The sequence below is a fragment of the Mustela erminea genome, chromosome 7, assembly GCF_009829155.1.
Source record: "Mustela erminea isolate mMusErm1 chromosome 7, mMusErm1.Pri, whole genome shotgun sequence".
Taxonomy (NCBI): domain Eukaryota; kingdom Metazoa; phylum Chordata; class Mammalia; order Carnivora; family Mustelidae; genus Mustela; species Mustela erminea.
In genome coordinates this window covers 29,342,354-29,872,598 of record NC_045620.1, presented here as the reverse complement: position 1 = coordinate 29,872,598, position 530,245 = coordinate 29,342,354, and the positions used below count along the sequence as shown (strand labels likewise).

Sequence of the window (530,245 nt, the reverse complement as noted above, 5' to 3'; positions counted from 1 at the left end):
CCCCTCACTGCAGGAATAACTCTGGAAATCCTATATCCAAACTCTGGAAATTGCAACTCCTGCAAGAAGCCACCCCAGATGAATCCTACAAGAACCAAGAACACCTGTAGCTAGTCTTCTAAATCTCAGCACCCAGTGTGGCCCATCTTTCTTTCTACCCCTCACCAATGTGGTCCTCCTTGACCCGAGGGAGCTTTCATCCTAGGCTGTGAGTTCTGATAGGTCATCCTGAAGAATCAGAAATCATCATCATCATCATCCAAGACTCCCAAGATGAACCCCAGTAGCAAAACAACACCTGAAATACCTGTGTAGTTTGTTTTTTGTTTGTTTGTTTTTTACAGTGTAGAGAGTGCCTTTACATGTCATTTAATCCTCTAAGCGACACTGGGATGATGAGGCAACTTAACTGGAGACACACAGCTTAAAAAATGACAGAGCCTGGATTCCTGAGAAGTTCAGCTGCTCTCTGCCTTACAGTAACCAGAAGGTACAGATTCAGTAAAATTCCAATAAATTCTTAGAAGGGTTTTTGTCCTCTAAATAAATATATAAATATTTATATATCTATATTTAGATATTTATATCTAAATAAATATATGTGTCCTCACTCTGTGGTATGAACTTACAGTTTGTGGCTATCTCTAAAGTTTATAAAAATAACTGATGAATGGCAATTAGGCAAGATGTTTATAATCCTAAATGAAAAATACAAATACACTGAGCAAAATAAAACAGACATGAAAGAATACATACTGTATGATTTATATGAAGTTCAATATTAATAAATGATTAGAAATCAGGATGATGGGGTTTTGTGGGGGGTAAGGGGAAGAGAGTCATGATGACAGGGCAACAGATAGATTTCTGTAGGACAGGGAGTATTCAGTTTCTCTGGCCTGGGTGGTGGCTACATGGGTGTGTTCACTTTGCAATGTGTCTTTAAGATGTTCACGTGTTTCGTGCACTTTTCTGTATGTGTGTTTTACTTAAATAAAACATGTATTTTAAGGAAAAGAAAAGAAATTGAAGATTATTCGTGGAGCAAGGTTTTTTTCTTTTTTCCCAAAACGTCAAATAAAAGGAGCGATTAAGAGATTTTCTTTCTCTCTGGTTATTATAAGAGTTTAAAGGGAGAGTATCATTAATTTTTTTTAATCACTTCTCTCAATAATTTACCCTTGGGGAGAAACCAGTTTTCTGGTATACACACCAGAGAAAACAAGTTTTCTGGTATACACACCTGAAATATACACCTCAGGGCTGGAGGTGGCTATGTTCTGGTATACACACCAGAGGTCATGGTAAGCATAATGTTTTATAGGAACTAACCAAATTCTAAAGTAATAATTTGCAAATCTAGAGCCATTTCCGTGACAAAACATCACACAGAATAGACATCTACCATATTAGTTGCCTTTTGCTAGGTCAGAAATAACCCCAAAACTTAGTGGCTGAGTAATAAATATTTATTATCTCAGTTTCTGTGGGTCAAGAATTTGGGCGTGATTTAGCTGGATGGTTCTGGCTCTTTCATGAAGTTGCAGTCATTTGAGGGCATATGGTCTAAGGATCCACTTCCAAGATGGCTTATTCACATGACTGGCAAGCTGGTACTAGCTTTTGGCAGGAGGCCTCAGCTCCCACAACATGGGTGGGCCTCTTCATAGGGTTGCTTGAGTGTCCTCCCAACATGACAGCTGGCTTCTCCCGAAGCTAGTGATTCGAGGGAAAACATGCAGAAATTGCAGTATCTTTTAAGATCGAGCCTGGAAAGTCCTACACCCATCATGGCTGCAATATCCTATTGCAGTATCCAATATCCTATTATTACACAGATGAGACTTCTTCAGACTGGGTTGATATTACCCAAGAATGTGAATACCAGGAAGGAGAGAGTCATTGGAGGCCACGTTAGGGCCCACAGTCTGCCCTCTGGCCCCCAGATGATAGAAGATTCACTTCCTCATCTCTTACTACTATCTAACAGCCCGGGGAAACACCCTCCCTGAGTTTCTATTGAGTTTTCTTGCAGCTAAAATAGAGCATCACTGGGGAATAAAAAATTGAAAGTATCACAAGAGTGTCAAGCCACAGACTTATAGACCAGCTTCTTTCTCCTTTCACTGTATTGGTGCCAGGGAAATGAAAAGCATGGAATCAGTCCCCTTTCAAGTACATGGTCTTTTTTTCCAGAATATAATGGTGTGGAGACTTGGGGGGAACCTTGCCTATTATCTCTTTCAAAGGACAAAGATAGGATAGGATAGGATAGACAGGAAGTTACTAAGCCCCTAGACATTATATATGCATGTGCATATCTCCAAGAGGAGACTCAGCTATGTATTTTCCAAATGTAATTGTCCATGGAATCCTTTTTTCACAGAATCTCTTCCTTGGACACACTTTGGGAAATTAATCTCTGGATATAAAAATCACTCACATCTCTGTTATAGTAAAAGCAATGAAGATCTAGTTCTTTCCATTTTGAAAGCTTAATGGCATATTTATTTATTTTTAGAAAGGGGGAGAGGAAGAGGGAAAGAGAATCTTAAGCAGGTTCTATGCCCAGCACAGAGCCCTACACAGGACTCCATCTCATGACCCTGAGATCATGATCTGAGCCTAAATCAAATGTCGACCGCTTAACCAACTGAGCTACCCAGGTGATCCAGCTTGATGGCTAAGATTATCTTCATCCCCAAATAAACCTGCAGTAGACCTCCTTCTCCCCCACCCCTGCCATCTGAAGCTTCGCTTTCCCAGGCTTCATTTACCTGTGGTCAGCCAGTCTTGAAGTAGATGATCCTTATTCTGAAATACTGTCAGAAGGTCACCAGTAGCCAGTGGCTACATAACAACACCTACATCGTTGCCCTCACTTCGTCTCATCACATTGGTATTTTATTGTCTCATATCATTACAAGAAGGATGGATACAGTCCAATAAGAGATAACATTGATAAAACTCTTATTACAATAGACTATTATACTTGTTCCTTCTTGTCATTACTGTAGTTAATCTCTTACTGTGCCTAAATTATAAATTAAATTTTATCACAGTTGTGTTTTAACAGGAAAAACAGGTATATATAAGGTTTGGTACTCCGTGGTTGCAGGCACCTACTGGGGATCTTGGAACATATCCCTTGCAGATAAGGGGAAACTTATCTTTGTAAAAGCATCTGCTTTCTGAAAACAAGTTTGTCCTCTTTCCTCTTCAACAGCTTCCCTTTCCTCAGTTCTCTTAATGGCACTGCCATTTCTGTTCCTCTGGGCAACATGATTCTTCACTCTCATGTGCCCTTTCCTTGAGTCCAGCACTATTCACCAGAAATACATACAAATCACATGGGTAATTTAAATTTTCTAGTAGCCACATCTTTAAAAGTAAAAAGAAATGGGTGAAATTATTTTGTTAGCATATTTAACCCAATATTTCCAAAACATTATTATTTCAGTGGGGTGCCTGGCTGGCGCAGTCTGAAAAGCCCAAAACTCTTGCTCTCTGGGTTTTGAGTTTGAGCTTCAAATTAGGTATAGAGATTATTAAAATAAATAAATAAACTTTTAAAAAATTATCAATAGCCACAAGTGTCTAGTAGCTATCAAATTAGACAAAAAGAGCCCTGTGGGAGCACTTTATTTCGGTTGCCTCCTAAATACTTGTTCTGCTTCTGGTTTACTTTCCAGGCCCACTGCTCCCAGGTGCTGGTATAATCTCCCCTCTAAAAGGTCTTGATGAAGGGCACCTGGGTGGCTAGTTATGTTTAGCTTCTGACTCTTGATCTCAGTCAGGAGTTGATCTCAGGTCACGAGTTCATTCCCCACCCCAGCATGGAGCCTACTTAAAAAAAAAAAAAAGAAAGAAAGAAAGAAAAAAAGAAAAAGGTTTCACCTACAGAACTAAATTCAAAACACTTACTATAGGGGTGACTGGGTGGCTCAGTGGGTTAAAGCCTCTGCCTTCGGCTCAGGTCTTGATCCCAGGGTTCTCAGGTCTTGATCCCAGGGTTCTGGGAGAGCCCACATCGGGCTCTCTGCTCAGCAGGGAGCCTGCTTCCCCACCCCTCTCTCTCCACCTTCCCTCTCTGCCTACTTGTGATCTCTCTCTCTGTCAAATAAATAAAATTTTAAAAAACACTTCATATACAAGGAGTCCCACATTTAGCATCTTTCCACTTTTCGTCATTACTTCCCATACACTTGCATAGTATGTTCTAGCAAAAGGAATCTCCCAGCTCTCCAGACAGACTTGACTCTTACCCAGCTGTAAACTTCATCCTTCATCTCTACATGAAATTCCTCCCACCCCATTTCTGCTTAATCAAAATTCAACCCAATTTCCATAGTTTATCCCAAAAGATACCTCCTCCTTAAAGTCCTCACAGATTACCACACTTAGCTATGAACCTTCTAATCTTTTAAAATACGTCACTCTTAATGACATGTATCACATACTTCCTTGTGTTAACATTCTTGATATACATGTTTTATAATCTCCAACTAGACTTTGAGAGCTATTAGAATAAAAGCTTGCACCTTCATATCCCCCACAGCGCCTTTCACATGTAATACACAGATACACACACACACACACACACACACACACACACACACACAATGTGTTAATAAATCATTACAGTGGCAATAACAACTTCAGGATTCTTTAAAATCCTAACATCTTTGCAGTAGACAATGTTTCATACCTGCCACCTCACAACCATTCCCTCTTCACCCAGAAATCCCCCTACCTACCTGTAGATTAGGCTCCAATAGCCATGTTTGCATCCATATCCCAACACCTTGGAACAGGGACTCAGTTCTCAAAGTGTGATCCCACATCCTCCATGCACGCAAAGGAACAGAGAAAGCTGATTTGCAGAGAGACCCAAGAATGAACAGATGCACAGAGCAAACCAGAAAAACAAGAGTGCTTTGCCAGTTCTCCCAGTCTTGCCAACTTCCATCCTTTCCTGGGCTGATTACTTTCCTGTCTTTGGGTCCCTTCCTGTAACATTAAAATGTTTTTAAATATTTCTTATGACTCCGTCACCCCTTTTTTTCTTAATTTAGCTTATATTGTTTTCTCTTACTTGCAACCAGAGTCTTAAAACAGTAATGATGGAAACCAAGCCCATCCTCTCCCATGATCCAATATTTTGAACAATAACTTTCCTACCATAAGGGCAAGCCTATTTCTCAAGGATCCTCATATTTCAGGCAGCTGAAGAGACAAATGCACAAGAGAAAACTGTCTACCTTATTTTGGAAGATGGAGGCTATTGCAGAATTTATTGTCCTGTCCTTAAATAATCCCTGTCTCTGGCCTAATTCACTGAAAGAGAACACCAATATATATTTTTACTAAGTTTTTAATGCTTCCCAGGTGATCCTAGTGTGCAGTCCATGCTCAGACCAAGTTTTCTAGGCTTCCCTTGCTTTTGCATGATGAGTAGTTTGTAAGAATCTCAGGACTCACCCCAGACCCACCTTATCTGCAATTTCAGCAAAAGCCTCAGGGGATTCATATATGTATTAAAGTCTGGGAAACACTAATTTAGAATACATGCTTTGGAGTCAGCCAGACCTTAGTCCTAATCCTACCAGCGCCAGATGAGTGATTTTCAGCAAGCTGCTTAACCTAGCTAAACCTCAGTTGAATAAAAAATGACTGGGCCACAATGGAACACTATGCAGCCATCAAAAGGAATTTGTAATACTTTTAGATATTATAGACTGCTTCCCAAGTTATTTTAACTGAAAAAATAAATATATATTGTCAATGTTAATGGAAAGATAAATGTAATGGGCCTTGGGGAAAAGTTAAATAATATATGTAGAACATCTAGAATAATTTCTGGTGGGGTGGTTCAGCCGGTTAAGTGTCTGACTCTTGATCTCAGCTCAGGTCTTGTTCTTAGGGTCATGAGTTTGGACCCCATGCTTAATCTTAGATTCTTAAGATAGGATGCTTAAGATTCTCTCTCTCCCTTTTCCTCTGCTCCCCTCTCCCCATGCTCCCTCTCTCTCAAAAAAATAAATAAAATCTTAAAAAAAAAAACCTCAAGTATCATGAACCCCACATTATTTAACTTTCCCTGATTGTCAATCTTTTATAATTGTGTCAAATTCATTTTCCAAAGTCAACATAATGCATTTCATTGCTTTGTCTCTTAAATCTTTTTTAACCTGTTTCCCTCCATTTATTTTCCTTGCAATTTATTTATTGAAGAAACCAGATTGCCCCGAAGAATTTCCACATTTCTGATTTTGATGACTGCATCCTTGTAATTTAAAGTCTTTTGTGGTTTTTTTCTAAGGTTTTATTTATTTATTTGACAGAGAGCGATCACAAGTAGGCCGAGAGGCAGGCAGAGAGAGAGAGGAGGAAGAAGGCGCCCCGCAGAGCAGAAAGCCTGATGCAGGGCTCGATCCTAGGACCCCAAAACCATGACCCCAGCTGAAGGCAGAGGCCCAACCCACTGAGCTACCCAGGCACCCCATAATTTAAAGTCTTGATTAGATTCAGGTTTGCTTTATTTAAAACAATTCATCATTGGTGGTGCTATTTATTTCTTATTTGTCTCATCAGAACAGGAAAATCCTAGTTCATAACATTCACTACTTACTTGCATTATTACCTCTTTTTGAGATGTTAAGATTGGTCATTTGGTTCAGGGAACATCAGATTGGTCCATCCATTATAAAGTTCTCCATCAGCTTTTTACCTCCTGGATTCAGCAACTATTGGTGACATTGCCTAATGGTGATATAGCCATTATTTTATTAGGGGGTGCAAAATTGTGATATTCTAATTCTTTTATCTCTTCTGCACTTAATTAATTGGAATTCTTTTATAAAGAACTTTTATCCATCAGCTCTTTGGTATCCTGAAGTATAACTTCTATAGAAAAGGCAAGACTGATTTTTTTTAAAGATTTATTTATTCACTTGAGAGAGAGAGCCTGCATATGGGGGAAGGGGCGCAGAGGAAGAGGCAGAGAGAGTCCCAAGCAGACTCCGCACTGAGTGTAGAGCCCAGTTCAGGACTCAATCCCATGACCCCGAGACCGTGACCAAGCTGAAACTGAGTCAGACTTTCAACCAACTGTGCCATCCAGGTGCCCCTGATTCTTTTTTTTTTTTTTTTAACCTCTAAGTAATCTCTATACCCAATGTGGGGCTCGAACCCACAACCTCAAGATCAAGAGTAGCATGGGGTGCCTGGGTGATTCAGTCAGTTGAGCACCCAGTTTTGGTTTTTGGCTCAGATTATGATCTCGGGATAGTAAGATCAAGACTCCGAGTCAGTCTCCAGTTAGGTCTGGAGCCTGCTTGAGATTCTCTCTCTCCCTTTCCCTCTGCTCCTGCTCTCTCTCTCAAATAAATAAATGAGTCTTTTTAAAAAAGGAAGATCAAGAGTTGCATGCTCTACTGAGCCAGCCAGGAACCCCATTTTTTTCTATTTTTTTTTTTTAAAGCAGAATTGATTCTCTTTAGTGACCAGTTTTCAGAATGAATTGGTTTTCTAGTGTCTTCTTTTTTTTTTTTAAGATTTTATTTATTTATTTGACAGAGAGAGGTCACAGGTAGACAGAGAGGCAGGCAGAGAGAGAGAGGGAAGCAGGCTCCCTGCTGAGCAGAGAGCCCGATGCGGGACTCGACCCCAGGACCCCGAGATCATGACCTGAGCCGAAGGCAGCGGCTTAACCCACTGAGCCACCCAGGCGCCCCTCTAGTGTCTTCTTGAGGTGACTAAGAATACATGACTTTCTTGTCACCAGATAACCAGATAATGGTTATCTGATGACTTTCTTGTCATCAGATAACCAGATAATGAATGACTTTCTTGGGGCGCCTGGGTAGCTCAGTGGGTTAAGCCTCTGCCTTTTGCTCAGGTCAAGATCCCAGAGTCCTGGGATCGAGCCCCGCATCCGGCTGTCTGCTTGGCAGGGAGCCTGCTTCCTCCTCTCTCTCTGCCTGCCTCTCTGCCTACTTGTGATCGCTCTCTGTCAAATAAATAAAATCTTAAAAAAATAAAAAAATAAAAATAAAAAAAAGAATAACTTTCTTTTTAGTGTTATTGTGAACTCATGCATTTTAAAACATATTTGGTGAATTTCAATCCATTGGAATCACTCTTCTTTTTGATGTTCAAATTGGCGCCACATTTGGTCAATGGAAGCCCTTCAGATTGACTCCATAATCATTTAAACGTGACTCTGATAGTCTTACACAGCTTTCTTGTTCTCTGATATGATGAGAGGTTCCAGCCTCAACTCTAGAAATCTCCTGTCCAGATCTTGAATCAGACATTTCTCCAAGGAGTAATTGTTCCTATCAGTAGGAAATGATGTTTAGAGGTCACAATTTGGACACCAGGAGTGCACATTGCTACTGGGTTGTTCAATTTCTAGGCCATTTTAGCATATAGATAGAAAACCTACTTTTATAAAGAGAAAAATATATCATACATTTATATTAATATTTTTCCATTCATTTTTAAGGTTCTAGAGTTTTTACATAATTCCTTTGGTTTTATATTTCTCTTTTATCTTGTCCTAAAAAATCCAAGTTCTTAACAACATTCACTACTTATTTGCTTTATCATTAGAGATAATAGTTTCAGAATAAAAATACCAATATTATCACCAACAAGATGGTTACTAAATACTGTTTAACATTTCCTTGCAGTTTTTTTTGTCTTAAGGATATATTGCACTACAGATGAAAAATCAAACTGTTGTGTTTTAAAGTTGAAATAATTCCTCTCTGTGTGATTCAGGCATCAATTCAATACACAATTGAGTTCTTTTTGCCCCATTTTTAAGGCTACAAAACATCTTTTTCTTTTTTAAGTTTTATTTAAGTAATCTTTCCATCCATCGTGGGGCTCAAACTCACAACCCCAAGATCAAGAGTCACATGCTCTTCCAACTGAGCCAGCCAGCCTCCCCAAAATAAAAAAATCTTAAATTTAACTTTGTTATATAATTATGTAAAACAGTAACATGGTTCCAAAGTCAAATCTACAAAAGAAGGTACATCCAGAAAAGTCTAGCTTCTGTCCTTGAACCCTCTTTTCTGTTCCTGCCCTTTCTTTATAGGTAACCATTTTTGCGATCAAGCTTTGGTTTACACTTTCATGAAAACAGACAAGAGATTCCAGTCCAAATGCTTTTGGTTTTAGTAGTACTCGTGGCTAAGATTTGTTACAGGGAAAGGATGCAAACCAATATCTGCAAAGGGAAAGCTATGTGAGGCAAAGTCCAGATGAAACCAGGCCCAGGTTTCTAAAGTCCTCTCCCAGTAGAGTCACATGGGATACCAAGACTCAACTCTTAACTAAAAGCTTTTTTTCTTAAATAAAAGATACATTTTCCATCTCTTCCTTCTTTTAAAAGATTTTATTTATTTATTAGAGAGAGGGAGACAGGGAGGGAGAACATAAGCAGGGGCAGCGGGGAGAGGGAAAAGCAGGCTTCCTGATGAGCAGGGAGCCCCGATGCGGGGCTCGATCTTATGACCCTGAGATCATGACCTGAATCAAAGGCAGATGCTTAACCAACTGAGCCACCCTGGTGTCCCTTGAGTCTTTTGCTACTTACAAAGTGTGGCATAATGATTAGCCTTGTACATATATCTTTGTTTATTTTCGCCAGTGTATTTTGGGCTTAGATTTCTAGAAATGGGATTGCTGGGTCAAAGAATTCATATATATGTCCTGTTGCAGGTCAGAGTCAACTTCCCTTTCTATAGCAGAAAACTTCTACAGTGGTACTCCCAATGGTCCCCATGTCCTGGTAAATTGCCCTGTGAGTGCAATTTACAAAAGTGATGAGATATCACTTCTAAGGTTAATTTAAGAAAGACTATGACTTCTGTTGTGCTCTCTCTAGCTCTTTTCTCCTGCTTGTTCTAATGAAGCAAGATAGTATGTTGGGAGCTGCTTTACGGAGAGGCTCATGCAGCAAGGAATGGAGGGCAGGCGGCCTCTGGCCAACAGCCAACAGCCAACAGCCAACAGGAAGTGAAGCTCTCAGAGCAACAATTCAGAAAGGAACTGAAGGAACTGTACCCTGAAACAACCACAAGGGGCGCCTGTGTGGCTCAATGGGTTGGGCCTCTGCCTTGGGCTCAGGTCATGGTCTCAGGGTCCTGGGATCGAGCCCTACTTCGGGCTCTCTGCTCAGCGGGGAGCCTGCTTCTCCCTCTCTCTCTGCCTGCATCTCTGCCTACTTGTGATCTCTGTCTGTCAAATAAATAAATAAAATCTTAAAAAAAAAAAAAAAAGAGTAGTTTGGAGGTGAATCCTCCTCTCCAGGTTGAACCCTGAGATGGCTGCAGCCCCAGCCAACACATTAGAGACCCTGAGCCAAAGGACCCAGTGAGCCTGCACCTGAAATCCTAACCCACAGAAACCATGAGATACGAAATGTGTTGTTTTACGCTATTAATTATTGGCCTGATTTCTCTTTTGCAGCATTCATTAGCAGATACACCTCCACTAGAATTGTTATATGTACTCTTTTATTAAAAGAATTTATTTATTTCTTGGGGCACCTGGGTGGCTCAGTGGGTTGAAGCCTCTGCTTTCGGCTCAGGTCATGATCCCAGGGTCCTGGGATCGAGCCCCGCATCGGGCTCTCTGCTCAGCGGGGAGCCTGCTTCCCCTTCTCTCTCTGCCTGTCTCTCTGCCTACTTGTGATCTCTGTCTGTCAAATAAATAAATAAAATCTTTAAAAAAAAAAAAGAATTTATTTCTTTATCTTGGAGAGAGAGAAAGAGAGCATGGGGGGAAGAGCAGAGGGGGAGGGACAAGCAGAGAGCCTGACTTGGAGCTTGATCTCACAGCCCTGAGATCACGACCTGAGCTGAAATCAAGAGTTGGATGCTCAAGCAACTGAGCCACTCAGGTGCCCGGTGTTATATTTACTCTTAACTAGTAGATGACGATAGGGAGCGTAGAATACTGATTGAGTAATGGTGAGGTCAACTGATGAGGCTGGTTGGCCAATGGTCTTCAGTGGCACTGTGTGGGGCTCTGGCTCTGGATTTGCCCTGTTCTCCATTTCATCAGTGATTTGGGTGGGTCATCCTGCACATGGTGGAGAAAAACTCAGAAGTCGAGGATCCTCAATCAACTGAAACAAGGACCAAATCATTTGGATTGCTGTATGAACTAAATTCAATTCAACAAAGACCTAGTAAACTTGGCAACAATACTTTGTGGGGTTCTATGAGGAGCTATAGAAGAGTCTAGAGGCTAGGAGACCCTGCACCCCACTGCTATGAACAGAGAGTCCTCACTCCCAAGCCACAGATGGGATTAAGTTAGGATTATCAAATGGCACAGTACATAGGCAAAGGCAAAGAATGATGTCTCTCAAACTTACAGGAGAGTGAAGGGCATTTTCAACTACTATTCTTTGTTTTTAACTCAAAAAAGTCTTCTTACATGAAAGACCAAAATGTGAGACAATAAACCACCAAAATTTTAGAGGAGAAAACAGAGGCAGCAACCCCTTTGACCTCAGCCATAGCACTTCTTAATAGGCACATCTCTGGAGGCAAGGGAAACAAAAGGAAAAATGAACTGTTGGGACTTCATCAAGATAAAAAGCTTCTGCATAGCTGAGGAAACAATCAACAAAACTAAAAGGTAACCTTCAAAATGGGAGAAGAGGGCGCCTGGGTGGCTCAGTGGGTTAAGCCGCTGCCTTCGGCTCAGGTCATGATCTCAGGGTCCTGGGATCGAGTCCCGCATCGGGCTCTCTGCTCGGCAGGGAGCCTGCTTCCCTCTCTCTCTCTCTCTGCCTGCCTCTCCATCTGCTTGTGATTTCTCTCTGTCAAATAAATAAATAAAATCTTTAAAAAAAAAAAATGGGAGAAGATATTTGCAAATGACATATTGGAGAAAGGCCTAGTATCCAAAATCTATAAAAAAAACTTATCAAACTCAACACCCCAAAAATAAATAATCCAGTTAAGAAATGGGCAGGAGACATGAACACTTACCCAAAGAAGACATACAAATGGCCAACAGACACATGAATGGTGCTTCACATCACTTGGCATCAGAGAAATACAAATCAAAACCACAGTGAGATACCACTTCACACCTATTAGAATAGCTAAAGTCAATGACTCAGGAAACAACAGATGTTGGCAAGGATGCTGAGAAAGGAGAACACTCTTATACTCTTGGTGGGAATGCAAACTGTGCAACCACTCTGGAGAACAGTAAGGAGGTTCCTCAAAATGTTAAACACCTCAGTGCATTTGCATTCTAGTATGGAAAGCAATTTTCGGGGTGGCTGGGTGGCTCAGTGGGTTAAAGCCTCTGCCTTCAGCTCAGGTCATGATTCCAGGGTCCTGGGATGGAGGCCTGAATCGGGCTCTCTGCTAGGCAGGAAGCCTGCTTCCCTTCCTCTCTCTCTGCCTGCCTCTCTGCCTACTTGTGATCTCTGTCTGTCAAATAAATAAATAAAATCTTTTAATAAAATAAAAAATAAAAATAAAGTAATTTTCAAATTATTAAAACTATAGGAGCATCTAGGTGGCTCAGTCAGTTAAGCATCCAACTCTTGATTTCAGCTTAGGTCATGATCTCAGCGTCATGAGATCAAGCCCCATGTCAGGCTCCACCTTCAGCTCAGAGTCAGCTGGAGATTCTCCCTCTCCTTCTCCCCCTTCCCACCTCACTGGTGCTCTGAATAAATAAATTATATATATATGCATAAATTATATATGTATAAATTATATATGTGTGTGTGTATATATATATACACATATACACACACATACATATATTTTAAAGATTTTATTTATTTGACAGAGAGACAGCAAGAGAAGGAACATAAGCAGGGGGAGTGGGAGAGGAAGAAGCAGGCTGTCCGAGGAGCAGGGAGCCCAACATGGGGCTTGATCCCAGGACTCTGGGATCCTGACCTGAGCCAAAGGCAGATGCTTAGCGACTAAGCTACCCAGGTGCCCCATAAATAAAATATATTTTAAAAATAGAACTGCCTTACAACCCAGCGATTGCACTACTAGGTATTTATCCAAAGGATACAAAAACACAGTTTCAAAGGGGCACACACCCCCCAGTGTTTATGGCAGCACTATCAACAATAGCCAAATTATGGAAAGAGCTCCAATGTCCATTGCCTGATGAATGGATAAAGAAGTGATAGAATATTACTCACCCATCAAAAAGAATGAAATCTTGCCATTTGCAACAACATGGATGGTATTATGCTAAGCAAACTAAGCCAGAGAAAGAAAAATACCGTATGATTTCACTCCTATGTGGAGTTTAAGAAACAAACCACGTGAACACAGGGGAAGGGAAGGAAAAACAAAATAAGATAAAAACAGAGAGGGAGACAGACCATAAGAGACTTTTTTTTTAAATTTATTTGACAGACAGAGAGCACAAGTCAGCAGAGAGGCAAGCAGAGAGAGGAGGAAGCAGGCTCCCTGCTGAGCAGAGAGCCAGATGTGGGGCTTGATCCCAGGACCCTGGGATCATGACCTGAGCCGAAGGCAGAGGCTTTAACCCACTGAGCCACCCAGGCACCCTAGAGACTCTTAACTATAGAAAACAAACAGGGTGGCTGGAGGTTAGGTAGGTCCAGGGATAGGGTGACTGGGTGATGGGAATCAAGGAGCACACTTGTTGTGTCGAGCACTGGGTAATATAGAATCATTAAATTCTACTCCTGAAACGAATACTACACTGTATGTTAACTAACTTGAATTTAACTAAAATCTTGGAAGGAAAAAAGTCTCTTCAGAAACGTAGTGACTGCACGTGCCAGCACCGGCCTTTCACAAGATCCCCAAGGGAGTGGTATCTACACTGAAGTTTGAGAATCTCCAGCCTAAAAACTGCTTGGTTTGGGGTTTTGATTTTTTGTAGTAAGCACATTTTCATGTATTCCCTGTGTAATTAAAAGATGTTTTGGGGACACCTGGGTGGCTCAGTCGGTTGGGCATCTGCCTTCAGGTCGGGTCATGATCCCAGCATCCTGGGATGGAGCCCTGCATCGGGCTCCTTGCTTAGCGGGGGGCCTGCTTCTCCCTTTCCCTCTGCCTGCAGCTCCCCCTGCTTGTGCGCTTGCTCTCTTTCTCTCTCTTGCTATCTCTCTGTCAAATAAATATATATTTTTTTAAATTTTAAAGAGACTAGATTAAGGGCACCTGTGCCTGGCTCAGTCGGAAAAGCGTGCAACTCTTCATCCCAGTCTCATGAGTTTGGGCCCCATGTGAGGTACAGAGATTACTTAAACAAACAAAAAAACTTTTAAATAAAAAATAAATAAAGAGACTGGGGCGCCTGGATGGCTCAATGGGTTAAGCCTCTGCCTTTGGCTCAGGTCATGATGATCTCAGGGTCCTGGGATCGAGTCCCGTATCGGGCTCTCTGCTCAGCAGGGAGCCTGCTTCCTCCTCTCTCTCTCTGCCTGCCTCTCTGCCTACTTGTGATCTCTCTCTGTCAAATAAATAAATAAAATCTTTAAAAATAAATAAATAAATAAATAAAGAGACTAGATTATAAAGAAGGTGAATATTCAAAGGGGGAGATTGGCTGCTGCTGGACTGGGTGGGAAGGAGTGCACTGAGCCAAGTCCAGAAGGTAGCAGGCCGCCCCACACCCTGAGAACGGAAAACTCCTGACAGTGAAGGCAGTGGGGTAAAGGGGGAAAGGTCCTGATCGAGCCACCCGGATTGAAAGCTCCGTACTGCAGTAGCCTCGCTACAAGCTGACATCTGGTCATCGTAGACCTTCATAACAGCAAGCTGAATGAAGGAAATGTCCAAGGATTGTAAGTTCTAGAAGTAATAATAGTAGCATGACTACAAATGAGTAATGTGGACCCACAATTCTCAGGATGTCGTGACAGCGAGTAGGCAAAGAAGTCATTCTTTCAACAATTACCAGTTTCTCTTTTTCCCCATTCCTTTGGAGAGGCCTCCTGCAAGAAGCCGATTTCCAGCTGCATGCGATAATGAAAGGATTTTTGCTTTCTTCTTATGTTAAATACAAGTGAATTGATTAAATAGAAGAGAGAGTCTGATTGCTAGGAAATCAGTGATTCAGATGGTGTGGAACGGCACCTGGGGACGTGGGGAGAGAAAACAGGAGGGGAAGGAAGTCTATACAGCCAACCGAGCCAAGGACACTCAAGGGCTGATGGGACTGAGCCTTGGAGAAGAAGGATTTGAGGAGCAAGGATTTGACATCACCCACTGTTTGTGGGTCCAGGAGGATAAGGGATGCCATGAGTTGGCTGTGGACCCAGAATTAGAACCCAGGGCTTCCTCCCCTTCTTCACCTTCCCCCCACCCCCTGCTCTCTCTGCCCGCCTCCACCCTTCTTGCCACAGATTCCTTAATTTCTTTCTCAGTACACTTTCCAGTATGTATGTGTTACTTCAAATAAAAAGTTGTATTTGGTGGGGGCGGGTACTTTGGATGCTGTTTTTGTTGTTTTTTTATAGAAACAATATTGAATATGTAGAAGAAAAGATACTCAGTATAGGCTTTTAAAATACAGGCAAGGCGATGAGAATTTACCCTGCAGGGTTTGAGGCAAGCCATGGGAACTTAGAAAGCCTAATAAATGAGAGAGGTCTGACCAAAGAAGCCTTCCAATTGCAGCTGGGCTTTACGCCAGACCTAAAGGAAAAAGACACTTGGTGGGTGTGATAGCTCAGCAAAGACTTGGAGCAGGGGGTCTCACCCTCACAGGCAGGCCCCCAGGCCATGGGGAGGGAGAGGGAGCTGGAGGAAATATGTATGTGACAACCCACCTCCCATTCCAGCAGGGGAGGCCCCCCTCGGTGCCCATACTCTTCCCTCTGAGAGACTGAATATGCAAACGATCATGGGCCAGACCAGGTATGACACTAGAACTCTGACCCCAAATCTCTGCAGTAACCAGCCTGGAAAGCCAAACCACAATTTAACCCCATTTAAAATGAGACTTCACACCAACACGTTCCTCCCGGTGTGCCAAGATCTGCCCCATGTTGCGATACTGTAATAATGCCCAATATTATAACTAGTGGTCTCAGGGGTGTTGTAAGAATAGGACTATCATCACTGTGTGTATGCGCGCGTGCACATGCTAATACACCCCAGAACTGCAGCGGTGGGCCCAGTACAACTAGGACTCAGTGTCTGGCAGCTTCTTCCCAGTCCCCACCACACCTTATCTCTACCAACTCAGGACCAACCAGAGAAACCAAATTCCCCAACCAACCACAGAGGTGCCCCCTCTAGCTAGCCAGCCTCCAGCGTCCCTCCCAGGTAAACCATCTCCAATCATAACATACCTGGAGCTTCCCTTTCTTTCCCACTGGGACACTTTCCCCTCCCTGCCTTTGAGTCCCTTCCTGCCAAATCCAAGTGATGATGGTAGCTGACTCTTCTGCAAGCTCTGAAAGAAGAGCCTCTGTTTGTTCTCATTTAGGTGATCTTGGTGTATTTCTGTATCTGCAGCAGGAGTCTGGACACAGAACATCATACTCTATCTCCTCCAAATCAGGAGGTAGAGCCACCCTCCAGAATGTCCCTTCCTGCCTCTATCCCTCCCAAAGGTAACCAGTCTGACCGTCAATGCCATGGATCATTTTTGCTTATTTCTGTACTTTTTATGGGAACAGAATCCCACAGTGAGGACTTCTTGTGTGTGTACTGACTTCTCTTGCTCAACACCAGGTCTGTGAGATCTACCCATATTGTGTAGAGCAAGGTCTTCATTCGTACTCATTGCTATATCCCAGTATTCTATTTTGTGATGTTACCACAGCTCCTATATCCATTCTAGCCTGGAGAGCCCTTTGGGCTGATTCCAGTTTGGGGCTATTATAAACATCACAGTTAGAAACATTCTTGCACTAAGAAGAAGAAGAAGAGGAAGACAAAGAAGAAGAGGAGGAGGAGGAAGAACAAGAGGAGGAGGAAGAAGAAGAAGGAGGAGGAGGAGGAGGAGGAGGAAAGGAAGAAAGGGAGAGAGAAAGGAAGGAAGGAAGGAAGGAAGGAAGGAAGGAAGGAAGGAAGGAAGGAAGGAAGGAAGGAAGGAAGGAAGGAAGGGGGGAAGGAAGAAACATTCTTGCACACATCCCTTGGTATACCGAAGCTCTCCTTGCTGTGCTGTTCATACCGGAGCATGGAATTGCTACATCCACGGTCAATTTCAGTAAGCTACTGCCAGGTTGCAAACGTTTTATCAACTTCTATTCCCCCCCAGCCTCTGAAAGTTTCAACTGCTCTGTTTTCACTGACATGTGATCTTGCCAGACCCTTTGATTGTAGCCTTTCTGCTTGGGTGTCTTTGTAAATTTACACTTCGCATTCCTCTGATTCCCTGTAGGCTCTAAGTATTACTGTTTCCCTGGATTTGGTTACAGTAATTATTAGTAGTACATAACTGATGGAAACAACACTTGTGCCTCCTCCCTACCACCAGCTTGCTTCAGGAGCACTCCTTTAGACAACTCACTATTGTATTGGAAACAATGGGTAGTGGAAGGGGGCCCATAGAGTGAGGTCTTTGCTTTCTCATTCTGTCTCTGATGCCTTTCCCAATACTCTGTGCACAGTAGGTGCAAATCATTGTATAAGGACATGAAAGTATGATATGAAAGCCTAATTGCAACTCACTTTGTGAGCCATTCCCAACCACTGGAAGGTAAGCAGGGGTCTTACTCCTTTTAGGCTTTAGATCCAGCACTGGAGAATCCTTAATGTTTTTAATTTTTAAGTAATCTCTACACCTGACATGGGGCTCAAATCCACAACCCCAAGATCAAGAGTTGCACACTCCACTGACTGAGCCAGCCAGGTGCCCCACGGAGAATCCTTTAATAAATAATGTTTGCAGGCTGCCTGGGTGGTTCAGTGGGTTAAAGGCTCTGCCTTCGGCTCAGGTCATGATCCCAGGGTTCTGGGATGGAGCCCCGCATGGGGCTCTCTGCTCAGTGGGAAGCCTGCCTCCCCGTCTCTCTCAGCCTGCCTCTCTCTCTCTGCCTGCCTCTCTGCCTACTTGTGATCTCTGTCAAATAAATAAATAAAATAAATAGATAGATAGATAGATAGATAGATAGATAGATAGATGTTTGCTACACCAAACTGGCCTCTGGAGGCCGGGCATTGTAGCCTGTGCCCCCTGCCTTGCCTCTCAGAGCCTCAGGCCATTAAGCCTGGGCACCAATCATGCACACACAGTGATGACAGTCCTATTGTTACAACATCCTTCAGACCATTAGTTATAATATTGCACATTATTACACTATCGCAACACTGGGCAGATCTTGGCACACCAGACAGGAACGTGATGGTGTAAGATCTTGTTTTAAATGGGGTCCCCAGCTCCAGACATGCAAACAGCTGTGGGTCATGAGCAAGAGTAGGAAACTTCTAGGTCTGGGGGTTGGGGTCACAGCGTTCCCTTGCACGTTCTCCTCTGGTCCTTGCTCCCTCCCAGTGTTGCAGACTAGCTATATACATTGGGTCAGAATGGTGCCCCTTGCCTAGGGCTGAGGACTGAGCGAGTTGATCTGTGTAAAATGCTTAGTCCAGTGCCTGGCACACAGCAAGGTATGGGGAAAGCAGCAGCCTTGGGTATTACTATCATTGTCACCAGCTGCTGCGGGAGTGCAGAATGCTGGGGGACTGTGCCCGATACCAAGTGTAAGCCTCATGGCCCTAGGCTACAGCGAAGAAAACAGAAAGGTGAGCAGAGGGGAAACATGGGATTCTCATCCATGGAGACTAGTCACTTCTAGCACAGATTAGATCAGGAATGCCAAACACTACTTTCGCTGGGGGAAGGTGAGGCCAATTCACAGAGAGCAAGTGACCTCAAGGCCTGAATGACTCCATTCCTAGGAGACTCCTAGAGAGCAAGAGATATACTGTGAAATTTGAATCTATCCCAGATAGGTCATTTCTGCCTCCTGGAAGGGTTCTATTAGAGCCTGGCAGAGGCCCCCGATGCAATGGCAAGCTGCCACTGGACATACCCAGATGTCGCCTCTCTGGGACAGGAGCATAGCCAGACCCCTCCAAGGACCCCTCCAAGGACCTTGTCCATGGAGGCACCCCCTTTGGTCTCCTCTCACTAAGATGGGAACCCAATGCTGCTCACTCTTTGAACAGCTTCACATGGGATTTCCCCCACAGAGACCAAGCAACTAAGAAGGGAATGCCTAATGCTGCCTCGGCAGGAAACAGACTGCCTTTATCAAAAATTCTCCCAGCTGATATCTCCACTCCTTCTTCATTTGACAGCATAGTTTTGCCTGGTTTTTTTTTTTTTAAGATTTTGTTTATTTATTTGACAGACAGAGATCACAAGTAGGCAGAGAGGCAGGCAGAGAGAGAGGGGGCAGCAGGCTCCCCGCTGAGCAGAGAGCCTGACTCGGGGCTTGATCCCAGGACCCTGAGACCATGACCCAAGCCAAAAGCAGAGGCTTAACCCACTGAGCCACCCAGTTGCCCCAGTTTTGCCTGTTCTTAAACAAGGAAGGAATAAATGGCATATGATGGTAAATTTAAAAAAAAAAAAAAAAAAAGATTCTCCCAGCCAAGTGTGCCTCGCCCCTTGGTTTTCTGCACTCCTCAGTCTCTGAGTAAAAAGGAACCAGTACAGAGAAAGGGGAAAACAGGCAGGAATGAACAAGACTGGCTATCAGTCCATAATTGTTGAAGCTGGATGATGGGCATGGGCTGGGGGTGGGGGGCGTGTTCTCATTCTATTTTCTCTTACATTTATTTCTGATATACATTTTCTTATGTTCTATTTTGTATGTGAAAGTTTTTCATAATAAACAATGTCTCTTGAAAGAATCTGTGAATAACCCAAAGCCCAGGAGGGTAAGGGCCATCTTCTTGATCTCTTAACCAGAAATTCCCCCTAAATCAGATGAAATCTGAGTGTATCCAGCAAGGAAAACAGGGTGAGGGCACAGCACTGGTCTGGCTTTGGTAGGCCATCAAACAAGGTCTATGTTTCCCACGGGGAGGAAAGCCGTGGTGGCTCTTGGGTTTTGAGGAAAATGTTTCAGCGGGAGAGAGAAGGTGAAGAGGGTACTCTGACGGCTGCTGAGTCCGCCCTAACCCACTGGGACTTGGGACAGCGCTGGGCCTCTGGCCCCACCCCAGCCTTTTCCCTGAGGTGAAGTGTGTTCTCCCAAGCCTCCAAGGATAGGTGGCTGGGCCTCACACTGGGGGCAGACGTCCTCTCTCCCTTCCTGGGGTTCTGGCCTCCATATGGTCCAGGTCATGGTGATGGGGGTAACCTATCTGTATCACCCTCCTATGCACCCCCTCCTGCGGCTGAAAGCCATACTCCAAACCCAGGATTTCTGAAATCAGAAACATCGTATCAACTATCCCAAGACATCTCCTGGCCACAGGCCTCATTACTCTGGCCAATTCCCAACCCTGCTTGAAGTTGGCATTTTAGAGGCCTTTGGTTGACAAGAGCCAAAACAGGCCTGCTGTTTCAGGCCAGATTAGGGCTCCTGGGCAGCATCAGGTGAAAAGTGCCTCGTAGGTCCCTGAATGATTCCTATGTACCTTACCGAAAGGTGTCTCCCACACGGCTGGTCACTGTTTGAAATTCCACCAACAAAGTAGCATCCTTTGGGACTATACATTGCTTTCTTGAGATAATCTTTTCCAAAGCTACCCTGGGAAAGTCACACATTAAAACTATACCGGTGCATGAACTTCTTACTGACCCGGGTATCTGAGAGGGAGGGAGAGCACAGAGGGCTGGCTAAGAGCAAGGGTGACAAGGAGTGGTCCAGACAGCTTGCGTAGGGACCTCTCCTAGTTTCAGGGTGCAGGCTGTTGGGTTCAGAGTGAGGGTTGAAAAGATGTTTAGGGGCACCTGGGTCGGTAAGTGTCTGCCTTCAGCCCAGGTCATGATCCCAGGGTCCTGGGATTGGGCCCTTCCCCCTCTCCCACTCCCTCTGCTTCTTGTGTTCCCTCTCTCACCGTTTCTCTCTGTCAAATAAATAAATAAAATCTTAAGGAAAAGTTTAGAGGGAAAGGGACAGGTCACTCAAGGTAGAGGTCACTGAAGCCACCTATAAAGCAAGGCTGTAGCAGCCAAAGCAGGGTCGAGAACCTACCAGCTGACAGTTTGGGGGTACCTCCCCAGGAGCTAGCTTTTGTCTCTTGCAGAGCACAGGAATGGAAGTGGCTCCTGGGGTTCCAGAGATGGCTGCCTGGAAAAAAACACCCATGAAGATATTCCCCAATCCATCTGGCTGCCGGAGAGGCACCCCAACCCTCACCCTGCACAGCTGCCCCAGGGGGTGTGCCTCCTTTCCCACCCGCCAGTGACTCAGTGCACAGGACAATGGAGGCTGTAGGATCTGAATCTGCCTTGTAAGCTTGTAGCCAAGCGCTCCAGCCCCTCCATGTTTATAACAGCATGTACCCAACCCTTAATAAATGCCAGGAACCATTCTAAGATTGGTGTAGATAAAATCATTTAATCCTCACCACACTGGAAGATCTATTTTCTTACACATAGAAGTTTTAGTATTTCATCCCCATTTTACAGCTGAGGAAACAGAGGCACAGAGAGGTTAATCAAGAGCGCAGAGGGACAGAGCACAGAGTGAGTGAAAGTTAAGAGTGGGGTACAGGCCCACCCTACACTACAGAGCAGCACCCTGACTCACTGGGCACTCTGCCTCTGCTACCCTCGTGTCTACCAGGCGGCACAGGGGAGAGGTAGGGGGAGTTGTCAGGGTTCACCGACTCTGGGTCAGGCACTTGACAAACACTTGTGTGCTTCAATCTCAGAAGAACCCAGTGGAGATGCGCCATGATACTCACTGTCCATGTGCAGAAGCAAGACCAGAGAAGTCTGACCATCTGCCAAGGCCACACAGCCCAGGAAGGGGTGGAGCTGAAATCCAAACCTTGGTCTGAGCTCTGCCTGGCAGGCCTCTCCTCCCCAAATCCGCCCTCCTCCCAGCTAAAGAGCATAGAGACCAGAAGGGAAGGAAAGGAAGATGGGGGTGAGGAGGCTGGAAAGAGGCTTCAGAGGCAGTCCTTAGCCCAGCAGCTTACATTCCCCAAGGTCCAGGAGAATGTCTGGACCTCCTCCACCTCTTGAGGGACCACAAGCAGCCATGTCCCTGGAGATGGACCACCCTGATGCTCCTAGAGCAATGGCTGGGCTTTTGGGGTCTGGAGCAAGGTCCTGTGGAGGTCCGCCCTGCCCCACCACCGACGCTGCACATCTGCTAGCCACCCAGCACAGGGGCAGGATAGGGGGCATTGCCAACCAGTGGTACTTCTTGATCTGTGGACTCAGACAAATGGGTATACAGCCTGGATGGGCGTACCTCACCTCCTCCAGAGAATAAAGGTGATAATCCAGATTGCAGGGTAGGCAAGGTCTGTAGCACATGGAGAGGGCATGAGCTGGGACAGAAATGTGGCCTGAGGCCCCCTGGCTCCCCTCTGACCCAGGCTCCACCAGCCCCACAAAAGGGACAAGTCGGGAAGACAGCACAGTCCGTGCTTGGGCTGGATGTCCTCTGGGAAAGGGAGCAGATTCCCAGCACAGAGGACCCAGAGGCTTCACTGGAGCAGGCGCCGCCTGTAGACCACTGTCAGGAACAAGGCCAGGAACACCCCAGTAGCAGCTGCCCTGAGCCACGGAGCCCAGGTGCTGACCTGGATGTAATCCTCCTCCTCCAGGGGCTCCGGGGTGGCACGCGGCCCAGGATTACCCTCCAGCAGGTCAACGCTGGGGTCCTGGGTCACTTGGATCCTTATGGAATCTACCGACTGGTACTCGTTCTCCTCTGGGGCATTGTCAGGCCCCGCGTCCAACGACTTGCTGTAGCTGAGGGCCAGGTCCGCAGAGCAGCCCGAGAATGGCTCACTGTCTACCCGGGAGGCCAGACAGCCTGGCTTGCTCAGCTCCAACTCGGACTCCCAGCCAGAAGAGCTGGGGTTTGGTTCGGGCAAGCTGTCTCTGGTGGAGATGGTGGGCCCTGGAGCTCCTGCAGTCTCCTGGGAAAGAAAGGAGGGGCTGAAAGGGACTGGGGATGGCAGGGAGACAGCCAAGTTGCATGACCCCATTTCCAGCCAGGCCATGAACTAGCATTCCAACCCTCCAATTCCCAGCCCAAAGTCCAGAAAGGAAGCCGCCCCCTCTTGGAGATTCAACCCACTGATGGTACGGGAGGGCAGTGGGGGATTCAGGGTCCAAGGCTCTGCTGGCTGGGTACCAGTGGTGACTTTCTCCAATGTACCCCTCTTGCTACTCACTGGCCTGCCTGTAAGTTCACCCCCACCCTCCTGGAGCCCTTGTTCGCTATGGCCCCATGCCACTCTGATGTTCTGCCTGGGTGGAGGGCCATGGAGCAGCCACAGCGTCAGAGCCCTGCCATGGGCCTAAAGGGTCCCCTGGACTTGGTTGCTCCAGGCAGACAGCAGCTACAGGGCTGCAAGGGCTTGCCCCAGCCATGAAGCGGTGGGTGGGGGGGGGGGGCGCACTGCTGCATCAGTGTGGCTACCTCCAGCATGTTAGTCCCATCTAAGACTGCAGTCAGTAAGGACTGGCTCGTGGTGGGGCAGACTGGATATTCCAGTGGTAAGGAGCAGGGAACTGAGGCAGGCAGGCCACCCCATGCTGCCCCTCATTGTTCAGTCTGCAACACACACTACTGAGCTCCATGGGTAGCTGCAAGCTCTAAATGGGCTAAGGCACATGACCAGGGGGATGGCCATCATGCCCAACCGTCCCAAGGCATCTGCACTCAGGGGCTTGAAGGATTATTATTACTCTAAAGGGTGTATGCTAGATCTCAGCTAGCCCTACACCCTTGAGGAGCAGCACTGGGATATCCCAGGCTAGAGACGGACTGGGGACTGGAAAGCGTCCAAGGACAGGGCTAGAGGGAAAAGCCTGGATCACTGCTGGACAGCGCAAAGACTCACCCCTGAGGGTGTGTGGCTCCTGACGGTGGGCACAGTGCTGGCGGGCGCCTTGCTGGGCACCGTGCTTGTGGACATCCTGGGCTCGGGCACCAAGCCTGTAGGCACTCTGGGTGCTGCTGTGCCAACACGCACTGAGTTGATGGGTAGTTTGGACGGTGGCAGACTTGTGAGCACATTAGTGGCTACTGCCCCGGAGGGTTTTGAGCTGGCAGGCAACTTGGAAGGCACTGCTCTGTCAAGTGCTGAGCTGGCAGGAACCCTGGAGGACGCAATGCTGGTGGTCAGTGAGCTTGTGGACACCCCAGGCCCCGTGGAGCAGATGCCGGCCTCACGGTGGTCACCAGCGCCCCCCGCACAGGCCAAGCCCATGGATGAGGAGGAGGTGCCAGCAGATGGCGCTGACGCGGAAGGTGCAGGCAAACGGCTCGCCCTGTGGGTGGAACGGCTCAGGGGCTGAAAGGAGACAGATGGAGACACAGGCCCACGGGATGAGGGGAGGCTGGAGGCCGTGCCTGCAGGGGGCAAAATAAAAGGGGAGACACAAATCACAGGACCGTTACTCTAAAATCACAGTCACCCTGGGATCAGAAGGCTGAAGAGCCACTGTGCCCTAGCTCAAGTCCCTACTGCCTCCAAGCCCCCCAACTTCTTACCCAGGGAATCTCCACAGTCCCTTTGGTCACTGTGCCCAGGCCCGGGTCCTTGGTCCTATATATCCTTAGTCCTTGACCTAAAGCCGAGTCTTCTAAGAGTGAAATGGTCCCTCTCCCTAATAGCATCTAGGAGCTTAAAGATCACTCATTATCCTCTGCTCTTTCTTCTCCTGCCTGGGACACCCTCCTTTCCTCCTGTGTCTGCTCCTTATCTTGGGAGAAATTCTGGATGCTCCTCCCTCTGCCACCTTCCCCTCCCCGCCTGTAGGAGCAATTCTGGACCAGGCAGAAGAGCTCCTAGCAGTCACAGGGCACCAGAGGCCCAGTGAGCCCCCAGTGTGCGCAAATCTCCCAGGAGACCTATGGACTCCGGGGCAAAGGGTGCAGGGACCAAGCCACCCCTGACACGAGGGCTTAAACTGGGACAAGCAGGAGGAAGCAGGTGGTGACAGTCCATAAAGGCTTTCCCTGTGGAACTCTGAGAACACACATGCCAGGCCCTACAGCTGACAAAGGCCAGGAGTCATTCTGATGTACCACCTGACCCTCTCCAATCTAACACACAACAGAATCTTGTGGGACCTGTATCTGTGCAGGTACTGAAATCTAAGTGCCCTTTGCCTCTCTGGTCCACATCAGCGTTTCCTGAAAGGTGTTTTATGGCAAGCTGACATTGCAAAGTATAAACAGGTGCTGGGGGAAGAATTCTAGGGTGGCAGGAGTGTAGGCCACTAAAGTGGCTTCTCTGAGCCTCTAACTGTTCATGTGCCTTGTGGCTGTCCCAGGGGCACCAAACGCGGGGCAGGTCATAATGTTCCATGGAATACAGTTTGGGAAATAATGATGCAGAGAAATGCCAGCCTGGGAGGTCAGAGTAGACGTCTTCTATATTCCCAAGAGGGAGCGCTGAGATCTGGTTTGGGGTCCAGGCCCTTACCTGATGAAAATCTTACTTTCTCTGGGGACTGAGAAGTTTTAGTGATTCCCTGGGAGCTAGATCCCCATTTGGGGTAGGGCTCCCCTGCCAGTAGGTGGCCCAGGCCTTCTGCAATGTCCTCCAGGTCCTGGAGAACCCCTGCAGAGTCAGTCCTCTTGGTAGAGTCCCAAAATAGCCCTAATCCTCTTCCCTTACCTGTATCCACACCCTCTGCAATGTGACTGTCAGTCCTCTCATCCAGGGATGGAGTCTATTTCCTGACTCCTTGACTCTGCGCTGGCCTCCGTGACCTGCTTTGGCTCACAGAATGAGGCAGGATGAAACTGCCAGGGTGAGTCTTTGCCCAGGAGCCTGCTCTCTCAGAATTCTGCTCAGCTGCCATGAAACAGACTTGTCTGGTGAAGGACAAGGACTAGCTGAAGAGAACCAAGGTGCCCCAGCAGAGCATACGTGTGTTTGGGCATCAACGTGTATACAAGAGGGAATTCAGCCGAGACCTGAAGAACTACCCTGAACCAGCCCAAATTGCTAACCCACAGAATCATGAGCTAAATCATTATATTTTAAGCCACTAAATGTTGGAACAGTTTGCTACACAGAAAATATGGATATGCCCTCTAAGGAACTGAGTTGCTCCCTGAGGTAAACTCCCTTTATTCCCCCTTGCCTCCTGTCCAAGGAGGGCAACTCTAAGTCTTCACCCTCACTGGGAGGTTGGAGAGGCCCCAGAACTCCAGATTCCACACATACCTGGTGTGTGGGCACTGCCTAGTTCTGTGTCCTGCTCTTGATGTCCACTGGAGGTCAGAGGGTTGAAGGCCGCCATGTCAGAGGAGGACTCCAGGGAACCAGCGGGCCTCCTCAGGACATCCCCAGAATGGGGCATCGGTGGGACTTTCTTTGAACTCTGCAAGAGGGAAAATACAAATGAGGCAATTGCTTTTCCCAGGAGTGGGCATCTCCTACAGGTCTCAGCCCATAGCACGGAGTACAGAAACTGAGGAAGCCCCTAGCCCGGGCTTTGGTCATTGCCAGACCCTGTCTACAGGAACCTACCTCACCAAAAACACACACCATCCCATGGGGAGTCTCTATTCATCTGCCTTGCCCTGTAAAAGGTTCCCCTCTCTGATACTATTGCACAGACCCCTTTCTTGGGCTTCAAGTTCATGGTCTGACATCTCCTGGACGTCCCAACAGAATCAGCCATTTCTGCTCTGAATCAGCTTTACTGGAAATAAGTACTCCAACCACCCCATTACCTCCTGCTTCCCCAGTACCTCTCCACTGTTCATTTCCTGGTCCCTCGATGTAGCTCACCTCGTCACACAAACCACTGCAAAGACCACAAAACTGTGGCTTCACAGCTGGCTGGTAAGAGGAGTGAGCACTACCACAGGGTGAAGCCCAACTCAGCAGTCTGAAAGCTGGTTTGGAACCTACCTCCACCGAGGGAGCCCTGAGGTTCCGAGCAGAGATTACACATGGTTTGTGGTTGGGAGAGAAGAGAGCTTCTAGAAGCTGGAAAGATAGGAACACAAAAGCAGGAGGCCCAAAGTAGACTGTGAGGACACACCTCTTCCGGGAACTCTGATGGCTGGGTGTCCTGGACTGGCAAGGGGAAACTTGGACTTGGCTCCTCCTCTCTGTAGCCGTTGTGGGGGGCCCTGGGGGCCACAGCAGGTTTAGAGGACCGTGGAACCTCAGCAGGAACTAACTGTGGCTCCACTGGGGCTGGAGGCCGGTTCCGGACCCCTGGAGGCAAAGACAGAGTGATGTCAAGGGGGAATCATGGATGCTCCCAATGACAGGAAAGGCCTGCGTGCTCCTGGACCCCCAGGTCAATGACTATCAGCCCCCACCCCCAACTCCCAAAGCTGTCCTGATGTAGGGTGTACTTAGAAGAGACAAGACTCATTGAGTGGGAGGCAGTAGCGGGAGGGAGAGAGGAAGGTAGGGAGGACAAAAACCAGGAGAGGTAGAAGGAGTGGGGTGGGAGAGGTTGGGGGGGCCCTGGGGGGCACTCCACAAGCCTCTCACAACCCAGACTGGGTCAGCGGTCACCACTTCTCTCTCCCTTGTCATTCTGGAACCCAGTGGCTTTCTCCTCCTCTTTGTTGGTGGCTGTCCCCCTTAACTGACCCCTCAGAAAGAAGGATGGAAGGGAGGGAGAGAGAGGGAGGGAGGGAAAGAAAAAAAAATAAGAAAAGCAAACAGGAGGCTCTTCTAAGGCTGTAAATCTCGTCAGGGTCTCAGGAGTTGTCTCTAGTCTAAAACATAAATAGGGCTGGCTTGAATTTTCTTCCTGTTACGACCCCTCCGACCTGACCTCACCAGACCCCTCTGGCCGCTTGGCCCGGAAGGGTAACTCTGCGGCTGGGGTGGAGGACTGAGAAGACTCCAGGGGAAGCAAGGGGGAGAGGAAGGGATGAGGGAAAGGAAGGAAGGAAGCCATGAGGAAGAAAGAGGAGACAGTGAGGGGGAAGGGAAGAGTAGAGAAGAGTGGAGAGAAGGCCGTCAGCTGAACGAGAGACAAGAGGAAGTGAGAAAGAGGAGGGAGGCAAATGTCACAGCCACAAAAATTAGAGGAAGTCCCATCTGGTGAGCACATGGGAGGTGTCCAGTCCCACATCCATCATCTCGTGGTACCAACCACAGTCCTACAATGTAGATGTCTGGCCGTGAGTCCCATTTTACAGAGGGGAAGACTGAGGTTTAGAGAAATTAAGGGACTTGGCCGAAGGGACATGGCTAACAAGAAGCTAAGCTGTGATCCACACCCAGGTTTGTCTACCGCGTAAGAGTCATGGGAGGGAAAGTGACAGAGGGAGGCAGGAGTACAGAGGGGAGGGGAGAGGCTGAATGGAGGCCAAGGGAACTAACAGGGGTTCCACAAGGAGGGCCACAGCAGGAAGCTCACCGGGCAGGTTGCTGTGGTAGATGCGAGCTACTTCGTCAGCAAGATCCACCAGCTCACAGGCCCTCAGTGCACTGATGAGGGACTCCACCCAGCCGATCCGCCGCCGAAGGCTGTTGAAGAGCTCCCAGAGGGTGCCCTGGTTCCCAGAGAGCTGGCAAGAGGCCCGCAGTCGGTCCTGGAAGACACAGCCAGCTGCCCTGCTCAAGCCAGGGGGCCCTGGCCCCTTCCCCACTCAGGAGGGGACAGTTGCAGAGAGAGGCTCCAAGTAGCCCCAAGAGCAAGGCAGCCATCTGAAACTCGGTCAGAGCCCAGGACAAGGCCAGTGTTTGGGCCCAAGTTTAAAGGCAGTTACCAGGAAACAGGCTCTTACTGTGTGCCAGGCCCTGTGCTCAGGATGCTGAGAGCTACTGTCCCGACTCTACTGGTGAGGAAACAAGCTTAGCAGAAATAAGGTAACAAAGACCCTACGGACAGATCCTAGTTAGTCCTTCACCAAAGCCTGGGGTTTGCTCAGGTAGCCCCGAAGGCAAAAAGAAAGGGTTTGGATTAACAGCAGAGGAAAGGTACAGAGGAAACAGAAGACGAAAAGGAGGTAAAGGGACAGAGAGAGGAAGCCAATGCTAAGAATCAGGAGGCTGGGATGCTGGGAGACTCTGATAAGGAGTCTCAGGGCAGAGGAGGTTTTATGGGCACTGAATTCCCACATGCAGACGGGCAAACAGAGAGCAGAAACGAAGACCCATAGGAAACATATCCTGCAGAACTAGTCAGGAGGCACCCCCTATGCCCCCTAATTCCAGGGAGGGGGCCCGAATCCCAACAGCCACAGGCCCGCACCACCATCAGCACAGCCGCGTGGTGGCAGCAGAGAGCCAGAGCCACTGGGAGCAGCTAGAACTGGGAGGCGGCCAGCCCCACTTCACTTGGGGCTACAGCCAGTTCTGAGAGGCTAGGGCAGCCTGGCTCCCGCGAGCTGTCAAAACTGAGCCCTGGGCTCCCTGTCAGGACAGGGTCCCGTGATAAGGTGAATGGAGTCAACACTGAGCAGGAACAATGACAAGAGACGACGTCAAGGAAAGTCTCGAGGGGAGCACGTGAGGGGACCGAAGCCCAGACATCTCAGGCAGCCAGCACCCTACTTTTTTAGCACTACACCGTATGGACGCAAGAGGGAGCTCAGCTACGTGGGAAAAGGCCAGCCTGAACCACACTTCATTCTGCAAGGTAGAGAAGCGTCAAGGTCAAGAAGCAGGATGCAGAAGATGGAGAAGGAAGGAGTTGGCCCTGGCTTTGGCGGAAAGCTCCGAGCCCCATGCCCCTGCACCGAGTCAGTCAGAGTCCCATGCCCCCAGCTCACCTGGTCACTTGTGGTGAGGCAGGACAGGTAAGGCAGTATCTCCAGAACATGAATGCGGTCGACAAAACTGCTGTAATGGTAGCGGATATACTCGTAAGTCTTTTCCTCCGCAAACGTCATCGCTGTCTAGGTTCTGAAGTGATGGCGGGTTCTGGCCCATAAAAGGACAAATGGAGAGGGGGGGTAAAAAGGCTGGAAAAGAAAGCATACCACGTATGGTAACAGAGTTGGGAATGGGGTGGGACAAAAGGCAATGATTCCTTTCTTTCTCAATTCTCTGGAGTGCTTGCTTCTTTCTTTAATCGTCTAATTTTATGACTGCCTGAGTCCCAGAGGCCCTCAAGAAATTTGCTTAAAAACGAATTGATGACTGGGGCACCTGGGTGGCTCAGTGGGTCAAAGCCTCTGCTTTCAGCTCAGGTCATGGTGCCAGGGTCCTGGGATCGAGCCCTGCATCCGGCTCTCTGCTCAGCGGGGAGCCTGCCCCCCCCCACCTCTGCCTGCCTCTCTGCCTACTTGTGATCTCTGCCAAATAAATAAATAAAATCTTTAAAAAAAAATGAATTGATGACCAAAAGAAATCAGATCCAGCTCTAGGCCCCATTTCTTCCCTGCAGACTGGTCAGTGTTGGGAAGGGCTCTGGCTCCCTGCCCTTGTCCCAAGGTCTGTTTGTGCCCCTAGCTGCTGACAGCACGTGGGCTCCACCAAGAAGTGCTGCTTCCCTGGTGTGTACCAGGAAAAAAAAAAAAAGAAAAGCCCAAAATAATAATAAGATCATCCTACTTTAAATGTGAAGAAAACAAAGTACCAAGAAATTAAGGGGCTTGCTAGTTAGTGGAAGAGCAAAAAACAGAAGTCTTCAGCCTCCAGGATCAGGTTCTTTCTAGAACATGACTGCAAGCCCACCATTAAGGCTTGTTGCATACATGTTCTTAGGGTAGGAGGCTGGTTCCACTCACTGTGTGATCTGGGGCAAATTACCAGTCCTTTGCAGGTTTCTCTTCACCCCTAAAATGGCTTAGAGAGCTTGTTTTGACAACACAATAGTTCAACCACATAAGGTTCACATTTAGAAGTGCCTCAATTACTAGCAATTGCTACTAGTTGCTTAGGTAGCACTTACCACACTTTGCAATTATAGATGGGGTTGTCTGCGAGTTTCTTACCTGCCTCCCCCCTCAGGGAGAGCTGCAGGGAATAAGAGGGACAAGATCTCTGCCATCATCCAATTTATATTCTATTGGGGTGGGACAGATAACAAATGAGTAAACATATACATAAATAAGAATTCCAGACATTAATCATGGAAAATAAAGCAGGGTAATGAGACAGAACCCCTGGAGAAAGGTATGTTGCATGGATGGAGGTGGTCAGGGAAGTCTTTCTGAATCCCTGACATTTGAGCTGAGGCCTTCTGGGCTATAACAAGATCAGCTCTGGGGGTGGGGGTTGGAGGGCGGCACAGCAAATTAGAAGTCCTAAGGCATAAATGAGCTTGGCATGTTTGAAGAACAGAAAACGGGTCTGAGGGGTCCAGGTTTAGAAAGCTAGGGGGAGGGGCAGAGATCAAGATCAAGGAGGTTAGGAGAGGTGGCTCATGTGGGGTGTTGCAGGAAAGGACTTTGGAGGTTATTTTGGGGGGGTTTTTTGGAGTGAGATGGGAGGCCATCAGGGGGTTCTGAGCAGGGAAGGGAGAGGACTGAACTTTTGTTAAAGACCTCCCTGGTAGTTGTGAAAACCTGGACTGTGGAGGGACCAGGATGGAAGCAGGGAGATAAATCAGGAGGCTAAAGGAAGGGGCCACAAGATGGGGATGGCGGGAATGCTGCCCTGGGAGGTGGTGAGAGGTGCTTGGGTTCCTGGTGTGCTGCGGATGTGGGAAGTGAGGAAGAGAGAAGAATCAAGGATGCTCAGGTGTTGGTGGATGGAGGGTGCCATTCAGGCAGGCTAGAGAATCTGGTGGAGAAGCTGTGGTACAGAGAGGTCTCCAAAGCTCCATTTTGAACAAGTGAAGCTTAAGATGCTGGAACATGTCCAAGTAGGTTTTGTAGGAAGGAAGGGGTCAGAAGACAGAGGGTCAGGCTGGAGCAAACACATAGGTGCCTGGTGTGGGCGGACTCTAGGCCTTATAGCCTCATGTTACATGCCTTGCTTTGTTAGCCACCAGGGGCGACATTCCTGCTGGTTAATGTGTTAATGACAGAGGTCAAGAGGATCAAGGCGATTTGGGGGGGGGGGCGGGCTCCTCTGAGCCTTCAGGAGGTGAGCAAAGAACAACTCTAAGGTGGCTAAATGATCCTTTCTCCTTCTCTTCCATGGCATCCAGAGACATACCAGGAGAGAGTCAAGTAATACATTCTTCTGCATCTGAGCCTCAGCCCTTAGGCATAAGAGTTTGGGAAGTATGGGGACTCCTGGGTGGCTCAGTTGGTGAAGCATCTCCCTTCAACTCAGGTCATGATCCTAGGGTCCTGGGATTGAGTCTGGAAGCAGGCTCCTTGCTCGGCCAGTTCTCCCTCGGCCTGCCGCTCCCCCTGCTCTCTCCCTCTGACAAATAAATAATACCTTTTAAAAAGGGGGTGGGGGTGGGGAGTATGAAGTATAACATGCTCCAACCAAAAAGAAAGGAAGCCCATATTTGTTCACATTTATTCACCGGTCCACTATAGGCGGGCCCATCCTAAGTTTCTTTCATTTAGGAGAGGAGAAATGATGCCAGGTTGCACAAGCAGACCAGTGGCCCTGGCAGGATTTGAATCCAGGACCTGCTGCCTCTTTGCAGCTCACCATAACACCTTGCAGAATATAGGCCCTGCTGCAGCAAGTGAGACTCACAGCCCCAGAGGGACCGAGGGCACGGCTTGTGTGAGGGGAGTTGTGTGAGGATGTGCCCGTGAGGCTGAAACATTTAGTCCCTTCTCTTGAAAGAGCTATAAATCGTTCAGACAAGCCCGAGTGCATTCCCTCTATGGCAGTCTCGGTTCTCAGGTTGTTGACTGTACTTCCAAAAGTTTTTGCGACTCCACAGCATGCACACGAGAACGTCGATTTTTTTTATTTGTTTTTGTTTTTGTTTTCCCAGCATCTCCTTCCGGTCTCAGAGAAGGGCTGACCGACGCTGCGAGGAGAGCTGTCTCCCCGAACGCCCCGGAGGCTCTGAGAGCGTCCAGGAAAGAAATAACCACCGGCCCAGAGGGGCGAGGCCTCACCGACTGGGCTCCGATTGCTGGATGGGACCGGGACCAGGCTCGCTGAGGGAGGGAGGCTGTTCTGAGCAGCTGTCACCCCCAAGAACTGTCATGGCTCCGCGGAGGACGGCGGCCCCAGACTTGTAGGCGCGGCCCCGGCTCCGGGAGGTTGGCGCGCCCGGGCCAGGCCTCGCCCCGGAGTCACCCTTGGCCTGCGGGGAGGCTGCAGGAGCTCCGCAACCGGCGCCTGCCTTCTTCCCGCCCAACTTCCCCTCCAGTCCGGGCAGACGCCCCGCGCCACCCCCGGGGCTGGCTGAGGCTCGTGGAGTCCTCGCTGCGGCGAACTGCTCGTGGGCTCTTCCCCAGCCCCACGCACCCAGTGGCGTCCCTGACCCCCGAGCGCCCGGGCGGACTCCGAGTCCCACTCGGCTCTTGACTCCGCTGGCCACCTCCCCGAACGGGATCCGCGTGCCCTGAGCCGACGGGACAGAGGGCCCAGGACGGCTAACTTACCTCGGGTAGCCACCACTCCGCGACCCGCCGACCTCCGCGGACACTCCGGAACCCTCCCCAACAGGGAGGGGGCGCGGCGGGGAGGGGCGGGACCGCGCGGCCATTGGCCAGACGGCGGGGGCGGGGCTTCTCGGCCCACCAGAGCCAGAGGGCAGTGGGCGGGGGGGGGGGGGGGGGCGCTTGGCCTTGGCTCCGGGACCTGGACACGCCGGACCGCGCTCCCGGACCGACCTAGGTCCCTGATGGGGCGTAGAGGATCAGATTATTTTCTTTCCTTGTTTGTCTCGAGCAACGTCCAGGGGAAATCCAGAATCCAAGTGGACGGCCGACCTCGGAGTCAGTGGTCGGCTGGGTCATCGTGCTCCCTACGCTAAGCAATCACTCCTCCCGCCAAGTAATTTGAAGGGGGAGGGTCTTTATGTCATTTGTACCTGGGCACCTAGGAACTGGCACACAGTTAGTGCTCAATAAATATAGGGTGATACGCGAAGTTCACAGGGCGACTCCTGGGGAAGCAGGATCGCGGTGGGAGGAAGCTGGGTAGGTAAGAGCTAGGCAGGGGCGCCGGGATTGACTTGCCCCGCCTGCTGGGTGTGGGTCTTTAGTGCTGCGTGGGAAGCTTCTCTGCCCAAGGGTCTGAGGCAGGTACTTCCTCACAGTGCCAACTGCCCGGCCCTTCCTCTGCCTGGGGCAGAAGCCAGCAATTACTAAGCCCCCACTGTGTTCCAGGTACAGGCTTAAAGTCTTATACCCTAGAGCCCACTAAATACTCTCACAATAACCAGGTTGAGGTTTATTTTTCCCAGTTTTAAGAGATATTAAAAGATTCAGAAAATGGCAGTTCTTACTAAACTTAAACATGCCAAGTCTGTCACCTAGCCAACACTCTCTTAGCTGTGTGTCCAACTAAAAATGTACAGGATACCTAGTGTTCATAGTGGCTTTGTTAGCAATAGCCAAACTCTGGAAACAACCCAAAGTTTCCCTCAGCAGGAGAATGAAGAGACCTACAGTGGTGTGCTCACATTATGGAATAGTATACAGCAGTGAAAAGACAATCACTACACATAACATGGATGACTCTCACCAGGATGAATGGGAACCACAGCTAACCAAGTCAAGCACAAAGAATACATCCTGTTTGTTCCTTCAGTGGCGAGGTAAGGCAAGGTTCAAAAACAGGCAAAACTTATCTACATAAATAGAAATCATTCACTGGTTACTTCTGGGTGGCAACCAGGGAAATTTTGCAGGGAATAGAAATGTTCTCTATCATTGTTTTAAAGATTTTTTTTTTCATTTATTTGAGAGAGAGAGCATGTACATGACCGGGGGAGGGACAGGGGGAGAAGCAGACTTCTTGCTGAGCAGGGAGCCTGACGTGGGGCTTGATCCCAGAACCCTGGGATCATGACCTGAGCTGAAGGCAGGCGATTAACCGACTGAGCCACCCAGCCACCCTGGTGTCCCAGAAATATTCTATATCTTGATGTAAGTGGTGGATATATGGGCTTGTACATATGTAAAAATACATCAGCTGTACAGTCAAGATTGTTATACTTTATACTGCAACTTAAAAGTGAAAGACTGGGCACCTGAGTGGTTCAGTCAGTTTAGTGCCTGCCTTTGACTCAGGTCATGATCCCAGGGTAGGGAGATCAAGTCCTACCTCTGACTCCACACTCAGTGGGGAGCCCGCTTGAGGTTCTCTCTCTCCTCTGGGGCCGGGGGAGGGGTGGGGGGGGTGGGGAGGGTACGGAAGTGGGGGGTGCTTTGGCAGAGATCACATGCAAATGCCTGAGTACACACCTATCTTAAAAGTCAGTGCTCCCAAACTAAGTCACAGGAAAATGCCTGAACACTTTTTAGATGAGATTTTATTATTAGTAACCCTGTGGATATTTCACAACATTCAGCATTTACAAAATGTTATTATCACACCTGAACTCAACTAACTGTAATAAAGCCAGTATGTCTTATTTAGCCAAGACAGGGTGAATGTCAATTGGTTCGAGAATTCATCTTGCCTGCTACCTACTCCAATCCATGACCTCATATCTAATTCTTGCAGGAAGAACACGGGAGGGGCACCTGGGTGGCTCAGTGAGTTAAAGCCTCTGCCTTTGGCTAGGGTCGTGATGTCAGGGTCCTGAGATCGAGCCCTGCATCGGGCTCTCTGCTCAGCGGGGAGCCTACTTCCCCCCTCTCTCTGTCTGCCTCTCTGCCTACTTGTGATCTCTCTCTCCCTGTGTCAAATAAATAAAAAATAAAAAATAAAAAGAATATGGGAGTGTGACGACTGGCTTCCAAATGCAGTTTTCACCCCTGTCTCTACCCTTATATTAGGAAAAAAAAACAAAAAACAAACAAACAAAAAAACACAGCTTTCTCAAAAACACAATGAGATACTATCTTAGCCCATTTGGGCTGCTGTCTGGGAGGCCCAGACAACAAACACTTATTTCTAATTCTGGAGGCTGGGAAGTCCAAGATCAAGGTGCCAGTAGATTTGGTGTCTCATAGACACTCACTTGCTACTTCAGAAACATAGTCTTCTTGCTGTCCTCACATGATGCTTCCATCCTGTAAGCAAGGGAGATCTTTGGGTCTCTTTATTTTTTTTTTAAAGATTTATTTATTTATTTGACAGACAGAGATCATAAGTAGGCAGAGAGGCAGACAGAGAAAGAGGAGGAAGCAGGCTCCCTGCTGAGCAGAGAGCCCGATGTGGGGCTCCATCCCAGGACCCTGGGATCATGACCTGAGCTGAAAGCAGAGGCTTTAACCCACTGAGCCACCCAGGCGCCCCTCTGGGTCTCTTTAAAAGAGCACTAATTTGGAGCACCTGGTTGGCTCAGTGGGTTAAAGCCTCTGCCTTCCCCTCAGGTCATGATCCCAGGGTTCTGGGATGAGCCCTGCATCCGGCTCTCTGCTCAGCAAGGAGCCTGCTTCCCCTGCGCTCTCTGCCTGCGTCTCTGCCTACTTGTGATCTCTGTCTGTCAAATAAATAAATAAAATCTTTTAAAAATAAAAAAAAAAAGAGCACTAAGCTGATCCATAAGTGCTCATCGCTTCTCGGCCTTTTGGCTAAGATCAAGTGTGATCCATAAGTGCTCCACACTTGTGACCCAAATCACCTCCCGAAGATACCACCTCCAAATACCATCACATTGGGGAATGGATTTTAAAATATAAATTGGTGGGGGGGGACATAAACATTTGGTCTATAGCAGATACAAACCTTTAGAATGGCTACTATAAAACCAACAAACAAGAAAATAACAAGTGTTGGCAAGGATATGGAGAAACTGGAACCCTTGTACATTACTGGTACGAATGTGAAATGGCGCAGCTGCTATGGGACAGGATGGCTGTTTATTGTGGTGTGACATATACAGAACATAAAATTTAACATATTCTAACCACTGGTAAGTGTACAGTTCTCTGGCAGTATTCACACTGCTGTGCAGCCATCGCCACCGTCCATTTCCAGAACTTTTTCATCTTCTCCAACTGAACCTCTCTACCCATTAAACACTAAGTCTCCATTCTCCATTGCTCCCCGGCTCCTAGACGCTCCTATGCTACTTTCTGTCTCTAGGAGTTTGACTGTTCTAGAGAGCTTATGTAAATGGAATGATACAATATTTGTCATTTCGTGACTGGCTTATTTCATGTAGCATAGTGTCTTCAAAGTGCATCCCTGTTATAGTATGTGCTAGAATTTCCTTCCTTTTGAAGGCTGAATAAGATTCCATTGTATGGAGAGACCACATTTTGTCCATTTGTCCACTGCTTCTACCTTTGGCCAGTTGTGAATAATGCTGCTGTGAACGTGGAGGTACAAATATCTGTTGAAGTCCCCGCTTTCGTTTCTGTGGGTATGCCTCCAGAAGGAGACTTGCCAGATCTTTTGATAATTCTATTTTTAAATTTTTGAGGAAATGGGTAGAGAGGTTCAGTTGGGAAAGATAAGAAAGTTCCGGCAATGGAAGGTGATAAAGGCTGCACAACAATGAATGTTCTTAATGCCAGGGAACTGCACACCCCACAATGGTTAGAATGGTAAATTTTATGTTATGTGTATGTTACCACAATGAAAATCCTGGCCTACATGGTCTCCTGCCACCTTTGCCTGGGATCCTAAGGAGGGTATATCATCTCATCTATGCTATTCTTGCCAAAACTCATAATCTGAAAACAATCATGGGGAAATGTCAAAAAACCCAAATGTGGGCCATTCAAGAAGTGTCACGTTCCATACAGTAGCCACCTTGCACCATAGCCGTTTCCCACAAATTAAGGTATTGATGTAAAACTCAGTTACTCAGCCCCATGAGCCACATTCTTTTTTTTTTTTTTTTTTAAGATTTTTTTTATTTATTTATCAGAGAGAGAGAGGGGGAGAGAGCGAGCACAGGCAGACAGAATGGCAGGCAGAGGCGGAGGGAGAAGCAGGCTCCCTTCTGAGCAAGGAGCCCCATGTGGGACTCGATCCCAGGACGCTGGGATCATGACCTGAGCCAAAGGCAGCTGCTTAACCAACTGAGCCACCCAGGCGTCCCAAAAGCAGAGTATTTTTTTTTTTTAAAGATTTTATTTATTTGACAGAGATCACAAGTAGGCAGAGAGGCAGGCAGAGAGAGAGGAGGAAGCAGGCTCCCCACTGAGCAGAGAGCCCGATGGGGGGCTTGATCCCAGGACCCTGGGATCATGACCTGAGCCGAAGGCAGAGGCTTTAACCGCTGAGCCATCCAGGCGCCCCCATGAGCCACATTCTAAGTGCTATTTTTATATGGCTAATGGCTGCCACAGTACACAGTACAGATATTGTGTGTTTCTGTCATTGCAGAACATTCTACCAGAGAGTTTTAAAAAAAGATATACCGGACAGCACTGACCTACAGAATAACTCTCCAAAAATGTCGAGGAAAGACTGAGGAACTGTTCCTGATTAAACAAGAATAAAGAGATAGAACAACCGAAAGCAGTGGGAGATCCTGAATTGGACCCTGAAAGAGAAAAAAGGACATTGGTGGGACAAATGTGGAACACTTACTAAGACTTTGGATTAGTTAATAATACTCCATCTGTGCTAATTTTCTGATATTTATCATTGTGCTGTGGTTATGTAAGATGTAAACATTTTATTATTTTTGCAACTGTTTTGTAAGTCTGAAATTATTTCAAAATGAAAAATTTTTAAGTAAAATAAAATGTAAAGCCATCCCTATCTTGCTGTTTATATTATTGTACCTTTTACAGTTGACTGCGTTCCACCCTATTTCATGAGTAGATTGCATTTTGGGGGCTTTTGAGGTTTTTATTTAAATTCCAGTTAGTTAACATACAGTGTAATATTACATTCGGGTGTACAATATAGTGACTCAGCACTTCCATATGCACCCAGGGCTCAATCATGACAACTGCTCTTCCCAATCCCCATCACTTGTTTCACCCACCCCACCCCCTCCAGTGAGGGCCTGTGGAATCCCCCTCCATAATAACCAAGCATAACCAAGCAGGTGGCCCAAGTCCCCAAGCGGGTGCGACTAGAAGGGCCGTGGCTCAGATGTGTTGACTCAGCAGCCACCAGCTCACGTTTCCCCCAAGAGAGCAAAGTCAGGCCCAAAGAATAGTGACAGACAGCCCCAAAAAGGGAAATGTTCTCATGTCTGAGGCCCTTCAGGGAGCTAAGACTGAAAAACAAAATATAAACCCGTCTTTACAACCTTGTTTCAGAAAAGTTTTTAAACTGTTATTATTTAAACTATTTTATCTTTCACACTGCCAATTTCATTTCAAAAAATTGATATATTTTCAGTAAAGCTGGGGAAAATTTTTATGCTTATATAGTTCCTATGGGGAAAACTAGAAATGCTTAATGAAGAAAATGGAAATCTGCACTCCTAAGGCTTCCACTCAGGAGAAACTGCCAGTGATATTCCAGTATTGTCTTTTCTTTCTTTCTTTCTTTCTTTTTTTTTTTTTAATAAAGATTAACTTATTTATCAGAGAGAGAGAGAGCTGAGAGGCTGGGGGTGGGGTGGGGAGGGAAGAGCAGAGGAGGAGAAGAATCCGAAGTAGACTCTCCACTGAGCACAGAGCGCACAGGGGGCTGGACCCCATGACCCTGAGATCACCACCAGAGCAGAAATCAAGAGTCGGATGCTTAAGTGACTGAGCCACCCAGGTGCGCCACGCCAGTGGCTTTTCACCTAGGATATGCTTTCCTGCAATACAGGGCCTCTGAGTCCTCTGGCTTCCAGGAGTCACCCTTAGACTCTCTGGACATAGCAGGGTCTGGTATAAGCTCACCTTACCTTTCAGTGGTCTCAGGAGAAGAGGGCTTGTCAGCTTGTGGGTCAGTCCCTGCTGCAGATGGCTCTTCTGGGGCTCAGTCCCAGTGGTCAGTCTACATGGCCTCTTCATCAGCCTCAGGACATTGTTTGCTGGTCACCTGCCACTCAGGCACTGCTCTCCTGTACTTTCTTCCCGAAAACCACTGACGTAAGTTGCTTGGCAACAGACATTTACCTAAAATTTGTGGGAAAACAAGCAAATGCATGTGTGGGCAGGATATGGCTTGCAAGCTACCAGAGTTCACAGACGTCCCCCAGGACAGCCACCTTCCCCTGATCACATTCCTCCATGGCCCCAGCTTCCTATTGCAACCTTCCTTGCTTTCAGCCCCTCTTGCTCTCTCTTGTCCTAAGGCCCCTCCCCTAGGATCTGGAACCGGTGCAGAAAACAGAAAACACTGTGGTTCTTTTGTGCACAAAAGGGCTTTGTTTCTTGAAGCATAATTCTGTGAAATGTATCAATCTTAAGTGTGCCACTTGATTTTTACCGAAGTAAACACCTGTGCAGCCAGCACCTGGATCAAAATCAAGACTCTTTCTGCCTCTCAGAAAGTTCCCTTGTACCCCTTTATCAATCTCAACCCCAATTCATTATTCTGATTCCAACACCATAGTTTAGTTTTTGCCTGTTCTTGAATTTAATATAAATAAAATCAAATAATACATGCTCTTTGGTGTCTGGCATCTTTCACCCAGCATTTTTTTTAAGTGACGTCTACTCCTAACAGGGTACTCGAACTCAGGGTTGCATTCCCCACTGACTGAGCCAGCCAGGCGCCCCTACTCAACATGTTTTTTACATTCGTCTATGTTGTTGCATCTATCAGGAATTCGTTCTTCCATTGCTGGGTAGTATTCTATCACACAATTTATTTATTAATTTATTTTATTTATTAATTCTATTTTTCTTTTTTTCTAAGATTTTATTTATTTGACACAGAGAGAGAGAGAGAGAGAGATCACAAGTAGGCAGAGGCAGGCAGAGAGAGAGGGGGAAGCAGAGAGCCCGATGCAGGGCTCCATCTCAGGACCCTGAGATCATGACCTGAGCCAAAGACAGACACTTAAACATCTGAACCACCCAGGCGCCCCTGTTAATTCTATTATCTATGGAATACTTGGGCTTCTCTGGGTTTGGGCTACTAGCAATAAGGCTGTTATGAGCATGCACGTATAAATCTTTTTGTGGAGCTAAGCCCTCATTTAAAAATTGCTGGACAACAAGTTATGTTTAGCTTTAATAGAAACTTTCAGGGGTACCTGGCTAGTTTAGTTGGAAGAGCATGTGACTCTTAATCTCAAGGTCATGAGTTCAAGCGCCACACTGGGCATGCAGCCTACTTAAAAAGATTAAAAAAAAAAAAAAAAAGCTTCTAAGCTATTCCCTAAAGAGGAATTTTACACTTACACCGGCAGTGTACTGATAGTTTCAGGCGATTCAATTCAGTCCTCTACTTCACCAACACTTAACATGGTCAGTTTCTTTTTTTTTTTTTTTTTCCCCAGAGGAAGGAATTTAATATAGAAAATTAGTTCGTTTCCAAATTGGGCTGGGTTTGCGGGGATGCTGCAGGCAGCAGGAGGCCACCAAGGTAGTAACTGAGCTCAAGAGCACACCCCCATAACCACAGTCAGAAGTGAGAAGGCTGCTACTGCCACCCCCAGCTCCACAGGGCTCTGTCTCAACATCCAGTCAAGGCAGGAATGCCAAGTCTGGCTGCTGAGATTTCTCTAGATCCTCACATATTTGTGCCCTTGCCGTCAACAGAGATGGTAGCAGGAAGATGGCTCCATCCCCCAAATCTCTGGTGGGGCATCTAATTGTCAGACCACATTTTTTTTTAAAAGATTTTATTTATTTGCAGCAAGAGGGAAAACACAAGCAGGGGTTGTGGGAGAGGGAGAAGGAGGCTTCCAGCCAAGCAGGGAACCCGATGCGGGGCTCAATCCCAGGACCTGGGGATCATGACCTGAGCCAAAGGAAGAAGCTTAATGACTGAGCCACCCAGGCGCCCCTGTCAGACCTCATTTTGAATATGTATTTATAGTTTTATGTACATTTACATATTTGTATATATTTAATGATTTATTTATTTGAGAGAGAGCTTTATTTGAGGAAGAGGAGGGGCAAAGGGGGGAGAATCCCAAGCAGATTCCCCTCTGAACACAGAGTCCAACAGGGACTTGTTCCCATGACCCGTGGGATCATGACCTGAGTCCAACCGATAGAGCCACCCAGGTACCCCTCATTGTATATTCTTAATTCTAGCTGCAAAGGAGTCTGATAAGTATATTTTTCCACTTTCCAGCCTCCGCAGCATATAGGAAAGTACCCTATAAAGAGGTAGGGAGGGAGCCTGGCCTTTTCAGTTGGCTTTTGCTGAGTAAAAAAGCTATCCCAAAATGTAACTGACTAAAATAGCAACCATTTATTTAGCTCACAATTCTGCAGGTTGGTGATTTGGTACTGAGCTCAGCTAGCCAGTTCTCAACTTAGTTGGGCTCACTGATGCCAGTTACCAAATCTATTGGGAACTGACTGGCCGATGATGGGCTCAGCTGGGATGGATCACCTCTGTCTCATGTGGTCTCTCACTCTCCAGCAGGCTAACCTAGGCTTGTTTTCATGATGGCTGGGCAGCTTTCCAAGAGAGAGCTCAAAATGCTCTCTAGGCCTTGGCTCCAATATAGCACATCACTTCTGCCACATTCTGCTGGCCAAAGCTAGTCACTAAGGCTGGCCCAGATTCGAGGGCAGTGGAAATAGATTTCCACCTCTTCCAGAAGGTGACGTAAAGCCACAGTGCAAGGGTGTGAATAAAGGGTGGAATGAGAAGTCATGGCAATCTAGTCCCCAGCACCCACCATACCCCCTACTCCTGGAACCAGCCAGCACATCCCAAGTACTCTCTTTCTTTTCAACAAGCAACAAGATTCCCTATACCTTACCTTTTCTGTTCCTTTATTTTGTCCTGTTTCCTGGGTTCCTTCATTTTCCAGATCTTCAAATTAATGTTTAATGTAAGCAATACCTTCACTTTCTGAGAACTCATTCTTATTCTCTGTTGTTCCATAAGGCAAACCTCAGGGATGTGAGATCTTCCTGAATCTAATTACTAAGAATAGTAGGGAGAGAGCTTAAAAAAAATTTTTTTCCTACTGTTCCAACTGCATGGTTTTCTTCTAAAGCCATTTTTTTGCTGTTTTCTTAGTTTATTTTTTGCATTGACAGTCTTTCCCCTAACGTCTGGTGAACATTTTTTTGCATTAAGAATGAGGCAATAGGGGGCACCTGGGTGGCTCAGTCGTTGGGCGTCTGCCTTCGGCTCAGGTCAAGATCCCAGGGTGCTGGGATGGAGCCCCACATTAGGCTCCCTGCTCAGCGGGGAGCCTGCTTCTCCCTCTCCCACTTCCCCTGCTTGTGTTCCCTCTCTTGCTATGTCTCTCTATCAAATAAATAAAATTAAAAAAAAAAAAAGAATGAGGAAATAGGGGTGCCTGGGTGGCTCAGTCGTTAGACATCAGCTCAGGTCATGGTCCCAGGGTCCTGGGATTGAGCCCCGCATCAGGCTCCCTTCTTGGCAGGAAGCCACTTCTCCCTCTCCTGCTCCCCCTGCTTGTGTTCCCTCTCTCATTGTGTCTCTGTCAAATAAACAAATAAAGACCTTAAAAAAAGAACGAGGCAATAAAAGGCACTGGGGAAGTTCTGTGCACATCCACTGGTTGGCTTCTTTCTGGGGCAGGCAGATGGGGACTGACCTGTACCAGAGCCTCTGTAGGCCAGAACACAAGGCTCTCATGGATGGGGCTATTCTGTTTCTTTAGGGCATGGATGCTTAACCTGGTTCAGGCCAATGACTCCTTGGATTGTCTGGTCAAGTCTGGAGGCCAGAGTAGTATTTTAAAAGGCATTTAAAAATACATAGGATTACCCCAAAATTCCAGTTATACTGAAATAGTCATTGAGCTTTTAAACAACATTTCCTCTCTCTCCGTGAGCACCCAGGGCTCTGTTGGTGAGATTCTCTATCTCCTGACTGCTACACATATTTAAAGTATACAATTTGATGAGATTTGACATATATGTATACTTGCCAAACTATCATCACAATCAAGATAATGAACATATCCATCATCCACCAATTCCAAAATTGTCTTTTGTAATTTTTTTTTCCTTTATAAATGTTGGCCACAAGTGGCAATGGTATTAGCAGAATCTGAGACTTGATCACTAAAAGAAATGATGGATATTTTCTTTTAAGATTTTTTTTAAATCTATTTGACACAGAGAGAGAGAGAGAGAGAGATCACAAGCAGGCAGAGAGGCAGGCAGAGACAGAGAGAGGAGGAAGCAGGCTCCCCACTGAGCAGAGAGCCTGATGCGGGCCTCCATTCCAGGACTCTGGGATCATGACCCAAGCTGAAGGCAGAGGCCTTAACCCACTGGGCCACTCAGGCGCCCCAAGAAATGATGGATATTTTCATATAACGAAGAGATTATCATTTATGCATAATGCTACTTAAATATCTCATTGAAACAAACACCTGTCAAAGGGCTTCAATGTCCTTTTACTTTTGATCAAGTAAGCACCCCAAGCAATGCCCAACTGAAGGCAGAGTCCTTGCTGGGCCAAAGATTTCTGGGCCCTCAAGCTGCCATGGCCTGCATAATTGGGGTGGACATAGGTATGACTCAGCCCACTGATAGACTTCATAAACCAGGCGATTATTTCAGGGAGCGGAGGAGTCTACCACTCTTTGACTCACCTTTACCCAGGGCAGAAATCATAGGCCTATGCTAACACCCAATCATAATGCTAACCTCTTTCAGAACACTGAAGGGAAAAATCATTCCTTCCCTTTAACAGCAGTGTAGAAAGCAAGCCAGCCTAAGTTCTGAAACAGGGAGGCTGTAGCAGGAAACTTGCAAATGCTACACCACTGTTTCCTTTACTCTAACAAACAGCTTATCATCTGGGAAAGGGACGTGTGGTCCTGGGCGTCCCATCCTTGAGAGATAACAGAGGCAGTGTGTTATTTCTATCTGCTTCCCAGGAGAAAGAAGTTGTTACATGATGATGTTGCAGAGTCCCTGGCCCCAACGGTCTCCTATAAACCACCTACTCATTCATGCATTCATCCATTCATTTGTTTCATATATTTTGGGTGCCTGCTATGTGCCAGGTGCTATATTTAATTTTAGAAAACAAGAGACACAATGTGAATCCTCCTGGAGGTCACAGCCTGATGGGAAAAGGAAGCATTAAACCAAATAGCACACAAATAAACATATGTAATGGCGGGGTGGAGAAAACGGATTTTTAAAAGTTAGAATAGCAGGGCGCCTGTGTGGCTCAGTGGGTTGAAGCCTCTGTTCAGGTCATGGGCCCGGAATCCTGGGATCGAGCCCCGCATCGGGCTCTCTGCTCAGTGGGGAGCCTGCTTCCTCCTCTCTCTCTGCCTGTCTCTGCCTATTTGTGGTCTCTGTCTGTCAAATGAATGGACAAAATCTTTAAAAAAATAGCTATATCTGCTTCTTAAGGGGTATATATAATTCATGTCTGGAAGGACAGATCTTTCTACGGTCCCCTTCAGCCTACAAACATTAGTGGGGAAGGGATTCTTGCTTGAGAATTTAATCATGTCCTGTAAGAGTTTGTGAATTCAAAGCAGAACTGAAAATGTGCTTTCAGTTGCTGCCAATGGAGACTAAGAACAGTCTTTTTCTTTCTCTTTTTCAGGTGGGCACAGGTAGGTCACCAGCAGGCAGGCCTGGAGCCAAGCTGGGTAGGGGATGAGGCCCTACGCTGCTCAGCATGAATGGGACAGGGGGAATGAACACAAATGAAACAAGACTGCTGAGCACAGCACAGAAGCAACACGGGGAGGTACTACTTAATGGACGCACAGTTTCTGCTTCCCACGATGAAAACATGCTGGAAACATGCAACGCTGTGACCACATGTAATGCCACTAAATTGTATGCTTAAAATGGTTAAAATTGTCAATCTTAAGTTATATATATTTTACAATAAAAAGAAGAGAAACAATTGTTAATTAAAAAAAAAAAGAAGGGAACAGCCTGAAAGTTGATGGGACGCTGAGGCTCCAAGAGGAGCTAGGAGTAAGAAGACCCTTCAGAGGGAATGGTCTAGAGATTCAGAGAACAGGAATGTCTAACAATCAATCTTAAGTTTTTTGATCTTTGTTCTTTTTTTTTATTATTTTTTAAGAGTTTAGGGGCGCCTGGGTGGCTCAGTGGGTTAAGCCGCTGCCTTCGGCTCAGGTCATGATCTCAGGGTCCTGGGATCGAGTCCCACATCGGGCTCTCTGCTCAGAAGGGAGCCTGCTTCCTCCTCTCTCTCTCTGCCTACTTGTGATCTCTCTCTCCGTCGTATAAATAAATAAAATCTTAAAAAAAAAAAAGAGTTTATTTATTTATTTATTTGATAGAGAGAGAGCGCATAAGTAGGCAGAGAGGCAGGCAGACAGAGAGGGGGGAAGCTGACTCCCGGCTGAGAAGAGAGCCCGATGCAGCAGAAGCCTGAGATCCTGACCTGAGCTGAAGGCAGAGGCTTAACCCAGGGGCCCCATGCTCTTTGTTCTTTAAGATAACTCTCCTCTATCTCCCTAAACTTTAGTAAAAGTTTGCTATACCCAAATGCCTGATTCGAGGTGGCATCAGGGGAAAGAACGTGTATTCTGAGTCTGGGCAGACACAGCACCACAGAGAAAAGAGGAGCTGCATGTTTTGAGACCCAAGTGAGTGGACACCATCAAAGAAGCAGAGAAGACTCAGATACATAAATGATGTGCGGGGACAGTGCTGAGCGTCCCGCTGCAGGTGGGATGACAGCTCAAGCAACTGCCATTGCAACACTTAGGGATGCACCAACGCCTCGGGGTGGAAGACCCGGAACCATCCAGAACCATCCAGTCTGAGTCACACAGGTGGGCCTCATGAACTTCATGGTCTGCCAAGCTGAAGTGGGTCCTGCTGGGGCTCTGTCTGTACTTCCAACCTCATGGAAAGTAAGATATCCATCTTCAGGAAGTCATTTTTGGTGGGGCACCTGGGTGGCTCAGCTGGAAGCCTGCTTCTCCCTCCGTAGTTCCCCCCACCCGCTGCTCCCTCCCCCCACTGTTCCCTCTCTCACTGTCTCTTTCTCTCTCTCTCTAATAAATAAATAAATAAATAATCTTTAAAAAATAATAAGTAGGGGCGCCTGGGTGGCTCAGTGGGTTAAAGCCTCTGCTTTCGGCTCAGGTTGTGATCTCAGGGTCCTGGGATCGAGCATCGGGCTCTCTGCTCACCAGGAAGCCTGCTTCCCCCTCTCTCTCTGCCTGCTTCTCTGCCTACTTGTGATCTCTGGCTGTCAAATAAATAAATAAAATCTTAAAAAAAGAATAAATAAAAAATTTAAAAAGATGCAAAAGTCTTTAAAAAAAGGAAGTTATTTTTCTTTTCTGATGCTTTCTGGGATCTACTATGTTAAAAGGAGTAAAAGGTGGAGGGACTGATGAAATAGATATAGGGAATTAAGAGGCGCTTCCAGTTATAAAATACGAAGATGAATAGTACAGCATGGGGAGTACAGTCAATAACATTGTTAACAACATATACGGTGACAGATGGTGATTACACTTGTGGGGAGCAATGCATAATGTACAGAATGGCTGAATCACTCTACCATACACCTGAAATTAATATAACACTGTATCTCAATTATACTTCAACAATTTCTTCTTAATTTTTTTTTAAGTAAGCTCCAGGCCCAGCCTAGAACCCAAGGCAAGGCTTGAACTCACAGCCCTGAGATCAAGACCTGAGCTGAGATCAAGAGTTGAATCCAACTGTGCCTGGGTGGCTCAGCAGCTTAAAGCCTCTGCCTTTGGCTCAGGTTATGGTCCCAGCATCCTGGGAATGAGCCCCACATCCAGCTCTCTGCTCAGCAGGGAACCTGCTTCCCTTCCTCTCTCTCGACCTGCCTCTCTGTCTACTTGTGATCTCTGTCAAATAAATAAATCAAATCTTAAAAAAAAAAAAGAGTTGGATGCTTAATCAACTAATACACCCAAGTGCCCCCAATAACAACTTTTTAAAGAATTAGGGAGGAAAAAAGATAGACATGGATAACAGGCAAAGAAGAGCCAACTAGCACTTAATTGGAATCCCTGGAGGAACAAAAACAATGAAATATAATAGCTATTAAAGATATAATTCAGGGGGCGCCTGGGTTGCTCAGTTGGTTAAGCATCTGCCTTCAGCTCAGGTCATGATCTCGGGGTCCTGCGATGGAGATCTGAGTCGGGCTCCCTGCTCATCAGGGGAGTCTGCTTCTCCTCCTCCCTCCCCACTGCTTATATTCTCTCTCTCTCTTTCAATTAAACAAATAAGATCTTTAAAATAAAATAAAATAAATATTTTAAAAAATCAAGGCTGGCCCAGATGAATTCAATGGTAATTCTACCAAACCTTTAAGAAAGAAAATATACCAATTCTCTAAAACCTCTTCCATAAGATAGAAGCAGAGGGATTACTTCCTAACCCATTCTAGAGGAGAGCATTATCCCAATACCGAAACCAGACGATATTATAGGAAAAGAAAATTACAGAGCAATATTGCTCATGAGCATAGATATAAAAGTCCTTAACAAAATATTAGCAAATAGAATCCAACAATGTATGAAAGGAATTACATGCCATGAATGACCAAGTGGCATTATCCCAGGTGTGCAAGGCTGGTTCAACATCTGAAAGATATTTAATGTAATCCATCACATCAACAGACTAAAGAAGAAAAATAATATGATCATAAAATAGATGCAGAAAAGGCATTTGACAAAATCCAACACCCATTTATGATAAAGCTCCCAGCAAGTTAGGAATAAAGGGGAATTTCCTCAACTTAATACAGAATATCTACAAAAATCTGCAGTCAACATCACAGTCCACGGCAAGAAACTAGAATCTTCCCCACTAAGATCAGGAACAAGAAAAGGACGTCCCATCTCACCACTCCTTTTCAACACTGCACTGGAAGTGTTACTTACTCAGTAAGACAAGAAAAGGAAATAAATCTATCTACACTGGGAAGGAAAAATAAAACCGTATCTGTTCGCAGATGACACGACTGCCCGTGTGGAAAATATGAAGGATTCAGAAGAAGAAAAAAAAAACTGTTGGAATGAATAAATGCCCACAGCAAGGTTGCAGGATATAGGATTAATACTCAAAGGTCGTTCACTTTCCTCTTTACCAACAATGAACAAATGGAACTGAAATGAAAAAAATATTGCTGTTTACATAGGTATCATTAACACCCCCCAAATGAAACTTAGGTATAAACTTAACAAAATAGGTGCAAGATCTCTATGAGGAAAACCACAAAACTCTGATGAGAGAAAGCAAAGGAGAACAGCATAAGTGGAGGGTATTATTCCCTGTTCACGGATCAGAAGCCCCAATAGTGTCAAAATGCCAGTTCTTCCCAACTTGATCCATTTGATCTACAGATTTAATGTGATCCCAGTCAAATTCCCAACAAGTTATTTTGTGGATCTGACAAGTGGATTCCAAAGTTTATATGTAGAGGCAAAAGACCCAGGACAGCCAATTCATTACTGAAGAAGAAGAACAAAGTGAGAGAACTGACACTACCTGCCGTTAAGACTGACTACTGCAGGGGCGCCTGGGTGGCTCAGTGGGTTAAAGCCTCTGCCTTTGGCTCAGGTCACGATCCCGGGATCCTGAGATGGAGCCCCACATCAGACTTTCTACTCAGCAGGAAGCCTGCTTCCTCCTCCTCTCTCTCTCTCTGCCTGCCTCTCTGCCTATTTTGTGATCTCTGTCTGTCAAATAAATAAACAAAATCTTTAAAAAAAAGACTACTACTTAAAGCTACAGTAATCAAGACAGTGTGTTACAAGCGAAAGAACAGAGAAATAGATCAATGGAACCGAAGAGAGAGCCCAGAAATAAAGCCCCATAAATACTGTCAACTGGTCTTTGACAAAGCAGCAAAAGCAATCCAGTGGAGCAAATACATAGTCTTTTCAACAAATGATGCCGGAATAACTGGACGTCACATGCAAAAAAATCAGTGTAGACACAGAACTTGTACTTCTCACAAAAATTAACTCAGATGGATTGTAGACTATTTTGTCTAAATGTAAAACAAAAAATGATAAAACACCTAGGAGATAACATAAGAGAAAATCCTTTGGATGTTTAAAGCACTTTGGATCAATTTAGTGATGCTTAATCCATGCCGCTTTGCAGGCGTCTGTGGCCCACTGTCTCCTCGACTCTTGGGGGGCACCTCACACCCTAAGAGCACCTAGGCAGGTTTGATAAACCTGATGTAAGCCTAAGAAGTTGTGGCAGAAACCTGGCTCAGAGCTGCTGGGGCAAAAGTGTGAATATATGGAAATGGCAAAGGGTGAGCTCACAAGGTTAAGGGAACCCATGTACTAACCAGGCATCTGGAACAGAAACCAGGAGCTCAGCGGTCCCAGGGCAGGGACTCAGTCTCTGCCATTCTCTGCACACCCATTTTTCTACACCTGACAGGAACCAAAGCTTCCAGCCCCACGTAACCCCAATTTCCCACAGTTTCCAGGGGAGCAGGGTCTCACCCTCTTCCTCAAGCCTGGTTAGAAAAACAGGCAGAAAGGTTTCAGACCAGTCAAGCTTGGGTTCTTCAAACAAAGCCAGAGGGGACTGTTCTTTTTTTTTTTTTTTTTTTTTTTAATTTATCTGACACAGAGAGAGATCACAAGTAGGCAGGGGTGGAGGGAAGCAGGCTCCCTGCTGAGCAGAGAGCCCGATGCGGGGCTCTATCCCAGGACTCTAAAATCATGACCTGAGCTGAAGCAGAGGCTTAACCCACTTAATCCACTTAACCACCTATGTGACCCAGAAGGGCCTATTCTTGTGAGAACACGGGCACTCCTCAGGAGCACTAACCTGAGTGAAGGAAGGGGCAGCCTTAGAGAGAGGACTGTATGGATCAGGGGTGTCTCACTAGGGATTTGAGGGACATTTCCAGAGGCATGACTTGCCACACACAGAGTAAGGTCTCTCTAAGTCTTCAAAGTCAGAGGGTGATTTGTGACACCCTATGATGGAGAAGGTAGCCTTGTCTCAATGGTGATGGTGGAAAACATGGCACGGCTGGTGGCATTGGCGGCAGACTCAGAAAAGCAAAACCCCGCTCATAAGTGCTGCCTCAGAGTAGGTGTGGGTGGGTCCTTCCTGGGTGCCAAAGGGCAACGGATACTTGGCAAGCATGATGGGACCAAAACCTGAACCCTGACCACCTAGGAGGCTCATTTTTCCTGTGCAAGAAAGTCACACCTCACAGGTAACATTCAGATCATGAAAACAGATGTGAACGGGGGTCTTTCCAACAGAATCATTTTAAACCACCACTAGGAGCTGCTGATTAAAGACTCTTTTTTTTTTAAGATTTTTTATTTATTTGTTTGATAGAGATCACAAGTAGGCAGAGAGGCAGGCAGAGAGAGAGAGAAGGGGAAGCAGACTCCCTGCTGAGCAGAGAGCCCCATGTGGGGCTCGGGCCCAGGACCATGGGATCATGACTTGAGCTGAAGGTAGAGGCTTTAAACCACTGAGCCACTCAGGCGCCCCTGATTAAAGACTCTTAATAGGTGTTTGGTGCCCCACGCACATCCCTTTGGGCCTGACCATTGTGCAGCCAGGCCCAGCTCCACACTGCCCTTTTCTGGGGACAGAAAGAGCCAGGGAATTTGCCCTAGGACCAACTCACAACCACTGACTGAAAGGAATGGCAGACAAACATTCACAGCCCCTCACCCCTCTTGTGAGGTCATTCAGAAGTGACTATTGTGTTACAGGTGTCCAGAGGCACGAAGCTCCCTACCCACCCTTGATAATGTACTTGTATGGGCTGCCTCCCCTTCCAGTCCTTCCTGGGATCACCTCCCACATAAACTACTTGTACTTAATCCTTATCTCAGGCTCTGCTTCTCAGAGATCCACACCAACCCACCACATTTCGGTAGAGAAAACAAGTGCTACCATCCAAAGGAGGCACATAAGGAGACAGGGGTGATGTGGGGTCACAAGAGGTAGAAACCTTCCAAGATGCTTCTTGGGGTCCTCTCTGACCACAAAGGCTCAGATACCCAGCTCAGGGCCGTACAAGAAAGCAAGTACTCATCGTAGCAAACATGCATTAGCCAAATTTACAGAAATGGGAGCATGAAATCACACAGTGCTTTTAACTCAAAATGAGAAAGACAACTTCATCCTGGCTAGACCTCTTGCACCCACCCAATGGTACCTTCTCTCTCTACAGACAAGGAAACCTATGATTATCTCAAGGTTGCCTGGTGGGCAAGGGCTGGGCCCAAAATGAGCTACAGAATCCCCCTGCTAAGTGAATGACACATTTGGGAACTGTGGTGGGACTGGACACCAAACAAGTGCTCACTGACAAAATCCTTATTTTTTAAAAAAAGATTTTATTAATTTGACAGAGAGTGACAGCAAGAGAGGGAACACCAGCAAGGGGTAGTGGGAGACGGAGAGCAGGCTTCCTGCTGAGCAGGGAACCGGATGTGGGGCTCCACCCCAGGACCCTGGGATCATGACCCAGGAAAATGACTGAGCCACCCAGGCGCCCCCAAAATCCTTACTGATAATGTTGCCTAAGTGGGTGCAAAGGCAGCAGCCAGCTCCCTGACCCTGGGAGTCTCAGATTCCCTTTGGGTTGCAATGACTGACTGTGGGTTTAGAATGAGAAAGTGGACTGAGTTCTGTTCTTTATGCTCTAACACTAGCAACTGGTGGACTGTTTGGGGGGCTGGCTGCCGGAGACGGGAGAAACTGGGGTCAAGGACAGGTAGGGCTGGCCTACTGCAGCAGTATGAATAAGTTACATGGCAACGCCAGGCACAGGATGTTCTGGGATTCCTCCCCACCGTCCTTTGGCCAGCCCCCTCTTCTGTCCACTGTTATGGGCAGTGTGTGCTGTCCACTTATCCTGTGTGTGGTACCACGCCAGAGCTGGGGGCAGGCTGTGAAGGAGGCCCATGCCAAGCTTCACCTGGCTGTGTGTCCGCCCATCCCTGTCCTCCCTCCTTGCCCTCTCGGGCAGTCCCATCCCAGTGAGGGATCAGCGGGGCCACGCAGCACTGAATTCCTTCTCCAGACCCTGGACAAACTGGTCGTTGAGAAAGAGCAGTTGACCATGGGGCAGGAAGCGGGCGAGGATGCCCTCGATGCGATCAGCCCGAAGCAGGAGGTTGGTGCTGGGGGTCAGCAGCCGGAGGTGGTCGAGGAGGAGGCGTGCCAGCAGCCGGAGTGTGCCCTCAGCCAGCAGCAGGTTCTCGTGGGCATCCAGCACCAGGGCAAATCCTAATGAGAGCACACCCAGCCATACCACTGTCCGAGGCTCCTGAAAAGGGTCCCCTGCTGCCAGGCGGAAGGCCCCAAGTGGGGCCTCATGCAGGGGCACTGGCTCATCTGACGACTGAGGCTGCAGGTCCATGGGGGTCCGGCCAGATGCCTGCTGCTGCAGCCGGCACATGGAGTCCACCTGCCTGCGGAGAGTGGGTGGGTCACTGACTTCTTTTTTTTTTTTTTAAAGATTTTATTTATTTATTTGACAGAGATCACAAGTAGGCAGAAAGGCAGGCAGAGAGAGAGAGAGGAGGAAGCAGGCTCTCCGCGGAGCGGACAGCCTGATGCGGGGCTCGATCCCAGGACCCTGGGATCATGACCTGAGCCGAAGGCAGAGGCTTTAACCCACTGAGCCACCCAGGCGCCCCTGGGTCACTGACTTCTGTCATCCTTATCACCACCCTGAGAACTGAGAACTGCTATTAACTCCATATCTCAGATTTAGAAACTGAGCCCCAGAGAGACTAAACGACCTGCTCAAGACCACAGAGCAGGAAGCATGAGCCATGACAGGAATCCAGGCTCCTGCCTCCAGGCCCTGAACCATTTCATTCCATGTGTTCAAGAGAAGGCAGTTTTGAACACAGCCCCTTGGGCCAGGAAAGGGCACCAGGGGAAAAAGACCCTGCCCCCACCAGCTTCACAGAGGGCTCCTTAACATAAAGAAATGCAAGACTTGGGTTGCCTGGGTGGCTCAGTTGGTTAAGCATCTGCCTTTAGCTCAGGTCATGATCCCTGGGTCCTGGGATCGAGTCCTACATCAGACTCCTTGTTCAGTAGGGAGCCTGCTTCTCCCTCTCCCTATGCCTGCAGCTTCTCCTGCTTGTGCTCTTTCTCAAATAAATAAATAAAATCTTAAAAAAAAAAAAGCAAGCCATGAGAAGTTGAAGTCATGTTCAACTGCACCGTCCAATCTTTCTACCCCTGTCCTACCCTGCAACCCTCTCCAAACAAAAAAGAAAGACCTTCCACTTGAACATTTAGGCTTTAGAAATCACACTCTGATCCCTTCTGAATCACCTTCTGCATTTGGGCTGTGCACAAGCTGGTTTTAAAGGCCTTTGGTTTTCTGTGCCACGGGAGGCGGGGGTGGAAGCCCAGAGAAAAAAAGGGATGGCAAAGGCTAGCAAAGAGCTGCCCCAGAATGTTAACCCCCCCACACACCCCACCCACCCACCACAGAATGCAGAAAGGCAAAGGATTCTGGCACTTGCTGGCTCCATCTTGGTCTGGGATGGGAAAGACCAAGGAAAACCACCACATCTGGAACAGTTTCCTAAATGTGCTCAGTGGATCCCAGGCTTTCAGGAGGCTCTGGGATAAGAGTTCCTATGTACCACATTCTCTCTCCTCCTTAGGGATTCATAAAACCTACACATACACTAATCGTTCTGAAAAGTCCTGCACTGCAAAGCATGTTTAATCTGTTCCAAAGTCTGCCTGCCATGTTCTAGCTGCATAACCTTGGGCTGGCTAAGTTCCTGTGCCTCCTGAGAGGTGGGGATAATAACCATATCTATCTCAGTGGACTGTTACAAGAATTAATGAGTTCATATACATGAAATGCTCAGAACAGTTAGCACATACGTACAAGCTCAATTAAGGCGAGCTATAATGGTAATGATGATGATGATAGCATTATTATTTCTTTAACTCCTTTTCATAAAATACTTGTGAACAACCATGGGTGACTTTTGGAAACAGTACTCAAACTTTCTGCTTCTTAGTCTGATTCTCTGTACCCTCCCAGAAAACCTATCACAATCAGGCATGTGTTTTTTTTGTTTTTGTTTTTGTTTTTATATTTTACTTATTTATTTATTTATTTATTTATTTGACAGAGAGAGAGAGAGAGATCACAAGTAGGCAGAGAGAGAGAAGGGGAAGCAGGCGCCCCACCAAGCAGAGAGACCGATGCGGGACTCGATCCCAGGACCCCGAGATCATGACCTGAGCCGAAGGCAGCGGCCCAACCCACTGAGCCACCCAGGCGCCCCAGGCATGTGTTTAATGAAGGCCTGTATTACCTGGCCACAGCCAAAATCTGCTCCTTTCGGAGGAGCCTGTCCCTCTCAGCACCACGTGGTCGTGGGTCATCCGGTGAGTTCTCAGCACCAAAGACGCAGGAGTAGAGCACTCGGCAAAGGCCTGTGTCCTGGGCCTGTGGAGCCCGCAAGGTGTGGATGAGGAAAGCATGGACCATGGCTCCAGGGTGGACACTACAGGGAAGCCAGAGACCTTGGTGAGTGTGAAAGCCCAGCAGTGCAGGCAACCACAGAACGGGTCTCGGAGCATGCGTGGAGGCTGCTGTGACTGGTCATGGGTCCTCCTCCGCCAACCAAGAGGCACTCCCTACCTCTGAATAATGGCGTCTGGTCAGCAGCACTTCTGTCCACCACCGAGTCAACTGGTGAAGAAATCTCAGACAACCCCAAACCGGGCTCTACAAAATAAATGGCCAGGAATCTTCAAAAGTGTCAAAGTCATGAGAGTCAAGGGACGCTGGGGAGCTGCTCCAGAGGAAACTAAGGAGACAGGGCAGCTGAACACACCACGCCGTGTGGTCCCCAGCCAAAAGGGTCGTTTCAACATACAGCATTATTAGGACAACTGGAAACAGCTTAGGTAATAGTCTTGATCAGTGCTACCTGATTCTGGATGTAGGAGAATGTGCTCGTTTTTAGAAAATACACACTGAAGTACCACTAAATACAGAGGTTAAACGGCACCGTAGCGGCAGCCAACTTTATTGTCAAAGGGTGTACGGTAGTTCTTTGTAAGAAAACTCCTGAAATCTTCTACAAGTTTCGGAGTACTTAAAAATAAAGTCGACTAAATAATGGCACTACTAATAATAGCAGCGTCTGGCTGACTCAGTGGCCTGCCCGGCGTTGGGAAGGCAGCCGGCACACAGGAAGCTGATATCTTGATCTCTAATTTAGGGTAAGTAGATCGTCCGTTTAAATTGGTCAAGCAAGAAGTTTCGCGAAGGCACTTTGAAAACTGCAGCCCGCTGACCCGCGAGTACCTCCGGTGACCCCCACCCCAGCCTCATGAAGAGCACGTCATCAGTCTTCGCCACCGTGTCCCCCCAAGTCACAGCGAAATGGTAGCGACCAAACCCTCACGTCACTGTCTCGCGCAAGCCTGCGGCGCAGTGCATTTCGGGAGTTGTAGTTCCTTGCTCCTGTCAAACAGCCCTAAGAGGAGCACCCCAACCGAGTGTGCTGCCCCTTCAGCCTTAGAGCCGCTGTCCTCCGGGCCTCATACTCACCCTTCCTTGCCCGCGGACTTCTACTCAGAGGCCGCTCCACTCCGCAGCAGGAGAGCAATGGCGGCTGCGCGGCCTCTGAGCGCCTGCGTACACCGGTCGCGGGCGCACGCACGAGTTGACGCGCGCGGGGGGGGGGGGCGGGGCGAGGCCCCCCCAAGTGAGGTGGGGTCCCCACGTCAGGTGTACTGTTCCGGGAATGGGCAGGGGTGGTGTTCTGACACCTGGACGCTCCCCCACCCCGGCAGGGGCGGCTTTCGCCCTCGGACCAAAGACCCCCTGCTTCGAACTCCCAGCGGGACCCTCGCGGGTTATCTCCAGACCGGGTATTGGTGGAGTCCCGCTGCGAGGCCTGGAGTAGCCGAGCCCCAGGCCTCCGCGAGGGGGCGCAGCGTCCCGGAGCGTGAACCGTCCGGAAAAGGCTCGGTGGCCACATCGTCGCGGGCGGGCGCGGGTCGGTCCTCTGCGGTCCCTGCCAGCCTTCTGAGGCTCGTGGGGCCTAAATAAAGGTGCGCGGCAGGTTCTCGAACTGGCCAGTATGCGTGGGAGTCACTGGGGTGCCCGTTAAAACGCAGATTCCTAGGCTTTATTCGTGGAAATTGTGACTTTAGGAGAAAGATGCATGTTTAGGCTGTCCATGGGGGAGGGTTTGGGCTTGTGGATTTCCGCAGCGGGTTAAGACCAGAGTTCGTTTTGGAATAGAACGATTTAAATTTGTCCCCACCCTGTCACCAGCGGTGTGAATCACTTCATTGGGCCCCAGTGAAGAAGCCCCCCTAGGGTTTAGCAGGCTTACCAGTTTATCTTCATATTCCCACCACTAACAAGGTGACCCATCTTTGAAGGAGGTCATCAAAGTAAAGAGACTTACTTCACACTGAAAGGGGCACTGTCAGCCACCAGCCTCTAGGAACAAACGGTGGGATAAAAGCCCTACCCAGAGGTGTTTGGGGCCCTGCTAGGTCTGTCCTGAGCCTCACTGCCTACCCTGGGCCATTCACCTACACACTCTTTTAGCTACTATGGCCATGTGAAGGGCTCAAGACCCCGTGGTCCATGCCTCAGAGCCTCCACACCGGCTGTTCCCTCAGCCTGATGCCCTTTCTTCCCCTTCTTTTGCCCTTCCAGATGTGCTCAGACCAAAAGAGGGGCAACCGTCTTGCCTGGACTGTCCATTAGCATTCAGTTGCCCCTTTGCACCCATTGTTGAGGGTCTGTCTGTGATGGTGACGTCTCCCAGGGGGCATACCCAGGCTAAGGTACTCACCCATTCTCCCCAGGGCCATGCACACTCCTTGGTGACTTAAGAAATGAAAGGCAGGGCAGCCCAGGCAGGGACCCTGGAGTCAGGACCCTCCAAGGGCAGGGGATGTATTCCTGGCCCCTCTGGCCATAGAACGTGGGCGGGAGAAAGTAAGGAAGGCTAGAGGAAGTGCCCAGGGTGTGTGGGCATTTTGACCACAGGTACAAGCCATAAATTGTAGATGGATGGGCAGACCCAGAGATGATGTAGGGACCCAGTCACAAGGCTGGGGGTCATGGTGGCTCAGTTCCTGGCTCCCAGACCCTATCACCCTTAGCCAGAACCCATGTCTGCTAGCTGATTACAGCAGAAAGCTGGCAGAGGGCTCTGGTTGCTTGGGGCCACCTAGCATCTGGAACACAGTATTCTAGCCTCTATCCACTCTGGGCAGTGAATCCACTCCAAGTCCCAGGCCACCAAGGGGCTGGCTGGCCTTGTGTGAAGTATGTGAAGGAGACAGCAGTGAGAAGCTGCCTGAGCCACTACGGTGGAGGGCTGTGAAAGACCCAGATGGGGGTGGTGTCCTGATAAGGAGGAGAGAGGAGTCAGGTGCCATTGCCAACTTTTTGCAGCCTTCAGCCAACCTTTGCCTTCCGGGTCAAAACCCTGGAAGCTGAGGACAGCGAGGCAGGAAGGAGCCTGAGTTCCCCAAGATGCTGCAGGGCCTTCCTGCTGAGGGAAGAGCACACACGTTGATTTTGCTAAACAGCTGTGTGGGGTTGATGTTATATACAGTCTAATTCATTCCTAAGTGAGGCAGCATGTGAAAAGGTCAGGGTGTTGCCCGGCCTAAGGTAGGCACTCAGTAAATCTATAAATGTTGACAACTGTTAATACAGAGGCAGTATAGGAAGAGGTGTCAGAGAGGTGTGGGTCATCACTGGAAAGCAAGTGGGGCCTTCTGGTCTGATGGGAGTCAGAAGCAGAGAGATGGACGGGCTGAACTTTCTAGTGCTTCTTGGAGTTGTAAGACCTGCCCTGAAGACCAAATGGAACAGCCTGAGTGGGATGGAGGTAGCATGTGTCGCATGTTCGTGTGTGTGAGGTCTTCATAGTGGTTACCCTACAGATCATGGCTGGGCCAGGCATAGTAAGTACAGATATGGGCTTGTGGGATATGGGCAGAGAAAGAGAGAGAGAGGTAGAGACAGAAACTGGGTAGAGAAGGAAGAAAAGTAAAATTAGACAAAGCACTACAAAAAAATTAGAGGAACTTCAAGGAAGCAGGTTGCTGGATTTAAGACCTGGCCCACCTGTCTAGAACTGGCTGGAGACCACACTTCCTATCTTTTCCCCTCCCCTCCCTCTGGCTGTGGGCAGAGTTGCCCATCACCCCTCTCCCCAGCCCTGCTATTCTCCGTGGACCTCTGAATTGGGGCAGGGCTGGTATGCCTACAGCCTTTTGCATTGGCTCCTTCCCCAGACTCCTACCCTCCACTACTGTCTGCCCCACGTCAGTGCCCCTTTTCCAGTACCCCTTGGTGCCCACCACTGCGATGTCTGCACAGTGACTTAAACTGATTCAATTTGCAAAGCAGTTTCCATTCCCCACCTACCCAAACCACAGCATTGTCGTGAAACACTGGTGAGCAGGCTGGCTTGGGAAGTTCTGCTGCTGCTTCTAGACATCAGGACCAACTCCCTGGTCTTACTTACACACCTCCAGGGATGGGGAGCTCACTTCTTAGAGACAGCCCCATTGGTTTTTGACAGCTGGAAACCCTTACCGATGATCTTGAGTCCTCAGGCTAGACTAGCAGAGCAGCCACCTACTTCTGGATGTGGGGAGGGCAGTTGGGTGGAATCTGCCAGCCCCAGGCAGTGGATTTTTTTAACGACTCCCTGATTAAGAAGTCTAGCTGTTTCTTGAAGAGTAGAGTAGCAAACTAAGAAGAAGGAATCTGCCTTTTCGAGAATCCAGGCAGGCTGAGATTAAATTGATAAGGTTGCCCTAGAACCAAGGGGACGAAAGTCAGGCAAGCCTTGTCCCTTTGTCCCCCTGCTCCTCCCTAGATCACCTCAGAGATGGCATTGCCCTGTGCAGGCAGCCTCCCACTGGACACAGAGATGACTTCCTCCTCTATCTCCACCACATCCCCTTCCACAGCTTCTTAACTGCTACCTGGACTGGTGCAGTAGGTTACCAGCCTACACACAACAGCTGGGCTTTTCTTCTGCAACCCATCACCAACCTGACTGCTTTTGCCCATGTGCGGAATGGAAAGAAACCCTCAGCCTAGACCCTCTCTTTTAATTGTCTTCAGGCTCCTCCTTTTTACCTGTCTGATCTTGTAATCTTGTAATCTTCACACTGGCCCTAAATCATAACAGCCCTAGCAGACTCTTGTAGGGCATTTGCTGTAGACAAGACTCTGTTCTGAGTGCTTTACATATACTAACTCTATTGATCCAATCCAAAACCATTTGAAGGAGGGTCTTTACAATTCCCATTTTTTTAGATGTGGAAGTTAAGACATGGGTGATCAAGTAACTTTCCTGAAGTGAACACATGTGCTAAGGGAAGTGTGCATGTCAAGAGATTTCAGCCTGCCCCCTTCCTTCCCCTGGTGTGTCCCCTTCTCCCCTGTCACCTCGTAGTCCCCCTAGGGGCTGGCTCAGCCCCTGCTCCCAGCTCCAGAAGGCCATAAGCCTCCTTCAACCCCAGCCCTGCTTACCTTGTACAACCCAACCCTGGGAGCTCCATCTCACCCTCAGGGAGCCCTGGGCCCCATGGAAGCCATCTTGGCTGGGCTCCAGGAGGATGAGGCCATGTGTGATTCGTCCTTTCAAACAGCCACGCTTCCTGAAGGGCTGACAGCCAGAAGGCCCCACGAGGCAGCTCAAGCCCAGCCACGTGAGACTCCCTCCCCTCCCGCTGCCCGGGGCCTGGCCGCTGACTCAGCCTGGCTGCTGCTGGCGGGTGCAACCACTCCCTCCCAGGGGCGTCTGCTGGTGCGGGCAAGGTGGGGCAGACTCAGCCCTTGCCTCATACCCCCTGGCACCCCACAAATTCCTGTGTGGGTTGGGTGGGAATGCTTCTTACCTTCTGTCCCATAACCAACTGTCTTCTTCGAACAATCGGCTGTGAACAAGTCCACATCCTGCGGCATTCTCTCAAGGCATGACTTTCCTGGCCATAGACCAGCAACTTCTCCATCATTACTCAACTTCCCTCTCCTGATTGTTTCCAGATTCCACAAGGCCGGGACCTCCCTGTCTAAACATCCCTCCTTTCTGCACCTACGGTTTTCTTGCCTCTGGAAAGTGGGTGCCTTTGTGCTCAATTCCAAGGTTGAGGACTTTTTAGAAATCCCAAGTTTTCTAGAAGGCTGTGGATGGACTCAAGCCAATGACATACAGCCAATTAACTCCAAGGAGTCACTTTTCAAAGAATCTGACCTGCAGAAAAACTAAAGACTAATATTCCCATATAGGAGAGTTAGAAAAGAAGCTGGGTTTACAATGCTTGAGCCCTTGCCACTATCACACCAGCGTGGGTGGGTTCAGCACTGCAGAGAAGTCTTTGCTATATACAACAATCAGATTTTCCGGCTAAGAGAGAGACATTGAAATTGACCTATTTTGGGACGCCTGGGTGGCTCAGTTGGTTGGACGACTGCCTTCGGCTCAGGTCATGATCCCGGAGTCCCGGGATCGAGTCCCGCATCAGGCTCCCAGCTCCATGGGGAGTCTGCTTCGCTCTCTGACCTTCTCCTCGCTCATGCTCTCTCTCACTGTTTCTCTCTCAAATAAATAAATAAAATCTTTAAAAAAAAAAAAAAAAAGAAATTGACCTATTTTGCTGAGCAAATGGAGCAACAGAACTCTCAGATTCTGCTGGTGGGAAGAACGGTATAGCAACCACGTGGAAAGTGCTAATGCTGAAGGAACACACTGCAACCCAGCAGTTCCACTCCAGTTCCAATCCATTCGGGATTATATCATGCCGAATAACCTATCAAGGGGAGAATGGAAGTGTTCTATATCCTGACTGTGGTGCTGAGTACACAACGGCATGCATTTATCAGAACTCACAGAACAGAACTGTACACTCAAATGGGTGAATTGGGCTGCATGTAAATGATATCTTAATTTTTTTTAAGTGAAAACTGGAAATAAAAAATGTAGGATGAATAATTCAATTTAGGAGGAGACCCATATGATGGACTACTATACAGCAAGGAACAGGGACAGACCACCCCCCACAAAAGGAAACATAAATGAATCTCAAAATCATGCTGAAGGAAGCCAGACATAAGGGATGCCTGGGTGGCTCAGTCAGTTAAGCTTCTGCCTTTGGTGCTCAGGTCGCAATCCCAGGGTCCTGGGATTGAGTCCTGCATCAGGATCCCCTGCTCAGAGGGGAGTCTGCTTCTCCCTCTGCCTGTCTCCCCCCTCCTGCTTGTGCGTGTGCGCATGTGTGCTCTCTGACAGATAAATACAATCTTTAAAAAAGAATAAAATAATGGAAAATTTTAAAAAAATTGTTATTACAAGGGACCTAGTGAGCAATTCAGATGATGCCCAGACCCCACCAGTGCCCACTGACTTGGCCAGCTCCCTGCCTGTGCCTGGCCCCACAAAGCCCTTTACTCACAGAAGCAAGCTGCACACGGCTGCTCCGGGGCTGGAATTTCTGCCCCGCCCTGGCCCAAGCAAAACAACCTTTAAAACTGGCCAGCAGCCCAGGTTTTTAAACAGCTTCCTTGCCAGATCTGCTCCCCTTTATGAGCATGCAGGAAGAAAGTTACAGCTTCTCTGGCTGGGGGGAGAGGAGGAACTGGAACATCTCTACCCCATCCCCTGAACTTCCCAGGTAGATGGGGTCCTGGCCTGAGCTGGAGGGGCAAACCTCTGGAACTCCCTTCCCCAGGCTCAAGCCTACTCCCCACGGGGTATAGGTCAGCACCAGGACCTTCTCTGGGGAAAGTTTTGTTTCCTGGTTAACCAAGGCCCTCTCCCTGCCTCTTCCTCCTCTTCTGCAAAATGAGCTATATACCAACCTTGTAAGCTTAAGAAATAATATGCACGTGTCTAGAACAGTCTAAAGGTCTTGTGACCATAGCTGTGCTTCGGATGGTGGGACAGATGTAGCCTCAGATGTCAGCACCTGGCACACAGCCTGGGCATTGTTAAACTCTCAGCACCCATTGCTCCCTCCTCCCCACGTGGCCTGCTCCTAACCCACGGAGTGGAAATTTGACACCCAGGGAAGAAGTCAGGCAGCCTGACCCCACCCCCTTGGCTGGGACGGTGGCAGGAGGAGAAGAGTGGGAGAATCCTAGGCAGCTGAAATGCCTGCTCTGCTTGTATCTGCTGTGTGACTTGGGGGCAAGCGTATGCCCTCTCTGGGCATCCAGCAGCCTTCCTCCTTTGTATAATCAGGAAGGATGGAATGGAGCTTCCTGAGACCACCTAAGCAGAGTGGAGCTGGCAGATCTCAGTGGAACAGTGCCCAGAGCTCTCTCCCTCCCAGTTTCTCACTGTTCCTTGGGGGTCTACACAGCTACTTTTCCTTTTCTGGGGCAAGTCCCCTCACCCAAATAAATGTTATCCTTGGTATCAGCTGCCTGCTCAATGGAGAGGGCTTCTGGAGCTCTCAAAGCCCCTCTCTTCCTAAGCAAAGGCCCAGTATCCCCAGACCATCAAAGCCACACCCCAACACCCCCTCCCCAGCCATTGTGCCCTTGTGGGAGGAGTGTTGGGGGGTAAGCCTCAACCTTTGGGCATAAGAATCTTGGGAGAAAAGCTGGAGACAGGGCAAGCATCATTTAGACTCAGCCTAGGAATCTAGAGTCTCTTGTTCCTCTGGTAGGAAATCGCCTCCATTTTCCCATCTGCAAAATGGAGCCAACAATCATTGGCACCACCTAGTTCAGAAGGTAGATGAACTTCGACAAAGTGGTAATGGTGCCTGACATGTTGTATGTACTCTGTATCAGGCCATTACTTTACTTGTACAAAGGAGGTCCTACAATCACAGACTCACATCTAGGGGAAGAGGTCGCCTGCAGGGGTATTCTGAGGGAATTTCCCAAGATCCAGGTTTGGGCCTGGGACTGGTTCTCCCAGACTGGCCCTTTTCCACTCTCTTGATCTTGAACTTGGCATCTCCCAGTTGGTAGAACCTCTGCTGGGTGCTGGGTGTACGGAGAAGAAAGTCATTTCTCTGATGGGGCAGGAAGGAAGGCTTCTGGGAGGAGGCGACCTTCGAAATGGAGTCTCGAAGGGTGAATAAGAGATAGGGGAAGAAAATTCCTGATGATGCAACAGCTGCAAAGGGAGGAAATGTAAAGAGCAAGGTATGGGAATTGGAGCCCTATCTGCTGACCTGCCCTCACTCTATCCTGCCCTCAGGGTGCGCCACGGTCTTGTCAAAGGCCCACAGGACACGATGCAGGTTACTCCGCTTGCTCAGTGCTTTATTGACCCAAGGCCGGGACAGATGAGTCAACAGGGCCTTCTTCAAACACAGCCCTCCACACGTCCTGAGATTCAGAATCCAGACGTGGCTCTGTCCTTGGCTTTGCCGCTTCCACAACATTTTGTCTTGAGTGACTCCAAAGCTTAACATGTAAAGATTTTGTCCACACAGACAGACACACATCCGTTCTTGCCGCAGGCGGTCACGCTCACTGAAATGCTTCCACGCAGCCATTTGTGCGCTGGACGTTGGGCATCTGCGGCTCTCCATCCATCTGCCATCCGTCCATTCATCCATCTGTCCACGCACAACAAGAGAGCAGCAAGTTCTGACCAATCGGACCCCGGGGTTCACAGCAGTGGGGGCTGAGCTGCAGACCTTAGCCCTTGCCCAACGGCCCCCCAAGGAGGTCATCCCTTTCTGAGGCAACAGAAACCAGGGCCGAGTGGCTAATTAATGGTTGGAGTCTCTAACCCCAAGTGGAGAGAGGAGCCGAGATCTCAGCCCATGCGTCTCCTGAGAGGGGCACCAAATCAGACGAAGGAGACAAGCACGCAGGTAACACTGGAACAGGAAAGAGTAAGAGCTTCTGTTTGTGCTAGAGGTGCTCACGTGGAAGGATGGGAAAGAGGAAGAGAAAGGGATCATGACAGACACTTCCAGGAGTGCCAGCGCCCCGGGGCAGGGAGGGGTTCTGCTTTGGCCCATCCCCGGGGCACGGGGGTGGGGGGGTGGGGCCAAGGTGTGGCTTTCTCCTAGACACATACAAACAGAGCCCCTGGGAAAGAGGGGGGCTTTTCTGGACACAAGAAGACAAAGGGTTAACTCAAACAAGGAAGGAGAAAAAGCAAAAATGTTCCTGCGGGACACAAAATACTTCCTTTGAGCTGGACTTAATCCAGTTTCACCAAGTCAACAGGCTGGGCTCTCCCCGGGGCTGGGCTGGGGTAGAGGCGGCACAAGGATGTGGAATATGATTGCAGCAAGACATGGGGATCGTGGCTGGGTGCAGATGGACAGGACACCCTCACTGTCTTTCCCCTGGAGGGCAGTTGGGGCCTTGAGCAGACCCTCAGCCCCACAGGCCCCTGGGAGGCTGGCACCCAGGCAGCAAGGCAAAGGAGGCAGGCAGGACTGGCACCAGCCCTTCACTGATCCTGCAGGCGGCTGCAGAGCTCCCGCCGGCTCCGCTCCCCAGCCCAGCTTCGGGTCTTGAGGCGGAAAGTCTTCAGCTCTTCCCTGAAGGCTTCGTGGTTCATGGGCCGATAGTCCTGGGGCTCACAGAAGGTCTAGGGCAGGATGGGAGGGTCCGTCAATATGGGGGGATGGGGAACTTTTAGAGGAACCTCCCTTCTCCTTGGGCCACAGGCTGACCGAGCCCTTCCCTGCAGTCCAGCCCTCCCAGGAAGGCTTCAGCCGCGCCCCGCCCCATGGTACCGGGTGTTGGGGGAAGAACTCCTTATAGCCGCCCTTGAGGATATACATCTCAGGATAGTAGAGGCTGGGGTAGTCGTTGGCAGCTCTGTCGCGCTCTCTGATGAAACGGCACCTGCGACCAGCAGGGGCGTGCGGGTCAGAGCTGGGTGGTAGGGCAGGATATACCTCAGGAGACCTGTTCTTTGCACCCAGTCTTTTGTGGGCCTTGGGGAGCCACAGAAGGCTTGAGTGCAGGAATGTCAGCCATAAGAATGCTTTTAAATCGTCTGGCTACGGGAACCAGAGGAGGCTGGAGAGATGGAAGGAAGGAGGTAAATCAAGGGAGTTGTTTCTAGAAGGCAGTTCATAATCTTTGTTAGAGATAACAAAGGGGAAGCATAACAGAGAGAAGTGGACAGAATTAGAGAGATCTTTTCAGGAGGTCTGCATGAGACTTGGTGAGCACGAGAGTCGGGGAGCAGAAAGATCAGTCAAACCCTGGAAGGCTCAGCATAGCTGAGGGACAGGGCCCTTGGATATTACGGACACTGCTGGAGACTTGGAAGCAAATCTTGAGGGGGGAGGGGTGGTGACAATGGATGGAGGGTGGACATAGGCCTGATGGGAAGGATGGGGAGGAGGTAGGGAGAGGGTGCCATGCACAGGAAAGGGGGGTGAACGTCTGCTCTGGGGTGCCAGGGGACTAGAGGCCCAGATCTAGGTGGGGGCTGGGGCTGGGCTCAGGCCTCTTGGGCAGCAGATGGTTCCAGCACCCCAAAGCCTCAGCAGGAAGGTCAGGAGCAAACACTAGCTAGCAGACTCACATGCGGGGACCGCGCTCAGATGAGAATTCACAGTGGAAAATGAGGATGATCCTCTTGTCCAGATTACAGGGTGTGATGGGGCTCTGCAGCAGGAAGGTCTCAGCATCCCGTTCCAGGGGCAGGTTCACGGCAGTCTGCCAGAGGAGCTGGAGGTCAGGCCACAGCCCTGGGGCTGGGTGGCACATCCACCCTTGGCCATCCCCAACTTTCAGGACCTGTCCCCATCAGCCCGCCTCACCTTGATGTGCCCGCCTTCGTACTCGTAGGGGTACCTGCAGTCCACAATCACAAACCTCTCCACGATGTTGCTGAACTTGCCCACCAGCAAGGCTGCCATCTGTGGGCCACAGAGGTGGGTCCCAGCAGGTCAGGCTGGCAGATGGGGGCTGACCCCAACCCTACCACCGGTCTGGCCTTACAGCCCATCCCCAAGGAAAGTTAACAGGCAAATGGCCATCCCAAATGTGCCTGGAGAATGGCTTTCCCCCACGTACCGTTTCTGGTGAGATGTACTTGAGATCTTGGTGCTTTCCATCCACAGTCTGCAGAAGGAAAGCCTGAAGAGAAGGGGAGAGAGATTGAGAGAGGCAGAGGGGGAGGAGAGAGAGAGAGAGAAAGAGAGAAGAAGAAGAAGAAGAAGAAGAGGAGGGGGGGAGGAGGGGGAGGGGGGGAGGAGGGGGGGAGGGGGAGGAGGGGGAGGAGGTGGGGGAGGGGGAGGAGGGGGAGGAGGGGGAGGGAGCAGAAGAAGAAGAAGAAAAGATGAAATTGGCAAGACTAGGAGCCTAGAAAGGATAGTTTCTTTCCCAAGCTCAGAAAGCCACACCTGCTTTGACCTTCAAATTCAGCTCTGGTTCCCATAGCAACCAAGAGACGCCTCTTGGGCCTGACATCCAGGGAACAATCCCTTCCAAGGGGAAATGCAGAAGGGAACAGAAGAGATGAATTCCCCACCTCCTGCTTCACACTCTGTCAAGGCCCCCGCATGAGGCCCGAAGAGGCTCCAAGCCGGATATTAGTTTGGAAATGTTTTCCAAGGTTGACACACAACCGACACCACAGACAGATCTGGAGTAGAGTCAGGAGACCAAGGACAGCCAGAGAGAGGAGTCTAGGTGAGAATAAAGAAGAAGCTGTGCTGGACAAAACCAGGGGTGGGATGGAGGGAGGAGGTACCAAAGCAGCTTCTGAGCTCAGGGGGCCACACAGTTAGGGATCGAGCCTCCCGAGGGTCCCCATTGCTCATACCTTGGAGTAATCCCCAATCAGTTCCCGGTGGTCACTGTCCAGGATAGTCTCAATCTCATCGTGACACAAGGACTTGGAGCGGAGGACACGGGCTTTCTGTGGGGTAGATGGTGACCAGGGTCAGGGGCCAGGCTGCTCCTCAGCATCCCTGTGTGGCTGCCACCTCTCTCCCTGCACCTTGCCCACTGCCACAAACCCCACCCAGGTGTGCTGGTGGGGTAGACTTGGACAGTAGCTGCCCAGCCCCTCCCCAGGAGGGCACCCACAGGTTCCTCGGCCTCCTGCTGCTCCTCTGGAGGGGTCACGCTCCTCCTGCGCTTGTTCTGTGTGGGCAGGTCCCTGTCGTGGGGCCGCTCCAGCCTCTTGAGGATGGGTCGGATCACGCTGCAGGGCATGGACGGAGAGCGGAAGAGCCGCTGGCATTTGCTGTACATGATGAGGTCCTGGCAGGGGTGGCAGTTCGGGGGTCAGAGTACCTCCCCCCTCCCCCCTACCAGCCCTCCCAGTTCTGGGGCAGCCCCTCAGAGACCCACCTGCTCCTCCTCCTTTTCTGAGGTCTTGACCAGTGGGGCGCTAATGAGGCTCTCCATGCCTGGGGGTACTGTCTTGTCATCCTGAGGCCAAATCAGCAAGAGGATGGTCACACCCATGGGCAAAGACCAACCCCTTAGGCCCCAGGTCCTCCAGCATAGCCACATGGGGCAATACCCCAGAACCAGGAAACTGCAGGGCCCCACTTGCTGAGAAATGTGGCCATGAGGGAGGGCCAGCCTTGCCTCTGCCCTGCAGCTTCAGCCACCTGCCAGTCTCTGGTAGGCCAGAGTCTGCTAGGCCAGAGGCTGCACCATGACTCCATCAGCTTGCATTCCTCTTCTGACATCAGAATGAAGTCATGGTCTCCTGGCGGGAGATCAGGGCTTTCCTCTTTTGGGAGATCCCGGGACAAGGGAGGTCAAGTGCCTGGTGAGGCAAGACTGGTTACCTTTAAGTCGCTCTCCAGGAGGTCCACAAATCCATCATCTTCCTCGGAGGCCCCCTCGGTGGCAGTCAGGGAGAATCGGCCTCGGGCAGGGGGACTCAGCTCCTCTACTTCCATCTTCTGCTCGGGGGTGAGACACTGTGTTGGGGGGGAACAGCCACAGACTGCTCAGGGGTGGGACCCGAGGCACAGAAAAGGTTCCCACTGCCACTGGGTTCAGGGTCCCCCTCCTCCTCCCCACCCAGGCTGCCTCCAGGGGTGCCCACCCTGCACAAAAGCCCACCCTGCAGGGTTCCTTTCTCCCAGTGTACCATCAGGTCAGGGGCTGAGTTTGGTCTCTGGGCAAAGGCTTCCCTGCGGTCGGCCCACTCTGCCAAAGCATGGGCATGGCTGGGATGTGGGGGTTCCCATGGCATCTTGAAGACAAATCCATCCTGTGGGCAACATGGGCAAGTGTCATCGAATGCCAGAGAACCATCCCAGCACACCTTCTTCCTTATCCCTCTGACGTTCTCCCACTCCAGCCTTCTGGAAACGTACATTCTCTTTGTCCTCCTCAGAGCTTTGGGCAGCTCGGCCACACGCCTCACTCTTCCTCCAGCGGCCAGGTGCTTGGGAGTTGGTGATGTTCCGCAGCACAGGGCTATGGCCCAGAAGCCTCACCTAGAGAGCCAGGTAGGGCAGGAAGGACTGAAGGCTCTATTCCTCTGGCACCAGCCCTGACCCTACCTTCTCCTGTCCCTCCTCCGACTCCCCCACCTCCAAAACCCCATCTCCCACAGCCAGACCAGGGACACCAGACGGTTTCAAGTCTGCCCTCTGGGAGGTGACCCCAGATCCCTCCTGCCCCTCCTCCAGCCTGGCCAGGGCCTGAGCCTCCAGTGTCAGACCTCAGAGGGTACTCACCGGCAGGGACTGGAAACGTCGAATGGCAAACTGCTCGCTGCAGGAAGAAACAGGGAGACGTCAGGGCTGGAGAGTAGGGGGCCGTGCAGGAGAGCATGCAGGATGGCCCTCTGGCACAGATCCCTGCACATCCCTGGGGAAGGCAATGGGAGAGCACCTTTCCCATGCCTACTCCATCCAGTGGGGGGCATGGGGAGAACCTGGGGTAGGTGGACCTCCAGAGTCCACTTGAGGAAGTCTGGGACACTTACTTTCGGATGACCCGGCTTGCTGCCTGGATGGCCTGCTCAAACCTAGAAGAGAGAAAAGTCCCATGCAGCTCACCTCCCCCTACAGCCCAAAGCCCAGCCCCAGCATCAGCCCCCTCTTCCCATCCACAAGGCCTGGGGGCCAGGGCTCAGGTCAGTAGAAAGGGGAGGGAAGAATGGGGACTCTCAGGGGTCCAGGTATTGGGGAGTGGGGAGAGGAGAAGCAGCCTGAAATTTTGAAGCCTGCCCTGAATGGAAGAGGGCCCAGAGAATGGAGCAACAGAGACAGCTGGGGGAGGTCACAGGGTGGCTGAGGCGCTACCAAGGCAACGGTCTTGCCAGCTTGCCCACAGGCCTTCCACCTGTATGCAAATCACCTCAGTGGGGCCATATGGCCGCCAGGAAAGTCATCCATCCGTCCCATGATGACAGACTGTGGCTGACAATGTGGGTATCTCCAGGGCCTGGATGCCAGCAAGACTGGGCTTCCCTTCCCTTGTGTGGGGGCTGTCCCAGCTCCCCCCGGGACAGGGACCTGGTTTAGTGTGCCCCCAGATCAGCCACAGTGTGCCATGCCAGACCCCCTAGTGACAAATGTTCAGGGTCATATCCTCTCCTCCCTCCTATGGAATTTTCTAGGACCAAGCCTCCATCCCACCCCCTTCTCCTGCCTTAGAAGAGGCCAGCCGGCAAAGAATTCCAACAGATGTTCCTTTTGAGGCTGGGGCACAAGCTTCTGTAGATAGGCCCCACCCCCTAGCTATGTTACCAGAGACCACCTGCCACGCGGGGCTTTTGTGTGTCTATGTGAGCTCAGGCGTGCGCGTGCGCGCACGCGCGCGCGCACACACACACACACACACACACACACACATGCTTCTTTCTGAGAAACTGTAACCGTCAAAGCAGGTGGAAAGGTTGGCGGGGGGGAGGGCCACTGAGGGCTAGTGTTAGGGGCATGACTCCCAGGGCTGGGGCGGGGTTGTACCCAGATAACCTGGCATTAGAAATGATGAATTTTATTGGCTTGGTTTCCCATCTGTGCCTGCGCCGCAGGAGTAAAGCAGGGACAGTTCTGGCTTGTCAACCTGCAGTCCCCCCACCCCCACCCAGTTCTCTCCCTATTTCCTGTTTGTGAACAAATCTTGTAGCCCAGCCCAGTCCGATCAAAGGCAGTGGGAGGAAAGAAAGCCACTGCCCTAACCCCAAAGCCATAGTCCCTCTGCCCAGTCTGGGGATGCCCAGCTGTCCCCACTAATGCCTGGCAGCTGCTCTCCCTGCCGGGGCTCTAACAGCTGGATAGGGACAGCTGTGCTCTAGAAGATACTACTCATGCCCCACAACACAGGAGGAAGGACCTGTCCTGAGTACAACTCCCTCACCACTCTCTCTCTCATAAAGGGCCTGGTCCAGGGGTTGGCAGGAAAGTGTCCCTGAAGCCAGAGGTTGCTGATAGGATGGCCAAGGGCTGAATCAACCTGTCACAACGGTTTCTGTTTGGCCTACAGTGAATTAAAGGTTTTGAATTCATTAGACCATATTTTAAAATTGTGATGTTTCATAGAAAAAAAAAAAATGATGTGTATAAGCAAAAGAAAAAAGGGACATACACCAGACCTGTATTCCCACAGGCCAGGGGATGGCTGAAGTATCCAGTGCTCCCATAAGCCTCTATCTCCACCACCTGGCTCTGAGCCCACACTCAGCTACTCCTGCGGGAGCAGACCCTGCTCTGAGACAGGAAGCAGAATCTCAGGACTTGGGAGATCAAAAGGTCACCCCCACATGTGGATTGAAGGGGTCTGGCCACTCTCCCAGACTTTCCCTGGTGGGTGTATGCTGAAACTAGGATTCTCAAAGGTAGGCGCCAACTCCTTGGTAGTGGGGATCCCTTTACTCACGTCCGCTCTGCCATCTTGGGGTCCATGGGGCTGGGAGAATCCATACACAGACCTGGGGGGACAGAGCACCTTGGTTTGAAAGTAGTGACATCCTCTGCACACATTCCCCCACCATGTCCCAGTTCTGTTCAGAGAGAGGAAAAACCTGTTTCTAGTTTAGATCTTGATACATTAAAAAAATGAAACAAAACCCTGCCCATGAACACCAAGGGCTAATACACTGCCCCCCAAATTGGGCAGGGCTCTACTCCCTCCTTACTACAGAAACTCCCTTGTATACGTTTTATATTTTTTAATATTTAATTTATTTATTTGAGAGAGAGAGAAGCAGATTCCCTGCTGAGCAGGGAGCCTGATGTGGGATTTGATCCCAGGATCCTGGGACCATGACCTGAGCCAAAGGCAGGTGCTTTACCCACTGCGCCACCCAGGTGCCCCTCAGCTGTATAGGCTTTAAGCCAAAACTTTGCTAAGCATTTTTCTTAAGTTGGTTTAATTTGTTCTAGAAGAGATAGTAACTTTTTAAAAGAAAAGGTTACCGCTGAAGGCAAGTGAACATTATAAAATGACCAACATTCAACCCTAATGCCTCCCAGCTGGGGCTGTGGTTCAGGGACTTTGGCGCCTGGTTTTAAATAGGTAAGATCTCATCTCCCCAAGAGGGCCCCACCCTACCACCCGCTCAGCCAGTCTGGGCTGGATGTGGGGAGCCCCACCAGAGCTGGGCAGGTGCAGGCTCCTGGGCCCACCAGGTTGTGGGGAAGATGTTAGTCTGATCAGCAGTGAAGTGGAGAGACTCAGGCGCCCCCTCTCCCCCGCAAGCCCCATGGTACCCCTGAGCCTCACCTGCATCAGAAGATTCAGAGGACTGGGAGGACAGGGAGGATTCAGATGCCCGCCGCCGGGACAGGGACAGGCATGAGAGCAGGCTGCCTGCCTGATGCTTTGGAGTCTCACTGGGAAGGCAACAGGGTCCCAGGGAAGGAGAAACGTCAATGTGGGGCTCAAGGGCTAGCTGGCCCATCCATGTTCCCACCAGCCACCCACCTCTGAAGGGCTCACCCCTGCCCCAGGGAGGGCTCTGAGGGCCTGCCCGCTTCTCAGGTTTTCTGCAGAGGCACTAAGTAGCTTTTCTTTGTTGATTAAGAAAGGTCCTCCTGGGTTCAGGGGGAGGTGAGGCCAGGGCAAGAGCAAGGAGATGGGTTGAGGGCCATTCTGGGGATGGCAGGGCTAGCCCTGGACGGCCTTCCTGGGGACTCCTCAGGCCCCTATCCATCCACAAGCCTTTCTGGAGCCAGGGCAAGACTACTTAGGTCTCCATTGCTGCTGAGGGCAACCCAGCCTGGACACTGCAGGCTGCTCAGGAAGCAGGACCAGTGTTTAACCCCTTAACCTCAGGAAAGAACTGGGGGTGGAGGGAGCAGGGGCAAGGACAGAAGAGAATCAGGCTTATCTGCCACCCTCAAGTTCCCACTCCAGGCTCAGGATCCCCTGCCTGGGGCAAAATAGTGGTGATAAGAGCAGACAGTAGGGAGCCAGCGCGGTGGAGGCACGCGGGAGGCAGGGGTGGGGGGAGTGTGGCGGGGGAGGGAATGGGACTGGTGGTCCCAACTCCAGTGTCTTGTGTTGCCAACAGCAGGTCACCTCGAGAGTGTGCGCAGCACAGACCTGGCCTCATCGCCGTAGTCCCGGGTCCCTGAAGTAGGCTCTACCCAGGACACCTCCCCACTCCGCTTCCCAGATTTGCCTCCCACGCCGGGTTCCACGGGAGGCCCGGGACCAACACCCCACACCCAGCATCGCAGTGCGCGGGCGTCCTACCTGCCGAGCCCCGCGAGGTTGTGCATGGTCTGGGTCAGGCTGGTGACCGGCGAGGAAGCAGCCGCACGCTCCGGGGACCCCACGAGGCCATGAGCTCCCAGCTGGAGGCCCAGGAGGTGGCTGGGACGCTCGGTACCACCCCGCACTCCCGCCGGACTGAGAGCCGGGTCCGGCGCGGGCTCCGGTTGGGGCAGCTCCATCGCACAGCTGGCCGGGGCGAGGTGGGGAGCAGGCCCGGGGTGGGGGAGGGAGGGAGGAAGAGCCACGGGGTCGGAGCGAGGGAGGAGAGGGAAGCGGGGAGGGTGGGGCGGGGTGGAGGGACGCAGGGACCGGCCGCCAGTCCGGGAAGCCTCTAAGCAGCAGCTGCCACCTCCACCTCCTTATATATTCGAAAAATAACAGCGGCCGCGCCGCCGACCGCCACCAATGGGGGCGCGGGTTAGGAGAAGGCGGGACCGAAGGCGGGGCCCGCGGGGTGAAAGGCGCGGAGGCTGACCAGCCCGGCCCAGCCCAGTTCCCGAATCTGGTCCGGGCTAAGGGCTGGGGGTTTCTCCTAAGCCTCCACACGCCGCCCCCCGCTGCCCAAGCCTGGACTCCAGATCTTGGCTGCCCAAATTCTGCTTCTCGGGATGTGTTTGGAGTTATCCCCGACGGAGAAGGTCCCTGAGGAAGCCACAGCCGCTAGGGTGGTCTCCCAGGGACCGCCCCCCCCCCCCCCGATTTAACATCACCTACACCCACCAGTAGGCTCCACTCCGGGAGTTTGCCAGACACGGCTACGCGGTGCGGACTGTGTTCGCCACTCTACCAACCCGGGCGCTGAGGCGTGGAAAACTTCATTAGCTCGTTCAAGGTCACACGGGGCAAGTGGCAAAGCAGAAATTCACCCCAGGAGCTCCTGAAGCCTTCCTGCCCTCTCGACCCGCAGCGCGGAGCGTCCGTGAAGCGTAATTGCCAAGCGGAGCCTCCCCCAACCCTCACAGGAGGTAGACCGGAGGTGGGGGTCCCGTGTAACTCATGGGGCCCCAGGTTATCTGTGACCCCAAGGGGTCCAGTTTTCTCCAACAGCCTCAGAGGAGGCTCTAATGGCTAACCTAGCCATAGGTTTTGGCGATTGGAACCAAAGAAGGTGGCTTCCACCTCAGAACCAAGTTATGGAACTATCTCATGCCCACTGAGGGTTTGGCTAAAGTGAGGTCAATGGCATCACACTATTTAGTTGACATTTCTTTGATGGCCAGGGAAACTGAATCTGTCACTAGTTTAAACTGAGCATGCAGATCATGACATTTCCTTCTCCCAACATTTTGTTCAGCTTCTGTGATGTGTCGGGTGCTGTGCTTCCTGCTGGACAGGGCTGAGGTTTCAGGTACGTTCCCGGTTCATCCAACTGGATCAAGGGTCCAGCTCCCAACCTCCAGCCACTACTCACAGCCCAGGATGTGACTGTCCTGGGGAGCAGGGTGAGTGAGTGAGGAGACCGTCTGTGAGGCCTCCCACCTCGAAGACCAGAAAGAAAACTGAGGGATTGCATTTTCGAAATCAACCCAGCAGGGATTACTCCCATCCAAAACACACACACACACACACACACACACACACACACACACACACACTTCTACAGGGTGTGGGGAGGTGTGTGTGTGTGTGTGTGTGTGTGACCAACAAAAGGTAGGGGAGTATTACACTCTTGAATCCTCTCAAATTCCACACTCAGAGGTCACCTCTGGTCCAATGAGAGGCCAGGATCACAGAGGGGTCATTCCAGAGCATTCCATACATCAGCTCTGTGTATCTTCCTGAATTTCCTTTTGCCAATTAGATCACAGATTATGTGCTCAATGAAAGAAAAGAGAGAGAGAGAGAAAGTAAGAAAAGGTGCATGCCTGGGTGGCTCAGTTGGTTAAGCCACTGCCTTAGGCCCAGGTCATGATCCTTCAGTCCCCGGATTGAGTCCCATGCCAGGTTCCCAGTTCCATGGGGAGTCTGCTTCTCCCTCTGACCTTCTCCCCTCTCATGCTCTCTCTCTCTCTCTCTCAAATACATAAAGAAAATCTTAAAAAAAAAAAAAAGCTAATCAACAAAAATAAGCTAAAATAAATATTTGCAATCATATCATAAGAGGATTGACTCCTCCCATCCAGCCAGGTCTTGGTTACAATGATAGTTCCGGGCTGGGGAAAGCTCCACTCCCCATAAAAGGAATACCCGGGCTCTGGATTGTACATATCAAGCTCTGGGCTTGCTTAACCGGGTCTGGTGTGACCCCAGTGCCCTGGCAGAAAAGAAGAGAAAATTATCACATGTTTGCAAAATCCTTCTGCTTCTCTAAGCCTATTGCTGCACAGCATCTTCTTTGTGGGACTCACTTTTCTAGTGCCTTTTCTGTCATGCTTTGTGACATGTTAAGTGGTTTTTAAAAATTGGGTCATGGTACCAAAAATTCAAACAAAGGAGAAAATTCAAATGGTGCAAAACAGCATTGAAAAGTCTAGTCTCCCACTCTACACAAACCTTCAGGACCCCTGCCTAGAGGCAGCCACCAATATGAGTCTCTTGGATATTCTGGAGATAGTCTGGAGACAGTCCTGGGCAACTGAAACATAATGGGGAGGCACAGATATGAGCCACATACCTAATTTAAAATTTCCTAGTAGCCACATTAAAAAATAGGAAAAGAAACACCTGACATTTTAATATTTTATTAAACTTTAAATATTCAAAATATTATCATTTCCACATATTATCAATATAGGAATTATTAGCTATTTTAGATACTTTTTTAAAAGATTTGATTTATTTGAGAGAGAGAGAGAGAGAGATAGTGACAGAGATAGCAAAAGAGAGCACAAGTGGGAAGGAGAGGGGCAAGCAGGCTCCCGCTGAGCAAGGGTCCCGATGTGGGGCTCAATCCCAGAACCCTGGGATTGGGACCTGAGCAGAAGGCAGCTGCTTAACTGAGTGAGCCAACCAGGCGCACTAGATTCCTTTATTTATTTATTTATTTATTTATTTATTTATTTATTTGGTGCATTTGATAATCACAGCACATCTCAGCTTAGATTTGCTACATTTCAAGGGCTCGATAGCCACATGGGATTAGTGGCTACCATAGTCCACAGTGCAGGTTTATCTACGTATAAGCACATGTATGTCCACATTTTTACAAATATAACAAACTGTATGAAACATTGTTTTACCCTTGCTTTCTTCATTTTACTTGAAGGTGGAGCCAAATTACCATAATGCCATGTATTTATTCATTTCCCTAATGCTGAACATTTAGGTTATTAGCTTTCACACTGATGCAGCAGGTATATACAGTGTTCATTCCAAAAAGGGAAGATTTGGGGGTGCCCGGGTGGCTCAGTCGGTTAAACACTGACTCTTGATCTCAGCTCAGGTCTTGATCTCTCAAAGTTGTGAGTTAAGCCACGCTAGGCTCCATGCTGGGAGACTTTAAAAAGAAAAAAAAAAAAAAGGGCACCTGGGTGGCTCAGTTGCTTAAGCAACTGCCTTCTATTCACGTTATGATCCTGGAGTCCCAGAATTGAGTTCCTCGTCGGGGCTCCCTGCTCAGCGGGGAGTCTGCTTCTCCCTCTGACTCTCCCCCATCATTCTCTCTCTCTCGCTCCCTCTCAAATAAATAAAAATCTATAAAAAAATAATAAAAGGGAATTATTGGAAGGTGTGGCTCTAGTTATTGAAATCTCCTTTTCCCTTTTCTGATTTCATTTCCTCAAGCCGACTGAGCTATTGAAGAACAGGGACCAAGACACTTGTCTCTCCTCCAGTCTCCCAGTACCTCATATAGGCCAAGTCCAAGGTTGGCCCCTGACCCAATATCCCACTTCTAGGGATTTCTCTCTTTCTCTCTCTTTTTTAAAATATTTATTTGTTTGAGAGAGAGAGAGAGAGAGAGCGCATGCACGTGGGCAGGGGAGGGGCAGAGGGAAAGGGAGAAGCAGACTCCCCGCTGAGTCAGGACCCTGGGATCATGACCTGTGCCAAAGGCAGATGCTTAACCGACTGAGCCACCCAGACACCTAGGGATTTCTCTTAAAAAGATGATAAAAGTACACACAAATGTATGTTCATTGAGCACAGAGAGCAAGCTGAGTGTTCTTATAGGGGAGCAGCTAATGTGGTGACTCCTCTATAGTTCGTAATACCTGTGACTTTTAAAGAGAACAGGCATGGGGACAGGTAGGGATGCTTGGCACCAGGCAAGGGCTCAATGAGTAATTGTTGATGTTTGAATGATGACATATTGGGCTTCCAGAAAATGGTCTTTTGAAGAAAGGGTTCCAAGAGTAAAATAAGTTTGAAACTCACTGATGGAGATAATTATTGACATGAAAAGATGTTCACAATATGGGCTACAAAATATCATGCCAAGTGTATCATTAAAAACTATGCACAGAAAAGTATCCCACAAGGATATTCTCTGAGTAGTGGAATTAAATGTCTCTATCCTCAAAATTTTCAGTATTTTGGGGGCACTGAGGTGGCTCAGATGGTTGGGAGTCTGCCTTCAGCTCAGGTCATGACCCCCAGGTCCTGGGGTCAAGCCCCATGTCAGGCGCCCTGCTCAGTGGAGAGTCTGCTTCTCTCTTTCCCTCTGCCTCTCCCCCTGCTTGTACGCTCTCTCTCTCTCAAAAGAATAAATAAAATCTTTAAAAAAATTGTTGGTATTTTAAAATATTTTCCAAGGAACAGGCATAATTTTTTTTTTAAGATTTTGTTTATTTATTTGACAGAGATTACAAGTAGGCAAGAGAGGCAGGCAGAGAGAGGAGAAAGCAGGCTCCCCACTGAGCAGAGAGCCCGATGCGGGGCTCGATCCCAGGACCCTGGAATCATGACCTGAACCAAAAGCAGAGGCTTTAACCCACTGCCACCCAGATGCCCTAGAACAGGCATAATTTTTAAGTTAATTAAAAGACCATGACCTCAAATTGGCAGTTCCTCAAACAATTAAACATAGAGTTACCATATGACCCAGCAATTCCCCTCCTAGGTATATATCCAAGAAAAAATGAAAATGTATGTCCACACAAAAACTTGCAAACAAGTGTTTATTGCAGCATCATTCTTAATTGCCAAAACACAGAAATAATAATCTCCATCATTAATAGATGTCCATCAAATGACAACTGGATAAAAAAGGTCATATATCGGGGTGCCTGTGTGGCTTAGTGGGGTAAAGCCTCTGCCTTTGGCTTAGGTCATGATCCCAGGGTTCTGGGATTGAGCCCCGAATTGGGCTCTCTGCTCAGCTGGGAGCCTACTTCCCCTCCTCTCTCTCTGCCTGCTTCTCTGCGTACTTGTGATCTCTGTCAAATAAATAAATAAAATCTTATTTTAAAATATCATATATCTATATAATAGAATATTATTCAGCTGTAAGAAAAAAATAAAGCACTGATAGAGCTTCATCATGCGTGAATGTTGAAAACATAAGGCTAAGTGAAAGAAGCCTGTCATTAAAGACACATATTATATGATTTCATTCATATGAAATGTCCAGACCAGGGAAATCTATAGACAGAAAGTAGATCACTGGTTGCTCAGGGCTGAGGAAGGGGCAGGGAGTGGAAAGGGCGATACCACTAAAGAATGTGGGATTTCTTTCTAAGGTGACAAAAATGTTCTAAAATTGACTGCAGTGATAGTTGCATGTGTCTATGAATTGTATATGCTAAATAGGTAAGTTGTATGATAACTGAAATACATCTCAATAAAGCTGTTAAAAATGAAAGCATGAATAGAATTATGGAGGACTTGGGGAGAGATGAGGTATTTCTCTTGGGACTCTTGGCTCTAGGAACTGCAGAGCCGTCCTCAAATGGCTGGACAGCCTCTTTCCTGCTAACTATATCCACCTCCATCAATAGACCCACATTGGTGCCACATGAAAGATACCAGTATGGCCATTTCCAGGACAAAAAAGAAGCCATACACATATGCTGATGACGCCGCCATTTCTAGACATCTGGCCTGCCTGTCTGTACCAAGGCATAGGTCCCATTTCCACTCCCTCTAAAGTGAGGAATTCCCTTGCCAATCCATCTGGAACCCTAGGATTGGGGCCCCCCACTTCTCTCTGTAAGCCCCATCTTTCCAAGGCAAGGGAAGTGCAAAGTCCACCTTCTCTTCTTTTGGCCCAGACTGTCCAAAGTTGCCCACTAGGCCTAATACCCATTCCTCTTACCTAATCATTATTTTTCACGTCCCTCAGCAAACTTTCCATTCTCCTTTTCATTTTAAAGGGCCTGTTGTACTTGCTTATTGAAAAATACTTGGAAAATTCAGTGAAGTAGGAAAAATAAACCCACCTACATGACATTCACCCAAACACACATTGATTATAAGTCAGGATGGGTGAAGAGACAGGAAGGACATATATGCACATGGATGAAATCACAGAAATGTTGACATGGTTTCCTGAAAATGTATGGTAGGGAGTCTCAGATAGGTAGCTCTATACTCACCTTTGCACAGGGACCATATACCCATTACGGACCAAGAACTGATCTGGCTCCTATAGGGAAAGTCTCCCACATTTTCTCCTAGACCTTGTGATTAGGAAAAAATATATATATTTTTTATGTCTCAGGAGTGGGAAAGGCCTAAGTAAGACAAAAAACCCAAAAGCAGTAAAGGAAAAAAATGACAGATCTGCCTACTTAAAGGTTATAAACTGGGGGATCTGGGTGGCTCAGTCAGTTAAGCCTCTGCCTTGGGCTCTGGTCATGATCCCGGAGTCGTGGGATGGAACCGCATGTGTGAGTCCGTGTGTCCATTTCCCTGCTCAGCAGGGAGTCTGTTTCTCCTTCTTCCTCTGCTCCTCCCTCTACTTGTGTTCTCTCTCTCTCAAATAAATAAAATCTTAAAAAAGAAAAATAAAGTTGGGGTGCCTGGGTGGCTCAGTGGGTTAAGCCTCTGCCTTTGGCTCAGGTCATGATCTCAGGGTCCTGGGATCGAGCCCCACATGAGGCTCTCTGCTCAGTGGGGAGCCTGCTTCCCACTCACTCTCTGCCTGCCTCTCTGCCTACTTGGGATCTCTCTCTCTGTGTCAAATAAGTAAATAAAATCTTGAAAAAAAACAAAGGTTACAAACTTCTCATACTAAGATTCCCTAGGTTAAATTAAAGGACAGCTGGCAGGCTGGAAGAACATATTTGTAATATATTTAACAAAGATTTTGTGTTCAGAGCCTATGAAGTGCTCCTGTAAGTCCACTAAAAGACTAATACCAGAGAAAAATGGGCAAAGAGTATGACTAGAAAATTCACAGGATTCAAATTGTCAACAAACACTAACACAGCAGTGAGTTACATTTTCTTCCCTTGGCCTCCAGAAACACCATGCAGGCTTGGTGTTCCTCCTACCTCTTCAGCTGTTTTTCATGAGTTTCTTGTCAGTCCTTTCTCAAACCCTTAACCTTGGAAAGCCCAGTGCTCTGGGTCACAGCCTTCCTCTTGACTACACCTCACTCCACTCTAAGAGATTTTTTCAAAACACCGCAATGCATTTTATGTTTTAAGAATATGTCATTTTTACATGTGCGGTGGAGAAAGAGGTTTTAGGGATTCACGTGTATATATGTTTATGTATTTATATACATGACATTATTTCTATAGGTGAAAACACAAACATTTATGCCTGTATGCATGGAAAAGCCCAGAAAGTGAGCGTTAATCTATGGATTGTGGGATTATCATCAAATAGATTTAAAAGCCTAACGTTGCTTATAAAAGTAATCTAAATGTGTAACAGCAGGCTACATAGATTAGTGTTCATCCCTAATTGGAACAATATACAACCATTAAAAAGCGTGTTGGCAATATTTTATCGATGTGGCAAAATTCTCATCACTCTTTGCCAGGTAAAACAGCAGAAGATGCCAGATATACAGATTATACATCCGATGCCGGTTTTATGCAATCGTTTTTTTAAAAAGAAAACTGCTTGCACCTAGAGAAAAGACTGGAAGGAAACGTATCAAAATGTTACCTGCTCATCTCACCAGGTGCTGGGGTGAAAGGTGATTTTTAGTTTCCTGTATTTTTCAGTATCATCAAAGAGCGTGAGCTATTTTTGCTATAACAAAACAAAAACCACAAACCACAGCTGTTATTCTTTACATGCAGCAAATCGCCGCCCACCCGGCGCGGAGGCCGGGAGCCGCGCCCCTGCCCGCAGGTCACCGGACGCGCGGGCGCCGGCCGGTCCAGCAGGCCGCAGCGCCCCCCCGCGGTCGGCCCGGGGCAGCGGGGAGGAGGGGTGGGCGCGGAGGGCGGGGAGGCGGCGCCGGGCGTCCCCGCGCTTCCCGCGAGATCCCGCTCCGCCCGCTCCGCCCCGCTCGCCGCGCTCCCTGCTCCCCGCGCCGCGGCACTTCCTGCCTTCCGCGCCCGCGCCACCCGCCCTCGCCCGCGCCCGCCGCCTGCCGCCCGCCGCCCGGCGCCGCGCCCGCCGGCGCCCCCGAAGGTGCCCCCGGCCCGGCCGGGTCGCCGCCCCGCCCGCCGCTCCGCGAGCCGCTTTGTCTCGGGCGGGGCGCGCGGGAGAGGCCGCCAGGTGCCCCCCGCCGCGGGCCCGGGCCCCCCGCCCCGGGGCGGCGGCGGTGGCGCCGGGCCCCGGGGCGGGGGGCGCGCCGGGATGGGCCCCAAGCGGCGGCAGCTGACGTTCCGGGAGAAGTCGCGGATTATCCAGGAGGTGGAGGAGAACCCGGACCTGCGCAAGGGCGAGATCGCGCGGCGCTTCAACATCCCGCCGTCCACGCTGAGCACCATCCTGAAGAACAAGCGCGCCATCCTGGCGTCGGAGCGCAAGTACGGTGTGGCCTCCACCTGCCGCAAAACCAACAAGCTGTCCCCCTACGACAAGCTCGAGGGCTTGCTCATCGCCTGGTTCCAGCAGATCCGCGCCGCTGGCCTACCCGTCAAGGGCATCATCCTCAAGGAGAAGGCGCTGCGTATAGCCGAGGAGCTGGGCATGGACGACTTCACCGCCTCAAACGGTTGGCTGGACCGCTTCCGCCGGCGCCACGGAGTGGTGTCCTGCAGCGGTGTGGCCCGCGCCCGGTCACGCAGTGCCGCCCCCCGGCCCCCAGCGGCTCCCGCCAGCCCGCCTGCGGTGCCCTCGGAGGGCAGTGGCGGGGGTTCGACGGGCTGGCGCGCTCGGGAGGAGCAGCCGCCGTCTGTGGCCGAGGGCTACGCCTCCCAGGACGTGTTCAGCGCCATCGAGACGAGTCTATGGTACGACTTCCTCCCCGACCAGGCTGCGGGGCTATGCGGCAGCGATGGACGGGCGCGCAGGGCCACCCAGCGCCTCAGTGTCCTGCTGTGCGCCAACGCAGACGGCAGCGAGAAGCTGCCCCCACTCGTGGCCGGCAAGTCGGCCAAGCCCCGCGCAGGCCAAGCCGGCCTGCCCTGCGACTACACCGCTAACTCCAAGGGTGGAGTCACCACCCAGGCCCTGGCCAAGTACCTGAAGGCCCTGGACACTCGCATGGCCGCAGAATCTCGCCGAGTCCTGCTGCTGGCAGGTCGCCTGGCTGCCCAGTCCCTGGATACCTCGGGCCTGCGACACGTACAGCTGGCCTTTTTCCCTCCGGGCACGGTGCAGCCGCTGGAGCGGGGAGTGGTCCAACAGGTGAAGGGCCACTATCGCCAGGCTATGCTTCTCAAGGCCATGGCCGCGCTGGAGGGCCAGGATCGCTCAGGCCTGCAGCTAGGTTTGATGGAGGCCCTGCACTTTGTGGCTGCCGCCTGGCAGGCAGTGGAGCCCTCGGACATAGCTGCCTGCTTCCGGGAGGCTGGCTTCGGGGGTGGCCCAAATGCCACCATCACCACTGCCCTCAAGAGTGAGGGGGAGGAAGAGGAGGAGGAGGAAGAGGAGGAAGAAGAAGAGGAGGAAGAGGAGGAGGAGGGTGAAGGGGAGGAGGAGGAAGAGGAAGAAGAAGGCGAGGAGGAGGAAGGGGCAGAAGGAGAGGAGTTGGGGGAGGAAGAGGAGGTGGAAGAGGAGGGTGATGTGGATGACAGTGATGAGGAGGAGGAGGAGGAGGAGGAAGAGAGCTCCTCTGAGGGGCTGGAGGCTGAGGACTGGGCCCAGGGGGTAGTGGAAGCCGGTGGCAGCTTCGGGGGCTACAGTGCCCAAGAGGAGGCCCAGTGCCCTACCCTCCATTTTTTGGAGGGTGAAGAGGACTCTGAGTCTGACAGTGAGGAAGAGGAGGAAGATGAGGATGATGAGGAGGATGAAGATGATGAAGACGATGAGGAGGATGGTGATGAGGTGCCTGTGCCCAGCTTTGGGGAAGCCATGGCCTACTTCGCTATGGTCAAGAGGTACCTGACTTCCTTCCCCATTGACGACCGAGTGCAGAGCCACATCCTTCACTTGGAACATGATCTGGTCCATGTGACCAGGAAGAACCACGCCAGGCAGGCGGGAGTTCGGGGTCTTGGACATCAAAGCTGAGCCACTGGGCCTAGTCGTGCCTGACCCGGATGTGGCAGCACCAGCCCAGGGCAGAGGACTCTCCGGGCAGCCGCTATGGATGAGCTATGGGGAGCTCCAGATTCTTTAGTGATGTTCCTCGGGCCCTGTGACGGGCCCAGCCACCTCGGTAGGGCCCAGGGCTGGGGTCAGCCTCACTGCCTGCTTATTGCCTCTTTCTCAGAGTCCTCCTTCCTCCCCATTTGCCCCCCGGGCTTGGGGGACCAGGTGGGGAGCTGTCCGGTGCTACCACACCGTGCCATCCGTGGACTAGGCCCCAGGAGCAGCCAGGGGTGGGCCCTGGAAGCTCCCGGCCGGAGAGTGCCTCTCCCCTCTGCCGTCCACACCAGGTCTTTGGTGGGGGGGACCCCAAAGCCATTCTGGGAAGGGCTCCAGAGGAAGGTCCAGCCTAGGCCCCCACAAGGCTGGCAGCCCCCTACCCCTGCCCCTGGGCCGCCTTGAGAAGCACAGTCTAACTCACCGCAGGCTCCTGAGCCTGCCTCTGCCTGCTTCCCCATCTTCCCAATCCCTTTCTCTGGCCCAGTCCAGGTTACTTTGGCCCTTGGTTTTCTTTCCAGATTGGAGATTCCCAAGAGGCCCTTCAGGGGAGTGATAGTGGGCACTTCCTTGTGGCTAGCTGCAGGCCCCATGCCTCTCCTCCCTCTCTGGCAGGGCCCTATCCTGGGCAGGGGGCCTGGGGCTGGGCCCGTAGTCCAGCCATCCAGCTACTCCTTTCCCAGTCTGAATTCAATAAATCCGTCCACTCCCCTTTTGTGGGGGTGAACGTTTTAACAGCCAAGGGTGCATCCTTCATGGTCTGGGCTTGCGTCTGTCTTGGGAACACGTCCTTTCTTGGTTCCTTTTGGTCCTTTTTCTGGTGGGACATGGAACCAAGTGTTGAGAGGGTAGCCACAATTCAAGTCCTGACTGGGGCGAGGGGCCACCTCCATATCTAAATGTTATCTAGGCTTGGGGAGGAAGGGATCTTTAGTGTACCTGTTTGGGTTTGAGGAAAGCTGGGCCTTGCACTGCTTTGGGGTTAGAAGTTGGGGTCAGTTAGCTAGGAGAGGAGGGAGGGAGCCAACTATCCCTGTTGGACAAAGTTAAACTGGGAACTAGGCCTGTTAAGCCCATTAAAGAAGGTCCTTGCAGGAGTGGGCCCAGAGGACAGAGCAAAAGGGGTGCTGGGGCAACTTCTGTGGTCCAGGTTAGAGTCTGGAGGGACATAAGAGCATCCCTTGGTCTACCTTTAATGCCGTAAGAGGGAGCCCTTTAGACCTCAGTGATTAGCATCTCCAAGCCTGGTGGCCATCCTGGGGACAGTGGCAGGAGGAAGATAAAATTCCTGGGACAGACTGCACCCCCAAGAGGCTGGGGGCACCCCAGTCCAAAGGTGAAGCCTCGAGTCTCTGCTGATCCTACCCCTTTTCTCCTTTCATGGCCCAGCCCCTCCCTCATTGAGGCCCTCAGGCCGCAGTGGTTCCAGCCAGGGGGAGGCCTGGGCCTGAGGAGGCCGCTCAGCTCTGGGCCAAACCGGTTTTCCCACCTCCACTGGGGCTGGCACGTTGCTGCTGTGGTTCCCTCCCCACCACTTCCTTTCAGTTCTTCCTCTCTCCACCCTGGAATGTTAAGGGGGGTATATCTAAGTCGTCTTTTGTCCCCTCCCTGCCCTGGGTGTGGTCTTTTCTAGAAAGGCAAGGCCACTATGTATGACTTTAAATCAAAAAGGTCGAGTGACAATTCCACACTTGGTCTTCCAGACTTCTGGCACTCAGATTTCCCCTGTAGTCCTTGAGGACAACGAAACTAAAGGACTAAGGTACTGCAAAACGTAGTTGGGATTCCCCTTACCATCATTCCCCCACCCCATCTGAGCTGTGGAGGAGGAAACCAGAAGGCCTTAAAGGAAGCCCAGTGCCCCGCCCCCCCCCCCCCTTCGCCGGCCTGCTCCAGAGTAAGGGGGGCAGGAGCAGTAGTCTTCTCCCTGTTGAACATGGCCCCTCCCTCAAATACCAACAAGGCAAATCATTTCCGTGTGTCTCCTCTTCTGCTGGAACTGAGGTCATCTCATTAATGATAGCACCAACTGATGTTAATAGGGCCCTTGCTGTGTGCCAGGTGCTGTGCTAAGCATTTTCAATGCTCACGAATCCCTATGAGGTAGGTAAAACCATGTGAAAAAAGGCACAGAAAGGTCCACTAATGTGGCCAAAGCTACACTGCTAGTCTTTGGTGGAAGCAAGCTTTCTTCTCTGGCTGATCCTAGAAGTGCCTCTTTTCCTGCTACTCTTGTCCCTTCGCTAAGGAAGGACCCATATCCCTAACCCTACTACAAACAGTGCTCTTTTGAAATGGAACTGGCTACTAAATCCATTTCTAACCCATGGAAGATAGCTCTCGGAAGGAGGTGAGGGGCTGTGGAAGTGGAGCTCTTGCAGCTTTTACTCCCATATCCCCAGTCCCCATACAAATGCAGATCTTCCATAAATACCCTTCCCATATTCCTCCCTATTACCCTGTTGGGACAAATAGGCGAGAACCATTCCCATTTCGCGAAAGGAGAAATACGATTAAGGAGCTAAATAACCTGCCCAAGGCACTGACCCTGAACCCTAATATTCTCCCTGGGAATCTGGGGGACATATTAAATGCCCTACCAGGACACTGCTGGGAAGGGCACTAGTGTTGATGGCCCTAATAGTACAGAGCTCTGAGGAGGGACCCAGCCAGGAGACACAGTCACACAGCCTATCACACAATCCAGCTGGGAAGCAGCAGATGATTAGCAGTGGACGCCCAGATGAAGCTGACAAACATTGGGATGCCGCCTTCACTTGGGACTGATAACTAAAGGATGGGGAAGGGGAATCCCAGCCCTGGGGAGGCTGGTGCAGGGATACTGAGCGCCTGGTTGGCACTGACAGGTTTCAGAGTGGGCCAGTTTGGCTGATCAGGTGGCGCTTGGCGCAGATGCTGGGAAGACAAGGCCACTTAATCGCCTTTTCAAAGCTGGGGCCTGGGAGTAAGTAGAGGGAGAAAACTACAACTCCCAGAAACCCCTGCTCCCTGCCCAGCTGGGGACAGTTGCTATGGTTTCAGAAAACAATATGGCTGCTCCCAGCTGGGAGAAGAGTCTTCGGGTTAGAGAGGCAGAGGCAGGTCTGGTCGCAGTCAGTGGCGAGAGAAGAGGCGCCTGAGGGATCGTGAAGTTGGGGCTGGACTCTTCACGGCTGGAACGGCCTGGTCTTGCCTTGCCGAGGGTGCCAATGGCGGGCAGCGTGGACGAGGAGGCGCTGCACCAGCTGTACCTGTGGGTAGACAACATCCCTCTGTCCCGGCCCAAGCGAAATCTCTCCAGGGACTTCAGTGATGGAGGTGTGCACCTCAGTATGTGTGCGCTCCTGTGTGTATGTCCCGTGTGCCCGTGTTTGTTGACACGTTCTGTCCTGTAGTACATGTGTAAGGGGTCTGTATGCATATGTCTCTTTGTGCTTCTGTGCGTGTGGGTATGTGTGTATTGGGGGCGCCTGACTACCTCTTAGAACTTTAATTGTGTATATGTGTGTGTGTTCTGTGTGTGTCTGTGGGAATAGGAATATGTGTGTATCCATATGTATGTCCCCTTGTTCTGTCCTTTATGCATGTGTGGTGGTGATGATGGTGTGTGTCTAACTGTGTGAGTCTGTGACTCCCTCCTGACACCTTAATAAGACGTGTATTTGTGTATGTTTTTGTGCTTCTTTGTGTGTGTACTTGTTCTTTGCTGTATTCCATATATCTGTCTTGTGGGAGTCTGCGCATGTGTATGTTCATATGTTTGTTGATGGGTTCTGTCCTGTATGCAGGTAGGGGGTCTTGTGTGCATATGTGTTTCTTTGTGATTTTTACGTGTCTGTGTGTCTAAGGGTGTCTCTTGAGATTTTAATGACAGAAGTATGGATCTCTGGTACATTAGTACATTGGTGCCTATGTGACTTACTGTGCTTGTGTTTGTGTGCTTGTGTGTGACTCTCTTGAACTTCAATGACGGAAATATGTATCTTTGTATGTGTTTGTGAATCTCTGTGTGTTGTATATGTGTGTGCTATATGTGGGCCTGTGTATGTATGGGCATGTGTGTGTCCTGTGTGTCTACACACTCTGTGCATATCTCTAGGGGGATCTTATCACATGTGTCTGCTTGTGTGACTCTGTGACTCTTTCCTGGGATTTTGGTGGTGGGAGTGTGTGTGTGTTTCCATGTAAATGACTAGGATGGGATGCCAGGCTCCTGACGCGCTCTCTTGGAGACTCGTTCTCTACTAGGAACAGAGACCCTAGTTTTCATATGCCTGAGCTGAGGGGAATGGGATGCCTCTCCTCTGGGGTATGCTGGAGGATGATTACTGATTTCTGGTCTTGCTTTCTTGAACCCCTTTCCCTCTCTTCCACCACCCCTGCCTCCCTATCATCCTTTCCCTTTCCACATCACCTCTTTGCTTGGCCCCACCACTCTGCAATCCATGATTCTCCCATCCCATCCACATCTTCTCCCTACTCCTTTTCCCTTACCTCCTTACTCCCTTCCATGTCTGCTCCCATTCCCTCAGTCCTGGTCGCAGAAGTCATCAAGTTTTACTTCCCCAAGATGGTGGAGATGCACAATTATGTCCCTGCCAACTCTCTCCAACAGAAGCTCAGCAACTGGGGCCACCTAAACAGGTAGCAGAATGCCTGGTGCGCTACTGGAATCTCCATCCCCTACCCAGACCCCGGGATCCCAGGAAGGGCTGCCCTACCATGCCTCCCCCCATCCCCAACACACACCTCCCATGGCCTCCAAAGCCCAGGCTGGGATTCTGTTTGTGGCAGAGTAGGGAGGGACAACACAGTCAGGATCTGGTAACAAAATCAAGGGACTCCTTTATTGGGGAGGAGGCAAGGAAAGGGGACGCCAAGAATCGGGTTCATTCCCCCGGGGTTGCAACACTTCCTTCTACTCCGCGCCCCTCAGTTCATTCCCTGGGGACCTAGTCCGCCATCCCTGTGCCTGTCTCCCAGGAAGGTGCTGAACAAACTGAACTTCTCCGTACCAGAGGATGTGATGCGCAAAATCGCGCAATGCGCGCCGGGCGTGGTGGAGTTAGTGCTCATTCCGCTGAGGCAGCGCCTGGAGGAGCGGCAGAGGCTCAGGAAGCAGCGCACGAGCTCCTTACAGGTGCCGCCCCATCCGAGTATCTTCCAGTCAGCAGGAAGCCCCGCCTTGCCGACAGATGTGGGAGAGGGTGTTTGGCAAACAGAGGCTGGCCTTGGGGACCACGGAAGAGACATGGGGCTCCTTGCGGATGACCGAGCCTGAACTCACAGTAAACCCCCGGGGTGGGGGGTGTTATTTCAGGAGCTGGCTCCCCAGGATGGCACTGGCTACATGGATGTGGGTAAAGTGGTCTTTACTTTTCTTCCCTCCCAGGAGCAGCTTTCTTTCTGTCCTACCTATGGGGGAGGGGAGGGAGAGAGAAGTCAGGAAAAAGGGACTCCAGCTCGACTAATTCCTCCACTTGCCTCTTCTCAGGTTTGTCCCAGAAGGCCCGAGGGGAAGGTGCCCCAGACCCCCAGGGAGGGGGGCAGGTCAGGTAAGAAAGCCGAGTTCCTATCTCACCAGGTCTGGTGATCCCCCAACGCAGCGCTGGCAGATAAGGGTGGGGACAGACTGATCCTGGGAAGCAGGAACGGGGTTGGGGGGAGGGGATGGGGGAAGGAGAGTCTGGCCAAAGAGCATCAGAAGGGTGAGAGTGGGGCCCCAGCTCCAGGCCTCCGCTAAACTGCTTCCCACCCCAGGGGGGGCCGGCCGCCCGCGCCCCGGCCTCCGGGATATGGCCAGGCAGTGCAGGGCGGCGACCCAAGCTTCGTCCTCCAGATCGCTGAAAAAGAGCAGGAGTTGTTGGCCTCGCAGGAGACAGTGCAGGTGACGGTGACTGGGAAGGCGTGGGCGGTGGTGGGGCATTGGGTGCTTAGGGACTGCAGTGGTGGGGACAGAGGGCAGCAGACAGCTGACTTCACCTCTGTGCCTCGTGGCCCAGGTCCTGCAGATGAAGGTGAGGCGTTTGGAGCACTTGCTTCAGCTCAAGAATGTGCGCATCGACGACCTCTCCCGGCGGCTCCAGCAGGCAGAGCGTAAGCAGCGGTGAGCCGTGGCACCGGCCACGCTGGGACGCCCCAGTACCCGCCAGAGCCCAGACGCCGCGAACCGACGCACCCACCCACGCACCCACCGACCCACTGACTGACTGACCAATGGGCGGGCGGAGCCAGCAGCTCCAATGAGTCTCCTAGGGAGCCGGCGCGACCCTCCCTTGGGATGGGGGCGAGTATGGGAGGAAGGGTCAGTGAGGCAGGCACCTTCAGAGCAGAGCCCCTGGACTGAGCCACCTCCTTCCACTCCACCCGGGTCAGGAGAATGGACCGCTTTCCAGAACCCAGAAGCCACGTGCAGAGACCTCGCATGCTCCCCAAAGCAGTGCCCAGAACCACGGGCTCCGCTTTGGTGCTCCCTGCTGTGGGCATTGGGGGGCGGTGCCCCTGTTCGGTCCACACCCTTAGAAACAGGTCCCAGCCCAGCTCTGAAGACAGTGGCATCTCCATCCAGGCTAGTTGTCTGTGCTCTGGGCTGGGGAGGAAGTTGCCCCAGGCAGCCAAGGGAGATCCTTGCCTCTCCTGGGAGCTCACCTGGGACCCAAGTTGAGGATGGATAACACAGCAGATGGAGAAGAAGGGGTGAGGAATGGGTTCAGCCAGGAGTGGGGAAGACATGGACTATGTCTGTCCCAATCACCCTCCCCTCCTGTGGGGGGACCTTTGAGAATGCTTGGAAGTTATGGAATCACATTACCCCCATTAAAGAAGTTGTGCTATCTTTCCTGTGACCGCCTTCTCTCTCTGCCCAGATTTCTTGCCCCTCTTAATGCTGTGTTCCACCATCACCACCACCCTTTTGAGTGAAAGAGCCTTGTAAGCCCAGAATGGGTCTCACCTTGTGGGCACTTGGACCCTGGGTGGCCACTGCCTGAAGGTTGATGACAGCACAGGGGTTAGATCATGTGCACTTGAACAGCCTGACTTCTAACTCTGGCTTCAGACTGACCGCCAAACCCACCCTCACAGTGTCTCCCAACACTGTCCAAACCCAAATCCAAGCTGAGTCTTCACATTCTCTCCAGATGTAGCCACACACTCACCTCCAACCCTGACCATTTACAGACCCCCAAACCTATCCTCCTTATGACTCCCAGCCCCTCTCACAGCCTGACCCCTAATTCTATGGTTCTACGGTTCTATGACTCTCAAACCTGACCAAGATGGTCTGGCCATGATGTGACCCTAAATCTAAAAATTTACCAACTACTGGTAACATTCTGAGACCCCACGATTCTATTCCTACACATATACTCAGCATATACCTAGGGGAAACTTAAGGTCTTGTGTTCTGTATTCTGTGACACCTGTATAGCAATGTTCATAGTGAAATTCTCTGTAATAGAAAATAATTGAAAAGAACTTGTATGAGTGTCTATCATATGTAAGAAATTACCATAAACTTAGTGGCTTGAAAGGGCATACATGTATTATCTCATATCTTCTGTGGGTCAAGAGTCTAGGTGTGGCTGAGCTGGGTTCTCTGCTTCAGAATTTCTCCTAAGACTGCAACTGAAGTGTTAGCTAGAGCTGTGGTTTCATCTGAAGTCTTGACTGGGGAAGGATTCATTTCCAAGTTTACTTGGTTGTTGACAGGGTTCAGCTCCTTGTAAGCTGTTGGGCTGAAGGTTTCACTTTCTTGCTAGTTGTTGGGTGGTGCTGCCCTCCTTTCCTTCCCCTATGGTCATGTCCCTGAGTATGCTAGCTTACTTCACCAAAGCCAACAAAGGAGAGAGTTAACAGAGTCTGCTAGCAAGATGGCAGTTACAGTCTTCTCTAATGTCATCATGGAAGTGACAGCTATCATACTTGTTGTATCCTATTTATTAGAAGTAAGTCATGAGCTCTAGGCCACCTTCAAGGGGAGAGGTACACATGGGTGTGAATCCCAGGAGACAGGGATAATTGGGAGCCATTTTAGAAGCTGTCTACCACAAGGAAGAAAAAGCAATAAAAGGATAAAAGCTAGGACAGCAGTTACCTTTGAGAGGAAGCAGAGGGCAGAGAGGCAAGAAGCATGCACATGAGTTATTTGTAATGTTTTAGTCCTTGGGCAGGTGGTGGATTTATAGGTGTTCATAGTGGGCTGTTTAGAGACAAGCAGCAGAGAGTGTCATGAACTAAGGAGTATATGCAGTCCAATTCTGTTCACCTGAGTTCCTAAAATAATAAACATAAAAATTGAGAACCACTCCTGACCTTGATCTGAGCCTCTTCCCTGCACTCAGCTTGGTCTTAGGTTAACACTATCTTCAGCCTGATCTTCTACTTTCCCCAAATTAACCACCAGCCCTCACACATGTTGACCCCAGCTCTAGCACTATTATTCTGCTATAGTTTGTCTTGAGTCTCCAGAGTCTTGTTCTCTGAATCCATTGTCATGGAGCACACCTGTAGACTCCTGTGTGTGGAGCTGGTAGGAATGGTGTGTAGAGGGGCTTGGGGACCAGGAAGTGGGCTAGGTCATGGATCTGCCTGACAGGGACACAGTGGGCCCAGAATACAGGTTTTGTGGCAGGAGTCACCCTCTCAAGAGTCTGCTAGCTCCCTCCATGGCAGAGGCTGGGCCAAGTCCTGGAGGTTCCTCTTCCCTGAGTTCCTCCCCTGACCCCAGCTATTCCTAGTATCCACATATGCCTGAGTCTAAAATCATATTTGACACCCTACAAATTAAGTTCCCAAAACAATGGAGAATTTTATTGAATGTTTCTTGGGAATAAATATGAAAGTGGGTTATATCACACATTATAATCCTATAACTCTTCTTGAAACATCCCTCTTGTTCCCCAAACTTCCCCTCTGACAGCCATTGTCATATTTCTCCCCCACTGATCCTCACACTCTTCTTCACTTTCTGACCCACATGAAATCTGATCTCTTCTGGATCATTCATTAATTCATTCATTCCTCTAATGTTTATTTAGTGCATACGATATACTAAATGCCAGGAACACAAAGATGAATATAAAACATGATTTGTCTCCCCTGGTGTTCACAATCCTAGAAGAGAAGAATGCATGCAAAGTGGTACTTAAAATTTTTTGTTACTCAATGTTTTAGACAGATAAAATACACATAATTAAGACACACATAAAAAGTAAAATGTCTCCTTGGTGCCCACACAACTTCAATAGGCTTAACTTTTTTATCTTTAGTTTTTGTACATTCTGCCAGAATGTCTTTTTGTGAATACAAGCAAATATGCATATTTATTGTTATTCTGCATCCTCCTTTTTTTTTTCTTACCATAAAGGGGAAGCATATTACCCACGCTGTTCTGTGTCTTGATTTCCATTCAATATGATCTCTTATAGATATGTGATAGCCAGTGTTATATGCCAACTTAACTGGGCCACAGGATGCCCATAATTTAGTCAAACATTCCGTGAGGGTGTTTTCAGATGAGGTTGACATTTAAATTTAAAAATAGACTGAGTAAAGCAGATTGCTCATCTTCATGTGGGTGGGCCTCATTCAATCAGTTGAAGACCTGAAAATAATAAAAAGGATGTCTCTTCCCTGAGTAAGAGAAAATTTCTTCTTCTTGATGGCCTTTGAACTAGGATTTGCCTTTTTCTCCTGCCTTTAGACTCTGAGATATCAATTCTTCCTGTGTCCTGAGCCTGTCAGCCTTTGGATATGACTCTCCTAGTTTCCAGTTTGCTGACTCATTCTGTAGATCTTGCAACTTGGCAGCCTCACTCATCACATGAGCTAATTACTTCTTATAAATCTCTATCTGTATCACCTATACCATCTGTCTCTATATCATCTCCCCTTAGTTTCTCCAGAGAATCTCAATACAAGATTTTTCTATACCAATACATTGAAAATTTCCTGTTTTTAAATCCATATAAAATTCTATTGTCTGTACAAAATGTAATTAATCAGTCCTCTATTTGGACATTAAAGTTGTTTCTAACCTTCTGTTATTAGTAGCAATAATGTAAAAGTGAAAAACCTCATACATTCATAGTTCGGTATTCTTTGCAAGCATATCTGCATGACCAATGCCAGAACTGGGTTTGTTAGGATGAAGAATATGTGCATTTGTGATCTTGATATTGCAAAATTTCTTCCACAAGGGCATGGTTCAGAGCAGAGGCTGAAGAGTGATGGCCCATTGCCCTGCTTTGGTTTGCACAGTGTCATATTTTTACAAAACTGCTAGTTTTTATATTGATGAGGATGTGAGGCAACTGGAACTCTTTTACTCTGCTGATGGAGTATGAGTACACCATTTCAGGAAACAGTTTGGCAGTTTCATATGAAATTAAACATATACCTATGCTATTGTATTAGTTTGGGTTTAATTGGAGAAGCAAAAGGCATTTGTTACAGGAATTTGGCTTTGAGTAACTATTAAACAGTCTCTGTAATACTGTTGTTTTACATATGATGGTGGAGCTTATAAGTCCCCAAGTCAGGCCATTGGGAAGGAAAGATGGATATAAAGTGGGGGAGAGAAAGACAAGCTGGAATCCATGAGCATAAGCTGGAACCTTTGATGGCACAGTAGAACTCGTGTTGGTTCCCACTACCTCCAAACTTGATGATGTGTGTGTCCTGTAGGAGAGGAGGGTGCCCTCTGTTATCTGGCCCAGGAGTCAAAGAAGCTGAAGGAGGATCTGGGGAAAGGGGGAGTAGGTGCCAGCCTGTTATCCCAGGTCAACGATGTGTGCCAGCAATCAGCAACAAAGTTCCTGGGCTGCAAACCTCCTGTCCAGATTTTGCAAGTGTACGGATACAGCCGCTGCTTTTCTTCCACCCTCCAAATCTCCTGTAAAAATGTCTGTTGTGGCCCACTCTGCTTGGAAAGGAATTCTGGGAAATGTAGTTCACCATAGCTAAGTTGACACATTATACAAGAAAGTTGTACATTATAGCCCCAGCTATGTTCCAGCAATTTCATTCCTCAGTATATACTCGGGAGAAATACATATGGATGCTTATGAAGACAGGTACTAGAATATACAATACAGTTTATACTATTATGGGCCAGGGCTTCTTTTGCTCAATATTGTCTGTGAGAATCATTCAAGTTGTTGCATGTATCAGTAGAGGCTGTTCTTCGTCATTGCTATATAATAAGCCATCCTATTGCTTATATATAAGCCACAGTATTTTAAAAAATTCATTCTATTGTTGATGGACACTTGGGTCAGCTTCAGTTTGGGGTTCTTACCGATGGTGCCAGCATGAATATTTGTATACCTATCTTTTGGTATGTAACCAAACCTGTGGATTGCTGGGTCAAAGCGTTGGCATTTTCAGCTTTATTAGATACTGCCTGGAAGTTTTCCAACAAGGTTACTGTTGTCCAATTTTTATTAAAAAGAATAGAGTCCATAATACCACATGTTTGGAGCTGGAATAGATGTTTTACAGGTGTTCAGTCTGTTCTCCTAAACTGGAGTTGTTCTTAATTCCTTCCGGTACTGCCGCAATCTCCAGGGGGCCTGTGGCTTCCCTCAAAGCTCTGTTAAGCCCCTCTGCACAGAAAGGCCCAGAAAGGCCTGAGCACCACTCTGAAGTTTAGCATCTCTTCTTGGTACACAGACACACTGAACTACAATGGGGCAGCCACGTACCATCTAATCTAGCTTCCTCCTGGCACAAAGAATCACATTTTCTCTTGGAAGCTTTCCAGAACCATCTGCAATTATTGTGGCTTTGGGGCCTTCCCTGGGAACCTGTAGTCTCCCCAGGCATGGACAGCTCTGTATTGCAGGTCCTTCCAATTGGCTAGTCAGTGAGACTGTCCAGCACCTAGGAGTATGAGTGTTTGGCAGGGACAAGAAACCACAGCTCTTTTTTCATGGTGTACTTCCTATCCTGAACTGCGAGTACCTGTGATTCCAGAGCCTAGCACAGCAACTTGATCATCATACACACTTAGTAAATATTTGTTTAAAGGAGTTGACAGGGGCACCTGGGTGGTTCAGATGTTAAGCGTCTGTCTTCGGCTCAGGTCATGATCCCAGGGTCCTGGGATCGAAACCCGTATTGAGCCCCACATCAAGCCCGCATCCGGCTCCCTCTCAGAGGGAAGCCTTCTTCTCCCTCTGCCCCTCCTCCTGCTTGTGTTCCCTCTCTCCCTGTCTCTCTCTCAGTCAAATAAATAAATAAAATCTTACTAAAAAAAATAAAGGAATTGACCATTAGGAAATGGCCCCAGGCAATGCCCAGTTAGCAGCTAGTCTCTATGTTTTAAAGAGCCCACCCTGGGGTGAGTTTTGAGGAGAGTTGTCTAGAAAGACATAATAAAGGCAGGCCTTCACTTGGTCTTGAAGGGAGGGTGAATTTTGCCTATGAGAGGAGAGTGGGAAGGACATTCTATGTAGAAAGATAGCATAAGGAGGGCATCAGGAAATCAGTGCCTACACAGACCCAGAAGGTAAAATCAATGTGAGAAAATAGGGATTGGCGGGCACAACAACAAGGTGAATGTGCCAGTCTCTGGTCCCAGGCTATAATGTGAGCCCACGCAGTTAGAGCTTCTGATATTTCAAAAGGGAATAAGAAGGGAAAGAGGGGGAAGAGGAAAAAGACAAAGAGGAGAGGAGAAAAAGGGAGAGGAGGAAGAAAAAGAGGAGACGAGGAAGAATTAGAATCTTAAAAAAAGCCCCGTGTGGGCTAAACAAGATAGATCTGCAGCCTGCTTTGGGCCCGACTGTCTGCCAACTTCAGAGGCTTAAGAATAGAATAGACATGGGAATGCACTTTTTTTTGGGGGGGGGGAGAGGATAGTGGGGCACATGGAATTGTGGGTTTGGGTAGTTAGAAAGCATCTGACAGAAGCGGATGGTCTGAGATCAGAATGTGGAAATCTCTCAGTGCCCACGCTGGAGGGCAGCATCTCAAACGCCAGAGTGCGCACCAATCACCCAAAAATGCTTCTAAAAAGTTTGTGAAGCTCTGCTGGACACAGTCCCAGCACACGGAGGCTTTGGAGCAGAGGAAGGTGTGATGGAAACAATAGCTTAGAAAGATTAATTTGTCAACAGTGAGGAGACCAGACACCACGGGATAGGTTAGGGACCATAGGGATCCAGCGGAGAGGATACGAGCCTTGGCGGTTCCCCAAAAGGCGGCGACAGAGGAGGTCCTTCTCGACCCTCAGCCCTGCCATACCATCTCTCCCATGGTTACACCGATTGGGAGACGGGAACCTCGTGCAACGGACAGTTTCCCGCACGCAGTTTAGGGACCCTGTAACAGACTGCGAAATGGGGGAGGGGAACTGTTGTTCAAGGACAGCCAGGCGCCTGGCGGAGCCGCGGCTGTAACTCTTAGAGACCCTAGGGCCACGCCTCTCGCTCCCGGGCTCTTGTGCAGGTGCCCACACACCACGCCGCTGCGCTGAGCGGGGCGCCTCCCGCTGTCATGGCGACCGCCTCCATGGAGACCAGAAGCAGAAGATGTGGTCCCCCGAGGTTCATCCCGCCTGCCTTCTTTGTTCTGATGCTTATTCGGGCAGGCCGGGCTCCCAGGACGCGTTTCGAGTCAGCGCGAGAGCGCTTCCTCCAAGGAGGGGGGATGGGTGGAAGGGGAAGAGGCTGAAACCCGGGGGTCGCCGAGTGGGAAGGATGGCGGGTTCCTCAGCTGCGAAACAGGACCTAGTGATGCCCATATCGATGGGCTTGTCGATGCGGGCTTGGAAGCCTAGGGAGAAAGGAGAAAGGAGACCTTTAGGTGCCCCACTATCTCTGAGTTCGGACTTACGGCCGCTCTAGGAAACAAAAGCCAGGAGAGCCCCCTTCCGAATTGGGGCCCAGGCGGGAGGGCAAACTCCACAGCTGAAGTTGGAACGCAGGCGGGGACTACTCTAGACGCTCCTCCTTCCCTCTCCCCTTTCTGGCCCACACTGGCGGCGGGCCACAGCGGGCGGCCGGGCTGCCTTCATCGCGAGAACTCGCCGAGCCGTGGGTGGGTGTGGGCTGGCCTGGCGCAGCCGCGGGCCCCTTGCATATGACACAGTGGCGCAACGCCTGTTGGCGGTTCTCTGGCGCCCGCTTATTGGTCGGAAGCGTCCTCGCCCCACCCCCTCGGCCGGCCAATGGGCGGGGGTGGGGGGCGTGCCCGTGAGGCGGGCGGCGGCGGTGGCGGCGCGGGGATCTTTCCTCGTGCTCGGCGTTGAGCCCCCGCAGCCGCCGCGACCGCCACGGCTGCAGTCGCGGTGGACCCTGCCCGAGCGGCCCCGGGGTGCGCCCTGCACGGTGAGACTGCTTCTCCTCCAGACATCTCCCGGTTCCGCCCCGTTCGCTGAGGTCCCCTCCGGTCCTAGGCAGTTGGTAACTGGGAGCCCACGGAGCTGGGGAGGTGGCTCCGCACTGGAGCAGCACCCGGGAGTGCTCCGTGGCATCTGAGCTGGGGAAATGTCAGCCCGGAAGCCGCGGGTGACCGTTAGGTGGTGGAGCGGGGATATTTTCCGCGGCGCACTGTCGGGGGCACGTGTGACACAGTTAGGGCGGGGGCGTAATGGGGTCAGCACCGTCAGCATTCCCCTCCCCACCCCCGCTATTGTCACCGCCTCAACGTGTGACCTTGGACAAATAGCCTCTGAGCCTCTCCTGCCTGGACGCCTTCGGGGAGGAGGTCGGTGATGTCGGGGAGTGCGGGCTCCTGAGACTCCTGCGTCAGCAGAGGTGAAGGTGGGGAGGGCACAGGATTATCTCTAGGGGACAGAGCTGCAGCCTAGAAGCCCAGGAGGGGTGTGATGGAGGGGGAGCGTCTACCTGCATCTGTTCCTCTAGAAGATGAGAAAGGGGCGGTGATGAGGCACCACACCCACGGGAATGGAGGCATGAGAGGACAGGGTCCTAAATCTGGGCCCTTGATGCCTTTGGGGACTTGGCCAGCGCCTCCCCATCACCACAGCAGAAGGGGTTTTATTTAGATTCTGGACTTGGAACCCTGCTGGACTGAGAAGAGAATCCTTGGGTTGCCTTTCCTCTTGAATCTTCTCACTGGCAAGTGGGGGTAGGGCATTTCTCTTCCCAGGGAGCTGAAGAAGGTCAGGGCAGGTGCCATCCCCTAGACCTGGCCTGGCCTCTACTTCTTGGGGCCTTCAGGTGATGGGCTGAGGGCAAGACCGGGGTGGGACAGGCAATCTGGAGGCTGGAGGGGTCTAAGGACCCTCAAGCTGAGGCATGGAGGATGGGAGGTTTTGAGGAGGGAATGGACATTTTGTGGAGACACCAGGGTGTGGGATAGTGGGAGTCTCTTCCCCAGTTGACCCCTGCTTGTGACAAAGAGAACACCGTACTTATCCTTGCACTTTGGGCCTGGTGGAGGGAGGAGGAATTGGAGTCACATCCAGAGAGAGTAGATAAACTGCCACAAACAAACCTGACATCCAGTTTTGCCTTTTCAGGCCTTGTTCTAGGTATGCAGTCCCCTTACTCTGTGCCCAGACCTATGTCAGGTTCTGGGGTCAGCAGGTCAGTGTGGTCTCAGTGGGAACCCTGTTTATAAGCTGGATTTTTTTTTTTTTTTAAGATTTTACGTATTTATTTTGAGAGAGAGAGACAGAAGGAGAGGGAGAAACACTCCCTGCAGAGCAGGGAGCACGATAGGGGGCTTGATCCTAGGACCCTGAGATCATGACGGGAGCTCAAGGCAGACACTTAACCCATGGAGCCACCCAGGTGCCCCTACAAGCTTGAGCTTTAATGGGAGACTGGACAGTGCTGCTGGACTGAGTGCTTAAGCCAGGATTTAGCCCTGGGCTATGGGGAGGTGGACAGCAGAGTCAGAGAGAGTGGAAGGTTATGGAGTTTTGTGGCTCAGGAAGTCTTTGAACAGGTTGAGAATGGAGCTGGAGGAATGAATGAGAAATGAGGCCTCAAGGGTTTGGGGCCGTGCCCCCAGCCACAAAGCAGAGGACGAGCTGGGGCTGGCCCTGTGGTGCCTGGGATCTGGGATCTGGGGGCTGCTTACGGGTCAGGGAGGTGGTATAGGGGTGCAGCTGTGGGATGGGGGGCCAAGGTGGCATGTTCTGGAGTTGCACTTCGCCACAGACAGACTGTCTTGGCCCTCCCTCCAGTCTGGAGCCTTGGGGCCGGAGTCTAGGGCGCTGAGAACCCTGGGTTTCTATGTAACTCCATTGGTCCATCTGTTTGCTCACTTGCCATATTCTTGGGCCTTCTCATGCCAGAAGTTCTCTGGGCCTGGCTGAGCCCTGCCCTGGATAGGGTAACCTTGAAACAGTCTTTCTCTCTGAAGCTTCGAGGGACCTCAGCTCTCTGTCTCCCAGAGAGAAGGTTCTTTCAATTTTTCTGAGAGTAGCTGAGAGCCAGAGAAGCCCCCAGGGCCCTTGTTCCAGCTTCCCAGCCCTCCGCATCCTGTGACTGTCCGTGGTATCACAGGTGATCTGTTGATAGCCCAGCTAAGCTGGGGAGGGGGTTCCTTTCGTTTTTGTTGTTGGGGTGGGGGCATGTCTCACAATATATGCTCCTTTTACCTCTTTCTCTGTTTGAAGGGGACAGACTCTTAGCAGCCTGCTCTCTGGCAATCCCTGGGGGACCCCGCTGGCCTGGGAGTGGGGGAGGAGGAAGGCAGGAAAAGGGAAGGGGGAGGGCAGCCCCTGAATCCTTGAGCTGTTTTCTGAGAAGCCTGAAGTCCCTGGGGCTCCCCTCTGAGGGCCATTTGTGACTGTTCCAGGATTAGCCTGAAGAGCCTCTTTACCAGTGCTGCCCTGAAATTGCTGTTGCTTCAGAAACCGGGCCTTTGGGGTTTGCTTTTGCAAAGATGAGGGCGGAGTGGAGAGTGGTGTCAGAGCTTTAGGTGTTTAGCTACACCAAACCCTCAGAGGAAGAGGTCATGGCTTATTCTTGTGGCACAGGGGAGGAAACTGAGGCACAGAGATTCGAAGTAACTTCCCATGCTGCCTGAATGTGAACCAAGACTGCCGGGCTCTGGAGCCCATGCTCCTGACCATGGCCCTGCTGTCTCTGGGGGGCTGTGCAGCTTGGGCTGCATTCAGGACTTGGCTGGCATGGCAGGAGGCCTGGGGTCTCCAGGGGAATTCCTGTGGACATGGCTGCAGCAGGGGAAAGTGGATACCCTCTCTTCTTGCCTCTGATGAGGAATTGTGTTTGGATGAGAGTCTGGCTCCCAGGGGATGGCGACTGACAGGGCTCTCTGCTGAGAAAGGAAGCTTGTTTTTTCCAGTCTCCTCTGGGCCCATTAAGTCACTTGCCTTCCATCCCAGTGTTCTCACTGCCCAAGGGTTATGGGCGTGCCTGAATGCCTGCTCTGTACTGAGCTCCGGGCAGTGTGTGAGACGCTGAGGCTGGTCTTGCCCTCAGTGGGCATTCCATCTCAAGGGGAGTAACAGATTGTGGCAAGGCCAGAATAATGCCCAGCGGGAGGCTGCACTCTGTGAGATGGGGGGAGGGGGTACCCTCTTGGGGCAAGAGTTGGCTAAGAGAGTGGGGTGGGGAGTTCCTCTTTTTGAGAGCTTCCTGTGTCAAGTCACTGGCTTTGACATGTCACACCTACCTAGAGTGCCAGCCAAGGGGCATCCTTGGGTTCCCCTTAGTTTGGTCATTCATTCATTGAACAAATATAAACCAGACACAGCTGCTCCCTGCCAGGTGCTGGTCCGGGTCCTGGGGACACAGAGTTTGGCAAAAACATAGTCACTGCCCTGGTAAGGTGGGGAACATGAAGTGATCCCAGAGGTGGCAAAGGGGGGATCCTTTTAAAGATTTTCAGGTCTGTCTTGGGATAGGAGGGGGACTGAGGCTAAGGTATGGGGTAGGGGACAGGAGATTATTCCTGGTTAAAGGGAGGGCCTGAATGACACAGGCAGCCAATAGGCAGTGGCTTGGTGGCAAAGACAGAGAGGGGGTCCTGCATGTCCTGGGTCAGAATATTTGGGGAAGGAGTGCACTGGAGCCTTTGCCCACCAGCCACAGGTTAAGAGTTTCACCTGGGCCTCAGGTAGTATCTTGGGTGCTGCGGTGGCAGGGACCTTGTGGACATTGGTCTTTCATTCCCATGTGGCTGGGGCAGCCTCTGCTCCCTGTGTTTGGTCATTTTTCACTTGTCCTGAATCCACTGCTTCAGGGGATGGCTGGAGTGGGTGGGTTGGGAGAGGCTTCTCTTCAAGGGCCAGGCTCTCTGGGGATAAGCTGAGCATTCCAGGGCTAAGGGGGTGCCCTTCTGGGACTGACCCCAGATTGGCCCTGAGCAGAGATAAATCAGGGCACAGTTCCCTTCCCTGGACCGTGGCCTGGAGCTAGTTTTCAACAGTCGGGGTGGAGGATGGTGGAGCAGGTGCTGGCCTGGGACTTGAGACCCAAACCTTGCCTTTCTCTGTACCTTCCTAGGCCTCCTACCTGGGGACTCTTGGTACCTGAGGTGTTTACCCTGCCCATGAGGCATTTGGGGCTGGGTGGGCTTATCTCACACTGGGAAGTGAAAAGGAAGTTGAGACCTGCTCCCAGGGCAGCTTGGTACCTAAGAGAATTCGAGGTCATGTCCTTTATAGGCCCAGCCCCCAACTGTGAGGCCACCATGTGGTTTCTTTTCTTTCCCTGAATTAGCCAAAGTCATTCATGGGTTATTCATCTCTAAATACTTCAGCGGACATCTCTGGAAAGTAAGGGCATATGTGTCTATACGATACAATTCCATGATTTCACCTAACAAGATTAGCTTTTCTTTCTTTTTTAAAAAGATCTTATTTATTTATTTGACAGAGAGAGACCCAGCAAGAGAGGGAACACAAGCAGAAGGAGTGGGAGAGGGAGAAGCAGTCTTCCCGCTGAGCAGGGAGCCCAATGTGGGGCTCGATCCTGGGACCTTGAGATCATGACCTGAGCCTAAGGCAGATGCTTAACAACTGAGCCACCCAGGGACCCCTGCTTTTATTTCTTAATGTCACCATCTAAGATCCATGTGAATGTCCTATTCACATTTCCCAAACATCCCCTAAACATCCTTTTTCTTTTTTTTTTTTTAAGACCCCCCCCCCCACATTTATTTTTCCTCTTGTAGCTGATGTGGTAGAAAAAACCAGGTCAGCTGTCCCATTGAGTCCCCTTGCTTCTTGGTCTCTTTGTGTGTTAATTTAGAGCAGTGGTTGGTAAACTTTTTCTGTCAAGGGCCAGACAGTAAATATTTTAGATTTTGCAGGCCATGTGGTCTCTGCAACTACTCAAAGTAGCTTTGCTTTAGTGCAAAAGCAGTTTTAGACACCACGTAAACAAAGGAGTGCAGTTGTGTTCCAGTAATATTACAGAAAACAGGCGGCCGCCTCAGGCTGCGGCTCGGCCAGCCCCTATCTAGACCAATTGCTGCTCCTTTATTTTTCTTGCAGTTTGGGGGAAAAACCAAAATGATGGGTCAGTTGTCCTGTAGAACATTCTGGCCTTCTGGGTTTGTTTTGTTGCTTTCCCCAGGAGTCATCTCTTCAGAGATGTCACTCACCTCAGCATTTTCAATAAGCCAGAAGCTAGGGGTTTCCTTAGATCCAGGTCAGACATTTCAGGTAGGACCCCCTCGTCCGTGATGCTGTGACTTCATGCCCCCTCCCCTCAGGAAGCCTCTGTGTGTTAGGTTGTCCCACTGGGAGTGACAGGAGATTGACGAGTGCGTGTCACCACATCCTCTGTTGCACACTTGTTTCGGTCCCCTGATGTGTCCATGGGGCACTGGGCATCTGGACACATCAGGGCATCTGTGAGTACCTGCTTCTATCGACCTTTGCCCTCAGGGTCGAGATTCCCCTGCCTCCCTGCCTCCCTGCCTCCAGCTTTTGTTTCTTTGGTGGTTGCAGAATTGTTTAGCATTTGTTTTTTCTTTTGTTGTTGAATAGTGAGAATTCTTCTGTAAAGAAGGGTTTTCCTTTAACCGTTGGATGATTTAGTTACCTGAAAGGCTAAGAGGCAGGCTGAATGATTTCCCTTTGTTGCCAATTTTCTTTCTTTCTTTTTTAAGATTTTATTTATGTGTTTATTTTAGAGAGAGAGAGCTCCTGCATGTGGGGGCATGTGGGGGCATGTGGGGGCGTGGAGGGCAGAGGGGAAGGGAGAGGGACACCAGTAGACTCTGCACTGAATGCAGAGTCTGACTCAGGACTCTGATCTCACGACCCTGAGATCCCACCCTGAGCAGTAAGCAAGCAAGAGTTGGGTGTTTACCCTGACGGCGTGACCCAGCCACCCATCCTTATTACCAAATTTTCAGAGTGAAGACTTAGGGTATTGCTACTGTCAGTGGTGACAAATGAGGGTTTGGGTTTGTTTATTTTGGTTTCTCTTTCTGTAATCTCTGTGAATGTTCCAATTTTATGTATTCCATCTGTTTCCATTAGTTGGACTCATTCTTTTTCTTGATGCTTATTAGATGGACCATCAAGGGCCTGGCTGCTCACACAGGCTTCCTGGAGATGCCTCCTGCTGCCCCTGCCCTGTGGCTGCCCAGGGGGAGCTAAGCCAGCCCAGAGAATCAGGCCAGAGGCCAAATGTTGCATTGCCATGGGGCAGCCCCTTCCCCTGGCCCTGAGCCATCACCTGGAGGGAAGCTCCAAGAGCCCATCTTATGCGGGGGGGGGGGGGGGGGGGGGGGGCATTCTTACTCTGGATCAAGCATCCTGACCCAGCTGCACTGGGTGTGTAACCTGAATAATGTGGTGTCTGGCTGCTGGAGGGGAGAGCCCCTGAGATTACCAGCATGAGAAGTGGCCTCTGAAAAGTGCCAGTCATGTCCCTTTCCTTTCCAAGCTGTCCTTCCTGCCAGCTTCGGGTGGGTTGTGTAGTGGCGCTTTGGTACCCAGAAGTTGCAGTTCGGCACATGCTGGCAAGGCTCTGGGTCAGTAGGGCATCAGGCAGGCATGAGGGCTCTTGGGGATTGTGGGGAGTGGGGGCAGAAGCCCTCCCATGCGAGAGGGTATAGGCAGCCCTTGGCTGTTGAAAGCAGGGGTTGGGTCTTAGTGTCTTCCCCTGAAGGGAGGTCTCTGCTTTGCTTTCCACCAACCATGGGCCCCTGGGTGGCCTTGACCCCTGCCCTCCTGACTCCCCACCCTTCAGGCTCCTGCTGGTGTCCCCGGAGCATGGGAGGCTGCTGCGCTTGAGAGGCGGTGCCTGGCAGGAGCTGCATCTCTTACCCTGTGGCAGGGAGGGCATCCATGGCTGCAGCCAACAAGGGTGAGTGCCTTCCGGCTGGGCAGGGTTTGCACCAGTCTTCCAGTGGGCCCTGGTGGGAGGGTTCTTGTTGCATGTGGGGCCTGCATCGGCTGTGTGTGTGTGTGTGTGTGCGCGCGCACGCGCGCGCTCGTGCGCATGTCTGAGTGAATTACATTACATCAGTGTAATTATACCAGTGTTTGTGCTGGGTCCCGGCGCTCACCCAAGCCTTAGCAGGGAACCAGAGACTCCAGCTGGCTCCCTGGTGTGCTGGTTTATGGAGGTGTCTGTCGTCCAGTCCCCATGTTCCAGCTTCCCTGTTCTGCTGTGGGGACTGGAGGGCATTAGAGCCTTGGGGTGAGCCCTGAGGCTGACGGGGTAGGTAGGGCCCCAGGAGGCCCCAGAAGGGAATTTGGGTTTCATTCAGGGTCCAGAAAGGCTCTTCAAGGGTTTTAGGCAAGGGAGGCCAGGTAAAATTTGAGGGTCAGTTCTGGGCGGGGGCTTAGCAAGGAATGTGGGGAGGGGTCAGGCTGCCCCCTCCTGCCTCCTCAGACCAAGCCAGGCCTAGCCTAGTCCCACCAAAAGGGCTCTGGGCAGAGGTCTTGGGAGGCCCAAAGGCTGTGGCTGTGGTACAGAGAGGATTGGGGTCCTGTTTATGGGAACATGCGCCTCCCCCAGCCCAGGCCCTCCCCCCAGCTCCAACTGCTCTGCCTGTCTCAACTCCCTGCCTCCAGGCCTCGGAGAACCGGACCCAGCTAGGAACAGCTGATGGCCTTGTGTTGCGTGTGTGTTTTTCTGGGGGAGGGTGGTTAAGTAGAGGAGGGTAGGGTGTCTCTGGGAGGGGTCTGGGAGGCTCCCCTGGGTAACTCCGTCTTCCTTGCTGGTGATCAGGGATGAAGTTTAGAGCCTCTTCTAGGTGGGCTCAGTGTGTTTTTTGGCCCCCTTTGTTTCTTCCACCTCCAGAAAGGTCTCATAGAGCCTGCTCCAGTCCCTGCCCCCCTCCTCTCTCAGGTTGGGGTCATCAGGAGGGGTAGGCAGGGGCCTTGGCACTGATAGACCTGGAACCCAAGGCTGGGGCTGAGTCTGCTGGGGCTTGCTGAGAGTCTGCAGGACTGCCTCATCTCCTCTAAGTAACAGGTCATACTAGCTAATCCCTGATGCACCCATCCTCAGGGTGCTTATATTTTGTGGGAGGACTGGAAAGGTAGAGGGCCTTAAGCCTCATGACCTCCAATATCCATTAGGATGTGGCTTAGCCCTGAAAGGAGCCCACCCGGTGGCTGCTGAGTGATGTCAAGGGCAGTTGTAGGGGGTGGGGGAGGCATGGGGTGACATGGGGGAGTCGTCTCCTGCGGGTAGAGGAAGCCAGCAGCCCCTGGAGCCTTCTCCTCTTTCTCTTCCCAGGCAACAAGCCCAGAGTCCGGAGTATCCGCTTTGCAGCAGGCCATGATGCAGAAGGCTCCCAGAGCCATGTCCACTTTGACGAGAAGCTGCATGACTCTGTGGTCATGGTCACCCAGGAGAGTGACAGCAGCTTTCTGGTCAAGGTATGTGCCCTCCCCCCACCATCTTCCTTGCTCCCTCGGCCTTTGCCTAGCCTTGCCTGGCGTCCTGGGCCTGTTTGTTTCATTTCCTTTAAGTGGGCTTCCGAGGCACATCTTGGTCCCTCCCTGGGCCTTGGTTTCCCTGTCTGTAAAGTGGGAGTTGGCAAGACTGCAACGAAATGAGTGCCTTTAGGACGTTACTCCAACAAAGTGGGACAGAGCTGTTGTCATCAGTGTCACCCCAAGAGCAGTGGTGGAAGGTGGTGTTCAAGCCTGAGGTGCCCAAGGCCTGGGTTCAGGTCCAGGCCTGCTGTTCTGGCACTGGGACCTCGGGCAGGTCACCTTAGTTTCTTCTCTGAGATGAAGACCATTCACACCCCACTGAGTTGGTGTAAGCATGAGGTGAAAGAATGTGTGTGACATACACATACACACACCTCACATACAGGTGTGACACATAATTTTGCTGATGACAGGGTGTGACTTCCGTTACTCCCCTTTGCCAAACCTCTGGTGGCTTTAGGCTTTCTGCGGTTTTAGTGTCTTCTTATCACCCTGTGTCTCCTGGTGGGAGTCCCGTCTCACACACCGTCCATCATGGCTTCTCTGAGTGTGGGGCACCGGCAGATACCACATCCACTTGGGAGGGGCAGGAGGAAGTGTCTGAAGGGGACAGATTGGTGGCAAAACAGGGAATGAGGCCCTTAGGTTGGACAGTAAGCCAGAGCTCTGGAGATGAGTGGGAATGCCCCAGCCAAGGGGAGGGCATCTGGTCCTTCGGGGCCTCCCTGAGGAGGGGCCCAGATTCATCATTTCTGCCCAACTGTAAAATCCTCACTCTTTTCCTACAGCTAGCACCTTCGTCCAGGGAATTAACGGAAGGAACCAAAACTTGAAAGAATAGCTCCCTCTCCCCCTGCCCGCCCCCTGCAAAATCCATTGACGTCCACTAGGGAAAATCTGGAAGCTAGAGAAAACTGTAAAGAAATTTAAGAGTGCACACAATCATACTGTCCAGACAACAACCACAGTTAATAGTTAATATTTTGATGTGTGCCATTCCAGGACTTTTTTTTTTTTTTTTTTTTGCTTCATTTCCAAAAACAAAAAGCTGGTATCACAACAGACATGCTGTTTCTTTTTTTTTTTTTTTAAAGATTTTATTTATTTATTTGACAGAAAGAGATCACAAGTAGACAGACAGGCAGGCAGAGAGAGAGAGAGAGAGGGAAGCAGGCTCCCTGCCGAGCAGAGAGCCCGATGCGGGACTCGATCCCAGGACCCTGAGATCATGACCTGAGCCAAAGGCAGCAGCTTAACCCACTGAGCCATGCAGGCGCCCCAGACATGCTGTTTCTTGCTTGTGAACCATCTCCTGTCTAGGTCAGTAAATAATTTTCTACGAGATTTTCAAACTGCCTGATAATTCCATTAAGTATATCATCATTGATTTAGCTGGTTCCCTATTCTGTATTATGAACATTTCTATTTTTTGCTTAAATGGGGCAGCGATGAGTGTTTTTTGAACATTTCTGAGAGTTCCTCTGGAAGATTCTGTAGTTGGTGCAGCTGGACCACAGGGTCACCATTGGCAGGACAGCCAGAAAGGCCTCTTGAGAAATGTGTCCTCCACCTGCAGAGTGTGGGAGCCCCTGGGCTGACCTTTATCATGTGGTGATGTCTGTCCCGCTGAGCTAACTGCTTCCCGCATCGAGTCCTAACAAGCCCCCGAGGCCTGGACTGTCCAGCCCTTGCCACTGTGAGCACATGCACCTCCGCACCCCACAGACTGTACTCTGGCTAGCCTGCCTGTTCAGCAGCCACCCCAGCTTGTGTCCCGTCACGCGACTGGACTTAGCAAGGTTGGCATCTGTTTCAGGGGGCACTGCTTGCCAGTCGCTGTGTATGAACAACGGAAATGGCTTGGGCCCGGAGTTGGGGCTCTGGGCACACTGAGCCTTTGAGTGGTAGGCAGACATCCACGTTCAGGTGCCGGTGGGCCAGCTGGAGACTGACACAGATGGTCTGGTGTCTGTTTTTCTTTCTTTCTTTCTTTCTTTTTTAAAGATTTTATTTATTTATTTGACAGACAGAGATCACAAGTAGGTAGAGAGGCAGGCAGAGAGAGAGAGAGGAGGAAGCAGGCTCCCTGCTGAGCAGAGAGCCCGATGCGGGACTATATCCCAGGACCCTGAGATCATGATCTGAGCTGAAGGCAGAGGCTTAACCCACTGAGCCACCCAGGTGCCCTTGTGTCTGTTTTTCTAATTCTGTCTCCTCCTCCTTCCCATACAATCTGTGTTGCCCATTATCTCCATGCAAGTGATGAGAGGACCAGTGTCCCTGACCCCAGGCTGTTGGTTCTTGGCAGGTGCTGGCAGGGGTGGGGCCAGGTGAATGGCCATCTTGTGGGACTTTGAACTTCCCCTTATGGGCAATGCCAGGTGCTTGCTATGTGCCACAGGTGGCAGGAGTGGCTAAGAGGCCTCAGGAGGGCTTTACCCAGGCCACACTGTGTGATGTCCCCGCCAGTCATTGTCTGGCTTCCATGTCCTCATCTATAAAATGGGCCACCATATACTGTGGGGCCCATGAAATAGATGTTGAGTAGCAAGCTGGAGGGATGAGGTCCTCAGGCAAAGGGCTTGGAGCCACTGGGCTTGGGGTGTGGCCGAGCTGGAGTGCTGGAGGGAGTTAGTTCCCCCTCTGGGATCCCTAAAGCAGCAGGTACAGGGGCTCACAGGATCCTAGGTGGAAGGAGCTGCCAGGCCCTGGGGAAGGCTCAGAGTGAAGGTGCTTCCCTCTCTTCCCCTGTCTTCTTGCTACAGGTTGGCTTCCTGAAGATCCTGCACAGGTATGAGATTACCTTCACTCTGCCCCCAGTGCTCAGGCTGAGCAAGGATGTCCGAGAAGCTCCAGTCCCCAGCCTACACCTCAAGCTCCTCAGCGTCCTGCCCATCCCAGAAGGTGTGTCCCCTGCTCAGGGTGCTGGAGGCCTGCTGTCCTCCAGCAGGGCCTGGGTGGGAGGGGGGGTGAGTGCATGGGGTGCTTCCTCTCCCCCTTCCAGGGTGGATGGGCAGTTCAGAAGTTGGGGGACATGAGGTCTTTTACAGGCTTGGAGTGTCGCATCTTGGCAGGTCCCATACCCCAGGCCTTGCTCCTGGACAGAAGTCCGTGGGCTCGCACTACCGGCCTGTGCCTGTGCATCACGTGGTAGTTCCCTCAGTAAGGATGGGCTCTGGGCCTCCAGCTCTCCCTCCTGCCTGGCCCTCAAGAAAAATCTGCCAGAGCCCCAGGAATCCTGGGCAGCTACATCCTAGCACCTGCCAGTCACAGGCTTTGGACTTGGGGTTGCTTCTCCCTCCCCTGCCCCCCCAAAAGGCTAGGGTGTCAGTTTCATAGTATGCTGACACCCCAGCTTCAGTTTCACGTTCCCCGACTTCCTCTTCAAGACCTTGCCCCTGCGGGGATTTGGCGAGCTCACTCAGGCCTTTACCTCTTGCCGCCTGATCTGCTGAGGGCTTGCCCTGTGCCTCTTCCCCATCACCCCCTCTCCCTGTCTGCCTTTTTGGGGAATCAGCGGGCCCTCCTCCTGAAAACCTGAGTTTGACCCTTGGAGCCCTAATGGGGTTGTCCACAGGTTGGAGGCATGTAGAGCTCAGTGGAGAGTGGGAAGTTTCCGAGGCCTGTTTGCACAGCCCAGGGGATGGCGGGGGATAGGTCCTGGGCTGTTCTCCCTCCTTTGGAGGAGGTGGCCAGTCTTGGTGGCAGGTTGAGGCCAGTGAGTGCTGGGCAGGGTGGGGTGGGGGGGAGACCATGGAGGTGCTGATGACCTGGGCAGGTTACAGCGTCAAGTGTGAGTACTCGGCACACAAGGAGGGTGTCCTCAAGGAGGAGATGCTGCTAGCCTGTGAAGGAGGCACCGGCACCTGCGTGCGAGTGACAGTGCAGGCGCGCATCATGGGTGAGCTTGCGAGCCTTGGGTCTGGCTACGGGAGGGGGGTGCCAGCTTGGCTGCAAGGGCTTTCCGCTCTCCCTGTCTGAAAAAGGTGTCCTTACCCTGGCCTAGGGTTCGCAGGTGCCTTTCTCCTGACTCTCCTAGCAGAGCCTAGAGGAAGGGGTGGGAGGTCTCCTAAGAGTGGGTGGGGCCCGGCATTCTGATCTGTCACCTGCCTTGCAGACCGACACCATGGCACACCCATGCTGCTTGATGGGGTCAAGTGCGTGGGTGCTGAGCTAGAATACGACTCCGAGCACAGCGACTGGCATGGCTTCGACTGAGGCCTGCGGCCCTGCGCGCCTTGGGGCCCCACAGCCTTAAACCCCACCTCATCTCCCCGAATGCTGTGTGATGGTGTGGCTTCCTCACCCCTCCCCGGGGTGGGGGCGGGGGTGGGGTGTCCAGGGGCCTCTCACCTCTGCCTTCATTGTGCCACCTCCCTGCCTCTCCTGTGTCCTCCTCTCCCACTTCCTCCTCTCCGTGTGCCTCAGTCTCCTGCTGGATGAATTGGGTTGAGCCCCCAGGGAGGCTATCTGAGGAGGGGAAGGAGGGGCCTGGGGTGGGTTCTGCCCTCCCCCCACCCCAAGCCCTAGGGGCTGTAGCCAGGGCTTGGGAGAGGAGGGAGCTGGCTCTGTGACGCCGTGGTCACTCCCGTTATTGCTGCTGCTGTCTGGCTTCTGCCGTCCTGTGCCCCCTCCCTCTTTCCTACTGCTGGCCGAGCTCAGTTGGAGGGAGGCACAGCCCCCATGTCCTAACCCCCAGGTCTGTTACTTGGTTTTTAAAGGACTGATTGGGATAAAACCCTAAAGAAATAAAACTTTCAGTGGATACCAGAGGCTCGCCAGTGTTTGTTCTCCAGGGCTCTGAGAACACCCAGTCCTCTACAGATGGGCTAAAGAACAATTTTGGCTGTATTATTGTTTTAGGAGACGAGGGCACTCCATGGTATTCTAGCACCTAGCCCCAAAAGAAGTATGCAAGCTAGGTATTTTAAGCCTGGGTATAACTCACTAGGCTTCAGATGGGGATGGGGTCTTCTCCCTAGGCCAGACAGAAGTCTTAGGGAGGGAGTTCTGTTTGGGATGTTTGCGACAGAGACAACAGCACCCCCTTCTGGTCAGTTCCCAGAGCGGCGCAGAGCAGAAAGCACTCTCCCCTTTTTGAACCCAGCCCCTCTCCACTACGCTGTTGAGGTCCCCTCTTGTGAGGTACCAACAGGCTATACCTTCACCTTAAGCATAAACGCTTTATTGTCACCTAGGGTTCTGAGGCAGGTGGGGCAGATGCATGTCATGGGTGGGCAGGGAATGTCCCAATGGCACTTTGAGTTGATGGCAGAGCCAGGATCAGCCCTTATTTCTCCTTCTGTCTCCCTACAGCCCCCCAACCCCTACTGCTCTTTGATGACTGGGACAGGGTGCAACTGGGTCGGTCATTCATGGGCTGCCCTTGGGGCCTTCTTAGATGAATTAATCTGTCCTGAAGGAAGGTTCCCCCCAGCCAGCATCCCCCACATCCTCTCATAAGTGCCTTCATCCTGCATCCTCCTCTTTAGCCTGTTAATTGAGAAAGTTTAAAAATTACCAGTCACACTTGGTCAGTACCACACCCAGGAAAGTCCTCTATCCCTGTGTTACTTGTGCCAGTCTCCAGCCATTTTTCTGCCCCATAGAGGTTCTCCACCCAGTGCCCTGTGCTGGCTGAGCTTATCAGTCCATGCACTGGGCCCTTCAGGCCCAAGCCCTGCATATCCTCCATCCTCCTGCTGCCCATCCCGCAGCGGCCCTGCTCTGCCTCTCCCAGCTGCCTCCACCTCCCACCCCACTACCCACCCCGCCCCCCCCCCCCCCCCAGTTCAGGCCAGGACTTGGTCTTCTGGTGCATTCTGCCTTCGGGGTCACCCCTTATGGGCGCACCATCTTACAAACCTCTTCTGACTCCTTGATCTCAGCCCTTGCTTGGCAGGGCTCTAAAGCCTTCCAGTCAGCGGCCCCGGGCCCAAATCCAAAGCGAGAGTCTGTCCCCACCCATCCTGCGACCTCAGCTCCCCGGACAGGAGGGCGGGGGGGAGGGGGCAGGCGCTGACTTCAGAACCAGCAGCTCTGTCCGCCGCAAACATACACCCCAGACCCCCAATCGCAAGAGGGCGGGGCCTGGCATGGGGTCGGGCTGGCACCACGCCCTCAGTTGGAAAGAAAGTCGATGGCGGCACGCACGGAGCGGTTGGTGCTGACGTCGACGGCGGTGACCTTGATCTCGGTGTCGCCAAACTGCATGGCGGCGCGGATCTCGCGGCGGCCGGAGGACGTGCCGTCGGCGGCGGGCTCCAGCTCGAGGCTGAGCGCGCCACACTTGCGCACGCCTGGGTCGGTGATGAAGCGCGCGTCCTCGGCGGCGCAGCAGTACAGGTTGATGAGCACGCGCCGCTGGCCTGGCCGCGCGGGACAGTAGCTGCGCCGCACCTCCTCGCCCAGGGCTACCGACTGCTCGGCGGCCACAAAGCGCTCGAAGACGTCAGTGCACCAGCGGCGGCCGTCGCGGACCAGCAGTTTTTCGGGCGGGTGGCGCCCGGCCACAAAGCGGTTGAGCACACCCACGCCGTAGGTGAGCGGCGAGCGGCGCACGCGCACCACGCCCGGCGCCTGCCCGAACAGCACCGCGCCCTTGAGGATGGTGAGGCCCACGTCGTGCGGGACCACCACGCGCAGCCCGCGGGGGCCCAGCGCCGTCTGCACCGCGTGCTGCAGCACAGCGGACTCCGCGAAGCCGCCCACCAGGAACAGCAGCTTCACGCCCTGCACCTCTGGCCGCGCCAGCAGCGCCTCTGCGGGAGGGGGCAGGGTGGGGTACAGAGAAGAGGGAACGCGGGGTGAGAGCGAGCCCCAGCCTCGGCGGAGGCCGCCGCGGTGGCCACAGGCACCTCCCCTCCGCCATCCCGTACCCGGATGACAACTAGACACTAGCTCCTACACCCTCAAACGGTAGCCGCGTTCTGGGGAACATGGAGCGTTTTCATTGAGTGCTTTGGGCAGTCGTCACGGGCTCTGCTTCTCCCATCACTTCGTGGAGGGCGACAAGGATGTGCATTTGCGTGTACTAAGTGCTCCTGCCGACTGTGCACGTCTCTAGATACTTGAGGTCATTTAAATCCCTGGGATGACACTTTTGGGAACCCGGTACTATTACCCCATTTTATAAACAAGGAAACGAGGCACCTGACCTCGGTCAGAGAAGAGACTACACACATCATCCCACCTAGTTCTTAATACCCACTACAGTGTGTCCTCCAGGTGTTTCAGATGATTCTGGGTCTCATTTCAGTGTACGGGTGTGTGGAGGCTTCCAGGCATTATCACGAACTGCAATCATTCCTGCATCTGAGCGTGAATGTCAGGGTTAGTGGAGGACTCAGGCAGGCACTCACCTATATGCTGGATGATCCCACTGACCGTGGGCTGAAAGAGCTCGTTCATGGCCTCGCAAGACATCCTGAGCATCCCCTGTGAGGACCATTTCACGAAGTTCACGCTGTTGGTGAAGGGGGCACAGGCTTATCGGTGGGGGTCTGGGGTTCTACCCCTGCTCCAGGCCAATGTGCCTGGGTGCTGACTGCATAGTGTGTGTCCTCCCAGCCCCACTCCCCCAGGGGCTTTAGCCGCCTGCCTGGTCCAGTTCCAGGCATGAAGTCCCAGGAGAGGAGCCTCCCTTTGTCTCTGGGCAGAAGAACTAAGGCACACTGGCTGGTACCGTGTGTGTGTGTGTGTGTGTGTGTGTGTGTGTGTGTGTGCGCCGCGCGTGCCTGTGTCCCCTGTGGTGCGGGGAGGAGAAAGATGTCAGCCCTTCCGCCGGGGCTCAAGATTCCTGTCCCAGTTCCCGCCATGGATTCTAGCTGGGATGTTCATGCCCCTCTCCTGCTGTCCACTGGCAAGAAATGCGCGCGGGGCAGTGGGGGCAGACTCCCACTGTCCTCTGGGGCCCACGTCCTCCCTTGTGGGGGCCTACCCCACCGGCAAACCCTGCTTGAGTCTGTGGTCCTCAAACCCACCTGCTCCGGCGCAGGGCTGTCTCCACGTTGTGGCCTCGCTGTTTGCGGTAGAAGTCGATGAAGGAGAAAGGCAGCGAGATGTTGAGCGCCCCTGCACGGTGCGGGCCTGCAGTGCGTTTGCGGGCCTCGAAGGCGATGGTTAGATCCACCCAGGCTGCTGGCCGTTGCCTTTTGAAGGTGGTGATGAAGTCCTCGCCGAAGATGCGGCCCAGCAGCTGCTCAAAGGCCAGATCCACGCCCACCGCACCATAGGGACCACCTGGCGTCAGCAGGAGTAAAGAGGGGGGCATCAGCGCAGACTCCACCGCCCAGGGGGCGCAGGGGGGCTTGGGCACACTGGGTATAAAGGGTGCTGCTGGCTGGCTACTCACCAGATGCCTTGTAGAGCTCCTTGAGGGTGCCATGTGGCTGCTCCAGCTGGTGCACGGTCAGGTCCACCGTGCCTCCTCCGCAGTCTGCCACCACGTAGCGGTCTCCTGCGGCACGGAGCATGAGCATACACTCCCGGCCTGCTTTGCACCCTCAACTCTGCCTCTCTTCCAGATTCACCCCAGCACCCAGCACCCAGCTCCCAGCCCTGCCCCAGCCCTGCCCCAGCCCAGAGCCTTGCCTGCAGGGAGGATGAGGGGGTGGTTGTAAGGGGCTTCCAGTGCTTGAACCTTAGGCCACCAGGTAGGGGCACCAGGTTTTGGGGGAAAGTGTTTCCAGGACTCTGCAACCATCCGCGGAAAATGCCAAGAAGTGGGAGTTAGGGGGGTGGCTGAGTGGGGTGGGGCTGCAGGTGACAGTGAGGTTAGATGCAGCTGATGGAGGAGGAGGGGTGGGAATTTTAGGGTCTGACACCCACTTCGCGAATGTTTCCTTGCCCCCTATCAGTATGTGTTCCCCACAGGAACCAAGAAACGTCCCTCGGTCCTTCCTTCCCCACCTGCTTGCATCTCTGCCCACAGCTCTCCAACGCCAGACTCCACCAGGAAGGTGCGGCTGTGGCGGGAACGGCGCAGCTGCTCACGGGCTGGGGGTCAAGGTACAGCAGGACGGTGGGGTTAGAAGGAGGTGCCTCAGCTACCATGCTTGGCCCCCGTCCTCTCACCAGCACCCTCCACGAGCATCTGGACCAGCCAGTTCTGAAACTCCTGCTCTACTCCTAACTAGGGGAAGGCAATGCTGAACCTTGAGAGGTCCAGAAAAACCCTATGGGGTAAACTCAGGTGCTGTGACCAATAGCTGAGGGGAAGTATTTCTGGCTGCAGGACATTCCCTTAATGCAGGCTGGCTCACAGCAGTGCAAGATTGGGGTTAGGACAGTTTGGAGGATCTTGTGTGGCCAGGGGAGGAGGTCCTGAGGGGTCCAGGGGGGTCATGGGAGATGGCATCTGGGAGAGTGACTAAGATTGATCCTAGCTATCTCAGTGCCCAGTGCAGGCACTGGAGCCTGAGCATAGTAGCAGGAGCTCAGGGCTATTGTGGGGGGAAGGGGGATGACAGTTGATGTACTAGGATGGGAAAGGTGACTGGTTCAGGGGCTGTTGAAACTCTTGAAGACCACCTTGGATTAGAGTGGGGGCTGGCTTTCTCCTTTGTTAGTACCTGAGCACCCCTCAGGACAGATGGTTTCCCCTACCTTCAGATTCAGGACTGGGGCTGAGTCCTACCCTCCTCAGACAATGATCTCCTAGGGCAAGGTGAAATCTCTGTCCTCCGATTGGACTCCCCCAGGTCAAGGCTGTGCCTCCTCCCTCAGACTGAATTCCACCAGAGATGTTTCTGTCCTCTCAGACTGGGCTGGAGAGGGTTGGGGCAGGGGGGTGGGGGGGAAGGTTGTCTCTTCTTCATGTCAGACATGGCTGAGCCTTTGGCCTCAGTGTCCCTCTGACCCTCCCAGGGCAAATGTCATACCATTGGTCAGTGCCCCTGGGGGCAGCTCACCCTGCCGGAAGCTGGAATCGATGGAGCGGCGTTCACCCAGGCGTCCACTGCCCGGAGCCCGGCTGCTTAGGTCCAAGAGCTGGTGTAGACGCAGCTTGCGGCAGTAGACAGAGGCAGCCTCTGGCTCCAGGGCGATGAGTAGTTGCTCTGCATCCTCCCTGGACACCAGGCCAGCCTGGGGATTGGTGGGGGGCGGGCAGGGCCAGGGAATACCGTGGGCCAGGTGTCACACCTAAGATGGCACCTCTGGGCAGCAGCCAGAGCCTGTGGATCTCCCAGTTCCTCCCCATCACATCCCACCCATGGTAGGCCTCTCAGGCCCCTCCATGCCACTCAAACTTGGAGCTGCCTCACAGCTACCCTGTGACCAGCCTGGGGAGGGGCACAGCCACAGCCGAGAATACCATGGCGTTGCCCAGCAGGAAGAGACCCAAGACAGTGAAAACCTAGAGCACCTGGGATCTGCCTCTCCAAGCTGCCCAAGGTGGCCCAGGCTGCAGCAAGGTCCCCCTCACAGGTGCAGGCTTAGCCAGCTGAGCACTGGCTGAGGGTGTTAGCTCAGACCCCAGCACAGTGGGTATGGGTATGGGGGTATAACGACCAGACGGTGTGTGTGTGGGGGGGTGGTTCCCCTTTGGCTCACTGAACCATTTTCCTTCACCAGGCTGGTGCCAGACAGTAGCCACAGGACTCCCCACTCCCAGGAGAACTCTGATCTAGGCACCAGGAGACAATCAAACAGTGAAATTGCAGGCACCAGGACGGGCCCGCTGAGGGGAGAAAAACACTTGGGATCTGTTATTTCCTGTATCAGGACAGGGGATCCCTGTGGGAAGTACTTTAGGGTTTTGTGGGATTCCCTGGATTCTGACGAGGTGGGGGTTGGGGATGGGTGGGTGTAGAGACTTCCTGCCCAGGGTCAGCCCTTCCTGAACTGGCAGCCAGGGAACGGTGTGGGAGGAAGCAGGGTGGATAAACTGGCAGAGGGCACGAGGGTGGGGGGTGTTTATTCTGGCTGGGCACAGCTTTGCTTTCATCCTGGTCTCTGCAGGGGGGATGCCCACTGCCTCAGGGTTAGCTCCTTCCGGTGACCTGGTGCCTGGGCATGCCTGGCCAACAGATGTGTGAGGGTTGAGGGTTCTGGTATTTTCCAGGGGGTGTACCAACAGGCCTTTTAGAGGTCCTGGGGCATCTTCCTGAGGGCCCAGGGGGAGGACCAAGCAATAAGTCTTGCTCTGGAAGGCTGTGCTCCCCTTCTTCCCCACCCCATCTCACTGGAGGTGGGGGGACTTGAATTGTGCACCACCTCCCATTCTCCAGATCTTTGGGCATCTTACGGTAGGAAGCCCAGCGAGCATTGGTCCAAATCACCTCCCTCCATAGCTGGCGGCTCCTGTGTCCCAGGGCCCCCTTCTCTGGAGAACTGCCCTCAGCTGAATGGAAACCACTCCCTTGGAGAACTTTCTCCCACACCTCAAGGAACCAACGACAGGCTGATAGGGATGCATGAAAAGCCAGCCACCTTGCCTCACCGTGGTCAGCTGCTGGGTACAGTTCTTCCTCCAGTGCTCTCCATGGGATCAGGCTGAGGCTAGACTCCGGTTGAGACCACATTCCTGCTCAACTCTTTCTCCTGTCCATTTCCCTCACTCTTGCTCCTGAGAGCTCTTTTCCAATACACCCCATGCACAAGAACCCCTATCTTGGGCTCTGCTTCTAGGAAACCTGACTTAAGACACAGGTTAAGCCGGCCTGGGCTGTGCCTCTCGTCCCTCTGCTCTCTGTTCCTGCAGGCTCACACCCTTTCTGGTAGCAACAACCCTCCAAAATGCCCAGGAGGGGAAGGCCAGAGGTCTTTATGCAATGACTGGTTCAGGGTTGTGTGTAAAGGACGGTCTTGGGGGCCTCCCTGGACCCCTCCCGAGTGACTGCCCCCTGCTCTGCCTGCCCATGCTCACCAGGTAGGCAGCCTCACGCATGAACTGCTTGGCGGGCTGTTTCCAGATGGCGGGGACTGTCAACACCCAACGCACAGTGTCCTTCTCTGGCAGCGATGGGCACTGCTCCCTCAGCTCCTGGAGTAGGAGGGGGCAGTGAGGGGTTCACTGGCTTGGGTTAAGGAGGTTTCTTCAGCCTTCTTTGTATGGGATCTGGAGGAGCTAATCATGCCTCAGGAAGGACTTCCCAGCTGAACTGGAAGAATTCCTAACGCCCCCCTCCCCAACACCTGTACATCCCATGCAGTCTCCATCAGACGGAAAGGCAGGGGCTGGAGATGATGGCTTCTGAGCCCTGATGTTTAGGCTGAGAGGAGACAATGGACCTAGGGGTCCGTGCCCCGGTGGGGAGGGATGGGGTCGCAGCGCACCTGAAGGGCATGCTCCTTGAAGAAGCGCAGGGCGTGGGCGAACACCTCCAGGGCAGGCATTTTCTTTCCATTCACAGCCTCTAGCTGAGTCTTCAGGGTGAGATCCTGGCAGGGACACCGGCAATTCGGCAGAAGGCCATAGCTCTGCCCCCACTTCCTGACGACCTCTCTCTCTGAAAATCACCCCCATTTCCTGCTGCTTCGCCTCTAGAGCGTCCCCGCTAATCACACATTAGTTCTGTCTCCAGCCCCTCTTGTCAGCACCGCCTCTCCTCTAATCCTAGCCCCACCCCGGCCCCGTCCCCACTGGTTCCCAAGCTCCGCCCCCTCATCCTCGCCTCTTCTTTTACCTTGCTCCCCTTCCGTAAGCCCCTCCCTTTCCACGCTTGGCCCCGCCTCCCTGGCTGGGGCGGCCCCGAGCCAGGATGTGCCTTACAGTAGCGCTGTGGATCTTCATCTTGAACTTCTCGAAGTAGAGCCAGTCTCGTGCCTCCTCAGGGTCCAGATCGTGGTAGTAATCGCGGGCGGTGTAGCCAAAACTGTGAAAGGCGCCCTCCGGGGTCAAAAGCAGGCAGGTGGGGGTCTTCTGGTGGGCCACTCCTGGGTCCCCGCCCTCCCATTTTCTGTGGAGACACAGGGCTGTCAGTGTGGTCAGAGAAACCCTCCCTTCGTGGGGTTGGGTACTGGCTTGGGGATGAGCTATGCGACCTTGGGCAGGCCACCTAGCCTTCCTAAGGTTCAGTCTTCTTACACGTAATATGGAAATAATAATAGTACCTACCTCTTAGGGTTCTTGTGAAGATGGTGCTGGGCATCCAGTTAAATCTCCATAAATGGTGTTCATGGGATCCACCCTATCCTGCTTCCTCCCATGAGGTACACCTTTGGACTTCGCCTCCCCATACTCTTAAGCAGAAGCAAGCCATCATCTACCTGCCTAGGTCTGGCCTCCTCATGGACCCCTAGAGGACCCCAGCAGAGGCTTTCTCCCAGCCAGACTATTCGCCCTCCTCCAGGCTGTCTTCCACGGCCAAGCTCCTTCAAGGCATTAATCATTCCTATCTGACCCACCTCGGCAGCTACACCCCAGCTGTACCTCCAGCAGTACCCTAAAACCTGAAACAGATTCCAAACCTACCTATCTGCAGGTGCCATCTGGATCTCCACCCAGAACTCCCTGTCTAGTTCATCGGCCTGGCAACTTCTTTCTCCCCTTCCTCTGCCTTCTCAGAGGCCCTGACACCTCTAGGCCAAGCTTATCCCTGCAGGCTTTAGGGGAAGGAACTGGGAATCCAGGCAGAAGGAACAGTATGTGCAAAAGTTTAGAGGTGTGAATGATCTGGGAGAATCAGCTATAGGTTCTATGCAGTCAAAGAAAATCCAGGAATGTTAAAGTCAGCTAAGGAAAAGAGTCAAATGCCATGTCTGAATTCTGTCTTGATGGTTCTTAAGTAGAAGAATGAATATTCTTAGATTCTTAGATTCATCTGCCATTAGAAAGGTCCCTGGTTGATATTTGTGGTGGGAGCAGTGGTGACCACTGTTCAGCTGCTGGTACACAGCTTTTTGATCATGCCCAGGGCCTACACACCCTTGCAGAGACTGGCCAGGGCATGATAGCCCAGATCAAGGCTCAAGCAGACTTGTTGGAGGGCACCTCCAAGGAGATCAAGTCCTGTTCCTGGCAGGCACAACTCAGAAGATGAAGCTTCCAGGGCCAGTGTCGGGTGGAGGCTCTGACCACTCTGGAGTAGAAGTGATGGATGGAAGGAACGATCCATATGCTTGGAGGGAAATTCTGTGGTTCCCTGGGCTGTGCTGGGAGAGTATGAGGGAAGACCCAAAGTGGCCAAACAGGAGAAAAAGAAGACAGGACAGGCCAAGCAGTGGGTGTAGAACTGCTGCTTTGTTAATGCTTTGCCCACCTTTGACCAGAAGAAGGGCCCCAGTGCCAACTCTGAAGTCCTTAATCCTGGCTTTCGCTAATAAAGCCACTTAGCCAGTCAAAGAGAGAGAGAAAGAAGAAAAAGGAAGGTCACAGTCCCCACGTGGCAACAGCTTGGAGGGGAGGAAAAATGGAGAAGGAATACCAGAGAGAAGGATATTTATTGCTCCCATCCAGGTGAGAGAGGGTGAGGCTGAACTTAGGGTTGGTGGCCATGGAAAGAAGTGACTGGGTGTTCCAGAGATATTAGGAAGATAGAGATTACAGGTCTCGGTGGCTGGTAGGGGTGGAGAGGCAAGCCAAGATGTCCTCCAGTTACTTCCAGTGACTGTCCCCTCCACAAGACAGAGGGACAGTGTCCTTCCTTGGTCCTCAGCCCCAGCATGGAATCCAGCATGGCCTCAGTCACTTACGGGATGCCCTGCAGCTCCTAGAGGGCTGTACGTGCCCGGAACCTGTGTGGCCTTGTGTGGAGGTGGATGGAGCAGAGAAAGGGGAGGACGGTTCCTGTGCATACAACACAGGTCGGCTGTATCTGTGAGGAAGCGACCCTTACGTTTGTCTCTCCATCCACCCTGCCATCTACCCTCCCCGGTCCAGGGGAAGCCCCTCAGCTCCCCTGTCCCAGTGTGGGTTAGAGCTTTGGGGTCTTCTAGAAAGCTCTTCCACCTATTGGCTGCAGCTACACTAAGACACATTCAAAGGATCAGGGTTTTGAGGCCTGGAGGGGAGTGTCAAAAAATGGAGCGTTTGGGGGAACGTGGGTGGCTCCGTTGTTACGTCTGCCTTTGGCTCAGGTCATGATCCCAAGGTCCTGGGATAGAGCTCCACATCGGACTCCCTGCTGGAGGGAAGCCTGCTCCTCCCTCTCGCACTCTCCCTGCTTGTGTTCCCTCTCTAACTATGTCTCTCTCTCTCGCTCACTCAAATAAATAAAATCTTTTAAAAAATGTATTGCTCAAATAAAGCTCAGCTACATCAGAATGGGTTCTTTGCACATCTTCCCAGCAACTGTGTGACCTGTTACCTCAGTGACCCCTCTGATCCTTCACGTCTTTGACCTCCACTGAGGGGCTCACCCTAGCAATCTGCCTGTCTCCCACACACACATCCCAGCACAGGTGTTTGAGGAAGGCTAGTCATCACAGCACTTTTTGTAATAGTGAACGATCGGGGGAAGAAGCCTCTTAAAACCATCAACAGAAAAATGGGCGAATTATGACACACCCGTACTGTGGGATACTAGGCAACTATTAAAAGAAATTGTGCCTTCAACAGAAGCTGATACAGAGAACAGGCATGTCAACCAAGATGCATGCTCAGAGCCCAAGGGAGCTTGAGCCCAAGGTGGCTGCCTTGTTTGTGTTGTTTGCTTGGTGCCTTTTCTTCTTCCTTTTTAATGAAAAAATAATGCAGGTGGATTTGAAAGCAAAAGAAAGAAAAAAAGAAAGAGGGAAAGGAAAGGAAAAGAAAAGAAAAGAGAAATGAAATGAAATTGTGGCTTTATGTGTTGACACAAAACATCTACAAAATAATGTTGGAAGTTTAAAGTAAGGCAAGTTGTAGGATATCCCACTTTTATTTATTTAAGGTTTTATTTATTTATTAGACACAGAGAGAGAGAGAGACCACAAGTAGGCAGAGAGGCAGGCAGAGAGAGAGGGGGAGGCAGGCCTTCTGCTGAGCAGAGAGCCCGATGTGGGGATCGATCCCAGGATCTGAGATCATGACCTGAGGTGAAGGCAGAGGCTTAACCCACTGAGCCACCCAGGCACCCCTCCCACTTTTATTTAAAAAAATACATGTATATGTATATATGCGTGTGTACTAGGGATGGAGGGAGCTCTGGGCAGACTCCATGTGGTCCTCAGTGACAGTCCTTCTGAGACCAGGCCCAGCCCCAGGACTGAGGACCCCTGACCCCATCTCCCAGCCCAGCCACCCTCACCTCATCATGTGGATGGCTTCAGGATCACTGGCGAAGCTGAAAGCATAGCCACTGGAGGTGGTGCCAAAGTCGATGGCCACCACCACGGAGAAGGGAGCGTGCTGGGGGGCCCGGGTCTCGGGCTTCTGTGAGGGCAAGACCCAGAGTCAGGCAGCAGCCAAGGGCTGCGTGCCCGAGCCCCTCCTCTTTTCTGGCTGTGTTCCCGACTGGCGCTGCCTCCAGTTACCTGCCCGGGCTCCCCTCCCCTCCCCAGGCTCCAGGCTGAGCCCTGAAGCTGCCAACTACGCAGAATCCCAAGGCCTCTCCGGTTGCCCTCTGCAGCTCAGGGCTTAAGCTCCTGCTTTCCTCTTTGGGTTCCCGCCTGCCCTCTGCCTGGCCGGCCTGACCCCACCCCCAGCTCACATCTTCTCAGGGCAGCTCCAGTAACACACGGACCTGTGTATATTTGACCCCCCAGATGTCTGTGGCCACAGTGAGACAACCAGACTCTGTCGGTTTTATGGCAGAGGAGAAAGGCCAGGGCACAGGCCCACTGCGGTTCCTTCCCTCTCCCAGGCCAGGCCTGGGCTCCTGAGAACAAGGCAATCCCCAGGCTGGATCATTAGGCGGAGGCCATCCTGGGTGGGGTGACCCAGGGAGTTCGAGGGAGGGTTACATCCTGGATACTTCAAGCTAGTAGTTTCCAAACTAATTTTTAGCAATGTGTCTTGTCTCTCCCAGATATAACTTGTATTCAGGGAGGGCTGTGGTCGACAGGAGGGGGAGCTACTCTAGGAGGCCGAGTGCTCTAAGGACCTGAAGTCACTAGAGGCTCAGAAGTCCCCCAGCCCTAGGGAGGCTCTGGTCCACAGATGGCATTCTGGAGCAGGGCTGTTTGGGTGGAAGTTACGTGGGGCTCACCAGAGTAGAACTGTTACCCCTACAGTCCTAGGTCACCAGAGGCTAACTCTTCTGGGGGGGATATGAATGGAGTGTGCAGGGGTTAAGAGGCATGGTGCCACCCCCAGCCCAGCCAGGGCCCTGCCAGGCCTCTGCCAAACACCAGGACTTGTTCTCTGGAGCACGCCCATCTCCATAGCACCCAGGCCACCCACCACCGGGAGCCCTGCTCCCAAGCTTACTGGAGACTGCGAGGGTGTGAGTGGGGCAATGCCACAGCTTTCCTGGGTTCTTGGGGAGCCGGGCGGGCTAGGCACAGGGGACCGCTCGGGGCTGGAGCCTGCAAAGAGAGGGCAAGTCACTCTAGCACAATCAGGGTAGGGACGGGTGGCCAGGCCCTGGGAGGTTCTCCATCAGTCCTTGCTGGACTGAGGCAAGGGACACCCTGCAGGAGAAGGGGGACTAGTGGGGGAGGGGAGGAAGGACAAGACTGAGGCAGGGGCAGGCTAACAGTTTGTTATCCATCTGAGGTGACCTTCCCCTGCAGGGTAACCCATACCTCACCTAGTGTCTTCCCCAGCATCCCTCAGACACAGCAGGGGAGGGAAGAGACAGAAAAGCACTATGGGGGATGGTGGGGGGGGAACCTGAGTCCAGAGACAGAAGGGCAGTAGAGATGGGGTGGGTGGAATCCTGGGGTGGAGGGTAGAGAAACCAGAAAAGGTGGGGAACTGCAGATGGAACTGAGGCCGAGGTGGGGCTCCTCCGCTCCCCAATAGAGTTTGGCCAAATGGTTCTGATCAGGACCCGAGGGAATCTGCCTCCCTCTCTTCCACCCTCCCTCCCTCCACTAAGGGCCAAGCATAGGCCCAGCTGGCTGCTTGGTCAGGATCGAGAAGGGGAATGGTACTTCCCATGGCCCAGCCCTGAGCTGGGGGGTGTCCACAACACTAGGAAGTTGGATTCTGAGCCTCCCTTCCCCATGACACACAGGAACGTGGAGCCGGCATTTGGGGGAAGGAGGCCCCACTGAAACCCTCTCACAGGCTCAGGACCAAGCTGGATCTTTGCTGGGAGGGAGCAGAGAAGCTCCAGAAGGCAGCCCAGAGCTTGGCTTGGAGGATCAGGCAGCTTAAGGGCCTGCCTGGCTGGTCATTCCCTAGGTGTGGGCTGGTGGTGCCTCATCACCACACTGGGCCCTGAGAAGGCCCCTGCCCGGGGTACTGGGGCGCCCTGAGATTCGGGTGTGGGGACAGGAAGGCTGGCCCGGGAGGCTGACAGGGTCTGGTGTGAAGACCCGTGGACATGTTGAACTGGTCTGGCAGGCTTCAGGCTGAGCCAGGCCTGGGGCCTATGTTTCTTCAGCAGCTGTCCTGCCTTGTGCCCTACTAGGTCCCCACTCTCCCTGGTGTTGGGGTACCCCAGGAACATATGTGAGGCATGAGGGGACTCGAAGTGCCTGGCCAGGGCCAGAGTCTGTCTTGAGGTGTCGGAAGGTTCTCCCAGGGCTCCTTTTTTCTAGGTGGCAGGTCCAGGCTTGGGCCCTGCCAGCAGCCCCAGCTTGAGGGGCCGAGCTGCTGTGGCTTGAGCCTGGGAAGGGAGGCAGGAAGGAAGGCCCAGCCCGCCAGGTCTTTGTTAGTGGACTTCCTGAGGAGTGTCCCTTCTGCCTCCTGGCCTCCCACCCCTGCAGAGAATGTAGAGCCTGCTCCCAGGCCAGGCCGCAGGCCACTGCAGGCATATACATGCAGAATTCCATGCGTGCAAAACCACCTGCCAATACACACGCTCTCACACGAGGCCCTGCACACAGAGACCTGCCCGCAGGAAGACACAGACACACACACTCATACCAGGTCCCGGGTACACAGACCCCCCTCAAGACACCCACACTCATATAGTCCTGGGAAGAAACCCCCCACCGTGCACACACACACTCAAAGACACACACTTACGTACACAGCCCTGTGTGCACCAACCTTTCTGCACACACACACTTGCTCAGCAATCTCTTCTGGGAGAGGCACCCATGGGCAGACCAGGGGTGGGTCTCAGTGCCAGGGTGAGTGGGGTGGTGGGTCAGGGCCAGGGTTGGGCCGGGGGGAGGGGAGACTTACCGATGTACAGCCCCTGCAGACCCATGTCTGGGACCGCCAGCATCTTTGCAGGCCTGGGACTGTGAGCAGGAACAGACAAACAGAATGGCATTTATTTGTTCCCTTGTTTCCTCCCTGAATGCTTATTTATTTTCTTTGCTTGCTTTTGGCTGAAGTTCTTTGAAGCGAGTCCCAGGCATCGTGTTGTTTCACCTATAAATTCTTTAATATGTCTCTCCAACAGATAAAGATTTTTAAAAACAGGGTCACCACACCGACCTCACGTTTAATAGTATGAACAGTAATTTCTCAGACTCATCTAACGTTCAGTCCCACAGTCCCCGCTTGTCTCAGAAAACATCTCAACAGCGGCTTTGTTGGAATCAGGTTGTTCCTGCATGTTTTCAAGTGCCCACTCTGTGCCAGGTGCTGGCGGACATCTGCGACCCAGAGAGACACTGCTGCTGCCCCAGAGGCCCACAGCCTGGTGGGGAGACGGATAAGGGTCAGAGAATCACCCAAGTGCATTTGAGGTTACAAACGATGCTGTCAAGGTCACAGCTGGATATAAACCAGGCAGAAAGGCTTGGTAAGGCTGGAGAGAGAGGCTGGGCTAGGCTGGGCTGGGCTGATCCTGTAGGCAGGCCCTTGGGGATCCTATTTCATTTATTTATTTACTTTTATTTTTGAAGATTTTATTTATTTATTTGAGAAAAAGAGAGAGAGAGCACACGTGAGCAGGGGGAAGGGGCAGAGGGAGAGGGAGAAGCAGACGCCCCTGCAGAGCAGGGAGCCCAAGGAGCTGAGCTCCACCCCAGGACCCTGAGATCACGACCTGAGCTAAAGGCAGACAGACAGCTGAGCCATCCAGGCAGCTCTTGGGCTCCCTATTTTAGATCTGGTTTTATATGAAGGGCAACACCAAATCTGGAAAGGTCTGAAGTAGCAGAGTAGAGATGGCAGTGTGACCTGCATTTTACAAAGCCTCCCAGGCTATAGGGAGGGTGCAGATCACAGCAGCTGGCAGGGAAGCAGAAGCCCCATCAGGGCTCCAGGCAACAGAAGATGGTGGTGGCTGTGTGTCTTGAGACAGAGGTGGAGTTCTGAAGATAGAGGGTAAAAGTTAGAGGTTAAGGTTAAGTTAGAGGGTAAAATCAACAGGGCTGGGTGCCTGGGTGGCTCAGTGGGTTAAGCTTCTGCCTTTGTTCAGGTTGTGGTCTCTGGGTCCTGGGATCGAGCTCTGCATCACGCTCTTTGCTTGGCAGGGAGCCTGCTTCCCCTCCTCTATCTCTGCTTGCCTCTCTGCCTACTTGTGATCTCTCTCTCTCTGTGTGTCAAATAAATAAATAAAAACCTAAAAAAAAACAAAAAACCCAACAGGGCTGACAGCAGATGGCCAGACTGGATATGGGGGTTTTTGCGAAGAAGCAGGTGTCAAGGGTGACGTTGTCCGACTGGAGCTCGGAGGTGGACAGTGAGGTGGAGAATACTGGAGAAGGTGGGACTGGCAGGGGCCAGGGGCAGAGTTCTGGGTGCAGTTTTGCAACCGTGGAGAGAATAGCCTAAGGGGCCGGCTGGTGTATGATGCAAGCTCAGAGAAAGCTGAGATGGAGAGGCGCCTTTGGGAGTCTTGGTTCCCGGGGGGGCCTGGTGAGGAGTCGTGCGGGAAGAGAAGGGAGCACCAGCACAGAAGGTTGGCTGGGGGAAGGCGGGCTGCCCAAGGAGTCCAGATGCCTGCTATGGTTTCAGGAAGATCTCAGATCTAAGAGATGTGCATGAAATTAGATGCCTTTAGAGGTTATTTGATGAGTCTCGAAACACCTGTTTTAATGGCCCAGGGCCAGCATTTTGGCAGAACGATGGAAATGAGGTACAAGTCAAGGGAGCCTAGGCAAGAAGCGAGCAGAGCTAAGGAGAACACAGTGGGCACTTACAAGAAACTTGGCTGAGATCAGGAGCTGGTGGGAGGACAGTAGCTAGAGGAACAGAAAGCTAGAGGAGGGGGGGATGGGTTTTCATTTTCCTTTTTAAGATGGGAGGAACCTGAGTTTGTGTCTGTGAAGTTCTAGGGGCTGGGCTGGAGGCAGCAGCATTGCAGCCCCTGCATTGCAATCAGAAATGCAGAACCTTAGGTCCTGCCCAAGAACTAACGAGTCAGAACTTGCATTTTAACAAGATCCTCCGTGGTTCTGGGCACATTCGAGTTTGAGAGGTGCCCCTTGATGTGTCCCTGGGCCAGTCATCACCCATGCCACTATCCTCACCTGTGGACCTGGCAGTCCCCCCAGATTAAGGTGAGGCTGCTCAGAGCCCACTCCCTCTCTGTAGTCAGTGGTCTGATCAGGAGATTTGCTAATAGAACACAAGCAGACACAGATCTGGACGCCATGACATGTAAGCACACACATGAACATGCATGTGCACGCCCTTGCTCACACACAGTTGACACAGCCCAGCCCCAGGGCAGACGGACACTCAGGCATATCCAGAATATTCCCCCATGGCCAGCACCACAGAAATTTCCAGACACCTACAGTCGTGCTGCCACACTGTTGCGGCACATGTTGGAGGCCCAGGAATGCCTGTTTGTGGGCACTCAGAGTTGCAGGGTGGTGCTCAGAAAAGGGAGAGCAAATAGTGGGCATGGGTATGAGCCCTGAGAGCCAGACACAGGCTCAGCTCAGGGGAAGGGAGTGGTGTGCGGGAGGAGGTTCTCCCCAGCCCTAGCAGCTGATTGTGCGTGTCTTCCCAACTCTGCACTGATTGACAGCACCTGGGAAACTTAAAACCAGCCACGATGGAAGCATTTACACCACTGAAATTGGCAAACACTATATATCAGGTTTTTCTCCCTCTGAGAGAGTTGACAGTAAAACATTCACCAGCGCACACGTGGCTAGATCAAGGCCACAAGGGAGAAGCCCTATGTATGCCTGTCTCGATTCTTCAGCAAATACTAAGCATTTCTTTGTTTGTGTCAGGCTCTGTGCTAAGTGGTTGAATGAATGAATGGCTTTTCTGGACCAACGCTATTGTTTTTGGAGGAGAATCAATCTAGAACCACCAGGACAAAAAGACTCTGGAGTCATCACTCTAAGCTGGATTCCATGTCCAAACTGTGTGCTACAATCCTCCAGCTATCTGAAGCTGCCTGTTCCAATTATCTCCCATCTCTGAGTATGTGAACACAGAGTGCCCCTCCTCGGGGGTCTCAGGGTAGGCAAGGGCCTATTACGGCATCTGGTCAGAGTACATCATGTCACCTCTCTGTGCTTCAGTGTCTATCCTATAAAATGGGTCACACAAGGGCTTGTTAAGACTGACAAGTTCTGGGGCACTGAGTAGCTCCGTTGGTTAAGCGTCTGCCTTCAGTGCAGGTCATGATTCTGGGGTTGTGGGATCGAGCCCCGCATCTGGCTCCCTGCTCAGCAGAGACCCTGCTTCTCTCTCTCCCTCTACTGCTCTCCTGCTTGTGCATGCCCTCTCTGTCAATCAATTAATAAAATCTTAAAAAAAAAAAAAGTGACAAGTCCAGGTAAGGAAGGTGGTTGATAAAGGCAGGACTTGGACAGATGAGAGCAGTTGTTCTTTTCCTGCATAGTATAGATTCTAAATTTTCTCTTGTTGTAAGTTTTGGTCTTTAAAAAAAAAAGATTTTATTTATTTATTTGAGAGAGAGAGATAATGAGAGAGAGCATGGTGGGATGGGGGCGGGTGACAGGGAGACGGAGAAGCAGGATTAGCAGGCTCGTGGAGCAGGGAATCTGACACAGGGCTTGATCCCAGCACCCTGGGAATCATGATCCGAGCCCAAGGCAGACACTTAACACTTACCTGATGAAGCCACCCAGGTGCCCCAGAAATTTTGGTCTTATTGAGACTTATTCTAATCATTCTGAGTTCTTTAGCGAGGGAGGGAGGACTTGAATCCCTCTATGTTAGAGGAGGATCCTGATGATTCTTTGAGAGATGGAGGTAGAAGGGGGCGGCAGCCTTATGTGTCTTTGGGATACCTCCCCACCATGCATACACACCCAGAAACATTTAAGGACAGTGCTAATCATGAGGCACTCTGAGTGGGACTCGGAGAGGCACTCTAATCATGAGTGCTAATCAGGACAACACTCGTTCCCCAAAGCTAGGACTGGGCAGTAGCCATAGCTGGAGATGGGGCAAAGTAGACCCCCACCCCAGGGGCCCACTAATTTCAGACTGGTGATGCTTAGGGGTTTGAGCATAACTGGGTAGGGCAGTTTGATTTACACAGAAAGTAACTTCATTTCCTGGCAACAAGCACAGACTAAACTCTGGCCCTAGCCTGACCCCTACCCTGCTCACAGACATCCCCTTCACCCTCCTATGGACTGACCCCTAGCCCCTGGCTTCATATTGCTCTCTCATCTCGAGCTTCATATTGACGCCTGGCCCTGACTTCTACCCAATAGGTATGACCTATCTTTCACCCGGGGCCAGGACAGGGTGTGGCTCAGTCCAAGAACTCGGAAACTGAGACTCCCATTCCAGAATGCTTCCCAGACTCACAAAAGCGAAGGACTTTGGGCCTGATGGAGAATATTCTCCAAGAATCTCTTCCTGGAGAGGGGAAATTAAGGCTGGATACTTATGTCCCCAAAGAGCACTGAGGGTACATGGTGTTGCTGGATTTCAGCGCTCCACACATACCTGTCCTCTGCCCATGAGGACAAAGAGCCCACCCAGATCTTTACAGTACCCCTCTCTCCCCTGCACGCTTCCCTTCACTAGACCCTGCCTCTCCCGTCCACTGTTTTCTGCTCAATATCCTGCCAGCTCTTTAACGGAACAGGACCCTGTCAGCAGGCAGAGAGGCCACAGGCATTTCTCCCAAGCCACAGACTAGACCAACCAGGGCCAAGAACCGACAAATGAGAAATGGCACCCAAAGGGCTGCCCTAGTCTGTCTGTGGAAAGGAACCCTCAAGGAGAGGGACCATGAGGAGCCTGTGGGGTAGGGGGGCTGCCTCCTGGGCTGGGGCAGGGGGAGGCATAAATGGCCTCGCACGGGCCCCTCCCTGTCCTCAGCTTTTTCCCCCCATACATCCTGCCCCACCCCCATTGGGTCCTTATCACCGCAGCAGTCAGTTCACAAATCGGTTCACAAACAACCTCTGTCCGGCAGAGCCCACTGAAGCCCCTCCCATCCTCTGCCCACCAGTACCCCCTCACCTCCCTTACCTTCTAGGGCTCCAGGGCTGCACTTGGTCTCACAGGGAGACCATATTTTAGAGCTCACTCCTTCCCAGTCTCTCTGCCCCGCAGGAGCTTGCTTTACAAACTGTGTCCACTGCCCAGACATGGAGCCCAGACGCCTGGCCACCTGGGCCCCCCAGCCGGCCTCACAGAAAGAAACCAGAGGTCCCTGTGCCGAGGCCTGCCCACAGTCAGGAACTGCAGCATCCTGGCCACTGTGCCACTCCGAGCTTCCCGGACCATAGGCCCTAGGAACCCCCTTCCTCGACCAGGTGACCCCCCCCCCCAACCCCAGGTCTCCACGTCTGGCGTAGGCATTGTATCCTCCACAAACTGGCTTACTGGAGCAGACCTCCCAGCTCCCAAACCCCGCCCCTACCGGGGCACAGGGGTCTACTCAGCCCCCCAACCTCCGCAGAGCCGGTGTGGGGTCCCGACGCCAGGGTGGGAGCCCACCATCGCCGCTCCAACTGCTATTCTGAACCCGCAGCCCCACTGGAGAGAACGGCTTGAAGGATCTGTCCCCAGCCCGGCTGCCCAGGGTTAGGAAGTCTTTCGGGGGGCGGGGGGCCCTCAGCCGACAGTACCTAGCCACCTAGCCGCCGTTCTCCTCTGGGAGCCCCCCCTCCCCCGCTCAGAACTCACCTCCGCCCTCCCGACAGCTCGACCTCCGTCCAGCCGCCTCGATCCCGGGCCCGCAGCCCGTGGTTGTGCCCCGCCGCGGCGGCCGCTGCCCTCGACGTGCGCCCAGCCCGCGCCTCCGGCTCGCCCCGCGCCGCCCACCCCGGCCGCCGCCCCCTCCCCCAGGCCGGATGGCCGCGCGCTCCCTGCCCAGATGTGCGAGGCCGGGGCGGGGCCTGCCTGCGCGGGCCTCTCCGAGGGGCCCACCCCGGCCCCGCGTCGCGGCCCCTCCCTGCGCCCCTCCAGCGCCCCGCCGCTGCGCCTCCCCACCCCGCCCAGCCCGCAGCCCCGGGGGTGGGAGGGAAGGGTGAGGAGGGGAGGTGGAGGGAGGGAAGAGGAATTCCAGACCCCTCGTCGGCCTCCTGCTGCCGGCAGGCGGCGGAGGGGCTCCCCCTCCCCTCCCCAAAGGGCCCACCTCGGGGCTCAGCTCAGGCCAGCGCAGCTCGAAACCCCCGAGCCTAGCCGCTGGTGAGGGAGGGTCCTGGCCCCAGACCCCTCCCGTCCCCTGGCCCAGACTCCTTTCAGTCCCCAGCCCATCCTACTCTCCTCCTCGCCCCTCCCTCCCCCCAGCCCTAGCCAGGTCTCCAAGGGTCAGACAGAAAAGGCGGAATCCAAGGTGAGGTCAGCCCCTTGGGCCCCAGGCTGGGGCCTAGCTCTGTCCTTGATGAAGCTTGGAGCATTGAGGAAGAGTTCTTGAAGGCTGGGGCCCCATTTCTGGCAGGGGGCTCACTGGGAACTCACCCAGCCTCCTCAAAGAGCACCCAGCCCCTTTCCTTAGAGCACTCACAGCCTTCCTGTCCTAACCAGGCCCTGGGTGGGGGTCGGGGAGGGGAGATGCTCAGACATGGCTCCAAACAGGGGTTTGCCAGATGGAGACCCCTCTCAGCTAAGCCCCTCTAAGGCAGCTAATTTACCTTGCCCTCCATCACCTCCTGGTTCTGGAGGGCCTAGGCCTGGCCCACTGCCCATCTTTAAAAGCTCGTCAGCTAAAGGGCCACATTTCCTGGGCTTGTTGCCCTTCTTATCCAGGGCACTGCCCTGGAGCACCCCTGCAGCAAGGCCGGGGTTGGGGTGTGCTGCACCAGAGGGCCCGGGTTGTCTGTAGCTAGTCAGTAAGCCAGCAAAGCATCCAATCAGCAGCCTCCACTGGCTGCTCCGGGGAGTGTGTGTGTCTGCGAGTGTGAGTGTGGCTCTGGATGCCAGTGACTCCATGTTCATGTGTTAAGTGCGTCTCTTGGGACGTCTGTGTGACTGTGTCTTTGTGTCTGTGTATATGATAGATGTGTGTCTTTGTGCATGTGTTTGGACTTGTCTGGGTGTGTGACGGGTGTGTGATGGGGGCTGTCAGCCCTTCATGTCATTCCAGGGTTAAACAAAGCCTGGGAGGGCCGAAGTGGCTGCAGGGGAGTATATGGGGACAAGGCAAAGGGTCTGGCCCCTCCAACGCAGCCTGTCTCTCCTTTTCCTTTGCCCTTCCACTGTGCTTTCATTCCCTCCCGACCTGGAGCTCTACCTATTGGCTCATCTCTGAGGGCTTCACTCTGAGCAGGAGTAAGAAGACTCATGGTAAGGGGTTCTCAACCCTCAGCATCCTCCCACTTGGCAGCCTTCTGTCCCCACCCCACCCCCCATTTCAGGCCCTCTCAGTCTGACTTGGGACTCACAGGCCCCACCCTTGGGCAGCTTCCAGACTAACAGAAGAGAAGGACAGCAAATAATCCCAGTGAATCCTCAAATTCGAGAATGTTCGACTCAGTTGCCAGCAGGTTTGGGCCCAGGAGGTCATGCACAGGGATCCTGCAGAGCCCCTGCCTTTACCACCCTCTCTCTGTGCCCTTGCAACACCCTCCTCTCCCCTCCAAGGGCCACTGTGGTCCCACCCACTGACCTCACCGGCTTTCTGCTTCTCCCGGGGTGGGGAAGCTGGAGGAAGGCTCAGCCTCTGAGAGTATCCTCCCAGGAGCAGCCTGTCTCCAGGCCAGGCTTTCCCACTCTGACCTTGGCTCATCTCTCGAGGATGCCCTGCCCTTCCAGCCCATTTCTATGGTGCAAGTGAAGGTCGTTCTCCAAAGTGCAAGCCTGGCTCCACCTCTTCATCACTTATATTCTCTGGGACTCCCTATTACCTACAGGAGAAGATCCAAGTGATCCAAGGTGTGGACGGCCCTTGGTTGACCTCTCAAGCTCTCCTTCCCAGACCTAACCTCCAGCCTCCTCTCCAGCCCTTTGAACACAAGCTCCAGACCTCTGTTCCCTGGACCAGGCCCCTAGCCCTGACCTGCTCAGCAACATTCTCCGTTCCCTTGAGCCCTCGGAAAGAAACTGGCCCCTTGGACCCTGCTGTGGGTGCTGTGTCAGTTGGGAGAGGCCCCAGCCCTGGTGATCACTAGGGGTCTCTCAGGAAAATGCGGGGTTGAGAAGGCAGAAGCAGGGCTCTCCTTTTCCAGTGCCCACATCCTGGCCCAATGTGGCAGACCAGCAGGAAGTTTCAGCCCAGGGCGTCTCAGTCTCCCCTCCCTCCTGCCCAGGCCCGGCTACTTGCTCTGCCCCAGCTCACACCGCCCCCCTCCCCCCACCATGCACAAATACACACCTGTAGGGAGGGCAGGTGCCTGTAGACTTATTCACCAGTAGACTTTGTTGACTGAACCCCACAGTGTGCTGGTGCCTAGCTGGCTAGCTTACCCTGCCACCAAACACGTGGCAACAGGGCCCTCCATCCTCATTGTACAGAAGAGAAACTGAGGTTTCTGGGAGAACTGGGCACTGCCCCATTCGGACCCAGCAATGGCCTCAGGACCTATGTCCTTTGCCTTGTCCCATGCTGCAGGAGGCTGGCAGGGGAGGATGGTACTTAGGCACCCAGAGGCGGCTCCCTGACGGTTGTCCGGCCCTGCCTGCCCCTTCCTGGGCACAGGAGGGCTCCTGGGACAGAGGCCTCTCGAGTGTTCCTCTACCAGATTCCTGAGGTACAAGCTTCCTTCCAGGAATTACTCCGCCTGCTCCCACCCAGCTGCACTTCCTCTCTGTGGCCCACAGCCACATCACTTTCCTTATCCTAGATGGGAGTGTGGGAGGCCTGGCCTGTGGCCAGCCTTGGTAACACCCTACCTCCACTGTCATATGGGCAGATGGCACCTCTTTTTTCATAAAAAGAAAGCCCTGGGGTCGCAGCTTCCTGCTGAGCCTCTCCAGCATCCTGCCCCCAAAGGACACCCAAAGGACCAGAATCGGCCCCTCTTCTGGAACTCTGCACTAACACTGTCCCGCTTGCAGCCCCTTCTCCAGTGTGATGTTATTAGGGTTCCCAGCAGGAACATCAGGAAGACTTCTTAGAGGAGGTGACCTCTGATCTGAGCCCTGAAGGATGACTGAGAGTTATCCATGAGGAAAAGTGGGAAGGACATTCCAGGAGGAGGAAATGGTGCAACTAAAGGCAAAGAGGGCAGGGTTCTGTGAGGGAACAGAAAAGGACCAAGACTCGAAGGGACCAGGACATGCTGGGGGGAAGATAATACCTCCATGTCAGCCATGTTAAGCTGGAGGAGACAGTGAAGCTGCCTCCTCCCCGGATATCTATTTTCTTGTTCTTAACTAAATAATCTTCTCTTTTTAGCCATGCACATGGCCACTCAGCCTAAAGAAGAGATATCCCAGCCTTCCTTGGGGCTAGGCATAGTCACGTAACTAAGTTCTGGATCATGAGACAGAAGAAGAAGCGTTATATGGTGTCTTCCAGGCTTTAAATGCTGGTGGGTGCCTGTTGTTCCTTGTTCTTTGTTCTGCTTTTCTCTAACCCACTGCCTGGAATATTGATGGGATGACTGGAGTGCAAACCACCATTTTGGAACATAAGTTTCTGGTGTAACAGAATAGTGCCCTGCAGAGAGATAGGCACTTGAGCAGTATTCCCATGACAGCCTCAGACTGTGCATATCCAGATGTTTAATGCGTGGTAGAGCATATGACTGCAGATGTTTAATGCGGAAGAAAGAAACCCTTTTGTGGAGGACGCTGTGTTTTCAGGCTCTGTTACCCACAGCAGGATGTAATACTATCTGATTCGCCCCCAAAGAGAAATGTTGACTAGGCAGTTGGTGTATAGATCTGGAGCTCAGAGCCGAGTTTTGGGTTGCGGGTAGAAATTTGGCAGTCGCCCTCATGGAGATGGTAATTGAAGCCACGAGAGTGGATGAGATCACCCAGGCAGGGTATGCAGTGTGAAAGAGAAGGGTAGAAGGCTTCCCAGGAGGCAGCCCACCCCACCCTTTTGCCCACAAAAGATGACCCTGGCTGTGTGTCTCAGTGTCATCCACCCCCTTCCCAACATCACATGAGGAAGGTTCTGCCTCTCGGAAGACTTTTTTTTTTTTTTTTTTTTTTTTGTTATGCAGAGTCAGGATGGAAGGGCGCTAGCAGAAAGATGTGTATGGATGGGGTTGGGAGAAATTTGAAATTTGAGTTTTTCAAGTTTTTGCTAGTGTGTGGCAAAGTGGGTGGAAGACGAAAGGGTTTTATAATGTGTTGTTATAATCTAAGTATCCCTTTCATGGTATTCAAGAAACCACACAGAACTTGAAATTTGTTGAAATGATTTTTTGGTTCCCAGACTGGACCTCTTCTGTCATAACATCACCCAGAGACTGGTCCATTTGGATAATGGCTTTAGAAGGGTTACACGAGTATCGAAAACCATTAGAGCAGTGTAGGTGAAGGAGAAGCTTGGGCCAAGGACACAGAGTTTGTAGGTTATAGAATCCAGGGACAGAAAAGGGTGCACCGGGCCTCATGAGGGCCTGGAACAAGGAACTGGAAATATCTCAGTAGCCATCGAGCTGTCACCTGGCCACAGGGACTCTCCTCTCTGCTGCTCTCCGCATATCTGCTAGATTCTTCTCTTGTTACAGATTGCCTTTTAAAGATTTTATTTATTTATTTGACAGAGAGAGATCACAAGTAGGCAGAGAGGCAGGCAGAGAGAGAGAGGAGGAAGCAGGCTCCCTGCTGAGCAGAGAGCCCGATGTGGGACTCGATCCCAGGACCCTGAGATCATGACCTGAGCCGAAGGCAGTGGCTTAACCCACTGAGCCACCCAGGTGCCCCAGATTGCCTTTTAAAAAACAATTAATAGATTTTAGCTAGTTTTATTTTTTATTATTTATTTATATAGTTCAGTTTTATTATTTATGTAGTTTATTTTATTATTTATTTATATAGCTTTTTTTTTTTAATACTTTATGTATTCATTTAAGAGAAAGAGAGAGAAAGCACGAGCAGGAAGAAGGGCAGAGGGTGCAACAGACTCCTCGCTGAGCTGGGTGGGATCTGGGAGCCCGATGTGGGGCTTGATCCCTGGACCTGGAGATCATGACTTGAGCCGAACGCAGACACTGAACCATCTGAACCACCCAAGTGACCTCCCAAGTGACATTTTAATTGAAGTATGTTGACACACAGTGTTACATGCACCACAGTGATTTGACAGGTCTGTACCTTATAACTTTTCTTCATAAGTGTAGCTGCCACTGGTCATCACACAAGGCTGTTACTATACAACTGACTATATTCCCTATGCTGTAGCTTTCATCCCTGTGACTTGTTCATTCCATAACTTGAAGCCTGTGCCTCCTACTCCCCTTTACTCCATTTTGCCCATCCCCACCCAATAGATTTTATTTATTTATTTGGGGAGGGAAGGGACAGAGGGAGACGGGGAGAGATAAACTTAAGCAGGCTCTATGCCCAGCCCAGAACCTGACACAGGTCTCCATCTCATGATCCTGAGATGACGACCTGAGCCAAAATCAAGAGTTGGAGGCTTAACCACTGAGCCACTCAGGTGTCGCCCTATATATATATATATATATATATTTTTTTTTAAAGATTTTATTTATTTATTTGAGAGAGAGACAGTGAGAGAGAGCATGAGTGAGGAGAAGGTCAGAGAGCGAAGCAGACTCCCCGTGGAGCTGGGAGCCTGATGCGGGACTCGATCCCGGGACTCCGGGATCATGACCTGAGCCGAAGGCAGTCGTCCAACCAATTGAGCCACCCAGGCATCCCCCAATATATTTTTTTAAAAAAGATTTTTATTTATTTATTTGACAGACAGAGATCACAAGTAGGCAGAGAGGCAGGCAGAGAGAGAGGGGGAAGCAGGCTCCCTGCTGAGCAGAGCACCTGATGTGGGGCTAGATCCCAGGACCCTGGGATCATGACCTGAGCCGAAGGCAGAGGCACTGATGCACCCAGGCACCCCTAGATTTTGTTTTTAAAAATAGTTTTAAATCTTCAAAATATTGAGTGGCTATTATGAAGTTTTCATATATCCTTTCCTTGTACAGTTTCCCCTATAGTAACATCTTGGGTTAGTTTTGTGTATTGGTTACAATTACTGAACCAACATTGATACATTATTAAGTACAATCCATAGTTTCCATTAAGGTTCACTCTTTGTGTTGCCCATCTATAGGTTTTGAAAAATACATAATATCATGTACTCACCATTATAGTATCACACAAAGTAGTTTCACTGTCACAAAAATCCCCTGTCCTCCATTTATTTATCTGTTGAGGGCCTGGCACCCACAGGCAAAAAAAAATTTTGCCTTTTCCAGAATCAAATAGTTGGAATCATACAGAAGGTGGCCCTTTTTTCTCCCCCCAAAGATTTTTTTAAAAAGATTTTATTTATTTATTTGACAGACAGAGATCACAAGTAGACAGGCAGGCAGAGAGAGAGGGGGAAGCTGGCTCCCTGCTGAGCAGAGAGCCTGATGCGGGGCTGGAGCCCAGGCCCCTGAGATCATGACCTGAGCCGAAGGCAGAGGCTTAACCCACTGAGCCACCCAGGCGCCCTTCCCCCCAAATTTCATTTATTCATTTCAGAGAGGGAAGAGGGGCAGAGGGGAAGGTAGGAAGAATCTGAAGCAGACTCCACACTGAGTGCAGCTGACACCGGGCTCGATCCCACAACCGTGAGATCATGACCTGAACCGAAAATGAGAGTCAGACACTCAACTGACTGAGCCACCCAGGAGCCCTCAGAAGGTGGCCTTTCCAGACTAGCTTCTTTCACTTGGTCATATGCATTTAACTTCCTCCAAGTCTTCCCATGGCTTGATGGCTCATTTCTTTTTGTCACTAAATTGCATTTCCTTGTATGCGTGGAACAGTTTATTTATCCATTTACTCATTGAAGTATATCTTGGTTGCTTCCAGTTTTTGGCAGTGATAAGTTACGCTGCTATAAACATTTGTAGACAGAGTTTTGTGTAGACTTGAGTTTTCAGCTCATTTGGGTAAATATCTAGGAGTGTGACTGCTGGATCATATGGTAAGACTAGGTTTAACTTTGTAAGAAACCCACCAACTGTCTTCCGAAGTAGCTGTACCCTTTTGCATTCCCACCAGAAAAGAATGGAGGTTCCTGTTGCTCTGTATCCTCATCAGCATTTGGTGTTGTCAGTGTTCTGGATTTTGCCATTCTGATAGGTATGTAGTGACACTTCATTGTTTTTTTTTTTTTTTTAAGATTTTATTTATTCATTTGACAGATAGAGATCACAAGCAGGCAGAGAGGAAGGCAGAGAGAGAGGTAGAAGCAGGCTTCCCGCTGAGCAGAGAGCCCGATGCGGGGCTCGATCCCAGGACCCTGAGATCATGACCTGAGCCGAAGGCAGAGGCTTTAACCCACTGAGCCACCCAGGCGCCCCTCATTGTTGTTTTAACTTGCAATTTCCCAATGACTTAGGGTGTTGAGAGTCTTTTCAAATGGTTACTTGCCAGCTGTGGATCTTTGGTGACATATCTGTTCAGATCTGTTGTGCATTTTAAAATGACTTTTTAAATCTAAGGTAATCTCTTCACCCAACATGGGGCTCGAACTCACAACCCTGAGATCAAGAGTTGCATGCTCCACTGACTGAGCCAGCCAGACACTTCACCCCTTTGTGTGTGTTATTCTGAGGTTGTTTGTTTTCTTATTGTTGAGTTGTAAACTTCCTCATATATTTTGGATACAAGTCCTTTATCAGATAAGTGTTTGCAAATATTTTCTCCCAGGCTGTGGCTTGTCTTTTCATTCTCTTAACAGATTGCCTGTTATTTATGTTTTTCTTCTCCATGCATATGAGCATTCCTGAATTTATCTGCCCTCCTTTCAGCTATAAGCAGAGGCCTAATAGTGTCACTTTGTTCTAGTTCCAGAGTTTTGAGAGACAATATTATTTGACAGTCTGGTGAAGTGGGAAATTAATTTTGGCTGAACGGTCGTGTGGTGGCATTAAGGCAGCTGGAAAGGAGTCTGGGAAATGCAAATGTGGTTTTCCACCCCCTTCAGTACAGGCAGACAAACTAAGAAGGAGGTGGGAATGGTGCCTAGTGCCAACCCTCCATAGAGACACAGGAGGTAGCGTGAGGTGGGTGGTGGGGTTCTGATATGGCATAGTCTGTGTAGATAAAGAAATTCAACCAGTACAGGATGGGACAAAATGGAAGACAAAATTGCCTACACCCGTTCCACTCCTCAAAACTTTTTCTATTTTTAGATAGTCCAGAGTTTTAACATTATAGTTCTAAAGAATATGCTTTACCTCTGTTTCTCGGGGTGCCTGAGCGACTCAGTCGATTAAGCATAATTTCAGCTCAGGTCATGAACTCAGGGTCCTGGGATGGAGCCCCCTGTCGGGTTCCACTCTCTACTTGGGATTCTCTCTCTCCCTCACATGTGCTTTCTCTCTCTCTCTCTCAAAACAAAACAAAACAAAAAAACAAAAACAAAAACAAAACAAAACAAAAAAACAAAAACAAAACAACCCCAAACAACTACCTCTGTTTCTCAATTTAGTAACTCGAGAGCATCTAATGATACCTCATTGTTAATGCAAGAATTTAAATCACACTAGCTCCCATCTCCCCTCAAGCCCACTTTTTCAATTTTGTTGGCTATATTATTATCACAGACTCATTTGCTGTTATTTATAGTTCTGATCGATCTATATTTAAGATTGATTTATTTGAGAGAGAGAATGTGCACACATGTGCAGGAGGAGGGGCAGAGGGAGGGAGAGAGAGAGAAATCTTCAAGCAGACTCCCTTGACTTGAAATCTTCCAGCAGACTCCCTGCCATGGGGCTTGATCCCAGGACCCTGAGACTGTGACCGGAGCCGAGATCAAGAGTTGGCGGCTTAACCTATGACTATGCCACCCAGGTGCCCCTGAACGATCTATATTTAAAACATAGACAAGTTCTTGAGCCCCATCAATACCTAAAGATAATTAACGTCTCTAGTCCACCTGCCATGCTCCTTCCCTACCCCCATCTAATTTCTATTGGTTTTACTTTCACATTTCCATGGCCACGTTTACAACATTTACATTTTGTTTTGTAATTATAACTAAATATCCCATTCTTTATCTTCAAATTGGTCCAGAAAACTGAAAATCAGCCAATTTTATGATTATATAAACATCATTTCCTACAGAACCAAGTAATGGGATAGCTCCATTGAGAAGGAAACGTAAAGCCATTCTCTCCACCCTCTGCTGCCCGAAGAGCATTTGGTGTCTCCAACATCAAGGTCAAGCAGATTTTCTTTTCTTATACTTCACTAATTGTTCAAAATCATGCCTCACATGTGTTTGCTTCATTTTCAGTGCCTGGAATAGATTTTGTTGTTTCTGGTTTTCTAATTGCCTTTCTTTTTTCTTCCTGAGAGAAGAAACAGATGTTGTTTCCATTATGTTACCGCAAAATCGACTTGCCATGCACACCTTCCCGTGCCTGGGTCCTTTGTCTGTGTAGTGAGAGTGGTAACTGCTGTCGTGTTTATCCAGCTCTCCTTTTTCCACCCCTTTCGTTCAGTGAACTGCTGCTTCCCCCGTCCAGTTTTGTGATTTGATTGGTTTTTGGTTTTGTTTCCAATTGTTGTGCCTTCAGGGGTGGGCTTGTACACCAGGCCAGGGAGTTTACCTTGATGGGGACTCATCTGAGGGCTGGAAACACAACTGAGGCAAGGATAAGTGGAGTCTTTCTATAGGACTTGATAAGTGGATATTGGGAAAGAGAAGCACTCACTCCTTTAGCTTCAGGTAAGTCTGGATCCAAGGACTGCAATGTCATCAAGGACCCAGGGTCACTATACATCTTTCCTCAGCCCTCGGTGTTGTCTCCATCCCTGGCTCCTCAGAATGGTCTGTCAGCAGCAACATGTTTCTCTTGTGTATAAAACGGAGGAGGGGTGGTCAATTCCACCCAATCCACAGGCTTCAGAAATCAGAGGGACATCAGAGCATTTTAAAATTTTATTTTTATTATTATTATTATTATTCTAGCAAAAGAAGGGTGAATTCATTTTGGACACCCAAACCACAGATGCTCACCCTCCTTTCTATTGAGTTTGGTTTTTCTTAGTGATTCTATTTTAAATTTCTAAGAATTATTTCTTGCTTTTTTTCATAGCTTCCTCTATTTGTTTTATGAATATAATAGAATGAGACTCTTATTAAGTTCTCTTCTGTTTGAATTATCTGTTTCCTCTGGGATCAGTAAGTCACTTTTTTGGGAGGTTTATTAAAGAGGGAATATCCTTGGAAGCAGCCCAAGTGTCATCAAAAAATGAATGGATAAAGAAAACGTAGTATATGTACACGATGGAATATTATTCAGTCATAAAAAAGAATGAAATCTTGCTATTTGCAGCAGCTTAGATGGAGCCAGAGGGCTAAGTGAAATGAGTTAGCCAAAGAAAATTCATGTGATTTCACTCATATGTGGGATTGGAGAAACAAAACAAACAAACAGAAAGAGAGAGAGAGAGAGAGAGAGAGAGAGAAACCAAGAATCAGACTCCTAACTCTAGAGAGCAAACTGGTGGGAAACTGGGAGGAGGACATGGGGCAAACAGGTGAAGAGGATTGACACTTATCATGATGAGCACTGAGGAATGTATAGAATTGTTGACTCACTATATTGTACATCTGAAACTTATTTAACTATATGTCCACTGGATTGGAATTAAAATAAAAAGATTAATAATAATAAGAAAGAAGCAGTAGAGTTGAGTAGTTCAGGTTGCAGTGCAGTCAACAGGCTGCCTGGGTTCAGATTCTGTGTCTCTGCCCCTCACGAGCTGTTTCAATCTTGACCAAGCTAATGTACTGTTCTGTGACTCAGTTTCCTGCAAAGTGGAGGTCACAAGAGCATCTAGCTCATGGCATCGTTACATGGTTATTGAATGGTGAGGCTTAGACCACGGCCAGGCGCACATAATCACTCAGTTGTGGTTTGCTCTGCTTTTCTGAATCTTGCTTTTGTTGGGTTTTCTCAACTGGCCGGTAATACCTTGTGGCCAGTTCGTCTTTAGGAAGGGAGGGCAGGGCTGGCTAGTATTGGTATGGATGGAGGGATTTTCTCTGCCCTGGAGCATTAGCAGGGGGAGATGGAGAAGTCCATATGCCTTCACACTCAGGGAGCAGAAATGAGTGCATGAGCAGGGGAGGAGAGCCAGAGGGACAGACCACAGGCTCTGGGGTGATTGAAGGAAAGCCAAGGGGTGGTTATAGGAGCAGTCACCTTCGTGGGGAAGTGGGAGCAGTCTTCGGCTACTCTCACGGCACCCACAGAGCTATTCTGACATTCCAGGCTTTGTGGCAGGCTCTTCACACTCACACAAGCTGTCTGGAAGTCTCCAAGTTCAGAGTGGTTGAGTGACTTCCCCTGGTCATACAGCTGGTGAATGAGATGTCTGAATTTGAACTCAGCTCTGTGGAAGGCCCAGGCTCCTAACCACTGAGCTATGTGACTCGCATCTGTCCCCAAGCTGACCACAGCAGGCCCTGAGGATCTTCTTTGGGCCACTGTGGGCTGAGCTGGTCATAGGCCTCGGATATTGCTGCTGGATCCAAAAGGACAAAGGTGAGGAAGCAGAGGGCTCTGGCGCCCTCTATGGGAGACAGGAGGCTCTACAGAGATGCTGTCATAGTTGAGCTGGGGCCAGCGGCTGAGATCCCAACGGTTCCAAGGAATGAGAGATTTAATTAGTACCCTGGTTGCTCCATAAAAAGGCAGGGCTTCATCCCTCCACCGCCCACTTCTTAATAATGAACCCCTAGTATTTATCTGGGCACATCATCTATTGGAACAAAGACATAAGACCATGTGACTAACTTCTGGCTAGTGTGATGTAAGCAGAAATGAAATATGCAATTTAAGGAATTATCCTTAAAAGACGGGGGCATGGCCTGCTTTGTTCCTTCCTCTATCTTGCTTTCTGGAACGCAGATATGATGGCTGGTTTTCCAGTAGCCATCTTAGACCATGAGTGGAAGCGGCCCATTGAAGATGGCAGAACACACACACACACAAAAAAAGGGTTCTAGCTTCGTGACGGTTGGGCAGTTGCCACATCAGCCTTGATGCCAACCCTTACTATTTTATTTAAATCCCTATTAATTCTAATTTTCTGTATTTTAGCCAAAATTACTCTTCATTAAAAAAAAATATGCTTGGGGCACCTGGATGGCTCAGCCAGGATCCTCAGGGTTCTGGGATTGAGTCCCACATGGGGCTCCCTGCTTGGCAGGGAGCCTGCTTCTCCCTCTGCCTCTCCTTCTACCTCCCCCTGCCTGGGCTTGAGTGTTCTCTCTCTCTCTCTGATAAATAAATAAATAAATAAATAAATCTTTTAAAAAATCATACTTCTTTATTCCAGAACAAAAGTAAAACACATTATCCACATTTTACTAAGAGTAGCACCGTGAAACCATGAAATAAATTCATTTATTAACAAGATTTAATTTCATATTCAAGATTTCCCATGTCACGCATTGTCACTAAAAACATAATATGTGACATCTCTGCTCATTCTCTTTCCTAATCCTGCAAGGTTCTATTATTTTAAGATCTGTTATTCCTAGGACAGATTTTGATCTGATAGATTTAATTGCAAAGAGATGGAATTTCAGGATACAAAAGCCTGAGAATTGTTAAGAGAGTTTTCTTTCACCAACCATTACTCCTTTTATTTTACAATCTCCAAACAATAGGGATATAAAAGTGGCTTTGCATGCCGCCTTCAGCCACCTGCCTGAGGCTGAAACTCAGCTGCCCGAGTCAAGGGCCTGAGCTGGCCTTGGCTTCAGGGGCTGGAAGGTGGATGCCAAAGCTGTGGACCTATGAGTTACAGCCAAAGTCTTGAGAGAATTTCTTTCTTTTCTTTTCTTTCTTTCTTTCTTTCTTTCTTTTTTTTTTAAGGAACACACTTTTTTAAAAAAAAAAGATATTTATTTATTTGATAAAGAGAGAGGGAACACAACTGGGGGAGCGGCAGAGGGAGAGGGAGAAGCAGGCTCCCCACCAAGCAGAGAGCCCGATGTGGGGCTTGTTCCCAGGACCCTGAGATCATGACCTGAGCCAAAGGCAGACACTTAATGACTGAGCCACCCAGGTGCCCCTTTAGAGAATTTCTGAGCTCTCACTCCAGTGGCTGGAGCGAATGGAATGAGCTTTGTCCTTTCTATTATTTTCTTTTCCTTTTCCTTTTTCTTCTTCTTTTCCTTTTCCTTTTTCTTTTTTCTTTCCCTTTCCTTTTTCCTTCCTTCCTCCCTCCCTCCCTTCCATTCTTTTGAACTGTTTTAGGGTCGCATCAAAACGAGAAGAAGACACACAAATTTCCCATCCTCTTACCCCCACCACATGCATAGCTTCCCCCCATTATCAACATCCCCTGCCGATTTGTTGTCACTGATGAACCTGCATTGACACATTCTAATCACCTGAAGTCCGCAGTTCACATTCGGGTTCACTCAGTTCTGTACAGTCTGTGGATCTGAGCAGGTGTTTAAGGACATGCGTACGTCATGGTACTATACAGAACAGTTTCACTGCCCTAAAAAATCCCCTGTGCTCCACCTAGTCATACTTCCTTCCCCACTAACCTCTGGTAACAACGACCTTTATGCTGTCTTCCTAGTTTGGCCTTATCCAGAATGTCATATAGTTGGAATCAGCTGCACAGACCTCAAACTGAACCAGCAAGTCTCATTTTGGGGTTGGAGGGGGAAACAATGGATTAACCCATTGTGTTTTGGTCAAAAGAGGAAATGACTCAAGGTTAGGAGAGATACGCGGGGCTGCAGAGAGGCCAGAGTAAGTGACAGAGCGCTCATTTTTGTGGGACTTGAGGACTTCAGGGCAGAATGTCAGGAGACAGTTGCTTTGGGCCACTGTGACCTGGGATCCTGGGTTCATCCTGATTCAGGGTTTCATGTCTTATTTGATCTGTACCTGTGGGTTTGCCCCCAGGGTCCAGGGGGCCTGATCTGCCATAAATATGTAGGGGCTGAGTTGAATTAAGTTTGAGCCGTGAAATGAGAACTGTGTTGTCACTTGTGGTGGCCATTATTTGGAGCAATGAACTCCCTTCTCCATATGCTATGTGTCTGGCACATAGTAGGCCATCAATGAAATGGGCTCCAATTAAAAAAAAAAAAAGCCATTACTAGCCATGGTGGAGGGTTTCTTTTTCTGCCTCAGCAGGGGTTGGGGGATGCTGAAATCACATGTGGGTATAGTGGGTAGGAGAGACAGTGGGGAAGGGAGGGGGAAGCAGAGACACCCTTCCAGCCTAAGGAGTATCCTGGAGGTTGAGGGCCCTGTGTCTCCCATGACTGGGGCCTGCTTCTTGGCCAGGTGTGGGGGGGTGTTCTCAGAGTGTCCTGGTAGCATTGGGATACTAAGAGGTTCCCAAAGGGCTTGGAGAAGCAATACTTGCATCGGGGTACTCTGTAATGCTCCCTCATCCCAGGCTGGGCTTGTCTTCTTCTCAGTTGTCAGGAGGACCATGGGTAGAAAGTTCCCTTCCTCTTCTCTCGGACTCCCTGAAAAGGCCAGTGGCCGCAAAGAAGAGGAGAATGAACGTGGCTGGTAAACAGGACCACCCCCCCCCATTTCATTTTGTCTGAGAGTACACCCAGTGTGGCCCCAGATCCCACTTCTGCTTCCTCAAGTCCTTAAAGGCCTTCCCAGGGCCCTTCCCCTGCCTAGGAGGACTTTCCTGTCTTGGTATTACGCAAGGCCTCCAGCTGCCTCCCTGACCAGCCTCCAGGCTGAGGCTTTGGGAAAAGAGGAAGCAGCCTCTGAGCCTGGATCTCCTCTCTTGGGGTGGCAGAGCCCTGGGAAGCCACCAGCACCACGAGCATCTGGCCCTCGTTCCTGTTCTTCTTCCTGTGGTTCACCAGCCTTGCAGCCCCTTCCCCCTGCGGAGCAGGTACCCCCATCTCCGGAGTGCGAGAGGAGGGCTGGGAGAGGGGTTGGGCTGAGATTTGCTGGGGGGCATTGGGGGTGGGTGCTGGGCCCCAGACCAACTCAAGCCCGAGACACTAATCAAGGCTGCAGTCATTACCAGAACCCCCAAATCTTCCCCAACCCACACCCCGGTCCCAGTCCTCACACCTGTCAGCCCTCCCTCACCCTCAGCGACACGCGCAACATTTCCATCATCTCCATGCAGCCTCAACCCTGACCTTGATCCTCTCCTGACCCATCACTCTCCCCTCCACGTCCACCCAATTCCATCCCACACTGCAGCCGAAATTCATCTTCGCACCCGCCCTGGGGCCACCCACCATTCATCTTGGCCTCACAGGAGCCCAGTCCCACTCACTGCCCTCATCACCACTTCTTCCTCCCAGCAGGACCCCCAGCACTGCCTAGCACAGCCTGGGGCGCAGGAGCTTGGGCCGGATTGAAAAAGGAGATGTGAAATCTCTACTGCCCATTTCAAAGCCAGGCGACTTCATTTATGGGCGATAGGGCTTTTCACGCAAAACGTTTGGCTTAGGTTTGGGGCTTTCCACTCTTAGGAAGATCATATACTCTGGAGTCGCCCTCCTGTACCCTGATTTCTTATCTGTGGGGAAGGACACTCCAGATGTCTGTATCCCCTTATTTCCCTCCTTCTGCAGCCTGATAGGGAAGTTGAGGGGGGAGCCCTGGTACTAGGAAACAGAAACTGAGCCCTACATAGCTGTCTGTAGTGAAACTACGTCTGCCCTTCCTTCCCCAGGCCAGACTGGGCTCTGGGCTCAGAGGTCAGGGTTCAGCCAGCCCTCCCCACTTATCATGGGACACTTGGTCTCACATAGACTCTACCCGCCCGCCCACTCACTCTAGCACAGGCAGCAGCAGACTCAGGCACCCACCTTCCAGGCCATCCCAGTCCCACCCTGATGCAACATACACCAATTTTGAGAGTGGGGATTAAAGCCCATGTTCGGAGCACCCAAGACTTGAAGCTACAAAGATGAATCTCAGAGCCCTGAGCTTTCTGAGGTCTGGTGATCATTGCCTAAGGAAGAGGTTGTTTCAGGCTTACGGGGTCTGGTCCCCAGGACACCCACCCCCTTTCCTAGGACTGGCAATCACCCCTTTACCACCAGGGGGCGCAGGACGCCCACCAGTACACCCAGCTCAATCCAAGCCCTAGGAGCGCCTACCCCCTAGCCCTGAGGTTTCCAAATAGGGACAGGGTCTTCCTTTCGGGGGTCTGTTTTGCCTCTTCTTTTCCCAGGAAAGTTCTCTAGGATGAGGGTGGTCTTAGACGAGGTCTTAGGACGAGGGGTGAAACAGGATGAGTCAATGAATTGGACTCCGGTGGGACTTACCTCTTGGGTGTTGGGGCTGGGCTAAGTGTAGGTGACACCTACATGATGTGATTTGGGGTGGTTCTAGAAGGGGTCCTCTTGCATGTTTCAATAATCTCTGCTCTGTTCTGGGGTCAGTAGGTCTAAAATCCCACCATCCTGTAGTTTCACCATTGTCCCTTCCATGGCTCCAAATGGGAAGAGCAGGGGCCCTGGGGCCGACATGCCCCCCTCTTCCTCATGTCCCTTCTGTAGCAGAGCTGACCTTGTTACCCACCCACCCCAAACATGCCCTGAGCTGCCTTTCAGCCCAGCATCTGGGCCTTAGCTCCAGCCTGGGCCAGCATGAGCCTCTCTTGTGGCTTCTCCATCCTCCTGGGAGAGGAGCAGGCCTAGAGCCACCGAAAGAACTGGGAACGAGCCGCTGGGCCTCAGCCAATGACCAGCGCTGTCGGCTGGGTTCCCTGAGGAACAGTGCTCTTCCCGGCCTTCCCATGCCTTCACCTTTGCCCCACTCCCTGCAAAGACAGCCCTCCCCCCTTCACATTTGGCCAAGTATTATCATCCTGATGAACAATTCAGATCTCATTTAGGCCCTGGGTGTCTGCTCAGCCCCTCCCCAGGAGTGTACCCTGGTAGCCTCCAGAATCAGCTGGGCCCCATCCTGCGGCTGATGGGCTGGGGGCTGGGAGATGTTATGAGTTTCCTGTCCCCGCTCCCAGCCTCCTCAGGCTCACCCCCTCACTCTGCCAAGTCAGCGTTTAGGACCAGGGAGGATTGCGAAGTTGGCAACATGGGTTTTTGTTTGTTTGTTGTTGTTTTAAAGATTTTTTTTTTTTTTAAATTTGAGAGAGAGAGCACATGAATGGTGGGGGGGCAGAGGGAGAGGGAGAAGCGGGCTTCCTGCTGAGCAGGGAGTCTAAGGTGGGGCTCCATCCCAGGACCCTGATATCATGACCTGAGCTGAAGGCAGATGCTTCACCGACTGAGCCACCCAGGTGGCCTAGCAACATGGGTTTTGTATGCATGTTGTAAAATACACTTAACATAAAACTTACGTTTTTACCATTTTTTAACCATTTTAACCATTTTTAACCGTTTTAACCATTTTTTAAGTGTTCAGTTTAGCAGCATTAAATACATTCATGATATTGTGTAACAATCACCACCGTCAATTTTCAGGAATTTCTCATCATCCAAAAGAGGGACTCTGCTCTCATTAAACATGACCTCTCCACTCACTCCTCCATGCCCCTTCCTTGTCCCTGTAACCTCTAGTCTGCTTTCTGTGTCTTTGAACTTGCATACTCTAGGTACCTCATATAAGTAGAATCATGCAATATTTGCCCTTATGTATATGGCTGGTTTGACTTAGAATAATGGTTTCAGGGTTCACCCTTGTCACACGTGTCAGAATTTCGATCCTTCTTATGGCTGAATAATATTCTTTTTATGGATGGACCACCTCTCTTTCATCCATTCATCTGTGATGGGCGCTTGGGTTGTTTCCACCTTTTGGCTATTGTGACTAACGCTGCTATGAACACAAGTGTTCAAGTATCTGTTTGAGTCCCTGTTTTAAAATCTTTCAGTTGAGGGTCACCTGGGTGGCTCAGTGGGTTAAAGCCTTTGCCTTCGGCTCAGGTCATGATCCCAGGGTCCTGGGATCTAGCCCCACATTGGGCGCTTTGTTCAGTGGGGAGCCTGCTTCTTTTTCTCTCTCTCTGCCTGCCTCTCTGCCTACTTGTGATCTGTCTGTCAAATTAATTAATTAATTAAAATCTTTTTTAAAAAAATCTTCTGGTTGATACCTAGAAGCGGAATTGCTGGATGCTACGGTAATCTATGTCTGACTTTTTTTTTTTTTTTTTTAAGATATTTATTTATTTATTTATGTATCAGAGAGAGAGAGAAAGAGCACAAGCAAGGGGAGCAGCAGGCAGAGGGAGAAGCAGGCTCCCCCTTAAGCAAGGAGCCTGATGTGGGGCTCCATCCCAGGACCATGAGCTGAGCTAAAGGCAAATGCTTAACCGACTGAGCCACCTATGCACCCCTATGTCTGACTTTTGAGGAACTCCCAAACTATTTTCCACGGGGACTGTGCCATCTTACATTCCCATCAGAATGTAAAGTGGGGAAGCAGTGCATGGGGTTTCCCATTTCTCCACGTCCTCATCAACATTTATTATTTCCTGGTTTTGTTTGTTAATAGCCATTTTTATGGGTATGAAGTAGTAGCTGATTGTGGGTTTAGTTTGCATTTCCCAAATGATTCATGATGTTGAACATCTTTTTATGAGCTTTTTGGCCACATATATCATCTTCGGAGAAGCGTGTATTGAAGTTCTTACCCCATTTTTTTATTTTGGGTGGTTTGGGGTTTTTCGTTTGCTTGTTACTATTCTTGTTGGGTTGCAGGAGTTCCTTATATATTCTAGATATCAGCCCCTAATCAGCTAGATGATTTGCAGATACTTTCTCCCATTCTCTGGGTTGTCTTTTCACTCTCTTGATAGTGTCCTTCAATGTGTACAGAAGTTATAAGTTTTGATCAAGTCCAATTTATCTATTTTTTCTTTTGTTGTTTGTGCTTCTGGTGTCATACTTGAGAAGTCATTGCCTGATCCCAGGTCGTGGAGATTTTCACCTATGTTTTCTTCTCACAGCTTTATAGTTTTGGTAATATGTGTTTCTGGCATCTCTTGCTCTCAGATTCTTATCTGTGGCACCCCCTTAAAGCCTCATCTCCAGCAGGGCCCCCTGATGGCAGAGAGCCCACCTTCTTGTACATGGTAAACAGTAGGCATTTAATTCATGTTTGTGGGATATGTGTTGTGTGGGGCTTATGTCCTCTGCCCAGACTTGCCCTGCCACCAACTCCAGACACCCAAGGACCACACCCCTCTCTTGCTCACTACTGCAAGGCCTGGGGGCTCTGCTCTGCTTCAGGGTGCATGTCCTCAGTCCCAGCTTCTTGCCAAGAAGAAGGCAAGCACAGAGATGTCTGTGGGGTGGCTCCAAGGACCCCACAGGGGAAGTTCCGGCTAGAAGCCACCTTCAAGCTGCACCTTGAAGACTGAATAAGGTTTCAGCAGGCAAAGATCATTTGTGGTGGGGGCAGAGCTGGTCAGCTGGAGAGCCCACATGTAGATGGGACTTGGCCACAGACCTCGTGTGTGGCCAGCAGGGAATGGGGGCAGAACTGGGAGTGGGAACCCTGAGAACCTTTCAGGGATGTAAGAAGCTCTCAAAGGCAGCACTTTGGTCAGTGCTCAGTCGAGCCCCATTAGGGCCTACAGCTGGTAAGCCTGGTGGTAAGGAGACAAGTTTCAAGCCATCATCCTTGCTGGGTGCCTTGGAGTGAGTCCCTGGGCCTCTCTGGGCTCCAGTTCCTGCTGGGCTGGGTGGTGGGGAGGAGGTGGGGAAGTGGGAGGAAAGAGAAACAGATGTTCATCTGCTCTGGAGGAGTGTCCTTGAGGGGTTGGGAAAGCAGAACTTGGGGTGGGGCTGAGAGACACACAAAGGGCTTTCTGGGGCACGACACCAAGTGAAGGTATTCCTGGGTGTGGTCCACGCCAGGAACGTGGGATCCCGGCTCCCTGCTGCTGGCTGTGCGAGGGTCCTTGGCCACCCGGACCTCTCACTGGGGGTTTGAGGGCAGGCAGCAGAGCATGTGGGGACCGAGGGCTGGACTCTTAGCAGACTCTGAGGCTGAGGTGCCCTGAGGTGCCCTAGGAGGCCCTTGTGTACCCAACCAGCACACAAGGTATGTATCGCCTCTTAGGCACCAGAACCAGTGTGAAGCCTGCTATGGACTCCCTGTTCTGGCTTCTCCAGCTGTTCTCATTGATCTCAACAGGTAAGCTGTGCTGGTCTCGCCCGGCTCGCAGGGCCTGGCCCCGGGCAGACCGCACTGGGCCTGGTCACAGGTTTGTCTGCTGAGGTCAAAGGAGGGCTCAGGGAGGCAGTGGCTTGGAGTGCCCCCATGCTAAGGGGCTGCTCCAGGGGTGCCCGGCTGGGGGCTCATCTGGGGACAGGTCTGGGGGCTCTGCATGATACCAGGTCTTCATCATTCTCCTCTCTGTCTCACCCCACCCTCAGGCCTGTCCTCATGGGGTGTCTCCAGTCCCCAGGCTGTGAAGGGCGTGAGGGGGTCCTGCCTCATCATCCCCTGCGTCTTCAGCTTCCCAGCTGATGTGGGAGTGACCCGCGGCATCACGACCATCTGGTACTATGACTATGCGGGCCAGCGGCAGGTGGTAAGCCACTCGGAGAACCCCAAGCTGGTGGAGGCACGCTTTCGTAACCGTGCCCAGTTCTTGGGGCGCACAGAGCACAAGATGTGCAGCCTGCTGTTGAAGGACCTGCGGCCTGAGGATTCAGGCTCCTACAACTTCCGTTTTGAGATCAGTGAAGGCAACCGCTGGTCAGATGTCAAAGGCACTGTGGTCACTGTGACAGGTGAGGGGCAGGGTGAGCTGGCTATGGCCTGGAAGTGTGTCCCAAGCTGCTACTGGCCCCATTGACTCACAGCCCCAACCCTCAGTGTAAGCCCATCCCCGGCCTCTCCCAGCCCTGCATCTCCTTTGCATTCACCCTAAGTGGGGCTGGGGGTCGAAAGTAGTCTCTCCTTCCTCTTGAAGGACCCTGCCCAGGTCTCGCCCCTCAGCTGGGCTTTCTAGGGCAGGAGGCCTCCTGTGTGGTGAAGGGGAGTCCTGAGCCTCTGGTCTTTGTCTTCAGAGACGCCTGAGAAGCCCTCCATTTCCTCCCTGGCGGAGCTCCATGAGGGCATGGAGGCCTACTTCAACTGCTCTACTCCCTATGCGTGCCCAGAGGAGCACATCAGCCTGCAGTGGGAAGGCCAGGACCCCGAGCGCTCGGTCACCTCCAACCTCCAGGATCTCAGGCCCACAGGCATCAGCCACCTGGAGACCCTCCACATGGCCCTGTCGTGGCAGGACCACGGCCGGACCCTGCACTGCGAAGTCTCGGTGGCCAAGCAAAAGGCTCGGGGCGAGATTCACCTCCAAGTGCAATGTGAGTGTGCTGGGGGCCCCACCCTTGGGACTGAGCGCACTTCTGTGGCTCCCCAGAGGAAACTAGTCTCTTCTGCAGCCTGTAGAAAGAGAACCCTCGCCCCTGAGGCAGAGCCAGGTGCACTTGGACCTCCAGGCTCAGCCAGGGGGGAGAGACGCTGCAAAACCTTAAAAGTCACATTGAATGACTCCCTAGTACCTCCCGTCCCTGAGGCCAGGTTGGGCAGAGGAGGGGAGACACGAAGAGCCAGAGAACTGGGGGCCGGGGAGGGAGGACTTGGGGATTCAACCCAGCTCTGGAGGCTGCTGTGTGTTGGGGGGAGGAAGGTTCACCCTTTTCTTGCCTAAGGCTACTCAACAAAGAGGAGGTGGGAGGAAACCTGAGTTTCTACTTGATTATGCAACTTCCCATCATGGTAAAACATGGTGGCCTATTCTAGAACAAGGGCTGTTCACAGGCATCATCAGGCTAGCTGGGTCCACCACTAGCTGAGCAAACTGGGCAAGTTACTTGACTTTTGGGGCCTCCATGTCTACCTCTGTGAAGGAGAGGAGTTGTTCTCAAGGAACTGTTATGGAACTTGAAGGAGTGCTAAGCACATACCGAGCACTCTAAGATATTAGCTTCTGCTATTTTCATATTTCCCTAGATAAAGCATTTGAAAATAATAGCTTTTATAAGCCTATTTCCATAACCAGAGGATTTGGAACAAGATTTCTAGAAATGCAGATGTGCTGTATGGTTGGCTCCTTCCTTCCAAACGGGTTAACCATCCTCTCTGCCTTTGGCCCCCTTCATGAAGTGTTTGATTCCTTGCCAATAGCTACCAAAAGCCACCTAAGCAGGAAAGATGGTGCTCATGATCCCTAGATAGAAGAGAGGGTGATGGCCAGTGTCACGTGGCACAAAGCCTTAGAAGGCAGTGCAGGCTGGACGCTAGGCCTGCATTATTAGGCCCTCGGTGGAGAAGGAAGGAATCAGAACCTCCTCACGAGGTGGGGGCAGTGCCTGGCAGGGCTTCCTGAAAGAAGAGAGAAGTGGCACCATTGTCTTCCCTGGGCCCTTCCTCTGACGCCCTCCCCACCACCACCCTATGCCTTGCAGATGCCCCCAGGGGCGTGGAGATCCTTCTCAGCCCCTCAGGGCGGAACATCCTGCCAGGTGATCTGGTCATACTCACCTGCCGGGTGAACAGCAGCTACCCCGGCGTGAGTTCTATTCGCTGGATCAAGGACGGGGCACCGCTCCAGGTCGAGGGGCGTACACTGAGGATGTCCCAGGCAACCTGGGACGATGCTGGTGTCTACACCTGCCAAGCTGGGAATGGCGTGGGCTCTTCGGTCTCGCCCCCCATCAGGGTCCACATCTTCAGTGAGTCCTGGAGGAGCCCGGGTCTTGACTGGAGGGTGGGGCGGGGTCCCCAACAGGCCACTGTTTCTCAAGGGAGCTAGGCCAAAGCGCCTTCTGGGACACAGGTGTGGAGCCCTAGCCCTGCCCCAGATAGATGACAAACATCCCCAGCGGGGTGGGCGGTTGCAAGAATCCCAGCAAACAGGACAAAGAGATGCGGTGCCCATCCAGAAGGGGCCTGGTACCGAGCATGCAGGATTCGGGCTGATTGGCTACACCCCCAGGATGCTGGAAGATGTCTGAGTGTCCCCCAGCATGCCCTCTGCTGCCCCCACAGTGGCTGAGGTCCAGGTGAGCCCGGCAGGCCGCATCCTAGAGAACCAGACGGTGACACTGACCTGCAACACGCCCCAAATAGCCCCCAGCGAGCTGCGTTTCAGCTGGTATAAGAACCACGTCGTGCTGGAGGATGCCCACAGCCACAAGCTGCTGCTGCCCTCGGCCTCCAGGGCCGACACTGGCTTTTACGTCTGCGAGGTGCAGAATGCCTACGGCAGAGAGCGCTCCGGCCCCGTCAGCGTGGTGGTCAGCCGTAAGTGGCCAGGGTGGAGCTGCGGACAGGGGCCCCACAGGAGGGTGAAGAGCCTGGGCCTGGTCGGCTCTGAGCTCACACCCCAGCTCTGCAACTCTGGGCAAGCTTTCACCTCCCTGGGCCTGGGTGTCCTCCTGTTTTAGATCAGTTTTCATTTTGAATGAGTCAAGCTTACAGAAAGTTGCAAGAAGAATACAAAGAATTACCATACACTTTTAACTTAGATTCTCCATTTATTAACAGTGTGGTACATTTGTTCTCTGTCTTTATTTATTAATTTTTTTTTAAAGAGTGGGATTAGGGGGTGCCTGGGTGGCTCAGTGGGTTAAGCCTCTGCCTTCAGCTCAGGTCATGATCTTAGGGTCCTGGGATAGAGCCCCTCATCGGGCTCTCTGCTCAGCAGGGAGCTTGCTCCCCACCTCCCCACCCTCCAGCCTGCCCCTCTGCCTGCTTGTGATCTTCCTCTCTGTTAAAAAAAAAAAAAAAAAAGAGTGGGATAAGAGAGAGCACGGGTGCATGGTGCGGGGAGGCGCAGAGGGAGATGGGGAGAGAGGATCTTAAGTAGGCTCCACGCCTAGTGTGTGAGTCTTCTTGGGCTTGGCCTCACCACCCTTAGATCATGACTTGAGCTGAAATCAAGAGTTGGATGCTTAACTGACCGAGCTACCTAATAGATTTTATTTTTTAACAATAGTTTTAAATTTACAAAAATATTGAGCAAATAGTACAGAGGTTCCATGTATCTTTCCTGGCACAGTTTCCCCTATCACTTCCTGGATTAGTGTTGTGTATTTGTTATAATTACTGAACCAACACTGATACATTATTAACTAAAGTCTGTAGTTTACAGTAAGGTTCACTCTTTGTGTTGTACATTACAGGTTTTGAATAATATCATGTACTCATCTTGCAGTGTCATACAGAAGAGTTTCACTGCCATAAACGCCCCCCGTTCTCCATTTATTTATCTGTTGAATGCCTGACAACCACAGGCATAAAAAATTTTGCCTTTTCCAGAATGTCAAATAGTTGGAATCATACAGAAGGTAGTCCCTCTCTCTCACTCTCCTTTTTAAAGATTTTATTTATTCATTTGAGACAGAGAGAGAGAGAGCGCACGCGTGCACAAGCAGGGGGAAGGGTAGAGGGAGAGGGAGAAGCAGGCTCCCCACTGAGCAGGGAGCCCGATGTGGGACTTGATCCCAGGACCCTGGGATCATGACCTGAGTGAAGGCAGACACTTAACGGATGGAACCACCCAGGCGCCCCTTTTCTTGCCTTTCTTGACATTGAGACTTGAAGAGTATAGACTAGTTGTGTGAGTGTCCCTGTTTGTGTTTGTGTGGTTTGTGTAGACTGAGCCTGCATACCCGGGCAGCAACAGCGTGGGTGTGACTCTGGGTCCGTCCTGCTGTGTCACGTCAGGGGGCATGTGATGACAGTCTGTCCCATTGCTGGTAGTTCCTCACCCTGGCTCCTTGGATGAGGTGCTACCCGCTGCCGCCTGGCAGTTTTCCCAACTTCATAGTGGGCCCCCGACCCCCCACTCACAGAGTTGCCACAGCTGTTGACTGAGAAAACAAAGTGACTGGCTCCACTCAGGCACAAGTGTATTCGACTGGTCCTCAGAAGCTCTGGGGTTGCTCCCTTCAAGGGGTATTGCAGGGTCATAGCCTATAAAGTGGGATCCGGGATTGCCCCCATCTGAGGGTGACCAGCACCCCCTCATCTCCACGCAGACTCGCCCCTTGCCCCGGACCTAACGGCCTTCCTGGAGACACGGGAGGGGCTGGTGGGTATCCTCCACTGCTCCGTGATCAGCGAGCCTCTGGCCACCCTGACGCTGTTGCACAATGGCCTCATCCTGGCCTCCACGCCAGGGGAGGGAAACCACAGCTCACGCTTCAGTGTCTTCTCCACCCCCAACTCCCTGAACCTGGAGATCCGAGACCTGGGGCTGGATGACACTGGGGAGTACACGTGCTCAGCTACCAACTCCCTGGGGAAGTCATTGTCCACCTTGAACTTCCAGGCCAAAGGTAAGACAGGCATGGGGAGGGGGGCTGGTGAAGGGACACCAAGGAGGAGGCCTGCTCTGGTCTTTGTCCCAGGAGTCCAGGGGACTTAGCTGAGGGGACGAACAAGCTGGTTGGTTTTTAAAAAAATCACATCAAAGATCTGGGCTATAACCACCTGGGAGGTTCCTGAAGTCAAGGCAAAGGGGAAACGTGGCCGGTTGCATTATTCCTTTTGTACACATTTTGACTCTGAACTTGAAGGGCCCTTCATATCCACTGGTTTTTTTATTTATCAAACGTCTGGGGCAGGCTCTGCTAGGAGTCCGAGGCAGGAGGAAAAATAGAAAAGCGCAGTCGTCCATACCTTCATGCATGCATTGCCATTCCCTCCTTCTGAGGCTGTGGAGGACAGAGCTAATCAATTGTGCCAGGTTTTTGATGGAAGCCTGGGCTCTGGCTCACAATCCTTCTCGATCAAGCTGCAGCCAATAGATTAGAATTGGCATTGAAGGACAAACTCTCCTGATATCAAGACGTTCATGGAGCTAATGCCACGGAGTCCAGACCTACCTACAGTCATGTGGGGAGAGGAGAACCCTGGAGGTCTTCCTGCAGCCGGTGGCATGGGTGCAGCTGGATGCAGGGGACCTGAGCCTTCCTTACTCCCTCCTCTGCCAGTGGCGCACCTCCTCATCAGCCCCGCAGCAGAGGTGGTAGAAGGCCAAGGAGTGACCCTGAACTGCAGGAGTGGTCTGAGCCCATCGCCTGACATCCGCTTCTCCTGGTACCGGAATGGAGCCCTGCTTCTTGAAGGTTCCAGCAGCAGCCTTCACCTCTCTGCGGCCTCCAGCACCGATGCCGGATCTTACTACTGTCAGGCCAATGATGGCCACAGGGACAGCGGACCCTCCTCACCTGCCATCCTCACTGTGCTCTGTAAGCAGTCTTCCCACCAGCCCCTGCCTACCTGGGGAGGGTCAGCCCACAGAAGCCCACCAGCCACCTCCACCTCCTTCAGGCCCACCTGCCCCGGGGTCTAGATCAGGAAGGCAGCCACGGGCCTGGGCACCACAGAGCTGCCCGCCCAGGGCTGAAATGTGGAGAACAAGCTTGGGGCTTGCTCTGCCTCCCCATATCCTGTCCCTCAATCCCAGCCTCTTTAGGGCCCTCTACTTTTAGCCTCAAAGGCACCATGGGTACCTTGTCCAAGTTTTGTCCTGAGCTGGTCCCTAGGACACCATAATTTCATATATGTGCACACACCCTTCGGCTGTGCTCTCACAAGCTCCCATAGCCTTGACAGCAGAACCTCTCAGCACAGGGACTGTGGCCTATCAAGGGTGGATGCTTCAATATTAACCTGGGGGGGCCAATCAGAATCACACAATGTTATGCTAGCCCATACGACACCCTTGTCCAAGCTAGAAAATGATATTCCTTCCTCTGGGAAGACTCCGTACAGCACTAGAGCACAGCTGAGCATGAGGGCCATGGGCCGAATTCCTCCTCCTTTGGTTTGGTTGTCCTTGTGCAGTGAACAACCTACACAACTGTTCATGGCAATTCTGAGCACATGCCTTTGTTTGGTGTGTTGCGGGAGTGGATGTGGAGAACCCTGTGGAGGCCACGAGATGAATGCCTATGCTCTTCCTCCCTACAGATGCTCCACGCCAGCCCACGTTCACTGCCCAGCTGGACCCCGATGCTGCAGGGGTTGCGGCGAGACGTCAAGGGCTCCTCTTGTGCCGTGTGGACAGCAACCCCCCAGCCCAGCTGCGGTTGCTCCACAGGGACCATGTCGTGGCCTCTTCCCTGCCATTGGGCTGTGGGGGCTGTTCCCAGCGCCTAAAGGTCACCAGAGCCCCCAACCTGCTGCGTGTGGAGATCGGTGACCCGGTGCTGGAGGATGAGGGTGTGTACCTGTGTGAAGCCAACAATGCCCTGGGCAACGCCTCTGCTTCCACAAACTTCGATGCCCAGGGTGAGTCAGTGCAGGGAATGGGTGGTTCAGGGTCAGGGGCTGGTACGCTGGACACTCCAAATCTCTCTGCCATCCAGGGCAGGTCTATTGGGTGAAACCACATCTGTTCGGCCATGGGAACTCGTTTTTCTCCCCAACCCCATGGGCACGCCAGGGAGGGGTCTCCTTCCTGCCTTCTCCATGCTGGGAGGCTGGGCCCCCACCCCAGGGGGGGAGGCAGTCAAGGGGAAGCCTGTCTCAGGTGGCCTGTACTGCTCGCCCTCCAGCCACCAGCCTGGTCATCACCCCATCCCACACGCTGCTGGAGGGCATCGGAGCCAACCTGACCTGCAGTGTGAGCCGGGAAGCCGGCGGCCCTGCCAACTTTTCCTGGTTCCGGAACGGGGCGCTGTGGGCCCAGGGCCCCCTGGAAACCATGACGTTGCTGCCTGTGGCCAGAACGGACGCTGGCCTCTATGCCTGCCGCATCCTCGCCGAGGCTGGGGCCCAGCTCTCTGCCCCGGTGCTCCTGAGTGTGCTCTGTGGGTGACGGGCAAGGGCAGGGTTGGGTGCTCGGAGGGTGGGGGGGTGCGCAGTGCAGGGGAACGGTCGTGAGGGGCAGAGCATGGCTTGGGTGTGAGCAAGGGCAGGCCTGGACTGCGTGTGTGGATGGGAGGTGTGCTGTGGTGAGCAGGACGGGGTGTGGCCTGAGCTCCTTCCTGTCTGCAGATCCCCCAGACCTTCCAAAGCTGTCAGCACTCCTGGATGTGGGCCAGGGCCATGTGGCTGTGTTCGTCTGCACTGTGGACAGTCACCCTGTGGCCCAGCTGGCCCTCTTCCACGAGGAGCACCTCCTGGCCACCAGCCTGGGGCCCTTGCTCCCGCTCCGTGGCCGCCTCCAGGTCAAAGCCACAGCCAACTCCCTGCACTTGGAGGTCCGAGACTTGAGCCTTGGGGACTCTGGAAGCTATCGGTGCGAGGCCACCAATGTCCTCGGATCCACCAATACCTCCCTCTTCTTTCAGGTCCGAGGTGAGTGTCCGGTCCCTAGGGCCCACGTGCCCTGGGGGCTGCTCTGGCCAGGCTTTGGGCTGTGTCATGTGGATTTGGGGTAGAAATGTGAGCCTTTTTCAGTGACGGTCAGGGGAGTTTCTAGCCAACCAGCAGGCCTCCTTTGGTCTCCAGCTGGATACCTTTCCCTGTAATCACTTGGGTCATCCATGCTGGGTCCAGCTCACTCTTGGGACAACGGCCCTTGGCATGATCTAAACCCCTCTGATTTCAGTGTTCTATGGGGTCAAGCCAGCATCTGTCCTGAGCTAACTTGTGCAGGCACTGCACCTGCCACAGGGTTGGAAGTCCCGTTAGCTGGACCTTCTGGTAGGTGAGATATGACCGACAGAGTGAAACTGTAGCTCCACGTAGTGAGTGGTAAAAGCCAGGACAGACCAGGGCAGGGGAGTTGGGAGCAGGACAGGGGGAGGCATGGAGCTGAAGTGGGGCCTTTTGGTGGTGGTCTCATAGGGGGCCTGTGGCTCCAGGACATAGGATTGGGGTCCTCGTGTGGACATACACATAGTCCCAGGCTGGGGGAGAGGGCATGGGGGAGGGCCCTCACCTGCCCTTGGTTTCCCCCTGCAGGAGCCTGGGTCCAGGTGTCTCCATCACCTGAGCTCCAGGAGGGCCAGGCCGTGGTCTTGAGCTGCCAGGTGCCAGCAGGGGTCCAGGAGGGGACCTCATACCTCTGGTACCAGGATGGCCAGCCCCTCCCAGAGTCAAACTCAGCCACGCTCCGCTTCACGGCCATTACTCTGAGCCAAGCTGGGGCCTACCATTGCCAAGCCCAGGCCCCAGGTTCCGCCACCACGAGCCTGGCTGCACCCATCAGCCTCCACGTGTCCTGTAAGCTTTCATCCTGTCCATGTTTTTGGGGGGGTGAGGGACACAAGGGACAGATAGAGGAGGGGCTGGGCAAGCCCTGCCTCCATGTGAGAGTGCTAGAGAAGGACGGGGGTTCCTGACCACTCGCTACCTCCTGTAGACGCCCCTCGCCAGGCCACACTCACCACCCTGATGGACACGGGCCCTGGACGACTGGGCCTCCTCCTGTGCCGTGTGAACAGTGACCCTCCAGCCCACCTACAACTGCTCCATGGGGACCACCTCGTGGCCTCCACCCTACAGGGTGTGGGGGAGCTGGCCAGCCGCTCTCCCCGGCTGCAGGTGGCTGTCGCTCCCAACACACTACGCCTGGAGATCCACAGAGCGGTGCTGGAGGATGAAGGCATCTACACCTGCCAGGCCAACAACACACTGGGCCAGGCCTCAGCCTCTGCCCTCTTCGATGCCCAGGGTCAGTGTGAGGGTGTGAGTGTGTGCATGGGGGGCTCCTTTAAGAGAAGAGAGGAGGCTGGAGAAGGTTCTGGAAGCCTGAGGGACAGGCAGGTGGGCTGAACATAGGACAGCCTCCTTTCAGGACAAATGACTCCAGACTTGGCTTTCACAGAAGAGCCTTTTTTAGAAACAGATGTTTGCCTGGATGTCCAGTGGATAAATCAGAAAAGGGAGGGCGGGGTGTTCAAGGAGAAAATACTGCAGCCCAGGCAGGCTTGTGTTCTTCCATGTGCCCATCAGAGTCAGGGAGGGCTTAGGGTACCCCGGGGCCCTGCAGAACCTTGGTTTGGACCACCTGAGAGATGGTGAGCTGTTTCCCATGTTCAATCTTGAGCCCCTTGTACATGTTTCTCTTCCTCATGGAGACAAGAGACTTGCTTTACACAGCTTCACAGTCTAACCCGTGTCCCCGGCCCTCTTCCTTCCCCAGCTGTGAGTGTGCAGGTGCAGCCTAGGGCCGTTGTGCAAGAGGGGCAGCTGGTGAACCTGACCTGCCTTGTGTGGACCTCGAACCTGACCCAGCTCACCTACACGTGGTACCAGGATGGGCAGCAACGCCCAGGTGCCCACTCCATCCTTCTGCCCAATGTCACAGTCACGGACGCTGCCTCCTACCGCTGTGGTGTGGTGACTCCTGGCCAGGCACCCCACCTCTCCAGACCTGTCACTCTGGATGTCCTCTGTGAGTTTGGTTGGATGCAGGATGGGACAAAAAAGAATGACGGCAGCCCACAGGGATCAAGGGTGTGGCCAGAGCCCCACAGATGTCTGACTCAGGAACCCAGACCCCATCAATCTGAAGAAGCCCAGGACAAGGAGCGTTGAGTCAGGGTCAGAGTGGATAGCTTCTTTCTGGGCAGAGGAGACTCAGTTGGGCAACTAGGGGCCCTTGCAATAGGGAGCCAGGGCTCTCCTGCTTTGAATGCTGCCTCTGAACTGGCCTCCTGTGTGTGGTCTCCGAACTGTTTCCTTTGGTGTCCCTATAGACGCTCCCCGCAGCCTGCGCCTGACCTACCTCCTGGAAAGCCGGGGCGGACGGCTGGCTCAGGTACTGTGTACTGTGGATAGCCGCCCACCAGCCCAGCTAGCCCTCAGCCATGCTGGCCACCTCCTGATGTCTTCGAGCACAGCCTCTGTCCCCAACACTCTGCGCCTGGAGTTGTGGGAGCCCGGACCCAGCGATGAGGGGCTCTACAGCTGCTCCGCCCACAGTCCTCTGGGCCAGGCCAATGCCTCCCTGGAGTTGCGGCTAGAGGGTGAGGCAGGGCTGGAGGCCGAGCCCAGTGGGGAGAGAGGGACCAGCTGTGGTCTCTGGCTGGGCCTTGCTGACCCTGGTCTCCCTGATCCAGGTGTGCAGGTGACCCTGGCTCCATCTGCCGCTGTGCCTGAGGGGACCCCCGTCACAGTGTCCTGTGAAGACCCCGCTGCCCGCCCACCCGTTCTCTATGCCTGGTACCACAACAGCCGTTGGCTGCAGGAGGGACCAGCTGCCGCCCTCTCAATCCCAGCAGCCACACGGGCTCACGCGGGGGCCTACTCCTGCCAGGTCCAGGACGCCCAGGGCACCCGCAGCTCCCGGCCCACCGCCCTGCAAGTCCACTGTGAGCCAGGGCCCTTGGCTGGGGGTGCTGAGGCTGAGAGCAGGCAGAGGGCACTTCTGGGCCTTCGTGGGGGTGGATGCAGGACCGTAGCAGATCTTGGAAGGGGCACTTGGGCAAAGAAGAACATTGGTGATGAGAAAAGGGTCCTGAGAACCCCACCTGGGGGACTCTGTCCATGAGGTGTCACTTTGAGGAAGTGACCTTTCATCCAGAGGCTTCAGCCTCACCAATGCCAGGCGGGTGGGCCATGGACGGTCCAGGGTATCCAAACAAGGCCTCCAACTATGTGCTGTCGTGCTCCCAGATGCCCCTCGGGATGTCATCCTGTCGTCCTTTCGGGACTCCAGAGTCGGCTCCATGGCCGTGTTGCAGTGTACCGTGGACAGCGAGCCCCCTGCTGAGCTGGCCCTGTCCCGTGACGGCAAGGTGCTGGCCACCAGCCCGGGGGTCCACGGCTTGGCATCCGGGACAGGCGCCGTGCAGGCGGCCCGAAATGCCCTGCGACTGCAGGTGCGAGACATACCGTCCGGTGACAAGGACACTTACATGTGCACAGCCCACAACTTCCTGGGCTCGGTCAGCACCACAGGGCAGCTGCAGGGGGAAGGTGAGTGGGCCAAGGGAGAGGGGAAGGACTCAGGCACAGCGGGGCCTTGTGTATACGAGGGGCGGGCTGACCAGAATGGATAGCTAGAGCCCTGCCCCATCTGATGGAGGAGGAACTCTCTCCCTGGAGGCTGTTGCCCAGCCTGAGGGGAAGAAGCAGCCTTGCCCTTGCAGAACTCTGCAAGTTCTCTGCAAGAACTCTGCAGCCGTGTGGAGGGCCCCTCGGAGGCAGTGGAGACAGAGCCCCGCCCTCACAGAACCCAATCTGGGGTGGAAGCACAGACCTGCTCTGGGGAAGCCTGGGGTGGGAAGAGAGACCCAACCCTACCTTTAGGGGGCTCAGTGTGAGGGATGAGATAGAGCCCCACGTTTGAGGAGTCCCATCTCCGAGCAAGACACAGCCTCATCCGTTAGAAAGCCTGGTTTGTAGACAAACCACCCTGTCCCAGAGGTACCCAGTGCAAGAGATCTCAGTCTTTTTTTTTTTTTTTTAAGATTTTTATTCATTTATTTGAAAGAGAGAGAGAGAGACGGTGAGAGAGGGAACACAAACAAGGGGGAGTGGGAGAGAGAGAGAAGCAGGCTTCCCGCTGAGCAGGGAGCCCGATGCAGGGCTCGATCCCAGGACCCCAGGATCATGAGCTGAGCCAAAGGCAGGTGCTTAACCGACTGAGCCACCCAGGTGCCCCAAGAGATCTCAGTCTTTTGAGAGAGCCACAATCTTACCTCTGTGGGCCCCAAATCAGAACAGATGTTCCCATAATACACCAAGGCCTCTGCGATGCCCAGATCCCATCCACAGGCTCCCTGACCTCCTCCTGGTCCTTGGCCTGCAGGGGTGCGTGTGGTGGCCGAGCCAGGGCTGGACGTGGCTGAGGGGGCACCGCTGAACCTGAGCTGTCGCCTCTCTGGTGGTCCCAGACCCATGGGCAACTCCACCTTCGCTTGGTTCTGGAATGGCCAGCGACTACATGTGGAGCCTGTGCCCACCCTTGCCTTCGCCCACGTGGCCCGCGCCCAAGCCGGGGCATACCACTGCTGGGCTGAGCTCCCCAGTGGGGCCACCACCTCTGCTCCAGTCATGCTCCGGGTGCTGTGTGAGTACAACCCCCCACCCCCTGTCCACATCTCACCCGCCTGCCTCGGGTCCTCCTCCTCTTCTGTCTGCAAAGAGCAAAGACTTTGTAGGGATGGAGTCCTGGGTTGGAGGACTCCCGCTGCCTGCTTGTGTGACCTTGTACACCACTGCCTGGCTTTCCTCATGTGCAAAATATCAGCCCCCTCACCCAGTGAGGAGCCCAGGGGATACTGCATGCAGAGTGCCTGGGTCCCCGTTCCATCCCTCATCCAGGCCCCCACGCAGGATCAGCCAGTTGTGGCTGCAGTCACAAACCCCGCGAAATACAGAGCTTCAGGTGACAGCCGTTGTGTTTGCTCCTGATGCTGGGGGTCAGAAATTCAGGTGGAGCAGAGCTGGGCAGGGCTTCGACTGGTCTCTGTCATTGTCTCGTAGCTAGCTGATTGAGGATGGCTGCATCCTCACGGCCGGCAGCTGGGGCTGGCCTGACCTTCCTCCCGGGTTGTGTTTGCAGGAGGCCAGAAGCTGTGAGGCCCCTTGAGGTCTAGCCCTGAAGCCACATAATATCACTTCTGCTTCCTAGTGGTCAGAGCAAGGCACAGACCAAGGAGAGGGGCAAGGGGTTCTACCCCGTCATGTGGCGAGCTGCAGTCATCTTGCCTGGGTTGGCGCTGGTGTTCTGCAACTATTATGCCCCTCTGTGTTCCCACAGACCCTCCTGAGATGCCCTCCATGACGGTCTTCGTGGAGCCTGAGGGCGGCCTCCGGGGCATCCTGGACTGCCAAGTGGACAGCGAGCCCCTAGCCAGTCTGAGTCTCCACTTCGGCAGGAGGCTGGTGGCCTCCAGCCAGCCTGGCATGGCTCCCGCTGAGCCCCACATCCGCGTCACAGCCACCGCCAACGCCCTGAGGGTGGACATGGAGGAGCTGAGGCCCAGCGACCAGGGGGAATACGTGTGCTCTGCCTCCAATGCCCTGGGCTCTGCGTCCGCTTCTACCTACTTTGGAACCAGAGGTGGGGGGTGGGGGGAGGGTCTGTCTCCCAGGCCCCTCTGTAGGAAGGCCCATAGGCTTCCTTCTGAGGTCTTCGCTGAATCCTTTCTGCTGTGATCAGTTTGTCTAACTAGTCTAACTTAATGCTCGGTTGCAAGGGAAAGCTTCTGAGATAAAGTGAGAGCTAGAATGGTTTTCATCTCGGGGGAGTCCCCTTGGGAGGGAGCGCTGGAGGCCTGGAGCCGCCTTCTGAACCTCACCCCTGCATTCCAGCCTTGCACCATCTGAGTCTGTTCCAGAAGCTACTCTGGGTCCTGGGGCTGCTGCTGGGCCTCCTCTTCCTGTTGTTGGGCCTGGGGGCCTTCTACGTCTGGAGGTGGGTTCAGGGCTGGGGGGGGATGGGGTCACCTTGTCATCCCCCACTTCCCCTCAACATTCCCTCGTATCTCTCTTACCAGATGCACGGGCTCTGTACTTTCTAGCCTGTCCCTCTTCTTCCCACTGCTCCAAACTTGGGAATTGCTTCTAGAATCGTCTTTCAAGCCCTCTTGCTGTAGTTTTCTTTCTTCATCTGGAGCCCATCTGTGTAAAGAAAGGGCTGGGAGGGAAGGAAGAAAGATAAGGTCCCCCGCTCCCCACAATGCTCCCACTGCTCTGTTCAGTGAGCAATCTGGGGCTAAGTAAGCGCTTGGGGTCCGGGGAGGAAATGGGGGTACGCAGGGGAAGTGAAGAGACCCTCTGAGTCCGCTCTTGCTGTTGCAGGAAACAGTTTTGTAAGCTGAGCATGGGTGAGAATTTGGTGGAGATGACTTCTCAGAAGCAGACCATGCAGGTATCCATCTGTCACGTGGGCCCAGGCAGACACGACGCCTGGCTAACCCACTGGGCAGGGCTGGTGCACAGAGACAGCTCTCGTATGTAGGACGGGCCCTGGGACTAGGGGGAGACTGGGGAGAGAATACAGAGAACCAGGGACCTCCGGAGAGACAGGGAAGCCCCATTTTAAATGGGGCACACAACAGTCACGTGTTTGCTCGCCAGGCATGATGGGTATATTGTAGGCCAGCGTGACTGTCGAGTTCTCTGTGGGAGCTGCTGGTAAGGTGACTGGGGCAGACATTCTGACATAGCAGCTTCTTGACTTTCAAGATGCATCCTGGAACACAGAACCCCAGCTGGGTTCTCTCTTCCCTACTCCGCAGTCTGCCTATGTCCCTGGGCAGGGGTGAAGGTCTGTTTTCCCTTCCCAGTGACGTGTCCCCTTCTGCAGATCATCCGGTTTTGCGGGGGTGGGGCTGGGCTCACAGCCTCATTGCCAGCCAGGCACAAGCTCCCCAGTCCCCTGGGGACCCTCACCTAAGGTTTGAGGTCTGGGGAACTGCTCTCCAGAGTTAGAGGCCATGGGATGACCACTCCCAGAGCCCTCCTTGTCACCAGGATTTTCTCTGCGGGAAGCTCACTGATCCTGATCCTGATGCAGCCGCAGGTGGGCCCTAGTCCTGTGCTCTGCCCCTGAGCTGATCTGTGGCACTGTCTACCCTCAGGAGGAGGAGGTCACCAGAAACTGTGACAACCTGGGCCTCATGAACAAGGCAGCACTGAGTCCTGACTCCCTCTGTGAAAACAACTCTACAGCATCTGACTTTCTATGACCCGGATCCAAATCTCTTGCCAAGAAAAATGGGCGCGGAGAAGTAGAGGTGAACCTTAATCTACCCAGGAGGGTGCTGGCCCTGGGGGACTCTGAGGATAAATGAGTGCCCATGTTGTCTACTTGTCTTTTCCTTTTCTCTGGACCTCATCTCTCCCTTTATCTTCCAATGGATGGCCCCTCACATCTTTTCCTTCCAAGCCCACCCTGGACTTTTTGGATGGATTAGAAAAGAAGAGGAGCTTCCTACATCCTCCCAGGCCGACCAGAGTACTCCATAGGAGCTGGACTAGAAGTTAGGCTGCACTAACAAGAGGCCAAATACAGTAACTTCAGTATGAGGACATGTTACTTCTCTCTCCCATACTAATCTGGATATGCTATGGTAGTTTAAGATGTCAGAATTCGGGAGCATTCTATCTTCTTTTTCTCCATCCCTGAAATGGTACCTTTGACTGTGAGGTTCATGGTGGCCCCACTGTGTTGACATTCCCTCCAGCAAGAAGAGGAGTTTGAAGGCACACCCATTCCCATTGTGGACAGAAGTTGCAGGTCATTTTTACTCACTCTCCATTGGCTGGAGTTGAGTCAAGCAGCCACCCCAAGCTGCAAGAGATTCTGAGAAATATAGTTTTGGTTCTGTTTCCAAAGGACTCCCCAACCACGGACTCATGCCCGAGACTTCTGACATTGGTGAGAATGCTGCCGGCAGGCCACGTTTGCAGTGCCTGTCTACTGAAGGCCAGGATGTGTCCCTGGTCATTCTGTTCATGGGCTTCCCAGAAGAGGGAGTCCCTCTCACACATTAAGACTGAGGAAATTAAGATGGTTTGGTGTTCCCTAGGGAAAAGGCATGCCAGGCAATGGGGTTGCCTGAGCAGGCATTTTATCACGCCCTTGGAAAAAGAGGGGCCCCCATTTCTACCCCCAGGGAGTATGGAGAGCATCCTTATTTCTGCTCCAAGTACATCCCTCTCTGTGATCAAGTGGGCTCGCTCGGTCTTCCTGGGGGCTTGTGTGCCAGGGGCTGTTATGCAGAATGAGGGTCACAAAGAAGGAATAACTTGCTCCCAGGAAGTCAGTGCCTGAGAGGGGCTGGTTCTTGGGTGGGCTAGTGTTTCCCCTCACAGCCTGGTGGCAGATGGTAGGAGACGCAAAGACCCTGCCTGGGATTTGGGTTGAGAAACTGGGAGAGCAGTGGGGAGATGTCCTAGGGGCTAACAGGTTGGAAAGAAATTGGAGGCTGAGTAAGCTCCATGGAACCGTGGCCAGAAGCTTCCTGGTCCCAGGTTTCATTCCTTGCAGTGCCTGATTGCCAGACTCTTCCTGGGGGAGCCTGTCTGGCGTGTCCTCCCAATAAACACCCATCCTGTGATGTTACCAGAGTGAGTCTCTTTCTTGCAACCCAAATGGCTGCACCGCAACATGGATCTGAATGTGAATGCAGCTCCTTCTGGGAGACTGCCTGCTGGAGGTGGCCGGCAAGTGCATATTACATGACGTTTGCCACAAACTGCCTTATGTTCAAGAGATGAGCGCTCTCTCCTGCTCCTTGAGGCTCTAGGTCCTGCTCACCTTCTCGGTCTACATGACCAGCACCTCGCTTGGCACGCAGTATGTGAGCACTTAGTAAGCACTGGTTTTTCCATATTGTTGTCTGGGGGGAGGGGTGGGGGTGGAAAGTGTGCACTAAATCCAGAGGTGGGACAGAGACAGAACAAACCGAATGTGGCCAGATGTTCTTAGGCTGTCCAGGGAAGAGAGGGTGAGGGGAGGAGTCCTTCTGCGCATCTCCAAGGGGGCGTAGGTCCACCTGGGAATGGAAGGTTCTCAGAGGGGTTAGCTGTGTCTACCTCTGGAGGTCTGAGGCGCCTCAAGACTTCTGAAATAAACTCGTACTTCAGGTGTGACACACAAACAGAAAACTGCACATACTATAAGCACACAGCTTGATGACTTTCCAAAAAGTGACCAAGCCAGTGCCACTGGCACCCAGATCAAGAAACAGACCAGCACCAGCACTCCAGAGTCTCCCTTGAGCCCCCTCTCAATTGCAAGCCCCCTGAAGTGAACTTCAAGCTTGCTATCTAACACCAGGGATTTGATTGGCTTGTTTTTGAATTTTATATGAATGGAATAGTATAGAATGATGACTTTGGAAAATCGTCTGACATTATCTTTTAAAGCTAAAACTGTCTAGCCCTCTGACCCTGAAATTCCACCCTGGGTAGTTATGCCAAAAGAAGGGCTCTGTCCACCGTGAGGCTTATAGAGGAATGTTTATAGTCACCCTGTTCTGGGTCATTCTTCAGAATGCGTCTTGTTTACAGATGGTGAATGTCACCCATTACGTAAGCACTTTGGAGATTTAACTCTCCGTGGTTTGCCTTCTGCCCAGGACACTCCCCAGTGTCCCCCTGGAGAGTGACTCCAGCAAGACACTGGAGACATCATCTTTCCCACAGCGGCTACTCGTGAGATCCAGCTTCCTCAGCTTTGGTCTAGTGGTCCCATCCCCTCCTCTGCAGCCTCCAAATAAATAGTTGCTTGGAGATTTCTGCAGAAAATTCCTCGGATATACTTAGACATATCTCATCCGGGTTGGAAAGGCGTCCATGTTGCAAGGATGATTCCAACGCCCACATAGCTCTTAGGCTACAAGTTCACCTTGTTTTCTTAGCACTGACTGTGTGCCCAGCCTTGTGCCAGGCAGTAAACAAAGATAGCCCCAGACCCTGTGGAGCTCAGGGTCTGGGGGGAGAGAGACAAGGAAATGGCCAGGGAGAAGCATATGCAGAAGGTGGGAACCAGGCTTTGGGTCAGCAAGAACCCCTTGACAAAGAGGCACCCAAGCCTAGGTTTGCAGCGAGAAGAGGAGCTCACCAGTTTGCTCTTTTCTTGCCCGAGAGGACCCTGCTGTCCACAGTGAAGCCTCTGCTCTGTGTTCAGAGTCTGGCTGCTCTAGGGAGTCTGCTCTGCTGTCTAGGCCCCCAGCTCATTTAGAGCTCAAGCCACCTCCAAGTCCTCCCCAGGCCCTGCTAGGCTGCACATTTGGTATTGTCCAATGTCTGTGATCTCTGGGGCTTTCTTAGCTATCTCTCTCTTCTTCCTATTCAGGACTCCTTTACCACAGTTAGGACTGTGTGTCTGTAATTTCCCCATCCTCGGGATCCATATTTTGCTCTGGAATCTCTCATTGTGCTCCTGGTTCAAGATGGAAGCCTAGATACCCTTGTCCACCCCAATTCTTCCCCAAATCCTCCCTAAGAGGAGACGGGATGCCTTGCTTTCAGCTCCCTGCATCACCCCACCCCACCAGCTCATGTCCAGGGAGGATCAGGGAATTCTGTGCTTTGAGGGTGGCCTCTGCAGCTGGGGGCACTCGTGGGAACCCCATTTACTCATCCACAGAGGAAAGAGTTGATGTCTCTCCAGCCTGCCCACATTGGAAACCCCTACATGACCAAAGCCATCTAGGTCTATTTTAGGTCTGGTTCCCAAAGACGACGTTTCATGTGCAAGCAATGTCAGGCTGTGCTCCAAGGGGGAAAGCAGTAAAGGGCTGAAGGGAGCAAGACAGGCAAAGGCAGGAAGGGACACACACACACACATAAACGTCCACAGCAGCATTTTTGGTAACATCTCAAAACTAGGAACCACCCTCAGGTCCGGCAACAGTAGAATCAATGGGAAAAATGTGATAGTCACACCATTGGATGCTAGTTCACAAGGAAATAGCTGAACTACAGCCACACACAAAGGCTGAATGCATCTGACAAACTGAAAAAGATCTGCAACTCACACTCCAGACAAAAGATGAATCTCCCTTCTATATAAAGAGTTCCTTCCAGTTGTTACGAGAAAGACCAACATCTCAGTAGAAACATGATTCAGGGAACAGGAAATATAAATGGCACGTAAGTGTTTGAACAGTTATTCAAGTTCACTGCTAGGAGAAATGCAAATTAAGACTGTACTCACACCTTCAGACAAGTGTATCACAGTTTGAGAACTGCGTCGGTAAGGTTGCAGGCCAAGGGGACCTCGAGATACTGCTGCTGCAATTGTACATCGGCACAAATTGAAGGACAATTTAAGTGTATCCTCCCAAGTCATAAAAACAGAAATCTTTTGACCCAGGAAGCCCATTTTAGGAAATCATCTCACAGATGAGTTTGTATATAAAATTATCCATCACAGCCTGGATTGCAATAGCAGAAGGCCTGGAAACCATTTACATGGCCAAGAGGGGACTATATGAATGAGAGGCAGCATTCAACTATAAAAAAATGGCGGGGACACACAGCCACTGGAATAACTAAAATTAAAACAATGAGCAACACTTAGTGCTGGCAAGGATGGAGAGGAACCCAAACTCTCCTCCACTGCTGGTAGGCATGTAAGATGGTACAGTTGCTTTGGAAATGAGTTTCTTTCAAACTTAAATATGCCCTTGCCATAGGACCCTGCCTTCTACTTCTGGGTCTTCACAGATGAGAAATGAGAAATGAAAACATAGACTCATATAAAACTTCACAGCAGTGTGTAGCGGCTACCTGTAGGAGAGTCTCACGCTGGAAAAGAACCCAAATGCCTCACTGGAGAACAGAGAAAGCGTGCTTCCCTCTGCCCATGGAACATACTCGGCACTGCAAAAGCAAACAATGTCAATGAATTTCAAAAACATAGAAGGAAGAAAGCCAGACACAAAGAGTACAAGCTTTGTAATTACATTTATACGAAGTTCTGGAATAGGCAAAATTTATGCATAGACACAAAGCAGATCAATGAGTGCTGGCGGCTGGAAGTAGGAGAGAGGGACTGGGGAGGGGGCAGAGGGGAACGTCCTGGGGACGATGGAAATAGGTCTGTCAGCTCCCGGCACGGCTGGACTGGTCTGGCCAAGGAACCTCCAGGAATGCAACCCCACTAGCTTACAAGTAGTTAATCAGTACTACTTTAAGGATATTATTACCGGATGTGCCTCATGAAACCTCTACCGAGGTTTCATTACAAAGAACAAATATACTTTTCAGATTCCAAGTCTCTTGAGATGAAGAAGACCTCCCAGGGAACCAGACAAAGTGGCACCAGGGCACCTGTTCACGCGACCTCCTGAGCCTCCAGTCAAGGACACCCACTTTCTCAGGACAGTCCTGCCCCCAATTTTGCCCTAAAAACCTTTCACTTAGAAGCCACTGGGGAGACTGGGACTTTAGAGCATTACTTTCCCATTCCCCTGGGTGGTGCCATACCAGTAAATAGCTCATCTTTCTTCACTGCGAAAGATCTGTGCCACTTTAACTTGCCTGCTGCCCACAGGGTGGACAAACTCTCTTACTTGGTTTGGTTACAGAACATTCTATCTGGATTAGGGTGGTGATTACAGAGGTGCATGAATTTATCAAGTTCATCTAAATGGACACTTAGAACATGTGCACTTTTTAAAATTCTTTTTTTTTAAAGATTTTATTTATTTATTTGACAGACGGAGATCACAAGTAGGCAGAGAGGCAGGCAGAGAGAGAGAAGAGGAAGCAGGCCTCCCACCGAGCAGAGAGCCCAATGCAGGGCTCGATCCCAGGACCCTGAGATCACGACCTGAGCCAAAGGCAGAGGCCTCAACCCACTGAGCCACCCAGGTGCCCCATATTTTTAAAAAGATTTTATGCATTTCTTTGAGATAGAGAGAGAGAGAGAGAGAGAGAGCGCATGGGTGGGGAGGAGGGGCAGAGGGAGAGGGAGAAACAGGCTCTCCACTGAGGAGGGAGCCTGACTCGGTGCTGGATCCCAGGACTCCTGAGATCATGACCTGAGCTGAAGGCAGAAGCTCAACCAGCTGAGCCACCCAGGTGCCCCAGGTCCACTTTACTGTGTGTAAATTATCTTAATAAAGTTGACTTGAAAACCTGAAGTAATGATAATAGGATACTAGTAATAATCATAAGACCACTTTACATGCACTGATAAGAAGCACCTCCGTGTGTAGTAAGTGGGGGGGGGGGGGAACGGTGTAGAGAAATGTTAATAAAAGAAAAAAGAGATCTGTATTGTCTTGGATGTGCATAAACTAATCCAAAACCTACACAAGGAGCTAAGGATAGCGGCTTTGCATTGGGTGGGGGATGTGGGCTCAGAGGGTGGGAAGAAAAGGGAGGTGTGATTCCTGTACGTCTTACTATATTTTGTTGTTTGAATCAGACCTACACAGGTTTCCCTATATCTGCTGCAACTCTTCCTAAGGTAACGTCCCCATTTGTTCCCAATAACAAACAGATTTGCATAAGAGTTCACACCCCTCCTGGGGCACCTGGGTGATTCAGTGGGTTGAGCGATGAACTCTTGGTTTCAATTCAGGTCATGATGTTCCTTGGTGAGATTGAGCCCCAGCTACACTGCCCCCCTCCCCCCCACTCAGTGAGGATTCTCTCTCTGTCTCTCTCCTCCTTGGACCACCCCTCAAACAAACAAACAAACAAAATATTTAAAAATATATTTAAAAAAGAAAGTTAGGGGCGCCTGGGTGGCTCAGTGGGTTAAAGCCTCTGCCTTCAGCTCAGGTCATGATCCCGGGGTCCTGGGATGGAGCCCCGCATCGGGATCTCTGCTCAGCGGGGAGCCTGCTTCCTCCTCTCTCTCTACCTGCCTCTCTGCCTACCTGTGATCTCTGTCTGTCAAATAAATAAACAAAATCTTAGAAAAGAAAAGAAAAGAAAAGAAAAAAGAAAAGAAAACTTAACACCTCTCGCTATCAGAATACTGGCTACTCGTTCTCCGGATTTACTACTCAGTACACAAACCTTTAAAGAAAGAAACAGATGTTGTCAAAGCAGGAAGGATCCCCTGTGTCTTGGAGTCTGTGGCTTTGCGCAGTTGTTCCCGGCGGCCACCCCAGGGACAGGGGCTGCCCGCGCCCGCCTCGCCTTTGCCGGGCACCAAGCCCGCAGCACCGCGGCTCCACCCGCTCCCCCGACCCGCGCTCTGGGGCTCGCGGCCACCCCGACGCCCAGGAGCGTTCGGAGCCGCCGGGGCACCTCTCAAGGGCTCCCGCCTCCCTTCTCCTAGGGGCACTACCGCCGGGTTCGGGCCAGGGCCCCTCTGGGCAGGGTCGGTGAGCAGGCGGAGACAGAGGTCCGCCCAGGGGACCATGGAGGGGGGCGACCCGAGCAGCAGCAGGTGGCCTCCAGCCCTGCTCTCTCCTCCACCAGCCCCCGATGGCCCTCAAAGGCCCTTCCGAGGGGCCCCGCCCCATCCCCACTCCACACCCGCTCCGCCCCGGCAGAGACCTACCCCGCGGCTTGGCGCTGGCTGATCCCCGGGGGGCCGCACGGATTCCGCAGGCCCTGCTCCTAACCTTAGACAGCCGCTCCTGTTCCCCGAGGGCGCACGGGGTCTGGCCGGGAGCCAGGGTCGGGCGGATGGGCTGCGGGGTTCCGTGCCGGGTGGCGCGGGAGGCGGCCGGCCGGCTGCTCTGGGCGTGGGTCGGCCTGGATCCAGCCGGGGCGGAGCCGGGAGCCGGGAGCCGCGTCGTGGAGGCCGGGGCGCTCTCAGCGATGGGCTGGGGGTCTCGGAGAGCTGGAGGGTCGCGGGCGTGGCTGCTGCTGCTGCTGCTCTTGAGGCTACCTTTACCGTTGTGGGGGGTCGAAGAGTTTCAAGGTGAGTGCGACGTGCCCCACCGGGCCAGCGAGGTTGCTGTCAGCCACCACGGTGGCTGGGAGGACAAGAGAGGGTCTCCGCAGGGGACTCTAAGCTGTACTTGGGCTGGCCTTGTGGCCCAGACTGACACACTCTGCCCAGATGCCACAGTGCCAATAACAAAGCATTGGCGGGGTGGGGGGTGGGGGATGGGGGGGTCCCCTCTGAGCATCTGCCCAAATTCCCAAATTCCTCTGCCAGGTTCTTCTGCCTTGACCACCCCCAGACCCCACCCACAGGTGTGGACTTTCCTGCATCTCCCTCTCTGAGGCCCAGTGCACTGGTTGCCCAGAGCCCCTGCTGTGCCCTCAGACTCATGTGGCCGGCATCCCAGGGCCTGGGGGGCAGTATGTGTGTGTTGTTGATATTGTTGCCTTGTTTGATGAGATAGAGAAAGGTATTTCAGACAGAAGGGACCCTGGAAGATAACCTCCACAACCCCTGTGTGCAGGAGGACTGACTGTGTCCTGTTCCCTCTATGGAAGCACCCTGTGCAGGGACTGGAGCACACCTGGGAGGGGGCAGGAATGGCCAGCTGGGCTGGGCAGCCTGGGGGCACTGGGTTCCAGAGCACTGTTGGGGAGTACCCAATAGGGATAGGGTCCTGTTCTGTCCTGGGGTCCCAAGAGGGTAGGATGACAGCCCTCATGCCTTTGGATGGCTACTCCTCCTCAGCCTGGGGTGGGGGGTGGTTGGGAGAGGGGGTGACCCCTGAAGTGAGTGGAGAAGGGCTTTGTGCTCCTCAACATCACACTGGCTCCCTAACCCTCATCACCACAACTCCATCTCTGCCTCCCCTTCTTCCTCAGGGGTGCCATGAAGAGAATCCCTAACCCACATGCACACATGCACACAGGCACACCCTCTCCTCTTTACCTGGGAGGCCCAGGGCCAGCAAGAGGAAGTTCTCCACACCCAGCTAGTCCTCTCTGGGATGGGCTGCCCCCCACTTATGCCTCCTCCTAGATTCACTCCGATCCCTCCCCCATCGTGGCAACTGGCTCATCCAAGCCAGGAGGGCTTCCTGGGAGAAGGGGACTCCTATAGCTGCTGCTGTTTGGGGTCTCTGATGATGAGGGCTGGGGGAGAGGATGGAGGAAGAGAAAGGAGTTGGGGTGGCCTGGCAGGAGCTGGAACACTTCCGCAGTCCGCTGTCTGAATGTGGTGTCAGGGCTGGCTGGGTGCTGGGTAGCTGTCAGTTTTGGGAGCTGGGCTCGCTTCCCCAGGGATTGTGTCAGAGGACAGGGAGGGCTGCCTACAGGCTCTGGGCTGCCTGGGGCCTGACTCCTGCAGGGCGGTTGTGGCAAGAGCTGCTGGGACCCACTGTGGGGTGCGGGGCTGGGAGCATTCCAGGGGAGCATTCCAGAGCCTTCTGAGTAATGCATGGCTCTAGTATTCCTCCAGAGCCCCCTTAAGCACACCCGGCCTGGGAGCACTCAGGCTGTGTCCCCCCAGGCCGCCCCACCTTGAAAGATCCTGCAATCAGGCTTCTGAGCTAGGGTCCCTGGAAGTCCTGCTTCCAGCATGAGGCCCCCCAAGGGGAGCTCTGGACAAGGTGGGCCTCCGCAGACATCTGGCTGTTGTTTTTCCCAGATGGTGAAGACACAGGCATCCTCTCTTCACAGATCTCTCACCCCAAAGGCATCTGCTGCCCAGTCTAAAAATACCCCAGGCTGCCTCCCCTTTCCCTTCCCTTCTGCACTGGGGGCCTTGATCTCTTCCTTGTGGCCTCTGACCCCCAAGACTCCCCCAGGTCAATGGGGCTCCTACCTCCCCAGCTGTGCTATCCTTCCCAGGCTTTCTTCTGCCTGGTGGCTCCTTGGTTCCAAGGATACTCCATGGGTGGCCATCCTTTCCCGGGCTTTGAATGTTGAAGATGGAGTCTCCTGTTCCACCTGGCTGAGGTCCTATAACCTCATCCCTCTGCCGTCCCCACCCCACCCCCCATACTCCCCCTCATCTTTTTCTCTGTCCTCCCCCCAGGAAACCACCCTGGAAAACCAGTCACCTTGCACTGGGTCCCAGATGGAAGAGTCAGGCGCGTGGTCCCCCTGGAGGAGCCGGTTAGTGCCAGCTCGTACTTCCCCTCGCAGGGGCCCAGGGTCTTCCAGCCCCTCTGCCCCTCCTCATTCAGCCTGGCAGTTTGGCTGGGGGCCTTTTGGCCCCTTCCCAGAGGGTTGGCAGGTGGCGGTGGGGAGATAGCTGGCTCACATGAGCCTTCACACATGGAAGTCATTTTCAGGCTTCCTCCCCCTTGCTCCCTCCCTCCCAGAATTATCCAGACCACCCCCATCCCCCAGCAGAGGTGGAGCCAGAATTTGTGGGGCCTGAAACTTTTCAGGGACCTCTTTAAGAAAACACCCAAATATCTTCCTTTTGCCAAGTTTACTAGAACAAGTTACCCTGTGGACACATTGTTGTTCCCTCTGGAAAAACTTCAGCCTTCCTGGCTCACGCAGAATCCACTTCTGGACAGGGGACACTGGTCACTCTCCTAGTGTTGTCCAAGGGCACCTGACTTTGTTTCTCCAGGACGCTCCACCCTAGCTTCCTGCCAACGCCCACCCATCACTTCCAGAATAACTGTGTCCCCATCTGTATTGATCACACAGCTGTGCTACAAACCAGGAGGTCAGTGCCCTTGGTATCCCCATTTCACAGAGAGGCAAACTGAAGCCCAGAGAGGTTGAGAAAGTGTCTAAGGTCACACAACCTGAGACCAGAACCCTGAGGCCCACTAAAGTCTGAAACACTTGTAACCATTGACCAGTGGCTCCCCCAGATCTGGAGAGTCCCCTTCATCCTGAATTTCAGGCAAGAGAAGACAACCCACTGCCTAAGCCAGCAAGGAGGAAGGCAGGTGGACACTGTCATTAAGGCTAGGAGGGCCCCATAGGCCCCACAGCTTTTAACCGAAGACCTTCCCTGGGTCTCTGAGAACCTCGGGGGCCCCCATTCAAGCTGGCCCAAGCTTTGAGTTGGTTGTCCTGGACACCACTGCCAGAAGGGAAGTCTAGGCACATGCTGGGGTCACAGTGACTTGGTCCTCCCTCCCAGTCCAGCCTGGGCTGTGATGAGGCTGGGTATCCCAGAAGGCATTGCTTTCCCTTGCCTCCGGGAAGCCTGCCAAGATGAGGACAGCAGGCAGAGTTGAGGTAGGGAGTCCCGTCCAAGAGGCAGCAAATACCCACATTTCAGCTTAGGGGTGGGGTGCGTAGTGAATAGCAGGGCCACCAGGAGGGCAGGAAGCAAGGACATCAGGGGCTTTAGGACAGAGAGAGGGGAGCCCAGGGCTGGTGTTGAGGTAGGAGGAGGCTTTCCATCTGGGGCAGCTGTCCGTGCTTGGTGCCAACATTTCTCCAATGAAGTAAGTGGCATTCTGGTCACGTGAGCTCACGCTTAGAGCCTTGGAGAGGTCTCTTGGTTGGGGTGGGGGATCTTGTCTGCTCCCCACCTGCAGAGAAAAGGCCCCCAGAAGAATCTGAGCCCCTTGGCCTGGGGCCCAGCCCAATGCATGGTGGGATAAAAGGGAAGGGCCAGCAAGGGTGGGGGCCCACATTCCGAAGACACAACAGCTCTCCACGATGCTCCTGGGCCCGCTCCAACTCTGGGCCCCCAGCCAGGCAGAGTGGACAAGGCGGGGCAGAGGGGGTATTCCCACAGGGTGGGAGAGGCAAAGAAGCTCTGGGGAAGGAGAGGCTGGCCCAGGCTCGGTCCTGACATCTAGCTGAGGAGTTTTCCCCTCGGCCTGGAATTGGGGGGTGGGGTTAATGTTTACTCCACAGGCTCAGTGAAGCAGGTGTGGGGCAGGCCTTCAGGAGGCCAGGGAAATTTTTGATTTGTCAGAATGGGACAAGGAGGGAGTAAAGTCTGAATTCTACACGGAGTGGGGAGCAGCAAGATACAGAAAAAAGAGGTTGTAAGGATGTCCGAGTCCTCCACCCAATGTCCTCAGGACCCCACCGCCCTCCCCACTTAGAGCAAGGCTTCTGGCTGTGAAGCAGGAGGGAGAGCCAGAGTAAAAGCCCGGTCACCCTGTATAAGGCAGCACACCTTTCTGGGATGCCTTGTCTCCTCTCTCCGGAGGACATTCACCTAGCGGGCTGTGTCAAATGCCTGTTGTCAGAACCAAAAGCACCCCGAGTTTGGGAACATATATGCTTGCATATTCTCACCTCCACACCCATCCATACCTACCATGGCAAGTGGGGAGCCTGCTGCCCCCTGCCCCCCGACTCTCCCTCACCAGCCTGCTCCCCATCCCTGCTCTCCTTCTTGCCCAGGTCTCGAAGCTAGACTCGGGGCTGGTGTCCTTGAAGGCTGAAGGGCAGGAGCTCCTGCTGGAGCTGGAGAAGAGCCAGTGAGTACCAGGCTGGGGAGGAGGCTAGCAACCAAGAACAGCCCCCCACTCTCTGGGGGGAGGGAATCTGTGGGGGGCAGAGACTGAGGGGAACACATGAGGGAGGCTGGCTGGAGGGAGGGCCCCAGAGGCAGGGGTACAGGTGACAGAAAAAGACATGCCAGTCCATAACCGGGTCCCTCAAGGCAGAAATAGGCTCCTGAGGCTGGATCAGGCCAGCTGTGGGGCACACACCCCACTCTAGCCCCAGGAGCACCTTGTTAGTTTCCTGCCAGAAATGAGTGAGCATCACCCTGTGGGTGCTCAAAGGGTGTGCTGAGTCCGAAGAGACTCCGAGATGGATTCCATAGTTGGGTAGGTGCTCAGGGCTGAGGGACAGCAGGGACAAAGGTGTAGTAGCTAGCAAATCAAGGCGCTTTCAGGGGGAGGCAATTTGTCTGGCTTGCCTGGAGGGTCTCCATCTGCAGGGAAGGGAGCAGTGGGAAATGAAACTGGAGAGACCCGTTAGGGCCAGATCACAGAGGCCATTTTAAGGCTGAGTGTCCAGGATGAGGCAAAGGCAAAGATTCTGAGCTGGTGAATGAGGAGGCAGAGCTGGGCCAGGTGGGATGGGTGTCGAAGGTGGAGCGTGGGGTCTGGAAACCACCCAGACGGAATTACCAACAGCTTTCATTCACTGAGTGCTTGCTTCATCGGACACAATGTTGCAAGCACTCTACACATGCTGACTTCTTCCCCCATGGAGCCAGATGCACCAGGAACACATTCTAGTTCCACACAGCTCAGCACAGTTCTTCTGGGGTTCAACATCCCCACACAGGAAAGGGGGTGACCACATCACCTACTCCTCAGGTTGAGTGTGTTGTGTGTGTTGGGGGAGCCAAACTGGAGAAGGTGGAGGAAAGACTATGAGGTGGAGAAGCAGGTATCGCAGGTCTTTGCAGTGGTCTGGGAATAAAGACGTCAAGGCGAGATGGGGGTTGAGGATTTTCTTTACAGAAGAGAAACTGACTCATGGTTCATTCACCTTGGTGAGAAGGACCCTGGAGAGATGGAGAAGAATGGTGGTATTGTTACTGGAGTGGGGTCTGAAGAAGGTGGGGATGGGATTCCTGCTCTGGTGGGCAGGCAGGAGCAGCTGTGAGCAGGTGGGGATTCTCTTTTTCTCTGGAAGTATGGGGTGAGCATCACTGATGGACAGGTGGGGAGATATGTACAGTCTAGGGGCCAGAGAAGATCTGAAGGATTTGGGGGGCAGGGAAGAAGACAAGAGAGGGTTGACCAGATGCCCAACAAGGCTGAGCAGCAGGTAGGGCCACCAAGGGAGGTCGCTGCACTTCCTTGGCTCTGGGTCCCACTTCCTCATCAGTGTCTCCTGAATCCTCCCTCCTGCCCCTCCCCAGACCAACAGACCCAGATGCCTGCCGCAGGTCCCACAGGGACCACAAGCTCTTTCCCCATTCCTGCTCCTTCCTGGTGCCTCCCACACCCCCACTTTCCACACCTCAGCCATTGCCAAGGCTCCTTCCTGCCCTCCACCTTTCTCCCTCTAGCCCAGGGTTTTTCTGATCTGAGCAACGCACAGTGGTTCCTGTCTGTTCCCGAACATCCACGTGGGTGCTTCCTCAGTGCTAGCGTTCAGGGAGGAAGGCTGGGAGGGCATCCTGGAAGAGGCCAGGCTGAATTACGTGACTCCTACAACACCCCCTTCCCAGCAGGCTGCTGGCCCCAGGATACACAGAAACCCACTATAGCCCAGATGGGCACCCAGTGGTGCTGGTCCCCAACCACACGGTGAGATACTTCCATGGGCTCTGAGGACAGGGTAAGGGTGCTGGGGGGCGGGGGGGGAGGTGCACTCCCTGAGGACCTCTCCACCATTCCTTCCCCATTCTCCACCTCTTCTTAAGGAGAGCCTGCAGCCAGCCCCCCACCATGCTCTCTCTCTCTCTCTTACGCCTCCCAGTTCAGCCCTGGCTGAGCTTTGGGGCTGGGTCCCTTGCTCTCCAGGACCACTGCCTCTACCATGGGCACGTGAGGGGCTTCCCTGACTCCTGGGTGGTCTTCAGCACCTGCTCCGGGATGAGGTGAGGCATTCTGGGGGAGGGGCCTGGGCCTGGGGCTGGGGAAACAGTCCCTTCTCACCCTTCTCTGCACTCCTCGCACCCTAGGGGCCTGATCACACTGGACAGGAATGCCAGTTACTATGTGCATCCTTGGTCAGCCAGAGACTCTGAGGCCTTCGTCACTCACAAGATGTTCCAGATCGGGCAGCTGCTTGGCTGGAAAGGGGCCTGTGGCCACAGGGATGCCAGGAACAAAGGGGACATGGCTAGCCTTTCTCGTGCCACTCAGGTCAAGGTCAGGGGCACCGACAGGAGTGGGAATGGAAATGCAGTAACCACTGCATATAGGAATACACAGCCCCAGTTCAGGGCCTCCAATTCTAACATTTCTAACTGGAGGGTGAATAAACAAGTTCTAGCAATCTTTAAAGTTAAATTTGTGCTTCCTGGGAATTGAGGTTAGCGGTCAGAACTCAAGCCTGGCAGCCTGCCACTGAAGGTCACCATTGTCTCTCCCCAGGAGAGGCGGGAGGTCGGCAGGAGCCCAAAGTTCTTGGAGTTGTACATTGTGGCTGACCACACGCTGGTGAGCCAGAGGCCCCAGGGGGCTGGCAGGGTGGGATGGGGCCGGTTCAGCCTGTGACACCCTCTTATGTCTGCCTTTCCAGTTTTTGACCCAGCACCGGAACCTGAACCACACCAAACAGCGTCTCCTGGAGGTGGCCAACTATGTGGACCAGGTTGGCTTTGGTGGAAAGACAGCCCTGATGGGGGTGACTGCCACATAGGCTGGCAAGTCCTGGGGCAGGAGGTGGAGGGGCTGGGAGATGGGGGGGGGTGTTGTGGTGTGGCAGGCTTGGAGATGAGGCCAGGGAACTGAGCCTACAGGCACCCCAGGGAGGAGGACCCGCACTGTGGCCTTTCCTGTCCTCACTCTCCCCACCCCATCCTCCCTCACCCTCCCCTCACCCCTGTCTTCCTGTCCTCACCCCCGTCTTGTCCACAGATTCTCAGGACTCTGGACATTCAGGTGGCCCTGACGGGCCTGGAAGTGTGGACGGAGCAGGATCAGAGCCGCGTCACGCCAGACGCCAATGCCACGCTCTGGGCCTTCCTGCACTGGCGCCGAGGGCTGAGGGCACGGCGGCCACACGACTCCGCGCAGCTGCTCACGTGGGTGCCCCCCACGCCCACGCGGGGCCCCGACCTGGCGGCCCAGAATCCTGGCCCCTCCAGGTCATGCTGCATTCTGCCTTCAGGGGCCGCGCCTTCCAGGGCGCCACCGTGGGCCTGGCGCCCATCGAGGGCATGTGTTGCGCGGAGAGCTCCGGAGGCGTGAGCACGGTGAGCTCCACCCCCTCCCCCGCCCCGACAGCAGTGGGGAGCAGGGGGCAGGAAGCAGGGGGGCAAGGAAGGGCTGTGGGAGGAGGTGGCGTCCCCGCGGCCTGCCGCGACTGTCCCCACTCCCTCTCAGGACCACTCGGAGCTTCCCATTGGCGCAGCAGCCACCATGGCCCACGAGATAGGTCACAGCCTTGGCCTCAGCCACGACCCCGACGGCTGCTGTGTGGAGGCGGCGGCCGAGCAAGGCGGCTGTGTCATGGCCGCGGCCACGGGGTACGAACGCTGCGGTCAGGCAGGGGCTGTAGGGGAGGCCCAGCGGGACCAGGGCCCTTTCCTTTTCTTTGTGAGAAATGATTACGATTCCATTTTCTCTTTCGTAAAATGGGGATATGATCATAGCACCGCCCCGAGAGTTCTTTATGACGCTTGAAGGGAGAAAAGGCAGAAAAAGTGGATTGTCAAACGTATGAAGATTATTTTCAGAACATTCTAGCAAGGATTCTCCAACCCCGGGAGGAACAGCTCTAGGTCGCGATCCGACCTCGAGTCCTGGGCTGCCTGGTCCTGGTGTGACGCCTTCCAGCCTCGGGCTCACAGCGTGACCTTGTGCAGGTTCCTTGCCCTCTTTGGGCCCGGCTTTTAGAGGCTCCGGGCCGCTGGTCGCTTAGGCAGTGTGATTGCGCCCGGGGTCTGTGTGGCCAAGTACAGGGGTACTGGTGGGAGGGGATGGGAGATGAGCAGGGGGCCGAGGGTGGCGGTGCCAGCACGCCGGATGCCCTTCCCCGCCCGTAGGCGCCCATTCCCGCGGGTGTTCAGCGCCTGCAGCCGGCGCCAGCTGCGCGCCTTCTTCCGCAAGGGGGGCGGTGCGTGCCTTTCCAACGCGCCCGACTCGGGGCTCCTCGTGCCCCGGGCGCGCTGCGGGAACGGCCTCGTGGAGGACGGCGAGGAGTGCGACTGCGGCGCCAGCCAGGTCAGGTCCGCGCTCCCGGCCCCCGGCGACCCGAGGCTGGCGCCCCACCCTCCCCTTCCCCAACGCCCCTCCGAGGTCTGGGGTGCGGCATCCTTACCGACCGGTCCCCACATCCCCTTTTCGGCTCCAGGAGTGCCCGGACGCCTGCTGCTTCGCCCACAACTGTTCGCTGCGCGCGGGGGCCCAGTGCACCCACGGGGACTGCTGCGCTCGCTGCCTGGTGAGGGCGTGGGAGGCTCGGGGTGAGGGGTTAGGGGGCGCTTGCGAGCCGGCCTGTTGGTCTTGGCTGATTGGCGCGCTCGGGTCCCCCGGCGGGTGCCGGCTGTATTCGAGCAGGGGCCTGCCTGGCCCTCCAGCCTCTGCGCTGCGCTCTCCGTCTGGATCTCACGGTCTGTTGTCCCTCTGTGCCTCGGTCAACCTCCCTCCACCTGCGTAGCTGAAGCCGGCCGGCGTGCCGTGCCGCGGAGCTGTGGGTGACTGTGACCTCCCAGAGTTTTGCACGGGCGCCTCCCCTTACTGCCCCCCGGACTTTTACCTCCTGGACGGCTCGCCCTGTGCCGGCGGCCGGGGCTACTGCTGGGATGGTGCATGTCCTACACTGGAGCAGCAGTGCCAGCAGCTCTGGGGGCCTGGTGAGACTACCGGAGCACTCCGGCCCATCCTCGGGTGTGCGCTGTTTTCTACTCTAGGGAAGATTGGGGGGATTGCTAGGGGGACGGAAGCCAGTGCGGTTTTGCCCATGCTTCCTCAGCCTCCAGCCCAGCACCAGAGGCCTGTTTCCAGATCGTGAACTCCGCGGGAGACGCCCACGGGAACTGCGGGGAGGACAGCAAGGGTGGCTTTGTGCCTTGTGCGCAGAGGTGGGGAGTATAGGGGAGGGCGGGGAAGCTGGGTAGTGCGCTGGGGCAAGGACACATGTTACTGTTTGATCGCCCTGCACTTTCCTCCCCAGGGATGCTCAGTGCGGGAAGCTGCAGTGCCTTGGTGGGGAGCAGCGGCCACGCCCATCGCACACTGTGCCGGTGGACTCCACCATTGGACTAGGCAGCGATGAGGTGACCTGCAGGGGAGTCTTTGTGATGCCCGGTGTCCAGCTGGATGTGCTCGACTTGGGCCTGGTAGAGCCAGGCACCCAGTGTGGACCTAGCATGGTGAGCCCTGCACCCTTCCCCCAGTGCTGAAGTCCTGCCTTTGGGATAATCACTCCCCCTAACTGCCCAGTGCACACACTGCCCCTAGGTGTGCCAGGACAGGCGCTGCCGAAATACTACCTTCTGGCAGCTGGAGCAATGCCTGGCAGCCTGCCATGGCCGTGGGGTGAGTGTCCAGAATGTGATTGCGGTGGGGGGGGGTGATGACCTTGGAGTTCCTGACCCTGTGGGATCCTCCTCCTTTCTTCTCCTCTGTAGGTTTGCAACAGTAACCAAAACTGCCACTGTGCTCCGGGGTGGGCTCCGCCCTTCTGCGACAAGCGAGGGTTTGGTGGCAGTGTGGACAGTGGCCCCATGCAGCCTGAAGGTGTGTCCATGGTGGACAAGTGGGGAGAGGCTGGGGAGGTGCCCCTGCTAAGTACTCAGACTTACCCTGTTGTCCACAGACCACAAGGCCTTCCTGCTGGCAGTGATGCTTTGCTTTGTGTTGCCGTTGCTCCTGGGGGCTGGCCTGGCCTGGTGCTGCTTCAGGTGCCCAGGATCCCATCTCCTGCCATGCCTCTGGGGCTTGAGGAGGGACGCCCCAAGCCGAGGGTAGGCTCTGAGCCCACTCAAGCACTCCCTGCTCTGCAGAACCCAGCTGGGCCTGGGGAAGCTAGGGTGGGTTGCTTAGACCTTGCCCCTGGCTACACAGAGGAGGGGGTGGGCAGAGGCGGTGGAAAGGAGCCTTGAGCAGGAGGCCACAGTGGGTGGGTGTGGATCCCCATGGGGCCCCCAAGCCCTCCCAGTTACCGTGGTTCAGCCCCCTTGACCCCCTCTTCTGTCTCTCCCACCAGGGGACTGCCTCACCCTTTGTTCTACAAGCTCATCCTGCAGGTCTCCACTGTGCCCTTCAGGACTTTCCTAGCCTCTCATGACTCATCTGCCTTTTTCCATTTCCTCTGCCTAAATCTCTTCTGTACATCTTTCAAGTTCACAAATGCTGGGCCTGGCACCTCCTTTCACTCCACACCACTGCTTAGCTAGGGGGCTGGCTGCCCTTGTGCCCAGGGCCTGCTCCTCACCCATTTTTCCGTGGCCTGGGAGGAGGTCACATAACACCTAAGCAGGGTTGATCACTGGGTGCTGGGCAGGGGAGGCCCCCTAGGGCACATCTGACACAGCCTGACCTTGGGAGTGCTCTGGACAAGTTTCGGTCAAGGGCAGGGTTTGGGCTAGAGACTGGGGCTGAAGGCAGCCCGGACAGGGGCAGAACACCAGCCAGGTCCCAGGTCCCGAGAGGGCTTTGACACGATGAGCAGTGATTGCAGGTCTATGGGGGACAAGCAAGGTGCTCAGAGTTTGGTGTGTCAGCATCAGGGGGCCTAGAGGCCAGGTGCGGTAGGGGCACCCACATATCATCATTAAGGCAGAGTCTCAAGCGCAGTGGATACTGTTTCGGAGAGAGAGCAAAGGACAAGGCAAGGCTCTGGGAGATGGGATGTGGGCACCCAGGCATGGCTCTGAGTCATTAAGGGTGGCAGGGCTACCCAATGGCAAGGGGCACAGGAATACCTGATATTGGGGAGCACAGACACCTGTCTTTGGAGCCTGAGTGATGCCAGTATCTGAAGGGTGCCAGGATGTTGGGGTGATGGCAGAGCTTGTGAAAAATGTCAGGGCTAGAGAGAAGTGCCTGTGGCCCTGGGAGGGCAGGAGCCGGACCTGGAGCCTAGAACCCCAGGGCCTCTCCCAGGAGGGAGCAGGAGGGGAACTGGAGGCAGGGACATGGACCAGAAGGGTAGAGGCGCATTAAAGGCAGAACTCAGGTCAGGTGTGTCTGCTCAGGACCACTGTGCCAGCGTCCTGCTCTCTTATCCCACTGCTCAGGCCCAAAGATGGCCCAAACAGGGACTGCCCCCCCAGCGGTGTTCACTCCATGGAATTGGGCCCAGCAGTCATTGGAGAGCCCCAGCCCTTGGGTGAGTGAGGCACAGAAGGAGATGGGGAGGGCAGTGAAGGATGCACACTTGCCTTCCACCTCCTTCCAGATGGACCCCCTCCTTTCCATGTAGCACCCAGACACCCTGAGGCCCCAGTCCCCACCCTGCCCCAGGGACTCCTGCCAGTGGTCACCATATGTGGCCTCCACCCATTGCTGCAGACCTTGAGAACTCTGCCAGAGCCCAGGAGCCACCTTGAGGAGCCTCTGGCTGGGTGCCCTGCCTGCAACCCCAAGGTAGGCGGGGCCCTCCGCACATCACCCACCACCTCTGTTGTCCCAACTCGGAGGTAGCTGATCTTGGGTTATTATGCAAGTGAGACGTGACCTTGTGGAAGAGCATTGGTCACGGAGACCTGACGCTGGAAGGCCTTAGGGTGGGAGAGAGAGAAGTCGTATCTCTTCTTGGGTCACTGATCCTCAGTGAGGGAGGAAAGGGGGTCTTGGCCCTCAGGGGCAACCGTTCCTCTTCATTTTCAGCGGGTCAAGTCCAGAAGCTGAATCCTGTCGCTGGTGAGAGGGAGCTTCTGAGATGAGGATACTTACCATGGACCGCTGGCAGCCTCTCCAGGGACTAGGCCTCCCAGGCGCAGAGCCACAGTCAGACCGTCTGCACTTTGGCAGCCTACAAATTGCTTCCCTAAGTTGAGCTTGCCCACCTACTCCAGGACCCCAGAGCTTTATCAGAAGGTGTGCAGTGCTGTCCCCATTCCTTAGGACTAGGGAATCCTGGTAGGGTACGTACTGCAGCCCCAAAATCTATCAGTCCAAGGAGAGAAGGTCATGTAGTCACTGACCTCCCGTCAGCAGGAGGGCATGACCCAGCCTCTGTCCAGGGAGCTCGGGGGTCTCTGTTCCACGTACTTTACCCAGACCCAGGTCTGCAGAGACTGGTGACTGCTGGGCCAGAAGATAGCCCTCAGGGCCCTACAGTTCAGACAGAGTCCACTTCCCTGGAGCCTGGCCCCAGCAAACAAACAAAATGAAACAAAACAAAAAAATCCTTGGGACCCTCCTCCTTTGCTTTTCCTGCCTTATCTTGTCTCTCAGGCACTTTCTCAGCCTCACCCCTGTTCTTGGTCCTGCACTTGAGGTTTCAGAGGAGTGTGGGGTCTGCTGTAGACACTACTCACTCTCTCCTCCAGGAGCTGTTTTAAAAATAGTGGGAGCTGTTTTAAAAAGGACACCCAAGTAGAAGTCAAAAGAGAGACAAGCTGCCTTTGAGCCTCTGTGAGTCTTTCTGTATATATCGATTCAACTCCAGGGGGCTCCCTATGAGTCCTAAGGGGTGGTAGCTGGTGGGTGGGGCCTCAGATGGCAGCCAGGGCCCCAGATGTACCTGGGCATAGGATGCTGTTCCCTAGCATGAACCATCCCTTTGCCCCACCTCTTTTGCCTCCCTTGGAGATTCTGAGAAGCCACTTACTCATGGAAGAATTGCTGGGTGATCTTCTGTATCAGTCAGCTGTTGCTATAGAACAAAACCACTCCCAAAACATAGTAGTAGCTGGAAACAACTAATTCTGTGAATTGGCAAATTAGGTGTAATTCAGCTGCTGCTCAGCTGGGCCAGTCTACTTCTGGGTTTGGCTGGCTGTTGGCGAGAGTGATGAGGATGAGCAGGCTAAGCACCCATTTTCCAACAGACTAGCTCAGGCTTGCTCACATGACAGCTGCGGAGGGTTCGAGAGAGCAGGAGCAGGAGTAGGGCAAGGCAGGTGATGCACTTACCTTGAGCACCAAAAAAAATAATAATAATAAATAAAAAAAATAAAGGCGATCAAGATAATCTTAATGCAAAAGATGCAAAAGTCAAAAGATCAAAATTAATGCCAAAAAAAAATCAATGGTGAACAAAATATCAGAATTTTAATGGAAGACCGGATCAGTGACAGTGTCATGCCAAGCCACTTTGAAACCTGAGGCAGAAAGAAAAATTCGTAATAGTGATCATTTCTCACCCCAGTCCCAGCCGTGCCAGAAAGTAAATGGAAGCTTACAAGGCCTCTGGAAGGTTCTACGACTGGCACATTAAACTCCATAATGCCCTATCAGCACAAGCAAGTCACAGGGCCAGCCCAAGTTCCAGGGATTGGGAGAGAAACTCTACTTCTTGATGGGAAGAGCGGCAGAATCATGTTTCAGGGGCACAAAGGCTTGGGGGAATTTTGACAACCAACCATTCCTGCCATGAACAGCAGAGAAGAGGTAGCCCCGGGCTTGGGCTGGCTTCCGCTCCATCAGCCCCAGAGATTGAATGAGGCAGTTTTCTACAGCTGCCTTATGTCTTTTTTTTTTTTTTTTTAATTTATTTGAGAGAGAGCAAGCAGGGGAAGGGGCAGCGGGAGAGGGAGAGAGAATCTCAAGCAGACTCCCCACTGAGCTTAGAGCCCGATGATGCGGGGCTCTATCTCAGGACGCAGAGATCATGACCTGAGCTGAAACCAAGAGTCAGACATTCAACTAACCCAGCCACCCCAGCGGCCCAAGCTGCCTTCTGTCTTGATTGTACCCATGAGGTTTTTGATTTACAATGATGACCTGAGTACTGACATGGAGAGGTTAATGCCACTGAAAGTTTTTATTACTTATAATTCCCAAGAGAAGGGTGTCACACAGGGCCGCGTGGGGAAGCACAACGTTCAGTGGGGAGGCAGAAGCAGGAGTGAGGGCAGAGCCTATACTAAGGTTTCTGCAGGAAAGGCAAGGCAGGGCAACTGACTAGCTGTGAGGTATAGGGGTGTCTCTAATGGTCTGGTACCTGGCGCTGGGATGATTTAGGGCAAGGCAAATATAGATTTTGTAAGGGTTAGGAAAAAGACACCAGATTGGTTGGTCTGCATATGAGAGACATATTCATAGGCAAATTTTCATGAGCTCTAGGAATTAGGGTTAGAGGCAGTCTCTCCCAAGCTCCCTCTCCTCCACTCCCTCTAAGTCAAGATGTTAAACCATCATCAAATACAGAAAATAGAGAACATAATGTATACATCTCCCCACATTCTCACCCTTTGGCGGGGGGTGATGTCTGGATCCCATGAGATTCCCACTTATATTGCATGTCTCAAAATACTTAAAATTGCATGATAAAGAGAAAAACATTGCATGATTAAAAACTGAATGATCAAATATTGGGAGCCATGAGAGCAGTCCTTTGAGGAAAATGTATAGCTACAGTAATTTTTATTCAAAGAGAGCTGAAAGTCAGGGGACAAAGGTCCACATTTAAAAAGCTAGAAGCCCCAGGCCAGATGATTTTGCTGATGAATTCTACCAAACATTTAAAGAAGAACTAATGCCAGTCCTTTTCAAACTCTTCCAAAAAATTAAAAGAGGAGGGAGCACTCCCAAATTCATTTTAGGAAACCAGCATTGCCCTGATACCAAAGTCAGCTAAGGATGATACACAAAAACTACAGGCCAATATCCCTGATGAATACAGATGCAAAAATTCTCAACCAAATATTAGCAAAGTGAATTCAATAGCTCATTAAAGGGATCACACACCATGATCCAGTGGGATTTACCCCTGAGATGCCAGGATGGTTTAACATATGCAAATCAATAAACGTGATATACCACATTAATAGAAAGATAAAAATCATATGAGCGTCTCAATAGATGCAGGACAAGCATTTGACAAAATACCACATCCTTTCATGATAAAGACAAAAAAAATAAAACTAGGCACAGGAGGACTATAACTCAACATAACAAAGGTCAGATAATTGCAAACCCACAGCTGACTTCATACTCAATGGTGAAAGATTGAAAACTTTTCCTCTAAGATCAGGAACAAGATAAGGACGCCCACTCCAACCACTCCCATGAAGCCTAAATGAGAGCAGAGCCCTTAGGAAAAAAGAAAAAAGAATAAAAGGCCTTCAAATCAGATGGGGGAAGTAAATTTATCTTTGTTTGCAGGTGACATGTTTTTATTTTATTTCTTATTTTTTACCTTATTTTTTCAAAGATTTTATTTTTTTCTGTTTTTTTTTTTAAATTAACATAAGTGTATTATTTGCCCCGGGGTACAGGTCTGTGAATCATCAGGCTTACACACGTCACAGCATGCACCACAGCACATACCTCCCCAAAGATTTTATTTTTAACCAATCTCTACACCCAGTGTGGGGCTTGAACTTACAACTGCAAGATCAGGAGTCACGTGCTTCAACTGAGCCAGCCAGGTGCTCCAATGACGTGATTTTATATACAGAAAATGCTAACAACTCCACCAAAAAACGATTAGAACTAATCCCCAAATTTGATAGTTAGAGCATACAAAATCAACATACAGAAATTAGGTGAGTTTCTCCTCACTGACAAATGATCTTTAACGGAAATAAAACTGCATTTGCAATTGCATAAAAAAAATCAAGGAATAAGTTCAACAAAGGAGGTAAGAGACCTGTACGCTGCAAACTACAAGACTTTGATGACAGAAACTGAACAAGACACAGATAAATGACGAGATATTCTGTGGTTATGAACAGGAAGAATCAGAACTGTATAGAGTCTATCCTACCCAGAGCCATCTATGGATTCAGTGCAAGCCCTATCAAAATTCCATGGCATTTTTCACAGGAATAGAAAAGATCACCCTATAATGTGTATGGGACCACAAAAGATCCCGAATAGTCAAAGCCATCCTGAGAAGGATAGATATAAGGGAACACTAACATTTTTGTTAGCAACTTTTCTTCAAGTCTAAGGTTAGTTAACCATGAAAAGTTAAAATTATAAAAGAAGGGGAAGAAAAATGATGTTTCACAAAGTTGACAGTTTGGCATGGGAGAGACAAGGTCTCCTGGTGGGGGGGGGTGGTAGTGGTGGTGGAGAGAGAGAGAGAGAGAGAGAGAGTGTGTGTGTGTGTGTGTGTTTCCACCTAGGCTGTGTGCCTCCGGGACCTACCTGCAGGCAAAGCGGAGGAGGGGGTAGGGGGAGACACACTCAGTGGGGCAGGATGTCATTCCCACTACAAGGCTCCTCCCCATGGGAGTGTCCGCGCGTCAGCACCAACGCAGCTTGGGTTCCCACGCTGGGCTCAGGCCGCTGCTGGGAAGCAGACACCTGTCCCGCTGGGGTTCTGCTTTCAGTCGTCCTCCCCATCTGTTTGCTGCCTGGCATGGGCCTCTGCTTGGCACCTGCGCTGCTGCTGCTGCTGCTGCTGCTGCTGCAGTTGCTGGGTGAGTGGTTGCCTCCTCCCGAAGACCCCTCACCTCTGGCCTCTCTGCTTGATCTTCAGGGACAGAGTAAGGGGGCAAGAGGACTGGAAAAAGAGGTCTGGAAAAAAAACCACAACCGTAGTGCAGGGCACGGGCAGGAGACCTGCATATGGGATGTGCCTACGCCGTGCCACCTGCCACTCCCCACCTCCAAGTCCCATCTTGGTACCCGGTCCCAGAGACTTTCTTTTTCTTCTTGGGTCCCTTCTCCCACCTCTCTTACCCTTCTCCCATCTTCAGTCTTGGAGCTTCACACTCATTCCTTGGTGCCACGCCCCTGCTATTCTACCTGCTTGACTTCCCCTTCCCCAGCTGGGGCATCCCGGAGGGAGCCGTCACTTGACCGGGTGGAGCCGGGTGGGGAGAATAGAATCTGACAATGGTATAAGGCCAAGGAGATACTGGAGCTGAGATGCGCTGTTCTGAGGGTAAAGATGAGGCAAGGGTACTCCTAGCAGAGGGGAAATCTGTAAGCAAAGGAGCAGAGGTGGGACCAAGACCTTAGGTGACACTAAGTGCTGCTGTGTGTGGCTGAAGCTGGGCATGTGAGGGGTTTGGCTGGGACAGAAGGGTAGAGTTTGCTGCTCCTGGAGTCCTGGAGGGGGAGGGGAAGGAAGGGGAGGGGAGGGTTGGGTTCCCCTCTCTCCTGCCTACCCTCTCCACATACCTACTCATTCTAAGCCCTTGGTATCTGTTCATCCTGCCTGCAGAATAGACATGCTGCAGCCACACGGAGAGTCACTGTGGCTCCTGCCATCCAATCCATGGATCCTGAAAGAGGGGGCCAGGGCCAGAATGGGGACCCTGCTCCCAGACCTGAAGCAGGAGTCACCTCCCTGCACACACTCAGTGAGAAGGATGGGGGGACAGACTGGAAAACTTGCCCATGAGTGTAGCGCTCCCAGGGGCTGAGAGTACAGAGAGGGGCAGCGGAAGTCTGGTTTTGGTGACCCAGGTCCTAGGAAGGGGCTGCCAAGTCCCTTCCTATGAGACCCTCGCCTGGGCAGAAGACTGCCACCTGTTATGGACTATTGGGCCTTGTGGCTAAGGACAGAGACCTGTGGCCTGACCAGAGGGTCTTCCCTGGAATTCACAACCTAGCAGCCTGGTCTAAATGGGCCCTCTGCAGCCCAGAACCCTTTCAGGGAATCCCTCTTTTGCTTGGCTGGTGGAGAGTGGAGGGGCCAGGAGACACCAGAGATGGGCCACATGGGAGATGGATGAGAAGGGAGCATCAGAAGGGAGTGGAAGGGCAAGACGGTAAGGGGCAGAAGGAGGCACCTGAGAAGGTATGGAAGGTGAGAGACCCAGAAACCAATAGGGAGGAGAAGAAAGGAAGAAAGCTCATCTGTCCCAGCGTGTCAAAAGAGAAAGAGGAGGAGCCACTGTCCTCAACCCATTTCTGATAAATGCGCATTAGCCAAGTCCCCAGAAGCCTTGCTCTGTTTCCCACGTCAGCTGGGGCCTAGGAGAGCGGCAGGAGCCCCGCGGACCCCTCTTTGAACGGGTGTGGCCGTTCTGCGGAAGGAGTGGTGCCTGGGGAGGGTAGGCTTCACCGTCTCGGGGAGGCCGGGCCAAATCTCGGTGCGCCCGACCCACCCGTGACGTGTTGCAGGACTCCCCAGAGCCAGGGGCCGCCCGTCCCCGCGACAGAGGGGCGGTCAGTGCCAGCCGGTCACGCCTCGGAGCCACACGCTGCGCTCCTCCGATTCCGCGCGCCCCGCGCCTTCAGAGGGCGTGGCCGGGGGACAAGCGCGCTGGTAAGGCTCCCCGAGAACTGCAGCTGTCCGCCGCTCCCTCAGGGTCACCTGGCTCGTCCGGACGGAACCGATGCCTGGACGCGGCCGAGGCGTGTACGGCGGACGCGCGGTGCGAGCGGCTGCGCACCGAGTACGTGGCTCAGTGCTTGGGTCGGGTCGGGGCCGGAGGCTGCCCCCGGGCCCGCTGCCGCCGCGCCCTGCGCCGCTTCTTCGCCCGCGCGCCTCCCGCGCTCACCCACGCGCTGCTCTTCTGCCCGTGCGCCACCGCCGCGTGCGCCGAGCGCCGGCGCCAGACCTTCGTGCCAGCCTGCGCCTTCGCGGGGCCCGGGCCGGCGCTGCCCTCCTGCCTCGCACCCTTAGACGCCTGCGAACACAGCCGGATCTGCCGGTGAGGAGGGGGGTGGGGCTACGTGGGAAGGGGCGGAGGCGAGGCGGGGCAGTGGGGCAGGTGTGAACGGGCTGTGGGAGCTAGCCGGGAGGAGACTGGGTGGGAGGGACTGGGCGGGGCCTCCCGCTCACCCTCCCGCCGTCGCACCGCGCAGGCCCCGCCTCTTGGCCTTCCAGGCCTCCTGCTCGCCCGCCCCCAGCGCCCCCGACGGCTGTCTGCTGGATGAGGCCCCCAGCTGCCTGCGTGCCTACGCAGGCCTCGTGGGTACGCACTGCCGGGATCCGGGCGCCGACTGGGGTTCTCCCGAAGATGCCTCTGCCTGGGTGGGCCGATTACTCAGTCCTGGAGGTCCCAGCAGGCACCGCCGTCACTCCCAACTATGTGGACAACGCGAGCGCGCGCGTGGCGCCTTGGTGCGACTGTGGAGCCAGCGGAAACCGGCGTGAGGAGTGCGAAGCCTTCCGGGGGCTCTTCACCAGGAACCGCTGCTTGGGTGAGGGGCCCGGGCGGGGCGGCGATGACCGCTCCTTCCCAGTTTCGGGCTGGCGGGAGCTTATTTTAGCGGTAAGGAAACTGAGGCTGTTTGCTGCAGCCATGCAAGTGCACACCGTCTGTGCTGTCGACCTGCCCCGCAAGAAATCCGCGCCCAGTTATCCCCAGAGACCAGGTCACAGACCAAAGTAGGATCTTAGGGATGTCTAGGCTGGTGACCGTGCAGGCGGGTAGGGGTGGGAGGAAACAGTCAAAACAAGTTTCCGAGTTCCTGGAATGGAACCAGGTGAAATTCTTGCCAGCGCCACTTCTGACGTGGTCCCAAGCCCAGGTGATCTTGCTTTTTGGGACTGATTCTGCCACTCACCCGCCCAGAGTTAGCCAACTCCTCTAAGCCTTTTTGTGCCCATCTGTAGTATGGGGGTGGTAATCGTCACCCTTCCCTGTGAGGATGACAATTTGGAAGGCCTTGTCATGCACCTTCCATTCCAGAAGCCAATCCTTGCAGATCTCCTATCTTCCCAACCCACTGCAGGAAACCAGAGGTCTCTGTTTGTCCCAAAGGACCTGGGCCTGGTGCTGGGGTTTCCCAGCCTAGTCCATCCTGGCCCCCTTCCTCCATAGATGGTGCCATACAGGCCTTTGACAGTGGGTGGTCTACAATCCTGAAGAACCAGCCAGATGTCCGCCAGGACCCTGAGCACAGCCTCCTGCAGGTAGGTGTAGAGAGGGGATGGTAAGCTGCCAGCCCCTGGCCTGGCTCCTTCCACACACTTCCAATCCAGGTGGGCTTGGATGGAGGCATGAATGGCCTGGGCTGGAGGTGGTGGAGGCATAGAGCAGAACCCAGCTTCTATCTCAAGTGCACATTCTGGTCCCACCCCTAAGGTGTCCTCCGCAGATGGGCTCCTGGTGGGGGAATCTCTGCTTTCCATGCTGTTTGTCTTGGCTCTGCAGCCCCTGCTCTGACTAGGACGGCCAACCTTGGACGACAACATCATACTGACAGCCATACTGCCTGGGATATAGGGCCCCATCTGCACCCTCTTGCCCCCTGAAAGTGGACTGGCTTGCCTCCCAAGCTGACTCCAGTGCTCTTGCACTGCTGTTCTTTTTAGGTCTGGACACCCTGTGTGCCTGTTCCCTAGAGTGAGGGATTTGGGGCTGAGGGCCCGATGCAAAGCCCCTAGTTTCCCTTTCAGTGGGTTTCTTGGTTGTAGGTCCTTCTGTCCACTGACCTTGGAACAGTCAGCTTCTCCTACAGGGTAGGGATGGGAAGTGGTCACCTTTGTAGCTAAGGCCTCAGTGGGGCCCCAGATCACCTACAAGTCAGAAACCATCCAAATTCCAAGAATTTTAAGAGATTTTTACCAGCTTCCCCGAAGAGAACATACCCTAAGGAGTACATCTGGACAGACTTACAGGTAAACTTTTTTTTTTAACACTGCAGCCTTTCATGGCACCTTCCCAGGGAGGCACCACCTGTCATGATATCCACCTAGGCCCCATCGACTAATGTTATTAAGGTTCTTCCCAACCACGATATGCTGCTTGGTGGGCACCACCTGGAGTGAGATTCCAGTCCCCTGCATTGCACTGGTCATGTCACCATCTTCCCTGTGGTTTAACCTAGCACTATGAATGGCAACCATAGCTCAATAAACCTGTATGCACTGAGACTGGCCTTGCTTTCCTGTGATCTGTCCTGGGATCCCGGAGACCAAGTCTGCTACAGGCTGCTTTCCCTCTGCGGGCCTATGAGACCTCAGATGGTATCAGAACCACTATTAGATTCTAGTGGCAGAGATTTCTGTTGCTTTGTCTTCTCTGCTAGTACTCGGATTCAGGAACTACGCTTCCCAGCCTCCCTTGCAGCCAGGAGGTGGTTATGGAGCACAGTCCTGGTCATAAGTGGAAGTCACAGATGAGGCTTCCAGGAGAGTTCTTGAAACAGGAGCAGACTTGTTGACTGGACCCCTCAGGCTTTAGCCTTCTCTCCCTTCTTCTTGACCAGAACTTGGTGGCCATGTCTGGGCATGGGGGAGCCATTTTGAAAACGGAATCACATGACATCGTGGAGCCACTCTCCCAGCCCCCATCTGCCTCCCACTAGACTCTTCATTGTATGAGAGAAATAATACCTTTAGTTTGTTGAAGCCAGTTTCTCCAAAACATCTGTCATTTGCAGCTAAATACAGTTTCTGATTGTTCCACAATCACTTCCGGGGTGCCAGTGAGCCCTGGGATCACTTAGGATCAGTGTACACAGAGCCCAGGCCTGACAGATACTTTAGAGTGGTGGTCATTTTGTCATTGTTGTTGTTGCTGTTTATTTCCGTACATTCTGCCTGCTTCTGTCCATGTGGAGAGTCGAACTCTTTCCTCGAGTCCAAGGAAGTGTCTCATAAGGTTTTCACAAGCACTTGTGTGTGGCCAGTGTGGGTGAGGGTGTGCCAGGGGCATTGTGTTGATCTGCGGTCCTGCGAAAGTGTTCGGGGAGGAGAAGGCAGAATGGTGGGGGCCGCGTATGAAGTCTTCTGCCCGCTTCCTTCTTTCTCAAGAGCTTGGAGACACTGATGAGTGAAGGGTTAAAGAGTCTCTGAGTCGCTGCGTCTCAAAGCTGATTGAGGCTGTCAGGGGCCGTGAAACCCATGTGGGCCGTGTTGTTGGTACCTTGCTCAGAGACCAATCTAGGCAGGTTGGGTGCCCACCACACCAGGTTGGGTGCTCGGGAGGTTGGGTGCTGACACAGCTCAGAGCTGCCCCCCACTCTAGAAGAAATGCCTGTAAAGTTCTCTGCTCCTGAGGTAGACTGCAGTCATGGGGCAGAGGGACGCTCCTCTGCACTGTTCGTGCTCCTGAGCTCCTTGTGGGATTGGGCTAAAGCTAGATCCCAGCTGAGACCACAGCCTCACCTAGCACACCTTCCCCTGCCTGCTCCTGCCTCCCTCAGAGGTTCCCCTGAGGGCACTCCCTCTCCTAAACCATGGCCTGTGAATTCCTGTCTTGGGCTCAATTTCTGGAGAACCTGACCTTAGACCAAGGCTTCAATGCAGATCACACCCAAGCCCAGGCCTGGGGCTGTCCTGACCAGAACAAGAGCCACTGGCTCTGAGACTCTGTATTTAGCGCTCAGAGCAAACCCACAGACACCACATACGGCGGCAGTCCACCAGCCTTGCAACTGCAGCCAGTAATTGCCTCGGAACCCAGCCCCAATCCGACCTGCTGGGATATGCCCCTGGGCAGCCCGGGCTTCCGGCACAGCTGTGTTCAGGGTTCAAGTGATGGTGCCCCGTTGGCCTATCCATGGCTTCCCTCCGTGGCCACGAAGGCTCTCCCTGCAGGATGCGTTAGAGTGTCATCTGCAGCTGCAGACTGTGGTCTCTCCTTTTAGGGATCTCCGCAGAGAAAGGCTCCTCTCGTTCCCATCATCCACGAACTGAGGCAGGACCTGGGGAGGCCCACTGCGGGTTTTAAGCCTTTTCCAGGCAGCCCGCAAAGATCACACGGAATGGGAAGGGCAGTTCTCCAGAGGAAGAGAAGGAGGCGTGCTGGGCAGGGGGAAGCTCAGAGTCCAGCCTCCTCTCACTTCACGAAGAAGGAATGTTCTTGACTCTCTTCACCTGCATGGGAATGGACACCTGTGTGTGGGCTGGGGAGAAATAGACTGTTTATGTGTGCTGGGAGCTGCAACGTGGAAAGCTGCCCACCATGATGGCGCAGTGGCCCAGATGAATTCCGTATCTTCTAAATGACAGGCCACGTGTGTGAGTGTGTTTAATTCTAGCACTACATTTTTAAAAAGTTGTTTACTTATTTAAGGAATCTCTATACCCCAAGTGGGGCTCAAACTCACAACCCCAAGATCAAGGGTTGTGTGCTCTACCCACCGAGCCAACCAGGCGCTCCCATCACTTCATTTTTCTTACTCCAATAATTAGAGTAAATTATACCTTTTGAAAGATTATGAACATGAAAAAAGAGCAGAACCTTGTAGAAAACAGTGGCCATCTTCCAACAGCAGCTGGCGGTCTCCCTTTGGTAGTTCTCTCCAACTCGGGCTCGGGCTTTAACGAAATGGCGTCGCTTTATCATCAGACAGTGTGTCGTGGGAAGGAGGCTTCCTTGTTGGGAGCAGGGGAAAAGGAACGGTCTCAGGACTCCTGCTGCCTGGCTCTCTAGGAACGGTCTCAGGACTCCTGCTGCCTGGCTCTCTGTTCTTCCCCGACGTGAACATTCCCACGTGGGAGGCTTAGGGCTATTCGGGGTGAGGACCTGGGCAGCTTTGAAGACAGAAGCCAAGAGGAGGGGGGACCAGGCAGGCACCATGATGTACAGAGGCCACCATCTGGCCACCCATGGACCCCCTGACTTTCCAGGGGTTTTGTTACTGGAATGGGCTGAATGGGGGCCCCAAAGCTATGTCCACATCCTAAGCCCTGGAACCCAGGACTGTTACCTTAGATGCCCGCAAAAGAGTAAACATTAACTAATACAGCAAAAGATGTGATTAAGGGGGCTCAGTGGTTTAAGCCTCTGCCTTCAGCTCAGGTCATGATCTCAGGGTCCTGGGATCGAGCCCCACATCGGGCTCTCTGCTCAGCGGGGAGCCTGCTTCCCCCTCTTTCTCTGCCTGCCTCTTTGCCTACTTGTGATCTCTTTCTGTCTATCAAATAAATAAATAAAAATCTTAAAAAAAAAAGATGTGATTAAGAATCTGGACAGGAGGGGCTTGGATTATCTGAGTGGGCCCTAAATGCAGTCACATGCATCCTTATAAGAGAGGCAGGGGGAGACTGGATAGACAATGTGAAGACAGAGCAAAGCTAGGAGAGCCAGCAGCCACCAGAAGTAGAAGGGGCTGGGAATGGGTTCTCCCCAGAGTTCCTGGACGGGCTGGGGACGTGTCAACACTGAGATTCCAGACTTTTGGCCTACAGAACTGTGAGAATGAAATTATGTTTTAAGCCCCCAAGGTTCCCAAAGGTTGGGGAATTTGTTACAGCAGCCCCCAGGAAACCAAGAGTCGTCGGAGTTCATTTTCCATCACTTCTACCTGAAGAGGTCTGCCTTATACACAGTGTTCAATCTGGCCAGACGCCTCAAGGCTGTGGCCCTCGTGACCAGGAATGGCTCCTGTTCTGTTGGTCCACATCTGAGCGTTGGCCTCCGTGTCCTTCCAGATAGCCCACTGGCAGTCTCTCTCGCGTGCCCTCGGGGAGACTGTAGCCCTGGCGTCATCCCCGTGACTGGGCCTCTGTTAGCTGCTGTCGACACTGAGCCTCTAGCTGGCAGGTGACTGGGGGAGGGGGTCAGGCAGAAGGGCAGGTGCTAGAAGCATTCATGGATTTATTGGTGGAAACTTCACGGCTCATGAATGTCCACTCTGGCTTGGGGCCCGTTTTCTAAGTGCAAGGATGATAGGGAATCTGTTTATTGTCCCCGTCCTGCCCTCTCAGCCCCCTGGCTGTCAGGCAGGGCCAAACTCCCATCAGCAGCTCACTTTTAGAGGACGTGTGGACATTGTTAGCTTAGATTTCCAGAGTGGCAGGAGGACGGGGGCCATGTGGGGTTTCAGGAGACATCCCCCAGCTGCACGGCAACTTGCCAATGAGCCCGGCATGTGTGTGACAGGAGACAGAGCCAAGGCCATCCTGCTGGCCCACAGGCCCTGGAAGGCCCGAGTTGAAGAGTGTCTCGGGAAGCTGCTCTGCCAAGAACATGTCACCCCACCCTCAAAAGAGCCTCCAGTCCGAGGCAGACGATCCAGAGAGAACAATTAAGATGAGCATACACCAGAGCAAAATACACAACCTCAGAAGCTGAGCCCTCAAGGGGTCAGGATTAAGCAAACGAGGAAGGGCCTACTGGGTGTGCAAATGGACCCTGAGGTGTGCAAATGGCTGTCCCCAGCTCCCCGTATGGGATGTCAGAACATTGCATATGGTCAGCAGGTCTTCCGGTCTGGTCCTTTTCTTGTGTTGGTGACACAGGATGGGAGAGAATTCCCATCACTAACGTGGGGCAGCAGGGTGGGTCTGCTCATACCCAACTCGCCCGCGTGTGTGGGTGGGGCTGGGGAATCACACACCAGGAAGGACAGTGCCATTGGTGACAGCATTTTCCAAAATGATGACCAGTTCTGGGTGTAGTTCTGAAGAAAAAAATTTGGCCTTCCTCCGATTTACACCATAGCTGCCTTTCTGGAAAACTGGCTCTCATTCTAGCTCTCAGATCCTTGTGTTTGTAATGGGGTTGGGTTCCACACTTAAATAATTAGGAACCGATGTTCTCATCTATACAAAGCAAGATTTTTTTTTTTAAAGATTTTATTTATTTATTTGACAGAGAGAGGGATCACAAGTAGGCAGAGAGGCAGGCAGAGAGAGAGAGGAGGAAGCAGGCTCCCTGCTGAGCAGAGAGCCCGATGCAAGACTCGATCCCAGGACCCTGAGATCACGACCTGAGCCGAAGGCAGCGGCTTAACCCACTGAGCCACCCAGGTGCCCACCTAGCAAGATGTTTTAAAATCGAGTGGGAGGTGGGTCAGTTCTTGGTTGGGTGGGACAGTCGTGGGTGTCACAGAATGACCATCTTCAGGCTCACCCACTAAATCACAGCAGCTCCTCCCCATGCAATGCAATAACCAAATGGCCCCTACCTGTTCCCCAGCTGTCCCAAGATGAGGCACTCAAGAACTATGCCCTACAGGCCTGGGCCCGGCCCAACTCCCAACACTGCTAGGGTAACCCACTTTGTTTTAGCCACTCTGGCCGCTTTGGACCAGCTCAGACCAGCAGGCATGCCCTACCTCTAGGCCTTGGCACCTGCTGCCCCTCCATTTCTGATTGCTCTTGTTCCGAACATCCATGTGCCGGCTCCTACCTCTATTCAGCTGTCACCTGTCAGGATGGCCCTCCCCTGCCCCACTGAGTAAAGGAGCCACCCTTCCCGCATTTTCTGCCCCCCCACATCTTCTGCCCCCTACTGCATCTGTACTTTCACAGAACTTACCATCTGACCTCGTACCCATTACCTGTCTCCCTAACTGCCTTGTAGACTCCATGAGGACAGGGATTTTTGTCTGTTCCGTTCACTGAATTCCCTGGACCTGAAGGACACGCTCATGCAGGAAGGAGGAACACAGCAGATGTGCAGCGATTCGGAACTCCTTTGGGGCCCTGCGTCGTGCGCCCTTAGACACAGCCTGTACAACCATCTCTAGCCTGCGCGTGGTTCTAATGGAGGCTTCCTCAGCAGGCACAGTGTTGGTTGGTTACCTTTTTAAAGGTCAGACTAATGGTTTCTTTGGCAACATCATTCCCTCCAAAACCTATACTTTTTTTTTTTTTTAAGATTTATTTTAGAGAAAGCAAGCAGGGGGAGGGGCAGAGAGGAAAAAAAGAGAGAGAGAGAGAGAGAGAGAGAGAAACAGACTCCTGGCTGAGCACAGAGCCTGACTCGGGCCTCGATCTCACTATCCTGAAATCATAAGCTGAGCTGAAATCAAGAGTCAGATACTTAACTGACTGAGCCATCCAGGAGTCCCCCAAACCTACACTTAAAAAAAAAAAAAAAAAAGACTTCATTTATTTGACAGAGACAGCGAAAGAGGGAACACAAGCAGGAGGAGTGGGAGAGGGAGAAGCAGGCTTGAGTGGGGAGCCCAATGCAGGCCCCCATCCCAGGATCCTGGGGTCATGACCTGAGCGGAAGGCAGATGCTTAACGACTGAGCCATTCAGCCTCCCACCGCCACCCCCCCCACCCTTTTTTATTTATTTCCCAGGCAGGTCTAGGGTCAGTGATGACATTCCTGATTCTTTCCTGGACGCCATTCTGAAATTGGCTTTATAGCTTTGCTTCCTTCTGGTCTCTCCCTCAAGATGCTGGCTTTGAGGTTCTGAGTCCCAGGCAGGAAGACCACACCCTTCACCTTCTTCTCACCCTGGGAGGCCAGGGCTTATTGGATCTTGGTGGATCGTGAGCGCCTCTTAGTGTTTGGAGACCAGAAGCAAGAGGAGTTGGCTTTTTCCAGCCCTGCGGGACCCTGGATTTCAGGACCCTCTATCCCTTTCCCTTCAGCTTGTAAAGTGGCTAATTCCTTCTGGAAGTCAACTCCTCCTTGTGGCGCCTTGCCGAGAACAGCCGATAATGATCAATGCATGCCACATTCTGGGGTTTTTTCTTTTCTTTTCCTTTCTTTCTTTCTTTTCTTTTCTTTTCTTCTTTTTTTTTTTTAATCTTTTTAGACTTTCTTCCCTCTCAGTTAAAAAGTCAGCAGACACATAGGTTGCTTTCCAAGTTGTCGAGCTGGAACAGCCTACCAGATGTTTTGCCCCTGCCTGTCAGGGATCCCAGCTGCTCTGCTGCTGCCATCTGTTTGCTCCCTGCCTGCCACCTGGCCACAACCGAGGGCAAAGCCCTGCGTTGTAGGTTTCCGTGATGGTTGCGCGGAGCTTCAGGGCACCAATCTGTATAGCGGGAGTAAGAAAAGCCACTTGTTGTAACAAAGCCCCAAATCTCAGTGAGTCGATTAGAGTAGAAGTTTCCTTTCAGTGCTGCAAAGATCGGCATACAGCTCTTGCTGAGCGGGTGACTTACCTCTAATTGGTGACTCAGGGACCCACAGGCTTTCCAACCTCTTTGGCACCTGACCTCCAGGGAGCCCCCTGTGGGAGCACTGCATGGGCCAAGTTTGGAACTGGTGTCCATCACTTCTTCCAACATTTCTTTAGCCACAGCTCACTTTATGGCCCCCCACCTAACCTGTGGGTTCAACGGCAAATTCTTTTCTTTTTTTAAATTTTTATTAACATATAATGTATTATTTGCTCCAGGGGTACAGGTCTGTGAATCATCAGGCTTACACACTTCACAGCACTCACCATAGCACATGCCCTCCCCAATGTCCATAACCCAGTCACCCTATCCCTGCCTGTCCCTGGTTAGGGATCCAGCCACCATATCCCTGAGTTTGTTTTTTGAGATTAAGAGTCTCCTATGGTTTGTCTCCCTCCTGATCCCATCTTGTTTCATTTTTTCCCTCCCTACCCCCTACAACTCTCCGCCCTGCTTCTCAAATTCCTCATGTCAGGGAAATCATATGATAATTGTCTTTCGCTCAGTGTAACGCCCTCTGGTTCCATCCACATCATTGCAAATGGCAAGATTTCATTTCTTTTGATGGCTGCATAGCATTCCATTGTGTGTGTATATATATATATACACATACACACCCCACATCTTCTTTATCCATTCATCTGTTGATGGACATCTAGGTTCTTTCCATAGTTTGGCTATCGTGGACATTGCTGCTATAAATATTCCCAATGGCAAATTCTAACAGGTTTGGTGAACACAGGGCTTTGTCTCTGCTACAAGCCACACACCCACAGATCTTCATCCTGTCCTAAGCAATTGGTGGTTCCCATGGCCCTTCCCCCTGAACAGTTTCATGGTCTTCTCCACCCTAGCAGTGGCCACCAGTCCAACCATTTACCTCCCCAGCCCAATCCCATGCGCTGGTGGGCCAGAGGGACTTAATGCCTCAATCTCCCTCCCCTACAGGAACCACAGCATTTCCTTGTGTTTCCTCTTCAGTTCTCAACTCCTCTTAAGCTGATCTTCCTTCTAGGACTCCTGCCCTCCATACCAGGGTGCCCAAGTGCACTGTTCTGACCCTGTTCCACGCACAGGAGCTGCACCCCCGGACACAGCTCTCTGGGTGGGAAGAACATCGGAAACATCCCAGGACACGCCATGGCTGTGGAGTACTTGACCTGTCAGCACACCTGAGATTGAGCAGTCTGGAAAACCTAAACATTCAGGAACCTGTGAGAGAACGAGAAAGTCAAAAACCAAGGGCAGCTGCGGTGGCTTGGGCCTCGGCCTGGACTGTTCCCCACCCCTGTCGGACCCTACTCCGGGAACCCTCCCCACACCAGGGCAGAGCTGCTCTTACACGGCTCTCTCTCCCCAGCACAGTCATTTCAAGGGCAACACTGGCTACAGTGGGGACACTGGGAGTCTGCTCACAGGCTGCGCAGGGCTCCCTGTACCCCTGACCCTAAAAGGTAGCCAAGGGGCCCACCCTGCTGGTTTTATACCTTGACCGTCACTGAATGCCAAGGGCTTCCTCTTAGACAGTCTGAAAACTGGTGACCATTTTAAGCATTTCCCCCCCTTTTGTAAGGTTCTAATGATCAAACTGTAAAAATAAAGGAAGAGAAAGCAAAACAAAAAATCAAAATTCAACGCTCGGAGCAAAAACCACATTTTTACCAGATCTACTTTTATTTCAGAAGGAAGTTTGTATTATAGTATTTACTTTTGTTTATATACAAGTTCTTCACATTTGTGTTTAAAATGCACAGACCTCCCTTAATTCTCTTGTTCCTGCTTAAATTAGCTGTTATTTTACAATACAAAAAATACCAAAAAATTGCAGTCCTAAATGTATGTATAACACCCACAGTCCCCAGCAATGAAATAGTTTACAATACTTACTCCATATTTACATGAGTGCAAGAGATGCTAAATTATACATATTAACAAACTAAGCTTGAATCCAAACCAAAAGTAAAAACAAAAACAAAAACCGTAAATACCTATAAAACAAAAACATTTCCAGAGCCAGAATTAATTCAACGAAACAGGCTTCACTAGTGTTTAGAATGTTTTGTGCACAAATTTCAGTTACTGAAAGTCAATTCCATTATTGCCTTTGAAAGAGAAGGCGCCAGTTCTCTCCACTCCAGACCACCTCCCTGCAGGTAAGGGTGTTTAGGAGTTTGGATGATTCCGGGGAAATGTCTCTTGGCAGGCCTGCCGTCACGGTGATTTTTATGATTGGAGCCAAGTTTGGTAAATTGGGCTCACATTTCAGACTGAGAACCGGCGCTTGGCCCGAGGACAGAACTTCTGCCTTCCTGGGTCTGTCCTCAGGGCGGCCAATGCTCACAGAAACCACCAAGAGAAAAGTTCTCCTGGGATGAGAGGCGCCGAGTTGGGTTTTGCTGTCATTCCAAAGAGCTTTCCATCTTGGTCACTGCCCTTCGCGTTAGCTTAGGTTGTTAGTAAGTGCTTAGTGAGTATTCATTGAGGGTGTGGATGGTTGAAAGAAACTAAAGGATCCAGGGTGTTCTCGAAAAATGATCCCAGCACCCAAGGAAGTGAACCCCCAACCGCTCCCCAGATACACTCCGTTGAACCGAAGGAGCGAGGTGCACTGAAAAGGTCCCGTGTCTGTTTTCTTCTTGTAAGCTCGCCCCAGACCTCCCAGTGAGTATCCCATCGGGAGCTTCAGGCCCGATGTTCTGCTGTTTCCTGCCCAGGGCGGTTCTCCCTCCAGGTTGGCTCGGGGAGTACCTATGGTTTGCCTTCTCGCTACATCTCCTCCCATCTCTTAGAGGTGATCTCACAGGGAGCGCAGACTTCTCCGCAGACTCTAAGAGGACGAGTGGGAGATGGCCAGGCGGCCAGGCTGGGCGCACTTCTCCGGGAGGAAATGGGAGCTCTCCATCAGTGAACTAGCCACCCTCCTCCCACCCCCGGTTTTCAGCACTGGGAATCACCCTCCTAGGAAACGGTCGTTCAAATTGTGGACCTAATGGAACAAAAGGCAGCCTGGAAAATCCCTTTCTAGAAAATCTGATAGGGTCGTTGAACTGAGAGACTAAGAGAAACGCTTCTCAGGACAAGACTGGTCATCCCTGGCCAGACACAGCACCAAGAGGCTAACAGATTCATGACTCCCTTGCAGAGCCAGCAGCAGTTGACAGCAACAGGCCCACCGCCTTTGATGCTCCTCACATAATGCTGTTTAAATGGGCTCCAGGCCTGATTTCTCCTTTGTGTACGGACAGACGACTTCTGTTTTAGAATCAACCGATTCGTACCAGATGCATCTGGACACGCTAGCATGTTGGGGATGCCTTTTTTCCCCCCACCTGGTTTTGTTATCAATGTATCAGGGCCCAACGAGAGGACTTCTTCAGACCTGGATATCGGTATGTGGCACAAAAACATATCAGGTAAAACTCAGACACCGTTACATTTAATAAAAATAACATTAACATAGTTTTCTGTTTTATGTACACTCTGAAAATCTGAACATTCTGGACACTACTGTATAATTATGTACAAGTGCAACATCAATGTTTTCATGACTATTTTAACTTATATACAGGCTCTCCTGTGACACGCAGCCGTCTCTCTGAAGTTCCAGATGATTCCCTCTGGGTAACTGGCTCCTAAGCCGAGGGCCTCCTTCTCCTGCCACTCCCTTCCTCTGGCCTGAGCCCCGAGGAAGCTGTTTGCCATTGGCTGCAGAGGATAAGCAGGTGGATTCAGCTGTTTCTCCACTGTTGGAGCATAAGTAAACATCACTTGCTCCTTTTTCCTTCCTTTTTAAAAATAAACTATCTTTTAGGAAAAAAATAACAACAAACCAGGTGGCTATGGGACACGGTGCATGTTATTTCAAGGCCTGGGAACCCATGGGGAAGAGACTTCTTTGGCCAAAGAAATACTGGTCCTTTGCACAAACAAGGATTTTTCCTTGTGGGCGTTCCTTCTCCAGCGGCCTCCCTCTCTCTGCCAAGAGGCCTCATGGCAATTACAGGGGGAAGGCGCCAGTCTGCGACAGGCTCTCTATGGGTGCCGTGATGTGGAGCAGGGGTGTGGGAAGCTTGGAAGAGAAGGGGTCTTATCTAGAATTGTCTGCTCTTTGCCAATGATGTGTAAAAGCAGCTTTTTGAGAGGAGAGTCTCCAAGTAGAGGTGTTTTGTGCATCAGATAGTGTTTTAGGGTTCAACTTCCATGGAAACATCTTTCCAGGAAACTCTTCATGGGTGAGGGGTTGGTGCTGGGAAAGAGACAGCACTCCTACTCTAGGCACTGCATTTAAAGGTGAAATGCTGCAGTCTTTGCTCTTTCGAGGTATTAATTTCTCCAAACTCACAAACGAGCGTGGTCATCTAGAGATCCATCCCTATGGGATAATGCCAGAGAACCCAAGTTTTGAAGCGAAAGGGAGACCTGGGGAGGTTGCCGCATAATGCCAGAATCCAGAGCACCATACACAGGGACCCCACAACCCGCAGGCAGCGGGCTGCGGAGAAGAGCAAGACCGCCCTGCCCGACTTCAGTGTGGTCACTTTCCACATGGCATGGTTATTCCGCCTCATCCATTTTCTCCATGTGCTTTTCATCCTTCTTGGTGGTCACTGCCCTGCCCACAGCCAGCACCCAGGGCTGGGAAGGTGGATGCGGGTGCCAAGCTGAGCCTCTCCTGGAGGAGAGCGGGCAAACCAAACCGTTCCAGGTCCTTGTCCAGGCTCTGGCCATGCAGTTCCACCCGCAGCCTGAGGATGACCCAGCAACTCAGGGCAGGCTACAGGGCACACTGCTGCTCTGATGCAGGGATCCCAAGCGCTGGCATGCTCTTTTCTGCCCAAGAGAGACACGTGACATGGACGAGTCCCTTCCTCAGTGGTGTCCTGGCAGGAGCGGCCAGAAGGACTGGAGCCAATGTCAGGCCTAGAGTGGGGGGGCGGGGGGCAGGGGGCACAAGAGGACCACACCTTATTTAGTGCTCGTGTCTTTTGACAGCAACATCAGCAGGAGCTTTCACAGTTTGGTCATTTCTGCTTTCCTCTCAGTCCCTGCTGCTAGGTTAAACGTTCCCTGGGGTGAGAAAATTCTTTCCTGGCTGCAAATTAGATTTTAGAAAAAGAGCAGATTGCCAATGGTAGCTATTTAAATTTTGTAAGAATGCAGGAATGCAATTATGGAAAAACTTAGGCTTACTAACTCTCCAATTGCTAGATCTATTTCAAGTCTAGGCACTTAGTGTGTGTGTGTAAGTGTGTGTGTGTGAGTGAGAAAAAGAGAGAGAGAGACAAGAGAGAGGGAGAGAGAGAGACAGAGGGAGAGGATTTCAAATGGATTAAGACTAAATTAAGTTGCTATAGAAAACTACCTATTACATCAGTTTACATTCTAGGTAACACTGCTGACCTTGACATTTAAAATAGCCCCCTTCTATCTTTGTTTGATATGATTCAAAAGAGATGGACCATTGTGAATTCTCAACTAGAAAAAAGCTACTCCCTGCAAGAGAGAGATCTGCCTACGTCGTGCGAGAATAAGAAGCACATCTTTTAAAAAAGATAGCAGGCTTCAGATGAGAACAAATTCATTCATCTGACTAGTTTTTAAAAGACCATGTTCAAGAACGACTGGTGGTGAATGTCTACTTGTAAACACTACATCTTTTGTTTTTTTTTGCAAGTTGAGACGGCCCCAAGAACAGTTTTCCGCAAGTGAACCTGAGTGTCGCTCCCAGCTCTCTCACTGGCTCTGCCCCGGCCTCCTCCAGCAACAACTGGATCCCCCCTGGACCTGCTATTCAATCCATTATTTCCTATGCAAAAGTAAAAGGTTAGATGCTGGAGCACAGATGGGAGAAACCGGCAAAGAAAGCTTGTGAACATGCAGAGGAGTCGGATGTGTCGAGGGTTTCCAGTCTTCGGCCCACTCCACGCAGCGTCTCCCCGCCTGCCCCCTCCCTGCAGACGGCGCCGGCACGCCGCCCCCCCAGGCTCGCTCACGGAGAGTCCCCAGCCCAGCCTCAGATGCAGGTCCCGGGCTGCGCGGGGGGCTGCTGCTTCCGGTTTCTCACGGCTCCTGACTTCTCTTTGTACACTATTGGCATCTGCTGAGAAATGTCCACCAGGGCGCTGGCCACCGCGAGACCTGGGGGGAGCCATGGGGAACACATGGTGAGGAGCAGTTTGCTTTGTTTTTAAACATAATTTCAGAAGACAGTTTTTTGTTTTTTTGTTTTTTTACATTCCTGGGGTGCAATGAGCAAATAAATAAGTACAGAGGGAAAAAAACCTTCCCTCGTTCCACACTGTGCTTCCCTCCACCCCGCACTGCTTTCAATAGTTTTTATATATTCTTTCAGGGTTTACTGATGCAAACACAAATGCATATACTTCCCCCCCATCCCCCGACTTTTTACACAACAGATGTAGCTTGCTGTTCAGCAGATCAACGAAGCAAAGAGCTCTGCCGGGCAGTTGGAGCACTAAGACAAGAATACAGTCACGCTCTAAGTGCTACATTTTTCCTTCAGGCCTCCAGAAGGGTGCCAAGAGAAAGCAGCACTCTATCAGTAAATTCGGATTCATTCCACATCACACAGCCAGCACTAGTTATTTTCGTTATCTATCCTGTGGCACAGGTTAGGACAGACTCTGGGGCCAGAGTCTGGAATACCTAAGGATCTTTAACCATCCCATGCCTCAGTTTCTTCATTTGTAAAATGGGGACAATAATGTACAAGGCATGTGTGAGGAGTCACTGAGTGAACCCACGAGAACATGTGAGAATGGTACCTGGCTCGTCACCTCACCGCCTCCACCACCTTTGCTTTAGGGACTAGTTGTTCCATTCTTCATTTTGTACTAGGAACTGATTCACCTGATGTTCGGTGGGGAAGGCACAGGTGTGGAGAGCTGGATTCTCAATGCATGGGAACCAGCCAGTGGAGGCTCAGAGCCCTGCTGAAGTTCTCAGAGGCCATGTTAGGGCCGCCTGTTACTTCACCTATAAAATGGAGGAATTGGGGGCAGTGGGGATAGATTTTATGTAAAGTGCCTGGTGTGCAGTGGGGAATCCACTGTTCGGAGACACTGTTTTGAGCAAAGGCAGAGCCAGGTGCTCTGGGAGTCCAGAGGAAGGACCATCTAAAATAGGGGGTAGAGAAGAAACCATCTAAAATGGGGGGGGGGTGTCTTACTTGGGAAGAATCTCAAGCAGTGAATAGGCCTTCATCAGGAATTGAGGGAGATGGGCTGGGCAGGAAAGGCCACAGTATGGCAAGCCTGTCACTTCCCTACTCTAGCCAGGGCCTTGCTCTCAGGGAGCAGGGGCCAAGTTTGCTGAGCTGGGAAGTGACAGGAGACAATGCTCCAGAGTTCAGGTCAATGCGTCATTCTGACCTTGACATGGGTAAGGCTGATTTAGGAGCTGAACTCATATTCCTAGGTGAGAGCAAATCAAGCAGTTCCCCTATGAAATGAAGACAATAAAGCCTGGCCTGGCTGAGCCTAAAGGTCTCGCTCCTGAGGACCCAGAAACCATTTCAAGAGCTCAGCCGGAGGATGCTTTGGATCTGAGGGCTGCACTTGCTGTGGAGCTCTGGGCTGGGCAAGGATTCTAGGACATACTTTATCACAGACACGAGGCTTTCTCTGACTAAGGCAACCCTGACCCTCAAAATCATTTCAACTGAAAGCTGTCTAAAACGTATGGTGCATCTTGTCTGAGGCATCCCTCAGAGTATTCCACAATGAATCAGGATATTTCCAAAACTGTATTCCATATCTCCTTAGCCTTTGATAAGAGGATGTCTATTGAAATCATGATCTGTGTACTTGATGGAATTGCATAAAAGAAACTGGTAAAAACGTGGGGCAGTAAAGTATTAAAATATTTATGATAGTTACATGAAAAAAGAAGAATAAAAATGAGATCTATACAATTATTTCAACAAAGCTGGCCAGGGCTGGAAAGGAAAGAGAACAATGAACACTGGTGAATTGTGAGTACATTTCTAAGACTTCGTATAGGTTGTTAAAACTGCTGTTTGTGCCTTCTGTCTAAAACAGAGTGAAAGATGAAAGAAATGGAGCAGCGCTAGAAATACCAAGTTGAGGGTGGCCAGCTTGGAGGAGCTAGCTGGGGCCACTAGAGTAGGTAAGGCGACTGTGGATGAGCATATGGCTGGAGGGCAGAAGGCCTCCAGTCAGGGCTGAGCAAGGGAGAAAAGCCAGAGCCAGCAAAAGGGCAGCAAGGGAAGGTGTGGCCGGGAGCGTCACCACCACTGGGAGGCGGAGGGAGCGGGGTGCTCCCCGCTCATCCCTGGGAAGGAACCATGACCTCAGGGCAGACAGTGCAGGGAACACCAGGGACAATGGGATCATCTCCCCGGATCCTCACAATGACGGGAGGTAGGCACAGGCCTCCGGAACACCCATGTTCCTGTCCTGTTTGTCACCGGCCCTCATCTACTCACCTGACTGCCCAGGAGGAGGGATTCCACCAAGGCCTCGAGGGAGCCTCACGAACACAGAGAGGACAGCAGCTCTGTTGCCAAAACACGGCTCCAGGGCAATGGGTTTGGGAACAGTCTGGTGGGAGATAACAAAGAACTACCTAAACTGGGGTTTCTCACATGTTAATGATGCAGCCTTCATTTCTGAATTTTTTTTTCATTTTTAATAAAAATTTAAATTCAATTAATTAACATATAATGTATTATTGGCCTCTGAGGTAGAGGTCAGTGATTCATCTGTCTTTTACCAGTCTTATATAAAACCCAGTGCTCACTACATGTCCATCACCCAGCTACCCCATCCCCCTTGTGATTTTTGAAGATGCCCTCTATTAGTTTCTATTGCTGTGTAATCTTGGTTGCTTACAGCAGCACTTATTTTTTTTTATAGCTTTTAAAATCTTTTTATGAACATATAATGTATTATTAGCCCCAGGGGTACAGGTCTGTGAATTGCCAGGTTTACACACTTCACAGCGCTCACCACAGCACACACCCTCCCCAATGTCCATGACCCCACGACCCTCCCCCTGGCAACCCTCAGTTTGTTTTATGAGATTAAGTGTCTCTTATGGTTTCTCTTCCTCCCGATCCCATCTTGTTTCATTTATTCTTTTCCTGCCCCCCAAGTCCACTTCCTCATATCAGGGAGATCATAGGAGAGTTGTCTTTTTCTGATTGACTTATTTTGCTAAGCATAATACCCTCCAGTTCCATCTGTGTCGTCACAAACGGCAAGATTTCATTTCTTTTGATGGTTGCAGAGTATTCCATTGTGTATATATACCACATCCTCTTTATCCATTCATCTGTTGATGGACATCCAGGTTCCTTCTATAGTTTGGCTATTGTGGACATTGTAGCAGCACTTATTTATTGTCTAGCTCGGCTGGGCAGGTCAGAAGTCCAGAAGAGCTCCGTAGAGTTCCTGCTTATAGATATAGATCTGTTCATCCCTTCCATCAGTTCTGGGAAATTCTCAGCTCTTATCTCTCAAAGGTCTCCAGGATCTCAGCTCTTATCTTCACAGGCAGAAGTCAAGTTAGCATCTGGGCTGGCTCTTTTCTGCAGGCTCTAGGGAAGGATCTGTTCAAAGCTCTTTCAGGTGCCTTCAGGTGGCCAGCAGAATCCAATTCCTTGCAACTGTAGTTCTGAGGTTCCCACTTCCTTGCTGCAAGGGGCCACTCTCTTCCAGAGGCTTCCTCCCACAGTCCCTCCAGCTTCAAATCAGTGCTGGTGTGCCAAGTCCTCTGCATGTTTCCTCTTCTGCCACCACACAGAGAAAAGCCCCTCAGTGTCTTAAGGTCTCAGCTACCTTGGAATTTGTATGACTTCTGCCCAATCCCTTCAGAGCAGCACTTAGAATAGTGATGGACTGAAAAACCATGAGTGGGGAATCGTGGTGGCCATCTTTAGAACTCTGTTTCCATACCCCCAAATGTGTCATTCATTTCTTTCAATTTGGTTGAGAAAATGACTTCTGGAACCGCTGTGGCTGCAGCACAGGGAAGGATGGGGGAGGTGAGAGGACAGTGGTTTAGATCAGTGCGGTGACAGCAGCGCAGGGGTGTGCAGGGGTGGAAGACAGAACCAAAGACATGTGCTGATGGACTGACTGTCCCATGAGAATGAGAGCAAGCACGGACCAAGCACAACTCCAGGAGTTTGGCCTGGAGCGGCTCAGATGATGTACGGAGTAGGGGGCGATATGCCAAGGAGAGGTACTGGGGGGATAATATCCACAGCTCAGCTTTGGATAGGTCAGCTCTGAGACTGCTGCTAAGACAAGTGGGGACGCCGAGTAAGCAACCAACTGGATACAGGAGTTGGTGGCTCCCAGGAGAGCTCTGAGATCATGGTGTTAAGATGAACCCATGATGGAAAAGATCACTGCTGTGGTCTGAATGTGTCCTTCTAAAATCCGTATGTTAAATCTTAATGCCTAATACAATATTTGGAGGTAGGGCCTCTGAGAGGTGATTGGAGTCCTCATTAGAGGGGCTCCAGAGAGCTCCCTAGCCCCTTCCACCACGTAAAGTCAGAGTGAGAAGGCACCATCTACGAACCAGGAAGGGGGCTCTCACCAGACACTGAATCTGCCAGCACCTTGATCCTGGACTTCCTAGCCTTGAAGATTCTGAGAAATTTCTGTCATTTCTAGGACACCCAGTCTCTGCTGCTTTGTATGCAGCTCAAAAAGACTAAGATGGACATCAAAGGAGTGAGCGTAGAAGGCGTGAGAGGAGGCCCAAAGACCGAGGCGGACCTGCACCGCTCTTAGAGGTGTGGGGAAATGGAGAGCGTTGAATAGAGAACACTGAGCCAGAGCAGCCAGAAGGTGAGAGTGTATGTGTCCTGGAAAGAGAGTCAGTACAGCATTTGATGGAGTAACCAACTGGGTCATAGGCGGTTGACATATGATGTATGGTGCCTCTCAGTACTTGCAATTTGTCTATTTTTTTTTAATCCCACAAATTGTTATTTTATCATATTTGCTTAGATGTGTATATGCTTACCATTTCATTTTCTCACTCTTCCTTCTTATTCCTCAGTCCATCCTTCTGGGTAGTTTAACTTTCTCCCAGCACATCCTGAAGACATTTCTTTTGTACAAGTCTGTGGTGGTCAACTCTGCTTTCCTTCTCATCAGAAGAAATCTTCCTTCTGTCCTCATTCTTGGAAGGTGGTTTCAGGGGCACGCTATCCTAGACTGGCAGTTCTCCTCCTGATGTCATTTGGAGACATTCTTCCACACTCGCTTGGCTTCTGGTCTTACTAATGAGAAGTCAGCTTTGCTCTGTCATTTCCTTTTGGTGATCTTTTCTCCCCACCCCCCCAAGTTATTTTTTAATATAATAAATCAGATAACATATACCATCTTAACCCCTTTTATTTTTTAAGACTTCTTTTATTTGAGAGAGAAAGAGACAGAGACAGAGATAGCAAAGAGCACACACACGAGGAGGTGAGGGAGAACCAGACCCCCCGCTAAGCAGGGAGCCCAACACAGGGCTCAATCCCAAGATCCTCGAAGACAGACGCTTAACCGACTGAGCCACCCAGGCACCCCCCTCCCATCCTAACCCTCTTATTTTTATTTATTTATTTATTTGGTGGGGTGGGGGCGGGGAGGGTGAGAGGGAGCACAAGCAGGGGGAATGGCAGGGAGAGGGAGAAGCAGACTCCTTGCTGAGCTGGGAGCCCGATATGGGGCTCGACCCCAGGATCCAGGGATCACGACCTGAGCTGAAGACAGACTCTTAACCAACTGAGCCATGCAGGCGCTCCCCCCCTTTTCTTCCATCCTAACCCTTTTTACGTTTACACTTCAGAGGTATTAAGTATCACGTTGTTATGCAACCATTACCACAATCCATCTCCAGAATTCTTCCCCTCTCACAGAACTGAAAGCCTACACCCCTACTGACTCCCTATATGCTCCTCTTTCCCAACCCCCCGACAACCTCCATTATACTCTGTCACTAGGGATTCAAATACTCTAGGTAAGTCAGAAAAGTGGAATCATACAGTATTTGTTTTGTGACTGGCTTATTTCACTTAGCATAATGTCCTCAAGGTTCACCCATGTTGTAGCACACATCAGAATTTCCTCCCTTTTTAAGACTGACTAATATTCCCTTGCGTCTATAGGCCACATTTTGCATACCCATTCACCTACTGATGGATATTAGGGTTGCGCCCATCTTTTAGCTATTGTGAATAATGCTGCTATGAACATGGGTGTGCAAATGTAGCTTTGAGACCCTGCTTTCCATTCCAGCAAGTATATCCAGAAGAGGAACTGCCAGATTACATGGCAATTCTATTTTTTTTTTTTTTTAAGGGAGACCAATACTGTTTTCCACAGCAGCTACATCATTTCACATTCCCACTAACAGTGCTCGAGCATTCCGATTTCTTCACACTATAGGTATAAAAGCCACGTTAGGTATTCTCCTTTTATCCTCCATATTCTTATCATTTGTCACAGTTTCCATCTTCTTGTCTCTCTGTTCTGCATTCTGTGTAATTTCTTCAGATTCATCTTCCAGTTCAAAAATTCTGTCTTCACTTGTGTCTGACATGCTGTTTAACGTGTAAACTGAGTTATTTAAAAAATCTCAACCCCTATATAGTCCATGTTTTTTTAAAAGTTTATTTATTTATTTAAGTGATCTTTACACCCCATATGGGGCTGGAACTCACAACCCCGAGATCAAGAGTCACATGCTCTACCAACTGAGCCAGCCAGGTGTCTTCGTATGTTCCATTTCTAATAGTTCCATTTGGTTCTTTTTAAGATCCGGTCCTTTTTGATTTATGGTCTCCTCATCTTTACAACTCCATCTTTCCCATCTTTAAACATTTCAGACAGAGCTATATTATGTGCTTGAGATGCCACTCGACACGGGAAGTTCTGTCTAAACCACTGTCCATGGCGTCTGCTAACTCTTATTCCCAGTGAGTTGTCTCTCTTGTCCTTGGTGAGCTCTGATGGCTTGATCTTGATCTGTGGGGATCCTACATGGCTGGATTGGGGATGCTTTCCCACAGAGAGGATCTGCACCTACGTCAGCATGGTGTGTTACCAAGTAGGAACCACTTCAGGCCACACATCGTTCTGGCTTGGGTTCACGATTTGTTCTTTTTTGCGGGGAGGGACAAGAGAGTATTCCCTGGGAATTTCACCTACTTCCTCTGAGCTCAGTAATGTTTTAATAAGTATTTTAAAATTCAGGATCTATAGTTGTTTCCCCAGATTATCTGAAATATTTCATCATTTTACCAAAAGAGAAACTTTTCTCACTTTCTTCCTCATTTCCTTTTGGAGGAGTCAGAAATATTTATATTCCATGGAATGCATAGTGACTCATAATTTTTGCCCCTTTAAGAAAATTCCCTAAATTCCTTATAAAAAGCAATGTTGCAATTTAGCTCTTTTCCAATATAAATTTTAAATTATTATGTCACAGAATACTTAATAAGAATTTGAGACAAACCATTTATATTTTCAAATTCTTTGACCACAAGAATGCTTAACAACATGAATGAAAGACTGAAAAATGAAAGCAAAAGAGTATCTGACAACATCAGCGTGCTGTCTGTTGGCTAAAGAGAGAGAAAGAGAGGAACATATCATTACAAGGCAATAGAACAAGGCTCTTGATCTCTGCAAGTTTTCGGGACTTTTGAATCATGTTCTCACCTTTATACTCCCCCCAATAAGATCAGGAGGCTCTTCATCTGTTTCCAAGGCAACATTTACGGAGGCAAAGGGGCGACTGGCCATCTGCTGCATCTCTCTTAGAAGTTGCTACGAAGTAATATTGTGGCAAGTGTTAGCAGACCGAGTGCTGAGGGGAATTTAATAAAGGATGCAACATATTAAAAGTACCTCATCCTTCCCACTTCAAACAAATCAAGTCCAAAACGATATTTTTTAGACAGCTGGAGAAAACTGGACACAGACCAGGTATCATCGGGATTTGCTAAATTTTGTTAATGTGATGACAGTACTATTATCGTATATTAAAGAAAAAAAGGTCCTTACTGGTTAGAGATACAGGATAAGTACTGATGGACAGAGTGCTGTGGTGCCTGCTTGTTAAGTACATGAAATAAATGACGTAGCCCTGTCTCCTCGTGGTTTTATTACTAAAGCCAGGCTTTCTTCCTTCCTACTGAAACTTGTACTGAGACCACAGATAGGAATGGAAAGAGCTCTCTGTTCCCAGGGTGGGTATAAGTTGAAAACAAAAACATGTGAAGTCTGGCACAGTTAACACTCCAAAACCCAGCTCAGCGCCTTGCACATGGTGGGATCAATATATATCAATCATGTATCATTGAGGGTATTAGCACTCTGGGCACATCACTGAAGCCTGGAGGTCGGTCATGCCATGGAAGACAACCAGGCCTGACTTCAAATCGCCCACTTGGAACTATGGTAGGAGACAGAATCTTAGTCTGGATAGATCAGGGCTCTGTTCTAGAAGGATATTTTTATCTTAAACATTTTCTTAAAACACTAACATTCTACATCTCGTCAAGCTGTTGGTCCACTTACTCAACAAATACAAGTGGCAGCCCTACTTTGGGTTCTGCGCTATTCCCGGAGCGGGAGTCACAGCAGGACAGAGCGCCCACGCTCCTCCGGTTTGCAAGCTCCTTTGGGAAGAGTGCAGGAGGTAATGTGTGTAGGCGTCTAGTGAGCACTTCAGGAGTGTCAACTGTTATGACTTCTGTAATAAATCCCAGTAAGTCATTTCTTCTACAAATCCGAGAGGGATAAGCCATGACTGAAGCTGGGGAAATGCCGAAATATATTCTCAACAGCCCGGTTCACAGTTACAGAGAAATTTTAAATGGCAAGGGTAAAAGCTTAGTTTGTTGATAAACACTGTTGTCATAAGCATACTTTTTTAGGGGTGGGGTAATTCTTAAAGAAGTTTAATCTGGGACTTCTAAAGAAATTTAAATGATTTAAAAAATAATATGCTGCGGGAGCCTGGGTGGTTCAGTGGGTTAAGGCCTCTGCCTTTGGCTCAGGTCGTGATCCCGGGGTCCTGGGATCGAGCCCCGCATCGGGCTCTCTGCTCACCGGGGAGCCTGCTTCCCTTTCTTCTCTCTGCCTGCCTCTCTGCTACTTGTGATCTCTGTCAAATAAATAAACAAAATCTTTAAAAAAAAATAATATGCTGAAGAAACTATTATTCTTACAGAACCTAAATAAAGCCTATCCTAACCGTGCAAGGTAGGAATCTTCTAATTCTTCCTTCCTCCTTGATAAAGCATGTTCTCTGGTGTGGCTGAAGAAAAGAAAACCTCTTCTTCATCAGACATTCATCATTCCTACAGAATGGTGAAATATCTTTTTAAAATTTTATTCAGAGTCACAAGCATACTTTTTTTTTTTTTAAAGATTTTATTTATTTATTTGACAGAGAGAAATCACAAGTAGATGGAGAGGCAGGCAGAGAGAGAGAGAGGGAAGCAGGCTCCCTGCTGAGCAGAGAGCCCGATGTGGGACTCGATCCCAGGACCCCGAGATCATGACCTGAGCCGAAGGCAGCGGCTTAACCCACTGAGCCACCCAGGCGCCCCACAAGCATACTTTTTAAAAACCTTTTTCTACAAGGTGTTCATCCTCTCCATATTTTCTTTCAAGTATGTTGCAAACATTTTCTAGTGGGCTGTTTGTCTTCACTGATTTATTCTTGATACACTGTATTACTTTTTATGCAGGCAAATCAATACTCTACTGTGCTTCTATCATCTTATCTGAAAATAGTAACTTTGCCCCCTAATAGTAATAAAATTTATTTCTCTTTCTCAGAGTGCACAGCTTAGAATGTCCAGAACAGACTTAAGTGACAATGGGGCCTATAGGACTAGGCACGTGGCCTGTGAGGACTGAAGTCCCAAGTTTAAAGCCCAGTTTGGTCTCATAGTAACTGTGCAATGAGGCACAGAGTAATTTATTTTTCTGCCTCCCCGAGCCTCAGTTTCCTCACCTGTGAAACGGGTCAGTAAGTATTTCACAGGCTTGTTATGAAGAGTTAATCAGTTAATCTATATAAAACCTCTTAGAACAGTGCCTGGAATTTAGAAAAGCTCAAATGCTAGCTCTTCTTATGACAAACTTGTCTAGATTTTGTTGGTACAACCTCTAGTATTTTTATATCTTGAGTGATCGGGATATTCTTTATGGTGTTAAACGGGGGTATTATTTTTGAGTTTACTAAGAGTTTAGTTTTTAAAGCAGGAACCAGTGTTGAATTTCAATAAATGACTAAGTGATTACTTGGCCACTACTAAAAATTTAGGTACTATTTTGACCCACTGATATAAGGTATTCTGACAGGGTTTCTGGGAGCAAATGATCCTTTTATTACACTGGTAAATTAGATTGTTCCACATACAGTCACTGTGTGACTGGCCTTTGTTTCGGTTTCTAAGTTTCTATGCATACAATGAATGAGGACTCTTTAAGCTTTCCATCTTTTCCCTTTATCTGGAACAGTTTAGGTATTTTGGAAATAATTCTCCTAAACACTCAAGGAGAAATAGACCATTATTATTATTTCCATAAGCTCATCTCAAATGGAAACTCCTAGGGTAATGCCCTTCATGGAGAGAGTAATATTTTGACACCTTTTTAATTCCTTCTCTGGCTACTGGTTTATTGAGGATTCCCACTTCTTTCTTACTCTGTTTGGATAACATGTATTTCTTTTTTTTTAAAGAACACCGTACAATTTTAAAAAATGGTACAATTCATTGGGATTTAAAATATATTAGTAATGAGGCTATTAAAAAAAATTCCTCTGAATATGTTACCCACTGAATTTTAAGAATGATAATAAAAAGGATGCAACATTACCTCTATGCTAACATCACCTTTATGTGGGTCAGAAAAGGGGTCACGGCCCTCAGGAGGAGGCCCTCATTACAGACATTAATGTTCTGGTAACAGTGCTGCGGGCCTCTGAGTTTTGACTTGGGATATTTCCGTTCTCTTCTAAATCTTGTCTGTAGATCGATTTTATATAGAAAAGGGCATGAATAGAATACAGAAGACGGAGGAGTGTGGTCAGCCTAGACCTCAACAATGCAACAGGAGACAGGACTGCTAGAAGGCAGAGTAATAACATCGGTGAAAGGTGCGGTAAACGAAGAGTTTATGCTGTCACTTTTAACCAAGTTTATTTATTTGACTGGTCACAATTGTAAATACTTGTGAGACTTAATTTTTTTAAATTAACATATAATGTATTATTAGTTTCAGGGGTACAGGTCTGTGATTCATCAGTCTTATACAACACACAGTGCTCACCACAACACGTACCGTCCTCAATGTCCATCAACCAGTCACCCCATCCTTCCACCCCTCCCCCCTCCAGCAACCCTCAGTTTGTTTCCTGAGATTAAGAGTTTCTTATGGTTTGTGTCCCTCTCTGGTTTCATCTTACTGCATTTCGATATTACTTTTGGAACAGAGTTCTGGATATATTATCAAGACTCATTAAAAAAATGAAATTCAAGCAAAAACTTAACTAGACACTGATTTATCTTTGAGTGATGAGACATTTCTGAGATGCTTAGCTGGTTGATTTTACCCTCCTTCTCATGAAAAGCCCTACTACTAAGCTCCCAGATCTCCTGCCTGAGTTAAGGACAGACTGCTGGTAGAATGAGTAGAATCAGCAGCTGTAAGTCAATACTAAAGACTAAAAATACTAAAGATTTCTTTTAGAAAGTTAAAGGCATGTGGTGCAGAACTAATTTTACTTTATATACACTAATCAAAATCTACAGACCACATTCTGCAGACAGGGCAGCCCGAGTCCCCCTGTGAGATGTCTATCAATTATCACTAAATCACTAAACTGACTTGCTTTAGAGAAACAGAAAGGAAGAAGCTCTCACAGGCATTCATGAATCTTCATCCCCTGAGGCTTACCTCTCTCCGCCTGGAGGCCCAGCAACTTTGTTTGATCTTCCAAACCACAGCAGCCACCAGGAGCAAAGAGAGGAAACAACTGTGAGAAAGGAAAGTACTGAGTTATTATCCCAGCCCCCAGAATCCGCACTATCACACACCCACGCCTCGGCCAGGCAGGAAGGGTCACCCCAAAGTCCAACTCCAAGCACTTTTATCATAACTCATCACAACCAAGTCCCAGCTCATGGGAAGCAAGTGGGAGAAGGCTGTGAAGAGCTGAGCTTCCGGACTACATGTACTGTCCCCAAAGGCACTGGCTAAGAGCTCCAACCGCCCACTGGGCCTTTTATCAGAATGGCCCCTCAAGGGCGCCTGGGTGGCTCAGTGGGTTAAGCCGCTGCCTTCGGCTCAGGTCATGATCTCAGGGTCCTGGGATCGAGTCCCGCATCGGGCTGTCTGCTCAGCAGGGAGCCTGCTTCCCTCCTTCTCTCTCTCTCTCTCTCTGCTTGCCTCTCCATCTACTGTCAAATAAATAAATAAAATCTTAAAAAAAAAAAAAAAAAAAGAATGGCCCCTCAAGGCTTATCCCAAAGAAGAAAAATAAAACCTAGGATAATAATAATGAATGACATGCATGCTATTTAATTGACTTAATTAGCAAACCTTTACTGATAAAACTAAAAAAATGAGAAAAGTTCGTTATTAACGTAACAACCAGTTTTTCATATGGAAGAGGGAAACACAAGAAGAAATAAATGTATATATAATAATATATATTCAATCATAGTTTTATAAAAAAAATTCATTTAATTTTTATAAAATAAAATGATCAACCTCAAGCCAAATAACTTTCTTAAAAGTATTAGGAGAGAATAACTCGCCACTGGTCTTATAACTAAATGCTTTAATGTTCTCTCGTCTGTAAACCAGGTGTGGATGGTTTGAAAAGCAACCTCGACAGCAGACAGAATGACGGACTTCTGTTACCCACAGACACTAGGCATTTGCAGCATAGGTCTGCTTCCAGAACTGCAGCCCCAGTGCACCCAGCTGCTGGCTGGAGGCAGGCCCTCAAGCAGGCTGCAGGGGGCACGCTGAAGTGTGAGGATGACTGAACTCCCACCCTCTTAAGGCTCCCACAGCCCCCCGCTGCCCTGACATCAATGAGGGAAAGACATCTCCAGTGAATTCCCTGACATGAAAGAGAAGGGGCTTGCCAGGGTCATCACTCGAGGGAGAGCCTCCTGGTTCCTGTCTTACTGGGCCTCTCAGATGTCCTGACTCTCCTGGTCCTTGTGCCTCCCTGATGGTCTCAACTGTCCTTTTAATCAATACTTTATTGAGGCAGGTCCTGTTCTAGGCCCATACAATACACCGATGAACTGGACAAAAGATCGCTATTTTCATGGAGTTGACATTCCATCAGGTGGAGATAAAAAATAAACAAAATAAACAAGCAACTTATAGAGCAAGTCAAAAGGTAGTAAATGCCACGGAAATAAAAAGATGGTAAGGAAAAGGGGGTCCGGGAGTGCCACTCTCACTCTAAAGCAGAACGGTCAGAGTGGGTGAGTCTTATTTCTCGAGAAGGTGACATCTGAGCAACACTTGGAGGGGGTGTGGGAGGTGGCCCAGGGGTGGTCTACAGACACACACCTGGGGAATGGGCACGGCTGTGCCCAGCCAGAGGCAAGGAGGAACCTCAGGAGGCTGGCATGGCTGGAGTTGGGGGGGAGATGGGTCATAGGGAAAGGCAGAGGGGTAAGGCAGCAGTAGACCTTGGGAGGCCTGCAGGCACGCTAAGGGTACTGGATTTTACTGACCGAGATGAGGCGCTAACTTAGTATTGAAGCAGAGAAGTAACATAATTTAACCGATGCTGAGGAGACTTTTAGGGTAGCAATGGCAGGAACAGGGAGACCAGTAGTCTAGGAGACATGATGTGGCTCACGCACTTTGGAATCTGGACATAATGTGAAGGCTGAGACCACAGAATTTCCTAATGTGCTGGAGGGAGGGGATGGAACAGAGAAGTTCTGGCCCGAGGAACTTGCCATCAACCTAGACAAGGAAGGCTCTGGGTGGAGCGGGTGCAGGACAGCAGACAGTGTGAGACACACCGAATTCTGAGATCTCCACCTAAGCGCCAAAGGGAGAGGACATGGACACCAAAGGGTGTGTCCATGGACAGACACATGAGCATGGAGGCTGGGTGCCAGGTCGGGCTTGGAGGTGGCGTTTGGGAGTCATAAGCATACACAGTTAACACTTGGACAATGGGAGAGTTAGGGGTGCTGAACCTCCACACAGTAGAAAATCACGTATAACTTCTGACTCCCCCCAAACTTAACTACTAGTAGTCCACTGTTGACAGGAAGCCTTACTGACAATATAAACAGCTGATTAACTCATATTTTATATGTTATATGTATTATAGGCTGTATTCTTACAATAAAGCGAAGGTAGAGAAAAGCAAACATTAGTAAAAAAATCATAAAGCAGTGCGTGGGTGGCCCACTTGGTCAAGCATCTGACTTTTGGTTTCAGCTCAGGTCACGATCTCAGCGCCAAGTCTGCTTGAAATTCTCTCTCTCTGCCCCTCCTGCTTGTGCTCTCGTGCAAATAAATAAATAGATCTTAAGAAAAGGGGAAATCATAAGGAAAAGGAAGTACATTTACTGTACTGTATTTATTGAAGAAAATCCATGTATAAGCGGACCTGCAGGAAAAAACCTGTGATGTTCGAGGGGCAGTGGTGTATTTGAAGTAATAAATCTGGATGCGGTCACCCAGGGAGTGAATTACAAATATAGAAGAATGTTCTGGGGGGCACACCTCACCCAGGAGAAGTTGGGGAGAACAGGAAGAAGCAGTAAAGGAGTCTGAGAAGAGTAATCTGTCTTTCTTGGTTTCCTACTTTTTTGTTATTTTTATTCTGAAAGAACACAAGGAGGCAGCAAATCCACATGGAGGGGCAAGGAGCGAATGAGAATAGCTTCCAAGTTGGTCAAGATGCCACCAATATAGTTGAACACAGGACTGTCCTCGGAGGCGAGCACCTTAGTGCCACTCAGAGGCCTCTCCTAGACTACCCTCAGTCCAGAGGTGTAAGACAGTACAGCTCAGGTCTGTGTCCTCTTCCCCTCCACCACCTCCTGGCCTAGGGGCTTCCATCTTCAACACAGACTTGTTAAAAACAACAGCAACCCAGTTTCTTCTACTGATTCCAGCCTTTTTTTTTTTTTTTTAAGATTTTATTTATTTATTTGATAGATCACAAGTATGCAGAGAGGCAGGCGGTGGTGCGGGGGGGCGGGAAGCAGGCTTCCCGCTGACCAGACAGCCTGATGCGGGGCTCGATCCCAGGACCCTAAGATCATGACCTGAGCCGAAGGCAGAGGCTTAACCCACTGAGTCCCCCAGGTGTCCTCCAGCTTTTCTAAGAAGTGACACAAACAGCATACTAACACACAGTGATTGTTCTTCAAAGCTGTTATGTGTATGAGATTTCTCCTAGGGTAATACAACAACAAAGAACATTCTAGTTATTTCAAAAAAGGTAGCACTCACTGATTTACCTCCCTTCTTTCCTTCCTACCACAGTTTGGGTATAGGTAGTGCTGTAACTCAGTGTGCACCCTACTGCAGTCCCTCTTGTCAACTGTTTTCTAGATTTTCCCATGTAAATGAAATTTAAAGAAACATTAAACCGTGAAAAATTTTCAAACATACACACAAGTAGAGGAAATGATCTAATGAATTCCTATGTCCATCACTTAGCCTTGGCAATTATTAACATTTTGCCAGTGTCATTCAGAGATCATCAAAGACGTGCATTTCTCTTTCAAAACTAGGACACTAGCTCCAGGCTAAGGGCCTCTCACTTCCTGTCAGCTCTGTACCCAAGGAGAAAACAAGAAACATTTCACCTTTTTGTCTTAAACCTGTTCTTGCTTTCAAAGGTTTATACTTCCCTGAGACTATTCTCAAAAAAATCCATGCCTTGATTCTAAGTTTCTCTTTCTACCTTTAGTCTATGTCTTTTGCAAACTCATAATTTGTGTGAAAGCTCAGTGTTTGGGACCTCTGTTTCTCACCAGCTTAACTCATTATGCAGTTAGAATGATTTTTTTTTTTTAAGATTTTATTTACTTATTTGGCAGACAGAGATCACAGGTAGGCAGAGAGTCAGGCAGAGAGAGAAAGAAGAGGAAGCAGGCTCCCTGCTGAGCAGAGAGCCTGATGCGGGGCTCGATCCCAAGACCTTGGGATCATGACCTGAGCTGAAGGCGAGGCTTTAACCCACTGACCCACCCAGGTGCCCCTAGAATGATATTTTTGAGAGCATCCTGAACATTCTCTCCAGAGGGCAAGACTATTAACTAATGGTTATTTCCTGCTCTCACAAATCTGGCTTTTCTAAAACTACGTATGCATTTTCTTGGCCTGGCCTTGACCTCTAACCCAGCTTGAACACAGAGACACACTGCTTCTTACTGAGCTGCTGTGACTTGCATTTCACCATTCTGGTCAGCATTAGATCCAGAGAGGGAGGAACCCACACTCACGTCTATCTTCTGGAATGTGAAATGGACTTGACAGAATGTCTGTTGTCAGTGTGGCAAGGGTCTAGCAGAAGTTCAGGTAATTAAGTTTTACAAGAACATTGTTATCTGGCCTCTAACTGAAATTCCCATTACATGCCCTCTTTTGGGCCAAGTGATGTGACATCACCTATTTTTCCTTTTTTATCCTCACTCAGACATTGGCCTCTAAGGCATCTGTGACCCCAGCCACAAAGATGTCCACAGAGTGTTGGTCCCTCTTACTACTACCAGTTGTCCTAACCACCCTGGCACCATGCTCCCAGATACAAAGCCCTTTCACATACATGACTTCAAGCAGTGGGGTCTTATTATTTCCCTCTTCATTCACAAGGCTACTACTGGATTCTCGAGTAGCATCTCATTAAGATATAAAGAGGGCTTAATGGATTTGTCAGAATCTAGAGTTTACTTCACTGTGCCCGAGTCTTGAAGTATTCTTACTAAATCCCCTCACAATGATTTTCTCACTTGAATCCCTGAGTGCCCTGCCCCCTCCCACCCCCCATTCTCTTTTCTGTGTTATCTGAGCTGTTCTTCAGAGTGCTGCTTAGGATTCTCTGGATATCTTTCTTCTCCCCTATTGTCACTTAGATCCTTTGGGACCTGGTTAACTTGCTTGGGGAAAATATTTCATTCCTTGTGTTCATAAAAAGGACTCTTTTCTAAGTTAAAAGATCATCATCATTCTGAGTTCTTAAACAAACTCCAGGGGTGGGGAGCACTGGATTCTTGTCCAAAGGTTCCACCTTCAAAAGAAGAAGAAACAAAGCACCATTTGTCTTTGTTTGCTACACAAGATTCCACGGTCCCAGCCAATTCTGATGGTTTCACAGTCTTCCATCAGAAGGGACGACTCCTTACTAGGCTGGTACCTGGCAGCAGGGTCACCTCAATCTGTACGCATGTTCCAAGAATATACGTAAGACCTGCTCATGAGCTACCGAATTAGCATGTGGCCTCTACACGCCCTTGAGAGCACACCATCAACGGGCTCCACCAACTTCTTTCCCTCAGAAAGGCTGGTGCCTCCGGTTCCTTGAGACTCAGCACTTCTCCTGAAGCTCTAGTTTACATACATGTATTTGCACGTGACTCTGTGCTAGGGGCTGGAGAGGTGTGTGTGTGTATGTGTGTGTGTGCCCAAAAGAGACAGTGCATATGTTCTCTTAAGCTTTGAGTCTAACTGTGAGCACAGATATGACGCAAGGAAAAAACTGTGGGAAGTACCATGATGAAAACTAATACGGTTTTCTGGGAGAGAACAAGGGAAGACCATTTAGTTTGGGGTTCTGGGATGTGGTCTTGGAGGAAAGAACACTGGGCCAGGACCTGAAGGATGAGTATGGTATAATTAAAAAAATGTATGTTTGCTCTTTTTCCCGAGTTCCTGGTATAGAGCTCCTAATTTTTTTTTTTTTTTTTAAGATTTTACTTGTTTATTTGACAGTGAGAGAGAAAGACAGAGCACAAGCAGTCAGAGCGGCAGGTGAGGAGGGGGAGGAGCAGGCTCTCTGCTGAGCAGAGAGCCCGATGAGGGGCTTGATTCCAGAACCCTGAGATCATGCCTGAGCAGAAGGCAGAGGCTTTAATCCCCTGAGCCACACAGGCGCCCCTCTCAATTTTTTTTTTTTAAAGATTTTATTTCTTTATTTGACAGGAATATAGAGATAAAGAGCACAAGTAGGCAAGAGCGGCAGGCAGAAGTAAAGGGAGAAGCAGGCTAAATGGGGCCTAAGACAAACAAGGGAACACACACACCTGTTAATAGTTGCAAAATGAAACAAAGTCCTAAGTTTCAGCAAGAAAAAGGCAAATATCCCAAGAGAAATATAAACAAAGGACAGGGACCAATCATTCAAAACAGGAACTGAAAGACATTAGTAAGTATCAGTCATAATTAAAGAAATCCAAATTTAAGATACCAGTGATACCTCCAAGACTGACGAAATGAAAAATAATGACAATATCTACTGTTGCTAAGAACTAATAAGAGCAACGGGCAGAAACAATAAAAGAAATTATATTCCTGCTGTAGGAGTATAAATTGACGCAACTGCTCTGAGAGGCCACGGCAGTGTTTTTGCATTTAAATGTAAAAGCGTATGTAACAAAAACTGAGAACAATCTAAGAGTCAGTCAAAAGAGGAATGGTTAAATAAAATATGGTACTCCTACTATGGAAAAAGCGGTTTAAAAATGGAGTGAAACCGCACATGGGAAAAGTTAACCGCAGAACACTGAGTGAAAAAACAAGTTCTAGAACAACATGTAAGGAGGAAACCCATTTTATAAACCAAAGAATCAGAAAAACCACAACTTGCATGCACAGTGTATATACACACAGAAAAAACTCTGGAAACACAAACATTAAAATATTAACAGTGGTAATATTTAAAGAGTAGGATTAGGGGAAGTTTGAGTTTTAGTTTTTATGTTGTCTGAAGTTTTACTATGAACATAAACAACTTTTTAAATTTATAGTAAGAGAATTAGCTTTATGCTGATTTTCTACCTTAAAAAAGTCTGAATGAGGACTTACTATTTTGTTTTCAAATACTTGGGATTAATTTAGCATTATTTTATCATATCTTTTTATGTCGCCCCTACAAAATTTTCCCTTTATCTTAGGTCATTGTTGTTCAACAGAAATTTAATGTTAGCCACGCATGTAATTTTAGAAGTTCTAGTAGCCACAATAAAAAAAAAACACACACAGGTGAAATTAATTTTAATAAAATTAGTTTTATTTAACCCAAGATTGCTAAAACATCATTTGAAGATGTGACCAATTAGAAATTGAGGTATCTTATGTTCTAATATTCTACTAAGTCTTCAAAATCCAGTGTGCGTTTTATACTAATAAGCACATCTCAATGTGAACACTAAGTTTTTATCAGAAAATAACTGATCTGTATTTAAATTTCATAAAATTCACATTTGAAAAAGCAGATTCACATATCCAGGTTGTTCTAAACACACAAGTTCTCTGGTAACTGAATCAAGTAGTCTTTAAATTTATATTTAAATTAAATATATTTAAATGTTTTAAATTAGTTAAAATTAGATAAAACGAAAAATTCAGTTTCTCGGTCACACTAGTTACATTTCAAGTGCTCACGAGCTACATGTGATTAGTGGCTATTAAGTCTATACTGATCTTCTAGCTTCTTTATAACTGTCTACTGTTTAATTCTATTTAGTTTTTCGTCACTGCAAACAAATCTGAGACCTTTAAACTTTATCTGTTTCCTTGGCTAGGTACATATTCCACTGGTTAATCTGATTTTGTGCCCAGTGCCACAATGATCACTTGTAGCTTGACAAAGTGTTTACTGTCGGGGGAGGGGGGCAGTAGACTGTCTTCCCACCCTCTCCATTTTTTCTTGGTAATTCTTTCTTGATCTGTTATGCTGTAATTTTGAATAATTTTACTTACTAAAGTAACGGCAACATGTAAATTTCATTTTTGTTAGTGAAGTATAGAAATGTAATCGATCCACCCCCCCCCCCGCCCCGCCCCGAAACACTGAATGCTTTTATCAGATTTTCTCTCTCTGCAAGACTGGAGGGATGCAACAGTTACTTCCTGGTGGAGATGTCATCATCATCCAGAAACTAAAGGCTACAGTTCACAGCAGGCAGAAATGGGCCCATCAGGACGTGGCTGAATCTCTCGAAGAGAGGCCATCTGCTCCCCAGCATCACTCAGGAAGGGATTTCTTTCATGGTCAAAAGGGGGGGGGGCACCTAATGGCTCACTATGGGAAATACAATTAATTATATGGTTTTCATGCCATCATCTGCCTTTACCAATAAGAGCTGCAAAAGATGTATGTCTCTGAATGACATAGAACTAATTTTTTAATATTGCCCTTGTATCTAGCAACTTTGCTGAATTCACCTACCAATTCTAATTTTTTTTTCTGCATTCTTTTGAATTCCTATAAATACAATCATATTTTAAGGTGATGACTTTTTTTCTTTTCTAATTCTTATTTAATTTTTCTTATCTTACTATATTGACTAGAACCTTTGTCACAATGTTGAATGAAGTGACTGATAGAATCTTTTTTTTTTTTAAGTAGGCTCCATGCCCCCTGGGGCTTCCAATCATGACCTTGATATCAAGAGTCACAGGCTCAAGTGACTGAGCCAGCCAGTCTTTGCTTGTTCTTAAACTCAATTTCACCATTAAGAAAGTGGTTTGCTGTTGGCTTTATATATTGGTCCTTTATCAGATTTTTCTTTTATCAGAAGTTTCTTTCTATTCTGAGTTTCCTAGGAGTTTTTTAATGAATGAGAGATCAAATTTTTTTTTAAAGATTTTATTTATTTATTTCACAGACAGAGATCACAAGTAGGCAGAGAGGCAGGCAGAGAGAGAAGGGGAAGCACGCTCCCTGCCGAGCAGAGAGCCCAATGCGGGGCTCGATCCCAGGACCCTGCGATCATGACCTGAGCCGAAGGCAGAGGCTTTAACCCACTGAGCCACCCAGGCGCCCCGAGAGATCAAATTTTATCAAATGCTTTTCTTCACTGCTTAAGATGATCATATTATTCTCTTCTCTTATTATGCAATTCATGTTAATTACACAGATCAATTTTCTGATGCTAAATCAACTTTGCAATTCCTAGAATGAACCCAACTGAGTCATGATATTGTTGGCTTTTTAAATTACTGGTGGATTTTTGCTTCTTCATTCATGAGGGAGACTAACTTGTAAATTCCTCCCTCATAATACTGTCAGGTTGTACTAACCTCATTAAAACATACTGGGATGTATTTTTTTCTGTTCTCTAAAGATGTTGTTACTAAGGATGTTATTTCTTTCCTAAAAGGTTGTAAGTTACCAATGAGGCCACCTGGGCCTAGAGTAATCTTTGTGGGGAAATTTTAAGTTATGCATTGTTTTTAAACAGATATAGCCCTATTCAATGTTCATGTTCCTATTCTGTATCAGTAAGTAGTATATATTCTTTGTTTTTCTAATTGTCCATTCCATCTGTCCCATTTTCAAACTTATTTGCAGAAAATTGCTCATAAAATACTCTTATGGAGGAAAAAGTTATCTGCAGGATTTGGAGTAATGCCTTCTTTTACATTTCTGTTATTATTTACACCTTCTCTCTTTTTTCCTTGGTCAGTCTTGCCAGGGTTTATCAATATTACTCTTATTCTTTTCAAAGATCCAACTTTGTGGTTCTTTTAATTCTCTCTACTGTACTTCTCCCCCTATATGATTAATTTCACTCTATGTCTATGGCTTCCCTCTATTTTCTTTAGACTTATTTGGTAGTTCTTTTTTCTGACTTGTTGAGAAATGTGTTTTTTTTTTCTTTTCCAATTTTGCTTTTATTTTTTTTAATTTTTTTTTAAAGATTTTATTTATTTATTTGACAGAGAGAGAGATCACAAATAGGTAGAGAGACAGACAGAGAGAGAGATGAGGAGAAGCAGGCTCCCTCCTGAGCAGAGAGCCCAATGCGGGACTCGATCCCAGGCCCCTGGGATCATGACCTGAGCCGAAGGCAGAGGCTTAACCCACTGAGCCACCCAGGCAATCCCAATTTTGCTTTTATAAAGCAGTGATTCTTGACCTTAGCTGCATATCACAGTCACCTGCAGAGGTTTCAAATGCTTGAGTCCCATCTGCAGAGATTCTGATGTGACTGGTCCGGGATGTGGCGTGGGCATCAAAAGCTTTCTACTGTGCTGCTACAGTTAAGAACCACAGATTTAAAGCCATACCCTGTAAGTACAACTTCAACTGTATCCAATAAGTTTTTAATTCTTCTTGCTCATTCAAACTGGTTTAAAAGTTCTGCAGTGATATTATGTAAATTTATTTTTTTTTAATTTATTATTTATTTATTTTTTTAAAAAAGATTTTATTTATTTATTTGACAGACAGAGAACACAAGTAGACAGAGGCAGGCAGATAGAGAGGAAGGGAAGCAGGTCCCCTGCTGAGCAGAGAGCCCGTTGTGGGACTCGATCCCAGGACCCTGAGATCATGACCTGAGCCGAAGGCAGCAGCTTAACCCACTGAGCCACCCAGGCGCCACTATGTAAATTTTTTAAATGGGCAAATCCAATATATGGTTTTATTTTTTTATTTATTCTTTTTTTTAAAGATTTTATTTATTTATTTGACAGAGAGAAATCACAGGTAAGCAGAGAGGCAGGCAGAGAGAGGAGGAAGCAGGCTTCTCGCGGAGCAGAGAGCCTGATGCGGGGCTCGATCCCAGGACCCTGGGATCATGACCTGAGCCGAAAGCAGAGGCTTTAACCCACTGAGCCACCCAGGCGCCCCCAATATATGTTTTTAGAAGTTAAATAGTTACTTTGGGGACAGAAGGGTGTTGTGACTGATAAAACACAGGGGAGCTTCTAAAGTGCACATTCAATGTGTGATTAACTCATTGAGCCAGACACATTTTATACGTGTCTCTGTAATTTTATTGTAAGCTTTAATATAATTTTTTAAAGAGAGAAACAGATCTCATACAAGGAGTAGGAATTATAAAGGCAATAACTGTCTTTATATATTGGTCCTTCTCAATATTAATACTAGAAGCTAGAAGGAACAGCATAATGCCATCTCAATTCTAATGGAAAACGATTTCCAGCCTAGAATTCTGTATGCAACTTTTTGATCAAATGGGAAGGTAAAAATCAAAACATTTTCAGACAGAGGTTGCGGAAAATTTACCTCCCCTACCCCTTTTCTCAAAAAAGTCCTGGAGTCCTTAAAAAGAGAAAATAAACAGGGAGATGAAGACACAAGATCTTCTATTTAGTATCTTATATTTCAATATTAGAGGAAGGCAAGAGAAATTCCCAAGATAACAATCCTGCCGCAGGCCTCAAAAACCAGTGCACCTGGGAGTGGTGGGCTGGAGGGTTCTAGACACAGACATCTCCAAGAGAAACTAAAACAGAAAGTGCCTGCTTGTGTTTGACCACAGACAGATTTTATTCAATTCTGTCAGAGTACAGGGAAAAATCAGGGGTAGCCTCTTAGAAAACCAAACAATTAAAAAAACAAAATTAGAGTGAGAGTGATTGCTCCAACCAAACAATGGGGAAGTACAATCACAGTTCACCTTGCCGTGAACGGGGGTTTTCCAGTTATAACAACATAAACAGGGAGCACTGCGTTAGGCAAGCACCGTGATGTAACTACGTGACACGAGGGGGAAGGAAGGGATTTCTGTTTGCACTGGTGGTGCACGGGGAGTTGCGGGTGAGGTTACATGAGATAAATATCCTCATCTACAAGTGGGACATCCGAAGAGAAACTGAAAAATCAAGAAACAGTGCAAGCACAGAGACGTGAAAAATAGCTACAATAATTTAAACTCGGGGGCAAGTGAAGGGTGGGAAGGTGCGGGGAGGGATGCTTCTACTTTCTCTCAGGAGCACTGGAGCACGTGTCTTTTTCAATTATGTGTCTGTAGTATTTTCATAAAAATAAAATTCACCTTGAAAAAAGTATAAAAATAAAAGAATCCCAAGAGCCTAACAAGTCACTTTAATCTCTCAAACTCTGGATAATCACCGGGATCATCCCTGATTAGAAGGAAGTGTATCTGTAGCACATATCAGTAATCATTATTAATTATTGTTTCAACCCCGAATTCTCCCCATATGAAGAACCAAAATAGCTACATTTTAGTAGAGAGTACGTGAAAAATGGCCCCCCAAGATCAGAACGTACAAAGCAAATGTTTTCATTTATCAGGTTAGGATGGATTTACACGATTGCGACTGACTCATAACTTTTCAGAAAGGTCTAGGAAGTTAGTCTGATCTCTTGTGCCAACACAGGATTACTCCATTATCTTCTAGGAGTTGATAATTAATGGGATTAAGTACCTGAATCAAAAGAGAAGATAAGGTTTGTAGAAGGGAAATTACCTGAAGAAAGTCACGAAGAACTGTACCAGGTCCATAAAATTGCTGTGCTGGGAGAAGGCGATCTGTGAGGGAGAAACAGGTAGTGTGAGGAGGGAGGCTACACAGGAGCGCTGGCAAACTTGGCCTTTTAGTTCAAGAGACACACATGAAATGTTCAAGGAGAAATTAATGAAATTGTTTTTCTTAAGGGAAAGTGGCTCATCCCTTTAGTTTCTTTTCTGGCTTAACCACCAACCCCAGTGTAATATAGTGAGGCTTCCACGCAAATTCCTAGAGTGCCTACCCCTCTGTTCTTGATATCAGATCTAAGTTCTTTTAGTGTGACTCTGAAGACGTCTCAGATTCCCTCCGTGAAAACCGCAATGCCAGGCAAGCCAGTTGGCTTGCTACCTCCTTGGTAGGCCAAGGCAAGGCCAACTCGGCCTTGCCCTGGACAAAATGCTCTCCCTGTCTGCTTCAAGTTGGAGTTCTGGGACCTACCTGGAGTTGGGGAGCCTCATCTGTGACCTTCATCCCTTTGATACTTACGTGCTCAGTGAATACTCACTTCAGGAGACTTTTTTTAAAAAACCGTATCTCAAAATTTAATACATTGAATATCATCTGACAGTCAATAGAACACCAGTTGGAACCTAGGTAATTTTATCATATGGTTAATAGTTTTTATACCAAGAATATAAAAAGTCCCTTAAGGAGCTCATCTAAGATACCACTGAGTGGAACAGGCATTATTTTGTACATTACCAAGAAAAAATGCTGCCCATTACACTATGGCAAAATACTTTAAAAACCACTGACTGTAAGATCCATCACGATTTCAGAGATATCAGAGCATTAAAAAAAATGAACATGTCAGGATTTATTGCTAAGTAGGATATCTGTGTCCTTTTTATTATAATCTGTAATACTCATAGTACTAGCCAGATGTTATGGCATATTCCCTGCTTTTTTAAAGGGAACATAGCCCTCCTTGGAGGGACAACAGTACCATAAATAAAGCAATTATTGAATAAGGTGATAATTGCTCCAGTACAGACAGTAAGTACGACAAAAATCAGAGAAGTAAATGATTAGCAGCTTCTTTTTCCAATCTCACCCAACTCCCTATCTTTATCAGACAGCGGCTCCTATCCTAACGTAATGCAAGAAAGTGCTAGACCCAGGCCCCAGCACTGGGACAATTCAATGCTTCATGTTCTTTTTATGGCCAACTCAAAAGAGGCAGCAAGAGGTTTCCAGTGTTTGCCCTTTTTGACGGCCTTATTTTCTTTTTGACATTCCATAAATAAAGTCCCAATGCTACCTATTCAGGTTGTAAGACATTATGGGGTACAGAATTTGCAGTCTCTCTGTCTCTCTAGCAACCATTTATAGTCAGAAATACAAAGATACACAGACTTTATGCCATACATAAGAAGAAACCCACATTCTTTCCTTTTCCTTAATTTTCTACAGTAACTAGTCACAAATAAGAAGACCCGTTGAGAAGACGGCCACCATTCTTGCATAGAGCTTTTTAGTACTGGAGAAAGACAATTATTTAAACAAGGTTATTCAATCTTGAGGCATGAAGATTCCAGGTTACAACACATAAAGAGCGAGAAGGAAACAAGTTCTAGTCCATCCACATCTGTTTATAGATTTTAATCTTTTAAATTGTCAGTGTGTCCTCAGTGTTTAGACTTCAACAGATCTGAGATGCTTTTTCTCAGTGTCAGGTGCCGGGATGTATGGAAGCTAACGGCGCCCTCTGAGGACTCCCAGGGTCTGTGCACCCTGTGCCACGTAACACTCTGCAGGGCTGGGATCACCACCACAAGCCTGACTTCTTGCTGACGCAGGACCACACCATGTTCACGTCTAATTCAAAACCACAATGAACCAATATAAACTGGCTGCCAGGGTGGCTACTACCCAAGATTCACATTACTCCAAAAGGGGATCTCTTTTGTTAAATGTTATTCATCCAAGTCTCCACAGTTACAAGGTTTTGTAGGGAAGCAAAAGGCCTAACAGAAAAATGTTTATGAAAAGACTACTTAGAAACATCTACTCTTGTTCAACACCCCACCCACCACGTCAGTGGTTAATCCTTGATTGACAGGCTGGTGAGCTTTACTGTCCAAACTGAGAACTTTTTTCTTTTTTTTTAAGATTTGATTTATTCATTTGACACAGAGAGAGAGAGAGAGAGAGAGAGAGAGCGCGCACGCACAAGCAAGGGGAGTGGCAGGCAGAGGGAAAGGGAGAAGCAGACTCCCTACTGAGCAGGGAGTCTGATGTGGGAATTGGGGGCTATCCTAGGACCCTGGGATCATGACCCGAGTCCAAGTCGACGCTTAACCGACTGAGTCACTCAGGCGTACCCAAACTGAGAGTTTCTGAGAGAGAAGAGGAACGCTATTAAAAAGTACACTGTAGGGGGAACCCGGGGGGCTCAGTAGGTTAAGCCTCTGCCTTCGGCTCAGGTCATGATCTCAGGGTCCTGGGATGGACAGCCCCACAGGCTCTCTGCTCAGCAGGGAGCCTGCTTCCTCCTCTCTCTCTGCCTGCCTCTCTGCCTACTTGTGATCTCTGTCTGTCAAATAAATAAAATCTTTAAAAAAAAAAAAAAGTACACTGGGACAACAAGCACGAATTGGGCTGACCCTCCTCAGCCCGTCATACATGCAAACCAACCGCAAAAGCAATCTTGTGAACGATGAGATTTTACTGAAAGTGCTGTAGGAGAACTGATCCCACAAAACCACAGGCAAATGGAGACCTGGCAGGGTTGAAGGTAAAGACGTCTGTCCTTCAAGATACTCCAAAGGGGATTAAGGGAGGGCCCTGGGAAAACCCGATGAGGCCCGTGACTACCAAAGCACACGGCGCAATCACATAGGAAGTGAAGGACTCCGTCCATTCATGCGGGCCAGGCTCCGAGCACTGTCTGCACAACTGGAGCCATACCTCTACTTACCTTGCTTCATAGCCCTTCCATGTCCATTTATTTCTGGTCTTTCTCTTTCATTAGAAAATAAGATCCATGAGGACTGGGACCTTGCTGCTGACTACTGTGTCTCCAGTGCCTAAAGTAGTGACTGGCATGGAAGAGGTGTTTATTAAACATGTGTTGAATAAAGGAATAGGGTAATGGGAAAAATGATGACCCCACCTCCACCCTCCCCCCAAACTTAGTGAGACCTGACTGAGTTTTCTTTCTTTTTTTTTTTTTTTTTAATTTTTTAAATTTTTTATTTATTTCTTTGACAGGTAGAGATCACAAGTAGGCAGAGAGGCGGGCAGAGAGAGAGAGGAAGGGAAGCAGGCTCCCCACCAAGCAGAGAGCCCGACTCGGGGCTTGATCCCAGGACCCCGGGATCACAACCTGAGCGGAAGGCAGAGGCTTTAACCCACTGAGCTACCCAGGCACCCCTAAGTTTTCTTTCTTCTAAGAATCGGCTCATGGTTGCAACCATTAACTTAAATTTTGTTAACTGCAAAATTAAAATAAACATTTTTTGTGCTTTTGAATTTTCATTTTTCAAGACAATAAATTTTAATCAGCCCTTTCTTTTATGATTTATTATAAAACAAACATTGAAACAGACACTGAAGTGTCTGTGAGTTTCCTGACACTGAAGATAATGAGGACTTCTTATAGTAAGATATACTTATTGCCAATTAGAAAATGTCATTACAATTTATAAATAAAACTCACAGTGTCATTCTTCTCCCTTTCCAGACAGCAGATATCACTCCCCACACTCCAGCAAGCCTAGAATTTATGTCCCCTTACATTTCTACAACCTGCTGCTGCCTTACTTTCAGCAATAAGTTTGATTAAAGTGTGCTTGCCTGGAAATAGGAAAAGGGAGGGGAAAGATATATATATATATATATATATTTTTTTTTTCTAGTAAGGCTTTAACAGGCTACTTGACTTTATGCCATTGAATAACTTCGATGTTAAGAAAGCTGAATTTAAATAGATATGGGTTGAATTCAGTTGCTCTTATATTTATCTTGACTAGTCCCCATTTTTTTTTTCAGTGTCCTAGTGCTACCCCTACAAAGTATGTGCGCAATTTCACTGCACTGAGAAATAGACTCTGTAGGATACATGTGGCCATGATCATGCCTCATTTACAGTATTGAGCCCACCAGGCCCAATATATTCTATTTACTTCTATTATGAAAGACTACAATACATATATCATTACAGAATAATCTAAAAGCAGGGATGAAAAAGAGGAAGGAAAACAAAAATGAACCTTAGGAAGCTTCTGAGAAATACTTATTAACATTTTACTATTTCACTGAAATCCTTCTCAGATTTTTTTCAGAAATGTGATCATACAGATTCATATCTTCTTTTCTTTTTTTATTCAAAAAAAAATGAATATATTTTTATGTCAAGATATACCTGTGCCACAAACAACTCGAACTAACTTTGAATATTTAATTTACTCTGGACTTTTTTTCTTCTTCTACTATAATCATTGTTACATTAAACATACCTTGAGCCATAAATAAATAAATAAAGAGTGCTTGCCCAGAGACCCTCTGGGTGTGCTAAATAAATGTGAGAAACTCAACTCAGAAGCCCAGCCAGCCCCAGGACTGAGGATAGGATATGGTGGGTCTGCATTTCCCAAGCACTAATTCTGTGCTTCAGCCAAACAAGTGTTTTCAGGTTGCTCTACTACTGCACTTGGTCCTTCCATCACCAGAGCAGTGGGGGGCCCCCCTGCCTCTTGCGGCCCAGCCCAAACACTCCTTTCCTCATTCAGTTGCTGGGAATTGGCTCTCTCTTCTCTATACTCCCAGTTCCTGACCCACTTCCCTCTCAGGGCATGGGACAGTCATATTCCACCTTATATTATGGCTATGTATGCAGAATGTCCTGGAAAAAAAAAAAAAAGACTTCTATGCTCTTCTGTCTGCAAAGGTATCAATTTCTGACTTTCTAATTGTTGTGGGAGAAAGAATGGAAAGGCAATTCCCTACCTCCCACAGAGGCTGATACACCTACCTCCAGAGAGCAAGTAACACCATCGTATTCCAAGAACTAGGCCATGGTTCTCAAACTCTGGAGAGCTTACAAGAAAGGGCAAACCCTGGGGTCTATTCCTGCTCCTAAAGCTTTAAACTCCGCAGGTGATTCCAATGCCAGTGCCATTTTTACTTGGAAGGTTTGGTTCCCAAAGAAATTAACCTGGATCTTGCAGGGTGGTGTCATGGGGATGGGGGGAGACCAGGGTGGAGAAAGAGAGGGTAGTGCTTTGAAACAACAGAGAGGCATGGCCCAAACCTTGGGAAAGGGAGGGAATGGAGAAGATGTTCTAGAGTTTTGAAAGTACCAAGGAATATGGGAGGACTGCATGGTAGGCCTAGGGAGGATCTCCGGCCTCACTGGTTATTCTGTGTCCAAATGACCAAGCCCATCACACATGGGAATGGGGACAGCTGCCTCCAAACAAACCTCATGGCCATAAACCAGGGTACCTGGAGCAGCAGTCAAATGAATGAAAGCCAGAGACCTTCCCTAAATCTCTGGGCTCAGGTAAGCCCTGAGGTTTCTACGGTTCCTGAGAAGGGGATGGGGTTCTCTGAGAATGAATTTCTTATCAACTATGGTAGGAATAGTGCTCTTTAAAAAAAAATTAAGACATTTCTTATATTCAACTATCACAGAACAATTTCTTTTTCTAACATCTGTATTTCTAATATTGTATTTCTAACATTTCTAACATTTGTGCAATCCACAAAATAGGTATTTGGAAACCAGTGAGCAATGGATAAATGATGCTGAACTGATAGGGAAAGACCACTGAATACAGAAGGTTTGAAATGAGAGAGGGAAGGACCTCTAGTTTGCCTTTATCTTTTCCACCAAGAATGATCTTCACTATTATGAACACGCAACACAGGCAGAGGACAGGAAGGGATGGCTGGCTCCCCTGAGAAGTAAAGATGGCCAGCTTGTGGCAGAACCTGTTAGGCTCTGAGAAAACCCAAGGTCTGTGTGTACCTGACAGACTCCTTGGGGGCTGCTCCTGAGGCCAACAGCTTCATCAGGGCTCAACTCCGCCTGGTCTGGGAGCCTGTCCAGACCAGGGCCCCTCCGCTCTTTGACTCTCCCTGAGAGATGAGGCTCTGCAGACGCAGAAGATCTCATTTCAGGACCCGAAGCCTTGGCTGCCTCTGGGCTTCTGGCTTCACCACACCAACCTTGCCCATAGCTCTGGGCTGCAAGGCTGGAAGCCAGGAGAGAAATGATTCCTCCCATAAGAACTCAGGCCTGTCTACAAAGAGCTTTCCACTCAGGCCTCAGCTGTGTCAAAGATGGAAGACCCTGTGACCACCTTAACCTGGGTCTACTGCCGCTGCCTCCTTGAGTTTTGCTGTGACCCCCAAAAACTTTCTTGTAGGAAATCTTGCCATTTGCAACCACATGGACAGATCTAGAAGGTATAACGCTAAGTGAAATAAGTCAGAGAAAGACAAATACCATATGATTTCTCTCATATGTGGAAATTAAGAAACAAAAGAAAGAAAAAAAGGAAACAAACCAAAAAACAGATTCTTGGGGGAGGGGGACTGACCTAACAAGGTGAGGCTTTATTTCTATTTATTTATTTATTTATTTATTGAAGATTTTATTTATTTACAACAGAGAGAGATAGAGAGAGGGAACACAAACCCAGGGGAGCTAGAGAGAGAGATAAGCAGGCTCCCTGCTGAGCAGGGAGCCCAATATGGGGCTCGATCCCAGCACTCTGGGATCATGACCTGAGCCAAAGGCAGACACTTAACCAACTGCGTCACCCAGGTGCCCCGCAGAAACGAGACTCTTAACTACAGAGTACTGATGGTTACCAGAGGGGAGAGGGATGGGGGGATGGAGGAAAGAGGTGACAGGGATTAGGGAGTGTACTTGTGATGAGCACAGGGTGATGTCTGGAATTGTACACCTGGAACTAATATTAAGACTGCATGTTAACTATATTGGAATTTTTTAAAAAAAGAATAAAGAACAAAAGAACACGAACACAAACAAACAAAAACCAAACCAAAATAATATTCTTTAAAACAAAACAAAAACACACCGAAGTTCTATGTGGAGCTCTCTGTTGAGACCACAGGCCCTGGACTGGATCCCAATGCCCATCACGCAGTTGCACACATTACCCATCTAATGCTGGTTTGTGCTGGCACAGAAACTGTATACACAGGCTCTGGTCAGAGTCTCAAGGCTAGTTAATTCCACTCGTTCCTGACACCAAGCTAACACTCACCGTCTGTGCACGCCCAACCTCCCACCTCAATACTGCTCTGTGCTTGCTTCCCCACGTGTCCTTGCAGCCATTCCTTTCACCACTCTAGAATTCCTATTCCATCTTACCATGATCATTAATAAATTAAAAATCATTAAGAACTGCATACACTTGGTTGGACTATCTACAAAGACCATAGCTAATCACGCAAAGCAATCGTTCCTTAATCCTCTCCTTGAGGTTTCTCTCTTTGGCCTCCGCCTTTTTTTAGGTTTCTTTTTTGTTCTTTTAGGGCTACCTTTTTTTTTTTTTAATCACTAATAAGTTTTATTTTATTTGCTATTTCTTGACTTAACCATGTTAGGCATCACTTACTGACTTCCTGCTCTAACGGAAGGTGACCGAGGCCGCCATCCCCACCTGCCCTTCCAGTCAAGTTACATCATTGTTTTTAGTGCCTCTCTTGGTTTCTGTGGCATTATTCTGAGGGTGATGGTGTTGGGAAGGATGCCAGCAGAGACAGGCAATGGCTAGAACACCGCTGGATGCAGGGAAGGGATGTGCCTGTTAGCCACAGGCAGCCGCAGGAGCAGGAGACAATGTGGTGAGGCCCCCTGCAAGGCACACAGCCCATGGGGAGGAGTCCTCAGGCCTCTGATGCACCCCTGCTTGCTCCCTTTGCCATTTCACAGGGGGAGGTGTGTTAGACAGGGTTTTGTCCCTGACTCTTGACTGTCCTAGAGACTGTCCAACAGCAGTCAATGACTGGTAAAACCCTAGTAAAATGCTGTGCCCTTCCTGCAAAGTGAAACAGAAGGCCAGTCCCAGATACATCGCAGCTGGCCTACAATGGTCCCAGCCAGTCTAGGCCACAGGCCTAGCTGAGGCTACCTTCAGGAGGTTAAATAATAAAGTGGGGCTTTAATATTGTTTTCTATTACTTGTATTATCTTTAAAAAAATTTTTTTATTATAGAAAATTTAAAACTTTTTAAAAAGTAGAGAGAACAGTATCATGAACCCAATGTGCTCATCACCCACGTGTAATAATTACCAGCCCAAGGCCAGTCTTGTTTCATCCATATGCTTCCCCACTTCCCCCACAACCATATTATTTTGAAGCAAATCCCAGGTTTCCTATCGTTTCATTCTAAAATATTTCAATCTATGCAGTACCTCTTAACTACCTCTTTATAAAATTAGGATGCTTGTGTCCTCATCCCTTTCTTTTCTTCTACCTCTCAACTCTTCTGACACCATGCTAGAACAATTCAATCTTCTAATATCAGACTATGCCGAGTGGGATGACAAATTTCTGCCTCTGGTATGCAGTCATTCTGTCAAGATCAGAAAAAGCTGTCAGCACCTTTAGAAAAGATGCAAAAGTTGCAAAAAAAAAACAGAACAAAGTTCCAATACCAACCCCAAAGCTCCCATACGTACAACTACTCATCCATCTAGTGCTCATTTGTGACGTGTCTACTGCTGATCAGCTCTATGCTGTGACACTGAGGACACAGAAATCTAAGACACTGTCCTTGCCCTTAAGGAAATCTTTGTTGGGTGAAACGCCAGATGAGTCTACAGCTGTGGAGGCACAGATGAGGAAAGCAAGTTGCAATGGAATGTGCCTGAGGGTCACTTGATGGACCCCTCTCCTGGGTTTCTAAACAAGAATTCTACCTGGACTCCCCAACTCAGGTCCAGCTCCTTCCTTCCATTCTCCCAACTGCTGCCAGAAGGATCTTTTGAAAACACCGATCTTCATCACTTCTTGGCTTAAAACATTTCAACAATTCCCAGTGGTTTTCAGGCTATAGTTCCAAGCCCTCGGACGAAACCTCCAGTCTCTTCCCAACAGCCTTCGCCTAGGTGTCCAGCGCTGCCACTTCACCTCTGTGAAACTCCCAGTAGTTCTTTTTTTTTTTTTTTTTTTTTTAAAGATTTATTTATTTATTTGACAGAGAGAGATTACAAGTAGGCAGAGAGGCAGGCAGAGAGAGAGAGGAGGAAGCAGGCTCCCTGCCGAGCAGAGAGCCCGATGCGGGACTCGATCCCAGGACCCTGAGATCATGACCTGAGCCGAAGGCAGCGGCTTAACCCACTGAGCCACCCAGGCGCCCCACTCCCAGTAGTTCTTGAAGGTGATTGCATATGCTGGTTTCCCACCCCGAACACCCCTACTCCCCAACCTCACTCTCCTGAGACTCAGCTCTGCTACTGCCCATCCTCACTTAGACTCAGGCAGCATGGGACACTCCCCTCTCTGCCCAGGACTCCCAGGAGCAGGGGGGCACAGCCTGCCACCCAGCATCAGACAGCCCCTCCTGTCCATTCAAGGCTGCTGCTCAGGGGCACAGAGTTTGCTGCACGAGGAGATGTTAAAGGAAGCCTCCCGGCTATGGAGATCACAGGGGAGAGATCTGCTAGAGATGGAGATTTACCCGTCCCAGCCACAGGTGGTATTCACAGACGGCATGGACGAGACTGTCCAGGGAGAAAGGATCCAGAAAAAATTCAAGGGAGCAGTGGTACTGAAGAATTAAGAAAACACAGCCAAAGTCATGGGTGAAAAGTGGAAGAGAAGAGGCTTTCAAGAAGGAGTAATAAACAATGATCCTAATGAAAACCACAAGGTAGTACGAGAACCTCAAATGCCACTCTGAAACAAAGAAAGATTTATACTTTGAGTAGTTTAGTTCTAAATGTATTTCATAGCTTTATGATTCTTTAAAACTCTGATGGCACAGATCCCTAACACCAGGTGTAAACATGCATCATCATCATCATTACACAATACATACAAACATTGAAAGTGTACCTGACATTGTTCATAACAGCCGAAGAGTGAAAACAACCCAAGTATCCATCACCAGATGAATGAATAAACAAAATGTGGTATATCCAGACAATAAAATATCACTCAATCCCTAAGAGGAAGGAGTTAAGAATCCAAACATACTAAATATGGATGAATCTTGAAAACATTATGCTAAGTGAAAGAAGCCAGTCACAAAGGACCATATGTTATGTAATGCAATTAATATGAAATGCCAGAATAAGCAAATTCTATAGCGCTAGAAAGTGGGCTGGTGGTTGCCAGGGTCTAGAGGGAGGAAGGAACGGGCAGTGACTGCTAGTGAGTACGAGATTTCTTTTTGGGATGATGAAAATACTCTAAAATTGATTGTGGTCACGGTTACACAATTCTGAATATACTAAAAACTACTAAATTGTGTGCTTTAAATGGGTGAACTGTACGGTATGTGGATTGTATCTCAGTAATGCAGTTACCAAAAAAAGTATCTCTGAGTCAATAAAAGTTTCATACTTCCTTTGCTTAGGAGAGCAATCCTGTTAGCACCCATAAACATAACTCTAAAGTCTAAATGAAGGCTCAGTTCTCAATACAAATTCTGTGTTGCCTTTGCTTAGGAACACTAGCCTCTTACATAAACCAGCAGATGAAACACCCAGCATGGAGAGGGCTTTAATATTAGTTCCACATTACAGTAACAACCTCTGTTGCAGAGCCAGTAACAACCCAGAACCCCAGCTTCACCGCCCACCTTCCTACCTCACATAAAACGTCTGTCTGTCCATTCTCTATCTTGAATAACTCCCGTCCCAAACCCTGGGCAAGGCTATGCCAGCTGAGTCCCTGCTTACTGGCGAGGACACCCAGGATCACCTTCAGAAAGCAGAGGCTGAGGGAGGGGCGCTCACCCACAGGAGCAACTCACAAGAAAACAGGCACAACCGGCCCCAACAGACCCATCACCCTCCTGCACACAAAGCCTTCTCAATCTGGGTGGGTTTTGTTTTGTTTTGTTTTTTTTAAATTTTAAACTGCATCTATAAAGATTTTTCTAGTTGGTTTCAAATTCCCTCAGTGAGCAGTTATAGGTTTTGATCTGTTCCTAATTATGGACAAGAATCCTGGGATTGGTTCAGAGGGAAGGAACTTGAGTTTAACATTACCATTTTTAAAGCACCAAGGTTTATGTGAATTCCGAGTAGAGAACTGGATTTCCTCAGTTATTTTGCTCTAAAAAATGAGAGTCAGAGACAAAAAGGCTTTTGCCTGCACTGAAAGCCGTACTAAAATTTAACTGAATGGCCTACGCTGCACCCTGTTCTCTTCCTTCAACGAGTCTCTGCATTTTTACTGAATCTGGATCGTCTCTAAGGTGCATGGATGTGTTTAAGAGTGAACTACATGTAGGAAAGCTCAGGCTCTGAGAAGATTAGAAAGTATGGAAAGGCAAAGATCCCTCTGTTGAGCAGCACACCCTTCACGTGCCCAGGAAGACATGCACACACACCCACACATGGTCCCGAGGGCAGAGACCCGGTGCCGTGTGAAGACACCGAGAGCACACAATGCCACAGGTCTAGTGCCCGCAAATACTACAGTTAGTGGTACCAAAGAGCGAAAAGACGCAGTTCCAACAGAACTTACCTGCTTGTTCAAGGAGAGCCTGACAAGCTAAGTGGTGAGCTTGCCATAGTTTATTTTCGAAAGTGCTCCTGAATACAGCTTTCTTAAGTGGCTCTTATTCAAGTAAGTCATCTAGCCCAGGTAAAGAGCCCCCCCAAAATCAGGCAGCAAATCACATCTCTTTGACTCTTAAACTTAAGATTAGTACTTTAAAAAATTAAGTGTGGGGAAGAGATCCCTCTGGAAGGAAATGCTCTAAAACCATTTCAGTGGCTTTCAGAGGGTGGAGCAACAGGGCACTGGGAGGAAAAAAACTAGAACTCAGCATTGGCAACAGCACGACTATCTCCAGCACAAGAGCCTGTTTATATGCACGGAGCCCTCTTTCCAAATGGGAAAAATGTCAGCAGTGTAAGTTAAAATTTTCACTAAGAATCTTAAAAATGTTAATTATTTTTCAACTATACACAACAAAGCCCGAAGTTTAATTGACTCAGAAATAAGAAGGTATGTCAGGGGCGCCTGGGTGGCTCAGTGGGTTAAGCCGCTGCCTTCGGCTCAGGTCATGATCTCAGGGTCCTGGGATCGAGTCCCGCATCGGGCTCTCTGCTCGTCAGGGAGCCTGCTTCCCTCTCTCTCTCTCTCTGCCTGCCTCTCCATCTACTTGTGATTTCTCTCTGTCAAATAAATAAATAAAATCTTTAAAAAAAAAAAAAAAAAAAAAAAAAAAGAAGGTATGTCAGTATGAAAATAATCCCAAGTTAAAACAAGCCAAGAAATAATATTTACTATACCCCAAATCAAATATATTATATCTAATCTATAATTGGATAGTGTTACATGTTGCCACATTGAAATTGTCTGGCTGGAGCCTACAGTTCAACCTCAATAGGGTCAAACAACCTAAAAACCTGGTTGGCGCCTAATATTCCCTTTACCTTGTTGGTGTGTACACTCTAATCCCTCCCCTTAAGTGTGGGTGGGCCTGACCTAATCAGGTCAGTGTATTTAATTATTTATTTGTTTGTTTTTAAACACGGGGCCTGAACCCATGACCTGACATCAACACCTGAGCCAAGATTAAGAGTCAAGACACCTAACCGACTTGGCCACCCAGGCCCCCAGATGACTGCTTTTAAAAGGGTCTTTGTGGGGTAGGGGAGGGCGGGGGGAAGGGCCTTTGGGTCAATCAGGATAAGTGAGAAAAAGTTGAAACTTCAGTAGATATACCTGTATTTTTGGTCTAAAATTTTAACTTTCAAATGTTATAGAAATGGAATCAAACAGTATGTAAATTTCTAGGATTCCCCCAACACCCTCCCAACTCAGTAAAATTTTCTTGGGATTCATCTAAATTGTTGTATCAACAGTTTATTTCTTCTTGTTGCTGAGAGTTACTCCATGACATAAAATAGGTAAAATCTTAAAAACTGTTTAAAAAAAAAAAAAAAAAAGCAGTCAAAGGATGCAACTGAGAAAGAAAAGCACATAAAAGGACTCAGTTAAAAAAAAAAAAAAAAAAAGGTATTCTGAAGATTAAACCCTTATTACCGGAGTCCTTATCAGAATCAAATTATACTGTGGCTATAAGGGCTGAATGGACAAAAAGAAAAGCAGTGAAGAATGAGAAAAAGTAACAGTAAGAAAAATCAAAAAAGAAGGAGAAGTATGCAAAACAGGATAAGGAGAAAAAGAAAGCTGCAAGTTAAGTCCTGACTGGCCATAACAATTTAAGAAAAATCAGGATTCCCTTATAAAGAAAGTACAATGTCTAAGGAAATTTCAGCCATGAGAATTAGGGCATAATTACTAAAATGCATAAAAGTTCCCATTTTTAGAATTAGTCCTAGACTATCCATTAGCCACGCGGATGCCACTGTGTGAAAGGCCCGTAACTGTTGCCTGCTGGAACATCTGTTTTTATCCCTTCCAGTGTTTAATGACTCTGGGAGATAATACACTGCAGTTGTGCTAGTGATTAAGATACTTGGGGATAAAGTTCATATTTCTGCCTAGAAGTATCTCATGATAAGCCAACAGAAGTTGAATCTAGATGCATCATTAAGGTGTAATCAGAAATGATCAGGTAGGAACACCTGGGTGCCTCAGTCATTAAGCATCTGCCTTCAGCTCAGGTCATGATCCCAGGGTCCTGGGATTGAGTCCCACATTGGGCTCTCTGCTCGGTGGGGAGTCTGCTTTTCTCCCTCTGCCCCTCCCCCTGCTTGTGTGTTCTCTCTCTCTCTGAAATAAATAGATAAAACCTTTTAAAAAAACAGGTGGTTTTTTTTTTAAACAGCATATTGAAGCTGCGACCTACCATAAACAAGTTGAGTGGCAGTCCTAGTATGCTATGCCTTGTTACAAAAAGCTACTGCCAGAATCTTAGTAAACACAACATTTTAAAAAGTTCTTTCTATATTCATAACAAATTATGACAAGCGAGAATTAGATTAAGCTCTTCCTGCGTTGTCTTTTACTAAAATTTTGTACATCACATCTCCTGCTGAATTGTTTACTAGTAATGTTAAATGGAACTGATAAACAATTTTTACTTTATATTTTTATATAATCAGGTAACATGAAATATAATTTGATGTACAATTTTGCCTGTTACAGAGGGCATGCTAATTACAGTGGTATACACACAAAATATTTTGGCTTGACAAGAAGCTAAATAAATATTTCACTTTAAAAGAAAAGGGCTGTGATCCTTACTGAGTTGATTTAGTGTAAGATGTGAGGATTAGGTTGAAGTTCATTTATTTGTCGATGGTTGTCCACTTGTTCCAGCACTAGTTATTTGAAAGACTATCTTTCTTCCACTGAATTAATTGTCTTTGTTCCTTCATCAAAAGTCAGTTGGACACATTTATGTGGTTCTGTTTCAGGGTTCTGTATTCTATTCCTTGATCTTTGTCTATCCCTCCACCAATAACCACAAAGTCTTGATTGCTATAGTTAAAACAGTAAGCCTCAACATTGTGGACTATGATTCTTCCCACAATATTCTACTTTTTTCACACCTGTTACAGCTATTCTAGAATCTCTGCCTTTTTGTGTAAATTTTAGAATAAGCTGTTTATAGCTACAAAGAAAAATCTTGCTCTCATATTTAAAATTTTTTATAATTGGGGTCACCTGGATGGCTCAGTCAGTTAAGTGCCTGTCTTCGGCTGAGGTCATGATCCCAGGGTCCTGGGACTGAGTCCCACCTTGGGCTCCTTGCTCAGTGGGGAGCCTGCTTCTCCCTCTGCCTGTTCTCCCCCTGCTTGCATACATGCTCTTTCTGACAAATGGATAAATAAAATCTTAAAAAAAAATAAAATTTTTTTATAATTGGGTTAAAAATATTTAAGATAAAATTTACTGTTTTAAGCATTTTTAAGTGTATGATTCAGTACTCTCAAGCACAGATGCTGCAAAGATTAGAGGATAGTGTGAATACCATTCTTTGTGTTGATACATCTGAAAAAATGAAATAAATTAATGCCTAAAAAAAATTATTTTAAATGACTGAAACAGAAAATCCAAAATATCCTACAACTTTTAAAGAAGTTGAATCAACAGTTGAAAAAAAATTTCTACAAACAAAAAAATACTAATGATTTTACAAGGGAGATTCTTTTTTTTTTTAAAGACTTATTTATTTGCTTATTTGACAGACAAAGATCACAAGTAGGCAGAGAGGCAGGCAGAGAGAGAGAGAGAGAGGAGGAAGCAGGCTCCCTGCTGAGCAGAGAGCCCGATGTGGGGCTCGATCCCAGAACCCTGGGATCATGACCTGAGCTGAAGGCAGAGGCTTTAACCCACTAAGCCACCTAGGCGTTCCTACAAGGGAGATTCTAATCTTATATAATCTCTTCCAGAAATGAGAAGAAAACTCCTCAATTTATAATTACTAATTATTAAAGGTTAGTTTAACCTTGATAAAAAAACAGAACAAGGACAGCAAAAAAAAAACTGGAACAGTGGTATCATTCACTGAGAAAGGAAGCATGGGGTTTGGGGCTAAGGTCACAAGAATGACTACGTGCAGATGGCAGGAGCTCGTGATTGTCCAGTTGGAGATGTCTAGGCAGCAACTGAGAATACTGGTATGGAGCGCAAGCAGAAGCTGGGCTGGAGACAGAACTGAGAATCACCAGTACAGAAAGAGCACCAGAAATCCTGTAAGTGGGATGGAATTACCCAGGGAAACTGTGGGATGAAGACAAACGAGAACCAACGTCTGATTCCCAGATAATCTCAATGATTAAGGGAGGAGATTCCCTCAAGAGCCTGGCCAGAGAGTCAAGGAAAGAAGGACCAGGAAGACAAGAAAGACAGTGACTCCAATGACTCAGAGAGAAGGAGAGGGGACTGGAGAATTGGTTGGGTGACTGGCTTCTGCTAAGACAGGACCGTTTTCAGGACGTGGTGAGGAAAGGAGGCAAGGCTGCAGGCTGAGGAATGAGTGGGTAAGAGGAAGCACAAACAGGGAGCCAACACCAGAGAACGCCGGCTGAGAAGGGAAGCAGAGAGTGTGTAAGATCAAAGGGAAAGCAGACTAGAGGATGAACACATGGGTGACCAGCTAGACAGAGAAAGGGAAGCAGTTGGTGAGAAAAAAACACAATACAAAGCCTATCCCCACATTGCAGGAACAGAAAGATTCTTCTTTAGTCACAGTCCCAAGGCATGAACACAAAATCACCAGGACTTGGTTTCAAACCCATCCTAACTGATCGGTGACGCCTTGTTTCTGAGAGTCGGCAGACAGCCACAGACCAGGCCCATGACCATGCTTCTGTGGCTAACACTGGCCCGTCCCTGAAATTCACCCCACCCTGGATTCCATTTTCACCCCCAAAGACAGGGGGTATAAAAGTGAAAAGTACGGAGGCAAGGCCTGGAGGACACAGCGACAGATGACAAAGAGTAGAAATGGGCCATGGGTCTTGGGAAGAGAGTCCACTGAAACCCTGAGAACTGAGAAAAGGCTCGAGGTTGATAGCATCAGTGGCAGCAGCAGGTAACACGCCTTCAGGTCACACACACAAAACCCCTGTCATGTGGAGAGCTACGTGACCTGTGAAGGTGAGGCCAGGACTCACACGGGCGGTGCTCTCCCCCACGCAACCGGATGCTGCCGCCCACTCCACCCCAATCTATCTTCTTTAAACTCTGACAGCAGTTGTGGCATCCTTCCATTGGACACTTCCACACTCTGGCTCTCACTGGTTTTTGGTGTGTTTCATTTATCCCTACTTGATTCATTCCAGAACTGAAGCTCTGCAGGCTTTTTACATGGGAAGTGCTCAGTGAAGGAATGAATACAGCTGTAATTACCAAACTTGGAACATGCAAAGTGCCTTTCAGAAGGGCTTATCGTTCTCTTTCTTAAGTGATTTTAGCCATCCCCACCACCGCCTTCCTTACGGTGGTGATGTGCTCAGCACTCCTTTGCCATAGACACTACAAAGGCAAAACAGTATCGTACACCCCATTTACCTCAAGTTCTAAATTAGTGGATTTAGTCTCCACTGAAAAGTTGTCACTGTCTGCAGGTTGACACCACTTCTTACCTGAATTTTGATGGGCCAGGTGAAATTACTGACATAAACGAAGAAAGTGATATTTGGGTGGTTGCGAAAATCAAACTTCTCATTAGAGAAGCTATCTTTGTACTCCTTAATGTTGGTTTTTGAAACAACAGGCATCTCTTCTCCAGCCTGGGTTCCAGCTGTCAGGAAGAAAAGAAAGAAATACAAGAGTCTATTTTTTTGGACAGAATCTGCCCTCATTAATAACAACAGTCAGCACTTACTCAACACTTACTACGTTCCAGGAATAGCCTCTAAGAGCACAATCTCATCTAATTCTAACAATTTTCATTATTCTCATTTACAGATCAGGAAACTGACGTTCAGAGAAATTAAGTAACTTAGTTCAGGTCACATAGCCAAGCAAGAAGCAGAGCTGAGATGTGCAGTAGGAAGGCTGATACGCAAGGCTGTGCCCTTAACCAGAATAGCTCCTCCAGGAGTCACTGCAGCTTCTCTCCACTTAAACAACCAGACACCTAGCCGTGAACATAGAGATACCTGGGGCACCTGGGTGGCTCACTCAGCCTGTCCCCACAGGAGGCAAGGGCATGTATAACTGATGTCATTGACACAATTCTAGGAGATAAGTACTGCTGTCTGCTCTTCGTGACAAATAACACTAAGGTCCAGAGAGGGTTTCAGACACCTGTTTGAGTCTCCCAGGTCACAAGAGGCAAAGGTGGGTTTCAAACCCATCTGTCTGACTCCAGAGCCCCATTTCTCAACAACTACAGGAATTTCTCAATCTACTACCAATCTACTCCACTTGGAAGGTCTTCTCTAGGTATGTCTTTACCTGAGAAGCTGGCGGCCCAGGTGATGTTGAGGTTAAAGTTTTTGGAGGCATTGATGAACATGTCCAAATCCCTGTTTTGCTGATAAGCAGTGCAAATAGTTAGAAAAGTAATTACAACAGTTTCCAGATGTTAAAATAAAGAAGTAATTAAAAATCTACTACTCTTGATTTTAACTACAAAACAGATATTTTACAGTGTCTTAAAAGGAACTCATGCTTATAACAGTCAGTAACATTTCTACCCAATATAAGCAATATATCCCAAGTAAGTTTCATTTCTCTCTCATAAACATGCATGTGATTTAATGCTTTATCAAATGCCTAACTCCATAAGAAAGTAGGCTTTAGAAAGCCTCTGACCAGAGAACAACGACTTAAATTCTATGACCTATGTTAGGGGAATCAGCTTCCTAAGGATCCTCTGGGAAAATTAAAGATACCACAATTGGAAGAGCTCGTCTAATTTATTTTGATTCTTGGTTTTAATGACTGAGAAAGATATCTCTGAGAAATGCATTGAGCCAACAGGTAGACGTGCACTATTGGCTACACTAGGTAAACTGTAATATGAATTTTCAGTTTTCACTGAAACTTGACTAATAAATCTTTCTTGTCTTCAAAGAATTATTTTTGCAAATGAATCAGATGTTGTATTTTTATATTTTACAAATGGATCCAATCCTGCTGGAATTCTTTTTCTTCAGAGGCCGGAAAACAAGTCAGAACAATAAGATTTTTAAGGGTGTTGTTTTGATGGTAATTACAGCACAAAACCTTAACAATGGACAGATTTCCAAATAGCCATTTTCAAAATGTGATCTCCAAACCAGGAGTTTCTCTCCCAAAGCAGTTAGTTACCTTCTTGCTTATTGATATAACCTCACCTTCCTCTTAAAGGGACAGCTCAAGTGTTTATTTTTAATATTTTGTGGAAGAATACTATTAACCATTATGTCTTTCCAAAGAAAGGATCAACAAACTTGAAATCCTACTCCTTTTATAAAAGACAGAACATACACTTTAGATAACTCCATTAAATATTCTGTCATAAGATAAACAAGGAACTCCAGAGAGGTCAAAAGATTTTCATGGTCACTCACCTCATTAAGAAGTATTACCAAGAGTCTATTATGTTTATTCAAAAAAGAGTTAACAACATCAATTACATCCTGCAAGACTGAGTACTTCAACCAATTGCTTATGAATAAGATATTAAATAAATTTCACGTGTGGTATTTTTTCTATAATTTTATTCCAAACTCTTTTTTATTAATTCCAGTCAACATAGCCATTCAAATGATATGATATACAGTGTGTCCACATAGTATTTTCATTTAAGGTCATCTATTATTTTTATTTAAAAAGAAATTCACTCTCTAGTACATTTCTTCTTAATTTTATCATTAAAATGGAATAAAAAAACAAATCTTACTTCCATTTGATTGTAAACATCCCATACTCTGGATTTTGTTATACTACTAATTCATTTATTTTTTAGATTTAGCAATGTTTGTTAACAATAACATTTGTTAACAAAGGAACACAACCTGGCTTACTGTCATATTATTTTCCATGTATTTTTCATCATGTTTATGATGACAGGAATTTTGTAATGTGAAGTGGCTTTGTGTTATGCTGATGAGAAATAAGGAGGTTCCTAAATAATTTATCATCAAGTTTAGTAAAATTTCATTATGTACTGGAGTGGCCATTGAATAGACTTTATATTTTATCAAAGGTATCGTATAGGTGCGTCTTCATGTTCTAAACACTTCACTTTTATTTGTCATGCTGTGTTGGGTCCCTTCTACCACTAGGCAGCACCTTACGTCAGGCTGGTGGTCATCATTAATGAAAGTAGATATAAACCCACATTTCAAACAGTTGTCCTACTAATTCCAATTGTTTCTGGTTAACTTCTTGTTGGACCTGGCTATACCTTCACTGTTTTTACCTCCCAGTAAGGCCAACAACCTCCTATAGGCATAGAAGAATCTCCTCTGTGGGCTCCCAGGCATCAGTGGCAATAACTTCAATCTGCAGTTTCTTTGCAGGTACTTGGTAAGCCTCTGGTCCATTCTGAGAGAGTAAATCTGGGCCCTGCCATGTGCCCCTCTAATCAGGGACATCCCCCTGCCGTCTTATCTCCTTTTCTGTGAGGGCTGTGATGCGCTCATGGGCAAACCAAGTTTATGTGTAGAGTCAGTCAGTCTGGATGTCAGATCCTGGTAAACCCGAACACCACCATTCTTGCCTTGGAGGTGGATAGGAGATAAAGGGTAGCTTCTGACATTTCTTTCCTGCACCTCGAAACAGTTCTGTGTACTCCACTCTGGAGATCACTGCTAATGTTTCTGCCCACAAATATCAAGAAAAAGATGCACATGAATTCAAAACAAAGCAAGAAAACTTAAAATCTTACTTCATCAGGGGTAGCCACAAAATTGATGGCTGTGTAGTAGCGGTCATCTTCCTGGGATAGGCTAAAGGTGAACTGATAGTCAATGAGAAGAGTATCTACGGAAAGAAAGAAATGTGTATTTAAAAATGAAAACAAAACAGAATAGGTCTCTAGACATACAGATTGATTTCCTTCAAAATATTCAATGCCAGGAAACACACTTTTAGCTCACTTACACCTGGGGAGTGGAAAGCTTTTCAAAGGTAGTCAAGTGGGCAGAATCTTTTTATTTGGACTAACCTATCAAACTCTTCTACATCAAGACGCCAGTTAAGATTTTCAGCTCCAATCTAACTCACCTACAAATATTAACTGCTTATTATGCTCTATAACACATTGGGCTTTGCTTAAGGATACAAAGTTACAAATTAATGGTAAAGAAGAAACCAAGACCCCATGGAAAAATGGTTGATCCCAGGTCTGTAGCAAGGAATATGAGCCGTGATTATCTTGTTCTCAAAAGCAACAAAGCATTCAAAGACTAAAGTGATGTAGCCAAAGAAAATAGCTTTAAAGAGAGCGTACTGGACAAAGATGGTATAATTTTTTTTTCGGTACAAAAAAGGTGGTTTTATTCAAGCACAGGAACAGGACCTGTAAGCAGAAAGAGCTGCCTAAAGATGGTATAATTTAATTCTAAAAAGTTCATTGTAAAACTCGACAACCTGACTTAAAAATGGGACAGAGGAGTTGAATAGATATTTCTCCCAAAAAGATACACAAATAGCCAATAAGCACACGAAAAGATGCTCAACATCATTAATCATTAGGAAAATACAAATCAGTTAAAAAACCACAATGAGATACCACCTCATGCATGGTGGGAAGGCTACTACCAAATAAACAGAAGATAATAAGTGTTGGTGAGCAAGTGGAGAAACCGGAAACCTTGTGCACTGCTAGTAGGAACGTGAAATGGTTCGACTAATGTGGAAAACAGTATCATAGTTTCTCAAAAAATTAAAGAGAGAATTATCAAATGACCCAGCAATTCCACTTTGCAGTACATACCCAAAGAACTGAAAGAGATACTTGTACACCGTGTTCATAGCAGCCAAACCTCATAGCTATTAGCCACAATAGCTAAAAGACAGAAGCAACCCTATGGTCCATCAGTAGTATACATAAAGTGGAATATTCAAAAGGAAGGAAACTCTGACATACACTACAACCTGGAACAACCTTGAAGACACGATGACAAAAGAAATAAGTCAGTCATAGAAGACCTATACTAAATGACAGTACTTACATGAGGTACCTAGAGTAGTCAACATTATAAAACAGAAAATAGAATGGTGACTGCCGGGGCTAGAGGAAGAGGGAAATGGAGAGCTGATGGTAAGTTTATTTTTAACTATTTAAGAAACTGCCAAATGGTTCTGCCAAAATGCCTACACCATTTAATACTTCCACAAAGACAGATGAAGGTTGTACATAAAGGTTCTAGTTTCCCATATCACTGCTAAAACCTGGTATTTGCTTTCGGCTTTATTTTTTCAAGACAAATGAGTTACAGCGTACCAGATTACAAAAAACTAACTGATATAGTGGGGCACCTGATGGCTGGGTGGCTCAGCTGGTTAAGCATCTGACTCTTGGTTTCAATTCGTGATTTCAGGGCCATGACACTGAGCCCTCCCTTGGGCTCAGCAGCTTCTCCCTCTCCCTCTGCTCCCCCTGGCTATCTCTCTCTCACTCTCTCTAAAATAAATAAATCAATCTTGGAAAAAAAAAAAAAGAATTATTTCTGGGGGCACCTGGTGGCTCAGCTGGTTGAGTACCAACTCTTGATTTCAGCTCAGATTGTAATCTCAGGTGGTGGGATCAAGTCCCACGTCCAGCTCCACACGCAGCACGGAGTCTGCTGGATATTCTTAGATTCTTTCTCTCCCTCTGCCCCTCCCCCTGCTCGTGCTCTCTCTCTAAATAAATAAAACCTAAAAAAAAAAAAAAATGGTTTCTGACCTATATCCTGAATGTGCAATATGTTGACCCCAACCAGGTAATGGCAAATGAAATTAGGTTTCAAGAGAATATAAATGAGGAAAGCCAGAGGTGTGTATTTCTGTAATCTCCCCTGATATCTGCTATGGACATATTAACATAAACCACAACCATAATTAACCCAGCTTCAAATGGTGTTCCTATATGCATAAGTGTAACAGAATGGAAACACATCAAATTAGGACACACTTCCACGAAGGGCTATCATCTCATAGCACTTACCACTCTCAAACCTCGTTAAAGTAAATAACAAAGTTTTATTGAACTACTTTGCTTCTAGACAAATATGAATTGTGAAAACACTTACAATAACACGTTCCTTTGAGAGGGTTTCCCTGGTATCGATTTTCTACCTCGCATCTAGAGGGATAAAAATAAGGATTATTTTCTATCGATGGTTAAAACAAAATCTACATTCACCTTAAAACCACAGAGCTCCTTTCCTATAAAACTACATTACAAACAAGTGTGAGTCATGATAATCACATTTTTCACGGTCACTCAGATCAGGCAGGCTGAGGAGCCTGCGTTCATGCTGAGTACCGACCACCCAGCACTTCACACCCTTCCAACTGACAAACGTTTGCCAAAGCACAGGAGACAAATCCAAGTGTAATAAATCTAGATCCTACTTATTTTCATGAAAAACACATTTCAACTTTTGTGTGGACTAAATACTCCTCTAAAAGTGAAGTTAAAACATTTTTCAAATATCCTTTTCTCACTTCCTTCCTGTTCTCCCTGGATAAAACTGAGCCATTCTTTAAAAATAAGAAAAGGCTAAATATCTAGAATCACTTTCACTTTTTTTTTAAAAAAGTCCTTGAACATGGTTCACCAGTCTGGAGAAAAAAACAAGTTCTATTTAAAAAGAATCATTACTTTCCCCCACAAATATTATCTGTGAACATCAGCAAAATGCAGTCTCCCACTTCACAAGGCCATTTATACTGGCAGGCCCAGGAGCTAAGAGCTATTAAGAAGGTGGGGAAAGCTTGGGCCAAGCACTTTCCCTGGATAAATAATACACGATATTGTGTCCTTGGATCCAGGGTGATTCTTAGCACTTGCTTCTATCTAAAATCTCTTGAAAAGAAAGTCTTTCACTGGACCTACACCTCATTTCGTTACTGCATGCCTAACTGAGGGCAGGAGTGATTAATTCTGCTCTATTATATGGTTCTGTTTAAAGGAACCTAGGTCCAAAAGCCAAACTTAATCTTTGATTAGACATTTCTTCATGTATTGGCTTTAAGGCATCATGAAATCAGTAAACGTGCCCAGTGGTTTCAACTTTAAAATGCAAACAGAGCAATTCCTTCCTTGAACATCACTATCAAAGTCACTGGTGACCTTACTACTAGTGTTTTTTGAGAAAAAGTTTACCAATGATGTATCTGCTTGTCTCAGCTTAATGTTGTGATACCACTATGACCTCTCTCTCAAGTCTCTTCTTGAGAGAATAAGTAAAGCTGGTGCTTGTGTTTTATGAGGTTTCCTAGTGAGGCAAACTGGTATATATTCGTTGGGGAACAATCTTTTGTTCCAACTCACCAGGGCACTAAAAACAATTATTGCTAGTACTGCTATTAATGGACAGGGAAACTGAGGTTCAGAGCAGTTAAGTGATTTGTCTCAAGAGTGCCCTGCTTCTTGGAGGCAGAGCCAGGGCTAAAACTCCATGTCTGTCTGATGCTGTTGGCCTCCTCATGGGTGGGAACCCCAGACTCTTCCTAGCAGACTAGTCTAGCAGACTTCACCAAGGAAAATGCTAGAAGAGGAGGGATGTGTTAAAGGCCAGGGGATCAACTCCACCGTCAGACAACCAAAATGCTAAATAAAACACTGTCCTGGAACACCAAGTCTTCCAGCTCTTTCTCAGGAAAGGGTACAATCTCCTGATGTGACAAAAATTGAACAGTGGTCGAAGGTAAGACTGATCCAAGTCAGCAATGCAGTCAGTGCCACTCAAACATAAAAATGTGACCTAAGGAGCCATCAAGGAATTGCTGCTGAACCTCCTCAGTATGGAGGCTGACCGAATTAGATCTGCCTGAAGTAGAAAAGGTAGAATTCCAAACTCATCGACCTGGGGATCTCCCATAGAGCCCATAACAAAAGGGCCCAGGGAAGGGGTGGCTCTTGTGGTCCAGCAGCATCATAGTTCCTTGGCCTCCCTGGTCACAGACCCAGCTACCCTGGCTGTCAGTCACTAAAGGCACGTGTGGCCTGTGGCAGGAGTGTGGTACTCACAGCTGGCACTCGTCCCCCTTGACGCCCTTGGTGGTGCAGAAGCACTTGCCCGTGTTGGTGTTACACAGCGATGCGTGCCCGTTGCACTTGCAGGCTGGGGAGAGGGAAAAGGAATGGAAGTCACAACTGGCTTGAAAGATCACCACTATCACAGACTTTTCCTGAAACACATAATTTTATCTGAATTGGATTCAATCGGAAAGACATTAGAATGAAAGCATTTAAAGGCTAAGATTCAAGTTTTTCAACTAACGATTTATCTCAAACAATGTAAAGGCAACATGAAAAGAACCAGAGTTCAAGGACAGGAGGAAAGAGAGCACTGACTTCTACTGCTATCTGAAGCAACCATTTGGATCTATTTTGATCTTCTCAATAGGCTGTTTTTCACTATTATGACTCATTCACTTGGTAAATATTTATGAAGCATCTCTCGTGTGCCAGGCGCTGGGTATGGGGGCACTAACTCAGTCCCTGCCCCCAAGGAGATGCTCTGAGCAATAACTGCCCCTCAGGGGGAGGCTTGGTCTGGCTGCACTCAGCCTCCGATGAGGTGCCTGCCCCACAGAGACCGAGTTTCAAATCCCAGGAGGGCTCAGAAGTGAGGTGAGATCTCAGTGGCAGGTCAGTGTTTCAGAGGCCCTGCAGGACTTGCACCTGGCCTTCTCTGTAGCCTCTACAGAAACAGGCACCCATGTGTTGGGTGCCACAGGCATGGGGTCCTGTGATCACTGTCAAATGGATGAAGTCCAGTCACAAAGTGTGGGGAAAATATTTTTACTCAAGACCTTTCAATCTGAGCCAGAAATGTTCTTTTTTTTTTTTTTTTAAAGATTTTATTTATTCCTTTGACAGAGACAGATCAGAAGTAGGCAGAGAGGAAGGCAGAGAGAGGAGGAAGCAGGCTCCCTGCCAAGCAGAGAGCCCGATGCGGGACTCGATCCCAGGACCCTGAGATCATGACCCGAGCCGAAGACAGAGGCTTTAACCCACTGAGCCACCCACATGCCTCTGAGCCAGAAATGTTCTTGAAGAGTACTAGTAACCACCACACACTTCCTAAGCACTCACTACGTGTCATTCACTGCTCTGACCACTTCCGTCTCAACCACCATCCTTTTATCCCCATTTTACAGATGAGGAAACTGAATCCCAGAGAGGTTAAGGGATACACTGCTAAGATGCCAGCTCTCTCTTGGTTGCTCTGAGATCAATTCTCAAGGGCCAGGCTAAGGAGTCTGGAGGTGGCATGTGGGGAGGAGGTAGAGATTTTACTTCCTTACTTATTTTCCTACTCAGAACCTGAAGGGTCTTCCCACTGGAAGTAAGAATGAGCCAAAAAGCAGCTTGCCAGTCTCACTGATCATTTTTTAAAAAGGTATTAATTTATGTTCTAACCCAAAAAAAGTCCTTGCTTACAGGAATCTATTTGACATGCATACAGAAACAGAGAACTATTTAAATCTTCAAAATATACTAGAAGTGGGGTGCCTGGGTGGCTCAGTCAGCTAAGCATCTGCCTTCAGCTCAGGTCATGATCCTCGGGTCCTAGGATTGAGTCCCACGTTGGGCTCTCTGCTCAGTGTGGAGCCTGCTTCTCCCTCCCCCTCTTCCTCTGCTCCCTCCCCTTGCTTGTGAGCTCTCTCCCTCTGTTGAATAAACTAAAAAATAATATATATATATATATATAAAAATTTGTATAATATAAACACACACACACACACACTCTCTCTCTCTCTCTCTCTCTCTAGATGTATTGAGGAATCCAGCTCCTGGTTAAAACCCCATGTGTGGTGTTTTGGATCTGACCACAAGCCAAAACCCAGGCTTAGCCAGCAGATCTCCTGTTCCTGAGGGCAGTCTCTGAGGAAAAGCTGCAGTCACAGTCCCAGGGCAACCCACTCCCCAAGTCAGCCACGTTCCGTCACATATTTGCATTCCTAGCGCAGGTATCTTTGTTCCTGAGTCTCTTTATCTGGGCCTTGGGCAGACCCTCTTTGGGAGCCTTACTGAGCCTCCTCAGGATGGGTGGAGGGGTGGGGGAGCCCTGAAGACATCGTCCCCACCCTCAGTCCCCAGCACCCTCCCTCTCCTTCCCCTCTCCAGGGCCCATGACAGGTTTTTGCTGGAGCCTTCTGTCCAGGGCTCTCCCCACCTCTGTGCTGATCCACCTGACGCTCAACAACATCCAGTCCTGGAGGAAAAGGAAACGTGGGGACTCAGAGCTTTCTTGGGTTTAAGCTTAAGCCTCTGGCTTTACCACCACAGTAAGCGATTAAAGGCTTAACTCTTCCATTTTCAGCTTGCTGGCATTAACTGGCTACTCTGATACTTGGCAGCTCTGCTCACTCTCTCACAGGCTTAGCTGAGCTCCTGACAAGCATGACAACAAAGGCAGTATCCAAAACCAAGTGGCTTCTGTCCTCCTAGATATTCAAGTCAAACAGAGGCACTGCGTTCCAGCTGGTCTGCAATCAGTAACCCTGAGGGATTTACTTACGCTGACACCTTCCCCCGTTGGTGGGGTCACCATAGAAGCCAGATATGCAGGTCTCGCAGTGCTTGCCGGTGGTCAGGTTCTCACACTTCTCACAGATACTCTGATTAATGCATTTGCTGTGGCCATTGCACTGGCATGCTGGAAAAGCAAGAGTTAAAAAAAAAAAAAAAGGCATTTTAAGGGGACTGTACCGTGGTAGAACAGAGTGGAGTAAATTCCATGAGATTTATTTGCAACTATCTATTTAAGTTCTTTATTACCTCTAAAGATAAAATCATTAAAACTGGCCCACTAAAAACAAGTTGGAAAAATAAGATAAAAATATCCATACAGGACTAGTCCAGGAAAATCAGAAATACACAACAGGGTGAAAATCTATAGCCCTTAAAAAAAAATTTGTTGCTGTTCATAAAAATAATGCATGTTCATGATAGTAAATTTAAAAAATATAAGGAAGAGGGGAAAATCATTTTCAATTGCACCATACAGAGATCACTGCGCATATTTGGGATTTTTAGTTCAAGAAATTTATTTTTACTATATAGTTTTACATAGTTGTGCTTATCTTAATACTCGACTTTGATTTTTTTGTACTTACAGCACAATTACTTTAGCACGTTATTTCATCTATCATAAATAAAACTTTAAATGGCAGAATGATGTGTATGATCCTAATAGTTACTTAACCATTCCCTTATATTCTGATATTTAGTTTGCCTTCAATTTTTCTTTTTTCTTAAAGATTTTATTTATTTATTTGACAGACAGAGATCACAGGTAGGTAGAGAGGCAGGCAGAGAGAGAGAGAGGCGGGGAAGCAGGCTCCCTGCTGAGCAGAGAGCCCAACGCGGGGCTCGATCCCTGAACCCCGGGATCATGACCTGAGCCGAAGGCAGAGGCTTTAACCCACTGAGTCACCCAGGTGCCCCTCAATTTTTCTTTTTTAGAAAAATTACCATCTTTATATATAAAAACATTCCCACAAGTGGAGTTATTAAGATTCTTAACGCACATAGGACCTTACAACCAGAAAGGCATATGAACGGTGGACCTCTCAGGACTGCTCAGGACAGCTGGTTAGGCTGTGCACTGTGGACTCCAGTAAAACCAGAGCACACAATCTACACTGCAGGCACAAGATCTGACTCTGTAAATCTTTGTCCCCCAGCTTTACTGAGATACTACTGACACGTAATATTGTGTGAGGAGCATAATGCACCTATAGCATTAGCTTTGACTAACGTTTTGATTTGTTCTATGTAGACTGTAAGTCTACGTAGCAATTATTATTGCACCAAAAATACTTAAGAGGTGCGGGATATGCACATCGTTCCTGTGAAGATGAATAACTATATATATAAAAGGCAAAGCACAGCACACACACAAAAAAGCAACACCTAAAATTATTTACCAATAAAATCCATATCCTAGATAAAAAGACTAGAAACATGCTTCTCCCTCCTTACCCCTTCAAAATCCCACTGAAATTACTGAAAAAAAAAATGTAAAAACAAGGATAAACCCATAGCAATATGGGATAAGAAAAAAGGTGCTATCAGATGTAATGAGAAATACTTCTGAATTACTGAGCAATTTCTAGAAATTATAAAACAGATGGTGTCAATCTGACAAAAAGGGAGTTGAGACATCTGTCTTCTAGTGCACAAGGAGGGGACAGCTAAAGTGACTAGATGCTCGTTACCAATGGACACCTGAAAAATCCATTTGGGGCTGGGAGACAGAGCAGGCCTCGGGAGAGTGGCAGACAGCAGGAAGTGCCTCCTGACCAGTTACGTGTCTGTTCAACCTCCCACCCCATACAAAAATAAACTCCAAAGGGCAGATGGACCTAAATATAAGAGAAAAATCTATGCAACTTTAAAAAGAAGAGATAGGAGTAAATCTTTGTGATCTTGAGTTAGCTACACACTGATTTCTTAGATACAATACCAAAAACACATGGGATAAAAGAAAACACCAATGCCCCAGATTTAGAAAATTTAGAACTTTTATATTTCAAAAGATACAATCAAAAAAGTAAAAAGAAACCCTCAGAATGGGAAAAAATATTTGGAAATCATATAGTCAATAAGAACTTGTATCTAGACTTCATAAAGAATTCTATGAGTCGGGCTCAGTGGGTTAAGGCCTCTGCCCTCAGCTCGGGTCATGATCCCAGGGTCATGCAATCGAGCCCTGCACTGGACTCTCTGCTCGGCGGGGAGCCTGCTTCCCCACCCCTCTCTGCCTGCCTTTCTGCCTACTTATGATCGCTGTGTGTCAAATAAGTAAATAAAATCTTTTAAAAATTTTGTTTAAAAAAAAAGAATTCTATGAGTCAATAATTAAAGACAAATACACAACTTTAAAATGGGCAAAGAGGGGTGCCTGGGTGGCTCAGTGGGTTAAGCCTCTGCCTTCAGCTCGGGTCATGATCCCAGGGTCCTGGGATTGAGCTCCCCACCAGGCTCTCTGCTCAGCAGGGAGCCTGCTTCCCACTCTCCCTGTCTCTCTGCCTGCTTGTGATCTCTCTGTCAAATACATAAATAAAATCCTTTTTAAAAAAAAGGGCAAAGAATTCAAAGAGACATTTCTCCAGAGAAGACGCAGATGGCCTTCAGATGCTCGACTTCATCAGTCATTAAAGAAATGCAAATCAAAACCAGAGATACCACTTCTCACACACTACATCTATCAAAAAACAAAAACAAAAACAAAGTCCCCCAAACCAAAAAAATAACAGATACAAGTACTGATGAGCACATGGAGAAGTCTCAATCTTTTCAGGCTGGCCAGGGAGGGTGAGCCACGGCACCGCTACTTCAGAAAACCCCGTGCCCATTACTGCTCATGTCTATCCCCTGGCCTAGACGATCGCTGAGCTCCTTTTTGTCTCCGTGTATTTGCTCTTTTGTGTGTTTGCTCTTTTTCGGACGTCTCACATAAATGGTATCATACAACATGCAGTGTTTGCATGGGACTGCCTTTACATAGCAGGCTTTTGAGGCTCATCTGTGTCGCAGACTACACTACTCCATTCACCCCTTTTATCACTTAGCAGTGTCCATCATATGAACGTATCACATCATGTTTATCCATTCGCCACTTGACAGGCACTGGGTTGTTTCCATTTTTGTCTATTATGAATAATGCTGCTATAAGCATTCACTGCAAGTTTCTGCGTGGACATATGTTTTCAATTCTCCTGGGCATATACTGGGCCATATGAGAACTCTATGTTTAACTTTTTGAGAAACTGCCAAACTGTTTTCCAAAGTGGCCACACCAGCTTACTTTCCTTCCAGCAATGTGAGGGTTCCAATTTCTCGAATGTTGTTGAGCATCTTTTCTTGTGCTTATTGGCCATTTGTGTATCTTCTTTGCAGAAATGTCTATTTCAGTCTTTTACCCACTTCTTAATTGGGTTGTCTTTTTACTGTTGAGTTTTAAGAGTTGTTTACATATTCTGGACATTAGACTCTTACCAGATACTAAATATGATTTGCAAATATTTTCTCCCACTCTATGGGTTGCCATTTCACCTCATATAGTCTTGATATTAATAAAAATGCACAGACTTAAATACTTCATGCGTTAAACTAGTAGATTAGAAACAGAATGATAGATCCATTGACATCTTAGAGAGGAAAAAAGAGAACACAGAAAACTTAATTGTTTAGAGGGAAAAGACTAGTTTCTTATTTTACATTTCCTTGCTCTGCTTCCTTTTCTGAGAAAGATTTCTTTATATTCTTTACCTACTTTTTCTATTGAGCTGACAGTGATTTCTTCTGGAGGGTAGAGGTTTGCATACTCAGGATGATAATCACTTATTATACACACTGCAGATATATTCCCCCAGCCTGTCTCTTGCCTTTTACCATTACTCCCCATGGTCTTTCCCTTACAGAAGTCCTCACAAAGAGCCTTATCTTCAGTGGCACTTCAGACTCCTGGAGATGTTCCTACTCACTAACCTCCTGGGGGTCTTTGCACCTGCCTAATCCCCCTCTCCCTGGTATTCCGGAGACCCTTCAGCATATTCCTGAATATTTACTGAAAGTCTGAATCAAAGGCCAATCCCTCAGGGCAGCATCCCCAGCAGGGATAGAGTCAGGCTACAGACCAACTCATGGTCTATTCCTTCTGGCACCAACCACTGGAAGAAAGAAGAGAAGGGAGCAGAGGGAGAGTAGGATGAGGGAAGGAGGTTAGAGGAGGCAGACAGGCTTAATTTTCCTCTTGCCAAAAGGGATAGGGACCTTTTCCCCTCTCCCTATTCTTAGAGTTTTTCAAGAAAAACCTGTATTTACAAATCCTGTCTGTTTCTTTGATATGTATATTATATAAATCTTTTTTAAAAAATACCTCAATCAACCTCTTGTCAGCACAACAATCCAAGAATGTTTTCCTTAAGGGCCTGGGAGCCATCGCTTTGAAATGTAACCATCAAGGAAGGCAGCGCTCTACATTCCTGTCACTTTGGGAATACAGTCTGGGTGCCTTTATGCCAAAGTGTAACCACCGGCTTGCCATAAAGATACAGGATTTTTTTTTTTTTTTTGATAAAGGCAATTAACTAACACAGATGGCCACCCCAATTACCAAGTAAATTCAGGATACACTATGAATGACAGTACAGCAAACGGTGCTGTCAAATCCTCTCATATGAGGACAAGTTATCATTCACCTTCAAAACATTTATGTAATGGATTGTATATGCCTGGCTATTTAAAAGGGTGAGATTTCTCTCTGTTTTTGCAGTCTCATTAGTGGGTCGCCTGTAGGGTGCACAACAGTCTGGTCTGATGCTTATTCAAAATAAAACTGTTTTCCTTTTTTTCTACATTTGTGGAGAGGAACTTCTGGGTTTGTAGTTTTGTTTTTCATTTTCCCCTAACGGCTGCCATAACGTATTTTTCATTAAAAAGCAAACTACAGAACAATATATATTAATCCTATACACCACAGTATTTTCTATTTTTAAAATAGACAGTGTCTATATTAAACCATTAGAAGTCTTTACTTCTCTGAAGAACTGGAGAAGAATTCCAGTTTTTATTTTATCTACATCTGCAATATTTGTTCATAACGAACATACCTCAATACTTTCACAGTGAAACCAAAACACCTCACTTGAACTTCTGTGTTTTCATGAACTGACATTAAAAATATTTTTCATGAAAAAAAAATGTGTAAATTTTCATGCAAAACTATTTCTTCTAAAATGGTCTGTTACATTTTTTTTCCCAAGGAAATTCATATAAATAACGTAGCTTTCAAAGTTTTAGTCTTTGTAAATAAGCAGCAGAACACTTGATTTTGGATACACAAGGCATCTTACCTGGACAATGAATGAAAGACCAGTTGTATCTGCTGTCCTCCAGGCACATGCTGGCATTGAGAAGGGGCTGTGGGTAGGAATTCCCGGCAGGGGCCTGAGAAGGCATCTTCACTGGTCCTTTATATGAGCCCTCTATGCATTTGCCTTTGCCAGTGTTGCTGGGATCAGTGCACCAGCCGCAGCCTGGCTGCTCCAGGCAATGGCTGCAGGTACAATAGCCTGAACAATTTTCAGCTGTAAAAGAACACAAGTTACAGTCCACTACAGCATGCAGCTTTGAATTCATTGTATCTAAATTACCTTTTTAAAAAGCTTTTTAGGGACGCCTGGGTGGCTCAGTTGGTTAAGCAGCTGCCTTCGGCTCAGGTCATGATCCCAGCGTCCTGGGATCGAGTTCCACATTGGGCTCCTTGCTCAGCAGGGAGCCTGCTTCTCCCTCTGCCTCTGCTGCCACTCTGTCTCCCTGTGCTCGCTCCCCCCACCCCGATAAATAAATAAAAAAAAATCTTAAAAAAAAAAAAAAAAGATTTTTAAAATTAATTAATTAATTAATTAAAGTACTCTCTACACCCAACGTGGGGCTTGAGCTCACAATCTTGAGATCAAGAGATGCAGGCTTTTCTGACTGGGACACCAGTCAGACTATTCTGTCAAAAATTCCTATTCTAAGGGGATTTCTTAAATGACACAAAAAATTTAAAGAGCCCAAGAGCTTGCCCAACATAGAACAGGGGCTCCTCCCCTCCTCTATCAATCCCATGATGTGGAGGCAGAAGGGATCTTAGCGGTCATCTACCAGAAAGCACTTATTTCACGAATCAGGAGAGGAAGATGTGGAGACATTACGTGGCTTGAGCAATTTGATGCTGAAGGTGGACAAGCTGTTTCTGTACTCCATGCCCTGTCCCACAGGGCTTGATTCTTCTTCTTCTTCTTCTTTTTTAATATATTTATTTATTTGAGACAGAGAGAAAGAAAGAGAGAACGAGTTGGGGGAGGGGCAGAGGGAGAGAATCTCAAGCAGGCTCCCTACTGATCATGGAGGCCGACATGGGGCGCCATCTCACGACTCCGAAATCATGCCCTCATCTGAAATCAAGAGCCGGACGCTTAACCAACGGGGGCGGGGGGGCTGGCGCCCCACCAGTGCTGGACTGTGTGCAAAGGTTCTCCTCTCCTCAGGCAGTCTCCGGTCTTGTCCCTAGAAGTCTGAGAGGCTGACGGCACGACCCCCCAGCAGGAGCTGCACACTTCCACTTACGGGGGCAGCTGCTCATGGTGTACCACTCCATGCACTGGCCGAAAGGGAAGGAGGCCACGTAGGCGTTGGAGTCCACGCACTGCTTCATGTTGCTGCACCACATGCACTCAGAGCTGCCGCTGGTGCATTCCCCGCACGCTGTCCGCAGGGCACACGGCGTCCGGCACTGCTTGGCGCTGTGGTTTGCTGGGAAGCAAATCCAACACAGACACTTAGTGCTCCTGCTACGCTGGCCAAAAGGTCAAAGGCTTTTTGGGATGGGTTGTGACCCACTAATAGGTCATGAAATCAAATCAGGGGGCTACAGTTAAGGTAGGAGAAAACCGAAAACCCAGGTACTGGGCTGGTCAAGTGTATTCACATAGGAGAAAAAACCCTTTCTCTTTCTTTTCAAAGAGCGTTAAGGACAGACATGAGGCAACAAGCAAATCTTTCCAGAAGCGTAGCAGTTCTAAAGCTCCTTGCAGTATATGGGACTCAAGATAACCATCAGGGGTTTTACAACCCAACTGAACATGAAAACTTGTATCTTTGGGGGCAAGAGGGACCACAGCATGCATTAAATGCACTAAAGCATTCAGGACCCAAAATGGCTGAAACGCTCCCCGACAGGAAGCTTAGAAACCATATTTTAAGAGGACTCTTTCAGGGCTATGAATTCTTTTCTCCACCCTTGTACTCCTCGGATGACTTGGAATACCTTCCTAAAATGAGACACGATGTCAATGGCGTCCAGCCTCCCAAGAAGTGCGCACAAAATTCCGCCTACTGCAAGTGAGTCCCTCTGTAGGCTACAATGCTTGTCTCGGCTTGTCTGTGTGCTGCAGATGCTGCCTGTGCCTGCCCACGGGAGGCCTGAAGGCAGCCCACAGGGGAGCTGTGAACCTGAGAAGCGACTCAGCGCCTGCTCCTCAGACCTTCCCTCAGCGCTAGCGCCCTTTAGGGCAGCTTCTCTTTTCTGTCCTATGACTGCTCTCCCCATTGACGCTTTCTGTCTACTGTCCCTTGCAGTGACCTGCTTGCTTTTCTGACCTTTTCTTTGCATTTTTCGTTCCTGCTTCCACAGCGTTTCTCTGCCAACCTTAAGACATCTGCCTTTCAGAGCAATTCTCAGTACTTCGTATGGTCAGCAAACCCAACAATCTCACGTTAATTAGAATGTTAGGTTCTTAGAGTAGTGTTAGTTATTTTTGTTTATGCTTCTGGCTCATACTATTCACAGCCAGAGACTGTTTCCTTCCACTTCTAAGTTTTGCGCTATACTCCGCTTCATATGCTTGGAATCAATACTCCATCTGTTTTTCGTGACTATCTCACACCTCTGAATATCGCACACGCCTCCTACGGTCTCTCAGTGAACTTCCACTGACACGTCATTCGCCCACAGACTCACCAGGCCTCTCACAGACACTGCCATTGAGTGGGTTGATGCAGGTTGCAGCCTTCAAGCCCCGAGTACTGGGCTCTGACAAGATCCCACAGAATCCAGCATCACTGGGCTCAGACGGCATCCACTGTAGCAAAGTATTTGTGAATGGGGACATATCTTCCCAGCACCAGTAGGAGACGTTGATCTTCCGAAGGCCAACCCATGGGGTTAAGGTGAGCTTGGACTACAGGCAGAAGAGATGTAGCTTTGAATACAAGCATTGTCTTGACCAAAAAAACCTTCTAGGTAAAAACCACCAAGTTACATATGCCCCAACAGATAAAGGAAAACCTCCCCATCCAATTCAACCACAGCAGATTAGGACAGACTGTCTTCTTACTCCCTCAACTACACTCATGCACTAGGTACTACGCCTGCTGGGCATACCACGGGGAAGCTGCTTGGGTGCACTCAGTACAAGTGTGGGTACCAGAAGATTCGGTTTTGAGGATGTGAACTCACCATGCTCTGTGATGACTGCATTATCCGCAGCTGCTTAAGGACGAATTCTACCTTCTTCTGGGTTGTAAGAGAAGCCAAAAAGGCATTGTGGTTCCTACAGGACAATTTAGCATTGTCATAATTCTCCTTGGCAGTAGTAATTTTCAAACAGGAGTTTCCAACCAAATGCCAGCTGATGCCACAGATATTTTCTTTTGTGAAGGGAGGAGGGGAAAAAAAATAGAGTTTTAGAAATCACACAAAACTACCATATTACTAGTTCAAATGACCAGAAACCTAAAAGGTTTCAGTGATTTGAATTCCGCAGTACCTCACTAGGATGTGGTGAGGGCATCCAACACACTACTAAGGACCGATGCAGAATACAAGAATGTTAGACTTCACCAGTCCTGCTTCCTGGATCTCAATATTCTAAGGTCCATGCTCTATAACTTGGGGGGAAAAAAATCTTAGGTGCCAGTGCTAGATTTTTAAGCCCCCTTTTGAAGAACAATTAGAAGCAAGACCAAAATCCTAAGAACAGAGAAATGAATATGCAGATTGGAAGGGTGGGGAAGAAAACTAGAGGATGGAAATGAGTCAGTGAGTGAACAAGATGATGATCTTCAAAGGTGCATTGTTTCACATCAAGTGGAATGTAAAATCAAGGGTACAAAACTTCCTGAAAGTTAGGTGGAAAGATCATTTTTAGAAAAAAAGACAAAAAACAAAAAACCCTAAGTGATACAGGTGGAGCAAACAGGGTTAAGACTGTAATCTGCTCCTGTGTTCACCCTGCACCCAACCAGCTCAGCTCTGTGTCCTGAGCTGCACAGAAGTTCTGTATGCTTCCTGGAAGACAGGGAACAAGCAAGGCAACTTTGCCAGAACTGAGTAACCTGGACACACCAACGATGCCCGTGACTGGTCAGTGAGGCAAGTGGAACATGCCCCAGAAAAGGGGTCATTTAAGAGCAAACAAGGTGTGCTCTTTCAAGTGTGGCATCAGTGTCACTACTCATTAAAATGCAGATTCTGGGGCCCCACCCCCAATGTGCACCAGAACCTGAGTCCTGACAAGACCCTCTGGTACTCTGTAGTACACTGAAGTCTGCTACAATGAGGTAAACAACACGCAGCTCACACTCGAGCAAGACGAATCCAGTACTCTCAAAGGACACTGAGAAGGGGCCTGGCAGAGTGTGCTGCTGTGTGCGTGCTTCGGAAGCTGTGCAGAACCATCGATGCCCCCTTCTTGGAAATCCCGGGTAAGCAAATATATCACAGAATTTCTGCTGTGGCTGGCTGGCCTGAGGCCCTCAACTCTTCGTCCTCAACCTCAGCTGCTGTAAACTGAGGTGTTCAGGACTGGAGAGCACCTCTGGAGGTTGCTGGTGAGAAAACCATTTCCCCTCCTTCTTGTCAGAAGGTGCTGACAGCCTGATCCCAGTGGCAAGAAGTGTCTACCAAGTGGCCCACAGACTGGCGGCCAAGACTGCTGCTTTCGATTGCTAGGTGACCAGAGCAGAGGTGATCAGGGACAGTGGAGCAGGCTCGATGACATGGAGCCAAGTTGTCATTCCATTCTCCAGAGCAGCAGATAATGCTTCACTTTATTTCAAAGGACAGAAGCAGCAAATGCTTAAGAATTGTACTTTCATTTTAAGAAAATAACCACAATAGTGGAATGGGGGAATGAATGGATAAAAAGTTTGTTCCCTCTCTTGGGTGCAGTCTAGGCTGCACAGTATTGGGGGCGGGGGTGTGTGTTTGTGTGTGAAGTCTCTGGACCCACACACACCCAGATGCCCCTACGAGGCCTACCAGGCAGAGCGATGCACTCCTGATTGCGGGGCTCCCACTGGCAGTTCTGGTCCAGGGCACAGCTCCTGCAGCTGGTCTTCTTGTTACAGTAGTACATGGGGTTATCCTTGGGACAATTCTCGTATCTGGAAATGGAGGTCTAGAACACAGCAGACAAAAGCTTTTCCCTTAATCCATGGACAGAACTCACGGTAAGGACAGAATACTAAAATCAACAAAATCTAATTGAGGAAGCAAACTGCAAATAAAGACATAAGATGCAGGTGAGGCGGCCCTGCGGTGGAAAGACTGTGCTGAAATCTTTCACACAGGACATGTCCTGTTCCAGCAAGGAGGCAAGGCACTCTTTTAAACACCATGCTTTTACCTGCTCAGCTGTGAAATGGGGGTGTTCAACCTGCCGCTTTTCAAATGCCTCCTGAACAGTCTAAAACTCTCATACTTTATGAACTGCTTTACAGAATAAACTGTCAAAAACTACAGAGATGGAGTCACTGTATCTTTTTCTGTCCTATCACCCAAGTAAAAAAATCATAAATGGTGAGCATAAATTACACTGAGCCATGATATAACATAAGACAAGGAGATTTCGTTAAGTTGCCTGACTCACCTTCAGTCTCAAGTCCTAACTTGCTCCCCAAAGCTTGCACGGGTAGAGTGAGCTCACCATGACAAGCCTCACACCAAGAATAGAGGACCTAGCTAGAGCCATGCCTAGGGAGTGGGGAGTACACAGAGTAACAGTCCTGCCTTCTTCTAAGACATGACACACCAATCCTGTGGCTAGCAAGACCTTCGAAATTAGGAAGTATATAGCATCCCTTCCAAAAAGAAAGCCTGTAACTACACTGGAGGTTTTGAAAAATACCTCTGGGCCAGTATTTGTGTGACACACACCATAATCTCACCCTTAACCTGCCCTGGGGTTTCTTCATCCCCTGTAACCCTTGAGAAGCGGCCCCTGACCTGGCCTTCCGTGCAGCTCTGGTTCACGGGGAAACAATGGTCACTGCACCAGTGACAGTCATTGGTGTTGGCTGTGCAGCTGTAACAATCCGTGTGCTGGTCACATCTGTCGTGGTCAAGAGCTATGAAAAAAAGAAGAACTCATCAACTGTGACAGTTTCGCCTTAGAAAAGTCACAGGCCAATAGCTGCTATTGAGCACAACCTGAGACTAAGGTTTGAAAATAAAAAAAAAAAAAATGTAACAAGGGTTGGGAAGTAAAAAAAGAAGAAAAACTGGCAGGAAAATATATCAGTGTGTTCAGGTTAAAATAGTATTTGGAAATAAATAAACATTTTGAAAAAACACTATTTTGTGAGAAGCCTGGGTGGCTCAGTCATTAAACATCTGCCTTCAGCTCAGGTCATGATCCCAAGGTCCTGGGATCGAGCACCGCTTTGGGCTCCCAGACTCAACAGGAAGTCTGCTTCTCCCTCTCCCATTCCTCCAGCTTGTGTTCCCTCTCACTGTCAGATAAATAAGTAAAAATTTAAAAAAAAAAAAAAAAGAGAGAGAGAGAAAAGTATTTTGTAAACTTCCATGCCCCCACCAAGAGTACACTAGAGGGAAAAAGAAAGATAGGTTAATTTAATTCAACACAATGAGATATAAGAGAAGTAGGTCTGGTTCTTTGAATACTTCTCTTTCCAAGGAAAGAAAGCAATTAGTGTTCTAATGAACACCAAGAGCTGCCCAAGAGACAAACAAAGTAATGCAGAAGACCAAGCCATTGCTCTAGCTACAAATGCAAAGCTAATCTGGAGGAGGAAGCAGGCAGCACCACAGAACCCCAAAAGAGACACTAGGCTGAGCTACAATTTATACATGTATGTAAGTCTAAGAGTACAAATGTGAGAACTTCTGGGCTACTGCAGACCTTTTATATCTCCTACTGACCCTAGAGAGGTCAAGATCAGCAAAAAGAGAGAGGCTGCACAACCATGCTGCTTGATCTACTGATCCACTTAAGGACATGGCACATGGCGGAACCCAAAGACAAGACAGCCAGCCCCCTGCTCTGCCACACACACAAAGCATGCTCTTTAGGTTATTCTACCTCCCCTGTCACCACCCCAAGGACTGGGCCCAAAGAGAAAGCAGAGTGACCAGAGATGCAACATTTGAGATGAGTTCATAGCAAAGAGGTTGACATCGAACCACCTACGGTAATCAAACATTGCTTCCTATACTCATGCACATTTAATTTGGTTTAAAAAGAAAAAAAAAAATTTCACGAATTTTATTCATTTGAAGAGACAGTGTAAATACTGTCTATCCCTACTAGGTTCTGGTCCTCTCAGTTCTCCACCACTCACTGGAAAGTGTCTGGATCCCCCTTTGGGGATCTATGATCATTTTACTTTGGAGCACTCCAGCAGAGTGAAAACTGACTTTATCTACCATAACCCTCAAGGTAACTTGCTACATACCAACTCTAACAGTTAAGAAATTTAGTCAACATTCTTTAAAATAATTGAAGTGAACAAATATTTTGCAGAGACTTTTTTAAAAAAGGATTTCTTAGTTCTTACATCACTGTATTACACAGCGCTACATGTCACAGCAAAAGCATAAGGAGCCAAATAGGCAAGATGAAAAAAGCTTAGAAAACATAAGGGGTGGTTCTAGAAGCCAGGAGCACTGGTCATACTTAGCAACTCTCTGTCTTGCTATCACCACTGTGCCCAACTAGAGAAGCTAGAAAAGAATACTTTGCAAAGACAGCAACTCTACCTCTATTCTTTATCTACTCTAAAATAGCTTTTCCAGGTTGGCCCTCTTAATCTCACCCTTAGCCTTAGAATTGCAGAATCCAGTAAGGTAGCCACCAGTCTCATGTAATTCTTGATTTAAATTAATGAAAGTTTAAAATTCATCGGTCTCAAGTGTCTCTGGCTAGTAGCTCCCATACTGAGACAATGCATAATAGTACATTTCCATTATCACAAAAAGGTCCTATTGTATTGTATCGCCAAGACCAACTGCCAGGCTTAGGAGCTGGTATACAAAATCGATGCAATGCCAAGGAGGTTTTGTCTCCATCATTCACAGACAGCTTCTAGGAGCCACATGGCATGTTCCCATCCACTGTAAAGAGGTTTACAAAACTATTTTCAAACACCCATAAAGCCTGTGCACCAGTCATTACCAAGCCATTTTAGATAATAAAATGAACATAAAAAATGCACATGTGCTAGATACCTTCATAATTCAGATAAAGTGAGATTTCGAATTAATTAAATTTTGAGAAAAGGAAAAAAACATACTTCTTTTGGAAAAACATTCCGATTTTAACTTTTCTTCTTGTGCTTCAGTGGCCAATTCCCAGAAGATACACTGAGATGACCCCGTATCCCACACACACCGGATGCCAGGTCCTGCTGCCAGACAAGCAGCTTCACTCCTGTGTGCTCCACACTGTTCTGAGGTAAATACGAGGATGTCACTGAGGAGGAGACTATTGAAACCACCAAATACATACATGGTGCTAAAAGGGGGGAAAAAAAAGGAGAGTAGTTTACTGAAGGTTTCTATATATAAATGCACATATGCTTTTTATAATCTTCAGATAAAATGTCCCCAAAGGTCCATCAATTCAGGATGTGATATAAGTAAACTCTGGTATATCCACACAATGAAAATGGCAGTTGGTAGATGTAAAAAGGAATGAGGACAATATCTACATTCTGCTATGTGGTGATCTTTAGGATACACTGCTATGTGGGAAAAAAAATAAAACGCAGAGAAAAGTATATATTGGATGCAACCATTTATCTAGTGAGGGAAGAAGGAAAACACACACACACACACACACACACACACACACACAATATCATTTTTCATTTTAAAAACTGTAACAACAGGATGCCTGGGTGGTACAGTCGGTTAAGCATCCAACTCTTGGTTTCAGCCCAGGTCGTGATCTCAGGGTTGTGAGATCAAGCTCCACGTCCGGCTCTGCACTTAGCACGGTGTCTGGTTGGGACTCTTTCTCCCTTTCCCTCTGTCCCTCCTCCCCCCTCAAATAAATAAAACTTTAAAAATTACAAATATAAAAACAAGGAAACAACAAAGTTTCTCTTTAACTTCTCTTCTTAAAAGGGCTAGAAACAGTGACCAACCTAGTAGCGGTAAATATGACTAGTACTTAGATTGCAATATCTAAAAACCATTCTTTCCCCTAACCCTCAGAAAAAAACCACATAGGACTCTTTAAAGGCAACCTCTAGGAAGTCAGATTTAAAAACAAAAGAAAAAACAGGGGCACCTCGGTGGCTTAGTCATAAAGTGTCTGCCTTCGGCTCAGGTCATGATCCCGGGGTCCTGGGATCAAGCGCCACATAGGGCTCCCTGCTTTGCAGGAACCTGCATCTCCCTCCCCCTCTCCCCCTGCTTGTTCCCTCTCTCGCGCTCTGTGTGTGTGTGTGTGTGTGTGTGTGTCTATCAAATAAATAAATAAATAAAATCTTTAAAAAAAAAAAAAAAAACCCAAACAAGAAAAAACAACTAGGGAGAAAAAATCAGCAGTGGTACATTAGGGAGACAGGCTCTACAGAATTAGTCAAGGCAAGACACTAAACAAACAGTAACAACAACGGGCAGTGGTGATGGTGGGAGAATCAGAATCCACACCTGATATTACCTAAAAGATTTGGTTTTCAACAAAATGTTACAGTACATACAGGGTCACCTGCATGGCTCAGTGGATTAAGTGTCTGCTTTCAGCTCAGGTCATGATCCCAGGGTCCTGGAATCAAGTCCCACACTGGGGTACCTGCTCAGTGGGGAGCCTGCTTCTCCTGCTACCTCTCCTGTTCCCTGGCTTGTGCTCTGTCTCTCTCTCTCTCTCTCTCTCAAATAAGTAAATATATAAAATCTTAAAAACAAACAAACAGGGGTGCCTGGGTGGCTCAGTGGGTTAAGCCTCTGCCTTCAGCTCAGGTCATGATCCCAGGGTCCTGGGATCAAGCCCCACATCGGGCTCTCTGCTCAGCAGGGAGCCTGCTTCCCCATCTCTCTCTCTGCCTGCCTCTCTGCTACTTGTGATCTCTGTCAAATAAATAAAATCTTAAAAATAAATAAATAAATAATAATTGTATAATCTGAAGAAAAGAAATGAAAAAATATCAAAGAAAATGAAAAGAGAAAATGCTTCAGAGACTTGCAGGACACTGTCAAGAATCCAACATAAACATAATGGGAGTCTCAGAAGGAAAGAAGTGAGAGAGAACAGAAAACACACTTAAAGAAGTAATAGCTGAAAACTCCCCAAATTTGGTAAAAATGATTACTTTACACACCCATCCATAAAGCTCACCAAACTCCAACAAGAACAATAAAAAAAGATCCATTTACACACATTATAATAAAAAAACTGCACAGGGTAACTCATAGAAGAGAATCACATTAATATTAATGGCTGAGACACAATGGAGGCCAGAAGGCAGAGAAAGAAGATACTGAAGTAATGGAAAGGAAAAAAAAAAAGTCAAATAAGAATTCTCTACCCAACAAAACTATTCTTCAAAAATTAAACTAAAATAAAGACCTCCCGAGAGAAACAAAGATTAAGAAAATTCTTTGCTGTCAGGCCTTATGAAAAATAGTAAAGTAACAATTATAATTAAAGACTTTAATATCTCACTCTTAATAATGAGAGAACAACTAGGAATAAAATTAACAAGGATACACAAAACTTGAACATTACAACCAATATGACCTGCTGGCGTCTGTGCAACACCACCACCTAAATAAAGGAGCACACATATTCTTTTCAAGGGCACATGGAACAATCTCCCAGAGAGACCATATATGCTAGGCCATTACAAACAAACAAACAAAAACAAGAATGCAGTGTTTTTTGTCTTTGTATTTTTAGGGAAGGAAATCTTCGAAGTATGTTCTCTGATCATCAAAATGGAATTAAATCATAAATAAACAGGCAGAAAAATCTTTGAACTCCACAATTATTTGAAAAATAAAGAAAATATTCTGAATAACCTATGGGTCAAAGAAGAAATCACAAAGGAACTTAGAAAATATTTTTAACTAAATGAAAACAAAAATACGCCATTTCAGGGGCGCCTGGGTGGCTCAGTGGGTTGGGCTGCTGCCTTCGGCTCAGGTCATGATCTCAGGGTCCTGGGATCGAGTCCTGCATCGGGCTCTCTGCTCAGCAAGGAGCCTGCTTCCTCCTCTCTCTCTCTGCCTGCCTCTCTGCCTACTTGTGGTCTCTCTCTGTCAAATAAATAAATAAAATCTTTAAAAAAAAAATACGCCATTTCAAAATTTATGGGATGGGATTAAAGTAGTACTTAGAGACAAACTTATAGCTTTAAACACATATATGAGGAAAAAAAAAAAAAAGAATCTAAAATCAGTAACCAAAGCTTCCACCTTTAGTAAAGAAAAGCAAACTAAACCCAAAGCAATCAGAATGGAGGAAATGATATCAAGAAGAAACAATAAAATAAATAGAGAAAAATGAAAATAGAAATTTGTTCTTTGACAAGATCAATAAAACTGACAACCCTTTAGCTAGACTGACAAAGAGCAAAGACAGAAGATTAATTAACAAAATCAGGAATGAAGAATGGACATTATTGACCTTCAAGAAATTAAAAAGCCTATAAAGAAATACTATGAACTTTTATACCAACAAATTAAACAACTTAAATGAAACAAACTCCTGGCAAGACTGATTATCAAAACTATCTAGTTTCTCAAAAAATTTAAAAATAGAACTACAATATGATCTAGAAATTCCACTTCTGGGTATATAACCAAAAGAACTGAAAGCTAGGACACAGATATTTGTACATCTATGTTTATAGCAGCATCATGTTGCAAAAGGCAAAAGGTGTAAGCAAACCAAGTATCTACCAACAGAAGAATGGATAAACATGGTATACATATATGAGAGTATTATTCAGCCTTAAAAAGGAAAGAAATTCTAACACCTGCTAAAACATGGATGAATGAATCTTAAGGCAATTATGCTAAGTGAAATAAGCTAGCCACAAGAGGACAAATACTGTATGATTCCAGGTAAGGTACCCGAGGTAGTCAGATTCACAAAGACAGAAGCTAGTGTGCTGGTTGCCGAAGGCAGGGGCAGGGCAGAACGGGAAGCTGTTGTTCAGTGGGTATAGAGCTTCAGTTTGTGTGATAAAAAATGTTCGGGAGATGAATGGCAGTGATGGTTGCTCACAATGTGTGCCACTAGTCCACACACTTTAAAAACAGTTAAGATGGGGGCGCCTGGGTGGCTCAGTGGGTTAAAGCCTCTGCTTTCGGCTCAGGTCATGATCTCAGGGTCCTGGGATCGAGCCCCACCTTGGGCTCTCTGCTCAGCAGGGAGCCTGCTTCCCTCTCTCTCTGCCTGCCTCTCTGCCTGCTTGTGATCTCTCTGTGTGTGAAATAAATTTTAAAAATCTTTAAAACAAAACAAAAAAACCGCTATGGTGGGAGGCCAACGCCAGCAAATGATAGGCTTTGTCTCACAGGTATCTATCTATCTACCACATACACGGTACCTCTATGCCTCTTGTGTGCCATTTGCTGGGACATCCTCAACCCTGCCAACCACTGTGCCAGATTAGAACCTGAAGAAAGAGGCTAGGCGCTATACAGACAGAAGACACAACACCATCCTTAAACATAATCATCTCTTGGGACACCTGGGTGGCTCAGTCAGTTAAGTCACTGCCTTCTGCTCAGGTCATGATCCCAGGGTCCTGGGATCGAGTCCCGAACCCGGCTCCTTGCTCTGCAGAGAGCCTGCTTCTTTCTCCACCTCTGCCTGCCATAATAATCTCTTGCAAAATCTAAGAACAGAAACAAGATCACTGGGCAGAAGAGACAGAGAAGTGGACTCCAGAGCATATAAAGGAGAACCTGCTAATCACTGTTGTCTCTGGAAAAGGAAGGGGCTTCCTTCTTAGGTCAGTTTTCCATCCCTGGACCTTTTAAAGGGGATGACGGCATGGAGTAGAAGTTTTGAGCAGATGACTTTAGGATCTCTTCCAACTCTGAGATCCTCTGATCTGCCAGGAAGTTTAGAACGAACCCACAATGAGGCATCAAGTCATTCACTCTCACTTGCCTCAACTGCCTTCAAATTAACAGAAGACTAACTTATGAAAGCATAAAGATTTTTGTGGCTAAGTATCTGTTATATACTATATCTAGAAATGGACACATTTCAATGACCAAAAATGAAGCTGATGTTTAATTTTTAATCTCACGATGGGTTTAGTATCACATTAAGCAGTCTGGATTCAACTAGTCAATCTGCTGCTTAAACCAAAGAAGCTCCACCCTCTCCCAGTACAGCTGGTGTTTTCAGCAATTCTGAATCCATCTGGTCACACGTTGGCTATATGAGGTACGCAGAGTCCTTCAAAAAGGCCTGGAGCAGGCAACTGAAAGGAACAGCCACCTCTACGCAGCCCCAGGGCCTCACGGCCAGCTCCTCAGCCCACCGCCTTACAAAACCCGAGAGGACAGTAGGTAATTGACCGGACGGCAGACCCAAAGCTGCTGGCAGACTAAGAAAACCACCACTTGGGATACGAAGAAATGATTTCCACGTTCTCTCTCAGTAAATTCTTCCACAAAATGAAACTAGACAAGGCCTCTCTCGTCATCTGCTGCCCCCTCCAGCCCTGCCCCGTACACCCAGATGATTCGCAGATAGGCCCCAACACACCACTGGAATTACACAGAAATGAAAACATCATGGTAAGTCAGGCAAGCCATTCCTAATTTTGATTCATGGCTCAAGTGTGTCGTCTGGTAAAGTGTCATCTTCTCTGAGTCTGAATAGAACCTTAGAATATTTTAATAGACGATCCATTTATCTGCTGGTTACTATCACCAGACTAGGAGCTGCTACAATTTAGCGAATGTCTATTATCTGCCAAATACTGTGCTGGGAGAAGCAGGGGCATAAAGATGAATGGAGGCCAGGCACCCACTAGCAAGGTATGACGAAACAGCCCACTGCTTTTCAGATGAAAGCATCAAGAGGGACTCACTAGAAAACCTCAGGGTTTTCCTCACTGAGGAAGTATCAGCCTACAATTTAAGGGGACACTTAAAATCAGTATGGGTGTCAGCCTATACTATCACATGTTCTCACAGGAAAATCATGTTTATCACTAAACTGCAGCTGAGTGATTCCTTTAAGAAGTTGTCACCTTTCCCCAGTATCGAAGTAACTGGATTTTGCCCATTCTTCCTTCATGACATCGTCAAGACATGCTGCCTTCTCAGCTTTTCTAATCCCACATCTCCATCTCATCTTGCATCATAACAACAGAAATTCTGAAAGCCAGGGGAGTCCTAACATAATGTAGGCATTGTCGCATTTCAGAAGTTTCAGGATTGCTAAGGCTCAGAATTTTAGGTCAAATAGACAACACTCCTAACAGCTGAAACAAAATGGGGAAAATTAAGAATATGACTAGGCTTTAGAATATGACTAGGTTTAACAAATCACAAATTTTTCTTTCTTTCTCTTTCTTTCTTTCTTTTTAAGATTTTATTTTTAAGTAACCTCTACACCCAATATAGGGCCCAAGACCACAACCCTGGGATCAAGAATTTTTACGTGCTCTGCCGACTGAGCCGGCTAGGTGCCCCAACAGATCACAGATCTTTAAGGCACACTGTGAGGAACGGGCAGAGTGGCCATTCTAGATTCCCCTTCTCCAGGGGCAGATATAGTTAACTCGGGCCAGGCATTTTTGAGCAACACAACAAAATGTAGTAGAGACTTCAGAATATCAATGATTGCACATTTATCTGCAGGAAGCTTCATAACTTCCCCACCTCTGTTCTTCCATCTTATCCATCTGAAATGCCCTCTCTCTTTTTTTTAATCCCTCCTTCCTACTTGATCTGACAAAGAGAAACCTGACAACCCAAGCACCACAACAACAGTGAACAGCGCGGCGCATGAGACCATACCACAAGACCTCCTGTTGTCCCATGCATGCAGACCGCACCAAACAGAGCATACTTCCGCATGCTAACAAACAGGGCATCAGAAGTAATTAAAATCCACATCAGACATCTTAAATATAAATCAGGAAATTCAGACCTACGTAGCTCTGCAACAAACTAATGGGCTGAGGGAATCCCAAAAATAATATGTAAGTCCGAGTCCACTTTCTCATGTTCAACTCCATTTCCATCGCTACACCACACATAAACATTAAACACAAGAGAAAAGAACAAGCACTTCTTCAGTTAATTACCTGTTGTGTAAGACTGCGGAATGGCCAAATCTGTTGACATCATGGTGGAGATCAGGTCTGGGAAGCACTGACCAGCGGTCACAAGCTAGGAGCAAGAAAAACATATTTCAGAAGGAACTGCTCTTCATAATCAGTAGGAACTGGCATCTTCTTTTGGAAGAAGACTGCAATAAGCACAACCTCATAAAATGTATTTCTCGGTTTTTCTTAATCAAGTCATTATTGCTGAGGTTAAATGGGGCAACAGTGGAAAAGCATGGCATGGATGAAGGGTATAGGATAATACGGCAATTCTAATTCATCAATGTATCCAATATCCATGATGCTCACTCATTCTGTTGCCCATCAAGTTTACCAACCAGAACGTTTCCTAACTTGGGTAAATTTTGTATTTTTTAAAATTTATGTAAGTAAAACACGTGCCCTCCATAATTATTTTCCACTCCATATTGATTTGCCCAAACTCAGTAGCTAAAATAGGAAAATACAGGTGGAGACTGAAAACTAAATAAATAGATAAATATATAAAAAATTCAAACTTCAAGTCCTCTCCTAGAACCCCTAGCATCTACTGATTTTCCTTTGTCCTGACCCATGACAGCAATTCTTCTCTGGACCTTTTTTCATCCAACTGGTACGGCAGAACCCTGCCAACCTCACTCACACTCCCTCTCTGAAACAGTCATATTTTCATGCTCACTAAGCAAGTGCTCTTCTACTCGATCCAGCCCTTCATTCGACCTTACCAACAACAGTTTTTGCTTCCTTCTCCCCAGCCTAGACTCTGTGGTGGTCTTCTTCACACAGAGAAGAGGCCATCAGTCCTCAAAGCTTCCTGCCTACCCACCTTGCTTCTCAAAAACCACACGGTGACAGGGACTCTTTCTTCCTGTCTCACCTGGCTTTTACCACAACATTTAATTGTGCACAAGGAAGCACTCAACTACACCTTCTCTTCCCACAGAGAAGTGGGGCTTTTTCTTTTCTTTCTTTACTCTAGTCAACATTCATGGTATACCTCTTACATGACTGCAATCTGGATTACTCCTCCCTGTCTAGAAGCTAACAAACACCATCTTTTGTTGCGAAATCCAAAAGGCTCTCCAGTCCTTGTCTTCCTTGAGTCCTCTGTAGCCACTGTTAACAGCTCCCTCACAGGTCATCCATCTTGCCTCGTGACCCTCCTGCTTCTCTAACAGGAGTCCAACCATTCTGACTCTCTGCCTGATGACACATGCTCCCTAGAGGCTCGTCCCTGCCTAATCTCTGTATGGGTCAGTCCCACGGTCATCTCCAGATGAACATGCCTCCAAACCCATTGTATTCCCTTCCTTGCAACCCAGCCCCCTCTCCTTCTGCTTCCAACCTGGTAAAAAGCACCGTCTACCACGGCCACACCAGGTACCTGGCAATAAGGATGCGTTTGCCTCTCTCAAAACACATCCAAACAATCCTCAAGTTCCCAGCAGTTCTTAAACCCATCTCTCTCGAACCTCACTGCCACTTCAACAGCCTTGGCTCCAAACCTCCTCAGGATTTTGCAACAGCCCCCTAACTCCTCTCTTGTCCCTTCCCAACTACTCACCACAATGCCACAAAGAGATCTTCTTAAGACACAAATACGATTCCATCAGCTCTTATGTAAGATTCTTCAAAAAGCCCAAATTCCTTAGCATGGCATAACAAGTCTCTCAAGATCTGACTAATCTGCTGGCTGCTGGCTTCTCTAGTTCTGCCGGAAGCCGTTCCTCCCTGATGTGCAGCTGATAGAGCCCAAACTCTGATACTCAGAGGCCCCAGGTATGTGGCAGAGTGTCTTTTTGCCACTGTGTCTCTGTACATGGGTTGTTGCGTAACTTCACTTAGCTGACTTCCTCCGGACCCAGACCCTCCTTAAGAAGGCCTTCCCTGATCATGACCCATTTCCTCCTGAGTTAAGGCATGCCCAGAGATGCTCTCACATATTCCTCTCAAAGCAAGTAACACCCTGAATTGCAATTATATTGTCTGCTCAGTTTTCGGCCTCCCCCACTGTGAGGCCAAGCACTGTAATTTACTCATCTTACAGTCCCCGAGCTCAGTAGCGGGCACATAAACATCTCTTAAAAAAGAACATCTGATGATTACTTAAACAAGAGAACGACTAGTATTTGTTTTGCGTGAACAAATACTGCCCTCTTCTGGTCAAGTATATTGCCACACCAAAAAACGTTTAAATTCCATGTCAAAGTAATGACTTCAAGAAGGTGTAAAACCAATTTTTTAGGAAATGTGATAAAGCTATTAGTCAGACCAACTTAACGCAATGCTGATGGTCACAACTACATAAGACTATTATATAAGGCATTCGTTTGTAACACAGAAGAGGCTGGTCACTCCAACTCACCTTCAAAAATTAACATTCAATCAATTAATGGGAGTGTTTCACGTAATAGAACTTAATATAGAAAAATAAATTTAAAACTTAAATAAGCAATATAAAAAAGAACTTAAGATATAAGTAATGCTTTTTTAAAATACATGTATAATATTTGTCACATGAATACAAAAAATACCATTTGGACTCTTTCAAACAGCCCAATTTTAACTGGCGATATTTTCAGTTTCTTTTAAAATGCTCCTTACAGGGGCACCTGGGTGGTACGGATGGTTAAGCATCCGACTCTTAATTTTGAAAATGGTCATGATCACAGGGTCATAAGATCAAGCTGTGTGCTGACTCTGCGCTGGGTGTGGAGCCTGCTTAAGATACTCTTTCTTTCCCTACCATCCCCCACTCCTTCTCTGTCTCTAAAAAAAAAAAAGGAAAATGTTACTCATGGATAAAAAAGATTCTTGAAACTAAAATGGCTTTGGGAAACTTACCAATGTCATAAGCCATAAAATCTGAAGAGAAGCATTTGGCACCATGGCTCATGGATGTGTCGTTGTGTGTGTTTCCTCCAAACACCAGCATGGTTCCACTCACTATCACAGCTGTGTGTAAGTAACGGAAAAATCGGCTGTCCTTAAGAATGGTCCTTTTGAGTTTATTTAAAAATAATAAATACAAGGTTAGTTTTTTAGAATATTTATCATCTATTTGCTTGCAAACACAACCATTTTCTTAACTTCAGATCCAAATGTGCAAATACTTCTAGATTTTCCCCTATATATGTTACTTTGTCAACAATAAATAAATACATAATCTTAAAGGCCTATGAAAATTTTGACAAAACATATTGAGAATCTTAAAACTGTTCCTACCTTATGACCCTATAATTGCAGTTTCTGGGTAGAAATCACATCAAATACAGATGAAAGCTTACATATAATGCCTTAATAATAAGACAACAACTAGAAACCAAAAATTCCAACAGCTCAGTCTCAGTACACCCACATGACAGCAATTACACAGCCACTAAAAATGACAGACATTTTAACGATAGAACGTAAATGGGTATCCATAGCTGGTCTCAAACACAAAAAGAAAGAAACCAGTGCTTTATATAATGACACTATTTTATAACTCAATTTGCTGTACATTTATTAAAATTAGCACACTTTATATATAGTTCAATTTATAACGGAGGAGAGTTCTAACTCAGGTCCTGAAACCCCTCTACTTGATTATTTCATGCAATGATGCCAGTAATTAAGCCCAAAGATGACACTTTAGTCATCAAGGTTAAAAAATGGATATATTTTACTTAATTACAGCAATGTGCATACATTACAGCTTTGCAGAATGATCTATTCCTCAGGATTTTGAAGAGCAAAAATTTTATAGAGGTATTGAGGATATGAAAATTGAAAGAACAGTCAAAAAACGTCAAGCGTTTTCTAATCAATCTCCTACAAAATTTTAGAATAATGCTATGAAATAAATACTAGGTATATTATTACTTTCTGCTTCCTTCCCAATTTCTCTATCTACAATGCTGAAGAGAATTATCTGCTAGACCTAGAACAAAAATAGAGCCCAATATTTTCCCAGCAATTGCTAGAATTCACACCTTAGAGTAAAAGCTCAAGAAAAAGCACCCACCACATCTGGGTGTCCACATCGTATCTGTAGAGATCATCTGCGAGGCGGTACTTATTGGCACTGAAAGCCTTATAGCCCCCATGAACATAAAGGGCCTTGGTCCTATGGTCATAGACACTGCTATGACCATAGCCCCCTTGGACAAGGGCACCATTCGTTTGTAATATACTCCACGTGTTCTTAGCTGGAAGAGGAAAACAGTTAAAGACAAACATTGCAGGCTCCTCCTTCTCTAGTACTTAAAATGACCAACTAGTTTAAAATAAGAGATTTCAGCAAGCTTGATATGTATAAATTTCTTTAATCTTTTTGTTTTTAAAGGAAGGCCATCTAAAACTTGTAACAAAGCCAGGTGGCCAAACATCAATCTGTTAAATGTTCTGTTGTTCTACTATATCATGTTGGAAAATAATTACATTAAATTTAAAAGAGTCGGATTTCCCTCAATTGAACACTTAATACCCCGCAACCTTCAGTGACCAATACGCAGATGTGCTTTATGGACCTACTTTCCCAAACTATCAGTTACAGGTGGTGCTCCCATACCACCACAACAGATATAATAAAATTTAACCAACGGAAAGATTACACATTAAGGGGAAACCACAGTCCATTAAACCAATCTCTAAAGGGTCATCTAATTTTTTTTCTTCAGAATATTGGTTGTTCCAAACCACTTATATTTAATTATTTTCAACACCGAAAGCATTTAGTGTCATCTTTGGCTCCTCACCAAACTGATGACAAGGAACACAGATGACATAATAGCAGCAATAATCTGAATTTTACTGGGAACACAGCCACATTAACTGTATTTCAAGATAAAGAACTAGGGTCAAAGTTAGGTGGAATCTTGTTCAACCGTCATAATAATAAGGGTAGAGATTTTTAATTTGACATTCCAAAAAGAACCACTGGAAAAAATACCTACCCAAGTCATATTCCTGTACATTGCTTATATATCCATAGAGAGGGCAATGACCAAAGATGACCAGCATGACCACTCGGCCAGTTTTCAATTTGACGATGTGTGCCGAGTGCCCGACCACTGCATACTGCTCCTTGGCTTTCGGGGTCAACAACACCCATGACTCATTATGAATATGGAACACTCTCAACTCATTGGTCACGTTCCCTGTTGAATCAATTTTTCCTCCATACATGTAAATTTTATCCTAGGGGAAAAAATGCAAACAAAATTCTAAAAAAAAAACCATCAAAAGCATCAAATCCGAGAAAGAAAAGAAGTTCAAAACCTCATTGTTATTCTTAGCTGAAGAAGTACTAGTGAAATGCACCTTTTCGTGAATTATTAGGAAAGGAATGAAAGGAACAACATAAAATAAAACATCATATCCTGTATGTCCAACACTTCGCCACTGTTCTTGAACTTCCTCATAGGAGATCTCTTATGGTATAAAATGGCTTGGAAAAATAAAGTTGAAGAGTTCCCTCATCCTCCCATAAGCCACAAAAACAAGGAAATGAAAGTGATTATTCAGTTATATTGCAATGTGGCTATTCTTGGCTAAACTTCCTAATTAACATGAAAGCTAACCGACACTGTATTAATTTTTAGCCATTTAGTACAACAACTGGAATATCCCAGTACAACTTGAATCCATTAAAATCTCTCACGTTAAACTGGTTTCAACTTTAATTTCCACTTACAACTTGGCCAATTATATACACCGCCCCCCCCCCCAAAAAACCCAGAAAGATTCCCCCTAACTAAAAACCAAAACTGAAGTCGAAATGAGAGAGACAGAGAAGAGAATGGCGGTTGCTAGGGGCTGGAGGCGAGGAGGGGTGTAGGAAGTTATTATTTCACAGGCTCAGTGGTGTAGTTTTATAAGATGAAGAGTCACAGAGCTGGATGGTGGTGATAGTTACACATTAGGGATGTCTTTAACAACACTGAACTGTACACTTAAAAATGGTTAAGACAGTAAATTTTATATTATGTGTATTTTACCACAGCAAAGAAGATTAGCAACAAAACCGCAACACTATGTAGCTTTTTGATTACATGATATAATAAGGCAAGTGTGGAAGATCAGAATTTCTAGCTTGTACAGAGGGGAGACACCTTACCTTGTATAATGCTAAAGAATGGCCGTATCTGACAACCACGTTGTTCACCGAACGATTCAGGGTAAGCCACTCCCTAGAAGCAAGGTCATACCTACAAAACAAACAGATTATATTTTTACCCAAATGACAAAGCAGAGTATCTTATGCTCTTCTACTTGTGATAATCATGCAGTTTGGAGATGCTCATTAAATATGCCATGCCCGTGAGGAACCTCTCCAAACAAACCAACCTAACAGCTGAGTCCGCAAGGCAAGTCAGAACTTGAGAAGGGGGGCTGTGCTGCACAACCTGGGGACAAGGGAAAACAAAGCTACTCGAAGTTTCTAACACTTCCTGAAAACCTCTTCTACACACAGTCTAAATCACTTGCAAGTTGCGTTACACAGAAGGGGCATTTACTGCTGTAACTTCTCTTTCATTTAGTCATGTGAAATTGAAGACAGGTACTGAAAAAGGAATGATGATTAAGTAAAAGAAAATTCCTAACTTCTCCTTTTCTTTATCTAACTGATTTTTTTTTTTAAAGATTTTATTTATTTGACAGAGAGAGAGATCACAAGTAGGCAAAGAGGCAGGCGGGGGTGGGGGAAGCAGGCTCCCTCCTGAGCAGAGAGCCTGATGTGGGGCTTGATCCCAGGACCCTGAGACCATGACCTGAGCCAAAGGCAGAGGCTTAACCCACTGAGCCACCCAAGCACTCCTAACTGATTTTTTTAAAGTCATATTTTCAAGAAAACTAGGCTATCATGGCATTAAACATTAAGTTAACATCATTCCAGACATTTTTCCATGTATATATAACAAATAGAATACATTGACAATATAAATTTATACAAAGGGGATCATCCTCTAGATACTTTTAATAAACAGTGTTAATTTTATATAATTTAATAGAAAAGAGAAATCAAAGGGAAACCAATGCTATTATTCTACTCTAAATGTTATTTTTTCTAAGTTTTCCTGAATAATCCAAGTTTGTTTTATCATGAAAAACATTATTATGTGAACAAGAAGATATAAGAAAGTCTTATTATCAACATAATAAGCAAAAAAGAATACAAATAAATGTCCATCAATAGAAAATGGATTAATAAATTGTGGTATATCTATCTAATAGAATTATAGAGTGAAAAATAAATACACCTGAACACCTTCTCAACATAAAAGTCTCAAAACAATGGTAAGCTAAAAAAATCAAACTGCAGAATACTGTTTCTTTAATGACTAAAAACAGTTAATTTATTAATTCTATATATTGTTCATATATACTAAAAGTGTAAAGATATGTATATGAACAAACACCAAAAAATCTGGACATTGGTTATCTTTAAGATTGGGGTGGGACATGCAGGGGTCTTTAATTATATTAGCAATGTCTTATTTCCAAACTTAGGTGGTATATGCATTAGTATTCATTATTATTCTCTGAACCTTTCCTTTTGACTTAAAGATTTCATGCATGATCTAAAACAAAATGGCGACATTTACTGAATATGAATGCTACATTAATACCAGCTATGATTTGATGTATTATTTCAATATTCCACATTTTTTAAAACACATGAATAATTACTTAGAAGTTGGATTCACTTTAATTTTTAAGTTACATACAAAATTAAGTTAATTTTGGACAGAATCCATTAACTTCCAGCCTTGAAAGTTGAAAACTTTAGCACTCACATTTCCTCTCATTTCTTCTCCCAATTTTTGTCAAATAATTTTTACACTGTCCAGGTTTGCATACTCACATCCCACTCGATAACTGTGATTTCATACTTCTTTAGTACCAGGCCTTTCTTTTAGGTGAAGCAATCTCCTCACCATCCTCTTACCACAACTTCTCCTTGAGTCTTTAATTCTTACTTGGCCAGATTTTGTTGCCAAGTGGTTATTTTCTAGAGGAGCTCCTATGTGCTCCTTTCCCTAAATTCTCTGGTGTTTAAGAATATCTGCTTGCTCACTTTAGAGCTGAATGACATCTTGGCTGGGTATAATATCTTGGGTCATCCTTTCTTGCTGTCAGAACTTTGCAGATGCTGTTCCCTTGAAATAATACTGGTAGTGAATGCTGCGATGGAGAAACCCAAGGCCATTCTGATTTTTCCTGTTTCTCTGTGGTCTGTTTTTCTGTTTGGGAGCCTGAAGAACTCTGTCACTCCCATTCTCTCTCCTCCTCCCTTTCTCTCCCTCCCTTCTTCTCTCTCTCTCACTACCTTTGAAAGTCACAATATTATATTTTACTTAGGTAGAAATAACTAAAATCCAAACAGGCTAATGTCTTTACAAAATGGGCTACGTAGCACTATAATACTTTTATGGACCTCTGGCTGTGGAATGGCTCTCCTGAGGACTAGCATGGCTTCTGAAAACACATAATACACCTAATGGTCAAGCCAGAGGCCAGTCTCTGTAAAGTTGAAAGAGAGAAAAGAAACAGAGGGAGCCCAAATCTCTAGATGACTTAATCTCCCTCTCTTTCAAGTGACACAGAGGGTGCTCAATCTGTTTCTTAATGCATTTTGCTCCTCCTAGTCAATGACAGTTTAGCTCAAGAGCTTGTCAGAGACACTAAGGCACTGGCAGGTTCAATAACCCGGCACAGATGAACTGCCAAAAGATCTTACATAACAGGTTGTGACTCTTTTCACAACCCAGAGAAGCAAACACAAGTTAAGATAAATATTGATGCAATAAAACATAAGAAATTGTTCAGAATACTGAACAACTAGTTCTAAGACGTGGACAAGCAGATAAGCAAAGACAAACTTCAGGAATTCAGTAACAGGTGTCTTCCAGAGCTGCAGCCATCTCTCTCTCACACACCTCTTTGCTGGTCGGTCTCATGATGACCATGATGACACAGGGCACACACTCCACGACCCACAATGGCCTGGTATTCCAATCACAGTGTCTGACCATCTAAGACCACAGTGAAGGCTCTCTGCAGATTGACTGTGACCCCAGCCAGAGGAGGCACAGAACTCCCTGAGGCTTCCCACCCAAGAATCTGTCCTTTATGCCAAAAGTTCAATAACTTGATCAAATCCGGTCTTGTTGTGGAACAGCTATATACTTTTCCTGAAACCTCTTGTGCTATTTCAATCCATCTGTCCTATTTGTTTGGTTCTTTTCTTCAGTGACAGCAACTACCTTTATATTGGATGTCCAGTCTTCTGTGTGTCTTTGCTTTCTAATTATTTCAATCAGTATTCGCTGGAATGTCTATAAAGCTGTCAGTGATTCGATTTTCATTCCAGTTTCTGCTATATGTAATTTATTTACATTTCCTTGGATGTATAATCTTCCATTTCATTGCATTATTATCATTTTTGTGTCTATTTTTTTTAATTTGAATTCTCATTAAGGTGATGTGCAGCATCAAGCAGTTGGAAGCAATCTCTCTCTTATTTTTCCTCTATGATCAGTTGTCGGCATTTACATGCTGTTTCCTTCCTCTTTATTTTCCCATCATAGGATATTTGTGTTAACTACAATGTTATTTCTTTCGTCATGCTTGTGGTTAGATACTGCTCTCCAGACATCTGCAAAGCGTGGATGATTTCTTAATTCTTTTTCTGCAATGTCTAAGAAAACTTTAGCCTTCTATCCTAGCTGTAGTGTGAGAGCTGATATTTTATGTTCTAACCACTGTTCTGAAATCTGAGGATGTACTGGGGCTCAGATGGAGGAGCATACAGTCTATTAGAATAAATCACCCAGACTCTGCTCTCCTTGGAGTGTCCTGGGTCAAGGCATAGCCCAAATTAGAAGCGACCCTGACTTTTGGGCAGAGAGAGGTTTTTCCCTCTTTTCACCCAGTGCTGCCCAGCAACAATGTCTTCTACTCTTCAATTAAGAGAGTGAAATAACAATGATCCCCACTCAGTTTGCATCTTTCAGATTTGTGTTAGACTGGTGTAAGACTGGTGTAAGAGCTCTCAGAATCTCAGCCATATGATTTCTGCGGGGCAAAAAAGGGGTCAGTTGTATGGTTCCTATGAGTCTGTTTTAAAGTTTACTGGATTAGGTGATACTCCTTCCTCGTTTGGTTACTTGCTGCTCAATCTTTGTTTTAATTTTTTTTTTTTTTTTTTTTTAAAGAGAGAGAGAGTCTGAGTGGGGTGGGGAGGGGCAGAGAGAGAGAGAGAGAATCTTATGCAGGCTCCACACTCAACATAGAGCCCAATGTGTGGCTCGATCCCACAACCCTGAGATCATGACCTGAGCTGAAATCAAGAGTTGGATGATTAACCAACTAAGCCACCCAGGTGCCTCCTTACTTTTTCTTTTTAGACATTTTTTTAAAACACTTTTTTGCTTAAAGGGAGGAAATTCAGTGATGAAGTTTCAATTGAAAATCATAATCCAGGATGCCTGGGTGGCTCAGTGGGTTGAAGCCTGTGCCTTCGGCTCTGGTCATGATCCTGGGGTCCTGGGATCAAGCCCCGCATTGGGCTCTCTGCTGAGCGGGGAGCCTCCTTCCTCCTCTCTCTCTCTCTGCCTGACTCTCTGCCTCCTTGTGATCTGTCTGTCAAATGAACAGATAAAAATCTTTATAAAAAGAAAATTTTAAGCCAGAAGACCAGGATCATTTGTCTAAGAAGACTCTTGGGTGACATAAAATGGGGACTGCTTTTTTTTTTTTTTTTTTTTAAAGATTTTATTTATTTATTTGACAGAGAGAGATCACAAGTAGACAGAGAGGCAGGCAGAGAGAGAGAGAGGGAAGCAGGCTCCCTGCTGAGCAGAGAGCCCGATGTGGGACTCGATCCCAGGACCCTGAGATCATGACCTGAGCCGAAGGCAGCGGCTTAACCCACTGAGCCACCCAGGCGCCCCGGGGACTGCTTTTTAATGCAACTTAAAAGTTTTGGGTTAACAGGGTTGTGGAAAAAACAGTAAGCTCAACTGCTGAAATATGTTTGCGTAAGAATATAAATGATGATAAAATTTATAATCTCAGTTCCAGAAATAGTTCCTCTAAAAGGAATCACTGTGTTTTTACTTTGCATGAGTTAGTAAAAATTTATTTGAAACTATATGAATTGTTTACATGAAACACGTAAAGTTGTAAAAATCATGTTTTGACCAAGTACAAGCAGAAAAAATATTACAAACAAATGTGGCCTGTGAGGTGTACCAGTCACATAAAAGCAAGAGATAACATTAATATTTCCAGGAACAAGTATGTGTGAAGGAAATAAATAATTCATTTACTCTCTTATTCCCCTGATAAACACTTATTTGAGCACATTCTATGAGCTGAGCTCTGAGCTAAGTGAGCAAACAAGCTCTCTAACCTCAGAGAACATATAGTGGAAAAGGCAAAAAATGAGCAAATGCAACAAGGGGCATACACAACATTAAAAATGATGCCCACTGCTCTAAAGGAAATGAGAACAAAGAAAAAGAACAGGGAGAACCTGCCAGAACTGGATGATCAGAGAAGATCTCTTAAGGTACAGTTAACTGAGATCTAACAGGTGAGAAGAAAACAGCCCTGTGCTACAACACCAGAGGAGTCTGGACCAAAGGGAGGGGTAAGCACAAAGACCTTTAGAGTAAGGACACACATAGAGAGTATTAGGTAAAGCTAGAAGGTTGAGGAGGCAGGAGTCTGGGAAGGTGAGCGGAGTCAGATCAGGTAGGCCCATTAGGTCCAATAGGAAAAGCCAATGATGGGTTTTAAGAAAATAGTAAATGATACAAGTCACACTTTTTAAAAAATCACCCCAGTTGATATTTTAAAAATGGATTAAAAGGGATGCATGGAGGGGCACCTGAGTGGCTCAGCTGAGTGTCTGCCTTTGGCTCAGATCATAATCCCAGGGTCCTGGGATCAAGCCCCACATCCAGCTCCCTGCTTGGTGGGGAGCCTGCTTCTCCCTCTCCTGTTCCCCCTAACAGTGTGCACCTTCTTTCTCTCTCTCTCTAATAAAATCTTTTTAAAAAGGGGAGGTGCATAGAAACACACAGACTGCTAGGAATCTACTGCTGAAGTCTAGGTGAGCAATAATGGCAGGCTGGTCGCAGAGGGAAAGGAATGAATATGACATGTATCCGGTGGGCTTGACGAGATTAGCATATGAGGAGGTGAAGGAGAGGATCAAAATCACTCCCAGATTTTTTTTGCTTTGAGAGAAGATGATGCCAAATACAAGTGTAAAAATCACATAAATGGTAGAATACTTGACTCTCATAATATCTGTACAATAGCCAAAGGGACAAGCACTTTCACACCTTTAATTTTACCTTACTTCTCAGGGTGGTGGCAGGAGAAGTAGTGAAAAGTGGTTAGAGTGAGGAGAGATTTTTTAAAAGGTCAAGCTAACAAGACCTCCAAGACCTGCTGACATTCTGTAGCAGACAGCCACCGGGGTGGTGATCCTCATGAACTCCGCTTCTGGGTATTCATACCCATATATAATACCCTCCCCTCAAGTGTGAGCAGGGTCTATGACTTGCTTCTAATCAAAGTGAACATGGCAAAGATGATGAGATGTCATTTCCATAACATCTGTCCTGCCAGGAGACTCAGTCTAGAAAGAGACTCTTCTGGTGACCTAATGAAGCAAGCAGCCACACTAGGGAAGTCAAAGTGATAAGGAAATGTGGGCAGCCTTCAGGAGTTAAGGGCAACCTCTACTTGACAGCCAGCAAGAAGTTGGGGCCCTCAAGGAAATGGATTATGCCAAAAACTCTAGTGAGCTTGGAAGTAGACTCTTCCCCAGTTGAACCTCTAGATGAGAACACAGGCCAGGTGACACCCTGACTGAAGAGCACCCAGTTAAGACATGCCCAGACTCCTGACCAGCAGAAACTATGAGGGAATAAATGTATGCTGTCTTGAGCTGCTAGGTTTGTGGTCATTTGTTATGCAGCAAGGGATAGCTAATCTACGCACTGATATGGCGAGTGAAAAAACAAGAAGTCAAGGATGGCTCCAATGTTGGGATTAAGCAAACAGAAGTATGAAATAATCATTAACTGAGATAGGGACATCTGGGGCAAGTACTGGCCTGGAGGAAAGATCAGTTTTGGAAGCAGAGAGTTCAAGATACCTCTTAGAGAGGCAAAAGATTGAGATGTGAAATAAAGAAATGGCAATATGGGTTCAGGTGAAAAGTCTAGGATGCAGACATAAATCTGGGAATCATGAACATAGAGGCCAAGATATTACATGAGATCACCAGAGAGCGAATATAAACTCTCACAGAAGAGGACCAAGAGCTGAGCCCGGGGACACATCATCATTCAGAAGTCAGTGGAACCAGAGGAACCAGATAAAGAGGCTGAGAAAGTAATAAGCAGTTGGAACAAAGAGAATACAGAAACCTGGGAGCCAACTGAAGAAAGTGTTTAGAAGTGAAGGGAGGGGGTGCCTTGGTGGCTCAGTCGATTGAGCATCCACCCCTTGATTTCAGCTCAGGACATGATCTCAGGTTCCTGGGATCAAGTCCTGCATCAGGTTCTGCACTCAGTGGAGAGTTGGCTTGGGGATTCTCTCCCTCCCCCTACTCCTCCCTCACCGCACTTAAGTGTGCACTTGAGTGCACACTCAAGCAAGCGCATGCTCTCTCTCAAATGAATAAATAAATCTTTTTTAAAAAAAGGAAAAGTAAAGGAGGGACTAATTATATCAAATGTTGGTATAAGATCAAGTATGACAAGGACTAAGAATTGAAATTTTAAAGTTCAGCTCCTTGGTCACATTAGCCACATTTCAAGCTCAGTGACCACATGTGGCTAGTGACATGAAAGTACCCACTGGACAGTGCTGATGCACAGGAACAGAAGGCAGGATAAATGAGCACAGATATAGGTAACAGCTAAATATGGTGGTGGGAGTTTGTGTTAAGTCCTCTTCAGATAACAGCTCCCCTTCAAAATAGAAACAGCAAGCAAGGCCAATAGCTGAAAATGAAAACAGGAGAAAATGTGGTAGGAATTTGAAGAATGAAAAGAAATATGGTGGCTGAGCAGGAAAATGAGAGCAAGACTGAGACAAAACCAGTGGATCGTGAACCCCTGTGGGAGCCAAGGATTGCTGGAGGTCACCCAAATTCTTGCATGTACATGGATGTCTTCTGCCAAATTTGGACAATTCTCAGCCATTATTTCTTCAAATACTTTTTCAGACACTCTCTCTTGCTCCTCTCCTTCCAGGACTCCTCCAGTGACAGAAATGTTAAAATTTTTTGTTATGGTCCCCAGATCTCTGAAGTTCTGTTCATTTTTTTAAGCATTCTATTTTATCTCTGGTTCAGATTGAGGATTTTATATTTTATTATTCTATCTTCAAGTTCACTCTTTCTTCTGTCCTCTCCATTCTGCTGCCGACCCTATCCAGTGACATATTTGTTGTGGTTACTGTATTTTTCAGTTCTAAAATTTCCATCTGATTCTTCCTTACATCTTCTCTTTCTTTAATGAGGCTCCATTATTCATTTCAAGTAGGTCTATAATTGCACACAGAGGCATTTTTATAATGGCTGCTTTAAAATCTTGTCAGATAATTCTAATATCTATGTCATCTTGCTGTCAGCATCTCAACTGCCTTTTTTTCCCTCAAGTTAAGATTTTCCCAGCTCCTCACATGAGAAATGATCTTCAATTGAAATCTGAACATTTTGGGTATCATGGCCGGAGACTGGATTTAATTTAAATCTACCGTTATAGCAGGCCTCCTCTGACACCCCAGTAGGGAAGGGGGAAGGCCAACTCATTCCAGCTGTTACTGCCAGGTGGGGCAGAATCCAGGCTCCCTACAGGGGCTCCACTGATATCACAGGGGTGGGGGAGGCCTCATTACTGCCTGGTGGAGAAGAAAGTCCCAGTTCCCTAACTGGCTTTCAGAGATTAAGACTGTAGGCAAATAACATGCAAAACAAAAACCAAAAGGCTAAACATTAACTAGGTTACATTAACGCTAGATTGCTGAGAAAGTCCCAGCTCCCTAATCGGCCTTTTCTAACACTGGCAGCTGGAGAGTGGTTGGAGTACCTCACCAGATCCTGGCAAGTGAAAATCTAGACTCTATACTTGGACTTTGCTGACAGCAATGAAGGCAAGGCCACAGTTCTTTCTGTAGTGTTTGGCTATAGTAGAGCAGTTATTTGTGTCTAAAAGTTTTCTGTCTTGCTAAGCTGCCCCCTTCCTAGTCCTTTGGCTAGAGAGAATAGACGGGCTTGTTCTTGGGGATTTTTTGGCTTGTGCCTACTGGTATTTCCAGATTGCTGCTTTTTCCAACCACAAATCTGAGATACATGAGACAAAAAGAAAACCCCTGGAATTTGCCGTTACCTCTTTCCCTGGGTCCCGAGGTCTCTAGCCAGACTGCCTTCTTTCTACCTTTTAGAGTTTTCCCATGTTTGCATTACATATAATCCAGGATTTTTAGCTGTACTTACCATAAAGAATAGGGGAAAGTGACCTTCATTTCTTTGTGACTTTTAATAATTTCCTTTTTCATATTCTATTACTAAAGGAGAATTGGGGCACCTGGGTGGCTTAATCTGTTAAATATTTGACTCTTGGTTTCAGCTCATGTCATGATCTTGGGGTCGTGAGGTTGAGCCCCATATCAGGCTCCGCACTTAGTAGGGAGTCTGCTTCTCTCCCTCTCCCTTTGCGCCTCGCCCTGCTCATGTGTTTGTGTGCACCCATGCTCTCCCTCTAAAATAAAGAAATAAATCTTTAAAAAAAAAAAAAAAGAAAGAAAGAAAGGAGTATCTTATTTACTTTGTGTTTCTCCTGGGTTTGTCTTCAATTCTGAAATCATTTTAAAATTCTTTTTCCATTCATCTGTTGAAGACATCTTGGCTCTTTCCACAGTTTGGCGACCATGGCCATTGCTGCTATGAACACTGGGGTACAGATGGCCCTTCTTTTCACAACATCTGTATCTTTGGGGTAAATACCCAGTAGTGCAATTGCAAGGTCATAGGTAGCTCTACTTATAATTTCTTAAGGAATCTCCACGTTGTTTTCCAAAGTGGCTGCACCAACTTGCATTCCCACCAACAGTGTAAGAGGGTTCCCCTTTCTCCACATCCTCTCTAACACTTGTTGTTTACTGTCTTCTTAATTTTGGCCATTCTAACTGGTGTAAGGTAGTCTCTCAATGTGGTTTTGATTTGAATCTCCCTGATGGCTAATAATGATGAACATTTTTTCATGAGTCTGTTAGCCATTTGTATGTCTTCTTTGGAGAAGTGTCTGTTCATATCTTCTGCCCATTTTTTGACATGATTATCTGTTTTTTGAGTGTTGAGTTTGAGGAGTTGTTTATAGAGGATATGGTCCATATATACAATGGAGTATTATACCTCCATCTGAAAGGACGAATACCCAACTTTTATACTGACACAGACAGGACTGGAGGAGATTATGCTGAATGAAATAAGTCAAGCAGAGTCAATTATCATATGGTTTCAATTACTTGTGGAGCTTAAGGGATAACACGGAGGACATTAGAAGAAGGAAAGGAAAAGTGAATTGGGGGAAATCAGAGGGGAGATGAGCCGTGAGAGACTGTGGACTCTTGAGAAACAAACTGAGGGTTTCAGAGGGGTGGGGATGGGAGGTTAAGTAAGCCTGGTGGAAGGTATTAAGGAGGGTACATATTGCACGGAGCACTGGGTGTGGTGCATAAACAATGAATCTTAGAACACTGAAAAGATAAAATTAAATTTAAAAAAATTCTTTCCTAACTTCTACCATGTCATTTCTGGATTTTTCTACTTCTGATTCTATTGTTCTTTCATGTCTTGCATCATTTTCTTCCTGTATTTTAGCTTGCTTGGGAACAGTAAGTTCTCACTTTCATCAGTTTTGTGAGTGTATTTTTCTACTATCCTTTCATGTACAGTGGTGGGTTATTCTACCAGGTAGTCTCTTTTTCCTTTCTATGTTACTTTAACTTTTAATTTTCTATGTCATTAAAACTTGATACTTATCTGTTGCTCAATTTTAAGTGAAACTACTTTTTTCTGAACTTCTACAGGAGAGGCCTGGGGGGTTAGGACCATCTTCCTAATTTCTCAGCTCTCTAGTTTACTCTTCTATTGTCAACAGTGTGGTGTTCAAAAGACAGCAGCTTACTTGTTGAGATATCTGGCTCTGTCCCTCCCTGACTGTTACCTGAACACTCTTAATTTTTCCTCTATGGTCCCTATTCTCTTCAATTTGAATTTTATTCCCAGCAGTTTCTTCTTGGTGTGGAAATTTCTCTCATGAAGAGACTAGCTAGTTCATTTGGGGAGCTAAAAAGGCATAAACTGCTCTAGCCCCTTCAGACCCTACTACAGATCCCTTGTGCTTACCCCCTACCAAAATATACAAATCTTTCCAGTTCCAACTGCCATTCTCAAAAGCAACTTCTTCTAGGTATGCTGGAGCCTATCAGTTGGCCACCTGCTCTCCTTTGCTTACTCCTGCTCAGATTCTAATACCACAAAGGCTTTGTAGCTGTCAATAGTTAGCCCCCCTCATCTGTGCAGACACCTTCTGACCAAGTTTTGCTTTGGTTTGTTTTGTTTTCTGACCAAGTTTTGTTTTGTTACCCATGTGTTTTTTTCATTTTGCTATGCTAGTTATCTATATGCTTTAATGACTACTTGAGATTCAGAAACTATGCCTTTACTGCCATAGTTCCAGAATCCCTTACAGAACAGATTCTGGTTTTTTACAATATTCATTAATAAAAAATGCCTAGAAAAAATGTCCAGGGTACAAAATTGGCATGAGTACATGTTCATAAATTTCTCCCTAAAATCAATCTTCATAACTAACTTCATAACTCCACTGTGATAACATATATTCTCCCTTCAAAATAAGTAACATAGGACCAGCAAACTCTGGGTCGAGTGTTAGACCATGGCATAATTTTCTCTAGCAAACTATAAATTCAAACCATCTGACCTACAAAAATGCTAATTAAATTTATAGGTAAAGTAACCCCCAATTTATATAGAGCCTAAGGTAAAATTTAAGAGATAGTACCTAGAAAAGATTTATTATTGCTTATTATAACAATGCATTCCTTATACCTCCCAACTTCAAAAACTAAGAACATGTCAAAAAAATTCTGGAACAGTACTACTAAAATACTAACAGGGAGTTTCCTCTGGTAATGGAATCACTGACGATTTCATTTATCTCTAAATTTTCAAAATGGGAAACTAGTAAGCTTCTTACAAAAATGTTTAAAACAACTTACGCTAGAACCATGTTGTAATCTGAGTGGTTGAACATATATCCTCCAACAACCCACATTATATTTCCATTGACCACAGCTTTGTGAGAGGCCCTGGGAAGCTTTAGGTTAGAATATTCCTCTCGAGTCCAAAATGACTGGTTAGCTGGCACAGGAATCGAACATCCGGGACCTAATAAAATAGAATAAATTAGCTTCACAAAATGCAGCTTTAAAATTACTGCATTTCAAGTTTTAATCATATAAATGTAACAACTATCTAAAGAATACTTAGTTGTTCCTTTAGCATCAAAATGTCAGACAAAGCCCTTTAATTCATTCTTTCAATTCACTCAAAGCTGGTGACCAAGGGTCATCTCCAGTATAATTCAAAATCATGTACTTTCTCATGATGACTTGACCACAGTCAGGTTAGGATTTTTTAGTAATGAAATACTTGCTTCAGCAGCTCTCAGAGGAAAGAGTAGACAAAGAAATTATTGATTCAAATGAAAAAACTTTAGGGTTAACAGGTAAAGAAAGACTAGTCCTGGGAGTAATAATACAACCCATCCAATTCCTGGAAAATCAAGAAACTCCATTCTTGGGGGCTGTGCCTCCTGCTGCTACCTTTCCACAGAGATAGGTACTCAAACACTTCAATTCCTTAGCTCATTGATTTCGGCCCAAGCACATAAGCGAGAGCATTTAAACAAACACATTTCCTTTCAAAATAAAAGTACTCTGAAGAAAAGATGCATGTATAAAGAAAAACACGAAATCAGTAACAGGTGTTATCACACAAACCTTAAAGAATTTGCTAAAGCTTCTCTGATAACCTCTCTATCTGCAGGTAATTCCACTTGCTGTTTTAGAATGATATTGTATAATCGACCCCAATTTTTTCTGAATTTATTGAAAGTTTCTGAGAGATACTATCTGAGAGATACTATCACTGATAGTTCTTGTCCCACCTCCTAGGCTTGGTTCTCTGCTGTATTTTCTTGAGGTTGAGACCAAGTCCTCCAATTTTCATGAATGAATTGCGAAGAATGTTGAAACCCCTCCATAATTCTAAAGAGACTACAACCATACATCTATGAAATTGAAAGATTTTTAAGAATCTGAATAACAAAACGCAAAGACTTCAATGCTCCCTGATACCTCATTAACATAAGTGGAATATGTGCAAGGAATGAGGTCAATGTATAATTTACTCAACTAGGAAGATGCTGTAAAAGGGAAGAAAAACCAAGAGAAAAGTAACCCCTACCCTGCCACTCGGGGAAGCAGGAGCATCCTCTGACATCGCTTGAATTGCAAACGCCTCGATAAGGAAAACCACAGTCATGGACACAGTGAGGAATATCGCATGCTTCCCCTTTCCAGTTTTCCGAACATTCACATTGGACAGTGTTGCTGCTATTACTGCTCTTACATTCTCCTCGGCCTGAGCAGTTGTTCGGACACATGTCAAAACTATAAAAACAGTGGGGGAGAATGAAATCAACACAGAGCAACACTTCAATTAATTTAGCAGAATTTTTACCTACACAAGGTTTAAGACTCTCATGGGCTCTCCAGTTCATCCACAAGCATAATGGCGGCACTTACCAGTTGGCCTAAGTAGGGTCAGTCAACCCTGCATAGCTAGGACAGGTAATGAAATCAAATCCAACCCTGCTGGATTCTCACAGGGCAAGGCAAGTTAAAAACTTAAAGGGAGAAGAAATTCTTGCAAAATGTGCAGGCTTAGCTTCTCAAAGGTGGGATGACTATGCTGTTCTTGGTGGCCCCCCTAGTGATGGGCATTAGAAAACTGTCAAATATGGGACATCTGGGTGGCTCAGTGGTTTAAAGCCTCTGCCTTTAGCTCAGGTTATGATCCCAGGGTCCTGGAATATGGAGTCCAGCATCAGACTCCCTGCTCAGTGGGGAGTCTGCTTCTCCCTCGCCCTCTGCCCCTCCTCCTGCTCATGCTTGCTCTGTCTCAGTCTCTCTCTCAAATAAGTAAAATCTAATAATAATAAAAAAAGAAAACTGTCAAATACAAGCTTCCAAGTTTGGAGGAAGGGGATAAAACAAAGGACTAACAATAAATTACCCATCCTCATGGTGTGTATACCTCTGGACAGTTTCTAAAAGTTCAGAAAGTTAAAGATTATTGCCCAGAGTGGTATATTTAAAATTCCTCAATAAGTCATCTACTCATATCAGATGGAAGAAAAGGGAGGACCAGTTTAATTCAACAGTTTAACTATAATGCATCTCATAATAACACAACTTAACATAACTATATTGAGGGGCGCCTGGGTGGCTCAGTGGGTTAGAGCCTCTGTCTTCAGATCAGATCATGATCCCAGGGTCCTGGGATCACCTGGCATTAGGCTCTCTGCTTAGCAGGGAACCTGCTTCCTGTCTCCCCCACTCCTGCTTGCTTCTCTGCCTACTTGTGATCTCTGTCTGTCAAATAAATAAAATCTTAAAAAATAAAAAGGTAACTATATTGAGGAGCACCTGGATGGTTTAGTCAGTTAAGCATCTGCCTTTGGCTCAGGTCATGATCCTGGAGTCCTGCAATCCAGCCCCACATCAGGCTCCCTGCAGTGGGGAGTCTGCTTCTCTCTCTCCCTCTGTCTGCTGCTCCCCCTCCCCCTTCACTCATGCTCTCTCCCTCCCTCAAATAATAATATTTAAAAAGAAAGATAACTGTATTGACAGCACTCTAAGAAGACATAATTCACATTTCAAAGGGGAAAGCAATAATGGAACTATCAGGATACTTTTAAGAATGTAGATTTCTTCTAAGACCTACAAAGAAAACTAAAAAGAAATTTTGTAGCAAAGCTTGATAAAAAATCAGGAATCAATTATTAAAAACAAGCTAATTAATGTTTATACCTGTACCCAAATATCAGTTTATGACATATTTATAATATATTCTATAATTCTGTAAATATTTATAAACAGTATTTTTATAATCTATGTAATTACAATGTAAGAAATATGTATATCTATTTCTCAAGACCCAGTAAGCAGAATAAGTACATAAAGTATTTGGTTAAAAAAGCTGAATGAGGGGCGCCTGGGTGGTTCAGTGGGTTAAAGCCTCTGCCTTCGGCTCAGGTCATGATCCCGGGGTCCTGAGATCCAGCTGGGAGCCTGCTTCTCCCCCCACCCCCTGCCTGCCTCTCTGCCTACTTGTGATCTCTGTCTGTCAAATAAAGGAATAAAATCTTAAAAAAAAAAAAAAAAAAGCTGAATGACATTCTTATCAGCCTCTAGAAAGTGGTATCTACCTTCTCTATAATAATATAAACACAGAAGTAAAGCTTCAATTTCATCTTTTTAAGAAAAAGGCCTTTGTAAGACAATGGTTTATAAAAACTAAACTTTAAATCTCAGATTGGACTTGTTATGGTTAAATGGCTACAATAATCACACTTTGTTTTTACAAAGGGTCTAGGATAAAACTGTAGTAAAGCATTGCCACGATGTGCTCATCCTTATGCCTCACACCAAAAATACGTTAAATTATAATTTCCTACTGACACACTTATTAACCGTATACCAGGGAATGGCATACAACCAAAACTTCATGTTACTGAAAAGAAAAGAGGAGGGAGTAACCCTTAGCACCTACTAAACTAAGGGAGGACAAATATCACAACTTCCCCTGTGCCTCAACTTCTCCACTCCAGTGCCCTCAGGCATTCGTGGACTTCATGTGCCAAAAATTAATTATGATCACTCATTACAGTTACATAAAATCTCAAAACACAAAAATCATTTTTGAATCTCAGAAAAATGAAAGTGGCAGGTAATACATTGAGACATCTGCGCATATGTCTAAATTGGAGTAATGAGAAAACTAGTCTAATTATTTGTGCTTAAAATGTGACTCGGAAATAAGATGAAATGCCAATTTGTGTGAAAATAAAATACAACTATTTTTCTCTTCTTTGAGAAGAAAATTAGGCAACACCAAGTAGCTGTAGGTACTAGTCTCAAGGGTCCCCCAGTTGAGGAAGGTCCAACGGTACGATTCAGTGCAACCTGAGGACACCTAGAAAATGAGTAACAATGTTTTATGTGTCTCCTTCTGGGCATTTTTCTGGGAATAAAGAACATTGTTTAATTTGGCTTTTCAAAGGGTCTAGAAGCCTCAGAATGGTTTAGGGCTCCTTTTTAAAGAAGAGAGATCTTGGAACCAAGAAGCTAGTAAAATTTAGGATAACCTTAACATTCCTTCACTTAATAAATAAATACTAATTCTGGTCTCCAGGAGAGATCAAGGCTTCCCCTACACCAATGAGAGTAAGAAAAACATGCATTTCTTGGGAAGACAGTGACCACAGAGCTAACAGAGCTCTCCAGTGATGGGGCAAAGGGCTTCCGGTGTCAAGGGATATTTGAATTGCCTTCTCTCTAGGGATGCTCCCTCCCTGGAGTTTCTCTTCTTCCCCAAGGCTGCTACTATGAGACTTGGAAGAGCAAAGACTGTACCTAAGAACTTGTAGGGAACCTGGAATGGGGCCTGGATGGATGGCTAGAGCAATGCTCCTCAGAGTGTGGACCATGGACAGGGGGAGGAAGCATCACCCAGGAGCTTAGCAGAAATCTGGATTCTCAGGCTCCAGCTCTGTTGAACTCTGGTCTCTGAAGAAGGGCCAGGGATGCGTGTCTTAACAAGCCCCTCCAGAAGATCCCTGTGCATGTGAAGTTCGAAAAGTACCACCTAAGCCTTTACTCTTCCCTTCAGATCTGAACTTCCTCCCAGAGTGTCCCACTCTCAATGCTGTGACTCTCTAACCTTCCATTCTGAACTGTGCCTCTCCCAGGCCCCTGACTCCACCCTCCCCAGCTAGGGTCACCTAGGGCCCCCTCTGCTTACTCAACCTCATAGCTGTCAGTTCCCTCCTTAAAACTTTCTTTTCTGAGCTTCTGTAACAACACAGCCCACAGGCATTCCTCTACCCCTTAGCTGCCTCTACTGCCTTTCTCCTCACTGTGCACACGCTCCATAAGCCAGTTACTGTCCATGTGCCAGTGATTCCCAGATGACAACCCCTGGCTCTTCTGGGCCCTGGATCTGAATATCAATGTCCTGCTTAGACATCTCACATGTACCCAACCAGACTCATCAGTCTTTCCTCTTTACCCAGCCTTTATGTCTGCCTGGCTCATGAAAAATCAGCTTGCTAGTACTGTGATACACTGGCCAGGCTGCCAAGTCACAAACCTTGGGCACCTGAAAAGCTAAATGAGTGTACCAAGCAAGACAGAGATCAGTCTAAAGAGGTCTGAAAGAATCTGGAGACCCTGAGAAAACAGGCAGATAAAAAATCCAGCATAAAGGTTATATATACATGGAGCTTCCTGCCGCTGCCAGGAGTTGGCAAACTTATTCTGTAAAAAAAATCACATAGCAGGGGCGCCTGGGTGGCTCAGTGGGTTAAAGCCTCTGCCTTTGGCTCAGGTCATGATCCCAGAGTCCTAGGATCAAGCCCCACATCAGGCTCTCTGCTCAGCAGGGAGCCTGCTTCCCTTCCTCTCTCTCTGCCTACCTCTCTGCCTACTTGTGATCTCTGTCAAATAAATGAATAAAAAAAAATTTTTTTTAAGTTAAAAAAACAAACAAACACAGTATCTTGGGCTCCTTGCGCCGCAGACACTCTCTATTACAGAGCCCTTGCTTAGGGAGCTTTAAAGACTTAGGAAAACAAACATTTCTTAAGAGTAAAATAAGAAAAGACAAAAGTCAGCCTCTCTCCTATCATGACAAATTCCCAAAGCTGTCTAGGTCTGTTTGTCTACACTTCCTCTGTAATCTCAGCTAAGTCCTCATCAGTGGGCCAACAACTGAGCACATAAGAATGACTAATATCTGTTAAACTACACTTAGCAAGAAGCCCCAGTGTTTTCATCCAGCAGCAGAAAAATGCCCCTCTTTTCCAGAAGAAGCTCAAAGGCAAGACCTGGGTTGCAACTGTGGTCCCAGATCTTTTTGACAATGTATTTCACAGCTTCCCACCAGTTTCCTCCATTATAGAATGAGTGAAAAACACAGTGCCATATTTCACTGAGTTTTTAAAAGAACTTTAGACGAGAAAATCCACGCATACCGCTTAGTGCAATGTCTGGCACACCGTCAGCCCTCGATACATGTTAGTTGTTATTACTGTTAAATACAGTGTCTGAATAAAATCACAACGATTAGACTTAAATATCTTACTTGTAAGTGATATTAAATCCAGTCAAATTATAAGCAGCATCACTAAAAAAATGCAGCAGGGCATAACCTGATGTGGTAACCACCTCAGGGACAGTCTCGTTGCCATCTCTCTCCGGGACGATGAGGCCACTGAAACGAAAACACATTTCTTACAAAGGGAAGCATGGTCACCAGGCACATCACATGGCGGCACACAAATTCAAACCTGGAATTCATCTTAGAATTTTTTTAAAAACACTTTGAGGAAGAGGGGCAAATTCTTGTGGTAAACACATACTGCCACCCGAACAGTCTGGATCCAGTTCTGAACCCTCTGAGGAACAGATCTGAATCTTTCACCAGGTCCTCCTTTATCCTGGCTTATATTTCTAATAAGATTTGCAATCAATGGCCCTATTCTACTTTTATTTTCTTTTTGGTATATAAAACTATTTCTAATTCCTCTTCAAAAAACTCAGTAAACCTTCAAAATCACAGTATGATTTTCACCCCTGGCTCTTCTGGGCCCTGGAACTCATCAACTTTATGAGTTGATGAATGTCAAATATAAACTACTGGAAAGTATGAAGAGTAAAATTATAAATGAACTTGATAAACACCCACAATCTTTTTTTTTAATATTTGTATTGCTTTATTTGTCAGAATCACAATCTTAACACTATTATTCTGATGTACTTTGCCTAATCAATACCATATAACATCTTATATTCTATTTTATAAGTAATACATCATAAGCAATCCCCCTCTCATTCAGAGTCCAACACACAAGATATTTGCTGGGTATCTAGAGAGCATTTGCTGGGTATCTTGATAATTAAAAATTATCAAGTCAAAGGGTCTAAAGGATGGCTTTAAACCTCTTGATCCATAAAACCAACTTGCTTTCCAGAAGCAATATGTCAACTTGAAATCTCATCAATATGAGAATGGAAAGGTCCAGCCTACCTCACTTGCCAATAGGAAGGATTACCAGTCCTATATTAGCTTTGGTAATTTAATAAGTAAAAAGTAATTGTTTTATATTGTGGTTTTGAGTTTCTTTTACACTCCTGAAGTTAATCATTTATTGTATGTTTACTTGCCTTCTGCATTTCTTCAATGTGCACATCTTCTGCCCGATTATCAATGCACTATCACCACCACTACGTTCAGTGTAAACCTGAATCCTTACCAGGTCCTATGCAATCTGCTCCACACACACAGCCCCATCCAACGAACAAACATTTCATCTATTACTCTCTTCCCTTCACTCACTCAACCCCAGCCACACTAGTCTCCTTGCTTTCCTATAGCACACACCACATAAACTCCCCATCAGGCCCTATGACAGTCTTCGACAGTCATTCACTGTGACCTAGCAATTCTAAGTTCTTTGTAGAACTAATACCTGTTCATGTACACAAACACAAATATACAACAGTCCTCACTGTAGCACTATTCAGACTGGCAAAAGCTTGAAAATCACCTAGGGGCACCTGGCTGGCTCAGCTGGTAGGGCATGTGACTCTTGATCTAGGGGTCATGAGTTAAGCTCCACGTTGAGCATAGTGATTACTTAATAAAAAAGGAGGAGGAAGGGGCGCATGGGTGGCTCAGTCGTTAAGCATCTGCCTTCAGCTCAGGTCATGATCCCAGGGTCCTGGGATTGAGCCCCGGATTGGGCTCCCTACTCAGCGGGAAGCCTGCTTCTCCCTCTCCCACTCTCCCTGCTTGTGTTCCCTCTCTCACTGTGTCTCTTCGTGTCAAATAAACAAATAAAATCTTCAAAAAAAAAAAGGAGGAGGATAAAGAGGAAGAAGACAACCACCTAAATACGAATCTGCAGGGAGTCAGATGACGAATCATTCCGTATCTGTAAGTCTGTAGAACTAACAAGGAGCTCGACAAGGCATTCCAGTAAGTAGGGGAAAAAACAAGCTGCAAAACAATGGGCCTAGCATATGTGTACATTTACACATATTAGGTAAGTGCATATAAAAATAATTAATTGGAAGAATATAGAAGCAGGAAATGAGGAGGAAGGGATGGGATTTTCATTCAGTAAGATTTTAAATATAAAGATAGAATTCTAGGAACTCAAGAACTCCGAAGGTGCTCCAAGTTTACAAAACAGAGAAGTATTTTGCACTGTGTAGTCAGCTAACCAATATTTACTGATGCTGCATGTAAGCCACAGTTCTAGGCACCAGAAACATGGCAGTGAAGAACTCCCTGCCTCCATGAAAGTCACATCAGGGAAATGACAAGTGAGCCTAGATATACCCCCACCCCCGCCCCGACACACAGGTGTTTATATGTAACACCAGGCAGAGATAAATACTAAGAATAAAACAGTGAAAGCACAAAAGGTGCTACTTTAGAAAGGGGAAGCTAGAGAAGGTCTCTCGGGAAAGGTGGCCTTTGTTAGAGACCTACATGAAGGTTTCAACTGTGATCATGCTTTCATCAATTTCATGTACCAAAACCCCTTGAAATGCTGAGCAGGGACGTACCTGTTAGAGGGCCACCTCGAAACAGGTATGTTGGAAGTAATCTTCCCAGAAGAAATACTGCCTCAGGAATGACTAGGGGCTTCATCACATGCAGAAAACCCACACTCTTCTCCTAGCATGAGCGTCAGGACCAGAGATGGGAACACCAATCCTCAATCCACATGCCTGGGCATGTCACAGACATCTGGGAACCTCAGTGTCCTCAAAGTGCACAGGAGGAAATCCTGCCTGCCTCACAGCGATATAACAAACTATTACAGCACATAAGTCCTGAAACACTGCTTCACACTAGCAGGTGCTCAGTAAGTGATGGCTCATGGTGTTTATTACTCATATGATGGGGACATTTAAGTGTGCGGGACAGAACAGTAGGCTGGGCGGAGGGAGGAAGGGCAGAGTCACACGGCAGGGGTGGAGGGCTGCGTGCACCAGATAAACGTGATGCTGGAGAAAGGGGGTCAGCTTCCTCACTGTCAGAGAAACTCAGGCACTGGCTTCTTTTCACTTTGAAAACCTGACATTGTGACAGCTTTGGAATGTGCCACTTTCTCCCAGTGAAAATAAAACAACCCGTTTATGACAAAAATAAACTTCTACAGGGTAAATAAATACAAACAGCCTCGGCCCAGCACACAAGGCAATGGAAAGTGCGTGGGTGAGAAAGCGATGCTGCAGGCGTGCCATTCAACTGTCACCACGAGCCGCCTCCCACCTCCCTCCCACCTCCCTCCCCCTCTCCTACCCCCAGGTAGATAAATACACTCAGCCAAGGCTTAGGGGGCAGCCACATGTTCAGCTTGAGCCAATCAAGAACTGCCTGCCCTCGGGTTCAGTATAATCTTATATTTTAAACCACTGTTCAGAACAATTTTTGAAAACCACTGTTCAAAGATATTTTTTAATTCAGTAGAATGGTGCCAGGCAGAATTGGGTTCTCTGAACACACCTGGGGCACACCCTGCCTTCACCAACTACACCAGTCGAGCTTCCTGGCAACCCTAGATTTGACACACCTGTCTCCTTGCAAGATGAGATGCCCCCCGGGGGCAGGGAGATGGGGAAGGGAAGCCAGATTCTTCAAGTTCAAGCTCAGAGTCTGGCGACGGGGCTGGGGTTAGGATTAGGTCCTGGTGGAAAGATCCACGAACCTGCGAGGTACCTGCCTTTGACGGCTTCTCTGTGTGCCATGGTCTGACCACGGCTGGGTCAGCAGAGTGCCGGACAACTGATGGATTCCTGTTCTCATGAAGCTCTTCTAATAGCTCTCTGTCACAGTCTCAACAATTGCCCTATGAATAGATGCCTCCCCACCGGCCAGAAAAAACCACCAACTCTCCAAAGAATAATGTTCTGATGAAGAAAGTTCTCAGAAGAGAAATCTCTTCCCCCCGCTCCACCACCACTCCCCACTCTGCGACAGCCCCTAGCAGAAGGGCTGTTCACAGAGGTGCTCTGTTGACACATCTGTGAAAGTTGGTGTCCCACAGACAGAATGTGGTAGAGCTGGAAGAATCCTGCCGCCCCCGCGGCTCTCAGATCTGTCTGCTAACGGAACCTGGTCTGATACACAAATTTTATTCAGAACTTCAATATTTCAAAGATAAAGGCCATCAGCCAATTCAGAATCAAATGGAACTTTGGAGTTCAGAGAAAGCACAGTAGAGCACTGGGACCTGAGGCAGCAGAAACTGAGAACTAGAGCACGTTGAGTTGCTCCGAGTTGACAGAGAGACTTGGGAAAAAATGACATCCACAGTCCCCACCTTCGGAATCCCACGGGTTCTCATTAGCTGGGCCTTGTGCCCACAGGCTCCCACCATTCGGCCTCCTCCTCTGCCTGCAGGTCACCATGGGTTTGACTCTTCCCCCCAAAGCTCTCCTGACCCAACAGCCCTCCTCAGCCCCCATCTTGTGCCAGTGCCCTCATGGCTTCAACAGTGGTTTTCAAGGTGTTCTGCACATCACTGCTTCTAGGGGTTTCATGTTGCAGGCAAATTTCAATTTTCGAACACATATTTGTTCACTGTTATTTCAGAAACTTCAAACTAAATATGTTATTAGTTTAAATTTTAAAATAATCCATGTGTTAATTTATATTATTAGTTAATGAGCTTTTATAGAGAGCCATAAAACCCTTCCAGCTATTTGTACATATACTTTGCCTTCTCTCAGAAGTCACTGACCTGAAAAATTACAGCCTCCTGCTTGCTTTGTTGCTGCTGTTGCTTCACGTGTGTGCTCATCAGCTATACAGTCCAGGGGAGCCACAAGGCGATGCACCTGCTTGGCTGAAGTTCCCACAAGGGCCACTGGCAAACTGAGTCAGAGTGCCCGGCACATAATAGGGACTCCAGGAATTCTGAGTCATGAACTCAGTGTTGAGTGAACCCCCAGAACTCCCAGCAAGTGTTATCATGGAAACATCCTATTATAGACAGTCTTCATGCTTATTGAAGTTTGGGGTGCCTCTTGACATAACCCAAGGTATGCTTCAAATTCTGGCATAAAAATATGTACTCCCCACACTTGGATGATGACATTTCACTGCTTAGCATGCCTATCTACCCTATTCTTTGGCTCTATTGGTGAACCTCTGAAACCCAGAAAATGACCTTGGTTCTTAGTTTAAAGATACGATGGAGAGAATTCTAAGCCGAAGGAAGTCGAGGAAATAAGGCACATTAGTCCCCTGATTTCCTGTGTCCTTGGGCCGTTGTGTACTGTTTATTCTCTGTTATCTCCTCACTGATATGAAACGTCAAGACTAACCCCACGTGAGGAATACAAAATATATTTGTTGAATTGATATCTTTTTAACGTCAGGGAAATAAAATGTCAGAAGAAATCCAGAAAGTCAGCTGCAGATGAAAAAAATGACAGCTATGGCTCTCTATAGCTATATATAGAAAAATACATTTTATAAATTCTCTATGAAGTAAAAGGAAGAAAAATGGATGGTTTGGAATTCCCACGTAGTCAAAAACATAATAAACAACAAAGCTACTTACTGTTAATAAAAACAAAAATGCCAAAACAACAGAGAACACTCCACATAGTTATTGTTAAGCTGTTTCATTTAACTACTAATCAAGAATACACTTGTCCAAAAAAAAAACCATAATCGGCATTTTCCTCTCTTCCCACAGGTTACTCTTCATTTTCTGTGTATTCTTCCAAAAAGTCCTCCTCAGCCATATTAATGCATATACATAAATACACACACACACACACACACACACACACACACTTGATCGAATTCAACAAATAATTCCTGAAAGGCCTACGTGATGAGGACCCCAAGGATCAAGGTGACTGGTTCATGATCCAAATTTTTCATAGAAATAATACCCAATATATTACTCACAAAACATTTTTTAAATGTAAACTGCACCACCACCATAAGAAGTGAGTAAACTTGATACGACTGCCACAATTTTATAGATGAGGAAACTGAAACAAGAGGTCCAATACTCAGCCCAGAAACTTACCCAGTGGCTACAGGAAACTAAGTCAGGCCTAGAGCACAAGTGACAGAGGACTCCAGAACTAGCACCTTCTCCATGAAATAAAGGTGGTAAGTGACCATAAGAGTTTGCAATCTAGGAGGTAAGTCTGAATTCAGAAATCAAATAATGATTAACTATTACTTATGTGACGAAACTTACCTAAAGGCAGCAACTAGTGGTGCATAAATTGAGTCTCCATCATAAACATATAAATGGTCCCAACTACACTCTGTAGCAAAATGATTGAAACGGAGTCTCATTATTCTATTTGGCCTGAAAAGAACAAGAGAGGCAGTTTATAATAATCATCATAACTATAAAACATTTGAGAAGAAACTGGAGAAAGATCGATTTTTAAAGAACTTACAGGGAGAGAAGAAATGAATAGTAGATAAATGACATTCCTTCATATGTTGAAGATTTATTTCCTATTTACTGTGTGTAAGAGACCACGAAGCACACGATGGTAAACAAAATCACCCTGACCTATGCCTCTCTGGGCCTTACAGTCTGTACAGTGGCTGTTTTTTGTTGGGTTTTTTTTTTTTTTTAAGATTTTTATTTATTTATTTATTTATTTGACAGAGATCACAAGCAGGCAGAGAGGCAAGCAGAGAGAGAAGAGGAAGCAGGCTCCCCACTGAGCAGAGAGCTGGACGTAGGGCTCAATCTCAGGACCCCGAGCCAAAGGCAGAGGCTTAACCCACTGAGCCACCCAGGCACACCTACAGTGGCTGTTTTTAAACAGGTTGTGAGCCAACCCATTAGCCCTTCCGTTTCTGCACTTCCTTCCTTACCCAACTTCAAATTCCACACCACGTCATTTCACAAACACAACCGACAGTTCTCTATACTTGCCTACCCTTCTGCCTTTCCATACAACTACCTGGCCAAGGCCTGGTCTAGAGGACACCAGTTATCCTCTTTGACTGAGATTAAATGCCAAGAAAACTAAGCCTATCACTGGTCCTCTAGAGGTCCTCAAGACCACTAGGTAGGCTGGTTTCAGGACAGGTCACAGCTTACCAACTTCCAACTGGTACTTCAATTCTGCCAGCAATGCCACTCATTCTCTCTCTCCTTCTCCACAACTGCTGCTCACTCCCAATTACTATTTCAAACCATTTGGTGCCACCTCCCTGCTTAAGCTCAGCACCCAGACAAAAATCTCCCAATTCCCCATTTTCCAAAACAGATACACCCACCCACTCCTCTGTCCATCTTTCAAACACCCCACATCTCCCTCTCATCTGGAACTTTCCACATCCTCATTTTAATCTCTTTAAGTATCACGTATTTTACCAAAAATAACAAAACATAAAAATGTCAAATCTCAACTCTCCTTCCAGCTATTACCTCTCTCTGCTGAAGACAGTGAAGCTCCACACAAGACTTTGCTTTCTCTGTTTCCTCACATCCCACTCACCCTCTTTGCTCTCAAACCTGGCTTCCACCCAAACACTCCACTCAAAAACCTCTTGGTAATATCAACACTGTTTATATCCTGGCGATGCCCAATTATATGTCTCCAGCCTTAGGCCTTCCCTCTACTCCACACTCATCTAGCTAACATCTCTAAGCAAACAACTAAGTAAGTTCATAAACAAGTTAACTCAGCTGATGATGGCTCCTGTGAAGACATGAAAGGAAAGTGATGTGTACAACAGGTGGTAGGGAATTACCCCCAGAAACCTCTAGAAGATTTGAGAACAATAGATAAGCCATGTGAGACGGATAGGGAACCATGTTTCGGACACAGGGAACAGTACAGTCTTAAATCCGAGTGAGAAAGAGGTTGATGTGTCCAAGCAACATGAAAAAAATCAGTGTGTCTGCAACAGAAAACAGAGGACACCACACGAGATGAGAAGTGAGAGATGGGCAAGGTGCAACAGCAAAAGCCGGGAGGCCAATTTCAAGGCTATCACGGTGGCCCAGGAAAGACAGGATGGTTGGTGTCTTGCAATGGCAGAGATGAAGATGAAAAGGAGAAGGTAGATGGACTGGGAAGGCATTCTAGAGGGAAAACAGGCAGAACTTACTGACAGGCTGAATATGGGGATAAGGGGAAAGAGGAGTTAAAGGTTTTCCTTAGGACCAACCAGGAGCACCCCTTAGGCTGAGGAGGACCAACCAGGAGCACCTTCAGAGGACTGCTACAGCAGGACGTCAGATCGGAATGAACTAATAGAAAGCATAGGGGCAAACAACTCCTTAAAGCAGCAGTTCTGGAGCTGTGGGCCTCACGATGCTGGGAGGGGCCCTGAGACTCTTCGAGGCGGTCTAGGAGGTCAAATCTATGTTCATGATAATCCTAAAATATCACGTGCCTTTATCAGCACGTTGGTATTTACAAGGTGCGGAGCGATGCGGGGAGAAAGATACTGCCAGCACCTTGGGACAGAGGGAGGCAGAAGCACCAAACTGGAACAGTAATCCCCGTTATTCTTCACCACTACACGCTCACGGAAAAGGAAAAATGGGTTTTGTGTAAGGGTATCTATATTAAGTGGTAAAAATGATTAATGTCATTGTCTTGAACCACGAGTACACAACTTTTGAATATTTAACAGGACAGGAGAGGAAGTACGGAAAAAGCACTTCTACAGCCCAGCACAGGACAGTGGTCTCAAGGAAAATCACTCTTGCAATCGTTTGGGTGGTGAGCTGAACCAATTGCTCTTTTTCCCAGAACGCCATCTATCGTTTTTACTTAAAAGAACAACTAACAGGGTGCCTGGGTGGCTCAGTGGTTTAAAAGCCTCTGCCTTCAGCTCAAGTCATGATCCCAGGGTCCTGGGATGGAGCCCCATATCAGGATCTCTGCTCAGCAGGGAGCCTGCTTCTACCTCTCTTTCTACCTACCTCTCTGCCTACTTGTGATCTCTGTCAAATAAATAAATAAAATCTTAAAAAAAAAAAAAAAGAACTAACAAACTATGGTTACTCAGACTTGTATATCTGCTAGATACTTTTTGAAAAAAAATGAACAAAGCAAGTCTGTCACTTCAAAGAAAACAACTGACAGTATTTGGTGCCAAAGATAAAAAGTACGCTTTCAAGCAATAATTAGAGTTATGGAAAATTTGCATCTGCCACCCAGATGCAACTTCCCGGTGCTTCGAACTTTCCAATGAGATTAATGGTGACGTTAACCAAGTGATTTCTTTTCATGTTATGTCATGAAATATATCAAAATTTAAACGATCTGCATAATTCAGAGAACTACGAGTTTCCAAATAACCCATATGTTCTGTTACAGAACCATCCAAGGGTTAAAGAGCCATTCCAGAGCATAAGAAAACCAACAGATTTTAACTTAAGTTCCCGAAGTTCATGAACATTGAACACTGTTTCAGATTCCACACTGCAATTCACTTTAAAGAAATTACCACTTGTCAAGCTTTGATGTTTGATGGTGTATCAAGAGACCATCCAAAATTATTTAAAAGGGTTATCAAAATCTCCTTCCTTTTTCTACTACATATTCAAGACTAATTTTCTTCACATACTTCATCCACAATAACATACTGTAACAAAGTGAATGCAGAAGAAAATATAATAATCTAGCTATCTTCTATCGAGCCACAGAAGAAATTTATAAAAATGTAAAACAATACCATTCTTTTCACTGATTTTTTAAAAAATATAGGGTTTATTTTTTCATAGAAATGTCACATGGGCTGACATGTAGTAGGTTTTTAAATGATTTAATGAAGAATTTCTTTGATATTAATTTATAATAATAATAATAAACATAGATATAATCCATACAAACAAAAATTATTTGGAAATCTCAAAATTTAAGAACGTAAAGGGGTCCTAAGACCACAAAGTTTGAGACACGTTGCTTTAAAGATCTGCCATAAAGAGAGGTGCCTGGGTGGCTCAGACAAATAAGTAACTGATTCTTGATTCTGGCTCAGGTCTTGATCTCAGAGTCACGAGCTCAAGCCCCACACTGGGCTCCATGTCCAGCATGGATCCTACTTTAAAAAAAAAAAAAAAGCCATGAGAGAAGAAGGAAAAGGCAAGAGCTGGAGGGTATAGGAGGCCCAGAGAAGAAGCCATTTGAACAGTAACAGTTATTTTTATTTTCCTGCCCACAATAAAAAAAGGCACTTACAAAAATGTTATAATACTGTAATTGTCTACTGCTTTAAGCAAACCATTTCAAATATTCAAGTTTTAACGATTATAATTGAATATACAAATTTCTGGTATGAATAATTCATTCACAGCTTTAAATGGACAAAAAACTTTTTTTCAGATTAACAATGAATCTTAAGAAAAATAAATTCACTTGTCAGATGAAAAGTTATCAAATAAAATACATTTTAAATACTTTATTTTACAGATTGTTAATTTTGCTTATAAAAAAAAGTAATGCCACACTGAGCTTGGAAAATAAAACGGGCATTACTACTTACTGTCCTTCAATGAGCCATGTGCACTTCGTTTTATATTTATAATTTCCAGGTCCATCTGTCACAAACCCAGAAGATCCAGTTAGTCTGTAAGGCAAATTAAAAAAAAAAAACAAAACACTTAGGTCCATCAAAATTTCACATATCATTATCTTTCTTAAAAGTTAAACATAGTGGTATATTAATGCATAACCAGAAGAGAATCACTGGATAGTTAGAGTATACTAATCTGGGTGAAAAGAATACTTGCCATAAACTTAAGAAAAGGGGGTACAAATACACTAAAACTAACAGGAATAAGCAAAAACATACCTAAATCTTTCTAGCTACAACAAGAAATCCATACTTTGTACCATGAAAATGGCTACAAGAACTTACTTATAAATATCAGTTGGTTTTTAAAAAGTAAGATCACACAGTTACAGGTACAACTGTATCTAATACAGTAACACTGTGGGGAACACAACTGAGATGGGCAAGCACATCAAGCTACAACACACAATGGACCCATCACACTCATCTTCTTCTGAAAGCAATCTACCACACACCATGAGCAGTGTCCTCCAGAACCCGTCTTCCCTCACTCCTGCCAAGTCTGAAGTTTGTCAGTATTTTTAGGTCTTGCCAATATGATAGGCATATCCTCATATCTCATTAATGTTTGGACTGCTACTAACCCTGAAGCTTGAATATCTTCTCATATGTTTTGGTCATTTGCATTTCTCCTTTGTGAATTAAAATTCCATATTCTGCGCCCACTCTGCCACCAAGTTGTCTTTTTCAAATTAATGTTTAGGAGCTCTTTTTATATTAAGGAGCTCCCATCTGCATTTTAAATACACTATAAATATATTTTCTCAGTTTACTTTTTTCTTTATATTTTGTGTCTGTTATCTTTTGCTATATATAACTTTTTAATATTTAAGAAGGATGCTATTTCCTTCCTCACTGCTGTTTCTAGATGATTTTTCCTCCCTCTTCCATCACCAGTGTCAGCCTTTCTGAAACAGATGTTCTCCTCTGGATCTGCCTCCCTTACTTTCTGAGTTAACTACTGGCATCCCAGTTACTCCTTCTCACCCACCGATACTAGCATCTAGCTCACTGCCTTCCATTCAACTACATCAACATTCAAGATGTTTCAATCAGAACTCCAGCTCTCCATTTCTTAACTTCACCATTAATGGTCTTTTCCTCCACTCCACATGAGCCATCCACTCCTCTGGGCCCCGCCATTATTTGTGAGAGCAAAAGCACCAAAATCTTCATTTTAGGCATCCTATGCTATGACCACCATATCTTTTGTCTCAAGTTCATTTCCCCTTTTCCAGGAAGTCATCAGCCCTATGGGGAACTCCAATCCACTGATTTCTTCCTGTTCATCACTCACAACCCACACACTTGACTTTCCCCTTACCTAGTTAAGATTATCATCACCTGCAAATCCCTTGGCTTCTTTCCCCTTCTCTCCCTCTGCCATACTTACCTGGATATTGATATCTCCATGACTTATTCCCAATATCCATTTTACCCCCAAATTGTTAGTTTGAGCCAATCATGGTGTTGTGTGTTCCCTGCCAATAACTGACTAGAAATGTGTATCAGTTAAGATTAGGTTCTAGCCCAGCTGACAGAAAAATGTAAATTGTAATGGCTTAACCAAGATATAAAGTCCAAAGAAATACAGAGCACATAAGGGAATTCTATAACCAATAGGTTATAGACAGGGACCTAATGCTCTTCTACCTTGTTGCCCTGTCATCCTCAACATGTGGCTTCCACCTAATAATCCAAGACAGCTGCTCAACTCCAGCTTTTATTCCCACAGCAGGAAGGAAAAGAAAACAAGATGCACATCCCCTCCCTCTAAGTCAAATAGGACAATTCAACTTACATCCCCTCAGCCAAAAGTTACTGACATATCTAAATGGAGAGGGAGGCTGGGAAATGTAGCCATTATTCCAGATGACCGTGTACTCAATGAAAAATCAGGATTCCCTTTACTAGCAAAGGGGACAGAGGCCAAAAAGGTCACTGCTAGTCTCTGTCACAGCATGTAATCTAATACTTGGATGTGAAGGCAAGTCTTGATGGAGAGCTTCCAGGAACGATTTTTTCATTCTTAAGAAAGACACTGTGGTAGACAGGGAGATATATCACATTAATCTCCCTTTTGATGAAGGATTTACTGCCTCATCAACAGGCAGCCTCCCAGTGTCAGTTTCTTCAGGAGCTGCCTTGCCCCAAGTCATGCCTTGCCCAGGGCAGCTCAAACCAGAGAGGGTAGAAAGGCTGGAACATTTCAATCCAACACTAAACAACTCTGACACACAATCCTTTGCTCTAAGCTCCCCTTTGTCAGGCCTGAATTGAAGTTCAACTTCTTCCTTTACCCAATTCTGCTTCCTGCCCCTTCCTCTCATAGGTGTTATAACCAATTTGTGCCCCAAAGTCCATCTCAGCAACACAGCCATCATGCTACAGGGTTGAACACAAAGCCAACACCAAGAATGATAAACCAAAGAAATGCAAAGGTCCATGAAGAGCAGTACCAACCAACCAACCACAAAGGCCTCTCCAGGTTTATGGGCTAATACAGTTCCCACTGGTTACTGGTTCATTGTGTATGTGTGTGTGTGGACACAATTTAGGCCCTTCTGGCTCAGAAAGTTTTCTGGTTTTTTACTATGCTTGTTTTGCTCCCAAGAGTTTCTATGTATTTCATATACATAGACATACTCAGGCCTTGGCAAATCAGCATCACTTTTAGAAAAGAAATAGATCATTTTAATTTTAAATATTCACTGAGTATCTTTAAATCTAGCATTTATATAATTTTACAAATAACGAATAGTTACGATCACAGATAGCCTTTTGTCAACTGAAGGACAATTCTCCCTTTGTAACTTCTCTCCCCAAGTACTCCCAACCACCCTACACTAAGATAAACATTTAACCACCTCGTAAGCATTCTTAACTAGTTTTCTTCATACTTATGAGCCCATGATATATGCACAGCTCTCTTCAATTAATGTTTGGCTACACAATTATGCAAACTTTTCTGCATCTTCCTTTTTCTCACACCAACAAAACTCTGGGAGAATCTCTTCAACAAAACAGGTATGAGTCTCCATTCATTTTTTCCATGGAGCATTATCTTCTAACCTACTGGGATAGCATTTTTTTCTGCCTTTCTCCTAATAACATTCATTTTGTTTTCAGTCAGCTGGCATTATGCACATTGCTGCAATAAATATCTCTATACATATGGCCTTACTTGTGCTTTAATTTCTAAGAATAGAATCTTAGGAGGAGGATTACTGGGCCAAGGAAGATGAATTTTAATTGTTAGCCAAGCTGCCAAATTACTTCCAAAATGGCTGTAACAATTTACATTTGCACGAGCAGGACGTGAGAGCATGCTCTTCTCCATGTCCCCTCCCTACCCCCCATATTAGATATTCTTGTTTCTTTTACATTGTTAACGTGAAATTCTCTGTGTTCTAGTGAATGGCCAGTAGAGTGTTTATTGAAAGGGGAAGGTCAGGAGTATCAACTACACTTTCAGGTCAAGTTTTATATTATCACTGGTGATGCAGGTACACACACTGGTACTGCCTGTGCTCACTTCACCAGCAGTCACACAAAGGCATATGACTGAAACAGAAAGACTCTTCAACAATAGGAAACCAGATACAGAGAATTAGTAACTCCTTGCTTCTACCAAGTTTCCAATTCAAGAATACACTGGGGGTGATTCTGCACTACAAACATACAGGGAAAATAGGGGAACCCTCCATAGGAGGCAGGTTTCAAAGGAGCCACCTTATTATTATTTCTTTTTAATTATTATTAAAGTATATTGGTATTATTACCAAGCAAAGTGGCCTATTTAAAAAAAAAAACCCACAAACCTCAACTTTTCTCACCTGTTTAGATTTTCTTTGTGGTCAAGTGTGTTGGACATCGTTAAACTTTGATCAAAGTTCCTCAGACATTAAAAAAAAAAACAACAAAAAAAGACAATCTATCGTAGGAATGTGAACCAGTACTAATTCATGTGTAATTCAGTTTATTGAATGCACTATTCAACTCCCTCATATTCTCCCGTTACCTACTAGACCTATTTCTGAGAAAGGTGTATTGAAATCCCACACCATGACACATTTACCATGTTATTTTTGCCTTATTTAGCTATTTAGCCAAATAAGTTTGTAACTTTTAGACTGTCATAAACTGTCCCCTTTATCATGATAATAACCATTTATATAGTTTGATGTTCAGGTTTCATCTTGTCTATTATTATAATTACTGATTTTTTGTTGTTGTCTTCCTGGGCCACAGATCTTTATTCAATTCTTTATTTTTCATATTTCCTCATCAAATTTTCAAAAGTTTCTTTTTTCTAAACAGGACATGGTTAGGTTTTGTTTCTTAACCTAGCCTGACAGTTTTACCAGCATAATATAATTTTTCACATTTTGTGTGACTGCTATACCGATTTGCTTCCTTCCAACCAAAATTTTAAATCAATCTTAGAGAGGAGCAATTTATATACAAATGGCATCTTAAATGTACAATTTCTTAAGTTGTGACAAGTGTATATACATGTGGAACCCTCCCAAGCAGCACATAAGACAGGTCTGTTACCCCCCCCAAAGTTCCTTCATACCACTTTGCAGTTAATCTCTCCCAACACTGAGAGACCAGTTTTATACAATATGATTTAATAAAAGTGTACAGAGACACTCTTGTGCCTTGCTTCTTTTGACCAGCCTGATGCTTTTCAGTATGATGTGTATCAGTAGTTGGTTCCGTCCCATTGCTGAGTAGCATTCTACTGCATGAATATACCACAGCTTGTTTATTCATTCTCCTGCTGATGGACACTTGGATTACATAGTTACATGAATAAAGCTGCTAAGAACACTAGTGTACAAGACTTTGTGTGGATGTGTGTGGACACTCCTCTTGGATAAATAAGTAAAAGTGAAATCACTGGATCAAAATTGATATATCAGATTTAAAGAAACTGCCATAATTGTTTCCTAAGTGGTTACACCATCTTATACTTCCATCATCAAGGAATGAATCTTTGCTGCTTCCAGGTTCTCCCAGTAATCCCCTTGTCTCAAGCTCTGGTGAGATTCTCCCCATCGACTTAGCAACATATTGACCTTGTGGCGGTCAGGAAGATCTACTATATCACACCATCCAGGATCTGAAGCTTTATGGTCTCTGTCCCTTGCTACACTGGCCCGGCTATATACCAGTTCCCTGTCTGGGAGGATCACAACAGATCCTAGATCCTAGAGTTTCCTATAGGTCCCCCCAGCAAGCTGGTTCAAGAAAAGCAAAGTGCTTGCAGTTGTGAGAGCCAGGGAAGCAAGACTCACCGAGGCTGCCATGTTCTTATCAGGCTGCCATGTTCCTCATATCCCTCTTGGCTAAAATCCATTTATGTTTGGATTTTCTGTTGCTTTCAAGTAAAACCACCCCAACCACAAATTTTGCCAATTCTGTGATGGAGCCTCTTCCCCTAATAGTTCAGAAATCAGGATATACTGGGCGCCTGGGTGGCTCAGTGGGTTAAGCCGCTGCCTTAGGCTCAGGTCATGATCTCAGAGTCCTGGGATCGAGTCCCACATCGGGCTCTCTGCTCAGCGGAGAGCCTGCTTCCCTCTCTCTCTCTCTGCCTGCCTCTCCATCTACTTGTGATTTCTCTCTGTCAAATAAATAAATAAAAATCTATAAAAAAAAATCAGGATATACTATTAAAGTCAATGGCATGTCACAGTTTAAAGGAAGTGATTTTTCTTTCTTAGTGGTACACAAAATAAAAGTGTACTTTACATTCAATGGCATCTTAGCAAGTTCAAGTTACACATACAACAAAACTCTAAACCTGGTTGAACCCAACTCTGCTTACTCTGTATGTGCAACCAAGTAGCTGGCTAAAACTAGAGACACAACGTTGTGCTGACTGGTCTCACTTCACATTTATAAACACACATCTCAAATAGGTTCTCAGCACTATAAGACAACAATCCTTCCATTTTCCTGGCCAGCTCACTTTTATGCCTTATTATCTTTCAACTTCCCAAATCCTCTTCCCTCTTTCCAATTTCAACTGCTGATCAGTGGATTCCTTTACTCATTTCATGTGTATTTTCCCCCAGTGGAATGTAAACTTCATAACGGTAAAGATTTTTGTCTCTTTTGTTCTCTATTTCCAGTGCCTAGAAGCGTGCCTGGCATCTTAATGACACTAAGTGGATAGTGGTAGAAGAAGAAATAAATTAGGAGAACTACATTTTCTTTCCATTACTAAATGCATGTGCTTTCCCCTGGTTACAATGGATAAACTATCTAAATTCATCTAGGGTTAAATCCTCTACCTGGGTCCAGAATTCTCTACTCAATCAAGGGTACCAGCAGAACAAACCTGATTCCAACCCCAACCCCACACTTCTCTCTACTGGATCAGCATGAGATGAGCTTTCAGATTTCCTTCTTAAAAAATAAACTTTTGGGGCGCCTGAGTGGCTCAGTGGGTTAAAGCCTCTGCCTTAAACTCAGGTCATGATCCCAGGATCCTGGGATCAAGCCCCGAGGGGGAAATCTCTGCTCAGCAGGGAGCCTGCTTCCCCCTCTCTCTCTGCCTGCTTCTCTGCCTAATAAATAAAATCTTTTTTAAAAAATAAAATAATAAACTTCCTTTACCTTAGGTTCCACTTGTGCTATTATCACTTCTGTGCTTTTAAAGCAAGTTTTGAGAATAATCTACTCTCACTGACAACTCTCTAACCTACTAATTTCTTACCCCATTTCAGCTAGTTAGCTTTAATCCTAACTTCCCCAGCCCCCCAAAATCCCTTAGTTAAGGTATATGAGCCTTTGAAATAGTTGATACCTCTTTCTTTAAAAAAAAAAAAAAAAAGAAAGAAAGAAAGAAAGAAAGAAAAAAAAGAAAAGAAAAATATTTTCTTTATTTTTGCTAGGGAGAGAGAGGGAGCACAAGCAGCAGGGGGCAGGGGTGTATGGCAGGCAGAGGCAGGCTCCCCACTGAGCATAAAGCTTGATCCCAGGACTGGGGACCATGACAGGAACAGAAGGCAGACACTTAACCGAGTGAGCCACCCCAGCACCCCATGCCTCCCACTTTCTTAAAATACTTTCTTGGGGCGCCTGGGTGGCTCAGTAGGTTAAGCCTCTGCCTTCGGCTCAGGTCATGATCTCAGGGTCCTGGGATGGAGCCCCATATCAGGCTCTCTGCTCAGCAGGGAGCCTGCCTCCCTTCCTATCTCTCTCTGCCTGCCTCTCTGCCTACTTGTGATCTCTGTCAAATAAATAAATAAAATCTCTAAAATAAATAAATAAATAAAATCTCTAGAATAAATAAATAAATAAATAAATAACATACTTTCTTCACTTGGTTTCCAAATCCCCCCCCCCCCGTTCTCAATTCACAGCTTCTTCTCAGTCCCCTCTGATAAGCCCACCTTCTTGTCCCAGTCAGCCTCTAGTTATAGGAATGCCCCAGGGCTCCACCTCAATCTGCTTCTCCGCAAGAAGTCATACTGATCTCATACTATTGAAAAACATTAAATACTACCTATATATATTTTTAATAATGGAATTTTCATCTCTGTGATAGCACCACCATTCTCCTGGTTATCCCAGGCAAAAACTATGAATAATACAAGCATATCCTCTGTTCAAAAAAAAAAAAAAACTTGCATTTTTTTCCTTTCCAGTATTTATGACTTTATTATTTTTCTGGCCTTATTGTAATTAGTTAAAATCTGTTATGACATGGAAAAGAACTGGTGACTGGCAAAAACTGGTGAGGTCTTGTTCTCAATCTCAGGGGAAAACTTTCAGTATTTCACCATATGTTCTTTGTAAAACCCTTACTTAAACCAGATTAAGGAAGTACCTTTCTATTCCTAGTTTACTAAAGATTTTTAACATTAGTGTCGAATTCTAGTTTTTTTTTTTAACTGTGTATCTAATGATCATTTGCTTTTTCTCCCTTATTCTATTAATGCTGTGAATGATATTGATTTTCAAATATTAAATTGACACTGAATTTCTCAAATAAACCCAAGTTGATCATGATTCTTTTTATATTTTGCTGGATACAGTTTGCAAATATTTTAATTCTGTTTTACAGCTTCATAAGTTAAACTGACCTGCTTTTTATTTGTTAAGCTTTGATAACAAAATTATCTGGAACAGGAAAGGAATTTCACCTATTTTCCTATCTGTAGGAGAGTCTAAGATTGGTGACATTTCTCTTGTAAACGTTTGGAAGAATTCACTTGTAAAACCTTCTGGGCCTGGAGATCTCTTTTATGCAAGTTGGTCTTACTAGAGTTTGCTATTTCATCTAAATTTTTCAAATTTATTGGAATAAACTTATTAACTAATATCCTACGATTTTTCCAATGCATGTAGGATCTATAGTGATGTCCTCCTTATTATTGATCAGTAATTTGTTTTTTTATCAATTTCTCCAGCAGCTTATCAATTTTGTCTTTTCTTTCATACATATATATTTTATTTAAATAATCTCTACGGCCATCCAGGCTCCCCTCAATTTTGCTTTTTCTGTTCTAATGACTCTGAGTATATTTTTGCAGTTTTTGTATTTTCTTGAGTTGAAAACAGATCACTGACTTCCACGCTTTCTTCTTATTTAGTATATACATTTAAAACCCTTTCATTCTCAGCATTGCATTAGTTGTACCCATAGTTCTCATATTTAATACTTTCATTATCTTTCAGCTCAAAATTTCAAATTCCCAGGGTGATTTCCTTTTTGATTTATGATTATTTCGAAGAGCACAGTAACTGTATGGTATAGTATCCGCTGTATGTCAATTAGGACAAGTGTTTTAAAATCTTTATTCTATTAATTACTGAGAGGAGTGTTAAGATATTTTTAACATCCATGGATGTTAAAAAAGCAGGAGGAAAACCTAATGAGGAGCAGTTTATATGCACGGTTTTAAGGTGTTTCCCTCATACTGCTTATAAGTTGCAAGGAAGAATAAAATAGGTAGTTGGGTCGGGGGGACAGACAACACCTCAAATAGGAGAATAAAATTAATATAAAAAATAAGGGAAATAGAGGTATCATGCACCTCCAGGTATGAGATCCTGAGTAGGGCCAACCTTCACCTATGCAGTATTCTGACCAAGGATGTATAATTTGAATCTAACCATGAGGAAATACGAAACAAAAGCAAAATAAAGAACTGGATTAAAACGGGGGCGGGGGGGGAATCTATCCATGAAAGAGTGTGAATATAATTTTTCTTTAAAAAGGAAGAAAGGCAGTAGAAATGTTCTACATCAGGAGTCAGCAAATTACAGTCCTTAGGCTAAATCCTGCCTCCTGATTGTTCATGTAAATAAATTTTTTTGGAACATAGCCAAGCCCTTTTGCTTACTTATTGTTAATGGCTACTTCATGTTACAAGAGCAGAAGTAACTGTACAGAGACAAAGCAGAAAATATTTACTATCTAGTTCTTTACAGAAAAGATTTGCTGACCCATGTTCTACATTAAAGCAGGCTACAGAGACATAACAATTAGTTGCAGTACCCAAACCTAGACTGGATCTGGTAATGGAAGGGGCGGAAGCAAATAATATAAAAGGACATTACTAGGTCAACTGACAAAATGTAGTACAAACAATATACTAGATAAAGGTACTATATCAATGTTAAGCATACTGAAGGCAAAAAACTATACCACCTTAAGACTTAAGTCTCTTAAAATGATCACTACCTTTAGAAAATACACACTAAAGTATTTTAAAGGGTCAAGAGCCATGAGATAGATCTCTCTCAAATGGTTCAAGGAAAACCACTGTGTATGTGTGAAAAAGAGAGAGCACAAGAAAGTTCACAAATGACAGACTATTTTTCAGCCCTCTGTCTCTCAGTGCTTCTGCAGAGGAATGTTTTCCCAGCATACCTTTTTCGTTAATTCTCTCTCCATCTGCATCTAAGATTCCTAAAATCAGTTACTGGTATCTTCAGTTTCTGTTAATTCTTTTTTATATTTTCTCTTTACTGAAATTGTTTAAACTCTTAAAGCCATCATTTATTTCAAAGTCTGCTTCTAATCATTCTAATGGCTGACTCCTCTGTCTCTCCACTAATATCCTTTTTCTTTCCAAGCCAGAACCCAACACTGCAGTTAGCTGTCATGTCTTCAGGCTCCCTGAACCTGTTTCTTTTTAACAGTTTAAATTTTAGTTGAGATAATAGATTCGCAATATAAGAAAGCATGCAGTTATAAGAAATAATACAGAGTGATCCCTTACATACGTTGACCAAGTTTCCTAAATGGTAACATTTTTTACAACTACAGTAAAATACCACAACTAAAATACTGACGTTGATAAGTCAATCTTATTCAAATGTCCACAGTTTTACTTATACTCACATGCGTGTTTAAGTTTTGCCCAATTCTGTTACCTGTGTAGGTTCATGCATCTACCACCAGTCAAAATACTAAATGGACCCAGCACAAGGATTCCTCATACTGCCCCAATGTAACCATACAGCTCCCTCCCACATACTCCCCCCACCCAACAACCACTTTACATTCTTAACCCCTGGCAACATTTAATCTGTCATTTTATCTTTAGGCAATGTTCCTTTTTATCTCTATAATTTTCTTTGCTCTAAAGCATAATCTGTCAGTTATTAGCATAACCATTCCTACCCTTTCTTTTTTTCAATTAATTCTAGCATGGTATATGTTTTTCATTCTTTTACTTTCTACCTACATATGTTGTTGAATTTGAAGTGACTTTCCTACAAGCAGCATGTAGTTGGATCACATTTTTTCATCCAATTTGCATTTCCATTTTAGGTAATTATTACATTTATAGTAATTACAGATATGTTAAGGCTTAAGTCAGCCACTCTATTATTTGCCTTATATTGTTTTCTCTGGTTCTCATTCTGTTTCTCTCTTTTTGTCTTTCTGTGGGTCATCTGAACATTTTTTAAGATTCCGTCTTGATTTACTTATATTGTTTTTATCTTTTTGTGTATTTTCTTCGTAGTTACTACTGGCACCAGAATACACACATGTGACTTAGAAAAATCTACTGGTAATAATGTTCTACCACTTCCATTTAGGTCCTTTATCTTCACCATTTTATTTTTTTAAAGATCTTATTTATTTATTTGAGAGAGAGTACACGCATGAACTGGGAGGAGGGGGGAGCGGTGCATGGGGAAATCTCAAGCAAACTTCCTGCCCAGCCTAGAGACTGATGTGGGGCTCGACCCCACAGCCCCAAGATGACAAACCCAGCCAAAACCAAGGCTGGATGCTCACCTGACTGATCCACGCAGGAGCCCCTATCTTCACCACTTAAAATATCATCATATTTAGTATTAGATGGTTTTAAAAAACTTTATTTGAGAGAGAGAAGGGCGAGGGAGATAAAGAATCTTAAGCAGACACCCCACTGAGCGAGGAACCCAACACGGGGCTCAATCATATGACCCCAGGATCATGACCTGAACTGAAATCAAGAGTCGAATGCTTAACCAACTGAGCCACCCAGGCATCCCCAGTTTTATATTTTTTATTCAGTCATCAAATATGATTGCTAACACTCAGGAGGACTCTCCATTGTTCCTTCTTTTCTCTTGATGCTACACAATTGACTCTTTTATCATTTCTCTCCTGCTCAAAGAACTTCCTTTAGCCAATCTTTAATGAAAGATCTGCTAGCAACAAATTCTTTTCATTTTCTACCATCTGATAATGTTTATTTCCCTTTAATTCCTGAGGGACAGTTTTGCTGAATACAGAATTCACAAATGAGGGACGCCTGAGTGGCTCAGTTGGTTAGGCAGCTGCCTTCGGCTCAGGTCATGATCCCAGCGTCCTGGGATCGAGTCCCGCATCGGGCTCCTTGCTCTGCAGGGAGCCTGCTTCTCCCTCTGACTCTGCCTTCCACTCTGTCTGCCTGTGCTCGCTCTTGCTCACTCTCTCTCTGACAAATAAATAAATAAATAAATAATCTTAAAAAATAATAATAATAATAAAAAATTAAAAAAAAAAAAAAGAATTCACAAATGACAGTTGTATAATTTTAACACCTGAGAAATAGTGTGCTGTTTCCACTGGCCCCCATGCTTCAGATGAGAAATCTGTTATCTGCATGGGTGTTCCCCAACATTTCGCTCTGGCTTTCAAGACTTCTTCTTGGCCCTTAGGTTTCTAGGCTTTTATACTGTATATATTTACGTAAGTATATACTTACATACTATACGTATATACTTAACCTAAGTATATACTTACACTGTATATATTTATACATATTACATATACTAAACATATTTAGGTAAGTATATACTTCTCTATTTGTAAGTATATACTTGATCTATTTGTCTATTCTTTCACCAATACCAACTATCTTGATTACTGTAGCTTTATAGTAAGTCTTGAAGTCAGGTAGTGTTGGTCCTCCAACTTTGTTCTCCTTCAATATTGTGCTGACTACTCTGGGTTTTTTTTTTTTTCTTCTCCATATAAATGTTACAATCAGTTTGTCAATATCAACAAAATCACTTACTGGGATTTTGATTGTATAGATCAAGTTGGGAAAAAGGGAAGAACTGGTATCTTGACAATATTGAGCCTTCTCACCCATGAGCAGGGAATGTATCTCCATGTACTTAGTTCTTTGATTTTGTTCACTAGATTATATAGCTTTCCTCATATAGATCTTCTACACATTTTGCTAGACCTATGCCTAAGTATTTCACTTTTGGCGGCGCTAATATAAACGGTATTGTGTTTTTAATTCCAAATTCCACTTCTTCATTCCTGGTATATTGGAAAGCAACTGAATTCTGTGTATTAACCTTGTATCTATCTCACACATTTAGATTTCAAGAGTCCAATTATGATGCATCTTGGTGGGAATTTGAGCTTTTCTTGTATGGGGCTCACAATTTCTTGGATTTGCAGGTTTCTTTTGCCAAACTTGGTACATTTTCAGCCATTACTTCTTTAAAACTCTCAACCCCACTCTCATTCCTTTCTGGGACTCCAGTTATACAAATGTTAGATCTTTTGCCCCACAGATCATTTTGTCAAGTCTATTTCCTCTCTATTGTTTAGACTGGGTGATCTCTATTGTTCAGTTCTCAAGTTTACTGATTTTATCCTCTGTCATTCTACTAATTAAACCTATCTAACAAGTTGGGGAGGGGGCGTTGTTGTTATTGTGTTACCCAATTCTAAAATTTCCATTTGCTTCTTTCTAATTTCATTTGTAATTTGGTTCTAATTAATTTTACTTAGGTCTTTGATGAGATTTTGTACTTTTATTTCTTTCAAGACCATTTTTAATTGATTTTAAAGCATTTTTATGACAGTTGATTTAAGATTTTTGTGAAAAAATTCTAATATCTGATTTAAATCATCTTGGGTTGGTATGTTAACTGCCTTTTCTAATTCCAGTTGCAATTTACTTTGTTCTTAGTATAACAAGTCATTTTCTCTTGTATCTTGAATATGTTGTTTATTATGTTAGAAGACACTAACATATGGTCTCATAAAAGATTTTATTTTAGCAGGTAGTCACCCTGTTTAGTTTTAGCATATGGATCTTGACCCAGTTTTCTGGGCTATTATTCCAATGGCAGATTAATTTTCAGAGTCTCTGTGTTGTTATCTGCCCCACACTGCTTATCTGGTACTACTGTGCTCCCAGGCATCCCTGCCAGTGCTGCCAGAGGGGATGAAAGGAGTTTCCCCAAGCCAGGCTGCCAGGTGCCTCTTCAAGGGGGAGGGGTGTGATGGCCCTAGGTTCCCCCCTGCCCAACAACCCCCTGCTTCCCAGCATCTCTGAGCAGTAAAGGCAACTCTTGAGGCCACAGAAAGAAAGAGGCCTCCCAGAACAAGCTGCTTCTCATAGCTGGGTCCCTCTTGCCAGTTCCTGAAGTCCTCAAGCACAAAGATGCTTCTCAGACTAGAATCCTCGCTGCAGCTGAGTCTCTCTCCCTGGTTCTGCCCATTTGCCTCGATAGCTCTCAGTGGAAAAGGAAAGTCTCAAGACAGGTGAGAAAAAGAGTGCTTTGTCTCCACAATTATATATTCAGTGGGATTCCTAACTGACCCCTCTTGTTGATGATATTAAGCTCGTCTGATGTTTTCAGAGGGAATTCCATTTGATTCATGGAAAAAATGAGCCTACCTGGACTGCATTCCATTGCTAAGTCAGAGGGTCAGGAAGCACTGGGTCTGGGAGGACTTCTTCAGTTGGGTGGGAGGATGCAAGACGTGCTATAGCTAAACTGTTCTTCTAGTCCTGTGGTCTCAAACCAGCTTCTTCTTATAACCTTTCAGAGTTGTCCTTTGATTGTCTTCTGCACCTGTTTCAGGATTTATAGCTAGACTTAGCAGAGAAAATGCATCTACACTATCTCATCTGTACTGGAAATCTCCCTATGACTCTGCTTCAATTACGTTTTCTCTCTTGATTTTTAGCCAATTCTTTTGTCTTTATTAAATATCTGGTTATTTTTTATTTAATGCCAGACTGTTTTATAATACACTAAGTTATAAACATACATATAATATAGTTACATGTAAATACATATTACATATTCTCAAGAATATATAAAAATCATACAGATAACTTGAATCAATGGTTGATGGTGTCTTTCTCCAGAGCAAACTTTTTTCTACTTCTAGGAAGCAATAAAGCTAGGAGCAGGTCTCCTTAATCCAATCAAGGACTGAGGTGATCTGAAAGCTGACTTCAGCCTTTGTGAAAGCTAATCCTTAAGGTGCATCCTATCCTTCAGAGTTCCCAACTAACAGCCTGGGCTGGTTTCCAGTGCCTTTCCTTCTCTGCAGGCCCTGAACCCTAATTTCATCCCCCAACTCTGTATAACTACCAAAATCTCTACTTAGAATCTCAGCCTCTCTGCCACCACTTTGTTCAACCTCTTACATGCAGATTTCAAATCAGTCAATCACTCCAAGGGAAAAGCTATACTGAAATTTGGCCTCACCCCTCTGAGCTTTCCTTCTCCAAAATATGTATACCTCAACTCCTTGCTATCTGCCGTGCTTACTTTCCAAAGTCTTTAAACAGGTGTCTTTTAAGAAATATTTTCCAGTTTTTCCAGTTGTTCTCAGTTGGGAGTGTCAGCTTAGAAAAAGGTATTCTACCACCGATATGAACAGAAATTTCCCCAGTAGTTTTGTGATAAAGAAAGATGTTTCAAGCTCATTTTATAGACTTCCTGGCTCCCTTTTTCCAAGGTACCTTACGTTCCTTCTAGTGGTAATTATTATTTAGAGAACAGAGTCTGGAATTAGAAATGCTTAATGCTGTCCAGGTGGGTTTCTGAGATTTTTCTTAGTAGAGAGAACTAGGAAATATATTTTTTAAAAAGAAAATACAGGGGTGCCTGATTAGCTCACTTGGCAGAACACATGACTCTTGATCTCAGGGCTGTAAGTTCAAGCCCCACTCTGAGGATGAAGGTTACTTAAAAAAATAAATAAATAGAATAGAAAAGAAAATACATCATGAGTTCATACTGATAATTCTGAGTCAAATTTAGGATCCCAGAATTCTTACTCAATTTCTCTGATTGTATCTCTTTTCCACACCAAAATCTATGGCCTCCATTCAATGTCACTATCTACTTGCTTACAAACATATAACACATATTACAATACAATAACAATATCAATATTATTACCAATTACTATAATAATCTGATTACTAAAACCAGCTTATAATATCTTTGCAGTTCTTTGTCTTTAGGGGCATATACTATTACAAACTTACAGTCAAATTACTATGTTTCAGTCTCTTGAAATACTCTATGCTTCAGCCTAGAGCTTCAGCTCACTTATTTCATTTTGCATTTGATTTTTTTGAATTGCTCTTTTCCTCTCGTTTTAATTTATTCTTGTTTTATAATATGGTAAGGCATTTACATGACTCTAAAGTCTAAGCCACAAAACACAAAGTATACTCTAAGTCTAGATTCTGTACCTATTTCTTCTACCCAACTCCCTCCTTCTCCTTAGAGTAACCATTCTTGTTAGTTTCTGGTTTACCATTCCTTTGGTGGGTCTATGTAGATATACCACAATATAGATTTACATGTTTATAGGCCCCTTTCTTTGAAAACTGGTAGCATACTATACCGCTGTTCTGCTCTTTGCTTTTTTCATTTAACAATATATCCTCAAGATGACCACATAGCATATACAGAGATAGTCCTTGTTCCTTTTTACAGCTACTCCCTTTATAGTACTCCATTGTGTGGATATGTTGTATTTTACCTAAATGATCTGAGCCCTGACTAAACTGCTATTCAATTTTGCTTCATGATATAAATTCACATAAAAATTCAAATGGTCTTACTGCGATGGCCAGATGAACTAATTTGCTGCTGCGATTCTGGCCTTTGCTATCACAGCTTTAGCAAAGAAGCTAACCACATAAGCAAAAAGTCAAAGGCATGAACAAAAAAGCCCCTACTCAAACCCCTGATAGAGATCTCAACTAGAATACACATCAAAATCAACCACAGATCTTTAAAAAACACAAATGATGAGGCCCCTCTCACCTGGGATCTAGCATTGCATTAGTGTCTTTAAAAGCTCCACAAATGATTTTTTTAAGTTTTATTTATTTATTTATTTATTTGAGGAAAAGAGAGTGAGAGTGTGCATATGCACAAGTGGGGAGGAAAGGGAGAAGCAGATTCCCTGCTTAGCAGGAAGCAAGATGTGGGGCTAGATGCCAGAATCACAACCTAAGCCAAAAACAAGCACTTAATTGACTGAGCCACCCAGGCACCCCAATGATTCTAATACATATGACAAATTAAGAATAAATCTTCCATATATGGTCTTAGAATTTCTAGATATTAAAGTAGCTGAATTCTTAGAACTGAAATACTGAAAACACTTCCACATTCCAAAGTTTCATCTTCAGTCAAAAATGTTTTATCTAGGGGCGCCTGGACGGCTCAGTGGGTTAAAGCCTCTGCCTTCAACTCAGGTCATGATCTCAGGTTCCTGGGATCGAGCCCCGCATCGGGCTCTCTGCTCAGCGGGGAGCCTGCTTCCTCCTCTCTCTCTCTCCACCTGCCTCTCTGCCTACTTGTGATCTCTGTCAAATAAATAAATAAAATCTTTTTTAAAAAAAAAGTTTTATCTAATTCCTTAAAATCAAAATACAATGAGGGGCACCTGGTTGGCTCAGTTGGTGGAGCCTGTGACTCTTGATCTTGGGGTTGTGAGTTTGAGCTCCACACTGGGTGTGGAGATTACTTAAATAAATATTTTTTTAAAATACAATGAGAAAAGTTCATCATGAAAATTTATTCATACTAATGGCCCTAACATGTAATGAATTAAGAATTTGTCCTAATTAGTTATAAATAAATCTACGACTATAATAAGTCATATAACACAACAAACGAGTGCTATATGCTTAAATGTTCAGGATATCCTACCATACTCAGCCATGATGATAATTAAAACTACCACAAAATAATATGGCTCTCTTATATTTTTAAAAAAATAATTATCTATCTTGAAAGACTCAATGAGCAAACGGTTCTCCAAAGAAGACATACAAATGTCCAACAGACACATTGAAAAAATGTTCAACGTCACTCGGCATCAGGGAAATACAAATCAAAACCACAATGAAATACCACCGCCTATCAGTCAGAAGAGCTAAAATTAACAAGACAGGAAACAACTAATTGTGGCGAGGATGTAGACAAAGGAACCCTCTTTCACTGTTGGTAGGAATGCAAGCTGGTACAGCCACTCTGGAAAACAGTATGGAGATTTGTCAAGAAGTTAAAAATTGAGCTACCCTACAACCCAGCAATTGCACTACTAGGTATTTATCCCAAAGAAACAAATGTAGTGGTCCAAAGGGGCACCTGCACCCCAATGTTTATAGCAGCAACGTTCACACAGCCAAATTGTGGAAAGAGCCAAGATGTCTATCAACAGATGAATGGATAAAGAAGATGTACTGTGTATATATATATACTGTGTGTGTGCATACACACTCACATACACATACACACATAATGGAGTATTACTGAGCCATCAGAAAGGATGAATACTTACTATTTACACAGATGTGGATGGAACTGGAGGATATTATGCTGAGCGAAATAAGACAATCAGAGAAAGACCATTATCATAGGTTTCACCCATATGCTGAACATAAGAAACAGCACAGAGGACCATACAGAAAGGGAGGGAAAACTGAATGGGAAGGCATCAGAGAGGGAGAAAAACCATGAGACTCTTAACAGTAGGAAATAAACTGGGAGTTATTGGAGGGGAGGCAGGTGAGGAGATGGGGTAACTGGGTGATGGGCATTAAGAGAGCATGTGATATGATGAGCACTGGGTATTATACACAACTGATGAATTACTGAATACTACATCTGAAGCAAATGATGTACCATATGTTAGCTAAATGAATTTAAATAAAAAATTAAGTAAGTAACTTAAGAGAAAAAAAAAAGAAAGACTCAATAAAATTAAGGGATAATTGCTTTGGTCAAATCCTGGGCTCTGTCCTAGGAGTTTTCCTGGATGCAATTCTCCATGATTCCCCTTACAGGTAATCACATCTGCATTCATGGCTTCACCTACCATCTATGCTGGTAACTACTTGAGCTACATTTCCAGCACAAAGCTAGACCCATGTTTCAGACAAATACTTCCTATGTCAAAAAATTAAAGTAAAAGAAACTTTCTTCATTTTCCCCAACATTTTGTCATCATGCACCCTATCTTTCAAAACTTATCAACTGTTCCTTTGCTTCACCCCATTCATTCAGCTATAAAACCACTGCCATTTTGGCCTTCTTCTATCCCCACTGCCACTGCCAATGCCCTTTTTCAAATTCCCCTAGTCTAAGTTTAATCTCCTGCAACAGCTCAGCCAAGCTCCCTGCTCTGGCCAATTCTCCACATAACAATCCGTCATCTTCCTCAAAGGCCAATCTGATTGTGTCAAACTTACCCAGAAACCTTTGCCCGCCTTGGCACTATATACAAAGTCCATCACAATCCAACCCCACCTTACCTCTCCTGCCGCATCTCTAGCCTTGCTCCCCAGACTGAGCAGCCCAAACTGCCACAATACTGAATGTCACTCTTCTCCCTCAACACACCTGTCCTCAAGTTCCCATGACTTAGCACATCCTGACTATCCCTATATCGTCCCTCCCTCTTGCTTCCCCACCAGTAAACTACTACTAAACACCCTTTCAGATCTCAGTTCAAATGTCCACGGTAACTCTGGAAACTGTGCCCACTGTTTCTGATGCTAGCTGAGTGATCCCTTCTCTGTCTTCAGACTTCTCATGTGGTTACTGATACAGAGAAACATCCCTGCCCACTCGGCAACTATGATTTTCTCAAGGACATTATCTCATTCACTTCTTTTTCTCCAGTGCCTAAAATATCACAGGTGTTCATGTAACATTTGCTGCCTAATGGGTAACAATACCAATACCAGCAAAGTTCACAACAACAAAAATTCTCAAGTTCTTACTACCACCAGCAGCTTACTACAAAGGAAGTCCAGGATGAACTCCTATATGAATCTATGATATTCTAGAGAGAAGAGCATTTCAGAAGCTAAAAGACTAAAGATAGAGCCTTTGTTCAAAGACATCTAAACACTGACTTGGCTCTATTTCCTCAGATAAGGAGATGCCTTGTAGATGCCTAGTTTGGCTCAAGAACTAGGAAAGTCTGAGAGTTTATGTTAAGCATTTCCTTAAACATCCATATGAAGATTATTTGTATTGTGTCTTGAATACAAATAGAAATGAAGGGGTGCCTGGCTGGCAGAGTCAGCTAAATGTCTGACTCTTCATTTTGGCTCAGGTCTTGATCTCAAGCTCATGAGATCGAGCCCCGACTCGGGCTCTGCGCTCAGTGCAGAATCTGCTTAAGACTCTCTATCCCTCTCCGTCTGCCCCTCCCCATCCCCATGCTCCCTTGCTCTTTCAAATAAGTATATAAATCTTTAAAAAAAAAAACAGAAATGAAAACTCAGAGCCTAACAGGGTAGTACAAGAGCAAAAACTTAGAGTTCCAGAATCAATAAAACTCAACCCTGCAAAGAAACCAGGAGCCAAAAAATATGACTCTGACACAAGCTATATTTGACTCTGCTTTGTGTGGACCCTTGTTTCTTACAGTTTTCTAGATACATTATTAGCTAATAATTTGAAATGTTAATCTTGTGGGAGGGATATCTCTTTCCACTCAACTATAATCCACCTGAAATGATAAAACAGCTCCATTCTCCTAAGCTCAAAATGTTGGTGTGATATTTGTTAGCATCTCCCTCTATTTTACCCCCTTCATCAAGTGTATAACCAATTCATGATACAACTGCCATGAAAGCCTTCCTAAGATTCTTCCCTTCATCTCCATTCCCACTGCTATGCTCTACCCTAAGACCAAAATAATTCATAGTAATCTTACTGCCAAAGACCTTGGCTATCTTCACAGCTTCAGAGACCTGCCCACAAAGTCTACTAAGCACCCCACAGCCAGGACAACATTCCTAGAGCACCGATGTCACCACGTTATTACCCTTTTCAAGTGTATACAATGACTGCACAGACAAGGCTACTCAGGTTTACGTTTACCAAAGGGGGGGGAGGAATAAGATTTATACTGAACTTTGTCTCATTCTAGCAGTAAGTTATATTATCCATAGATTTTTAAGTACTAGCCATCTCCATAAGACATGTTTTTCCAACAAAAATCTACCTAATATGTTTAAATATTATTTCTAAAATGTCCATTACATTTATATGGTTTGTTCAAAGATGCACTAAAAATAATCATAATGATCAGTTAATTCAGAAAAAAATCTTCATGTAAGGTCTCACGGTAACATAAAACTGAAAAAAAGGGGGCACCTGAGTGGCTCAGTGGGTTAAAGCCTCTGCCTTCGGCTCAGGTCATGATCCCAGAGTCCTGGGATCGAGCCCCGCATCGGGCTCTCTGCTCAGCAGGGAGCCTGCTTCCTCCCTCTCTCTGCCTGCCTCTGCCTACCTGTGATCTCTGTCTGTCAAATAAATAAATAAAATCTTTTAAAAAAATTTTTTTAAACTGAAAAAAAAATCATTTATATACTAATCCTCGTTTTGAAGAAATACAACATACTCAACTATCTTCAATATAGAAATATATTAGAATAAAATCCTAAGGCAGAAATACACATACACAAATTAGTGCATGAAAACTGGTAAAATATGAATAAGACTGATGAAATTATATCAATGCCAATTTTCTGGTTGTGCTCATACACTATGCAAATTGTTACCATTAAGAGAAACAGGTGAGAGAACAGGAGATCTCTGTACTATTTCTTACAACCTTATGTGAATCTGCAATTATCTCAAAATAAAACATTAAAAAAATTATATAGGAGGATTTGGAAACATATTACAAAGTAATCAAGATAAACAAGTCAACAGAATATAACTGACAGTCTAGAAAAAGGCCCATACATCTAGAGTCAACTGACAAAGGACCCAGGACCAGTCAATAGAGAAAAAAAATAGTCTCTTCAATAAATGTCACTAGAACAACTGGATATCCGCATACAAAAGAATATATAGTACTTACCTCACAGCATGTACAAAAATTAATTCAAAACAGATCAAAGACCAAAATGTAAGAACCAAACCCGTAAAACTATTAAAAATAAAACAGATGTAAATCTTCATGATCTTGGATTAGTAAATGGTTTCTCAGATAAGACAGTTAAACCACAAACAACCAAAGAAAAAAATATATAAATAAGACTTCACCAAAATTAAAAACTTTTGTATGTCAAAAGACACTCTCAAGGTTGTCTTCTTTTGTGAAAAACAACCAAAAAATTAACAGAAATTGATTGCAAATCACGTCTGATATTAGAATATCCAGAACATATAAAGAACACTTTCAACTTGCAACTCAACAATAAAAACCTGTATAAAAACCCAATAGGACCTAATTTAAAAATGGGCAAAGAACGGAAGAGATAAAGCTGAGTGAAATAAGTCAACCAGAGTCAATTATCATATGGTTTTGCTTATTTGTGGAACATAAGGAATAACATGGAGGACATGGGGAAATGGAGAGGAGAAGTGAGTTCAGGGAAACTGGAGGGGGAGATGAACCATGAGAGACTGTGGACTCTGAGAATCAAACTGAGGGTTTTGGAGGGGAGAAGGGTAGGAGGCTGGGTGAACCTGGTGGTGGGTATTATGGAGGGCACATCTTGCATGGAGCACTGGGTGTGGTGCATAAACAATGAATTCTGGAACACTGAAAAGAAATTTTTAAAAATAAATTAAAAATTTTTTAAAACGGGCAAAGGATCAGAGTAGACATTTCCCCAAAGATGTATAAATGCCCAATGAACACATGAAAATGCACTCAAAATCAATAGACATTAAGAAAATGCAAATCAGGGGCACCTGGGTGGCTCAGTGGGTTAAAGCCCCTGCCTTCGGCTCAGGTCATGATTCCAGAGTCCTGGGATCGAGCCCCACATCGGGCTCTCTGCTCTGCAGGGAGCCTGCTTCCTCCTCTCTGCCTGCCTCTCTGCCTGCCTCTCTGCCTACTTGTGATCTCTGTAAAATAAATAAAAAAAATCTTAAAAAAAAAAAAAAAAAAAAACCAAGAAAATGCAAATCAAAGCCATTTTGGATATAAGCTATACTCACTAGGAGGGCATAAAATCACAGAAGGTAAGTACTGGTGATAATGTAGAGAAAATGGAACCCTCATAAATTCCTGGTAAGAATGTAACTGGTGTGGTCTCTGTGAAAAAGGCTTAGCATTTCTTCAAAAAGTAAAACACTGAAGGGTACCTAAGTGGCTCAGTCAGCTAGGCATCGTACTATGTATTTCGGCTCAGGTCTCAAGGTCATGAGATCAAGCCCCGTATCAGTCCTGTGCTGGGCATGAAGACTGCTTGGGATTCTCTCTCTGCCCCTCCCGGTCCCTCCCTCTTTCAAAAAAAAAAAAGAGAGAGAGAAAAGAAAAGAAAAAAGTAAAACACTGAGTTACCACATGACCCAGCAATTTCATTCCTAGGTGTACATCCAAGAGACATACTCAGACGTCCACACAAAAACTTGTACATGAACGTTCATAGCAGCATTATTCTCAATAGCCAAAAGATGAAAACTACCTAAATGTTCATCGACTGAGGAATGGATAAATAAGATGTGGCTTACACATACAATGGAATATTATTCAGCCACAAAAAGGAATGAAGTACTGATCCATGACGCAAAGATGAAATCTTTCAAACATGGTAAGTAGATGTCAGTCAAAACAATCACATATTGTATGATAACATTTACATGTGATGTATAGAACACACAAATCCATAGACAGAAAGCTGACTGTCAGGGGTTGGGAGGAATGAGGAATGGGAAGTGGATGCTAATAGGTACAGTGTTTTCACCTGGCATAATGAAAATATTCTTGAATTAGATCATGATGATGGTTGCACAACTTTATGAATATACTAAAAGTCACTGAACTGTGCACTTTAAAGTGGTGAGCTTTATGACATGTGACATCTAAATCAGTGTGCAGAATTCATAAGCCAGAAAAGAATTATAAAATTATATGGGGCTATTTGAGTGAAAATAAGAATTTAAGCAAAAAAAAAAAAAAAAAAGGAACAGTACAAAAATTGACTTAAAGAAGACTGTACACTTATTTTTTTTTAAAGATTTTATTTATTTATTTGAGAGAGAAGGAGAGACAGAGAGCACGAGCAATGGGGAGGAGGCAGAGGGCAGAGGGAGAAGCAGACTCCCCTCTGAGTAGGGAGTCCAAAGCGGGACTCAATCCCAGGACCCTGAGATCATGACCTGAGCCGAAGACAGAAGCTTAACCAACTGAGCCACCCAGGTGCCCCTATACATGTATTTTTTTTTTTAAATGAAAGGGGATGGTTATCAAATTGCTATGGACTTTGGTTTCTATCCGATAAATTTTTTAAAATAACATAATTTTTTTTAGTAACTATTTTTTGCAACTATATAAATCCCTTTTTAAAAAATGATATATGTCAACAGTCTGTCAACCTAAAAGTATGCAAGGAAGTAAAAAGAATCTTAAAATTATTTTGGAGGTGCTTCAGAAGTTTGAAGATAACTACCTGATATAAAAATCATACACAGGTACACGAAGAAATATGTAAAGAATGTTAATTGTAGCTGTTTTGATAACAGGACAAGTTGGAAAAATCTAAATGCCCATCAGCAGGAGAATGGGTAAATAAGTTGGAGCTCTATACTGAATATAGCTATGAATCAACTAGAACTACAGTTATCAATACAAACAAATCTCAAAAGCATTTAAAAATGGGGCTTTGGGGGCGCCTGGGTGGCTCAGTGGGTTAAGCCACTGCCTTCGGCTCAGGTCATGATCTCAGAGTCCTGGGATCGAGTCCCGCATCGGGCTCTCTGCTCAGCGGAGAGCCTGCTTCCCACTCTCTCTGCCTGCCTCTCCATCTACTTGTGATTTCTCTCTGTCAAATAAATAAATAAAATCTTTAAAAAAAAAAAATGGGGCTTTGGTGAAAAAAAAAATGTATAGAATAGTTACTTTTTATGACATCTGAAAACATGATCTTGTTTTTGGAAATAAGACTGTGTGTTTGTGTGTATGTATGTGTCTGTAATAAAAGTAGAAATATGCAAGGAAATAATAAACATCAACTTCACCATGCTAATAGTTACCTCTGCGAAGAGCTTTAAGGGGAACAGGATTAGCAAGGAATAACATGGGGACTTTGGTTGGTATCTGTAACATGTTATATTACAAAACTTAATGTTATTATATTATAAAAATAATATGAAGGAAATTCAGCAAAGGTAGGTTGTAAGGTTGCAGGTACAAAGATGTTCATTTCATTACTCTTTGTATCTCTTCCATAAGTTTGAAATGTTTCATATTATAAGGAAGTTAAAGTTAGCCAGAAACTGAGCCAGCACCAAACATAATTCCTTTAAAGCAACCATTTAGGGGCACCTGGGTGGCTCAGTCAGTTAAGTGTCTGCCTTCGGCTCAGGTCATGATCCCAGAGTCCTGGGACTGAGTCTCACATTGGGCTCCTTGATCAGAAGGGGGCCTGCTTCTCCCTCTGCCTCTGCCTACCACTCCTCCTGCTTGTGCTCTCTCTGTCTCTCTTCCTGACAAATAAATAAAATCTTTTAAAAATAATATTAATAATAATAAAAATAAACCAATGATTTAGTTACTTTAAAGCAACTGTCATGGTTGGTCAATATTTATCAACCAGTGGTCCAAAAGATGTTCTGAATAAAAGACAGTACTAGCATCTACTAAAAGAGAAGCATAGGACATAATATTTAAATACACATTACAGAAGGGCATAAAAGAAATCTAATTCTGAAAATTTGCCTCAAGATCATCTTGCCAAACCTTCTGATCAAAATCCTTGTATAGCTTTGCAAGATGTCTCTAGTACTTCAAAAAAAAAATGTTAAAAGGGGAAAATTAAGTGACAATTATAGTCAATCTGGCCTTTCTGCTCAATTTTGAACAAAACCATTTACACAGAAAATGCTTACAAATAGCTGGAAACCACTATCATTTTATGATTTAGAAAAAAAACACCAAAAAATATTTCTAAGACATAATTTTTAAAGCACAAATGCATAAATACCAAACATGAGGACAGAAAAGTCTACTTTTCTAGCACAGAATCTGCATTGTAATATAAATTCAATCCAAAATTAAGTGTCATTTTTTTGTCTATAAATCTTGCTTTCCCTTAAAAATTAATTTAAAATACATTAAACAACATGTTCTACATGTTAAGCAGGGAAAAGATGAAATTTTTCTTTTAATATTGTGACCACCATTACAAATTATATTTAAAATGTATGTTATAGTCTTTATTAAGAAATTACTTTTTAATCTATTTAAAATCATCATATCAAAAACAGGATACTTTTTTGAAAAAGATTATTCTTTAATTCCTAAGAGTCCACAAGAGCATACTTTTTTCTAAGATTTTATTTATTTATTTGATAGACAGAGATCACATACAGGCAGAGAGGCAGGCAGAGAGACAGGGGGAAGCAGGCTCCCTGCTGAGCAGAGAGCCTGACGAGGGGCTCAATCCCAGGACCCCAAGACCATGACCTGAGCCAAGGGCAGAGGCTCAAAACCCACTGAGCCACCACGCCCCAAGATTATACATTTTTGTGAAGGGATGTGTGATCAAAAAAATACAGGAAACACTGGTCAAGAAAGGTGACTTACATGTCTCTTAAGAGCACCGGATACAGCCCCAGCCCCTAATGCTTATAGGCTTGCAAGTAAACAAAATAGAAAATTCTTAATTAGACTGCACAAAGGACCAAGAGGAATTAACTGGAAAATTCATTCAACTTATAACTGTATACTATTAATGTCAAATTCTAAAAAGATAAACAGGCAAGTCAGCCATGACTAAAATTAACTTCTATAAGTGCAAGAGAATTCTAGATGTGTAAACATGTAAACAAATAGCTAGAACTAAAGTTTACTCACAGTGTTAACGTGAAAAAACAGAAAACTTAAGAGAATTAAAAACTGAGAGACCAAGGGGCACCTAGGTGGCTCAGCTGGTTGAGTGCTGGACTCTTGGTTTCAGCTCAGATCATGAGCTCAGAGTCAAGAGATGGTTTGGGCTCCATGCTCAGCTGGGAGTCCACTGGATATACTCTTCCTCTGCCCTCCCCACTGCTCACATGTGCATGCTCATTCTCTCTCTCTAATATATAAATAAATCTTTTTAAAAATTGAGAGAATAAAATAGAACCAGGGTCCCAAGTGCTAAAAGAAAAGCATCCAAAGGAAGAGGACATCCACAAAATGGTAAGAAAGAAAAATGCCAAGACAAATAGGAGAAAGCCATCCTCAAAAGGGGAAATGAGACAACATCTGGCTGATTATAAAGGGCTAGTTTGAAAGTACAGGGAGAAGGAGGAAATGGAAGGAAGAGAGTCAGGAACTGAAGAATGAGATTAGAATACAATATATGGGGGCGCCTGGGTGGCTCAGTGGGTTAAGCCGCTGCCTTCGGCTCAGGTCATGATCTCAGGGTCCTGGGATCGAGTCCCGCATCGGGCTCTCTGCTCAGCAGGGAGCCTGCTTCCTTCTCTCTCTCTCTCTCTGCCTGCCTCTCAGTGTACTTGTAATTTCTCTCTGTCAAATAAATAAATAAAATCTTTAAAAAAAAAAAAAAAAAAAAGAATACAATATATGGATGGCACTCACTTTTGCCACAATGCACTGAAGAAATCACAAAGTGATAAAGAGTGTAAGTGAGAAACATAGGCCAGCAGCTGATAAATCTCCCAACACAAATACTCTGAAAAGTACAACAGTGGTTTTCATTTCAGTTTTAGAAATCAGACTGCGTTAAAAGGAAAAGCCAGTATGATTTCTGTTCAGCCACAGTACCAGATATCTACTTCTGTACTTAATACTCAAGATAAACATAACCTATAAGTTTATTAAGTCAGTTCATCATATTAGAAAGACTGTTTTAATCATACATACTCTGTTTTTCTCCTATATATTTATCCGTCCTCTACACTGTAGTAAATAAAAAGCCTATCTTGGGAACCTTTCACAGAAGTAAAGCTTAAATGTCAGATATCTGCTTTCAAACATATACCATGTGCAATTATATTAAGACATCAGGCTCAACTTTTCTGTTTACTTAGTAAATTTATTTTTACCTTTCCAAATAAGTAAATTCTATCCTCTAGGAATCAGCAAAAAAGCCTCAAATGTTTATTATATAGTATTTTACGTACTTAAGTTTTTATCCAACATAACATAATTTTATACCATACAAGCATGTATTTTGTTGATTCCTCCCATTTTCTATCCCCCCCACCCCCATTGAAAAACCAGGGAACGAATTACGGCCATTCAGTGACTTAACTCGAGTGCCAGACTAAAACTCAGTATGGCACAATCCTCACTGCGACAATCTCAAAGAGCCAGCATAATGCATTCCACATAGTGGGACCCTCACAACCCCTAGTAATGACTGAGTGAATTCCTGGTAAACTAGGGGGCTGGCATTTCATTACTTGATACAGTATTTTCCAGAGCATTCCCAATTTTTCTCACAGACACCTATTGAGTATTCACCAAATGGGAGGTTCTAGGAATATGCAGGGGTGTCACTGTTTTTCCCTCCCCAGCATGGGCCCCACTTTTCCGGTACAGTATGTGTTCCCTTCCCTTTTCCTGCTCCCCTTTTCTCAGTCTGTGCCACTTACTCCATCTAATAGAGCTGGACCTCACATTCCAGTTCCACAGCAGGTATGCAAGTCAGGTCTGATGAATCAGGACATTCCCCATGACCCCAAAGATTGCTTCAGTAAAGGACAAGGGACCAGTGAGATTCTCAGCACTGCTTATTTGCAACAAGCTTCTAAGAAAGGGTCATTCTTCTCCAGTGGAAGATGCTAAGCCAGTTTGATTTAACTTCTGGAGACACCACCTGAAGACAGCCTGCCTGAAAACGAGGCCAGCAGAAGGCATATCAAAGCTGAGAGATGGAGGGAGAGAGACCAAGTGGTCCCCTGGATCCAGACACACACAAACCCAACAATATCCCCTTGACTTTTCTGTCACATGAACCAATAAATCTCTCCCATATTTTTTCTCTTAAGCTTGTCTGAGTTGGGTATCTGTTACTAAAAGAACCTTGAAGGGCACCTGGGTGGCTCCGTGGTTTAAAGCCTCTGTCTCAGGCTCAGGTCATCATCCCAGAGTCCTGGGATGGAGTCCCGCATCAGGCTCTCTGCTCAGCAGGGAGCCTACTTCCCTTCCTCTCTCTCTGCCTGCCTCTCTGCCTACTTGTAATCTCTGTCTGTCAAATAAATAAATAAAATCTTAAAAAAAAAAAAAAAGAAACTCGACAGGAATTTTACCCAATACAATTTAGAAATACAAATTAATAAGCCCTCACACAGGAAATTGGCTAAATAGAGGGGAGGTACAGGGCAGTGAGAACAGCCTCATTCCCAGGCGGAAGCTGGCAAACTGAGTTGCACAGTATCAAAGAAACAAACTAAAACCACTGCCTGTGGTAACTCACGGTTCCAATCATGTGCCCATCAACACTGAAAAACTAAAAGATTTGGCAAGAAAATGTCACAAATTTAGACCACAGTCTATCATGGTTCTAAGAGAATATGGCTCAAACTCCTCAGTGCCGAATATGAAGACTTTCATGATCCAGCCCTATGTTCGTCTGCATGTTAGGAACTGCTCTATAGTGTAAGAAACAGAAATCCCACTGTAACTGCCTTAAAAGAAACCCGGACTGCAGCACCTCATCAAAACTGAAAAGTATAGCTTCGGGCAACATTTGATCCAGAGATCCAGAAAAGTCATCAGGTCTCCAGCTCCGTTTCTCTGACATCCTCCCACTTCTAGAAGTTACTCTGACCACAGGTGGGCTCCTCTCACAACAATACTAGCTATAATAACTCGCAGTTTTATTTCCTCAGCACACAAAGCAGAAGACGACAAAGCATCTCCTTCATGAGCATCCAGAGGAGAGAGTCTCCAGCAAGCCCTGAGATTCACTTAGACTGAGTCAGGTTGGATCACATGCCTACCTCCAAACAATCATTACCACCAGAGGCTGGAATGCCCTGATGGCTTAGCCCAGGTCAAAGATGCGTCCTGAGGTTGAAGGGTGATGGGAAAGCAAGAGAGAAGGTCATTAACATCTTCCAGTCTCACACCTTTCCAAGGCATTCCTCACAAGTTATGCTCCGACAACATCCATCTATATTCAGTTCTCTAAGGGCTGTGGGTTGAATTGTGTCCCACAAAATGTTATGCTGAAGCCCTAGGCCTCAACACCTGGAAATGTGACCTTATTTGGAAACAGTCTTTGCAGATGATCAAACTAAGAATGAAGTCATACTCATACGTCCAACATGACTGGCATCCTCACAAAAGAAGAGACAGACGGGGAGAGGTCGGCTTGAGTCTGAAGCAATGGAGGCAGAGACTGAAGTGATGCATGTACAAGCCAAGGAATGCTAAGGACTGCTGGCAATTCCAGCAGCTAAGAGAAAGACATGGAACAGATTCTCGCTCAGAACTTTCAGAGAGCACATGGCCCTGCAGACACTATTACAGGCTTGTGACCTCCAGAACAGTAAGAGATTACATTTCTGTTGGTTTAAGCCATCCAGTTTGTGGTACTTTGTTACAACCAACCTAGGAAACTAATAGACTTAAGTAAGCACAACAGCCCACGATTCTTTGCCATTGTACATACACTCTCTTTTCTCCTGGAATGCCCATCTCTCCCAGACGGTCTATTCACAATTAAACCTCAGATCTGCCCAAATGGTCTCTCCTTTGGGATGCCTTCCACCATGGCCCTCAAAAAGAGTTAGTCTCTCCACCACATCTTAGTCCAGTACACAATATTGCCCATATTTTTACTATTAAGTTCTAATTGCCTGTGCACAAAGCTGTCTTCGCTTCAGAATTATGAGCTCTCCAATGGGAAACCAAGGCCTGATTCTTATCCACCTTCATATCCTCAAGGCAGTGAATGGTACCTAACACATAATAATCACTCAAAAGCTATCTATGAATTGAACAGGCTGATGACTCATCTCAGAAAAAAGATAATGGGTATGATTACGGAGAATTGGCTGTTATGGATATAGAGAACTGAAGATGGGCCTTGAGGTAGAACCTAGATAAGTAGAAAAGAACGAATCTGGGGGCAGGGATGAGGAAAGCTGTTAAATTTAGCAAATATGCAGGAAAAACTACAAAGCAGAAGAATTTGGGTAGAGAGAAAGGAATGTGTGTGAGGCAGTAGGAGCCTTCTGCTCAGAGTCATTTTACAGGTAATAAGAGGAGTAGGGAAAAAAAGGTTTCTCAGCAAGACAGTGACACCATGTTTTCAGGGGATTTCTATGACAAAGTGCAGGATGGACTCCAGAGGTGCAAAGAGATCAGACAGGGCAAAAGAGAGGAAGCTCAGCAAGGAGGTAAAGGGCCAGGTGCTCTAGGATAGCAGGAGCAAGAGTGGAAAGGAACAAAATTTTAAGACTTACGGAAACAAAAAATAAACACAAAGAGCGAAGGATTACTCCAATGGTTGACCTTTGGTTATCTCACATAGGATTTACTACTGAAATAAGGGAGGATAAAGGGAAAGACTACTCTTTTTGAGGAGAATAAAAGTTCGTCTCAGATAGCTTACTATGAGGTGACAGTAAAACATCCCCAAAAAGATGCCCAGCAAACAGAAGACAATGAAGTACATGAGATTTATGATATGGCAGATTTTCCTTATTCTAGATATGGCAGTTATATGGGTAAAGATGACTTTTTTCATTCTTTCATCCAACAAATATTTATTGCACACCATGTCCTAGGTACTGTTCTAGGCTCTGGGAATAGAACAACAAGCAAAACTGACAGAAATCCCTGTCGTCATGGAGCTTATATTCTACTAGAGAAAACAGAAAAGCCTAGTTGACTCATGAACATAAATTTAGGGCTTTAGGTAAATACTACTTACTGTAACTATAAACACCCTCTGTTTGTTTGGGTTTCTTTTAACCTTTTTCTTCTTTCAAATTTTATTTTCCAGAATTTTCATTTCACTAGTTATAGGTATTTATGTCCTTGACCAGTAGCCAAACAGGTTCCAGTGAGTTAAGTTTTGTTTTGTTTTTCTTTTTTTTTAATCCTGGCTTTACTGTTGTAATAAACCTATTTTTCCTTCTTTGTCTCTGTTTCTCAATGGCATTAGGCAGCCCTTCCAAAGAATTTCATGTAGGGTGACTGGACTCAGAAAATGAGAGGCTGGGGTGCCTGGGAGGCTCAGCCGGTTAAGCAGCTGCCTTTGGCTCAGGTTATGATCCCAGGGTCCTGGAATGGAGCTCTGCAGCCAGCTCCCTACTAGGCAGGAATCCTGCTTCTCCCTCTCCCACTCCCCCAGTGTGTATTCCCTCTCTCGCTGTCTCTCTGTCAAATAAATAAATAAATAAATCTTTAAGAAAGAAAGAAAGAGAGAAAATGAGAGGCCAAATGGCACAATGGAAAGCAAGAGAGTGGGAATTACCAAGGCCTGAATTCAAATCCCAGACCAGTTTTTCACAAGTTGTGTGAGCTGGTCCAAGTTACTCAGTATCTCCAAGCTTCAGTTCACCCACCTGTGAAATGGGAATAACTTCACTCTAAGGAATAAAAGGAGTAATTTCTAAAAGGCGCTTGACACAAAACCTAGGAGAAAATGGAGAACTGTTGGTGGCAGCTAGCGTTGGGACTATTACTACCATTACTCCATATGTCAGGAACAAAATAGATGCTCAGTAAATGCCTACTTCTTTCCTTATTCTAGAGAAGGTAAGTTCTTAACATCCTGGGTAATTATAAGGCTCCCATTCACTAGGCTATTCCAGTCTATCCTCTCCATACTTCAGGAACGCAGAAGAATTAAATGCATATTAATTTCATAAGTGGACTTAATATCTTTATTTCTAATTTGATGGGATGTATTTATCATCCGAAGAAAAATTTCCATGGTGATGTCACAAGTAGAAAAGAATGATCACTGAATTATGAACGGTAATATAAAACTGAATGAAACTGGCTGCTTTAGAAATCGTCTTCCAAAGATTCCACAGTTATTTTTACTAAACTGACACCAATAATATTGTCCCATGTGGTAATCATTTCTGGAGTACCCTTCATTTGGAAAAAAAGTTAAGTGATTTTCTACCTGCAACCATACACTAATACGAATTTCATACAACACCCCCCAGAGTCACTCAGAAGATTAAATGGTATAATGTATATGAAAATGTGTGACCAGATCCCCGGCATATGCTATGCATTCAGTGATAACTTGGGGGAGATCTAATCCTCTTATCCTACATTCCTTTCAATTACTAGGAAAGACTTTCTAACAACAACTATAACACAAAATTTATGGAACTAAAAAGATTTTAAAACACACTGCCTTGATGCCATCCATACCAGAAAGGTATTCATTTGAATGTCTCTTCGTTTAATAACAAAGAGGTCTGTGAGTTAAATGAAGACACGTACCACTATAATCAAAACCAACATTACAGTCTTTCCCTAAAATAATCCTTCCACTAACAATTTAATGAAAGTTTTTTAAAAGGCCAGAGACGTTAAATTCCTCTTACATTTATTTTAAAAAATGCAAATTCCAGAAGCCCACAAAATATACCAGAGTCATCGGAACCAAAGTCATAACTATTTGCCCAGGAGACAGCACCGCCACCAGCTTGAACCCGCTTAAATGGAGCATCCACGATAACCAGGGGAGTCCCTCCACTCACGCATGACTCCATCTGAGACAACCAGTGTCAGGACTGCTTATTCCCCACAACAAGTGGCTCTTCTCCGATCTTCTGGATGAGAGAGACCTGCTCTTTCTCCCTGGCTGTGTCCCTCTATATCAAGATGACCTCCAACACTTACGCCTGTCCTGCCAAGTGGATACCCTGAAAGCACCTAATCTCAGTGTAGAAAACCTGCTCCTCCTGTGTCCCTGTGTCTGTTAATGGTATTACTATCCCCTCAGCCACCCAAGATAGGATCTAGTTTTCTTTCCCTCACCAACCCTCTCCCTTCCAAGAACAAACCAGTTTCAAAGCAAGACCTGTCTTTTACCTCTGCAATACCAGCTAGGACGCACCCTGCCTCCATCCCCACAGCCTATCCTAGGTTCTCATTACTGCCGTCCGGACCCTGCCCAACACCTCCCACCCAGTTGCCCACCATCTCTCATGCTTACAATAAGTCCACCTACTCTGGATAGTAAAGACTGATCTTGCTAGCATGTCCCTCTACACCCTCTGGGCCCCCACTGCCTCATCAGAACTTAAAGGTTTCTCATCTGACACAACCAACTATTCACTTGCTTCTAGAACCACCTCAAATTCAAAAGGTTCTGGCGGCCTTAACTTCAAGGCCGTTCCTGCTCTGGCTCCCATCTAAAAGCCTGTAATGTCATGAAAATGCAAGTTAACTGTGCCATTCTACTGCTCAAGAGCTAAAGGTCAAAATTCTCAACCCAACCTACAGGGCTTCACATGGCCTGCCCCCCCCCCCATCTCTTCAGTCTTGCCATGCTCTCGTTTGCTCCCTGCCTCAGCTATCCAGCCTTCTCTTCAGCTTGCCATGATGCCCCTCATCCCCAAGCCTCTGTACATGCTGGCCTCTTAGCACCCCACCCCTCACGTAGGTAGTGCTATCCTACCCCTCAGATCCCAACTCGAAGGTCACTTACTCAGCCACTAGTCTTAACATTTTAAACTAAGTCAAGTCCTCTGCTTGCCCCGTCCTTTGCCTCCACAGACTCAAGCAAAATACTAATAAATTGATTATTAGATTTCTTACCCCCAAGCTAGAGTACAAGCTCCACAAGAGAAGGACTGTGTCAGTCTTGTTTGCCACTGTATCTCACAATTTACTCCAGAACAGCCCTCGACAAATATATGTAGGCTAATGTAATTCATAAATCACAATACCCTAAGTAAGTTACATCCCAAGATGCACTACACACTGGTCTTGAAAGCACCTGGTTTCTCCATAACAATAAAGTGCTCAGCTCCTCAATGTTCTGAGTTCTTCCCCTGAAAAACTGACATTATATGCGTCTATAATTCTACCATTCCAAACCTCCACATTTTGTTTGCAACCTTCCTCCCATCTGGAATTTTTTCTCCAGCTACATAGTTCCAAAGCCTACTTGCTTCAAATGCTCAAATCCAATGTCACTTTCTCCTGGAAGTCTTCCTTGCATTCCCACAGCCAGTCACAACCTCCCTCCCTGAATTCCCACAGGTTCTCCAAGGTCTCATTCAGGTCAGATCAAATGTCACTTCAAATGAGAGGTTTCTTCTAAAACTTTAGGAGAAACTCACTAGTTATAATTCTCTATCAGGCTGTCCTGTTCTATTTTATTGACAGCATTGTTATCTGAAATTATCTTGTTCATTTATTTCTTTATTTGCTTATTTACCAATTAACTGCCTGTATCCCCCCTCCTAGAATGTAAAACCCCTAAGAGGAGGGACCCTGTCTGTCTGAGTCTCGGTATTTCCCCACTCCTCCACAGCTAACATCAAAAGTCTTTCGTAAAATCTGCCAAAGGCATGAATGACTCTGTAGTTCTTATGACTAGAGTCATCTGTGTACCTGTCTTTCTCTTGCTGTATTCCAAACTCCATGTAGACTAGGCCAAAGTCTGGCTAATCTATTTGTTCATGTGTATTACCTGGAAATCCTTCCCCAATTAAAGCAAATAATAGATGACTACTAATGAATGATTTAATGATCTCTCCAGGAGGTACTGTCCCAAACCAGGCCAACTCAGAACTCCATATTCTCCAGAAACCAGGGCAAACAAGAACCTCCTTCTATGCCCTCTCCACCCAGTTCCAATCAGCTGCCTCTAGTGAGCTTCAGAAGGCTAGTTTTCTCACTTTCCTCTATCCAACAACCACTCCTTCTTCTATCTCTGATATCTCACAATCCTAACCTAACCTCTCCCCTCTATCTTGAGCCAACAAATCACTTCCAGGGCCCTGTTCCTTCTGAGTACCCTAAATCTCCAATGAGTTGGGTAATTCATCAAGCCCTAGGGAACAAGGGGATGTTAAAAGGAAGTGTTTAAGTAAGACTAGCTCTCTCATCTTTTCCTGTATACCTCGTTTATCCGAAAGAGGCCCAGTTTCAGGGACTGGCTTTGATACTCTTTGGGACCCTGAGCTTTCTTCTCCTGTACCCGCCGCACCCAAACCTCTCTGGGGTGCCTCCACCCTTGCCTAGAATCTGTTCATCTTCCGGTACAAGAGGACCCTTGGCCAGAGACAATGATCTCCTCGGGAGCCAATGGTCCTCAAACACCGTGGGGCGGCCCTATCCTCCCCACTTTCTGTCCTGCATCTGCCTCCGGCCTGGAACCATCTCGCGCGCCCCATAGCCTCAGCCTCCCTCTGGGCCCGACCCTCCAACACCACCCCCCACTCACCTGAAGCGGCCCCCGCAGTGCTGGCACTGCTCGCCCACCCAGCCAGCGGGGCAGACGCACTGGCCGGTGCCAGGGTTGCAGCGGCCGCCGTTGACACAGGGTCGGTCACATTCCTTGGCCTCGGCTGCGGCTGAGCCCGACACCGCCGCCGCCGCCGCCGCGGCCTCGGCCGCCCAGGGCAGCAGCAGCAGCGGCGGGAGCAGCAGCAGCAGCAGCAGCAGCAGCCGCCGCGGGAGGCGCAGCCCGGCCCCCAGCCCCGGCCTCCCAGCCCCGGTCGCGTCCCAGTCCCGGCGCTGCCCGCCGTTCCTGCCCGCAGGCGCTGTCGTCGCCGCCGTTCTCCTCCTCAGCCTCGCCTGAGTCGCCGCCGCCACCGCCACCATCTTCCCGGGGCTGAGACGGCGCCCCGCGAACACATACACACACACCGCACGGCCGGCTCCGCTTTGCCTGGCCGTGCGGGGCGGGGCCGTGCGGACGGTGGCTCGGGCGGTCAATCCTGAGGGCGGGGCCAGAGCTGCGCGGCAGGCGGGGCGAAGCGTGCGTGCGGGGGCGGGGCGCAGCGCGCGGCCCCTCCTCCTGCACCCGGGGCCTTGGAGGCGGGTCTCAGGCCCCGGGTGTGCGGGTTGTTGAGAACCCCTCCCGCCTCGGGTTCAAGGCAAATTAGCGCTCCAGTTTTGCCCTTCGCGCGGCCCGGCGGTGACAGGTTAGCATCCGTGAGACGTCCTCTTCCCGTTGACTGCCTGGGAGCCATCCGCTCTGCTTGGTGGGCGACCGTGGTGAGCACTGCCCTCCCGGAACCCCCGGCTCTGCCCCGACTCTACCTGCGGGGCAGAAAGGGCCTAGGAGTCTTGGTCGTGGTGTGTACGGTGGTGTGCCGTACTGTTGAAGGAGTGCTGTGTTCCAGCCTTCGCTTTCCCCTCAGTAAAGTAGGGATAACGAAGTAACACGTGTGTTAAGAAACCAGTGCATAGGCTATGCGCAATAAATGCCTCTAGGCAGAGTGAAGACACACAGAGCCCAGCCTTTCTTGATTCAGGCTGATCCAGTGGCCGACCAGACCCCCCCACCTTTAATAATGTGGAGGAAGTGCGGGGCTACCTTACAACCCCACTCTTTGTTCTCAAACCTCTCTGAAGAGAAGCCAGCATAAAATTAGGAATTGGAGCACCCTCAGCCCACACGCATCTGCTCCTAGAGCCGTTCTTTTCAGGTAGTTTGTTACTTTGGTGGCCCCCCTGAAACTTGCCTCCTCACAGTATAACCTTATGTGGTCATCGACCCTGGAACCTGGACTGGACCTGTGACTTGATTTAACCAATGAAAGAATGTGCAGAAGTGACTGTGCCAATTACAGAGATGAGCTTAGGGAATACCTGGTAACCTTGATTTCAAGCTCATTATAATTCTGAGCTGCTCCCCCTCTTCCACCTTGCTGTAGAAAGATGGCACACAGAGACCACCACATGAAGAGGCAAAAACCCTGAGACTACATGGAGGAAAAGTAAGGACCCAGTTATCACCAAGAACTGATGTCCCAGACACATGAACCCTGATGAACCCAGATGAACCCTGATGAGTCCCTGCTGAGGGACCAGTCATGGAGGGGAGAAGCCATCTGAGCTGTTCCTCATTACCTAAAACAGAGGTAAGTGTTTCCTACTGTGCCTTTTCCAAAATCCTAAGAAATGGTAACTTGGGTGTTGGTTTAAGCCTCTAAGTTTTAGAACAGTTTGCCACCCAGCAACAGATAACCAGAACATTGTCTGACACAATCCTTGTGTTGTGAGGAATATTCCTGTGGCAGCCGCCTCAGAGTTTGAGCACTCTACACTCCCTGGAAAACAAAGAAATTCCCTCATATACCTGTGGTGACTTACTTTCAGCTTTACCACAGAACACAGAATTCTGATTCTAGAATATACCCCCACCCTCATGCCCAGGTCCTGACCTACCTTCCTGGGCAACCACGTCAAGCCTCATGAAGCTTAGCAGCACCCCAGCCTCCAGCCTTACCCCAGTTCTACACCCACACATCCTTCCTATTCCTGTATGAAATGTATTGTTTGGTCTAGGCCTTACCACTGGCTTTCTGGTTTGCAGGTGGTTTTGGCTACAGTATCCTACAAGGACTGTGTAGGATGAGGTAGGGAAATGGAAGACATTGCCCTGCTGTCTGGCAAGGACCCAGTCAGATGGAGGTGGTTCACATGAAACCATGACCTGGCTACAGGAGATACTGCTCGCCCTACTCCTCTAGGCCAGAAGTGGAACTAACCTTTTCCTTTATTCCCCACAGCAAAACTGAACCACTACCACCTGGAAATTTTAATGTCTGTAGCAAAGAATTCCTGGAACTGCTCTAATTACATGCCTAAGGAGGTTTGTATCCTCTAGGATAGTTTGACGTTACCTCTGCTCTTTTTTTTTTTTTTCCCACTCAAGAAAGGCATTCTCTCTGTTTGTGTAGCCCTTTGCTCTCTCTGATTTCATGTCCTCATTTTCTATATCTTTGCTTTAATCTCCAGGTCAGGGACATGGATGGTTCTATAGTTTTTTAGCTTTTACTCATGTGTTGTCTTAGGTCAGTTTCTGATAAGCAGAGACTGAAGTGTAATTTGAGTACATAATTTTTTATGAGAATGCTTTCTGGAGAAAGGCAATAAAGGAAGCAGAACAGAACAGGGAAGGGAGCTAAGCCAGGATGTGGTCTTATCTGGAGTTAAGCTTCAGCCTGATCCTATGGAGAGCCTTGGGACATGGATTATATCATAGAGCTGATTCCACCTTGAGGCCAGAGAGCCATGTTTTGTATATATATCTCATTTAGCTGCTAGCCAGTATGCACAGCTGTAAAAAGGATCCAATAAAGGAAGCTTAGGGGAGGCATCAGTCTACCATATACAATGGATATCTATGAGCACTCAGTTGCAAGGATGAAGGCTGCCCCAGTAAGATCTATCTTATCAGCTGTCTGACCTTCCCTGAGTATCACAGGACCTCGTCTGCGCTATTTGACACATCATCATTTTTTCATATGTCAGAGATCTTCTTACACTTTTAGTCTGCGTGGAACAAAGCAATTCCCTGATTATAGATATCAGGATCTTACCTAACATATAAGGTACTATATGGCCTGTGAAGAAGGTTGATCTTGAAGGTTTGGAATAAACACAACTGGGAGGGTTTTAGGTAAGAAGGAAGCTCCACAGGGTAGCAACTTCCTTGTGAGGGGTAGGTCAACTTACAAATATAAAAATCCCAACACCCCTTGCCAGGCTCTACAGGAAAATGTTTAGGAATCCTTGATCTAGGAGCACAGGGTTAGCCACCTTAGCTGTTGGCTGAGCTCCTGGTGGCCTCCATATGCAAGACCCACGAATATAGGAAATGGCCTTGATATCAACATGAAGGACAAGACCCAATCTTGAGAGGAGATCACCAATTTAAAGGCAGAGAACTTGAACTTTCTGTTAGATGAGTTGGATGCATGCCCTAGCTCTCAGATTTCTACAGTAGAGAAACAAAAGTTTTCTCCTGTGCATAGATAAGATATTATGAGAACAGTAATAGAGGGGCGCCTGGGTGGCTCAGTGGTTTAAAGCCTCTGCCTTCTGCTCAGGTCATGATCAGGGCTCTCTGCTCAGCGGGGAGCCTGCTTCCCCCTCTCTGCCTGCCTCTCTGCCTACTTGTGATCTCTGTCTGTCAAATAAATAAATAAAATCTTTAAAAAAATAAAAACATAAATAAATAAAATCTTGTGATCTCTGTCAAATAAATAAGTAAAATATTTTTAAAAAAACAGATAACAAATAATAAATAGAATCTTTTTAAAAAAAGAAAAAAAAAACAGTAATAGAGTTAAAAGACAACTGACCTTCCTAAGTTTCCTGTAACTGTGTAACAAATTAACATAAACTCAGTGGCAAAAACAAAAACTGACAGAAATTTATTCTGTCATGCTTCTGGAGACAAGAAGTCTAAAATCAGAGTGTCAGCAGGGCTCATTACCTCTGGAAACTCTAGGGGAGAATCCCTCCTGTTCCAGCTTCTGATGGAAGTTGGCATTCTTTGGCCTTCTTAGCTTGTGGCCACATCACTCCAATGTCTGCCTTTGTCATCACATTGCCCTCTCTTCTATATTGTTTTCTCCTGTGTCTCTTATAAGGACACTTGTCATTGGATTTAGGGCCCATCTCAATAATTTAGGATGATTGTCTCATCTCAAGATCCTTAATTAATTACATCTACAAAGACCCTTTTCCCAAATATGGTAATAATCATAGGTTCTGGGGATTAGGATATGAACACATCTTGAGGAGAACCACTATTCAGCCCACTACACAACTTTATACAGGATCTCAACTCATTCAGTTCATTCACTTCTACAACTAATAGAGACTGATCTAGGCTCTGTGGAGGCAACAGTAAAAAAGCATATAAAAATCTCTTCCTTTCTTCACACTCATTAGGATGACTACTATCAAAACAAAATAGAAAATAACAAATGGCAAGAATATGGAGAAATTGGAACTGTTGTGTATTAGTGGGAATGGTAGTGCACTGTGGAAAACAGTTCGACAGTTCCGAACATTAAAAAAAGAATTATCATGGGGCGCCTGGCTGACTCAGTTGGTAGAGCATGCAACTATTGATCTCAGGGTTGTGAGTTCAAGCTCCACATTGGGTGTGGAGCCCACTGTAAAAAAAAAAAAAAAAAAATTATCATATAACCCAGCAATGCCACTTGTGGATATATATCCAAAATAATTGAAAGCAGGATCTTGAAGAGATATTGGTACACACATATTCACTATAGCATTGTTCACAATAGCCAAGAGATGGAAGCAACCTAAATGTCCATCAACAGATGAACAGATAGACAAAACATGATATATATTTATATATGTATATATTTATTATATATATGGATATTAGATATATATATATCTAATATTTACATGTAATATTACTCAGGGGCACCTGGCCAGCTCAGTCAGTGGAGCATGCAACTCTTGAATCTTAGGGTTGTAAGTTCAAACCCCACATTGAATGTGGGAGGGGCAGATGGAGAGGGAGAGAGAGAATCTTAAGCAGGCTCCACACCCAGCACAGAGCCTGATGCAGGGTTCCATCCAAAGATGGCCTGAGCTGAAATCAGGAATCAGACACTTAGCCAACTGAGCCACCCAAGTGCCCTTAAAATTTTTTATTTTTTTAAAATCACTGCCTTTATGGAATATCTAATCATATATAATTTTTTTTATAAACTCTCTGTTGAAGTATAACATGTATACAGAAAAGTGAAGAGATCATCCATATATAGCTCAATGAATTTTTTTAAGTAAACATATGACTAGGGTCTTGGTCAAAAATTAATTCATAGGATCCCTCTTGGACCCTCCTAGTCACTATGTCCATGCAGGAGCCACTCTGATAACCTCTTACATTATGTACTCTTTTTGCCAGTTTTTCACTTTATATAAATGCAATACTATAGTATGGAGTCTTTTGTGTCTAGACTCTTTCATTCAGCATTATGTTTGTGAAATTCATCCATATTGTTGTATAAATAATTTGAATCTTTTTTAATTTTACTTTTTTCAAAGATTTTATTCATTTATTTGAGATAGAGAGAGAGCACAAGCCAGGGGGCAGAGGGAGTGGGAGAAGCAGACTTCCCACTGAGCATAGAGCCTGACATGGGGCTCAATCCCAGGACCCTGAGATCATGACCTGAGCTGAAAGAAGACGCTTAACTGCCTGAGCCACCCAGGTGCCCCTTGTTTTTATTTTTATAGTCTACTAGTTAAACGTATATATGCCATAATCTGAAAGTTTATTTATCTGTCCTACTGCTGATGGACATTTGGGCAGTTTCCAGTTTGAGGCAACTATGATTAATGATGCTATGAACAGCCTAAGAATCCAGTACAAGTCTCTAGGTGAGCATACATACACATTTCTGTTGGGTATACACCAGAGATATACTGATAAATGTTTATCAATCAGCTCTCTTGGAGGAAAACACCCTCACAGGTAGCATTTGTTGATTTCTGTGTGTAAATACTCCCACCATGGCCTATTTCAGCTACCAACGTGATGTCACTGAATATAGAATCAGGAAGATATACAGACCTGCTCTCCCAAGCCAGTGGGAACCAACTCCAGCACTGTGTATGCCTGGGAGATCAAGAAATGTCCAAACAGACCTGCAAGAGACTTACTAGGAGAAATATCTGAGAGGGATAAAAAGGAAGGAAAGAGGGGTGCCTGGGTGGCTCAGTGGGTTAAAGCCTCTGCCTTTGGCTCAGGTCATGATCCCAGGGTCCTGGGATCGAGCCCCGCATCGGGCTCTCCGCTCAGCGGGGAGCCTACTTCCTCCTCTCTCTCTGCCTGCCTCTCCACCTACTTGTGATCTCTGCCTGTCAAATAAATAAATGAAATCTTAAAAAAAAAAAAAAAGGGAAGGAAAGAGGAAAAAGCAAGTAGAAGATTCAGACTGAAAGAAAAATCCAACAGCTGTGAGGGGAAGTGGGAAGGACAGACTGGTTACGAAGAGTCTAAGACTGTGGTGCAGTTCTGAAAAAGGCTTGTCCAGGCCAAAGGGGATTACTGGGGCCAGAGTTGCTAGCTGGAGTAGCCGTGCATGTCTCAGGAATGGGCCTGCACAGCCAGCACAGAAGCAGTGGCAGAACCAGAGGGGCAGCGGCTGGGTTTCTAGTCAATGACAGTCCCCCCAACAGGAGAGCTGAGCCATGCATTTTCATGACCACCATGACCTGGCAGTATTTCTTCTCACCACAACCCTGGAGATGAGCAGGACAGTCTGTCAACCAGGGTCGTCTCCAAATGTCTTCCTTTTCACAGGTTAACTGTACAGCGCTGGCTCAGCCGACTTGGAAATTGGAATGGCCACTTTAGATTGAATAAGCCCCAGGTTTCCTAGCTAATTCACTAGAAAGGAGAGAGGGATTGAGGAACAGACAAGCATTCTAGTTATTAATTAAAGAAATAGAAGTTGACCATACTATATCCCCAACTGATGATTTAAATCTTACTGCTTCCATAAGGAAAGAATAGAAAAATGAAGTTAGTCAGAAATAGAAGCTGGAAAAGACCTTATAATCCAAGTTATAGTTAGCTTTAAAGTAGAAGCAATATGGTGCTTTAAAAAAAAGGCTACAAATTCTTTAATATTCTCATTAAAATTTAGAGTTTAATTCCTCTCTGTAAAATAGAGGCCAGACTTCGTGACTCTCTTCTAACAAATAAAGATGTGGTAGAATTATGCTACTTGACTTCTGAGGCTAGGTCATACACAGGATAGCTCCTCCTTCTTCTCCCTCTCCCTCCCCCTGTCCCTCTCCTCCCTGTCCCTCTCCACTTGCTTTGGAGGAAACCAACCATCACGTCAGGAGGACACTTGAACAGCCCATGGAGAGGCACAGGTGGAGAGGAACTAGGGCCTGCCACCAAGAACTAGCACATACTTAACAAACATGTGAAAGTCAACCTGAAAATGGATCCTTTCGCCCATCAGGGCTTCAAGTGACAGCAGTCCCCGCCAACATTTTAACTGAGACCTCACAAAAGACCCTGAGCCAGAATTGCCTAGTCAAGCTGTTCTTGAATTTCTGACCCACAAAAACTGTGAGAATAATAAATTGTTGTAAGCTACTAAATTTGGGGGCAATTTGTCTCACAGCAATAGGTAATTAATATAGGCCACAAGAATTTGGAAGTCTCCATACACATACCCAACACCATAACAGAAGATATTACAACCAAGACAATATGGCAAACCCATGGAGGATATCCATTGCCTTGTTTCCTGCCTTGGCTCATAGTGAAGCCAACTCCTCTCTAAGCTGATTCCCATCAAAGCTCACTGTCCTGGTACAGCCAAAAGCACCATCTCTATTCCTAGGGCTCACCCAAGGCACTGATACAGACTGTTGTGATCAAGATTTCTTATGCCCACACAGAGGTCCCCATCTCATGTTGCTGCCAAGCCACTGGCACCAACCCCCATCATCTGAGAAGCCACTGGCAGCAATGCAGGCTTCATTACAGGGAAATGGTTCTTATGTTCACTTGTACTATGACCATGGCCAGAACCCCAGTGTGGGGGATGGGTGGCAGATAACCATGTGTACAGAACCAGCTCACCAAAAAAACCTGGCCTGTGACCCAGATTGCAGTGTTTACCAAGTTAAACAGTCTAAAGCCAGATCAGCATATCAAAAATGACTCAAGCAACAGAGAGAGTTTAGCTATGAACCTCAGCAAGTCAGGGCCAAGGACATTGATTATGGACAAGGTTCAACGAGGGCAGAAAGAAAGCAGACCTGCAGAGTTCTGGGCTTGGGGCAGCTTTGAAGAGTATACCTATGGCCATGGTGTGGGCCCCCCACCCTTAGGGCTGGCTTAAAGCCATCAGGCCCCTTTCTCCGCTATGCATTTCAAAGCTATAGATTTTTTTCATGTGTAAAGTTCCCACAGAATTGCCAGGGCTCAGACTCAGTGTGATACTGGCAAGGAAGCTTGAACACTCAGTTTAGGTTCCCCCAGGAGAAAGCCCCGAGGCAAGAATTCAAGATTAATGTGGGATGTAATCCCAGGGAACAGGGAGCGGAGTACAGAAGTGAGACAGGGAAGGGAAGGCAGTCAATAATACAGAGTTGTGTTACCAAGCCAGTGACTAGTGTGAACAATTCCAGGGGAATTCCACAGGGGAAACTGGGAAGTGGAATAGGACACATGCCTCAGAGAGGCAAGAAGGCTAGAGTATTTGAGGGTATTTATATAGCAACTCCAGTCAGCCATTTCTGAGGGCTGCTAGGAGAGGGAGTGTTAATTAGTGTGGGGACAAACACAGAGAAGCAGATACTACTGATCAGTGGATCCGTTTTTTATTTGTTCATTGGCCATTAGGTCTTCCCTTCTGTGAACTGAGTATTCATATCCTTTGCCCATTTTTCTATTGGATTGCCTATCTTTTTCTTACGGATTTGTAGGAGTCACATATATAACCAGATCTTTTTTATTGTATATGTAACAAGTATCTCCTTCCAGATTGTGGCTTATCTTTTCACTTTCTTTATAGTATCATCCAATAAGTAGCTCTTATCTTCAGTGTATGAACTTATCAGTGTTTTCTTGATAGTCTATGCTTTTCATGTCTGGCCTAAGAAATCCTTCCCTACCTTGAGGTAACGAAGATGATAATTTGTTAGGAATTTTTGCTTTCTTACAGATAGTCTTTGATCCACTTGGAAAGGATTTATATGAAAATATAATACAGGAATTCAGTATTTAATTTTTATCATGGAAAATCTCAAACATGTACCAAAATAAGAAGAGTACGATGAGCTCAACACCCAGCTTCAACAATTATTAACTTATTTCATTTGACCACTGCTGTATAACAAATTACCCCAAACTTAGCAAATTGAAACAGTAATAAACATTGATGATGTTGCACAGTTTCTGAGAGTCAGGATTTTAGGCCTTTAGAGTTGTTCTGGCTAAGGATTGGTCATGAGGTTGCAGTCATGTTGTTGGCCTGGCCTGCAGACATCTGCAGCCTTAGCTGGGGCTAAAGGATCTGTTCCAAGGTGACCCTCACCTCTGGCTGGGAAGGTGTTGCCAGGAAGCATCTGTTTCTTGCCACTTGGCCCTTTTGCAGAGCAGCTGATGCATCCTCACAGCATGGTAGCTGGCTTCCCCCAGAGCAAGTGAGCCAAAAGAGAGGAAGGCGGAAGTTGCAGTGACTTTTATAACAGTCTTGGAAGACGTACAAGATCACCTCCACCACATTGTATTCATTAAGTCACTAAGTCCCATCCACATTCAAGTTGAGAGAAATTAGATTCTGCTTTTGGAAGGGAGGAATATTAGCGTTAGTGGATGTTTTTAAAACCAGCCCGTAACTCACAGCCGGTCTTTTTCAGCTGTGCCTCCATCCACACTCTCCCTTAGAAACTGCGTTATTTTGAAGAAAATTCCAGACACCGTATTGTTTCATGTGTAAATACTCTAGTATGGATTTCTAAAAGATAAGCCTTGAAGAAATGTCATAAGCACTGTACCATAGGCATACAAAAAGTTAACAATGTAACAATAATTCCTTAATGTCACCAGATATATCCAGTCAAAATTCAGTAGCATTCAAGCTCCCCCAATTCATTTCCTCTCCTGCTCGCTCTCTCTCTCTTTTTTAAGTAGTTTATATCAAACATCTCTGTGCATAACTCCAGATCCTCTTGGGCTCACGTCACTTAATCCAGCCATTGCTGCCCAGATCAGTCCTGCACAGGCTCCAACCAGCTACACGCAGGTGTAGCCTGGCCTTTCTTCAGGGCTTCTGTTTAATGCTGCAGTGTGGAACATTGTAGAAATCTGCTTGACATTTACAACCCAAAAGTGCCAGGGACTTAAAACTCTCTGAAGCAGGGGCACCTGGGTGACTCAGTGGGTTAAGCCTCTGCCTTTGGCTCAGGTCATGATCGCAGGGGTCTGGGGTTGGCTCAGCAGGGAGCCTGCTTCCTCCCCATATCTCTGCCTGCCTCTCTGCCTGCTTGTGATCTCTCTCTCTGTGTCAAATAAATGAACAAAATCTTAAAAAAAACAAAAAACAACAAAAAAAAAACCTCTCTGAAGCAAACTTTAACCAACAAAGATGAGAACCAATGGACAATTGCTTTCCCTTTCATGCGCAGATCAACAGTCTGAAGACACAGCATATGTAACTTCTCACAAAGTTGTGGGATTAAGAAATCACTCTTCGTGGTGGCCAACTTGATCGTGCCTTCTGGTGCTCCTCTGTTTCACTTATTGTCCCTCATTCTTGTCTCTTCAATAAAGTATTTGCACATAGCTTTACTACAGATTCTGCTTTCTGGGGGCCCCAGGAGAAGACACAGTTGATTCTAAACAAAGTCTCTCTGATCCATAGGTTTCATCCCCTCCCACTTCTTTTCCCTTAAAATTGTTTTTTTTTTTTTTAAGATTTTATTTATTTATATAGGAAAGAGAGAAAGAGCATGAGCAGTTGGGGGGGGCGCAGAGAGAAAAGTAGGCTCCCCACTGAGCACTGAGTCCAGTGTGGGCCTCCATCCCAGGATCCTAAGATCATGACTTGAGTCTAAGGCAAATGCTTAACAGACTGAGCCACTCAGGTACCCCTACAATTATTTGATTATCATACAAAATCATATTGTTTGTCTTGAGGAGTTTACCACATTCTAGGTTTTGCTGATCTCTTTTGCTATGGTGTATATCATGTGCTCCTATTCTGTGTATTTCCAAAACTGGTAGTTAGATCTAGAAGCTGAATCAGATTTAGGTTTGATATATTTTTTTTAAATATTTTATTTATTTGACAGAGAGAGAGATCACAAGTAGGCAGAGGTAGGCAGAGAGAGAGGTGGAAGCAGGCTCCCTGCTGAGCAGAGAGTCTGATGTGGGGCTCGATCCCAGGACTCTGGGATCATGACCTGAGCCGAAGGCAGAGGCTTTAACCCACTGAGCCACCCAGGTGCCCCTAGGTTTGATATTTTTGACAAGAATATTTCATGGGAGGTGTTACATATTTCCCGTTGTATCACCTCAGATGACATGATGTCTGTTTGTCTCTTTTTGTGATTTTTAGGATGGATCAGTAAATTCGGGGGTAGTAATTCTAATCTATGCATTGTAAATTCCCCACCAGTCTTTCATCCAGTGATTTCAGCAGCCGAAGATAATCATGCCCTAGAACTGTAATGTTCAATACAATAGCAACTAGCCACATGCAGCTATTTAAATGCAATGAAAATTGAACAAAATTAGAAATCTAATTCCTTAGTCACACTAGCCACATTTTAAGTGCTCAACAGCTACAATGCCTACGCCATTGAACAAAGCAAATACAGAATTTTTCCTTTATCACAGGATATTGTATTTGAGAGAACTAGCCTGGAACCGTTATTTCATTTTAATTCTAGTATTTATTATTTCTAGTATTTCATTTAATCTCTCATCCTTTATAGGTTTATCAGCTGTAATTGTTCTATAAAGAATACATTCCCTTGTCGACTCTTTAGTTGCTCTGAGATATAGTTCATGGAATAGAAGCACAAGTGCTTATTTCCTTTATGTAGCAGTATTCAGGATAATGAAATGATTGCCTGGCATCCTCCAAACTTGACCAAAGCATTTTGTAATTTTTATTGTTTTGGATATCATCATGAACTCACAAACAACATATTTGATGTCTTTCAGTTCACTGGAAGACAATTCATTTTTTTTTTTTTTAAGATTTTATTTATTTATTTGTCAGGGATAGAGGGAGAGAGAGCAAGCGAGCACAGGCAGACAGAGAGGCAGGCAGAGGCAGAGGGAGAAGCAGGCTCCCTGCCGAGCAAGGAGCCCGATGTGGGACTCGATCCCAGGACGCTGGGATCATGACCTGAGCCGAAGGCAGCCGCTCAACCACCTGAGCCACCCAGGCGTCCCGACAATTCATTTTTGATGTTCAATTTTTCCTATGTGCTAAAGGTTGTTTCCTACAGTAATATTCTGTAGGTTTGTCTGTTTCATTTTTTTATTTCAAATACAAGATGTTTCAGGCTCTTCTTGTACATTCTCTGCTCCAGATAAGAACTCAGACATTTCTTCAAGTATCCTTGGTTCCTTTTAGAGAAAAATACTATTTAGAGACCACAATCTGGATGCTATGGGTACTCATTCTCAGTGACTTGGTGGCTTGGGTTTTTTTTTTTTTAAGTATTCAGAGCAAGGGTGCCTGAGTGGCTCAGTCAGTTAAGCATCTGCCTCTGGCTCAGGTCATGGTCCCAGAGTCCTGGGATCAAGTCCCACATTGGGTTCCCTACTCAGTGGGGAGTCTGCTTCTCCCTCTACCCTTACCCCTGCTAAGGATATCTCTCTCTCATTCTCTCTCAAATAAACAAATAAAATCTTAAGTATATGGAGCTAGAAAATAATCTTTTTTGTTTTTAAAAGAAAATATAACTTGGGTTTATACTGAAGGTTCATACCCAAATTTAAATTTGAGACTACAGAGTTGTGGAGCACCTGGCTGGCTCAGTAAGAAGAGCATGCAACTCTTGGTCTTGGGGTCATGAATTCAAACTTCACATTGTGGGGTAGAGATTAATTAAATATATTTTTTTAAAAGACTATGGAGTCGGAGCATCTGGGTGGCTCAGTTGCTTAAGTGACTGACTTCGGCTCAGTTCATGATCCTGGAGTCCCAGGATTGAGTCCCACATCAGGCTCCCTGCTCTTCAGGGAATCTGCTTCTCCCTCCGACCCTCCCCCTGCCATGCTTGTTCTTTCTCTCTCTCTCATTCTCTCTCTCTCTCTCTCTCTCAAATAAATAAAATCTTAAAAATAAATTAAAATTAAAGAGCAAAAGGACTACAGAGTAGTACTTAACTTCTTGGAGTTTATGTTCATATTTCCTTTCTCCTGGTCTGAGAATCTTGGTTTTTGATGTCATCAATATAAGTATTCATTTTCTTTGTCCTATAATAATTTCTCATTCAACGGTGTGCATGTATTATTTGTCAAATATCTTGACTATCATCCCTTAACCTCCAAATCCTGTGAATTAATTGTTCTCTGCCTGCACTTCCTCACTTGAGGAAGTTGCTGTTCTCCCACCAACCATGATTTCATGAACCTGTCCGTCAAGGAACTTGGCCTCCCCTTCGGGGAGAGTGGGAAAGAATCCCAGGCCGTGAGGGAGTTAACACCCCACAGGTGAACGTCGGCCAGTGCAAGGTAAGAGGAAGGAACCAGCAAATAATCCTTCCCTTTCACCGCACAGTGGACCATTTCAAAATATGGTGCATTTGCATAACTTTTTAAGAAGACTCCCTTGTAACTAAGCAACTACAGTGAGCTAAAAAATAGACCACCTTTCAGTTGTTTTCCTTCCTTCCCTTTTGTCTCTAGCTTTTGCTTTGGGATAGCACTTCCCATTAAGACCCTACCATGAAACCTTTGCCTCTTGTTCTGTTCTCTAGGAAATCCAGACAAGAAAACTTTCCAGGATCTTCTCCTTCAGAAAGGTAAAAAAGCAGTGCTGGGAATTTATGTATTTAATAAGAATTCCAGGTGAGTCTTATAATCAGACTAGTATGGCTGATATGGCCTTACAGCTTCTTCAGGCTTCAGATTTCACATGGATAGGAAATGAGCTGCTCATGTTGTACAGAATTCAGAAGAGGAATCCATGCCAGAAACCCTTTAGAAATGGCCATGGAGGACAATGAACAAGAGAGATGAGCACAGAGAATAGCCCGGAGACAGTGAGATGGACTGAACAAGGATGTTGTCTGCTGCCAAAGCCAAGAGCACTCGCTGCTCCTGCCTTGGAGAGGGGTAGGCTGCACTGTGAACTGGTGGCTACTTCTGTTCTCTCTCTCACCTGTTCCAAATGTGAGTTTTTATTTAGTGAGGTTCTTTCATCCCTCTTCCAGTAATTTGTTTGTGAGTGTTATTTGTTTGTTGCTGGACTATGGGGAGTCACATGTGGACCCTCCCCCCCAAACACACAGATCTTATTGCAGCAGACAAGGCATGACTCAAGCTGTTTCTGTTTGGGGAGGAGACGTTTCAATTTCTGTGCCCCCAGAAGCCTATCCTGAGACAAAGACTTGACTGCAAATAGTTTATTTGGGAGATTAAAAAAAAAATACTAGTAGGGTGGCACCTGGGTGGCTCAGTCAGTTCAGTGTCTGCCTTTGGCTCAAGTCATGATCTTTGCGTCCTGGGATCGAGTCCTGCATCGGGCCCCTTGCTCAGCGGGGTCTCCTTCTCCTTTTGTCTATGCCCCTGCTCCTGTGCTCTCGCTCATTCTCTCTCAAATAAATAAATAAAATCTTTTTTTAAAAAACACTGGTAGAAGAGTGGGAAAGTGAGAGAAACTTATGCAACCAATATAGTGGGCATTATCAAGCCAGTTACCATTGTGTACACTTGGGGCTTAATCCCATGGGAAACTGGGAACCAGTGTAGAACATGCACAGAAGTGTTAGTCCACTACAAGGAGTAAGGGAACTAGGGCGTCCCATCAAGCCCCATCAGTCATCGGTTGAGAGGAGCTCCCAGGGAAGAAGATACATTAATTCCTCTGTACTTCTGGCCTTCTTGTGTAAGTGACAAAGGAGGGATGAATCTGAGAAAGCCATTATACAGAGAAGCGTGCGTGCTGGCCTCCGGAAACCAGGCCAGTATGCATGAGAGTGGTAAGGACAGGAGGATATGGGCAAGGCAGTGACAGCATCTGCTGCAAGAACTCAGAGGGCCTCTGGTCATTTATCTGGTCACATTACCTTAAATGGGGACTTTCACTAAACTGTAGGGACATGTGTGTGAGCGCTGGCCAGTTAAAGAAGTAAAATACCGACAGTATCTGGTTCTGCTTTTCAGAATCACCCTTCTTGGGGCGCCTGGGTGGCTCAGTGGGTTAAGCCGCTGCCTTCGGCTCAGGTCATGATCTCAGGGTCCTGGGATCGAGTCCCGCATCGGGCTCTCTGCTCAGCAGGGAGCCTGCTTCCTCCTCTCTCTCTGCCTGCCTCTCTGCCTACTTGTGTTCTCTGTCAAATAAATAAATAAAATCTTTAAAAAAAAAAAAAAAAAAGAATCACCCTTCTCCCATTCCATAAGATTCTGGGGGGACTCTCCCCCAAAAGGTCTCTCTCCCCTGTCACAAGGCATACGAATGACCCCAGAAGACCCGGTCATTTTAGTCATTGCAGTAGACACTGTAGGTTCCCCAGTCAGATTCCCCTTTACTGGGCAGGGCACCCATCCTGCAGTTCAGGTGAGTGCTGCCACTAGAGGCTTGCTGCTGCATTTTTCTTCGGAGAATTGCCCTCAGGAGGTGGGGGCCGATTTGACTGGGATATTATCCCCTTCCACCAGGGGGTGTTCCACATCTAAAAGGAAATACAGAAGACCACTCCTCTGCCTCATGGGAAGGTGGGGTAGACAATTCTGCAGTGCAATTTATGCATCAGAACTCCCCCAAGAGATCAGCTGAATCTCCTTTGCACAGTTTCTTTCCTGACCCTATCTTGCTTCTTTTGCTCCCTTACAGGATTTTCCTGAGAGCACTCCTCAATTGCTCAGGTACTAGTCTCAGGCTCTGCTTCTTGGATGCCCAGCTAGGACCCATTCAGTGGGACACAGTGATGAATTGGCCCAAAGGAAGGCACATGTCTCCAGCATAGCTAGGGCCTCTGGGAGCATCTCAGAAAGCAGATCTGTCCTTCTCTAAGGTTATGAGTTGTATATAAGAACACTGTAGTAGATACATGTTCACTCCCTGAAATGTACTTCACTCTACTTCTGGTAATAATACATTGATTTTGAAGAAAGGGAGAAGGAACTACTTCTTTCTCTTATTCTCAGTTCTTCTACTTTGGGTGAAGGGGACTTCTATTTGGGTCCATAGGTAGGCATAGGACCCACTGTAACCAATCATATTCAATGGCCACAAAGATTATTTGGAATGGTCCTATGACCCAGTCAGAGCCACTGAAATATGGGTTGAGAGAGAGAAAAACTACCCCCCTACCCCATTACAGCTTCAAGGATGAAGGGAATCTAGGGCTACTAGAGGCCATCATGAGGAACCTGAGTTTTAAACCAGCACAGCAGAAGGAAGGACGTTGTGGAAGGGCGAAATGAGTACTACATGGACAATGTTGGAACTTTTGGTTCAAGCTCCACTCAAGGACAGTCTGACCTTAGATTATACGTCTTTGGTTTTACAGGCTAATTTCTCTATTTTGTTTAAACCAGTTTGGGTTGGTTTTTAGAACCCTTAAAACCAAAGCAGTTATGACAGATTCAATGATGGTAAGCCTACAGCTACAAGAAAACATATTGCTACCATATGCAGAGACCCTGCATGACAGTTCTTTCAAAAAGAAAGAACTAAGAGAGGGATCGAGAACAAGCAGTTGTTGTGGGCATATCTAAGCACTGGGATCCTGCCATTCCTGAAGCATATTGTTCCTTTGGGTTCTCAGTTATTTGAGTCAATAAATTCCCTTTGCTTAAAGGAGTAACAGTTAAGCTTTATTACTTTCAAAGGAAAGAGTTTTGACTAACACCATACCTTTTTCTCAATTTTCCTTTGAGTCATTTTATTTTTTTTTATTGAGTTAGAGTCACTCTTTATATATTTTAGACATTGACCTTTTCTCCGTTATTTACTGTAAATTATTTATTCCAATCCACTACTAGTCTTTACTTTGTTTATTATATTTCTCATTAGCTAGAAAATTATAATTTTATGGGGTCTAGATCAACAAGCTTAACCTTTATCATTTTTGGAGTATTAGACATGATTCTTTTGGTTGAAAGTATAAGAATTGGTTGAAAGTATAAGAAACCCAACTCAATTTAGTTCAAATAAGAGGACAGTTTATTGGCTAACAAAATTGGAAATTCTATATTATTTGGTCCTGAGCCACAACTAGAATCATAATTCCAACAATGTCATTAGGATAATTTCTCTCTTCATCTATGAGTTCTCTGGGCTTCTTTCCTTTTGAAGATCCCTTTGCCTTGTTGGAAACATAGCCCATATTCTTTTTTTTTTTTTTTAAAGATTTTATTTATTTATTTGACAGAGATCACAAGCAGGCAGAGAGGCAGGCAGAGAGAGAGAGGAGGAAGCAGGCTCCCCGCTGAGCAGAGAGCCCAATGTGGGGCTCGATCCCAGGACCCTGGGATCATGACCTGAGCCGAAGGCAGAGGCTTTAACCCACTGAGCCACCCAGGCGCCCCCATAGCCCATATTCTTAAACTGGTTGGTTCCAAAGGAAGAGAGAAAGACTGTATGATGGTTTAGGCAAAGGAATCTCAGGAGAGCCTATTAACCTGTTATGGGAACTCTGGCCAATATATATTATATATCGATTCCTGTATCTAATGACTAATGTCAAACTATTCAGAATGTGCTCTACATGAATTGGAAGAGTTTTGTCATAGGAGAATGAAGGAAAAGGCAAACTTGATAAGCATACAGTAGCTATCAACTCTGGCTCTTGTGTCTTGTTTATGAAAACCTTTTTCTCCCCAAATGATGTTTATATATATTTATATGTATGTGTGTGTTTTAATTCTCTCATATTTTTTACTTTAAAATAATCTGTGGGGTGAGCTCCTGGGTGGCTCAGTGGGTTAAAACTACTCTGCCTTCAGCTCAGGTCATGATCCCCGGGTCCTTGGATCCAGTCCTGCATCGGGCTCTCTTCTCAGCAGGGAGCCTGCTTCCCCGTCTCTCTCTGCCTGCCTCTCTGCCTACTTGTGATCTCTGTCTGTCAAATAAATAAATAAAATCTTAAAAAAAAAAATCTGTGGGGTACCTGGCTGACTTAGTCAGTGGAGCACATGACTCTTGATCTCAGGGTTGTGGGTTCAAACCCCACATTGCAGGGGTCCCTGAGTGTCTCAGTTGGTTAAGTGACTGCCTTTGGCTCAGGTCATGATCCTGGAGTACCAGGATTGGATGCCCATTGGGTCATGATCCTGGAGTACTGCATTGGACTCCCAGCTCCACAGGGAGTCTGCTTCTCCCTCTGACCTTCTCCTCTCTCATGTTCTCTCTCCCTGTCTCTCTCACAAGTAAATAAATAAAATCTTTTTTTAAAATGGCTCGTTATGATTGTGGACATTTCTATTTTTCCTTCTAGTTCTACCTATTTAGCTTTTCATATTGAGGACCACATTAGGTACCTAGAAATTCAGAATTATATTTTCCCAGCAAATTTAACATTTGACCATTATAAAAAGTCTCTAGAATGCTGTTTGCCTTCAAGTCTGTTTTGCCCGATATGCCTACAACTATACTAGCTTTCTTTTGGTTAGCTCTTGCATGGTATGTATGACCTAGCCTTTCGTATTCAGCTTTTCTCAGTGTTTCTTTGTTTTCATGACCCTTATCTTTATGGAGAATACTAGCTAAGCATTTTATAGAATTGCGCCTCAATTTGGGTTTGCCTGATATTTTCTATTTGGGGAAAGAATAGCACAGAGGGGAAGTGTCCTTCTGATCACATGACATCAGGGGACTACATAATATCAGCACAACCTATTACTGATGATGTTAACCTCGATCATTTGATCAAGGTATTATTTATAAGGTTTCTCTATTGTAAAGTTACTGTTTTTCTTCTTTCCATATTTTGTTATTTGGAAGCGAGTCACAAAGTCGAAGGGAACATGGAAAGGAATTAAACTCTACCTTCTGCAAAAGAGGGAGCATGTCTACTTATATTATTTGAAATTCTTCTATGAAGATTTGTCCCTTCCTCCCCATTTGTTTATTTATTCAGCCATCTTATTTATAGAAGTATGGAGTCATGTATATTTATTTTATACTTTAAGTTATAATTCAGTACCACTTTATTTATTTTGTTTCCCAGTTTTTTTCCAGCTTTGGCCATTGGGAAATTTTCCAAGTTGGCTCTGCCATCCCTTTGACATGTCCCATCCTTTATTGTTGTTTTTATAGTTTTTGAATACTTCCTTAATTTCTAATACTACAAAATGCACTGGGCACATCTTGAGCCTTAAATTTAGTCATTTCTGAGCCTTCAATTTAGTCATTTCTCCAAAGAGCCCAGGTTGTTACTGGTGAATGGTATTAGAAACCAAGATCTGTGGGACACCTGGGTGGCTCAACCATTAAGCATCTGCCTTCAGCTTAGGTCACCATCCCAGAGTACTGGGAGCGAACCCCATATTGGGCTCCTTACTCAGCGGGAAGCCTCCTTCTCCCTTTGCCTGCTGCTCCGCCTGCTCATGTGCTCTGTCTGACAAATAATTTTGAAAAAAAAAAAAAAAAAGAAAGAAAAGAAGGAAGCCAAGATCTGGGCACTGAGAGTTCTTCTTTCTCCTGGGGTGTCACTGCTCCCAGGAGCTCTCAGCAGACAGTTGGGAAATATATGTATGAATAACTGACTTGGGTAGATACACATTTGTTTCTAAATTTATCTCTATATCTATCTGTGTATGCGTCTAATTTGTGTGTGTGTGTATAATATATATATACATATATATGTGTATATATGTATATATATGTAAAACATGAGCTCATGTTAATTGTCTCTATTTATACTTTAAAATTTATTCGTTGTGCTTAGTTCCTGGTGAGACCTTTCCCACTAGAACTTTGTGACCTTTGATTCTGGGAAATTGGATTATCCTCTTGGCAATTTTCTCTCCCGGATTTTCTCATCTCATCTCTCTCTCTCTGTATCTCTGTCTCTGTATCTTTCTGTGTGTCTGTCCTTCTCCTGTCTCTGTCTCTATCTCTCTGTTTCTGCCTTTCTGTTTTTGTCTTATCTCTCTGTCTCTATCCCTATCTCACTGTCTCTGTCTTTCTTCCTCAGTCTGAATTTAGCTGGCGTTTCAAGGGTGTGCTGGGCAAGTGTTTATTGACTCACATACCCCTTTCCTGCCTGCTCCTCCTATGCTTACATCCTTTGAGCTATGGGAGGGTGTGGCAGGAAACTGGAAGGTAGAAAGAATGGAGACCAGGGTATTTCTCCCTGTTTCTATCTGCTTTGGGTGGTGTCTCTAGCCAGGGTTGAATCTCCTGCTGGGTTACGTCTGCCATGATTTCATTTCCTGCTGGTAGACTCCAGCTGCTGGAATAACATCACCTCTAGTAACATCACTTCATACCTCTCTTTCAGTCCTGGGGATGATGGCAGCTTCATGCTGCAGCTCATCTCCGGGCATCTCATTTGGGTCTTGTGACTCTTTTGTCACTATTGTGTTGATTTCTCTAAATTAATGTTCTTTTTTTTTAAAAGATTTTATTTATTTATTTGAGAGAGAGAGAGCATGAGAGCGGGGAGGGTCAGAGGGAGAAGCAGACTCCCTGCTGAGCAGGGAGCCCCATACAGGGCTTGATCCTGGGACTCCAGAATCATGACCTGAGCCAAAGGTAGTTGCTTAACCAACTGAGCCACCCACGCACCCTAAATTAATGTTCTTCTATTGAACTACATTGCTTATGATCGATTTTCCTATCTGGACTTCGATCCAAAGGGAAGAGAAGAATTGGACTTCCTGAACTATTCTTCTAATCATCACATTATTTTTCTTCTGTTTAATCTCTTTGGGTTTTTTTTTTTTTTTTCTTTTTGGTACCTCCAAGGGAGATTTTTTTCAATGTCATCTTTTAAACTTTCAGTCTTTAAAAAAAGTTTCTGCTATAAGCTTTTAATGTCTAAAATCTTTTTTTATGCTAGTTAAATGTTCCTTTTTTTATATATAGCATCCTGGGGCTCCTGGGTGACTCAGTCGTTAGGCATCTGCCTTCAGCTCAAGTCATGATCCCAGGGCGCTGGGATCGAGCCCCGCATGGAGCCCCGCATCGGGCTCCATGCTTGGCGGGAGGTCTCCTTCTCTCTGTCCCACTCCCGCTGCTTCTGTTCCCTCACTCGCTGTGTCTATCTCTGTCAAATAAATAAGATTTTAGAAAAAAAAAATATAGCATCCTAATCTTGTTTCATGGATATAAAATCTTCTCTAATCTCTCTGGGAATATTAATTATAGTAGATAGTTACAAATTCTTTCCTGCTCCTTGTCATTTTCTATTTCCTCAAGTTCCTTTTTTTTTTCTGTTTGTTCAAGTCTCTGATTTCCCCGTTAACAGCTTTTCATGTTCATATGGCCCTCTGTTCATATGCACAAGAACTGGAGCCTTGCATTTGTAGGTGTTTATTGATTGTGGCTTCATAGACTAGGGGAGACCTAGATATTTCTTTGGAAGAATCCCTGCAAAATGCCAATTTCTCAAAGTATTTTTCTCTGGACTGGTCAATTTCTCTAGCCAAGGCACTTCTTATCTTCTGCCTGCTGGCAAGCAGCTTTTATGTGAGTGGAAGGGAAAGAATGGAGAGTGGTGGAATCTATCTGGCTCAGAGTGGGGGGATAATGCCAGGCTCTCCATTCATCATGCAGACTACACTCCATTCCCCGGTGTCCACTCCAACAGCTTCATTTTCTGCTGTACCTGATCTCCCTAAAGTGAGAGCTTTGAGGTCCAACCTTTCCAAATGGCAAATTCTAGTTTTCTGGCCTGAGAGAGAAAGACCAAGATTTTCAGCGATGTCTTCCTGTTCCAGCTCAAGCCCTCACTTGTGACATCAGAGCTATGTACTATTTCTAGTCTCTGAGCCTTTCTGGGGGTACTGAAGTACAAATTGGTTTTCCTCTTGTTGATTCCCTTCCATCTACCTGGCACAACAGAGAAAACTGAAAGCAATGCTGAAACAGCAACGTTCTGAAACCAAGAGATTGTGAACATATATCAAAATTTTATTTAACTCCTTAAGGAAGGAACCAGCAGGTTAAAAAAAAAATTTTTTTTTTAAGTGGTTTGCCAATGCTTGAAAAACAGAAGTGTGTGTGTGTGTGTGTGTGTGTGTACAAACATACATAAGGTTAATGAAAGGAATTCCAAAGACAATTTGCTAGGTATGATTCAAGGCTAGTTAAGTTTCAACAGGGCATTAAAATTCAGTGTTTACCCATGCAACAGCCTATAACACCACTGAACCCACTGGTTTCTAAAGTTAAATTGTAACTATATAGGACCATAAAACTGACCCTTCCCTCTTGCTGTGGATCCATTAGATACATTGTGGTAATGAATTACATCCCCCAGGACAGAGGTTCTACTTCGATAAAACAGGATTTGTGAAGGTGTTTTCCAAAGTACTGGGAAGCAGTCAATCATAACTTTGCCTCTCCTCCATGTGTAGATTCAATTTCTCTTTCTCCCCTACTTCAGGTAAGAACATCTAATGTATTATTGACATCACTAGCCTGGTCTTGCTGCCTCAGTACCTGTTCTTTTTATCTTTGTAGGGTTTGTGCTCCTTTCTTTCTTTCTTTCTTTCTTTCTTTCTTTCTTTCTTTCTTTCTTTCTTTCCCCTAATTTACTGTTATTTTAGTGAGGCTTGGAATGGAAGCAGGCAAAAATGCTTCAGCACAATTCCCCTTTTCCCACATTTCTTTCTGTTCTGTCTTCCAAGACTTTCTTGAAACACCTGGCCTTTTGGTTTTTCAGCTACCTGATGCTTCTGTAGACTTACTACTTTCCCTATTTCATATCTTTTCTGGGTTTTGTTGGGAGTTCTCAGCAGGAATAACAGTGTGTATTCAAATATTCTGTTTGCCAGCATGATGTAGGCCTTTTCCTGATTATATCAGTATTTGGTTTCAAATATCAAAGAGCTCCCCACCTTTGTGGATGGAAGCAAATGGTTCCTATTATTCAGAAAAACTACTGTAACATTGCAAGAATTAGGTATCTTGTCTCCTAACCTCTCCACCCACTTCTTACTTATTCCTCCCATTCATGGAAGGCAGACTTTGGTTTGCTGGTAGTTTGGCCTTTTTTGGCTCAGAAGAGTAATCTTTTCAAGTTTTAAGTGCATTGCCTTGTGGGTGTGAGGCCACTGTTAAATAAACTGCTCAGATGGTCTTTTGGAAGGGCTTCACCTCAGCTTTTCAAACTTGAGTGGGCACAAGTAGCACTAGGGGGAGCCAGTTATAAATGCATAATCCCAGACTCTACCCCCAGAAGATGGAGAAGGTACCTTGGAATCTACATTTTTTTGTCAGACTTGGAGCAACACCAGCCTCAAATGAATAACACACCAGATGGGTTATAATGTATTAAACAAAAATAAATCTATTCATTTATCTTGATGTTAACACAAAACATTTTAGGGGGAAAATGTAGAAAGGAAAGTTCTTCATAGAAGAATGCCAACTGACCAATGTAGAAGGAATGATAGAAATGCAAAGATCATTTTATAAATACACTCTAGTAATAGAATTCCCATTCCGACAGGACTCATCAATGGAAGATAAAACCATTGCAGTGAAAGGGGCTGAGAAAAAGGATAATCAAAAGATCTAAAAGTATTACCCATAAAGCCTCTGCCTTGAGGTCATGATCGCAGGGTCCTGGGATCGAGCTCTGCATCGGGCTCTCTGCTCAGCGGGGAGCCTGCTCCCCTTCCTCTCTCTCTGCCTTCTCTGCCTACTTGTGATCTCTGTCTGTCAAATAAATAAATACAATCTTTAAAAAAATAAATAAAAGTATTACCCAAAGAATACTTAGTAATTGCAAAGAGGAAAAAGTACCTTTACCATGGAGAGATTTGGTGGTCACCATCTTGACCAGTGGCTTACACTTAGCATCATTACCAACTTGACTGACAGATGTCATGGATGGAGATAGACACAGGTCACTTAATAGTTCTACCACAAATGTGAACCCAGATCTATTATTTTAAGATTTTATTTATTTTATTTGAGAGAGAGAGAGAGAGAGAGAGCCCATGAGTGGGGAGGAGAGCAAATGGGGAGGGAGAGGGGACAGGAGAGTGGCAGAGGGGGAGGAAGAGGGACAAGCAGACTCTGCGCTGAACGCAGAGACTGACATGGGGCTCATTCCCACGACCTTGAGATCATGACCTGAGCCAAAACCACAAGTCAGATGCTTAATTTATTGAGCCACCCAGTTGCCCCAAACACTGATTTATTTTTAGGAAAATCCGGGCCCTGTGCATTATGCTGTCATAGTGATTTTAAACATGATGGCTTATTTAATGGACACAATCAACACTTTGAAACTTTCAGTTCCCTTCTACCACAGTCTCCCCGTATTCTGAAAGGGACCAGGGAAGACTGGTACAGTCCCTCAGTATCCTCAGTTTTCCGCCTGGAAATGTCACCATCCAGGCCTCTGTCATATGAAAAGAGAAAGAGTAAGCATGATCTCTGCCCCACTTCTTATGTTTTTGTTAAGTGTTCCGGTGCCAAAGTCATTTTGGGCTAAAGCTGCTGAAATACACCTTGAGGGCACTTTCTTACAGAACCAGTCCTAAAGACTTTAGATTAAGGCCTTCAGACTGAAAGACCTTTAGACTTTCAGCATCTCACCAAGATTTCCTGACATTTAGCCATCCTTACATTTCATAAACTTGCCTTTGGTGTGTAGTGCTTTGATTTACAGTTGACTTTTTAAAGCCAGTTTTTTGTTGTGATAAAATATACATAACATAAAATTTACCAGTTATAAGTGTGTAGTCCAGTGGCCTTAACTACACTCACATTGTTGTACAACCATCACAAAAGCCATCTCAACAATGGTTCTTATCTTACCCAACTAAAACTCTATACCTATTAAACAGTATCTCACCATATCCCCCTCTCCCCTGACCCTAGCAACCATCACTTGACCTTCTTTCTCTATGACTGCTTGGGGTCCCCCATATAAGTAGAATCATACAGTATTTGTTTTTTTGTGGCTGGCTTATTTCACTTGACATAAGGTCCTCAACATCCATCCATGCTGTAACAGGTGTCAGAATTTCCTTTTTGAGACTAAAGAATACTCCCTTGTATGTATCAGGATCTTTATGAGCAGCCCAAAGTGTCCATATCATATGTTGGAATTAGATTCTAAGATGGAATTTGGGGTGCAGCGTATTTATTATAGGAAAGAAGGAGATAGAAGGGTCCCTAGGTGGCTTAGTCAGTTAAGCATCTGCCTTTGGCTCAGGTCATGATCTCAGGGTCCTGGGATTGAGTCCCGCATCAGGCTCCCTGCTCAGTGGGGAGTCTGCTTCTCCCTCTGTGCATGTTCTCTCTCACTCTCCCTCAAAAAAATAAATAAAGTCTTTAAAAAAAGCAAAAAGGGGGAGAGAAGCCAGACTGGGAAAAGGAAGAAGTCAAACTGTGATGCAGGCCTAATGAAGCCTCAGCCAGACCAGTAGGGAACTTCTGAATGAGTACTGCCCAGTAGAGTGTGTTGATTTATGACCTTGGGAGCATCCCAGCTGTAATCTGAAACTGTTCCCCAAATGCAGAGGGCAGAGAGAGACCACAGAAAGAGGCAGGCCACTCCAAGTTGACAGGGGGCAGTTTTAATAAGCAAAGGGAACTTACAAGGTTTGTCTTGAGCAGCAGCAAGACAAATAGATCCCCACACCTGCTCACCAAATCTTCTAAGTTTATACCGAGGACTTAAGTGGGTTCAGTCACATGTACCATACACGCATTCTCAACACCACATCACTATCTCAAGGATATGCCCTTGGAGTAATCTCTGGGAGCCCGAAAGGCAAGTGGAACCTATTCCAAGGACTAGGGAAGGAGGGAGGAGCCTTGCTAAGGTCCAGTTCATGGGCCAACTGGTGATCATATCTTTTCAATGACCTTTCCCTACAGAGTGTCCCACATTGAACCAAAAAGGCCAGGCCTGTGCACCCTCCATCGGACTCAGTCTCTAGTCTAGGTAGGCTGCCTTAGGAAGGGCCTGACCTTGGAAGGATCAACTGTCTATGGCCGAGGCAGACCCTGAAGAAGCTATGGCTGGCTGCTGACCATGCTGTCTGCAGCTGGGCAGCAAGTCCTTCCTTGAAGGGGGATCTGGGCAGAAAATTGGCCATGTCTACCACAATTCTTCCATTGGATTGGCGTGGTGGTGAGGATTTGATTTATTGCAGGAAATAAGCAAAGAAGATTTTTTTTTTCATCTTTGGACATACCCAGGGGAGTTTTGCTGCAAATCAATGGACTTCAAAGGAAGGCACTGTCAAAAGGGAAATAATTTTCTAAATTCCCGTAGCTTTCATTTGACATATCAAGAACTACCAGATTGGAGCATTACTTCCATAGTATGCTTTCAAAACCTACCCCTTGGCCTGAAGGTATTATGGAGAAGAAGAGGGCCACAGAGAGAGAATGTGGAATGCATGAGCCTTAGTCTCTCATTCTAGACTTCAGTCTGGAGGAAGAGACAGTTTGAGAATTCAGTGAGGCCCCCAAAGCAGGAGGAATCACTCCATTCCACACTGGGGTTCTAGGAGAAAGCCATGTAGAAGAGTGATGCTTGAACCTGCTTGAACCTGGTTCAGAGAAATGGGCAGAGGGGCCAAGCAGGGATACAGTTTTTACTGGGCTCTTGTAATTCCCATGAATTAGCTAGCAAATGCTAGCTAAGAGCTGGGGGTGGGGGGTTTGAGGGGTGAGGGTCTGCATGGGGCAACAAGAGCTGCTGGCTAGAAGATCACTAAGGAGAGGGGCAGAGGAGGTAGGATAGGGACTCAGAAGTGTCCAAAGGGGAAGCAAAAGTCAACAAGACACTAAGTCACCAGACCCAGCTCAAACTGAGAAAGAAAATGGGTTTTATCAGCTATGGATATCAGCAGGTAGGAGAGAAGTCCACCTCCCCCTGGTCATCCAGATATCTTCTTTGAGAACAAGATGGAAGTAAAAACTTAAGAATCAGAACATTCATCCCTAAAAAGATGATTTTAGTCATGCTTCTGCTCTACAATAAACAATCTCAAAATACAATGACTTTTTACAACAATCTTAGATTCGTAGGTTTGAGGTTCAGTTGCAGCTCTACTGGCTTCAATTAGGATCAACTGGACTTGGCTCCAGGCCATGGGTACAGTTCAAGTCGGTTCCACAAGTCTCCTCGTTCTGGGACCAGCAGTTACTATGATATGCTCTTTTCATGACAGAAGACACGATCGCAAAAGGCCAAGCCAAACCATGCTCACATTTAAAGCCCATTTTCTCAGAGCACCTGAGTGGCACAATTGCCTAAGTGTCTGACCCTTGGTTTCTGCTCAGGTCATGATCTCAGGGTCATGGGATGAAGCCCCACATCAGGACTCCACACTTGGCTCAGAGTCTGCTTAGGATTCTGTCTCCTCCCTCTGTGCCTCTCGCTCATGTGCTCTCTCTCTCTCTCTCTCAAATAAAGAGGGCACCTGGGTGACTCAGTCAGTTAAGTGTCTGACCTCAGCTGAGGTCATGATCCCAGGGTCCTGAGATAGAGCCCCACTTTGGGCTCCCTGCTCAGTGGGAAGCCTGCTTCTCCCTCTCTTGTTCCCCGTGCTTGTGTTCTGTCTCTCTGTCAAATCAATCAACGAATCAATCAGTCAGTCTTACAAAAATAAAATAAAGTGTCTATTCTCATCGATTAAGGGTCCAACTCTTGGTTTTGGCTCAGGTCATGATCTCAGAGTTGTGAGACTGAGCCCCGCCTCAGGATCCATGCTTAGCACAGAATGTGCCTGACATTTTCTCCCTCTCTCTATACCCCTACCCCTGCTAGCACTCTGTCTCCACTCTCTCTCAAATAAAATCTTTAAAGCCTGTTTTCTCATATCTAATAACATCAGTTGACCAACATAAGTCTCATAGCCAAGTGCAAAGTCCACGGGGAAGGAATGAATAAGTATGTCAGGGAAGGAATAAAGGACTAGGAATAACAATCCATTCTATTCTAGGAACTAGGCATAACCTAAAAGAACTGTACAAATAATTATATTAGATTAAGTTTGCTCAACAGGGAAAACTTCATTTTTTTCCGATTACCCGGTAGATGAGACTTGTCTTGGGTCAAGTTCCCCTAAAAGCAGAGCTTAAGGTGGGGATTCTTGTGTACCTAATTTACTGAGAAAGTGTTCTCAGGAGAAACATGTCAGGAAGGAGGTAAGACAAGGATTAAAAAAAAAAGAAAGAAAGAAGGGAAGGAAGAAGATCAGGAGTGAAAAATGTGTATCAGGGAGAGAGTAAAGAATGGGATCTCAGCTCAAGCCTGGTTTCAGCCTAATTCCACAGGAAAGCTCTGGAGTGAGAATCCTACCACGGAGTTATCCTCCTTGAGGCAAGAGCTAGGCTTTTTTACCCCTGTGTCAGTAAATCTTGGTTGTCTCCCTCTTCCCTGGGGTAGGTATAAGCTTCCAGGCATTTCTTTGTGAGGTGGCAACTCTAGGCCAAAGGCAATTCTCTGAAGAAAGGTGCAGCTATGATCCGAGATCAAAACTAACTCCAACTAGGATTCGGTGTGCTAGCTAGGTTATGGGATCTGGCAGGGATGCCAACATCATCTAACAAAGCGTACGTGAGAGACCGTATGAAAATAAAATTACAATGTTTTCTTCGTATACACAGAGCAAATACTGCTACTTCTTTCCATTTTCCCCCTTCCTTTACCGAAAAGAGAAACGGACAAGATAATCTTGCTGATCCAGAATAAAAATTAAATTTCTCAGACTCCCTTCTAACGAGGTATGGCCCTTTAATGAGGTTCTGGACACCACAGGAAGGCAAACTATATCATTCGGAAGCTTCCTGAGGAGAAAGCCAGTGTCACCCTTTGCTCCTTCCTCTTTGTCCTTCCCCTACTCTGCTGGATTGAATGCATATTCGATGGCTGGTACAGGAACAGCCATTAGGCGCTGTGAGGTGACCTGGGAAATGCAGGCCGGCAGAACCATAAGTTAGAAGGGGCCCTGGTTTCTCAGATTGCCATGAGATATAGGAAGATACAATCTTCTACCCAGGTTAAACTACTGTTTTAGTGGTTTTAACTTTTACAGGGTTAATTTTTAAAGGGTACACTTACTCACAGCATAGTATAACCCTAATCAGTCTAACATTCAAGCTAAATTAAAAATGGATTTGAAAACCTGTTATATATATTTTGCCAAAGCCCCCTCCAGCAAGACTGTGCCCATTTGTACTCTATTCAGCAGGTATCAGAAAGTTCATTTCTCTATACTGGCTATTATTTTTTTAGGATAAGTTAATTTTATAAGCAAAAATCAATCTTACAGTTGTTTTAATTTTCCTTTCCTGGATTTCTGGTCAGGCTGAACGTATTTTCATCTTTTTTTTTTTTCCTTTTTGGCCATTTGTATTTCTTCCTTTGTAAATTTCCTGTTTATATCATTTGTCCATTTTCTTTCTTTTTTTTTTTTAAGATTTTATTTATTTAACAGAGAGGGATCACAAGTAGACAGAGAGGCAGGCAGAGAGAAAGAGAGAGAGGAAAGCAGGCTCCCTGCTGAGCAGATAGCCTGATGCGGGGCTCGATCCCAGGACCCTGAGATCATGACCTGAGCTGAAGGCAGAGACTTAACCCATTGAGCCACCCAGGTGCCCCTCATTTGTCCATTTTCTGTGGGGGAGTTTATATTTTCATAGTGAAGTGTATGATGAAAACAAAAGTTTGTATAATAAATACCTGGTACCACTCACCTAAGTGGACAAATGCTGATATTTTGTTCTATTTCAATCAAATCTTCTTTCAAAGAACTACAACACTGTAGATGATGTATACACCAAGTTTACCTTCCCCTGTCTCAGTAACAGCAACTATCATGTTTGTTTGTTTGTTTGTTTGTTTGTTTTAATATTAGGACTTATTTGTCTACAGTAGACTCAGTACCCAAGGTAGGCCCTGAACTCACGGCCAGGTGATCAAGAGTTGCATGCTTTCCCAAATGAGACAGCCAGGCACCCTGCAACTGTCATGTTTTTATACTTTTGCTGCAATATACAAAGTATCATTTCACATGTATGTTTATTTTAATTTACCTCAGTGGCATTGTGATAATTTTATGTCTCAGCTAGACTGGATTACAGGTTGCCCAGATACTTGGTTACATAATAATTTTAGGTGTGTCCGTGAGAATGTTTCTAGACTAGATTAACATTTTAATCAGAAGACAGAGGGAAGAAAATTGCCCTCCCCAATGTGGGTGGGCATCATCTAATCCATTGAGAGCGCAAACAGAACAAAAGATGGAGGAAGAATTCACTCTACCTGGCTGAATGAGCTAGGACATCAGTCTTCTGCTCTGAGACTGGAATTTTTAAGCTATCAATGCTCCTGATTCTCAGGCCTCAGACTCAGGCTGGAACTATGCCACCAGGTTTCCTGGGTCTCCAACTTGCAGACAGCAGATCATGAGAATTCTTAGCCTCCATTAACTGCATGAACCAATTCCTCATAATAGTTCATTTATGTGTGTGTGTGTATGTATATACATACATATATATGAGTATACATTTGTATGTATGGTTTCTCTAGAAAATTCTAATACGGGGACGCCTGGGTGGCTCAGTTGGTTAAGCAGCTGCCTTCGGCTCAGGTCATGATCCCAGGGTCCTGGGATCGAGTCCCACATCGGGCTCCTTGCTCGGCAGGGAGCCTGCTTCTCGCTCTGCCTCTGCCTGCCTGTCTGCCTGTGCTTGCTCGCTCTCTCTCCCTCTGTCTCTGACAAATAAATAAAATCTTTAAAAAAAAAAAAAGAAAGGGTGCCTGGGTGGCTCAGTGGGTTAAGCCACTGCATTCGGCTCAGGTCATGATCTCAGGGTCCTGGGATCGAGTCCCGCATTGGGCTCTCTGCTCAGCAGGGAGCCTGTTTCCTCCTCTCTCTCTGCCTGCCTCTCTGCCTACTTATGATCTCTCTCTGTCAAATAAATAAATAAAATCTTTAAAAAAAAAAAAGAAAATTCTAATACAGGTGTCATATTGCAAATATTCTTTTGTGGCTCATTGAACTCTGTATTTCTGAGACTTATTCATACTCATTTAATTGAATAACAGTGAATGAATATTCCACATTTGATCCCCTATTGATGGATATTAAATCCCCTGTCCCAAATTTTACTATTACAAACAATGTGCTATAAACATCTTTGGACTTAGTTCATGTGTTCCCGTATGAGTTTCTTAAGGGGTGCCTGGCTGGCTCAGTCAGAAGAGCATGTGATTCTTGATCTTGTGGTTGTGGGTTCAAGCCCCACATTGGGTGTAGAAATAAAAAACAAAACAAAACAAAACAAAACCACCACACCTAAAAAAAAGAGTTCTTTAGAAGTAGGGTTGCTGGCTTATACAGACATGCAAACATCTTCTACTTTAGTAAATATTATTAAGTTACTGTCCAAGGTGGTTATATCATTTTATACTCCTGCCAAAAATGTGTAAGAGTTTCCATTTTTCCATATTCTGGCAACACAAAATAATGTCAAGCCTTTAAATATTGTTCCCTCCCCTCAAAAATATTATTTTCCAAATTAATGGGTGTGATAGTATCTCATTATTTTAATTTTCTTTTCCCTCATTCCTAATGATGTTGAGCAAACTTATGTATGTTTATTGAGTTTCTGCATCTTTGAATTGCCACCTCTTTGTGCATTTTTATATTGGGTGGTTTGTCATTTTTATTGCTTTACAGAATTCTTTGATACAATCTGTCAGTGATATTCATTGCAAATATCTCCTCCCAGTGTGTGTCTTGCCTTTAAAAAAAAAGCTATATTGAGAAATAATTCACATACCATAGAATTCACCCATTTAAAGTGTACATTTCATTGGGTTTTGGAGTCACAGAGTGGTGCAGCCATCACCACAGTCTAATTTTAGAGGATGTTTATCATCTCTAAAAGAAATCCTGTAGTTATTAGCAGTCACTGTTCATTCTCCCTCTCCTCCCAGCCCCTGGCAACTACTAATCTCCCTTCTGTCTGTATAGATTTGCTTACTTTGAAACTTTCATAAAAATGGAATCATACAGAGGCGCCTGGGTGGCTCAGTCAGTTAAGTGTCTAAGTCTTGCTTTCATCTCAGGTGATGATCTTGGGGTTCTGGGCTGCATGGGGTTCAGCCCTGCATGGGGCTCCCCTCTCAAGAGGGAGTCTGCTTGTCTCTCTCTCCCTCTGCCCCTCCCCATCCTAGTTATGCTCTTTCTCTCTCTCGCTTTCAAATAAATAAATAAATATTTTTGGGTGCCTGGGTGGCTCAGTCAATGGGGTATCTGCCTTCACCTTGGGTCGGGGTGGATCCTGGGATCAGGCCCTGCATCGGGCTCCGTGCTCGGCAGAAAGTGTGCTTCTACCTCTCCCCGCTCATGCTTTCTCTCTCATTCTCTCTCTCTCTCAAATAAATAAAATAAAATAAAAATAAATCTTTTAAAATAATGGAATCGTACAATGTGCAATGTTTTGCAACTGGCATCTTTCACTTAGCATAATCCTTTCAGGTTACACCCATGTTATAGCATGGATGGTGACCATGTGTTGTACATATGTTTTAAGTTTTGATTTGATCAAATCTGTAGATTTCCATTTTTTGCCTTTTCAAGAAGTCCTTCCCTTTCCCTGAATTATAAAGATATTCTCTAATAATTTGAAGTATCAGTTTTTCATATTTAAATTATCTGCAGTTTATTTTGTAATTATGTCAAATCAAGATTTAATTCTTTGCAAATAGTAGTCAGTTATTCAGCACTGCTTATTGAATAGTCCACCGATTTCCCCATGCTTTGTCATACCCTGTTTATTACACAGCGAGGTCTAATCTATATGTTTAGATCTGTTTGCCCCTCCATGTGCCATTACGATGGCTTTAGAGTAAATCTTTACTAATAGCTTTATAACAAATCCAACTAGTTGGTAGGGCAAGGTCCCTCTCCTCGTTCTTCTCTTCCATAACCAGCTTTGCTGTTAATGACCATAGAGATCAGTTAAGTTCCATTAAAAATATCCTGTTAGGATTTTGTTGGACATTGCATTTAGCTCATAGAGTAATTTGGGAGAAATTAACATTGTCGTGAGTATTTGAATAAACGTGGGCTATATTACCTCCTAATACATCTGTTTCATTTTGTAATCCTCCTTTTCCTCTTGCTCAGAAGGAAATCCTGAGATAAGAATTTGAGCACAAGTACCTATTTTGGGAGATAATACCAGGAAAACCCAGCTGGAGAGTGGGGAAGAGATTCCAGGCAAGGAAAGCAGCCAATGAAGTGCCCATTCTCAAGCAAGTAATCACTGTGGGCAACAGAAGTTCAGTCCTACTGAGGAGCCTTCAGAAACACTGTGGAGTATGTGCCTTGGAGTCATCCTACGTAGGGAGCAAGAACTCAGGGTATTTATAACAGCCTGCTGATATGGAAGGTGGGCCAACAAGCAGGGAAGTGGTACATGCCAAGAAGCACCAACAGCGTCTGCTAAACCACCAAAGGGTCTTTTGAAAACTTCAGGAAAAAAACATGTCTTTCACCCACCTAAAGTCTTTTCCTGTAGAAAAATCCAAAATTGTTGGCCTGGCTTATAGGTTTCTCCACACCGACTACCAGCTTCTTTCCTGCCTCACCCACCACCTCCTTTTCCAGGAAGTCTTATCTTTACCCACATCGAACCACTGTCCATCTGCTCCCTCAGAAGCAGCCAGTTTCTGTCAAACCCTCACTTCTTTGCATTCATTGTTTTCTCTGCCTCTAATTCTCTTCCCTTATTCTCTTCCTAGAAAATGATTCTAGAACGCAATGATTAGGAAAGGGGCAATGGGGAAAGACAGAGCTAGAATCAAAACTCAGTTCTAATGTAGCCACCATTTGCTTTGCTTAGTGAACACTGCCAAATGACGGGATATGAAGTTGATCAGGCCTGAGGGTTTGTGAGAAATTATGATGGAAACACTGGGGAAGAATAAAAGAGGTTTAGGGACCTGGGTAGCTCAGTCGGTTTGAACATCTGACTCTTCTTTTTGGCTCAGGTCATGGTCTCAGGGTTGTGAGCCTGTAAGGGCTCTGTGCTCAGTGCAGTCTGCTTGAGATTCTCTCTCCCTCTCCCTCTAGCCCTCTCTCCCACCCCATGCTCTCTCTCTCTCTCTCTCAAATAAATAAAATCTTTTAAGGGGCGTCTGGGTGGCTCAGTGGGTTAAAGCCTCTGCCTTCAGCTCAGGTCATGATCCCAGGGTCCTGGGATTGAGCCCCGCATCGGGCTCTCTTCTCAGCAGGGAGCCTGCTTCCCTTTCTCTCTGCCTGCCTCTCTGCCTACTTGTGATCTCTGTCTGTCAAATAAATAAATAAAATCTTTAAAAAAGTAAATAAATAAAATCTTTTTAAAAATAAAATAAAAACAGGTTCAAGGAGGGCTGAGGAGATTTGGGAGCTATCTAAGCTATGATGTTTTTCTTTATTGTTTCTCCATGGAAATTGTGAAAAAATTTAAATTATTTGTCAAGAGAAAAACCTGTTCTGGTACTTATTTGGGCAAGCCACTTAATCTTTCTGAAGCTCAGTTTTGTTATTTGTATATGGGAAATATCCCTAATTCTTATCTTTTAAAATTATAGTGAGATATATTAGTTATCTATTGCTGCATTAAAAATTACCCCCAACTGCAGTGACTTGTTTTTTGTTTTGTTTTTTTTTAACTGCAGTGACTTATAATAACCACAACAACAAAACCCCTTTTATTACCTGAAGCAGTTTTTGTGGGTCAGAAATTCAGGAGCAGATTGTTTCCTACCACTGGGTCTCTGAGATGCTGCAGTCAGGATGTCAACTGAGGCTGTAGTCATCTGAAGGTTTCATGGGCTGAAAGATGTGCTTCCAGGATAACACAGTCACGTGACTGACAAGTTGATGTTGGGTTTTGATAGGAGACCTCAGTTTCTCATCATGTAGGTCTCTTAACATAGCTTATTTTTTTTAAGATTTTATTTATTTGAGAGAGAGAGCACAAGCAGGGGGTCAGAGGGAGAGGGAGAAGTAGACTCCCCTTGCTGAGCAAGGAGCCTGACCTGGGGCTCAATCCCAGGACCTTGAGTTCATGACCTGAGCAGAAGGCAGACACTTAACTGACTGAGCCACCTAGGTTCCTCTTAATAGAGCTTCTTGAGTGTCCTCACAGAATGGCAGCTGCCTCTTTCTAGAACAAGTGCATATATCCTTAATGACCGAGCTTTGGAAGTCATACAGTGTGACTTTTGCCAAACTCTGGTGCTCACAGGCCAGAAATGATTCAGTGTTGGAGAAGACTACATACCGAGGTATGAATAAAGGAGCTGAGGATCACTGGAGGCCATCTTGGAGGTTGCTTACCACCAAAGTTTTCATGAAAGGCGCTTAGACCACTTTGTTCTCGAATAATAGCTCTTTATTATCATTCATCCTCTGGCCCCCTGCACAAAGGTCGCTTCTCAGTAGCCTTCCAGACCTCCATAGGCAGTTATGAAATAGCGTTGCTAAAAGAAATTCAAAATCTAATATGTTCAAACTTTCATTATTTTGCATCTTCAGGATTCTGAAGTATTTGAGGTATTGAGGGGAAGGGGAATCCTTATCCAGGTAGAGTCTCATAGCTGGTCCAGGCCTTCGTTAACTCATGCTGTTCCCCTACTCCCAGACACCATAGCCAGCCACATTTACCTCTTAAATAAATGAAAAAAAAATTAAGTTTCATGAAAATTAAAACATTCTCCCCCACAAAAGACACCCTTCAGAAAATGAAAATGCAACTGGGAGAAAATGTTCCCATTGCATCTTAACCACTAGAGCACCAGAGAGTGTCTTTTCCTCATGCGTATATCCAAGAAATGATACATATCCAAAATATATACAAAATTCCTTTAACTCAGCAATAAAATACAAACAACCCAATTTTTTAAAGTGAACAAAATACTTGAAAGTCACTTCACAGCTGAAGAAACTCAGCTAGTAAATAGAACATGAAAAGATACCCCACATCATTAATTACTAGGGAAAAATGGAAATTAAAACTGCAGTGGGAACCACTGCATACCCACGAGAATGGCTAAAATTAAAGATCGATTCTGGTAAGTGTTAGTGAGGATGTGGAGCAACTACAAGCGTAAAATGGCACAACCACCTTGGAAAACTGTTGGTTTTTTATTTATTTTTTTAAGATTTTATTGATTTATTTGTCAGAGAAAGAGCACAAGCAGGAGGAGCAACAGACAGAGGGAGGAGCAGGCTCCCCACTGAGGAAGGAGCCTGATGTGGGACTTGATCTCAGGACCCTGAAATCATGTCTGGAGCCCAAGGAAGACAGATGCTTAACCACCTGGGCCACCCAGGCATTCCAATGGCTTTTTATAAAGATATATAAATACGGGGTCCTGGAATCAGTCCCGCATTGGGCTCCTGGCCCAGCGGGGAGCCTGCTTCTCCCTCTACTTGGTGCTTCCCCTGCCTGTTCTTGCACTCTCTCTCTCTCTGACCAATAAAAAAAAGGATAAATAAATATACACATACCTTGTGATGCAGCAATTCCACTCCCAAGTATTTACCCATGCAAAATTAAAACATATGGTCACATGAAGAATTAACAGGTTTATAGGAGTTTATACGTAATTTCTCCAAACTGGAAACAACTCAAATGTCTATCAACTAGTAAATGGATAAATTGTTATGTCCAAACTGTGGCATACCACCCATCAATAAAAAGAAATAGTCCACCAATACATACAACAAGTTAAATCAATCTCAAATCATGATGCTGATTCTGTTTATGTAAATCTCAAAAGAAGACAAAACTAATCTATGGCTATTAGGATCTAATCAATGGTTGCCTGGGGTCAGGGTGGGGAATTTGACTGCTAAGGGGCCCCAGGAAACTTCCTATGGTCATAGAAACGTCCTGAGTCCTGACCGGGAAGCAATGATCCTACAACTATATACTTCGTCAAAACTGATTGAACTGTACATTTTCTTACCCATTTTATTCTAAAGAAATTGTACCTCCATTGAAAAAAAGATTATTGGGGCACCTGGGTGGCTCAGTAGGTTAAAGTCTCTGCCTTTGGCTCTGGTTGTGATCCCGGGATCCTGGGATTGAGGCCCGCATTGGGCTCTCCGCTCAGCAGGGAGCCTGCTCCCCGCCCCACCGCCACACACTCCCCCACCCCCACCCGCCGCTGCCTCTGCCTGCCTCTCTGCCTACTTGTGGTCTCTGTCAAGTAAATAAATAAAATCTTAAAAAAAAAAAAAAAGATTATTGGGGATAAACCTTTCAAAAGACCCTAATTAAATGGATTACATATAATACCTCAGATCATCCATGAGGAGGGTTGCCAGCTAATCGTTTATACCTATGTATATTGATATAAAAGAAAACTATTGCATAGGATATATACTAAAAGGTACTTGTTATTTAAAGGAAATAAATTGGGGCACCTGGGTGGCTCAGTGGATTAAGCTGCTGCCTTCGGCTCAGGTCATGATCTCAGGGTCCTGGGATTGAGCCCCGCATCGGCCTCTCTGCTCAGCGGGGAGCCTGCTTCCCCCTCTCTGCCTGCCTCTCTGCCTACTTGTGATCTCTCTCTCTGTCAAATAAATAAATAAAATCTTTAAAAAATAATAAAGGAAATAAATTGTAAGTAACTTATATACTTCTTCCTTTAATTGTATTTTTCTGACCTTTTGGTTCTTTTTAATAGTTCCTTGTTTTAGGGTGCCTGGGTGGCTCAGTGGGTTAAGCCTCTGCCTTCAGCTCAGGTCATGATCTCAGGGTCCTGGGATCGAGCCCCATGTTGGACTCTCTGCTCAGCAGGGAGCCTGTTTCCCTTTCTCTTTCTGCCTGCCGTTCTGCCTACTTGTGATCTCTCTGTCAAATAAATAAACAAAAATCATTAAAAAAATAGTTCCATGTTTTGTGGAATTTGCAAAATTCCTTACAGACGCAATCTATATTAATTTTCTTTGTATCATAGCTTCTACAATGGTCACATATAACTTCTTTAGTTCTTTTGTCTATTGACCATTCATTAATAAGAAAACTTGCTCAACATTAGCATTATGGGCCAGTACACTGAACAGGTACTAGGATAAAGTTAACGACCTTGAAAATTGCTCTTCAAGTTTGGTTTGTTGAAGCAGATACCATCTTTCACGGCATGACTTGCTTTTCCAATCTTCAGTATTATGTTGCATCTCTTACCCAGTAAATTTTTTTTAAAAGATTTACTTATTACTTATTTATTTCAAGACAGAGAGGGCAGGGGGTGGGGCCGAGGGAGAGAGAGTCTTAAGCAGACTTCATGTTGTGCATAGAGCCAGATGTAGGTCTCAGTCTCACAACCCTGAGATCACAACCTGAGCCAAAACCAAGAGCCCAGCACTTAACTGACTAAGCCACCCAGGGGCCCCAGTTAATAACTTTTTTTTTTAAGATTTTATTTATTCATTTGACAGACAGAGATAACAAGTAGGCAGAAAGTCAGGCAGAGAGAGAGAGAGAGGGAGGAGGAAGCAGGCTTCCCGCTGAGCAGAGAACCCGATTTGGGGCTCAATCCCAGGACCCTGAGATCGTGACCTGAGCTGAAGGCAGAGACTTTAACCCGCTGAGCCACCCAGGCACCCCGCCAGTCAATAACTTTTTAAAACACTGTCCACTGACAAAAAACAACATTGTCATTAATTTTTGCTCCTTTCTTCTTCAATATGACACATGATGATTCTACTTGTTTCCATGCTGTCAGATAGGAGTATTTAGCAATATTCCTATAAAAGAATCAAATTCCCTATGAGATGAAATTCATTTCAAAAGGCAGCCATGACATGTACTTTAAGAATTATCCACTTCAACATTGGGGAAGGTATGTGCTATGGTGAGTGCTGTGAAGTGTAAACCTGGCAATTCACAGACCTGTACCCCTGGGGCTAATAATACATTATATGTTAATTTTTTTTTTTTAAGATTTTATTTATTTATTTGACAGAGATCACAAGTAGGCAGAGAGGCAGGCGGAGAGAGAGAGAGGAGGAAGCAGGCTCTCCGCCGAGCAAAGAGCCCGATGCGGGACTCGATCCCAGGACCCTGAGATCATGACCTGAGCCGAAGGCAGCGGCTTAACCCACTGAGCCACCCAGGCACCCTATATGTTAATTTTAAAAAAAGAATTATCCACTTCAATTCAGAATTTCTCTTCCTTTCCTTAAGCCCAGCCTTGATACTTAAAGGGATACATTTTCCTTCATCAGTCATTCCTTTAATACATTCAACAGTTCCCTTAAGCAATGGGGTGCTGCAATGACACTTTTCTTTCAGTTTGCATGATTCTGTTGCCAAGGAGATATTGTGTACCATGAACAAGAAATAAATTGGTTTCCCTTAATGGATTATTCCTAAAGTGGATAAGAATTTGGGGGGCTTTTTTTTTTTTAAAGAATTAAAGTAAGATTCCAGTGCTTTAAACAAATTGAGGATTCTCTCAACTCCACTTATTAAAGAGAGCCAACAAGAGACACAAAGAACATTCAGTGCCAGCAAAATCACAAAAATGCATTAATTGTTCACTTTGAACTGTATAAACGCTGGCAGAAGAGAACAATTTCATGACAATTACATCAAAGCAATGGAAGGATAAGAGCTGGCGTTAGAGCGGCCTCACGTACAATATGAGCAAGACAGCCCACAGCTCCCATAGACTCGTTCGTGCTTTACCTTTTTTTTTTTTTTTTTCAAGATTTATTTATTTGACAGAGACAGCAAGAGAGGGAACACAAGCAGGGGAAGTGGGGGAGGGAAAAGCAGGCTTCCCTTCCCAGCAGGGTTTGATCCCAGGACCCTGGGATCACGAACTCAGCTGAAGGCAGATGCTTGATGACTGAGCCACCCCGGCACCCCCACGCTTTCTTTTCAACTTTGAATAAACAATGTCTCCACTTCATGTAAACACCTACCAACATTTGTATTTGTATTATCTCCACCAAAAGCAGTACAATTTTCCTTATTAACTCCTAACTCAGAGAGTTTACAAAAATTTGCTCTTGTTTCTGAGGTCTCATCTGGAAGAGATTTTACTCAAAAGAGCCTTATAAGTGAACCTTTTCACAAGAAGATTATTGCACAAAGGGAAAAATTTCCTGCATTGTCATTACTTGCATTCGTGATGATGCTGCGAAAAGATGAAGCATTTAGAGTTTTTTTTTAAAAAGATTTTATTTATTTGTGAAGCACCTGGGTGGCTCAGTGGGTTAAAGCCTCTGCCTTTGGCTCTGCCTTCATGATCCCAGGGTCCTGGGATCGAGCCCCGCATCGGGCTCTCCGCTCGGCAGGGAGCCTGCTTCCTCCTCTCTCTCTGCCTGCCACTCTGCCTACTTGTGATCTCTGTCTGTCAAATAAATTTTTTAAAAATCTTTAAAAAAAAGATTTTATTTATTTATTTCACAGAGAGGGAGATCACAAGTAGGCAAAGAGGCAGGCAGAGAGCCCCATTTAGAGTTTTGATAATCACTACAGCAGTAAAAGGAATTATTGCATTTTTAACTATTGTGGTAGATTTTGTCCTGGCATTTGAAATTTTGCTTATAGTTTGGAATTAGAAAATACTTCTGGTAGCAGTACATTCAAATAGTCATTTGAGCTGAAAGAGACTGATGACAATATACAGTGTGGGAAGCCATAAGAACTTCTGCTATGATTATTTTATCTTGTTCATCTGGATTTCTCTTAGTCAAAAAATTGTTATATGGAAGTGTTGAATTGCTGTATTGGACACCTGAATTACACTGTATGTTAACTAATTGGAAAGTAAATTAAAACTTTAAAATGTTATTTTGTCACTTTCTTCGATACAAGTTAAAGGAATCACTTTTTTTTAAGGATTTTATTTATTTATTTGACAGACAGAGATCACAAGTAGGCAGAGAGGCAGGCAGAAGGAATCACATCTTTTATGCTTAGCTGTTAGAATATGCTAGTTTATATCTGACTTTATACCGTTTTCTTTTCTTAACATTTTATTTGATTTTATTTTAAAGATTTATTTACGAGAGAGAGTGCACACAAGTGGGAGGGGCAGAGGAAGGGGGAAAGAGAGAATCTCAAGCAGACTCCAAGCTGAGTACAGAGGCCTACCTGGGGCTCAGTCCTATGACCCCGAGATCATGACGTGAACCAAAACCAGTAGTTGGACGCTCAATTGACTGCACCACCCAGGAACCCCTAAGATTTTATTTTTGTAAGACTTTATTTATTTATTTTTGAGAGAGAGAGAGCACATGCACAAGTGTGGGGGATAGGCAGAGGAAGAAGCAGACACTCTGCTGAGCAGGAAGCATGATACAGAACTCAATCCCAGGACACTGGTATCATGACCTGAGCTGAAGGCAGACACTTAACTGACTGAGCCACCCAGTGCTCCTCGGCTCAAGTCTTGATCTCAGGGTCATGGGGATTCAGGCCCCACACTGGATTCCGCATTGGGCATGGAGCCTACTTAAAAAAGAAAGAAAGAAATATATAAATTGGGTATCATCAAAATTAAAAATTCTGTGCTTCAAAGGACACTGTCAGGAATGTGTAAAGACAATACACAGAATGGAAGAAAAATTTTGCAAATCATATAGCTGATAAGAGACTTTAATCTAGAATATATAAACTATTACAACTTAATGAAAAAGGGAAATAACCAAATAAAAAATGGGCTAAAGGGGGGCACCTGGGCAGCTCATTCGGTTAAGCATCTGCCTTTGGCTCAGGACATGATCCCAGAGTCCTGAAATCTAGCCCTGCATGGGGCTCCCTTTTCAATGGGGAGTCTGCTTCTCCCTCTGCTTCTGCCCCCCAACTCGTGCTCTCTCTCAAGTAAATAAATAAAATCTTCGAAAAAAATGGGCAACAGATATGAACAGACATTTCTCCAATAAGATGTACAAATGGCTAATAGATGAAAAGATGCTTAACATCATTAGCTATCATGGAAATGCAGTCCAAAACCACAATGAGATATGACTTCACACCCACTAAGATGGTTATAATCAATCAAAAAGATGGATAATAAGTTTTGGCAAGGATTTAAAGAAATAGGAACTCAGATATATTGCAGGTGAGAATGTAAATGGTGCACTGCTTTAAAAAATAGTTTGGGGGATCCTCAACAGGTTAAAGAGTTACCATATGACCCAGTAATTTCATGCCTAGATAATATACCCAACAGAACTTTAAACATATGTCCACATTAGATCCTGTACACTCATGCTTATAGCAACATTAGCTATAAAATAGTAAAAATGTGGAAAAAACCCAAATGTACATCAACTGATAGGTGGATAAGAAAGGTGATTTATCCATGCAATAGATGTTATTTGACCATAAAAATTCTTATACATGGGGGCACCTGGGTGGCTCAGTGGGTTAAAGCCTCTGCCTTCGGCTCAGGTCACGATCCCAGAATTCTGGGATCAAGCCCCCCCATCAGGGCGCTTATTTATCCATCTTTTTGATTGATTATATCCATCTTAGTGGGTGTGAAGTCATATCTCATTGTGGTTTTGGTTTGCATTTCCATGATAGCTAATGATGTTAAGCATCTTTTCATCTATTAGCCATTTGTACATCTTATTGGAGCTCCTCTGCTCAGCAGGGAGCCTGCTTCCTTTCCTCTCTCTCTGCCTGCCTCTCTGCCTACTTGTGATCTCTGTCAAATAAATAAATAAAATCTTAAAAAAAATTCTTATACATGCTACAACATGGATGAACGTTGCAAACATTATGCTAAGTAAAATAAGTCACAAAGGACCATATTCTGTATGATTCAGCTTACAGGAAATGTTGAGAATGGGCAAATCCATAGAGAGAGAGAAAGATTAAGGGTTGCCTACGTCTGGGACCATTGGAGAGAAATGCGGGAATGGCTGCTTTCATAAAAGGTGTAGGTTTTCTTGTTGGGGTGATGAAAATGTTCTAAAGTTGTTTGTTGTGACTACACAATTTTGTGAACATACCTATAGATTTGCTAAATAAATAAATAAATAAATAAATAACTGGAGGCACCTGGCTGGCTTAGTCAGTGGCACATGCGACTCTTAATCTACAGCTTGTGGGTTCAGGCCCATGTTGGGTGTGGAGATTAGTTAAAAATAAAACCTTCAAGGGGCACCTGGGTGGCTCAGTGGGTTAAGCCTCTGACTTTGGCTCAGGTCATGATCTCAAGGTCCTGGGATTGAGCCCTGCCTGCATGGGGCTCTCTGCTCAGCGGGGGAGCCTGCTTCCCTCTCTCTCTCTGTGCCTGCCTCTCTTCTACTTGTGATCTCGGTCTGTCAAATAAATTATTTTTAAAAAATAAATAAAATCTTCAAAAAGAAAAGTAAAGAAAGTGGTAATAGCAATCATAGCAAGACTGGAAGAGGTGGTATTTATAAATTTTCCGGCTGAGACTGAGCTGTCACAAGTCCAAATTCATAACTAATGGTAGCTGGGAGTTGAGTCTTAAAAGGATTTCAAACTTTGGATTAAAAAATTTTTTTTGAACTCAATATGTGATGGAGAAAAAAGATGAACTTCTCTGCCTGCAAAGAAGAGCTGTACTTGTAAGTCGCAGTCCACAGCCACCCTCAACAAAACCAGAGCTGATCTTATACATAATGTTTTGGGAAGTCTTGCGTTGGGAGATTGAAGGTATTTCAGAAACGGGAGAACCCAGGTCCCTATCGACCGACTTCCAGCTCTGTTAGTGTGGTCACCAAGGCAGCTGAAGACCCGGCTAACTTCGGAAGCCCAGTCAACGGAGCGAGGCACTTGCGGATTGGCTGTTGTCTAAAAGCCTGAAGCTGTCAATGATTGGCTGACTTTCAGAACCTTGGGGGCTGTCATTGATTTACTAACTTTTCAGAAGCGCAGTTACTGGAATGAAGCTGTTGTTGACTGGCTGATTTTCAGAAGCAGAGCCACTGGAGTGAAGCTGTCGCTGATTGGCTGATTTTCAGAGCCTGTGTTTTGATGCGAAGTTATCTCTAAACAATGGTGGTTACTTGTTCACTGCTTGCAACTTGAGCCAAGAAAAGTCCTTTTTTGGAATATGAATATTAAGTACTTTTAATTTTTAGTCCTTTCTTTTGGTCTTCCTTCAGCTAAACCTATGGAAGAACACAGGGATTATTCAGATCTTTTTAGTTGCGGAGGTAGGATATTTCAGCTGTTGCCATTTAAGTGATTTAAGCTCACATTGCCTCGGCGGAAAAAGAACTCTAAAATTTTTGTAATGGACTGCAAAAAGATCAGTACAGGCATGTAAGGCATCCTGACAAAGTACGGGATACAAGACAAAAAACGCGTCCTTCGTAAGTGAAACTCCTGATAACCCTAACAATTAAGGATTTCCCCCGTTTTACACAGTCTCGGTGGGATTAGGTTTCTTGTACAAGACCCTGGAGTATGAAACAGGTCCAGCCAGGATCTGAACGGTAAAGGGCAAGGATCCTCTGGGAACCTATGGGCCGCTGACGCCCATTCCCTGCGCTTGGGTGTGCGCGTACCGCTATCCTGAGGTCGGCTAGCAATCAGCAGGATGTTTGAAGGGAGGGTGCGCAGTTGATTAGCAGTGGGTGAAGAAAGAGCAGCGAGGCACTCGTCTGGGAGACCTAGGGAAGCCACCCCGGAACATGGGAGGACCTCAGGTTCCGCGATGCTCGGGGACCTGGGTGCCGCAGCGGAAGCCTTTGCTGGAGGCCGAAGCCGGCAGAGCGGGGCGGGGCAAACCCAGGCCCCGCCCCCGGGCGCGTCCGCGTGCGTGGCTGGGGGCGCAGCAGAGAGCCCCACTCCATGATGCGGGGCCTGAGGACAGTGCAGAGCCGCGGCGTGGAAGCCCCCATCCTGGTGACCCGCGCTCCCAACGTCCTGCTGGGCTGCCTCGCAGCTTAAGGAGGGCGCGGCCCTGCGGCGGTGCGCCCACTCCCATCCCAACGCCTGCCGACGCCCCCTCGGCGATCCTTGCGCGCGTCCGGCCCCGCCCCCGCCCCCGACGTGCCCCCGCGCGCCGCGCCCCCCGCCCACCCGGCACGCCCCGCCGCCCCGCCCGGCCGCAGCGGGCCTGGAGCAAGCCGGCGGGCCTGAGCGACCCTCGCAGCGGCAGCGTCTTTCTCCGCCGCTCGCCGCCATGGACGTGTACCCCCCGCACCGGCTGGGGCTGCCCCGCGCGCGGTCCCCCGGCGGCCCTGGCCGCGGGTCGCCCTCAGTCAGGTACGCGGGGCCGAGGCCACAGAGGAGCGGCCGGGCCGGGGGTTGCGGGCTGTGGGGGTCCGGCGACGCCTCCCGCCGCAGGGCGTGGTCCGACATGGCTTCCTTGCAGACGGTTTTCCCTAAACGGCTGCCTGGGGACGTTTTCCCAGGAAATGCGCCCTTTGTAGCGGCTCCCACAATGGCTCCCCTGTAGACAGTCCCACAGCGGCTCCTCGGTGGAGACCCCCTGCTATGACATCCCCGTCCCTGTAGGTTTCCCCCAGGAAAGGTTCCCCTGTGGAGAACCTCTGCAGTGGTTTCTCTATGTGTAACTCACTTACCTTCCTCTTAGAATATTTCCCCCAGAAACGGCTGTCTGTGGAGAACCCCCCCCACCTCCGCAACGCACACAGTAGCTCCCTTGGGTAGAACCCTTGAATGGGTTTCCCCAGAAACGGCTTACCTAAATCTCCCCTACAGTAGTTCTCCTCTAGAGCCTTTCTCCTTGACAGCAGCATCCCTAAAGAGTGCCCCCCCCGCCCCTACATACATACACGCTGACAGCATCTTCCCTATTGCGGGTTCCCCCACCTCCCCATGCCCCAGCCTGCATCGCGACGCTCCCTCATTCCACAATAGGGAGCTCAGGTTGGGGGAGGCGCAGGAGAGAAAACTAACTGGGTGAACAGGAAAAAGAGGGCCAGTACCCCCCCCCAAAATTGGCGGACCCCAAGCCCCTGAGGAATTGGCGGAACCTAAGCCCCTGAGGCTAGAGACAGAGCCCCTGGGTGCCTAAGGATGGGCAGGGTGATAATGGGGAGGGTCTCTACCCCCTAGGAAGACCCGTTTCCGATTTCTGCTCCCGGTGCCTTTGGGGCTGACCTTGATAGTCTGGGCATTGTTTGCGATGGAGCTGTTGCGAGGCCGCCTGCAGAGTGTGGAGGTTGGAATGAAGGAGCATTTGCGGCAGAGATCGTTGAGAGAGAAGAAAGAAGAGAGAGAGAAATGGGCTTTGGGATCTGCTAAACTGTCATTAAACCAGAAGAGGGTTTTTTTTGTTTTGTTTTGCTTTTTCTCTATTTTAGTAGCTTAGCAAAGCAAATATGTTTTTCCCTTGAAAGGAGGTTGTTAATTTATATGTGAAAAATGGTTCTCTTGTATCCTTGTTATGGTACTAAAGGAATTGTATTTTTAATTTTTTGCTAGCCAGTCTGGTTTTTTTGTTTTGTTTTGTTTTGTTTTTATTTTGTTCTAACGAGAACAAATTCCTGGAGAGGAGAACTAAATCTTAAAATCCTGTCCCTTGCTTACTTCCTGACATTCCTTCCCCCACCCCTGTTTGTTGAATGAATAAAGGTTGGGAGAGATAGAGCTAGATACCCTTGGTTGCATTTGGGAGTCTTAATTTGCTTCTGATTTGGCAGGTGACATTGTTTGAATTCCTGTTCTGCTCTTCAGGGGAATTCCTTGTGTTCTAAATGTTTAGCTCCTTATGGTAACCTTCTCCAATCTGTCCTAACATTTCTGGCAGCCACTTTCACTGTTAGAAAGTATTTGAACTTTGTACAGAATAGAAACTGCACAGGGTACTTCTTTTTTCTTTTCTTTCCTTTTTTTTTTTTTTTTTTTTTTCCTTTTAAAGTAGGCTCCTACTCAGGACCCTAATATCAAGAATTGCATGCTCGACAGTCTGAGCTAGCCAGGCACCCTTGCACAGGATATTTAGAATTTGGAGCAGCCATCCTTTAAATCTAAGCTCTGTATAGACTTGGGGTTCATCCCAGATCATTTTGAGCTTAGGAATCTTGAGTTTTTGAAACTTTTAGGAGAAAAAAGCTTCCCAGTGAACTCCATCTCTGCAATAACTGCTGCTATCCTTATTTCTAGGAACATGGCAGTGCACAGCATATTTTTAAAATAGTGTTTTGTTGTTAGATTAATGATGGATAACTTTATTAATCATAAACTCTGAATCTTAAAACAAGTGGTTGAGTGAAACTTGTTGGTCTTCAGACAAGGGATAGTGCATGGAACCTCAAGGCCTGTTTTACCTTTGGTAAAAGAAATTGAGTCAAGGTTCTCCTTCTTTACCCTACTTCTGCATAACCGAACATGCTTTTCTTACCCATTCAAGCCTTCCCCTGACTTTTGACATTGAATGGCAGTTATGGACTCAGCACTTTCCTGTCACCCATATTTGAATTCTTTGCAGCACTCTGACTCTGAGTGATGAAAGAGGCAGGCGTAACTGGTGAAGTTGCATTCCTGAAGACCCATAGATAGCACTTTGTAAGTGTGTGTTTCCCTTCTAGCAGTGAAGTTCATTTTCACAGATGGGGAATAGAGATCAGGAGTTAAAATGCTGTTGTTTAGAACTAGAAGCTGCTTTTTCAGGATGTGGTAGTCATTACTGCTGCCCATCAGCTATTTTTGGTTTCTGCCTCCTGGACATGTGGTACAATTATACTTGCCCCCTTGAAGCTGGGTATGGCATTATGAGTTGCTTTTGGTCCATCAGTGTGTTCAGGAATGATGTGTATTCCTTCATGGTAAAAGCTTCCAGTCTATGATTTGCCACTGTCTTTCCCTCTACTGTGGTGTCTGTTAGTGCTTCAGGTGGTGGCAAGTCCATCAGTTTGGGACTCAGAGCAAACTTCAAGGTGACTTATGTTTGACATGTAGAGCAATTAGTAAACCTTCATTGTTTCAAGGCACTGAGATTTTGGAATTATTACCAGGTAACTATCTTGACTACTAAATCTCCCCTACAGTAGTTCTCCTCTAGAGCCTTTCTCCTTGACATCCCTAAAGAGTACCAACCCCTTGTGTTTTCCTACTTCAGAGGAAGGGAGGCAGGCTCCCTGCTGAGCAGAGAGCCTGATGTGGGGCTCGATCCCAGGACCCTGGGATCATGACCTGAGCCGAGGGCAGAGGCTTAACCCACTGAGCCACCCAGGCACCCGCCATTTTACTCCTCTTTATACAAATAATCCAACATATACTGGGCTAGGTGTTGTGAGACAAAGTAGGCCATTGCCCTCAAAGAGTTCCTTTATAAATGGAAAGAGACACGAACAGTGCAAATCATAATACAGAGAGTTGAGAAATAACTACTGAGGAAGAAATAGGGCTGAAGTAATAATAATGTAAGAAGGTATAGTTGATTTTGAGTTTGACTGTTGGAAGAATGAATTTGCCATTTACGGATACTGGGAACACTGGAATTAGAGCAAAGGGAGTTCAGATTTGGCCTTATTCATTTTGAGTTGCCTAATAGATATCCAGATGGAGATCTTGGATAAGCAGTTGGATATATTAATCTGGAGTTCAGGAGAAAGACTGGAACTGGAAATGCTATGCTGATGTCTCCCACATTTTTATTTAGATCTTTGAGACTGGGTAGAGATCCTGAGAACAAATTAGATAGAGAAGACTAACATGCAAGCCCTCGGATATCCCGTCTAGGAAAGACCGTGTAACAGTGGTTCCAAATTCTAATGAAAAGTAGCTTCCTACTTCTGAAATGGGAGAAGAATCCAGGACAGTCATGGGAAGCCAAATAATAAGTACCATTGGTGGGCTGATGAGGAATATGAATAGTCTATTAGATTGGGTAACATAGAGGTTATTGGTGGCCTTGACAAGAACAGGTTTGGTGCAATGGGTTCAAGAGAAAATGGAGGAGGAGAATTGAAGACAGTGAGTATAGATAGTCATAATGATGTTGTTTCAAGGACTGAAGAGCAGAGCAATAAGGCTGTGGCTATGAGAGAGAGGAGAATAATGCAGCTATGGCTATCAGAGAAAGCAGGGAAACGGGTCTGGTTGGAAGGGTTAAAGAGTTAGAGTCCTTTGTTTTTAGGTGGACAGACATTATAGCCTTCCTAAAACAAAGTTGATGGGAATGATGGAGTACAGAGAGGAAAATTGATTATTAAAAGAAAGGAAGGGACTATTGCAGGGGTGAAGTCCTTGAGCAGTTTGAGAGGGAATTGGATCTAGGACATAAATGGATATATTGGCCTCAGACTATATAGGTGCATGGACAGTTCATCTGTGGTGAGTATATAGACCCAAATGCTGGTGTATTGGTAGCTTGGTGGTGGGAGAAAGTGAAAATTCTCTTCTGTTTACTTCTGTATTTGCCATTAAATAGGAAGGCAGATCTTCAGCTAAAAATGAAGAGTAGATAAGGTGTTAGAAGTTTGAGAAGAAAGAAGGTGTAAAATCCATCCAAGAGAGTTGGGGAAAATTAGTTGAATAAAGAAATGTTTTAGGATTGCCAGGCAGCTATAAGTACCCATTTGCTCTTTGTTGTCATAAATTTAAGGTGAGACCCAGTTAGCATGGTTGTATGCTTTTCCTTCAGCTTTATTGAGCTGTTTGGAGGTGGATATTGTGGAAGGGAGTGGCTCAAGTAGGGTAGAGGACATCATTGGAAAACAGGAATAAAGGAACTGAGAGGTAAGGATAGTGGGAGGATTGCCTGTCTTAGTGCTTACTGAAATTATCATGAATGAAGATAGAAGTAATAATAGCAAAAGGGATAGTGATCGAGAAGCTAAAAATCTTTAGGGAATGTGGAGAACTGAATGACCCAGAGATTTGTACTGTTTGTAACAAGAAGGGCTAGCGGGTGGTTATTGTTTGATGGCATGAAGATTTCACCCAAAATAAAATAAAGCAAGAAGTTAAATAAACAAACTAATTATGGTTGATTGATTGATTTTTCTCAAAACCAGAGGACATGAGTTTCCAGATCAAAAGGACATTTCAGTAGTCCAGCACAACTAGTTTAAAAATATCCATGCCCAGGTAGAAGGTCATAAAATTTTTGAGTGCTATAGACTCAAAAGAATAGCTACAAATCAGATGGAGTCAGGAATCATAGAATTGCAGCAAGACTGGAAACTAGAAGATAATGGAGAAACAGTGCCTTCTGAAGGAAATGGATTCTTTCCCAGAATTCAATATCCTGCCATAGCAGGTTTGAGGGAGGGTTAAAGACATTTCACACATGCTAGTTCTCCAAGTTTGACCTTACGTGCACCCTTTATTAAGAAGCCACGAAGGATGTGCTCTAGCAAAACAGTCTGACTAAGGGGTTCCTGTGCTGGGGATCTTCTATACCATGTACAGGTGGAGTTTCTTCCTTGATAAGGGACTAGTAAGAAAGGGCTTTCTTTGTTATCCCTGGAAATTACCAAAGGCCTGGGACCATTTTTTATTGCCATTTCCCACATTGCTTGCCCTGGTACTTAGATCAGTGTCTGGCACATAGACAGCATTCACTAAATATGAACTGCTGTTGTAAGCTATTATGAAATATTGCTTGCACGCATTATTTATTGAATTAATAGAGAATAACTACAGGGGAAGCTGTGGGCTATGTTAAATTTCATAAGTGTTCAGAGAATGAAAAATCACATGTGAGCTAGTTGGTGAGAAGTGGTTCATGACAATGATGATCTACAGGAACACTTCAGTAGAGCCTCACAGAGGCAAGTTATCTCTTCAGGTGCTACTTAATGGCCAGTGGCCAATACCTATGGCACTCTTTTGGCTTTACAGATCTACAGAAATAATAATTGCTGTTGTATAGATGGTCTCTGCCTTAAGAAAACTCAGAATGCAAAGTATTGTATATATGAAAATACAAAGTTTTACCTCCAGTATACTTGCTTAGATACTGGCCAGGGAAGCTTGGTGTGGTGGCTGTAGAAGCAAAGAGGGTTTGCTTAGTTAGGCTTTTACTGTCTTATTTCTGACCCAGAAGTAGAGGTCTCAGTATCTGCCTTTTCACTTGTGTCTGAGATGACTGTGTACTGAGAACTCTTATTTATTGAATATGGTGGCATTTATATATACAGTATCTTAAAAATGTTTCATATGAAGCTCCTGGGCTTTTCTGTGATATTCTGATTTTTAGAGAAGGGAGTGAATGAGATGCAGATCCACTCGAGAGTTACACAGCTTAAATTATTGTTTTGCCCTGAAAGTTTAGGAAAAGGAAAAGGTTTTGCATTATGGGTGTTTAAAACTTTTATCTGTGATTTTGCGCCCTGGTTTGAGGAAAAGTCAGCTCATTTGGCATGCTTTTTGTTTTCAACTTCTTATTTTGAAATAAACAATTTTAGATTTATAGATGAATTGCTAATATGCTGTTGAGTGTTCTATGTAGCCTTCATCTAGCTTACTCTAATATTAACATCTTACATATAACCACGCACATTTATTAAAACTAAGAAATTAATAATGGTGTAGTGCTTTAATTTATTAAGTAAACTTTTGTTTACTTGGCTTTTAGCACTCTGGACTATTTATTTGTATTTCCACAGTTTCCCACTAACATCTTTTTTTCTACTCTAAGATCCAATCAAGGATCCCACATTGCATTTATATTTGGCATGCACTTAATAGTCAAAGAAGTGAGGGAAAGTAATTGTGGATGCTTTCTGAATGAAGACTTGTGAAACTGACTTTACAAAGAGCAGATTGTGTGAGGAAATGCTCAGAGAAAGCCAGAGAAAAGGAAGAAAATGGAAAGTAAGATGTTACACAGGGTATTGTGAATAGACTTCCAGATAACAATTTCCATTTGTGATAAGTAGCATTTTCTGAAGTCCTTGAATTTAGTTTGTGGAGTGTCTTATTAACCCCAGTTAATGAAATATGTGTAGACTTGAACTGCAGTTGGGCACCAGTTTTACCCATTTTAGGTTAGGTGGCCTATTGGTTAAGAGCTACATTTGGCAGCTGGTAAAAGATCCTTAACGATAATGACTTAGTGTAAGGGTTTATTTTTTCTTGCAAAAGATGTCCATCTAAGGAGAGCAGTCTAGTCCTGGTGTAAGGTCATCAGGGAGGGAACGGGGCCTCTTCTGTGTATTTTTGTGCTCTTAGCAAGTGGATTCCATGGCTTCATGGTCACAAAATGGCTGGAAGAACTCCAGCTATAATGTCTGTCAGGCAAGGGGAAGGAGAAGTGACGGTTCTCCTAGTTAAGTCGGCTCTTTCCTTCAGAGAGTTTCTCCAGAAGCTTCCACATGATGGCTCCTGCATGTCTCATTGATTAGCTCTAGAAGCAGAGGAACTGGGCCATTACTGCCCCAAGTAAAACTGGGGTACTGTGAATGAAAAAGAAGGGGAGAATGGATATGGATTAGGTAACTGATTGCCTCTCCCACAGGGAGGTAACGATGTGGAATGAAAGTTATATTGCTTAAGATTACTGATAGGTCCGGTGAGCTACAAGAAACATGAAAGTGCTGGGAGGGGGGAAAAAAAAAAAAAGAAAGTGCTGGGAGAAAATTAAAGTCATCAAGTATTTAATGATGCTAGTGATTTCTCATTCATATCTTGTGTGTGTATGTATGTGTCCTTTCAGTTTAAGTCAGTTACAGTCAGTAGTTAACCATGTTCTAACATTGGGATTGCTTTTTCCGTTGCAAGTTGTTGCCCCAGCAAAGACATTGGTGGGCAATGACATTTACTGCCTTGCTACACATCTTGCCCTTTTGCCTTTCTTCCAAGTCTCTAGGTTTTTTCTAGTGGGTTTTGTTTTTTTTTGTTTTTTTGGTCTTTTTATTTTTAAGATTTTATTTGCAGGTAATCTCTATACCCAATGTGGGGCTTGAACTCACAAACCTGAGATCAAGAGTCACATACTCCCCTGACTGAGTGGCCAGACACCCACTAAGGGGTGTAAATAATTGCCACTTTAACTCAGGGCCAAGTTTATTAAACCCTAGTAGTCCTACAGTAGCTCCTTTTAATTAGTACCTGAAGTCTAAATTAATGCTTATGAGGCTTGTTTGTATTATTCATACAGTTGACTTTCCCCCCAGCATTTTATTATGAAAGTGCTCATAAGTACGGGGAAGTTGAAAGAATTGTTCAGTGGCATTCATGTGTATCCATACGTAGATTATACACTTTTAATATATTTGCTATATTTGCCTTATATATCCATTCCTCTATCAATGAATCCATCCTATATTGTGATATTTCCTTTTTACAGCTTTTTAAAGTAAGTTATAGATATGTTTCCTGGAATTGATTTTCTATTAAGAAGAATGCTTTCTATTGCAAATGACAGAAACCCAACTCAAAGGTTTTAAGTAAGAAGAATGTATTGCCTTATGTGACTGGAAGGAATAATAGGGAGATAGCCTTCCTATAGGAAGAGGTGTAGAAACTGGGGCCTCCAGAACTGGAACCAGAACTCTTCTATCATAATAGTTGCCTCTATCCATATAGCCCGAAATACACATTCTTTCTGTGTGTATTACTATGACCCTCGAGGCCATTTCTTCCAGGTCTAAAATGAGGAAATCCCTGGTAAGGACTCCCCTTAGCATGGCTTGTTCCTGGGTAAGTCAAAATTGGAAACTGTGGCAAAGAAGGAGCACAGTGTTTGTTATCAGGGGAGGTAGAAGTGGAAAGCATGCTGAGTTAAGTACATATCTCAGAAAACTTGCCACTTGCTTTCTTCTGAGGTTGGCATAATCCCGGTACTTGACAAGGAAAACTACAAGTGCAAAAATTCTTTTTTTTTTTTAAGATTTATTTATTTATTTGATAGAGATTACAAGTAGTCAGAGAGGCAGGCAGGGAGAGAGAGGAGGAAGCAGGCTCCCTGCTGAGCAGAGAGCCCGATGTGGGGCTTGATTCCAGGACCGTGGGATCGTGACCTGAGCTGAAAGCAGGCTTTAACCCACTTAGCCACCCAGGTGCCCCTACAAGTGCAAAAATTCTAAATAAAATAATAGTATATTGAAACTAGAAGTATGGTGAAAACAACTTTATAAATAAGTAGAATTTATCCCAGAAATGCAAAAGTTGTTTATCATCAGGAAATCTATCAATGAGGGGTGCCTGGGTGGCTATGTCAGTTAAATGTCTGCCTTTGGCTCAGGTCATGATCCAGGGGTCCTGAGATCAAGTCCCACATCAGGCTCCTTGCTCAGCAGGCAGCTTGCTTCTCCCTCTGCCTACTGCTTCCGGTGCTTGTGAGTGCACACTCTGTCTCTCTGATAACTAACTAACTAAGTAAAAATGAATAAAATCTACCAATGAAATTAACACACTAGTAGATGCCCCCAATCTACTATTTAAAAAATTAATATTCATTCTTGATTTGAATCCAGTAACATAATAAGGTTTCAGCTAATATAATAAGATAAACAAAAGAGGGGTGCCAGGGTGCCTCAGTTGGTTAAGCTTTTGACTCTTGATCTAAGCTCAGGTCTTGATTCAGGGTTATGAGTTCAAGCCCCTACTTAATAAAAAAGATAATAAGCAAAAGAAATGATCATCTGCTTCTTGCAGTAGGCTCTTAATTGGTCTCTGAGGTTCTACTCTTGTCCCCCTTTGGTCTGTTTCCAGTATAGTAAATAAAGTGATCTTACGAAAATATAACTCATCTCATATGAGTCATCCTTATTTTCAAAACACTCCAAGAAAAATCTCAAATCATGAGCTTTGACAAGACTCTAATCCAGCTTCCACCACCCCCCCCCCCCTTTATCTCCTATTATTGCTGTCTTCCTCACTTGCTGTAAACATTGCTGCTTCCGGACCTTTGCAATTACTGTGCAGCTTGCTCTCTGGCATCCTTCAGGGCAAAGCCTTTCCTCTACCTTTCTTTAAAAGGGCAGCCCACCCTCCTCTTAGGACTCTCAAGCCATTTATCACCATATGATAAATGTATTTTTCCTATTTATTTTTATTTCTCCCTCACTCATTTCCCAATTAGAATGTAAGTCCTAGAGGCTCCTAAGTGGCTCAGTCCGTTAAACATCTGCCTCTTGGTATCAGCTCAGGTTTTTTTTTTTTTTTTTTTTTAAATTTATTGGACAGATAGAGATCACAAGTAGGCGGAGAGACAGGCAGAGAGGAGGAAGCAGGCTCCCTGCTGAGCAGAGAGCCTGATGGGGCTTGATCCCAGGACGCTGGGATCATGACCTGAGCCAAAGGCAGAGGCTTTAACCTACTGAGCTACCTAGGCGCCCCTCAGCTCAGGTCTTGACCTCAGGGTTGTGAGTTCAAGCTTTGTGTAAGAAAGAAATGTAAATGAAAAAATAAATGACATGTAAATTCTTCTATTTTCATTGCAATGGTTTTTGCCCTTTTACTGATTGCTAAGTCCTCCCCCCAGCTCTTGAGTAACCAGTGCCTGACACATGGTAGGTCCTCAGTAAAAACGTGATGAATTAATAAGTTGGAATAAAAGTTGTAAATGTTAATAAAAAAAAAGTTGTAAATGTTGAAGATATAAAACCACTATGTTTTACTACTTGGAAAACTATGATAATAGATAAAAGTCTTAGAACTGAGTTTATCAAATTATTTAAAAAAGATAATGGATTCAAGATGACATCCAAAATGGGAACAAAAACTGTAAAATACCTAGGAATCAATCTAATAAGAAATATGTAGGGGCGCCTGGGTGGCTCAGTGGGTTAAGCCGCTGCCTTCGGCTCAGGTCATGATCTCAGGGTCCTGGGATCGAGCTCCGCATCAGGCTCTCTGCTCAGTGGGGAGCCTGCTTCCTCCTCTCTCTCTCTGCCTGCCTCTCTGCCTACTTGTGATCTCTCTCTGTCAAATAAATAAATAAAATCTTTAAAAAAAAAAAAGAAATATGTAAAACTTACATAAATAAAAATATAAAACTTGACAGAAGGACATTAACAGGAGAGGAACGAAGGAGCGATGCATCACGTTCCTGAGTGGGAAGCTCAGTGCTGTCCAGATTCAGTATGATCATAATACAAATTCTCAACGGGAATTTGTCTGTACTTGACAAACTAATTTTATAATTCTTCTTTTTTTTTTTTTTTTTTAAGATTTTATTTATTTATTTGACAGAGAGAAATTACAAGTACACTGAGAGGCAGGCAGAGAGAGAGAGAGAGAAGGAAGCAGGCTCCCTGCTGAGCAGAGAGCCCGATGCGGGACTCGATCCCAGGACCCTGAGATCATGACCTGAGCCGAAGGCAGTGGCTTAACCCACTGAGCCACCCAGGCGCCCTATAATTCTTCTTAAAAAGAAAATGTTCTATACTAATTCACTATGGAAATTCAATGGGAAGTTTTATTTGATTGAAATCAATTTAAAAGATGTATATATATATTAAAAGATGTATATATATATTTTGTATATTTCATATGTATTGGATATATATATTAAAACTTAAAACTTAAAATGTTAAAAAAAAAAAAAAAAAGAAAATGTTCAAGAACCCTGGTGGCTCTGTTGGTTAAGCGTCTGCTCTAATCATGATCCCAGGGTCCTGTGACCAAGTCCCTCATCAACCTCCTTGCTTGTCAGGGAGCCTGCTCCTCCCTCTGCCTGCCACTCCCCCTGCTGGTGCTCTCTCTTGCGCTCTCTCTTGCGCTCTCTCTCTCTGACAAATAAATTAAGATCAAAGAAAGAAAGACAAAATGTTCAGGGGTGCCTGAGTGGCTCCAGTGGTTTAAGTGTCTGCCTTTGGCTCAGGTCATGAGGTCGAGCCCACGTTGGTATCCCCGTTCAGTGGGGAGTCTGCTTCTCCCTTTTCCTTTGCCTCTTCCTTCCATTCATGTGCTCTGTCCCTCTCTAATGAATAAATAAAATCTTAAAAAAAAAAAAAAAAGAAAATGTTCAGTAAAAAACATGATCTTTGAAACAGTGATAGAACTGGAACTTGCCCTTTAAGATATAAAAATAACCCATTTATTGTAAAGTTCAAGTAATAATTTTGGTGGTTTTTTAAGTATACTATTTCTGATAGACTAGATCAAATAAGGATCAAATATATGGATCCCGCTTTATATAATAATTTAGCATATGTTAAAAGTGGCTTTCTACATCAGAGGATGAAAAGGATTGTGGTTTGGGACATTTATATTTTGGAGGAACAATACAGTTATATTGGGTCACCTGGGTGGCCCAGTCAGTTAAGTATCTGCCTTCTGCTTAAGTCATGATCTCTGGGTCCTGGAATCAAGTAGCTTCAGGCTTCCTGCTCAGCAAGGAGTCGGCTTCTCCTGCTGTCTCTACCCCTCCCCCAGCTCATGCTTTCTCTCCGATAAAATAATAGTTATATTCCTGCTTCACAAAAATAAAAAAGCAAGTTCCAGAGGAGCAAAGAGCTAAATGTTGAAAACACACACACACACACACAATTAAATAATTGGCATTTTATTTTTTTTTAAATAATACTGAGTGGGAAAGACACAAAAGGAAGACCTAAAACTCCCAAGCCTAAAGATAGAGTTAGGCAGATTTAGTTAAATAAAACTTGACATCTCCTGCATGAAAAAGATATCATAAACAAAGTCTAGCAGTTTCAAGAAAATATTTGCAGCATATGGCTTTTAAAATATGGAATATGTAAATTATTCAGAACACCCCCTTCTATGACTAAATAGAAAATGAGTCAAGAACAAGAATACGCATTCACAGAAAAGGAAATACAGATGATCAATAAACATTTGACAGTCTCCCTAGTGATTAGGGAGAAATGTAAAAGTATGATAATGAGAATTAGGTGAAGAGTGATAATACATAGTTTAAAAAGTTGTGGGGTGGGACGCCTGGGTGGCTCAGTGGGTTAAGCCACTGTCTTCGGCTCAGGTCATGATCCCAGGGTCCTGGGATCGAGCCCCAAATCAGGCTCTCTGCTCAGCAGGGAGCCTGCTTCCTCCTCTCTCTCTGCCTGCCTCTCTGCCTGCTTCTCATCTCTCTCTGTCAAATAAATAAATAAAATCTTTAAAAAAAAAAAAAGTTGTGGGGAAACAGGTACTCGGTATACTGTAGGTGACTGTTTTAAGAAAACAATTTGGCAACATTTATCAAAATTTAAAATGCAGGTACTTCTTAACTGGGCAGTGCTACTTTTTAGGTCCCTCCCTTGCAGAAATTTTTACAGTGCCAAAGATGGATATAGTTATTCTTTGAAGCATTATTTGCTATTACAAAAATAATATCCTGAATGTTCACTCAGAGTGGCTGGTTAAATAAAAACAAAAGAATACAGTATGGCACTTTTATTTACTTATTTTTTTTTATTTTTATATTTTTTAAAGATTTTATTTATTTATTTGACAGAGAGATCACAAGCAGGCAGAGAGGCAGGCAGAGAGAGAGGAGGAAGCAGGCTCTCCGCTGAGCAGAGAGCCCGATGTGGGGCTCGATCCCAGGACCCTGAGATCATGACCTGAGCCGAAGGCAGTGGCTTAACCCACTGAGCCACCCAGGTGCCCCCAGTATGGCACTTTTAAAAAATGCAGTTGAGTTCTAAGAACTAACTTGGAAAGGTCTTAAGGTACAACGTTCAGTGAAAACATGTTGCAGAGCACTTATTTATCTCATGATTATGATTTTATGTAAAAATAATCCAACCCCCCAGAAAACTCACCTAAACTAAACATTACAGAGAGATTCACACCAGTTTGTTCACAGGAGTTTTCTATGATAAAGTGAATCAGATTAGTAGGAAGATTCACTTTGTGGAACAATCAAAACATAAAGTGTACAGGACAATATATTCAATATTTACTTAATTTTGAAAATAAAAAAGTTAAAGTCACACACAAAAAAACTGGCAAAATAAAATTTTCAGGTTTTTTGTCCTTCATTTCCAGGGAACTAGGATAATGAAATATAAACAAGAAATATACCTGGCTGTGTATATCATAACTTATAAAAGCAGTGAGGAGTGAATTTACTATAAAACCAAAGAGGGTAAAAATAGAGACGACTGACTTTTTAGGATTTGGAAATAACTGTGTCTGTGGCAAACTTTATTGTCAGGACATCAGTGAGGTGTAGCAGAAAGGAAAAGTTCAGAGTTAAGGTATCTGGTAGTTTACATTTTGATGCTGCTAATCCTGGCTCAACCTTATGATTTTGGGTAAACTGCTTCTGTTTAGGTCTTGGCTTCTTCACTTTATTATCTATCACATGTAGATTCTGAATCTGAACCCAAGTAGAGTCAGAAATAAAGTATAGTATACAAGCAGCATATTTGACATAAACCACATTAGTGGGTCTGCTTGGACGACAGGTCTGAAAGAGGAACTTTGTAAAGCCATGGTGACTCAGGCCATCTGTCTACGTAGGATGTGTTAGCCATGCCCAGGTAAACCTGGAAGATAGAGGGCAGTGCTCTTGCTGGTTGTGGTGTATGTTTGAAAGTTTCTATTAAAAAAAAAAAAAAAGAGAGAGACTGGTGGATATACAACAAACTCAGTGGTGATCTCTAGGGGTTAGGAACAATGACAATTTTAATACCCCATTTTTTTCATCAAAGAAAGGATAATATTTTACATGTGGCACCAAGGTAAATAAAAGCAAGTATGCCAAAATGTTAATAGAGGCTGATTCTGGGTGCTGGGAATACCTGTGATTGTGGTTTTCCCTATACTTAGTGGGTTTTGTTTTTTTTAAATAGGTAAGTATTTCAATAAGTGACAAGTTTAATGGTTCAGTGACAATAGGTTATGTTCTCTGGTTAAGAATTAAATTTGGGAAGCAGGAAAATGTTTAAGGAAAGAACTGAATTTACCTTTATTCATTTGACTGGAAAATGAGATACTAATTAGGATAATGTTTTACTCTGGGAAAAGGAAGGTCTTTCTATATTTTATCCGCTTCCACTTTATTTTGCAAAGATACTTGTGGAAAAGAAATGCTTTTCACTCCTATTCTCAGTATTGTCTTGGCTTTCCACAGCAGCAGTTGAGGGAGCTGTTTGTTTCCTGGTCACATGACATAGTCATGCTTTTTGTCACTGGCTGGTTGTTAGTTTGAAAACCAAAGATCTCTTGGTAACCTTGGCAGTCAGTCTGTCTGCTGTTCATATGGGTTAGGAAATGAGCCAAAGGACCAACTGGATAAAATATTTCTAGTGCAGAGAACGATTGCAAGATTGATCTTGTAGTAAACATGAGAGGAGAGGGGCAGATAACCATTTCCCAGGGAAAGGTTTCTTACTTTAATCTTGATCTTCTTGCAATTTCTGTTCTGCCACTTCTAAAACGCTAAATTGCTCCATCCTTACCTTCAACCCCAGATTTTTATTAAGAAAATGTTAAGCTATGGTGAGTGCGGTGAAGTGTGTAAACCTGGCGATTCACAGACCTGTACCCCTGGGGATAAAAATATATGTTTATAAAAAATAAAAAATAAATAAAATGTTCAAACAATACAGAAAAGGTGAGAGTAGTATGGTGAATACTTGATAACCCACCACTTAGAGTCAGTAATTTTTAATTTTTAACAGTTTTGCCATTTGTGCTGTCTTTCTTTTCTTTTCTTTTCCTCATTCTGGTTTTCTGTTAAACCCTTTCCAAGTGAGTTACAGAGAGCATGACATTGCTAAGTACTTCCTCTTGTATCTGCTTTAAAAAAGAAAGAACGTTCTAGGTATAAATACAATAACATCTCACTTAAGAAAATTAACAGTAATTCCCCTACTAACGTCAAATACCCAGTTCATACTCAGATTTTTCCAGATGTCTTGTGGATATTTCCCTGTTTTTTTTTTTAAATCAAATTAAGGTTTTTACATTAATTTTATTATTTACTCTCTCACATTAGAAGAGTTCTCCCTCTTTGTTCTTTTTGTTTAACATGGCATTGACTTTTTTAATCTAAATTTTTTTTATTTGTAGTGAAATACCTGTAACAAAATTTACCATCTTAACCATTTTTAAAATATATATATTTTTTACATACATTCATACTGTCGTGCTATAATCCCACTATTCACCCACAGAACTGTTTTCATCCTATAAAACTCTGTACCTATTTTTTTTTTAAGATTTTTATTTATTTGACAGACAGATCACTAGTAGGCAGAGAGGCAGGCAGAGAGAGAGAGAGAGAGGAGGAGGCGGGCTCCCTGCTGAGCAGAGAGCCCGATGTGAGGCTCGATCCCAGGACCCTGGGATCATGACCTGAGCCGAAGGCAGAGGCTTTAACCACTGAGCCACCCAGGCACCCAAAACTCTGTACCTATTAAACAGTAACCCCACTTCTTTCCCCCAGCCCAATACCACTACTGTAGTTTCTGTCTCTATAAATTTGAATATTGTAGGTATCTCCTAAAAATGGAATCATATGATATTTGTCTTTTGGGTAATGGCTTATTTTTCACTTACTATAATGTCTTCAAGGTTCATCCATCTTTTTTAGCATGCTTCAGAATCTCCTTTCTTTTAAGATTGAATAATCTTGGGGTGCCTGGGTGGCTCAGTGGTTTAGAGCCTCTGCCTTCAGCTCAGGTCATGATCCCAGGGTCCTGGGATCGAGCCCCGTATCGGGGCTCTCTGCTCAGCAAGGAGCCTGCTTCCCTTCCTCTCTCTCTCTGCCTGCCTCTCTGCCTACTTGTGATCTCTGTCAAATAAAAAAATAAAATCTTTAAAAAAATGGAATGATCTTCCACTGTATGTATATTCCACTCTTTGTTTATTCATGTCAGTGATACTTGTTTCTACCTTTAGACTACAGCAAATAATGCTGCTGTGAGCATGGGTATACAAATGTCTCTTCAAATCCTTGTTTTCAGGTTGTTGTTTTTTTTTTAAATATATATATATACCCAGAAGTAGAAGTTCTGGATTATAAAATAATTCTATTTTAAAAGTTTTCCCTCCCTTTATCCCTCTATTTTTAAATTTTTGAGGAACTGCCATACGGTTTTCCACAGCAGCTACAGTTTTACATTCTCATCAGCAGTGCTCAAAGATTCCTATTTCTCCTGATCCTTGCTTTTTTTTTTCTTTTCTTAATAGTAGCGATCCTAATTTGTGTGGGATTAGTATTTCTATGTTGTTTTGATTTGCATTTCCCTCATGATTAGTGATGTTAAATGTCTTTTCATGTGCTTATTGCCCATTCATATATCTTCTTTAAAGAAATATGTATTCTAATATTTTGCCTATTTTGAATGGTTTTTGTGTGTGTGTGTATGGTGGAATTATAAGAGTGCTTTATATATTCTGGATATTAGTCTCTTACCAGATACATGATTTACAAATATCTCCTCCCATTCTTTGGTTTGCCTTTTCACTTTGTTGATCGTGTCCTTCTGTGAATGTAAGTTTTTAATTTTGATAAAGTCTAAGTTGTGTATTTTTTATTCTGTTACCTGTGCTTTTGGTGTCTAGCAATATATCATTGCCAAATCCATTTCATGAAACTTTTCCCGTATGTCTTCTAAAAGTTTTTTGCTTTCAGATTTACATTTAGGTTTTTTTTCTCTTTTGAGTTTAATTTTATATATGGTTGTAAAGTTAAGGATCCAAGTTTATTCTTCCTTATCTGGATATACAGTGTTCCCAAAGCCATCTGTTGAAAAATTGTCCTCTCAGGTGCCTGGGTGGCGCAGTTGGTTAAGTGTCTGCCTTCAGCTCAGGTCATGATACCAGGGTCCTGAAATCAAGCCCCACGTTGGGCTCTCTCTGCTCATTGGGGAGCCTGCTTCTCCCTCTCCCTCTGCCTGCCCCTCCCCCTGCTTGTGTGCTCTTTTCTCGCTCTCTTTCTCTTCAAATAAATAAATAAAATCTTTTAAAAAGCAACTGTCCTTTCTCAGTGCATGGTTTTGGTGCCCTTATGAAAAATCATTTGACTGTGAGGATATTATAGTGAGTGAAATAAGCCAGTCATAAAAAGAGTTTATTTCGAGCTCTCCATTCCATTCCACTGGTCAAAATGTCTGTCTTTGTGCCAGTACCACCCTGTTTTGATTACCATAGCTTTGTAGTTACTGTTGTAATCAAGAAGTGTGTCCTTCAGCTTTGTCCTTCTTTTTCAATATGGTTTTGAGAATTCTGGGTCCCTTGAGATTTCTTATGAATTTTAGAATGGATATTTCTATTTCTACAAAAAAAAAAAATCATTGGGATTTTGATAGGGATTATGCTGAATCTGGAGATCACTTCCTATAGTATTGACAGTTTAATAATATGAAGGCTTCCAGTACATGAACATGGATGTATTTCCATTATTGGTGTCTTCTTTAATTTCCTTTAAAAATATATGAATGATCCAGTTTCTCTGAATCCTCCCTAGCATTTTGGTATTGTCACCTTGTTTGTTGTTAGCTTTTCTAATGGATGTATAGTGATATCTCATTGTGGTTTTAATTTGCATTTTCCATGGATAATGATGTAGAACGTGTTTTCAGGTATTTATCTGCCATCTCTGTATCCTCTTTGAAGAAATGTTTCTTTATGTCTTTTACCCATTTTCTAATTGGATTTTAATTTTTTTACTGTTGTTTTAAGGGTTCTTTATATATTCTACTTTGTCAGATATGTAATATAAATATGTTCTCCCAGTCTGTAGCTTGTCTTCTCATTCTGTGAACAGGGTTTCATTCTTTGAACAAAGCAAAAGCTTACAATTTTGATGAAAGCCAGTTTATTGATTTTTTTTCTTTCATGGATTATACTATTGGTACCAAGTCTAAGAATTTCATTAAATGTTAAGTTCTGAAGATTTTCTTTTGTTATCTTCTAAAGATTTTATAGTTTTGGGACACCTGGGTGGCTCAGTCAGTTGAGCATCTGTCTTCAGCTCAGGTCATGATCCCAGAGTCCTGGAATCGAGCCCCGTATCATCCGGCTCTCTGCTCGGCAGGGAGCCTCCTTCTCCCTCTCCCTCTGCCTGCCCATCTGCCTACTTGTGCTTTCTCTCTGTGTCAAATAAATAAATAAAATCTTAAAAAAAAAAACAAACTACAGCTTTTTTATTTTCATATTTAAAATTTTAAATTTGTGATCTATCCTGAGTTCATTTTTGTATAAAATACGAAATTTAGGTTGAGGTTCATGTTTTTGTCTGTGGATACCATTTGCTCCAACACCATTTATTGAAAAGGCTGTCCTTCCATTGTATTGCTTTTGAACCCTTATCAGAAATTAATCAGCTGTATTTGTGTAGGTCTATTTCTGGCAGTTGTTTTGTTCCATTGATATGTGTGTCTGTCTCTCGATCAGTACCACTCAGTCTTGAGTACTTTTAGCTGTATAATAAGTCTTGACATGAGAGTGATTCCTCTCCCTATTTTTTCTTCTTCCAAAAATGTTTAACTATTCTAGTTCCTTTGCCTTTCCATGTAAGCTTTGGGTTAATCTTATCTATATCTATAGAAAATCTTGCTGGAATTTTGAAGGGACTGTGTTAAACCTTTACATCAATTTAGGAAGAATTGACATCCATACTATCTTGAGTCTTCCAATCCATGGACACAGTGTCTCTTCATTTACTTAGATCTTCTTTGATTTCCTTTTTTTAAAAGATTTTATTTACTTATTTAGAGAGAGAGAAAGAGCACATTTGAGCAGGGAGAGAGGGGCAGAGGGGGAGGGAAAGGGAGAGAAGCTGCAGCACAATGAGCATGGAGTTTGATGTGGGGCTTGATCTCACCACTCTGAGATCATGACGGGAGTCGAAATCAAGAGTCTGATGCTCAACCAATTGAGCTACCCCAGTGCCCCTTCATTGATTTCCTTTATCAGTGTTTTACAGTTTTAGCATGTAAATCCTGTATGTTTTGTTAAATTTGTATTTAAATGGCATTGTGTTTTTAATTTGGTTTCCATGTGTTCATTGCTTTGATACAGAAAAAGAGTTGATTTATATGTGTTGACCTTGCAACATTGTTGAACTCACTTACTAGTTCTAGGATTTTTTTAGTAGATTTCATGAGATTCTCTATATAGGCCGTTGTGTCATCTACAGATAAGGATGGTTTTATTTCCTCCTTTTCAGTATGTATGTCTTTTATTTCCTTTTCTTGCCTTATTGCACTAGCTAGAACTTCCGTTATCATGTTGAATAGGAGTGATGAGAGCAGACATTTTTTTCTTGTTCCTCCTTTTAGGGCAAAAGCATTGAGTCTTTCACTGTTAAATATCTTAATTCCTAGTTTTCTGAGTGTTTTTATTGTGACCAAGTGTTGAATTTTATCGAATGATTTTTCTGCATCAATTATATGGTTGTGTCATTTTCTTCTTGAGCCTGTTAATATGATGGATTACATTGACTGATTTACCAATAATGAACCAGCCTTGTATCACTGGGGTAAACCCCTCTTGGTCATGGTGTATAATTATTCTTCTGTGTTGTTGAATTTTATTTAGTAATATTTTATTAAGGTTTTTAGAGTTATATTCATGATGGATATTGGTTTACAGCTTTCTTTTCTGGGAATACTGTCTTCTGGTTTTGATGTTAGGTGGTATATATGAACATTGTAAGGGAAGACAGTGGTAAGTCATGAAATGGATATTTGGGGGAGTGGAAACATCAGAAAGAGTCTGTGAGGGTTGGGGGGAAGATTTCAGGGGAGAGAAATAATGTTGTTTGGCTGAGCACTGTTGTTTGGTTGAGTATAGGGCAGTGTAATTGAGCAACTACAAGCAAGGGATGGGGATGAAGTCTGATTGTCATAGATGGAACAGTTAGTGTAGTCGGTTTGTGGAGGATCTTAGTTAATACTGTTGTGGTAAGGCTGGGTATATGTTGACTGTAGGGAAAAAATTAAATACAGGAGTGTTAGGGAGGGAATAGTGGAGGTGACAGGGAGAGATCTAGCAGAAGTATCAGTCTTAAGTAGGAAATTGAGCATCTTTTTTCTGGGACTGCTGGGAAGGAGGAAGGGTTGGTATGAAGAGCATGGAATCCTTAGAAGTGATATTAATGTCTGGGAGTGCCTTTCCTTATTCTTTTTTGGGAGGAGGGACTATTCACTAAGGCCACAGGAATAAACCTGCCCAGAAATGGGAACAAATACCCTTTGCTGATACTCTAACTGGGGGTAGTTGTGATCATGAGTCAGAACTTAACTTAGGTCCTTAAACCAATTTTTTGGTTTTTATTTTTCACTTTTGCTTTTGGCAAACTGATGGAGATCACAGTTAGGGCAAATAAGCGTGGAAACTCTTCTTTGATAATCCTCAAAAATGAGAAGTCGCCGGAGAGACTTCTGATCAGCTGCTGAGTCCCAGTCCTGTCTAGCATTGACCATGAGAGGGCCTTTGGTTCCATTCTGTACTGAGCCACTGAGCCACAGACTGTCCAGTTCATAATCAGCAGTTCAGATTTAGGCTTCAGGTAAATTCTGCATAATCTCTTCCAGATAATAGAAGAGAAGGGAGTACTTCCCAGTTCATTTTATATTCTGATATCAAGACCAGGCAAGGACCACTTTCCATCCCTAGTATCATTCCTCATCCTCATGCCTTCATGTACTGACACTCAGGAGCTGATTTCTGTTCTTGTTGCAGCTGCAGCCGACTCCGCAAGGTTCAGAGCATCTTGACCCAGAGCAGCAAGTCTCAACCTGATGGGATCCTCTGCATCCTAGGTCAGTGCTTTTAACAAGGTGGGGCAACTTGGCTTCTGTTCAAGGAAGATATTAATAATAGTATCATTGTGAGATAAGCTTGAGTTAGCGTCCTTCTCCCAGCTCTCTTTCCCTTGAAATCTGTTGCTGTTTCTATGAGGTCAGGTGACCTATCAGCGGGATAAGGAGGCAGGAGGCAGTACCACAGGGAAGGTACTTTGTACATGTTACCTTATTTCTCCTCACAGCAGCCTTGCAAGGGAACAGCATAGTCTCTTTTTTACAGAGCGGGAGACTGAAACTCTAGAACATGAAACAGACTTGCTCAGGACCAGCGAGTGGCAGAACTGGGCCTTTATTTGTTCTTTAAATTTTTTTATTATGAAAATGCATCATATAATTTAAAAATTAAGACAGTATGCAGATGATAATGAACAGAGCTTCCTAACCATCCCAGGTACCAGTTTCCACTCTCCAGAGATAGCATTGCCAATTGAATCTTTTTTTTTTTTAACACAAATAGGAACATTTTTATTCATACTGTCATTAACCTAATTTTTAAATTTTCATTTGACAATGTATCTTGGAGATTTTTCTGAACGTCATTTCAGATTGATGTTCTTTATCTCATTTTCATTTATACCCATAGTATTGAGTTATGGAAGTGGAATTGTTAAGTCTGGTTTGTCCATCAACCACCCAAGTTCCTTCCCAGAAACAAAACACTGCTAGGTTCTTACTTGTCTTTTCTCACATATTCCATGCATGATTTTGTGTTTTCACTTAACAGCACTTGCATTTAAGCTTGTGAGAGGCAGTGTGCAGAGTTTTTAACATATGCTCTGGAGCTAGACAGGTTTTAGGTTTGAATCCTGATTCCACTACTCAGCTCAGAGGTTGGTGGGTCCCCAGAATAACCCAGTTATGGTGTAATAACCAAACTATGGAAAGAGCCCAGATGTCCATTGACAGTGGATAAAGAAGATGTGGTATATATATCCAATGGAATACAACTCAGCCATCCTAAAAAATGAAATCTTGCCATTTGAAGCGATGCAGATAGAACCAAAGGGTATTATGCTAAGTGAAATAAGTCAATCAGAGAAAGACAATTATCGTATCTCACTCATATGTGGAATCTAAGAAACAAAACAGGATCATGGGGAAAGTGAGGGAAATATAAAATGATATGAAATCAGAGAGGGAGACAAACCATAAGAGACTCTTAGTCATAGGAAACAAACTGAGGGATGCTAGATGATGGACATTAAGGAGGGCATGTGATATAATGAACACTGGGTATTATATAAATGATTGATGAATCACTGAACTCTACCTCTGAAACTCATACACTATATATTAATTGGATTAAAATAAAAATTAAAATGAATAGCAGCTGATGCCAGCAGAGAAGAATGCATCTTGACCATATACACTCAACACACACACACACTCACACTCACACACTCCTGCAGAAGCCCTCTTTGAAATTTAAATGGTAGTTAGGGGAGAAAATAAAGGGCAGAACCTTAAAAATTGCCTAAGTTTCAAATTTAAAAAACTGAACAATAACTTTACTGAGCTTACTTGGGAAAATGTGATCAAGTTTTCTGCTTTTAGAAGGAAATATGGATTTATGGTAGAAATTACATTTTTTTTGTTAAATAAAGTTGTATTTTACCTAAAAACAGAACAAAACAAAACCACAGCTATGGTGGACCTGGAATTCCCACCAAAGGTTTCAAATGTTTAAACTGGATTTAAAGAATCAATTCATTGGATTATCTCTCTAGCTATAACCTTCAGAAGAGTGGAGACTGTCTTTGCCATGAATTTACCTATGAATAAAAGCACCTGTTCATTACTGTACTTATGCTGTCATTTCAGTTGGCTTCTGTGTCCCTCCCTTTGACATACGTTCCCCCCTCCACCTACTGCAATCAAAGTTTAGCACTTGTTTAGCACTTCTGTACTTTCTGGCACTATAAGATACTCTAGGCTTATTTTATTTTATTTTAAGATTTTATTTATTTATTTGACAGACAGAGATCACAAGTAGGCAGAGAGGCAGGCAGAGAGAGAGAGAAAGGGAAGCAGACTCTTTGCTGAGCAGAGAGGCCCATGAGGGGCTCCATCCCAGAACCTGGGATCATGACCTGAGCTGAAGGCAGAGGCTTTAGCCCACTGAGCCACCCAGGCGCCCCTAGGCTTATTTTATATATTTCCTGCTCCAGTCCTAGAATCAGCCATTTCGCCAAGGAGTGCTGGGGTTCCTTTAACCGGAGAATGGTATTAGAAACTAGGATCTGGGGGTGTCTGGGTGGCTCAGTGGGTTGAGCCTCTGCCTTCAGTTTAGGTCATGATTCCAGGGTCCTGGGATTGAGCCCCATATCAGGCTCTCTGCTTGGAGGGGAGCCTGCTTCCCCCTCTCTCTCTGCCTGCCTCTCTGCCTATTTGTAATCTCTCCCTCTCTTTCTTTCTTTCTCTCCCTCTCTGTCAAATAAATCTTGAAAGAAAGAAAGAAAGAAAGAAAGAAAGAAAGAAAGAAAGAAAGAAAGAAAGAAAGAAAAGAAAAGAAAAGAAACGAAACGAAACGAAACGAAACGAAACCAGGATCTGGGCATTGGATACACTCTTGTTACTGCTGGAATGTCATGGATACACTCTTGTTACTACTGGAATGTCAAATGCTTCTAGACTCCGGGCCAGCGGACAGCTGACAGTTTGTGTGTACATTACCTGTAATTGTTATGTAACCATCTGTATCTATATTAAGCTATACATGAATTCAGATTAATGTCTCCAGCCTACCCACTTACTACATAGATTATTCTAATTTCCCCGTTTTCCTTATCTCTAAACTTCTACTTCACCACTAGGGAACTTGGCTCCCATCATCCAGTTTACTTGTTTAATTCCAATATACATGTATAACAGTATCAGAATTGTTAACCTGTAATACCCTTATGAGAAACAACTTTGTCAGCTAAAGCATCGTGCCTACATAGAGTTTCTTTTGCCTTTAATTTGACCTGGTCAGTCTTTTTCATGTCAGCAGTTTATGTGGCCAGAACCCTTAGAAGTGGACGTGCTGAGGCTAGGTCTGCCTAGTCTGTTTATTTTTAACTCTCTAGCCCTTTAAACTTTGGGTCTTAGATAGGCCTGTCCATTCTGGCTTTTGATTCTTTTTCACCCCTCCCTTCACTGAAGTGTTGAATGGGATAGAACAGGGCTGTGCTACTTTGATCTCAGCTCGGAAGGGAGTTCTTTTATATTAGAAGTCCTCTGTCACAGGTAATCCCTGGGCCCCTCTGGTCTAAATGACCATTACTTTTTTTCACTTGTCTGAGTGACCATTGCCAGCCCTCTTTCCCAGGCTCTAGCCATATTTCTATTCTTGGTGTGCTTTCTGCTCCAACTCCTTCCTCAGCCTCATGTAGACAGCTACCACTGTCTATCTGCCCGTGACATGCTCGGAGATACTTAGCAACCAGGTAGTACCGATGCCCATGCCACTGAAAGGCAGTAGTGAAGGTGTATTGTTTAAATTTTTTTTGTCTCTGACCCAGCTCCACTAGACTGTAAACTTTATGGGGGCCATTTGCAGGCATGTTTATCACACAATCCAGCATCCAGCACAATGATGGTCCTTGAGCTTAATAAATATTTGTGAAATGATGGGTGTGTGTATTTCCATTCACTTGTACTCTTTTTCACTTTGAGTTCTTTCAAACTACCTTAAATTGCCTTTATTTGATTCCTGAAGTTTGGATACATCTCTCTTTGAGAAGTGAATATTTTTAATCCTGTATTCCAGTTCTAACTGAAAAGTATTCCAAAATCTTTAACCAGCTGTGGCAGGACCCAGACCATATTTTCTGCTTCTTTCTATAGTGAAAAATTTGCTTTTTGGAAATTAATAGCTTCAATAATGTGTACTATTTAATTGTCTAAACTAGATGGATCTTGAAAACCAAGGAAGAGTACTTGATGCTTCTTTCACAGAGTTGCTAATTTGGTTACTGGCACAAAATTGATGTGAGCTTCTGCCTTTAGCCTAACCCTGTGGATTTTGCTGAGCAGGGGCAATTTATGGGGGGTCATTTGTGTCCCATAGTACAGCTGATCAGAGCCTTCTTTGCTTTGCAGGAATCGATAGCAGGTACAATGAAGGCTGCAGAGAGCTGGCAAATTACCTTCTCTTTGGTTTGTACAATCAGAATACATGTGATTTTGAGAAAACAGGATTTTCTGAAGAAGTTCTAGATGGTAAGTATATATAGTATTAAGTAGTATGCTCCTGTTAGTAACCTACTGGTTGATATAAGACTAATGACAAGTAGTTTTCAGAATATGTTTACTGGCTAAATCAGCTTTAGAGGGAAATGTGCATATCAGTTTGGCTTTATATCTTCTTGGCAAGGTTCTAGGTTTCCTCTGAATTGCCCACTGCCTTTACGTGCTGGGAGGTTCAGATTATGTGCTGTTGTCCTGTGAAAGCGCATTCAGTTGTGGGTCACGGATGAGCCTGCAGGCTACTCCTACAAGGAAGATTTCATGTGGATCTTCAGCTTAGGAACAAAGGCTCTTTGTCCAGTTCTGTCTTTGGGAATTGTTTTCTGTGTGACTTTAATTCATGACGATGCCCACGATTACAATGGAGGCTTTCTGCTTACATTCCCCTTTCTTTAGCTCTGAGACACTCTCCCTGTGTTGATGCTGTTGTGGGCTGATGCCCAGGAGCTGTCTCTGATATCGCATACTGAGCATCATGACTTGTCTGCCAGATGGATCAGGAGACACAGGAATAGACAAATCAAACTGGACAAGAGACAGGCAGCTCTTGTGAAGCAGCTAGGGAATGCATAAAGGCTAACATCCGATATTGAATACTGATATTGAAGTCATCTTGCAGTGGATGTAGTGCAATGGTTTTAAAGTGGGGGCAGTTTTATTCCCTGAGGGGCATTTGGCAATATCTAAAGACATTTTTGATTGTCACAACTGGGCATAGTGGCTACTAGACATCTACAGTGCATCCAGACAGCCCCCCACAACAAAAAATGAGCTGGTCTTCTAAACTACCAGTAGTTCTAAGTTTAAGGAGCCCTGGTCTGCCGGGATGTGAAAATTCTTCTGTGGTAAAATCCTTAATAGTGTTTATCCTTGTAGATTGATTAAAGATTTTCTTTTTATTAGGAAATGCAGAAGGAGTAGGTTGCAGTTAGAACGTTCATTAAATTTCTTTCAATTTCAAATTTACTTTCAGGTTTTGGTTTTTCTTAAAAATGCTTCTTTATGCAGGGCCTCTGAGTCAGTTAAGTATCTGTCTTTGGCTCAGGTCATGATCCCAGCAGCATCCGGGGATTAAGTCCTGCATTGGCCTCCCTGCTCAGCAGGGAGCCTGCTCCTCCCTCTCCCATTCCCCCTGCTTGTGCTCTATCTCTCAAGTAAATAAATAAAATATATATATATATATATATATTTTATGCTTCTTTATGCTGTACAGCATCTACTGGTTTAGAAAGAATTCATCTTGGGTGCTTGGGTGCCTTAGTTAAGGGTCAGACTGTTGATCTAAGCTCGAGTCTTGATCTCAGAGTTGTAAGCTGGAGCCCTGCATTGGTCTCCATGCTGGGCATGGAGCCTACTTTAAAAAAAAAAAAAAAGAATTCATCTTGGCAGCCATTTAGAATTATAAAAAGACAGATGCTCATACCAGCCACACATTTCACTGCAGCCAAAGTTGCTAAGGATATTGTAGTCCTGAAATTAAGGAAATAGTTTAAATCCTCAAAGGTGTGCCTTTTTCGCTTATGCTTATAATTGTCTTTATCCTGCCATCTGGCACAATGGGTACTTATAAAATGAGCATTTTCTTTGACTGATTTAATATATCATTAATGAATTAAAAATGAGTTCGTAAATTCATATTTTTAAATTCAAGTAGTTGGCAAACTGTGATCACTGGATTTATGCATCTACATTTTGATCTCTATAGGAGAGGAAAAGAGGCCAACATGAAGAATTTATTTTTTAAAAACACTTTTAAAATAGTTTGCATATTCATCCAGTTTTCTTACACTTTCATCTTTTACTGTTAATTTTGTTCAGAGCAATGACATCAGAGTCCTATGAGATTCTGAGAGTAGAACAGTAGTTGTTGCATTATTTCTTTTACTGAACCCTAATTCTTTGTGGAGTATTACACATTAGCGTAAAGTACAGTCTACACAGGAAGCCCCCTCAGCCTCTCCATGTGACTTTAAACTCTAACTCCTCAGAAGGCAATCTACAGGTGATTCGGGGCAAGGCCCTTAGAAGGCCTTTATGAAGAAAACCAGCAGGATGAGAGGTGATCTCTGTCCCATCCTTTGCCACCTTTTGATTCTAGTGATTAACTGAGAGTCATCAATGAATAGGCTGCCCTATACCATGTTCCCTAGAACACCTGGTTCTGACCAGGTGTGGGGCACAGAGTGATTTTTGAAAAACTGAAGGTCAGCATCATGGAGCTTTATTTCAAGAGGCGTGGTCAGCTGCTGTCGGTATTCATCGGGCCTAGGTTTTTGTAGAGTATAGGCTGTCACTTTGTATTACTGTGTTGGCATTGCCCTAAACCTGCTGTTTCAGATGCTCCCTTGCTCCTCTCACTTCCAGCCATCCTCCTCTAGCAACTTCCCTAGCACTATCTTGTTAGTTGCCTGTGGTGGCTCTGCTTTCTCAGAAGCTAGGCAGTGGAGCTCTGCTCTTTTTCTGGAAGTATGACTGCTTTCTTTCTCAATCCTCAAACTGCTTTAGTATTCCTGCCCCATTCCAGGACTCTTGTTAACTTACCTAAGTTTATTTGCACACTTGGGATTGTTTTATTTATTTGACCCACCAACATCCATGGTTTTTTCTTGAGTCTGTGAGCTGCTGATCTATTTATAGAAGCCTGTCCTCTTGCCTCTACTTCCTTCCTCCCAGCCTTTCCTGGGAGGAAAGAGTTCACCCTCATACACAGTAACCCTTCCCACAGCTGAATAGTGATGTCCTCAGGCCCATGATTACATTGAGTCAACAGCCAAGAACTTTAGACATGCCTACAGAAGAATGTCACCAGTGGTATTCCATGCTATTTCTTGCCTCAGTGGCTTTAGGCTATGGAGTTTTCATTTGGTATTTATCTCTGTAGCAAAGTACACACCCAAGTCTGGTACCACAGATTTGACGGTGTTGAACTTTACTAAAGCAGAACATCCTGAAAGCTGTTCTTTTGACTTATTCTGTGCCTTCATTGTCCTAACCAGAGGGCCACAGTGATGAGAGCATTGCACAGGAACTAGAAAGTCCTTGCTGCCCACACGAGTTACACAGTCACTTTGAGTCACCTTGCCTAGTTATAAAGAACTTTTCAGTTTGGAGTTTTCTTACATTGTCTCTAAATAGTTTTAATGGTATTATTAATGATGTGAACAGTAAATGTGTAAAGGAGATGACTTTGACAGTGTTGTGATTTAATTTTGTTTTTCTTACAGATGTAATTATATTGATTAAATCAGATAGTGTCCATCTGTACTGTAATCCTGTCAACTATCGCTATCTCTTACCCTATGTGGCACATTGGAGAAATCTGCATTTCCACTGCATGACGGAAAATGAGGTAAGAAGGGAAGATAGAATAGGCACTCAGAGACAATCCGAGGATACTCTTTCAGAAAAGTATAGATCTAGAATAGGAGGTCCCTTAAAAAGATCAAATTGTAGGATGTCATCACACAAAAAAGTTACTTGTTTTAGTGGAAATTTTCATAATTCATTATGAGGCTACCTTATAGTTAAATTATATGCCTGACAGACAAAAGGGACTCTTCAATTGGGATCTAGTCGTAGCTTCCTGTCCTGCTTGTTTATCACCAGTCTGTACCCATTCTCTTAGGGGACTGGTGCCATGGACTGCCTCAGGAGAGTTTGATAAGCTTTTGTAACATTTCTATATTTGGATTTTTTGGTATTTGTTTCCTTTTGGGTTCTTTTCAAGGGTTTGGCTGGAAATCAAATCAGGACTTGAGATTTGGGATTTCATGGAAATGGTGACCTAATATGGGTCAAAAACCCTTCTTTTCTTTTTTTTAAGTTCAGGGTATTTACTCTCAATCCTAATGATCACTAACATAACACAACAGACTTATGATCAAATAAGAAAAATAAAGTAAAATTATAAAAAAATACCGATATACAGTTGCCCCTTGAACAACATGTGAGCTTCTGGGGAATTTTTGAGGCAAGTTTCAGCTCTTGCATTCAGGTATCTGACCAGGAAACACAAAACTTGGGCTTTGGAAACACCCTCTTGGGTGCAGTCCTCTATAATAATGTCATTTGAGATAACTCTGATTGATAAAATATCAAGAAAATAGGGGATTTTGTATGATGTCTCCTCAGAACCTATTTTTCCCCTCAATTTCCCTCTTCAGTATGAAGATGAGGAAGCTGCAGAAGAATTTAAAATTGCCAGCTTTGTGGACATGGTTCGAGATTGTAGTAGAATTGGCATTCCTTACAGCTCCCAAGGTCAGTGTCTGACAGCAAGCCATATTAGAACTTTGCTTGGATGATGTGTGAATCCAGCATTTCTACTGCTCCCTCCTTCCATTGGAGGCATTCAGCTGGGAAACCCATTGATCTATTTTCATTAAAGGCAGAGAGAATCAAGCACAATGAAATTTGGGGATTTTTCTGTGCAAGCTGGTACTCATAACTGAAATTTCTATGACAACACAGCAGGCCATCTAGTCAGATAGAAAAATTGATAAAGGTATTTACCACAGTTGCCTTCAAGCTGTGCCACTTAATTGTATGGAGAGTATAGCTGTGGAGGCTCCTGGTATAAGAAATAGTAATTCAGGCAGCTGTTAAAAATATGCTGACAGTGAGGCTCAAAAATGATGTGTAGGGGTGCCTGGGTGGCTCAGTTGGTTAATAAGTAAGTGCCTTCAGCTCAGGTCCTGATCCTGGAGTTCCAGGATCGAGTCCCACATCAGGCTCCCTGCTCAGCAGGAAGTCTCCTTCTCCCACTAACCTCTCACCTCTCATGTTCTCGCTCTCTCATTCTCTCTCTCTCAAATAAATAAAATCTTTTTTTAAAAATGTGTAAAAATAAAGGAAAATAATCAACAAGTTTAGCAGTGCTATATCTTATTTTTTAAAAACTTTGTGCATTAGAGCTATTGCTATAAGAAAGAAAAATTTTTGTTCTAATTTTAGTATATGTGCTGCTGAAGCAAGCACAGAAAGAAAAATTTTTGATTTGGTAATTTTCCCTTGAGGAAGTTGATTGGCTATGTTTCTCAAGGGGGGAGAGCCAAGTTTGAGTCTGTTAATAATTATATCCACTAAATGATACAAGTCAGATGTAATAGGCCACTATTTATTTACTAACTTAACTTCTCACTTAGGAAACCAGAATGTGAAAATATGCTATAGAGAAATCTGAATTTCTGTAACTTGTTATGGTTTGAATTTTCTTGGACTTTCATTTTGTATTTCTAGTTTTAATATCTAACCATTTTATCTGTTTCACTTTTATTTTGCTAAATGTGGCTGGGGTGAATTTGAAAGAGGTGATGCCTGTCTAACCACATTAGATCAGGTTTAGACTATTATATCCAGGATAGTATTTGATACATGTTGTTTTATTTGATTCCTCTAGGTCACTTGCAGATATTTGATATGTTTGTAGTAGAGAAATGGCCAATTGTACAGGCCTTTGCACTTGAGGGCATTGGAGGGGATGGATTTTTTACCATGAAATACGAGGTATGTATGAAAGGCAGTATGCCTGGCTTTTGTCTGCCACCTGCTGTTTTTATTAAGGGCCCCCACAATGTGAGTGGGCATCATTATAACACTGAAAAGCTAGCAGTGATCTCTCAAGAGCATGGAACAAGTTAAAAAACTTGAAATGGAAAATAGATGCTATGCAAAGCTAGTCCCTAAACTAAACTCCTTTGTCCTTTCTTCTAGGAGTTTCTCTCTGTCTTCCTTTCTCTCTTTTCCCCCTTCTGAGTCCATTGTTCTTCCAGTCTACTCCTGTAGCACCTTAAGCTGATTCCTCTTGTAGCTTTCTTTGTCCTATGTTATACATTTTTCACACACCCCTACTCGTGTTCCCGCCCACCCCTGGTCTCTGGAAGGAAGCTCCTTGAAAACAAAAAACAGCCTTTTCATTGTTGTTGTTTGTATCTCAGAAATTCATATAATTTGAGAACTATTCAAGAGCAATGAAAAGCACAGTGCAGAATTTTGTATAAGTACAGCATACTAGAGGAATAAGAAGGTTATCTTTTGCATTCCAAACAGTATCTTTTATCTCAGTATTCCTTCTGTCTAGGAGATGACCCATAAATATTTGTTGAGTGAATTAATGAATGAGTCTGGGAGAGGGGGGTCACCCTCTCCCTTACATATTAAGGAGGGTACATATTAAGGAGGATGGCCTGGTAGGTTAGCAGTATCACCGTAGGCATCTCCCAATGAGATGACCTGCTCCCAGTACAAACAGAGAATGAGGACATGCTCAAAATGGAAACATACTATTAGGCATAGAATAGGAAGGATGGCCCAGGGCTAATTACTGCCCCTCCTTCCGAGAAGTAGCAGTGTCCCTTGGAAGTAAATGGATTCTTGCCTGGTAAACCCTGTAATGTGGAAGGAACATGGGATGTGGGGTTGAAAAGAAGTACACCACTTGGACTCCACTGTTCCTGCTCCAAAACTGTAGTATTCTCACATTGACTGTAAGTAACAGAACTTTAAAAGGCTGTGAGAGCTGCCCCTGCTAGGAAGTAATACTCTCTTATTTATTTATTTATTTAAGAGAGAGAGTGTGGGTGAGCACGAGTGGGGGAGGGGAGAGGAGGAGACTCCCTCCTGAATGCAGAGTCTGACACAGGGTTCCATCTCACCACCCACGAGATCATAACCTGAGCCAAAACCAAGAATCAGACATTCAGCAAACTGAGCCACCCAGCTGCCTCAGTGCTCTCTAATTTAGAAGAGTAGGGGACTTGGGGCACCTGGGTGGCTTAGTTAAGCATTTGGCTCTTGATCTTAGCTCAGGTCTTGATCTTAGGGTCTTGAGTTCAGGCCCCACATTGGGCTCCACACTAGACTCTGTGTTGGGTGTGGGCGCTACTTTGGGGGAAAAAAAAAAAAAAGCAGTACACAAGGGGGCTGCAGGGTTCACACAGACCAAATGAGGCAGCCTTTCGGACTCATGCCTTAAGGCGCATTACACTGTACAGACATATCCAAAAGGAACAACATTCCTTTCCCTTCTTTGAGTAGGCTCCATGCTTAGCATAGGCCTTGAACTCATCACCCTGGGGTCCAAGAATCTCAGGCTCTACTGACTGACCTACCCAGGTAGCCCAACAAAATCCTTCCCAAAAAACTTTACAGGATAATACAGATCTTTCCTGTAGGGTGGTGTTCAATGGGGTGGAGTGGGCAGTGAAGAGGAAACTTAACAATTCACACAGTGAGAACTATAAGCCTTCTCTCAAGATCCCTTTCACTAGATCCTGCTTTTGTTTGTAGCTGCTAATTGTCATTCTCTTAAATACTTTCCTTTTGTTTCCCCCTCATTCTCCCCCTACCCGGTTCCCTTCCTTACCAGCCTTTAGGGTATGGAATAGTACTCCACTCTGAGTCACACACCAGAGACCTGATAACTCTGAGCCAGAAAGACTCTTGAGTCTTTTGAAAGCCAAGAGAAGAACTACAGACACTTAAAACTTAAATTTAAAAAATTCTCTTTTATTGTATGTCTATACCCAGAAGAAAGTCGTTAACCCAGAGTCTGCTTTGTCCTGGATGTACTCGGTACCAACACAAGAAAGGAAACCAGACCCACATAAGCTTTTACCTGGCATTTAGGTTGAGCCAAACTGAATTACACATATAGAGAATTCTTTCTGAGAAGCAGCACAGGGAAGGTCCTCTGATAGAGCTTACCCTGCCTCCAGCTTCCTCCTTCTTAACTCTCCAGTTTCTGGAATTGTCACCTAGTAATGTAAATTTACATCAACTAGCTTCTCAAGGAGAGGATTCTATATGCAAACTTCTGAATAATGAGAGTAACCATAGAGAAAGCATTCATTTACCTTTTTATGTGCAAACATAAGCTCTTTATAATGAAAGGTGGAATAAGACTTATGAAAATATTCAGTAAGATTTAAGAAAGAGACCATAGCATATTTGATGCAGAGATAGATCATTATGCTTTTTTAAAAGATTTTCTCTAAGAAAAATAGAATAAAAAATGAGGAAATGTCTCTTTTATACCTTTTAAGAATGGAGTTTGTAAAGGGAGAAATGAGGTATGGTAGGCAGAGCACACAAAATTAAAAAGGGAGATGTCGTAAGGAAATATTATGTCTCAAAATTATTAGTAAAATTAAGGTTTATGTTTAAAATTAGAAATCAGGGGCACCTGGGTGCTCAGTGGGTTAAAGCCTCTGCCTTTGGCTCAGGTCATGATCCCAGCCAGGGTCCTGGGATCGAGCCCCGCATGGGGCTCTCTGCTCTGTGGGGAGCCTACTTCCTCCTCTCTCTCTGCCTGCCTCTCTGCCTGCTTGTGATCGCTGTCTGTCAAATTTAAAAAAAAAAAATTATAAAAAAAAATAAAATAAAATTAGAAATCAGATTCCTTCAAAAAATTAAATCAGTTGATACTTGAAAAGCTGTTTCAGAATACAGAGGAAGGAGCCAGATATATTAACTCAGTCTTTTGGAATTTTATTTTATTTTATTAAAGATTTTATTTATTTATTTGAGAGAGGAAGTGAGAGAGAGCATGAGCAAGGAGAAGGTCAGAGGGAGAAGCAGACTCCCTGTGGAGCTGGGAGCGCGATGCGGGACTCGATCCCGGGACTCCGGGACCATGACCTGAGCCCAAAGCAGTCATCCAACCAACTGAGCCACCCAGGCGTCCCTGGAATTTTAAATATAAGGGAGTAGAGATCCTGAATAACTGCCTCCTGCCTGTCTGCTCTCCCTAAAATAATTTCTAGTAGTTGACAAGCTTTGCTGAGAGCATAAAGCTTCCAATATTTGGAAATAAAAACAAGCAACCAAAGATCACTAGACATTTGATTAAATGCCTGTAACTTGAAAGGAAAAGATCAAGATTAAAAAAAAAAAAGATGGATTGGATAAGACCCAAAGGTAATTAAGATATAGAGCAAAACTTAAGGCACAAAATTTTCATTAGGAAGCCCAGACAGGGAAGATTGGATGACTATAGAACAAACATTATGTGGTGATAAATTAACATAAAGAAAATAAGAGCTCTGGGAAATTATAATTGATTAAACTAATAGAGGGGTTGGGAAGTAAAGTTAGGAAATTCTCTAAAAATATAAAATTAAAAAATCAAGGAGATAGAAAATATGAGGAAAAAAAGTTAAAAGACATAGTGAACTGATCCAAGAAGTCTGATAGCCAGCAAGTGAGAGTTACAGAAATACAGAGCAGAGATATCAGAAGGGAGAAAATTTTTTAAAAAGAAACATTTTGAGTGATTAAAAAGAATAAAAACTTTTAAATTAAATGACTTAGCAAGTATAAAAGGAAAGGAAAAAGCCTTAAGTCTATCTATGCCTTTTTTGAACAGTAAGGATGAAAGATCACAGAAAGCTTCCAGGAAGAAAAAATAAGTCACCTACATAAGACAATAGGAACCAGGTTTCTCTCCTTCCCACCACAACTCAACGTAGCCAAACCAAAAGAACAAACAAAAAACAAAATATGTGAAGCAATGGTTTTCAAGACAGTAGACGTCAGACAATGAAAAATAGTCATTCCCTGAGAGAAATAGCCAAGGTCAGCCTTATGATTACTCTAGCGTACTACTTTGAGAAAATTTCCAGGCCCACAGCATGGGGTGGAGGGATACCCAGGTGGATCCCAGTGTATTTTCTAAGTCGAGAAGATGCAGTGGAGTCTGTTGAGAGCAGGGCTGCCAGAGTACTAAAAAGGAAAGTGCCCAGAGAGAACCTTGACGATCTGCCAAGATTCCCCTGCTCTCCCCCATCCTAAGTATTCAGCAGAAGTGTCAGTGCATTCATGTGTCAGGTAACTACCAAGGGCAGAGTTTAAAAAAAATCTGAAAAGTAATCAGGAACAGTGCCTGATACATGCTAAGGGTTGAGAACAGTTCCTGTTCCCACCAGTTAGATTGAAAAAACATAATTCAAAGAGCATTGAGTAGAGACCTCAGAAGGATATTCAAAATATGTACCAAAGTTTCTGTAAAGATAGTTTCCTTGAATGGGACAGCATTTATTAATATGTATTGGTTCTAATATAATTGATAAGATTTTGATTTATTATTCTAATCATTGAGTTTTCACCAAGATAGTCATTTATGATACTTCTGATTGTCGCAGTGATATTGACTCATTTATTTCAATGTTTTTACCCTTATGTTGCAGTTGCAGGATGTGAGTTTGAGTCTATGGAATGTCTACAGCAAGATGGATCCTATGTCTCTGGAGAGTTTGCTTTCAGAAGTAAGAAGCCAAATTGTATTTAACGTATACGTTAGAGCCAGCTCAAGTTATCTACTAACACTATTTAACTTGAAAAAATGCAAGATATGTTTTTGTTTGAACACTTCTTCCCTGATTGTTATCTTGAACTCCTGAGGAGGGGGAAGTGGAAGGAGGAAAAGTGATAGTGCCTCTTTCACTCTGAGGAAACCTTACCTGAGGCAAGACCCAGGCTGCCTCCTAGGGTTGACATTTTCACCTAAAAACATTTGGTTGGGCTGGGCTTCAAAAAAACAACACAGATGGTGTCTCTTTGCACTCTTTCCCTGAGATGAAATGATTAAAAAGATGGGGTTTCGCTTAAAACAATCACAGAATTAGAGCAAAGGTCAGCAAGCGTAGGCTTTGTGTGCCCTCCTCTGTTAGAACTGTGTTAGAACTACTCCGTGGTGCCATTGTAGCCCGAGAGCAATGGTGGACAATGCTTAAATGCATGGGTGTGTCTGTGTTCCAAGGAAGCTTTATTTACAAAGATATGTGGCCTGCCCACAAGCTAGAACTTGCTGACTCCTGGATTAGAGGATCAACCTTTAATGTCTGAACTTGGAAGAAAGCATTAAGTTGGGGGGAGCAATTTCCAGTGAGGAGCAACAGATAAAACTGAGGCTACCGGAACAGGTACTGTGATTAAGCAGCTCAGTGGTGTCTCTCAGTGACCATAGCTAGGTATGCATGGAAAAAGAACAGTGTATATAGCCTTTTAATTAAGTTAGTTATGATACTAAAACCCAACAAAAGTAACAAAAACGGAAACTGCAGACTAGTCTTACTTGTCAGTGTTAATGCCTGTATTTTTTCCCAAAGATCATTTATTTATTTATTTACTTATTTGAGAGAGTGGAAGTGAGAAACAGTGCACCAGCAGAGGGGAAGAGGGGCAGCGAGAGAGGGAGAAGCAGACTCCCACTGAGCAGGGAGCCCAATGTGGGGCTCGATGCCAGCACCCTGGGATCATGATCTAAGCTGAAGGCCAATGCTTAATTGACTGAGCCACCCAGGCATCCCTTTAATGCCTGTATTTTAAGTAAAATATTAGCAAGTAGAATGTGGTATCATGTTAGAATATTCTCTGACAAAGTGGAGTTAATAAGGGTGCAATATTTAGCTTATTTATTTATTTATTTTAGATTTTATTTATATATTTGTCAGAGAGAGAGGAGTGAGAGTGAGCACAGGCAGATACAGTGGCAGGTAGACAGGCAGAGGGAGAATCAGGCTCCCTGCCAAGCAAGGAGCCCGATGTGGGACTTGATTCCAGGATACTGGGATCATGACCTGAGCTGAAGGCAGCTACTCAACCAACTGAGCCACCCAAGCGTCCCAATATTTAGTTTAGTACCAAGAAATCTATTAATGTAATCACTGTACTAATTTTTCTCCTTGAAACCATTTGTGACCATTCCATAGATGCCTAAAAGGCATTTGATAAAATTGAGCGTGCATTCTGTTTAAACATTTCTAATTAGGAGTATAAAAGAAAAATAAAACCTGAACTTTTTGTACTTTGAAAAGACCTAATCATCATCATCATTCATCCATGGCTAGTCTAATTATGGAAAAAGTGAACATGCAAAAATTTATAGTATAAGAATGCAAAAATGATAAAGAAAATTTAACCACATGGATGCCTGAATAGCTCAGTAGGTTAAGCATCTGCCTTCAGCTTAGGTCATGATCCCAAGGTCCTCGGATTGAGTCCCACATTGGGCTCCCTGCTTATTGAAGAACCAGCTTCTCCCCCTCCCTCTCCCTCTGCTGCTCCTCATTGCTTGTGCTCCTCTCCCTCTCTGTCAAATAAATAAGATCTTTAAAAAAAGAGTTAAAAAGAAAATTTAATCACAATGAAGGACAAGAAATAAGTAGTTTAGGAATTTCTGCAAGTGTCTGAGACCCATACCGCACTTGGATGCAGTCCTTGGAATATGAGGATGCTATACGTCACACATGGAGGCCAAACATGACACTGTGTTTTTAAGAACATTGCACACATCTCTGGAGTCAGTTGAGAGGGACCACTCAGGAGGACATTTTTAATTGCACCTCAGCCAACAATGACATCTTACAGCTGAAGAAGCAATAGTGGTAATCACTGTGGGCTGTAGACCAGGCCCTTCCTGGCTTTCTGACTTCCCACGAGCAAAATCAGCTGAAATTCAGATCATACCCTCAAAATATTTTAATTTAGTGATTAATAAATGCACAAATGTGGTAAGACCCAGACCCAGATCAATTATAGATCAAAATTACCTAGATCCCTACTTTAATGTCCTGATAAAAGAAAGGGTATACTTTTCTAGAGGTAAGTATTACGTACTTTAGTTTCTCAGTGAAAACTTTAATAACAAAATGTCTGGCATATGATAAAAAAATTAGAAGATATAAAGTAAGAAAATTTCATTGTTAAGAAAGAGCCATAGAGAGGCACCTTGCTGGCATAGTTGGTAGAGCATGCAGTTCTTGATCTCAGGGTTGTGAGTTCAAGCCCCTTCAAGCCCCACATTGAGCGTAGAGATTACTTTAAAATAAAGTCTTAAAAACAAAAACAAAAACAAAAGAAACAGGCAAGAGAATTAAGTCCAAATCATGGAATTAACTAACGGAAAATTTCAAGTTACTACTAAAAATGCTAAAGAATTTCAGCAGAGACCTGAAAACTGAAAAAAGAACCAAATGGAAATGTTAGAAATGAAAAATACTATACCTGAAATGAAGAATTCATTAGACTGTCTTAATAACAGGTTAGATACAAATGAAGTAAAGTTCTGTGAACTTTAAGATAGGTCAAAGGAAGTTTCTAAACTGGAAGACCAAGAAAAAAAGACTAAGCGGAGTAAAACAGAGCGTCCAGTATCTGCCAAACAATGTCAAATCATCTTACATAGTGTAGTTGAAGTACAGAAGGAAAGTAGAGAGAAAATGCAACAGGAAATCTGAATTGATAATGTCCAAGAACTCTCCAAGCTGATGAAGTAGATCTCCAAATAGCTCATTGAACCCCACATGGGGTAAAAATACTATACACATGTATAACCATAAATTTGTGCAGGGATCTCTTGTGGTGAGTCTACAAATGTTAATAAAATTCAAATCCAACAGCCAGAAGTATTTAAAATGCAGTTCTAGTCTTTGTGTCTCTAGAAAAATTACTGAAAAAAGAGCAGTTTGTACCCATATCACTTTTTAAAAATCTACCTTATTTTCTTCTCCCTTCTCTGAGCTGTTTCATAGCCTCCAAACTTCTCTAAAACCTTCTTTTTGGGTCACTTGGGTGCCTCAGTTGGTTGAGCTGCTGCCTTTGGCTCAGGTCATGATTCTGGAATCCTGAGATCAAGTCCTGCATCAGGCTACTTGCTCAGTGGGGAGCCTGCTTCTCTCTCTCCCTCTGCCTGCTCCTCCCCCTACTTGTGCCCTCTCTCTTTTTGTCAACTAAATAAATAAAATCTAAAAAGATAAAAAATAAAACCCTCTTTTCTGTCCACCATCCAAATACTTTTTCTGCTCACGTCTATTTCCCCTTTGTCAAGACGTGTAATCAATCTTAAGCCAGAATTGATATCTAGGCTTTTTTTTTTTTTTTAAGATTTTTTAAAAAAATTATTTGAGAGAGAGAGAGAAGTGGTAGAGCATTAGAGGGGAGAAGGTCAGAGGGAGAAGCAGACTCCCCATGGAGCTGGGAGCCCAACACGGGACTCAATCCCGGGACTCCAGGATCATGACCTGAGCTGAAGGCAGTCGCTTAACCAACTGAGCCACCCAGGTGCCCAGCGTCTAGGCTGGCCAATCACTGCTGGCAGCTCTTTGAGCAGGCTCCATGCTCAGCACAGAGCCTGACACAGGGCTTGATCTCAAAATCCTGAAATCATGACCTAAGCCGAGATTAAGAGTCAGATGCTCAACCGACTGAGCTACCCACACGCACCTGCTTCTTGGTTTATTAAGCAAATAATAACTTGATCCTACTATTTCTTGGATACCGTGCTTATGCTAAAACACAGAAATAGGTAGACCTGGCCCCCACTCATACTATACTGTTCAATGGGCTTTTAGACCAATAATAGTGGTATTCTTTAGTAACTGCTCTAATCATAGCGGAACATAGAGAGTAAGGAAAATAACTGCCTGGAATTGCTCAGGATTGCTTCCCAAAGGAGTCATGTGTGGTGATCAGAGATTTTTCCAGACAGAGGAGGAGGGGGTATGAGCGTTCTAGCCACAGAGAAGGAACCTGTCTGAAAGCCCCTGAAATACACAGAAAGCCCCAGAATCCTCTCTTTTTGAACATTGTGAGGAACTCTTCAGACATGAGTGCTTTCCCCTTGCCTAGTCCTTAAGCCAGGTCAACTTACTGGAGGTGCCATGATACAGACTTCGAGCCACTAGCAAGCTGGATGCCAGCCTATGGCCAAAAGTTCTGTCTAAAGTTCAGTATCCTTCTCTACCAGCCAAGAACCAAGGCACACTGTCATGGTTCTTGGGATTTTCAGACCTTTACTGCTTATCTGACCTTGATATCTCTCTGGGCCTGTGTTCTAGATTTGGTCTCAAAGAGTCTATGCAGATAAACTTTCCTTTCTTCATCATCAGATGCAACTGACCAGTTCTGCGTATATACACAGTATCTGTTTCCGCAAGTGCACCATTTGTATTAGGGAAAAGGTGGAGAATAGTGTGTCTGGTGGAAAAAACACAGGATCTGGGTATCTCTTACCTAGATACATTTCCACTTCTGCTCTTTAGTATTCCATCCTCAGGTCACTTTACTTTTCAGTACCTCAGTCTCCTTATGTATAAAGTGGGCATAGAGAAATGCAAGACTGTTAGGATGTTTTAAGAATCTGCGTGTGTGTGTGTGTGTGTGTGTGTGTGTGTGTGTATTTATATGGACATGTCAGATATAATGCTATTTTAAGTATGAGAATTCGTCATATCTTTCATTTTACTCATAGCATGGAACTGAAAGCGGTATTTAATGATTCATTGTACCTTATTCTGTAATTAGTACTGACAAGTCCTCAGGGAATTTTTTGAAACAGAATGCCCCATCTTTTTTAATATATTCCCCAAAATGCACAGACTCTCTTGGATCCTGGATCAGGGCCACAAATTGGACCCAATAGCAGCAGGTCAGGAGCCCAAACTCAGAAGGTCCAGTTTACTGGGCCACAGGACAGAGGTGGTATGACAGAGCAGTCTAACCCAGATAACCGTAGGTTACCAGATATAAGTATGCACTTATTTGTGTGTGTGTGTGTGTGTGTGTGTAAGATACCTCTGTAAAAACAGAATGAGTAAAGATGCTCCAGTGAGCATCTATGAGTATCTTAAGCAACTGGTGTGTTTTGGTTAACTCGTGTATTCTGGTTAACTAACGATGTTTTAAAGGAAAGCCAGAAGCACAAAATATGTGGTAATTGGGAGCAGGAATGAGAGAGGCTGAAAAGCAGCTGGGATGGGGGAGGTAGGTAAGTTGCACCGAGAGTCAACTAGGAAAGGCACAGAGTTTTGCAATTCCCCCCCACCACCACCACCACTAGGGCAGGGTGTGAGGGATAAGAGGGCTATGGGCCACCCAGGGCACCACCCAACTTCTAACTAAGGTCATCTGACTTGTCCTTAAACAAAGCTGCACTGGCGTGACCACCTTTTGTCACTGGATGTACTATCTTTTAGGTGCCTCATAAATAAGTCCCTCTCTCTAATAAGGATTGCTGAAGTAAGGCACTGGGTGCACATTGTTGTCTTCTTTTTAAATAACATTTTTAGAATATAATTTATACACCATAAAATTTACCCATTTTAAAGTGTATAATTCAGGAATTTTTAGTGAATTTTAGAGTTGTACAGCCATCACCACAATCGAATTTTAGAACATTTTCATCAACCCCTCAAATTCCCTTGTGTTAACTTGTAATCAGTCTCTGTTTCTACCTGGCCTCATTCAAACCACTAATCTACTTTCTGTCTTTATAGATGTGCATTTTCTGGGTATTTCATATAAATGAAGCATACACCAGGTGGTCATTTATATCTGGCCTCTTTTGGTTGTTTTTGAGGTTCATCTATGTGATAACATGTATCTGTAGTTTGCTGTTAACTTTTAAAATATATTTAAGTGATCCGGTATTTTGATAGCTGATGCTGTTTCATGATTCTGGTTTTCTAAAGTACCTCTGAATGTGACCAAATGCATTATCCTTTTCATTTTCTTCCTAGGATTTGGTGGCTTTTGAACATCAGTGGACTAGCTTCTTTGCTAATTTTGATACAGAAATTCCTTTCCTGCTGGAACTTTCTGAATCTCAGGCGGGTGAGGTATGTAAAGAAAGGGCCAAAGAGAAAAAACTGATTAACTTATTTATTTTTTCTGTTTTTAGTTTTGTTAATTTTTTTCAGAATTCAACAGTACGAATCCTTATATGTTTGGGTTATTATTGCCTTAAGCTTTGTTGTGTGCTGTAAAGAAGTTTTTAGCCTCCATACCAACCTACCAACCTCTATAAAGAAGTTGTTTTTCTGTGCCAGCTTCTATATGAGAAGAATGCTCATTTTAGAGTCTGGTGGTACCTCTGTCGGAAAGGAATTCTGTTGGGTGCTAGTTGCTAGTTACTAGGCCTAAAAGTAATTCTCCACGTGTGAGTAGCACTCCTTTCCTCAGTTGAACCCCTAGGTAAGTTTTCTTTCCAGGCAAACAATGGTGAAATTACTAGATTCAGTGTAAAACCTACTCTATGAGTAAACTAAGGTATCTAAATCAAGAACCAGGGCATAGGCCGGTCCCCAGAGTTAGTCACAGGGAGGATCAGAGGAGTGGTCTTGAGCTTACACTTGATTCTGCCTTGGGCTTGCACTGCCAGTCCTCAGCCTTTGGAGTTGGTGTTGATCTTTGTTGTTGTGCATTCACTTTTACATTTTATAAACCTCACTAATACATTGCTATTATTTTTGTTTAAGCAGTCAGTTCTCTTTTTTTAATTCTCTTTTTAATCTTGTTTTAATCCTTTTTAATCCTTTTTTAAAAGATTTAAGTAATTTTTTAAAATTTCATGTATTTGTGTATGTAGTTACTGCTCTCGATGTTCTTCATTCCTTTGTGTAGATCCAGATTTCCATTCAGTATGATTTCCTTTTCCTTAAAGAGTGTCCATTAATATTTTTCACGGTGAAAATCTTCAGATGATGAGTTCTTCCAGCTTTCATATGTCTGAAAAAATATCTTGATTTCACCTTCATTTTTGAAAGACATTTTTTCCATGCATGGAATTCTTGGTTGACAGTGTTTTTCCTTTTAGTACCTGGAAGATGCTGTTCCACTATCTTCTCCCTTGCATTGTTTGTGATGTTCTCCTCTTTATCTTTAATGTTCATCTTAATTTTTATTCTTTATCTTTGTTCCTCTGTATATAACTGGTCTTTTTTTTTTCCCTCTAGCTGCTTTTAAGATTTTCTCTTTTATTACTAGTTTTGAGTTGTTTCCTCAAATTTCTTGTGCTGGGCTTTTGTTGAGCTTCTTGGATCTGTGGATTTACAGTTTTCATCAAGTTTAGAAAGTTTTTGGCCATTATTTGTCCAGGTATTTTTCTGTCCACCTTTTTTCTCCGAGACTCTAATTACCTCTGTATTAGGCCACTTGAAGTAGTTCCGCATCTCACTGATGCCCTTTTCAGTTTTCTGGATTCTTTTTTCTTGTTTTCAAATTGTTGGAGGTTTGTATACCTCGTAATGTGATTGTCAAAAGGTAAGTGCATATTTAGTTGTGTTAGCTATTGCCAAATTTCTCTTCACGAGGGTTGACCAATTTGCATTCCCACCAGCTATATATGAGAGTGCCTGTTTGACCACTGCCTCACCAATAGGATGTATTGTCACACTTTCGAATTTTTCACAGTCTTATAGATAAGGAATGGAATTTTTGAAATTGTGAGTAAGGTTGAACAGGTTTTCATGTTTGAAGTTCACTTTATATTTTATTTTCATTTTTTCCCCCCATTTTAGTATTAGTACAGTATTATTAACTAACTGGACAGGTGAGTGATTGAATAAACCTTATAGGTTATTAGGGCTACTTGAGATAATGCATTTAAGTGTTTATCACAGTTCACATGGTAAACCCTCAGTAAAATTTAGCTATTTAACATATATATAAAGAGTTTTTACAGATCAGTAAGATCTGTGAACCCCAAACTCCAATTGAACATCCAGAGGATGTAAGTAAACAGCTAATTACCAAAGGGAAATCCAGATGGCCATTGACTATATCTGAAATACTCTACTTCATTAGAAATCAAAGGACCATATAATAAAACAGCAATGAAATACCATTTTTCTTTTCTTTTTTTTTTTTTTTAAAGATTTTACTTATTTATTAGAGAGAGAGCAAGAGAGAGAAAAGAAGCAGGGGGAGTGAGAGAGGGAGAAGCAGGCTTCCTGCTGAGCAGGGAGCCCAGTGCAGGGCTTAATGCCAGGACCCTGGGATCATGACCTGAGCTGAAGGTAGATGCCTAACCGTCTGAGCCACCCAGGCATCCCAGATGTTCTTCAAAAAACAGTTTGGCAATATAGTTCTGCCTATTTAACCTAAAATTTCATTTCCAGATCTGCTTTAAGGAAATAATCAGAGCTGCAAATAAAATTTATGAAAAGTTGTTTACTACAGTATTATACATAATATAAGAGAGTTAGTAGCAATACAATTTCCAAGAATAGAAAACTAGTAGGCTTTGGTACAACCATATACTATGGATGTATCATAGGAAGAGAATATACCAAAATGTTAACAGTTATTGGAGATTGTAGGTGGTTTTTATTAAATTCTTAAATAAGCATATATTACTTACATAATCAGTGTGTGGGAAGAACAATAGATGTTATTTAAGTAGATTAAAATTGCCTTTTGGTGGGTGTTAAGGAATTTTTGAATCTTTTTAACACAGACCCTGCATATCAAGTTTAGATTAGTGTTTAGCCTAGTACTATACACACCAAGGCTGAGAAATACTTCTGTGGTTTCCTGGGAAACTTCTTTCAGTGTACTTCTAAGTTCTGTGGATTCTTTCTCAATGGAGATTTTATTTTTCACTTATTTTTAAAGATTTTATTTATTTATTTGACACAGAGAGAGAGAGCATAAGTAGAGCAGCAGGCAAAGAGAGAAGGAAAAACAGGCTCTCCACTGAGCAGGGAGCCCCACGTGGGGCTTAATCCCAAGCCTCTGGGATTGTGACCTGAGCCTAAGGCAGCCATCTAACCGATTTAGCCACAGGCGCCCCTCAGTGCTGATTTTAAATTAATATGTTGGGTCCTGGGTTCAAGCCCTGCATTGGATTCCCTGCTCAGTGGCAAGTCTCCTTCTCTCTCACTTTGCCCCTACCCCTGCTTTTGCATGCTCTCGCGCTCTCAAATAAATAAATAAAATCTTTAATAAAAAAAATATAAATAAACTGGTGTGTTAGAATTAAAATATATTCCTTTATTAGAAATGTAGAAAAACAAATTTTTAATAGAAGGGAAAATTCCTACATGATTAGTAACTTGGACCATAGGTGGTGATTTTCTTTACCTTCCATTTTCTTTTGCAGCCTCTTTATTTCTTTTGCTGTTTTTTTGTTTGTTTGCTACCTGCCCTAAAAACTCATGTTGCTTTCTACTACATTTGTCATTCCATGTTTTTACAATAATCTGTAAACATCTCTCTCAAACACACACACACACACAATACCTACATTCATATGTACATATATGAGGGGGTTTTGTGATTGTTTTATAAAATTATGATCTTAGGATAGACAATATTGGCTTCTTTTTTAGCCATTCAGAAGTTACTTCAGTCATGGAATGATCTCCAGCCATATAACTGAAAACAGGTAAGTTTCTTGGGGAAGAAAGGTGAATGGTAATAGAGAAAATGGGATTGACCAGGAGGGTGGTTGTGAGGGAGCATCTAAGTCCCTAAGGTAGAGTCAGGAAAATACAAATTGACTTTAGTCATCACAGGGTAAGAAATTCATACCTTGAAAAATTGTCCGTTTACTGCTTTTCTATTTATATACATATATATTTATTTTGAAATATTTATTTGAGAGAGAGAGTGCCCAAGAGGGGGATAGAGGCAGAGGGAGAGAGGGAAAAGCAGTTCTCACTAAGCAGGGAGCCCATGTGGGGCCCAGTGTGGAATCAGTCTCAGGGCCCTAAGATCATGACCTGAGCCACCCAGGCGCCCCCATCCGTATATTTTTTTAAATACAGTTTTAGGGGCACCTGAGTGGCTCAGTCAGTTAAGCGGCTGCCGTCTGCTCAGGTCATGATCCCGGAGTCCTGGAATCAAGTTCCACATCAGGCTCCCTGCCCAGTGGAGAGCCTACTTCTCCTTCTGCCCCGCTCATGCTGTCTCTCTCTTGCTCTGTCTCAAATAAATAAATAAAATCTTTTTAAAAAATAAATTTTTAAAATACAGGTTTATAGTAAACTAGCTTTTTAAACATTGTAACTTGCTGAAATCTAAAGAAAGGAATTTTATATTCCATCCCTACCCCCAGGGAAGCTAGGAAGCAGAATGTCCAAGGGCTAGGCAGGGATCCATAGCATGTTATGGGGAGTAAAAAGGTTTGGGCATAAATGTCCAGCCCCAGAAAGACAAGGAGCATTAGGGTTGCTACATTTGTTTTCTTGAGGTATTTCCTTTAGCATCTCTCTTATCGTGGTAATCAGCAGGGCCCCTGCTGGTTATGGTTCCTCTGATGGGTAGATGAGAGTAGATCTTTCCTCTCTTTTCTTCCCTAAATCCAGTCCAATCTGAAGTGAGACAGATTGCCATGGTTGGGACTTAGGGTCATCTTTTTCTGCCTAAAGAGTCATTTACCTCGAATTAAGCTTCAGAAGAAGAATCAGAGTCATGTTTACTTTTAAGAGCCCCTATTTTCCTGAAACTTAAGGAGATATTTTTAAGGATAATACAAGAAATATAAAGAATTTTTCACATGATACACACTAAGGGCAATTTAAGGAAAGTGTAGGGAATAAAGGAAACCATCTTAATCTATTTTAGCTGCCGTGACAAAAATACCGTAAACTAGGTTGCTTATAAACAAAAAAACATTTATTTCCCTAAGTTCTGGAGACTGGTAAGTCCCAAGATCACACTATCCCATCCAATGTCTAATAAGGGCTCACTTCCTCTTAGAAAGCAGTCATTTCACTATAACCTTACATAGCAGAAAGGACAAGGGATCTCTCAGGAGGCTCTTTTATAAGAGCCTTTTTTATAATCTCATTCATGTGTGATCTACCCTAATGACTTAATCACCTCCCACAAAGGCCCTACCTACTAATACCATTACTTTGGGGGTTAGAATTTTAACATATGAATTTTGTGGGGATATAAACATTCAGTCCATAACTGAAACTATCTGAAAAATATCCTTTAGGTACTATTTGTTGAGAACATACGACATACTAAGCAAGAAATAAATGATTAAAAAGTAAACCAGTCATGGAGGTGCCTAGCTGGCTCAGTCAGTAGAGTATTTGATTCTTGATCTCTGGGTCGCAGTTTAAATGCCATGTTGGACATAGAGATTACTTAAAAAAATTTTTTTTAAAAACCGAGCAGTCATGGTCTCTGCCGTTATGGAGTGTGTAGTGTGGTAGAGAATTAAGACATTAATCAAGCAACCTCACAAAATAATATAATTACAAACTCTGATTGGTGCCATGAAGGAGAAGAGAACTTGGCATTGTGAAGACTACAGCTGGAGAACATGGTCTTCTCTGAGGGGAGATCTGAATGATGAGTAAAGGTAGCACCTGGGTGGCTCAATCAGTGAAATGTGCAATTCTTGATCTCAGGGTTTTGTGTTCGAGCCCTACACTGGGTATAGGGATTACTTAAAAATCTTTTTTTTTTTTTAAAAAAGGTGATCAGTGAGCCCTTTTTTAAAAAGGAGAAAAGCATCTTGAGATGAGAGTGTAAGGAACATAAAAGAAGATGGGTTTGGTGGAATATAAGAGTTGGGGGAGAGTGACCTTCCATGGAGCCAAAGAAGTTGGCCAGGCCAGACCATACAAGTCTTCTTTGGCCATGTGAAAGATTCCAGTCCTTCCCTAGAAAATGAAATAAAGGCATTAAAAAGCTTTCCATGTATGAAAGTTGTCCCCTCTGAACTGTGGAGAATAGATTATAGGAGAACAAGAGTGGAAGCACAGTAACTGTGAGGGGACAGTGCAGTTGTTTGGGGAAGAAATAATGGCATCAGGGATGAGGCCTGTGACCATGTGGGTTGAGGGAGATGGACAAATAGGAGTGAAACATGGTGGTTGGTTGGATTTAGAAGGTAAGGGGAAGGAGAACTAAAGGAGGCCTAAGGAGGCTTCTCAGTTCTGGCTCAGTCCCGGGGTGGATGATGATGCCACTTATTTATTGCAAAACTTGAAGGGGAACGGGGGATAGATGATGAAAGAGGAAAGGAGAGACAGACAGCTGAAAGTAAAACCCTGGGAATATTCAGAGGCACATAGAGGAAGAGAATGGCTGACAAGGGAAACTGAGATGCAACAGCTCTTTCAGGGAGAGGGTGTCAGGTGCTTCTGAGAGACCAAGGAAGGGCAGGCTGAAGCCTATCCTTGGATTTGCTCTTTGCTATGTGAAAGTCACATGGTGACCTTTGCAAGAGTAATTGGAGTAAAATGACTGAGGGGTCAACTGAAGTGGACTGAGAAGTGAGCAGAAAGTGACAGCAAAAAACTAAAATAAACAGACAAGTCTAACCAAGAGAGGAGACAGAAGAAGGGGATGCATGCAGGGCAGGTAAGTGTGGCAGTGAGATATTTGCAACCCTACTCTCCTCCCATCCTAAAAGCTGCTCCAGAATAGTTAATGCCTCTGTTGTCTGCCTATAGTCTGAGCATCACAACTGGTGTCATCCTTTAAAATTTCTGTTTCTATTAAATTGCTGTTGTATGAAACTGGAACCTTGCTCCATCTCTGTGTCATGGACAGACCTGTGGAACTTTGTCCTTAAGAATTAGAACAAGCTGAAAATACAAACCTGGCTTGAATTTAGTTATGTCCCTAAATGATCCCTGTGGGTCAGTAGGAGGAGTTGGAGACATCTGGCATCACTTCCCAGCAAGCGAGTATTAGGGGGATTGTACTGACCTCTTTCCTCAGACTACAAGACTGAAAACTCCAAGCAGGATTGAAAACCCACTCTGAAAACCCTAAGAACCCACTTACTGGGAAGTTGCCCTAGCTAGGACTCTCTTTTCTAACCACATTTTTGGTTTGCCACTCCAGCCCTAATAGGCAGCCATTCGTTCTCTTTGGTAATCACTCCACACGAGAAAATCTGAATGCTGGCAACTTTAACTTCCCTTCTGAAGGGCATCTGGTACGCAACACTGGTCCCAATGGGAGCTTTGCCAAACACATGGTGAGTAGCTTGACTACCTGGTGCTTAATTGGTTTTATGAATAGGGAGGAGGGAAGGATAAGAGGAACCGTTCCAGTTCGTGTATTGATTTAAGCTCGAAGTTGTTTTGGAGTGAACGAAGTGATTGCAAACTCACTGTATTTTTGCATAAGTACTAGGTGTGATTTGAAAGCATCCTAGTTAATTTTTAAATATTTGAAGGAAAAAGCTTAAAAAAATACTTTATCAAACCAAACTCTTTAAATTGTCATAGTAATGTTATCATTAGAATAAGACTTTTAAATTAACTTACAAATAGACTTATTCCAAGCCTACTAGATTTGATATGTCTTCACTGTTACATTTTAGGACATAAACTTTGAGGATCACTGTTCTTTTATTGAGGGTGCCAGGGAGAAGACTTGTTCATTTGGTGGTAAATTGTCTGCTACATTCTTTTAAAGGAAACATTAGACTGAAATATGAGACTCTAGTGCTTGTAAAAGGCTGTGGAAGCTTAAGTATTTTCAAAATGTTACTGACATTCAGGAAAGCTGGTGAGGTAGGTACTATTTTTTAGTTTTGATTGGAGAACATGAGGCTAAGTCACTCTGGATTGACTTTCTCATGGACTAAATTTTTCTGCCTCTAAGATGGTCAGGAATATAGGGCTACTTGAGTGGATGGATATGCTGTTAGGATCTTACTGCCCTTTATTGCAGAGCACAGACCTCGTTTTAACCCCCCAGAGGATCCTGGGAATACACAGGAAATGCCAAATGACATAGGGTTCTTAGTGTAATCTTACATGTTCACTATATATGTTAAAACTAAAGGAAATTTAGCTGAGTTCTGCTTCTGGGAAGAGGGAGTAGAGATATTTTTTTTTCCAAATCCTTCTACTGAGTACAACTAAAAACACTGGACATTTATGTAAAATAAACATGGAAAGACTCTGGAAGGTAGAAGAAGTCAGACTGGCTGAGGAGCTTAGGACCAAAGGGACAATATGGCAGTGAGTTTTCTGGGGTTCCTTTTTGCTTATATATCCCAGACTGGATATTGGAGAAGCTGACAACCCAGAAATGCCAATAGGCACAGGCATGAAAAGCCTTGTTTCACTTTTTCCTTCCCTACCCTCACAACCCCCTTCCCTGCTTCTCAAATTCCTCATATCAGAGAGATCATATGATAATTGTCTTTCTCTAATTGACTTATTTCACTCAGCATAATACCCTCTAGTTTCATCCATATTGTTGCAGATGGCAAGATTTCATTTCTTTTGATGGCTGCATAGTATTCCATTGTATATATATACCACATCTTCTTTATACAAATGGCACTTTAAAAGAAACTTTCAATTGGGGGGAATTTGGAAATCCAAGAAACATGTTCTATTGAGGAAATATGCCAGTTAACCAACAAATGAAATATGCACATGCGTTTTTATTTAGGGTCGTGGCAATATTGATCATATGCACTATGGTGAATTATAGAGTAGGCCAAACAATCCTTATTACACATCTTTAACTTGGATTCACAGTGTTCACAATACTACAGAAAAATGCCATGCATTCTTTTGTGACTTCCTCAAATATTGGAGTAGAATGAATATTTGTGTCACATTTAGCTATTTTTTTAATATATTGCACTAATTTCTTTTGCTTTAGTTCTTTTGGTAGCAATTTTGTTTTTTATAACTAATAGCCTGAGAACCCTGATGAGATGCTGGATTTTCAAAAGAAAAGGACATCTGTATCTATCTTTGTATAAATAACTAAACATGGAAGAAGAATAGGAATTTTTTTTAAGGATTTTATTTATCTATTTACTTATTTGAGAGAAGGAGAGCGTGCAGGTGAGAGAGCACAAGCCAGGGGAGAGAAGCAGAGGGAGAGGGAGAAGCAGGCTCCCCACTGAGCAGGGAGCCCGATGCGGGGCTCAATCCCAGGACCCTATGTTCATGACCTGAGCTGAAGGCAGCTGCTTAACTAACTGAACCACCTAGGCACCCCGAAGAATAAGAATTTTTAAATCTCTTTCCAAGGCTTATGTAGAGAGATGAAATACAAATAGAAGTGGGGACATGGGGGCACACCCTCCTTTCCTGAATTTATAGCTGCTTCCATACATTTCCCTGTCATGTCAGCCAAAGTCCTCACTGTGAAAGTTCTGGACTATTAATGACAGTCAAAACCCAAGCATGTTTTCTCTTTCCCTTCTAAGTTGTGAATTCATTAGCATCATGAGCTGACCCAGTAGCAATCTCACAATACCGCCAAGGTTAAAAACACAACACAAGAGGCACCTAGGTGGCTCCACTGGGAACCTGCTTCTCCCTCTCCCTCTGCCTGCCTCTCCCCTGCTTGTGCTCTGTCTCTCTCTCTCACTTTCTCTCTCAAATAAATAAATAAAATCTTAACAAAGAATACACAATACAAAATACTTTTGGAAAAATAATAATTAAAGGTGATCTTTTCCTCTGTGCCTTTAAAAAATAATAAATCAGCTGTTGGTGAGATAAAATTGATTTCCATGAACGATATAATTTTTATTTTTCAGCAGTACATACCTAAGTCCCTACTCTTTTTTTTTACTTTTTTTTCTGACATGCAGGTAGTACAGTGTGTCTCACCAAAGGGACCCCTTGCTTGTTCAAGAACGTACTTTTTTGGAGCTACTTACGTTCCTTACTTGGGTAAGTTCCTGTAAGTTCTCATCTCATCAGCTTCCCTAATGAATAATATCTCCCATGAATTAGAAATGGAGTCATCATTAACTGCTTTCCTCAGAAGTTTATGATACCCACTTAGTAGGCCTCCAACTCCCTCTCTCAGTGCAGTGGAGAGTTGATACACCTAACACATTTCTCAAAGAATGTATCTCTGGAGGAATAATCATCAGCTCAACATGTCTAACCATGTGTGAGACCGTGTGCTCGGTGTTAGAGGGAAGGCAAGGATAAGTGAGTCCCAGTTGGATAGCAGGAGATACAGGCTACAGTGAGAGTCAGAGTCAGTCAGGTGCCTGCTGTTCTGGTGAAGAAGGGCCGTGGTAGAAGAGTACCTTCTACCCTTCTAGAAGGTAGAAGGGAGGAAGTGTTCCATGCTGCGGGGCCCTCCAGAAAGATCAGGTGCACTGGAGCTTCCCTTCTTGCTAGGGTAACCAGAAGTTGCAGATATCCAAAGAGACCTAGAGAAGAACCTCTAGAATAAATGAGGATCTCAGCACTGCTCCACAGAACAGACTATAGCAGAAACCAGGTTTTTACCTGGGTGTTGCTGTGTAAGCTGGAAAACTCTGAAAGAAGCATGATAATTAAGGGTCAGCTAATTAAGGAGATGATAAAAGAGTCAGAACTGAGCCTACTTAATTATACCTCATAATTAAAAAAAATTAAAAATAAAGGTGAAAACATTCCAGAGCCTAAGGTTCCCCAGGTCTTCTCTGATGTTCATAGGTGATGCTGAGTGGGTGGTCAAAATCAGTGTCAAGGGTGAAGATCTGGGAGGATTCTGGGAAAAGCTGTTGTGATTGTACTGTGTTTAACCCAAAAGAAAAAAAAATGTAGTTCTTGATGTCTCCTTTGAATTAAGAAATTCTAGCCTCCTTGTGAAGTGTTTGCAGGACACATGATCTTGTCACACTTAATTCATGGTCCTTTGTTACAGGTGATGAGAATAAGCTGCCCAAGAAAACCGAACAAATGTAAGTCTTCATTTCTATTTTATATTTTCTTAAAGTTGAGTTACTCAGAAGTTGTGGCTGTCGCTCTAACTCCTTTGAGATCAGCAGTGGATAGGACATTTGGGTGAAGTGGTGAGCAGAGCTGTGGTTTCCCTAGCCCTGTCTCTCAGCTTGGAGTCCTGCCAGCTTTGCCATGTGCTCCTCTCTCCAGAACTCAGAGACTTCCTCTGCAAACCCATTTCAATGGTGTGATTCTTCTTACTATGTCTTCTACATAGTACATTTTTTAATCCCCGAAATAAAACATTCTAAAACACATTGGGAGAATCTATGTTGAAACCACTTCTGGTCTGAGCAGTGTTTCCTCTGGATTTGACTCTTAGACTTAGGGAATAGTGCTAGGATCTGAACTCAGGCTGTGCAACTTTATTTATTTTTATTTATTTTTAAATTTTTATTTATTTGACAGACAGAGATCACAAGTAGGCAGAGAGAGAGGGGGAAGCAGGCTCCCCGCTGAGGAGAGAGCCCAACTTGGGGCTTGATCCCAGGACCCTGCGATCATGACCTGAGCTGAAGTCAGAGGCTTTAACCCACTGAGCCACCAGGTGCCCCAAAGCTGTGCAACTTTAAAAAGGTCCAGTGTTGACTTTGCTCCCCCTACATATAACAGGAAACCAAAGATAAAAAATAAACTTATTACTCTTAATCTCACAAAACAAACTGAGGGTTGCTGGGGGTGGGGGGTAGGGATAGGGTAGCTGGGTTATGGACATTGGTGAGGGTATGTGCTATGGTGAGCACTGTGAATTATGTAAGACTGATGATTCACAGACCTGTACCTTGGAGCAATAATACATTATATGTTAATTTTTAAAAAAGAAAGAAAGAAACTCAATAATGTTTGTGTTAATCTGCTTGGGCTACCATAACAAAATATCGCAGATTGGGTTGCTTAAACAGCAGAAATTTATTTTCTCACAATTCTGGAGGCTTGAAGTCCAAGTTCCAGGTACCAGCAGGGTTGGTCTCTGGTGAGGCCTCTTTCCTTGAGTTGCAGACCACCACCTTCTTATTGTGTCCTTATCTGGCCTTTCCTCTGAGCTCTGGGGAGAAACAGAAATCTCTGGTGTCTCTTCCTCTTCTTGTAAGGATACCAGTCCTACTGGATTAGGTCCCTACTCAGGACCTCGTTTAACTTCAGTGACCTTATTAAAGGTCCTATCTCCAAATACAGTTACATTGAAGATTAGACTTTCATTATGAGTTTTAGAAGGGCTCAATTCAATCCATAACAGTGCTGGAACTACTGAATTCCAGAAAGGAATTTTCCATCAGAAATATGAACATAATAGAATTCTGTTATTACCTAATTAAATATTCTAGTATAAACTACTGGGGTCTAGACAAGTGCTTCCCAAAGGCCAATAGTGACAGACCACGAAGAATCATCTAAGCATCTTTTTATAAATAATATGATCCCCAGGCTATAGTAGTTCCCAGAATTACTGAATCAGAATCTCTGGAGTAGGAACTATTTAGCTGTATCTGAAAAAATACAATGTGAGGAATATAGTCATACTACAGAAAATTTGGGAAATAGAAAAGAAAAAGAGGAAAAACAAGATCAGCCATAATTCCTCCTCTTTGGCTCTACCCATTAGTATCTTAACTGTGTATCTTACTGGGTTTTTAAAAATTACACATTTAGGTTTTGTATATCTGTAATTAATGTGTATACGGTTTTTTAGTGTGTGGGTTTTCTGCCCTTTAGCAACATGTCAGCCACATTCTCACTTTGTACATGCTGGTACTACTTTTTTTTTTTTTTTTTTTTTAAGAGAGAGCAAGAGTGTATGTGGAAGAGACAGAGGGAGAGGGAGATAGAGAATCTTTTTTCTTTTTTAAAAGATTTTATTTATTTATTTGACAAAGATTTTATTTATTTATTTATTTGACAGATCGCAAGTAGGCAGAGAGGCAGGCAGAGAGAGAGGAGGAAGCCGGCTCCTGGCTGAGCAGAGAGCCCGATGCGGGGCTTGATCCCAGAATCCTGGGATCATGACCTGAGCCGAAGGCAGAAGCTTTAACCCACTGAGCCACCCAGGTGCCCCGGAGATAGAGAACCTTAAGCAGAAGCCACACCCAGCATGGAGCCCAGTGTGGGGCTCGATCTCATGACCCTGAGATCATGACCAGAGCCAAAATTAAGAGTCAGATGCTTAACTGACTGAGCCACACAGGCACCCCTGTACCTGCTGGTACTTATGTGCCAGCTGTGCTTAGCCACTGGATCTTTATTCTGGACACCTAAACATTCCTCCTAACCAAATTCATTGGTGCCCTGCTTCATGGACTAGTATTGACCAGTGCTTGAGAGTACATGTGGAGACTTGGTGAAACACAGAGCTGGTAGAACTTGGGCCTTATGGAGTCCTAGTGAAGGCAGTGGCAGTGCCATCCAGGCAAGAGTCTCAGGCCTCCCATTCAGGCCATTTTATAAGCCCATAGCCACGTGGCTTTGCATTCAGCTGTTGTCTGGGGTTTGTATAGGTTGTATAGGAGAAAGCCAAGCAGTGAGGGGGCCAGAACATTTTGGTACTGAGTGAGTCAAGCTGGGTGGGGAAAGGAGGAAGGGCATCTTTATATGTCTTAGGTGTTTGTGCCAAGGTGTGGAAGATTCTGATCTTACCTGGAAGTGGCCATGCTCATTATCAGTGCCCCTGCCAAGCCCCTTCCTACCAAGACATACTCCTCTGTTGTGGCCTGGCCAACAGTCTTCAGAATATGTTGATCCTCGGAGCTGTCATTTTGTTACGTATGCTTTTTCTTTTTTTTTTTCTTCTACCCAACTCAAATCTCTTACCTAAAATGTAGAGATGTGGTGTGGGCGCCAAGGAGGAAATTAAAGGAATTGGCTATGTGACATGGTACAATAGAAAAGCACCAGGCTGACAGCAGACCTGAATTCAAGTCTACCATTCATTTTCTGTGCCTTGGACAGTTTACTCCACCTCCTGAAGCCCTCCTGGCTTCTTCTGTATGATGAGAGTTAGACCAGATCATTTCTGGGTTCCTTCCTGCTTTCTAACTCTGGTCACCTTCCTTGTTAAAAGATTCTCAGGCATAAACATTGACATAGTCTTTGGCAAGTCTTTATCATCTTTTTGCCAGGCATCTTCCCTGCCTTTTAGGGCCTTGTGGATGAACCAGCCCCTTCTCTCTATAATTATCCTGATAAGATCCCAGATCTCTCTCCCATAAGGTAGTGATTCTCAACCAAGGGCAGTTCTACTGCTCCTCTTCCTCCAGCCCCACCCCTAGCGACCTTTGACAGCGTCTGGAGACATTTTTGTTATCCCAACTGGGGGTACTACTGGCGTCTAATGGATAGAGGCCAGGGGTGTTGCTGAACTTCCTATAGTGCACAGGACAGACACCATGACAAAAAATTTATCTGGCCCAAAATGCTGAGAAGGAAGAAACCTTCTTAAAATCAATTTGGGAAGTGAGAAGTCCATGAGAAAGGGCAGGATTGGTGAGTGAGGAGCAGGGAGCTTTAGGAAGGGAATGTTTGCCCTCAGGAGCACACTCTATTCTCTGGATCAGGTAAGCTACTTGAAAAATGGTGTGCAGCTGGTAATTTAAATTTAAGTGGAGCTTATCTTCTCCTCTGAGGTAATCTCTTTTGCTCCTGAAGTTCCAGTAGCAGTTCGTAGGCCTGGGAGGAGATGACATGAATGTATGGTGTGGTTGGTCCCAAAAAAGCAGAAAATCTGTACCAACATACTGAAGGGATTCAGACTCCTGACAGAGGGGCTAGGGAGCCCACCGAGTTCTCTTCAGTTGGATCACAAACAGGGAGGGTTGGTCTTCTTAGCAGAGTTGGCTTTTCTTATCATGGTTTAATAAGAGCAAAGTATAGGGACACCGGGTTGCACAGTTAGTTAAGAAGCTCATTCTTGGTTTCAGCTCAGGTTATGATCTCAGGGTCATGAGATAAAGTCACAAACTGGGCTCTGTGCTCAGCATGGAGTCTCCTTGAGATTCTCTCCCTCTGCACTTGCCCGCTCTCTCTCTAAAATGAATAATTAAAAAAAAAAAAAACACCTCTACAAAACTTAAAAAAAAAAAAGAGCAAAGTATAAATCATGTGGGGCACATGACTTTTAAAAGGTTTAGAAATCAGGGGTGCCTGGGTGGCTCAGTCAGTTAAGCATCTAACTCTTGGTTTCAGCTCACATCATCATCTCAGGGTCCTAGGATCAAGCTCTGAGTCAGGCTCTGTGCTCAGCAGGGAGTCGGCTTGAAATTCTGTCTCTCTCCCTTTGCCCCTCGCCATGCTCCCCATGCACGCACACACTTTCTCTCTGACATAATAAATAAGTCTTTATAAAAGGCTTAGAAATCAATGAGTTCTGTTTTTGCACTTTTCTCATTCTTTTTTAAAAATCAGTTACTTAGGGAATGTCATTTTTGTGCATGCAGCTTTTGTTGAAACCTTGTGATGCTGTAGTTAATCCATATTTTTTGTTCTAAAGTAGGCTCTTGTCCCAGGTGTATGCTGCTGTTATAGAGGCTGTTTTGGCTGGCATTGCATGTTATGCTAAATCTTCCAGTCTAACAAAGGTAATTTTAATACCATGTTTCTCTTTCCTTAGTAGTAATTTCAGTGTAAGCCTTCCTATCCATGTGTTTTGTCTTTGGACACCTGGTAGTAGTCAGTTTGTGAGAGCCTGGGCCTCAGTGGAGCTGGCGCCAGACAAAGGTGCCTGGAGAGCGCTGAGCTTCTGCTGCCTGTGACTGAACTGCCCTTGTCCTAGGAATGACCGACCGCTAATCAGCACTTCTTTGTAGATATCTGGTCGTGTTAAAGAAAAGTCATTCTGTAGCCTACTGTTTTACTTTCTAGCCTTTTTTTTTTTTAACTAGCTCTTTAAAAGTTAAAAAATAAAAATACAGATTTTTCTACTGTGAATTTAATAGAGTTAGCTAAGTTTGTCTTGAGCTACATAGTGAGATTTCAGTGTTTAAAAAAAAAAAACAAAATTTAGAAAATCTGATTTGTCTTTCCTAGACAAGCACATGTGTTCTCATTCTCTGACCGTTCTCTTCCTTGCTGTTTTGCGGTTAACCTGCCCTGCTGAGTTGGATTCCTATATCTGACCCAGTAAGGAGATGCGAAGAGTCGGCTTGATGCCTCCCAATGCCAATAGGACCTTTCCTGAAGGAAGCCATTTGATATTGGAAAGGTTGTGTATGATGTAGATATCACAGAGACTGTAGCCGTAGTCACCAGCTCCCTGCCATCTTCCCTCCTCACTTGAACTGGATCCCTGGCAACTTGGAATTTCTCAGCCCTTTCGCTGAAGGCTTATGCAGTATCAGTTCTCACACTTTTTCTTTTTAAGTGATCTTTTGTAAATCTAGGTATTTAAATGTTCTTAGCATCTGGCAGAAACTCCAAGGGCAGTAGTCTCTCCCCCAGGGCCAAGGGAGAGGGGAGGAGGAAACCCTTTTCCAGACCTCACAATGGCATCATCCTGGCTGATTACAGTTCCCGGTAGATCAGGTTCCAGTGCCCACCTGCCTGAATGAAGTGTTTCCTGTGAACCCAACCCAAAGAAAGCAGGCACCTGTTTCCCTTAACACAATGTTTTCACTTTGATCTATTGATATATACAAAGCAATCTTGTAGAGGGGAGGGGCACAGTGTTCTCCTGGCCAAATGTTAGAAGGGTACTTCCTATCAGTGATGTGTACTCTTTCTTGCTATGAAAGCTAATTGTCTCTGTTTTGTCATTGCTTTTATAGGCAAAGGAGGTAGCTGAGCAGACCCTGGGATCTGGGTTAGATTTCTTTGAGTTGATGCAGTTTAAGGCAGCCCTACGGTAAGCAATGGCTGCTGTTTTCTATAAGGAGGTATTTTTAATGCTTTATTAAATAAAGACCCTTTTCTGTCTTGTATTTGATATTCTGTCTTCCCTCTGAGAAATGTTCCAGTAAAATATGAAGATATCTGAAAGACAAACATTCATGATCAGGGCTTTGAGAGGCCAGGGAGCCAAAGATGGAGGAACTGTATGAAAAAGAGTCAGACACATTTCCTGATGCCAGAATGGGAGGCAGATCAATGGCAGAAGCATCAGAGACCAGAAGGACCCAGGTTTAGAGATTAGAAAGGTGAAGCAGGGACATGAGGGGTGAAGTTTGTTAGGGTCAGGGTCCCTGGGCACATAGACACAGTTCCTGCTTAGGAGACCCTGGCCTTGGGCCTCTGATGCCTCTCAGGGAATAGATATCCTGAGTCTGGCTTTGTCTCAGGAGCTAGAAGCTCTGGGATTCAGGCTTTCTATAGCAGTCCAGCCATTATACATCTCCTGGCACATCACAGGGTTCTCTGTGTGGTCTGTGTCCATAGCCAAACTTTCATGAACCCAGTCCATCTAACCCTCCACCCATCATGTATGAGGACCACTTGGTGCACTTTTTGGCAAAAGAGGCAAAAGACACCAGAGACATTGGGGAATTTTCTTAGAATACTTATGGGTTGTGCCCTGTGGTGCCTCAGCTCCATGTCCCACTTTTTCTTACATCTACAACCCTGGATAGTAAGAAAGAACATTTAAAAAGTTGATCTAACAAGAATTTTATTGCTGCAGCTCCAGGAGTAGAGGGAAGAGCCAGATCTTTCTGGTGCAAGGCTTCAGGCCTCTTTCTTCTGGGTCTTCTGGATCTTATAGCTCTGGCCATAAGATGAGAAGGATAGAAGTTTGCTTCCTTAAGGCCTTGTGCTGGCCTGGATTATCTATTCCTGGCAGACCTGAGTTTGAGGAAACTTTTGCTTTCTAGTTGTGTGACTTTGGGTAAGACAAGGAGCTCTCTGTACATCTGTTTCCTTGTCTTCCCACCATGCAGAGTGTCTAAGCATGTAGATGTTAGCTGCTTTCGCATTGGGGGGTGGGGGGAGGGCTTCTGTGTCACCGTCGACATGGCTGGCATAGTCGTTCCCTTCTTCCTTTCCTCGGAGCTCTGAGTAGGCCACTCAGCCTTCCAGGGCAGGCTACCTTTCTACCAGGACAGGCAAAGCCTTTTAGTCCTGGGCATACTTCTCTAGCTGGAGGAAGGAACAAGAAAAGAAATCCAGGTAATGGGAGTTCCATCTGGAGCCCCACTCCCTTCTCTCCACAAGGTCACTTGAATGAGTACCTTACACTACATCAGATTAGCAAATCATCTCCTGAGAGGAACACAGGACTTGGTGTCTCTGCTTGAGCTTGGAGCAGGGATGGCACCTTGACCCAAAGGTAGTAAAGAAGAGGAGGATCAGGACAATATGTTACAAGTGTGGGGCAGGAGGCTATGGGCCAGTAGAGGGTCTTCCCTGTCTGCAGTAGGCAACAGTTCCAGCACATGGTTCTCTCCTGCTCTATCCAAGAGTCAAGCCGGCCCTGAGAATCTGCACAGAGGCAGAGCTGTGACTGGAGTCAAACGCTGGCCCCACACTTGGCAAATGTGCCATGAAGGCCCAGCACACGTGCACTGCAGCAGCAGGTGTCTGGGGGGTGGGTGGTGGCCAACAGTGGTTAGCAAGAGCAGACTGACTTTTTATTTTGTTTTGGGTCTATAGCTCCAAGATGGCTTTTCACATCCATGCTGTGAATAATCAGGGAAGGTAAGTGTATGTTTGTGATGCATGCTCTTTTGGAGCAAGTTTTTAGGAACAAGAAGTGAAGAGAAGCTATCTTGTAACTGCTGATGTGGGTGGTCTTTTTAGAGTTCTGGCAATGACATCATGCCAGGATTGGGCCTGGGACTTGATATACTCAGCTGAGACGCTGTACTCTGAGTGCTTCCCTTTGAAAGACTGAGGCATGGGAGTAGGTGGTGGACCTAATTCCTTCCAGTGACCTGTATACTAATTCTGCCTACATGTCACCCAGTGCTTTGAAAAGCCCTGAAAGAAATCTGGGTCTGTGGGTTGTTGCCAAGTTGAGAAAAGAACATTGTAATTGTGATATATGTTTCTCCTGTTTCTTCCTCTTCTAGGATTGTGCCTCTGGACAGTGAAGATAGCTTATACTTTGTAAAGACGGTAAGCAGAGCTGTTACAAGTCAGCTGTCAGGGAGTGGCTTAAATAGGGACATCTGCAAGGGTGAGACAGGAGTAGGTGGGAGTCTTGGGCAGTCTGTCCCTGAGGAAACTGGTCTTTTCTCAGGAGCATTCCAGCTGTAGCCATAGTGAGCCTGTGATTTTAAGGGTGCCCAGGTGGCTGTACAAGGTCCACATCATACCCCAGAGTCTTATCTGGGGGCTGAGAGAGACACTTCTGCCTAAGGTTAGGAAGGCTTCCTCCAACTAACTGAGACTGCTCTGACCTCATGTGGAAATGTGAGCTGAGGATAAACCTGTCTCAACATAGACTGATGAGTATTCAGTGGATTCTCTGTGTTCCAGGGCCTTAGTTGATACCCTTAGGACAGTCTGTGAAAATAAAGAAAAGAAACAAAAAACTGGGGGCCTAAGTTTCCAGTGAAGTGGGTAGTCAGAGCAGAACTTTCCAGCCCATTTTCTGGGGACACCCTGATGGGACAGGGGCATGGTTTGGAGATAAAGAAATATTGGTCCCCAGGTGAGCTGGCTGGCATGGCCTGGGGGAGCTGAATTTCTAGACCAGTTGCTCCTGGTCACAAGCCAAGTTCTCCATTTAGCTCAGTGCATTCTAATGTGCAGAAGATTGGCAAGCAATGCATGAAAGTATGGTAGTTATCCAGCCAAGATTCTGGTTGCAGAATACATGGGCACGGATTACACCTTGAGTCTCTTCTGTGGCTACTGCCTGAGCCTTAATTCCAGTGAGCTTTGGGTCACCAGGAACTTGGTGTGCAGGTCTGGATGACTCAGTGCAAATGCATGCCTGCCACTATCACCAGTGGGAAAGCAGTAGTGTCATCTCATCTACAGAGTAGTACAACAAGAGTAACTTCTTAAGGTTGTAAGTTCTCCTTTTATAAAGTGTCTGCTCCCTGTATCATCAGCATTTTGTGTTGATGCTCATTTAGAACTAAGAGACTTCATGGTGACATCATCAGGATGCTAGGAGATGCTTCCTGATATTAGGTGTTAGTACTTTATCTCCTTGCCAGACCGTAAGCCCTGATATCTCTATTTAGACTCCTCTGCAGTGCTCTGGAAGGTCCTTTGCACAGTAGAAGGTGATCAGGAGCCCAGTGGAATCATACTATTGTGTTAAGTACACTTTCAGCAGCCACTAATGAAATAGGAAAGAAGAGAGAGAAAATTGTTTTCTGTATAAATCTTGTCCTCCTTTTCAAATAGAAATGAAGTTCTGCCTTTCAGTTTTCTTTCTCCTCTTCCTCAATATTAGAAGGCAAGTATAAAAGTAAGGTATTGAGTATAACCCACTGGATTGTCTTCCTCTTTGATCTGGAAACAAAAGTGGGGTTCCCACCATCAATTAAGAGAGACCATGCAGCCGGAGAAGGCTTCGTGTCTTCGCATGTTCAAAATTCTTTGAAGCAGATTAAGATTTTGAAACAAAAACAAAAACTCCCAGTTGTCAGGCCTAATCAGAAAGTTAACTAAAATATAAAAGCCTACCTATCACTTTTATACATCCTTTTTTCATAACAACATGAAAAACTAACCACTTTGGCTTTAACAGTTTTTTTCCTCAACTCTTCTGCCTCCCTTTTGTATTTGGGAATCTAGCAATCTCTTCAAGAGCCCCACATCTTTTATCTCTGCCCTGAACCTGGAATAGGGATCCCAGGCTAGGATCACAGTGTATTGAAAATGGGCTCTGTTTCAGGAACTCTGCACATGGCCATTCAGCAACATCAGACCAGGAGGAGACAGGACCTGAGAGTGCTCATTGTGCTACTTATCCCGTGTCCCTCACCAGATCTTCTGTCATTCCAGACCCTGGCTCTGGCTCATACCATTTTCTGCATTTCTTCTGCTAGATTCCCCCTGAAATTGTTCTGTTTTCTTTAGTTCTTGTTTATCAGCCATTTAAGAGATCTCGCTGTGTTGTTTCAGTTTTTTTTTTTTTCCAGCCTACTAAAGCCTCTATTTTTACTTGTCTTGCCATAAAAGCTTAAGTAGTTTTCTTTTCATTTTCTTGGTACTGTAAGAAGCATTTGTAGGTATTGACATGTATCCAGAAATATCCATGAAGACATGTGTAATGAATGAATGCCCACCTTCCCAGACTTGTTCAGAACTTGAGCCCAAACCAGAGAAGGAATTGGCAGGCATGTGGATATGCCAGGATGCGAGGAGTATATGAGTGTACAAGAGCCTGAAAGAAACATCTCTAATTCTTGAGAGGCCAGGACCTCATCACAATTAAGAAGGACAGCTGTTATCTTAGGAAAGATAAGGAATTTGAGGGAATTTATAGAAACATAGAAATACTCCTATGGCCCAAATGTGTCTCTGATGCAGAAGCAGTTGCAGGGGAGCATGGGTGATGCTGAAGTCCTCTCCCGGTCCTGAGATGTAGTTCAGAAGAACTTGAGTTTTCCTTAAAAAAAAAAAAAAAAACTCTGGAGTATTCTGTCAAAATGTGCCTTAGAGCAGTATTTTGTGATCTGTTTCTTAATGGTCTCTCCCTGAAAGTTTAAGAGTGACAACTGGCCTGACTCTGTTTTCTCATTTGATACAGGCTTGTATGACTGTGTATGACATTCCTGACTTACTGGGAGGAAGGGGGTGCTTAGGGTCTGTGGTCTTCTCAGAATCCTTCTTGACATCTCAGATCTTGGTTAAAGAAAAGGGTAAGTGTTTATAAGGTCTTTAGAAAGCAAAACTTGAGTTGTTTTTGTTTGTTTCAGCAAAATAAGTTAATAGATGTAGTGTCATAGTTCTTGTGTATGTATAAATCATAATATATAATAAGTCTATATTATTGTATATTATATATAACATGTTATTAATTATAACATTATCTTCACACACACACACTTATGAGAATATGTACAGCCTTACTGGTAGTCAGGAAGAAGCAATTTGAAATAATAATCCGATCTTTTTTTTAACCTTTGCACTACCTTGATAAAAATTAAAAATACAGATGAAAAGAAAACTAATTCCCAGGACTCTACATTTAAGTGTGTGTTTCTCTTTGTTGAAAAAAAATAATAGTTAATCACATGGGGAAACCTTCCTCCCTCCCCTCATTAGTCTCCCTGTTCCCAGATGAGGAAGTTTTCAATTTCTGAGAGCCCAAGATTTTGTATACTAATATTGTATTATTAGTTACTGTGTACTGTACCATACTATACTTACTGTATACTAATAAGAGGAGCCTGAGAAGGGGAGGGGTATTAGTTTGGGGGTCTACAAGGTGGGCTCAGGTAGTGGGCAGTAACTGGCATGTCTGTGGTCTTCCTGCAGATGGCACTGTTACCACAGAAACCAGCTTCATAGTCCTGACAGCGGCCATACCCAGATTCTGCTCCTGGCTGGTTAGTGTCATGCATCTGGTGGAAGTGGATTTAAATGTGGAGAAATTGGAGAGAACATTTGAGAAAGAGTCTCTTCATTGGGTCCCTGGTGGGATGTCAGATCCTAAGCTAGCTACTTTTCAGAAATGGAAGTTTTTATCTCAGCTCTTTTTCTTTATACAAATGAATCTAGTTTCTTTAACTCTGTCCTAATCTTGGGAAAGTGCCAGAAGACATGAACTAAGTGATTTGGGTCCCTATTAAATTATGAAAAGAAGAAATTAAACCTTCATTTTACGGATGAGGGTACTAAGGCTCAGAAATTGACCAGCCTGTCCAAAGTCACAGAGATAGTAAGGAGTAGATTCTCTGGTCAGAATGGTTGCTGCTGAGTTTTTAACAGCAGTCTCTCCGTGTAGAAGGGTCCCATCTTCATCAGTGGGAGTTGGTCTAAAACTCTGGTGTCTTGGGACACAGAAAGTATGAGAGCAGTGAGTCTAGTAATGGACTAAGTACCTGTTTTAGAAAATCAGTTCTGATGTGAATAAGGATGAACAAGAACCACCCTCTATTGTAAGATGAATACATATAAATGAGAACGTGTTCAAAATATTTTACTATGTTCTCTTCCCTTTATCCTTACAAATAGTTGTTTTTTTCTGAAGTGAAATACAAGTGGAGACTAATACATCATTTCCACATCTTGTAGGCTCCGTTAGCTGGACCTCAGATCCCAGGGAGAGGGAGAGTCCACCATGGCCTTGGTCTCTGAGCCTTGATGACAAGTAGGCAGCCCGGCTCTGCCAGCCATCAGGGCCTGAGAGCACAGGATTTGGTGGAGGGACTGCCCAGTCAGTGTCCTAGAAATATTGAACATGGGGAGACCTAGGAGAGTTTTGCCCTTGAAGTAGGAAACTGAAAACTTGCACTTCTTTTGCATACAGGTAGAAGATAATGAAGTAAAATTGTCTGAGAAAACCCAACAAGCAGTGAAGGTAAGCATCCTTCTTATCCTCAATGTTAACATTGTATCAAAATGAAATATAAACAGTTTATGAAGATAACCTAGAATATTTCATTTTAGGGCTAACCTACAGAATATGTTCCTCTTTGTCTCAATTCCTATTTGCATCCATCCCCTCCCAGCAAAGCTTTAGAAATAACCCTTTAATGGGGTACACAGTTAGAGGGATTCTTTCTGCCATTTGGCCTTTGGTGTGTTTTTTTTAATCTCCCAGTACTATTAGAAGCAGGTCTCAGATTGGCCTAGACATATAGAACTTAGAGGTCAAGGTTTTAGGCAAGGTGAGCTGTCTCCAGTTGTTAGAAATCCACTGGAGCATGAACAAGAGTAGCAGGCTTTGATGCCTGGACTCAGAGAGGACTGTACAAGTTGAAAATGCCAGTAACATGCCAAAGAGCCAGGCAATGCCAAAGGCATGTAAAAAGTTGGGTTTCTGTGAGGCTGACTAAGCTTTTGTAGACAGACAAACGTGCAGGACCTTTGATTCTGTAAAGTTTATGCTACAAATCGTCTGCTCTTTGTGATTGTTTTTAAAGGGGGATGCCAGTTTCCTGGGTACTTTTCTAACAGGAGGAGAAGGAGCATATCTTTATTCCAGCAATCCACATTCTTGGCCAGAGGAAGGTGAGCCAGCTATTACTTTTCTATTCTTGACTGTGTCTGGGTCCCTCTTTACAGGTATTGGCATTGGCGTTGTGATTAGCAATACATCTGATACTTGAAAAGACTTGCTGGTGTAGAAGTATTTCCTTAAACAGCATTTCTCCTTTTATCCACCCATTTTAGAGACGAGGAAACTTGTGCTAGGAAGGGATGGCTCCAGAACCACAGTCTGGTCCTCTTCTTGCTCCCTGAGGATTATTCTCAGAATAGGCTAGAGTGGTATTGTGTCCAGAGATAGAATTTGTGGACCTAAACAAGTCTGGATTCATTTTCTGTTGCTATATAAAAAGTTACCACAAATTTAGTAGCTTAAAACACACAGTTGCTCTTTCATAGTTCTGTAGGTCAGAAGTCCAAGTAGACTTGGCTGTATTTATGTTAAATTCTCTGAAGTTAAGGCACCAGTCAGACTAGGCTCGTATCTGGAGATTCTGGGGAAGAATTCACTCCCAAGCTCATCTAGGATTATCAGCAGAATTCAGTTCCTTAGGATTGTAGGACTGAGATCCCCATCTTGTTGCTAGCTGTCTGCCAGGACCATGCTTAACTCTTTCTCCCAGAGGTCTATGCCCTGTGACAGCCCTTCGCCATCTCAGCAATGAAAACCTCCCCTGTGTTGTTGAATCTTTCTTATCCTTCGGATCTGTCTAAATTCCTTTCTATACCAGCCAGAGAAAACTCTGCTTGTAAAGAGCTGTTTGTGATTAGAGGAAGCTCACTCAAATAATGTCCCTTTTGCAGTATAACATTACATGAACACAGGAATAACGTCAGAAGATGAAGGTCATGAGAGCCATCTTAAATTTCTGCCTACCACAGACTATACTCTGGCTTCCCATTCATGTTCCTCCCATATGCAAAATACAGTCACCCCTTCTCAAGGGCCCCACCTTATATAACAGTTCAAAGTCCTAAATCTCACTAGCTCAAAAATCCAAAATCTCATCATCAAGATTATCTAAGATACAGATAAGGCTCTGGCTTTTAATCCATTAAATACAACTCCTGAACACATGTCTTTTCCATCTGTGGCCCTGTGAAACTAATGAGAGAAGTTATCTGCTCTGCCCTCCCAACACCCAAGGTGGCCCTGGCATAGGATAACAGTTACAGACATTCAGCTTCAGAAAGGTGGGGAGTAATGGAAATAAAAAAGAGTCATCAGCCTCAGGTAGCTTTGAAATCTGGCTGGGTACACCCCAGGATCTGGGTTAGGTTTTAAGGCCTGGGAATAGTCCACCATGGCTCTTATCTCTGCCACCTGGGCTCTTAGTTTCATCCTCTAAACTCTTAGTTTTCTCCTCTAAGCTTGTGGCTGCACCTTGGTCATCCTTCCTTTTTCACAGAGGTAGCACTTTGTAGGTGACTTTTATCAGCCTGCATCTTGCCAATAGCATTTGGGGGTCCAAATGCTACTCTCCTTTGATTTCATGTTCTCCCTGTCCCTTTCAGTCCAAGCTGGCAGTATTTCTGCTGACCTAAGATTTTCAGAAACCTTGCTTTCACGTGGATTCCATGTTCCTTTTTGGTTTCCTCAAAATAACATTTTCTTAGGAGTCCTATTCTTACCCTTGTTGATATAGCCGTCTTAATGGAGGAAGAGTTGTGACTTACTCCACAAATTTCTCAGCCTCTACTGAGCAAATTCCCCCTTCTGGATAATATGTTCTTCTTGGAAGTAGTCTGTCTGGTGGCAGATTCTTCTCCCTGGTCTCAGATCAGTGGTTCAGCTTCTCCTCCATTCATGGAAGAGACAAAGCACAAGGAGATTTGGGGCTCCACAGAATGCCGGGTAGTAAGTAATCGCATTCGTTATTGTGCCTGTGCTCCAGCCCTGCCTACATTTGTGCCTCTCCAGATCCCGGTACAGAAGACCAGAGTCAGGAACACCTATTGAAGGCAGGGAGTATGTGACAGTGCTACTAGCCTTGGGGCAAGATTGCATAGTGTTTCCAAAGCAGGTTGTAGGGTGCCTGGGTGGCTCAATGAGTTAAGCCTCTGCCTTCAGCTCAGGTCATGGTCTCGGGGTCCTGGGATCGGGCCCCGTGTCGGGCACTCTGCTTGGTGGGGAGCCTGCTTCCTCCTCTCTCTCTCTCTCTCTCTCTGCCTGCCTCTCTGCCTACTTGTGATCTCTGTCAAATAAATAAATAAAATCTTAAAAAAAAAAAAAAAACAGGTTGTAGAGGCAACACAGAGGTGGTTCTGTCATAGTTGAGCCAGTTACAATATTTAGCAAGGATATTTGCCAAAATTAGTTTGCACCTTCCTAGCAAAGGGCCTTCTTAGAAAAGTAATCTTGTGCTGTATTGAGTTATCCAGGAAGATTCAATATATCCTGAGGTCTGTACACAAAGGGCACAGCCAGGGATTTCTGGAGCCTTATTCATCACACTCTTTTGAGAGCACACTCTTAGTTTCTGAAGGAAATGTAGTTTGAATTAGGGGGTGGTTTTCTGAGGCAGGAAAATTAAATAGGAATAGTGAATTTAAACAGGAATCTCCTCTAGCTGTCTATTAAGCTTTTTGCCACTTTGGAGCTCAGGTCAAGTGGGGCTTAAAGTTTATACCACTTAAGGCTCTTTCAAGGAGAAATAACAGAAAACGGTTAGGATTCTTCTGACGGCCTTAGAAGGGAGCTTGGGCAGGTGAGGGGTTCTGAAGCTTAAGTGTCATTAGTGTCCTGGTAAATCTGTCTCTTACTTGAGACTGTGATGAGCTTGAAACTCATCCGTTCCTATTCCCTGAAGGCATTGACAAAAGCTCTTCAGCCTGCATTATCTTAATTGAGCTTCCTGTCCTGAGCCCCATAGGTGAAAACTTACCTGAGATTATAGTGCAAGTTCACAGTAGGTCTGGAGGGTAGTCCAGGTCTTCTGATTCTCAGTCCAGGGTTGGCCCTTCCACTACATGTAGATAATATTAATACCTCCTTTACTTTGAAATGCTTCCACTGAAACCTTTTTCTTCCCCAGTTAATGACTTCTCCTGTCACAGGACTTCTTGCTATACAGCTTCCTGTTCTTTTATGTCCTTCACGTGTCTCATCTTCCCCACCCTGCTGTCCTTGGTCAGGCAGGCTGCCCACCTGATAACCCTCAGGAGCCTGGTTTAGAGGTTTACCACATATGCCTATATCCGTAAACAATGTCTTGGTTTTGAATAGCACAAATAGAATCTCACTCTGTGTATTCTGGGTCTTGTTCTTTTTACTCACTATTCTTTTCCTAAGATTCATCCAGATTGTTGTGGATAGCCATGAAGTTCATTCACTTTCATTGCTCAGTGGGATTCCTTTATATGAAAATGTGCTATTTATTCTTTGGACTGTTGATGGACATTTGAGGTTCATAATTTTCTTGCTATTGCAGACAGTCCTGTCATGAACATTCCTGTACCTGTCTCCTGGTGCACATGGCCCCAGGAGGATGCCTTAAAACACAGCCTTCTGGGGCGCCTGGGTGGCTCAGTGGTTTGGGCTGCTGCCTTCGGCTCGGGTCATGATCTCAGTGTCCTGGGATCGAGCCCCGCATCGGGCTCCCTGCTCCGCAGGAAGCCTGCTTCCCTCTCTCTCTCTCTCTGCCTGCCTCTCTGCCTACTTGTGATCTCTGTCTGTCAAATAAATAAACAAAATCTTAAAAAAAAAAAAAAAAAACACAGCCTTCTTGCTGTATAGTAATTGACATCTGTTGTCTCAGTCTCCTGACTTCCCTGTTGCATTCTGGCTAGCCGAACCAACCACTGCTGTCATCTCTGGCTAGTCAGTATGTTGGCATTCCCTGAATGTTTGCCACTTTGATTGCTGTCTTTTTTGACATCCATGCCTATAGAATTTTCTATGCTTTGTCTCAAACAAAGTCAGCCCCTCTCCCTTGTAAGATTTTTGTATACCATGGAACTGGAGGGGAGGTCAAGTGAATAGCCCCTGGCTGAAACACCACATTTCCACCGATCTCATCAAGCTTCAATAGATTTTTCTCAAATAAATCCTTCTCAGTTTTATTATATAAATTTGGGCCATTACTAGAGTCCTTAAGTAGTTGTCTTAACAATTAGACCAGTTTCATCGCTGTTTTCTGGGGAGAGCATCTGCCAGAATCTTCACAGCCATTTCAGAAGTCCTACTCCTCGAGTTTTGATACTTTCACTTGGTAAAGATTCTAGGTCATAGTTTGTTTCTTTTTTTCAGTAAGCTCAATCCCATTGTGGGCTTAAACTCATGACCCCAGCGTAAAGAGTCACTGACTGAGCCAGTCAGGCACCCCAACAGTTTCCTTCTTTCCAGAAGGATCTTGCTCTACTCCACTGTCTTCTCGCTTGCATCATTCCTGAGCAGAAATCCACTGCCATCCTTACCTTTGTTCCTTCTATAGAAGTTGTCTTTTTTTTACTCTAGCTACTTTTGAGATTTTCTTTTTTTTTTCTTTTTTAAGATTTTTAAAAATTTATTTCAGAGAAAGAGAGAGTGTATGTCCATGCACGAGTTCGGGGAGAGCAGAGGGAGAAGGAGAGGCACTCTCAGACTCCACTAAGTGGAGAGCCCCAACACAAGGCTTGATCTCATGACCTGAGCCAAAATCAAGAGTTGGACACTCAGAGACACCTGGATGGCTCAGTCAGTTAAACGTCTGCCTTTGGCTCAGGTCATAATCCCAGGATCCTGGAATTGAGTCCAGCGTTGGGCTCCCACTTCTCCCTCTCCCTGACGCTCCCGCTGCCTGTCCTCTCTCTCTCTGACAAATAGATAAGTAAAATCTTAAAAAAAAAGAGAGAGAGATGCTTAACCAACTGAGCCACCCAGGGACCCCGATTTTCTTTCTATCACAGATGTTAAGCAGTTTTATTTTTCTGTGAGTTGGTATGTCTTTTTTCATGTTCTTTGTGCTTGGAATTCATTTTGCTTCTTCAATGGATAGATTTAGTTTTCCTCATATTAGTATTTTTGGCCTCTTCTTTAAGTTTTTCCCCTCCTCTTCTGGGCCTCCACTTTGCTGCCTGAAATTGTCCCACAGCCCCCCTGTTGCTCTGTACAATTATTTTCAGTCCTTTTTCTCATCATGTTTCATTTTGCGTAGTTTCTACTTGTATATATTCTGATTTACTAACCTCTTCTGCATTGTTGTTATGAGTTTGTTAATGTTAAATTAACATTTGTGAAGTGGAGCGCAGGGTACTGAATGGAGAGCCAAGTTCAACAAAAGACCACAAAAGAAATTGAAATAGGGAATTTTATTTCTCACAAGTCCTGGAGGAAGTACAGGGCGATGGCATGCCTCATGCCTTCAGGGCACACAGGAAGGTCAAAACAGAATGCAGACAGAGAGAGTGGCAGGACCTGGGGCACATGCCTTTATTAGAGTTTGTGGGTAGAGTGCTTTGGGTTTCCCAGGTTGAGGCCAGGTAGGTCAATTCAAACTAAAAGAGCAGGGTTTTGGTAAGCTCCACAGGGGTTTTCTCTAAGGAATGCACAAGGGAATGGCCCTCGGAGACAGTGGAGACTTGATCACAAGGGCTGTTGGGGGAAGTCATGTCAGAAACTTACATTTTCTTGTGAGTTTGCAGGCTGCTACACAGGGCTTGTTTGAGGGGTCAGTGTCATTTTAAGCACCCCCCCCCACCAGGTCACTTGGCCAAAAAAACTGTATGTGGGGGCAGCAAAACCCTGGAGTAGCTTAGCTAAACTTCCACAACTGTCTAATGTCATTCGTCTCATTCAGTGTATTTTTCTTCTCAGACATTGTATTTTTCATCTGTGGAAGTTTGATTTAGGTATTTTTTACATCTTTTATGTCTCAAGTTAACATGTTTTAGTCTTCTAGCTTCTTGAACATATGGGATACAGTTATAATAATTGTTCTAATATGTTTTTCTTCCAGTCATATCATCTGGCCTTGCTTTTTTTTTTTCTTTTTTAAAGATTTTATTTATTGGGGCAGCTGGGTGGCTCAGTAGATTAAGGCCTCTGCCTTCGGCTTAGGTCATGATCCCGGGGTCCAGGGATCGAGGTCCGCATCGGGCTCTCTGCTCAATGGGGAGCCTGCTTCGTCTTCTCTCTCTCTGCCTGCCTCTCTGCCTACTTGTGATCTCTTTCAAATAAATAAATAAAATTTTTTTAAAAGATTTTATTTATTTATTTGACAGACAGAGATCACAAGTAAGCAGAGAGGCAGGCAGAGGCGGGGGGGAAGCAGGCTCCCCGCTGAACAGAGAGCCCGATGTGGGGCTTGATCCCAGGATCTCAGGACCCTGGATCATGACCTGAGCTGAAGGCAGAGGCTTTAACCCACTAAGCCACACAGGTGCCCCACATCTGGCCTTGCTTTTAAGCTTTGTTAGCCAGGAGACAGAACAGCATTTAATTTAGGGTGAATTTTACCCCACTTCTGAGGCAGAATCCTTCTGAATATTCTATCTAACATCCCTGTGAAGTATGAGATTTTCTACTCTGGCCGATGAGAATAGGCAGAAAGTCTTATTCAAGGTATGGTCTGATATTCATTGTCTTACATAGGAATACCCAGTTTTTCCAGTACCGTTTGTTGAAAAGGCTCTCCTCTTTCTTTGATCTGTCTGTGCACCTTTGTTAAATATCAGTTGACTGTATATTTACTATTTCCTACAGGCCTCCATGAATGGTTGGCACTCAGGCAGCTCCTTCATTGTCCCTGTAGTGATTTACAGATTGCAGAGTGGTTTTTTTCCACTGGGCAGAGATTGTTCAGCAGTGAGAAACAGGGGCACTGGTCCCTTGACACCTAGGACAGTGGACACATCCTGAGAACTTTGGTAACCAAAATAAGTCCTGCCTTTTCAGGATGGGAAGGCCTAGGCAGCAGTCATCTGCTATCTGCTGACTTCATTCTAAACCCTCTTGTGTTTTCCCTGGTGTCCACAGGAAGCTAGTTGGGGACTCTTGAGAAGAAAAGGTCCTCTGCATATGAAAGAATTATGCAGCTGCATATTACCTACAACATGGGTGACTCAGGAACGGATGTCGAGAGTAGTAAGCAAGTCACAGAAGGACACATGTACTAAGATTATATTTATATGAAAACAAAACAGATGAAACCAAATAATATATGGTTTATAGATACATTGAAGTATGATAAAACTGTACAGAATTTAGGATGTTGGTTTCCTCTGGGTAGAAGAGAGATGGCCACTGAGGAAGGGCATTTGGGAGGCTAATGGTACTAGTAATGCTTGATTTTTTAGCTGAGTGGCGAGTGTACAGGCACCGAAATTGTGGTGTTATTGTTTCTCTTTAAACAATATGTGTACATTTCACACACTGTCACATAGAATGAAAATTATCCAGCCATTGCATCTTTTTTTTTTAATTAAGGTATAATGTATTATTAGCCCGAGGGGTACAGGTCTGTGAATTGCCAGGTTTACATACTTCATAGCACTCACCATAGCACATACTTTCCCCAATGTCCATAGCCCCACCATCCTCTACCTACTCCCTCCCCAGCAACCCTCAGTTTGTTTTGTGAGATTGGGTCTCTTATCAGCCATTGCATCTTATCTCCCCAGCAGAGATAAATAAATACTCCTTCTTCATACAGGCTGGACCATTGGAGGAGTTTTATTTGTGTAGCCAGGTGTCTGAAGGAAGGAAAGCCAAATTCTTCATTGACATTTGGTGTCTTGGTTTGCCCTGAGGGCTCATCCTTCTTTTGGACTCTTGGTGATGCAGAAGTCACTGGCCATGCAGAGGTCAATCAAAGACAGAACCATCCCTTGGTCCCCTGCTGCTTGAGTAGTCAGGGAGAACTTCCTCTTACCTTAGGTTTTTGGACTCACAGAATGGAGAAGGAATGACAATGGCCTTTCAGTAAGGACACCAAGGATAAGACAGGGGGCCAAGCCCCATGTCAGGCTCCCTGCTCAATGGGGAGTCAGCTTCTCCCTCTGCCCCCTCCACTGTGGTCTCTCTCACTCACTTTCTCTCTCTCAGATAAATAAATAAAATCTTAAAAAAAAAAAAAAAAGACAAGGAGATCTCCTCAGGAGTTGGTTACTGTGGTCACTGAGAAACCCCTGCAAAGGCATATCCCTTCAGACCGAAGTCTGACAGTTATGAATCCAGAGCAGATACTGGAAGTGTCATCACTTCAAGTGGATTAGGATCTGAGAGACCAGATAACAGGCATTGGACCACACATTGAGTCACTTCAGTTATTTCATGTATGCTCTGAGGATAATGAAAGTTACTGCTTCCAGAGCCAGGGTGAGGGGTAGCTGTGACCCAAGGTAGCTGTTCTGTGCCAGTACTAAAATCAGCTTCCATTTACTGAGTTCCTGCCCTAGGCCAGGCCCCATATGAGGGCTTTTCCAGCACTGCCTTGTGAATTTCTGTCTTCCTCTTTCCCATTTTGTTTCAATGCTTCAGAGTATAGAGAGAGGAAATGCTAGAGATAATCTCTCTCATCTGTGCTCTTTTTCTGGAAGCGTTGGAAGATGTTGTCCAGGAAGCCTTTGAGTGGTACTAGACTTGCTTCTGAGAAGCTTCATGTTAGAGCTACACAGGTGGAGGGTGAGCCCAGACCTGGAAAGGTACAGATAGTAAGCAGTAGGAGAGCAATTCTTACCTCCTAGTACCTGTTGATCCCTGTTTTTTCTGTAAACAGTAGATAGAGTTATCTTGTGGCCCGAATTGATGAGGTCGTAGTATGAGGAGAGTGCTGAAAATCTTGGCTGGGCCCTGGGGGAGCTGGAGGAGGAGCTAAAACAGCCCCACACTGTGGGCCTCATAAGGCTAAGAAGCAGAGAGCACAAGTCGTCAGATGAGCCATTTGGAGAGGGTAGAGGGGAGGAAGCCGGGTGAGAATCGAAGGACGTCAGATGCCGCAATGCCTTGGTCCCCTATGGATTTCTAATCTGTACCCGGCTCCGCTGAAGTAGTAGTCCTGTGACTTTGGGAGAAACCTGTCTGAGGTGTGTCTCCCCATCAGCCCTTTAAGAAGATAGCCTCTTTAGATTGTTAGGAAGGCAGAAAACTGTAAGGTATATGACGTGCTTGGTGCAGTTGGTGTTAACTAGTAAACACTGAGCAGAATCTGTTCCTGTCCCTTTCCCTGACAAAACAGAGATTAAAGCATGTCCTGTTCCAGAAGATCTGCCCTGGATGTGGGCAGATCTGAGCAGTTTCTGAGCAATCGGGGAAAACTAGGGGACTGAGGCTTCAAAGGCTCAGTGACGTCAGTGGATGAGATCAGGGAGTGAGGTGACTAAAAGGCTGATGGGATGCTGTAGTCCAAGAGTAGGTTCTGGAGCTGAAGATTTCAGAGATGTTCTGGGTGCTGTTTTACTGCTGTGGCATTGGGATTGAGGAGTAGTGAGCCCAGAATGGGGCGTGGGCCATTCCCCGATCTCTCAGAAGAGACGGACCTTCTTGGCTATGGAAGAAAAGACTGAGCACATTCAGAAGCTGTTTGAAGTGTTGTGGCATGACTTGGAGGGCATTTAGGTGAACAGTGAAGAGAAGAAATAGCTGTGTCTCTGAGGGAATGAAAGTATTGTGCCAGCATGGAAGGTAATAGTCTGGGAACAGCCATGAGGAACCTTGGCTTTGATGCAGGATGAGGCTGGGTCATGGGTTGCCTCTACTCAAGAGGGCCATAGGGCAAGGCTATGTGCAAAGGAGGTCATACTGTACTTGTTAGAGGCTGTGAGGCTTACACTCGATGCCTTGGAGTGGGCTGCTGCTGCCCCAGGTGCTGTGGTTAGCATTGTTTCCCTCTGACTGGTCATCTAGTTCTTCTATTGATAGGCTCCAGACTTTCATCTTGTGCCTAAAAACTGCCTCCATCTCCCCCACTTCTTCCCATGCCCCATTAACATGCACACACAAGCATACCTACTCACTAGGCCTCTCTGCTTTCTGAAATCCCACCTCCTCAGGAAGACTTCAGCTTGAGGTCCCCGAAGTTCCTCACCTTGGCCTTTGCTTTTCTTGTCCTTACAATCTCCAGAGCTTTGGGGCTACCTTCCTAGAGCTACAGTTCGAGGAATCAGTCCCTCTTCTTTGTCTTCTGTCCTCTGCTTTAGCAGTTAGATATTGATGACAGTATTCCCAGGCTTGTGCCTTGAACTCCAGGAAGTAATTTCTTTCTTCTACAGATATGAAAACAAAGAAAGAAAGACTGTTAGAAGAAAAGAAAGCACACAGCTTGGACCAACTCCAGAGAGCAGGAGTCTTATGGGTACTCTGGGTGCTTCATTTAAGTCTCCAAAGCAAGCCCTATCTTAACACTTGTCATTTTAGCTGCCTGTTCTTCTTTGGTCTGCCCCCTAGGGCCCATAATGAGCTATTCTGTATGACCTTGGCCACCTAGAAACAGCAGCTGTCTTTGGACCTGAATCCTTGAACTGAGAAAGCCACATCCATTGTCCACATCCCACCCATCTTCTTTTTTTTTTTTTTTTAAAGATTTTATTTACTTATTTGATAGAGAGATACACAGCACAAGTAGGCAGAGCAGCAGGCAGAGGGAGAGGGAGCAGCTCTAGAGTAGCAGGCCCTACTGCCTATAGTATCCCCTGTTAACTAACTCAGATGTTCTTTTGCTGGGCACAGGGACCTTTAGGTCCCTTCACCAGTCCTTTACCTGAGACCCTGGTGCTCTTTGCTGGACTTTCAGTGAGTGATGTGGTCTCTTTAGAGCCAAATCAGCTTCGGCCAAAATAGGAGAAAGGAGAGTCTGTAAACTCAGTGGTGGAGCAGACATACCCAGAGTCTTTTTCATTGTGTTTCCCTGCAAGACACCCACAAGTGAATGTGAATTTTGCCTCTCTCCCAGCAGCTGATAACTTATTCACTTGTTTTTTCTAATTTTATGGAAAGTCTGTGATGCCTCATTTCTCTCTGAAGCTCCAGGAGTGTGCATTGGCTTCCCCAGAACACAGGACTCAGGGTAAAAATTGTGTAACTAAAGCATTACAGATACTAGTCTCTAGTTACCAGTGTGGTGTGCCCTGATACATGCAAGGACGTTGGGATCTGGCCCCCAGGATCCAGCTCTCCAGCTCTGACCTGCTCTCTTTTCCTTCCAGGGAAGGTGCACTTCTTCTCTGGGGGTCTTCTGTTTTCTCACCGTCATCATGGGAGTATCGTCCTTTCCAAGGATCACATGAATTCCATTTCATTCTATGATGGGGTAGGTGTTTTATTAGTCCATGGCTTTGATGTTCAGAAGGATACTCAACACTTCTGAGACGAAAACCAAATAACTCCCTGTCCCTGCTCTACCACCATGGGTCAGATGTCAGAAACCAGCATTGCCCCTGAGGCAGGCAGGCAGGGAGTTCATGGAGAGGCCTGTCCATTTGTTAATCTCACTGCGCCATAAAGGGCTTAGCTGGAAAAGAGTTCTGGGTCAGGAGGGCCAACAGCCACCCATGCCCACTTAACTTATCCTGAAGAGAACCAGAAAGTAGGCTGAAGAAGGCCTTAAATGGCCCTCTCCTGCCCAGGAACACAAAGGCTCACTCACTTAAGAACTGGAAAGAAGCTGTTTTTGAGTTGATGGGGCTCAACTCACCCATTAGCATGAGAAAGAATTTTAAGTGATCCAGAGAGAAGAGAAATGGCTCACTTTCCCCATGAGGGCTCAGCCCTATGCCTGGACAAACTCAGACTTCCCCTCTACCTTTCTGAAAGTTCTACCCCCAGAGCCACCCTTTAACTTCACCAGTTTGTTTAACATTTTCCCCTCCCCTTGCAAGGAAGTAGGCAACTATGAGTTCTCCCTAGGCTGTTCTCCTCCTGGCCAAGGTACAGCTCATCTCTCAGTATGACACCAGGGTGGAGAGCAGGCCCTCTATTGTGTTTGGTTTCAGCCTCAAAACCAGCCTGTATGGGAGTCAAGACAGACTAGGTGTGGGAGTCAAGACAGACTAGGTGAGGTGGTATGGTCAGATGGCTCAGAAAATAAGTTCTGTGAACAATACAGAGAAAATTATATCTTTCTTCCACATAGAATTTGTTGTCTTAAAGGGTGTTCAAAAGTGCAAGCAGGCCAACAAGATTGAATGGATGGCATTATTAGATGAAAACTTTGATGAGAGAAGAAAAGGTGAATCATTCAAGTGCTGGGACAATAAGTTAGCTAACTTGGAGCAGGGCAGAATGGATTCTTACCTCATATCAAAAATCAAAATAAACTTCTGATAGACTAAATATTTTAAAATTTCACAAGAAGAAAGAAGAGTATAAAAATGAATAAGTATTAAAACTTCCAGGGACAGGAAGACTTCGCAAGCTTAGTAATGACACAAGAAATTCCAGAGGAAAAGTCTGTCAGATTTGACAACTTAAGGATTTTAAATATTTTTGCTAATAATTTATTGACATATGCTTTAAATACAATGTAAGTACAATTAACTAACCATTTAAAGTTTTGACAGATGTATACCGATGTATATACTCATGAAACCACTGTCAGAGTTAAGGTACAGACAGCTTTCATCACCCTTGAAGTTTTCTAATGCTCTTTTGCAGTTCCTCTTTCCCTCCACTTCTGGCTTCCTGTCACTGTAAATCAATATGCCGTTCTAAAATGTTATATAAACGGGGTTGCCTGGGGTGGCTCAGTCTGTTAAGCATCTGATTCTTGATTTGGGGTCAGCTTATAATCTTAGGGTCCTGGGATGAAGTCCCTTATTAGGCTCCATAGTCAGTGGGGAGTCTGCTTACAGATTTTTCTCTCTCTCCCTGTCTGCCCCTCCCCCTGCTTGGGAGCATACTTTCTCTCAGATAAATAAATAAATCTTTAAATAAAATAAAATGTTGCGGGCGCCTGGGTGGCTCAGTGGGTTAAGCCGCTGCCTTCGGCTCAGGTCATGATCTCAGGGTCCTGGGATCGAGTCCCGCGTCGGGCTCTCTGCTTAGCAGGGAGCCTGCTTCCCTCTCTCTCTCTCTGCCTGCCTCTCCATCTACTTGTGATTTCTCTCTGTCAAATAAATAAATAAAATCTTTAAAAAAAAAATTAAAAAAATAAAATAAAATAAAATATTGCATAAATGGATATCATACCTTCTATATCCTTCTAAGTTTGACATTTTTCACTCAGTATAATGATTTTTACTTTTTATATTTTTATTATTATTTTTAAAAAATATTTTATTTATTTATTTGTCAGAGACAGAGAGAGAAAGAGCGAGCACAAGCAGGCAGAGGCAGAGAGAGAAGCAGGCTCCCCACTGAGCAAGGAGCCCAATGTGGGACTCGATCCCAGGACACTGGGATCATGACTTGAGCCGAAGGCAGTGGCTCAACCGACTGAGCCACCCAGGCGTCCCAGTTTTTTATTTTTTTAAAGATTTTATTTTCATTTTCTTTGACAAAGAGGGAGCACAAGTAGGCAGAGAGGCAGGCAGAGGGAGAGGGAGAAGCAGGCTCTCCTCTGATCAGGGAGCCAGATGTGGGGCTTGATCCCAGGACCCTGGGATCATTACCCGAGCTGAAGGCAGCCGCTTAACTGACTGAGTCCCCCAGGTGCCCCAGTATAATGGTTTTTAGATTCATCCATGAATAGTATTCCTTGTTTGGGTATAGCATAAAATTTATCAGTCTAATTTATAATTTGAAGCTCTAAAAATTAAAGAAGGTCTAGATAAATGAAACTATACTCTATGTTCATGGATAGGAAGACTTATCATTGTTAAGACCACAATTTTACCAAAGCAGTCTACAGATTCAGTGCAATTCCTATCAAAATTCAGTGGCATTTTTTACAGAACTAGAAACCCATCCTGAAATTCATATGGAATCTCAGGGTATCCCCAAGTAGCCAAAATAATCTTAAAAAAGAACAGAGGTGGAGAACTCACATTTCCTGATTTCAAAACTTACTACAAAGCTATAGTAATTAAGCAACAGGGTGGTATTGGCATAGAGTCAGATAAATAGACCAAAGAAATAAAGTAGCTCAGAAATAAACTTTCACATATGTAGCTAAGTGATTTTTAACAGGGTGCCAAGACCATTCAAAGGTATCTTCAACAAATGGTGCTGGGAAAATTAGACATCCACATGCAAAGAATAAAGTTAGATCCTGACTTTATGCCGTATACAAAAAAATTAAGTCTAAGAACCAACACTGTTAAACACTTAGAAGAAAACGTAGGAGCCATTTGCAGTGATGTGGATGGAACTAGAGGGTATGAAACTAAGCGAAATAAGTCAGAGAAAGACAATTACATGATCTTACTGATATGTGGTATTTAAAAAAACAAAGTGGAGGATCATATAGCGGAAGAAAGGAAAAAATGAAACAAGGCAAAATCATAGAGGGAGACAAACCATAAGAGACTCTTAATCTCAGGAAACAAACTGAGGGTTGCTAGAGGGGATGAGGTGGCTGGGTGTTGGACATTGGGGAGGGTATGTGTTGTGGTGAGCGCTGTATATTGTGTAAGACTGATGAATCATAGTCCTGTACCCCTGAAACAATATATTATATGTTAATAATAATTTTAAAAAAAAATAGAAGTAAAATCCTCATGACCTTGGAGTAGGCAGTGATTTCTTGGATTATGACACCAACAACACAGACAACAAAAGAAATATATAAATTGGACTTCATCAAAATTGAAAACTTCTGTGCATCAAAATACAGTATCAAGAAAGTGAAAAAAAAAAAGAAAGAAAGTGAAAACAACCCACAAAATGGGAGAAAATATTTACAAATCATGGTTAGCCTAGCTGGCTCGGTTTAGGATGTTATGACTCTTAATTCGGGTTCAAGCCCCACATTGAGTATAGAGAATTTTTTTAAAGAATTGCATATCGGGGCGCCTGGGTGGTGAGTCATTCGGGCATCCGACTCTTGATTTCAGCTAAGGTTTTGATCTCAGGGTTATGAGATCTGTGCTTGGTGGGGAGTTGGCTTGAGATTCCATCTCCCTCTCCCACTCCCCCCCCAAAATAAATAATTAAACTTTTTTTAAAAATCATATATCTGATTAGGGATTGATACCAGAAGGAAGTTTGAGATGACATTTTCAGTTTAGAGGAAAAGACCCTTATACTTCCTTTATCTCCCTCAACTGGGTATTGGAAAGCACATCTATCATTGGACCCCAGTACACCACATAATGTGAAAACAGTTGCAGGGAAATTTGTCATTTGTGTCCAGACAGTATTGGGAGGGGTAGTGTCATGCAAATGCTTTTCTCACCGATGCTCCATCCTTGTTCTCTTTAGGACTCCACGAGTGTTGTTGCTGCCCTTCTGATAGACTTCAAAAGCTCGTTGCTTCCTTATCTCCCAGTTCATTTCCATGGATCAAGCAATTTTCTGATGATTGCCCTGTTCCCCAAATCAAAGATATACCAAGCATTTTACTCAGAGGTAACACAATCATTGGTCAGCAAAACAAATACTACTTTTTTTTTTTTTCGTTAGGAGCTTAGATGGTAAGGCCACATCTCAGGGCTAACAGCAAGGTGATGAGAGGCCTGGTGGAGGGGGCTGCTTCTGATCCTCTTGGGTCCTGGAGTGGTGCTTTTGCCATTGAGAGGAGAACCTAAAGGAACTGAACGAAAGGCTTTTTAGCTGCTAAGACAAATCTTCTTTGTCCCTTTAGGTCTAATTAAACTCATTTTTCTTTTAGCTACTTTATTGAATTATCTGACCCTACCTAATGGATCAGAGCTCTACTCTACCTTAGTCTCTCCCTTCCCATGGTTCACAGGCCCTTCCCTTGTGAAGTCCCACCTGGCAGGCTCCATGTTATAGGCACTCGGTACAGATTGCGTGAGGAGGGAGCTTACCAAGAATTATACAACCCACTTAGAGACCAGGCAATAACCAAAGTCAAACACATGGCCAGCCTCTTGACTGGTGACAATGTTCAGAAAGGTGTTATTGCCACAGCCTGTGAAGAAACCGTGTCCCTCTCTCAGGGGAACTGACCGAACACAGAAGAGAGAAGAGCTGGTCTGGTCGCAGAGTGGCATCTCAGGCTAGTCCATGTCTCCCTCTTACTGCCTGCTGGTCCACCCCTGCTCTTTGTGTGTCCCCGAGAGAGAACCCTTTCGATTCTCTTCAGCCATCCCTCTGCCTCTAGGCAAGGGTGAATCACTCCTTCTTCTGGTCCTGTCCTCAAGGAAGAACAGGCCCCTGCTGCCAGAACAGTGTTACCTGACGCCTTCTTCCGTGCTTCCTGGCCTCTGAAGGAGCAGAATCCCTGGGAGAGGAACCCAGAAAGAAATTCTAGTTTTGAAAAATACAGAACAAAATTGCTGCAGGCCTCTATTTTTGAAACAAACTTGTTTGTTATGATGGTTTTTCTCTGTACTGTCAGTCTCGATTTTCAACAACCATCAAATCCCCATGTGGATTCCATATCCTGTTGTTGGGTTTAAAGTGTTCTTTGCTCAAATTCTGTTTTGTTTAGGTCTTCTCCCCCTGGCAACAGCAGGCTAACTCAGGGCTGTCTTTAAAAGTGATCCAGGAAGATGGATTATCTGTGGAACAAAAGAGATTGTAAGTGGCTGCCTTCAGCGTTTATGCTTGTTTCCCTAAGCTGTGTGTGTCTGCTGTCTCTGCAGGGCGACTTACATTACGTAACACAGGGGGCTTGGCTGCCGAAAGGGCCAGCACAGTCATTCCAGCGCTGCCACTTACAGGTAGCCAGTGCCCTTGGGGAAAGAGAAGTGAAGAGAGATGAAATCCACAAGAATCAGAAACCCATAATATTACCAAGGGTTTCAGGTGAACTTTCCTCTGTGGGCACACCCGTCCTCACACAGTAATGCCACATTGTGTTCAAGTCAGTGAGATGCTTGTTTTGGAAGTGTTGACTGTGTCACGGGACTCTGGCTTGAAAGCATCAGAACAAGTTATGTAAAGTATGTGTGCTGTAGGGAGATGGAGTTCTAATCTGTGAACTTTTGATATTCCAGACACTCCAGTGCCCAGAAGCTCTTCAGTGTTGGGGAGAAACAGAGTCCTCTAAAGGTCCTCCCAGCCAAACTTCCAGAGCTAGACTGGTGAGCTCCAGTTTGCTGTATGTAAATGTTCAATGTTCTGGCTTTTGAAATGTCAGGAACCTCCATGTTGGTTCTTTCTAAGCTCCTTTTTCTTTGTAGCTTCTTAGGGATCAGTGTATAAGGTGGTAGTGATACCATAAACAATTTTATTCTCTAGAGTGAATCTCTCTGGGTTTCTTTTTTTTTTAAGATTTTATTTATTTATTTGACAGAAAAAAATCACAAGTAGATGGAGAGGCAGGCAGAGAGAGAGAGAGGGAAGCAGGCTCCCTGCTGAGCAGAGAGCCCGATGCGGGACTCGATCCCAGGACCCTGAGATCATGACCTGAGCCGAAGGCAGCGACTTAACCCACTGAGCCACCCAGGCGCCCTCTCTGGGTTTCTTTTTTAGCAATTAAAGTTTCCTATGTGAAGGAGCAGATTTAGGCAAGGCTAGTGATGTAACATAATAACATTGTCTTTATTTTTCTAGGTTTCTTCAGCATTTCGCCATCAGCAGCATTAGTCGGGAACCTGTGATGAGGACCCATCTCCCTGGACTGCTGCAGCAAGCCGAAATCAACCCCGTTCACCGAGTAGAAAATGACAAGGTACAGCAACTCAGCAAGTATGCTGGGAAGTCACAGGAAGATAATTCCAATAGGCTGCCCTTCGATCTTCTGTCAGTTAACGAAAAGAGCTCAAGCAGAGTCCCTTCGTAAGACTCTCCACCTCCTAGGATGCCGATAGTATAATACACATGAAACCTGCTCTGCACCGTGAGAGTGTATAGGCATCTACAGTGACCCCAGCCAAGCCCGGGAGCAGCCATAAAGCTCTGGCCCCTTGCTGTGCCTCCCCTGGCTTCTCTGTGTCTTTCAAATTCTTGCTCAGTGTGCTCTGTGCCATCAGCTCTTTCTGTTTGTAATAATTAGGACTTACCTGGCAGCTGGTGACACACTGAGCTTCATAAGAGGAAGGGACTTGTTACTTGGGCCTTGCTGGCATTACCAGGGTAAGGTGATACTTTATAAACATCGTCTTCCCAAGAGTAGATTTTAATCCGCTCCCATCTCACATGCCCCTCTTCTTGATACCTCCCACCATTTCTTCAGAACCAGATGTCATAATATGCTCAGGGAGGGCATTATTTATATGCAAACCTAGAAGATGCTCAGTTGCAAAAGATAATAAGAGCACCAAGCAATTAGGAGCCTTGATTTTCCCTTAGGCAAGAGTTTAAAAATGAAAATGACTGCCTGCTGTATCTTATTAAAAGGGTGCTATAGGACTGGCCTTAAAGTAAGGAGGTATCTGTCTATGAGCACGTGTGCTGTGATTTGAGAGGCAGGGGCCTGGGCGCTGAGGAATAGGAACCAAGGAGAGGAGGAGGAGGATAATGAAAAAGTTGCATGAAGTACTGCCTGCAGGAGCAGAAAGGGATACAGAGTAGGGGCCTGGTCAGAGGAGAGGAAGAACTCCTGGTTCCCAGAAGAGAAGAGGGCTCCCTCTCTCTGTTGATGTGACCGGCTCAAGTGATGAGTGCCACCAAGCTGAGCTTTAGTCTGAGTTATCTGTGACCAGGCCCCTTCCGGTGAGTCTTGTATGTTGTGACAGAAAACACTCGCTCTGTCATTTAAATCAATAACCATTCAGTGATTACCTGGTTCCTTTCCTCCCCTGCTTACTCCTGCTCTGTCAGGGGCTTTCTTCAAGTTGTTTTGGAATACATATGTGCGGAGGGCCCTGTTTTCATTTGATTGTGTGCTAAGGCTAGGGCAGTCCAGCTCCTCTTCTGGTCAAGACTCAGGAATGCTTCCCACACCCCGTTTGTTTCCTTAGCTCAGTCCATGCAGCTTGGACAGATTGGGCAGCCAGGCGGAAATACCCCATGCCACTCCTCTCCTTCACTGAGCTTACTTACCACACCAGTTTAGCCTGTGACATTTTGTCTGAGACTTCCTTTCTGCCCAGTGTTTTCTGTTGTATTTTAACTGATCTAGTCAAACCTGCTCCATGAAAATTGTATTAGTAACACCACATTTTATATGGCATTTGCTATGTGCCACAGACTGTTCTAAGCACTTAAATATTAACACTCATATAAATTAACTCAGTTAATCATCATACCCACTCTGCAAGATAGGTTCTGTTATGAGCCCAAGGTCACATAGCTAGATGAGTGCTGGTGCTGAGGTTCAGACCTACAGAACCTGGCTCCAGAAATCAGTTCCTGTAACCTTTTTTTTTTTTTTTAAGATTTTATTTATTCGACAGAGAGAGAGATGACAAGTAGGCAGAGAGAGAGGGAGAAGCAGGCTCCCTGCTGAGCAAAGAGCCTGATGTGGGGCTTGATCCCAGGACCCTGAGATCATGACCTGAGCAGAAGGCAGAGGCTTAACCCACTGAGCCACCCAGGCACCCCAGTTCTCGTAACCTTTTACACAACACACTCTCCCAGCTGAATGATGAACTCACGTGACTTTTCTTTCATATAGGTAATTGTCAGCATTGTAACTGGCCTCCCAGGCTGTCATGCTAGCGAGCTCTGTGCTTTTCTGGTCACTCTGCATAAGGAATATGGCAGGTTAGTATAACTGCTGCCTTTGCTTTGGGGAAAGGGATTCTGTGCCTGGGTCCCCTAGGCACTGGGAAACCTTCAACGTGTATTGGCCTTTGGTGTGATTGGTATCATCACAGTAACCATCCATCCATTTAACACGTTTGTACTGAGCACTTCCTATATGCCAGGCACTGTTCCAAGTGTGGGTGACAAATGAACAACTAGAAAGTGAATGAACTAGAACAACTAGTTCTAGAACAAAAACAAATGAACAACTCGAAATGAGCTAGAAAGTCTCTGCCCTTGTGGAGCTTACATTCTAGTTTGGAAATACGATTAAGCAGTTAAGGAAGGTAGTATATTAGCTATGAAAAGTGCTATGGAGAAAACAAAGTAGAGAAGGGTGTAGAAGAATGCTAAGTTGGGGGAGGGAGTACAGCTTTAAATTGGGTGCTCAAGGAAGACCTCACTGAGAAGGGGACATTTGAGCAGAGGCCTGAGAAAATGAGGAGTGAACCTTTGGAAATCTTGGGACGAGCAGTGTAGCAGCAGAACCAGCACAGGCAAAGGCCTGGAAGTATGCCCTGTTCAGCAGGGCCATTGAGGACCCAGGGGAGTTAGAACTTGGGAGCTGGTGGGTGTGATCCAACCCTGACCACCAGGGGACTGCATCAGTTCCAGTACAGCTGGGACATGTCGGCTTAGGGGAAACTGGGGAAATCGTTCATCCATCACATTCTGTGGCCAACAGATTGCTAAAGAACCCTGGCTAACTGAACAGACAGTTAGTATCTAGTCAGTACATCAAAGTAAGGCATCCCGCAGGAGGCCGTAAAGGAATGAGAAGGTGGAACTTGCCTAGAAGTTTGGGAGTTCAGGGAGATATGGGGGGTTGGATAAGTTTTAGAGACATGATAGGGAAATATTGGGCCTCTTTTAAGTACCAAGTGGCTAGCCAGTTCCTCCCTCATATCCATTGCTTTTCTTGTGGAAATAGTCTGAATTCTTTACCCTGCTCACTTCCTTGCAAGAGTACCAGACTGAAACCATTTTATTGGATGGTCCTTCGGGAAATGACTGCGTGTTCAGAAGGAGTCTTTCTCAACTCCTAAGTCTGACTGATGCTCATATGCTAACCTGACCTTTTTCCTTATGGCAAGGCATTTCCTATCAGAAGTTCCAGTGATGGTGGTTTCAGGACACGGAGCTCCCCACCCAGTGCTCTCCACCTGCTTCTGTGATGCCAGGGTTGCTTTCTCCTGTGCAGGGTTACCAGGCAAAATGTCTGTGGGAGTACTGGTCACACGTGGATCCACAGGCTGAGTCTCTGGGGCCAGGCTATCAGTTAACCCCCACACTGAGATTATGCTTGCCATTTCCAGGTGGATGGTATACCGCCAAATCATGGATAGTTCTGAGTGTTTTCATGCTGCCCACTTCCAAAGATACCTTTCCAGCGTCCTAGAGGCTCAGCAGAACCGCTCTGCCCGCCAGTCAGCCTACACCCGTAAGAAGACCCGACTGTTGGTGGTGTTGCAAGGGTGAGTACTAGAAGTCTTCTGGGAACAGTGGGGTATGGTGTTGACCTTACCATTTCTGTTGTTTTTTATGTGGCTAGCCTGGGGCACAGAACGACCTCCACATGTTCGTGAGCATAGTCTGCTCTACCCAGAGAGGCCTTAAACAAGGCCTCTGGTTGCTGTCTAGTAGCCCAGAGTGGCTGCAATTAGCTTACACATTAGTTTTCAGTTTGGTGTCAGAGCACCTGGGTGGTTCAGTCAGTTAAGCATGCAACCCTTGATTTCGTCTCGGGGTTTGTGAGATCGAGTCCCGCATCAGGCTCCACGCTGGGCATGGAACCTGCTTGAGATTCTCTCTCCCTCTCCCTCAAACCTCTCCCTCTCTCTAAAACATTAAATTAAATAAAATTAAAAATTGGGTTTGGTTTCAGTATCATGGTATCCCCAAAAGGTAGAGAATTAGGGAAGAGATTTCTGGGCAAGATTCCCTGATAATTCTTATAACAATACCAATCCCTAAGCCTCTTCCTTTGTCGTGTATTTCAGTCCTTCCTCATGTGGAGTTGCAGAGACAACCCCCACACTCTACAGTCTTGAGCCCCACCATGCCCAGAATGGCTGGTCCAGGAAGGTTTCCTGGGACCCTCAGTGGGATGCATAAATAGTCCAGCTGGGCAGGGAGCTCCCTGGTGAGGACAGATTTGACAGAGTGAGTACTACTGCTTCAGGGACCTGGCTGCAAGGTGCTTACCTTGACGTGTTCTAAGGCCTTCCAAGGAGGTGACTTGTGCAGGCCCACTACCCTTCAGACCCAGAAGAGATCATGCCAGGTCAGGAAAACACAGACTGTGGTCTTCATGATGGCTGATAATACAGAAGCTTTCAGCAGTTCTCACAAAGTGCTTTTATGCTATGCTGTATTTTCTGTGCTCATAATAATTACTATGTGCAGTTGGCTAATTGTTTCCAGTAAAGAGTAGGCCTGGATCCAAAGCCCTATTGAGTCTCCTGGGTAGATGGTGAGAAGTAGAGAAACGCCAGGCAGGTGGTCCTAAGGCCAGAGGTGGGCAGGACTGTGCACCCTACCAGGCCATCTTTCCTCTCCTTCAGGCCTTATTCTCACACCTGCCCTGGGCTTCCCTTCCATCAAACCTTTTGTCCAGTTTATAGGCTAAGGTCATGGAAGACGCAGAGCAAGAGTCTAGGCTTGAAACCGTGTGTGTGTGTGTGTGTGTGTGTGTGTGTGTGTGTGTGTATTTTTAAGTGGGCTCCATGACCAGCACAAAGCAGGGCTTGAACTCACAACCCTGAAATCAAGACCTGGGCTGAAATCAAGTCAGATGCTCAATGGACTGAGCCACCCCGGCACCGCAGAACCACTTGTTTTCTTCCGGTTTTCCATTGCTTCTAATGATCAAAGGAATGGATCAGCCCCTGCCAAAGTTGAGGGTCATCGTGGGTGTGGACCTGAAGTCAGTGTCAATTGTATAGTCATTGTATAGCATTGCAATCTTCCGTCACTTGAGAGAGCATCATTGACCCCTTGTCTCTGGCAATACTCGTCTGCAAAAGTGTCAGCTGCCCCAGCTGCTCTGGATGGCAGTGAGAATGTATAGCTAGCCCACTCGTGTGCTCTTACCCAGCATTTGCCTAGTCATAGTCCTGGGATGCTAGGGACCTCAGACTTCCTGAAGGACTCAAGTGGAAATATCAGCTGAGTGCTATGGCTCTCACTAAGACACTGCTCTTACAAACAGGGCCCATTCTCTTGTGGCTCGGCAGGGAGCTCTTGGCAGCCTCCTTTTTGCATGACCATCTCCTTTGGGGCTGGACCTTTGAGCCCAGTATTGAGAGGTTGCCAGTAAAGGGAGACTCCAGAGGCTTCTCAAATTGAGAATTGTATTTTCTAAATGTGGCTTTTATCTTCATTTATAGGATTCTTGGGGGAATGTGGTGGTATAAGGCAGGGTTTTCTTTTGCCCCTAGAGTGGCCTGGTTCCATTTGGCTTTACTACAGCCATGGGGCAGTGGTGTTGACCTTTGATAGCCAGGGGAGTTGCTGTTTTTAAAATCAATATATTTTGAAATGATAAAATTTTAGAAGTAGAGGACAGAGTGAGTGGTGGTTGCTCAGAGTTAGGGATGGGAGTGTGAAGCGGGAGGAAGGTGGGCATGGTTGCAAAAGAGGCAGCACAAGGGATCCTGGTGGTGTTGGAACTATTCAGTGTCTTGACTGTGGTGGTGGATATAGGAACCTACACAGAATTGTGACAGAATTGTCTGGAACTTACAAACACACACACAAAACTGAGAAAATTTGCATTTTAAAATACTAACTTTAAGGAATTTAAGGGATTGTATTTCTTCATACTCCAGAATACTGTAAAGTCATTCTTTAAATTATTTAAAATATTTAAAAACAAAGTCTATCTCAAAATAAAAATTGAATTAATCTAAAACACTTGCTCAATTGTAGGCTTAAATTGTGAACATAAAACGGGACAAAAGACACTTGAATAGGGTATCTGTTGTTTAGGAAGAAAGTAAGTTAAAGTCCTACTGGGGTTTTGTTTTGTTTTTTTGTTTTGCTTTTATTTTTAATAAAGAGAGAACTAGGGGTGCCTGGGTGGCTCAGTGGGTTAAAGCCCCTGCCTTTGGCTTGGGTCATGATCCCAGGGTTCTGGGATCGAGCCTCACATCGGGCTCTCTGCTCTGCAGGGAGCCTTCTTCCTCCTCTCTCTCTGCTGCCTCTCTGCCTACTTGTGATCTCTATCTGTCAAATAAATAAATAAAATCTTTAAAAAAAAGAGAGAGAGAACTGACAAGAAAGAGGGAAACATGAAAAGCCAGGTTTTTGTTTTTTGGGTTTTTTGGGGGGGTTTTTTGCCTTCATCATGCATTTGAGGCAGTTTAGCCAAAGTGGTCAAGTCAAAGCTCTGGTAGCTGGAGCAGTGTGCTTCCTCTGTAGTAAGGGCTGCTTCCCCTCCGTTTGGAGGCTCTGGCCAGGATGATTACCAGGCAAGGGCTGGGGAGGGAGGGAGGGTCCAGCAGCCTCCCCATCCCAGCAAGCACAGCGAGTGATACCAAGAACCTCTTCTCTTGCCACAGCAGTTCCCGGTTGTGGTGCCCAGATGCATCACTTAGTTACAGTGGTCTCAGCAAGGACTTTGGGGCCTATTTTCATTCCAACCTTTTTCTGTTGCATGGAATGCTCTGAAAACCTGGGAATTCCCTAGCTACTGTCTCTAAAGGATAACCTGTTGTATTGAAATCACCAAAATCTATAGGATTGGTAAATCTTTCGGTTCTCTTCTGCCCTGAGAAATGAGTCTCTGGACTCATACAAAACATGGAAAATAAAAAGTTTCCAAAATTTATTTATTTATTTATTTATTTATTTTAAGATTTTATTCATTTATTTGACAGACAGAGATCACAAGTAGGTAGAGAGGCAGGCAGACAGAGAGAAGGAAGCAGGCCCCCAGCTGAGCAGGGAGCCCGATTTGGGGCTCGATCCCAGGACCCTGGGATCATGACCTGAGCCGAAGGCAGAGGCTTTAACCCACTGAGCCACCCAGGGGCCCCCCAAAATTTATATTTAGAAGAGGGAGAAAACTAATACTTAGGAGCAAGGCTGGGGGACTTACCCAGAAGAGTTAAATCTGGTAAACGTGACCACAAAAAGATTGGGGCAGTATCTAAGCTTCAGTCAGTCCTGCTTTCAGGTGTGCATAAGGCCCAGCAGTGTGGGGGACTCTTCTGCATCCACGCCTAACCAGACATTGCAGAACCAGGAGAAAGAACCCTATGTGCCAATACACACACATGCCCAGGCAGACGGAGAAACCAGGAGGAGAGGGCTCACTCTAACAGCTCTCTGGCTGTCAGGCCCTCATGGGGGAGCTCTAAAATTGGTTACACCCTGTTCTTGATTGAAGCACTGCTAGTTGGTCAGGACAGAGGCAGACCTTACGGGGCTGGTGAATATTGTAGTTTGGGATAAAGCCAAGTGCCGTTTTTGCAGATGAGTTATTTGTAGGAACTCAGGAAGTGGCTCAGGCAGGCTGTACCTATCCCCCTAGCCACCATCCCTGGTTTCCCAAGGGCGCAGGCCCATATGATCAATAAGGCTGCCTTCATATTTGCCTTCCCTCCGTAGGAACTGACCTTTTGGCGTTAGGCTAGGTCAGTTGGGAAAATGTTCTCTACAAGGTAAAGAATGGAGGCTCCTTGGAGTGGCCAAGAGTCTACCCAAGACTGAACATCCAGTTCATTCATCTGTCCTGCTTAGGCATCACAGATTACACCATTCATCAACCACTTTACGTTACTACTTAAAGACGGACTGTAAACAAATGAGAAAATAACAGTATATGTAGCTAATGTTCAGTGCCATGGGGAAGAATTGGGGCAGGGGAAGGTTGTGCAGAACGAGGGTTGCTATGTCATATAGGCTGTAGGAAGTCAGAGGATACCTCTCTCAGGATGCCATTTGAGCAGAGAACTGAAGGGAGCAAGCCCGGCAGACATTTGAGGAAAAGAGTATCAAGGAGAGGGGACAGAGAGTGCCAGTGTGATGTGCCTGGCATGTTCAGGGAAGAGCCAGGAGGTCACAGTGAGTAGATTTAGGTAAGGGAAGGAATAGGAGGGGAAGAAACTCCTAGTGGTGTGGGAGTCAGATCACAGACAGTTTTGGGGGTTGTGGTAAGGGCTTTAAAAGCTTTGACGCGGGTGCCTGGGTGGCTCAGTGGGTTAAGCCTCTGCCTTCGGCTCAGGTCATGATCTCAGGGTCCTAGGATCGGGTCCCATATTGGGCTCTCTGCTTTAGCAGGGAGCCTGCTTCCCCCTCTCTCTGCCTGCCTCTCTGCCTACTTGTGCTCTCTCTCTCTGTGTCAAATAAATTAAAAACAACAACAACAACAACAACAAAACCTTTGACGCTGAGTGGGATGGAAGCCACTCACTCAGTGGCTTAGCACAGTGGGATTAGCACAGTCTTTCTGGCTTCTCTGTTGAAAACAGGTTGGGCAGGGACAGAGACAGAAGCAGGGAGGCCCATGAGGAGGCTGTGGGGTAATCTATGCAAGAGATGATAACAGTTTGGATCCAGTAGTAGTGGGAGAATGTGAGCAGCAATCTCACTCTAGTTATATTTTGAAAATTGAGAAAAAATGGAGTCAGTGATGACTCCAAACAAAAGAATGGAGCTAAAAGAATGGAGTCCCCTCTGCTGAGAAGAACAAGGCCTTGGGAGGAGCAGGCATGGGAAACTGAATCATGAACATGCTAAGTTCTAACTGAAAATATTTATTGGCTCTGGAAGACTGCAGTTTGAAGAGAGTTCCAGGCAGGAGATACGAATGTGGGTGGGGTTTGACATGTGTCCGCTGACCTACAGGGGTAGCTGATTCTCCATATTTCTCCAGAAGGAGAGAAAGAAGCTATTAAAGGAGATAGACTACCAGGAGCTCCTAACATGATTGGAAAACAGGCCTAAGGACACCAAGTCCCACCCTTAAGAGCACCAGGGTCATTTGCAGGCTTCCCTTTTACTCCTAGAAGTGGTGGGAGATTCTTCCACTCACTCTTACACAGTTAGGAGTACTAATGAGGTTTGGGAATGCAGAAACATTGTGGAATGCAGGGAGGGGCTCTAAATTATAAAGCGGGGTAACCCCAAGGAACCCAGTGAAGGCTCCTCCTTGTGGTTTTCCTTCCACCCTTGCTTACTCAGCCCCTCAGCGTTCTTCGACCCCAGTCAGTAAGCTAATCTTTCTCTTTTCTCCCCAGCTACACAGATGTTATTGATGTCGTCCAGGCCCTGCAGACCCATCCAGACTCAAAGGTCAAGTCCTCCTTCACCATTGGTGCCATCACGGTGTGCGTGGATCCCCTGAGCTGCTACATGGAGCACAGGTATGTACTTCAGATCATCTGCAGCCCACAGGATGTGGTGCCTTTAAATGCACAGAAAGCGATTTTCTTCCACCCACCGGAAGGAGACACATCTTTATGTGCGTTTGTCTTTTGGAATGCCTTGGTCTACCTTATATATAATGAATGCTCAGTTGTTGCTTGATTAATACTAGGTTCTCAGAAGACACCTATAGACCGGAGCCGCTCACCACTTTTCTTTGTGTACTGAAAAGTTGTCCATCTAGGGCAGTGGGACTTGAAACAGCTTCTCCCAGAAAGAAAGAAGGCCCATGACAGTCTTTTCTTTTCCTCTTTACTATAGGGGAAGTGCTTTTTTTCCAGAGTACTTAGAGTATCTCATAGATAATTTTTCCTATGGTTAAGCCTTTTTTTTTCCCCCTCATATTTACTTATCTGAGAGAGAGTATGTGTGTCTTAGCAGGGGGAGGGGCAGAAGGAGAGAGAGAATCTCTAGCAGACTCTCTGCTGAGCAGGGAGCCCAATGCAGGCCTTGATCCCACAACCCATGAGATGATGACCTGAGTTGAAATCAGGAGTTGGCCACTCAGCTGACTGAGCCACCCAGGAACCCCTATGATTAAGCAATCTTAAAGCTGTCTTACCTCGGTTAATGACATTCATACTTACTACTAATAGGTGAACTTTGTTTTTTTTAAACTTTGGAAGTAATATAATAGCATCAATGAAAATTGGATAATAGGGGCACCTGGGTGGCTCAGTGGGTTAAAGCCTCTGCCTTCAGCTCAGGTCATGATCCCAGGGTCCTGGGATCGAGCCCTGCATTGGGCTCTCTGCTCAGCAGAGAGCCTGCTTCCCTTTCTCTCTCTCTCTGCCTGCCTCTCTTCCTACCTGTGATCTCTGTCTGTCAAATAAAAAAAATATTTAAATAAATAAATAAATGTCTTTTTAAAAATTAAAAAAAAAATTGGGTAATAATTGGGGTGCCTGGGTGACAAAGTTGGTTGAGTGTCTGCCCCTTGGTTTCAGCTCAGGTCATGATCTTAATAAGGTCATGAAATCCAGCCCTGCTTGGGCTCTGCATTCAGTGAGGAGTCTGCTTAAAAGATTCTCTCCCTCAGTTCCTCACCACACCCACATGCATGTGCTCTCTCTCTCTAAAAAAAAAAAAAAAGAAAAAAAAAGGAATAAAAAAGGAAAGAAAGAAAATTCGGTAATAATTTACCCATAATCTCACTAATTCAATGTAAACTATTATCATTTTTGTGAATTCCTTGTCTTTTTTATCTGTGTCTTTTTACAGTTATGGAATACATACAATTTTATATCCTTCTTCTTAGATTAACATATAACAAATTATGTAATTACATATTATATAAGTTAATGTATTTATGTTCCAATATCACAGTGGTAATTGCATTTTGATTAATTATATAGTCATTTTGTGTGTGGATGGACATGCTTATCTTAGCGGTTTCCCTGCTATTAGTCACATAGGTTGCCTCCAACTTTTCACTGTTAAAATAATGCTGTGAGAACATCTTTATCCATATAAATTTCTTTAATTTCAGGTAATTTCCTTAGAAAATTTTCTTCAAAGAGATAGTTAATTCAACGATCAGTTTTATAACTCTTTATTCACATTTTAAAATTGCTTTCTGAGTGGGTTTCACAGTTTACACTGCCCCAGTGGTATCTAGAAGTATCTGTTTCATCCTCAGAGCACTCCTTACTAGGGACAGGTTCAGCACTACCTTGTCCCTTCACAGAGCTATTTGTCTAGTAGCCCAGTGGAGTATATCCTGGGTCTGTAGTCATGTGGTCTTTCTGGCTAGTTCATATTACTGGTATCCCCTGGGAACTGATTGATGCACCCTTAAACCTTCATCTGAAAGAGCTCTTTTCCTGTTTGAGTACCAAGTTCATATCTTTAGATTTCTCATATAAATTACATTAGAGGGGCGCCTTGGTGCCTCAGTCCTTGATCAGTCATGATCCCTGGGTCCTAGGATCGAGTCTCACATCGGGCTCCCTGCTCGGTGGGAGGCTTGCTTCTCCCTCTTCCACTCCCCCTGCTTGTGTTCCCTTTCTCACTGTCACTCTGTCAATTAAATAAATAAATAAAATCATTTTTAAAAATTACATTAGAGGTTACTTCCCTTACCACCTCGACTGATACCAAGAAACATCTTTACTATCTCTCATCTCTTTAGCTGTGACTTAGGTTCTGCTTTCCCATAAAAAGCCAAGGTGGTCTGTTTTCCTTCTGTCTGAGGTTAGGTTATTGTAGTGAATGCTGAGCATCACCCCGTACTTTGGATTGCCACATTGACTCTTACATGTCACCCTTCCTACCAGTCCTGTTTCTTCTCCTCAAGCTTTTGTTTAAAGATGAACTAAAGGAGCACCTGGCTGGCTCAGTCGGAGGAGCATACAACTCTTGATCTCATGGTTGTGAGTTCGAGCCCCATACTGGGTATAGCGATTATTTAAAAATAAAATCTTTCAAACAAAACAAAACAGGGGCCCCTGGGTGGCTCAGTTGCCTTCGGCTCTGGTCATGATCCTGGAGTGCTAGGATCAATCCCCATGTCGGGCTCCCTGCTCAGTATGGAGCCTGCTTCCCCAGCTCTCCCTCCACCACTCCCCCTGCTTGTGCACTCTCTCTCTCTCTTTCTGTCAAATAAATAAATAAAATCTTAAAAAAATAATAATAAAAAAATAAAGATGAACTAAAGCAGAAGGAGGTATAATGTGTGACTAGATACTACCACTTAAAAAGAGTTGGAAAAGATAGTAATAAGCAAACAACAGATGGAGGTTATACTTTAGAAGAATTAGCCTAGACAAAAAAAAAAAAAAATTAAGGAGAAGAGTTAACAGGGTAGGTGGGAACAGTTCAAAGAAAATAAATGGTCTGGGGAAGGGGGATCTTGGAATGATGTAATATTCTAAAATTGAATTATGGTGATAGTTGCACAATTCTGTAAATTTATTTTTAAAATCATTGAACTATATACACTTAAAATGAGTGAATTTTATGATATATGTAAGTTATACCTCAATAAAGCTGTTAAATAGAAAAGATCAGGGGGACTAAAGAGTTTAGCTAGCAGAAGCAGATGGAAAATGAACTGCTAGAGCCCTAGAAAGAAAACAGACAATAATAAAACCATTATACCATTGAAAATCTCAATCAAAGTACTGAGAAGTAGAATAGACCCTGTAAAAATTTAAGTCTGTCAGAGAACCTCAAGCTTGAGAAAATAACAAAATGAAGAGAAAAATAGGGGCGCCTGGGTGGCTCAATGGGTTAAGCATCTGCCTTCAGCTTAGGTCATGATCTCAGGGTCCTGGGATGGAGCTCCACACTGGGCTTTCTGCTCAGCGGGGAGCCTGCTTCTCCTGTCTCTCTGCCTGCTGCTCTGCCTACTTATGATCTCTCTCTCTCTCTCTCTCTCTATCAAATAAATAAATAAATAAAAGCCTTTGAAAAAGAAAAATAGACAAAGAAATGAAGATCATTAGAGGAAAGAGAGGGAGTGTAGAATACAGACTTAGATTTTGTGGGTGCAGAAACCATTTCTGTTTAATGCTTATGAAATATCGTTGAATAATGGGTGTGCCAACATTTGACGAATTGAAAGTCTTTAAGAGAATTTAAATAAATAAGTGAGAAGTATATAAAAGTACTGAAGATGAGCATATAATCTATTTAAGTATAGAAATAAGGCTATGTTGTATGAATTAGGGCTGTGGATTATAAAAATATAAGTAACAAAATCATGGGTGTTAGAACTATGAGTATACTAATTTCTTCATTTTTTTTTCATACTGAGAGATCAAAAGTATTAAGTCAGTAACTCAGAGTTACTGATTTATTCACTTTTTAGAAATCATTGAGGTATTTCCAAGTTTACCTTTGAACTCCTTCCAGAAAGTAATTTACTATAGGGGTTTTACTAATGCTCTGTTGGAAAACTAATGATTAGTCCCTGCACATGGGCTATGGGCTATTATATTCCATGTGCAAGAGGTCCACGTGAAATAGAGTAAGAGAATTGTGGCACCCATGATCAAGGATGGAAAGATATTAAATAAAGTTAAACCCATTCCGTTAAAAAAAAAAAATTTAAATGGCCAGTGTTAAAGCCCATAAATTTTTTTTTAAAAGCAAAATTTTTTACATGGCCAGCTGTGGAAAATTTAAAATATGGCCACAGCCCTTTCCATCAACATTTGAAGAGTTGAATCTACTTCTTACACTTTGAATTTGGGTTTGGGCACGTGACTTGCTTTGCTCATTGGGACATCAAGAACCAAGTAATAAGCAGAGGCTTTTAAAGAATTTACACAATGGGGCTTGCACTCTCTTTCCTCTGAGAGCTGAGACCACCATATGAAGAAGCCTGGGCTAGGTTGATAGAGGGTGAGAGATCACGTGGAGAGATAGGCCTAGCCATCCATCTCCCCAGCTGAGCTACCCCAAGCCAAAATAACTGCCCATCTAATCCACAGAATCATGAGGAATAAATACATCATTGTTATTTCAAGCCAGTTTAGTTTTGGGCTGGTTTATTACATAGCAACAGTGTAGGAAAATTGGTACATTCGTATAGTATTGATAGAAATATAAAGTGATATAATGTATTTAAGAACAATTTTGACCATTCCTTCCATTGCTAGAATTTTGTAGAGTTGTATTTGTACAAATGTTCAAAAGATATATATGTGTAGGGGAGTTTGTTTCAGACAGAATTCTTAATTCTAAACAGTAGAGCCTATTCCAGTATGTTTTAATGGAAAGGGATTTACTATAAGGACATTATAGCTTGCCGAGTCTCCGGGGTGGCCAGGCTGTATTGGCTAGGCAGCCAGGAGCAATGCTCAATCCTCTCAGGGCTTCCTTCCCCAGAAAATGGGGTCTGCTTACCATACATCCTCTCACTCACCTTGCTCACTGCCAGTGGGAGTCTTACAGTAATCTGGTTGGTAGAACGTAGGTCGCATGCATGCACCAGACTGCAAGAAAGACTGGAAAAGTAGTTTTGTGCTATTCACAAAAGAGATGGACTTCCTAAGTTCAAGCCTAGGAAAGTTGTTTAGAAGTCCTGAACAGGCTGAAACATGACAGATATGCTATGCAATGTTCAAAACAACACCATTTATAATACCAGGGCACCTGGCTGGCTTAGTCAGTAGAGCATGTGACTCCTGATCTTGGGGTTGTGAGTTCAAGCCCACATTGGGTATAAAGGTTACTTAAAAAAATAAAAATATTGGGGCACCTGGGTGGCTCAGTGGGTTAATAAGCCCTTGCCCTCGGCTCAGGTCATGATCACAGGGTTCTGGGATCAAGCCTCACATAGGGTTCTCTGCTCAGTGGGGACTCTGGCCCCCCCTACACCGCTGCCTGCCTCTCTGCCTACTTGTGATCTCTGTCTGTCAAATAAATAGTCTTATAAAAAAATTTTTTTTAATATTTATTTTTTAAAAAAACCCCACTGTTTAGGCATGCCTGGGTGTCTCAGTTGGTTAAGTGTGCAACTTTTGATTTTGGCTTAGGTCATGATCTCAAGGGTTGTGAGATCGAACGCATCAGACTTCACACTCAGCATGGAGTCTGCTGGTCCCTCTCCCTCTGCTCCTCCCTTTACCTCTCTCTTAAATAAATAAATAAGTAAAATAAAAAAACAAAAACAAAAACAAAAAAACTGTTTATTATATTGAACTGGAAATAATCCAAATGTTCATTAGTAAGACTTAGACTGGTTAAATTTGGAGATAGTCATATAATGGAATACTATGCAAGCATTTTTTAAAAATGAAGTAGATGTCTATGTACTAACACATAACAACATCCACAATATTTTGTGAGGTGAGGAAAGTAAATTGCCAAAACAGTATGTATTTTTAAAATGTTTATTTGTATCTGTATAGAAACTAAGAGGACACATACCAGACTGCTAATAGTGGTTCCTTCTGGGAGATGGCCACTTCCTTGGAGACAAGTTCTGGATAGTGAGGAAACCATTTGAGATTTTTGTAGTATGCATGTGTGCTGCTTGTTAAAAAAAAATATATATATATATATAAACAATTTTATTGAAGTATAATTCACATATCATAAAATTTACTCTTAAATATACAGTTCAGGGGCTCAGTTGGTTAAGCATCCAGCTCTTGATCTCAGGGTCATGAGCTCAAGCCCCACAACATGCCCCACATCCATCTCCATGCTGAGTGTGGAGCCTGCTTAAGATTCTCTCTCTCTCCCTCTGTCCCTCCCCCATCTCCACTCATGCTCTCTCTGGCTGAAAAACAAAAACAAAAAAAAACGTATACCATTTAGTCAGTCCCCATCTCTTTCTCCACCCTACCCCTGGCAACTGTGAGTCTACTTTCTGTGGATTTGCTTATTCCGGACATTTCATATAAATGTAGTCATGTAACATGCAGCCCTTTGTGTCTGGCTTCTTTTACTTAGCAAAATGTTTTCACGGTTCATGTTTTTTTTTTTTTAAGATTTTATTTATTTATTTGACAGAGATCACAAGTAGGCAGAGAGACAGGCAGAGAGAGGGGAGGAACCAGACTCCCTGCTGAGCAGAGAGCCCGATGCAGGGCTCGATCCCAGGACCCTGGGATCATGACCTGAGCTGAAGGCAAAGGCTTAACCCACTGAGCCACCCAGGTGCCCCTCAAGGTCCATGTTTTAGCATGTGTGAGTAACTTCATTCCTTTTAATGGCCAAATAATATTCCATTGTATGAATATACCACATCTTATTTATTCATTTTGGGGCTACTACAAATAATGCTGCTAGAAGCATTTGTGTACAAGATTTCATGTGGTCAGGGCGCCTGGGTGGCTCAGTGGGTTAAAGCCTCTACTTTCGGCTCAGGTTATGATCCCAGGGCTCTCTGCTTGGCAGGAAGCCTGCTTCCTTTCCTCTCTCTCTCCCTGCCTCTCTGCCTACTTATGATCTCTCTCTGTCAAATAAATAAATAAAATCTTTAAAAAAGAGAGAGAGATTTCATGTGGTCATGTTTTTATTCTCTTGGATATTTACCTAGGAGTAGAATTGCTGGGTCATAATGGTAATTGTACATTGAACCTTTAGGAACTGTTATCTAAACCCACTACAGCATTTACTTTCCCACCACAGTGTATGAGGGTTCCAGTTTCTCCACATCCTCACCAATACTTGTTGTTTTCTGTCTGTATTGTGTAGAGTGGTATCTCCTTATGGTTTTACTTTGCATTTCCCTAATACTAATGATACTTAGCATCTTTTCATTGCTTATTGGCTACTTGTATGTCTTTTTTGTTTTATGGTAGAAAAGTCTATTAAACATTTGCCCATTTTCAAATCAGGCTGTCTTTTTTTTTTTTTTTTTTTAAGTAATCTCTATACCCAACATGGGGCTTGAACTCATGACCCCAAGATCAAGTGTTACATGCTCTGAACAGCATGTAACAACTGAACCAGCCATGCACTTTGGGTTGTTTCTTTTTGAGTTACAAGAGTGCTTCATATATTCTGAATTGAAGTCCTTCATAAGGTAATTTGATTTGCAAAAATTCTCTCCCATGGATTATCTTTTTACTTTCTAGATGGTATCCTCTAGATCACAAAAATTTTCTATTTTAATGAAGTCCAGTTTATTTTTTCTTTCATTGCTTGTGCTTATGGTGTTATATCTAAGAAAGCATTGCTGAATCCAAGGTCACAAAGATTTATCCCAGTGTTTTCTTCTAAGCGTTTTATAGTTTTAACTCTTGGATTTCGACCTATCTTCCATCTTGAAATAATTTTTACATGCAGCATGAAGTAGGGGTTCAGCTTCATTATTTCAACATGTTGATGATATCCAGCTGTCCCAGCACCATTTCTTGAAAAGACTTTTCCGTTGAATTGTCTTGGCACTCTTGTCAAAAACCAACTGACTATAAATGTGAAGGCTTATTTTTCTGGGCTCTCAGTTGTATTCCACTGATAGACATGTCTGTCTTTATGCCAGTACCATGTTGTTCTGATTATTGTAGCTTTGTGGTAAGTTGTGAAATTGAGAAGTGAGAGTCCTTCAACTTTGTTCTTTTTCAAGATTGTTTTGACTATTCTGAGTTCCTTGCATTTCCATGTAAATTTAAGGATCAGCTTGTGAATTTGCAAGAAAAGACAACTGAGATTTTGGTAGGGATTGCAGTGAATTTATAGATCTGAGAAGTATTGCCGTCTTAAAAATACTAAGTCTTACAATCCATCTTTCCATTTATTTAGGTCTTAAATTTCTTTCAGCAATGTTTTATAGTTTTCAGTGTACAAGTCTTATGGTTCCTTTGTTTAATTTATTCCTAACTATTTTGTTCTTCGTGATGTTATTGTAAATGGAATTGTTTTCTAAATACTATTTTTGGATCATTCATTGCTAGTGTATGGACATGCAATTGATTTTTGTATATTGATTTTACATCGTATGTTCTTGGCTGAACATATTAGTTCTGTTAGTGTTTTGTGTGTACTGTTTAGAATTTTCTATATACAAAAGCGTGTCATGAGTACACAGAGATAGTGTTACTTTTTTCTTTCCAATCTGGATGCCTTTTATTTGTTTTTTTGGCCTCATTCCCCTGACTAGAACCTCCAATATAATGAGTAGAAGTAGCAAGAGCAGACATACTGTATTGTGCCTCATCTGAAAAGGAAAGCATCTAGTTTTTAACCATTAAGTATGGTGTTAGCTGTGGGCTTTATATTCCTTTTATAACAGGAAAAGATTTTTTGAGACTCTAAAACTTAATTCAGTGTCTTGGGGTTTTTTTTGTAAAGTGTCTACCTTAGCAAAAATAAAATTTACATCATTGCTTCCAGACCATGGTTAAAACAGAAACAAAAACAGGTAGGAGCAGAACACAGTAGGGTGTCTTTTTCCATTCTGTGAGGTGGGGGTTAGTGTGGCTTCTTTAATTTAAGGGTGGGCTCAGTTTGGATTCGGGGTGGGTCTTTGTGAGATTGGTCTGGTGTCTTTATGCTAGTGGATTTCATTCAGTGAATATCTGTTGGGTCTGCTGTGTGCCAGGGACCATTCTGATAATTGAGGGGGCCCCAAAGAACTAGTCATCCCAGATCTATGCTCATGTGGTAGCTACAGTTTTATAGATATGCATGTAGGAATTGTGGGGCCTATGTTTTGGGGCAGATTGGAGTAGTATTTACTAGAATTTTATATAAATCAGGTAATTGGTTGGTGCACTACGTAATGGAGGATACCATACTATGTGAGACTTACAATCACGGTCATTTCTGTTGAAGAGCTGGTCAATAACCTGTATATACATTGTATATATATTTTAATGAACTTGTCTTCTCTGTTTAAGAGTCCCGTGCCAGACATTCTTCAAAAATACTAAATTAAAAAACAAAACAAAACAAAACTACAGTTTAGTAAGGAGGATTATATGTAGAGAGGAAAAGCAAAGAGCCAACACTTGTTTTGGGCTATTTGTCTTGCACTGTGATACTTACCCCTCTTAATCCTCAATATACCCCTTTAAGGTAGGCATCACTACCATGTTTTACCATGAGGAGCTGATGCTCAGAAAAGTTAAGTAGTTTTCCAAATGCAACACTAGTGACATGTGTCCAGTTAATCATGATTGAGGTAAGAAGTGCCTAACAAAAGATTTGATGCAATATTATAAGAATTATAAAGAAGTAATGATAACTCCTAGTTGGATTAGGAAAGAAAGCCAACATGAATTTGAAGGACAGAGATGTCAAAGATGCCAAAATATGAGAAATTGCATTCCATTTGTAGAGAGTCATCGATATGCGCAGTTCTGTGTAGCAGTCAGAGGTTTGAAGCGTAAGCTTCCAGCCTGTGATTGGATAAGAGGCCTTGAGAGAGAACGTTGCTTGTCTTGTTGAAGACATCTGTAGTGTGAATTGCTGAGGACTGCTGTGAGGAAGCATGCAGGATGCTGAGAGGGGCCTTTAAGGGCATATACTCTTAAGTCACAGGCACTGATGGGGACAAGCACTTTCTAAGAATGTATTTGCTATGTGTCAGGCCAGTCAGACTGAGTGCAGTGAAGTCCTTGAGTTCTGTTCTTGGGAGACTCCGGTGTAGAATGCATGTCTCTTACTTGTTCCAGGGATCTTGATCTTGCTCAGAGCACATGGGGATTTCTCTGTCGAATTCCTCAGAAAGTATGAGGGACTCAGGCAAGACAACTACATCAGCAGTCCGAAGTGGTATTCATCCAGCTCACTTACCCACCAAATTTGGTTCCAGATGGTATTTTCAGAAAGCAAATAGAAGGATGAAAACTTGCTACCACAAAGGAGATTGCAGGAGAGAAATTCCCCCGTGGTGATTTGAACATCAATACTATCTGCACCTAGACCAGCAACAATTCAGAAGTGTGGCTTCAGCAAGCATCTCATTTGTAGGGAAAGAAAACATGGGAGCTCTGTGGTGCTAAACAGACCTGGGTCCTTATGTAAGCCCTCCCACTTCTTAGCTTCGTGTGAGGCCTTGGGCAAAGTGCTTAGACTGCTTAGCTATCATAAACCCACTCACTCTTCGCAGCTTGTAAGTACCTGAGGCATGGAGTAGACATGAGGACAGAACAAGACCAAGCATGAAAACCGCTCGCACAGTACCCCGCCCAGAGGAAGAACTTGGTAAAAGGCAGTTATTCTCATTCGTATTAGCTGTCTTTCCTGAGAAGGGTACTATGATGCTTCAGGAGTTTAAAAGCACTGGAGAGTGTGAGTTTTTCTCTGAAAAGTTTTTCTTAGTTAATTAACTCACACTTTGAATCAGTCACTCTCACCTGCTTCATCTGTGATCCAATTAGTTTCCTACTATCCTTTCACCATTAGAGCTCAGAGTGAGGTTGAAGGGGAACTGGGAATCTAGCATGCACATAAAGAGAGGCATGGTAACTTTAGTACCGAAGACCCTTGGCAGAGTTAAGGGAATATAATATTTCTCATTTTCCCTTGAAGCTTCCCCTTTATGGTCAGGACAGTGTCTCTTTTAAAAAAACAAAAAAAACTTTCTTTTCTGTTTCCTATAGAGTTTAGGCCTATATCCCATCTTCAACATTACATCAAGAGTTGGCCACATAAGGCTACTTCTGTGAGGTCCTGGCTTAGAGAGCTTTGGTTCAAATCTATGAAAAATGATTTTTTTAATAAAGATTTTATTTATTCATTAGAGAGAGAGAGAACACAGCAGGGGGAGAGGCAGGGAGAGAAGGAGAAGCAGACTCCTCACTGAGCTAGGAGCCCAATTCTAGGAACAATTCTAGGATCCTGGGATTATGACCTGAGCCAAAGGCAGACGCTTAACCATCTGAGATACCAGGCACCCCGAAAACCAATTCTTTTTTTTTTTTTTTTAATTTTTTTTTGTATTTATTTATTTGCCAGAGAGAGAGAGAGAGAGCAAGTGAGCACAGGCAGGCAGAGTGGCAGCGGAGGCAGAGGGAGAAGCAGGCTCCCTACCGAGCAAGGAGCCCAATCTGGGACTCGATCTCAGGACGCTGGGATCATGACCTGAGCAGAAGGCAGCCACTTAACCGACTGAGCCACCCAGGCGTCTCCGAAAACCAATTCTTGATGCTTAGTATTGCCTGCCACTTGCCCCTTTGATTAAGTCAGCTTGGATACATTTTTGTGGAAAATAATAAATAACAATTCTGACATTAATGGTTTTTAAATATTTCTTTCTTTTTTTTTCCCTCTAGATTTCTCTTTCCTAAATGTCTTGACCAGTGTTCACAAGGTAAGCAGTATGTTTTACTTCCTACTTCTGCATGCCTTTCAAATTCTGTTTAGATGCAACAGACTTTTCTTCACACTCCTTCCTCCCATTCAAAAGTCTGAAACAAACAAAATTCATCCGGGGAAATCTTTGACGTCTTTTTCTTTCTTTCTTTCTTTCTTTCTTTTTTTTTAAGATTTTATTTATTTATTTGACAGAAAGAGAATGAGGGGAAACACAACTAGGGGGAAAGGGAGAGGGAACACAGAGGGGAGAGGGAGAAGCAGACTCCCCATGGATCAGGGAGCCTGATGTGGGGCTTGATCCTGGGATCATGACCTGAGCCACCCAGGCACCCTGACATCTTTTTCTTTTATCATATTTGATAGGCAGATTTCTTCGTGAGTTTCTCTCTTAAGATGTTAAGCTGTCATGACAATAGCTTTCCTGAGCGGAGCTTAAGTCCATCCTAATATCAGTGGATTGAAAAGGTACTAGGTATTCCTAGCCTTTGGATCAACAAGATTTTGATGCACTTCTCTCCCATCAGTGCACAGTATAGTCCAGTAGGACCTTCTCCTTTAATACCCTCCTATATGCACTGGAATTTTCCACACCTCCTTGGTAGCATTTAGAAAATTCCACCCATCCAGTAGGTTACATTTGACCTTGCATTGTCCTCCGTTCTGGTAACCCTGGAAGCAGCACTTTTTAGTCATATCAACTATGGTGCCTAGAGACCCAGAATAAATTCTGAATTTCCTGCAGTGATGATAAAATGCTCATTGTTGTCAGAAGACCTGGGGTCTGAGCTTCCTGAGCCAGCCCAGCAAGAAGAAATCAGACAGAAGAAAATAACTTGGTGTCCCCAGCACAGTTTTACCCTGCTGATCCCATTGCCAGTCCGCAGGGAGCGGAGACAACTGAGTATACCAGAGCTATTGTCTTGGGAAACAGCTGAGCTGGGTGCTGTGCAGGGCAGGGGCCAGGTAACTGGAGGGAGGAATGTGTGTGTTGGACTGACACACCAGGGAGTCTCAAGTCTAACTTTTAGAGGCCTTTGTTGCTTTCCAGGCACTGTACCTCAGAAGCAGAGTGGGATAGAGGTGGCTGGGTCCACTCACAGTATCCAGTCCAGGTAGATGAAGATTTTATGGAGGTTGGGTCTGTGAAATGTGGAACATCTAGGATCACTCTCTGGTCCTTGAATATATGTTTGCAAGTCATGGTCAAAGCCAAGGGTGTGGGTTATAGTCACCCCCTGTCCACCACATGATTATTGCCATCCTAATGCACCTTGGCTCCTTGGCACTTTCTACCTCCGTGCTCCTTTGGTTTTTTGCACACAAAGCACAGCTGGTCAGACTCCCCTGGCTGAGAGCCTTGGGAGGTGCTCTCTCTTCATTGTCCATGAACCTGGGCCAGTATTACAGGAGGAAAGCCCATTTAGGCCAAGACAGACTGGATTCTCTCTGGCACTTGGCAAACAGATTTCATTAACACTGCTTCCTTACTTAGTGTTCAAAGGCAACTTGTGTCAGATTCTGTGCATATGTACAGATAAGGATGTGATCAGATGTGGGCAGATGACCTTGGGGCCAGAGATAATGTTTTTCTGAACTCCAAAGGACTTATAGAGTAACAGTATCTTAGTAATTATCTTCCTCTTGCATCTTGGCCCAAAGGACCCTATGAACTGGTCTGACCTGGCTCACCACGGGCATGGGCTATCCGGGGAGGGAGGAAATAAAAGGCAAGTATTTCTTTTATCCTCAGAGATTTGGTGGCTAGCCTGGCAATGGGATCTGCCACCAGTAGACAAACACTTCATGTCCCGAGGGAGCATATTGCCTCCCTTTGCTCCTGTTCATGGGTCAAGCTCCCTGATTCATTGCTTTTACACAAAGGATTGTTTTACAGTGAGAAAAGGACTATATCACAGCCCCAAGATGATGTGTGTTACAGAAATCCAAGGATTAGGAAATAATCTCAAGAGTTTAAACAGCAAACAAGACTCAGTATAATGCTGATTGGAGAGAAGAACAAAGACTTTTTACTACCACGTCCTGCCTTTAGTATCTATAGGTAGATAAAACAAACTTTGCTTTCTCCTGGGCTTCGGAAAGCCTTTAGCCCAGACTGGGACAGTCAGACTTTAGAGGTTGTTTACCCAGTCGGGGGAATGGGCAGGCCAGGCTCTCCACTCACTCACATCCCAGACTGGTAAGACTGTGGCCAAATGTGGGTATCCATTCTTTGACACAGAGCATAAGGAAGCTCCTGGTCCAAGCAAGATGAAACCACCCACCGTGGCCTCTTCACCCTGTGCTCCAGATTACTGCTATACCTGCCTCCCAGCTGGCATTTCCTCTTGGCAGGTGGTAGTTTGCATAGCTGGCCTAAGGAATGCTGAGGATAATCCTTTTGCTTGTTTCCCTATAAACCAAAGCCCCTTTTCTGTGTCCAATTCATGACCTAGTATCCCAACCCCCCAGGGTTTATTTACATGATATTCATGAGGCAGACAGGACTTTGGGCAAGGTGTCCATCAGAGATCCAGAACCCAGCCTTATCCTGAATAGGCCAGATCTATGCTTGTGACCCTGGCACACAGCACTTAGGTTGCCACTTTTGCACTATTCTGATTCTCCAGTTTCTTTTGCCCAAGAAGATACTAAACAGAGTCCTAGGGCCTTTATTATAGGTCTTCTTTCAGCTTTCGCTGACTCCTCACTGCGAGATCCATCACAGCCGTTCTTGTCTTCTACTCCTGGAAATCTCATGGAACTCTTGCAGGATCCAGCTCCCATGTTTGCCACCTCTGGAATGTGCTGAGCCTTCTAGAACTCTGCTTTGCCACATTCTGGGCCTGACCTCCTGACCTTGCCTCACTGTGTTTCCAGAGGCCCCAGTCAGGCCCAAGTGCAGCTATAGGACATGAATTAAAATGAGAAGCCTGGAAGTGCACAGACTAAGCAGGGACCTAGCAAGGATACTGGTAGTCTGAACTAGACAATGGTAGCAAGGACTGATAATGGATCATGGGTCCAGGAGCTGTTTAGCCCTCGCCAGGCCTAGAGGAGAACTTGGGTGCCTCCACAGTCCACATCTGGGGTACTGGGCAGCCTTTCACTGAGTGACAGGAGGAGGCAGAGCTGCACTCACCCCTTGGATGTCAAGGAAGGCTGTTGAGGAAACTCACCCTTGAATCCTGAGAGGTCTCTCAAGCTCTGTGCAGAGGCCTCAGGTCACCTTACTAGCTGAGCACTAACAGACACCTGAGAATAGGACCTATATCTCAGAACCAAGGAACTGATACATCCCCAAACTGTCCAAAAACACTTAGGAAGGAGGTTCTGTGCTCAGCAGGTGAGTTGCAAGTCCTAGTGTCTGTGGTCCCAGTCACATGGTGTAACCTTCGTATGTATCCTTTCCCCATAGTAACATGTGACCATTAACATGAAGCTCCTAATCCCTGCTCCCTGGTCATGAATTGAATGTATCCAGACAATTTGCGAGGTTAGATTCAGTCTTTTTAGCATTTTTGGAACATTTTTTTCCATTAGTATAAGTGGTGAAAGGAAGGAAGTATCATTTACTTCTGCCTCAGACTAGAGGCAGGAGCCAAGGATTCTGAAAGTTGCCTTCCATCTAGTGATGGCCATTCATCTAAACCATGAACTAGGCAGCCTTTACTGGTGGAGTCACATGACCTAGCTTCCTGCTGATGCCACAGCCACCCTTGTCTGTCTGAGAAATGGCTCAGTCCAGGCCCCTCAATGTCCATGTAGAGGTCTCATTCTTAGGCTGTTGCTCCACTGACAATGAGGGTGATGGTAATGGTGGTGGCCATAAGTTGTATTTAATGAGCTCTTACTATCTGTACGCCCTGTGATAAATATTTAGTGATAACCTGCAGGTTTGTGTTACTGTTCCCATCTAACAGAGGAAGAAATTTGGCTCAGAGAGAAGGATGAGCAATTGCCCCTGATATCATTCATTAGTAATTAGTAGAGCCCCACATTTAAACTCATGGTCTGCCTGGCTCTAAAACCCATGCTTTAGTTTTTACATTATGTTATCCTTTTATATATATATGAAGAAGGTAAATAAGACTGTGAGTCCTGTATTTTAAATACCACCTGTGTTATTCTTTGGAGCTTTTATAATTTAGAGAAGGGGAGAGAACAGGATTGCATGAGGGAAGGATTGAGATGGTAAGGTAATAGAGAAGATTTTAATGAAAAAGAAAGCTTTACCAAAATTAAAAAGTTAAAGAGCTTAAGTCAAAAAAACAACAAAAAAAAAAAAAAAACAAGGTTCAGAACCATATACATACTTTGACTTGTGGATACACAACTTATCCTTGAAGAAGATCTGAGAATCTGATAATGGCAATTACCTCCAGGGAGGGAAAGTAGGTGGCTGAGGAGGGAGGGATTTATTTCCCCTATGAATCCTTCTTTGCATTGTTTGTGTTTTGCCCTCAAAAACTAAATACAGCTGGGGCGCCTGGGTGGCTCAGTTGGTTAAGCAACTGCCTTCGGCTCATGTCACAGTCCCCGAGTCCCAGGATCAAGTCCCGCATCAGGCTCCCAACTCCATGGGGAGTCTGCTTCTCTCTCTGACCTTCTCGCCTCTCATGCTCTCTCTCACTGTCTCTCTCTCAAATAAATAAATAAAATCTTAAAAAAAAAAAAAAGAAAACTAAATACAGCTGATTTTTTTTTTCAAACTAAACACTCAGCTGAATTAAATAGTATTCATACAGAGTCCTCTATACCAAATATTCATTATTCAGGATCCTACAATTACAAGGTTACTTAGGACAGCTGAAGTCTCTCTATGATTCAGAAATAATCACCTATGGGGTGCCTGGGTGGCTCAGTGGGTTAAAGCCTCTGCCTTCGGCTCAGGTCATGATCCCAGAGTCCTGGGATCGAGCCGCACATCGGGCTCTCTGCTCAGTGGGGAGCCTGCTTCCTCCTCTCTCTGCCTGCCTCTCTGCCTGCTTGTGATCTCTCTCTGTCAAATACATAAATTAAAAAAAAATCTTAGAAAAAAAAAGAAAGAATCACCTATGAACTGATCATTTATAAAAGCTAGCCTCTACTACTAAAAAGATTTTAATCTTAGATATAGAAATGATAACACCCACAAGAATTCTGTTATAAAATAGAATATAAATGTTGAAAATCTTAAAAACCTATAAATGAGGTTCTATTTAACAAAGAATTGGGAGGCAGCAGGAGATTCTCTACATCTTCCAAAGTGGGACATTAGTAAAGTTTAGAGCTGTAAAATCAAGTTATAAAGAGTAAGTTATACTCTTAGTATACAGTTAGTTTTAAAGATATACACGGGAGAGACTAAAATTACTTACTCATATGACCAACCAGAATGTGATGGCGAAGTAGGAAGAACACTTCAAAATATGCCAGTTTCCCCATCTGTCATATAGAAAAGCCAATAGACATTGTCTAAAAGTGATATTATAAGAAATAGTGATTTAGATCTACCAAACAGCTATAAGGGTCGGGGGTGGCGAGGGGGTGCCTGGATGGCTGAATCAGTTAAGTGACTGATTCTTGATTTTGGCTCAGGTCCTGATTTCAGGGTAATGAGATCCAGCCCGGCTTCAGGCTCTGCACTCAGCCCAGAGTCTCCTTAAGACACACACACTCTCTCTCTCTCTCTCTCTTTCTCTCTCTCTGGGTTACTCAGTTGGTTAAGCAGCCAACTGTAGGTTTCAGTTCAGGTCGGGATCTCACTGTCCTGGGATTGAGCCACCCACTGGGCTCTGCACTCAACAAGAAATCTGCTTCAGGATTCTCTCTCCCTCTGCTTCTCCAGCTACTCTCTTTCTCTTGTGCATGCACCCTCTCTCTTCAATGAATAACTAAATCTTTTTAAAAAAAATTCTCCTTCCCTCTGCCCCACCTCCTGTGCTCACTCACTCACACTCTCTAAGATAAATAAATACATCTTTTCTTTAAAAATTAGAAAAAGAACAAATTTTTTAATCTTTTTTTTTAAGATTTTATGTATGTATTTGACAGAGAGAAGGAGAGAGAAAGAGCACAAGCAGGAGGAGCAGGAGAGGGAGAAGCAGGCTCCTCACTGAGCAGGCAACCCAATGCAGAGCTTGATCCTAGGACCTTGGGATCATGACCTGAGCTGAAGGCAGACACTTAACCAATTGAGCCACCCAGGCACCCCAAGCACAAGAGATTTTTTAAAAAATAGTTTTTTTTTTTTGTTTTTTTTTTTTTTATATTTTTTAAAGATTTTTATTTATTTTATTGACAGAGAGAAATCACAACTAGATGGAGAGGCAGGCAGAGAGAGAGAGAGAGAGAGGGAAGCAGGCTCCCTGCTGAGCAGAGAGCCTGATGCGGGACTCGATCCCAGGACCCCGAGATCATGACCTGAGCCGAAGGCAGCGGCTTAACCCACTGAGCCACCCAGGCGCCCATTAAAAAATAGTTTATATTTAAAAAGATTGAGGGACGCCTGGGTGGCTCAGTTGGTTGGACAACTGCCTTTGGCTCAGGTCATGATCCCGGAGTTCCGGGATCGAGTCCCACATTGGGCTCCCGGCTCCATGGGGAGTCTGCTTCTCCCTCTGACCTTCTCCTCGCTCATGCTCTCTCTCACTATCTCTCTCTCAAATAAATAAAATCTTTTAAAAAAATAAAAATAAATAAACAGATTGAATCTGTAAAAGAGATCTAGCTGCTGGTATGTTAAAGTGAAATCACGGGGTTACAGTTAACAAAATCCAGACTGACAGAAATTTACAGGATACAGCTTTTCAGCAAATAAATTACAAAGAAATGAGGAGACACTGCAGATTGAAAGAGAATTATGAGATACATCAAAGAAAAATTGTGTGGATTTTGGTTCCTGGTTTGAAAAATTTGAGAAAACATTCGTGAGACAGAGAACATAGACTATATTTCTTATATTGAAGAATTTATTGTTAATTATTCTTTTTTTAAGGATCCATATCTTATGGAGATAGATTCTGACATATTTTTGGATGAAATAATAGGATGTCTGTTATTGACTTCAAAATCACCCAGGGGAAAGGGAAAAAGGCTGGCATATGATATGGAAGAAATGCACTTAGCCAAGTGTTGTTAATTCTTTAAGGGTGATAGGCACATGGGAGGTTATTGTACTACTTTTAAAGTTTTTGCATATGTTTGAAATTTTCACAGTATTAATAAGTGAATAAAAATGGTTGAATAACAAAAATGCAAATGATCTTATGGTGGAAATGGTGTATACGCTCTGATCATAACTATCTCAAAACAGGAATGAGTATGGAGGAGGTATTGTATTTATTCTGGTGTGGTAGGATGTGAAAACTTCCCTGATTTCCAAATTCTCTGTAGCATAGATTTTCCTTATATATTTTCATGAAAGCTTGGGAGGGATTGTTACCTACTCCACAACCCCTCATTGCCTGCACTACTCTTCCTTACTGTATGACTATGTGAATATCTGTGTTAGCACTTATCTTAGACTTGTAGGTCCGTGTGAGAGACTCCTTGCCTGTGCACTCACTCTTTGAGAATCTAATGGTGAGTGCCTGACATACGGTTAGTGCTTGGTAAGTGTCTGTGGTCTAAACTGGTGACACTGTCTGGCACAAGTTCCAGAAGAGGTTAAGGACAAGGGATGTGGAAAGGGCCCTTTGATGAAGAAGCTCCAAGGAGAGCTTCCACCTGGAGAGCAGAATTGAGAAAGTAGAGGAGGTTAAGAAGGGAGGCAGCTACAGGCCTGAGGCCATTCACTCCAAGGAGTGGCAGTGACAGACAGGGGAGGAGGTGTTGGGGGTCAGAGGTATCCTGGTAACATAAGAGGGCTCCTGGAAGGGATGACTAGGGAGGGAGCAAAGGCTCACACTGTGTGGGCTCTCAGCCCCGATCAGGACTCTGAAGCCTGAACGATTCTTGGTTTTATTCCCCAGGCCTGGTGAGTAACATCGTGTTCACCAGTCACACCACGGAGCAGAGGCACCCTCTCCTTGTCCAGCTGCAGAGTCTCATCAGGGCTGCCAATCCTATTGCAGCTTTCATTCTTGCAGAAAATGGGATTGTTACCAGGTAACCTTACCAAGTTTACTTCACCCAGTAGGACCAGCCACTGCCTCAGATGCAGCATTCTGACTGTGGCCCACAGGATCTTTCTCTTGCACATTTATAAAAATGTGCTTTTGATGGTCTGTAAAAATCAGCCAGAGGACCCCATGTGTCAGTATCTTGTATGTTTTGAGATGTTTGTTTTGTTTAAGATTTTTTTAAAGATTTTACTTATTGAGAGAGAGAGAGCACGAGCAGAGGGAGAGAGAGAATCCCAAGCCAACTCCATGCTGACTGTGGAGCCTGACATAGGGCTGTCTCATGACCATGAGACCATAACCTGATCTGAAATCAAGAGTTAGAGGCTTAACTGACTGAGCCACCCAGCTGCCCCAAGATTTTATTTTTAAGTATCCTCTGCACCCAAGATGGGGCTCAGACTTAACAACCCTGAGATCAAGAGTTGCATGCTCTACCAACAGAGTCAGCCAGGTGCCTCAAGATATTTTCTGTAGATGCATCACATTTTCATGCATTAAAGGATGAAGTCAAGACTCTATCAATATTCCTGTGTTAAGATGTGAAAGAAATGGCATAGAGAACATAGAGAAATGACTTTTTTACTTCATGGACTTGGGTCCAAATTTTAAACTAAAAAATAGAGAATTGATGACTTTGTGTGTATGGACCTGTATAAAGAGAAAACATCTGGTCATACAGCACATTTATTTGCTCTACAAAGATATACCAAAATGTATATGCTTTTTATATAATTTTCACTTTGAGCAATGTAAATATTTTACATATTCAGAAATTAACAAAGAGGGATAAAACTAAATAAAACAAAAAAGTGAACCATCTCTATATCAAAGTAATAACAACCACACACACAGCAGTTAATTTAAGTAATTTTTAAACATAATCCTCTGTTAGAGCCCTGATTCAAACAACATCATTGTTAGATAAAAAAGATGATCAATAAGAAGTGGGAAAATTGAAGAAAAACACTGTGAATGGTGGATTTGAATTGTGGGTGTCAGCATAAATTTATTATTTCAAGAAAATGTTTATTTCCTAGCTCTTCCCATGGAAAGGGACCAGAAATACTAATACCACAGTAGAATAAACACCCCCACCTCTAGATCCTGGTTTCTACATACCCGTCCCCAGTACAAGGTATCAGGACTCCTTGGAGAATTGGCTGATTGCAGGTCTAGGGCAGGGAAAGTACAGGTGAGCCTAGTACATTTTGTGCTAAAAAAGCAAGGAGGGGGTACTCAAAGATTAGTAGAAATTGGTCAAAAGGATACCAGAGCCAGCTCAAAAGCTCCCACTAGACAAATTTGGGACAACTTGAGCATAAGAGAAAAACAAATGTAACAACAAATTATATATAACACATGGAATAAAAATGAGTCCATGGTGATACTAAAAAAATGAGGAGGGGCAGGACAGTAAATCTCTCTTTACACTAATAAATAAGGATTTATTGAACTAGTTATTTTATAACTGTTAGTATAATATAATAATTGATTTAGGCAAGAATCATCAGTGGATACTAAGAGCAGTAGGTGACAGATTGTTAATGAAAAGGACATTAACTGTTCACAAAGTATCACTCCATGGCCTACTTACTGCTTATGATGAGGGGAAAGTACCTTCACAGTAGAGAGATCTAGTAGACATGACATCGACCAAATGATTAAACTTAGACCAATAAGTGGACAAACTGACATCATGTGCCTCCTTCATATGATACCTGGGGAAGGACACATCACCTGGGTATTAATCTTACCAATAATGTCTGACTGAATCTAATCATAAGGAAACAACCAGACAGATCCACATTGTAGTAGGACACAGGACAGCTGGCATGTACTCCTCAAAAATGTCAACTCTGTAAAAAATAAAAATTTGGAAGAATTACTCTACATTAAAGGAAAATAAAGATTATAAACTCAGTACGCAGTGCTTGATTGGATCCTGGGTCCCCTCTCTGGCAAAACAGGGAAAACTTGAAAATGGATTAGATCAGTACTCCTCCAACTCTAATGTGCTATAGATCTCTTAGGGATCTTCTGATTCGGCAGGTGGAGTGGGGCCAGGGATTTTGTGTTTCTGATGAGCTTCTAGATGATACCGGCACTGCTGGTCCACAGTATTAAGTTCCTTGGGTATAATAATAGTATTGTTGTTCTAAAAGAGAATGTCCTTGTTCTTAGGAGAGGGAGGCATACTGAAGGATTTAGGTGTGCAGTAACAGAAAAAAGAAATGCATTTGTGCTTGTGCATCTGTGGGGGTGGGTAGGAAGCAAAATGGGCAGGTTAAGATTGATCATCCTAATTAACCTGGGTTTTTCTGTATGCTTTCAAAGGAATGAAGACATTGAACTGATTCTCTCAGAAAATAGTTTTTCGAGTCCTCAGATGCTACGGTCACGATATTTAATGTACCCTGGCTGGCAAGTATCATCATTGAAAAGTAGCTAAGATTTCTTTGTAAATGCAATGATGTATTCATTTACAGAAAAAGGAAGAAAGAAAGGAGAGAAGGAAGGGAGGAAGAAAAAAGAAATTTCAGGTGTTCTGCAAGGGTGACAGTGGCAGCTGGATGGCCTGCCATGTCCCAGCAGCTGCTGGTCTTGCTAGGAGCCCAGTGCTCCATACATCTTGAGCTCCAACTTGGGAGCCTTGCTGGATGTTGAGACTTAGGGAGTGGCCCTGTGGGCACCAAGCACACATGTTCTTTGTTTCTTCTAGCCTCTATTGAGGGTGAGGTGGCTGGCATGGATCCAAGTAGTTACAGCCTTCCCAGATGAGAGTCGCTCCTGAGAACACAGTCAGTCCTCGGGGGGGGGGGGGGGGTCCCACCTGACAGGTAGGTTCCCTGCTGTTGTGGCCCAGGGGATGTTTATTCTCTCCTGGCAGCCTCACAACATGTGAACCTCTCCTCCAAAAGGGAGTGGAGGAGGAAAGACAGTGCCAAGGGCACTGTAGTCGTATTAGTGCCAGCATCACTTGAGCACCCACTTTGTGCTTCACATTGTTCTAAGCTCTCCAGGACAGTAGCCACCAGCCGTATTTGGCTATTTAATAAAATGTAAATTAATAAAAATTAAGTAAAATTGGTCTCTCAGTCATACAAGCTACACTCCAAGTGCTCAGTAGTTACCTGTGGCCAGCAGCTACCACATTGGACAGTGCAGATCCAGAACATTTCCATCATTACAGAAAGTTCTATTGGACAGTGCTACCCGAAGAGCTCTACCTGTTTTGTGTTACCTCATTAATCCTCAACCCAAGCCTGCAAGGTAGACTCCATTATTTCCCTCCTTTTTAAGGATAATGTAAGTGAGGCAGCAAGGAGTTAAATGTTGTTTCAAATTCATACAGCTGATAAGTGAAAGAGCTGCATATCTAACCCAGCTCGTGTGGCTCCAGAGCCCGTATGCTCAGCTGCCGTGCTGCGCGTGTTCCTGTATAGAATGGATAACTGTTTCCGAGGTTCAAGGGAAGACAATTACCAAAGCTTGGCCAGAAGAATTCTCCTGTTGATTTGGATTATCTTTGTTTTCCTTACTCATTCATTTCCCCAGACACCTTTCTATGTCCTCCACACCACTCCTTATGTCACCAGTATTTTATACCAGCAAAGAACTGATTTGTACTATGCTGGTAAAACAAATAAGTCCAATATGTGAAACTGAAGATTTTTAGGCATATTCTAGAAGGAACCTCTGAGTTAGATCATACTTGCTTAAACCATAGGTGAGTGGATCATCCCTTACGCCTGAACGAGAAAGTTATATCTTAACTAAAAAGAAACGGTAGAGCTTCTGGGTTAAACCTTTCTCTCCCGTGACTGGGGCTACTGACCCTTCTCCTGCCACACCTCTGGGCCTGGTGCGGAGATTCCTGCTGTCTCCACCTAGTGCCTAGGGAAGCAGCCATTCTGTAGTCCATGGTGACTCATTCTGGTCACTGTGCACATGAACTTAGCTCAGGGCACAGACCCTGGAGGCAGAATGATCCTAGAGAGAGCCAGGTATAAAGTGTTCATTAGAAGACTCTGTGAATCTAAAGTCTGAAGCCTTCTCTTTACCAGGAAGATCAGCTCTTGTAGAGAATCGGAGTTGGAGGGGCCTTACAATCACCCTTTGGCTCCTCTCCCTTCTGAGTTCCTTCCTAGGAATCAGATATTTTCATCTTTTAACAAGATGGCAGCCATCAGACTCCTACTCATCCCTATATATTTTCCCCCCTTCCTCACTGAGTCAGGGCCCACTCAGAGTGAATAGGGTTTAGCTCTAGATGTGCTTGCTCTGTGCTCTGCATATTCTCAACCATTCCCCTCCCACAACCCTCTCTGTGCTCCTCTACCCCATCCCACACCCTTTTCCCCTGGTAGAAGGCTTGTTTCTAGTCTAGCGGGAAACCTTCACTCTTGGCCCCTCCCAATTTCCCTAAGGATTCAGGCTCTAAACAAAGAAGCCAGAGAGGCCAGTGGTCTTCCATATCTTGGGAGAGGGCAGGAAGAATTTATCAGTACTGCAAAAATGTTATACCAGCACCTTACTTTAAAGAAAGCATAATGAGTAAGATACTTTCAACAATACATGTGATATAAAATTCAAATCTGTAGAGCTATTTTAAAGCAAAGGAAATTAATAAAATATAATAGACTGGAAGAAAATGTGTGCATCGTATGTGGCAAAGGGTTAATATAATATTTGAGAAGCTTTATGCAGTCCATATAGATGTGGACAGTTCACTTTTTTTGAAGATTTTATTTATTTATTTTAGAGTATATGACAGTTGGGGGGACAGAGAGAGGGAGAGGGAATCTAAGGCAGACTCCATGCTGAGCACGGAGCCATTGCAGGGCTTGATCCCATGACCCTGAAATCATGACCTGAGCTGAAACCATGAGTTGGACACTTAACTGACAGAGGCACCCAGGCGCCCGGCACAGTTCACTTAAAAGCAAGTATAAATGGCAGCCATGGTAACAGAATTCCACTTTAATAATATTCAGAAATGTAAAATGATGCCTCACTGTTGTTTGGCTTGGCATCTATTACACTTAACCAAAAATATCTGTAAGAATTATTGTTGGGGGAAATTGTTGTGAAACTGAAACACTCTTCTGCTGCTGGGAGTGGTGTAAACTATTACCCCTGAGATGGTTATATCCTTTCCTGGATTGATTCTGTCATGGGGTTTCATCTCAAGGAAATAATTCAAGAGAAGGAATGACAATTCCATAATTTTGGCAGCTGGGTGATGGGGGTTCATTGCACTATCTTCACATGTGTTTGAAATTTTCCATAATAAAAACTTTAATTTTTTAGATACTCTGAATATGGCATGTGTTTTTTAAAAAAAAAATTTTTTTTAAGCAATCTCTACACCCAGCGTGGGGCTTGAGCTCACAACCCCAAGATCAAGAGTCACATGTTCCACCAATTGAGCCAGCCCCGTGCCCCTGAACATGGGATCTTCTTCTTCTTTCTTTTTTTAAAATTTTTTCCCCACCTAAGTCACAGACCACTTTCTTTCTTTCTTTCTTTTTTAAGATCTTATCTATTTATTTGACAGACAGAGATCACAAGTAGGCAGAGAGAGAGGAGGAAGCAGGCTCCCTGCTGAGCAGAGAGCCCAATGCAGGACTTGATCCCAGGACCCTGGGATCATGACCTGAGCCAAAGGCAGAGGCTTAACCTACTGAGCCCCCCAGGCACCCCAACATGGAATCTTCTTAATGAGCCTGTGCTTGGCATTATATCTTCTGAGTTCAAAACTGAAAAAATAGAGAAGAGATGCTCCAGCTCTTTAGTTCCTTTTGGAAAGTGTGCACATCCAAATGTATGGTCTATTAAGCTGACCTCAAAAGTGGGATATAGTTGAGGCTCTGAGGAAGAGCTCCAGGGGTGTCAGGAGGAACCCCCAATCTCAGGTGGCACACTGGTAGGCTTCAAACATAGATGGAGTCTTTGGTTTCACGGAACTGCTAGTCTACAGACCTCCCTGCTCTAATGGTGCAACCATGCTTCTCAGTCAAGGTGAAAGAGACATACACATATTTAAAATAAACGTTGTGTATGCAAAATGTCACATAAGTAAGAACTCAAATATTATAGGATGAATGATATGTAGTTCATCCCTGAGTGGTATATAATAACATTCCAAGCCCCAATTACTTGTACTTACAACTTCTTAAACTTTTTAAGGTATGAAGGTAAATTTGATTCTGGATCAGTCTTTCCACTAATGGTTCAGATCTGCGTATGGTTTGGTCGTCCCTTGGAGAAGACTCGCTTTGTCGCCAAATGTAAAGGTAAACCTTGGTTGGGACCCTGATAAAAGAGTATGTCAGAGTTGTCCCTGTTTCCCGGCACCATTTTAGTTCACGTGTGCTGTTTTTTCTTCTTGGTCTTGGGGTCTGAAAACAGGCAGAGGGATTTGAGGGTCCAGGAGTGCCCTACCCCTGGAAACAGTGGCAGAACCACTGGGAGGGTCTGGTGGAGGAATAGCATATAATCCCTGGTCCATGGAGTAGGGATCCTTCCCATTCTCTAACCCTCCTAGCTGTGTGCCCCAAACTTGGCCTCTGCCCCCAGGTTGGTGACAGCTTTGTCCTCTTCTTCCACCAGCAATTCAATCTTCCATCAAGCCAAGTCCCTTCTCTGGAAACATCTACCACATCCTGGGCAAAGTGAAGTTTTCAGGTAACTGGGGAGTTGGATTTAAGAGTCCTGCACTATAGAATGCTCACATTCTCATGATGTGGATTCATAGCTTCTACTGGTGCTCTGCAGACCACAGATACCTCTCAGGCTCTCTCAAAAACCCTCCCATCTGGGCTTAACACCAGTGGCTCTTCTAGTCCCCCCACCTTTCTGCAGGTCCTGCTCCACAGTGCAGGATGTGTCCTATCTTACCCCTGGATGGCCTGCCCAGGGCCTCTCTGCACAGCTCCTTGACTTCTTATTCCAGAGACTCTCAATCTACCCCTTTCAAGCCATCCATGGCCTCCTAGACCTGTCACCAGGAGCTCCCCCAGTGATGAGCTCTCCAGCTCCAGATCCATTTCTGCCAAAGTCTTCAAGCCTTCCACTTGCCTTCTCCCTATTTATCAGCCTTAGACCTCTGGAACCCTCATGACTTGAAGTCTGTTCATCCCAGGCTGGAGGTCAAGGAAGGCCTCAAAACAAGGAATTAGTCAACTCAACATTGAGGAAGGGGAGAATATTCAAGGGAAAAGGCACTGCACGTGCTTTGGAACCAAGGCAAACAAGGCATATTGCAGGAAGCAGAAAGGGTTCACTGTGGCTGAGGCCCAGTGGGAATCTGTCTGTTAAGGCATTTTAGCTTTTGTAACAGAAAACACCAACTCAACTAGCTGGTGTTAGCTACATCATAAGAAGTCAGGAGGTCAGGCAGCATAGCAGTGCCACCGAGGACACAGGTAATGTGTGTTCTTCCATTCTTGGTATGTCAGCTTGTCTTCGGGTTCCCAGCCCTCGTTGCCAGGTAGTGCTACAGATCTAGTGTCACCTCCAAACACAACATCCAGCTGATGGAGAGGCTTTTCTTGGGGGTGGCTTTATCAATACAGACGCCTTTTACTGAGGCACCCCCTGCCTCTTCCTCAGCAGACTTCTCTCATTGCCCAGGATTGAGCTGCCATGCTTTCTGGGGAACTGATACTAGAGAAAGAGCAGGTGGTGGACAGGCAACCATCAGTGTCTGCCATAGGGAGCCACTGAGAGTTGTAAGCATGGGACCATGTCACCTGTGTAAAGATCTCTCAAGGTCCTTAACCCATGTCTTTGGCTTTATTTATGTTACTGAATCTGAAACTTTGGCCTTTTACTCCAGCCTTCTTCCCTCAGGCTCCAGCAGACATCCTCCTCCTTGCTTCAAAGGTCGTCATGCCATCCCCTTCCCTCTCACTTTGTTTTCATTTTTATTTAGACCTCTCAGTTAACCTTACTCAGTTAACCTCTCTTTGTTTTGGATCCCTTTCCCATCCTGCTTTTTAGGGGGACCTAAAAAACAACAACAACAACAAAAAACAGTCCTAGCTTTCCTGTTCCTATTATGTGACCCTCCTGTACCACTTGTATGTTGACACTCCCTTTACCCTTGGCCTCTCAGGCTTCTGCTGAGACCGAAGGGGCTTTCCTTTTATAATCCCCTTCTGGGTTAGTGATGTCCACCTGATTACCAAATCAGCCAAGCCAGAAACTTACATTGCTCCTCCCTCTCTTAGTTCATCCTTTTTAGCTTGCCATGAATCATGGCAGTTCTCCCTCCTGCATATGTCACAGGAATCTGTCCCCAGCTATCTGCACGTTACAGGCTTAGTGTAGCGGGGACTCAGGGACTACGTGTGTTCTCCCTGCAGACTCTGAGAGGGCCATGGAGGTCTGCCACAACACTCTGGCCAATTCTTTGAGCATTGTCCCGGTTTTGGAGGGACCCTCACCACCACCTGATTCCCGAAGCACACCTCAAGACAGCAACGGGCAGCAGGAGTGTTACCTCGTGTTCATCGGCTGCTCCCTGAAGGAAGAAAGCGTCAAGGACTGGCTGCGGCAATCAGCTAAGCAGGTGGTTTTCAAAGCCCAGACACCTCTGGCACAGATATGACCAGCAAAGCTCAGAGCTGCTCCTGGCCTGCGGGTAGAGACCCTTCCAGGAGCCCTCTCCTGGTCTACGCTTCACAGGCTCAGCTGGCACTTTCAGGGATGCTCTGCAAGTGGGAGGAACCTCTTCAAGGGAGGAACCTTGAGGGTAACCTCGAGGCAGACCTGGGCTTACAGCCATTTCTAATTCTTTTGCCAAGGCAAATTGTAGTTACTAGGTGGCTTAACTGGGACCTGGTTGAAACCTGGTGGTTCCACATGGATCCTGGGTCAGCCTGGCAGTCTAAACTCAAAATGTCTTTTCTTAGCTGAACCTAATTCAGGGGCTGTCCTGTGTTCTGAACCCAGGATCCTTCTGTACTTGGGTTCTCTCTCTAGAAAAGAGAAACAACAAAGATATGCTTACAGCTATTTGTAAACCAAGACTTTAAGCACTGATAACAGTGAGCCCGGGCGCTGGAAACAGGCGCAAGGGAAGATGATGCTGGCCAATAGAGGCATATAAGCATCTTTAGCCCAATACTGCAAAGAAAAGTAAAACCCAGACTGGAGTAAAATCCTCTCATATGACACAAGCTGTGGGTGCTAGGCCTCTTAGCACAGCCTCACGGGTTTAGCTTGACTTAGAACTCTGGAAACAGAATTGGCTGGGCCCTGGGTCCTTAGTTGGAACCTGTCTTTTATACTGAGGGATGGCTGTGTGTAGGCTCTATCTTTCCCAGATAAACTGGATAAACCCCTAAATGGTTGACTAGGGGACCTCATGTTGTCCCTTTGTCTGCATACATGGCCCTGGTGGGGCTTAGAGTCGAGGCTCTGCAGATACAGGAACATGCTATTGCAGAAGTGCTGGTGTTCCCTCTGCTGCTTGTTTCCCCTGGCACACAGGGTAAAGTGGTGGTCAGTGGTCTCCCTGAGGGGCAGACAGGATGTGTGTTCAGACCACGACGCTGCCTGAGCTTGCTTTCCCTGCTGCTGGGATCTTAGTCATGTCACCCCCAGAACCCTGAGCCCTCCCCGCCCAGGTACTCCCTCAGCTCTGTCGGGACCTGACCCCTTCCTTCCTCCATCTCTGCACAGAAGCCTCAGAGGAAAGCCCTGAAGACCAGGGGAATGCTGACCCAGCAGGAGATCAGGAACATCCACGTGAGTCCCCTAAGAGCCCCAGGGCTATCCCGGGCTGGCACAGCTCCATCCTTTAGAAGTCCCCGAGTGAGGGGGCTATTTGTAGACCAGGCTGGAAATCTTCCGTCTCTTAAGCCACAAAGGGAAGCTGGGTAAGGAGGAACCTCAGACCATCCAGCCTTGTAGCCTAAGAGAGGAGGAGGGTAGAATGACCTCTGGTATGACCTAAGCATGAGATAGAGGAGACGCAGTGCCTGTGGGAGGAAGGGGTGACGTGGAGCCCTGTTTTGACACACTGTTGAAGCAGCCACAGAAGTCCTTTCTCCTCCCACCCTTCCTTGCTAGATAAACCACAGATAAAGCAACAGAGCCCAGGAAAAACTGTCTAGATCCAGAAACTGCTGATAAGCAGGTGGTAGACTCCTAGGACCGGCTCTCTTCTGAGCCTCTCAGCCTTCAGCCTGACTACTAGCCTCTTCCCCAGTCCCAGCCCCCACTGGCACCTTTTCCTGAGGGCCTTGGGGGCAAAGGCTACAAGGGACACAGAGTCCAGACCCCAGCATAGATTGTGCCACTTCTCCCAGTAATGAGCAGGTAGGAGAGACTCTGGGACCCAGGAGCCCCTGCTTTGGACTTGAGGAGGTCCCTTCATATCCAGCTCCTGTCCTGGGCAACCCTCGGTGCTCCTGGGGAGGAGACTGTGGGTACCTCAGAAGGCAGTCATGGTAGTATGTGTTCCCTCAGGAGCAGACCTTGAACATGGATTTGAGTGCAGATCACTTATTTTGGAAGTGATTCTAGGAGACACTAATAGAGAATTGAGAGAGTAAGGGAGAGAAAGAAGGGAGACGGCTAACAAAGGGTGTGTTATCAAACCAGTACCACTGAAGATGTGTGGAGCTTAATCCCAGAGAAGCTCCCAGAGTTCCTCCCTGAGATGAGAGCTCGAGAACCTCCATCAGTCACTACTTGAGAACTGCTGCGGGGAGAATATTCCCTTGTGTATCTAGCCTTCCATGGTGCAGTGTGTGCTGTCTTGCTAAGGCATAGGCTTGTTTGTTTTTCATGAATGAGTAAATGATAGGAAGTGGTCAGATAATTTTTTTTTTTTTTTTTTTTTTTTTGGTCAGATAATTTTAACAGGAATTTTCTTGCAGGTGAAGCGCCATCTGGACCCCCTGCCTGCAGGCTACTTTTACAATGGCACCCAGTTTGTCAACTTCTTTGGTGACAAGACTGATTTTCATCCACGTATCCTTAGAATCTGTGGTGGCCAGGTTGGGTGTGTGTGGAAGCCTGAACGTAAAGAGGGTGTCTGCTAGAGCCATTGCAGCCCACCCCCTAGAGCATACTGGGTTCTAAGAGCGCACAGCAAGCCACAGAGGCAGACTTTTCATTTGGGCCGTTGAACGTCATTAAGGTTAATTTTGCCTTCATTCAGTGATCACTGAAGCACCTGTGGGTTGTAGTTTCTTTTTCTTTACTTTTTTTTTTTTTAAGATTTTATTTATTTGAGAGAGAGAAAGAATGAGAGAGAGCATGAGAGCGGGGTGAGGGACAAAGGGAGAAGCAGACTCCCTGCTGAGCAGGGAGCACCATGTAGGGATCTATCCCAGGACCCTCAGACCATGACCCAAACCGAAGGCAACTGCTTAATCGACTGGGCCACCCAGGCGCCCCTGTGCATTGTAGTTTCAGTGTAGCTGCCATAACATCCTACGTTCTCTGGTCATCGAGATCATAATCTAAAAGTTGGAGAGACTATACGTGATTGCAGTAGTTAATCTGGGGGAAGGTGGACAGAAGTCTATGCTCTTGAAAGCTGGAGGGCTCAGCTCTAGGACCTCATGAAGGAACCTGTGCCAACCCTGGCCTCTTCTCTGTAGTTGGGGTGCGGCCAGTATATAGGAAAGAGCCCGGCAGGTTGGCTTTGTGTGGGCTGGGCATTCAGTCCTTCGGTGTCCCCCACCTCAGCTGCCCACAGATCCCTCTGGGCCTGGCCAGGCTCCCTTGTCCCCCCAGCTCAGGGCTCTCTTCCTTAATGAGATGCCAGTCATGGACCAGTTCATGAATGACTACGTGGAAGAAGCCAACCGGGAAATTGAGAAGTATAACCAAGAGCTGGACCAGCAGGAGTATCACGATCTCTTTGAACAGAAGCCCTAGGGGAAGGCTGGGCCATATGTCCTGGAAAACGTCCACCCTGGAGGGGGACGTTTAGATATGGGATAACCGAACCTCAGCTCTCCCAGGCCCCTCCCTAAAGGGGCTGTCTTTGTTCTTCTTGGCCTTTATGTACTGGCTTGAGTGCATGTTGTCTTTATTCTCTATACAGCGCTGAAGAGCATCACCTGCACCACTGATGGGGATGGGGGTGGGGGGTCCTCATGAACAATGAGCAAATAGGGACTGCCCTGTTTGTGCGGCTGGCAGCCCGGAGCCTCTGGGTCTCTGGTAACAGTATCTCCTTTGGGCTGCTGAGGCACTGTGATGGTGGGGAGAAGCATTTGTTACACAGGGGAGCTGTTGGGATGCAGAAGGAACCCTGGCTGCCTCAACAGTGGCCATGCCCCGGGGACCAAGCCACCACAGGCACTGGCCTCAGACATTGCCCCAGGAGAGCCCTGTCCCCAGTGGACAGTGTCTGTCTTCCTGCTTAGTCCCCTTGCATTGAAGGAGCAGGCCCTGCTGGCCTTGGGCCCAGTCCTGGGGGGGAGCAACCCACGCCCTGCTCCAGCCCCACCCACAGGGCCAGCAGCTTGGGCTAAGATGAGGGGATGTCCCTTATAGGCTAAACTGAAGGGAAAGGCATGTTGCTTTCCAGAAGCATGTGGCTTTTGAATTGATACAAGCGGTCTCCTTGGAGGTTGATTTTGAGCTCCCCTTGTCGCCTCACTGTGGTTTGCCTCATTCTGGGGCAAAAGCAAACCTGCTGCTTCAGCCTCCCTGTGATGCCTTCCCTTGCTTTTGAGGGGAACAACTGCAACCGTTTAGTCTTGGGCCCAGGGCTGTCATCACTTGTGGGGCATCCCGGAATGGGGCTCACTCTCCAGCACCCAGCCCTCCCTTGAGACTTGCCAGGGAAGCCTTGGTTTGCAGCCACAAACTTCAGGAAACTTATGTCCCCAAGCATTGTTGCTGGCCCTGGACTTGTTTGGCTCCTGTCAACTGGGAATTTCAAAGAATTCCAATATCCAATTTAGAATTCCTTTCAGGGTCTTTGTTTTCAGCTGGACTGTAAACCAGAGGAGAATTACAAATGCATCCCGTACCTGACTTCCAGAATTAGAATTATGGGGGAGGGGGAGGTCACAGGCACTGATATTTGGATGATGTCTGTTAGGACTTTAGCGCCTCAGCTGCCTAGACTGTAAATGCTTTCTGAATTTCACTTTTTTTTTTTTTTTGCATGCCTTAGGAAGAAGCACATAGACAAAACCAGCAAAGTTTCCAGTAATGTAGAGGGGTTTTTGAGAACAGCCCCTGGCACAGAGGAGAGACTGAGAAAGGATGGAGCACATGTGGTGTGTGTGCCTGGTCATTCAGAGGCCTCCATGCAAGTAGCAAAGCAGGTGTTAAGAGCTTGTCAGTAAAATGTACTTATATTAGAAAAAAATAATCTGCATTTGAAGCCAAATGAACAAAACTCCAAATACCACTAAATAAGAAATCTTGCATGAAGAAAGCCTTCTGAAAAGGCCCATGTGCTCCAGTCCCAGCTCCCAAAGCTGGTGATGACAAGGGCCCAGGTGTGGAGCCCATGTTTGGGAGCACCTCACTTCTGTTTGGCCAGAGGCTGGGGTCCACAATGGGCCTGCCTCTGCTTCCGAATCAATAACATAGATCTTAAGTGCAATTGATGAAATAAGCAATGAGTTACTGTAGCTTCTTTTAGCTCTACTGAGCTCTTTTTAAAAACTCAAACTTGAGCAGCCTTAGAAAAGGGAGAAGTGGGGTGGGTGGGTGGGTGGGGGGAACCATAGGCCATTTACTCCAGGTGGGTTGCTGTGAACTTTTAAATGAAAGCTCTAGATTGAGAAGCTTGAGCCATTTCCTGGCTGCTGCACAGAGTTTTTAAAGAGGGTTCAGAGCCCGTGTATAAAAGCGGGTCTTCCCACTGCGTGGGGCTGTACTACGTGGTGGTCTTGGTTCTGACCGTGGTCCACAGAAATGCTCTCTCACCAACTTGCCCCACTGTCCCAATTCCTCTACTGTTAGAGGGAAAACTGTGATTACCTCAACTTGAATATGAAACTGTGATTGAAAAAAGTCAAAACGTTAAGAAGTTCCAAAGCCAAAAAGGCAGAACTGGCTGAGGCCTCCGTTGACGCTCCTCAGCCTGCTCGGGGGTGTGAAGGGGCACATTGGCGAAAGGGCATTCCTTGGGGCGCACTTGCTGTGCCCCCGGTAAAGAGGCACACTAGCTGTATGAGCTCTTTGAGGACTGAGGCAGGGAGGACACTTCTCCCCCCGCACTGCCCCTTCTGGAACCTGCCAGGCGCCTCTGGGTTCTGACTGTGAAGTTTAATATCCACTGGATTCCTCTGGGAGCTCCAGGTGGAGAGACAGGGTCTTAGGTTGTCTTCAGAGGAAGGGCCATGACACTGTGTTGCAGATTTTGACCTTCAGAGTGGATACCAGGGACCCAGCAGAGATACCAGGTGTAGTAGGTTCCTTAGGGACAGGCAGAAGTCCTCCAGGGGCTTACGTGCTTTTTGCCAACTTTCCTGTTAGCAGCTTCAGTTTTATATCACCCAGAGTGAGTGTGATAATGTTGAAGTCGCTGAAGTTATGGGTTATTTTACGTTTTGATGTGGGATTTTCTTTTTTTTTTTAATTGGGAGGAGGAGGCAGAAATTGGAGAAAAGGGATCACCCTAGGAGGGGGCTGCTGGCACGGAGTCCAGTTAGTCCCATCCGAGCCCTGGGGGCTCTCTGACCTGAGGCCAGGACACTGGGCCCTGTGGGTCGCAAGAAGTTCCCTCCTAAATTCTATTAGGATTTTGGAGAATTTTTGCACAGTAATAAGCTCTGGGTTGCTCTTTGGGCTTCTCAAAAGGGAAAAGTTAACTCAAAGATTGTAAACTATTAAGTATTGCAGCGTGTTGCTGACCTAGTTGGATAGTTGTACCTCAAAAAGTAGGTGAGAAAAGGCTTCCTTGTCCCAGGTTGTCAAATACTAATGACAGAAGAGCTCACTTACGTGCCAAAATTCACTTTTATACTAGTTTTTCAGTGCTTTAATATTTGTAACTTAAATTTTAAAACTCATATTTACAAACACTACTGTAACTTCAGTGAAACTGAATTGTGTGATTGAAGCTTTTTGCTTATTATAGTATTTATTACACTACTTAATTCAGTAAATATATAAAAGTAGCCTTCAATTTATTTTTATATTATTTTACATGTTTTTACCTGCAGTCGTGTATGTGAATTTACCTTGGTAACTGAGATGTTATGCTAAGGACCAATAAACTCTCACTGAACAAGCAAGACCTGGGGCAGTTACATGTTCTTGTGGACTCAGCTGTGTGGGGGAGGGCAGAATATGTATGTGGCTTGGGAAGGCCCACCCCCAGGGCCTTGGGCCCTTCCTTCGGCCTCAGCCTCCTGTTGATAGTGCTTTGCTGGGCAGCTGGGAAGAGACCCTTGGGGCGTGCACATTCCCCTTCCCAGACCCCAGAAGGCCCAAGAGTGTAAGGTTCATGAGACCACCCAGCGTGCGGATAGGTGCTCTCGGGACTCCCAGAACCCGAAGAGGGGTTCGAGGAAGCCTGTTTGTGGACACTGGGGTCCCCCCGGGACCCCAGAGAAAAGCCAGCCTGCCCCCCATGGGGCCCTGGGAGAAGCTGCATCCATTGCTGCCCTTGTGCTCATCCTGGATGGCGGGGCACTGGTCCATTCGCAGCCCCTCACCCTGACTCCACGGTGGTTGACAAGCTGGTTGGGCTAGCCAGAGCTCCATGATGGGCCCCTGTTCCCACTTTACAAATGGGAACGACTGAAAATGAAGGGCCTGGGGGGTCAGAGCCACTGCCCTGGCTCAACGTCCCTCCAAGACGCCCCTCTGGTGCTGCCCTGCCCAGGCGCCTAGGAGCCACTCACTCCAAGGAAGAGGTCGTCCAAAGGCCCTCAGTTATAGCAGAATGGTCACCAGTGCCCCTTTCCCCATATTGCAGGGGAGCCTGGCTGGGGCCCGCTGGCAATGCAGGGCAAGGGCTGATTGCCAAGGCGCCGTGCTTCCACAGAGACGGTGCTTTCTGTCCCGCTCTCAAGGCAGGGGCCTCTGGACAAGGGAAGTGCCCACTGGGAAGATGGAGAGCTGGCTCAATGGGGAGGAGGCAGCCACCACAGGCAGCCTCCCTCAGATGGTGGGGAAGGTGGTCTTCGGTTTGGAGGTTCTGTGTGCTCAATTAGTCATGTACAAACCAAGGCAAAACTGCATCTGTGGGGCCCAGAGAATTGGGGGAGGAAGTGGCAGAAGCATCCCCTTCCTCACAACCCTTTTCTCCAGAGTCTCCCGCCTCCTAGTCCTGTAGGGCCAGATTTGAACCTTGAGGGAGCTCCTGTGCCTTGAATTCCTGGAAGACCACCAGGATTTGGGGATTAACCTCACAGTTGTTGGGGAGATGGGAGAGACGGTATATGTGGAAGGGCTCCTGGAGGGGATGATCCTTGACAGCCAGGAGGACTTCGAGGCCAGGAAGCCTGGGGCTGGGCAGGGGGCCTGTCCCCACCTGGAGCCCACAGTAGGGCCACCGGACTACTGAAAGCTGAGGGCATGCTTGACAGAGCAGGAGCCTCAGAATGGAGGGATCCTGGCTGATCGGTGGGAAGTGACTCAGAGCAGAGGGGGTCAGGTAGAGCTGTTGAGTATCACAGCACTCTCAGGAGCATGGAGAAATAGTCATGTGTTCATTTCCGTCATACAATCTAGGAAACAATCAAGCCCAAAGGAAACAGGAGACTCTGCCCCGCTGCCAGCGCATGATAGAAAAGGAATGGCATGGTTGCTGTACAAAGAGTCTAAGGTGGTGCCAACCTCAAGCTGGACCTAGGCACTCAGATGTCATCCGAGCCCTCTCTCCATACTTGGGGACCTCCCTCTCCCCTGGCACTGAACTTCCTTTGTGCTACCAGCAGCCCTAACACCCCAAAGGGGAGACCCAGCCTCCTTCTCCAAAGGCAGCACCGAAGTCTGAGGTCACATTGCCATCCCTGACCCAGTCACAATGGTCAGGAATATTCTGACTGGCCTGGTCAAGGGTCACTGTGCATTTCCAAGGGCCTCCCCAAAATTAGGCCCACTGGAGAATCTCAGTCCCCCAAAAAAGGGCTTGCTCCCCTAGACCAGCATGGCAGACTGTTTCTGAGCTTTTCTGTTAAAATCAGATATATACTTGATTTTTTTAGTTTTGCTTTCTGCTAAGTCTCTTCTAATACAAGTGATAACACAACGTTGTTCTGTTGTGGTGGTAGTGATTTTTAACTAAGGGGGAAAACGTTTTGATATGAAACATTCCATGCAGTAGGACCATTTCCCCCTGCAGACTGAGAAAAGACCACCATTATTTGGCTCTCTAGTGCCTCAGCATGCTCAGGGACACCATTGTTCCATGGCAGCCTGTTTTGAGGATCTTTTTTTCCCTCCCCTAAATAGGAAAGATCTTATAGACTGTAATGTGGGGGTGGACCGCTGCTCCACATTGCTGGGGATGAGAAGAGGACGAACTGGAGAGTGATTTTGAAGGAACAATTGACAAGTCAAAATGACTAATTAGACAAGAGCGAGGGGGTGACCTCCAGGTAGAAGTGGAAAAAAACCAAAGTGGAAAAAAACCCAACGTTGTGAAAGAATTCCAAAAACATTTTTGTTTCATTATCCAAAAACTTAGAGAAAAATAAATTTATCCACAAATTACTCCCATTTTTCCCAGGTTTCTGCATTACTCAAGTGACCAGCCAAAATAATCTGGTTTTTAAAATAAAATTGTATCAGGGTCAATACATTTTATGTCAAACTAATAAATGACTATAAATCTGTTCTTAAAACCTTCTAATCAAATGTGAATATATGTCCATTTTATCCTACAGTTACTACTACTGTGTTTACCGTACCAGTAGAGAAGTTTAATTTTTTTTT

General features: G+C 45.8%; 12 protein-coding genes and 3 long non-coding RNA genes across 49 annotated transcripts; 8 read left to right on the top strand and 7 right to left on the bottom strand.

Annotated features, from left to right (window-relative positions):
• Positions 1–6,510: 6,510 nt before the first annotated feature.
• Positions 6,511–33,640, bottom strand: MAVS (mitochondrial antiviral signaling protein). Of its 7 annotated transcripts, XM_032351303.1 has the most exons (11): positions 33,560–33,640; positions 29,858–30,049; positions 28,501–28,675; positions 27,157–27,335; positions 26,331–26,487; positions 23,991–24,502; positions 22,719–23,060; positions 21,155–21,250; positions 20,595–20,707; positions 8,238–8,339; positions 6,511–6,762 (listed from the first exon to the last, which is right to left on the bottom strand). In XM_032351303.1, the coding sequence occupies exons 2-11, from the start codon at positions 29,975–29,977 to the stop codon at positions 6,747–6,749; spliced, it is 1,812 nt and encodes a 603-aa protein (XP_032207194.1). In that variant the 5' UTR covers positions 29,978–30,049; positions 33,560–33,640; the 3' UTR covers positions 6,511–6,746. The 7 variants fall into 7 exon arrangements, with proteins under 7 accessions (XP_032207194.1, XP_032207197.1, XP_032207201.1 ...); XM_032351306.1 differs by lacking the exon at positions 20,595–20,707 and having other exon boundaries at positions 6,512–6,762; XM_032351305.1 differs by lacking the exons at positions 6,511–6,762; positions 8,238–8,339 and adding an exon at positions 16,395–16,518.
• An 18,933-nt stretch (positions 33,641–52,573) lies between these two features.
• On the bottom strand, positions 52,574–61,353 carry AP5S1 (adaptor related protein complex 5 subunit sigma 1). Of its 7 annotated transcripts, none has more exons than XM_032351317.1 (4): positions 60,989–61,348; positions 55,728–55,814; positions 55,399–55,590; positions 52,574–53,511 (listed from the first exon to the last, which is right to left on the bottom strand). In XM_032351317.1, exons 3-4 carry the CDS (start codon positions 55,572–55,574, stop codon positions 53,085–53,087), a joined length of 603 nt encoding a protein of 200 aa, XP_032207208.1. In that variant the 5' UTR covers positions 55,575–55,590; positions 55,728–55,814; positions 60,989–61,348; the 3' UTR covers positions 52,574–53,084. The 7 variants fall into 7 exon arrangements, with proteins under 7 accessions (XP_032207208.1, XP_032207206.1, XP_032207207.1 ...); XM_032351315.1 differs by lacking the exon at positions 60,989–61,348 and adding an exon at positions 56,642–56,732; XM_032351316.1 differs by lacking the exon at positions 60,989–61,348 and adding an exon at positions 56,642–56,730 and having other exon boundaries at positions 55,728–55,837.
• Positions 61,354–65,517: 4,164 nt separating this feature from the next.
• On the bottom strand, positions 65,518–73,909 carry CDC25B (cell division cycle 25B). Its single transcript, XM_032351311.1, has 16 exons — positions 73,710–73,909; positions 72,735–72,844; positions 71,889–71,940; positions 69,991–70,032; positions 69,740–69,776; positions 69,374–69,496; positions 69,145–69,267; positions 68,837–68,971; positions 68,388–68,468; positions 68,121–68,297; positions 67,855–67,950; positions 67,104–67,166; positions 66,848–66,946; positions 66,610–66,743; positions 65,807–65,918; positions 65,518–65,658 (listed from the first exon to the last, which is right to left on the bottom strand). The coding sequence occupies exons 1-16, from the start codon at positions 73,907–73,909 to the stop codon at positions 65,518–65,520; spliced, it is 1,725 nt and encodes a 574-aa protein (XP_032207202.1).
• Positions 73,910–75,773: 1,864 nt separating this feature from the next.
• LOC116595206 lies at positions 75,774–81,979 on the bottom strand. Its single transcript, XR_004287562.1, has 3 exons — positions 81,729–81,979; positions 80,204–80,287; positions 75,774–76,305 (listed from the first exon to the last, which is right to left on the bottom strand). It is a non-coding gene; the product is annotated as an uncharacterized LOC116595206 (long non-coding RNA).
• Positions 81,980–82,199: 220 nt separating this feature from the next.
• On the top strand, positions 82,200–85,008 carry CENPB (centromere protein B). Its single transcript, XM_032351299.1, has 2 exons — positions 82,200–82,301; positions 82,354–85,008. The coding sequence occupies exon 2, from the start codon at positions 82,371–82,373 to the stop codon at positions 84,189–84,191; it is 1,821 nt and encodes a 606-aa protein (XP_032207190.1). The 5' UTR covers positions 82,200–82,301; positions 82,354–82,370; the 3' UTR covers positions 84,192–85,008.
• An 83-nt stretch (positions 85,009–85,091) lies between these two features.
• Positions 85,092–91,101, top strand: SPEF1 (sperm flagellar 1). 3 transcript variants are annotated; one of them, XM_032351301.1, is made up of 8 exons: positions 85,092–87,584; positions 88,799–88,910; positions 89,250–89,406; positions 89,587–89,626; positions 89,761–89,821; positions 90,027–90,153; positions 90,269–90,362; positions 90,642–91,101. In XM_032351301.1, the coding sequence occupies exons 1-8, from the start codon at positions 87,476–87,478 to the stop codon at positions 90,938–90,940; spliced, it is 999 nt and encodes a 332-aa protein (XP_032207192.1). In that variant the 5' UTR covers positions 85,092–87,475; the 3' UTR covers positions 90,941–91,101. The 3 variants fall into 3 exon arrangements, with proteins under 3 accessions (XP_032207192.1, XP_032207191.1, XP_032207193.1); XM_032351300.1 differs by having other exon boundaries at positions 90,269–90,372; XM_032351302.1 differs by having other exon boundaries at positions 90,269–90,736.
• A 7,348-nt stretch (positions 91,102–98,449) lies between these two features.
• Positions 98,450–111,891, top strand: C7H20orf27 (chromosome 7 C20orf27 homolog). 2 transcript variants are annotated; one of them, XM_032351296.1, is made up of 6 exons: positions 98,450–98,599; positions 105,422–105,538; positions 106,922–107,064; positions 109,890–110,028; positions 110,903–111,025; positions 111,242–111,891. In XM_032351296.1, exons 2-6 carry the CDS (start codon positions 105,520–105,522, stop codon positions 111,340–111,342), a joined length of 525 nt encoding a protein of 174 aa, XP_032207187.1. In that variant the 5' UTR covers positions 98,450–98,599; positions 105,422–105,519; the 3' UTR covers positions 111,343–111,891. The 2 variants fall into 2 exon arrangements, with proteins under 2 accessions (XP_032207187.1, XP_032207188.1); XM_032351297.1 differs by lacking the exon at positions 98,450–98,599 and adding an exon at positions 99,008–99,028.
• A 396-nt stretch (positions 111,892–112,287) lies between these two features.
• Positions 112,288–135,071, bottom strand: HSPA12B (heat shock protein family A (Hsp70) member 12B). Of its 4 annotated transcripts, none has more exons than XM_032351292.1 (13): positions 132,143–132,242; positions 126,290–126,348; positions 124,418–124,515; positions 123,297–123,421; positions 119,840–120,026; positions 119,404–119,508; positions 118,994–119,110; positions 117,036–117,210; positions 116,035–116,121; positions 115,478–115,582; positions 115,107–115,365; positions 114,486–114,589; positions 112,288–113,885 (listed from the first exon to the last, which is right to left on the bottom strand). In XM_032351292.1, exons 2-13 carry the CDS (start codon positions 126,330–126,332, stop codon positions 113,245–113,247), a joined length of 2,046 nt encoding a protein of 681 aa, XP_032207183.1. In that variant the 5' UTR covers positions 126,333–126,348; positions 132,143–132,242; the 3' UTR covers positions 112,288–113,244. The 4 variants fall into 4 exon arrangements, with proteins under 4 accessions (XP_032207183.1, XP_032207186.1, XP_032207184.1 ...); XM_032351293.1 differs by lacking the exon at positions 132,143–132,242 and adding an exon at positions 134,772–135,071 and having other exon boundaries at positions 113,245–113,885; XM_032351295.1 differs by lacking the exons at positions 123,297–123,421; positions 132,143–132,242 and adding an exon at positions 133,093–133,411.
• Positions 135,072–147,241: 12,170 nt separating this feature from the next.
• SIGLEC1 (sialic acid binding Ig like lectin 1) lies at positions 147,242–169,478 on the top strand. Of its 3 annotated transcripts, none has more exons than XM_032351277.1 (22): positions 147,242–147,448; positions 152,608–152,682; positions 152,925–153,284; positions 153,564–153,860; positions 154,965–155,231; positions 155,548–155,802; positions 157,542–157,841; positions 158,499–158,756; positions 159,481–159,801; positions 160,068–160,322; positions 160,510–160,812; positions 161,422–161,682; positions 161,822–162,133; positions 162,605–162,856; positions 163,161–163,430; positions 163,524–163,775; positions 164,080–164,382; positions 165,218–165,478; positions 166,172–166,474; positions 166,726–166,828; positions 167,215–167,284; positions 167,997–169,478. In XM_032351277.1, exons 2-22 carry the CDS (start codon positions 152,634–152,636, stop codon positions 168,102–168,104), a joined length of 5,160 nt encoding a protein of 1,719 aa, XP_032207168.1. In that variant the 5' UTR covers positions 147,242–147,448; positions 152,608–152,633; the 3' UTR covers positions 168,105–169,478. The 3 variants fall into 3 exon arrangements, with proteins under 3 accessions (XP_032207168.1, XP_032207170.1, XP_032207169.1); XM_032351278.1 differs by lacking the exon at positions 147,242–147,448 and adding an exon at positions 151,830–152,376; XM_032351279.1 differs by lacking the exon at positions 155,548–155,802.
• Positions 166,827–175,481, bottom strand: LOC116595197. Its single transcript, XR_004287561.1, has 3 exons — positions 175,394–175,481; positions 172,085–172,752; positions 166,827–167,050 (listed from the first exon to the last, which is right to left on the bottom strand). It is a non-coding gene; the product is annotated as an uncharacterized LOC116595197 (long non-coding RNA).
• On the top strand, positions 174,981–189,418 carry ADAM33 (ADAM metallopeptidase domain 33). Of its 11 annotated transcripts, XR_004287560.1 has the most exons (23): positions 174,984–175,759; positions 177,782–177,861; positions 180,082–180,158; positions 181,874–181,952; positions 182,169–182,245; positions 182,330–182,519; positions 182,745–182,810; positions 182,893–182,964; positions 183,231–183,397; positions 183,484–183,568; positions 183,699–183,841; positions 184,361–184,538; positions 184,669–184,758; positions 184,975–185,170; positions 185,290–185,398; positions 185,491–185,689; positions 185,778–185,855; positions 185,948–186,056; positions 186,136–186,283; positions 186,526–186,565; positions 187,559–187,650; positions 187,833–187,907; positions 188,151–188,168. XR_004287560.1 is itself a non-coding variant. In XM_032351282.1 (22 exons), exons 1-22 carry the CDS (start codon positions 175,318–175,320, stop codon positions 188,169–188,171), a joined length of 2,859 nt encoding a protein of 952 aa, XP_032207173.1. In that variant the 5' UTR covers positions 174,983–175,317; the 3' UTR covers positions 188,172–189,418. The 11 variants fall into 11 exon arrangements, 10 of the variants coding, with proteins under 10 accessions (XP_032207182.1, XP_032207173.1, XP_032207174.1 ...); XM_032351282.1 differs by lacking the exon at positions 186,526–186,565 and having other exon boundaries at positions 174,983–175,759; positions 181,877–181,952; positions 187,744–187,907; positions 188,151–189,418; XM_032351283.1 differs by lacking the exon at positions 186,526–186,565 and having other exon boundaries at positions 174,983–175,759; positions 182,330–182,513; positions 187,744–187,907; positions 188,151–189,418.
• Positions 189,419–192,798: 3,380 nt separating this feature from the next.
• On the top strand, positions 192,799–197,211 carry GFRA4 (GDNF family receptor alpha 4). Its single transcript, XM_032353670.1, has 7 exons — positions 192,799–192,859; positions 193,139–193,164; positions 194,448–195,046; positions 195,201–195,310; positions 195,405–195,539; positions 196,163–196,254; positions 196,496–197,211. Exons 1-7 carry the CDS (start codon positions 192,799–192,801, stop codon positions 196,505–196,507), a joined length of 1,035 nt encoding a protein of 344 aa, XP_032209561.1. The 3' UTR covers positions 196,508–197,211.
• An 8,606-nt stretch (positions 197,212–205,817) lies between these two features.
• On the bottom strand, positions 205,818–354,182 carry ATRN (attractin). 3 transcript variants are annotated; one of them, XM_032351276.1, is made up of 29 exons: positions 353,688–354,182; positions 317,494–317,577; positions 313,223–313,336; positions 307,066–307,194; positions 302,104–302,309; positions 300,855–301,023; positions 288,634–288,724; positions 287,471–287,714; positions 286,540–286,723; positions 285,378–285,532; positions 282,513–282,597; positions 275,517–275,737; positions 273,211–273,332; positions 272,245–272,383; positions 270,442–270,632; positions 269,944–270,163; positions 268,551–268,736; positions 267,290–267,523; positions 261,946–262,083; positions 259,446–259,539; positions 257,500–257,552; positions 255,150–255,244; positions 252,728–252,806; positions 251,911–252,068; positions 234,642–234,703; positions 222,132–222,210; positions 217,875–217,982; positions 212,626–212,744; positions 205,818–210,300 (listed from the first exon to the last, which is right to left on the bottom strand). In XM_032351276.1, the coding sequence occupies exons 1-29, from the start codon at positions 354,065–354,067 to the stop codon at positions 209,811–209,813; spliced, it is 4,629 nt and encodes a 1,542-aa protein (XP_032207167.1). In that variant the 5' UTR covers positions 354,068–354,182; the 3' UTR covers positions 205,818–209,810. The 3 variants fall into 3 exon arrangements, with proteins under 3 accessions (XP_032207167.1, XP_032207165.1, XP_032207166.1); XM_032351274.1 differs by having other exon boundaries at positions 212,630–212,744; positions 353,688–354,067; XM_032351275.1 differs by lacking the exons at positions 205,818–210,300; positions 212,626–212,744; positions 217,875–217,982; positions 222,132–222,210 and adding an exon at positions 233,054–234,022 and having other exon boundaries at positions 353,688–354,067.
• LOC116595194 lies at positions 354,136–368,439 on the top strand. 2 transcript variants are annotated; one of them, XR_004287559.1, is made up of 5 exons: positions 354,136–354,390; positions 355,126–355,332; positions 355,984–356,066; positions 367,721–367,765; positions 367,856–368,439. It is a non-coding gene; the product is annotated as an uncharacterized LOC116595194 (long non-coding RNA). The 2 variants fall into 2 exon arrangements; XR_004287558.1 differs by having other exon boundaries at positions 354,140–354,390; positions 367,721–368,439.
• A 30,448-nt stretch (positions 368,440–398,887) lies between these two features.
• C7H20orf194 (chromosome 7 C20orf194 homolog) lies at positions 398,888–527,596 on the top strand. Of its 2 annotated transcripts, none has more exons than XM_032351264.1 (37): positions 398,888–399,333; positions 420,595–420,674; positions 424,803–424,922; positions 428,174–428,298; positions 429,113–429,209; positions 430,348–430,454; positions 435,134–435,211; positions 441,464–441,562; positions 445,055–445,110; positions 448,539–448,674; positions 451,270–451,351; positions 452,325–452,361; positions 456,885–456,969; positions 458,155–458,231; positions 459,971–460,015; positions 460,390–460,435; positions 463,032–463,143; positions 463,763–463,833; positions 464,757–464,807; positions 465,373–465,460; positions 476,558–476,661; positions 480,711–480,857; positions 481,906–481,994; positions 482,414–482,500; positions 482,973–483,090; positions 484,978–485,066; positions 486,425–486,583; positions 492,353–492,478; positions 504,218–504,255; positions 512,213–512,348; positions 514,700–514,786; positions 518,555–518,661; positions 518,978–519,052; positions 520,735–520,940; positions 522,056–522,121; positions 523,258–523,351; positions 524,154–527,596. In XM_032351264.1, the coding sequence occupies exons 1-37, from the start codon at positions 399,251–399,253 to the stop codon at positions 524,264–524,266; spliced, it is 3,516 nt and encodes a 1,171-aa protein (XP_032207155.1). In that variant the 5' UTR covers positions 398,888–399,250; the 3' UTR covers positions 524,267–527,596. The 2 variants fall into 2 exon arrangements, with proteins under 2 accessions (XP_032207155.1, XP_032207154.1); XM_032351263.1 differs by having other exon boundaries at positions 398,889–399,333; positions 456,882–456,969.
• Positions 527,597–530,245: the final 2,649 nt, after the last annotated feature.

Excerpts from the sequence above, each read along its gene's own strand:
- MAVS (XM_032351303.1), bottom strand. The coding sequence starts at position 29,977 with ATGACGTTTGCGGAGGAAAAGACTTACGAGTATATCCGCTACCATTAC. Across the intron at positions 24,503-26,330 it reads AGGCAGTGCCCACACACCAG|GCACGGCCTCCAGCCTCCCC; the intron begins GTATGTGTGGAA and ends TGCCCCCTGCAG. Across the intron at positions 20,708-21,154 it reads TACCCCCAAACTGTCAGCTG|GGTAGCTTTGGAAAAGATTA; the intron begins GTAGGTTCTCGA and ends TGACTTTCCCAG.
- AP5S1 (XM_032351312.1), bottom strand. The coding sequence starts at position 57,078 with ATGTGGCCACCGAGCCTTTTCCGGACGGTTCACGCTCCGGGACGCTGC. Across the intron at positions 55,591-56,641 it reads CCGCGGGCAAGGAAGGGTGA|TGTCCACCCTGGAGCCATGG; the intron begins GTATGAGGCCCG and ends GCTTCCCTGTAG. Across the intron at positions 53,512-55,398 it reads CAGATTTTGGCTGTGGCCAG|GCAGGTGGACTCCATGTGCC; the intron begins GTAATACAGGCC and ends CACTCTCCGCAG.
- CDC25B (XM_032351311.1), bottom strand. The coding sequence starts at position 73,909 with ATGGAGCTGCCCCAACCGGAGCCCGCGCCGGACCCGGCTCTCAGTCCG. Across the intron at positions 68,469-68,836 it reads TCCTGGAGAGCGACTTAAAG|GATGACAAGACAGTACCCCC; the intron begins GTAACCAGTCTT and ends ATTTGGCCTCAG. Across the intron at positions 67,167-67,854 it reads TGATTGGGGATTACTCCAAG|GCTTTCCTTCTGCAGACTGT; the intron begins GTATGAGCAATG and ends CCTTCTCTTCAG.
- CENPB (XM_032351299.1), top strand. The coding sequence starts at position 82,371 with ATGGGCCCCAAGCGGCGGCAGCTGACGTTCCGGGAGAAGTCGCGGATT.
- SPEF1 (XM_032351301.1), top strand. The coding sequence starts at position 87,476 with ATGGCGGGCAGCGTGGACGAGGAGGCGCTGCACCAGCTGTACCTGTGG. Across the intron at positions 88,911-89,249 it reads AACTGGGGCCACCTAAACAG|GAAGGTGCTGAACAAACTGA; the intron begins GTAGCAGAATGC and ends CCTGTCTCCCAG. Across the intron at positions 89,822-90,026 it reads CAGGGAGGGGGGCAGGTCAG|GGGGGGCCGGCCGCCCGCGC; the intron begins GTAAGAAAGCCG and ends TTCCCACCCCAG.
- C7H20orf27 (XM_032351296.1), top strand. Across the intron at positions 107,065-109,889 it reads ACAGCAGCTTTCTGGTCAAG|GTTGGCTTCCTGAAGATCCT; the intron begins GTATGTGCCCTC and ends TTCTTGCTACAG. Across the intron at positions 111,026-111,241 it reads AGTGCAGGCGCGCATCATGG|ACCGACACCATGGCACACCC; the intron begins GTGAGCTTGCGA and ends CCTGCCTTGCAG.
- HSPA12B (XM_032351295.1), bottom strand. The coding sequence starts at position 133,396 with ATGAACATGGAGTCACTGGCATCCAGAGCCACACTCACACTCGCAGAC. Across the intron at positions 115,583-116,034 it reads GTGGGCAGAGATGCAAGCAG|GAGACCGCTACGTGGTGGCA; the intron begins GTGGGGAAGGAA and ends TCCGTGCCGCAG. Across the intron at positions 114,590-115,106 it reads ACAGCCCTGCGCCGGAGCAG|CGTGAACTTCGTGAAATGGT; the intron begins GTGGGTTTGAGG and ends CTTCACCAACAG.
- SIGLEC1 (XM_032351277.1), top strand. The coding sequence starts at position 152,634 with ATGGACTCCCTGTTCTGGCTTCTCCAGCTGTTCTCATTGATCTCAACA. Across the intron at positions 153,861-154,964 it reads GATTCACCTCCAAGTGCAAT|ATGCCCCCAGGGGCGTGGAG; the intron begins GTGAGTGTGCTG and ends TATGCCTTGCAG. Across the intron at positions 159,802-160,067 it reads CACAAACTTCGATGCCCAGG|CCACCAGCCTGGTCATCACC; the intron begins GTGAGTCAGTGC and ends CTCGCCCTCCAG.
- ADAM33 (XM_032351281.1), top strand. The coding sequence starts at position 175,318 with ATGGCCCTCAAAGGCCCTTCCGAGGGGCCCCGCCCCATCCCCACTCCA. Across the intron at positions 183,398-183,483 it reads GACTCCGCGCAGCTGCTCAC|GGGCCGCGCCTTCCAGGGCG; the intron begins GTGGGTGCCCCC and ends TTCTGCCTTCAG. Across the intron at positions 185,171-185,289 it reads CCAGCAGCTCTGGGGGCCTG|CCTCCAGCCCAGCACCAGAG; the intron begins GTGAGACTACCG and ends ATGCTTCCTCAG.
- GFRA4 (XM_032353670.1), top strand. The coding sequence starts at position 192,799 with ATGGGCCTCTGCTTGGCACCTGCGCTGCTGCTGCTGCTGCTGCTGCTG. Across the intron at positions 195,311-195,404 it reads TGCCTACGCAGGCCTCGTGG|GCACCGCCGTCACTCCCAAC; the intron begins GTACGCACTGCC and ends AGGTCCCAGCAG. Across the intron at positions 195,540-196,162 it reads CACCAGGAACCGCTGCTTGG|ATGGTGCCATACAGGCCTTT; the intron begins GTGAGGGGCCCG and ends CTTCCTCCATAG.
- ATRN (XM_032351276.1), bottom strand. The coding sequence starts at position 354,067 with ATGGTGGCGGTGGCGGCGGCGACTCAGGCGAGGCTGAGGAGGAGAACG. Across the intron at positions 272,384-273,210 it reads AGAGCTGCACGGAAGGCCAG|ACCTCCATTTCCAGATACGA; the intron begins GTCAGGGGCCGC and ends GCTGTGTTCTAG. Across the intron at positions 259,540-261,945 it reads CAACGGGGGAAGGTGTCAGC|CCTGCAAGTGCAACGGGCAC; the intron begins GTAAGTAAATCC and ends CCCTCTCCCCAG.
- C7H20orf194 (XM_032351263.1), top strand. The coding sequence starts at position 399,251 with ATGGACGTGTACCCCCCGCACCGGCTGGGGCTGCCCCGCGCGCGGTCC. Across the intron at positions 460,436-463,031 it reads GCTTATACTTTGTAAAGACG|GCTTGTATGACTGTGTATGA; the intron begins GTAAGCAGAGCT and ends CATTTGATACAG. Across the intron at positions 482,501-482,972 it reads AAACTTCCAGAGCTAGACTG|GTTTCTTCAGCATTTCGCCA; the intron begins GTGAGCTCCAGT and ends TTATTTTTCTAG.